We start from the raw sequence: 502,688 nt of genomic DNA on the forward strand, positions 1-502,688 counted from the left end.
GATACCATTTCTCAAGGCAATGATTTAGCTGACAGAACAGCTAAACAGACTGCTCAGAATCGCACATTAGACATGACAAAGCCAATAGTTCAGACACCAACACAGTGTATGACAATTAAGGATCCCGCACTTGACGTAATTGACATACAGACACATGCCACAGCAGAAGAAATAAAGAAGTGGACTGAACTAGGAGGGATCCAGACAGATCAAGGATGGATGACGAAGGAGAAATCTGTATGGTTTCTCCCTGATTCCATGGTTCAAGCCATTATAGCTACAGTTCACAGTCCAGCACATTTAGGAGAGAAGGCTATGCTAGACAGCATTCAGCACATTTGGTTCAACAAACATTTACGAGCAGCAGCTAAACAAAAAGTTCGTACCTGTATGATATGTTGTCAGTTTAATCCAGGAAAGAGTGTTCCCGTAGAGCAGGGTGGATTTCAGCCTCCTGACCATCCTTTTGAAGTCCTCCAGATGGATTATATTCAGATGGAACGTTGTCGAGGATTCAAATATGTTCTCGTAGTTGTCTGCGCTCTCTCCCGTTGGACAGAGGCATATCCCGTATCAGATTACACTGCCCCGACTACTGCCAAGCAGCTAGTTCGAGAATTCTTCCCACGGTACGGTTTACCACGTGTTGTATATTCAGATAACGGCCAGCCTTTCTCATCCGAATTAATGAAACATGTCTCGCTTTTGTTGGGATATCAGTGGAAATTCCACTGTGTCCGACACCCCGAGGCAGCAGGTCTCGTGGAACGACATAATCAACTTTTAAAAATCAGACTGTCTAAAATATGTCAGGAAAAAGGTGTGGACTGGATAGTAGCTTTACCAGTTGCGCTATTTTACATGAGGATGGTAGCACACTCTCGAACAGGGCTATCACCTTATGAGGTGATCTTTGGTAGACCACCGAATATGTGGGGGACGCCTATACCCCGTAAAATAACTGATGTTGACTGTAATATGCTGACAGATTACCTGGCTTCCTTGATGTCTGCACTACAATCTTGTCGTTCACAGGTAATCGCAGCTTTTCCCGACAACACCGAGGTGAAACCTCATGATGTAATTCCCGGCGATTATGTTCTCGTCAGGAATTTTGATCGGAAAACCCAACTGGAGCCAAGGTGGAGGCTTCCTGAGTTGGTCCTGCTGACAACCAGAACAGCTGTGAAGATCGAAGGGAGAAAAGGCTGGGTGCATTCCAGCCATATAAAGAAATTTCATGGACTTCCTCCTGACACAAACAGTACTCCTCGTGTGTCTTCCCCCATTGACTCAAAGCTACCTTTGGCTGAAGCCAGTAGCACCGAACTCTATAAGCAGAAACTCAGGTCCAGATCCAAACTGTCGGACGATTTGATTGTTTAAGTCCTCTCCAAGGTGAAGCGGTTGAATCTGTCCCGACATGTATCCCTTAGGTCTGAATGATGTAGAGTCCAGAATCATAATAAAACGACATGCTTATTGTAAATTACTGCGTAGCCACTGTATTGTGACTTTATTAATTTTGTTTTCCTTGAGTTTTTTAATAATTACTGCAAGCATATTGTTGCATATGTATTATCCTGTTTCTAAACGTGCTTTCAATATAACTGATGAACATTCTTTTAGTGAATTACCCCCACATGAGTTGTCCTATAGACTTGCGCTGCGCAACAACACCTTCATTAGTATGTTACATCATTCCCATCAGACTAGTAATGCCACCAATTGTTGGGTGTGTGGCCGACTCCCTCCCTATCAGAATAACAAAGGAGTTCTGCCTTTCTTTCCACATCCGTTCACACACAATGGCTCCTGTGGAGCATGGTTTAGTTTATTAAATTCCATAGACCCAGACACAGCAGTTTATCAACAACATTGGATATGGGGAAATCTGAATCTAGTTTTATTCAAAGTCTGTCACCCTAATAAGGAGGGTCACCCCAGTAGAACAGGAACTGATTTAGAAAATGAAGTGTATAAATTAGGTAATTTTACGCCTAATCTTATGATTTTGAATGTCAAAACCGAAGTTGAACTAATTCTGCCCACTATGTCAGTATTTCCAGTTAAGGGTGAATTATGTGTAAGAAAAGTTGGTTCCATACACATGGGCCATAGCCAATGCGTTACTACAGTAGAATATAGTGATCAAGGTAAATCTTCATTTAGAGCTTCTCGCCATTTTTACTTTATATGTGGTCAGACTGCATATATGCGTCTGCCTCTAGATTGGGATGGTACCTGTTACATAGCATTCCTTTTGCCACCTGTTTTTCTAGCTCCCCCTGATTATTATCGAAATGTTCATTTAGTACACAATAGAGAGCGAAGAGATCTCCCAGTTGTCGATTATACTGAGACGGCATGGGACAAGTATGTAGATTTCAATAAAGGTATCTTTCCCTATATAGGTACAATATCAAATAGTAAGCTGATACGCAGACTAACCAAGACTCTTGAAGCTGTAGTAAACGAGACTATAGCCGCCCTAGGCAATCTGACAGAAGAACAATCAGTGATGAGAATTGTTGTTCTCCAGAATCGTCTTGTCCTTGACGTCATCCTGGCCGATAGGGGCGGAGCTTGCAGGGTCATCGGATCCAGCTGCTGCATATTTATACCAGAAAATTCGCCATCTGTATATAAAGCTATAACACGCCTTCATAAGATTGTGAGCCAGATACACGAGAATCCAGGCACTTGGACGTGGTCCGGGTGGTTTTGGAGTGTGATATCAGCCTGGGGATGGAGAGTTCTATCCTTCCTAGGTATTGGCCTTCTTATGCTTTTCAGTTGTTGTTTATGCCTGCAATGTGGACCAGCGATTTGTGGTCTGTGTGCCACATCATGCATTCCATATCACAGTTCTCGTTCAAAACACCGGAAGAAGAAGGAAGAAGAAATGATGCTCCATGAGCAAATCGATGGAATGATGAAGATTGATATCTCTTAAAGGGCAAGTAGGGGACAAGGAGGGAATGTGGAAATGTGGATTTTCCTGATCAGTTATGTCCCCTATCTTGGACCCCAACGGTTCTATATGCATGTTACAAATACATGTATGTTCCCTCCAGTTCCAGTTTCTAAGAACGCAAATATATGTGTGTCTACCGTCGACATGTTCTCTGTCAGATCCGCCATCAATGGGCTGGATATTCGATTCCTAAGTATGAAAGGCCACCGACTTTATATGGCTAAGTTACTCCATTTTTACAGTTCAGGCAAGTAGGCCCGATTCTGTCCTCAAAGCCTTTCCCTGCTCTCTGTCTCTGACAGCTTCAGCTTGAGCTCGCATCTGTATCCATGAACTTTGTCCTACTCCCTGTGCAGCTAACGGTGCCTGCCTCGGCCAGTTTTCGCCTGCCTGCCAAGAAGCTGTATTTCACCTTCGAATTATCTATTTTGCTCCTCAGCCGATGCATTCCTGTCTAGTAGTTTAAGTAAACATTCTTCCAGCTACCAAGCAAAGGACTCAGCCTTTCCGTCCTCCTGCAAGTGATTCATAGCCCTGCTGCCATGGAAAGTTTTCTGCCTCTCGCATCTCATATAGACACTTAGGCGTTTGTGCACGCACACAGTCAGTATAGACTAGATTCTGTCCGAGAGTCCTTCCTTGTGGATAACATAGTTCTTTAAACATAGGATGTTAGATATGATTTGGGATTAGGTTGACTTGACCCCCCAGACTTCTCGTCTCCACATGTAGAGCTAAATGTCAAGTCCCTTCACCCCCTAGTTGCACGTCACTCACACGTCATGCTGCTGCGCGCGCATCTATGCCAAGTATCATCTTATAGATCCACCTATGTCTGATAATCCTAACCAATCATGTTTCTTTTATTCCTTATTACGCCTAGTTTCGATTACGTACCTGTTATGTCACTTTTCTTATCAAATGTTACGCCTTCTACATTCGTTTCATTGTAATGTACTTATTATAAAAATGCATGTCTGTCAATAAAGTATTGTACTTCACTTCCTGAACCCTCGTGGTGACGGAACCTGAAGGCCGCGACTCGAGTCGGCCATTTTGAGTGGAATAAAGCCCATTTAGAAAACCTCTTATACCACGGATTCTGCCTCTTGTTATTTTGAGCTATTTTACTTTATTTTAAGATTCCGTATGAAATTCAGTCCGGTAAAGAAGATTTTATTTACCACATAGTGGGCAAAAGAACGATGGATTTAACCCAGATCTCTTGACTGGGGGAGAATGTATGCATTGTCAGCATTCCGTCCATCATTTGTTTTTTGTAACGCTTTTCGCCCTAAGTGGGATGGGTATTCCCAGACGTGGGACCCGTGCTCACTACGCCACTGGAGTCAAGCTATCCTGCCTGATGACGGCTGATAGCCAGAAACCGGTCCTAGGATGCTTGATTCCGGTCCAGGGAAGACATGGCTTGGCAGTTCGGGCTGGACTGTTCCCATGAGGCACAGGGTCAAGACTGATTTGCATATGGCCATGTCTAAACTGGGGTGGTGTAGTGGGCAAAAGAATGATGGATTTAACCCAGATCTCTTGACTGGGGGAGAATGTATGCATTGTCAGCATTCCGTCCATCATTTGTTTTTTGTAACGCTTTTCGCCCTAAGTGGGATGGGTATTCCCAGACGTGGGACCCGTGCTCACTACGCCACTGGAGTCAAGCTATCCTGGCTGATGACGGCTGATAGCCAGAAACCGGTCCTAGGATGCTTGATTCCGGTCCAGGGAAGACATGGCTTGGCAGTTCGGGCTGGACTGTTCCCATGAGGCACAGGGTCAAGACTGATTTGCATATGGCCATGTCTAAACTGGGGTGGTGTAGTGGGCAAAAGAACGATGGATTTAACCCAGATCTCTTGACTGGGGGAGAATGTATGCATTGTCAGCATTCCGTCCATCATTTGTTTTTTGTGTCGGGCACAGATCAGGGCAGTGCGCCCCATGGAAATGAGTACATTCCCTAAGCACACTTGTGAACTCATGGCTGCATTGGTGGGCCTGCAATAGTTAAAGGTGGGCAGCTGTTTAAAGCAGCAATCCATATATCACAGTGCAGGAAGCACCCGGCCTGAATGTCAAAGGGGAAGATAATTCCCCCTTTAGGTGGGTGCTGTGAGTGATTGCACCCACCTTTAGGGGAGTGTCCGGGCACCGTTCATGGGACCCCCTTTGCCCTCTCCAGAAGGCTGCCCTCAGGGGTGGACTTTGTGCCACCTGTAAGTGGTGCACATTCAGTGTGGCTCCCGGTGGCTCCGCCACCACAGACACAGAGGAAAAGTGTTGCCTCATTTACATAGGACCACGCCCCCATGCAAATGAGAGAACGCACCCTTAAGATAGCCCCAGGACTATCTGTATTAGAGAAGGGGCCGTGCAAGCGTCTGTGGCCCCATCGACAATATCAATGTGCCCCGTGGGTGCAGAAAGGGCACACACGCCTGTTGCGCCCCCCCCAGGCACTTTGTGTATTAACAGCACCCTGTGTCCTCATTTTCCCGGCTTCAGAAGCACCTGTTATGTTATGTTATGTTAATTTGGATTTGTTGAGCGCTTAATTCCAAAAAGGTCTCTAAGCGCTGTAGAAGAAGAGTAGCGTAGACTCTTAGCAGAGCACTGATCGTTATGTTAAGCCCAGGCTTCTATAAACAAGATGGTTTTCAATTGTTTCCTAAAAGGGAGAAGGCGGTCTTCAGCTCGAAGTTGGCTGGGAAGCTTGTTCCAAAGAGTGGGAATAACGGAGGAGAAGGCCCTTCCTCCTTTGGAGGCATAGTTGAAACTGGGACAGTAAAGCAGACTTCCTGTGGAGGACCTGAGTACGCGCCCTGGCACGTATTTTGTGAGGCGCTGTTTGATATATGAGGGAGCTTGGCCATAAATTGCTTTATGGGCGATGCACAGGCCCTTGAATTTAGCCCTTTGTTTCACAGGGAGCCAATGAAGGCTTTGGAGAAGAGTCGAGGCTCGAGTGTGTCTTGGTAATTTGAAAATGAGCCTAGCAGCGTCATTCATTGCTATCTGCAGTTTTTTAACCAAAAAGTCAGGAAGTCCAATATACAGGGAGTTGGCGTAGTCGAGACTGGCCAAAATGATGGCAGATACAATAGTTCTCATAGTGGAGAATGAGAGAATGGGGGAGAGCCTCCTTAGCAGTCGAAGAAGTCCCACACAGGTGCCAAAGACCGTGGAAACTTGATTGGCCAGGGTGAGTTTGTCATCTATTTTGATGCCCAGGCTTTTAACCACCGGGATCGGGACAGGAGCCTCACCCAGCTCCTGGGGCCAGTACAGAGAGTTCCACGGATTGTGGTCATCTGACATTGCCAGGACTTCGGTTTTGTCAGGGTTAATTTTAAGTGAATTGGCCGTCATCCAATTGACCGTAAAGCTTAAAATCTCTTTTGCCCTGGATTGTGCATGGGGAGAGTTCTCAATGTGGAGGATGAGCTGAGTGTCATCTGCATAGTTAAAAATCTGGCAGTCCATAGCCGACAAAGCCTTGATTAAAGGGCTGAGATAGATATTGAACAGAAGGGGTGAGAGTGCGGATCCTTGCGGGACTCCACAGGTAATAGGGCCTTTCTCCGAGACCCAATCACCCATCTGGATTCTTTGGGTACGATCTGTCAAAAAAGAGGTGAGCCATTGTAAAACAGATCCCCCCAATCCCAATGAACGTAATCCTCTTTGTCTGTCATATGTATTTTAAAGTTCATTAATTTAAATTTCAAACACAAATGTCAAATCAGCAAGTAGTTAACGTGAAACATTAGTCTTTGTAATTTGCACCTCTGACTATTGTGCCTTTGAGCACACAGCTGTCAGAATGAATGAATAACTCACTGCTGTGACGTCACCTGCTGAGGGTGTGTGTTATTCATTTGATCCTATAATGGCAATTCCTGTTTTAAAACCTCACCACAGCCTTAAACAAGCATTTACAATGCAACGGTCTCGGCATTGTTAAAGTTAGAGCTATTGCCATTGCTCATGACAATGCCGTTTCTTTAAATGTTTTAAAAACAAAAACATAAACAAAAATAATGTCATGAGCAATGCCAATAGCTCTAACTTTACCAATGCCGAGACCATTGCATTGTAAATGCTTGTTTGACATTACCTCCAGCCTCTAGATTCTCTGTTGCTCACTCGTCCTTCTACTCCCCTCCTTGCTTCATCCCAGGCTCCCCTCTGTTGCTCTCTGCCCCTCCCTGTCTCATTCATAAAAAGTGTGTTTAGACATTTTTGGAGGGCCCTGTAGCTGCAATTTGCTGCCCGACGCTCCTTTTCACATATGCGCTTTCACATTCTTTTTTCTTTTTATAATTGCCACTCCAAGAATGGAGTCTGCTTCTAGAAATTATGAGAAAAAAATGCAAGCCGCATGGCGATGATGCACATCTATAGACCATCATGCTAGACCTAAGCAGCGTCATGACGCTGACGCATGCATGCACACACATCATCAGATTTCTTTTTTGGCTGATGCTGCACAGCATCGTCATAAAGGATTTGTCTCCCTCTTGTTGCCGATGTAAACAGCATCAGCAAAAATCATTGTAAAAGACAATAGGTCTACTGAAGGCAAAACCTATTTGCTTTCACCTGTTAGCCAAGACCTTTTGCTTGTACTAACATTATACACATAATCCACTTACATTTAGTGCTTTAAGCCAGCCCTCTTCATCCACCGGTCTGTTGTGGCATCCAAACCTTTCCTGCACCCACAACAGCATGGGGCAATGGATACGCCCATTCCAGACACTGGATATCTTCACTATGCATGACAGCATTGTGCCCTTTTATGTACAGCACATCTGCACGCATACCAGCAGCCCCCAGTGCCAAGGGCTCCAATCACAAAGTGTGTTTTTTAGATCTAAATAGATTTTTGGTTTTAGCATATTTTTTAAATATATATATATATACACACGCCCACCCCATTTTAGGGATGGCAGCCGGCAGCTTCCCCAACAATAAAGTTTTACTAAAACCATGACATAACAAACATTACCAAAGCCAGATTTATAGCTTAAATACTTGTTAAGCTTTGGACTGTTTCCATAACCTCTCGTTATGTTACGTTTTGTTATGTTTTGTTTTTTAGTATCTTGAAACTGTATCTCACAATGCATCGCCTAAATAAAGCAGTAAGGTAGACATTTTGGGGCAGATTTATGTTGCCTGGCGCATCCCTGCAAATCAGCAAGGATGCGCCAGGAATGATGCGTCACGCAAGTTTACCCTTGCGCCACACATGATGCGCCGCATTTATAATGCGGCGCATCATGGCGCAGGAATAAACAGATGCGTGACGCATCCAATGGCGTAAGGTTGGCGCAGTGCTTCAGTTGCGTCGCAAGCGCGACGCAACTCCAGCACTGTTCCAACCAACCCTATCCCTAACATGGTGCGTCAAGCCTTACGCCTGCTTCAAGCAGGCGCAGGGTTTTGGCGCATCAGCGTTGGGAAAGTGACTCAGTCAAATCTTATAGATTTGACTGAGTCACTTTTCAGGGGCGTTCCTGCGACGGAACGCCCCCCCCTATGTCGACACGCCCACGTGAAACCTGACGCAGGTTTTACGTGGCGCAGGGCTTTACATCATGACGCATCTCCATAGATGCGTCACGATGTAAATATGGCGCAACGTGGCGCAGGGTTTACACCGCCGCTGCGTCACAAAAGTGACGCAACGGCGGCGTAAAAGTGGCGCATCCCCGACATAGATCTGCCCCAGAGTGTTTGTTTTACACAGCCTTTGTCCCTCTCTCCGGGCCCTTGATCCTCGGCATAAGCGTAGGGAGTTGGAGTGTGTCCTTCACAGGGACCCGTACTGGCCCTGGTTTAACCTTGTTTTGTTAGCCTGGTGCAGTGGGAGCAGGCACTTCCGGTCTAGTGGGCCCGCCCACAGATTGGGTCTTTCTTGTGAGGTAGCCTCACTATACATGAACACGAAGGCTCACATAACGTGTTGTGTGTCACTTGCATTTGTGCCCCGAGATTATGAGATGTTATGGTTCAGCGTTTCTTTCCTCCCCAGCTAGGTCTGTACTTTATAGCTACCCAAACATACAGTTCCAACCGTGCGGGGGAGGAAAGCAGAGACGGCATACACAGCCTGCTTCCACTTCCAGGCGAGGGCGGACACCGGCACGCCAGACCTGCTCCCACTCACCCTCCCAATCAGCAGAGGTAACAGGACTCTTAGACTCCTAAGCCTCGCTGTCATCGGCTTCTTCCCCACAGCTGCATCTCATTACCCACAATCCTCCGGCCGATACATCATCCTGGCAGCAGGCGGCCATAAAGCACCCCACCTGACAGGTAAACTGCTCTGAGTGCAAGCAGAGGACAGGGCCTGGGTGCAGCCAGAGCTTGCCCGGTCTGTTTGCTGCAGAGAGTCCACCCATGTCCAGGCCTCCCATGCCCAGTCCCAGTCCCAGTCCCTGGGTGCAGCACCACACCTCACTCACATCCAGGCCCCACTTGCAGTCAAGGCAATATTTGTTCTCGGCCTGCGCGCTTATGTCCAGGTGCACAGCACTCAAGTGGCCCACCTCTGACCAGTCCCTGGGTGCAGCACCACACCTCACACCTAGGCCCTGCTTGCAGTCAGGGCCATATCTGTCGTCAGCCTGCGCGCTTATGTCCAGGTGCACAGCACTCAAGTGGTCCACCTCTGACCAGTCCCTGGGTGCAGCACCACACCTCACACCTAGGCCCTGCTTGCAGTCAGGGCCATATCTGTCGTCAGCCTGCGCGCTTATGTCCAGGTGCACAGCACCCAAGTGGCCCACCTGTGACCAGTCCCTGGGTGCAGCACCACACCTCACACCTAGGCCCCGCTTGCAGCCAGGGCCATATTTTTTGCCGGCCTGCACGCTTATGTCCAGGTGCACAGCACCCAGGTGGCCCACCTCTGACCAGTCCCTGGGTGCAGCACCACACCTCACCTCACACCTAGGCCCCGCTTGCAGCCAGGGCCATATTTTTTGCCGGCCTGCACGCTTATGTCCAGGTGCACAGCACCCAGGTGGCCCACCTCTGACCAGTTCCTGGGTGCAGCACCACACCTCACCTCACACCTAGGCCCTGCTTGCAGTCAGGGCCATATTTGTGGTCCGCCTGCGCGCTTATGTCCAGGGGCACAGCAGCCCATGGCCCACCTCTGACGCCTTCTGCCAGCGCTGTCTTTATAGCCAACTGGACTTCACATGCTGGGACCATATCTACCGAGCACTCACGTTTTCCAGATATACGCTTGAATCCTCATCCAGTTCAGTGTTTTTCTTAGCATTGTGGGACTTGCAGTTTTTTCCCCATTATGAGTTCTTGCTAGATGCCATATAATGCAAAGAAAAAAACCTGAACTTAAGGATCAACTCGTGCATGGTCCTGCGCCCTTGAGAGCCGATGTACATGCAATGGTGAAAGCAAAGTATTTGTCCCAGAATGCAATGTGCTATTGAGAGAAAGCCAGGCGTGTCTGGAGGTGACTGCGGGGTTAAGTCGGAGCTCCAATGTCCTGGTTTCTGTGCAAGTCAAACGTTGCATGTAGCATGAACTTGGAATGTAGCAAGAACGTCCATACCCAGGTCCGGCCGTGGGGGGCCCCTGAGGTCTTGTCCATGGCAGGCGCTTCCATCGCCGAGCCTCCATACTGCCCAAATGCCCCCTGCACATTCCTCTCCACTGGGTGGGCACATCATATCCCCCCATCTGAGGCCAAGACCTGCCTGCACTTCACAAGGCACACAGAACTGCCAGTTCTACATTTCTCTCCTCCCACCGTGCGTCCCCATTATTACTGCACAGAATTTATAACCAAACGTCAAAAAATACCGCGCCTGGTAAAAAAATAAATCTAATTAAAAGCAGCTTTGGCTCAAGTGTGTTTTTTTTCGTTCTCAGACGCCTCCCTCCCCTGCTGCCTTTTGTGGGCCCCTCCGACCCCCACCTTTGTTTCTTCTACGTCCACCTGCACATTCCTCAGTTCATTACCTGTCTCCCCGATAGCAGCTCTGACGGCTCGTGCTAGACTGCGGCCCTTCGCCTAACCCCTGCAAGCACCGTGGAAAAATAATAACTTTTCTTATTACAATGACTGAAAGATGCGTGGGGAGGAAAGGATCAACCGACAGCTCTCACACGAGGCCTAATGCTCTCCCTCTCTCTCTCGACACATGAGGGTGTTCTCGGCCGTCGATCAAAACATCCAAACACCCGTGAACCTACCAGACCTAAACCAACAACCGGGCTTATCGTCCACTTATTAACCTTCCTAGTCATGGAGAAATGGTTTTAAAAGCGTCGTTATGTCTAATCTGTATACATGTATTAGTTGGCATCTGTCTATGGTCCTTCTAAATAAATCTCGACCAGTTACAACCAGTTTTACTACTTTCTAGGGCACTTCCGGTGCTTAATCCTGCTGACCGAGTGTTCTATTGTATGTGCTTTCAGGATTGCTTTTTCCTTTAGCATTGCTCCCTTTTATGTTTAACTTACCTGCTGTTTGTAGAGTGCTCCGAGACCCTGAGGGATCATGGGCGCGCATAATAAAACTCCAAAAATAAAAATAGAATAAATAACGACTCGGCCACACGATAAAGGATATAGGGGCATATTTACAATAACTGGCGCATCCCTGCACATCAGCAGGGATGCGCCAGTTATTATGCGCCACAGCTGCGCCACCATGGATGCGCCGCATTTATAATGCGGCGCACCATGGGGCAAAAACGGCACAGATGCGTGACGCATCTGTGCCGAAAAGTGGCGCATTGCTGGAGTTGCGTCGCAAGCACGACGCAGCTCCAGCAATGATCTGGGGGGCCCTATCTGTACAATGCTGCGTCAATCCTTACGCCTGCTTCAAGCAGGCGCAGGGTTTTGACGCAGCATGGGCCTAAAAGTGACAGAGTGAAATCTTGTAGATTACACTCAGCCACTTTTAGGAGGCGTTCCTGCGCCGGAACGCCCCCACCTGCCCTGGAACGCCTACATGTGGCGCAGGGCTTTACAACGTGACGCATCTGGGAGATGCGTCACGTTTGTAAATGCCCCGCACCATGGCGCAGGATTTGCGCCGCTGCTGCGTCACAAAAGTGACGCAACGGCGGCGCAAAAGTGCCGCAAGTGCAACATAAATCTGCCCCATAGTGCGTACAAACCAACAGAAAGAACACAAAGAGAAAGGAGAAACACCATCAACCAAAAAAGAAATCAAAGAGAGACGGTAGGGTGGAATATTTACAGAGTCCCGAATCGAATCATCAAGCTAGAGAGAGGCGAATCGAGGAAACCGAGCCGCACAAACACTCGAAGAAAAGAAAGACCCAGATGCAGTCACTCAACCAGAGAGTTTAGAAGAGAAACGTAAACAAGCAGCCATATGATTTGAAAGACTGATGAAACCTACTGCCACAGCGGAGTTACAGAAATGAAACACTACAGAAAATAAAGAACACAGAAAAGCGTCTTCTGAGCCTCCCGTCCTGATTGAATTCACCGGTGCCAGTCAGTGCCAAACAGGACAGCAAACGCACACCACCGGAGAAAGGCAGCGTCCTTTTCGGATTGGGGGGCGTGTTTTGCTGTTGTCTCCTCCCTGAGACTTTTCGCAAAAAACACGCCCCCCGATCCGAAAAGGACGGGGCATGATTGGAGTGACGGGACCTCTTCTCCAATGGCTGGCCAGCATTTACTAGGCCAGCCAATGGAGAACAGGGCAGAAGAGGGGCGGGTTCAAGCCCCTCTTCTCCCAAGTCATTAAATCTCCGGACTTCCGGTCTGCCGACCGGATGGTCCCGAGACCTAAAAACGTTTCATGTAAATGTATTTCAATTATGTTAGATTGCATCAGTTGAACATTAACCCTAATCCTATCACTTTTTAAATAAAATAAAATCAATAAACACGTTCTCCAGCCCTAGAACTGACTCTTATTCCAAATCAAATGACACTCATTTAAACTTATAATAACCCGCTTGTTTCTGCAGTAAGTTGAGATATAGTAAATATTACAAGGGATCCAATTGTTAAAAGCACCAAACTGACTACTGATGGAATTTAATTGACAAATGATATAAGGTAATAAAATTCTTATACACAAAATTGGTGTATGGCCATGGCTGGCGCAAATGTCCAAATAGGGACCCTTCTTCCTAAGTCATGGCAAGTGGGCTACCCCCTTTGATAACCCCTGCTCAACCCTGTGGTAACGTAGCACGAGCAGTTAGGCCTATCTCAGAGGCAGTGTGTGAAGCATTTATGGCCACGTACAATAATGCAGTAACAACACCACAAATGGACACAACTCAGGTAGATATAGAAAAATAATATCTTTATCCAACAGTTTAACTCAAAGACTCTCAAAGCATTTCAACAACTGCAATTCACGCAACCCATAGGGACTAAAAGAGATAACAACGTATTCACCCAAAGCGGGACACGGGCTGAGTTCAAGGCCGGGGCCTACGCAACCCGTTGCGCACCAGGTCTCATTGTTGAAAGGGACTACAGTACGCAGCTTCTGGAAGAAGTGGAGACAGTGACAGGTGGACTCCCAGCAACCACAGGTCTTGGAGGCTGAGGTCTGCAGCGTGCACTCACAGTGGTTCTGACACTCAGGGGCAGGCGGGCGCTCAGTGGCAGCAGCGCGCGGCTGCGGCGACCCGGGCTGGTGGTGGTGATGACTCTCGTCGTGCAGCTCCGTGGTGGGCTCACAGCGGCAGCAGCTCTCTCTTAGCTGCGGCGGCCCATAGATCAAATCCCAAGGATGCGTAGTTGTAAATGGTGCAGGCGCTCAGTGGCCACAGCTCTCTCTTAGCTGTGGCGGCCCACAGAACAAATTACAAGGATGAAAGATAGCACCAGGGGTGGGCACTCAGCGGCTACAGCTCTCTCGTGGCTGCGGCGGCCCACTGGACAAATCACAATGATGCACAGTAGCAATAGGATGCGGGCACTCAGCGGCAGCAGCTCTCTCTTGGCTGCAGCGGCCCACGGGACGAATCACGATGGTGCACAGTAGCAAAGGGTGCTGGCACTCACCAGCAGGAGCTCTCTCTTGGCTGCGGCAGCCCACGGGACAGATCAGGATGGTGCACCGTAGCAAAGGGTGTGGGCACTCAGCGGCAGCAGCTCTCTCTTGGCTGTGGCGGCCCACGGGACGAATCATGATGGTGCACAGTAGCAAAGGGTGTGGGCACTCAGCGGCAGCAGCTCTCTCTTAGCTGCGGCGGCCCACGGGACAATTTAGGGACTCGACCAGGCGGCACCACGGTGGACGCTCAGCGGCCACAGCTCTCTCTCGACTACAGTGGTCCACGCAGATTCAGCGGAAGGTCCAAAGGTGCCGATTCAGGTGGGCTCTCAGCGGCGGCAGCTCTCTCTTAGCTGCAGCGGCCCATACAGGTTTAGCAAGAAGGTTCAAAGGTTCAGAGTCAGGCGGGCACTCAGTGGCAGCAGCTTTCCCTTAGCTGCAGGGGTCCGCACTGGTTCAGTGAAAGTTTAGAAAGTCTCAATTCCAATTCAGGCGGGCTCTCAGTGGCGGCAGCTCTCTCTTAGCTGCAGCGGCCCGCACAGGTTTAGCAAAAGTTCAGAAGCGCCAAGTCCGCGGTCCTCACATTAGAACTAGAGGCTCCGGATTACTCGACAGAAGCCTCACCTGCAAGCAGAACTCCTCACACAGGAATTCCGATGGCGGACGGGGTGAAGTCTAATGTCCCTGAGACTTCTGCAGAAGGCGCTCTTGATTTAGGCCCTCGGGTAGAGTCTTTGGCAAGCTTGATGAAAGTTGCAAAGTCCTTTCCTCTGTTCACTCGGACAGAGTTTCGTCTTGACATCCAGAAGGAACACCCTTGACTAAAGTTCCAGCGCAGCATTTTATACCAAAAAAGTCTTTGTTCTCTAAGGTTGCAAATCACTGACTCCGGTCAGAACCACTTTGGTGGGGTCGGGGAGCACTTGGTTTACGAGGGGACATCCTGCCCTTTCAGAATGAGGGGGTCTGCAATCAGACGCCCAGTGGATAGTGGAGCCATCATTCACCTTGCCAGGCACGGCCCTGCTCAGATCAAAGTGTCACCCAGCCCCATGCTATGAATACCGATCTCTCTCTCCAGCCAAGTCTGACCCAGCTGGTCCTGCTGCTCCAAAACCAGACGGCCAATACACATACGCGCAACAGCCTACAGTAAAGCTTAGGCAAGAAACTACCATGTTTTCAGAAAAGGTATTTCAACACATGCAATATATAAACGGTCCTTTCTAAAAGGTGCCCCTCAATGTCCTGAGCATATACGTATCAAACTCAAGGGTCCTATTAGGTTCCTAGGGCCCGATAGGATGATAGAAAGCAATCTTTAACCGGCCCATCCTGGCCTATGAGAATGGATCGTTTTGCAGTAGCGACAGTGAAATGGAAGGTAACTCACTATTGAAACGGGCTACACCGATGCAGGTATTATAGTTATCCTTATTCATACAGTCATTTATATACAGGGAGCATTTACGCTGTGGCACTGAGTAGCAAAGGCACAGCGCCCAGAACATCTAAATCCAGCCAATATAAAATATGGGGAGAGTAGAGAGGAAGGGAGACCCACGCCAATGATGCCAGGTCTAACAGGTTTCCTGCTTGGCTCGGGTCAAGCCCTGGTCAAGCAGTATCAAAGTCTTGGTCAGGGTAAGTCACAAACACACCCTAAAATTGACCTGTGCTCACCCTCTGGTAGCTTAGCACAGAGCAGGCAGGCTTACTTCAGAGGCAATGTGTAATGTATTTGTGCAACACTTCAAACAGTAACACAGTGAAAACACCACACAAAAAGATGCCGCACCAGGTAAGAAAGATAGCTCTTCATTTAATAAATAGAACAATGCCAACTTTGGCCAATGAAAAATGCAGATGTATCAGGTTTGTACATTGCTTCAAAATACAAAACTGAAACATCTTCATTTTTCGTTGTCTCACCGAAGTAATGACATGCTCGAGCGAATTTAGGGGAGTAATGCTGAGTGGAAGTAATAAAATATGAACCCAGTGTATGTAAGGGGGACCTCTCTTCCCCACCCTTACCTATGGTCGCGGCACTTTGGGCACGCCTTCAGAGAAGCGGTGTCTGTGAAACAATCTCAGGTGTGCGCAGATGGGAGCAGCGTTGAAAAGAACGCTCAGTTTGACGAGGATGAGGAGCAGGAGCCGGAAGAGAGATGAGCCGCACAGGGACCTTGTCTCACTGAGGTCCATCGAGAATAGTCACGTGATGCTGAGAGGCGCAATACGATCCGATCAGTGCAAACGGCAGGGTCTTACCAAAGCAGATGTGGGCACAGCATTGTGCAGCCCCAACATTCCATGCATAGTGGGGACGGCGAGGGGCAACCGCGCAAAAACCCTAGGATACAGGTAAAGTCAGTTCAGCTAAAGCGACACGACCATGAGCACCTCGGTTGGGCATGAAACACTGCAAGCAACAGGCACAAGAGAAAGTGCTGGCCTTCCCAAGCAGAATATATCAAAAATAGGGGAAATTACACATATTACCAGATGTTCACTTGTTCGGTGGGACCAGTAGTTTGTACTGGGCAGTGTGCTTCAAGTACACGTCTCTTTAAAGATGTGTCTCCCTTGTGTCTGCACAAGAGCACCACACTAGATTGTGTTTAGTGGTGAGCAGACATGGCATTTATGGCATGAGCATAGGATACTTTGTGAATATGGGGTTGCTACCTGTTGCTGTATGCTGATTAAACATCCCACATAGGGAGGGGCCAGATGTCAAGTCTGTAAATGTCTCCCTTCATTAAGAGTTTTCGTCTTGCTTCCTTGCAGTTTTCAATATTCTGAAATGCGGGAATTTTTCTGTAAAATATTATGAACCATCCACAAAAATGTCCACTAGAAGTCCAGAATCCAGAAAAAAAGACAAATTCAAGGCAAGATAATATCAAGATGGAAACACTGTGAACCCCTGGTGCCCTTGAATATCCTTGAAGGAAGCTGTCTTCTATAATCCTCGTTGAAATTCTACTAGGCAACAATAAAGGGCAAATAGTCAACACAGCCCCCTTGCATACCCTTCAGCAGACACAACAGGGACCCTACTTTTGAACAGGAAGTACAGTCGCCTTCCAGTGCCCCTTCACAATCTTGCTTGAGCAGTGTGTACTGTGGGGTCCTCGTGGGGTCTTGAGGGGGTTACAAGCCCTTCACTGATCCCTACTCATTCCTTCATCTGTGGATGTCCCTCAATGGTCACCTGCGCATTGTCAGTAAATGTCAACATGACGTGGCTGGGAGGGAGGGGCTAGTGTTGACTGGTGAGTGAGTGAAGGGCCCCACAGAGCCCTGTCACCACAATCCAAAAGAGCGAAAATAAACCTGTCAGTCAGAGCTCACTGGCAAACGTGAACGCCTCCCTTTGTTGTTTTAGTGGTAGCAATCAATCACTCATGAAGTGAAGCTCTCCAGCACTCCTCAGATGCCCCAGGCTAGTGCAATACTAGTGCAACGCCAAGCTGTGCCAGGACAGGGTGTGAATGTTCTCTTCAATTGATTGTGCCTTTAGTGGTTTTCAGTTGATCAATTCAATTGAGATTATCTGGTAAAACAATAGCAAGCTGGAATCCCTCTGCTGCCACCAGTGTGAGAAGGTGGCCTGATAGATGCTGTCCACTAGTTATAGTCGGCACCTTGTATCAGTCCAAACAACCCCTTATGGTGAATGGTTAAAGACAACCTTTATTGAAAGCTATCCTAGTGGTAGCTATGGAGAGCAGCCTTCAGGCTAAGTCTTGAAGGAATGTAAAGCAGCTTGTTTTACCAGTCTATAATCTCTTGAATGATCAAATGAAAAGACAACCACACCAGGTATATATTTAAAATATATGTATTTAAGATAAAACACACCCCTCTAGTCTCTTTATGAGACTGGAGTTCGAAGTACTTAAGTTACAAGTCAGTATTCAACAGTAATAGCACAAATAGACGTTTGGGCCCTAGGGGCGTACCAAACCATATACCAATAAAGCGGTATTAGAACAACGACTGAACTAAACACAAGGCCTAGAGCCTGTAGAATCGCCGGAACCCCAAGGAACCACCCAAGGTAGTGACACAGGGGACCCACGGGGGCCGTGTGCAGTGTGTGAACACAGCAGCGGGTTCCCGTTAGCTTCTATGGGCAATGTTGTGGTTGGAAATTTAAAGATTAGGGACACTTAGAAATGAGTCAGGACCAAACCCTTTTGGACTTAGGAAGTTCTAGGGCTAGCACCCACGGGAGCACTGGAGTACTCGTGTTACCTCACCCAGGGAAGCCGGGTGCATAGGTGTCTTTTGGTGTTGGGTCGTGTCGTCGATTTCAATGGGAGCTGGCGAAGAAGTGCTGCTGCCGTGAAGAGGAGAAGTGTCCGAAGTGATCCAAGCCTGGATCTAGGATGGAAGGAACCTGAAAGCAGAGGGGACAGAGTATGGGTCACTTACCAGTGACCAAGGGCACGATAGACCAATGCCCACAGATGTCGGGTGCTTAAGGTGAGTTGACAGGTGTCCTAACTCTTCAGCCACGAGGTCCAGGAGGTACCGATGACAACAAGGAGCTGGATTCCAGCTGTCCCACAAAGTCTGTCGAGTGCTGCAGTGTCAGTGACCAGATTGGACCCAGCAAGCCTTGGCAACGGCAAGTCACTTGGAATCAGAAAAAAGGACGTCGGTTCAGACCAGCAAGGTCTGGGGGACTCACACAGTGAGGGTAAGTTGGGGCATGTCTGGAGCAACCAGAAAAGCCCAATCAGAAGAGGAGTTGCCTTTGTGGGGACCCACGAGCCAATGGGCTAGTGATCACGAAGGAGCCTCAAGCAGTTGCACTTGAAACTGGTCCACGGGTCACTCGTGGAGTGGAGGCCAGCATTCTCCGGTGCAGGTGTTGCTCAAGGCTGGGGCTACTCGAAGCCTAAAGCACAACTTCAAGGAAGACCAGGAAGATGATGGAGCTGCAAAAGTTCACGGTGTCCAGGGGTCACGGTTCCATGTCACCCACGATAGCCACGGGCCTCAGCTTTGCTGTGGACTCAGGGTGGCCTGGGGGAAGTCTGGAAATTTACCTCTGGGGATGCAGTGACTTCAGCGTCCGGTGGGAGCTTCAGAATTGCAGACCAGACAGTTTCTTCTTTGGTGCCTGCCAAGCAGGGGAGTCACTCCTTGGCCCCTAGGGAGATTTCTTCAGTCTTCTAGTTAAAGTAGAACGCCGAAGGTCCAGGATATATGTTGCAGAGTTTCGTCCAGGGTAATCTAAAGTCTCAAGGACTGGGTTCCCATACTTATACAAAGTTTGGGGGTTGGACATACTCTAGGGACCCACCTATGGGAGGGTTTGGAAAGAGGGGTGGTTACACCCATTCCTTTGTCCAGTTTCATGCCAGAGCAGGGGCAGGTACCATGCAATAGGTTTGAACTGGACTATGCACAGGGACACAATGTGTGACCCCAGTGCAGGACTTCAAAGCACCAGAGAGTGTTCCCACCCAGCCCCAATACACATCTGCCTGTCTGGGGAGGTGGTTACACCTCCCTGGGACAGGAATCCTATTGTCCAGTCCTCCCCTGCCAGAGTTTCGGTCAGCAGCAGGAGGCCAGACCCGTGTCTGTGGCAGTGGCATCCATTTTGTGATGCCAGGGCTGTAGAAAGTCTTTACCGGGTTAGACCAGTGTGAACATGTCTCTCCCTCTAGAAGGGTGGAATGCTACCCCCGCCGCCAGAACTGGCGGGGGGGGGGGGGCTAGTATTCCAAAGCGTTTGACATCAAACACGACATGTTTCCGTGCAGCCAGTCCAAAGTTAGCATTTACCGCGAGGTTATAATGCACATAAGAGTATATGGTCAGGCTGCACCACAAACAGCATTAGTGGAGGTACTCTGACCGCTGCAGAGGGACTCAGCTCATGTAGGGGCACCCTCTCACATAAATACCAAGCACTCTGCCTTCAGGATTGTTAAGGCCTGCCATAGGAGTGACTTATAGGTTTTATATGTGTGTGCTATGGTAGTCATATAGGTAGCCTATACCACAGTATGGGGTGCAAGCACCACCTTACCCAGGATGCAGTAGAAGACCTGTGGTGTCATTTTGGAGTGCCCGATCTGTCAAGTGGCTCCGGTCGGATCTTTACCACCGCTGGTCACCGCGGATCCACCGCCGCCATTACCTCGTGGCTCGTCTGGTTTGTTTGTGATTCCTCTACGCGGCTGTGTCATGCCACGCTGTATAGGAGCCAGAGCTGCCGGGTCCTTTGATGTTTCCTTGACACCACCATCCACCACCACCATTCTCCTGTTGGTCCTTCTGGCCGTTCAGGTCCTTCGGTTGCTTGGGCCCCCTTGGTTCCATGCTGTGCTTGCCACTCAGCGCCTGTAGCCACCTAGACAGCCGACCAGATTGATAATGTATCAAAGATGCCGTTATCTGCGGCAACCACCGGGGCAAACAGAAGTCCTGGGGCCAGGCAGCCAATCAATAATTTGCTTGAAAAGGGACCTCCAACATTCCTTACAACATAATTAGAGCATGGGAAGAGGGAGAGAGGACTGCGACCTCTCGCTGCAGTCAGTCAGCGGCCGTCTTGTCCCCGATGTTGTTTGTTCTAAGCCTGAGTTAGCTGGAGGAGTCGCCGGGGGGGGGGGGGAGAGGCTTTACCGAGCGATAATATGATCAGCCTTGTAAAGACCCCCCTCGCAATTTCTTCTGCACCTGGTGATGTGGGGGCTACAAGACAGGCATACAGGCTAACTCAGGATAAGGGAAATCCCGTCTCTCCAGATGGGGATTGCTTTTTCTCCCTTAACGACAACTCGGACTCCCTTTTATCCAGTGAAGGAAGTCTATCTAGTGGATCTGACTTGGATTCAGTGGTGAGCTTGTCAGTGCAGAAGGCGTCCGCGACTCATAGGGGCTTTCAGCAGAAGAAAAGGACTAAGTCAAAATCTAAACCCCCGCTCAGCCCATTAAATGCTGTGGCTAACAGGAAACTTTACTGGGACTATTCCACCACATCGCAACTTTATCAAGAGGGTGGGGTAGCTGATCCGCAGTTAGGGCAGAACAACCCAAGTAGCCCACCTCAGGCCCCCTCACTGGATCTTCTTTATACTACCCTGAAGCAAACGTAAGACGAAGCCAGGTCAGAGAGCCGGAGAGCTAAGCAGGCAGCAAAGAAAATCCAGAGCTCTATGAGAAAAATGAATAAGTTTTATGAAGACATGGCAGATAGGGTTGCCCATGTTGAGGAAAGAACGGGAAGATTGGAAGCTGACGTCAGTAGGTGGCACTCATTCATGCAGGCACAGGAGAAGGCGGCAGAGGATGTCCAATGGAAGTTGGAGAATTTTGGGAACTGCCAGAGGCGGAATAACATAAGATTTTTGGGGGTTGCGGGGGGGGGGTCGAAGGGCAGGATGTTAGGCTGTTTGTTATTAGCTTGTTGAAGGGGGCTTTCCTGAGATGACGTCCTGGAGCTGGGAGAGTGAGGTGCAGAGAGCTCACCGATTCCCATTGACCCAAAAAAAAATGATGGGGCACCTCAGGTTGCAAGACCCCGGGCAATTCTTGTCTATGTTGGTAATTTTCTTCTTAGGCACGAAATTATGGATAAGGCAAAACCAGAGGCCAGATGTACGTTTGACGGGGTATAGCACAGTACGGCATCTGAGATGGTTGGGTAGTTATATGAGGTGTAGCAGTAAAAGAATGAAAAGTTTTTCAGGAGGGACGAGGAAATTGTGTATTGGTCTATTGGTTAATTGGATGGGACAGGTATTCGATGTGTTCTAATGAGTGTAAGGATTAATTCCATCAATGTGTGAGGGTTAAATGATCATCTGAAAAGGCAACGTGTCGCGGCCACATTGGGATCAATGCGACTTGATTTTGTTTGTCTTCAGGAGACGCATGTAGAAGGGACAAGGGGCTATTTATTGGAGCAGTTGGGTTTTTCTCTGCTTGCTCATTCCAAACAGAGGACTAAGACTAAAGGGGTGGCTATATTGTCTAAAAGAAAGAATGTTGAAGTTAAAAGAAAAATGGAAGATCAATGGAGTAGATGGGTCCTTTTGGAATGTATAATAAATGATGAAGTAGTTACTATAGGATCGGTATATGGGTCTACCGAGAATGATCCTTATATTTTTGAATTTCTTGACTCAGAGTTGGCTTCCTGGCCCTAGCCGGTTATCTTGTGCGGCGACTTTAATTTAAATGGGGTTGGGGGTCTAGGTACGGAGCCTGAACAATGTTATGGAGGCCGTAAAAAAAAACATGTCTAGCAATAGTTAATTTGGTACGTCATAATTCTTTAGTGGATGTGTGGGCACGTTTGAACTCATCTGGCGATGGTATTACTTACTATTCTGCTCCACACAAGGTCTGTGTCAGATTGGATTATTTTTTTATATCAAACTCTTTATTGTCAAAAAGTCAGATTGTGAAATTTCCTCGGATCATCTCTGACCATAATCCGCTCGTGTTAACATTAAAAATCACAGGTGTGGCCAGGAGGGAGCGGATATGGACTTTTGAAAGAGGGTTACTTAAGGATGAAGGCTATCTTAAGCACATTAATGACTGGATAGTAACTTTTTGGGAGACTAATCGAGGTAGCACTTCCTCAGGAGTAATTTGGGACGCTTTTAAGGCTGGCATTCGTGGGAAGACGTTAAGCTTTAGTTAGCATAAACAAAAACAAGAGGAGATTAGAGTCAAAAAGCTGGTTCAAGCAGTTTCGGATGCAGAGGAAGAATTGAGTTTGGCAATCCTTTCCAGGGCCTCTCCGGATCAGGCATTTTTAAAAATGTTATGTGCCAAAGCAGAGGTGAACGAAAGCATTGCTATTAAGGCGGCCGCAACCTATTTAACAAAAAGGGAGCAATGTCACAAATTGAGCGAGCGCGTGGAGCACATACTTGCGGTTCATACAAGACAGAGACTGGCCTCGGAAGAAATTAAAGAGATATCGGATGGTAAGGGAGGCACCGTTGTGGACTCCGAGGGGGTCAGGGAGGCCTTTAGAAAGTTTTATGCCAGGCTATATAGGGAGGATCAGCCAGGGGACTTCTTAGATATCCAACGGTTTCTCAGGGATGTCTCTGCTCCTTTGCTTTCCGAAGGGGACAGGGAGGCACTCGATGCACCCTTGACCCCTGAAGAGATTTCTGCAGCAATTTGGGAAAAAGGGGGTGGTGATGGACAGAGTTTCTGAATGATGCAGAATACTCCTACCAAGTCAAGAGATCATGGTTTTAATCCATCACCGTTTTTTAGCTCACTGCACCATCCCAGCTCAGAACCCGTCTACATGCAAATTAGTCTGTACCTGTCCCAGTGCATGATGGGAACAGGGCAAACCAAACTACCAAGCCAATTCTTATACTGGGAAGGAAACAAGCTTCCGGGGACCGGTTTCTGGCATCACAGCCTTCGTCGGCCCGGCTTGCCTAAATCCTGATGGTGCAATGAGCAAGGGACTCACGTCTGAGCATACCCTCCCACACTGAGTGTGGATAAAATCGATTTGGGAAAAAGGGGGTGGTGATGGACAGAGTTTCTGAATGATGCAGAATACTCTTACCAAGTCAAGAGATCATGGTTTTAATCCATCACCGTTTTTTAGCTCACTGCACCATCCCAGCTCAGAACCTGGCTACATGCAAATTAGTCTGTACCTGTCCCAGTGCATGATGGGAACAGGGCAAACCAAACTACCAAGCCAATTCTTATACTGGGAAGGAAACAAGCTTCCGGGGACCGGTTTCTGGCATCACAGCCTTCGTCGGCCCGGCTTGCCTGAATCCTGATGGTGCAATGAGCAAGGGACTCACGTCTGAGCGTACCCTCCCACACTGAGTGTGGATAAAATCGATTTGGGAAAAAGGGGGTGGTGATGGACAGAATTTCTGAATGATGCAGAATACTCTTACCAAGTCAAGAGATCATGGTTTTAATCCATCACCGTTTTTTAGCTCACTGCACCATCCCAGCTCAGAACCCGGCTACATGCAAATTAGTCTGTACCTGTCCCAGTGCATGATGGGAACAGGGCAAACCAAACTACCAAGCCAATTCTTATACTGGGAAGGAAACAAGCTTCCGGGGACCGGTTTCTGGCATCACAGCCTTCAGCGGCCCGGCTTGCCTGAATCCTGATGGTGCAATGAGCAAGGGACTCACGTCTGAGCATACCCTCCCACACTGAGTGTGGATAAAATCGATTTGGGAAAAAGGGGGTGGTGATGGACAGAGTTTCTGAATGATGCAGAATACTCTTACCAAGTCAAGAGATCATGGTGTTAATCCATCACCGTTTTTAGCTCACTGCACCATCCCAGCTCAGAACCCGGCTACATGCAAATTAGTCTGTACCTGTCCCAGTGCATGATGGGAACAGGGCAAACCAAACTACCAAGCCAATTCTTATACTGGGAAGGAAACAAGCTTCCGGGGACCGGTTTCTGGCATCACAGCCTTCGTCGGCCCGGCTTGCCTGAATCCTGATGGTGCAATGAGCAAGGGACTCACGTCTGAGCATACCCTCCCACACTTGGTAAGAGTATTCTGCATCATTCAGAAACTCTGTCCATCACCACCCCCTTTTCCCAAATGGATTTTAACCACACTTAGGGTGGGAGGGTATGCTCAGACGTGAGTCCCTTGCTCATTGCACCATCAGGATTCAAGCAAGCCGGGCCGACGAAGGCTGTGATGCCAGAAACCGGTCCCCGGAAGCTTGTTTCCTTCCCAGTATAAGAATTGGCTTGGTAGTTTGGTTTGCTCTGTTCCCATCATGCACTGGGACAGGTACAGACTAATTTGCATGTAGCCAGGTTCTGAGCTGGGATGGTGCAGTGAGCTAAAAACGGTGATGGATTAAAACCATGATCTCTTGACTTGGTAAGAGTATTCTGCATCATTCAGAAACTCTGTCCATCACCACCCCCTTTTCCCAAATAGATTTTAACCACACTTAGTGTGGGAGGGTATGCTCAGACGTGAGTCCCTTGCTCATTGCACCATCAGGATTCAAGCAAGCCGGGCCGACGAAGGCTGTGATGCCAGAAACCGGTTCCCGGAAGGTTGTTTCCTTCCCAGTATAAGAATTGGCTTGGTAGTTTGGTTTGCTCTGTTCCCATCATGCACTGGGACAGGTACAGACTAATTTGCATGTAGCCAGGTTCTGAGCTGGGATGGTGCAGTGAGCTAAAAAACGGTGATGGATTAAAACCATGATCTCTTGACTTGGTAAGAGTATTCTGCATCATTCAGAAACTCTGTCCATCACCACCCCCTTTTCCCAAATAGATTTTAACCACACTTAGTGTGGGAGGGTATGCTCAGACGTGAGATCCTTGCTCATTGCACCATCAGGATTCAAGCAAGCCGGGCCGACGAAGGCTGTGATGCCAGAAACCGGTCCCCGGAAGCTTGTTTCCTTCCCAGTATAAGAATTGGCTTGGTAGTTTGGTTTGCTCTGTTCCCATCATGCACTGGGACAGGTACAGACTAATTTGCATGTAGCCAGGTTCTGAGCTGGGATGGTGCAGTGAGCTAAAAAACGGTGATGGATTAAAACCATGATCTCTTGACTTGGTAAGAGTATTCTGCAACATTCAGAAACTCTGTCCATCACCACCCCCTTTTCCCAAAGAGATTTCTGCAGCATTCAAAAGTCTTCCATCGGGTAAAGCTGTGGGACCCGACCAGATTCCCATTGAATTTTATAAAACATTTCAAGGGGTATTTCGCTCTGATCTGGTTGATACAATTTTGCAGGCCCAATTAGGAAATTCAGTGCCAAATTCTTGGGCAGGCGCTGATATTGTGGTGATACCAATAAAAGGTAAACCACCTTTAGAACCAGGGTCCTACAGACCTATAACCCTTATGAACTCGGATGCTAAGATTTTTTCTAAGGCAATGGCTCTTGGACTGTGTAAGATTATAGGGCAGTTGGTCAATCCTACCCAACATGGTATCATCCCAGCGAGGGGTACTGCACAGCATCTTTGTAAGGTTATCACCCTCTTCGACGCCTTGGAAGTCTCAGGAGACCACATGGCGGTTCTGTTTTTGGATGCAGAAAAAGCATTAGATCGGGTCTCCTGGGAATTTCTTTGGACGGCCCTGACTTGGTGTGGTATTGGGGAGGGATTTATTAAGGCGATCCAGGCTCTATATCAATCCCCTACAGCCCGACTTAGAATTAATGGAGGGTATACGTCAGCTTTGCAGATTACGCGTGGCACTCGCCAAGGGTGTCCATGCTCACCGCTGTTATTTGCGGTATATATTGATCCGCTGATCCGCAAGTTGGAAGCAAATAATAAGATCCTTCCGATTAGGGTTCAGGGCCAAGTTTTTAAAACCCTGGCATGGGGAACAGCCATTACAAACGCGGTTTTTACCACGCAGTGCAGTTACATCGCATGCGTTACAATGCATGCGATGTTACAACGCTATGCTATCGACTTGCGCTAGATGGCGTGCTAACATTACAAATAGTGTACTTTACTATCCCAACACCTTCCCTACTGTTAAGTGGACTGGAGTTGGAATAGTAAATTACACTTTTTTAATGTTAGCACGCCATCTAGCGCAAGTCGATGTAAAGACTTGCGTTGGAATGGCATAGCGTTGTAACATCGCATGCATTGTAACGCATGCGATGTAACTGCACGCGTGGTAAAAACCCGCGTTGTAATGTCATACACCCCCCTGGCATATGCGGACGACGTGGCGATAGTAACTCCCTCTCCTACTAGCGCTATACTGGAAGTGGAAAGGGAGTCCGCGATGTTTAGTCGAATTTCAGGCTATGCGCTAAATGGTCCTAAGAACCAGATTATTAAGAATAGTCAAGTGGTATGTAACGATGTACGTGTCGTCAACTCTGCAGTGTATTTGGGGATTAGCATATCAGCAGATTTAGATAAAATCGTTGATAGAAACATCGAACCTGTAATTGTTAAAGCTAAAAAAGACCTTGACAGAATGCATAATCTTCATCTTTCCTTAGTAGGGCGCTCCAATGCTGTGAAAATGATAATTTTGCCCAAGTTTCTCTATTTAATCAGGACAATTCCTTTGATTTTCAAGGGTAAATGGTTTCTGGCATTGGAGCACTTAATTAATAGATTTATTTGGGCGCACGGGAAGACCAGGAGGGCCCTTCATTTTATGACTCTTTCTAGGGACATGGGAGGGTGGGCGGTTCCTGATTTTAGGATGTATTACTGGGCAGCAGCCCTCCAGTATATGTGCGGGTTGCTGGGGAGAGATGCCTCGGATCCACAGGTTAAGCTAGGTTCGACTGATATATCTGCGATACTTATCGGTGCGGAGGCAGAGAATTGTTTTCTTAAATATACTGATCCCAGCTATTTTAAAAGAACTAGATTTAAGACACTGATGGCAGCTGAAGGCAGATTCTGTTATGGCTGATTGGGGACGACGGGGAATCCAGAAATTTGGCGACCTGATGGGGGCTAACGGAGTCCTTCAGTTCTCTGTTATCCAGGGGGCATATGGTATTGATAATAAGAATTTCTTTACGTTTTTACAGGTCCGGAGTTATTTAGCAAACAAACAGGGGGGCTCTGTCGGGTTTTCTAAGAATAGGATATTGGATGTTATTGAGGTTGGTGCAGAGTGTTCTATTAGAAGGTTTTACTCGGAGCTTTCTGCTTCAAAGTGGGATGATTTGGAAAAATATGGGAGGAAGTGGGCAGATAAGCTCGGGGTGGACCAGGATTGTTTTCAAGACTCTCTTAAGTTGGGACGGGCTATACTTTGCTCGGCAGGGCTACAGGCCCAACAATATAAAATGATTTACTCCTTGTACCATACACCTGCTAGGATAGCTCAGTGGAAGGGACCGCAGGTACTACGTGTCCTCCAGTGTAGATGCTGATATAATCCACATTTTTGCATCTTGTCCTCAACTCCAGTTACTACATAGGGCTATTGAATCCTTCCTGGATAAAACTTTAGGAATCAGCGTTACCCTTACGCCAGTTTGGATTATTCTCGGGGTAAGCGGGGGCAATGAGCAATGCATGTTACATTACTTTCTATTTATGGCCATGTCGGTGCTACGAATGTGTGTGGCAAAAGCTTGGTTGGATAACGCAGCCCCAACCTTTCATCAATAGTTGGCTAGGCTGCTTTCTGTGTATAATTTAGAAACAGGGATTTATGACAGGAAGGGGAGAAAAGGTAGAATTCTTGGGAAACGCATCTGGGAACCTATCATGAGGTGGAAGGAGAATGTGAAAAATGTTGAATTCATGTTAATCCCTTTTCATTGAGATTAATGATAGTTTTGTTTATCTCAGACGAGTGTCTGTGCTATGTCTAAAATTATATGATTTGTTGTTGTGCGGAAACAGAAAAACTCAATAATTTTTTTTTTTTTAAAGAAATGCACCTAATGTACATGGAAACCGTTTTAGAGAGGAAGCAGCTAGGCTGGGGTCCTGATTAGCAGGGCCACAGCCAGACTAAGGTCGGAAAACAGTGAAACACCATCAAAAAGTGGGGGTACCCATGTGAAGCAGATCCTACTCTCCTACAAGCAGGTTTTCAGCTTCTTGAGAAAGTCAATAAGAGAGGAGGAGGAGGAGGCTCTGATGTGCAGTGGGAGGTCGTTCCAGGCTTTAGGGGCCAGGCACGAGAAGGCATTCCCCCACCACAGCATTTGTGTATGCGTAGAGTGTGTGCTAGTGAAACCAGCAGAGTAAAGGTGTCTGGTATATTGGTGGAAGTGAATGCGGCTGCTCAGGTAGGGAGGGCCAGGGTTGTGGAGTGGTCTGTAGATGTTGCTGAGGAGCATTAAGTGTGCACACTTGTGTACCTGGAGCTAATGGAGTCCCCTCAATCAATAAATCAGATTTCTTATAAAGCGCAAGTTCTCACCCATGAGGGTCTCATGGTGCTTAGTGGTGGAGGGATGGATCTGTGGTTCAGTTGAAGAGCCAGGTCTTGAGGTCCGTCCTGAATTGCGGCAGAGATTGTGATTGCCTGAGGTGAAGAGACAGAGAGTTCCAGGTCTACGTAGTGAGGTAGGAGAAGGATCTTCCTCCAGCCGTGGTCTGGTGGGAGGCATGTTGAAGGCGGCTGAGACGTCCAGGAGGATGAGGACAGCAGTTTTGCCTCAGTTGAGGAGGGTGCGGAGGGTGTGGATGTCGTCTGTAGCATTGAGGAAATCGGTCTCAGTGCTGTGGTTGCTTTCCTAAGGTGTTGTATGATGTGAGCTCAGAGCAGGAGGTTGAGGATTAGGTTGGCAGCTGCACTTTGGATATTTTGCAGTTTCCTTGTGAGCTGGTTGTTTATTCCTGCTTATGGGGTGTTTCCTTAGATGATGACAGCTTGGGTGATCATTTTCCTGGTGTTGTCTGGTAGCCACTTGTTAATGTTAATGTTAACTGGGATTTCTAAAGCGCATAATCACCAACAGGTCTCTAAGCGCTATGAGAGAGAGCCCAACCTCGCCATGTCAGCCGGAGTAAGCACCAAAACGTGGCCTAGGTTGTGCCCCAGGCTTCAATAAAAAGAAGTGTTTTGAGTTTCTTCCTAAATGGAAGAAGGACAGGTTCCTTGCGGAGGCTTGCTGGTAGCATATTCCAGAGTTGGGGGATCAATGTGAAAAAGGCTCTGCCACCTTTGGAGGAAGTATTAGAGAAGGGGCAAGCCTGAAAACCAGCGTCCGATGATCGGAGGGACCGAACTGGCACATAGTTTACAAGGCGGTCCTTAATGTATGCTGGGGCCTGACCATGGATGGCTTTGTGGACTATGCATAGGCCCTTGAACCTGGTTCTTTGCTTGACCGGAAGTCAGTGCAGCTGCTGCAGAAGATTTTCTTCTACATTCTTAGGGTGTAGAAGTAGGGCAAGACCACTGCATTGACTTGGGTGGTCATATCCAGTTTGTTGTCTTTGATCATTCCAAGGTTTCTCATTTGGAGGGCTTGAGGGAGTGTCAAGGTCTGTGCATCACCAGATGGTAGTTCCAGGTGAGGCATTCTTCCCAAAGACTACCACTTATGTCTTGTCTGACTTTAATGTGAGGCAGTTATGTTTCATCCAGGTGGCCACTTCTGTCATGCAGGGGGTGAAAGAAGGTATCAGCTTTACGTTGTCAGTGTAAGTGAGGATGTTTATGTTGTGAGCTTGTAAGATGTCTACCACCAGATTCATATATATGATGAAATGTGTTGGGCTGAGTGAGGAGCCCTGCAGTACTCTGCAAAATAAGATCTTATGCTTTAAAGGAGAAGGGTGAGGAAGGAGCAGATCCATTCAAGGCTGGGCCCAGGATCTCTGCTTCATTGAGTTGGCAGACTAGAAGGAAAATGCCTCTGTACCAGGTAAAAAGTGGGGGTAACCATGTCAAAAACAGGCACTTTACTACACAGCTGCAACATTTTTGTTCATGGTGCACCCAGCCAATCAGATTGCTCACTCCTCAGGAGCACGGGAGCCTAACTCCCACCTGAGAGAGGTGGCCAAAAGGAAAAAAGCATCCTAAGCCAATCAGAATGATTTCATGTTTTAAGTTGAGCCCATGTGACTCTTGCGAGAGCCCCTTAAACCCAACCATCCAGATATACAGATATTTACCTACCATAATTTTTTTAAAACAACAGAACGGATTTACACAAAATCCAGATGGAATAAACCTTTAGGCCAGAGGACCCCATCCTCTAGGACGTATAATTTAAGTAAAAGGGGCTTGCTTCCCTTATCCATGAGCCTACTTGAGACCCCAGGAATTCCATCCACCAGGGCTGATAAATAATTAAAGGGGAGGGGGCATGCAACCCCCCCAACCTTTCTTGAGGCCCAGGGACCAGATGGTTTGGGGGTGGATAGTTAATGAATTGTTAGGGAACATGCTACTCACCCTCCCCAAGCGTCTTTGAGGCCATGGGGAACCCATTCCCTGGGGCCATTAGTTAATTGAAGGGGTGGACTGCACAGCCCACTCCCCAAACCTCCATGAGCCCCCAGGGACCATACCCCCAGAGCTGATAATTAAGTAAAGATGAGTGAGTGCAGAGGCCGCCACTGTTTGCCTGCATGTGAAAGCTGCGTCTGCCAGGTGGGAGCACATACGTTTCTTACTGACCGCGCTCTCAAGGGCTGGAAAACACAGAATTGCTCTCACCCAGGGAGAGCCAAAGAAAAGCTGCTCCCACGGGGTGAGAACAAATGCCAACTTCTGCTAGCACCCGGGATGGATGCTGGCAGGGGGGTCGGCAGGGCTGCTGAGGACTTGAGGCTCCTCCCACAGCCCCCAACCTTAAATATGCAGTCGCACTCCAGAATTAAAAAAACTGAAATTTAATTTTCCATTTCCTGCTTGGCGCCTTGGAATTAGGCCACTTACATGGAGCCATGAGGGCCTTGAGGACCCTGGGATTCCTCCCCCAGTCGCCATCATGCAAATGTTATGGGGTCTGCTAGGTGGGCACCGGGGCACACAAGATGTATTTTAAATATATACATAATTTGCTGGCTCCTATGCAGTCTCATGGAATGAGGCTGCTTGCAGAGAGCCGGCAGGGCTGTGGGCTCCTGGACTTCTTCCACAACCCCTTATGAAAAATAAATCTGTGGGTCTCCCAGGTGGGACGGGGACATCCACAAAAAAAAAGAATAATAAAACATGGCCAGAGATGCCTATTTACTATTCACTGCTCCTAGCAAGGAGCACCCCATAATGCCCTTCATGGGCTAATGTACATATATTTTACTGCCGGTGGTGTTCTCAATCTCAGTAGGGATACCAGCAGTATCCGGGGGAAGTATTGTGGGAGGCTGCAGGGAGTGCGTCAGCACTCCACACATACTTAAAGAAAAGCTATCTTATGCTTCCTGGGGCTATAGAATATGACCCCTGGGAAATCTGTTGATATTTTTAAGTGTTCCCAGAGCTGGTGCTTTTGGTCTTCTGCTTTGGAATACAGGGTCCCCTGGTGTATGGCTTTATGTCTGCATTATGTGACCAGTGGAATGTAAATAAATAAGACTGACACATTCTGTTTGCTACAAATGCTTTATTGAAAGGTTTATTGATAAAATCATCACCAGGCTTGTCTTTTATATGTTCATAATAACTTACAATCCCCCCACCCTGCAAATCTTCAGGAAGACCCTCAAGACCTGGCTCTTAGACTGACCGGAGATGCCCCCTCTCCCCCAGCGCCTTGAGACCCTCACGGGTGAGTAGCGAGCTTAAACTCCCTGATTGATTGATTGATTGATTGACAATAATTCACTGAACGAAACAAAGGTTGAAGTGACAGTTATAATTAGAAATTTAAACATAACTGAACAATATACAGAATAAAGCAAATGCTAAAAGGACATTATAGCTAGATGAAACTTAAATAAACGAAACCATTGAAATTTACCAGCTATATCAAGTAACTATAGCTTTGCGCCATAAAGTAACTATAACTAGCACAAATTACACAGATAATTACCTCCCAAATCACACCACTCATGACATGTTCTCTGACATCTTTGAATACATCACTTAAACATCTGAAATTACATAGTTGATGACAACACTATGCAAGGTGAGGTTGTGAGTTATAGCTACTTGAGATAACAATAACTTGGTAATATCAATGGCTATATATGTTTACATTTTATCTAACTATAATGTTCCTTCAATGCTTTTTATTTTAACACACACACATATACATATATATACATCACTGAAAAAAACAGAAAGGTTACAGGGACGTTATAGTTAGGTTCAGAATTTACACACACAAAACCATAGAAATTCAGCAGTTATAGTAAGTTATCTTAAGTAACTATAACTCGTGGCCTAAGGTAACTATAACTCACGCCTCCTCCATGCACAGTTTTCTCATCAAAACTTTTAAAGCAAATGTTGCAGCGATGTTATCAACAATGTTGTAGAAGTCATGTGTGACTTAGTGAGTGGGTTATTAGTAGTGCAGGGTGAGGCATGAGTTATCATTACCTTTGTGCAGGAGTTATAGTTACTTAAGATAACTCTAACTATAATTGCTGAATTGTTATGGTTTTGTTTGTGTTAAATCCGAACCTAATTATAACATCACTGTTACCTTTGGTTTTTTCAGTGAATTTCTAAGTTTAAAAAAAATTCTATTTCCTAAATATAATGTCCCTGTAACCTTTGATTTTGTTACAGTGAATTTATTGGGCTCTTGATGACCTAAAGTATTATTTAATTGCCACAATTTAACCCAACCACCGTCGCGCACGGTCGAAGGGTTGGTCACAGGGCCTGGTCCGATTTTGACCCCAGGGACCCCAGAGACCGGCACATTTTGTGGGGGAAGGGGTCCTGTGCCCCCTCCCTGGGCTGTTTTTGGCCCCAGGGACCCCAGCCCTGTGACCCACTGCTGGAATTATGGAGGAGGTGGGTACACAGCTCCCCTCCCCAGACTGTTTTCTGCCATGGTGACTCCATCTCCTGGGCCTTGGCCATATTTTAAATGCTGCAGGGGACACGCAGCCCCTTTCCCTGGGCCCTTTTGGCCCCAGGGGCCCCATCCCCTAGGGCTCAGCTTGATACGAAAGTGGTAGGAGTGTACTTGGACCCCCATCCCGTGTCGATTTTGGCCCCCAGGACCCCAGATAAAAAGGGTGAGGAGGGCACGCAGCCCCCTTACTTAGCTCGATTTCTGCCCTGGGGACTGCATCCGTAGCCATGTCGATAATGGGGAGGAGGGACGCATGCCCCCTCCTCCTCTGGCTCATTTCAGTTCTGAGGACCCCATCCCCTGGGAATTGGCCAATTACTCCAGGGGAAGAGGGGCTGCGTGCCCCCCCTTCCCGGGCTGATTTCAGCCCCATCCCCTTGCCCTGGACAATAAAGGATGGGTGCCTAGGTGCCCACCGAGGGCACCCACCACATTTTTGCTGTGGCAGCAGGGAAATCCCCAAGGCTCCCGCAGCCCTTACCAGCTCCCTGCATCTAGCGGGTGCTGACTTGCTCCCTCCCATATCCTGCTCCCTGAGGTCGGGAGAAATATTCATATCTGTTTCCCTGATTGCATCGCTGCGTGAAAGAAAACAGATCTGATACGGGCAGTGGAACAGATCTGAAGTCCACTCCTAGCAAGCAGGGGTATTTTTAAATTACATTTGAAATTGCTCCCACCAAGCGAGAGCAAACACAGGTTTCTGTGCTTATGTCACTGCAGGCAGGGAAACTGCTACTTACCGGGGGTGGGCACCACGCGACATAGCAGGAGCTGGCACTGGGGTTGGGGTCTCCTGGGACATTAATGGCTTCAGGAGGGGAGCAGCGTGGCCCCTCTACTTTTTCCAACTGCAGCTGGGCCCCAAGGGATAGGCTTCCTGAGGTCAAAATCGGTCTAGGGAGGGGGGCATGTATACCCCCTCCCCTATAATATTATTAGAATTTCCCCCTGGGAGCTGGTCAACCTGCTGGGCCAAAATACAAGCTCAGGTTATTAAAAAAAAAATAGCCTCAGCTCCTCAGCGAATTCATGGTATTTTTTTTTTTAAAGAACATTTTTGGTCCCTGATGGGGTCCCTGTGGGATCCTACCACCAGGCCTAGGTCTCCAGATTCATAGAGGGTAGGTCAGTCAACCACCATTGATGAGTCGGCTGTGACACCAGTGATCGTCCCGTAACTCTGGAGCTACGGTCCCTTCCCCCCACCACTACGGTCCCTACTCAGGAGGAACCTTGTTGTAGTTGGTGTATTTTGGTGAGGGCATGGTTACTATTTTTTACAATATATACATACCAACCCTCTAGGAGTAGCAAGTAGGGTATCTAGGTCCTGATGAAATGCCACGATCTTAATGACATACACGACATGAAACATGTTGACCATTGTGCTGACTCACAACGCTTGTAGAGATTATTATAAATCTCGCTATGCAAGTATCACAGGTTTCTAATCATGACAATAAACCCGCTAAAATAAAGTGAATTCAGCTAGTTCCCATACTTATTTTTAACTTTATCCTCCACATACTTATTCGTGTACATACACCACAGTTCCCACACACACCCACTTCATCTACGGCTTAAACCACAGGGACAAAATCTCCGGCAAAGAGCCCCCCTTGCGGGGCCCATTGGGCATTGCAGCGCCTGCCCAATGAGGAGCTTTCCTTGTGATGAAGCATGACGCACCCCCCCACGGGTGTGTGAGGGCCCTTGCTCTTTATAGGAGCTATCCCCCTTACCATTGGGATCCCCGAACTGATTTTGCTCCTTCTGTTAGGAACAGCACACCTCGTGATTGACAGTTCGTACCTTGGGCTCATGTGCTGGACCTTTTTTTGCCCCTGGTCCCCCCCTTGTTTATGTGTTAGAAAGTAACTGATTCATTTTAAAGACCGCTTCATGATATTTTAAATATTTTAAGTAATTAAAGCTATGTAGGATACATTACATTTGAAGGAGAACAATCTAACCCAAAAAAAGATTTATTGATTGTTCAATCAAGGTGACTATGACCGTAAAATGCGTTTGTGATGTTCAATAGGCAACAGAAAACTCTGATAAGACATTGATCTCATTATGCTATTCGGATATCAGACTTTTTTTAAACTTGGTTTAGTTTCCATCTGACTATCCTTTAGATCACTGGATAGAAGTTACAAGTGGCAAGATTTTCCAACAAATGTATGCAATTTATGCTTTTTTCTCAATAGATACAAAGTTGATTAGTCAAAGGAATCTGTATTCTTTATTGTCTCAGATTTGAGTAGGGGTGGGCGGAAATTGCGAAATTAACTTTCGCAAATTATCGCGAAAATGTTTAAAATTATCGCAAACAAGCGGAAATATCGCGAAGATGCGGAAGTTTTTTTCCCGCATGTTCGCGAGATTTTCTGCATGGTTGCGGCTCGCCAACTTACCCATGTGGTTGCTTGCGGGCGCGGCCATCTTGTTTTGAGTTGTCTCGCGGTGCATGATCGCGAGAAGAAAGACGTGATCGCGCGACGCATGACGTCACTGCGGGCGCGAACTGTCGCGAGACAGCGCAAATGGCTAAAAACAATACATCATCTCATGGAGAACGCGACCGGATCAAGAAAACTTGTCGGCGAACGCAGGGATTCAGGTAAGGCGATCACGCGCGCGAGAGAATGTATTTTTTTATAGCGCGAGCAAGAAACAAATTATCGCCATGCTGCGGAAACCGGAAATTTTGACATTTTCGCGCTCTCCGCGGAACGCGAAAATGTCAAATTATCGCAATTTCTGCGAACGGAACGAAATTTTCGCCCAGGCCTAGTTTTGAGGCAGTTCACAGGTTCAGTTATAGTGATCCAGTACCTTGGAGGCCACTATGAGCTGCCGCCCTGGCCCGTTGTCACTCGCTCACCTATCTGGATGGTAAACTGAGGGTGATCCACTGGACATAAAGATGTTTGAAAGAACTGAGAGGCCACTGGCTAATGTAGAATGATTAAATAATGCCTAAACATAATTGGGTATGATGTGATCATACCTCTAAACATGACAAATAGTTGAGCATTTTTACAGTGTTTCATGTATCCCAGGAATGAGACAAATTGAGCAAAGATTAATCTTAATGAATACAATCAGCAGACTTTAGGTAAAAATATAAAAAATGAAGTTTACTTCAGTTTCTAAAATGGACATTCTGATCAAAAATGGACTTACTGAAATGAAAACTGTGCCCCTGGCAGACTTTATGGCTTGAGTAGATGAAGGAAAAGAAGTGGAAAGAGGTAGGAAAGACTTAAATGGTTGTAATAAAATGTTAGTATGAATGTTCTGATGGGTTAGAAAATGCTGCTGCATGTTTATATTCTGCATATCACTAAGTCTCTTTTATGTTTGTGAGACTATTGAGAACTATAGCATCGATAAACACAAAGACAACATATCCTCAGGCATGGAGATTAAGCCAGGACCCAGAGCTGGAAATGTAGTCTATTTTCAGAACATCTGGAGTTTGCTCCTGTTATCACCCTCTGTGGAATGAAGAGGCTAGCTCATCCAATCAATTCAATTCGATTATTACTTTATTGCGGTCGTAAACAACCATAAAAGCACACTACAAAAACACTATAATCACAGAATCATATAGAGGAAAAGAATTATAAATGCATTTAAGAAGAAAAGTCAATACAATAAGTAAGGGGTAATAAAAAAGAGCTAAAATAATAAAAATCCAGCTAATATAAAACCAGTACATTTCACAAGTGAAATAAAGCATATGGCCAGGATCAAACTTTTTACAGCATAGATACATGAATGGCGTCACGTACTCACCCACTAGGGCCAAATAGATCTAAGGTGTGTAATGTTAATGACGTCTAAGGTCTTAGTTCATTGTGCAAAGTGTATTTTCGCATAATAAAATTAAATTTTTGTTACGCGCTTGTCCAAGGCTAGGGCTCAACTCTAATTATTAGCAACACGAATACACCCAAAAGAACAAACATTGGTATAACCAACAGGTCTCGCTGATGGCTTTGCCAATATGTTTTAGTTAAGTTCTATATTAGTGCCTTGATATTTACTATGGCTAAAAGTAATTGGTGTAAATGGGTATTAAGTGAAGTATTTAAAAGTTAGGTAGAGCATAGTGTTATAAAGTGTCATGAAGTAGAGTAGTGTAAAGTTGATTTAAGTGGTATTGTGTGCTATGGAGTGGCGTGTAGTGTCGTGTAAAGTAAAGACTATAGTTTTGTATAGTGGAAGGGTGTTGAGTTGAGTGTAGTATATTGTTAGAGTGGGGTAGATTTTTTGAGAGGAGTAGAGTGCTGTTAAGTGTTATGGAGTGTTATTGGGTATATTTGAGTGTTGCAAAGGGTTTTGTGTAGATTGGAGCAAAGTATTATAGAGTAGAATGGCCTAGAGTGGAGTAGATTGCGACTGTGGAGTGGTATAGAGAGGAGAGGTATAGAGTGGAGTATTGTAGGAGAGTTTAATGGTATAACGTGCAGTTAAGTGTTGTAAAGTTTAGTAGTCTTGAGTTTAGTAGAGTAATATAGAGTGTTAGAGTGAAGTAGAGTGGTTTAGAGTGATAGTGTAGAGTGGATTAGTTTGTAGTATATTTGACCATACTAAAGATGTATGGAGTGGTATAGAGGATGTTGCATAGAGTGTGGACGAGTGGAGTAGTATTGTTGAGTGTTATATCGTCAATTCGAGTGGTGTAGAGTTGAGTCTTCTAGAGTGTTGTAGACTTTTGTTGAGGGTATTGTTATATAGTTGTTCACCAGGACCAACAGAGAGACCACAGACATCCCACCCTCCCAAGACCCTTGCAACAAACTCGGCACCTTCTTCCAACACAAGATCAGGCAGATCTACGACAGCTTCGACACCCAAGACCCTGCCACTACGCCCGCCATTACCACATGCAATCACGAAGCATCCCCAATAGATCGTGCTCAACTGGACTCTGCTCAGCACAGAAGACACACTCAAAACCAAGATGAGCATCCACTCAGGAGCCGTGCTCATACCACATCTTCCATAGAGCAGCCACCTCCATCTCCCACCCAGCTCAACCACACCATCAATTGCTTCACGGAAACCACCACATTCCCTGATGACTGGATTCACGCGGGAATCAACCCCCCGCTAAAGAAGCCAACCCGACAGACCTCAAGAACTTCAAACCCATCTCACTCCTCCCATTCCAACCACGGTCATCGAGAAGGCTATCAACGCCCAACTCTCCAAGTTCATCAAAGAGAACCACGTCCTAGACACCTCCCAATCCAGATTCCAAAGCAAACACAGCACCAAGACCGCTCTCCTCGCCACCACTGACGCCATCCGCTCCCTCCTTGACTGGGGAAGAACCACAGCCCTCCTCTTACTAGAACTCCCACCACCTTCAACACTGTCTCCCACCACACCATAATCACAAGGCTCCACGACGCCGGGATTCGCAACAAGGCACTGGACTTGATCCACTCCTTCCTTACCGGCTGAACACAGTGGGTCAGACTACCCTGTTCCTCTCAGAACCTACAGAGATCATCTGCAGAGTGCCCCAGGGCTCCTCCCTGAGTCCCACCCTTCTCAACATCTACATGGCCCTCCTCAGAAGCCAAGGACTCAACATTGACTCCTAAGCCGACAACACCCAGCTGACCTTCTCCATCACCAACGAACCCACATCCATCAGAATCAATTTTTACAGCAGAATGAAGGCCATGGCCACCTGGATGAAAGACAGCTGCCGCAAGCTCAACTTGGAAAAGACCGAGGTACTCATCCTGGGACCCAACACCGAAGCATGGGATGACTCCTGGTGGCCTGCCACACTAGGAACCCCTCCCACCCCTATGGATAACACACATGCAACAACGGCACAATACTGGACTCCTCGCTCACAATGAACCACCAAATTAACGCATTATCCTTATCCTGCTACAACACACTCCTCCTGCTCCTAAAGACATTCAGATGAATCCCCACAGAATCCAGGAAGTTGGTCACTCATGCACTCATCACCAGCAGATGTGACTATGGAAATTCATTCTAGGCCAAGATCACCCAGAAACAGCTCGGGAAACTACAGAATGTCCAAAACACTGCATCCAGGCTGGTCCTCGACATGCACCACCGCAGCCAAATAACACAACACCTCCAACAAATCAACTGGCTCCCAATCAACAAAAGAATCACCTTCAAGCTCCTCACACATGCCTTCAAAGCAGGCCACGATGCAGGACCAGAATATCTGAACCACCGCCTCACATTCCACACACCCGCCAGACAACTCCTCGCAGCCTAACTCTCCCTGCTCTCCATTCCATGGATCCACAAGACCAGAACTAGAGGAAGATCCTTCTCCTATCTCGCCGCCAAGACCTGAAACACCCTGGTGTCACAAATACAGCAATTTAAAGATACTTAGGGGCTTATTTGCAAGCCTCTTGTGCCACTTTTGCATCATTAATAAAAGTGACGCACGGGTGGTGCAAGGGGCTTGTAAATAAGCCCCTAATTTGTTAGCTTAAAAATCATTTATCTCGCTGTACAACTACGGAGCAAATACAGAAATTGCTCCTGAAAGCACAAGCGCTATTTTTCCAATAAGAAACAAAGCTAGTTTATGCGTCAGCAACACGCAGTCATTTTGCACAAAGCATTTGCACACACTACCTTCACAATAAATAATCAAAACAAGGGCCCTCATTCATAGGGAATTGGCGGATTGCTGCGTCACCCCACTGCTTTTGAGCAGTGAAGTAAAGGAAATATAAAATGATAATAACTTTAAGTTATTATAATTTTATGTATTCTTTGCGGGTGGGCGGGTCGGCAGGGCTACTCTGCTCTTGGAGCAGGGTAGGGGAGGAGTGGGTTGCCCACTCCTATGTGCGCAATGACTGGTGTGCCCTCTGGGGCCACCCAAAACAGTCATGAGCACTTTCCCTGTTCTCCATGCAGGCTGCATTACAGCCTGCATGGAGAACTAGCCCAGGCCCCCATTCCCTGGTTGAGTGTCGAACCAGGATGCTCAAAACTAATCACACCGGGGAGCCTGGGTGCTTACAAATCACAACGCTGCATTGCAACGTTGTAATTGTACAGGGGAGTTTTTTCTATGCTTCCTGTGCCTCGGTCTGACAAGGACAGCGGGAGCAGAGATGTGGGACCAGCGCAGCAAGGTACGTTTTGCTTTTATTTATTTGTTTACAGGTTCCTCTCCCAACTGAACCCCCCCATGCATTTACACCCACCCTGCCACCCGCGAATAATGCCAGCTGCCACGGGGAATTGGCGTAGGGCAGTGCCACAAGACTTCTTGCTGTGCTGCTCTACACCATGGTGAAAAGGCAGGAATGCACCAGACATATCCGATATGGTGCATTCCTGTCCTTTCCTCCTGCATTGGTCTGCACAATTTGCTGCCTAGTGCCAATGCAGGTAACCTTGCTCCAAGGTTCAAGGTGTCTGTGTTGCATGCAGCATAGTCACAATCCAAAGAGGCGTTTTCCTCTTTGTATGTGTGCTGCAGAATGCAACACACCTTAAAAGTGGAAAAAACGAGGAGCAATAAAATTATTTCTCCTCTAGGGAGGCGTAAGGTTTTGGCGCTGCCCCAGATGTATGTGAATAAGTAAATCTGGGGCAGCGTCAAAATCCATGGGTGTTGAGTGGGAAAACCCACCGCAGCGCCCATAGAACGCCTCCCTGGCACAGATTAAGGCAGCGGAGAGACTTGGCCTCATAGATATGATTAAGAGGTTTGCGCTGCCTGAGCGTCACAAAGAGTGATGCACTGACGGCACAAGCATCTCATAAGTAAACCCCAAGGTAGCATGTGTGCGTGTTTGGAAACATCTTCAAATGAAAATCCCTAGAACAAAGTGACTGCATGTTGGTATCACGAAAACAAACTTTCTTTATCAGGGTGAAGATAGCCTGGGTAAAAAGTTGTGCACAGTGACTGCGTGTTTGTAATGCGTAAAGCAATTTTTTTTTAATACAAAAAGTAGCGTGTGGTCGTCTAAGTAAATTACTTGCTTATATGCTCCCAAGTTGTGATGCATGAAATGTCTGTGCGGGTTTTTAAAACATTCCTTTCTTTGCTTGCAATACTTTGCATATTACAAGCAAAGAAAGAAATATTTAAAAAACTCACACAGACGCTTCCTGCATCACAACTCAGGAGAACATGCTAATTTTCACATAAAACAATTTGAAGTCACTTCAAACTACGGATTATCATCAAAAAAAAACTTCTACACGCGCACACACATTCCCTTGTTAATGGCAAAGAAAGGGGCAGATTTACATTCCCTGGCGCATCCCTGCAAATCAGCAGGGATGCGCCAGGGAAGATGCGTCACGCAAGTTTGCCCTTGCGCCATTGCAGATGCGCAACATTTACAATGTGGTGCATCGTGGCGCAAAGACAAGCAGATGCGTGACGCATCTGCTGCCGTAAGGTTGGCGCAGTGCTGAAGTTGTGTCGCAAGCGTGATGCAACTCCAGCACCGTTCCAACCTGCCCTATCCCTAACATGGTGCGTCACGCCTTACGCCTGCTTGAAGCAGGCGTAAGGATTTGACGCACCAGCGTCGGAAAAGTGACTGCGTGAAATCTCGTAGATTTCACTGCATCACTTTTCCAAGGCTTTTTCGACGTAACGCCCACCCTGCATACATTAAACCTGACGCAGGTTTAATGTGGCGCAGGGCTTTACAACGTGACGCATCTCCCTAGATGCGTCACATTGTAAATCTGTCGCAGCATGGTGCTAGCTTTGTGCCGCCGCTGCGTCACAAAAGTGATGCAACGGCGGCGCAAAAGTGGCGCACAGGGCTTGTAAATCTGCCCCTAAGTGCTTAAAAAAACGCATGACAAGCACACGCTAACTTTACAATGTTGAAGACAAAGTAACAAAAAAAAGTTGTGATTCCCGAAGCGTGTGTACATTTCAAAAATATTTCTTGTTTTGCCTGTAATACTTCGCACATTTCAAGGAAAGAAAGAAATATTTACAAAATGCGCACAGACGTTTCGCACATCACAAGCTACTTTTCACATTAAAATAAAAAAACTTGCAGTCACTTTGATCTACGGATTATCATTAGCAAAAAATAAAATTTAAATCAAGCACCCATGCTACCTTAGCCTCAGAAATTTTCCCACCAGCCCTTCCGACCTTGTCTCTCGCCATGTCTACAGGAGAACATGTTCCCAGTATATTCCCTTCAGCCAAATAGCTGAGGGGGATATTCTCAAGAAATGGTGAAAACAATCGCTAACCTCAGTTAGCGTGTGTGTTTTTTTATCGCCGTGTACCACGGGAAACTATTGCAGTGTTAGCGGCGTATTCACAACACGCCGTTAACTGGCAATAGTTTCCCCTACCGGGTGAAATGTCCGGCGATAAGATTAGCGACACGGCGATAAAAATCCTCACGCTAACGTGAAAAAAGTGGCGATAGGCCAATTTGCGATCAGAAACTGCACGCTAATTAGCGGCAGGCCTGTATTTTTCATGTTCAGCAGGAAAAACCACTATAAAACGCCTGCTAAGCAGCCCAAACACAAAAAAGAAAAATAAACAATTGAGAAGAACCAAGAAGGAAGTTGGACCCATTCCAGAAGCCAACAGCAACCCCCCAAACACCAGGAGGACCAGCCAGAGACCCAGAGGAAGGGCAATGAGAAGAGGAAGACCCGGTTCAGTCAGCAGGAAAACCAGGTGCTCCTGATTGTAGAGGTGACAGAAAACCAACAACTTTTTGTCAGCTCCACAGTGTCATTGGGCACAAAACATGCAATATGGCAGTCCATCGCAGCAAAGGTGAATGCTGTCGGAGAGGTGAGGAGGGCAGTGGACGACCGCAAGAAGCCCTGGCATGATGCTAAGCGCAAAACCAAGCAGAAACTTGCAGCCAATCTGAAAGCAGCAATGCATACTGGAGGTGGGGGATGTATGTCGATACATCGCGCACCATTCCATCACGTGCTTTAACCACGCGCTCAATACATGGCAAAGTGCAACACATCGCCATGTTTTACATCGCACGTTGGTGCAACGCGAATGCTTTGATGCCTATAGGCAAGTAGCTAACTTCGCCGATGATCAAATCGCACGTCATTGCATCGCGTAACTTGTGATCCCGCCTCTAACCCTTGCCCCCCGCGCCCTCGCCGCCTTCCCCACGGCACTAAATCGTTACTTTCTAATTACCAAAACATTTCTTTTCTTGTGTATTTGTGGCCACTAAATACTTCAATTGTAATCCCTACATTATTTAAATGCTTACCGTCAGTCTTTCCAAAAACGTATTGGGGGTGGGGTACAAAAGGTGTCGCCCACCGTGTCTCCAGACATTTTTGACTCAATTGTGCAGCTGACCAGACGTGAGGCCAAAGTCCAACCTTTTCACACATCCATCCACCCATAATGATGAGTGCTATTATAACGTCTGGCACTGCTGGAATTTTAATTTCTCCCCGAGCATAATGCGCACATGTGTGTGCCTTGTGGAACACCTTACACTAATAACACCGTCTAAATGCAGATGAATGCTCTGTAATTTGCTAACGTGGGCAAGATGCCAACCACGCTAATCACCACAGGCTAATCACGCGGCGAACAGCCACGTTGGCAGGAATGTACATTTCCCGCCTGTAAAGGACAATTTGTAATATCGCCGTGTTCTTAACAATGTCCCTATGGCAGGAATGTACATTTCCCGTCAGTAACGTTTGTGAATGAATGAAAATGTTAATATCACCGATTTATTTGAAATGTTCATATCGCAGTTTTAATATTTCCCGCCGCCTTATTATAAATTTTAATATCAACGTTTCCATCATAAAGTGTGCAAGAATGTATTACCGTTGGTATAGTAACTTTTAACCAAACGTTTGTGTGCAGTAATGTGCGCTGTCTTCGAACGTTGACACCGTACAGTGCGTTGCTCGGAATGCCGCCTTATTATAAATTTCCATATCGACGTTTCCATCGTGAAGTGTGCAAGAATGTATTAACGTTGGCATAGTAATGTGTAACCAAACGGTTGTGTGCAGTGTTATTAACAATGTCCCTATGGCAGGAATGTACATTAATGTAGAGTAATATCGCCGAGTGCGTTGTTCGGAATGCAGAAATGAAAATGTTCACATCGCCGCCTTATTATAAATTTCCATATCGACGTTTCCATCGTAAACTTCGCCGATGATCAAATCGCACGTCATTGCAACGCGTAACTTGTGATCCCGCCTCTAACCCCTGCCCCCCCGCGCCCCCCGCCTTCCCCACGACACTAAATCGTTACTTTCTAATTACCAAAATATTCATATCGCTAACGTTGACATCGTAAATGAACAGTGCGTTGTTCAGAATGTATTACCGTTGGCATAGTAATGTAATGTGCGCTTAGAACGTTTACATCGTACAGTGCGTTGTTCTGGCTTGTAAACGTTACCGCGTTGCTGTGCCTTACGATGTAAATGTCATCGCGATGTCCTACATGCGTTGTAATGTCCTTGCGATGTGATCACTTCGTTGTGGTGGGTGTTCGCCGAGGTGGGAGTCCAGCGCCACAGGAGGAGCTGAATGCGTTGGAGGAACAGGTGTCTGCAGTCATCAGCGAGGAGACGGTGGTTGGAGTTCCGGGACAGAATACTGCTCAACATGACCAGACACAACACCAACAGGGTGAGTAACAACCAGGGACTGGGGGGACGGGGGGAGAAGGACCTAATGGCACCCATGCACAATTAAATATATCGCAGTTAACACCAACAATGACTGCGGATCATGTCCTGGATACCCTTGGCTCTGGTGGCATAGACACATATCACCTTACTCAACCAATACATTGCAAGATACATATTGGTGGGCTCACAGACCTGGAAATGTGCACAGAAAAGTCTACCAAATATAGTCCAAGTATCATATCAGTCTCAGACCACAAAATAAGGGCTACATGAAAGAGCAAAGGGCCACATTGATTGGAGATTCAGCAGGCCCCCCCGTCTCAACACCACACATATACCTTTCCATATATCTGAGTTGTGTGCAAGATTGTGAATGTGCATCAAGGGTGACACTACTGCACATACAAAATCTTGCACACAACTCAGACACACGGGCACAATGGTGCATGGGTGCTGACATTGCTGGCGGCATGCCCACTCATGCACATGATCAGTCACATACACAGTGCATCCTCATTTTGGTGTCAGAGAGATGCGGGCCGGTGCAGACCAGTCATATATGCATGGTGTTGAGGCAAGGGGGCCATGTAGACATCCTGCCGCATCTACAGTTAATGTTCCCGTTTGCTTGTACAGGAGATTTAGTCCTGTGTACACCAAGTGAGAAATAGTGATTCTGCATACCAGAAACACATGCATTGTCACAACAAAGTGATCATGTAGCCTGTTGGCGAAAAGGTGCATATCCCACAATTCACACAATCAGCAGACTTGATTCAAAATGTGATGTAATGCAATGAGCAGGGGGATATGCCTACAACACTGCAGTGCATGGACAATGCATTTCAGAAATGTGTCACCCAAATATGTACCACATGACTTGCCCGTGTGCCATACTCACAGAACTACAATGTCCCTGTACAGAAAGAACAAGTAGGCCTTTGTTGCAAATGTGCATATAGGGGGCCCTCCTCACACATGACTATTCTTCCACCAAACCCATGCACATGTGCAGTACCCAGCAAAGCTGGCTGTGTGTGAGCCACACTTACAAAGCAAGTGACAGTGCATGATGAATTGCTTGCCTGTCCCCCAAACATTATAACCTGGTGCAGGCTTGTCACTGAAGTGCCTGGGTGTGGACTTCATCCCTAAAGGAGCAGGCCACACTCGACACTTCCTCGTTTACATACAACCCCTGATGTAAACAAGACATCAGCTGACAAACAATGCACAAGTGTCCCAACTCTGACCAAGACCCATATTTACCCCACCTTGCAACATCTCACCATTGTAAAGGCAAATGAGTGAAAGGCCCACCGCCTGAAAGGGATAAGGGGCAGCAATACAAAAGCTGCTGGGGCGACTCTCTCACAATGTAGTGCGCACACACACACACAAATCTGAGCCACTCAACATTGAATACAATGTGGGACAAACTCCATCACTGTCAAAACTTAACAGAGGACACAACTGGTGCCGCTTGTGTGTAGAAATTAGCCATTCACATGTGTCATAGCTGTAAACTGTGAGATGACAATGTACAACTACAACGTCACATCCGTGATGTTGCACTAATATTCGCTATCCGGCAACAAATATGCATCTCCTCCCAAACTGTTACAATGACATTGTCATGCATTCTGCTTGTAAACACACAGTTAATCTGCATCTGCCCTTTACATTGCAGAGGGAGAAACATCACCTCCTGAACAGCAGCCTGTCCCACTCTTCACTGTTGAAGAAGAGGAATTCACCACCATCAACACTGACACCCTCCAACAGCTGCTAGACTCACTCAGCATCCCATCTCCAGGAGCAGGGCAATCCAGCTGCGTCGTGGAAACTCCACCCCCTGCACAAACCACACAGCAGCAAGCACCTGCCACCACAGCTGTCTCACAGGACCTTGAGGACCCACTTCAACGCCGTGCGGTAGAGGTCCAGCAGGAGATGGCTGATCAGGTGCAGGTGGGGTTTGATAGTCTTGCGGCCAAAATTGATGCAGTATGTGGATTTCTGAGTCCCATTCGGGACCACCTACAGAACATCACAGACACCCACAGTCCACTCCATGCTCTCCGACATTCCATGACTGACATTGCTGGAGTCATGACTCAGATACAAGAACAACTGTCCAGTCAGAGTGGCTCCAGCGATGTCAGCCTGGAGTTGGACCGCATGCGATGAATAATGGAGAACATGGAGCGGATGCAAGGGGAACAAATGGCTGCCACGGCTGCACACCAACGCAATGTAGCTGGAATCTTCCATGCCCTGCAGCTGCTTATCACTGCAGTGCTGGACCAAGGTTTGGCACAGATGAAGGCTGCTGCAGCTTCTACATCCACATCTCCGCCCCCTGATGTGTCAGTGCCTCGCAGTGCTGCAGCCAATCTACCACCAAGTCCATGTGAGGCACATGACACATCAGAGGAGGAAGATGTGGATGAATCTGCATTATTGGAAAGAAGAAAGTGGTAGCATTCATCTATGCCAAATGGCCTGTTTGTCATTGGATCTGGGCTCAGCATCATGGCCCGTAACATCATCTTCCACTGTCCCCGATACACTCTGTGACACTCACCTTGGACCTCGAAATGGACTGCCATATTATGTCTTGTTCCCAATGACACTGCAATCAGCCTGCAGACTGAACTCCGTCTCTTCCTCTGGACATTTTACCCCAAAAGTACTCTTACTGGCCCTTCACTGGGCATCAATGGAATGTGGGGATTGTTTGGCCAAGTACTGGTCCAGTCTTCACCAATGTCAACAGACTTGTAAATAAAATATTCAACTCACACAGATGTGTGTTGTCCATGATCAATCAAGTATAGGGGTCTCTAAAAATGTATGGCCAATGAATCCACCAAAAGGTACAGCAAGGGAAATAAAAGAAATGTACATGTTTTACTGTGACCCAGATAGGCAGTGAGAAGACTGGGTATGTGTGAACTAGCTGTGCCCTCATTGCTCCAATACAACAATCTAGCAACATCCCAACTTAGTCCCACGTCCATTAAGGAAATAGGCATGTGTGCAGAAAATTTCAAGTCTGTTGCATGCCACAAGTAGTGTACCCCCTTCATAATTGCTAAAACGTATCTCTTGACATATCTACTCACACTCTACGGGGTGGACAAAGCCTGTTGTGATGGTGCACATTGCTTGTCACATCCCAAGATGGTGCACACCATATTCACATTGATGAAGATTTGTAAGGGCACATGTCTACCAGCCACAATTGGAACCACAATGTCGGCCTCAGTGAAGTAGAGTTGCCAATAGGGACTCACACCAAAGTGCAAGGCGTCAGTCAGCCCCTTCCTGTGGACAAACACTGCATACCAAATTTGGACCCCTCTCATGCTGTGACCACTGTGAGAGGATAAGGCAATGTGTCTAGGGATGTGTGGTGCACTGCACTAGGCATATTGTCAGATGCAGTGCCACCATTTCAAGGGTGGCATCACTATGAGCCAATGCCAAAAGTAACAGCTGGGAGAAGTGGATATGACACTGGCACTACAGGGAGCAATGCAACATTTCCCCTCTTGGGACAAAATCATGACTTTCCAGCTTATTCACAATAGGCACCTAGGAGAAGTGAAGTCAGTATATCTAACTGTACTATACCTAAATGTAATTTGTGAATACCGGAAATCATAAAGTCATGACATACTCTCAGATGACTTTTGTGAATCAGGCCTACTGTTCTGCCATATGCCGTTCACAATGGACCAACAAAAAGACTACTTCCTGCATGTCCCGGAGGTTGAGCCTCCATGCACATGAACATATCATTCGAATGAAGCTGACACACTTGCACTAAGCAGCAAGTGTGCCAGGGTCTGTGCATTGTAGATGCCAGGAGCATGTGTTATTCAGGGGTTTGATGGAATCTGTGGTACCAGGGGCATACATCTATCTCCATGATGGATAACAGTTGCAAATGTAATATCCACTCAAGGCTATGTCCCTACATTGTGTTGTAAATGGGAAAAAATGTGCTATACAACTTCGTGAGTCACACTTAAGATATTGAACTCCACAAACGACTGTCCCTAAACTAGGCCGTAAATCCTTCTTGCCACCCTGTTATTCATGCAAGTTTACTGTGCTCACATCTAAGGTATCCTGACACAATCCATCCTGCCAAGTAACATGTCATGACCACACTTACACATTCAATCGATTGTCCAGCAATGGTATGAGTTACATACAAGGTAAAAAGCCACACTCCACCACATCACCCCTGACATAGGTGCAAGCAGAAATCAAAAGTACTAAACACTTATTATTGAAGTACAAACATTAACTACCCTAAACTAACACTAATCATTACTACTACTAATATAATTTAAACTAACTAGAAAAAAGGGGTCAATTACCTAAACTATCTACCCTAACTTACCCTAAACACACAACAACATATCTAAGACCTAAACCCCCCTCCCACCCTTAAGGCACATCATGAGACAGGACAAAGACATCAAAGCTATACATAAACTAGCTACTCAATTAACCTACACAAAGATATATATATATCTATTTTTTTATTTAAACAACAAAGACATATAAATATCTAAAACTACCTGAAAATCTAACACTAACTATACCTACACTACAACTACACTATCTAACACTTAAAATACTTACCTAACACTAACTACAAGACAAGATAAAACATTGGGGGAAGGGAGAAGAGGGGGATGGGGCTCAACATGTCCAGTCTTCATGGGAGACCCAGGGCTGCCTTAATGTCTATCAGGTGTCTGTCTTGCTCTGCCATTTCCCTCCGTAGTTCTGCCAGTATCACATTATTGACTATCAATGTTCTCCGGTCACGCACAGTGAACGGCACCACCTGATCAGCAGGTGCAGATGGCATTGTCCCTTGGGTGTGTGGTGTGTGGTGTTGGAGGGGGATGGGTAACTGCCTGTCCACGCTGGGACCCACGACCAACGCCTGAGGGGCCTGGGATGGCCTGTGTGCCACTCTTACTCCCACGTCTTACATCCTCGGGCACCGACTTCCAACTCCCAGGTGCCCGGTTTTCCTGGTACCTCCATGCCATGTTGCGGTACCCTTTAGCTACCTTCCTTATGTGGAGGTACAGGTCCTTCCTCACCTGGAAGGCGTGGGACTCCTCTGGCATCATGTTGTCTGTAAAATAAGAGCAATGACAAAATGTGAGTCCTTAAAACGATGTCATTGTTCTCCATTCAAATCTGAAACACAAGGTCACTGAAACATGGGAGCCTACACTCTAGGGTAACAATGTGAAGTCAGAGAGTGACCTGGACAACGAAATGTAGAATCCAGGATCAATGACTACATGCTGGGGAGACTGACATGACAGTGCATGGCATGGGACATGTACTGTCACCACCAAATGAGACTGTCAGTGTCAAATGATGGTGCTATGACATAACCTGACTGAGGGTGACATGTACAAGGAATCGGAGGAGGGAGGCATTAGCCCTCTGTGTGTAGTGCCTCCGTCATCCTCTCCTGTAACACAGTGCTGTATCATATGTACAATACCCATGTGCAGCCCTGCATATCCCCCAGTGACTGTGTGCAGTTCATCAAGTCTGCGCAGACACAGGCACGCTTGCACAAGAGTGCAGGGGTGTCTGTGTGAAGGCCAGGCTTGTTAATGTGTAGGAAAGTTACTCTACCTGCACATGTGAAATCCTGGATCAGCCCTACTCACACTTTCATCTGTGCTGTATCATGCAGCACACATGGAAACACATCAGGTGGCTGAACACTTACTTGTACATGAGGGGCTGGCCCTCTCTCCACCACTACATCACAATAGGTGACGCGTTGCTGCCGAGAGGGGGAAACATCGTTCCCTCAAATTTGTCAATCATGCATGTCTTGGATCTGCTATGATCACTCAATTTAACTATGCAGGCCTCTACAACGCAAACTTTTACAATGCATTCCCCATTGTAACGGCACCCTGGAGTCATAATGGTTATTGTGTTGTAATGAGTAATGCTTTCTCACAGATAGCATTGTAGAGCCCTGAATTGTAAAATATATGGCACAGCAATAAATGCAGAACTAAAGTATGCAGTCTAAATGCATGTGGAGTAATGTCACCAATTTGGACAGAGGGGCTCGTACACCTCAGCCTGAGTCGACAAGGGAATGACCCCAAGGAGACAGCTTGACAACAACATTACAGTGGTCAAACATGCCAATGAGATTCATAGGGCCATCTGTGCTAGGTGTTTGGGGAACGTGCCATTGATATGCTTGTCTCAAAGCTACGCATTGCTACTTCAGTGAAGCTAGTATGCAGCATAGCTACGAAATCACACTGCTGACCGGTGTCTGAACACGCACGGCCTGAAACCACTGCCTCCTTGTGCATGATCGTGCCCACTTGCACAGTCATCTCATTCAAGGATGTACATGCATTACATGTCTGCTCATACTCATTCGCAACACCACTTACATGTATCCTCTCCTATATGTATGCTCTGTAATCCACATGCATGTGCTGTTGTGACAGAACCCATAGATCAAATTTGCATGTGTATCACTGACTGGGGATGTGCAAAGTTACATCTGGAAGACAAAAGCATTGCTCTAACGTCACTTACAGAATTGTACACACTTCTGACTTCCACAATACATCACACTGTAGGCAGGGTAAATGTGATACACACCCATACTGCATACTACAAAGTCTATCATTTGACCCTGACATTCATGAAATTGCACTATGCCAATATATGATAGCTGAACTCACCAGTGGCGTGTGGGTCTGTGAAGCTGTCAATGTCCCCTTTTGTGATGAGAGGTCATCCAGCTGTGAGATATGAAAAGAAATGTGTGTTGGTATCAGACGTAAAATCACACGGGTCATATTCATCATACAAATCATCACCATTACTGACAATGCTCCGTAACTGTACTGTTGCATTTCATGCTCGCTACATGATTGGGTCTACTTTGCCTGCCGTTCACACGAGACCTGTGAACTCTGAGTTGGGCCAAACAAGACAATGATGCTATCAAACTTGCACATACTAGTTGTGTGACACATTCACATGGCCCCATTTGTACACACAACATGATGTAACACATGCTCTGTGTACAATAACATCACTGCAGATCGCACAAGGCTGTTTCACAGATGTTGGTGGTGTATGACACTCTGGAGATGTCCTATTTCCTTTGATAAGTTTTTCATATCTCATACATTGTCACACGCAGCCTATGTAAAAGGGCAGCGTAGCAAACATACCAAATAATGCTGAGGACAGCATTTTTGCACTTCCTTTTGTACAGCACACAGGTCCCAGAAACAATGCCTTGGATTGTTCATGTACAGTCACCCTTCCTGTACACAAACAATCTTTGTCATGCACGCACTATTGCACAAGTGTGCCAGCCTTGGCACTGCAGTGCTAAGTATTGCGCCAGCGCAGTGTGTAACACAAAACTGCACCCTATGCTTTTCAATCTGAAGCAGCATTGTGTTGCTGATGTGCCAACGTTAGGCGTGAACGCATGACATCTCCCGCATCACTCTGCCACATTTTTGCACTTGGAAAACAGTGTGTCCCACACGGCATAGTTGGGTTTTCGTTACAGTGTTAATATTTAAATTTAGATGTTGAACTTACCACACTGTAAATGACTCCCAAGTGGTCCAACAGGTCACCCTCACGGCCAAGGCAATCCTGCCAGCGGTGCTTCCATTAGCGCACAGTCCAGTCCACACCAAAGACATGCTGCATCTGCGCCCGCACACACTCCCACCTGACCTTTCGCACACTGACGCCATATCCAGAGAGGATACTGCCTCCCCTCTCCACCATCAAGGGCAGGTAAAACTTGATGAGACAGATGAAGCCGCCCAATGCCCCCTCTGACATCCTGCCCTCCCTTCCCACACCCACCAAGGAAAGAAAGCCAATATGATAGCGCGAACAACTACAAAGAAAGTTAGCTACCCCAAGACAAACACCCAACAATATCGAGGACAAGAGACAAAAGAAAACATAAAAACAAGTACACCACACTTCACAGAGACACTATCGACAGGACACAGGACACAGCAACACTCTCTAAATCACCAATCTGCACCACACAACACCAAACACCTCCAACACTCTCCACAATCACCAGCAATGTGCTCAAAAGAGAAAGTGAAAGAGCACAGCACTCCTCCAGAAAGCATGCAGACATCACTTCCTGTGTGTTTGCGGCCCATTTTTTGACAAAGCGGTGGAAATCTGTACGCAAATAGGCTTAGGGGTAATATTTTGTATTGTTCAATGTGTTTAGCGATGGATTTTCCATCACGAGTATGAATGAAAATCGCGTTAACTTTAATGCGGGCAGATTTTCCACGCTACGTGCAAGTTCTTACACAGATGAAACAGTCTTAGATAAAATTTCATTTCAGACTGCAAAAAACACCATGAAGAGCTTGTTTTAATCCCAAATGACACCCTAAAGTTCAATAGTTTGCACCAAATGACACCCTAAAATTTAAATTTCATCCCAAATGACACCCTGAAATTCATATTTTACCCCAAATGACACACTATAATTCATAGTTAACCACAAATAACACCCTAAAATTCATATTTTACCCCAAATGACACCCTAAAATTAATATTTTGCCCCAAATGACACCCTAAAATTTAAATTTCATCCCAAATGACACCTTGAAATTCATATTTTACCCCAAATGACACACTAAAATTCATAGTTAACCACAAATAACACCCTAAATGTCATATTTTAGCCCATATGACATGCTAAAAAGTTGAATTTAGTACCACAATTAACACCCTAAAAAGTCTAGTTTTGCACAAATGACACCCTAAAAAGCAACTCTCTGTACTGAGGAGACACACCCACCATCAAATTACAATTGTGATAATATTACCACTTTATGGTAAACTTACACTTGTCAGAGTGATGTACTTATGCAGAGGAGAAACATGCACACAGGGTATGTGTGTAGTGTTTTTTATTTGCACAAACTGTGCTTGGGGTCATTTTGCACTGATATATAATTGCTAAGGACTGTCACGATGTGACGTGCTCAGGCGAAGAAATTGTTTATGATTCGGTTCCTTCGGGCAGTTCCTGCTGTAAAAACTGTGGGGTGTGCTGCACCAACCTCATCTTCCTCATCATCCTGTGCATTGTCCGGTGCATCTGGCACTTGGATCCATGGGTCATTGGTGCATACACATATATTGTGCAATACACAACATGCTATGATTATCTTGCACACTATTTCTGGGCTTTACAAGTCTACCACCTGTGATGTCAATGCACCAGAAACGTGACTTTAGCACGCCAAATGTGCACTCCACAGTGGCCATGGTGCGTACGAGGGCCAAATTATACTGCCTCTGTGCCTAGGTGTTAGTGGCTCGAAGGGGTGTCATCAGCCATGGGGAGAGTGCATATCCTTGACCACCTGTAACATGTAATAACATGTAATAGAGAGATGTGTCCATTAGTGGTTATGCATGCTGTTTTGGCAGTGTTAATAGTTTTGTTGTGTGTGATTTGTGCTACTTTGGAATTCATGTTAGCCATGTGTCATCATTGGCACTCCGACAGCACTCCAATGTCAAGCCTGTCTGCGCATGTCCGCAAGCCTAACACAAACACCAGCAGGGACCCTGGCTCTCCTAATGTCTAGCACTACCACTCATCCGTCCTCCTCGCAGTCATTGCTAGGAAAACGTTAAACTGCCAATAGGCCACACCACTCATGGCTCGCGCTCAGTTCTGCTGCTGCCGCCAGACCTTCCTCACTGCCCAACACCAGCACTTTCCGATCCAGACCTGCCACAAAGCAACACTCAGCGGCAGGGCCCACAGAGGGCAGGAACGCTTCGCCGACACCATCAACATCATCACATGCTACACCATCTACTCCATGGACTTTGTACTCATTCCTGAGCAGAGCCTCCACCTCACATACCCCAACAACTCCAAATTGATTACCCTCTGGCAAATGCTTGTTGACATTGGACTGACCCAACTCTTCACCAAACTGAGGCACAAGGCAGGACACACCCTTAACCCCATCTTCGCATGTGGAAACTGCATCCACTTCATCAACACCACTCAACACCCATGGAGTGACCACCACTGCGTACACTTCCTTGTCGAGAAACCCCAAGACACCTAAACCCACAGCCGATGCAACACAAAGTTACTGATGCTGAATCAGAGGAGCTGGTACACTCCAACATTAACAGCAACACCCACACTGCTGCAGCCAATGCCAACAGTGCTGCCTGGGATTTCCACATATGTATCTCCAACTGCACATACACACTTGCCCCACAATGCTACTCTAAAATACAGCGTGCAATGATGATAGGTGCATCGGCAGACACCTGAAGAAGAACTGGAGCTACATGAAGGGAACCATTAGACATCACCACCTACAAGGACACTAAGCGCATACTCTCACTCACCAAGGCACCCACACAGACCAGACTGGGCTTCCAGGGAGGAATGCAGCAAGTTGGAACATGGATGACCAACAGCTGGTGGGGTGTTCTACTAAGAGGAGACATAAGTCGTCATCCTCGTGACCACCCCATCAGCATGTGACAACACCTGGTGGGACACCGCCTTCGGCAGCCCCCCCTACAACTCTAGGTACCTAGGCATCATACTCGACTCCTCCCTCTCCATGAACAAACAGGTCGATGCAGTGGCCTGCAGCTGCATCAACAGCCTCTGCATCCTCCCTGTGATCATCACATGGTCCCCCACCCAACGTCAGGTAGGACAGTCACCCACGCAGTCATTGCCATCAGGCTGGACTACGGAAGCACACTATATTCCCACATGGACATGTCTGTGCTCTGCAAACTCCAGACTGTCCAGCACACCACCGCCACACTCGTCCTTGCGTACATAAATTCCTCATAGGTCGAGTCCCTCCATCGCACATACTTGGTTCCCACCTATCCCCACATTTGTAGATGTGTGGCAGAACGGCTAGGCCTATGGGGATGGTTTGTCTACATGGCTAGCCCCAGTTGGCACAGTTACTTGTGTTGTTGTGTCTGGTAGGTAGGTTGAGTTTGGAACGTGTGTATTCTCACATTTGTGAGTTCCATGATTGTGGAATCGAGGTGTGTGGTGTGTTCAGTTAGTACTTACCAACAAGCAGTGCATTTCCATATGTGCCATCCTGAAAGCGCTGGTTGATGATGGACTGGTGGAAGACGTAGGAATCATGCACACTCCCTGGGAACTTGGCTATGAGATTGGTGAACAGGCCCCGGTGGTCAATAATTGCCTGCACATTGATGGAATATGTGTGCTTTCTGTTGGGGTATATGTGTGCAGTGTCAGCAGGGGGCACAAGTAGGACATGTGTGCATTCAATTGCCCCCAACACCTGCGGGAAGCCAGCTATGGCATAAAAGCCTTGCTTGGTCTCAAGCTGTTCCTGCGCAGTGTTGGGGAAGCGTAGGTGCTGGGGTGTCAGGCTGATTATGCCATCCAAGATAGTTCGGAGGAACCTTGATAGGGCTGACTGTGAGACACCCCCAACTCTGGCAGTTGTTGGTTGGAAGGTACCAGAGGCCAACATGTGCAGCACAGCCAGCAGCTTTGTTTGTGGAGGGATGTTGGCTATCTGCTGTGTTGGTGCCGTCAGCCTGTGGGCTATCTGCGTCAGAATGCAGAGGATGGATGTCCTTTTGAGCCTGTAGTGGGCAATGACATCCTCTGGCGGTAGGTCTGTGAGGCTGAGGTGTCGGCGATGGACTTATTTGGCACTGCCTCGCTGGTGGTCCTGGGGGAGGTGGCAGTGGCGGTGGTTGTTGTGGCCTTCTTGGTGCTCCAAGCTGCATGAGTAGTAGCTCCATGGCGTCTGTTGGTCTTCAGATGAGGCTCTGGGCTAGTCTCCCTTGTTTACTATATTTTTAAGACTTCCTTTTTGCGGTCTTAAGTCCCAGCAGCTAACGGGCCTTAGAGGCTGTTTTTTTGTCGCATCGCAGATCCGGGCGATCGTTATGAATATCGCAAAGTGGGGTAAGCATGCGTTTTTGAATGGGAACGCCTACATTGCATATCGTTAGCAATAGTAATCGCTACCATCGTTGGCGATGCTGGATGCGGTCGCTATCGTCAGAAAGCTGATGCTAACGGCTGTTAGCGACAGCTGGTAATCCTGCAATATATATATCGCCGTATTAGCAGCAGAAATGTGCTGCTAACATGGCGATAACTCCTTGTGAATATGCCCCTGACTTGTTATCCATCTTACTGGGGTTTTCCCACACACCCTCTATGTTTAACAGATTGCATAACGATTTCACCCCTCTCAACCACTGTGTAATGCAGGACTTGTCAAGAAAAATGAACTCCCGTAGTGCGGCTTTATAAATAATCAGCTCTTGCGTTGCCCATTCCTTGACCCAATATGTCAGCATTTTAAGGAGGATAGAAAGACCAAACTCTTTGTTATTTAAATACCACCTTAAATATATTAGGGGTGTACTAACAGGGACACTCAGAAGTGATCCAACAACTTTATTTTCAGAGATATTTAAATGTGAAAGTCACCCAAAACCCAGACTTCTGCCCCATACAGTGCTCCACCCCAAATTACTGCTTTATATAACTTGACAGCTGGGGAAACAGCTTTATTAACCAATGTCCAGTGATTCCCAATGATCGTCGCTGCCCTGTGGGATAGAAGGGGATTGCTTTTTGTAGTTGAATCTTCCAGGTAAGCTTCTCCGTAAACCTAACTCCCAGAAATTTGAAGCTTTTAACTTGCTCGATAATTGAGCCATCACAGTCTATTGGTCCCCGAGTGAGTGGTGAGGGTTTAGGGTCATGAGCTTTGATTTCCCTGCATTGATCTCCCCTACATTTGGTGAATTCCAAAAATTTGTTTAGAAAATGCTGCAGGCCCATAGGAGTGCTGATCAATAGCAAGGTGTCATCTGCAAAACGCAATACAGGGGCACTTGTGCCAGCTATCTTTGGGAAATCATGCTGGCAGGTATTCAACAATTCTACGACTCCATTAATGAACAGGGAGAACAGAGTGGGAGCCGGCACACATCCCTGCCATTCTGCCTCTTCAGTGGAAATCCTGGAAGATAGATTACCTAGGACATTCCACCTCACCTGCGCATATGTGTCTGCATGAAGTCTAACTAATAATGGAAGACGGCCATGAGGCAGCCCCATCCGATCCAGAACCTCCCATAGGGTATGTCTCAGCACAAGATTAAATGTGGCCCTCATAGCCATGAATGCTTCATATAGATGATCTTTTATGATGGAGATATATTTCCAGCACATGGTCATGAAGCGGAATATCTGGTCTATCGCCCCAATATTCTCATGAAACCCTGCCTGTAAATGAGACAAGATCTTCATCCACTCCCGGAGGCGACCTCAAACCTGGCCACAAAAGATGTTTATTATCTGTTAGAATAATTTGCCTATAGTTAGCAAGGATTTCCTTTGCCCCTTGTTTGAGGACAGGAACAATTATAGCACCTGCCACGACTCCAGTAATTCCTCCCCATTTAGTATAGTGTTCAAATAGGGGACCCAGATATCCGGCTCTGAGTGAAAAAGGTCCAGGGGTACAGTGCCACGGCCGGGTGCTTTTTCCTTCTTCATGTGGAGGAGAGCCGCTTCAGGTTCATCCAATGTAAATGGTATTAAATAATTGCAGTGGAAGAAGAAAGAGGGGATGTCAGAGGACCCGTGTTGGGGAGGACTAAGCAAACATTGTCGCTCTTGATGTAAAAAACGTTCAATTGTGCGGCTCAGACATCAACTGGGACAAAACCATCCGGGTGGCGGTACCACAACCACTACCTACAGCAGCAACTTTCCATTAGGTTTTAGAGTCATGCTTCCCAAGAGCTTCTAACATCTGTGCCCATTGATCTCGCCTCCATTCTTTTTTAGCTTTAAGGAGTCAACTCTTGTAAGTCTTCCTTGCCCTTGTTATCTACATTCCCCTCTTTAATAGCGTCTATCAAGCCCCCCTTAGTGACCCTGCAGGCCTTTGTAAAGCAGGGACATGATGTGCATTTGGTTAGGGCCTTTCTAGCCTGCTTCATGAATGGGGATTTAAAGGATGCCAAACAGCTCAGGATGATTAGAGCCGAACTTAAAAATTCTCCCAACAGATTGTTCCACACATACAAAAGATTCAAAAATCATCACTAAAGCTTTATAAATATTAGCGTTAGTGCATTTGTCATGGCTGATGGTGGCCCATTTTACATTCCAGCGATTGTTTGTAAGGAATAGTGAAGTTGTAAGGGAACAATTAGTACTCTCATGAACCTTGCAGAATAAATCATCACGAAACTCAACGACGAGGGGGTTATGGTCACTATAGGTCGGAAAAACAATTTCCATGTTGGCCATACAGGACCATAGCCTCAAGGCAAGCAGTGCATTGTCAATGTAATTAATATACAGTCCTCTTTTAAAGGTTGGTCTAGGCCAGTAATCCACTTGGTACACCCATTGGAGACTCTAAAGCCGTCATCCAGGAAAAGTGAAACATTTGGAAAGCTAATTTTGGTCATTTCGTGGCATGTATAGATGTGAGCTCCAGAAGCACCCTTTTGGCTTCTTCGCCAGCCGTTAATGCAGAAATAGATTTAAGCGACGCAGATCTTGTATTGCAACCATGTACTATAATCGCGGGCCAAGTATAATGTAAGCTGCTCTCAACCAGGAGGAGGAATGCGTGTACAGTCGATGATTCTGCACCATCTTGAACTAAGCGAATCTAAATGTTTATGACCACTGTGTGTTTTATCAAACGAGACCTATCAGAGGTCAGGAGGATTGCTAGACTAACTTTAGATCCTGTGTCTTACACTTTCACTGTATGATCAGTTCAGTTTTTTGGCCAAAATATTAGGGCTTCAGAGGCCCACCCAGATTTAGCTGGAATAGCATTAGTGTAGAAAGTGAGGTGCCCACCCCTTTAGATTGGCTCTACAGCCCATTTTTCCTCCAATTAAATGATTTGGTGAGTGTCTATACATTCTCCCCATTCTAGAGGATTTAATTTGGCTTGCAATCCAGCCACGCTCCAAGACACAAATCTGACTAGGGCCTCCAGGCGCTGGAGTAGAAACAACTGAAAAGGAACTCAATGAGGAGTCAAATGGCCCCTCACGGAGACCACGCCAGATCCTATGAGTCCATTAGTGGGTTGAAACATGCCTTCCGTAGGCGTAGCAACAGACCCTTGAAGGAAAAAACAATACCTTCTAGCTGGGCATGTGCTATATCGGAGTCAGGGTAGCTAATCTGATTGGACGTCAGGTGGAGTCAATCGACATCAGATGTGGCCGAGGAGCCACCACTGGCCTCTCTTTGGCCCAGAATTTCAGAACAGTCCTGGAACGCAGCGCAGCAGCCAACAATGCTGCGCTGCTTTGAGTGACAGGGAGGTAGCAGGAGAGCGCCGTATCTACAGAGATGTGGTCTCCCCTCCCCTCTCCCTAGCGCCTGTGCTGATTTCAGCTTCTGTGCGCCACGCACACACCTTCGCGCCATAGAGCTAGGTTTCGTGCCTGAGTCTACCATCGGTTTTGTACAGGAGGGGTATACCATCACAGTCTAAAATACTACGCTTAGACACACTTTAAACCTTTTCCTACTGTCTATGTGTGCTGCACAGTGCCGCACACATGCAAAGTCAGGAAGGAAAGGAGAAATTAAAACAATTCTCCTTTTATTGCCTCTTTTCAATTGGCGTTAACTTATGGCGCTAAACCCTGTCCACATTGTTTGTAGAAGGGGTTTTGCGTCAAAAGGCATGGGTGTTTGTATGGAAATGCCCATGTACCTCCCATATAGCGACCCCTTAGCGCTAAGTAACACAAAACAGTGCCTCGCGCTGCTTTGCGTTACTTTTAGGGTATTTTCCAGTGCAAAGCAAGTTTTCAACTGGAATGTAAATTAGGAAAAAAACATTTTGTGCTGGTTAGTGTCACATCTGTGACACTAACTCAGCGCAAAATGTTTGTAAATCTACCATTTGTTTATGAGAGATATTAGATTTAGAAGGGGCAACAGGTCTCCTGGTGGCCCCAAAGGAAAAGTGAAGGCGTGACGTAACTTAAATACAAAATTTTGTCATGTAAATGTGGTTTGTGTTCCAGGGCGATTAAACCTACATTTATTTTATTGTTAACAAAACTCATACCAATGTGAGCGGCTGGTTGCATGGGATGCCAACCTTTTCGTGCCTTTCATCCAACGTTGCCTACCAGGCTTGCTTTTAGCAGGCCTTTCACACACTGCATTGCACGAGCTGCCACCAGGTATCATTCATTGGTGCTTGCCCAGTGCCCTGCCAGCATTTAACTTCTTTCAAACCCACTGCCAGTCAATACCTCCTTTGTCATCTCATATATGCTGCAGGAAACACCAGCTTTCCCCTCCCCTTTTACGCAGAACGTTAAAGCGCAAAACTCTGGCGGTTTTACCGCGCCAACAGCTTAACAAAGTCCCCGATTTCCCTTGCACAGGGATGACTACAGAGGAGCATTGTTAAACTAATTGCTAAGCTGCCCTCACCACGCCCTGCGTAAATGGCCTATTTATGGCCTGGGCATTGTTGCAGTTGTAAGGTTTGAAGTTCATTGCTCTAAAGGTCAGCGGAGGGGCCCTGGAGCAAACACTAGCGGCCAGAGTCAGCGTGCATTTATTTGTGCAAGCTTCCTCAACTCAAAGCCAGGCACGCAAAGGCGAGAGATGAAAGGGGCAGATAGGAGCAGGCACGCCCTCACTCACAGCCCACCGTCTCTTTTCCAATACGGCCAATAGCATCTATTTCCCCCATCCCTGCTCTCCCCTCTCCCAGTGGGTGTGGGTTTCTAGGCGCCTAAAAATGACCTCTTTGAAATAAACAACTATTGGCTGACCTGCGGCTCCAGACAGCGCTGGAGTTTGGTGTTTGCTCCATGTAGCGCACACCGGTTTAAAGCAACAAGTGAATTAGTTATATTTCAGAAGTGGCTACTGGGGAAAGGGACACGGAAACAGAGTAGCCACGAGGGTAGGAGGGTGGAATCTGACTGCATGGTTGCCCCCGCTTTTTTCCTGGTATTTTGATGGTTTTTGACTAGTCTGGCTGGGATCCTGCTATCCAGGACCCCAGCCTATCTGCTAAATGACTGGTGTGCATATTAGATGCACTAGTGATTGGATACTGTGGTATGTTATGAGCCCCTAGTATATAGTACCTTAGGTACCAAGGGCATAGGTACTTCACAGGCCTACCAGGGGCTGAAGCATGTATTATTCCACCCCAGGGAAGCAGACTAAATCTGACACCACAGGCCTGCTACTGCAGCCTGGGTGAGGTAGTGTTAGCACTCCTCACTGAGGTATAGGTTCCTATATCTCACCATACACACACATATAAACCTATCAGTCACCCCTAAGGCAGGCCCTATTAATCCTGAGGGCAGGGTGCTTGGTTTACAATGTGAGGGGGTGCCTCTGCATGAGCAGGACCCCTCTGCAGCTGGCAGAGTCTATTCTCGGTGGCTGTTTGTGGATGCGGTTAAACGATATACTCTTAAGTGCATTATAACCCAACAGTAAATGCTAACTTTTGAATGACTGCATCAAAACATGTCGTGTTTGGTGTCAAACAACTTGGAATCATACCCCCACACCAGTAACTGGTGTGGGAGTATCATCCCACCCTTCTAGAGGGGACGACATGTACCCACTGTGGGAACACAGTAGAAATCTGAAAAAGCCCTGGCATCACAAAATGGATGCCACCAGCACAGACACTGGGCTACCCTCCTGCTGCTGACTGAAACTCGCAGTGGAGGAGGCCCAACAATAGGCATCCTGTCACAGGGAGGTGTCACCACCTTCCAGACAGGATTTAGTGTATTGGGGCTGAGTGGGTGCACTCCTAGAGTGCTTTGAAGTCCTGCACTGGGGGAGCAGTAGGCTCCTCTGTGCATATGCCAGCTCAAACCGGTTCAGGTGCTACCTGTCCCTGCTCTGGCGTGAAACTGGACAAAGGGAAGTGGGTGTAACCACCCCCTACCCTGACCCTCCCAGAGGAGTGGTCAAAAAGCCAGTCCCTCCCTCTCTTTTAGTATAAGATAGGGAACCCTTGCCATTGCAAACTAGATAACCCTGGACGACGCTTTACAAGAAGAATCCTGGTCCTTCGACGTTCCACTACCTTTGGAAGACAGAAGAATCTCCCTTGGAGTCAAGGAGTGACTCCCCTGCTTGGCAGGACCCAAAAACTCTAATCAACGGTCGCAAACTTTCCAGATCCCGCTGGAGTCCAAAGTCCCTGCAGCCCCAGAAGTGGATTTCCTGACTTCTTGATGGCCATTGTGAGTCCCCAGTAGAGCTGAGGCGAGTGGACCCTACGAGTGACGAGGAACAGCAATACCCGTGTACCATGCACTATTGTCAAGTGCAACCTCTTCACAACGTTCTATGAACTTGTGCATTGGAACATTTGTGGCCCAAGCCTCCAGCAGGTCTTGCAGTGAAAATCAGAGGCCTAGCCCATCCCGAGTGACCGTGGGCTCCTGTGAAGCATTTCCTCACAAGGCATCATTGCAATCCCTTGCCCATTGGCTTGTGGGTCTCCCAAAGACTTTTTCTTTGAACCAAAGAGCTCCCCTGGTTGCTCCAGGCCTGCCATCACTTACCTTCCCTGGGTGAGTCCCTCAGACCTTGCTGGTCTGCACCATTGACTTTATTCACTTTCCATGAGACTTGCTGTTGCCAAGGCTTGTTGGCTCCAATCCGGTTGCTGACACCTCAGCAAGCTGCAGATGTTGTGGGACACTCCGAATCCAGCTGCTGGTCATCATCGATGCCTCCTGGTCCTCGTGAACGAAGAGTCAAAACACCCTTGATCACCTGAACTCACCCGACCTCCGTGGGCATCCATCTTCCTGGCCCCGGGTCACTGGCAAGTGACTGTGAACACTGTCCCTTCGGCTTTAAGGTCATCTTCATCTTGAATCCAGCCTTGGATTCCACCGTACACTTCTTCAGTCTTTGCAAGCAGCAAATCTTCTTTGGCTTCCATAGAAAACAGCGATGCGACCCGACACCAAAAGACACCTATACACCCGGCTTCCCTGGGTGAGGTAACTCATGCACTCCGGTGCCCTAGTGTGTGTTGGCCCTCAAATTACTTACCTTGTAAGTGGCTTGCTTGTAGACTTCCTCGAAGTACCCTAAAACTTTAAAAATCCAACCACGACTTGCTCCATTGAAATCAATAGAGAACCCGCGGCTGTGTTCACACACTGCACACGTCTCCCGTGGGTCTTTTACCTACCTGCTTTTGCTGCATTAGTGAAGCCCCAGCGATTCTACCGGCCCTAGGCCTTGTCCCTCTGCAAGTCGACTTTCCTAAACCTCTTTTTTAGTATATGGTCTGGTACGCCCCTAGGGCCCCAGCCATATTTGTGCTTAACTTATTGTGAAACGTTGATATTTGAATGTATTCCTCACTTCTAATCTCATAAAGAGATTAGTAGAGTGTGTCTAGAAATAAATACATACATTTGATATATATACCTGTGTGGTGTCCTTTCATTTGGTAATTCAAGAGATTATAAGGTAAAACAAGCTGCTTTACATTCCTCAGAGACTTAGCCTGAAGGCTGCTCTCCACAGCTACCACTAGGATAGCTTTCTTTAAAAGGTTGTCTTAAACCTATCTACCAAAAGAGTCGAATTAGACTGGTGCAAGGTGGCCACTATAACTAGTGACCAGCATATGCCAGGCCAACTTCTCACAACGAGCCACAAACATTTCAAAAGAAGCTCCTTGTCTACCTCCAAGGTTCAGCAGTCACATTTAGGCAGGGGTGAAACACTCACAGCAGGGGTGAAACACTCACAGCAGGGGTGAAACACTCACAGCAGGGGTGAAACACTCACAGCAGGGGTGAAGAGAACAAACTGCTGCCTTCTCACCTGTGCGGCCATGACAGTGAAGACGCCTATGATACTATGAACATTCAAGAGTGCTTCATGTGTTATCTGGCCTTTGTTGAAAACTGGGACAACACTAGCAATGCACAGTAATGGCCCGGTTACGTATTGGTAATCCAGGCATTACTCCGAGTCCAGGCCTTCCTGTTCCATTCCTTACACATTCAGTTAATACTCGGTTCCTCACCAGTAATCTTCATTACTCCTAGTCCAGGTCTTCCCATTCAATTCCTTACACATGCAGATGATGCCCGCTTACTTATCGGTAATTATTCATTACTCCGACTCCAGGTCTTCCCGTTCAATTCCTTACATGTGCACTTGATGCCCACTTACTTATCGGTAATCTTCTTTACTCCGAGTCCAGGCCTTCCTGTTCCATTCCTTACACATGCAGTTAATGCCCGGTTACTCACCAGTAATCTTAACTACTCCAAGTCCAGGTTTTCTTGTTCCATTCCTTACAACGCAGTTAATTTCCGCTTACTCACTGGTAATTTTCATTACTCCAAGTCCAGGTCTTCTCGTTCCATTCCTTACACATGCAGTTAATGCCCTGTTACTCACCAGTAATATTCACTACTCCAAGTCCGGGTCTTCCCATTCAATTAATTACACGTGCACTTAATGCCCACTTACTTATCGGTAATCTTCATTACTCCGAGTCCAGGTCTTTCCCTTCCATTCTTTACACATGCAGTTGATGCCCGGTTACTCACTGGTAATCCAGGCATTACTCCGACTCCAGCTCTTCTCATTTCATTCCTTACACATGCAGTTGATGGCCGCTTACTTACCGTTAATCTTCACAGCTCCAAGTCCTGGTCTTCCCATTCAATTCCTTACACATACAGATGATGCCCGCTTACTTATCGGTAATCTTCATTACTCCGAGTCCAGGCCTTTCTGTTCCATTCTTTACACATGCAGTTAATGCCTTGTTACTCACCAGTAATCTTCACTACTCTAAGTCCAGGTTTTCTTGTTCCATTCCTTACAACGCAGTTAATGTCCGCTTACTCACTGGTAATCTTCATTACTCCGAGTCCAGGCCTTCCTGTTCCATTCCTTACACGTGCAGTTAATGCCCGGTTACTCAGCAGTAATCTTCACTACTCCAAGTCTATGTCTTCCCGTTCCATTCCTTACACATGCAGATGATACCCGCTTACTTACCGGTAATCTTCATTCCTCTGACTCCATGTCTTCCCGTTCCATTCCTTACACATGCAGATGATACCCGCTTACTTATCGGTAATTATTCATTACTCCGAGTCCAGGTATTCCTGAATACAATCCTGTGTGTTACCCGCGTGGTGGGGAATAGATTATGTTATAGAGGATTGTTGTAACTTTCTTGTATATATACACAATATGATGTCATCACTCCTCCCCTTTTCTACTGCCACGTAGGAATGGCGGCCATGTTGGGAGGATATTTGAGTATGGCAGCTAGGGAACAGGTTCTGCGGGATGGAGATAGAATCTCGCAGATAAGGTCTATAGTGGGGAAGACAGACGAGGAGGCAATGATATGTATATCGTCCTCAATATAATGTGCAGGCAGCACTGCACAGAATACCAACTCTAGTCCAGGCCATTTAAAAGGGGAGAATCCGGCAGAGAGTGAGCGAGGTGTGGTAAATATTTTAATTACCTGTACTATTTTTGATGCGGAAAAACTATTAAGAATAACTCAGTAAAATGAGAGGCAGAATCCGTGGTATTAGAGGTTCTGAAAGGGCTTTATTCCTTTACAGTTCGAACTGTAGGCGTCATATTCCATCACCACGGGGGTTCAGGAAGTGAAGGCAATACATTATTGACAGGTAATCATTTTTATAGAAAAGGCATTCAATGAAACAGATGCAGGAGGCGTAACAGTTGATAAAGCAGATAAAAATATGCATACGTAACTAAAATAGGCGGGCATGTGGGCGTAACTAGAAAACGTCATTATACATGATGTCACAAATGGGTGGATCCATGAAAGAATCTTGCAATGTCAGCAGAAATACTTGGCAGAGATGCGCGCGCGGCCGCATGACGTGTGATTGACGTGCAACTAGGGGGTGAAGAGGACTTGACATTTAGCTCTACATGTGGAGACAGAAGTCTGGGGGGTCAAGTCAACCTAATCCCAAATCATATCTAACATCCCATGTTTAAAGAACTGTGTTATCCAAAAGGAAAGGTCTCTAGGACGGAATCTATTCTATACTGACTGTGAGTGCGTGTACAAGCGTCTAAGTGTCTACATAAGATGCGAGGGGGCAGAAATCTTCCATGGTAACAAGGCTATGAATTACTTGCATGAAGACAGAGAAACCGGGCCCCTTGCTCGGTAGCTGGAAGGATGTTTATTTAAACTACTAGACAGGAATGCATTGGATGAGGAGCGGAGCAGATAACTTGAAGGTGAAATACAGTTTTTGGCAGGCAGACAGGCCGAGCCAGGCACCGTTAGCCGCGCAAGGAGTAGGACAAAGTTCATGGATACAGATGCAAGCTCAGACTGGAGCTGTCAAAGGTAGAAGGCAGGAAAAGGCTTGATGGCAGAAATCAGGGCCTACTCGCCTGGACTGTAAAATGGAGTAAATGAGCCACATAAAGCCGGTGGCCTTTCATACTTAGGAATGGAATATCCGACCCATTCATGGCGGATCTGAAAGAGGACATGTTGACGGTGGACGCACATGTGTTTGCATCTTCATAACTGGAACTGGAGGGAACATACATGTACTTGTAGCATATACATGGAGCCGTTGGGGTCTAAGATAGGGGACATAACTGATCACAAAAATCCATATTTCCTCATTCCCTCCTTGTCCCCTACTGACCCTCAGGAGATATCAATCTTCATCAATCCATCGATCTGTTCATATAGCATCATTTGTTCTTCTTTCTTCTTCCGGGATCTTGAGTGAAAACTTGGAGGTGGAATACACGATGTGGCACACAGACCACAAATCGCTGGTCCACATTGTAGACATAAACAGCAACTGAATAGTATGAGAAAGCCAATACCTAGGAAGGATAGGATCCTCCATCCCCAGGCTGACAACACGCTCCAGAGCCAACCGGACCAAGTCCAGGTGCCTGGATTTTGGTGTATCTGGCTTACAATCTTATGAAGGCGAGTTATGGCTTTATATACAGATGGCGAATTTTCTGGTATGAAAACGCAGCAACTTGATCCGATGACCCTACAAGCTCCGCCCCTATCGGTCAGGATGACGTCAAGGACAAGACGATTTTGAAGAACAACAATCCGCATCGCAGACTGCTCCTCTGTTAAGTTGCCTAAGGCGGAAGTAGTTTCATTTACTATTGCTTCAAGAGTTCTAGTTAATCTACGTATCAGCTTACTATTAGTGACTGTACCTATATAGGGAAATAAACCTTTATTGAAATCTGTATATTTTTCCCATGCCGTTTCTGTGTAGTCGACAATTGGGAGATCTCTCCGTTCTCTATTGTGTACTAAATGAGTATTTCTGTGATAATCAGGAGGGGCTAGGAAAACAGGTGGCAAAAGGAATGCGATGTAACAGGTACCATCCCAATCTAGAGGCAGACGTATATATGCAGTCTGACCACATACGAAGTAGGAATGGCGGGAAGCTCTAAATGTGGACTTGCCTTGATCACTGAATTCTATTACAGTGGTGCATTTACTATGGCCCATATGTATTGAACCATTCTTTCTTACACACAATTCACCTTTAACTGGAAATACTGACATAGCGGGCAAAATTGGTGTAGCTTCTGATTCAACATTCAGAATCATGAGGTTAAGCGTAAAGTTACCTAATCCATATACTTCATTTTCTAAATCAGTTCCTGTTCTCTTGGGAAGTCCCTCCTTGTTAGGGTAGCAAACTTTGAGTAAAACTAGGTTCAGGTTTCCCCATACCCAATTGTCTTGATAGACTACTGAATTTGAATCTAAGGAATTAATTAAACTAAACCATGCTCCACAGGAGCCATTGTGTGTGAACGGATACGGAAAAAGAGGCAGGACTCCCTTATAGTTCTGATAGGGAGGGAGTCGTCCACATATCCAACAATTGGTAGCATTGCTGGTCTGATGGGAATGGTGTAACATACTAATGAAAGTGTTGTTGCGCAGCGCAAATCTATAGGACAACTCATGTGGGGGTAATTCACTAAAAGAATGTTCAGCAGTAACATTGTAAGCACTTTTAGAAATAGGGTAATATATATGAAGCAATATACTTGCGGCGATGATCAGAATACTTAAGAAAAACATAATTAATAAGGTCACTATGCAATGACTACAAAGTGATTTACAATACACGTGCTTTTTAAGCTGCATCTGTCGATTTCTTTCTCTACTTAGGTCTAGAGGATACATGTCAGAGACAAATTCAACCGATTCACCTTGGAGAGGACTTAAACAATCAAATTGTCTGACTTGCTAGACCTTAATTTCAGTTTGTAAAGTTCTTTATCCGACTGTTCAACCAAGGGGGGTTTTGAATCAATCGGTGAAGAAATGCAGGGCGTAATGTTCACATCAGATGGTAGTCCATGAAATTTCTTGATATGACTCGAATGTAACCACCCTTTACGACCCTCGATCTTCACGGCTGTCCTTGTTGTTAGCAGTACAAGTTGAGGCGATTTCCACCTGGGATCTAGCTGAGTCTTCCGGTCAAAATTCCGTACCAGCACCAGGTCCCCGGGAACTATGTCATGGGGTTTTACCTCGGTGTTATCGGGAAAAGCTGCAGCTACCTGTGAACGACAAGATTGTAGTGCAGACATCAAGGAAGCCAGGTAATCTGTCAGCATATTACAGTCAACATCAGTTATTTTACGAGGTATAGGCGTCCCCCACATATTTGGTGGTCTACCGAAGACCACTTCATACGGGGATAGCCCTGTTCGAGAATGTGCTACCATTCTCATGTAAAAGAGTGCAACTGGTAAGGCTACTACCCAATCAACACCTTTTTCTCTACATATTTTGGACAATCTAATTTTCAGAGTTTGATTGTGGCGTTCCACGAGACCTGCTGCCTCGGGGTGTCGGACACAGTGGAACTTCCATTGGTAACCTAACAAAAGTGAAACGTGTTTCATCAGTTCGGATGAGAACGGCTGGCCGTTATCTGAGTAGACAACACGTGGTAAACCATACCGTGGGAAAAATTCTCGAACTAACTGTTTGGCAGTAGTCGGGGCAGTGTAATCTGAAACCGGGTAGGCTTCGGTCCAACGGGAAAGAGCACAGACAACTACGAGAACATATTTGAATCCTCGACATCGTTCCATCTGGATATAATCCATCTGGAGGACTTCAAAAGGGTGATCAGGAGGCTGAAATCCACCCTGTTCTACGGGAATGCTTTTACCTGGGTTAAACTGGCAACAGATCATACAGGTACGAACTTTTTGTTTAGCTGCTGCTCGTAAATGTTTGTTGAACCAAATGTGTTGAATGCTGTCTAGCATAGCTTTTTCTCCTAGGTGCGCTGGACTATGTATTGTGTTAATGATGACTTGCACCATAGAGTCAGGAAGAAACCATATAGATTTTTCCTTCGTCATCCATCCTTGATCCGTTTGGATCCCTCCTAATTCAGTCCATTTCTTTATCTCGTCTGGTGTAGCATGTGTCTGTATGTCAATTACATCAAGAGCGGGATCCTTAACTGTCATGCAATGTGTTGATGTCGGGACTATTGTCTTTGTCACGTCAGTTGTGTGAGTTTGAGCAGTCTGTTTAGCTGTTCGATCAGCTAGATCATTGCCTTGAGAAATGGTATCGGTAACTTTCGTATGGGCTTTACATTTCATAATCGATATTGCAGTGGGTAGATGAATTGCATCTAATAAAGCTTGAATGAGGGGTCCGTGCTGGATGTGGGCACCGTGAGAAGTTAAATAACCTCTCTCTCGCCACAGCACGCCGAAGTCATGAACGACTCCGAATGCATAACGTGAATCTGTGTATATGTTGACTTTCTTATTTGTGGCTTGAATACAGGCTTGTGTCAGATCGATGAGCTCTGCTGCTTGAGCTGACAAAGTGTTAATACAATTTGTTTCAATGATTTCAGTGTCTGTTGTGACTGCATACGCGGCCACTAACTCTCCTGTACTTGTTCTCATGCATGAACCATCTACGTACAATGTCAGGTCTGGATCTGACAATGGGACATCTGTCAAGTCTTGTCTGGGTTTCGTCGTGATAGTAATAACTTCACTACAATCATGTGCTAGTGGGTCTGTTCCGTTTACTGGCAAAAGTGTGGCAGGATTTAATGTACTACAACGTCTGATTTCTATATGTGGCTGAAACAATGTTAATTCATAACCGGTAAGTCTTGCTATAGTCAAGTCTTGTGTTTGCGTTCGGTTCACAAGAACCTCTACTGCATGTGGTACCTGTACTGTCAATGGATGTCCTAACACTATAGCATCGCTTTGTCTGATTGCTAAAGCTGTTGCTGCCACTGATTTCAGGCACGCAGGAAGAGCCTGAGCTACGGGGTCTAACGTACTAGAGAAATAGGCACATGGTTTGTGTGATCCTGCTTGTTCCTGAGTGAGTACTGACAAAGCAGTACCTTCGCGTTCTGTAACAAAGAGTGTAAAATGTTTATTGTAACATGGTGTTGCTAAAACAGGTGCTTGACATAAAGCTTTCTTTAAGTTTTCAAAAGCTTGTGTATGTTCCTGAGTCCAAGGGAGGACAGTCGACGTGGCTGCCTCTTGTGTTGTCAACTGAATGAGTGGTTTTGCTAAGAATGCATATTGGGGGATCCACTGCCTACAGTATGAAGTGAGGCCTATAAAAGCCCGCACCTCCTTTTGTGTCTTGGGTATTGGCATGTTAGCAATTAGCTGGATGCGGTCAGGTGTAAGCTGTCTTCCCTCCTTGGACAGCGAGTGCCCAAGATAAACAACTTGCTGGACACAAAATTGCAGCTTAGAAGGGGACACCTTGTGCCCCTTGTCGGCCAAAAATTGTAAAACCGTCAGTGATGCTTTTTCACATTCAGGTTCGCTTCGAGCGGTGATCAGTAGATCATCGACATATTGAAGCAAAGCAGTGTTAGCTGGCATGTGGATACTGTCAAGTTCTCGTTTCAGTGCTTGGCTATAGATGCTGGGGCTTTCTGTGAATCCTTGAGGTGCGCGTGTGAATTTAAAACTTCGTCCATTTAAACTGAATCCGAACAAGTATTGGCTTTCCGGATCTATTGGGACACTGAAAAAGGCATTCTTGAGATCAATTACAGTAAAGAACGTTGCTTCGGAGTCAATGGCTGTCAGTAACGAAGAAATGTCTGGGACCACGGGGTATTGTGGTACAATGCACTTATTTAATTCGCGCAGATCAATAACCAATCGATATACTGGCGGGGCTTTTGGATCAGTTCGTTTAAGAATTGGAATTATCGGGGAATTACATACATTGGAGTCGGTTTCCACAACCACTCCTTGGGAAATAAGCTAGTCAATGATTTGCAGTAAAGCCACTACAGCATCTGGTGGTAATTTGTATTGTCGCATTCGTGGTAGTACCACTCCTGCTTTTAGTGTGACACAATATGGTGTAATGTTCATGCAACCAACATCAGTGGGGCCTTGTGCCCATAAATACGTAGGTAAATTCTGCAGTCTGTGATCCATGTCTCTGGCCACATAGTGCCCTTTGAAATCACGTAAAAATAATCTTACTCCTTCCGGAGAACAACATATTATAGCTCCTAGAGCTTTCAATGTTTTTATACCTAACAGGTTTTCTGGACATGATTTAGTAAGCAGTAAATCTGTAGTTCGTGTCAACGGACCAACCGTGAGTGGAAGAGGTTGTGATACTTCATTAATGATAGGTTTTCCTGAAAAACCAAGGGAAATATTCTGTGAGCCTGAGAGGGGTGCCCCTGGAACTTCACTGCGTCGTATCGTTGTTCTGCTTGCCCCTGTATCAAGTAAAAACTTTCTATCTTGACCTAATAGTTCACTATGTACATAAGGTCCGTCTTGATCTACAGGAACCTCGATAAGGGGTAAGCCAACTTCCCTCTCTAGGCTGTTTCATACGTATCGTTGATAATCAGGATAGTCAGTTTGTGCATACTGGTACATCTGTTGCGTTGTTGCTTGTGTGGCAGCAATAGGCTGCTGCTGTGATGTGACTACGTTCCGTTGTGGAGCTGGCATGGACTGTTGTGGGGCTGGCATGGACTGTGCATGCTGCGGGACTCCTTGTTGGTTCTGATCCTGTCTAGGTGGCCGTGGTCTTTCCTGTGTTTTACCTGTGGCGATATTATGTTTTAAAACTGGACAATCGTGTATATAATGACCTGGCTGTTTACAATAGTTGCATGTCCCTTTTACAGGAACTGCTGAATCACTGGACTGTGTCATACCTTTTCTATGACCATCAACTGGAACTGACTGGGCAACAAGCATTTTCATTTTCGTGTCTTTCATGCGTCTTTGTTCATGTTCTTGTTCCTCCCTAATTCTATTGTGGTGATATTGTAACATCTGTAACATTTGTGACGGGGTGTTACCTTGCCAGGTACTCTCGAATTTCAATACTCTATTCTTAACTTGGGGCAGGGAATTTTCAACTAATTTTGTCACAAACAGATGTGGATATGACTCGCTACTTGCTTTTATGCCACTATTTATACCAAAACATTTTTCAAATCGGGAATAGAAATCGCTAGTGTCTTCATCTTGCTTTTGTTTACAGGCTGAGATTGCACCCCAGTCTTCCTTTTTCGTACTTAATAAACGTGGCAGTACCTGTACTAGTAATCCTGGTAATGTTTTAGTCTTTTCCCCAAGCCCCGAACCTGCAGCTCGGGCCTTCTCCTCTGCTTCTAATGCTGTCCAATCTATCTTTTGGTCCCCCACCTCCCAATCTTTTTCTTTGAGTTTTTCGTAAATGCCAGCAGGCATTAATACTTTCAATATTTTCATAATGTCGGGGTAGGTATATTCTCCCATGAGTAACATGTCTTTGATCACACGGTGGAAACCCGCTGGGTCTTTGTCATGACTAGGTACCACTTTCTCCATTTCTAATAATTCGATTTTAGATATGGGTGTGTATACAAACACACGTTTAAACTGATTGTCATCACCTTTTATTGGGTGCACCTCGCGTAAGGGATTCTGTCTATCCATATAATACGTCGTTCTTTCCTTGATGGGCAGTGAGACATGTTCTGGGCATACAAAAAGAATGTACTGGTTTCTGAATTCTAGTATTTCTCTAATTAAATCAGTACCTGAACCTCTCCATTTATTTGTGAGTAATTCAGTCAATATATCAGGTAAGGGACCAGGATCGGAGTGCTGGCTTTTATATAATATAAGTAATTGTTGAATCATGTATATACCAGCTAAACGCTGTTCATCTGGGGTAAGGTTCAAAAACGTGTGTGCTAGTGCATCATCACTGTATTTTCCGGGACTGTCAGCCCATAGTACTGCTGATCTAGCTAATTCTTGTTCGTCCATTGAATCAAGTATATGATATCCCCTTCGTTCTCGGAGTAAGTTGTCAGCGGCTTGGAATAAGTGTTCGGGAGATCTTATATTTATTATAGGGGTTTGGAAATTTCTATTATTTTCTGGACGTATCGGGCGTACCGAATCATTAAAGCATCTAGTATTATTAGAAGATCTTCCTCTACCTACATAAGCCACCGTTTCTAACTGTCCAGTTGGCATTCCTGATTCTTCCCCCTCCTCTCTGTCTTGTTCAGGCTCGTCTATCTCTAATCTTTCTTCGTGTATTCGTTCTACTTCTTTGCGGATCTTTCGGTACATAGCTACTATACATAACTGTTTATCATGTTTCCCTTCTGATATATTCCGCCCCCAAGTGACAAGTTTTTGCATTTCTTCCGGATTTACCCCAGGCCGGTCTTGATTTCTAATTACACAGTTTATGAGGAAACGTAACAGTTGCCCCTGGACCTCCGCTTTCTGGTACTCCATGGCTCTGCTAATACTTTCAGGACCTCGCCCTGATTGGACAAAGTGATATATATTTTCTAAATGTGTCGTCATTCCTGGTAGCATCGCTAAATATATTGTAGCTCGTCGGATACGTAATGATGATAGCAGCATTTCGTCCCGTCTACCGGGCACAGGATCATATCTACAATCCACTAGAAGTTCTTTAAGCATGTCGGGAGTTGCTAGTTTGGGCGTACGTTGGTGTGCTAATTCTCTAAGGGAAAGTTTATTTCCTCGAGGGGGCGTAGAAAAAATGTCTGTCGTACCTCCTGTAGCACCATCTGAGGTGCTGGACGTGAAAGGATTTGTTGGATGTAAGACAGAAACCGTAGATGCGGGAAAAGCGGTAGAAACAGATGTGTTTGTCGGAATATGTGTCGGAGTTTGTTGTTGCGGAGGTACAGACGGATGATCTTGGCGTTGAGCACCATCGGCAAGCGGTCTATGTGGTGCGGTAATAACATACTCGGGAGCTGCGTCATCTAAATAGGAGGAAAGGAAAACATCCTCTGCGGTTTTGGGATGCCCTGTGGGATGTACTTTTATCGGAAACAATGGAGGTGGCAAATCTTTGGGTATTTCCGGGGTAGCCTTAGGTAACCCCTCGGTCAGAAGAGGATACATACCATTCATAAGGGCGTTTCTTTGTCTATCTACTTGTTCTGATTTCACTCGGGTACCTTCCTCTATTAATAGATTTTCTCGGGCTTTATTTGAATTCTCCTTACCCTTCTCTTCCTGTCTGAGTGCTTTTTCTGCACGTCTATATGATTCTTTACGCCATAATTCAATGGCATCTTTCTGTGATTGTCTAGCTTTCTTTTTCCATAATTCTTCTTCTACTCTCATGATGCAATCTGCATCCCAGGTCCCAGCTGCGGGCCACCTCTGACTTTCTGGTAATTCCTTGGTGTAGTCCACCCATAAATCAAGAAATAATACGGCGTCTAGGCCATGTTTATGATACATGAAGTACCCTGGAGTGTCCCTAGGAGGAATGGGAACAGCTTCTTCGAGTACCCCTTTTCTGGTTTTGATCTGTCTTAATTTCGAAAAGAGCGGCATTTTGAAATCTAGTTACTTAGTCTTGAACACACTTAATACAGTAAATACAAATAATGAACAGTCATTCACACCACAATATATAGAGAGTATCTAGACATTTAACATTTAACATTTAACGAACAATAATGACTATAGGGAAATAGTTACTTAGCATAATACTTGATACTAACTAGGTGATACTGAATTATATACTAGACATACTGGATATACTGCTAAACAGTACAGATACACTGCTGAAACAGTGCAGACCGGATTTGTGTACCCAAACCTGTCTTGACCGGCACAACCTATGTGCACGTCTAAACGCCTCCCCGGCAATGGTACTCACCGGGTAGCTCGGAACGGAAGGCCTCGGAACTGAACTGAACTGGACTGGACCGGACTGGACTTGACTCGACACGGAACTTCGGAACCTGGTGGGCCTCTGTATACCTCGGATCTTGCTCTCTCAGCTAGGCTCTGGTCGGGATACTTCGCACTTCTCACCGCCTCGTCTGGGTGTTGATCGCAGCCTCAGTCGCCCCCGCTTGGCAGGAGGGAGATACAGGAAATCCTGCGGGTACGCGTTGTTGTCCGTCCAGCTGTGGCAGGAGACCGGGCCTGCAACGCACCTCCGGCGCGTGAGATGAGAAAGTGTCCCTGTTCGGGCGCCAATTTATGTGGTAAATATTTTAATTACCTGTACTATTTTTGATGCGGAAAAACTATTAAGAATAACTCAGTAAAATGAGAGGCAGAATCCGTGGTATTAGAGGTTCTGAAAGGGCTTTATTCCTTTACAGTTCGAACTGTAGGCGTCATATTCCATCACCACGGGGGTTCAGGAAGTGAAGGCAATACATTATTGACAGGTAATCATTTTTATAGAAAAGGCATTCAATGAAACAGATGCAGGAGGCGTAACAGTTGATAAAGCAGATAAAAATATGCATACGTAACTAAAATAGGCGGGCATGTGGGCGTAACTAGAAAACGTCATTATACATGATGTCACAAATGGGTGGATCCATGAAAGAATCTTGCAATGTCAGCAGAAATACTTGGCAGAGATGCGCGCGCGGCCGCATGACGTGTGATTGACGTGCAACTAGGGGGTGAAGAGGACTTGACATTTAGCTCTACATGTGGAGACAGAAGTCTGGGGGGTCAAGTCAACCTAATCCCAAATCATATCTAACATCCCATGTTTAAAGAACTGTGTTATCCAAAAGGAAAGGTCTCTAGGACGGAATCTATTCTATACTGACTGTGAGTGCGTGTACAAGCGTCTAAGTGTCTACATAAGATGCGAGGGGGCAGAAATCTTCCATGGTAACAAGGCTATGAATTACTTGCATGAAGACAGAGAAACCGGGCCCCTTGCTCGGTAGCTGGAAGGATGTTTATTTAAACTACTAGACAGGAATGCATTGGATGAGGAGCGGAGCAGATAACTTGAAGGTGAAATACAGTTTTTGGCAGGCAGACAGGCCGAGCCAGGCACCGTTAGCCGCGCAAGGAGTAGGACAAAGTTCATGGATACAGATGCAAGCTCAGACTGGAGCTGTCAAAGGTAGAAGGCAGGAAAAGGCTTGATGGCAGAAATCAGGGCCTACTCGCCTGGACTGTAAAATGGAGTAAATGAGCCACATAAAGCCGGTGGCCTTTCATACTTAGGAATGGAATATCCGACCCATTCATGGCGGATCTGAAAGAGGACATGTTGACGGTGGACGCACATGTGTTTGCGTCTTCATAACTGGAACTGGAGGGAACATACATGTACTTGTAGCATATACATGGAGCCGTTGGGGTCTAAGATAGGGGACATAACTGATCACAAAAATCCATATTTCCTCAGAGGGAGAGAAATGAAGGACAGTAGGCCCCACTGACGGGTGGCACAGACGTGATGTCCTCCCGAGGAACAGGGGCACTCGGCACAAGGTGTGCTAGGGCAATATTCCAATTCTAAAATGCTGAAATAAATAATTAAAGATACACACTTCATGGTTTTCTAGGGTGAGGTGCCGAACTTATAGCCGGCAGTATGCGGGGTCAAACCAATCATCTTCTTTCATCTGTGCAAACGGGCTCTGCTGATTATAAGTGCGCCCTAGGAGGCTGCTACTGGTGGACCACCATACCACTCCTGGACGCTGGTAGCTATTCCACATTTATCTGATATATCAGATTGACAGAACACTGGCAGCCCTCCCCGGGCTTGTGCACCCCTGTTACAGGCACAGACCACTGGCAGGTGTCCAATGGATTAGTACTGGGTGGTCCCTCGGGCACTCTGCAGACAGTGCATATGCAGAACCCCTAACTTCGCCCACTACAATGCATGAACCGAGCACTGGCAGTCTTTCACACCTGTACCTACTACACACCATGCAGACCACCGGTATTCCACATTTCACTCGCTGGATGGCATACCTAATACACCCCGTGCAGACCACCGGTATTCCACATTTCACTCGCTGGATGGCATACGTTATACATCCCATAGTACAAAAGGGCAACAATGGTACAACAGTCATACATCTCTACCTTTAGAGCAGTAACAGAGACAATCAGTAAGCAATGGTGCTCTAAACACTAAAACACAGTCGTAGTCGAGATGTGTGTATATGGATCAGAGAAACAAGATTATTTCTGAGCCCATGCACAAAAAATACATAAAATAGCATAGCACTCTTATGGTGTATGTGATATTAAGTGTATTTGTCTCTGTACAGTAAGTGTAAATGTTTGAAGTATGTGTAATACCAATTTAATTAGATATTCAAAAGATTAATCATAAACTTCCAAATGTTGCAGTAAAAAGATTTTTATTTATTAATGGTTTAACATGAAAGTACAGAGAATATCACTGCTATGGTTACCATTTCATACAAAAACTACAGAAGTGTTGAGAGGGATGCTTAATAGATGATTTCAGCCAACAACGTGTTTCGTCCCTACAATGGGACTTTTTCAGGGCTATGTATGTCAAAACAGATCCTTGCTCGATTAAATTCATGCAAAGTTAAGCCCAATTCTATACATTTTCTAATGTGCTTACCAAGTCACAAAAAAAATCTCTTCTTCTCCAATTGATTAGTGGATTGTGGCTTCTCCAAAAGCAATAAAGAAACAGATGTCATATCTTTCACGCATCTAAAGGGCGTGAAGTTCAATTCCAGAAATACAAGGCTACCAAATACCTGCCCTTGTGCTGAAGCAATGGACAGAGGATGAAGTCCACTGATGATTGGACACCTTGGTAATCTCTTTTGTTATATTGCAACAAAACCATTGGGCCGCGTGATCAGACCTCCTTTGTAATGGTGCCTAACAAAAAGGCAAGGTTATCTACCTTCTCCATAAGTAACTGGGTTGTTTTCCTCAACTCACCCATTCCCTCCCTCATAAGTGGCTGCTGATCATCGACAGGGCTGCCCTCAGTAGAATCATTCAAGATAGAACCCATGAATGCGGGTACTAGATCACCCTCAGGTGGTGTATCCTCTCGCAGCCGGGTTGGCTGGAAACTTGTTGGAGCATTCTACAGTAACCATAAAGGGACTGGATGACTTTCTCCCCTCCCAGTGACAGGATTTGCATCGGTCTTCGGGGAGGTAGGCATTGTCCCATTATTGTTGATGTGAGTTGGGTGGGCAGGTAGCACAGTGTTTCTCTGGTTTATTAAAAAGGACTTAGTGTCTTTAGACTTAGTTTTACTCATGCGGATACACACGCGTTGTCCTTCTCATTCAATAAACCTTGCACTTCTTCACCCCGATATCATCTAAGGTGCAATTGTCCACCTCTTGCTTTTCATGTTTCCTAGCCTTTCCTGTCTTCACTGCTTTCTACTTCCCCTTATACCCCCTCAAGGCAGCACTGGATGTCCATCCGAGATATTTCATCAGAGCCACCAGTGAACAGCCTAAAAGAAATCGGGGAATGATAGCAGCAATATAGGCAAACAATGAGGCCACGCCATTCAGCAAGTGTAAAAATACACCCATGCAGTAAGATAAGTAGGTCACAAACGAGCACACTGCAACAAAGTAGCTGGCCACAAATGTATCAAGTGTCCTAGTTCATTTTACGGGCCCAGATAAATGTAATGCATTATCTCACAACCACTACTGGCTCCAATTCAGCAATCCCCCATGCGAAAGGGTATCAAAAGAGACTCCTCTTACCCTAGCGAACTTTAAGAAAGGTTGCAGAACAATAATCTAAATACAACAAGAAAAAAGAGCCAAAAGGAACCAGATATCAAGGGGTTGGCCCTACCGTGCCTCTCTCTGGCTCAAACAGGCTAAAATGGACCAGTCTTGGCCCAGTCTTTACCCGGGTGTGTCTCGGGTTGCGGGCTATCAGCCTCCTTAATGTTGCGCCCTCGCTCCTCCTGGAGCAGCAAGGCAGCCTGGTTAGTGGAGTCCGCATGGTTATGGCAGGTGAGTGGTGTTGAAGAGTGTCTCGATAGACTGGTTAGGTTGTTGACACAGACCACCGCTGTTTGCCGACATTCACTGGCCATGTAGAGTTGGATTATTCGTAAGTCTGGGAGCCTCAATTCTCCCATGCTGTTCAATTTTACCAGCAATTATCTCCCAAATGCATGTCATAGTTTCCATTTTTCTGCTGAACAATAATTAAATCTACCCTTGTTTTATTCTAAAGTGTGCTTTTAGAAAACAGTTCTCACACATTTCCTCCCCCCGGATATTTCAGTTTAACTCTCTGGTTTTAGGGCTTTTTCTGTGAGTGTCTCAACATCTGAGATTCAATCACAGTCATCTCTGTAGAAAAGACCTGGGAATGCTAAGCGCCATTGCCTGACTCTTAAGATAAGAGTCCTCTTGTGCAGCTAGGGTAACTATGTTCTGTGCTGGTTACCTGCGAACACGTGAGCGTACACATGTGCACACATGTGAGGTCTGAGCATGTGAAACTACAGTCAATTTTAGCCCGGTACCCTGTCGCAGACAAGATCCTTCAGGGACTCGTGCAGACCTTCTGTAGGCTTTATAATATGAGTGGGCATTCATCGTGCAGGTCTGTAGCGCTTTCCGAAAGGCCGTGTGCTCTCTGCCACTCTTTGACCCATTGTCTAGTGACTTTGCAGAGGCATTGAGACTGAAACAGGATTCCGTCTATCTGGGGAGGCATGTCAAGGCTCCCAGGCCAGGAACAAAGGCTGTTGCCGCACTGTGGCCATGCCCCCTCCCCACAGGATGGGCTGCAAAGTGTGTAAGCCCAAAAGGCAGGCATCAAAGGTAATGCCGCCTTTAATGAGCCACTGTGACAACACTCCCATGCAGGAAGCCTTTTGTTTCCCCCAGACAAGGTAGAGCCAGGGCCAAGGAAGAGGAAACCTGTTTTAGAACTGGTTTTCCATGGGCTTGAAGTCCATGGTAGCCACACCCCCGGGAGTTGGCTACCAAGGGCCTTACACTTGTGGAAGATCTTGCCATATTGGTTAAGGCATGTAAGGTGCACTCTGGGATAGCCACATGCCACACTTCACAAGAACTGCATCATCAGGGACGTGGGGACCCACCAGCCCATTGGCTAGTGACCGCATTGTCCCTTCAAGGCACTTTACTGGGATATAAGGTGCACCCCTGGCACCCGAGACTTCGACAATCGTTGCATTTGGAAGAAGGACTTTGCACCCATTGCAAGTACACAAAAAGAAGCTGTGACTTCGGAGCAACTGCACCTGCTGCACTTTGGGCTAGCGGAGTTTGGACCCTGTACTGTGTACCTGACTTGAGGAAAAGTTGATTCCCAGCCCAAGTCTGAAGCAGAGATTCCAGGGTTCAGTGGCTGACCTCCTGACCACCACTGGGGAAATCAAATCTGAAAGAGCCCAAGTCGCATCTCTGGTAGCCACCACAGACATTTTGCCATTACCGGATGCAAGGCACCCCAAAGGACAATTCAGAACTAGCTAAAAGGTGCTCCCGAGTCTGCTGGACCCATGAGTGTTGGCTGTGACTGGAATCTTCATCCAAGGCAGACACCAGCCCCCACCAAAGATTTGCACCGTGCCCGCTGTGTTGCAAAAATCCAAGGTCTTCACTGGCAGCCCTTAGACCCCTGCACAGAGGGCGTCTTGGAACATAGAGATACATGGACAAAGACACCATCACTCACCTGTGGTTGGAGGACTCGACCAAACTTCACCCCCCTGGACCGTACCACATCAGGAGCATCATTCAGCATCTTTAATCCAGAATCCCTCAGCATCAGGCGCATTTCTTTGACTTCTACGGCGGTTGTCCTGTTAAGTTTGGACCTCGCTTCAAAATTGCTCTGGTGGCCGGTAACTCTCCCAAGTATTCTTTCAAGGCCCCTAGACCTCGTCTATGCTGGATTTGGTCACCCCAGTCGGGCCGGAACACCCGCACTAACTTTTACAAACTTTTCAAAACATTTCCAAACTTTTTGTTTGCCAATACTTGTTTGCTGTTGTATTCAAAATGTATAAAAACATTCTTACATCTGTATCTCCAGAACCCTCTGGTAGATTTTAATGATTAAGGTCTCTAATAATGTATTACAATACGCTCTATTTGCATACATTTTTGTTGTGTTCTTTCCTGTTTGTGGATGTTCTTATTCTGTTGTTTGGTGCAGTTAAGTGCTTGACACATTGTTCCTTTGCTAAGCCTTGCTGCTCTGTGCCATAGCAACCAAAGGGTGGAGCTGAAGGCGAAGTAAAGGTCCCTGATTGTACTCAGGATAGTGTCTGTGAGTGTACTTCATGATAAGTTGCCACAGCCATGTCATATAGTACACCCAGACCCTCACACATACTAACAAAGTAAGTCAAAATAATCAAAGCTTAAATAGCTAAAACCCTACATTAAAAAAAATAGAACAACCAAACCCCCTAAAACTAAAGTAACTATTGTTTTACATTATTAAACCAAAACAACCCTTCTCTGTTCAACAGAAAAACGGGCACCAGCTGTTCAGCATCTTAACGAAATAAAGGAAGAAAAAAGAAACTGCAAGTGAAAAAGACAGCAGACAAATAAGCATAAAATATAAATTGTTAAATGCATTCGAAATTGTAAAGTGTGAATAACAAACATCGTGCATGTAAAGTAATACGTGTATACGTCTAACATTTGCAAATACAATGTCAGAAACGTTATTACCCTACATGGGACATGCTCAGGGCCAGGAGAGCACAAGCACTGACCATATACATCGAAAATGTACTAAATACAACGCGAATGATTGCTATGGGAGGGAGCGCTGCAGCAAGAAATGATGTTGTCAATAATGTCAAGGGGCACTACCGACCCCCACCCCCACCCCCAAAATATAACAGGGTCAAAAGAAGCGATTCCAAGACCTCAGAGAAGCAAGCACTAGCTCCCAGGAACCCCCAGCAAGAACCTTTTGAAATATACCCCCCAAAGTTTGTAAACATTCCTATGGACAAAAGTCAGAAATCCCCAATTTAATAAAGGTGAGTAAAACGTAAAAAACGAGTCATAAGAGAAACCCTTTCTGGTCCCTGAAGATGTCACGGGCAGACATTCCTAAAGATCTAACCACAACACACAGTAAAGAACCCTTCCTCCTGTACATCAATAGAAATAAAGACAGGAGAATGATAATATATGAAATAGAAAATAACCTCATCAGGCGAAGCCAAAGCTGAATGTGGATGATGGATGCCTCTTTTAAAACATGCCCTCCTCCATTCGCACGCATACGCCATACATGGTGAATACCATAACAGTAACACAGCCGTAATGAACGCGCTGCTTCCCAACCAGCAAAGCACAACCTACTACAAACTACTAATGCAAAGTAAAATAAAGACTGACAGCTACTATCCCCCCCAAAAAAAGCATAACAGACTTTCAGCAAGCTGTGGGACAAACAATTTAAAAAAATATTCTCCTACATAGCCATTCATGACTGCTATTACTCAATCAAAGCATTTGGAGACACCTCCAAAAATCTGCACTAAGCAGTGCTTAATTTGTAAAAAAGAAAGTGTGCCAGGGCTCTCGTCAGGAGGCCACTGCAGCTCACACCACACATTGCTGCTGCTACGCTTCCAATGATAGTAACAACACAACTACTAACCGTCACCCTCCTACAAGTGTGACAATTTGGGCTCTATCAGACCCCCAAAGCTATAAGAATGGCTTTGGCGGCAGGTAATAGTCATTTTTAATAAATCAGCGCAACCTTGTGGCAGGCTGTTGCAAGCTTCGGTGCTGACAATTCATTACCGGCGCAGAGCACCGGAACCCACCGGCTCAAATTTAGCACTGGCACTAAGAATAGAATATGCAGCAAACAGCCTATTGCTTATTAAATGAAAAAAATAATAGGCCTACCATATGCACCAGCCAGTGACGTAGCTACCCACTACATCTTTCTTACAGTCTCCCCCACTACCAAACCCATGAGCAAAAACTAAGGGCCCAGTTTGGATGTTGGGCAGAAAGCCATCCGACAGCTAGTTAGAGGCTTTCTGCCCGACACAGATGGTTTTTCTCTGACCGGCATATTACAAATCTGGCAGTCGAAGGGAAACTGAGGGGGATTTTGCTGCAATTCCTACGGGCTCAAGGAGCCCTTTGGAGAGTCGGAAGGACTAATAATCCAAAAATTAAGGCGAAGTCAACCTCGGCTCTGCCGTCTGGATTATGACTTCGCTTTACACCTGCCCTTTCATGGTTGTCTGCAAGCCATGAAAAGGCAAGAAATAAATACAATGGGGTAACCCTGCGTCCCTCAGAACCTGGGTGTATACATAAAAAGCTGCAATGGTTCTGTCAAAGGTAATAATTACTTTACAACACAAGAGTAAATCAAAGATGAAAACAAATTAAACATTATACAGAATCAAAGAAGAGAGACGTCAAATTATTTGCACATGTGGTTGGAACACAACAGTACGAGCCCTGCAAGCCAGCGTCAGCACAAGTCGTGCATAGCCCGCAAAGGAGGCTACGCGCTTACGGTGGCAGGCAGCAGCCGCAACACGGATGCGCCCTAAAGGAACTGAATAATCATAAAATAATGTTTATGAAAATCATCATAAACCTCTTTCTTTGAACTGGAGAATACCGGTTCACACTTTCACTAGGTCCTGAGGAATGCCCAACGACCCCCTCCTGGGGCGCTAGAGGGGCAGAAACATGTCGACCATCTTTGTTTTGGACACTTTAAAGTGCTGGGGTCACATAATCTGACCTACTGCACCACCATTTTTAAAAGTCTACCAATACACCTGACAGAATAAATTTTGCTTTTTGAAGGTAGTACTGGTAAGACATTTTTAACGTAAACTTTTCACGTTATTTTGCACCTTTTTTGCACCAATATTTCTGATCACTACTGCGAATTAGCGGTCCCCTCCGGGTGGAGGAAAGCATAACACACAAGAGACCCGATGATAATGCTTAAACGTATTTAAAGGCGGAGAATCAAGATACACCACCAATACCATCATCAAAAATACGTGATTGAGGGTTTTCATAATACCTATTCAGGTATTAGTGGTTCAGGAAACGACCCGAAAGATCCCTATTTCCAGTTACAAGTGATCCATTCCCTTATGATTCATGATATGGAACACAACAAAACCAACTATGGGATGCTTGGAAAATTCTTATTTTATATGATTTCAAAGGTATATATACACAGGATAATGGAGGCTGTCAAGTGAAGAAATATATAAATGACATGTAATAAGGTGACTTTGAGTGCTCAGTGTACGTGGTGATTATCATATATACAGCGTGAAAGTATGTACAGTTTAGCAAGAACATGACCACAAAATGGTCAGGATGGGAAAGAACAATGTCTCTGGTAGGCAGCGCTTTTGCTTGCTAAATCGAGCCAGGAGGCTTGTGAAAAGCTGAACCATGTATTCGTCGAAGTTTCGACCCAGATAATGCACTATTTAGAGGTCATAGAGGGTCTTCTTCAGGACAGGGGGTGTGGCGGAAGACCGTCGGCAAAAGAAGGCGACTTGACTTAAGAGCGAGTACTGAACAGCAGAGACTGCTGCATGTTCAGTACTCAGTGCCAGGATTGAGAACTGGCTAGCAGTTGGGATCGGATTTAAAACCCCTCCGGAGTGGCTAATTTCCTCAACAGCCATCCCGCTACTTGATTAATAGATCTAACTGGACTTCCAAACGACGCATTTCTGCTGGCTACAGCTCAAAGACTTCGCTCTTGAGTCACTTCGCCTTCTTTTGCCGGCTGTCTTCCGCCACATCCCCTGTCCTGAAGAAGACCCGCTATGACCTCTAAATAGTGCATTATCTGGGTCAAAACGTCAACAAACACATGGTTCAGCTTTTCACAAGTCTCCTGGCTCGAATTAGCAAGCAAAAGCACTGCCTACCAGAGACATTGTTCTTTCCCATCCTGACCACTTTGTATTCATGTTCTTGCTAAACTGTACATACTTTGACGCTGTATATATGATATTCACTTCACCACGTCCACTGAGCATCCCATAGTTGGTTTTGCCGTGTTCCAACCACATGTGCAAATAATTTGACATCTCTCTTCTTTGATTCAGTATAAAGTTTAATTTGTTTGCATCTTTGATTTACTCTTGTGATATAAAGTAATTATTACCCCCAACAGAACCATTGCAGCTTTTTAGCCATGAAAAGGCAAGCAGAAAGTGACTTTGAGGGCCCCTTGCAGGGTCCTCTTCCCCCGGCCATCTCTTATGGGGCCTGTTGGGCACCTATGGTGCCCTCACTAAACATCCCTACACCGTGTGCCGACACCGCAGAGATCAAGAGTCTGGGAGCAAGAACAAAGGCAGCAACAGAAAAGGGCATAGCAAGTCATGCAGGGGTTAGTGGTCCAGTATCTGGTTTGAAAGGAGCAGCATGAGGGCACCCACCATCCATGGTTTTGGCATCAGGGGTGCAGGGGATTCCTCGAGGATCTTGATTATCCAGAACCCTTGGGCATCTCCTAGCATCCTCCCAGGAGCATGTATGGTGCGCACCATGGCGAGCTGAGCACGGTGGGCGTCTGCCTCTCCATCCTCCTGTTTCCATTCTCCGGTACCTTTGGTGGGCTCTTACTAACTTGACCATATTTGTCACTACCTAAATTCACTCCATTACTAATGTATCTCAATACAAAGATATTTCATACCAGGCCATGCAAGTCATTCTCACATGAGAAGGCTGCAACTCTCTCAGGGCAGCTCTCCACTATTCACGTCATCCAAAATGCTCTAAAATGTGCATACGTTGAGCCTAAATTCCTAATCGTAACATCCCAGCACTTTTACCTTTGCCTTACAGACTCTCATTCAAACAGAAATACTCTCATCTGTTGCAAATACATTCACCTCCTGGTACAAGAAGACACTCCTATCTAATACTCATGACACTATATGTTAGAGCAACCAGCACTCATTTTCTCCTATGATTTGACAATCTATGCACCACCAAATCCCAGCTTGAGGCAGATTTTCACTCTGATGCACATTTTCACCTTGTCATTCACTCACTAGTTCCTTAAGATTGTCACTGCTGAAAGAGTTCACAAATAAGGAGACTGCACAGCAGTATTTCAAAGTGTGGGACAGGTGTATCAAGTATTTATGCGGTCGGTAACAGCGTGATTTGCAGAATTGGGCCATTGGCTACTGGAAAAATGCACTTTTGCATGCATCATTTTCAAATTGTGATTCAGTAACATGTTACCAAATCGCAGTTTGGAATTCCGAATAAATACCAATTCAGAATTAGGAAGGGGCATGTTTAGGGTGTCCGTTCCTAACACCGAATCGCAGTGGTATGTAAGAATGTTAGTGATCGAACTGCGGTTGCTAAACATTCACATTTTACCACCTACTTCAAGTAGGTGGTAACCCATTCGCAAACAGGAAGGGGTCCCTAAGGGACCCCTTCCCCTTTGTGAATATTCACAAAAACATTTTTAAGAGCAAGCAGTGATCCCACGGACCACTGCCTACTCTTAAAAAATTAAAAGAACATTTTTCACTTTTGTTTTTTAAACACAGCCCGTTTTCTTTTAAGGAAAATGCCTGCATTTCAAAAATAATATATTGCTTTATTTAAAAGCAGTTTCAGACATGATGCTCTGCTGACCCCAGCATGCCACCATCCCTGTGATTTTAGCAATTCCTAATGGTTCGCTGTTAGAGATGGGGGTCTCCAGTTGGCAAGGGCTTGCACCTTTGTCTAAGTAAGATTCACTCTAAATGCAGATCAGGCCTATTCAGGTGCTAGTGAAAACTCCTCCTACTACTCTGAATGCAGCCCAGGTCTATTCAGCCCAGCCCTGACTCATCCAGGAAAGGTGGGACACACCTCGACCCCCACAGTGGCTGTCTGAAGAGAATGCACATCCCCAACCCCTGTCACTTTCAAGCCAGACAGTCAATCCACAAACCCAGCAGAGGCACACAGGATGGCTAATCAAGAAAACACCTGCTTTCTAAACGTGATAACACAGCACATAAATAACATCTTTACTAAAGGATGCATGTTTACGTTCTGAGTCTAGGAATGCTAAACTCCATTTCCCTATCTTGTCCCAATGGGAAGTTATGCATATAAGATGTTATAAGTAAAATTCCAATTCTATCCTATGGGACAGATAGCCTTTCCATAGTGAAAAATTAAATGCACTGCAATTTACTACCAGGACATGCCACACACACCAACCAGTACATGTCCTACCTTGAACATACACAGCACCCTGCCCACAGGGGAACCTTGGGCCTACCTTAGGGGTGACTTATATGTAAGAAAAGGGAAGATTTGGGCCAGGCAATTGGGTTCACTTGCCAGGTTGACATGGCAGTTGCCAACTATGTATAGACCCTGCTGTCAGGACCAGCAGACCATACTCAAAAACGAACCTTACGTTTAGGACTAAAGTCCTGCTCCCCCGCAATCAACGCAGTACAGGAAAGCAAAATAAAGACAGACCAGAATCTAAGATGGCCGCTACAGTTGGAACGCTTGAGCAGCAGGTTAGCGCTCTAGCGTTCCATGGTAATCAACAGGATCCAGGTGTCAGCCCAGTGGAGTGGCGCACTTCACCAGAGCTTTGAGGAGAGAAAGTCACCTGTCATGCGTCGTGCAGTTTAGTGAGGGAGAAGTCTTCGTCGAGTTTTAGGGAATTCGAGTTCCAGGTTCCAGAATTTCAGTAAGACTGTTCCGTTGCACTAGCGTTTCATTATTGAAGAGTTTGATTGCTTTGAGCCTTGCGTGTGAAGGAAAATAAAAACGCAACACTAATCCCCCTTTCGAATTGCTGGTCATGGCGACAATGTGCAGGAAACACTAAGAGTGATTATTTTCTGAGGAGATTGTGTAAGCGAGCAGCGATACTAAAACTATCTGTCAGCGGCACAAGCAAATTTTCAGTTTCCAGTCAGTGTTGTGAGCTCAGCTCACAGTTATCATAGCGGAGAATTATAAAGTCAGCACTGGCAGCTTTTACCACAGAGTAGAGCGTCAAGGTAACACAGTTCACAGAATCGAAGTCCTTTTGAGGAGCGCACAAACGAGTGTAGCTAGTTATTAAGGTTACACTTCAGAGTCTCCTTAATTAGGAAGAACTACAGGAGTACTGAATAGCGACTATAGCAGACAAGAAATACTATAGTAGATATTTAGGAAGTCCAAGAAGAAGAAGAACTCACCTATCTAGAATCCAGTTGAGGCATCATTAGTTGTATCTTGGGTAAAAGAGCATAGCAAGTCATGCAGGGGTTAGTGGTCCAGTATCTGGTTTGAAAGGAGCAGCATGAGGGCACCCGCCATCCATGGTTTTGGCATCAGGGGTGCAGGGGATTCCTCGAGGATCTTGATTATCCAGAACCCTTGGGCATCTCCTAGCATCCTCCCAGGAGCATGTATGGTGCGCACCATGGCGAGCTGAGCACGGTGGGCGTCTGCCTCTCCATCCTCCTGTTTCCATTCTCCGGTACCTTTGGTGGGCTCTTACTAACTTGACCATATTTGTCACTACCTAAATTCACTCCATTACTAATGTATCTCAATACAAAGATATTTCATACCAGGCCATGCAAGTCTTTCTCACATGAGAAGGCTGCAACTCTCTCAGGGCAGCTCTCCACTATTCACGTCATCCAAAATGCTCTAAAATGTGCATACGTTGAGCCTAAATTCCTAATCGTAACATCCCAGCACTTTTACCTTTGCCTTACAGACTCTCATTCAAACAGAAATACTCTCATCTGTTGCAAATACATTCACCTCCTGGTACAAGAAGACACTCCTATCTAATACTCATGACACTATATGTTAGAGCAACCAGCACTCATTTTCTCCTATGATTTGACAATCTATGCACCACCAAATCCCAGCTTGAGGCAGATTTTCACTCTGATGCACATTTTCACCTTGTCATTCACTCACTAGTTCCTTAAGATTGTCACTGCTGAAAGAGTTCACAAATAAGGAGACTGCACAGCAGTATTTCAAAGTGTGGGACAGGTGTATCAAGTATTTATGCGGTCGGTAACAGCGTGATTTGCAGAATTGGGCCATTGGCTACTGGAAAAATGCACTTTTGCATGCATCATTTTCAAATTGTGATTCAGTAACATGTTACCAAATCGCAGTTTGGAATTCCGAATAAATACCAATTCAGAATTAGGAAGGGGCATGTTTAGGGTGTCCGTTCCTAACACCGAATCGCAGTGGTATGTAAGAATGTTAGTGATCGAACTGCGGTTGCTAAACATTCACATTTTACCACCTACTTCAAGTAGGTGGTAACCCATTCGCAAACAGGAAGGGGTCCCTAAGGGACCCCTTCCCCTTTGTGAATATTCACAAAAACATTTTTAAGAGCAAGCAGTGATCCCACGGACCACTGCCTACTCTTAAAAAATTAAAAGAACATTTTTCACTTTTGTTTTTTAAACGCAGCCCGTTTTCTTTTAAGGAAAATGCCTGCATTTCAAAAATAATATATTGCTTTATTTAAAAGCAGTTTCAGACATGGTGCTCTGCTGACCCCAGCATGCCACCATCCCTGTGATTTTAGCAATTCCTAATGGTTCGCTGTTAGAGATGGGGGTCTCCAGTTGGCAAGGGCTTGCACCTTTGTCTAAGTAAGATTCACTCTAAATGCAGATCAGGCCTATTCAGGTGCTAGTGAAAACTCCTCCTACTACTCTGAATGCAGCCCAGGTCTATTCAGCCCAGCCCTGACTCATCCAGGAAAGGTGGGACACACCTCGACCCCCACAGTGGCTGTCTGAAGAGAATGCACATCCCCAACCCCTGTCACTTTCAAGCCAGACAGTCAATCCACAAACCCAGCAGAGGCACACAGGATGGCTAATCAAGAAAACACCTGCTTTCTAAACGTGATAACACAGCACATAAATAACATCTTTACTAAAGGATGCATGTTTACGTTCTGAGTCTAGGAATGCTAAACTCCATTTCCCTATCTTGTCCCAATGGGAAGTTATGCATATAAGATGTTATAAGTAAAATTCCAATTCTATCCTATGGGACAGATAGCCTTTCCATAGTGAAAAATTAAATGCACTGCAATTTACTACCAGGACATGCCACACACACCAACCAGTACATGTCCTACCTTGAACATACACAGCACCCTGCCCACAGGGGAACCTTGGGCCTACCTTAGGGGTGACTTATATGTAAGAAAAGGGAAGATTTGGGCCTGGCAAGTGGGTTCACTTGCCAGGTTGACATGGCAGTTGCCAACTGTGTATAGACCCTGCTGTCAGGACCAGCAGACCATACTCAAAAACGAACCTTACGTTTAGGACTAAAGTCCTGCTCCCCCGCAATCAACGCAGTACAGGAAAGCAAAATAAAGACAGACCAGAATCTAAGATGGCCGCTACAGTTGGAACGCTTGAGCAGCAGGTTAGCGCTCTAGCGTTCCATGGTAATCAACAGGATCCAGGTGTCAGCCCAGTGGAGTGGCGCACTTCACCAGAGCTTTGAGGAGAGAAAGTCACCTGTCATGCGTCGTGCAGTTTAGTGAGGGAGAAGTCTTCGTCGAGTTTTAGGGAATTCGAGTTCCAGGTTCCAGAATTTCAGTAAGACTGTTCCGTTGCACTAGCGTTTCATTATTGAAGAGTTTGATTGCTTTGAGCCTTGCGTGTGAAGGAAAATAAAAACGCAACACTAATCCCCCTTTCGAATTGCTGGTCATGGCGACAATGTGCAGGAAACACTAAGAGTGATTATTTTCTGAGGAGATTGTGTAAGCGAGCAGCGATACTAAAACTATCTGTCAGCGGCACAAGCAAATTTTCAGTTTCCAGTCAGTGTTGTGAGCTCAGCTCACAGTTATCATAGCGGAGAATTATAAAGTCAGCACTGGCAGCTTTTACCACAGAGTAGAGCGTCAAGGTAACACAGTTCACAGAATCGAAGTCCTTTTGAGGAGCGCACAAACGAGTGTAGCTAGTTATTAAGGTTACACTTCAGAGTCTCCTTAATTAGGAAGAACTACAGGAGTACTGAATAGCGACTATAGCAGACAAGAAATACTATAGTAGATATTTAGGAAGTCCAAGAAGAAGAAGAACTCACCTATCCAGAATCCAGTTGAGGCATCATTAGTTGTATCTTGGGTAAAAGAACCTGTAGTAAAAAGAATAAAAGTGACAGTGAGATAAATAGAGAGAGCAAGGCAACTCTCAAAGAAAAAACTCTTGTTATTTACAGCAGTACCACACTAAGACAACACCCCAATAGAAGAGGAGCATTGGTCACTAAAGACAGGGTGGGTATCAGAGAGGAAAGATCGCACACGAACATTAATAGAGTTGGGTGTAGGAATAGAGTAACCTTACTAACGTGAATACTTCTTTTGCAGTATATACACTACTGTCACCTCAAGGAAGATAGAAAGAACGACAACACTCAAGAAAGAAAAAGACGTAGTGACTGTCTCTTCTCTGTCCCATCCCCTTTCTCCCCCCTTAGGTTTCTTGGGCGGACTCGTATTAAAAAGCGTGTAGCCCGGAAAGCTGGGAAGGGGCATTGGGAACAGCGACATTCTGCTCCCGAGCGATTCAGAAGAGCACCCATTCCTGACACCTGCAGTGGCAGGTAAGAGATTCCTTGTCAGGGCTACTCATGTGGGTGGCACAATCAGTGCCGCAGGCCCACAAGCAGCATTTGATTTACAGGCCCTGTCACACTCAGTGTACTTTACTAGGGGCTTACCAGTAAATCAAATATGCCAATCATGGAAACACCAATCCATAATAACAATTTACAACAGTAGCACTTGCACTTTAACACAGATAGAAAGTGTGCAGAGACACTAAACCAGCAAAAACAGAGTCAAAACCAGGAGGTCAGAAAGCAAAAAGACAGGGTAAACAGTCCAAAAGATACCAGGTCTAACAGTCGCATTTTGAAATCTACCTCATGAATATTCATGGGGTAGGTCGATTTGTGACCCAATAGGAAACGCTACTCTATGAGTCTGAAACATTAGTAATAGCGATTAGCTAATTGCTATTCGCAGGAATTTGCAATTAGGTAATCGCTACTCCACATATTGATTCATCCGGCCCTATATCCTGAAATGCAAATCCAATCCCACTAGCACCTATGACACAATTGAATGCTTCAAAATTACCTCCTTGCATTACTGTCTACTCACCTTTTTTCACCCTTTAAGTAAACTTCAACCTCATTGAGAGCAAACACAAGTACAAATGCGTATTGTTACGAAGGAGAATATAGCAAGTATGTCAGGGGCTAGAAAGGCTTAAAGTATGTGTGAAGGAGCACAAATAAGCAGGACTACATACAGGAATAAGGAGTAATATGTAGGAATAAGTAAAAGTAATAGTAGGGTTTGTAGGAGAAAGGTTTGGATCAAATGTAGAAATAAGTGTGCTAGTAAGGGTAGGGATAACAATAGGAGAAAGCTGGAGTAGGAGTAGGTAAGAGTAAGAGCAGTAAGTGTAGGAGTAAATAGGAATATGAGCAGGAAAGATCGAAGTCTAGGCAGAGTTGGAGTAAGTGTAAGTGTATATATGGGAGTATTGGTAAGATGAAATCTATGACCACATTTGAGTAGAAGTCAGAAGTATGTGTAGCTAAATAGAGTCAGAATCAGAATAAATTGGAGTTATACCAGGTACAATGAGTTTAAGTAAGAGAGAAAGTAGGTTTATGGGCTTTACCAGTCAGGGAGTAAGGGAAGAAGTTAGGAATAGAGCTCGCAGTAGGAGCAGTTTTCTGAATGGGACAAGGTACAGTTGTAGGGCTGGAGATGCTGGTGTGAGAAGGTCTAAGGATGAGATTAAAAGAAAATGAACCAAATTCCCTTTCTGTATATTCTTTTTTATTAATCACATAAGCTCATCAACTAATAAAAGTTTCTGTATCCTGACATTAGAAAGAGTATCTCTTAACTTAGATGAACTCATACTATTACTAAACAATAAAATGCTCAACTAGGTAAAGATGCCAAGCCAAAGCCCTCTCGGTGTATTCTGTCGCCTTTATTTGTGACATGAGATCTGGCACCATCTATATATCAAAACAGACCTATAAACAGTATGGCACAACTGCACTGTGTGTTAGGGACATCTTTCCATACTAATGACATGGACAAAGGTGGGAACTCTGCCTGGACCCCATACTATTCACTGCCTCTGCATGAGGAATAGTCCACACTTGTTCTACTGTTCTCAAGCTCTGCAATGTAGCTGCAGTAGGCATTGGGCTCTGGACTGGTTTAACCCGCTTGCATTTTCTTTGCTTTTAGAGCATGCAGTTTTTGGATTCCTGCTGCAAGTAAGTGACACTAACTAAATCTCACTCACTGTAGACCCTGGTAAAATGGGCTAGTGTTATACGCCAGGGCAGCATTTCAGAATAAGGTCCGCTGCTGCACAGCTGGGGTAAGAGGCTCTGTGCTGACTAGGCAAGATCACAGGTGTGTGTGTGTGTGAACCTTGGTTGGTCTGAGTGAGTGGGACTACTGTCTGGCTCAGCCGGGTATCAACATGCAGGTGTATGTGTGTGTGAACCCTTGGTTGGTCTGAGTGAGTGTACTACTGTCTGACTCGGCTGGGTATCCAAACACGGGTGTATGTGTGTGTGAACCCTTGGTTGGTATGAGTGAGTGTACTACTGCCTGACTCGGCCGGGTATCCAAACACAGGTGTATGTGTGTGTGAACCCTTGGTTGGTATGAGTGAGTGTACTACTGTCTGACTAGGCTGGGTATCAACACACAGGTATATGTGTGTGTGAACGCTTCGTTGGTCTGAGTGAGTGTACTACTGTCTGGCTCAGCCGGGTATCAACACACAGGTGCATGTGTGTGTGAACCCTTGGTTGGGCTGAGTGAGTGGGACTACTGTCTCACTCGGCCGGGTATCCAAACACAGGTGTATGTGTGTGTGAACCCTTGGTTGGTATGAGTGAGTGTACTACTGTCTGACTCGGCCGGGTATCCAAACACAGGTGTATGTGTGTGTGAACCCTTGGTTGGTATGAGTGAGTGTACTACTCTTTGACTCGGCCGGGTATCCAAACACAGGTGTGTGTGTGTGTGAACCCTTGGTTGGTATGAGTGAGTGTACTACTGTCTGACTCGGCAAGGTTTCCAAACACAGGTGTATGTGTGAACCCTTGGTTGGTATGAGTGAGTGTACTACTGTCTGACTCAGCTGGGTATCAACGCACAGGTGTATGTGTGTGTGAACCCTTGGTTGGTATGAGTGAGTGGGACTACTGTCTGGAACAGCCGGGTATCAACACACAGGTGCATGTGTGTGTGAACCCTTGGTTGGTATGAGTGAGTTTACTACTGTCTGACTCGGCTGGGTATCCAAACACAGGTGTGTGTGTGTGTGAACCCTTGGTTGGTATGAGTGAGTGTACTACTGTCTGACTCGGCAAGGTTTCCAAACACAGGTGTATGTGTGTGTGAACCCTTGGTTGGTCTGAGTGAGTGGGACTACTGTCTGACTCAGCTGGGTATCAACGCACAGGTGTATGTGTGTGTGAACCCTTGGTTGGTATGAGTGAGTGGGACTACTGTCTGGAACAGCCGGGTATCAACACACAGGTGCATGTGTGTGTGAACCCTTGGTTGGTATGAGTGAGTGTACTACTGTCTCACTCGGCCGGGTATCCAAACACAGGTGTATGTGTGTGTGAACCCTTGGTTGGTATGAGTGAGTGTACTACTGTCTCACTCGGCCGGGTATCCAAACACAGGTGTATGTGTGTGTGAACCCTTGGTTGGTATGAGTGAGTGTACTACTGTCTGACTCGGCAAGGTTTCCAAACACAGGTGTATGTGTGTGTGAACCCTTGGTTGGTCTGAGTGAGTGGGACTACTGTCTGGCTCAGCCGGGTATCAACACACAGGTGTATGTGTGTGTGAACCCTTGGTTGGTATGAGTGAGTGTACTACTGTCTGACTCAGCTGGGTATCAACGCACAGGTGTATGTGTGTGTGAACCCTTGGTTGGTATGAGTGAGTGGGACTACTGTCTGGAACAGCCGGGTATCAACACACAGGTGCATGTGTGTGTGAACCCTTGGTTGGTATGAGTGAGTGTACTACTGTCTGACTCGGCTGAGTACCCACACACAGGTGTATGCGTGTGTGAACCCTTGGTTGGTCTGAGTGAGTGGGACTACTGTCTGGCTCAGCCGGGTATCCACACACAGGTGTATGCGTGTGTGAACCCTTGGTTGGTATGAGTGAGTGTACTACTGTCTGACTCAGACGGGTATCCACACAGGTACCCTGTCGCATAGAAGACCTTTAATAAATGTTATCATTCATTCAAAACCAAATATCTCCATTTGCTTTTTAATATTGTGTGAACCTTTTGTGCTTTAAAGTTTCCCCCTTGTAGGCAAAATCTGAACCAAACAACAATTTCACATTGGTTTAACACAGAGAAAGATTTAACACAGACCTCCCTAGGATAACAGAGGTTTAGAGTGTGAATAGAACATTCTCCCTATATATGTGTGTGCTTTTGATAATGTTTATCTGAGATTTGAGTTAGCTTCTTAATTACAGTTGTGCGTTGAGCTACCCTGCTGTGCCAAGGTACTACTCTCCTGGCCAGTAAGTAGATCAAAGCCATTCCCACACAATAGGTCCATTTGGAGAGGGATAATCCTGTTTCTTGGGAGAGGAAGATGGTGGTGTGAAATCTGAAAGGGCTGATTAAATAACACTTGTTGGCAAAACAGGGCATATCCATTCCCAGAGAAGCCATGAGATGCAGCCAGACATCTGGCACCACTCACAGTATGGAACCCTTTCAAGTTTTGAAGGCATTTACCCAGACGGCTGTTTACATTGGGGGAGGAGCTAAAGGCTCTGAGAGAGCTGTGACCACTGACCACGTAAAGTCCCAAGATGATGTGCAGGAGGCATGGTATTTAGCCTTGATGTTGGCAGAGGGGACCTCTATATGTACATTTCCACCTCTACTTTAAAGCCAATGCCCATGAAAAATTGTGAATTTTCTGAAGAAAAGGACCCGAAAGAACCCTCATCGATGAGCCCCTGTCTGGAGTGGCCTGTACTCTGTGGACCCTTTGTCTCCAGGGCCAGTGACACTGACTTGGTATGGGGGTACACTACAGCGGTAACCTTGGATAAGAGTGTTCCACTGCAACTTCAAACTGGTCCTGAGAATTGCAACCCCAAAATGGGCCCTCCTGATTCCTGCTGAACAAGCAAATGTCCTGCAAGTGGCCAGGAGGCCTTGCTGCTGAGGAATAGCCTTTATCAATGAGAATTATTAGGAGCCCAGACAGAGGAGAATGTCTTGGGTGCTGTTAAGAAGCCTTGATCAGCAGACTGTGAGGGGCTAAGATGGTGGGCCGTGAGCTCTGCCTCACCAGGAGAGTAATTTAAAAAATCAGCTCCTGCAAAACACAAAAGTTTGGAGTCCTCGAGCATTAAAGGAATAGCCCTAGCAGCTGGTGTGTGCCACCAGGAACAAAACAAGGAAAACCACTTCAAAATGTGGCCATCAGACTGAAGAAAATTAAACCATGTTCAGTGGTTTCTGTAAATTCCTCATGGGAAGCCCATGGGAGTAAGGGAGGGGCGGGACCTGGTGAGCAGCGCAGTGTGCTTCCCCATGCTGCTTATCCCCCTCCCTGGTCCCCATTGTGCTTGTAGTGGGTGCCCACTGGGGACTGAGACACCCAGGTTTAAAGAATGAATCTGTGCCACTAAGTGTCTAAAACAACTAGGGGAGGACGTGACCTTTTTTGTGAATCACAGGCCATGCATTGGCACGGTGTTCCCCCAAACATTTTGCCCGCAACCCTCCTCTCATGCTGAATTCATTCATTCATTTGTGCTGTTCTTCAGACACACACACACTTAATCACTGCTAACCAGTGCTAATGCACTTTTGCTCTCTCCTTAACTCATGGTAGAGTTGGCGTCTGTCCAATTTGCATATTTCGTTTAATTGTAAGTCCCTAGTACAGAATTAAATGCCTCTACTGGGTCTGCAGCACTGATTGTGCCAACCACTTAAGTAGCCCCTTTAAACATGTCTCGGGTCTGCCATTGCAGCCTGTGTTTACAGTGTATACAGTTTTAAACTGACATTTCAACTTGATAAAAGAAACCTTTTGCCAGGCTCCAAACTTTCTTTTTTAATACATATAAGTTATTTTAAGGTTAGGTCATAGACAGCTCAGAGGGCAGGCTGCAGTGTGTTTAAAAAGCTGGACATGTACTTTTAAGTTGTACATGTCCTGGCAGTGAAAAACTCTTAAATTCGTTTTTCACTTCTGGAAGGCGTACCTCTCAAATAGGATAACATTGGAGTTACCTTACTACATTTAATAAGCTGTAAATTCCAAATGGAAACAGGTAGCCAATTTATGCTTGGCGTCTTTGGGATTGTAAGGAAAAATCCTCTCTTATGGCAAAGTTGGATTTCAATTACAATTTTGAAAATATCACTTTTAGAAAGTTGGGATTTTCCTGTCTTATCCATTTGCACCTGCACCCGCACCTTCACCCTGTCTCCGGGTCACACGGCATGGTGTAGCTGACAGATGGACTTTGTGTTTTCCTCCTAGACAGCCACATAGGTGTGCCTGGCGGGGCCATCACTGGCAGGATGGGAAGGCAGAGCTCGAAACATCCCTCTCCCCCTTTAAAGAGGAACCTGGTATAATTATTGGACCTTGGCCCCCAACTCTTCAAAACACTTCTGGACCGGTGGAGACTCTGTCAGGAAAAATGACTGCTGAGCTGCTGAAAGGACTATCATTCTGGTGGACCGCTACCCTGCTGGTCCACTACCTTGCTGGACTGCTGCCTTGCTGGATTGTTGCCCTGCGGCTATCTTGCCTGAGTCAGAGGGATTGGACCTACACCTGAACTCAGAACGCTCAGAATGACTCCATGGCTAGTCTACGGATCTCCTGACAGAGCCACAGGTACATAACAGATTCCCAACCACCTAAACCAGCACCCAGATCCAACTGGAGTAAGCCCCCGACCCACAAGGTGGTGCCCTATGGGTGTGACCTCAGTGGAGTTGAATTGAAGTTTTCGGGCTCTTTGCGACTGCGAAATGGCCCATTGGTGCTAAAACGTTGTTGCTCGCACCGCCCGTCAAATAGAAGTCCTGCCAACCCTGCCCTTCGATCTGCAGCATCGACCGCTCACAAAGAGCACCATCTTGAGTCTCCTTCCGAACCATTTGCAAGGACAACATAATCTTTGCACTGCAGCAACGACCGTCCATGATGCCAGGACTACTGCTCGTGCTCCATCAATGACTGGCCGCGACACTTCCTTGCGCCTCGAGGCTCCCTTCGCTGCAAACAGGACTCTTTGCTCTGGACTGCGACGGTACCTTTCAGCGGGGCTAGCTTGGTCCTTGTATCCACCCCTTGTGCCAACAAGGTCAGCCTCACTGCCCCTTTGATGCCAAGTAACACAAACCAGCGATTTGCACTACTTTGAGTTAATTTCAGGTAACTTTCCAGTGCAAAACAGGTTTTGCTCTGGAAAGTAAACTACAAAAAAAATTTGCACAGGTTTACGTCACTTTTGAAACACAAATACAGAGCAAAATGGTTGTTAATCTGGGTATAAATGTAAGCACGAATGAGTATGAGTGAGGTAAATTTTGAAAAAATGGGGTAAACTCCTGGGTGGAATTACGCCCCACAACTTTCAAGGGTCACCAGCCACCACTGACGCCAATACTAACTGACGAGATGTGGCCTAACAGCCTGAGTTGACAACTTTGGCACTAGGGAATGAGGTTTGAATCCCAGCATCATCTCAACATCTTGTTATCCTGAGCAAATCACTTCCTCTCCCCACGCCTAAAGAATAAACATCGGGGCAGATTTATAATAACTGGCGCATCCCTGCATATCAGCAGGGATGCGCCAGTTATTTTGCGCCCCAGCTCCGCCATCAAGAATGCGCCGCATTTATAATGCGGCGCACCATGGGGCAAAAACGGCACAGATGCGTCACGCATCTGTGCCGTAAAAGTGGCGCATTGCTGGAGTTGCGTCGCAAGCGCGACGCAGCTCCAGCAAGGCTCTGGGTGGCCCTATCTGCACAATGCTGCGTCAATCCTTACGCCTGCTTCAAGCAGGCGCAGGGTTTTGACGCAGCATGGGCTCAAAAGTGACTGAGTGAAATCTTGTAGATTTCACTCAGCCACTTTTAGGAGGCGTTCCTGCGCCGGAACGCCCCCACCTGCCCTGGCACGCCTACATGTGGCGCAGGGCTTTACAACGTGACGCATCTCCCAGATGCGTCACGTTGTAAATACCCCACACCATGGCGCAGGATTTGCGCCGCTGCTGCGTCACAAAAGTGACGCAACGGCGACGCAAAAGTGGCGCAAGTGCAACATAAATCTGCCCCATCGTATTTTGTGGGCTGCAATCTGGTGCTCATGTAAAGCGCCCTGATACCTTTGGCCCATGTTTGCGCTATATAAGATTCACAAACGAAAGACGACAGGCAGCCAGGAACATGTTACCCAGAGGATCGTGGCCGCTACCCACGGGCCCTCCGTGTCATCCATTCACCCCACTCCTAATTTGCCAACATGATTTTGCAATTTCTTATGTTTTAGTCAGTACTTGGCGCTTTAAGAACCAAAATCACAAACTCCCCCCCCCCCCCCTTCCCCCTTGCAATTGAGAGACAAATCTGAACAGCTGGATGGACATTACATGAATTTTTCTTTTCTTTAAAGTCTTTACTTTTCAGCATTTATTTAGCGCTGATTACCTCTCACATGAGTAATAAGCGCTACATAAATGGAACTACGAATCAAGCCATTTTGGGATTTCTGGCTTGGGATTTCTGGCTTGTTTGCTCGGAAGCCAGGAAGTTGCCAGAGATTTCCTTTGAACTGTGGGTGCGTCTCACTCCCCAGTGTCAATGGGCAAGCGTTGTCTTTCTTTAAAACTAAGGGTGGTCAGTAAAGCACATCACCCGTGCACAATTCGACCCCCCCCTGTCGGGTTTTGCTCTCGATGCTGTGAACCACCTGTGACCCCCCCCCCCCCCCCCATCGATTCTTTCGAAGACAGAAGATAAGCTGTCTGTCGGAGGGAATGAAATGTGTATTCTTTTCCAGACGCCCACACAGCTTCAGCCGGAGCTAGGGAACACGAAGGGGTGCGAGGGGGAGAGGGGGGTGCGCCTGGACTCGTGTTTAGCTGGGCTCCCCCTGAGCTGCCACACGATGCCATCACTGGTATTTCCAACTTCCAGCCTCTTTAAGCGCCTAAACGTGGGCATAGAATGCATAAGTCTGTGATAAAGTACTTTATAAGAACAAACACGGACCGGTCGGCGGTTTCTTAAGTGCTTATCTTGTGTTTCTGAGCGGGGGTCTCTCCCACAGCATCTCCCGTGAGTGCTTTGAACCCCTGCGCCTGGCCGGCCTGAGAGGCAAGTGCTAACAATGGGCCCTTGGCTCCCTGTTAGGGGTACGGTTTGGCAGTATGGGGGGTCCCAGGACACCAGGTAGGAAAGGTCTCAGTGGGTGCAGTTGGGTCCCGCCCCCCCCCTCCCATCTTCACTGCCCCCCCCCCCGCCCAGGTCCCTGGCAGCTACCAATCCATTAACAATTGTTCTGTATTGTTTTTTATTGATTGGAAACCATGATGTGCGCAGGCCACTTCCACAGGTGCACACCCCGCTCCGGTAATAAAGACACACAGACGACGTGAAGGCCCTCCCAGGGCTCTCTCCTCGCACACACGCCCCCCCCCCCCCCCCCCCCCATCGGGCCCCACAAGTCTCTCATCCCAAGAACAAACAGGGCTCGAGCCTCAGCTCACACAGATACAGCCCTTTGTTTTAGGAGGCGCTGGCACCTCCGACTCCGTAATGGGGAGGGCGTGTGCTCACAAAAAGCAGGCTGGGAGGAGGAAGCGATCCTTTTCCAGGCAGACGGACTGCACGGTGAGCCGGCTTCTCTCGGGCAGCGGTGAGAGGTGCACCCTCACACACCTGTGATGGAGGGCGACGCAGAGAAGCGCAGCAATGCCCTGCTCAACCGAGGCGAGGACAACGAGATGGTAAGCGCTCCCCCCTCTTCATGCTGGGACAGCCTCTGCCGCTTCTGTGCTCTTTGCAGCCTCTGTGCACCTGCGGCACTCAGCTCCCACGGCCGGGCTCTGCTAGGGAGGCGCTAGGATTGTTTTCAGATCCCTGAGAAGGTTTGTACAGCTCAGCGTCACATGGGCTGCCTGCCACTTCTACTCGCTTCCAAGTTCAACAGTGCTTAACACTGATGCGGAACCTGTTTCTAAGCGCTCCCCGTATTGTGTAGTTTAGATGCAGAAAGGCACGCAGATTAAACCATATGCCCAGGATCAGAGCATTTTTGTCGCGCGGTGAAGCTGGGAATTAAATGAGTGAGAATCATTGGTCCAAAGTGAGTGTCCATGAAGTAGTGCAGAGTCTGTCTACACAGCATGAATTGGTCATTTCATCTTTGCTCAGTGTCACACCGAGCTGCCGACTGTGAAAGAGAGGAGCAGTGACTCATAGTCTTCACAGCTTGATTTCAGGGAAGCTTCCTTTAAGCTCGAAGCCAAAATACCTTCTCTGGCTAGCCAACGAGGGGAGGGAGGGGGGCCTGGAACCCAGCGGTGGGAAGCGTAGGATGGGAGGCTGTTAAAAGATACGGTTGTGGAATGTTTCTCAGTAACTCAGGGTTGAAATGTAAGACCTAAGGTCCGCTAGATAGTACTCGATACCTGCATTTGGCTTCCAGCTGCCTTTCTAATTTCTTGAATGCGCTGCTCTCAGTTTATCAGCTGTGGGCGCTCTGAACTCACAGAGAGGCCAGACATGTCCAACCCTCCCCTGTGGGCCCTCTGAACTCACAGAGAGGCCAGACATGTCCATCACTCACCTGTGAGCACTCTGAAATCACAGAGAGGCCACACATGTCCAAGACTCACCTGTGGGCGCTCTGAACTCAGAGAGGCCACACATATCCAGCCCTCACCTATGGGCGCTTTGAACTCACAGAGAGGCCAGACATGTCCAGCCCTCACCTGTGGGCGATCTGAACTCCCAGAGAGGCCGCAAACTTCCAACACTCACCTGTGGGCGCTCTGAACTCACAGAGGCCACACATGTCCATCACTCACCTGTGAGCACTCTGAACTCACAGAGAGGCCAGACATGTCCATCACTCACCTGTGAGCACTCTGAAATCACAGAGAGGCCACACACGTCCATCACTCACCTGTGGGCGCTCTGAACTCACAGAGAGGCCACACACATCCAGCACTCACCAGTGGGTGCTCTGAACTCAGAGAGGCCACACACGTCCAGCACTCACCTGTGGGCGCACTGAACTCAGAGAGAGGCCACACATGTCCAGCACTCACCTGTGGGCGCTCTGAACTCACAGAGAGGCCACACACATCCAGCACTCACCTGTGGGTGCTCTGAACTCAGAGAGGCCACACACGTCCAGCACTCACCTGTGGGCGCACTGAACTCACAGAGAGGCCACACACGTCCAGCACTCACCTGTGGGGGCTCTGAACTCACAGAGAGGCCGCACACGTCCAGCCCTCACCTGTGGGCGCACTGAACTTATAGAGGCCGCACACGTCCAAGATTCACCTGTGGGTGCTCTGAACTCCCAGAGAGGCCACACGCGTCCAGCCCTCACCTGTGGGCGCTCTGAACTTACAGAGAGGCCACACACGTCAAGCCCTCACCTGTGGGCGCTCTGAACTCAGAGAGGCCACACACGTCCAGCCCTCACCTGTGGGCGCTCTGAACTCACAGAGGCCACACACGTCCAGCCCTCACCTGTGGGCGCTCTGAACTCACAGAGGCCACAAACGTCCAGCCCTCACCTGTGGGTGCTCTGAACTCCCAGAGAGGCCACACGCGTCCAGCCCTCACCTGTGGGCGCTCTGAACTTACAGAGAGGCCACACACGTCCAGCCCTCACCTGTGGGCGCTCTGAACTCACAGAGGCCACACATGTCCATCACTCACCTGTGAGCACTCTGAAATCAGAGAGAGGCCACACACGTCAAGCATACACCTGTGGGCGATCTGAACTCCCAGAGAGGCCGCAAACTTCCAACACTCACCTGTGGGCGATCTGAACTTATAGAGGCCACACACGTCCAACACTCACCTGTGGGTGCTCTGAACTCACAGAGATGCCACACACGTCCTGCCCTCACCTGTGGGCGCACTGAACTCACAGAGATGCCACACACGTCCTGCCCTCACCGGTGGGCGCTCTGAGCTCACAGAGAGGCCACACACATCCAGTCCTCCCCTGTGGGCGCTCTGAACTCACAAGGAGGCCGCACATGTCCAGAACTCACCTGTTGGTGATCTGAACTCACAGAGAGGCCACACACATCTAGTCCTCACCTGTGGGCGCTCTGAGCTCACAGAGAGGCCACACACATCCAGTCCTCCCCTGTGGGTGCTCTGAACTCACAGAGAAGCCACACACGTCCTGTCCTCACCTGTGGGCGCTCTGAACTCACAGAGATGCGACACATGTCCAGCACTCACCTGTGGGTGCTCTGAACTTACAGAGAGGCCGCACTCGTCCTGTCCTCACCTGTGGGCGCTCTGAACTCAGAGTGGCCACACACGTCTAGCTCTCACCTGTGAGTGATCAGAACTCACAGAGAGGCCGCACACGTCCAGTCCTCACCTGTGGGTGCTCTGAACTCATAGAGAGGCCACACATGTCCTGTCCTCACCTGTGGGCACTGTGAACTCACATAGAGGCCGCACACGTCCCGTCCTCACCTGTGAGCTCTCTGAAATCAAAGAGAGGCCACTCACGTCCATCACTCACATGTGGGTGCTCTGAACTCACAGAGAGGCCCACACGTCCAGCACTCACCTGTGGGCGCTCTGAACTCATAGAGCGGCCACACACGTCAAGTACTCACCTGTGGGTGCTCTGAACTCACAGAGGCCACACATGTCTAGCCCTCACCTGTGGGCATTCTGAACACACATAGAGGTCGCACAAGCCCAGTCCTCACATGCCGGTGCTCTGAACTCACAGAGAGGCCACGCACGTCCATCACTCACCTGTGGGTGCTCTGAACTCACAGAGGCCACACACATCTAGCGCTCACCTGTGGGTGCTCTGAACTCACAGAGAGGCCGCACGCACACGTCCTGTCCTCACCTGTGGGCACTCTGAACTCAGAGAGGCCACACACGTCTAGCCCTCACCTGTGGGCACTCTGAACTCAAAGAGAGGCCACACACATCCAGTCCTCCCCTGTGGGCGCTCTGTACTCACAGAGAAGCCGCACACGTCCAGTCCTCACCTGTGGGCACTCTGAACGCACAGAGAGGCCGTACACGTCCTGTCCTCACCTGTGGGTGCTCTGAACTCAGATAGGCCGTACACGTCCTGTCCTCACCTGTGGGTGCTCTGAACTCACAGAGAGGCCGAACATGTCCTGTCCTCACCTGTGGGTGCTCTGAACTCACAGAGAGGCCGTACATGTCCTGTCCTCACCTGTGGGTGCTCTGAACTCACAGAGGCCACACACATCCACCCCTCCCCAGTGAGCGCTCTGAACTCACAGAGAGGCCACACACATCCAGCACCCACCTGTTGGTGCTCTGAACTCACAGAGAGGCCGCACACGTCTAGTCCTCACCTGTGGGCGCTCTGAGCTCACAGAGAGGCCACACACATCCAGTCCTCCCCTGTGGGTGCTCTGAACTCACAGAGAAGCCGCACACGTCCTGTCCTCACCTATGGGCGCTTTGAACTCACAGAGAGGCCACGCATGTCCAGCACTCACCTGTGGGTGCTCTGAACTCACAGAGAGGCCACACACATCCAGCACTCACCTGTGGGTGCTCTGAACTTACCGAGAGGCCGCACCCGTCCTGTCCTCACCTGTGGTCGCTCTGAACTCAGAGTGGCCACACACGTCTAGCTCTCACCTGTGAGCACTCAGAACTCACAGAGGCCACACACTTGCAACACTCACCTGTGTGCGCACTGAACTCAGAGAGATGCCACACATGTCCAGCCCTCACCTGTGGGCGCTCTGAACTCACAAAGATGCCACACACGTCCAGCCCTCACCTGTGTGCGCACTGAACTCACAGAAAGGCCGCACACATCCAGCCCTCACCTGTGTGCGCACTGAACTCACAGAGAGGCCGCACACGTCCAGCCCTCACCTGTGTGCGCACTGAACTCACAGAGAGGCCGCACACGTCCAGCCCTCACCTGTGTGCGCACTGAACTCACAGAGAGGCCACACACGTCCAGTCCTCCCCTATTGGTGCTCTGAACTCACAGAGAGGCCACACATGTCCAGCCCTCACCTGTGGGTGCTCTGAACTCACAGAGAGGCCGCACACGTCCATCCCTCACCTTTGGGCGCTCTGAACTCACAGAGAGGTCACACACGTCCAGCCCTCACCTGTGGGCGCTCTGAACTCACAGAGAGGCCACACACATCTAGTCCTCACCTGTGGGCGTTCTGAACTCACAGAGAGGCCGCACACATCCTGTTCTCACCTGTGGGCGCTCTGAACTCAGAGAGGCCACACACGCCTAGCCCTCACCTGTAGGCGATCAGAACTCACAAGGAGGCCGCACATGTCCAGCACTCACCTTTGGGTGCTCTGAGCTCACAGAGATGCCACACACGTCCAGCCCTCACCTGTGGGCGTTCTGAACTCACAGAGAGGCCGCACACATCCTGTTCTCACCTGTGGGCGCTCTGAACTCAGAGAGGCCACACACGTCTAGCCCTCACCTGTGGGCGATCAGAACTCACAAGGAGGCCGCACATGTCCAGCACTCACCTGTGGGTGCTCTGAACTCACAGAGATGCCACACACGTCCAGCCCTCACCTGTGGGCGTTCTGAACTCACAGAGAGGCCGCACACATCCTGTTCTCACCTGTGGGCGCTCTGAACTCACAGAGAGGCCACACACGTCCAGCCCTCACTTGTGGGTGCTCTGAACTCAGAGAGGCCACACACGTCCCGCCCTCACTTGTGGGTGCTCTGAACTCAGAGAGGCCACACACGTCCAGCCCTCACTTGTGGGTGCTCTGAACTCAGAGAGGCCACACACGTCCAGCCCTCACTTGTGGGTGCTCTGAACTCATTGAGGCCACACACGTCTAGCCCTCACCTGTGGGCGATCAGAACTCAGAGAGAGGCCACACACGTCCAGTCCTCATCTGCTCTGAGTTGCGGGGGAGCTCAGCTGAGGAGTAAGTCTTGGCAGAGATATGTTTTTGAAGGAGGGGCACTTGCGGGAATGGCCAGGGCAAGGTTTCCACCAGTAGATAACTTAAATTTATAGAATGATACTTTCCATATACTTCTGAGTTTATCTGCCATAAAGTGACCAGCACCCCATGAGCAATGATTCAGTTCAATAGAAGGTCTCTACTAATATTCCAGAGTTAACTTTGCAGACTACATACCCTCGAGCACCCACACATACTTGCATTTCCAGACTCCAGACACTCTGAGCAACATTTCCATTACGAGTGTTCCGAGATTTATCAAATGTATCACAAGATTGAAACATGTCCACATCTCATTATCTCTTCAGGCTGCAGTGGGTATTAATGCAGGGGTGGCACCGATACACAGCCCTGAATCCACTAATAGAAACACAGCGCCTGATGTACACTTTGTGACGCTATCCTGTACGCTCAACAGGTTCCTTAGGATATAGTGCACTTCTATTACAGCGGACGGAATATTTGTAACCTATACGACAGTCTAAATCAAGCCCACAGATTCTGCGAGTGCGCAAAAAGACCCCAGAGGTGCATGCCTTGGATGAACGTCGCAAACAGGATCCAGAGGTGCATGCCTTGGATGAACGTCGCAAACAGGACCCAGAGGTGCATGCCTTGGATGAATGTCGCAAACAGGACCCAGAGGTGCATGCCTTGCATGAACGTCGCAAAAAGACCCCAGAGGTGCATGCCTTGGATGAACGTCGCAAAAAGACCCCAGAGGTGCATGCCTTGGATGAACGTCGCAAACAGGATCCAGAGGTGCATGCCTTGGATGAACGTCGCAAACAGGATCCAGAGGTGCATGCCTTGGATGAACGTCGCAAACAGGATCCAGAGGTGCATGCCCTGGATGAACGTCGCAAACAGGATCCAGAGGTGCATGCCCTGGATGAACGTCGCAAACAGGATCCAGAGGTGCATGCCTTGGATGAACGTCGCAAACGGGATCCAGAGGTGCATGCCTTGGAGGATCCAGAGGTGCATGCCTTGGATGAACGGAATGCTGATTTCAGTTTTTTTTTGTTTTTAAAGCTGCGGTACAGAGGAGCGCAAACTCCACGGCAGTGAAAGGGCTCACCCTTTTTTCATTGAATTTCTGAGATTATTTTAAATGTAATCAAACTAACGTTTGCATGCTTTAGTAATACATTCACAATAACTGTACTCTCTTAGTGAATGTCTGAAGATTTTTTAAGATGCAAGTTACCATATTTTTATAAGTTCTAGCCACAACTTTATTGTCACTGTGTGTTTTCAGTGAATGGATATCAGATTGAAGATGTGTTTTTCGATTGATGCCATCTTTGGCATCATTTGAGAAATCTGCTCTAAACCTTTCATGCTGCTGCAAAACCGAGTAGGATTTGGTGTGCCAAAGGTCACGCAGCTCTGTGAAAGGGAAACGAGCTAAAGACGGGGAAGCTGCAAACAAAGGTGTATTTTCCATTTTACCTCACAGAGGGAATTTAATTCTCCAGTACAGCAAAGACATTTGAATAGAATTTGGATGAAATTCACATGAAGGTGGTAATTGACCCAGGAAGTGCCTCTGGTTTGATTGGTTTGGTGTAAATCACATCAGATGTATAAACATAGGGGCAGATTTACAAGCCCCTTGCGCCACTTTTGCGTCACTTTTCCCATGTTAAAAGTGACGCAAAAGTGGCGCATGGGGCTTGTAAATCTGCCCCATAATGTTTTAGGTGGGCACTGGAACCTTACATTTTAGAGATCTCTACAAGGTAGAAAGGTGTTTTTGATTTACTGATTGATACGTTTAGTGCTTTTTGACCTATTTGCACAACATGTGTGAAAGGCTTGGCTTGCTGCATATTTACTAAAAGTTCTCACAACACAAGGCAGCAAGCAAAGCTTCGATGCTGTTTTGCGTGAATGGGGAACAACCGAAGAGCTCCATACCTGTTAATTTATGGCGAACTTCAGCTTTCTACCTGTGCTGGCCCACTGGAGGCTGCCAAGCGCCAACGCATGCATCCTTCTGCCATGGTGCAAGGGTGCCTACATTACAGGATCGTTGTTCTGCAGGAAAGGACACCTTCCTGCACAAAAACAATACTAAGAAGTAACTTCCTTTTTCCTAGTGTAATGCAGGGTGACCCACACGTAGAAAGGGGAATAAACAAGGAGAAACAAGCACACCATGCCCCTGTGGTAGGAGCACCCTCTTGGTGAAATACCAGGGTTATTATCTTTAGTGAATTAGTCCATCGGTGGATGCATGTAAGTGCCCACCACAATGAAATGTAACGAAAGCAGCGTAAAGCCCGTGCATTCCGTTACATTTCATGCAAAGTCCCTCAAGGTGGTGCAAATAGTCCCTTGGGTGGCTTTGTACATCTAGTTAAAGAACCTCAGTAGCCCTGCGACGACTTTCATCATGCATGGACAACACAAGTCCTTAATACATCTGAGATTTGTCATTTTTAAGCTTGTGCAACTCTTTAACAGGGATTTAGCATGTTTAGTTTCTGTCGGCGTGTTAAGATCTATGCAGATCCATAAAAGGCGGTGCCAATACTGGGGGATAATAATATATACATGTACTAATAACTTTAATGAATCTTTCTGAAATTGTGCAGGATGTTTGGATTTTCATTCAGGTGCATTCATCTTAGGCTTCATGCCGCCCTGGGAAGGGGAAACACGGTTCAAGAGTGGAATCTAAATCTAATACTTTGGCAGGGTATAAGAGATCAGAACAAAATTTGTCAGGCTGTAAGTTGAGTTTATTGGAAATTTGTTTTTTCATCGAAATCGGTGCGGGGGGCAAAGAAAAGGGAGGGCCAAAAAGAGGTAATATACCCATAGCTTTGGAGATTTTTAATACATTTGTGTGAAATTTTGCAAACTGTTAAAAAATTAGGCCTAGTGGAACTATCTCAGATTTCACAGAGATCCGACAAGGACAGCAGAGTTAAAGGGGGGAGGGGGGCACAACAAACTGTGCACAAAGGGCCTGAACTATGGCCAGTTCTTGCAGCCAACTCATCATGGGTAGCCAACCCCCAGCATGCCAAGCATTTGGCCACATTTAAGCCAAATGGTCAACCCACTGCTGAGCTTGCAGCCGCCACTATGCACCAGAGGTTTTGGATGGAACAGGTTTTGAACACATTATTCATTTTGTAATATTTTAAATCTTGGAACCCTAATCTGGGTTAGTAAACACCCACACTCTCTTTGCACTCCCACGTCCTTGCAGAGTTCTCAAACCTATTATATAAATACAATGGTTCTGTCGGGGAAGTTTCAATTTCTTTAGGGTGTTCACAGTATAAATACATTACATGTAACACATATCCATAAGTAAATATAACAAAACACACCCAAGCTGAATTTTTCAATCGGTATTATTTTTAGAAAAAAGGAAATAACAAATAAACAAGGCTACAGTTATACAATTGACAGATTTGTGAAGAAAGAGTGACATGTAGTGGTAAATACAGACACTACACTGTAGTATGACAGATAGAGAAATCACAAAAAGGTTATTTTGGGAGGATACAAATTTTGATTATGTTCATATGATTGTTCACATATGCTTCATCATCATGTGTAAGTTAATTTTTGAACTGAAGCATTGTGTAGACTCATAGTATGCATCGACGTTTCGACCCTATGTAAAGCGCAATATTTAATACGCTTCACGGCGGGTCTTCCTCGGGACAGGGGGGTAGGTGTGTAGCCCTGCGCAGAGGGTCATGAATCACTGCGCGTACGTTGCATTTCTTAGTCCAGCAAAAAATGATTTAGACCTCAAAAGATATAAGAATCTTGGAGGTTTGGGAATCATTTCCAAGGGTTAATCTTTATGAGCCAGTCGGGTGATTTACACGATCTGGTGGATGCACGTCTCTCCAGTTCTCAGTCCGATGCATCCGTTCTCAAACCTAGGCACAGGTCTGTAATCTCAAGAAGAGGGACAAACAAGGATCTTAGCTCTCTTGCTTGGGGTCAGTGGAAATAGTAGAAGGATTTGTGAATCTTGGAGTCTTGTACAGCAATATTTCCTTTTTAATTATTATTTTTAATGAAATGCGGTCCTATCTTGGGACCCACCCACCTGAGCCATAGTTCCAGGAGATGCTCTCCGTGTCCTCTGTTTTCTCTTATTATATTATGCTGATTGGGATAGTGTGCTTGTCACCTACGAGGGCGTTTAAGCGCTTCACAGGGGAATGAGCTAGGGCTCACGGTGCTCATTCTTAAAGCCTGTTCTTCAGTTTCCTCGCAGAACTCAAGAAGTTAGAAGGAGGTACCCATGTGGTGGGGAGGTTTTTTTTATTTTTTTATTGAAAACCATATATAATACAATACAATAAATCCAGCTGTATGTCCTATAAATTTCATCAAAAATAATTGCACAAATAATAATATAATCATAAATAGCGTATTTTGACCAATACTTGGCTGATCCAAAACAGTCATAAAAACAACAGAAAAAAGAATAACCCACCTAGCATCTTTTAAAAAATTTCTCCATTATTTATATCAAGATTGATCTATTAGCCAGAAAAATACTATTTCTATAGAGTATGTTCTCTCATACCCAATAGGGCAGACTTAGAAAACAGAAGATGGATTCAGATAGTAACTTTAGGGAGCAAGATCAAAAAACTTTGCCCAAATCTGCTGAAATTTCTTAAGTCCCCCTATTCGCAAAGCGTATTTACGTTCACTATTCATTACATGAGCCATTTTCCGAATCCATTCAATTTTAGAAGGAATTAAATCCGATCGCCACTTTTGAAGTAAAAGTGATCTGGCGACGGCCATACCAATATAAAGTATTTTAATCAGCTTCTGCGCTGCCTGCAAATCTGGATCATAGCCCCACAATATCAATCGGTCATTCCAGTTAAATGAAATTCGGCATTCTATTGTGAAAAACTCAAAGATATCACTCCAAAACTTCTGAATCAGTGGGCACTGTAATATTATGTGAGTTTAATTTGCGGCTGGATGTATATGGCAACGGAAACAATGACCCGCTTGACTAGGATAGGCCTTAGCGATAAAAGCAGGGGTTCTATACAATAGCCATTTACTAAAATAAAGCATCCTTCTCCAGTTAGCGCCTCTAATTGAACTAAAGTTTAAGCTATTGATTGTAGTCCAAATATTAACTGTAAATTCTTGATTTTCATATTTACCCCACTTTGTAATTGCCTTGATCTCCAAATCTGACCCTTTAATTCTAGCCAGCATTATTTTCCACTCCCCAAGTTTTTTTATTAGTTTATCTCCCAGCAGATCATAAACTAGCTGTTTCTGAGTCATAGTATGAAAAAAATCAAGATTTTCAAGAAATTTACTAAGGGTAATATATGACCCTAAAAGGAGAAAGTCTCCAGGGATTAATTGAGACATTTCTTTGACACTGATCCATTTATTGTTCCGGACAAAATCGGGGAGCTTCAAAAACCCAGCTTTCGACCAGTTTTGGGAGAGAAAAGCTGAGTCTTTAATACCTGCTGAGTTAAAAAGTTCTACAAAAGGGGGTGGTGATGGACGGAGCATCAGAACCAATCAAACACTCACACCCAGTCAACAGATCTGGGTTTGATCCATCACCGTTCTTTAGCCCACTCTGCCACCCCAGTTCAGACATGGCCATATGCAAATCAGTCTGACCCTGTGCCTCATGGGAACAGTCCAGCCCGAACTGCCAAGCCATGCCTTCCCTGGACCGGGAACAAGCTTCCTAGGACCGGTTTCTGGCATTTCAGCCGTCTTCAGCCAGGCTTGCTTGAATCCAGTGGCAAAGTGAGCAAGGGACTCACGTCTGAGCATACCCTGCCAACTTATGGCGAACAAAGCGGTACAAAAGGGGGTGGTGATGGACGGAGCATCAGAACCAATCAAACACTCACACCCAGTCAACAGATCTGGGTTTAATCCATTCTTTAGCCCACTCTGCCATCCCAGTTCAGACATGGCCATTAAAAAGTTCAGCAGTGGGAGTTATATCATTAATAAGTGGGATAGAATAACGTCTAAAAAAGGCCTGATATTTATATAAAACCCAGAGTAGACACTTATTTCTGACTAATTTTGGAGAACGAAATATTGCTAATGGGTAATGGATCTGATTATCTTTAAACATTAAATTCATGAAAAAGTTACTAAAAAGACCCGACTATAAACCCTGCTTAAATCTAGACATGTATCATGCAAAATACGCAAAATAGTATTCTTTGAGATTGGGGAGGGCTAAACCGCCATCTTCCACATTTGCATATAAAGTGCTGAGTGCAATTCTGGGAGTTTTCTTATGCCATAAAAACGCTGTAAACATTGACTCTATTTTTGTAAAAAAGGAATTTAATAGTACGCAGGGAATTGTAGAAAATAGGAAACTAAACAGTGGAAGCACTGACATTTTGATCAGGGCAACCCTTCATAAGATGGAAAGCGGAAGAGAATCCCAGCGGAAAAATAAGTTCTGAACTTTTCGTAATAACGGAACAAAATTCAGATCATACAGATCTGAAACAAATGGTGAGAAGTAGACCCCTAAATACTGATTAGGGTTTGGATTAAAACAGGAAAGGATATCGGGGTGTAAGATCTCCGGTGTGCATCCACTCAAAATTAATTTTATAGCCGTCAAATGACTCATGTAAGTCAAACATCTGAAAAACTTTGGCCTGCGATTCCTCTTCAGGTTTTATTAAAAGCATAATGTCATCGGCATATAATTTAATCTTAGCCATAGACGGAAACGGAGGACTAATATGCCGATTCTTTCTGATCGCAATCGCAAGAGGCTCAATAAAAAAGCGAATAGCACCAGAGATAACGGGCAACCTTGTCTAGTTCCCCTTTTTACTTTTACCTGACCGACCTGCGTAGAATTAATAATGATGTTAGCCGCGGCATTCTTATATAGTTTAGCCACCAAATCTATAATTTTGAAAGGGATTTCATTTTTTTTTAAAATGCAGAATAAAGTCTCCCATATAACCAAGTCAAAGGCCTTTTCAGCGTCCAAAAACAAAACTAATGCTGGAATCTTTCGAGTGTCAAAATAATCCAGTGCTTCCACTAAAAATTGCGTATTAGTTCCCAATTGCCTTCCTGCAATAAAACCCTTTTGATCAGAGTGGATTAAATGCGACGCACACCCATTAAAACGATTTGCTAAAAGTTGTGTAATTAGTTTGTAGTTCGTATTTAAAAGAGTTATCGGGCAGTAAGAATTAGGGTCCTCACCACTTTTACCTTTTTTTTAAAAACTAACTACATTCCCTTCTCTTAAAGCTTGTGGTATGGGTCCTCCTTCCAAAATTGAATTAGCCAGAGTAAGGAAAAAATCCCAAATCTCACTAGCAAATGTTTTAAAAAAACTCTGAAGGGAGGCCGTCTGGACCACAGGCTTTACCATTCGGAAGGTTCTTAATAGCTTCCCCTAGCTCTTCTCTTGTGAACGGCCTCATCATCTTACTATTTCCGAAATCTGTTTAAACGGGTTATTCATTTTCCTGAAGAAACGCTTCCAGCAATGGCTTATTAATGGGTTGTTCCTGACCATATATCTTCTCAAAATGTTTGAGCATAATGTTCCCTATTACTTCACTATACTCAATGCGGTGGCTTGAAATAGGGCAGTTTAATGCCAATATTTGGTTACTTACAGCCCGTTCCCTTGCTTACCAAGCTAGGAATCTGCTGGTGTAATTACTCTCCTCATAGAATTTTTGCCTATGCTGCTGATAAGAGAGCTCACTTTCTACATAATAATTTTCTGCAAGATTCCGTTTGGCCTGCTCCCATTGTCGATGGTTCGCCGGGGTAGGGTTGGCAAAAAAATTACTTAACAATTTTTGCAAATTTAGTTCAAACATTTGTTTTTCCTCTTTCCTTCCCTTTGAAATCTCTGCATCTTTAGCCACTGCAAGCCCACAAAAAAGGCCTTAAAAGAGTCCCAAATCATGTGTATAGGGGCTGGGCCATAATTTCGGTCGAAAAACTCTCCAATTTCGACTTTAATTAAGGAAATCCAGGTATCCTCTGATAGATACTGATGATTTAATTGCCATATTCTTAAGGCTTTCTTACCTTCCCGTAGTTCTAACTCTAAACTAACCAGTGCATGGTCCGAGAACCCGCTTTGAAGACTTTTTTGTGACTTAAAACACAGACTCCGGGAGATAAGAAAAAATCAATCTGTGAGAATGACTGAAAAGTCCCAGAAAAACACGTGTAGGCCGTTTCAGTAGGAAATGCAGCCAGCCAAGCATCGACAATATCAAGTATTGGACTGTAACTTTGAACCACTTTGAGGGATTGATGCTTTAGCTGTTTTTTCCCTTTTGTTGAACAATCGATCTTTGGATTCATCAACAAATTAAAGTCACCTCCCACAATTATCTCCCCTGACACTGATAATAATGATTGAAAGAGTTCCTCATAAACGGTGGGATTATCCTCCACTGGAGCATAAAAGCTTGCAAATGTCAGGGGTCTATTTCTTAGTGATCCAGCACCATCTTGCCGTCTGATCACTCTCTGAGTTCACCACCTCTACCTGGATATTCTTACTTAAAAAAATTGCTGTCCCTCTATGGGCAGCAGAAGAGGAGGAGAAACCTTTATGCACAGCCCATGATTTAAACATTGGGAACTCTGCTACTTTACCCGCTGGTATATGTGTTTCTTGCATCAGGATTACCCCTGGATTTTCTGTCTTAATCCAGGCTTCTATAGCCCTCATTTTTCTCTCATTATTAAGAGTGTTAACATTGAAGGAAACTACTTTCAACAATTCCCTATCCCCCTCTAATCTCCCTTTCATTAGATCTATCAAAACAAAGTGAGGAAAGTAACAGTCCCCCCTTCAATTTATCTAATTCATGCTGGACATATGCATTAAGCTCATAAGAGTGGTTTTAATTTTTCTCCATATGCTCCCTCTTCACCCCTGTGAACCCTCCCTTATGACCCCCCCACCCCCAAGGAAGTGTGGCAACTTCTCCTGACCACGCTGGCCACCTTCCCACCCTCCCTAGACATTTGTTGGGTGTCATGACCTTACACCCTAGGTGTCCCTAAGTGACCCCTCTACCTTCCCCTTAGAAACAATCAATAATATTACCCGTTTGGCCTTGGCAGCTCTTTTTTTCCCCCCTTTTTTGCTCTCCTTTCCCTTTTGCCCTCTCTTCCTTTCCTTCCTTCTCCTCGCTTCCTTCCCCCCTTTAAACAAGATATCCCTTAATGCTCCCTGTACATTTCTCAAGCCTAAGGAATATTCAACTGGCTACTTTAAAACAGAATTCAACTTTACAAGCGTCACAATCCAAAACTGTTATACAGAGCCACTAAATATAAGTCAACTACAACCCTAATAGATCTAATGCAGCCGATGATAAATAAATAAATAAGTAAATAAATAAATAAAGTGGGATGTGCAATATGCAAGGTGGCCCAAAAAACCCCAGCCTTTCATGCAAGAAAAGAGCTGACAACCGCCTCCATTTATAAATAATTGGGATAGACCATCTATCAACTCCAAATCAAGCAAGGGAAGGCATGATAAAGAGCACATTAAAGTGCATTGTGCATTGTGCAAAATATCCTAAATATAAATCTATAGTACATCCAAAAGCCTGCATATCCCCTCCTCCACACACATCGTGGAAAACAAGAAGAAAAAAAAAAAAAGGCGCAAACTTATAAAGTGCCATAAAGACGATAAAGAGATATCAGTAGATACTCCATATAAATAACCACATAAAAGAAAAAGGATAAAGTGCAATATGTAATGTGCAAAGTGTTCAGAGATGTGCAAGTTGTGCATCCAATCAATGGGCTTACTATAGCATATACCTATGTAAGGAGTTTTGGGAGTACGGACTACAATTTCTGCATCTCGCCCCAGAAAAAATACCATACCATACCAATGCATTAAAGAACGACTCCGAGGGGCAACAAGATAAAAAAAAGGGGCAGCAAAAAAAGTGGAGAGAATACAATGCATAATAACAGAGAGAAAAAAAACCGAGGTTAACCATTCACTTAATGAGTGACTATCACAGACTATGAGAAACTAAACTTAAGACTATAAAAATAAGTCTGTTTAAATCACTCATTTTTCATTATCTTGGGCCATCTTCAACAGTAGTTCTTGAGCTTCTTCAAGAGAGGAACATAGATGAAACCTTCCTTTCCATAGGACCTTAAATTTAGACTGCTGGGCAATCGAAGCCTGGGCTCCTGCATTCTTGAATTGACTCAGCAATCCTACAAAGTCCTTCCATCTCCGTGCTGCTGCCGCCAACATATCAGGGAATGCTCGCACTCTGCCTCCACGGGGTAGGACAATTTCTCTCTTCTGGATTGCTTTAGTTAATACTGTCTCTCCAATGCGGTAATCCGAAAAGTTCACAATCATTTTCCTAGGGTACTTTGCACCAGGAGATTTGTGAAAAGGAACTCTATGGGCCCTTATTATTGTGAGATCTTCTGGGACTTTATCCAGCAGATGGTTTTTAATTAATGATTCGATATAAGCCACCGGGTTAAGATGACCATCTATGCGTTCACTGTCCTCCGGAATCCCGGTGAAACGCAAATTTGAATGGCGTGCATAGTTCTCCATCTCGTCTATCTTATTCTGAGAGACCTGGACTTTCTTCTGGAGAGACGCAATGTCCGAGTCACATAATGCAGAGTGGTCCTCAATATCAGATACTCGTTGTTCCAGTTCTTTAAATCTTTCAGGTATTTGCTGAACTATAGCTTCAATCTTATCTAGACGTTGATGCAATAGTGAGAGTTCCTGTGTTTGCGCGGTTTTACACTCTCGGATTTCTCCCAGAATAGTTTCAAAGAGCAGCTGCATCTGTGTTAACGGGACAACCACAGAGTGGGCCGATTTTGCCGGGTCTACAGGGTCTAAAACAATATCAGTGATAACCTGCTCATTATTAGTATTGTCCTTTCCCTGCTGATACTCCGGATTCCTTACTTCTGGCCCTGCGTCTGATCCAGGTTCGAGTTCGATTTCACGTTCGGGTTCTAGTTCCAATGATAGCTCATGCTCGTGCTGTACTGGGGGGAGTGGAGACCCCAGGGCTTCACCACCCCTGGAATTGTTTTGTAGCATTTCCATCATTACCCCCTGAGCCGCCTGAGCTGCCGCTGGCAGCTGTCTTGATTGAATCTGATCTACCAGGCTTTTTTCAGGGAGGGTTTCTTCTTCCTTCCCCGGCAGGAGCCTAGTATATATAGCAATGGCTGTGCCCTTCTCCTGATTTTCAGCGGGTCTTTCTAAAGGAAAAGTCTTATCCACTGAATTAACCAGTGTAATCATCAGATTACTCTTAGGATTCATAGAAAAAGCCGGGTATTCCTTAGTGGGATTGGTCCCAGCCCCCAAAGTTGACAGCTCTACTACTGCTCCTTCCACGACCTTCCCTTTCACACCAGTTCCCAGATCTGGCAAAAATTCCAATGAAGTAGAGGTAGAGGTAGGGGTAGACGGAGTTCCAGGAGAGTCTGATAATGTCGAGGAGAATTTCTGGGACAGAAGGGCCACTTGAGAGTTTGTAACGTTTCTATCCCCCTTAATTTTCAGAGCAGTTCTACCTCTTCTCGCAGCCAGGATGCGAACCTGGGCTGTCTGACGTCTAGCTTTCTGAGCTGATGAAGGGGAGGTAAGGGGGGCTGAGGCTGGGGCTCCTGCGCGTGCTGTTGCACCTCTCAAGACCATCTGGCGCATAGCTCTTAGTTCAGTCCCCAAATCACTCTGTTGAGCAGAGCAGGGCAGAGTATATGATCACCTAGGGAATTTTCAAACCACAGCAGACTCCAGACTCCTCGCCAGAACTGGCCAAGCACTTTCCTTACTTTCTTGGCTTTTTATTGGGCTCTACTAGTGCGGCCAGTCTCTGCGCGCTACTCACTGACTTATGCTGTTCTGCTACTCGGTACTCGCTTCCTTTTCACCTTCTTGATTCTCCTTACCCCTCCTTTCCTTTCCTTTTACTCAGATTTGCTGTATTCTGCCATCTCTACTATACGCTGACATTCTCTCAAGCCACCCTTAATACTTCGCTGGGCAGCCCCCTTTTTTCCTTCCTCCTTTTTTATTTATCTTCGTTGCTTTCCTTCCTTCCCTTTTCCCCTTCCTTTCCTCTTTCTTTTAGCGCTTAACAGCCGGCAACCGGTGTTTGCAAAACGTCTACAAACCACTGGATGGACATTCCGCCTCACCGTCTCACTTCACCGCCTCACTTCACAGTATCGCCGTTGCTGCTTGACTCACTCGCTCCACTCCACTCAACGGTACCGTTCAGTCCTCTTGAAGCCTCGCGGTATGCAGCAAACAGCATGTGGCTCTTCTTGGCTGTCTCGGCACCTCAGGCCTTAATTGCTCGTACTCGGATCAAAGTGACTCCGGCCAGCAAGCGCAGCCGGCATCAATGTGAGCTGCGAGAAAATGCCGGTCCGGGAGCTTCGTGCCGTTACAAGGGAGGGAGGGGCACCGGTTACCTACTGCAGGTCAGGGGTGTGGTCCTCCCGAGAGCTGCATCCGCCGCAGGATCTTACATTCATCGAGAGCAGGTGGTGGGGAGGTTGTTGCATTTTTTGAGGGCTGAGTGTGAAAAAGCGCGACCTACCCCTCTGCTCTTGTGTATGCGAGGTACCTGTTCAAGTGAGAGTCCAGCAGCATAGAGGTGTCTGGAGGACTGGTAGAAGTGTATGCAGGAGCTGAGGTAAGTGGGGCCTCTGTTGTGAAGTGCTTTGTATGTGTGCGTGAGGAGATTGAACTAAGTGCTCTTGTGTATGGGGAACCAGTGGAGTTCCAAGAAGTGATGTGTGATGTGAGTGTGGTGTCCAAGGTGGAGACGAGTACAGTTGTTAGATTCTAGATGGTTTGGAGTCTGCTCAGGAGCTGTTTGTTGATTATGGCATAGAGTGCATTACCGCATTACAGTTTGCAGGCTTTAGGGCCTATGTTACTGTTTTCCTGGTAGAAAATTCAAGCAGAGGAGTAGAAAAGACAGCTGTGTGGATTACATTTTCCTGGCACTTTGAGGTCAAAGTTGTAGTTTTGTTATCGGTCTCACCGAAGTAATGAACTGTTGAGGCGTCATCTTTTAAAACATGCGGTGTAAACTGTAAAGACTGCACTCTGGCAAAGCACTAGACACTTGCTGTTGTTGCCTGGTGTGGAACATCTGTTTCATCTATACTTGAGCACTTTCACGTTAGAAAACACAAGAAAAACAAAGAGGGATGAGGAGAGGAATACATTACTGTTTTGAAGAAGTTGGCTTCCAAGTTTTAGTTTGGTCATTCTGTGGATAAGCGGTTGAGAAATCAATTTATGCTGGAGTGTGGCAATGGTGAGGTATGAGAAGAATTGTAGTCTAAGGATGAGTCCTCTCTTGCCGAGATGATCAATTTATTGAGGAGTATAGAGCACAGACTTACGTGTGTGGAAGTGTTAATAAAGAATGTGTCAGAAGGTGTGTCTGGAACCACGGTTTCTGTTTTAAAAGGGTATGTTCATAAGATTAAAGTGATGCAGTATGCCATACCTGTGGTGAGCACGGTAAGGAAGGTGCCATTTGAGGTCAGAGAAGCTGTAGTTGGAGAGTGAAAAGGTTGGACGAAGCAGGTGTCATTGAGAAGGTTGAAGGTACTGAGTGGTTAAGTCCGGTGGTGGTAGCGAGGAAACAAAATGGTGATATTTATCTGTGTGTAGACCTCAAAGGTATCAGCAGAGCAGTTGTGGTGGATAGATTTCCTATTTCAGGGAATCATGAGATGGTGTGTATGTCCGGAAAATCGAAGTGGTTTTCAACTTGGTATTTAGTCTCATCATACAACCAGATAAGTTTGCATTAAGATTCCATGGATCTCACAGCTTTTGTCACATTCAATGAGATGCACAGGTTTAGGAGGATGCTGTTAGGCTTTGTGTTGGTGGCATCTGTTTTACAAAGAGCCATGGAAACAGTGTTAAGTGGTTTACTGTTGGTGAAGGTATATCAAGATGATATCCTGATTTTTGGAGAGAATTTTGATGAGCATGATATGACACTAAGGGGCATATGTATCAAATTCTCTATTTTGCGATTCTCAAATAGCGATTTTTTGAGAATCGCTATTTGGGAATCGCAAACGAGATGTAAGTAAAAATTTGCAAATTGTTAGCGATTCGTTGGCATTCTTTAATTGCGATTCGCAAATTGCGAATCGCAATTAAGGAATACCTTCCCATTCATTCCTATGGGCCAGGAGGCCCATAGGAATGAATGGGAAGACATTCTCAATTAGCGATTCGCAATTAGAGAATGGCAAATTGAGAATAATTTCAAGGGTGTCATAAGGACAGCCTGATGCACCCCTGAAATGAGCATGTGTGCGCATGTGGCGCACATACATGCTCTAAGGGCATGTATGTGCACCACATGGCACTTTGAAAAATGCCAAAAAGTGCATCTTTCAAAGAAATAGCAAATTACCACCAACTTGAAGTTGGTGGTAATTTGCAATTTCTTAAGGAGAAACCGCACAACTTGGGTGCTTGTTACATTGCATTTAAGGAATCGCAATTTGCAATTCCCTAAATGCAATCGCAAAATAGAGAATCGCAAATTTGTGATTCTCTAATTTGCGATGCCCTTTTGGGATGATACATCCCAAAAGGCCTTTTCCCATTCTCAAACGGGTCGTTTCTGAGAATCAGCCCGTTTGCGAACGGGAAAAGGGCTTGATACATATGCCCCTAAGAGCCATGTTGCAGAGATGAAGGAATATTGGTTTGATGCTGAAGCTTGGAAGTATAAGTTTCACTGAAAGGGGTTAGATTTTTTGGGTCATATGTTAACAGAAGATGGCTTGAAACCTAAACCTAAGATGGCGGTCCCACAAAGTAAGGCGGAATTAGCTTTGTTTCTAGGACTTGTGGAGTTTTATGGCAAGTTTAAGAAGAACATTTCAAGAAAAGGCATTTAGGTTGCGTGCGTTACTACAGAAGAATGTGGATTTCAAGAGGTTCGACAAGTGCAATGAAAAGTTTATTCAACTGAAAAAGTAGTTGCAAAATGTGCAGAGCTTGAAAAGTTTTTGTCCTGAACAGGAGAATATAATTTGCACAGATGAGAATGTAAAAGGTTTGGGGGAGACTTTTATCCAGAGGAGTGAGGGAGTAGAAGTACTGCGACTTTAATTTCTCGTACGTTGCAGCCAGCAGAGTGTAGATATTCAGTAATAGAGTGTGAGACACTTGCCTTATTTAGGATGATAAGGAAGTTAAAAAATTCTTGTGGGGCAGGAAGTTTATGGTCAGAATGGCTCATAAGCCTGTTAAGGAAGTGTTTATGAAGAACACTGTCAAGAAAGTTTCCAGCAGAATAGCCAAATGGTTGGTGGCAATGCAGCATAATGATTTACCAAATTCTGCACATTCCTGGTAAGAGTAGCACATTGGTGGATTGCTTGTCCAGGATGGATGAGTGTAGAGGATATTGACATGGATGATAATTTCATGGATGAATACAAAGAGTGTGTGGTGACTGATGGTGTGATTGGTGAAGAAGATTGGAGAGAAAAAGTCACAAAGGACAAAATTCTGCAAAGTGTGGTGCATAACTTGGGAAATGGGTGAGGTGACAAGAGATTATTAGATAGTGATGTAAAACTTTACTGGAGTGTTAGGGAAGAGTTGTCTAGTTACAAAGGATTGGTCTTTAAGGGGACCAGATTGGTGCCCCCTACTGTCATGAGAGAAAGGTTAATAAACATGGCGCATGAGGGTCAGCAGGGCATTTATAGACCTAAAAAGCATTTGAGAGCAGATTATTGGTAGCCTGGAATGGTTAGCGAAATTGAGAGAGGGCGAGAGAGTGCTTTCAGTGTTGTATGAGTGACAAGATGTGTAAGACAAGTGAGCAACCATGGTGGGGAGGATTGTACCCAAGAAAGCATGGGATGAAGTGTCAGTGGATACTTTAAGACCTTTCACTGTTAGTGAGCACAAGAAGCTTATCATGTTGTTATTGGACCTTTTTCTCATTGGCTAGAGCTTATTATTGTTAATGAAGTTATGTCACAGAAACTGATTGAGTGCTGACATGGGTGTTTGCAAGGGAGGGGTTGCCTGAGTCAGTACTGACTGACAATGGGGTGCAGTTCACATCTTCTGTAAAGGAAGAAGTTTTATACAGAACAGATATTGTTCATTAGAAATCTGCATTGTACCACCCAGAAACCAATTGTATTCAAGGCTATTCAATCAGCAAGAAGTGTGGGTAAGGATTGGATGTCAGAATTATGGAAGTGGTTGGAAATTTACAGAGAGACACCCTAAGGAACCACAGGGAAAACCTCTTTTTTTGAATTGCTGAAAGGAGGAAAAACCAATTCTTTTTTATCTCCTGCTTGGATTAAGAGGCCCAGGGATGTGGATGGATACGTGGAAGATGATGGGTGGAAAGAAAGAGTAATGGAAGAGGTTGTTGCAGGGAAAGTATACACTCACAAAAGGAAAACTGCCAAGATACTAAATGTGGAAATGGTAGATGTAGTGAAGGTGAAAGCTCCTGTCACAAATGGACAATTTTCCAAGTACATCTATCACATGAAAGTGGTGAAGAAATTTGGTAATGCTGTAAATGTGGTAATGCTGTAAAGCAACAGTGTTCAATATCACCAAGGAAGGCTTGTTGGACCAAAATTCACTTGTGTGTCGAGGGGAAGTATTGGACTACAAGCATGGAAAGGTTAGCACATGCTGTAGGGTTTAGAAACGTGAGAGAAGGTCTCCCAAGAAATACAATGACTACTTAGTGTAAAGATAAGTGGCAATCTGCCTCCCGTAAGGTTATTGACTTTTGTAATAGGTTTTGTACAGTTTTTGGAATATGTTAAGGATAGGAGATGTGTGGCATCCTGACTGGTGTACTGGAATGTAGAATGTATAGCTGGGAGTGTTCTGTAATGTGAGTAACAAGGACCCCCTGTTAAATCAAGAATAGCAATTCCTAGGACAGGGTAATACAAAATGGAAAATAAATTCCTAGGCAATATAATTCAAACAACATTCCTCATTCAAGATATAATAAAATTAATTGACAGTGTAACGACCAAACTATACAAATCCAAAAATGTAATAATGAATGTTCATAATTGTAATCATATCATTACATAGGTAAATTAAGAATGTAAATTTAATTCACACAGTCGAATTGAGTTTAACTTATAATAAACATACAATCTCACTAGATTAAAAATACAGTGTAAAAACACGACAATGTGGCAATGGGACAATAAATCTTCGACGCGCGTTTTGGCGTGGAACACTCCTTCATCAGGAATAGCCACACAAAACTTTATCTATATAGAGGAAGGTGTAAAGAACTTTCTAGAAGGGATGTCTTCATACATTTTCTTTCATAGGATAAAGCCTTAAGTTGTATCACGACTATTTGGAAAGATATGATGCCGTAAAGATCACCTCTAGGTATCTGATGTGTGTTTAATTGTGAACATGGAATTGATAAAAACAGACCTGATATAGGGTGTGTAGAGGTTCATCATAAAAATGAATTATAGTATACTGCATTAATGGCGGTAACTAGTTGGAGGCAAGATAGTCCTCCTTGTTAAAATCTCGATCTGCAGGGCAACGCGTTGGATACCGGGTGTGCGCGTCCTAATAGTCGTGATGGCAATATCGAATCGATATTGCCTTCGCGACTATTGGGACGCGCACACCCTGGTATACTATAATTCATTTTTACAGGCTTTATCCTATCAAATATAAAATCTCGATCTGCAGGGCAACGCGGTGGATACCAGGTGTGCGCGTCCTAATAGTCGTGAAGGCAATATCGAATCGATATTGCCTTCGCGACTATTGGGACGCGCACACCCTGGTATACTATAATTCATTTTTACAGGCTTTATCCTATCAATGAAAGTGTATGAAGATGTATGTGATGTTGAGGATCGCCGTCTCAGTGCTATAGTCTTTTCTGAATCACGATTGGTGGGGATAAAGAAGGTTGCGGTTGTCTATGTGCTGAGTCAGTTGTGAGAGGACACATTTTTCGAGAATTTTGGATAGGAGGGGGAGATTGGAGATGGGTCTGAAGTTATTCAGGTCCATGCAGCCAAGGCCTGGTTTTTTTAGTAGTGGGTTACTTGGCCGACTTTAAGGCATTCAGGTATGATGCCGGTTCTCAGGTAGCTGTTGATGACTCTGTACCAGAACGGGACTATGGAGAGTTTGAATGTTTTGGTCAATTGGGTGGGTATAGGGTCAAGGATGTGAGAAGCGGGTTTGGAGGTGGAGATTAGCTTGATAATCTCGGCTTCCGTGATGGGATTGAAGGACTTCCATGTATTTGTGTGGTGCAGGCATGTGCTTTCTATTGGAACCGAGGGCAGGCTTTCGCAGGCGGGGTTGGTGCTGGTGTCTAGTGAGAGCTCAATCTTGGAAATTTTTTCTTCATAGAAGATGGCGAAGTTGAGGAGGTGAGATCTGCCTCATCACTCTCAGACATAGCGTCTCTAGTTCTTTTGGGTCTCTGTGTCAGATTGGGGAGGGGGTTAGCTACCCATCTCTGGAAGGGGACTATGGACGGTCTTTGATGTGTGTGGGTGGTGGAGGAGTGGGTGCGCTGAGGCTGCTGGGGCATTGCAAGGTTGGCTAGGGTTTCACTAAAGCCCTGGATTATAGTTGCTCGCTGGGTTTCCAGCAGGGATAGTCGCTGCTCAGTCTGTAATTTGTTGAGGTATCGGGACTGGTCCTGTGCGGGTGTGTTGGGCCTAGGGGGGGAGAGTCTCAGGTCGTTGGGTAGCTTAGTATTGGCTGTGTTGTCCGTGTCTGGTGGGGTATTACAAAGTCATGTAATTATGTGATGTTTAATGTGATGCCGTTTTTTGATGTGAAGTTATTTGATGTTGACTGTGATGTTATCATATTGAATGTGATATGAAATTTGATGTGGTATAGTACCTGATATTGAATATTGGGAGTGATGTCTGATGTGATTTTCTGCACTTATGAAGGGATTATATGATTGATGTCACCCATCGTTTTATATGGCGGTATGATATGATTTGATGATTGATGGGATGTTTCATGGGATTATTCAAGTTGTGTGTGTTTTGATGTCATCTTGGATGTTTGATATGATGGTATGAGGTAATGCCAAATTCATTGTTTTTTGCTGTGTTGGGCATGATGCTACGAGTGATGGAATGTGCTGGTATGTCAAATGTTGAAGGTTACGGTGGATGAGAGCTTATGGTGTGATGTCAGACGCAATACTATGATGAATGTGAGTCACGTGGTTTTATGATATTATTTTGAATGTTGGAAGTGATAGTGAATGGGATGACACAATGTGATTCTGAATGCACCATTATGTTGGATATTATGTTAAAAGTGATGTTATATGATGTTATAATGTGATGTTCTATTGGATGTGATGTTATGATGTGATTTTGGATTTGTTATTGCATGCTGGAAGCAATGTTTAATATGGTTTTATGATATTATAATGTGATTTTATGAATAATATAATCTCACAACAGGGTCTCTAATGGAGGAATTATTACCATTCAAAGTACCACTCCTAATGATCCTACTCACAACAGGTACCTAATGGGAATATCTTCAATGATTTACAACACAATGTGTTTGAATCGTCAAAAAATGAGCATGTGCTTATTAAAGACAAGAACCCTCACTCACCACTAGGGTGACATGCTTCATCATTGGGTACCCTCTTGCACATAGTGCCCGCAAGGTGCACTATGTGGGCTACAACTCTCCAATGGAGAGGAGCGTGAGGTGTTTTGTAATACCAATGGAAACAGTGACTGAGGGGCAGAGTGCAAATCAAAAGTGACTTAAAAACATCTCCTAAGGGAACCAAACTTTAATAATTTTCCCAATGGATGTCAATAAAAAGTAGTGTGACGATAGGGATAAAAATATTTCCTATCTGACTAGGTCAACATGTTTCTGCTAAGTGACATAAAGTTCATAGCATTCATCAGGACCTCTGTCTTGTCACTCTGCTATAAAGTGAAAAAAAACATACTTATATCTTATATGTATGTAAACGGTTCCAACTGCAGTCTGGTCTTCTCTCAATTCTGGATGAGAATCTCCTCCTCTACCTTATTCAGGTCCATTTCAATGTATCGGTACCGAATATCACCACATAGGGCTCTGCATTTGCGGGCTAGGAGCGGGAGGGAATGAATAATGTCATCCATTTTTGGACATGATGGTAAAACATTGTGTGTGTTTGTCGTGATCTTGAATGTTGGGCGTGTTATTATGATTAGGGATGGGCGGAATTTGCGAAAGTGAATTTCGCGAATTATCGCGAAAATGTAAAAAATCATCGCAAACACGCGTAAATATCGCGAAGATGCGGAAGTTTTTTTCCCGCCCGTTCGCGGTATTTTCTGCGTGGTCGCGGCTCGCCAACTTACCCATGCGGTTGCTCGCGGGCGCGGCCATCTTGTTTTCACTCTTCTCGCGGTGCATGATCGCGAGAAGAAAGACGTGATCGCGCGACCAATGACATTACTGCGGGCGCAAACTTTCGCGAGACAGCGCAAATGGCTACCAACAATCCAACATCTCGTGGAGAACGCGACCGGATCGGGAAAACTTTTCGGCGAACGCAGGGATTCAGGTAAGGCGATCTCGCGTGCGCGAGAATGTATTATTTTACAGCGCGAGCAAGAAACGAATTATCGCTAAGCTGCGGAATGCGGAAATTTTGACATTTTCGAGCTCTCTGCGGAACGCGAAAATTTCAAATTATCGCAATTTCCGAGAGCGAAACGGAAATTTAGCCCAGGCCTAATTATAATGTGATATCTGGTACAGTGCTATGTCAGTTGTGATGTTATAAGTAATTAATTTTGGAAGTGATAGTTGATATGATATTAGGATGCGGTGTCTGGTGCAATGTTGTGTTGAATGTGATTTTGCATGTGATGTAATGTTATGTCAGATGTCATGTTGTCGAATGTTGGAAGTCATAGTGGATGTGATGTTATGATTTGATGTCAGATGCAGTGTTATGTTGGGTGTGATGCTGTATGTGAAGCTGTAGAAGCCTAAAACTAATCAAAGACAAGAACCACCAGAGCATGAACATGGGTAAAGTGACATGGAGGAAGTTGACAGCCCAAGATGTTAAGTCAAGGGCACAAAAACAGAAGTCACTCACAATACTTTATTTGCCCAAAATACAAAAGGGTGTAACTGGGCGTTTCATTAATTGTCTAAAAACCTATCGAGTACATGACCATTTCTTGGAAAATCTGGACTATTACATCACAAGTCTAGTAATAGCAAATCAAGATTGTACCATGTATATATAAAAATATGCTCAGGAATTGACGATGGCACAATGCCCAACCCACTAAGGGTGTTGTCAAATAAAAACACACCTGAATGAAGTGAACTCTCAATGCCTGTTTTCTTGAAGCCCATGAGGAATAGGCGTGCTAGCCTCCAAATGTGTCGGTAGCATGAAGAGAACGAGTGGCTGGTGAGAGGCAAACTGCAGCGAGGCATGACAATACCTGGTGGTATGGGACGCTGTCGAGTGACTTTTTCAAAATGCTGGGGCATTTTGGCATTTTTGTTGGACAATATATATATATATATATATTCACTGAAAAAACCATGGGTTTCACACACGTTATAGTTAGGAATTAGCATTTAAAAAACCTTAGAAATTCAGTGAAAAAACCATAGGTTTAACACATGTTATAGTTAGCTGGACATTTTACTCGTAAAAAACCAATGAAATTCCCCCGTTATAGTTAGTTCAGCTAACTATAACTCGCGCGCCCGCAATGCACTGCTGATGACGTCACATATTACATCACTCATGACATGGTCAGTGACATCACTCATGACATCACTGATGACATCTCAAATGACATCACTGATGACATCATCCAGTGAATGTGTGTTTTTCTGAAAATTAAATATGTTTTATATATGTATATCTCAAGGTCGATGGAAGAATAAATGGGTATATAAGTGTCTAAATGGATGATTTTTATTTGAAAAATTGATTGTGTAACTGACTGATTAAGTGTATCATAGTGAATACATGGCTTAGTGAGTATTGTTTAAATATTTAAATATCTGTATCAGTCTCTCTCTTTGTGTATAAGTGGCTGCATGGGTTGGTGAGTAGCTACATGAGTGTCTATATAGGTTATTTGTTGTTTTTTTGAGTATCAGTGTCTGATGTCTGTATGGTTTGGTGGGGGGTATTACGTAGTGCATAGGTGCATGAATGAATGACTCAGTCTTTGTATGTGTTGAAGTCAGCATGTGTGCAGGACTCTATGGGTGCATGAGTGTGTGTATGGGTGTGTTAGTGAGTGATTGACTGTCTCTATAGTGTCTTTATGAGTAACTACATATGTTTTAAACTAGTATATGTGACTATTGGTGTATATAAGTGAGTATATGTGAGAGTGAGAGATTGAAAGAGTTCCTGAAAGAATAAGTATGTGGTTCTATAAGTTATTGTTTAAAAGAGTAAGTATGTGTAAGTTTCCGTAAAAGTAAGTGTGGTGGTGTGTGTATAACTGTATATTTAAGTAAATGGATGTTTGATTCTTTATTAGCATGAGTGACTATGTGTGTGAGTAACTCCATGGATGAGTGGCATTGTGTAACAGGGTGTATAGGTGTATGAGTACATATGATGAGTGAGTACATGTATGAGTGACTGTATAGGACTGTTGGTGAATGAGTGGATGTGTATGTGAATCTTAGAATTACTGAAGAGGTTGTTGTAATTGGTATTGGTATGTCCATTGTTTTGAAAATGTTAGTTTGTATTTTTGAGTGTGTGTATCAAAGGTTATATTAGGGGAAGAGGAGCTCTGCCACTCTATCTCAAGGATGATGTCATCAGTGATGTCATCAGTGATGTCATTTGAGATGTCATCAGTGATGTCATGAGTGATGTCACTGACCATGTCATGAGTGATGTAATATGTGACGTCATCAGCAGTGCATTGCGGGCGCGCGAGTTATAGTTAGCTGAACTAACTATAACGGGGGAATTTCATTGGTTTTTTACGAGTAAAATGTCCAGCTAACTATAACATGTGTTAAACCTATGGTTTTTTCACTGAATTTCTAAGGTTTTTTAAATGCTAATTCCTAACTATAACGTGTGTGAAACCCATGGTTTTTTCAGTGAATTTGCAAGGTTTTTGAAATGCTAATTCCTAACTATAACGTGTGTGAAACCTATGGTTTTTTCAGTGAATTTGCAAGGTTTTTTAAATGCTAATCCCTAACTATATCGTTTTTGAAACCTTTGGTTTTTTCAGAGAATTTGTATGGTTTTTTATATGCTAAGTTATGTATTTTTAATTAAAGATATTTTTTTTTATTTAAATAAAATTACTTTATATTCATTTATATATTATCTGTATTTTTTTTTAAATAATTTTTTTAAAAAATTCAATATGGATATTTTTTTTTATTTAATTTTTTATGTCCACTTTTTTTTTTTTTATAAATTCTTGGGGTGCGCGCTCTGAGCGCGCACCTAGTACTATTTTATGAATTCCGGCGTACGTTATTTACGTACGCAAATATACTTAATGGTGCGCGCTGGGAGCGCGCACCCAGTACGTATGCGTACGTACGTAGGCATGCGTCCTACGCCCTCGACGCGGTTTACTTCCGCATACGCTAAAATTATGCGCAATAACGGTCGCGTATACGCGTGTTCAACGTATGCGCGCTAGGTACGCGTATATGACGTATGCACCTTCGCGTTTACGCGTTCGTGCATACGTCATCGCGGGGTGCGCGCACGGAGCTTGCGCAGTGCGCGCACCTCGGGTTTATACATAATAAAACAGTATTTCTTATTGGTTATCATTACTTTCAGTTTCTTATTGTATCAATACCACACCCAATCCCCTCATGGCAAGTCATGTGATCAAGAATCTTCACTTTTGATTGGTTTGAAGTACTTTCTGTTCCAGATTCTTCCCAAACCACACCTACTCCCCTCATTATTAGTTCTGATTCCTTTGGAGAAGGAGCTATTCTGTTGTTGAGAGACAATGGCTGAACAGCAACCTACTTCAGACAGTGAGCAGGACACTCTTGAGAGGCAGAGGAACAGGAAGCAGAAAGACAGCTTTATATGGCAGTTTTTCACTTTTCCAGAGAATGAGAAAAAGGTAAATGCACCGAAAGTTACATGTGTACTTTGTAAAAAAGTCTTATCTCGTGGGAATCCTAACCAGAAATATTCTTTTAGCATTCACACTATGTTGAGACATGTTTACAAAATGCATCCAGTATCTTATCGTCGAGCTTCTGGAGAAAACCCTCCACCTGCTCAGCCGACGACATCTGCAGCAGCTCAACCGAGCACATCTTCGGCAGCTCAGGCGAGCACTTCAGCTGCGATGGTGCCTTCACCTGTTTCTTTACCTCTTGTTGGTCCACCTTGTTTGGCGAGGTTGTCTACACGGTGCACTGATTGCGGTTCTCTTATTTCTGTGGGGGAGACCAGTCTTGATCTCCTTCAGAGAAAATTTGATGCGCATACGTGCACTAGGCCATAGATGTTTTTTCTTTTTTTGCGTTTTTCTCTTCCTGTTTCCCTCCATTAACTCAAGGGCTCTTTTAAGAGCCACTTATAAACTTAATCAACCAAATTTTTTTTTTAGAATTTTTTTTTGAAATTTTTTTGAGGTGCGCGCACCCTGCGCGCACCCATGTTTTTTAAAATTTTTTTTTTTTTGAGAGACTACAATTAAAAATTGAAAATGTGATTGTACAGAAGTACAAACCTCAAAACCCCACTCGCTTTAATTCCTTTTTTTTTTTTTTTTTTTTTTTAAGTTTTTTTTCGGGTGCGCGCTGGGTGCGCGCACTCGGCGATATTTTTTTACAAAATATTAACCTTTTTTTTTTCCCTACAAGGTCCTACTTTAACCCCCTTACAATGCCTACTGGGTCTATTTCTACCCACTCTGCCCCCTTTTCAAGTTCTCCCCCTTTGTTTATCACCCCCTCTTTATGGGATTGACAAAATGGCGGCCGCCGCTTCCTGATTTCCACCGATTCGAATGTTTACTAAGATCTAACAACCAATCAGAATTGCGCTCGCGCACGGCGAGGTGCGCGCACCCAGCGCGCACTCTGCGCGCTTATAGATATATATATTGATTTAAAGGCTATTTTCTCAGAATCTACTGAACAGATTTACACCAGACCTACAAAAGGCACTTCCTTGACCTGGGGACTACCTCTCTGCCAAATTTCTAGTAATTCTGTTCAGCCGTTCGGGCTGTAGCCCTGTCTAAAGGTCCTATGGAAAAATGCATGGGAAAAACGCGTTTTGGGACCCCCCTTTTATCTCAGCCCCCGCTTGACAAATCCCCCCGAGACTTTCAGGGTAGGAGCGTAGCGTAGCGCCCCACCTATTTTGAGAAATTCGCGAACATTCGTCGACCGGCGCCAAAGTTATTCCAAATAGAATGTTGCGGATTTCCTATGGAAAAGGGGTCCTAACTATAACTACCTACTGGCGACCGCCAGTAGGTAATATATATATATATATATATATATATATATATATATATATATATATTGGGGTGGGAATCTATATTCAATATAGTCAGCTGTTCTTAGTAGTGTTTCCTGCCTCCACATTGCCAGTGATCAAGAGCTCGAGGGAGTTAGAAACGCGTTTTGGCACTTGGATTGTGTGTGCTCTGCTGACCTCACTGCCGCCTGCTGAGTGGAGTGCAGTAACCCCGTGCAATTTCCATAGGAAACTTTAGACAAGGTCAAACTGCTGAATGGAATTATGCCAAATTTGTCATGGAGAAAGGTCTTGGTCCAGAAAGCACGTGTTTGTTTAAATGGGGTAAGTCCATTCAGTAGCTTTAGAGAAATATCAAAATTTACAGATATTGATATTTGAGAATTCTGACATCTGATTGGCTGAGGCGTTACGAGCACGAGCGTGCGGCTCATTGGCTGCGAACTGTTGAAACTAGGAAGTGTTGACAGCCATTTTGTGACTGAGTTGAAAGGCGTAGGGGGAAAAAAAGAATAATTGTATAAGAGGGTATAGTTGGAGAACTGTGGTCTTAGTTTAAGCAGTCTGTACAGGGTAGAGGCAGGGAGTTTGAATGTTCCGTAGGCCGTGGAAATCACGTCCTCAGAACAACGGTGCGCAGTATTGCGGCAAAGTTGCGTAGGGTCTAGAAATCCTGTCAGGAAAACAATGCACCGTATTGCGGCAAGCAGTGTGTAGGGTGCACACACAGGTAGGGTGAATGTGCGGTATTGTGGCAATGTTCAGTAGGCTGTGGAAATCACATCGGGAAAATAACAATGTTCCGTATTGCAGCCTTCCTTTAATATAATTGCGCAGTATTGTTTACTTATAATGCGGTGTTCACTTTTATCACGGACAGCATCACTTACTTAGACGAAATATAATAATATGTGGTAGGGCGTGTTCTGTTCCTGCGTGGAACAAAATTAACGTTTAATTGGATGAGGTGTTCCAACAACGAGTTCAATGTTCATTGGCTGCGAACCATTAAAAGTAGAAGTGTTGCCAGCCATTCCCTCCCTCTGCGCGGAGTAGCAAGGACATCTGATTAGCTCACATGAACACCATGGACATTTTATTGGCTAAAGTGTTCAGAGTACAAGTTTGCTCATAATTGGCTGGGAACGGTTCATTGTTGTGAACCATTTTGTGATGCACTTCAATGGAGTACAGGAAAACGAAGTAGTAGTGGGGAGGGTAGGAACACTATTAACTCTGTACAGTGGTCACAAGGTGGTGGACAGGGATTGTGAAGGTACATTTAAAAAAAATATATTTTAAGGGCTATTAATATAATTGGTGTGGGGTGTACAAATCACGGCGGGAAAATAACAGAGTGTGTTGCGGTCTTCTTATTATTAAGTTTGCGGGTTGGATACTTCCCAGGAGCACTATTTACTTATAATGTGGTGTTTACTTTTCTAATGGGGAGCTGTGGTTGCGCAGCAAAAATTTCAGTCTAGGTTTGAAACAGTTTTTATTAAGCAATTAAAAATATACTTTCTTCGGCAACTGAAGCTGTATATACCAAAGGGGTGACAAATAAAAACGCAATTCACAAAATATCCCTTAACGGGGCCATACCCTCCTTTTTTTTCTGCTATAGTTCGTAAAAGTGTTGCCCCATATTCTTGATAATTTAAGAGGGCATGAGTTACTTTTAGATAAAGTAGAAAAGATGTGCTACAAGAAACACTCCCGCACTACATCATCTCAGGGCACAAGAACAATAACAAGTAAAAAACAGTTAAACACAAATGACTTATATTACATTGAAATGTACGCTTTATCATTTTTTACAAATTCTATTCTGTAGAATTCGGGAAAGTTCTGTTGTGGTGCTTAGAGGTCGCTCACTGCTCCGATAACAAATCACATACTCTTTTAGGCATATATAGGATAGTAGCATAATAATATACACTACTGGTCCTATATATTCTATAGGGAGAAGCTGAATAGGAACCGCAACAGACAAAAATAGAAATAGCAAAAAAAAATCTGAAATGTAGGGTTTATCAAAGGTATTCACTAAGAAAGTATCTATGCAAACTATCTTTTTTCAAACTGCAATTTCAAAAAATATTCTCACTATAAAAATATCTGATCAAGTAAGTTATAAAGGTCAGTAAGCTGTATTTCAGGTGGTTTATAGGCCTGGGCTAAATTTCCGTTCCTCTCGCGGAAATTGCGATAATTTGACATTTTCGCGTTCCACGGAGAGCGTGAAAATGTCAAAATTTCCGCATTCCGCAGCTTAGCGATAATTTGTTTCTTGCTCGCGCTGGCATTCTCGCGTGCGCGCGATTGCCTTACCTGAATCCCCGCGTTCGCCGACAAGTTTTCCCGATCCGGTCGCGTTCTCCACGAGATGTTGGATTGTTGGTAGCCATTTGCGCTGTCTCGCGACAGTTCGCGCCCGCAGTAATGTCATTGGTCGCGCGATCACGTCTTTCTTCTCGCGATCATGCACCGCGAGAAGAGTGAAAACAAGATGGCCGCCGCCGCGAGCAACCGCAGGGGTAAGTTGGCGAGCCGCGACCACGCAGAAAATACCGCGAACGAGCGGGAAAAACTTCCGCATCTTCGTGATATTTCCGCGTGTTTGCGGAGATTTTTAACATTTTTGCGATAATTTGCGAAAGTCACTTTTGCAAATTCCGCCCACCCCTAGTGGTTTACTCCTGGCTGCTACAAATCTCCAATTTCTGTTGTGTGAAAATATCACACTCTATTACAATATACAGAGTGTCACTGATGCCACACAAAAAGGAAAAGGAAAATAAAGTCATCAATACAAAACAAGATCAATAACGAAATACTTTCCAGCGATGAATATGTTCTGAGCTTCTTTTCTCTGGGACTTCGAAATCTTTCATCTTCGCGCCAACGGTTCATAAACTCCTCTGAGATCACAATGACTGTTAATATTATAATATACATATTCACAGTATATGATTCCAAGGGGGAAAGAGTAAGAACGGGAAGGTGAAGACGTTACATATAAATCTTTTGTCTTCGCGCTGACGGGTCATAAACTCCTCTGAGATCATAATGGGTGGTTATTATAATATACATAATCACACTATATGATCCAAAGGGGGAAACAGACTAAGAACCAGAAGCTGCTGACGTTACATATAAATCTTTAGTCTTCGCGCCGACAGGTCACCAACACTTCTGAGGTCAAGTAGAGTGTCAATATTATAATATACAAAGTACACAATATGAGCTCAAAGGAGCCAGAACAGGAACAATGTTTACTGTATTCTGTCTGTTTCTGAAAACAAGCTGCTGACGTTACATATAAATGGCAAAAACAACCAACAACACTTTTTCCTAAACACAAGTGTTTAAATATGGACAAATAGCTACATATTATAAATATCTACTATGCTATAATCAAACAACTTACAACTTCGTAATATGTTTTTTTGTCGCTAAAGAAGAACCCGACGCTAGAAAACGGAACCTGCATTACAGAATGGACACGTGTAAATAACTCGCAAAAATGAAAGTAATCGAACAACGGGTGTGTTTTATATACTTTTTGGTTATTGAGTAGGCTATGGACTAGTTTAATAGATATGTAGTTACTCATAAAGACACTATTGAGACAGTCATTCACTCACTAACACACCCATACACACACTCATCCACCCATACAGTCCTGCACACATGCTGTCTTCAACACATACAAAGAGTGAATCACTCATTCATGCACCTATGCACTACATAATACCCCCCACCGAACCATACAGACACTCAGACTGATACTCAAAAAAACAACTAATAACCTATATAGACACCCATGAAGCTACTCACCAACCCATGCAGCCACTTATACACAAAGTGAGAGACTGATACAGATATTTTCATATTTAAACATTACTCAGTAAGCCATGTATTCACTATGATACACTTAATCAGTCAGTTACACAATAAATTTTTCAAAAACAAAGCATCCATTTAGACACTTATATACCCATTTATTCTTCCTTTGACCTTGAGATATACATATATAAAACATATTTAATTTTCAGAAAAACACACATTCACTGGATGATGTCATCAGTGATGTCATCAGTGATGTCATTTGAGATGTCATCAGTGATGTCATGAGTGATGTCAGTGACCATGTCATGAGTGATGTAATATGTGACGTCATCAGCAGTGCATTGCGGGCGCGCGAGTTATAGTTAGCTGAACTAACTATAACGGGGGAATTTCATTGGTTTTTTACGAGTGAAATGTCCAGCTAACTATAACATGTGTGAAACCTTTGGTTTTTTCATTGAATTTCTAAGGTTTTTTAAATGCTAATTCCTAACTATAACGTGTGTGAAACCCATGGTTTTTTCAGTGAATTTGCAAGGTTTTTTAAATGCTAATTCCTAGCTATAACGTGTGTGAAACCCATGGTTTTTTCAGTGAATTTGCAAGGTTTTTTAAATGCTAATTCTTATTTAATTTTTGTATTTTTTTTTTTTCAATTTTTTTAACATATTTTTATTTTAATTTTCTATCCTTTTTTAAAGACTATGGTTACATTTGAAAAATTCTACAATATATTTTTTTTTTTTACCATTTTTTTAAACTAAACAGGTAAGATTTATTAGTATAACATAGTGGTTTTTTTTCCCCCTTTTTTTTAAAAATATTTTTTTAACGTATGCGTACGGTAAGCGCACGTCTTGCTTTCATAACGTTAGATTTCTACGCTGTTTGCGTTCATTTATGCAATTTGCGTAGACGTACGTCAAGCGTGTGCAGCGCGTAACGCGTACGCTGCACGCGCATGTTACGCGGAAGTGAAGGGGCGTGCCTGTTTTGCGCATGCGCGCGTGCGCGTGTCTTTTTTACGCGCATGCGTACTTTTACCGTAAGCGCTCCGTAAGCGTAACGTACGCGCACGGTGGGTCATGTGATCATGAACCACAACTTTTGATTGGTTGAAACTACTTTCAGTTCTAGAACTCTCCTACACCACACCCATTCCCCTCATTTCTGCTTGTGATCCCTTAGGAGAAGGAGCTGAGTTGTCTTTGTGATACGACGGCAGAACAGCAGAACTCTTCTGAGAGTGAGGCTAGCAGCACTACCTTGAGGCAGAGAAGGAGGAAACAAAAGAGCTCTTTCATATGGGAATATTTTTCTTTTCCAGAGGGCAAGAAAAAGGTAAATGCACCCTTAGTGACTTGTAAGCTTTGTGGCCGTGTACTTTCAAGAGGGAATCCCAACAAGAAGTATTCCTTTGGGAATCACACCATGTTGAGACACCTTCAAGATGTACACGGTAGGACATTTGCTCGACATACTGAAGGTAACCCTTCAGTAAGTCAACCAAGCACATCCACAGCAGCTCAGCCTGGTCCATCATCTGCAGGGCCGAGTCCATCTTCGGCAGGTCAGCTGAGCCCTACATCTGTGGGGGGAGCATCTCCTTTTTCTCGTCCTCTGGAAATCAACCATCGGTTTGCGAGGGTTTTAGTTCGGTGCGCCACTTGTCATGATCTAATTTGTCATTGGGAGACCAGTGTTGCCCTAGTGAACAATTTAATAGATCAGCACATTTGTTGTAACGACTAATATTCCCATTCTTTCTTTCCTCTGTCCCTGCATGAACACAACGGCTCTTTTAAGAGCCAACCTTACCTTTCAACTTTTTTTAATATATTTTTTTTCACTTTTTTATAATTTTTTTTACGTACGCGTACGGTACGCGTAATGTTTTTTTTTTTTTTTTTTTTAAACTAAAAATCAATTATCACATTACAAGGTCCTTGAGAGACTACAATGAAAAACTGAAAATGTGATTGTGGAGAAGTGGAAAAAAGGGACCATGAAATTTTTGACTTACCATACCCACTCAAAAAATTATTTATTAATTTAAATTTAATTTTAATTGCTTTAAAAATGGTTCAAGTTTTCGAAAATTTTCTATCTCAATCTGAAAAAAAAGAAAAAAGTATTAATATTTAATAAAACATTTAATAAAACAGTACACATATTTACATATTTTCCCCCCAAAATTTTTGCCTTTTTTTTGCTGTTTTCAGAATATATTGCATTTCACTATAAATTGTGAAAGCAATTGCGTTCATCATTTAACAGCGGGCAAAAAAAAAATAACAATCTCAAAGATTGTTTTAAAAAAGCCCAGAATCTCTTTTTACTTAATCATAACATTATAGAAATGCATAATATTCTTAAAAAATATCATCTAATATCAATACTTATTTCTTTAAAATACCGTCTGACATTTTTGTTTCAGAAGTATAATCACAAAAATATATCTCAAATAACTCCACAATACATCTGGTTCCATTTCCTTTAGGCCAAATAGTAATTTTAAAATTCTTTTTTGATTAAATTTCCAATGTTAATCCAATAAAATTCTAAAGTTTAAATTGTACAGATCTCACCGATTCTCTGTAACATTTTGGTTTCCGAAAGATTAATTAATAATTAAATAAGTCCACAATACAATTGTTTACCTTTCCTCATGGCCAAATAGTAATTTTAAAAATCTTTTTTGAATAAATTTCCAATGGCAATCCAATAACATTCCAAAATTTAAATTGTGCAGATGTTACCGATTTTGTCTAAATTTTTGGTTTTCCAAAGTTTCATAAAAATTTAAAAAGTCCACATTACAATTGGTTACCTTTCCATTAGGCCAAATGATAATTTGTAAAATCGTTTTTTTTGAAAATTCCAATGGTAATCCAATAAAATGGTAAAATTGTTTTGTACAGATCTTGCCAAGTCTCTCTAAAATTTAGGTTTCAGGAAGATTAGATAGGAATTTGCTAAATCAAAAGGCAAACGTTGCTTGAAAATCAATTGGGAATCATTACACAGTGTCCAGCCTTTTTCACATTTAAGATAAACTGTGTAATGTCCAGAAGTAACAGTAGGTCCTTCATGGAAAATTATTGCAACTGTTACAAAAGTTTTTCCTGAAATTGATAATTGCTGTCCTGTAAACTTCTTTATTAAAGTATCCAATTTTGAACCATCAGCTTTACATCGTTGCATCATTAAAATTACATACTGTCCGTATTCCTTTAAAATTAACGTTGAAAACATTTCAGATTGACACTCACCGCATTCCATGCTATGATTAGCATCTTTAACTAATTTAGCAAAAGTGACTGTTTTACTTTCTGGCAATGTTAAATAAATAAACCTTTCAGAATCAACATTAGAGCCACATGTATTGTAACAGTTTTCACAACTATGTTCCCATTTATAAGAGACACCAAACATATTTTCAATGGGAACCCCTTCTTCTTCCAGTACCTGAAGAAAAAACATCAAGAATTCCTGTGCGTCTTGCTGTACATTTTGAGAAAACTGTGTTCGTCCTGAACATACATCTAAAAGTTTTCTAATTTCAGTAGCACTTTCTATTTGAGTTTTATCATTACTCAGCTTTTGAAAAAGGAGACTAAACTCAGAACATAATCTTTTTCTCTGATTTACTATTATCTGCTCTTGCACACTTTCCAGATAAAATGCAACATTCAGCACTACATTAGCGTAGCAGTTGACACCAGAGCTATTTTCAAAATGACATCCTACAACCTCTTCTTCATTTTCCTTTTTCTTGTTGCTTGCAATTACATCACTCCTCTTATTTTTCCTCCTCTCTACATCTTCATTACAGATATTCTCATTTCTCCTTTTACGAGAAACTACACGTTTCTCCAACACAGGATACTGACCTAAATGAGGAGCATAGGTTCTTCTTAATCTATTATACTCCTTTACACAATTTGTATCAGCACTAACTTTTGAGTCATCAAAGTCTATCATGAATAAACCAGATAATGTTTTCACTCGTGACAAAGCTGCATAAGCCATACCTTCTTTGAACACAGTTGAACCAATGTTCACAAAAGCACAATCTACAGTCAATCCTTGAGACTTGTGAATAGTTACAGCATATGCTAGAGAAAACGGAAACTGCTTCCTACGTACATATAAGTCTTTCACAAGCATGAAACGAACTGAACAACGACAAATATCTTTAACTTCTTCTATCTGATCAAATTTTATTTTTAAACATTCAATTCCATCTTTTTTCTGATAATTAATAAAACCCACAAGTCTTCCCATAGCTCCATTAACTAAACCTTTTTCAACATCCAAATTTCTCCTTAAAAATACTCTACAGTTCATGCAAACATATAGATTTTTTTCTAATCCAGCTGTTTTGGAAATGTTCTTCTCTAGTGAATCCAATTTATTTTTCAGTGTGCCTGTTAATGTGATAGTAATTATTCCATCCTCAATTTTGTCCACTGCTTCCAATTTCCTGATATCTTCCTTTTCCAATTTTAAAAGCTCCTCATTGAATATTGAGCATTCACGTAGATTTGGCATTAAGCAGATGACACTTTTCTTTTCTGCAATGTTCTTGTATATCTTCTCTGCAACTATTTCTTCCTTTGGAAATAAATTATGTAGCAGCCGACTCTGTAATGCTTTTTTGCCAACTTCTGTGAGTAGTCCAATCCTGATATCTTTCAGAATACTTCCATATTCTTCATCGTTTGCTTGCCTCATATTAGTAGTAAGTTCCTTGTACTCAAAGAAGGACCAAATATTTGCATTACCGATGCTTCCCAATGACTTCTTTGTGTCTTCATGTGTCACAGTATTAAACACTGGTTGTCCTTTAACTGGAGTAAGTTGTAGAAGATCCCCAAAAACTATGACATGTTTTCCACCAAATAACACGTCATAGTCTGTCCTTAGAATTTGCTGCATTCTTAAATGCACAAAGGCAAGCATTAAGTTTGATACCATGCTCACCTCATCAATAATGAGAACTTGCATCTTCTTCAATACTCTTGAAACTTCCAAGCATGCTTCTCCAGTTAGCTTGTTGTATTGTATTTTGTTCTCATGCTCCACTGGTAACATTAGCAAACGATGTAAGGTGATTCCTTTTATGTTATATGCTGCTAACTCAGTTGGAGCAGTAACCACACAAGACAAAGTAGAATCCGTTTTTTGCTGTAGGTAGCTTCTGATGACTTTTATTAGGAAACTTTTTCCAGTTCCAGCTTGTCCGCTTACATACATCCTGATTGGATGAAATGATGTGCATGAGCACTCTTTTTTTCATGTAGAAATCCGTGATCAATTTTGTTTCTGATCTCTTCATAAATTTGTTGCTGCTCTTCATTCAGTTGTCTTTCCAAATTTTGTAAGTCTATAAATTCTTCTTGAGCTTGATTCATAGCCGTTTCCACTTCATTCATGGCTATTGATGCTTCATTTTCAACGATTGGTTGTCCTAGGGGATCTTGACTGAGTGTTCCTGAACTTTGGCTGTCTTGAGAACTGTCTCTAGCTACTTCAGCTGCAATTGTAGTTTCCTGTTCAATTTCTTCATTTAACATTTGCACATAATTTGTGAATGTACTGCATTCTATGCTGTCTTTGCAAGCATTAAATGAATCTTCATAGCTTTGAAATTCTCCCAGTAGTTCATCCTCTGTACGCCATGGTTTAAACAGCTGTAAAAGAGCCAAGTAGTAAAATTCCTTTTTGTCAGTAGTGTCGCAACTCAGCTTCCTGTGATTTATCAAACTTCCTTTTGTTTGCTTCACCAAACATCCTTCCTCACCAATGACTTTATATTTTCCATTGTTGATATCTTCTGTGGCTTTCCGTGAATAAATGTAGTTCTGCAGCACTTCATACAGACACATGTTTTCTAGATGAAGACTTCTCTTGGGATAATATGTGTCCAACATGTTTGATTTCAAAATATCTGTAATTTCTGGGTCATTCTCGGCCAAATATTCAATTTCTCCAACAGATTTCAGTACCCGATTTCTCATTGCTGCAAGGCCTAAACTTACCCAAATTATTCTTCTTGATTTCGAGTAGAGACTTGCAGAAGATAACCTATCTGAACATTCGTAGGATCCAATTTCTCGATGCGATAACATCTTTAAACTGAAACTGTACAGCTTCTTACTGACAGTCTTCTCGTGAGAAATCTCTTCCCACATTTCTTTCAATTCAGTTTTTTCTGATTTAGTAATGTAAGACGTTACATATCGAGCAACAGCAATGGAATTGTCAGCTACATACTGTATATCCATGTTAGCATTCCACATGGATAAAATGACTGGGTTGTAGTCATTTATATTTTTTGATTCTTCTTTTCTTTTTAGGTTGTAGGTATTCTTAGGTGATTTTCTTGTGATAGTATGTCTCACAGATGACATAAAACTGTTTACTCTTCCATTTGAAAGAACAGGTCTAGGAAATCCAAATCGACATTTAGTGTAGTATTTATCTTTGCTCTTGTATTTCCGTCGACAGTATTTTCCACACCGATGACTTTGGAAACGTAAAACTTGCTCCTTTAACTTTTTCTCTTCTGTGCTTTTTGGTATAGCACATGTTGCATATTCTTCAATGTAAGATAACACTGCTTCATCAGTATCTGTTCCAAACTTTGGGGCATCCTTGATCCACAACAGCATATGAATATGAGGAGCACCTCTTGCCTGGTACTCTTTTCTCCAAAAGAAATCCACTACTTCTCCTAGAGGTGGATTTTTTTTATTGCAGATGAAGGACATCATAGCCTCAAATCTATGATTGAAATATCTGCAAACATTAACCGGATCCAATGAGCACAGTTCTCCTGCTGTCTTGTATTCGATGTTTTTAATGTTTGAATTTGCCTCTCGTAGAAAATCCAGTAAATCATCCCAAGCGTACTCAGCACAGCTTAGGGTAAGGAACCATGTTGGTGTTCCTAAATTTCGTAACATGCATTTTAATTCACCATGGCGTCGGTACCAATATTCATTTGTCCCACGCTGACAAGCCATCAGATTGATCAGTTGTGTTTCCAAATGATCATCTCGGTGCTGCACTTTCTCCATAAAATCCTTAGCAGACACATTTTGTAAATGTACTCCACTTTTTAAAATGTGATTTACTGCATAAGATAGTGCAGACAAGTCGCTTTCAAATAAAAGATGGAACAAATAAGGAATACTTTGTCGAAATCTGGGATCTTCTGCATATAGTCTTGTAGTCCGATACTCAGAAGCTGGAATCTGTTCTGGACGTTCATCGTATCGTCCTCCTTTTCCTTTAGGAAACAGCTGGGGAAAACATCGAGCTTCCAAGCTCTCCTCCCATACACTCACGGGAGTTCCTTTTGCTTTCTTCATCTGAAACAGATCAATATTGTCTCCCATAACTTCTTTTGAATGAAGAGGATGTATGCTAAAATGTTCATAAATTTCTTCTTCCTTTGACTTGTCCACTTTTTCAATTTGTCCAGTTGGTGTTTCTGTGTCTTCTTGTAAATCTTCTTCTTCTTCTTCTATATAAATTGATTCATACCATTTGTTATTCCTTTTCAAATACAAATTAGCTCTTTGTACTTTCCGTACATCTACCAGCTCCTGCCAAATCTTCTTATTCTTTGTAGGTACACCATTAACCAGAATAACTAATGGTTCAGTTTCCAAAGTATCTGCATCAATAGTTTCCATATTATTTTTCAAATCCAAGGGCAAATACACCACTCTACCTTTTAAACCTCTCAGTAAATCTGAAGGAGGTAATTTTACCAGTTTTGGGCTCCATACGTACTATGGTCTGGAACGGATGAACACATTGAATAAGTATAGACTCAGATGTATTTAATTCAGAAAGTTCGGCAGGAATAACATCCAATTCTAAATTATTATGTACAGCTCTGGTTGGCATTCTATTTTCCTCTAACTTGTTGTAACAGTATTTACAAATACGCTGATCTTCACCCAATTCAAAACAATTTTCATGAAATATATATGTGGCAAAATCCTTCCACTTATAATTATCTTCATTTTCACTCTTTCTGTAGAGATCAACATTCCTAGTTTGTTTTCTATAATGAGTTCTGCGGCAACAAATACAAGTTATATTTGGTCTTTCATTAGAGATTATTGCAAATTTTGTTATGTGATCATTAAATGTTTTACTTACAGAGGGTTCTACATTCTCTTCCACTTCTTCCTCATTTACTGTGTCCTTTTCTGCACTGTCTTGTTCAGGACCAAAGTAACAAAACTGAATTTCATCAACAACCTTCTCTACATCTGATACCGATCCACGGAACAGAGCCCTATTCAATTCATCTAACTTTATTGCTGGACTTTTAGCAAAATACAACCGTCTCACAAACTTTCTCATTTCAGTATGATGAACAGCCAGCATCCTAAAATGATGGAAAACACTATTAAACACTTTTCTAGATAGACAAGCCAGAGAATGACCCTGCAAACCAGTATTCTCTCTCACTCTACATGGATCTAGACTTTGAAGCACCTTAATCTTCTGGTTTACACTTTTTTTACTATATTCTCTTAGAAACTCACGAAATTTATCAATAGATTCCTGACGCACAGTGCAAATACTACTACAATTCCAAGTGTACACTGGGGCTTTAGGACGTCTCCCCATAGCCTCATCCGCCATCACTTGTACCTCATCTCTTGGAACCATTATCTCCTTCTCCATTATGCAACCATTTTTCACTTCATAAGCACGACCTCTGGTGTCAACTGCATGCAGCAAACTATTACTTTGAAAATAACTCTCTTCATTAAAAAAAGGTTCACTACTTGAACTATGCATCCATTCTCCTAAAAACACTTTACAAAAGTTTGTTCTGTTCACTACTCTTTTCCTTTTGCTTTGTGATTTCAGTACATTAACCATTTTATCTAATGTACGCATCCTATTCAAAATGAAAATGAATAGTTTCCTTTTTAATTCTAATGCCTTTGCTGCAATGGCTTCAATTTCTTTTTTTCTCTTGTAATATTTTGCCTTTTTCTTATATTTCTTCACATCCTTTATCAAATTGGACATAACTCTTCTCTGAAACATTTTTCTACGTATCTCTTTAAACGCTGTTTTTCTGTTTAAGTTAATCTTTATTGTTGCAGAAGGTATATTTGCATTAACTAAATTCTCAATTTTTTCCTGTTCTTTTCTATTGAAAACATTCTTTCCAGTACAGACATTTTGTAAATTTTTCCTTTTTTTGAAGATGTTCTTTAAAAAATCTTTTGTCTGCTTACCAGAAGATTTTCTCTTTTTCCCAACATGAGCATCTCCAACTAACTTAGGTCCTCCAGTTGTCTTCAAATATAGGTTTTTTTTGTGGTCTTTCTTTAGTCTGGATTTTGTAGGCATCTTAAATTTTGTTCACTGCTCTTCAGCAATACCTGAAAAAAACTAAAAAAAAAATTCCTTTATTTTATTTAAATATATTACTACATTTTTTATGATCTTTTCAAATCTTAAAATACTATAAACCCCTTTCCTATAAATGAAAATCACAATAACACCTTCACAAATTAAATATCTAAAAACAATTCCTGTGTGCACACAGAGTCATGCTTTGAAATTAGGCAGAAAACGAAATTTCTTTGCCAATTGCAAAGCATACTTTCTACTACTTTTTTGGCAAGTGATAAGTACTTTTACAGTCTGACACATTTTGAAACCACTTTTCAGATTCTGAAAACAGCACATGTCCAAACAGCTTTTTCAGACCAGCAACATGTGTAACCTGGGTGACTGACTACACTCCAGCAAGGGCAACCAGCCTTAGTGATGCTGAATGTATTTGCATTACTGATTGAAACCTCAAACCCCACTCAATTGTGAATACTGTGCATGTTTCCACAGGATAAACAGCTGGTGTGTGCTAAGACTTTGCTTCTGCACAAAAAAAATAGGTCCCCCTTTCCATCTAATGCAAATGTAAAATCAGCAGAGCAATACGCAATAAATCTCTGCCTGTAATTCCTCTTTGCACACAGAGTCATGTTTACATATTAGTCAGAATTCGCAATTTCTTTACCAATTTGAAAGCACACTTACTACTCTTTTTTTTGGCAAGTGATAAGTACTTTTACAGTCTGACACATTATGAATCCACTTTTTAGATTCTTAAAAAAGCACATGTCCAAACAACATTTTCAGACCAGCAACATGTGTAACCTGGGTGACTGACTACACTCCAGCAAGGGCAACCAGCCTTAGTGATGCAGAATGTATTTGCATTACTGACTGCAACCTCAAACCCCACTCGGTTGTGAATACTGTGCATGATTCCACAGGATAAGCAGCTGGGTGTGTGCTAAGAGTCTGCTTCTGCATAAAAAAATAGCTCCCCCTTTCCATCTAATGCAAATGTAAAATCACCAGAGCAATACCAAACAGCTTTCTCTGACCAGCAACATGTGTAACCGGGGTGACTGACTACACTCCAGCAAGGGCAACCAGCGTTAGTGATGCTGAATATATTTGCATTACTAAGTGCAACCTCAAACCCCACTCGGTTGTGAATACTGTGCATGATTCCACAGGATAAGCAGATGGGTGTGTGCTAAGAGTCTGCTTCTGCATAAAAAAATAGCTCCCCCTTTCCATCTAATGCAAATGTAAAATCACCAGAGCAATACCAAACAGCTTTCTGAGACCAGCAACATGTGTAACCTGGGTGACTGACTACACTCCAGCAAGGGCAACCAGCCTTACTGATGCTGAATGTATTTGCATTACTGACTGAAACCTCAAACCCCACTCGGTTGTCATTACTATGCATGATTCCACAGGATAAGCAGCTGGCTGTGTGCTAAGAGTCTGCTTCTGCACAAAAAAATGGCTCCCCCTTTACATCTAATGCAAATGTAAAATCACCAGAGCAATACGCAATAAATCTCTGCCTGTAATTCCTATTTGCACACAGAGTCATGTTTTCATATTAGTCACAAAACGAAATTTCTTTGCCAATTTGAAAGCACACTTACTACTCTTTTTTTTGGCAAGTGATAAACACTTTTACAGACTGACACATTATGAATCCACTTTTCAGATTCTGATAAAAGCACATGTCCAAACTGCTTTTTGAGACCAGCACCATGTGTAACCTGGGTGTCTGCCTACACTCCAGCAAGGGCAACCAGCCTTAGTGATGCTGAATGTATTTGCATTACTGACTGAAACCTCAAACCCCACTCGGTTGTGAATACTATCCATGATTCCACAGGATAAGCAGCTGGCTGTGTGCTAAGAGTCTGCTTCTGCACAAAAAAATGGCTCCCCCTTTACATCTAATGCAAATGTAAAATCACCAGAGCAATACGCAATAAATCTCTGCCTGTAATTCCTATTTGCACACAGAGTCATGTTTTCATATTAGTCACAAAACGAAATTTCTTTGCCAATTTGAAAGCACACTTACTACTCTTTTTTTTGGCAAGTGATAAGTACTTTTACAGACTGACACATTATGAATCCACTTTTCAGATTCTGATAAAAGCATATGTCCAAACTGCTTTTTCAGACCAGCACCATGTGTAACCTGGGTGACTGACTACACTCCAGCAAGGGCAACCAGCCTTAGTGATGCTGAATGTATTTGCATTACTGACTGAAACCTCAAACCCCACTCGGTTATGAATACTGTGCATGATTCCACAGGATAAGCAGCTGGGTGTGTGCTAAGAGTCTGCTTCTGCACAAAAAAATGGCTCCCCCTTTCCATCTAATGCAAATGTAAAATCACCAGAGCAATACGCAATAAATCTCTGCCTGTAATTCCTATTTACACACAGAGTCATGTTTTCACATTAGTCACAAAACGAAATTTCTTTGCCAATTTGAAAGCACACTTACTGCTCTTTTTTTTGGCAAGTGATAAACACTTTTACAGACTGACACATTATGAATCCACTTTTCAGATTATGTTAAAAGCACATGTCCAAACTGCTTTTTCAGACCAGCACCATGTGTAACCTGGGTGACTGACTACACTCCAGCAAGGGCAACCAGCCTTACTGATGCTGAATGTATTTGCATTACTGACTGAAACCTCAAACCCCACTCGGTTGTCATTACTATGCATGATTCCACAGGATAAGCAGCTGGCTGTGTGCTAAGAGTCTGCTTCTGCACAAAAAATGGCTCCCCCTTTACATCTAATGCAAATGTAAAATCACCAGAGCAATACGCAATAAATCTCTGCCTGTAATTCCTATTTGCACACAGAGTCATGTTTTCATATTAGTCACAAAACGAAATTTCTTTGCCAATTTGAAAGCACACTTACTACTCTTTTTTTTGGCAAGTGATAAACACTTTTACAGACTGACACATTATGAATCCACTTTTCAGATTCTGATAAAAGCACATATCCAAACTGCTTTTTGAGACCAGCACCATGTGTAACCTGGGTGTCTGCCTACACTCCAGCAAGGGCAACCAGCCTTAGTGATGCTGAATGTATTTGCATTACTGACTGAAACCTCAAACCCCACTCGGTTGTGAATACTATCCATGATTCCACAGGATAAGCAGCTGGCTGTGTGCTAAGAGTCTGCTTCTGCACAAAAAAATGGCTCCCCCTTTACATCTAATGCAAATGTAAAATCACCAGAGCAATACGCAATAAATCTCTGCCTGTAATTCCTATTTGCACACAGAGTCATGTTTTCATATTAGTCACAAAACGAAATTTCTTTGCCAATTTGAAAGCACACTTACTACTCTTTTTTTTGGCAAGTGATAAGTACTTTTACAGACTGACACATTATGAATCCACTTTTCAGATTCTGATAAAAGCATATGTCCAAACTGCTTTTTCAGACCAGCACCATGTGTAACCTGGGTGACTGACTACACTCCAGCAAGGGCAACCAGCCTTAGTGATGCTGAATGTATTTGCATTACTGACTGAAACCTCACACCCCACTCGGTTATGAATACTGTGCATGATTCCACAGGATAAGCAGCTGGGTGTGTGCTAAGAGTCTGCTTCTGCACAAAAAAATGGCTCCCCCTTTCCATCTAATGCAAATGTAAAATCACCAGAGCAATACGCAATAAATCTCTGCCTGTAATTCCTATTTACACACAGAGTCATGTTTTCACATTAGTCACAAAACGAAATTTCTTTGCCAATTTGAAAGCACACTTACTACTCTTTTTTTGGGCAAGTGATAAACACTTTTACAAACTGACACATTATGAATCCACTTTTCAGATTCTGTTAAAAGCACATGTCCAAACTGCTTTTTCAGACCAGCACCATGTGTAACCTGGGTGACTGACTACACTCCAGCAAGGGCAACCAGCCTTAGTGATGCTGAATGTATTTGCATTACTGACTGAAACCTCAAACCCCACTCGGTTGTGAATACTATGCATGATTCCACAGGATAAGCAGCTGGCTGTGTACTAAGAGTCTGCTTCTGCATAAAAAAATACCTGCCCCTTTCCATCTAATACAAATGTAAAATCACCAGAGCAATACGCAATAAATCTCTGCCTGTAATTCCTATTTGCACACAGAGTCATGTTTTCACATTAGTCACAAAACTAAATTTCTTTGCCAATTTGAAAGCACACTTACTACTCTTATTTTTGGCAAGTGATAAACACTTTTACAAACTGACACATTATGAATCCACTTTTCAGATTCTGATAAAAGCACATGTCCAAACTGCTTTTTGAGACCAGCACCATGTGTAACCTGGTTGACTGACTACACTCCAGCAAGGGCAACCAGCCTTAGTGATGCTGAATGTATTTGCATTACTGACTGAAACCTCAAACCCCACTCGGTTGTGAATACTATGCATGATTCCACAGGATAAGCAGCTGGCTGTGTGCTAAGAGTCTGCTTCTGCATACAAAAAAATGGCTCCCCCTTTACATCTAATGCAAATGTAAAATCACCAGAGCAATACGCAATAAATCTCTGCCTGTAATTCCTATTTGCACACAGAGTCATGTTTTCATATTAGTCACAAAACGAAATTTCTTTGCCAATTTGAAAGCACACTTACTACTCTTTTTTTTGGCAAGTGATAAACACTTTTACAGACTGACACATTTTGAATCCACTTTTCAGATTCTGAAAACAGCACATGTCCAAACTGCTTTTTGAGACCAGCACCATGTGTAACCTGGGTGACTGACTACACTCCAGCAAGGGCAACCAGCCTTAGTGATGCTGAATGTATTTGCATTACTAACTGAAACCTCAAACCCCACTCGGTTGTGAATACTATCCATGATTCCACAGGATAAGCAGCTGGCTGTGTGCTAAGAGTCTGCTTCTGCATAAAAAAATACCTCCCCCTTTCCATCTAATGCAAATGTAAAATCACCAGAGCAATACCAAACAGCTTTCTGAGACCAGCAACATGTGTAACCTGGGTGACTCACTACACTCCAGCAAGGGCAACCAGCCTTACTGATGCTGAATGTATTTGCATTACTGAGTGCAACCTCAAACCCTTAAAATATTCTTTATTTTTACCAGTACACCTTAATTTATCGTGAAAACATAGTCCATATTATTTTACATGTTCCTCACATTTAAATTTCTCCCAAAACAGAAAATAATAAACACAACTTCAACAAAAGGAATTCCAATTCTATTATTCATTTCTTAATTTACCATATACATCCCCTCTCATACTCTAAACTCACCTTTAAAATTAGTTAGTTGTGAAAGAAATGTGGCACTCAAACAGCAGATTATCAGAGCCAGGATCTCTGTTCTGTACACCTCTCTCCTCTCAGCAGAACCAGATAATGGCAAACTTTCCCTCTCTTTTTCCACACATATACATGTTAATTTCAAATCTCAGTGCTTCCCCCTTTTTTTCAAATGTAATCACACATTTCTATTGGTTGAAAACCAACCCTTTTCCAAAAGTACCCTTCCCCCAACTTGACTTCTGCCTAGTACCCTTCCCCCAACTTGACTTCTGCCTGCTACCATAGCAACAGCTCATGGAACACTGCTGTGTGGAGTTAGGTCAGAAGTTCGCCACACAATGTTTCATTTCCAAAGAGCAGGAGTGCTTGACTTTTCAAACCTAACAGCAAATCCATAGTACTGTTCTTTGGTAACACATTTTTCTGTACCAATACAAAACATGCTTCTATAAATTTACACATACAGCCTAGTTTTTATTCTAGAATGGTATGAAACAGCCAATCAGTTCTTTTTTTTATAAAAAAAATATGTATGCCTCCATTTCCAAACTGTCTTTCATTTCTTTTTACCATTCTACTGAATTACACCTCCTGAGTGCATCCAGTTCTCCTTTGAAGATGTTCACAGTGTGGATTGTAGGGCACAGCTATGTCTTCTGGAGTGAAAAGTATGCAGAGAAAACAGATATGGTGAGAGACCTTGCTTTGCCAAATGTAGACATTAAATGGATTGGTCAGAGAGGGTTAAAGTGGCACCAATTGATGCCATTGGTGAAATCCTTCATGCAAATCCAACACCCTGACCTCATAATAGTGCACTGTGGTGGCAATGACCTAGGCACTTTGACTGGGGTAGGTCTGGAAATGCTTATGAAGGAGACCTTTGCACAACTGTTTTCACTTTTCCCTAAAACTGCCTTTGTGTTTTCTAACATATGCCAAAGGCAAAAATGGAACTGGTCCAATCATTTTTGTCCACAGATTGACAAAGCAAGAAAGCACGTCAACAAATCTGTTTCTGCTTTCCTCCGTGACTATGGTATGGGTTCCATTTACCACAACAACTTGCGTTACGACATGCAAGACATTTATAGAGGAGATGGTGTACACTTCACTGATGAAGTCTTCCTCTTGAACCTTAGACTCTACATCGGTACTTACTTGTAGGTACCACTAAAAAAACACTTAATAAACACAATGGCTCTTTTTAGAGCACCCTAATATCTAAACACTTAAATCTGCATTTCATTTCTTTTTTTTTTTTTTTTTTACCGTACGCGTACGGTGAGCTTACCGTACGCGTACCCCGCGATTTTTTTTTAAAATCAATAAATGTTTTTTTTGTACTTTTCTGTCCTTCTTTGACCCCCTTACAAATGTTAGGGGGTCTGTAACTCTCTTCCTTGCCCCCTTTTCAAGTTATCACCCTTTTTTTTCTGAGTGAAATACACAAAATGGTTTCGACCGATTCGAATGTTTACTAAGATCTAACAGCCAATCAGAATCGCGCTCGCGCACGCCACCGTACGCGTACGGTAAGCGCACGGTAAGCGAACCGTAAGCTGGCTCAGATATATATATTGATTTAAAGGCTATTTTCTCAGAATCTACTGAACAGATTTACACCAAACCTACAAAAGGCACTTCCTTGACCTGAGGACTACCTCTCTGCCAAATTTCAAGTAATTCTGTTCAGCCGTCCGGGCTGTAGCTGTGTCTAAAGGTCCTATGGAAAAATGCATGGGAAAAACGTGTTTTGGGACCCCCTTTTATCTCAGCCCCCACTTGACGAATCCCCCCCGAGACTTTCAGGGTAGGAGCGGAGCGTAGCGCCCCACCTATTTTGAAAAATTCGCGAGGATTCGTCGACCGGCGCCAAAGTTATTCAAAATAGAATGTTGCGGATTTCCTATGGTAAGAGGGTCCTAACTATAACTACCTACTGGCGACCGCCAGTAGGTAATATATATATATATATATATATATATATATATATATATATATATATATATATATATATATATATATATATATATATATATATATATATATATATATATATATATATATATATATCACGATTGTTCCTCCGTAGCTTATCCAAGCTGACAGCTCTCCTGAAGAGAAAGGCACGGACCCAACTTGTAGTGCAAAAAATCTTTATTCCTCTGTCGCCATTACGCGTTTCGGCTCGCCTGAGCCTTGATCACATGACAGTGGTCTAAGAGAGATAACACACTTTTTAAAGTGACAGTGCCCATATGATCGTGACCACGTGATCAGCTTGCTGCGATAATCTCGTCATAGACATAAACAACAAGAACAGCATATATTAGTGACGAAACAGGTAAAATTACATAAAATGTCAACCTGAATAAATGTATTATAACAATCTCATAAAATTATTGAGAAATTCTATCACATGTTTTTATACTTTGTATGCTGTCTTAAAACATGATTGATGTTTTATCGTCTGTTTTGTGCGTCACGATCAAGATAAAATCAATAACAATAAAAAACAACAATTGTTCATTGAAAAAAAGTGCTTGAGTGTAAAGTGCAAAGTGTGTGCAAAACAGCCTAGGAGTATGTGCTGTGCGATAATGTGATAATTCAGTGAAGTTGAATTATTTGTTACCTTGGTTGGGGGATACTTGATGTTTGTTAGATCGTGGTTTCAATACCCATACGCTGTAATGTAGGCAGATTGACAAGTGGAAAGGTAGAAAGATTGATTGTAATATCACCTTGAAATCGTGTATTATAGCCAAACTATTTTAGATGTTTGAGTATTTTCTTTAGAAGATATCCATGCCTTAATGCACCGATACTTAAATGAGGTCAATCGGCCTCTACTTAGGAAGTTCGATACTCCATGACACTAGTGTAGTCCTAGATCAACGGGAATGTAATATGTGCATCAATGCTGTTACATAGTCTGTACAAATTCAACTAAGGTTCGTCTACGACTAAACATGTTAGACTGAATGTCATTTGTAAAATGTATATAAGTCAGTGTCGTAGCATAGTGCAAATTGCTAATAAATAGATAAAAGGTGTTAAAATACCTTAAAAATACTATCTATCTGTTGACCTATCTCTGTAATGAGACATGTGGATAGGTGCCAACTTAAGAACAAATTTACAATAAATACATTAAAAGACTAAGAATTCAAAATCTTATAAATACCTTAAAACAGTTGTACAAAATACATAACCACATAAAAAATTATTGTTGTCTTCCATTTGCGAACTTGTAGGACTAAAAAAAGTTAAAAAATGTTAAAAAATGTTAGCTATATACAAGTGTCAGTGATGGGTGCTAAGACTGAATCTTCTAAATCTAAATAGAGAATGTCATTGAAGGCTATATCTAATCTGATCATATGGTGACCGTATATTTCCTCTCTTCGAGTTAAGTCAAGCATGTGTATAAATCTTCAGTAGCGTTGAGACCGGCAGGGTGTTTGGTATCTAGCTGTAAAATGTACCGAGTTTCGAGTTTTCTAAGTTTATTCTCGGGTTGCCTCCCCTCCTGCTCGGTGGTACAGTGTCAATTACAAAGTATTTTACTTTGCGATTATCGGATTGATGACATTCTTTAAAATGTCGTGCGACAGGGTAGGTATTGTCCTGATTTGTGATGGCCCTGAGGTGTTGAAGGATACGTTTGTAAACGAGTAGCTTCGTGCTGCCAATGTAGCGCAGCTTGCAGGGACATGTAAGTACATATATCGCGAATTCAGTTTTGCACGTGAGTAGCTTGGAAATGACGTGATTATGATCGCTGAAAGGGGTTTGATATGTGTTGGTGTTCACTCCCTGGATGCAAGCTTTACATGTTTTGCATCGAAAAAATCCTTTCATGGTTTGTATCCAACTATTGCTATCAATCACCTCGGGGCTTGTTCTGACAAGCACATCCCTCATTGAGGGAGCCCTGCTGTAAGTGATGGACACCCTCTGCGGTAGCAGGGGTCCTATCACTGGGTCACTTTGTACCAAAGGCCAATTCTGCTGAAAAATTTTATTTAATGCTTTATGCTGTTGATTATATTGCACAATCAGGTGAAACACATTGTCTTCCTTAGTACTAATACTTATGGTGTTAGTGGAGTTTGCATTAATCAAAAAGTTTACAGATTTCTTATCACTTATGACTTCATCTCTACTCAACGCCATAGATTTTTTGATGGCATTGTCAATGACATGTGATTGGTAGCCACGTTGTTTGAAGCGAAGTTTACTTGCTTCTTGTGCTGCCACTAAATCATCATTGTTGCTGCAAATGCGTCTGATCCTTAGCATTTCCCCGTAGGGGATGCTGTTAATAAGATGTTTAGGATGCGCACTTGACGCATGAAGTGTAGAGTTGCCTGCCGTCTTCTTTCTGAAAAGACGGGTTTCAATTTTGCCATTCTTTATATACACCTGGGTGTCTAAGAATTCAATTTGTGTGGCACTGACTGTGGCAGTAAAATGTAAATTCATGTTATTGACATTGATCTTTTCAATAAAGTCAAAAGCTTGCTGGCTAGTACCTTCCCAAATAACAAAAAGATCATCAATATATCTTAACCATACTTTAACATTAGTATTGACATATTCATGGTGTTCTTGCTTGAGGACCAGCTCCTCCCATCTGCCCATATGCAGGCATGCGTAGCTCGGTGAGAAGCTGGCCCCCATAGCAACGCCTCTAGTTTGCTGGTAAAGTTGACTGTTGAACATAAAAATGTTATTCCGTAAACAAAATTCTGTCATTCCAACCAGCATGCGATTATGTTCTAGATGCTGCGCAGATCTTTGTGAAAGGTAATGTTGAATCGCTGCTAAGCCAGACACATGTTCAATGCTAGTGTATAACGATGTTACGTCTAATGCAATAAGCAAATAATTTTCCTGCCACACAAAGTTCAAAATTTTTCTGAGGAAGTCACTGGTATCTTTTACATAAGATGGTAATTTCTGTACAAACTCCTGCAGATAATAGTCAATGTATTTGGTTGTATGTTCCGTCAGACTGTTTCTGGCACTGATGATTGGCCTACCAGGAGGATCGTTGTAGTCTTTGTGAATCTTCGGTATGAAGTATATAGTTGGTGTAGTAGGACTGTCATTTTTTAGGAATTTGAATTCATCGTTGCTGATCAGATTGGCGTTTTTCCATTTGTTAAGCTTAAGGTGGAAATCTTTATAAGTGATTTTCATGTCACTGATAGTTGTTCGCGTGTAACATGTGCGATCGTTGAGTTGCTTATATGCTTCCTTGTTGTATGCACTCATTGGCCAAATGACAATATTTCCGCCTTTGTCACTGTTGCGAATAACAATCTCCTTGTTGTTTTTTTGTAGTTTAGATGTTAACTGCTTGTATTGCCGATCAACTTTATTGTAATGCTTCGTTTTAGATTGTATTTTCCTATTCAACTCCTTCATTTGGGTGGTCACCGCTTCGTGGAAGATATCGATGGAGTCTCTGATCATGATTGGGTTGAAGGAGGATTTGGGTTTGAATGGACTTGCTTTAAGAGTTAGATCAGTTGGGTTGCTCTCATTGCTGAGATCCTGTATGATTTGTAAAAGCGATGTATCCGATTGGGTTAATGTATTTGTTCCCCGTTGGGTATCTGGAGTAGAGATTTCACCCATGGTTGTTTGGTTGGGTGTATTTATGAGAAAATGCTTTTTTAGTTTCAATTTACGTACTCCTTTGTATACATCAATTCTTGTTGTAGCATAATCAAAGTTATTGCGCGGAGCAAATGATAGACCCAGTCTTAGAATGTTTTTCTCCTGTGTTGTGAGCTCGATGTTAGATAAGTTCACTATGGTATTTTCTACCTGCTCATCCATTATTGTTTGTTGCGCCAATATCCCCGTCCCCTCCTTTTGCCTTGCCTTTGCTCGTTTGATATTTGCTTTGCGCCTCTGTCTCCGTTTGAAATTGATGTAACTATATTCACTGAAAAAACCATAGGTTTCACACACGTTATAGTTAGGAATTAGCATTTAAATAACCTTGCAAATTCACTTAAAAAACCAAAGGTTTCACACATGTTATAGTTAGCTGGACATATCACTCATAAAAAACCAATGAAATTCCCCCGTTATAGTTACTGCAGGCAACTATAACTCACGCGACCGCAATCCTCTGCTGATGACGTCAGATATTACATCACTGTATTTAGACACTTATTTACCCATGTCTTCTTCCATTAATCTTTAGCTATACATATATTACAAATATTTATTTTTCAGAAAGACACATATGTCATCAGTGATGTATATCTGCGTATAGATATATATATATATGCTTTTAAATGCTATTTTCTCCGGAAATACTGAACAGATTTACACCAGACCTGCAAAAGGCACTTCCTTGACCTTATGGCTACCTCTCTGCCAAATTTCAAGTAATTCTGTTCAGCCGTTCGGGCTGTAGCTGCGACTAAAGGTCCTATGGAAAAATGCATGGGGAAAACACGTTTTGGGACCCCCCCTTTTTCTCGGTCCCCGCTTGACGAATCACCCCGAGACTTTCAGAAGCTGAGAAGAGCGTCCCATTAGTTTTGAAAATTTCGCGAGGATTCGTCAACCGGCTCCAAGGTTATTCAAAATAGAATTTTGAGATTTCCTATGGAAACACGGTCCTAACTATAACTATCTACTGGCGACCGCCAGTAGATAATATATATATATATATATATAGTGCTGCACTATTGTTTGCTCTCAGATCTGTTTGTTCAAAGATAAAAGGAGCCCATACTCAAGCCTTCCCTCCAAGTGGCCCAGGCAAAGGTTCTCCCGGCCTTAACATATGGGAGTGAGGCACTCAAAGAACTGGAGAGTGTGATACTAGACAAAACACTGACGAAGATCTACATAACTATTTTCCACATTCCCTCTCCCACATCACCAGCTCAAAAAAAACTGGAATGTGGCATATGCAGACAGTCGCTGGTACGTAAGGCGGCCTTGCAATAAGCTGTCAAAAGCTCAGGGACGCAAAGGGAGGCACACTGGGCCACCACCTATGCACTGAACTGGCCACAAAACAAAGGTTGGCGGGAAAGCACTATCTTACTCAAGCCTGGAGCATGCTTGGCTTAACAACTACTTGGGACCTAACCATCAGGAATTCAAAAGAGTGGCAAAAATCAGCACAAAACGGCTTTCACTAACAGAAGATAAGGCCAGGCTCGCTGCACAGAAGCACTGCTGGATGACATTGTGCACCTATAAATTGAAACCACAGTGCTACTCAAACAATCCTTACAACGAAAGGACAAAGGCACAGTTCATGAAGCTGAGGATGGGGATCATCCCTATCCCAAGTCATCTTCCAGCTTGGAAAAGGGGTGAGGAATAGGCAACATGCCAGATCTGCAAACAGCAACAAAAAGGACATAATGCTTGTACTGTGCCTGTGCCCCACCCTCCTAGAGGATAGGAGGGCTCTGTTATGAAGTGGGTGGATCGCTAAGGGCACAAGATCCTTCAGGGAAGTAGAGTTTGCCTGCTTTGACTAATCCAATATTATGGTTAACTGTGCTTTGGCTAAATTTATTTACAGTTTCTCAAGAAGGAATGAAGCCCCGGGTCACGCAGGTGAAGGGCAGAGACGAGACTAGGTCGCCACTAGGCCCCTTGATCCCCTGCCATTTGAACTCACTGTCCTGAAGGCACCTCCCCCCTTTCTTGAGATTTCCCAACACGACCAGCTGACACCATCAGGTTAGGGAGCGCAGGCGTCTAGAGAGAGCACAAACTCCTTTACCCAAGCATATCGCACCCTATCACTTGACTAGGCCTACATCTGTGCAACAGTGCTAACTGCTCAGTTTCTCTTCTTCTATTCATGCATGCATTTTATAATGTAGCACCATTGCTTTTGAAATATGTAGATTTGGATAAAAGGCCACCTTTTTATGTTCCAAGGACTTTTAATCTTCATTTGTTTTATGTCAGTATTTTACAAAGAGGCAACCTTTTATGAAATATGTAAACGTGGACTCAATGTCACTTTACTGATGTTGCAAATGTTTTGATAATCATGCAATTAAGTCTTTACAGTTCCTCCTATTGTATTATAAGCAATTCCACAAAGGTAGCCCACATGCCTGGATTTTTCGGCCTTTGGGTATTTCCATGATTGAGAAATATAGAAACCAATAAGCAGATGTATCTTCCATAAATAGTGTCGTAATGGCTGACGTAGCATGAAATGGAAAATCACTAGTGCTGTCTATTGAGCAAGGCTTGATTCATATTGCATTTCAAGCTTATTGACGCTAACAAAACAATGCTCAATCAACAGTCATGAAATTTCATTGTACAGGCCTCGGATGCAATACCTAGGCCTCATTCCAGTTAAGTATCACAATTTTTGAGCAGAACAAGATGGATTCCATACATGATAGAACAATACAAGTCCACAATGCTATGATATGATGTCGGGTGCGATTCTATATTGTTTGAGATGTTGCATGTGATGTAATGTTATATTAGATGTCATATTGTTGAATGTTGAAGGCCATCTTTGATGTAATGCTATGATCCGATGTTGGATGCAATGTTTTGTGGTAATGAGTTACATGTGATGTTATGATGGGATGTTCTATCTGATGTGATGTTGGATTTTGGATGCATGAGTGACTGTGATGTTTCTACTGTTATGATGACAATCAATCAATCAGGGGTCTATAAAGTGCACTACTCACCCATGAGAGTCTCAAGGCACTACAATAGATTGTCTTACGAAGCCAGTGACTATCCATTATCCATGAGGGAAAGTTGTTTGCTAATTAAATAAAAGCAACAATGTTTAGCTGAGCTGTTTAAGTCTGATACCAACAGGCATCTGTTTTGAAAGAGTGATGATCTCCTAATGGGGCTAGATGGTGAAGGGGATCTCCTAATGGGGCTAGATGGTGAAGGGAGGTTGCTAGCCAGCTTGTGGTGCCTCTGAGCTGTCCTTTGAAGCACTATTGAAACTATTCTTGCGTGTGTATATAAACATTCAGAAAGTATGACATAAAAGTGTTCTTGAGGCTTCTGACTAAGGACATATAAGTGCTGTACAGTAACGGAACTTCATGACCTGAGGGAGAAGCACAGTCAACCACAGAAACGTTTTCTCACAAAGTGTAATTAACTGTGTTGTCATAAATACCAAGTATGTGTCTTTCTCTAATTGACTCCTAAGAGAACTGCACCCATGTGATGGTGAATGGGATTGAGTTGGCGGATATGACGTGAAGGGGATATAATGTAATGGTGAATGTGATGTGATGGAGATTTGCTGAGATGGTGGATGTGATTGTGATGATTGCCGTGAAGTGACAGTGGATGCTATGAGATGGTGCATAGTACAGTGTGATGAATGTGATTCTTCTGATGCCTTAAATAGAATGGTAGTTTGTGGATGGGATGTGACAATGGATATAGTAGTGAATTTGAAGAGATGGTGGATGTAATGGGATGGTGGACATCATAAGATGTGAGAGCGACTGTGAGTTGATGGGGATGTGATGGTGTATATGATGTGGCAGTGGATATAATGGTGAATGTGAGGTGATGGTGGAAACAATGTGAAGGCCATCATTTTATGTGACAGTGAATGTTATGTGATGAGGATGTGATGGTGGCTATACTATGATGTGATAGGGAGAGTGAGCTGATGAGGATATGATAGGATTTGATTTGAGGGAGAATGTGAAATTGTATGTGTGATGTTATGGATATAATTGTGATTTGATGAGTTGAGAAGGAGCATGCTATGTGATGATGGATGTTATTCTGCTGGTGAAGTAGAATGATTGTGAGATTTGATGCTGATAATATTTGTGATGTGATGGTGGATATACTGCTGATTTTGAAGTGATGTTGGGTGTGATGTGATGGTGGGTAGTCAGACAAAATATATAAATATATATATCAAGGAGCAGAAATATTAATTTTCAAATATTGTGATTAACAAATATATGCAAAAATATCATGGACAAAAATATTGATTTTAAGGTAAGTAATATCGATGTTAAAAATATCTATGTTGTAAATATCAATGCTAAAAATATCTATGTTGTCAATATCATTTACAAAAATAAAGTTGTTAATAATATAAATGTTTCATACATTTTATGTAGTTAAGTATATATTTCAAGTGTATATGTTATAAATTGTTTGTATAAATATTGTTAATGTTTATTATTATAATTTGTAAAATTTTAGTAGTTGTTAAATTTAATTTAATAGTTTGTATTTTAAGTGCCATAGTGGGTTGTGGGATTGTCCAGGTGAACAGTGTGGGAAGTAAATTATTTATAATTAGTAATTTATTTAAATTAAATATTTAATTAATAATTAATCATTTTTTTAATTGTTTACATTTTTATGTGCAGGTTGTGGGGTTTGTAGGGGTATAGGGTGGGAAGTAGTTTAATTATAATGATAGAATATTCAATTATTAATTATTAATCATATATTAGATAATTAATCATGTAAATGATGTCATTAATTACATTTTTTTGTTAATATTTTTGGTGTGGGTTGTGGTTTCTGTATGGGTAAATGGTGTGAAGGAAGTTAATTACAATAATTAATGTTAATTATTAATGAATATTTTAATCATGCAAATTGTGTAATTAAGAAATTTCTTAAGTTATATATGATGTGCGAGTTGTTTTTGTGTAGGGGTAAATGTTGGGAAGAGCACTAAATATAATGAATGTATTATTAGGTAATTGTTATTAATTGTTAACTTAATAACTAGGTATGCAAATTATGTAATTAGGAATTTATGTTTATATATATTAGGTGTGCATTGTTTGGTTTCTAGAGCTATAGGGTGAGAAGTTAATTAAATGTAATTTTCTTTTATTAGTTAAATATTATTAATAGTTTAATTGATAATTATGTAAATATGTAATTGCAAGGTATATTTTAGGTGTGTGCTGTTTAGTTTGTAGAGCTATAGGGTAGGAAGTTATTTGAGTAATAATAAACGTACAAATATTTATTTATTGTTTAAAAAATATGGTATTCATTATGTTGTTTTATGTGTGTTATGCTTTTTAATTGCAAATAACATTATATTTATTGGTTGTTATAATTGTAAAAATATAGTTGGCTATTTTAATTATATTATTATTATTTGTTTTAATTTAAAATATCCATCAAACCTCTCAATTAATATATAATTTGATTCATTTAGAAATATATATATGTATATTTAAATATTTATATTTCTTGTTATTTCTTGTAGTTTTTAAAATATTTTATTTATTTGAAGTGAACTACTCCCTACTGTTGCACAGACTGGAGTGGGAATAGTCAATATTACCCCATTTTACTACTCTGCAATCCAACACTTCCCCTAGTGTTGCACAGACTGGAGTAGGAACAGTACATTTTACCCCTCCATAATCCCACATTTTCCCTACTGTTGCACTGACTAGAGATTGAATTGTAATTTGTTACCCCTCCTTAGTCCAACCATTTCTCTACTGTTGCACTGACTGGAGTGGGAATAGTACATTTTACACCTCCACAATCAAACACTTTCCCTACTGTTGCACACATTTGAGTAGGACTAGTACGTTTTTTCCCTCCTGAGTCCAACGTTTTCCGTACTGTTGCACTAACTGGAGTGGGAATAGTAAATGTTACCCGGCCACAATCCATTGTGATATATTTTAAGTAAGTTGCAATTTGTATATATTGTTTATTTATATCCTGTCCCTTCTGTTGCACTCACTGGAGTGGGAATAGTAAACTTCACCCCTCATGAGTCCAAATATTTCCCTACTGTTGCGGAGATTGGAGTGGGAATAATATATGTATTATTCTTACAATTTTATAGTTTTGTGTTATAATGTTTAAATTTATACTATTATGTTTTTGTGTATTTTAAATTATAATATTTTGAATTAGCAATGTTTGTGAGATATAATTTTTTTGGGGTGTATGGTAATTTTATGTCTCACAATATTTGTGGTTTTGATATTCTGCGGAGAACTCTGATGGTGGATGTAATTTAATGTGACAGTGTATGTAAGGTGATGGTGATGTGATTGTGGATGTGATGTGATGGGGTGTGATTTGAAGGAAAATGTGATGTTAAATATGATTGTTTTGGTAGACATATTATGATTGGGTGTGATGTGATGTTGGATATGATTGTGATGTCCAATGTGATCTGATGGGGGAGGAGATATGATGCTGGTTGTAATGGTGAATTTGAAGTGAGGGTGGATTTAATGTGATGGTGGATTTAATATGATACAATGAATGTGAGGCGATGGGGACATAACGGTGGATCTGATGTGATTGGGTGTGATTTGATGGGAGATGTGATTGTGATGTTAGGGATAATGTGGTGGGGAATGTTGTAATGGATGTGATTATTATTGTGGATATGATTGTGATGGTGGATGTAATGCATTCTGATGTTGGATGTAAGTGTGATGGTGGCTGAGGTGTAGAAGTGGATGTGGAGATATATATGCGAATGTTATGGTGAACATGCATTGCTATAATAAGGGCTAGCTTGTGGCACTATCTTCTGGCTGTAATTTTGTGCCTTTTTACCCATAAGGTCCTTGTGTCTTTTCAGGGAGTCAAGTTTTGAGGGGAAATTGGGCTAAAGTACTGCTGCTTCCTCATATGTTCATGGACATCTTTGTAATGCATAGTAGCAAATAAAATAGCTCACTGGGTTAAGACTAGGGGTAACATATAACATTTACAATCATATTCACTTAATAAAGCAGAGAGCTATTAACTTTGCAAAGGCTTGTATAATCAATGCATTTACTGCTATTGAACTGAGGTCATGCAGAGTTTAAACGTTCTTCTCCCATGAAAGATAAAGATCAGAGACAGATGACAGGTATTTTAGTTCCTCAGAATGTGAAAAAGGAATTATTAATGAGGGTACAACCTGCCCTATGTGTTTATCACGTGGAAAGATGTGCAGTCAAACAGAAAGATAAATACACTGAGACTGAAGATTAGCATTCATGGTAATCTAGCGTGCATTACCAGGAACTGTGGCGAATCCTCCTTTGTTGATGCAGAGATTGTCCCTTGATCGATGTGGGCAATGTTCTCAGAATCTTTGCCAGCATTCTGTTTGTCCAGGTGAAATTATTTATTTGCAGTTGTTCAATATAGAATTTCTTCTTTAAAGCTCTCAATTGTAAGCGAAAGATTATTTCATGATGCTGTAATGAAGATCAAATATTCATGGGTACATCAATAATGTAAACAGTGTCTGTCAAAAGTATGGCTCACCACCTTTAAGTGAACTAGGATGCTTGACTGTATAGTCTCTGCAGCCGGCCAGCCAGAATGCAGTTTTCAGTACCCACTGCTGGAGCTTGTTATTTCTCTCTGGAAATAAAGCTTCTCCCCTTCCTCTCTCAGCCCACACCAAGCCACAATTTGACTCATGACAGCTTTCCTCTTTGTTAATGACGCATCTTCCGACCTCCATTGCTTGCAGAGTCTACCCTATTTCATCTTTTCCCTATGAAGTGGTTCCCTTCCCACCAAACTGGTCCACTTTGACCAAAGATGTTCATAGTTTGACCTCTAACATCTAAGAAGGACCCATCCATATGCATCTGCATACAGTGCTTGGCAACTCCGCAGAATGACTGCAAACAGACCACACAGGATCGCAAGGTGCCCTAGAACCCCACTTTCTCCACAGCATGTAGAGTACTTCCATTCCTTTGGAGCCAGACAGGTTTTGTATGGTATTTGTTTGGGAAGGAAACAGCTTTTCAGCTCTCCGTCATTTATTGTGGTGTTTCTAGTCACTCCTCTCCACATGCTTGCCCCCAGCATCTCAATATCCTCAATGGTACAGGCTTGGAGTGATCTCCACAGCAACAGTAGTAAGAATGAGGCATTCTGCAGGTCCCACCCTGGTTGAATCTGAGTGTTAGGGTAGCTAGTATAAGGTAGATGCAGCCTTCTCCAGCTGCTGTCCATTCATAGGCAAATGGCTCAATGTGAATGTTGGGACAGAAATTTCTAAGGAGTCAGATTCTGGGCCCTCATTTGATGTAATCCATCCGACCCATGTCCAACCTAACACTGGCGATGGGGGGTCTAAAGTACTCACCTTTGGGGCTGGCACGATCACCGTCGGTGCTGGGGGCCAAACGCTGCCTGTTCCCCCTCGCTGCCTGCGTTTGCCGATCCATGCGGACGCCGCAGGGGGAGACTACAGCTCCCAGCTGTCCTGTGCTTCCTGCTTCCGCCCACTTCCTCCCTGAGCGCGCCCGGAGGCGCATAAAGACCGGCTGACCCCTCGATGGAGCGGGGGTCTAAAGTACTCACCTTTGGGGCTGACACGATCACCGTCGGTGCTGGGGGCCAAACGCTGCCTGTTCCCCCTCGCTGCCTGCGTTTGCCGATCCACGCGGACGCCGCAGGGGGAGACTACAGCTCCCAGCTGTCCTGTGACTTCCTGCTTCCGCCCACTTCCTCCCTGAGCGCGCCCGGAGGCGCATAAAGACCGGCTGACCCCTCGATGGAGCGGGGGTCTAAAGTACTCACCTTTGGGGCTGACACGATCACCGTCGGTGCTGGGGCAAACGCTGCCTGTTCTCCTCCGCTGCCTGCGTTTGCCGATCCACGCGGACGCCGCAGGGGGAGACTACAGCTCCCAGCTGTCCTGTGACTTCCTGCTTCCGCCCACTTCCTCCCTGAGCGCGCCCGGAGGCGCATAAAGACCGGCTGACCCCTCGGTGGAGCGGGGGTCTAAAGTACTCACCTTTGGGGCTGACACGATCACCGTCGGTGCTGGGGGCCAAACGCTGCCTGTTCTCCTCCGCTGCCTGCGTTTTCCGATCCACGCGGACGCCGCAGGGGGAGACTACAGCTCCCAGCTGTCCTGTGACTTCCTGCTTCCGCCCACTTCCTCCCTGAGCGTGCCCGGAGGCGCATAAAGACCGGCTAACATCTCCGCGTCGCGGACGCGCGCGGGCGAAGCCGGGCTAAGCCCGGGCAAAGGGCGGGCCCTCTGTGGCCCTCAGAGGCACGAGGAGGCCGGGACGGGCCACGTTATTAAGGTGTCAGGTATTCGTTCCCATCACCCCTCTGTTGGACTCGGTGAGTTGCATTGCCCCATGAGTTTAGGTGACGAATCATAGGACAAGGAACTGATTGATTCATTTATTGATTTATTTGGCTACCTCTTATTCGTATAGGCGTTATTACAGCCTGGTATTTTTTAATTAATTTCTAATATATCCCGAGGTATCTGTGAAAATGTTGAAATCCACATTAGGCAAAACACCTTCCACTGCCGCAACACTTGATAATTATCTGGTGAAAGTCGTTACCAAAATAAATAGCGAAAGACGCAAATCACTAGGCCAGGGCACTACTCCTACCTCCACTTTCCCCTTACTCATCAGTACGCCCACTACATTATCTTCACCCTCTCATGGTGCTAGCTGCAGTATTGAAAAACATGACTCGGCAAACTTGGCAGAACTAGCTCCTCTTTCTTCTGAATTAGAGCTGATTCAAGCAAATATGGTTGACCCAAAAGACACCAATGAGGCTCCACTAGAGGAGCCCTTGCTTCCGGCAACCCAGAGAGTGTTGAGACCTCGTAAATACACACAACTTAAACGGGGAGGTGGTCGAAATAGCCACAAAAAAACAGGTCCTTTGCCCATAAATGGGGATACTTCAAGGGAGGTTCCGTTAAACAACTCCAAAACAAAAATAGACTCTGAACAATTAGATTGTCTGATTGGTATTATGGAGGCTAAAATTCTCAAGATAGTTGAACCCTTAGTGACCAAAATTGGTGAACTATCGACAGAAATTGAAAGTTTACGAAACCTTCTGGGTCCCCGCAGTGATTCATCTGCAAATGCCAGTATTACAGCTGGGGGCCCAAGGGGAAAAATTGAGCTACATAAGCCTCCTAAGGAAGTACCAAACCCAGTTGAATCCCCAGATGTTGTACCCCTGATAGCAGTGTATAAAACTCCACTTCTAGATATTTGCCCAGTGAGTAAGAGGGAAACTAGGATCAAGCGCACGGTGGGTGCACAACCAGACTTACCCCCTGAGTGTGCCCCACTTGTGGCAGTGCTGACTAATGTCCCACCTCTCTTAGAAGCTGACTTGCCAAACAAACCAGAATCCCACGAATCCCTAAAGAACAAATCTGTTTCGTGGTTAAACAAACAGTGTGGGTTCCCTGTAGAGCTATCACACCAGATATTAACTACTAGGAGAGTCTCATGGATAGGGCGCTCACGTAAGAATATTAAGGGGGACTGTGTCATCATAAACTTTAGTAATCCATTCCTAGTTAATAATGCCCTGTTAAGAGCTTCCTCGCTCCCATATACTGACCAGGGTATCACTCTTCGCCCACTGGGATACTTCTATAGATATCGGACAAAGCAGCCCATAAATGATCTATCCAGGGGCAGAGAAACTGGTTCTGAAGGGCGGATTGTCCATGGTGTTGCTACATTCAATCGCTATCAACCTCTGAGTGACCTAGACTCAAACGATTGACTTGATTTTGATCTGGACCTTCTTACACCCACTATAGAAGCTCCTATTCTGACCATGGAGGAGGATCAGGGGACAAATGAAAATTTAATGTGCACTGGGGAGGAGGGTACCCTAAATGTCACGATTATAGAGGGGGATGCCCATGGTGGCACTACTGACGGGTTGGTGGGAGTGCCACCCCAGCATCCAGGTACAAGGGTCCTTAGTTGGAATATCGCTGGGCTTAATAGTAAAGCAAATGATCCACTGTGGAGGAGTTGTTTATTAGGCTGTGAAATTATTGGGCTACAAGAGACCTGGGACACGGAAAATACTTTTTTGTTGGATGGGTATGCCACTTTTTGGTCAGCTGCAGTGGTTTCTTGTAGGGGGAGGGCAAAGGGTGGCCTCTTAACCCTTATTTCATTGAAACTTGAGGGAACCTATACTAAAGTGGAGACAGGTTCGCCTTATTGCCTTGCAGTGGAAATTCTAACTAACTCAATTGGGAACTGGCTTATTGTAAATTTTTATAACTCTTTTGCTAAGAGTACGCCTAATGAACATTTAGTCAGTCTATATGATTTCTTGGAAATGTATAATGTCAACAATAGGAATCCTTATTCGGTTATTGTGCTTGGTGATTTTAACGTTCATCGTTGTTTAGGTAATTGTTTTGTTTGGGACAGTTTAGGCCCACCAAACCAAGAAAATATTCATTTTGAACACACCCCGCAGGGTCTGTACTTAGAAGACCTCATCGCTGGAAATGATTTGATCTACCCCATCAATTACACAGGAGATATCCCAACATATAAAGGAAGCGGCCTGGGGTCCACTATTGATTATATTTTTGTGACTATAAAGTCAGCTGGTCTACTTATGGTGATCATAACCCTGTTCAGGTGACTTTGTCTGAAGATTTAAGGAAAAAAGAATCTGACACCCTGACTGTTGGAATTTTGGACATAAGGCCCACTGATCAAACACGTCGTCTGAAATGGTGCCGAGTGGTACCGAAGGACTTCAATGAAAACTTGATGGGAAAGGTTGGAGATTAAATGTCTACCTGTTTGAAAGAGGGTATTATAGGCGATGAGGTCTTGGTAGCCTACGGCAGAATCTGCTCCCAGGTCGATAGTGACCTTAAAAAAGTATGGAAGGGGCAACCCAGAAACGGGGAGAAATGGTTTGATCATAATTGCTCAATAGCCCAACGGAAGTTGATGGTGGCGTTGAAAGCCGTGCCACCTGACAAAGCGGAAATCGCTGCACTCAGGAAAGTTTACAAAAAGGCTCAAAGTAAGCGTAAAAATGAAATTAGGGAGGAAGCGTGGAATGAACTTTTATCTATAGATGTAATTAAAAATAGTGCCATATTTTGGTCTGTGGTCAATAAGCCCTTTTATCAGGATAAAAGCAACAATGAGCTTGACTGTGGTATCCAAGAAAAAAAATGGTTCAGTCATTTTAAACAGGTGTATGACGGAGATGGGATGATGGAAGGCCCAACTTTAAATACGGAGAAATATACTCTGTCCTTTACAGAATTGGAAGTCACACACGCCATCATGCAAATGACAAGTAATAAGGCTCCGGGACCCGATGGAGTCCCGGCAGACCTTTTTAAATCAGATATAAAAACTTGGCCCAAGATTTTATTCAATGTCTTTGTTAACGCCTGCCATTTGGGTCTCCCCTCCACTTGGGCGAAATCGGTCATAATACCCATATACAAAATAGGCGATAGAGGTGACCCGAGCTGCTATCGCCCGATATCTAAGGGTGGGCGTAGTTCGCGAAGTAGCACTTCGCGAAGCTACACAAAGTGAAGTTCGCACTACGCGAGCTACGCGTAGCACTTCGCGAACTGCGAAGTAACATGTTCGCACTGTGCAAGATGTTGTTTTCAATGATTGCACAGTGCGTACAAGCAACCGGCACTGTGCAATCATTGAAAATGGCATCTTGCACAGTGCGAGCTGTAGTTTTCTGCTGCTCGAGTAGATTTTTCCTCGAGCTGCAGCTTTCTCAACGCGAACTGGTAGTTTCTCATCGCGAGCGGTCGCGAGAATACGCGACCCCTCGCAATGAGAAACCTGACCTTCTCGCGTTGTGAATCTCGCCGGGAGGTTTATTTTCCATGCTCGCGATCGCGAACAAGGAAAAAGTCTCGCCAGGATGTCATTTTGCTTGCTCGCGGTCGCCAACTTGACGTTGAGGACCGCGAGCAAGCAAAAAATGACCGCAGCACTACGCAACACTACGCTACGCGTGTTCGCACTGTGCTACGTGCAGTTCGCGTAGTGCGAAGTAGCGCGAACTTCGCAAACTACGCGAGCGTAGCGTAGTGCTTCGCCCAGGCCTACCGATATCCCTAATAGATTCTTCTGTGAAAGTACTGGGTAGGGTGGTCCTTGCCAATTGACTGGCTGGCTAGAGGAATCTGGAACACTCTCTATGGCCCAGTACGGCTTCAGAAAAGGGATGGGTACTATAGATCAATGCCTGAACTTGCAACTATTAATAGGCAAATATACGGTGGCCAAGAAGGGAGCATTATTGGTAGCCTTCATGGACCTGTCCTCGGCCTTTGACCGCGTAAACAGGTCAAAATTGTGGTCCTTGCTCCTATCCTATGGAGTAGACAAAAACATCGTCTACTTCTTAGCTGACTTACATAGGGATCTATCGGCCACGGTCAGGTATGATCAACAGGGCAATTGTACGGAAGATATACCTATATCTAATGGAGTTAGACAGGGGTGCATTTTGGCACCCCTGCTCTTTAGCCTATACATAAATAACCTAGACAATGCCCTAATTGCCTCTTGTAATGATATTCCGCGTGCAGGGAAACGCCTGATTCCCGCACTCTTATACGCGGACGACGCCGCCTTACTTGCAAGAACGGCGGTGGGTCTTCAATTACTGTTAGACTCTTTTGCGGGTTTTATGAAGGCGCTGGATCTTAGTGTCAACTTCTCAAAATCGCATGTAATGGCCATTGGACAAAAATCTTCAAAGATCAAATCTTTTAAATGTGAGGGCCATACACTATCTAGGGTATAGTCATTCCCATACTTGGGTGTACTTTTTGACGATCAAGGATCCTGGGTAAACCAAATTACAGCAAAAAAGATTGTTCTAACTAGAGCGACCTTGGCTGTATTAGGTTTCACCAGAAAGTTAGGTGCCAGGCCAATGAAGGCCCTTATTCAAATATATAGAGCTAAATGCTTCTCCCTAGCAATGTATGGAGCCGAGGTATGGGGCATAAAAAATGTAAAAAGTATACAGATTGTTGAGGATAGGTTCCTAAAAAACCTCCTATCAGTCCCGAAAACAACTGCCAATTACAATACCCACCAGGAGCTTGGAATTGGTTTTGTAGAAGATTCTATCGCTGTGGCACCATTATTGAAATGGATAAGCATTTGGTTAAACCCGGACCTACTGCTTAATCGTACGATCATGAAAGATTGTATGTCACTAGACTATGGGTTATGTATACCCTGGCTGAAATACATTCAGAAACTGGCAACAAAGTTGGGCCGCCCAGAACTATACCAGTCACCAGAAGCTCTAGTGAAAGGAGACATTAATTGGTGTAAGGAAACGTTCGTGCGTATAGCCACCATGGATAGGGAAGGGAGTCAGCTGTTAAAGGTAACTGTAAGGGCTCACCAGCTATGCAAAACAACACCATTCATGGAACCATATCTAGGATACGTCACAAATACTAACCACCGTTTTTTATTGACTAGATTTAGACTAAATCAACTGCATCTACTTTTTGGAGCACAGAAAGGATGGAAAAGGGTAGAGGACCTCGGCCCTTGCTCTAGTGATAATTTTTCACCACAAGATATCACACACTTCCTTTTTTTCTGTGAGCACTTCATTGACATCAGGAAACGTTTCTTACTCCCTATTTTAAAAAACAAAGGCTTTGTGCAGGTGAGACCTGGTCTTCTCCACCTTCAAATGCTAACTGATGTTTGGGAAACTTTTAACATTGCAAATTTTTTATCTGTAGTTATTAGATTCTTGAGGAAATGAATGTATAATCATACTATGTATGTCCTCTTTTAAAAGCTTTTAAAATGGAATTGTTTTTAACTGTTCTACTAGCTGTTTTTATAGGTTTTTAGGAGCTATTGATTATTCAAAATGATTCTTGTACCTTCAACTGTTTTTATCTATTGTTATGTAGTATGCTTTTATGGTTTGCACTTAAACCGAATAAAGACTTTTGACTGACTTTGAGTGACACTGGCGATGGCGCACCCTCATCCCACATCTTTTAGGAAATTGTTCTCCAAATCTGGAGTCAATGCTCAGTAAATCTCTCTAAATACTTGATAAAAAAATTCTGAACCACAAAAGTTTAAGAGAATTGCCTGATACCATTTTTTGGGAGATGAATACCATTGCATTAGGTAAGGAACCCTCAAAACCAACAACCTCCTCTTCACCCACTAAACTCTCCTCTGGTCTAGTTCCTTACCAAATAACCCGCATGTCTCTTCCCTGATAAGCATTCGCTTTGGTCGCAATCGATCACATGCATCTCCCCTTGGCCTTCCCAGTAACCGCTCAACCTCCATCTTTAACAATGGGAAAACCATGCTCCAAGATAATGACACAGTTTTGCCTTGGTGGACCATCTCTTTTCCATTCTGAAACCCATCTCCCTGACTCATATCCAGCCTCCTCCAACCTATCCCCCTCACACTCCCTCAATCCCCCTCTTTAGGCAACTCACCTACCAATTTCTATCTAACCTCACTCCTCCATCCTCGGCCCTCCTGCCACCAACATCACCCCTCCCCAGGTGCTGTCCATACCTTCTCTCTTGCTCCCCCACTGACCCCCCCCCTCTTTTCGAATCACACCTGCAACACCCACCCCACCATCTTCCCCTCCTGGCCTCTTCTCTCCAAATATCTACAAATCCACCTTCTCCCCTTCTCTGGCCTCGTGTGCTCTCTCCATCCTCACACTCCACCGCCTCCCTCAATCACCTTGCACTATCCTACCTACCTTCGCCCCATCCTTGCCAACACCCTCTCCCACAACTACCTGATACTCAATAATCAACCTCCCTTGCCGAACTCTTCTTCGAATCAAGCAACCCTCCTCTCTTCTGCACCACTCACCATCGCATCAATCCTACCATTCCCCCCATACCATTCTGGACTCTCCCCATCTTTATCAGTTTTCCCTCCACTGGCACTTCTAAACCATGAGAGAAACTTGAGACCTGCTCAGTCAAAAAGACCTACACAATCTCATTTAAATCTGTGAAAGCACCAAACCCTTTAGCAGCCAGCTTTGTAGCCTAAACGTGACTACCTACTCATTTAAACCATCATCGCAAGCCACAGTCACCCTGACTCACGTCACACTATCAGCCAAAATCACACGATCTCTTCACCCAAAATTACTCAAACCTTATCAAGTCCCCAGTGCATTCCCCCGGTCACTCTGTTTATAAACCCACCACATCTTACAGCAGTTGAGTGCTGCTTAACTGCCGCTCAGCAGTCAAACACTGTCTTGAGATTTCAGAAACGATCAGTAACTTCGACTGTGACATCATGTTTCTCACTATAATCTTGTTCAATTATTCCTCAAGCAATATTCTGCCCTTTCTACTAGCCCACTCTACTCCATTCCGTGCTGTAACCAAGAAGACAAACAAGGCGGGGGTCCAGCGGTCATTCATAGAAATTCGTTAAGCTGCAGGCTTTTCCCGGAAACCAGTTTCAATCCTTCAAATGCATATCTCTAGATATCTCTACACACTACTCCCAGCCTCAAAGTGGATGTAATTTATCAACCACTGGGCCAAACAGACCCCTTCATGAAGGAAATCATGTATTTCTTCATATCTCAAATAATACGCGCAGACAGTGTCATCTTCCTTTCTGACTTCAATTTTCCCTGGGGCAAACAAATGGATGCTTTCTACTCCTTTCTCAGAAACAATGACATCTGACAACACTGCCAGAAACCCACACACTGCAAGGGCTCCCCTCTGGATTTGATCATTGCCAGAGGTCCCCACCTAACAATGACTGATCCTATCCTGTTAGACTGGTCTGACAATCTTCTAATCACCTTCACAGTGGCCTTTACCCACACTAAACGCTCTTGTCAACCAAAGTAGGAAAGCAATTGGTTTATTAACACAATCAGCATTGACATCAAAGCCCTTGCTAACCCAAATCCTGTTTCAGTAGTTCCCCAACTTGACATCAATGAGGCCATAGACAATTTGAAATGTAATCACTGCATGGAATCTTTGATAGAGGAAATCACACCCCTTAAGAGGAGATGTAGCAGACTCGACCCCTCTCTATCTTGGTCCTTGAAGACCTCTGTGAAGAAAGGCAGCATCTCAGATAGCTTGAAAAAGGATGGAGACAATCACTATCCACTTTGAGCCTGACTAAGATCTGCGAGAAAAAACTACAAAGAACACATCTTTGGAGTTAAAGCACCACATATCATATTCCTTCTGCACACTGCTAAGAACAGCATTTAAGTCCTGTTTGAAGTAATCAAACAGGCTATCAAGTCTCCCCACCCAATCCCACCCAAGTCCTCCAAGGCCTTATGCAACAGCTTTGTGGAATTGTTCAATAAAAATGTCAAACACCTCTCTGCCAGCCACCTTTGACAATAAAGCCAAGGAGAATTCTTCTTTCAAAGCACAATGTCCATGTTCCTTTTTCTCCCCAGTGTCACTATACTTCTGTCCCTGTCCAAAGTAAAACTATCAAACCATTTTTGAATGCCATCCCTGACTCCATCAGTAAAGGCCTCGACAAAGAGCTACTCCCTGGTTGGTCCACCTTGGTCAACTTTTCCCCAAACAGTTTAAAAAAGTTGGCCGAATTTCTCCTCTTCTAAAAGAAACAATAATTGGAACCTAATGACTTTAACAGCTACTGTCCAGTGTCCCCCCTTCCATTCTTAGGCAGGGTGATTGACAGTTGCGTAGACTCCCAAATGTCCTCTCACATTCACGGAAGCAACCACTTTAGCACTCTCCATTTTGGCTATAGTTCCATGCCTGCAATTCTGCAGGTTGTTGCCGACTCTTTCTGTGTCCTTTACACTGGAAATTCATGTTTTCCTAGATCTCTCCGCTGCATTTTACACAGTCAACCAGCATGCTCTGAGAAATATAGTCAAAAGTTGCCTGAGAATTGAACATGAGGTGCTAAACTGCTTTAACTCTTATCTATCAAAACGCTCCCAAGTAGTAAAAATTGGAAGCTCTGTCTTGAAACCGCCAGTGAGCATGAACCAAGGAGTCCACCAAGGCTCGATCCGCTCTTCATCTACCCTGAGCCTCTGTGTGCAACACTTAGGCCCTCTGGTATCCTTTTCCACTTGCATTCCGATGATAACCAATTTACCTGAAGGTCGCAACCAACTCCCGGACTATATCACCCTCCTATTCAACTCTGTAAGAATACAGTCATACACGTTGGAAGGAAGTGCCTCCTTTTGCATGATCGCCCAATTATTTGATGCTGTTCATTTTTAGACGCTTTACACTAAGACCCTACACACCAAGCCCCAGTGCATGTGCTCTAACACATAAAAGCTTGTCCAATTGGTTAAAAGCTATTATTGCCACATTTAACTTACCAATCAGTCCCTAGTATATGCTACCCATGTACCCAGGGCCGGAAAGTTGAATGTCACTAGTGGACTGCCGCACTTACCGTGCCACCACTGAGGTGGCCACGAAAAACATCACCACATCCTAAGTGTGCAGTTTTAAAACCACCAATTCAACCTGGCAAAATAATCCTTTTGCCAGGCCTAAACCTTCCTTTTTCATACTTATAAGTTAGTCTTAATGTAGGCCTACATGTCCATTGAGCAGGGTGCCTAGTGTTTAATAAGTAGGACTACCCGATAGCTGTGACTGGCACTTTTGTGCTTTCGTCCCTATTTTGACTTAAAACATCTAAAAATCAAATCACCAGTTCTCTAAACGAGATTTATGTCGTTTTGTTGTCAATAAACTTTACTCAATTTCCATCAGTTGGGGTGGGATTTTTATGGAGTAGGGTTTTCTCATTTTTACTGTCTTGGTACTGATAAATGCTTGACACATTTCTCACATGTTAAGCTTGTGTGCTCTGTGCTACAGTTACCTAGGGTTGAGATCAGGTTTACATTATTAATATCTAACTAGACTTAGTAGAGAATGTTGACATTATTGCCTGGCAAAGACTCACATCCCCTCCAAATAATAATACACATTCTCACAGATATCATATCACCACCTCAGACAACATCCTGTGAAAACAAAAGTCCTTCTGATATCTCTGAAGAAAGCCAATGTACAGGATTGGTTGGAATTCCTCCCCACCTATTGTGCCAACCCTCCGTTGCCCGGAGTGCTATGCCACTTGGCTTCATCCTCAACAGCCGACTCTACCTCCTGAGTCACATTGCATCAATGGCCAAGAGCGCCCAGTTTCAACTAAAGATCAGGGGTGTGGAATTCCTTTTGCCCGATGCCCAGGACATATAGTTTGGGGCCAAGGACAACAGGTTTTCATGCTTATTTCGTCCGCTGGACAAGTAGGCCCAACTCCCTGAAAGATAAACCCTTTGTCTGCCAGTTGTCAGTACAGGACTTTAAGAGGATATTCTGCAGGCAAAGCAAGATCTGTAAATGATTCGACTTGGATATATGATTCATTAATGCAAACAAGTTATTAGTGCCAGTGCGGCAAGGAAATGCAGTGAGCTGTGAGTTCAGTTTGAATTCTTGACAGTGGTTGCAATACAAAAGCATGCACACATATTATCAACATTTTACTATTTGAAGTTATTTGCTGATTGCATGTAGAAGCCCCACAAGAAGTTTTTTTCTCGCTTTTATAATAAAATGTACACATAGAAAATTTCAACTTGAAAAAGGTATTTTGCTAAACTGTTACACAACTGTTACACAACATTAGAGAGCATGTCTTGGAGGCATTTTTTAGTAAAATATGTTCAATGCTTGCTAATATATATATTTGTTTTAAACTGTGTGAGAATCAGTGTAAGTTAACCATTTTGACTAGAATGAAAATATGTTAGGGGACCAAGGACACAAAAGTGTACACACAGACATATGGCCTTGCTTTTGTGCATATTTACGACTTTCAGAAATTCACAAAAGTTTACTAAATTATACCTGGAATACGCACTCCTAGCAAACATTTGTGAAAACCATTTTTGCATGAGCAAAAACACTTGGCCACAGGTTAAAACTCTGGCCAGTCCCCTAGCCTTTCTGAGCTTGATAACATGGGTACCATGGAGCTGGGTAACAATAAACACCTGCCATGTCAGTGTCAAGAGGCCCTATGGTGAACATGGGCTTCACGTGTTACATTTACTCATGGGAAAATCTGCTGAGCAATCACAAATTCACTTTTTTGCACCCCCTTTGCCTCAATGGAAAATGTTCTAGTCCTGTCTCTGTCAGGGTAGAAAGAGATCTGAGAGGAGTCGGTGTATACCATTCAACATGCAAGCTGGTGGGAGTGCACAGACTCACAGGGCATTTTAGCCTCCTTCTAGTTCCTGTATATAGATATGCAGAACTGTTGGAATTAAAAATTGAAAAAATCTAATAATATATACGTATTCACAAAACGCCTAGGTGTGATCCGGTACAGCTAAAAATAAAAGCTTAAACTGGATCTGGAGTGCGTCACATCATTGTTTTGTGAAAATGAATCAAGGCCTTGGATTCAGCCCCATCACGATTGCACCCGTTGTTGTGCGCGCTGCTGATAGGATCCGACCGTGTTGGAATTATATATATATACATTATCCAACAAATTGCCCACAAGCTTTAGGAGCGCACACGAGAGCGAGTGAACCATCCGGTTTCTGTTAATGGAAACTTGCCTCTTTATTTCAGGTATTGACTCGACCTGACGCGTTTCGAGGTGTTATAATATATAATAAATAATATAGCGCTGCAGCATATGAAAGGCACTTTGCATTGCAAATAACAATTTTTAACAGTGTGCACAAACTATGAATGACATTTACTTTTGTGACTATGGCAAGAAAAAAACGCTATTAAGCAAAATGGAATCATGCAGTAAATCACGTTATGAGGAATATGTATGAGGTGCACCCTGCTGCCTGTAGTTCATTTTACGGGCCACATGACCACTGGAAGGATACATAACCGCTCACCTGTGATCAAGGCGGCAAAATGCTGAAACGCGTAAGGAGTGAGAGTGGTTAAAATGCTGCTGCACTGACGAAATAAATGTCTGAACTTGGAAATAAGTCGGAGTTGGGCTGTTATTTTTCTTGGATAACTCCACATACAGGCATATATATATATATATATATAAATGCTTAGTAAGAGCCATTGCATAAAAATACACTGTCTAAAAGATATGTTAAAAACGTTAAGAAACCATCAAATTAGGTCAGTCATATGAATATGCATTTGCAACGCGATAGGCACGAAGTGTATCATTGTTTATAGAGGGGCATATCCGCAACACCCGGCGATAATTATCGCTCAGCGCTCTTAGCGTGAGGATAATTATCGCCGGGTAACGTGGATTTTTATCGCTGAGATAGCGTGCTATTAGCAACGCTTATCTCCTCAGCGATAAAAATCCTCACGCTAACTGCCTAACGTGAGATTATCGCTGGAAACCCAGCAATAATCTCACGTAGTGTGGCATTAGCTTGCTGATAGGGCCCCACAAACTTAGCCATGATATCCACCTTCCATAGGATATCATGGCTAAGTCAGTCCTGAAGCAGGCGTAAGGAAAGTAGCGATAACAGGGGTTATCGCTACTTTTCCTGACGCTATGCTTCATAGCGTGGGGCTTGATGATAGGAGAAATGTCGCTTAGCGACATTTCTCCAGTCATGTTGGGTCAGGAACACCCACTTTGCATCTCATTAGAGATGCAAATCTGGGCGTTAGGAATCCCCACGCTAAAGCAAGGTTTCACATGTTAGCGTGGCCTTGCTAAGTAGGCTATAAAATTATCGCCGCTTATTGGCCGAAAATGGCCGCAAAAGCGGCGATAATTTTTTATCGCCAGCTTGTAAATATGCCCCAGAGTTTGCTGAAGGAGCAGTCAGTTTAGTACTGTTGAGTTTGTCTGGGTGGATTTTTCCCTTCGACTGTGTTTTGCACAGAGAGTGTTTTTGCAATCTGAGACAAAATGTGTATAATCTGTGCATTTAAACTTGTGGTGTCCCCATTTAAACATGGAGTTACTGCTTGCCCGAGGAACTGTTGGAAAATCAGAGCCTTGAAAACATATAAATCCCAATAAAATGTGAGCTTAATCCATGAGGCTCTTATCAGAGCTCTGATATAAAGGAAACACTGTCAGAATTTGCAGCTTTCTTTGTTACAGGTCACAAGAAATGAAACATGTTCTTCGCATCCTGCCAACCCTCCAATGGCTACCTGTTGAGGCGAGAGTCCAATTAAAATGGCCCGCACCACACAAAAATGTAAAAAGAACAATTGACGGACGGAATGGTGGACAATGTTGAACACCCACCACAGTCAGAGCTCTGGGCCCTAAATCCATTGTTCTTTTGCTTGCCCCGGCATTTCAGTTTGAATCCAGACCGAACTGCCAGGCCAAGTCCACCCTGGACCAGAAACTAGCATCCTGGGACCAGTTTCAGTGATTTATCTGAGTGGGAGGGGTATGCTCATAAGTGCCCAGTGCACACTGTGACACTGGAACCAAGGTATATCTGGCTAATGGGCCCATTACTAGGCCTGGGTGGAGTTTGCAGAGTTCCGCCACGCAGAAAACCGTGAAGTGTTCCAAAGGCTCCACGCAGCCACGCGGAGTTCCACAAGCGTCTGAGTGTGTTAGGTTGCGCCTTTTGTGCTGAATATTTGGGAACTGCCCCCATGTGCATCGTTTCTCCCAATCACTCTTGATGCAAGGCTGTGTCTCTGGTGTGCTCGTGCTGTGGTATTGTGCTAGCTGTTCTCTTGTAAAGTGCTCTGATGCGTCAGGGCCATGTGCACGCCATATGCAATCACTATGATAAATAAACACATTGGAGGGGATTGTCCGTGCTTTATTTTCTTCCCTACTGATAACATGTTTGAGGTTGTGGTGTTCAGCCAAAAGTTCTTTGTGGTCTTCTACAGCAGAGAATGGAGCTCTATTGCTTCAGAGCCCTCAAAGGATTTCTATTGTGTCAAAGGAGCATGGCGAAAGAGAAGTAAGCTCATCCCGGAGCTTTAGAGCAGTGGCGGCTGGCACTGATGGGAGTGGTGGGTTGGAAGGCGGAGGTGGGGGAGGGGCAAATTAAAAATTAAAAACCTACCTCCTGCCTGTGTCCCGCGTCGCTTCTCTCCACTTCTTCCTCTGACCAGAACACCACAGAAACACCCAGGTTCCCCAGAGCCAATCACAACACTGCAATGCAGCATTGTGATTAGTCTGAGTGAGGGACAGAAGTATTTCTGTATGTGGGGCCGTGGTTCGGTGCTCAGACGGGGAATGGGGGCCTGGGCATGTTCTCCACCCAGCTACTTTCATAGTCAAATCTGGAGGCGACACATGCTGCCACAACAGTTGTGCCCCTTCCTGCACAAAAACAATCCTGCCTGCAATGGTGGCACCCTTGCACCACTGTGCGAGAGTGCCTACATTGGTGCTAGGCAGCAAATTGTGTGCCAGCACAAGGGGAAAGGAATGCACCTTATTTCATAATCATGGTGCATTCCTGCCCGTTCACATTGTCGTTGGGCAGCGCAGCAAGACTTGCGGAGCTGCCCTATGCCAATTCCTCATGAATGAGGCCCATAGTTTTTGTTCATGTGCTTTTCAACTTTACAAAGGTGGAAACAGAATTCACATGCCTAAAATGTTGTTGCAGTGTGATGGGTGTAGGAAGCTGATGGGTCTGGTGTTTCAGGGCACATCTTTTTGATATATTGTGCAATAATTCGGACTCAAGGCGCATATTTATGTGATTGGTGGTGCAGGGCAGCGCAGCAAGTCGCCGTGCTGCGCTGCCCTCCATCGAAGTGAAAGGGCACGAATGCACCGTATTTGTCCCCCTGCGCTGTCAGCATTTCAATAGCCTAGCCCCAACACAGGCACCCTTGCAGCAGGTGGAACGGTGCCTATCTGGTCACCAGGAATGCCTCTATGGATTTTTTTTGTGCTGGAAGGTGCCCCTTTCTGCACAAAACAATCCATAGAGACATTTTCCTCTATCTATGTGTGCTGCATTCTGCAGCACACATAGAAGGAGGGACAACAAGGAGAAATAAAGATATTTCTCTTTGTTACGTCTCATCTCAGGAGGTGTAAGATTTTGACACATTCCCAGGTTCACGAGTCTTTTTGAAACTGGGGCAGCGTCAACATTTTTTGAAGTTGTATGGAAAAACCCACTTCGATGCCCATGGAACGCCTCCCACTTGCGGAGAGTTAGGCAAGGCAGCGATTTGTGCTGCCTCGCCTTACTCCATATTTGTGAAGCCATTCAAAGCAATGCAAGGTGAGCTTCCATAGCTTCATAAATAAATTTTGGAGCTTTGCGTCGTGCATGCACCACTTTGCCAGGTGCAGGCGTGATGCAAGGACCTCATAAATATGCCCTTGAGTGTGAGCACTGCCTTTGTACATATTATGTATAAACTTTGCTAAGTGTGTTGAACTGCTGTATTTTGAAAAACAATAATTTATCTTGCTGAAGGTTTTCAGAATGTAAGCATTGACATAATGTAAAAATTTTAATTATTTTAGTAGAGTAATAAGAACGAAATTTGATCTAATCTTAAGCTTGTCGATTTGAATATGAGTACGTTTTTCTTTGTTGACTAAGTTGAAGAAATGGGGGAAAGCGACAAAGCCCCACCCAAGTTCATGAGCTGCTTGCCCCATGTTTCTGTTTCTTTTCTGTAGGAGCTGTTTGGGTACAAGTCCCATCTCTGGAGGAGGGCGCTGTGCATCATGGGCTACTTCCTGTCCCTTGGTTTCCTGCTCCTTGTGTTCTACTGGAAGCCAGAGTGGGAAGTGTGGGCAATGTGTACGCCGACCACCTTGAAAGACGCGGACGTCATATTACTCAGAACCACGGTAAGTTGAGTTCTTCCTGGGATTGGGTTGGTTTGCAGAAGTGTGATACAACCTCACTCATTGGATGTTTCAAAATAAAAAAACCTGGCTTCCAATATCACCAATCAATGGGCACAGTGCAAATCTTTTCCTACAGTAGCAAAGTGTTCACTGGTTGTTCCACTCAAGCTTCTAAAGATAGAGTTGGGTATTTTTTTAGAAGATAATTAATCTATTTAGCCCTTCTGTACTGTGTAACTGTGTAACTGGGTATTTGTTTTTAAGTTGTCCATCTTGCTCATTCTCCAGTCCATGGCCTGGTGTTCGTTTGCCCCCAGAATCACTGTCACACTGCATAGTTCAGTGCACAGAAGCCTCACCTGGTGTTAGGCCTGTGCCCTCTAGACACTCTCATAACATAATGAAACCTCTGTCTGCTAATTAACCATCATGTAGTGCTCAGTTCTTAACAATGTCTGTTATGGTTTCAACATTATATTTCCAAGCAAAGGTCATTGAAAGTTGTGTGGTCTCCATTAGACACAATGAATCAACATCAATGAACTTTTGGTTGAATGCCTGAAGCTTCAGGGAGGGCTGTGATGCTGTGGCAGCCTCCCCATGGCTGTTGCTGATGTGGTTTCGGCGCTGGACATTCCTCTCTTCATACTCCTCTTGATTTGTCAGCATCTTGCAGTATGGGAACTACTGTCCATCTGCTCAGCAAACGATTCCTTTTTCACTACCAAGTGTCCTCAGGGCCTATGAATAAAATGCTACCGGTGGACAGAGCTTCTGTTTTGCCACCCACTTCAGTGGCACTGTAGAGCATGTCTGTAGTCCTACAATTGACGCCTGGTGTAGCAGTTTTAAACTGCATATTCAATCTGTCTAAATGCCCCCCTTTTTGATAGGTCTAAGCCCTCTCCATTTTAATAAGTCATTCCATAGTGGGCCTTATTGGCCATAAGCCAGAGTGCATGTTATTGAAAAGTATGGCAAGCAAAGGTTTCATCTTAAACATGTACTTACAGTGACTAGCTCCTCAAAGCTGTTTCCACTTTAGCAGGTTTCACTGTTCCATAGCTTACTAAATGTTATCATCAACTAGCAAACAAGTCCAAATTTAATTTTTGGACTTTTAAAATATGTATTACAAGCCCACGTCACTTGTGAAGTCAGATTTGTCGTTATTATTTTTAAAAGATGACTTTTAGGAAGTTTATTTTGTGCTTGCAGATGTCCTGGGAAGCGAAATCTGCTTTTTATTACCCCTCTTCTGCCAGCCAGTAATGAGCATTTTAGTAGAGATGAGTGTGGTGTGTACTTGCTCCCAGGACAAGGACAAAAGTGTGGTTGACAGGATGACCTCTGTGCTGGGTCTTGGGACTTGATCTACACTGTCACAAGCCTGCTCTCTTCTACTGTCCCCCCTCCCAGACCGGTCGTCATCGCTAGGCCTGGGTGAAATTTTATTTTCACTGGAGTAGTTGGCATCTTGTTGGGTATTTTGTATAACTAAATCAATGCGAAATGACCGAGATTACACAATTACACCACATCGAATGGATTTGAGAAGAACGTTTAAAGCGAGATGTACTGCTCACGTAATTTTTGACGGCAAGCACAATATCTTGTCGAATTTTTACCTAGGCAATATAGTGTTCTACACTAACCACCCCTTCCCACATCACAGACCTGCCCCCCAAAATCAAAAATAAGAACTCCACAACGCTTACCTTGTCTGTGGAGAAGCATCAGGGAAGAGCCACCTACAGGAACGGAAATCTCCCAACAATGATGTTAATAGGCTAAAAAACTATAGGTAGAGGTTGGAAAATAAAAATGACATTGTTATAATAGAAATGAATGGAGACTTTAGATAAATTAATATGCAGTGAATATGTTAAAATTGCTATATTGTAAAAATATTTAAAAATGTGTAAAAATGTAATAAACATGTTAAAATGAGAACCATATATTCCAGCATCTATTAACATTTAAAAATAAATGTTTAAACGGTATTGTACATCAAAACTATAAGTTACAATGGGGCCGATTGAGATGTCGGGCGGACCGCAACCGACCGACCGTCGGTTCCGGTCTGCCTGTCAGCTGCCCCTGCGGTCCACCCGCCGCATTACGGTGGGCAGAGGCATCGGACAGAGGGACCGCCCTCTGCTGTTCTGTTGAGCTCCTTGAGACTGTCAGAGCACTGGAAATGCTCATGATCCCTTAATGATGGCAGAGCCTGCCTCGGCTCCGCCGTTGGGATCATGATGTCATTTTCGTCAGCCTCTCCAGGTCGAACTTTCTGACATGGGAAGGCTGTCGGAAAATGACTTTGAGGGCCCATAGCTGGGCTCCCTTCCGCCTGGCCCTCTGCTATAGGTCCAGGTTGGCACCTATGGTACCTCCTTAATGTCTCTGCAATGTGGGGCATGTACCAAGTTTCCACAGGTACGTCGTGATGAGGTTGCGGCATGGGAGGTTGAAAATGAGCCCTGCGGTTGTGTTCTGAATGGTCTGCAGTCTGTCTAATAGTTGTTTGCAGATTCCGGCATAGAAAATGTTGCCATAGTCCAGCCTTCTAGTGCTGAGTGCTTGCATGATGGTCCATCTGGTGTTCTGAGGCAACCATTTGAAGATCTTTTGCAGCATGGAAGCAAGAGGTGCACACTGCGTTAACATGAGCCGCATGTTAAGCTTGTCATCTGGGATGATCCCTAGATCTCTTGTGCAGTCTGTAGGTGTTGGTTCTGCTCAGACAGCTACCAGATGAAGTCCTATGTGGAGGTCTTGTTGCCAAAGACCCATACTTTTACCTTGACAGAGTTGAGCTTTAGGCAGTTGGTTTTGCATCTATTCTGCTTCAATGGTCATGTAGTTGGTAACGTTGGTTCTGAAGGTGGTTATCTTGTCCGTCAGAGAGAGGATGAGTAGGGTGTCATCAGTGTAGGAGATGACGGTTATGTCTTGTGAACCAGTGGGGCTGAAGAGCGATCCCTGTGGGACTATGCATATATAATTTTCTTGGATTCTGATGAGAAGGGTGGTAGTCTGACCCTTTGGGTTCTTCCCATGAGGAAGGAACAGATCCATTTGAGAGCGGATCCTTGTATGCTAATCTCGTGGAGTCTTCTGATAAGGTTGTTATTGGAGACAGTTTTGAAAGCAATGGAAACCGCTGTTTCTCCTTGGTCCAGGATGACTCAAATGTTGTTGGTAGTCGAGATGAGTGCTGTGTCACACTGTGGTTCTTTCTGAATCCTGAGTGAGTATTGTCTAGAAGCTGATGAGGTTCGAGGTGGGTTGTGAGTTGCTTGTTGATAGCCTTCTCAATCACTTTGGCTGGAAAAGTAAGCAGAAAGATGGGTCAGAAATTGCTAAGTTGATTCGGGTCGGCTGTGGGCTGATTGAGAAGGGTGTGGATTTCTGCAAGTTTCCATTAATCCGGGAAAGTGGAGAACATTATGGAGTTGTTGAATAGGGGTGGGCGGAGTTGGTGCAGTTTCAGTCCATGGAATTCAACTGAATTACTTTATAATTCCATAAGATTCCACAGAAATCCAAGATGGGGTGGAGTGGGCAAGTAGCACAACCAAATAACACTCGGTGTCCTGCACACTCGACAGTGATCAAAACTTTTTATCAATTCAGTGTATGCAAGGGCACTGCCGCCAAGTGGTGCGCAGTGGTATCTAAAGTTTAGAAACCATTGAATATCACTCTGCAGTGCATAACCCTCTGCACACCTACATACTCTACAGTATTCAGTGCTGAGTATGTAGGTGCGCCGAGGAGTTTCCACTGCTGTGGTTTCTAAACAGAGCCAGAAGAAAGAGCAGTTCATCCATGTTTAAAAAGTACTACAGATGAACGTTTATTCTTAAGTGATTTTTAAACATAGAGGGACTACTCTCTCTTCCAGCCCTGTTTAGAAACCAACCACTAAAGATTAACTCCACTGGTAGAGCAGCAGAATTTATCAGTAAAACCTTGTTAAAAGAGTAACACAGAATTACCAAATCCCTCCAATCCTGCCTGCAGATTTTTTAATTCTTCCCAGGCCTGGTGTTGATGTCGGTCAGGGTGGTGCTGACTAGTGATGTTCCCTTGATGCTAGTTGTGGTGGGGGCATGGGTCAGTTGGGGCCCCTGATTTAATGAGTTCATGATTGCTGCTGTGTTGTTTCAGGAGAGGGTGGTCCATACAGCGAGGTGGCCATCTTGGTTGGAGATATGGTTGGTTAGAGATGAGTTCTCTAGGGTTGGGTTGGCTATAGATGTTTGAGATTTTGCTGTGGAAGAAGTTAAATAGATTGTCACAGAGTTGTTGGGATGCAGCAATGTTTTTGACAGTGGCTGAAGGTAAGGTGAAATCCTTCAGGATTGAGAAGATCTCCTTGCAGCTGTTGGAGCCTCCTTCGATGCGGTCCACTAGCACTTTTTTCTCGGTGTCTGTTATTTGCTGGTGATAGCGCCTGAGTGAAGTCTTGTAAGTAGTTCTATCTGTAGTGTAATGGCTGGGTCTCCATTTCCAATTTAGCTATTTATTGTGTTGTTTGGTGTCTAAGAGGTCTTCTGTGTACCAGCTAGCCTGCTTGTTTGAGGGAGTCCGTGCAGTTCTTGATCAATTTGTTGAAATTGATGATGTCAATGTCGGGGTTGTCTGTGGGACTCGCTTTATTCTTGCTGAGGGTTTAAAGCCAGTCTGCTTCTGTGATTGTTGCCCCTGCTGCGGCTTGGAATGCTGACCCTGGTATGGGTGTTGACCTGAGGTGAGTTGATTTGGAAGTGGATGATGAAGAGGTTGGTCCAGGTGAGCAGTGTGGTGGAGTTGTATTTGATGCTGTCGCTTGTGGTAAAGATGGTGTCCAGTGTGTTTCTTGCAGCGTGTGTTTGTAATGAGATGAGGTGGGTGAGTCCAATGTTGCTCAATCTTTTGCGTGTTGTGCAGCAGGGGTTGTTTCGGTCTTCCAGGTGAAAGTTAAGGTCTCTGAGGAGAATGTAGGCTCCAAAGTCAATGGTCAGCAAAGCAACGAAGTCGGTGATGAGGTTAGCAAAGTAGGCTAATGTTACATATTTTCAGTATGCAAGGGTTCTAATCAGTGGGAAGTTTTCAGAGATTTGCAGCTTAAAATTCAAGTGTTCCATAAATGTGGTGGCATTCTCTGTGGAGGTTGTGCATTTGATGGATTCCTTGTAGATGATACTGAGTCCTCCTCTTGGCTTATGAAGGCATTCGTGTCAAGCGTTCTTGTGGACTGCTGGAATTGCTGTGGCGATGTCGGGAGTTGATGAGGGGTTGAGCCAGGTTTCTCTGTTAAAGAGGATGTTGGGCACGGTGCTACTCTACAGGTCTCATATTTTGGTTGTGTGTTTGTTGAGAAGCATGCATGCGAGATGGTATTGACGTGCAAGTTTGCTATGATGTGCCGTGTAGGGTGGGGGTATGGGAATTGTAGTTGCTTGGGTGGCATGTGTGTTGGGAGGGGTCTTAAGGGCATTGTTAGGGGGGGTTTGGGTGGGTGGCTGCTGGGGAAGTCGCAGTGGGTGCAAGCGAAAGCCACCCTGGTTTGAAGAGTGGCAGCAGTTGGGGGAATGGCGTCTGGCAACCTATGGAGTGCTGTGGGTTATCGTTGGACACTCATCGGACCAGGATTCCTGGTGTTTGTCACGGTCCAGTTATGGACAGGCAAAGAAGGGTTTGCCTTCGGCACAACTTTGGCATTCAATTGCCACGCCCACTGTGTGGGTCTGCTACATGTCCAAGTTGCAGCTGCCAATAAATAGGTCCTGAGAGGAGGAAGGAGTGCAGGTTGCTGTGGTGTGAATTCCTAAGCTGATGAGCGATCGAAAACCAAATCTTCTTGCTTGGCTTCCTCTTTTTAAAGTCAGTTTTGGCAGGAAAACCAGTAATGACACTTCCTGTCCAGTTCGATATTACGAAATTCAGATAATGTCCCTTCCTGTTCAAGTCCAAGCCAAATTATTTTGTGGAAGGTGCCACACACCAAAAGGGCTAGATTAACGATTACCACTCCAATGTGAGCCACTTAGCAGAAGGTGTTTCACAATGAAAGCCTCAGATTTATTATTCCCATTCCGATATAAACCACAATGTGTCAAACACTAAATAGATTAAAATGACAATGCCCAATCTAACTATTTTCAGAAAGCTATTACAAATAACACAAAGGAATCCTCCATTATAAATCATTCTAAAAAGTATTTAATTTATTAGAATCATAATATTCACTAGGTCACCCCAAAATCAATTAGATTTACAGATACATTATAGTAGACAATCCTACCACACAAGCTGATGAATGGAATTACACCAAATTTGACAGAAATCTAGATCTTGATGCAGAGAGTGTACTTTTAACGATTTGATGTAAAGCTCTTCTCAGTTTTTGATCTATTAGAGAACAAAAAGAGAACCCAAATGTATGCATATCTAGACAGTTGGGTTTTGCAAGAGTCCATCAAAACCAATCAAAACATAGAGTGTTCTGATTGGCCTAAGGAGCTTTTTATTCCTTAGGTCATCTTGCTCCTGCAGAAATCAGACTCTTGCGGGAAAGAGTTCTCTGATTGGCTGCCAGCAACATGAAGAAAATATTGCTGGGTGCCATTCCACGACTTATAAACTTGGTCCCCTGTCCTTTCATTTTTAGGACAAAAATATAGGAGGGAGGGTTGGGATACCCTTCTGCTCTAGCCCTTGGGGGAGGGACCACAGGAAACCAACTGGGCACAAAATTCAAAAACATTGGTAGTTTGTGCCTTGATACCAGACTATCCCCACGAGATCGGCTGTCCATTTTTAAAAAAAAATTATTTGGGGAGGGGGCAAGTAAATCTAAAAAGTTAGATTGAATAATAATTCATATTTAAATACCAGTGACAAATAACCTGATTTAATTTGATTTTTTAAAACAAACTTTAATCTATTATGTATATATGCAAATACAAAGTATACCTACACAAAAATAAAATGTAAAAAATAATCTACAATTATTAGAAGAAAATATTAAAGTCTATTTATATAAATATTTGAAAAATATATGCTATATTAATTTAAATATTTAAAACTTTACTAATTTGAATTCAATAAATTAATACATGAATGTATATGTATACTTACACCTTTCCCCTATAAACCCCATATCCCACTACTAAAAAATACAAATAATAATTCAAACTTCCATAAAAAAATGTATAATTATTTTTGTAAAAATACATTAAACATTCAGTGCAAACATTCATTAGAAAATATAAACTGCTAAGCAGACTAAATCAATAAAACAAAATAAAACTGATTCACATAAAATGACACTAACACAAACACAAACATTGAAAAAACTATATTATTACAGTGATATTTTTGCACTAATATTTTAGCTGCAATATTAGAAAACACTACAACTGATATTCTTACATGCGATATTCTTGCGGCTTATATTTTCCACATCATGATATTCTTGAGACTATGGGGTCTATTAGCATGGCGGTCGGAAAATCACTCTGATCGCCATGGTAGCGGGAAAACACCGCCCACCAGGACCACGGGAAAACCGCCGGTCCAATTATTATGCTCTGCAGTGGAAATCCGACCGCGGCGGTCGGATATCGGCGATTAACATTGTGGCGGGCGGTGCTGCCAGCAGCACCGCTGCGATGTCCAAACAAGCATGTCCTGCATGTCCCTGCACTGTGCCTGCCACCTGGTACAGGGACATGTAGTGGGGCAGTGCACCCACACACACCCCAACACATTGGGGGTCCGCAATGGACCCCCGGAGACATTCTCCGAATGCATTTCCATGGCGGTTGCACTGCCGCGGAAAGCTGGCTACCGCCGGCATCATAATCGTGCCGGCAGTGCTTGGCCCTGATCCGTCACAATTGTAGCGGTCCAGCTCCGAACGCCAGGCAAGCGGGCGGACTGCAACCGGCGAAAACGTGGCAGGCGGAAAATCACACTGCTGCGGTCACGACTGCAATGCTAGTTGGACCGGCGGTGTTCAGGGCTTCGATGGCGGGTGGATGTCCGCCGCCAGTCCTGTGGTTGCTATCACCCACCCGGTGGAAGACATCTGCCCTCCATCTAATGGACCCCTATATTTCTGTGTAAAATTTTAAAAAACTTCATAACTCTGGTTTTGCTCATTGGATTTTTGTCATCTTTGTGTCCTTTTTCATTTAATTTTACTCTGTTTTTGTAATTTGTTTGGCAGCAGGTCTTCATAGGGTCTTTAATAGCTGGTATAGCCCAGCTACGAAGTGCTATAAGGCTATACTAAGATAGTAATAAAGCCTCTAAGTTAGAGGGGGTTTAAATCCCCTCAGGCTCCGAGAGGCCTATGTGAAAACAACATTGGAATGTTGCTTGGCGGGCCTTTACCTGCCAGTAGAAGCACGGAGCGCTCCATTGCCTTCAATGGAGTGCTCCACATTCCAATGTTCTAATACTGCATAAATACTTTGCCTCTAAGTTCAGCCCTGCCGATTTGGTGCCTTAGCTACCAGAGTGTTGAGCTCAAGTTAATTTAGAGACTTCACAGATTCACCCAGACGAGGACTGAGGGTATTACCTGAAGTTGGTACCTACCTCCTTCAACTAATAGCCCAATTTATTACAAATTCAGTGAATGAGACAATCAGCATTTGTGATGCAAGCGGAGACTGATGGAAGGAGGAATAGAGTGACATACTGGTCAGCAGTATGTTGTCCTCAAGGTGAAACTGGTCTAAGGTGAAGCTGCCAGTACAAGTAAGAGTACAGGATGGGGCAGAAGAGACCCCGTGGGGTTAATGAGGAACAAAGCCTCTCCTCCTCTTCCAAACAGCAGCACATTCAATGATCAAATTACAAATGATCTTGGCAGTTTTCTGCAAAACGATGGGGCTCACCCTATTGCTTAGACTTTCTCCTCTTCCCAGCCTTCAGAAGAGGCAGTGCACAGCAGTAGTCAAAATGGTCTAGCAATCTAGACCATTTTTGTCATTGGGAGGTCAAGAAGAAGATAGATCTTCTAGCTCTGAAGGCAACATTTCAGTGTTCAAATCAAAGCTATTTATTGACACCCCTGTTATACTTTATTTGGCAGACCAACATTTCTCCACTTTGAGGAAGTCCAGTGGCCTTGCTGCTTTTAGATCAATAACTTATGCAGGCCTTTTAACACGTGTTCCTGGGCTAGGGAACATACCCATGATCTGGCCGTGGTTCTAAAAAATTGCTCTTTAGGGCATTTCATGTGTGGCATCAAACAAGCACGGCCACTGTTCATGAAGAATGATAGTTCTCAGATAATGCTTTAAAGGACAAGAGGCAGAAAATATCAATTTTTAGAAAGTGGTGATGAAAAGCAAAAGTTCTATAACGTTTTTCCCGGATGTCCAAAAATTGGCAAATTGTCAGGTAATGCCCTCTGGATACCATTGCATAGGACCAAGGAGAAGAGAAAAAAGTATTTTCTCCTCTTTCAAACGGCACCATATTCACTCATGAAATTACCAATGATCCTGCCAGTTTTCTGTAGAATGATGGCGCTCACTCTGTTGCTTGGAATTTCTCTTCTTCCCAGCTTTCGGAAAAGGTTGTCTACAGCAGTAGGAACCCTCTTGATAGGTTCTAGACAATGTTTGTCAACAAGTATGCTGTTTTTTCTGTCCCAGTTGGCAACCTTTCAGTTTCAATTACTCAAAATACAGCTTTTTTTGACACCATCACTGTTATACTTATCTTCCCACTTTACAGAAATCACTCAGGGAAATGAGCTTGAGAATGTCCAGTGGCCTGGACGGTTACAGATCAATAGCTTATTCAGGCCTCTTCACACTTGTTCCTGGGCTAGAGAGATATATGACTGGAACTAATTTAAGAGAAGATTCAGAGATCCAGCAAAAAGCAAATACCAGACAGAACCTGTAAAACTAGTCATTTAAAAGGCAGAACACTACAACATTTTTTCTTATCTTTGCAATTTATAAAATACAAATATATATTCAGATATGATTTTTATTTTTATTAACTTATCATATCTAGTTTATTGTTAGTCAAAGTTTGAAAGGAGTACATTTCTCACTGGAAACGTCTCCTTTAGCCTACGTCACCCTTTAAACCTGGATTTTCAATTTGATATCATGCGTCCGACCTTGCTGCTACAGAACACAATGTAATCTGATTTATTCACTGTCAAATGAATCACTTCCCTAAAGTGTGAAATAGATGCTTTCCAGCACATGTGTAAGTATTTTACACCATCTGTTTTTATCACTTTTTGCTTACTTACACAATACGCAAATATGCCAATAACTCTTGAAAAAGCTTACAATGATCTGGGAAGGATACATGCACTAATGGACTTAAAAGAACCTGCTCACTGCTCACGGGTATGAAACGCCAAATATCCAGTTCCAGGAAAAGAAACAAAACATAGACTCACATGAGGGAAAGATCAATTTTCCTACTTAGGGGCCGATTCCGATACGGATCGGAAAGCACTCTGACCGAGTCGGATCCAGAGTGTTTTCCGACCGAGCCGGACCCCTACATTCCGACCGAGTGAGTACGATGCGCACGTATGCTGTCAGACTCGGTTCGGTCGGTCTCCCATAGAAGTCAATGGGAGCCAGTTGTACGACGCGTACATGCGCTCCCATTGACTGAATGGGTAAGTCTCAAACAAGTGCGCCCCCTACAGTGGGTACGCATGGGTGCCATCTGCGCCATACATGCCTGTGTGGGGGAGGCCCATGTGTCTCCCCCGTGTGTGACTCGTACGGCTGCAGGTGTCTGGGGTCCGACGCGGACCCCCGAAGTCCGACTCTGGGAGCTTTTGTGAGCCAGACACTCCGGCTCGCACAGGCTGTCCGACGCGTGCATCGTACTGGCTCGGTCGTGAATCATCGCATCCATTGCACGCCACGGTTGGCTTACGACCGAGACGTACGGAGCGGTTTGGACCCAGAAACGACTCGGTCGGTGAATTTCATGTAGCTTGCATCGTACTGGCTCGCTCGTACAGCTGTACGAGTCGGGCGGAAAACACGTGTACGGCTCGTAGTTTTGTTTCAGCCGATCGCGTTTGGTGCCGTTATGACCCGGATCGGAATCGGCCCCAAAGTATCTCTTCAACTTTTGCTTTTCTAACAAATGTTTAGGGGAATTGGAATGGAAAATGCTCGGTTTTTCCACCGCAAATGTTGTGTACAAAGTGTTGTGTGGGGAGCAGATTGAACACCCACCAATACCCCTTAGAAGGGTTGTACTTGTCAGGCAGAAAATCAGCAGTAAAAAAACTATGCTTCTGGAAATATTATTTTAGATGATGAAGTTATTTGCATATTTGGCCCCATTTTATTAAATGTTTTGTTTGACAATAGATCCCTTGCAAGAACCCTGGTCAGTCGCAGCAGGCCCTAGATGCTTTTTCGGTTATATTCTCCTTCACAACTGCCTGGATATCCATTAGCTTTATAGACAAACATTGAAAAAATTTGAGAGGTAAACTGTACCATTCATCCCTAAGTAGAAACACAAAAGGATTATGCAGGTTACCTCCTCTTCCCGCAAATATTCCCGCGAGGGTAGAGCTTGCTCGTAATGACAAAGTAATTGCTCCAAGTGATAGCTTTTTAATGTAAAGAAGTTGCTTGATACAAAGCATCACAGCTAATGAAAAAACAACTCTGCTGTGGAATTTGCGTCTTCCATTATGCTCTGTCAGGACTGGTGTAAACCTAGTGGGACAAATCCTTGATGCCCACATGAAATGCCAATTCTGCTGTTCCTTGAGTGTAGACTGACTCTCATGTGACATCTTTCCTTAGGATGACTTTAAAAACTACTCCAGGAAGAAGGTGAGGTGGATCTACCTGTCTGCGCTGTTCGGCACAACGAGTGGTGAAGAAGACTATGCAATGGCAGCGGACAATCACCCCGTTGTCAACAAAGCCATCATCAAGCCAGAGAGGAAGGTAAACCCATCTTCATGTACCTTCTCACCACTGGAAAGCAAGAAGATGTCTGCGCTGTTCTAGCATTTTTAAGTAAGGGAAAATATAGAGAGATCAATATTATTCCTATGGTTGGTATAAAATTATTTGAACATAAAGAAAATAGGAAATATTACGTACAAATGATTTGTTGACACTGTGGACTTTATCAAGGGTGGTACAATTAAATTTGGGGAGTGTTTCACATCTATGGTGATCAACAGAAGGTGGGTCCACTCATTGCTTGATACATCTTGATCTGCAGGGCATATAGTCATTATGCTCAATATTGGCCAACTACAAGTCACGATGACTCTGAGCTACAGAAACACCTGTGGTTGTGAAGCCGCTTTAAGTGTTAAGTCCCTTTACAAATCGAAAAGAGGAGGGTGGTCAAGTGTCTGATTCAGATTGAATCTTAATAGTGAAACTCTTCGTTTTCCGTTTGATGAAGTTATTTTTTCCTTTTTATACATGCAAAAGTCCCTCCAATCTGCAAGGGGTGGGCGGAATTATTCAGAAAAATCTCCTATAGACTTCTCAGTTATTTTCCCAAAGGGAAACTTCAATAAGTAAATTTGCATGTTTCTCCATACCAGATTGAGTCTCTCAATATTGATTTTACACAATGTTAAAAAGGGTGCTTTCGATTGTCTAGAGGTTTTAGTGCCACCTAGCTTAAATGACACTGGTGACTGGTTAGAAGGTTTGCTGATGGATTCATTGGAGCAATGGAAGTGAAACCAGAGGTGCCTTAGTGTATACATGCCCCCCCAGAGGTCTGTGAGCCTTGATTCTGAGCCACACGGCCAACCGTGCTTTTGATTACAGGTTTGTCCAGTGTTTTCATGGTCTTCCCTGTTACCTGAACAAAGCTGGCGGGGTGCACCAGATATTCTGCTTTTTGGTGCTCACAGCTACCTGCCTGACTGGGCATGTTAAGCTGCATGCCAGGGTGCCCACATCACAATATTGCAACTACATAGGAGCTGAGTAAGCGTTGCCTGAAGGTGGTTTGAGGGAGAAACTGCAACACAGGATGGGTCATGGCCACCTTTAGAGTTGCTAGTAGGGAAAGTGGACACTTGAATCTAAACAACCTTGGATGTGTAAATGAAAACCCAGCTGGGACCCTTTACTTTACTCTTCCCTTGATCCTCCTTCAAGCTCCATACCGATTGGCAGAACAGATGAGAGATGCCCAAGGACTGTGCGATTTGCCTAGGATCAAACTTTTTTTTTTATGTTGCAGACCCAATATCATAAAGCAGTACTGCACGTTCCGATGCCTATTACTTTACCACCATCTTGAATTTTGGTTAATAGTCTATGGGAGTGGGCACTGTCTAACAAGTGTCTTTCCCTGGTAATATCCAATGCCGTATTTTGTTTAACAAACCCTTACAAACAGCCTTTCGAAATATTCTAAATAATATAAATGGTGGACAAATATGGCGACAGAGAACTAGGTTCAAATGGTGATTGGCCAAGACCACACAAATTATCCAGATAAGGAGGCCAGAATTTAAAAACATGTTTCCAGGTTCCTCAATTTCCAACTAGCCCAGTACTCCACAACTGAGGGCACAGTGAGTTTGATGGAAAGACCAAGGCACCGCACCACCTTCCCAGGGAAATGTCACTGTATTTGCTTTCAGCTTCCTATAGATTTGTGGCTAATGGGTTTAAACCCAGTATTTTGTTTTGGGTTGGTGTGGTGTGTGTGTGTGTGTGTGCGTGCGTGTGTGTGTGTGTGTGTGCATACATGCTTGTGTCTGTGTTTGTGTCTGTGTGAAGCACGATTAATCACTGTTCTGAAAAATCCTTCATCTGCTACTGCCACCTGGTAAGATCCCTTTCTCACACCACTCAGCATACCCCCATCGGCCTACCCTATTGTCCAACCCCATTGCTTTACTACACTACCCTACTTTATCATTCTCTTACATCCACCAGCCCTAATCGTTCTACCCCTGTCAGCCTACCTCCAAAACCCCACTCTATCACCCGCCTCGGTCTATCTGCCTACCCGCATCACCTTACATTACCCTAGCCAATCACACTAAGATAACAGCCTATCCCATCACAGTATAGTTTCACCATGCCCGGCCCTGGGTAAGTATGGTACCACTTACCAGGGACTTGCATGAAAATTAAGTGTGCCAATTAGGTATAGGCCAATTTTACCATGTTTTAAGGAATGGTTATCAGGCGTAAAGTGCACAGAGTCCTAAAGCCAACAAAAGCAAATTCAGCAAAAGATTTGAGAGACTCCCCAAGGGTGTCAGGTCTCACATTGTGTTTTTCTTTGCAGGTTCGATTTATTCGGGTACAGAAGATACGATATGTGTGGGACAGCGCCAAGGACTGCTTCATGAAGATCGGGTATGTTTGGATTTCTCATTGCCACGATTTTATCAAAGTACAACTCAGGGAACAGTCAGTCCTCCATCCTCCATAGCAGGTGCAAGGGTAGTTATTGGTTTTTGTGTGTAGGGGGATCATATGATTTTTACCTACATTCGGAGTGGGTCCGCTTCTAGTATTTCAATTATTTACATTTACGAAGCTTCGACCAAGCAAGCTCTGCCCGCATACATTTATTTTTTTATTAACTGATCAATAAACTCTTTAGAATATCGTTGATCATGCTGTGTGGTTGTTTCCTATTGGTTTTTGCTCAAATATTGGGACTCTTAGGGACTTGCACTCAGGGTTTCGCACAAGAAGACCAAATAATTCTTAGGTGAAGGTGAGGTACAAGGCATGCTTATGCGCTTAGAGGACAGTCTCACAGGCTAGGTCTAGAGTTCCTACACAGATGGTGTGTGAGTTAAAAGAACAGAGGGACTTAAAAGCAACCACTAGAAAGTGCCAAGATGAAGTCTACCAGAAGTCTAAATCATGAGACACGATCAAGCAGACAGACTGTGAGACTCAAGCAAGTCAAATGCTTCCACCTAAGAGTATTGTTGGCATCAGATTCTTTGATTGACTGTGACCAGGACAGCTCTACAGGCATTTCATTGTCCAGGCAGTGAACATCCCCAGGGCAGGGTATGATGCAGAGACAATTATGTAGCCTGTGTGTTCTTGGTTGCCTCTAACGGGGCAGAACACAGTATGAGCTTTGTATTTGTCGTTGGGCGTGGTAAATCTTGTCTTTTCCCTGGATGGCTGACTGATTCCCAAGTCCACTGGCCTCTCACCGGCCGACCTCACATGTGCTTGGCTCAGGTCTTTTAGAGGCCCCCTGCCCTTTCCACAGCATTCTAAGTCTGTGAGATACTGGACTGCACAGTTATGTGTGTACAGCCATCTCTTGGGGACGATCCATGGGAGCTGTTTAGTTTCCCTGTTCTCCATCTCACATACATCAACTCATATGATTCCTGTCGAATGCCTTGTACAAGACCATAAAGGTCTCTTAGAACCCTACTACAACACTATTATTTTACACTTGGACTTCCTGTTATTAAGAGGTAGGGTAGGCCAACGAGTGAAGCAGCCACTGCTCGTCTCTAGTGTGAACTCTGTGCTATAATGTGGACTTCAATTAAAGGGAAAGAAAACGTTCTAACAAATGATCCAATCAAGCTACTTTAAAAAAAACAGGGAACAAACCTTTAAAAGATCCTCTCTGAATCAATCACAAGTCAGTTCTAATTAAACTAGCAAGTTGTCTACTAAGCCTTCCAAACAGGTTCCGCTTCTGGTTTTGGTCCTGCTGCCAAAGCTGACCAGCAACCAAAAGCAGACAAGGTCAAAAATATTCAAACCAGACTTCTCTCAATGTGTCTCTTACTCTTCTAATTGAACGAACCTAATTATCTGTGGGGAAAAATACTAGTTTGAGGGGTACTACATACTTCTGCTGTGTCTAGGATATTTTCTGTTGATTAATTTCTATTGTGCCTGACTGCAAGAAATGATATAAGATTCCTCTGGAACTGTGTTCCATTGCATTAGCAACATGATTTTCATGGAATGGCTCAAATATCCAGAGTGTTCATTTCGTCCTGATCAAGGCTCCTTATACTTTTCTATGGCCGAAACACATCAAAACCATTACCTGCGCAGGCGACCTCAATAGACTATTGGTGCAGATGGCCATAACAAACCTCTTGAAGAGGAACATAAACTAAATGTTTTGTGTGAGATAATTATGTTCTGAAGTATAGCATCTGGAATTCATTTGACATGTCATATGAGTTCTCTGCATAACTGAAGAAAAGACAGAATATTTATGGTTTATATTGCATTCAGTATAACATCCTGACCTTGATGATTGAGTCTATTTTGAGGTAAGTATATGTTAGTCATTGGTTAGAAGGTTATGAGTTTGCGTCATGTGTTCATAATGATGGGGAGATGTGTTGCTGGTCTCCTGATTGTACTCAAAATTATTATTAAGATTTCACACCAGCCTTTCAATATATATTTGACACACTAAAAAGTAAGTGTGTCGGGGTTCAGGTTCCAGAAGGCCTGATGAATAATATGGAAATGGTTTAGAATTGATTTCTGACTGGTTGTGAGAGGGACGTTGTGCGGTCTGTTCCCTCTTTTTTAGTGTAGTTCAGTTGAATACCCTGGAAGAGATGGCTTCAGTGTGGTTTGGCCCACTGCTAACCAGCCAACCAGAGGGGCCGTTGGCAGGACCGTACTGAGGATGCTGAGATCAGCCTGATAGATGAGACCAAAGATTGTGACACCTCTTCGTCGGTGTCCTCCACCATGACAGTCACGCCACCTGCAGGCCTCATTGTTAAATGTGGGCACCGCTCCATTCCCATGTCTTGTTTTCTCCACATGCACAAGTCTACACATTTCCTCCCAGTGGCATGTTGGCGCTCCAAGCACATGATGCCTATTATGCCATCTCCTTCCTGCCAATGTCAGAATGCAAGCATGGTCACCATCATATATGCCTGAAACTGAATTTCTCGCATGCTCTTTAACATAGGTTCTAAGCAGCTGTCCTGTGCCACCTGTGAAAAGCAAGCCTTCCAGAGCCACGTAGAACTCCCCCATCCCCCAACATCCTCTCAAACAGCCCAAATCGAGCACTTGCCCACACCGCTATCAGACTGAAACAACGCTGCAACACACAAGGCACAAATGCTAACGACCAGAATTGCAAACACTATGTATTGGGTGTGCGCGCCACATTTACAAACAGTTTAATGATCATCAGGAGTGTATTGTTTTATTAAATGCAAATATTAAAAGATTAGGATTTTGTGAAAATATCTTTGCAAAAAAGACTCTTAGCAGTACACAATATGTGTAAAATTCTCACAAACATTTGGCTCAGTGTTGCCCAACTGACAAAGCTTAGTGAAGTTGCAAAACAGCAAATGTCCTAGTGTGTGCCCAGCTGGCCACATTGTCCATCTTTAAGAGCAAAGTTTAAAACCGCTCACACCCATAGAACAGTAAATCTTACTAGGTTAGACCTGGTGATCCTCCTTTTATCCATCTCAGATTGATGAAAGTCGGGGTGAGCTCACCTGAATTTCTAAGAATAACCTGCAGATTGCTCACATGTGTATGCAGCAGGCTCATTAACACACAGAGCTATTTTAAAGGGCTGTTCCATGGGCGGTAATACATTCTCTGGTTTTGGGGATCTCTCATGCTAATTCAATGTGTGTCAATTACATAATGGATAATATTTCTTTCTATTTTCTCCTTTCAGGGCTCTGGAGGACAAGTACTCCTGCACCGACATACACACAAAGTTCGGATCCGGATTCACAAGCGAAGAACAAGAAATCGGGTATGAACACTGCGACCATAGAGTTGAAATCAGTAGCACTTTTGGGACATCAGCTATTAGTAGAGCGGCTGGTGCAGTGGCACCAGGGCAGGGGTGTGAGGGGCCCTAGCATGCCTTACTTTGGTTGCAGGTTATTTAAAAGGCTTGCTCTGTTTTTAGGTTGAAGCCTGGCAGACAGCGCAGCTCTGTGGTTGCAAAGACATTGGGACACGCTGAAAGCTAACCTAGGATTGCATTCCGCCCATTGCTTACCATTGGCTTTGTCTTTTGTACCATACATCTGCTTGCCTTCTACTCAGTGGCTTTATTTATTTTAGTCTGTCCAGCATGTCTCGCCCGATGACCGCAGCCTCTCTACCATCTCTCTGAATGGCTCCATGTATTCTTCCGTAAGTGCATGCTTTACAGGAGCTCTTTTTTTCTTTTTTGTGAAGCTCTCCTTGAGAGTGCCTGTGTTTTTCAGCTGCTCGGTGGACTGTGTTAAACGTACTCTATACCTTTGAAAAGGTTTCCTATGTCCTATGTACGTTGCTACACTTTTGGGGTCAAGGATCGTTTGCGATCCAATCCACCACAGATGGCAGGCCACTTCAAGTTTCTGCCCTCTGTCCACTTTGGGCTTTAGTAGTACTCTTTACCATGGCCAATTATCTTTCTGCATGACGGATTCTACTTATCTCTGGCACCACACGCTCATGCTGGAGTTCAGAAGGCGAATGAGCAATGGAGGGCTCTTTAAATGTTGTTGTGATCTTGGCATCCTTGCTGTGCCTTCAAATACAAGAACAAATGTCAGGCTTAGTCTTCTGTTTATTCTTTTATAAGGAAGATCGGTGTTTATTTTTTAGGTGGAGTGAACAGTGCTTGCGCTGTCGCTTAGCGACCTGTTGTAGATGGTTTGTGGAGTTAAACTCCGCCCACTGCTTGCCCCTGCTTTTTATTTGTGCGTGCCACTGTCCTTTGAAAATCCTTGCTTGCTACTTGGCAATTGTTCCTTTTTTCCCTCCTTTCTGTTTCCGCTCTCCAGCTACGGAGCACCAGCCGAGTACAATCTGCCTACGCTGTCAGTGTTTAAGTATTCCTCTGAGGACTACTTTTTTCATCGGTCAAGTTACTTATGCAGACAAAGCACCGCAATTGCACTTTCACTTTCAATAGCGGGCCGTCTGCTTTTCTTTGCTTTTGCATACACCACAGTATAAGCACCTACTGCTGTTGCATTTATCCCAGGGAGTGGACCTCAGCGATTGTTTATTTCATCTACGTTGCTGTTTTCCAATGTGTGGATAAAATGTGGTGTCTAATGGGGGTATTCACATAGACCTGACCGCTCCCCTTCAGTGCATCCCCTCAGATCTCATAGTTCGACAGGTTCTTCGTTTAGATTTGGATCACACTGTTCTTAAAGGGTTTTCGGCTACAAAAGGGTAACCTGAAAATTCGCTTTACTATCCTAACCTCATACAGATTAGCTTGGCGAAACAAGCCCAGCTTCCGGTTCTGTTGCTGTGCCCAGGCCCACGTATGCCACATACATTACCACACCTCCAACGGAAAGCAGCAAGTTCAAGTGACGCACAGCTCGTGTGACGTATGCACATAATGCGTAACGTCAAGATATTTCCTGAATGGTGCAACAGCCGTAAAGTTTCAGGCACTTAGCAACAGCAGCAGCGACCACAGTAGAATGGCTCAGTCCGTGCTGCAGGGTGAGGAACAGCGCCCCAGTTATCTGGCGAAATACCCCAGCTCCACACTCTTTTAATGGCACAAGCAGCCACTGCTCTGTAGAAGAAGCAATCACCTGTTGTAGGAGTAGGGCGTTGTTCTGTGCCCCCTACATTCTGTACATAAATTGGGAGTCGAGGCATATTTTTATGGAAAGTACCACACATCAGCGCTCTGAAGCTGTATCAATTGTTTGATCCTCCAATTTTATCATGAGTAAAGCTGCGCGATACTTACTGGCACTCTCACGTCAACAAGGCCCATCCTTTGTGCATTCCTGTTTGGTTCTGTTAAAGCCACACCAGTTAGCTTTATCAACACTTGTCTGCGCAGTCCATGGAGAGATCCCGCAGGCAAAAAACGAGTCCTTTTAAAGTGCAGTGAAAAAAATATCACTGGCAAAGCCAACGGACCTGGCGTTTTTACTCTTGGCTAAAAAAACAAGCATTTGCAATGCAATAGGTCTTGCAATTGCGAGAGTTTGAGCTAACGGCATTGTAAATGACAATGCCTTTTATTTATATATTTTAAAAATCTGCAAGCGGTGCATAAACATGCACTTTGTACTTGTAGTCCTTGGTGAGGAGAAGCAAGGCTGGCAGTAAAAAAGGCGCAGTTACTGCCAGCCTTGCTTCTCGTAAGCAATGACTATAAGTACAAGTGCGTGTTCATGCAGCACTAGCAGGTTTTCAAAACACATCTATAAAACGCATTCTCATTGACAATGCCAATAGCTCAAACTCTCGCAAATGCGAGACCTATTGCACTGACAATGCTTGTTTTTATTTGGCAGCAAAAGGAGAGGATTTCTTTTAAGTGATTCATGGGACAAACTTGCTAGGTGCAAGAAATGGGAAAGGAAAGGCTGCAAGATGTTATTTTGTTGTCACATACAACACAATTTTAGTACCTATAAATGAACTGTACAAATATTTCGCAATATAGTAGCATGTGGAAAGCACAAATTAAGATAAAATATTGCAATTCTGAAGTGTGGTGGAAACAGAAATTTAAATAGGAACAAAACAGGTCCATACACTTGGTGATGCGCAAATGAAATATTCGCTGAGCATTAACCTTTGAGCACGGTTTTACCAGTAAGACGGTATGCCTGAGCAAACGCAGTGGTCGTTTCAGTAGAAAATTTGTTATCTGTAATGACAATGTGCCACCACACTATGCGTTTCCAACAGTGTGCTCTAAAATGTGTCGGTAGATACGCGCTACATCCTTACCTCTCTCCTGCTGAATACATTTGCTACACTTGTTTTTTGTGTGACACGTGGATTTCTCACAATCCCTGTGACTTCAGTGATACAACATCAATGGCAGTCCCCTCCACTCTGAAAACTGGTCCATCAACACTGGCGCATGCCAGTTGTGAAATGTCGCTCGTGCATGAGCCCTGCTGGTACACCACATTTGAATGATTCTGTTTTTACGCAGCTCTTGGAGGGAGCAGCGTATTGTCATTGTAATAACATTTGCTCAGATATCTGGCTCGCAGTTCTCAGCTTTTACTTCAGTATTAAGTGTTAACACACAAGAGTGTGGGAGATGGGTAGCGTCTAAGATAGAGGACAAGACAGTATTGTCAGATCTGTGTCTCTCCTGGAGACTGCGGGGCAGATTTACAATAACTGGCGCATCCCTGCATATCAGCAGCGATGCGCCAGTTATTTTGCATCACGACAGACACCTCTTGCGTCACCATGGATGCGCCGCATTTACAATGCGGCGCACCATGGGGCAAGAATAGACAGATGCGTGACACATCTGCTGCCGTAAAGGTGACGCATTGCTGAAGTCGCGTCACAAGCGCGACGCAGCTCCAGCAAGACTCGGGGTTCCCCTATGCCTAACATGCTGCTTCAATCCTTATGCCTGCTTCAAGCAGGCGCAGGGTTTTGACGCAGCATGGCCGTAAAAGTGACTGAGTGAAATCTTGTAGAGAGAGATAGAGCGAGAAGTTAAGAACAACTAAAGTGCACATTGGGAGGAGATAGAAAAGGGCTGAGATATGACTATTAGAGACACTGTGATAAAAGAGAAGAGAGAGGACGAGAGAAACAGAGACAAGGTGAGGATGAGAAGGAAATGAAGTGAGAGGATAAAGCGGGCAGGGAGAATACACGGAGGTCAGAACAGGACAGAGACGGGCATGAGATGGACAGAAGAGATGGAAAGAGAGTGGAGGTGGGAAACGAGGGGAGAGGATGAGGGGGAGAAAAGAGTAAAAGGGGTAAGGGGTAAAGGGAGGAGTAGAACGGGTAAGAAACGGAGGAAAGCGATAAGGGCACGTGAGAGGAGAGGTGTAGAGAAAGCGTGGGAGGGGACAGGTAGGAGAGAGTCAAAAAGAAGCAGATGAGAGAGAGGAGGGTGGAGAAGGGTATTAGGGGTCAGAGAGGACAGACAGAGAGAGCCACAGACCTATAATCAGGTGTGCAGCTGGCACTGGTGCAGCAGGTGTAGAGGCACCGGGGCCGGAGGGAGAGAGGGGACAGAGAGGACAGACAGAGAGAGCCCAGAGATCTGTAAGCAGCGCTGCAGCTGGCTCTGGTGCAGCAGGTGCAGAGGCACCGGGGCCCGGAGCAAGAGAGGGGGCAGAGAGGACAGACAGAGAGAGCCACAGACCTATAATCAGGTGTGCAGCTGGCACTGGTGCAGCAGGTGTAGAGGCACCGGGGCCCGGGGCTCGAGCCGCCCATGACCTACAGCTAAGTGTGTCCTGGAAGTGAGCAGCTCATCTAGCATTAGGGGCCAGGACACAGCGCCACTGAGCACCTTCCAATTTATTGGCGCTACAATCCTTCAGGCGCTGCACTTTGCCAACGCACTAGGTTCATGTCTACTTGCACTGTGCAGTAATTCTAAGTCACAACACCTCTCTGGAAGCTTAGTGGGCGGGTAATCTGAGCTGTTCTAATACACTTGGAATATTAATCAGGATTTACATAGATTTCTTACCACGCAGATAATTGTGGAACTCCACACGGTGAGGTAATGAGAGCACAGGGTATTTTACGGGCAGCACAGATGAAGCAACTCCCGGCTGCAGAGACGGAGCAGTTAAACCGGCCGGGCAGGGAGAGGTGTGAGGACGCACGGGGCACCGTGCCCAGCCGAGACAGGGAGAGGGAGACTGTGTAATCAAAGGTTCACACCTCTCCGAATACAATCAAGATGTATACACGTGGGCAGATCAGAGATAACACCGAGCCAGACTCAATCAGGCTTCGGCACGAGGCCGCATCTGATCCAATATTTGCACGAGGCTGATGGAATGTCAATGCTGGGCCGGGTGAAGTCAGATGTTTACATTGGCGCAGACCAGAGCCCATGTTTGCACTTCATACGTCAGACTCAACGCTAACTCCGGGCCTGGGCACAGATACAGGCTGGCTCTGGGCCAGACGACATCACATGTACACTTTACCAGACCACACAGGTGCTTATAACGAGCCCATAGTATGTTGACTCGGTGCTTGACGAAACCATACGTGGACACTGCATGACCAAATGAAATGTGGACACTGTGCATGACCAAATGATATGTGGACACGGTGCATGGGCAAATCATATGTGGACACGGTGCATGACCAAATCATATGTGGACACGGTGCCTGGCCAAATCATATGTGGACACGGTGCTTGACGAAACCATACGTGGACACTGTGCCCGACCAAATGATATGTGGACACGGTGCATGACCAAATCATATGTGGACACGGTACACAACCAAATCATATGTGGACATGGTGCATGGCCAAATCATATGTGGACACGGTGCTTGACGAAACTATACGTGGACACTGTGCCTGACCAAATGATATGTGGACACGGTGCATGACCAAATCATATGTGGACACGGTACACAACCAAACCATATGTGAACACAGTGCATGGCCAAATCATATGTGGACACGGTGCTTGACGAAACCATACGTGGACACGGTGCCTGACCAAATGATATGTGGACACTGTGCATGACCAAATCATATGTGGACACAGTGCCTGACCAAATCATATGTGGACACGGTGCATGACCAAATGATATGTGGACACAGTGCCTGACCAAATTATATGTGGACATTATACATGACCAAATCATATGTGGACACGGTGCATGGCCAAATCATATGAGGTCATGATCCTTGACCAAATCATATGTTCACACAGTGTCTGACCACATATTATGTTGACACAGTGCCTGACCAAATGATATGTTGATAAGGTGCCTTACCACATCATATGTTGACACGGTGCCTGACCAAATGATATGTTGATAAGGTGCCTTACCACATCATATGTTGACACAGTGCCTGACCAAATGATATGTTGATAAGGTGCCTTACCACATCATATGTTGACACAGTGCCTGACCACATCATCTGTTGACACAGTGCCTGACCACATCATATGTTGACACATTACCTTACCACATCATATGTTGACACGGTGCCTGACCATATCATATGTTGACACAGTGCCTGACCACATCATCTGTTGACACAGTGCCTGACCACATCATATGTTGACACGGTGGCTGACCACATCATATGCTTACACTGGTCCTGCTAAGTCCTGCCTTTTTACTGCAGAAGGCCAATTCATGTTTCTTCTGAACCTGACAAATTGGGGTGTTTCATGCAGACACGCCAAATTAACTATTGACATAGTTTTTGATGTATCAACAGATTTCATCTTCTTTGTTTTAGAGCTGGCTATTGTTTGACATGTCTGTAAAGTAAACGTGTTATCAACTTGGGTCGTTTGACCAGATCCATTGAGTTCTAAAGTTAGGATGATGCAGGTGTCGTTGCCACTCCTCTGCCAGGCTCTCTCCAAACTGGTTTACATGTTTGGTGGAAGTGACATCAGCTATTGCTGGTAGAACAGGTGCAGTGGCACCAGGTCTAGGGCCCTCAGCGGGCCACATTCCTCCTATCATGTCTGTATTTTCCAACCAAGCTGGGGGCTGGATCCCCCTCCCCGCTATCCAAATCTTGAACCTCTGGGGCAAATGCTGTCACGCAGATGTCAACCGGACATCGGAACAGGGAGAAGAGGGCGCCGGGAGACACGTTGGGGCATATTTACAAAGGGATATTGCCACCAGAGCATCTCTTTTAGTGATGTTCTGCCGGGGATAACCCCTTCTCCTTATTTACAAGGCGGTGCCAAGACACTTAATGCGCCATAACGTCGCCTTGTAAATAAGACCTTTTTTCACGCTTCACTTAGCATGAAAGGGGCATGCGATGGGTGTTGCGTTGGGTGTTCCATCGCAACACCCATCGCTTTTTGACGCTGCTCCATATTTACAAGGCCGGGGCAGCTTCAAAAACTAAGACCAGGTAAAACCCGGGGGGCTATTTACAATAAATTGTTGGAGCACAGTGTTATTTCAAAATTTGTAATGCCCCGTTCCAACACTTTTTAAACACAGGGATGCACCGTATTTACAAAAGTACGGTGCACACCTGCGTTCCTGCTAGTGCTGGCACTAGAAAAGCTGCCTAGCGCCAGCGCAGGCTCCCTTGTGCCACGTTCCAAGGGTGCCTAAGCTGCAGGGGCGATTGTTTATGTGCACCTTCCTGCAGTCTATGTATGGTGGGGTCTTGAGAGGCAATTTGCTGTTTCTATGTCTGCTGCAGTTTTTGGTGCTGAACCAGAGCTCTTTGCTCTGTCAGAGTCTGCAACACATGATCCGAAACAGCCTCTGCCACCCCGCTCTGCAGCAGCAAAGGTCTCCCATGCCCATCGCCTGCCTTCAGTGCAGAAGGACACATAGAACCAAACGTAAGCACCTGGAGGTGAGTCTGAGCCTCTTCATGCAGATCCAAACTGGGGCTTCCTGGCTACAGTAGGTCTTAAGAACCAGCAGATATCTCCTTGGCCGACCCATGTGTTGACTCTGGTTTATCTGCTGTTGCGCGAGTTTAGGGGCAACGTGTGGATGGACTGAATTCACATGTGGCCCCTTGGCTCTAAATCTGGCTTGAGTAATGACCCAGGGCCTTCTAAGTGGAACAGGATTGAGGGGTGATGCTGGAGGTGCTGTGGACCTGAACTACCACTTCGCTAGAATGCACGCGCTGCCTCTACGGGAGAGCTACTTCTCACCATGCATGGGGGAACCGATGATAAGCAATGTGGGTTCATAAAAGAATTTAAGACGAGTAAACTCTTCCCCAGGTAACTTTCTGCCCCCTGAGAAGGCACCAATAAACAAGTTATGCTCATCAGAAATCAAGTGTGCAGAGTGGACCAGTAAAGCCATGTAAAGTCCATGGGGGGCCATTATGTAGTGCCCATGGGAGTGGGACCCCATGCAAGGGCGGGGTATTCATCCTTTCTGTGGTCCTGAGGAGGTCCTGCCAACCTCAGGCAGGAGTAAGGTAATCAATTATAATCATTCACGTTTCAAGGTGCAGGGGACTGTCGGGGAGATGAAGTGAGCTGTTGCCCAGAGTCACACGATGCTGAGCTGGCTGCCGCCGGGGATCCACCCCCAAGCTCGGCGCTCCGGAGTCAGCCGCTCTGGCTGCTGCTACACACCTCTCCCTGGCACAGGGATGTCATGTGTCACATTTACTCCTGTGGTGTGTGCTCATCAGTAACCGGGGGACTGTTTGTTTGCAGGAAGCTGATCTGCGGGCCCAATGCCATCGAAGTGGAGATCGTCCCTGTTGTGAAACTGCTCTTCAAAGAGGTAGGAAGCATCCCTGAGCCCGCGTTGATGACAATCAAACACATACCAAGCTCAGAGCCCAATGCACTGACTTGTAAAATGCAATGCAGCAGGGGGTGCAATCTGCTAAACTGTGTATTCTGGGGGCGGTCACAAATCAACCTACCTGATGAATAGTAATGAGGAACTTCTCAATGTGTGACCTCTTGTGATTGGCTGTGAATGAAGTGACAGAGGCATTTCCAAAGCGTGGCCTGCGTCCACCGGAAGGAGAGGTGCTGCTCTTGCAATAAAAACTCTTTCCCATTGGGGGGCGCGTCAGAGGAGCGGGCAATAGTGTCCTGCAACATTGTACCACAGCCTCCCCTTTGCAAATCAGTTACTGTCTCGGGTCGGGGGTTGGGCATTAACTGATCAAAAGCTTGCGACCGATTGTGGTTACAAACTATAGGTACATGTGACTGCAAACCCCATATAGTAGTGGGGCGCCTCTTCAGGGCCCCTCCTATTTGCAATCGACAATGAATCACAAAAGCCCTTGTGCAAGACTGCTAAAGGTACACTCATGCATTCAAGAAAGGCACATTGAGTTCAGACACTCCCTGCTTTTGCAAATGACCCACAAACCACCTTTGTACATGAGGTACTAATGGGTTATTAATTATCACAAGTGGTTGTTCTTTCAGCTCGACATGCGGTGCTACTCACATCTTCGTATTTGTGGGTACTCTGTGTCGTTCATCTGGCCGGATTCTATTGCACAATGTGACGTATCTGGCTCTCTATGTCACATTGCGCCCCTCTCATTGGCTGACGATCCATTCGCCTCTATCCCTGACAGCCGTACTCTCCAGCCGAGGTACAGTGAAAGGAGCCTGGCACAGAACTGATGGAAGCCCAGTGGCTTTCAGAGGCTCTGCTACGTGTGCTCTGGTGTACGCCAGTATCCATAGGACGGGTGCCCTCCAGCCCATCCAACACTACATAACTGCTGCGTATACTCCTAATCCCACAATACTTACCCTGCTGCGTATACACCTAATCCCACACTACTCACCCTGCTGTGTATACACCGCATCCCACACTATATGCACTGCCGTGTAAACACCTCATCACCAACCTCTCCACCATCTGGATCTCTTCCGTCCTCCCTCAAGCCAATTCCATCCTCCTGTCCTGCCATGTCCAGTATCCAAGACGTCCTAAAACAGCTCTACAGGATCAGCCTTGAAGACTGTGAGGACCATTGGCATAAAGTAAATGCACAGCTCCATCTTGTGATCATCTTATCTTAAAATAAAGAGAGATGGCGTATTGAATATTCCTTATGAAAGAGCTGTGTGACCATCACCAAGTGGTTTGTGATGCTAATATCGGGTGCTCTTATTAATGAGGTGATTTGAGGACCTTGGGGAGGTGTAAAGATGGCTTGTCACTCCTAAACTATCTGATGCCCTCACTCAACCCTTGCCAAGCAGATGCCTTCTGTACATGCAGCTTTCCTGCAGCTGGGCATGTACTTCAGAAACATACTGCCCATAAACTAGAGGTATCTCAGGATTATTGTTTAAATCATCTTCAGAAGAACACGAGTAACCTTTCTTTAACTCTGTGTTATCTTTTCTTTCCCTCCAGGTTTTAAATCCCTTTTACATATTCCAAGCCGCTGCATTGGGTCTTTGGTTGGCCCTTGGCTACACTGAAGTTTCTTGCGCTATCATCATTATGACTGTGATTTCTGTCATCTTAATCGTCTATGACCTCCGACAGGTGAGTCCTTGAGGGTGGAGTGTGGCTGACAGAAAGGATCTCTTTGGTAGAGCCTCTGAGGTGTCAAAGGATTGTCTGCACCTGACCAATGAGGCCAAAACATTGACTTCAAATTTTCTGATATGTAATGGGCAAAACAAAGGTAAAGAGAAATATTTTGGTATGAAAGTAAGAAACTCTCGAATGCTTCTGCTCTTAGAGATAAAAGACACCGAGTTACAAGAAGTGAAGCAAAGGGTACAGGGTAGGCCTTTACAATTTACAAAGCATCACCCAGTGATGCTGTTTGACGTCATGAAGAAATAACAAATTACAGATAACATTGACGTTTATTTAAGCCCTAAAGACACAAACACCTCAGGGCACATACCCTAAACCACCCTAGAATGTTTGTATCCCTCAAACACAGCCAACATCGACAGCTTTCAAGTTAGTACCAAACATTCAAACTTAAGACCAAAACTTAAGTTTACTGAGACAAACGTCTAACTTTACTACTCGTAAGTGCCCTTTGTGAATACCAAAAGTCATAATGTTTGACTTTTGTCTCAGTTTACCTTTGTGAATCGGTCCAATGTGTTTATAAAACACCACTCTGAGTTCATTATTTACAGCTGCTGCTGCACAAGGGAGGGTGGGATGTAGCATCCTCGTGGTAGTGGGTGTTATTTGTGAGCAGAATTTCGCAGACCGCAGAATCAGAACATATATCGCGGTCATTACAAAATCTAGGATAGATTTTTATGATCCGATGTATTTTAAAAGTACTTTGTCTGAGCCCCCAGCTCCATTGAATATGGCAGCATGTGACTTGCAGATGTATTTGTCCAGTTATGACTAAATAAGCATTGCTATGGTGTCATCCAAAATTACCGTATATTTTTAATGATGTAGATGACAAAATTGCTTTGCACTCTTTTAAAGAGTTTAGGGCCACTATATCTGGAGGGCGTCCTTCTTAGATTTGAATGGATTTCCAATTTAAGTATCGTCCTAACCGCAAGAGTTTTCAAATACATCCAGATTAGGTATTTTTTTCTCAGCATCTGATTCTAGAAATATTTACATTTTTTGACCTAATGATTTAGTGGTGCATAATGCAATCTTCCTATAATATATTTGTAGATGATTAGACAGAACCTACACACAGGCCAGATATATGGACAAATCAGGTAACATATAATGTGTTTCTTGAGGACAGCTGCCAGAATATCCAATGAGCCAGACAAATGTTAAGCTCTCTCATATAAAATGACATCAATATACATTTTAATTTGCTCAAAGATTTTTACTATACACCAAAGAGAGTTCAGGAAGTCTATCCTGCTCTTTGGTTGTACAAGCACAGAAGCCAGTGCTATAAAAATATTATTGCATGTCTTAAAATTAAATAGTTTTGCTGTCAGATTTTAACAGAAATAGATTTATTAGATATTAATACTTCCTTTTCGGACAAGTTAATTCTCTATGTGTTTCTCCAAGAATAATATACCTTTGTGTGAATAACATGCCTACATATGAATAACACACCTACATATGACAAATGTACTTACATATGAATAACATACCTACATATGACAAATGTACTTACATATGAATAACATACCTGCATATGCTGGAATGTTTTACTTGGCTATTGTGTCTACTAAACTTTGTATGACAAGATCTTTGCTTAAGCCTGACTCCCCAGATCCAAGAGAACGAATTTGATAACCGTAAGTCAACCAGATCTGCCGGAGGGATTGAAATGGGGTCCACCTTTTGTTCCACGCACCAAACAATCGTGATTGACCAGGCATATACTTGTAACGTTTGTCTGGAAAGAGCCCACGAGAGTTCCATGACCAACACTGCATCCTGTGAAAGTCCTTAGAAATGATGACATCTGTCAAATCATGAATCAAAGACCATACTGCAAAATTGTGACATGTGGCTGCCCCAAAGGTCCTCTGAGAAATAGGGCAAACACAGGAAGAGTTCTGGGAACATCTATAGAGTGCTACAGTTGTTGAGGGTCACTAGATCTAGATTGACAAATCTCTTCGTCATGCATCACCGTTCACAGAATCATACCAAAAGGTGGGAAAGCATGGGCCTTAATGCATTGCTTCTGGGTCTGGTCTCCAATGAAATAACCAGGAAAGATTGTAGTTTTAACAGGATGGAAATAGATTCACTTGAGAAGGACCCAAAACATTGGGAAACTTTTGAAAACCATATGTATTAGGGCCAAATGGCTCCTGTCCTAAAGAAATCTAGATGCCCAATGTGTGACTCAGTTGGATAGACCTGGGAGATATTGTATCTGCAGCATAATCTGTTTTGACAAAAATTGCAACACTCTTTGGTCCAGGCAACTTTACCCTTAGACCTCCTGCATTGTAGTTTGTTTATGTACCTGACCGCTGACACATTATCCATTGAAATGAGGATGCAACAATTTAACTTTTCCTGAGGCAAACCTTTTACCACTTAAGATCCTTCCAGCTGCTGCAGGTCATTTATATGGTGCTGCATTTCTTCCTGTAATTAGATTTCCACCCCTTCACCGCTACCTAAATTGCTGGCAATGGATTTTAGATTCCGCGGCTCCATTTGGGAGGGCCATGTGGAGAAAAGGAAACTCACACTGAGTAAAGGAGGCCCTTTCTCAGATGCAGACCCTTCAGTGGCTGAAGCACTTTATAATGGAGGGGGGCTGGAAAGGGGCCTAAATGGACGTGGAAAGTACCCCCGAACTCTGGCTAGCCCCTTGAGAGAGAACCTGCCCACCTTGAAAAAGAGACAGATCTCCATTTGTATTACCTGATCTTCAAATACGAGACCAAAACTGATACTTTGATCTTGTCTAGAATTAGTCCCTGAAACTGGATATTCTTTGTAGGAATGAGAATCAACTTCTCTTAATTGATCTCAAAACCCAACATCTGTAGCTGGAATGCAACCTTCACCAACTGCTTGGATAATAGAGACTTTTATTGAGACTTAATTAACATGCCGTCCAGATTCAGCAGAAGCTTGAGTCTGTGAGAACTGAACAGGGCAACCACTGGCTTCAAGAGTTTCATAAAACACGGTGGAGTTGATGGAAGGTCGAAAGGCAGAGACTTGAGTTTCATCTTGCCCCACCGAAACTGAATCAACTGTCTGTGTATTTGATGTACTTGATGTACTGGGACAGACAGCTATCTCCAAGCTTCCTTAAGAAAAGGTTGCTGACAAACCCTAGGGGATGAAGAGGAACCCTCTCTAGTGTACACTTTGTTATAATTTGTAAATCTCCTCTTCAACGTGATCCATTTCTAGACTAGAGAAACACAAGGGATGTGAAATACCTGTCTGGGAACTTCCTCTGCTTCGCTGGGACCAACCCCTAGACCGACGTCAGCTCTGGGGGTAAAATGACTAATAGTCCCCCCTGTCACTGCATGATGAGTTGTGTTGGCTCTTGGCGCATAGAAAGATGGACAGTAGGAGCTCTGGTGTTAAAGGCTTTGAAGCGCTGTCTCAGCCACTTTCTCAAAAAGCATACAGTTTAAAGACTCTTTCTAAGTTATCTGTGCCTTGTTAGGAATATTATATGCTTGAACATAGTTGTCTCTCTTTTTGGCAAAACAATCACCAAATAGATGCCATTCAGCATCGGTGCTATCTTTTTGTCCACTGCTAATTTAGGGTCAATTCTCACTAAGAGAGTTTTCGTGCATTCTGCAGCTAGGGCCATATTTGCATTGCTATGCAAGCAAATCAAACTCTGTCTCCACCCCCTCAAAAAAGGAAAATTCACAATTCACGGGACGCCCAGTGACTGCGGCCTCTTCAATTAGTTTCATAAATTGTGTTAATTGATCGGTAATGGCCCATAACTTATCTTAGCATGCCCCCAATGCCTTATGTATCCTCTGTTTGGGATCTATACCCTTGTTAGATAAATAGGAAAGCACTGCAGGGTCAACAACTGTGGTCGAGGGTACTCTATGCGGGAGAATCGATCTAAGACTTTATGCGCATTCCAAACAAAGTGTACACCTGTTTGACTTGCCCATGGGGGTTTTGAATCCAATAAATTCAATAATTATCCGAGAAGGAGCCAAATCCTTCTCCTTGGAACAAATGGCATTAAAATAAGGATCACCGAAAGCATCTAAAACACCTTTAATTGGTTAGGATTCTCTGCCTGAAAAGAGGGCTTCCCACAATCATCCAAGTCTAACTCATGGACAGGAGGAGAAAGGTCTGTACCAGAACTAGAAACCACTTAGCATTGGCATCGAACAACCCCCCCCCCTGCACCTGAGGACCGCACCATCGCTCCAGCAATTCAGGAAGCAATCAAGACCTAGACTTTCGAGGGATCACTCCACCACACCGCAGCAAAATTCTCCAGCACCTCAAGACCATCACGCGTGATTTAGCTTGCGTTATAAATGCTTGATTGATTGCTGGATTACCTGCTACTATATGCCAAAAGTGTTGAGTACCAAGAACATTCCAAAGCTTTCTCCTTGGGAGTAGAACCTGAAGCTCAGTGACTATCCTCCTTGAACTGAGACACATCAGAAACCGTCGTCCTCCCAGAGGAACGTTATAAGAAACTCATAGAAGGAGAAACCTGTCCTTGACTTGCATTAGGGCCAGGCAGCTAATGATGTATGAGCTTAGTCAATGACACTACTGTTGACAGATGAACAACATCTTCCATGGACTGCTGATTACACTCCACCCTGAACGGGCTCATACCCAGAGGCCGACTCCTGCTTTGCCACATTCCCATCACCCCCCTCTTTCATGGCGGAGTCAGACCCTGCAGGGTCCAAATTCTCAGAGGATGTGGGGAGATAAATCTTTCTCAACTCAGTCTTATCTGCGCCCTCCATACCCACCTAAAGAGGTAGCCTCACACTGAGCCTACCAGCCCAAGAGCCACAGGATAATAGTTATCTCATTATATATTATTATCTATTTTTATATTATATATTCATATTATATTTATATAAATAACCCAGATCTTACAATCTTAATCAACATTGTTCCTTTCTCTTTAATCTTTTTTATTGTTTTGAACAAACACAATTATCTGAAAACATTATGCCCTTCACAAAACCACACAAATAAACTTCCTTGCAAAGCCACTGAAGCTAGAAGCAGAGAAAGGAACCAGGAATATCAGCCAACTGGTAAGAGGCTTGCAAGAAAGTATTACACTTCCTCGGATTGGAGCAAAACATTCCAGTGAGGAAGGTAGGTTGAGCCATCCAAGGCCAAGGTGGAGCAAGGCATGATGGGAACTCAGAGGAGCATGCATTGAATCACAGAGACAAGGATGGAGTCACAGAGAGCGCTGAGGAAGCGCACAGCGGAGGATTAAAACTTCAGGGTTGCGAAACTTGAGGCGCAGTGGCAACGCCTGGCTGCAGTCCCTCCCTCTGAGTCAGAGAGGGCCTCTTCCACTAGGTTAATCAATGATTCAGAATAAATTAATGGGAGTGGTGGCAGGGAAGATATAACCTGAAGGGGAGACAGGCAACAGACATGGACCTAAATTAGAATTACTGAATATTAGACTCTTAAGTTTGTCAAATACATATGTATAGGCACTTATAAGAACTAAAAACAGCACACTAATCTTTCTGCCACAGCAGCAGAAAAGAGGAGGAGAGATGCTCTGCAGTGTCTCTTCTGTGATTGGTGGACACTGGACAAGCTGATAGGGGCTGGGCTAGTAGAAAGATGTTTGATTCTTCCAGTGATGTTAAATTGATAAATATTTGTATTTGGTACTTTGCTGCTAGAGATCTCTCAGTAAAGAAGACCCGTCCTTATTGAGCGTCCAGTCTGGTCCTGGATTTACTATCTCTTGCTGGGAATGGTGGCTGGAAGGTTTTAGGAAGTTAAAAAAAGAGAGAAGAGAGTCTTGCTTGCCTGCTATCTTGGAGACTGTTCCAGAAGCTTTTTCACAGGTGGAAGTGGCTTTTATTGTTCATATAGATTTTAGGTTTTATCTACACTTCCTAAAAAATTTAAAAAACAGGAAAAGATTGTGGTGAAATGTTGCATGTTAAAGAGTATATATTATTTATTGCATTATTACTCTCAGTTTTATGGAGAGTAAGCAGGCACTGGGGAAATTTTCCTTACAGTGTAACTTTGCATTACTCTTATTCTGCTATTATGCCAGATCTGGTAATTAAGGACCACTAGTGGCAAAAACTTTAGCGCAAACTCATGCAAACAACATGTATGACCAAAATGTGAGTAGCTGCTGTTGCAGGCACTTGCATTTTCCACTTTTTAGTGCGAATTGTGTTCAAAATGGACACCAGAACTTATTTTGTCGACGATATTGCACAGATTGCAAGTTCTGCATAATTTTGTGTAATTACATATTACAAATTACACACATTTCTCACACCCCAAAGTTATATGTAATAGAAATATTCAGTCCATCCTCCAGGCATGCGGCTATCAGGATCTGTGTCCTCCACAGTTGAAGCGTCAGTCTTCTTTCCTTATGCATCGCACCAGCAGAAGAATGGAGACAGGAGCCATGGCTCCATTGATAGACTCCCTTCTCCATCTTAAGTCACAGTCAGACCCAAACTCTGGTTACACCAGCCTTTGCTTTGATACTTGGAACTCTCAACAGGACTCATGCCTCCCCTGGATTCCCATGTCTTAGATGACAATTTCCAGTAACCTCTCCATCGTCTGTAGGCTCCCCCTGGCAGTCTCCCTATATAATGTGGAGCAGAGTATATTCAAAACTATAAGTATATTGAAAAGAAAGAGATTCATGCATTAACATCCTATTTGGCAGCGAGCGGCCGGTTTATATGTTGGAGGTATAGATACTCCATCACAACGGCGACAGGTTAGCTATACCCCCAAGATAATGCTCTGCCTGCCAACTGTATATGTAGGGGGAACTTGGGTTCAATCATGGTGTGATGAAACACCTCTGTAGGCCCTACAGAGTAAGAATCGTCTGAGCCAGACAGATAATTCTTCCCACCTTCTTAGATGGACAGGACTAGAGGTCAGTTTTCGCTGCTCGTCGTCACCAGGAAAACCCTGGCAGTAAGGGGCAGTGAAAACTACTAAATGTCCCCCTCGCCAGGGGAGAGGACTTGGTAAACCTATATCTCTCTAATGGGACCTAAATAAGCCAGAACTGTTTTGTGGTTTGCCTGTGCTCCCAAATGGGGCTAACCAGGTCTGGCAGTTTGAATGAACTGTTCCCACTGCACTACTACCAGGGCTGATTTGCACGAGGTAGGTATTTGTTTAGAGTGAAAAATAGGAAAATAAATATAAACCGGAATTACCAGTGGCTGAGCTTATATCAAGCATTTTCATCAACTTTTTACTTAATTCTAATAGGGTCACTGTGTGCTTGCAGACATACACTGGAATCCATTATTCATACTTTAAGATTCCGACACAGCCAGCAGCCATTTTAGAACAGTGTAATACACATTCCAGATTAAATTGAGCAGGAGTGCCATGAAACCGTTGTGGTGTACGTGCGCTTTACAAAAACTTTTAACATAACATAACATAACAGGAGTGCAAGAAGGAAAGGGTGTGACCCGTAGCACTTAGCAGCTGCATGACCCTGTGAAAGAAGAATAAATAACAAATAAAAGCACTGTGGAGTGGGGCCACACTGGGAAGCAGTAGATGATGCATGCCAGGGCGGGGGTTTAGAGATTGGCAGAGAGGGTACTCCAGTTTAACAACAGTGTGCCCTGGGCCAAACTGAGGGCCTCATTTACAAGGCCATGGTGCCACCGGAACGGCACTTTCTTTGACGCTCCGTTAGCACAGTGTGCTGGCCCGTATTTACAAGGCCACATAGAGCCACCCCGCTTGGCTTTCCATGGCCCAGTACGTGTGGACCCCTTTCACGCATTATTCTGCACGAACTTTGCATTCCATGGGTGTTGCTGTCGCCGTTCTCAGGCAACATCCATGGAACCTGACGCATTCCCAGATTTACAAGGTTTTGTAAAACTGGGAATAATGCAGATTCCGACGTCTCTTCAGGGGAGGCTTAAGGAAGGCGCAACAAGGAGAAATACCTTCATTTCTCCTTTTAAAAAAATCTTTTTCCATGTGTGCCTTTTCCTGCACAAAAACAATCATCCCTGCAATTCAGGGACCATCGCACCATGTCGCAAGGGTGCCTGTGTGAGCGCATGGCTGCCCATTGTGTGCCATCGCAGGGGAAAAGGGCAGGAATCTCATAGATACAGCGCATTCCTGCCCTTTTCACTTGATGCAGGGCAGCGCAGCGAGATTCCCTGCGGCGCTGCCCTGCATTAAATCCTCATAAATGAGGCCCTCAATGTCTAGCCTCCCGCTTCACAGGCAGACGGACCTTACGGATGTCAGCGACGGAGATTACTGCACCGCTGTCATTGACGTACTCCTACAACGACCAATGGAGTAAGGGCCATCGGAGGTCTGTGGGCAGTTGAAGAATACCTTTTTACTTGCTTTTACCACTTTGAAAATCGTGGCAGTAAGGCCAGTAAAAACTTTTATATGACCCCCCCCCACACCACGGGAGAAGACTCCCATGGTGTGGAGGTCATTAGTTTTTGTTTTTTGAAAAACAATATCCCACTTTGATATTTTGTTTTTGAAAAATGAAACATGTTACAAGTTTAACCGACAGTACCGCTATTTTGATGGCACCAATACATTCGGAGTAGTTACTCTGTACAGATTACGGAGTATTTTACTCCGTCGCCCAAACGCCTCAGAATAAAGCGGCTCTAACTACCCAGAGGGCGTGTGGGCGTGGTCCCTTTCCATAAAGAAATAAAAAAGTAATTATTGCTTTTGTGAACTATCTTGAAGGGTTTTCTCATCTTTGCAATGCTGTGGACAACAAACAGCGATGATGGACAACACGGTTAGCCACGCCTCAAGCCAATGAACCACTAAAGGCCATGGCGGAAAGTAGCTTCCTAAAATCCCCTTTGTGCATGTATGTTTAAGTGTATGCTGTGTGTTTTGTCTATGTGGTGAGTTTGTGGTAAACCCTTAAAAAACCAGACAAGCATCATCTGGGACCTAGGGGGACCATTCTGCGTAAGGGCGAGACCTAAACATCTTGTCCATTTTCAAAAACATGGATGGCGAGTAGGGGTTGAGAAAGAATTACATTACTATAGACATTTCATTCAGAGACGCAGCCTGAGACCTTTACGCAAGGAAGGAGGCATCACAGAGTTGCCCTAGGCAGAGTTAAAGTTAGTCAGTAATCCCTTGATTATTACTCAACCAGATCTTTAGTTACTCCTTTGACTCATAGCTCAGAGATTCATCATGACAGGATAACCAGCTGTTGAACAGGTTCTGTGGAGAGCATGGATGTTTATGTATGTAAGAGGAGCCTGGGTTCTCCACCTGAATATTTGCACTCAGAGTAACATATGCATCTTTTCTTGATTTTTTTCACCATCTTCAACAGCAATCAGTCAAGCTGCATGCATTGGTCGAGACACATAATAGCGTCATGGTGACCGTATGTCTGAAAAATGGAGGTGAGTATCATTGGGTGTGGCCAAAAGTATATATTTTTCCTGGCATAAATCCCTAATTCTGAATTACAGGTTTTATGTTTACTGTGAATTGTGCAGTCATCTGGGTGAATATCTTGCCAATGAAGGGCTAAGGCGATAGCAGCTGTAATGCAGTGTCCATCCAGTGGGTAAAGCAGTCCATGCAGCCTATTCCTATCTAGGGAGATGCGTCACGTTGTAAAGCCTTGCGCCACATGACACCTGCGTCAGGTGTCATGTGGGCATTCCAGCTCATGGTGGGCATTCCGTCGCAGGAACGCCTCGGAAAAGTTCCTGAGTGAAATCTACAAGATTTCACTCAGTCACTTTTCCGACGCCGCTGCGTCAAAACCTTACGCCTGCTTGAAGCAGGCGTAAGGCTTGACGCACCATGTTGCAGATTGGCTGGGTTGGAACAGTGCTGGAGTTGCTTCGCGCCCGCGACACGACTCCAGCACTGCGCCAACCTTACGCCGGCAGATGCGACATGCATCTGCAATTCCTTGCGCCAAGGCACGCCGCATTGTAAATGCGGCGCATCCGTGGTGGCGCAAGGATTGTAATGCGTATTGCAAGTTTCCTGGCGCATCCCTGCTGATTTGCATGGATGCGCCAGGAATTGTAAATCTGCCCCAAAGTGTTTAGAAAGTGTTTTGAGTGACAATATGAGAGCTTAGTAATGTCATGAATTAATTTTGTCTCCTTTACAAACACAAATATTAATAACAAAATGCTTGGAACACCTGAAAGATCTTTAGTTAATAAGTAGTAAAACCGCAAATGTTTTTCAAATATAAACTTATTTAATTTCAGGCATATGGTGGCCATGTTTGGGTGGTGGCATATTTTCTTTTCTTCTGTTTTTGGCATAGGCTTGCAATTAAACAAAATAACTGAAGTTCCTTGCCAAAGCCAGACCTGTTGGCTTTTCCAATGTTTGTTGTTGTCTATAATTCTTTATTGTGGACATTACTAACACTGTTGTAAAATATCTACAATAAATTAAATGTTAAAAAAATATTTTTTATTTTATTTTGTAGAATACATAGAGGTGGAGTCACGCAACTTAGTTCCTGGAGATGTGATCGCACTAACTGGAAATAAGCTTTACCTGCCGTGTGACGCCATACTGATTAAAGGGAGTTGTGTTGTGGATGAGGGCATGCTTACAGGTGAGAACTCTTTTGATATCAATGCCGCTGCTACTGTATCTTCTCAGTATGTTTCGGATCACCATTTACTACTCCACATGTTCACATCTTAAAGTTACCAATGAATGGACTACAATGTGTGATGACCGCAGCAACACCACTTTGAGTCGCTCACGACACTCTGCAAGAAGGCACATTGGTATTGTTGAATGCAAATAGATGTCACATGAAAAGGTGTAAACTGTACTTTGGTGTTCACATGATATACATCTTTTAGGGAAAGATCAAAGGCATGTGCCTGTCGTTTCCCAAAAGCAGACCCATTGTTATAGTAAGATTTGTGATTGTGACGCAGGGTTCAGAGCCCTTCCGAACGGCATTGCAATTGACCCCTATGAGTTTTCAATCTTTCACCCTCTTGTATTTATATGTAACTCCCTGTTCCTAAATGTCAGTCAGCCATGTCGTAGAGTATTAGATCTGTCAGCCTTAGGGCAATCTTTGCCCAAGCTTTTTGCCTTCCCCCTTCCAGTTTTATTGACCTTAGGACTCTGTGCACTTTGACCCTGCTATCCAGTGCTAAAGTGCAATTCCTTAAGCCCTAAAACATGGTAACATTGGCTAACATCAGATTGGCAGATTGAAATGTAATTCTAAGTCCCAAGTAAAGTGATAGACCATATATCAAGGGTTGGCGAGTTAAATGCTACTAGTGGGCCTGCAGCACATATTGGGCACCCACTAAAGTAGCCATTCAAACAAGTCTCAGGCCTGCCATGGCAGCCTGTGTGCAGTTTTAAACTGCCAATTCAACTTGACAAAATAAACCCATGCCTAAAACTCACTTTGTATTACATATAGGTCATTCCTAAGTTTGAACCTAGACAGCCCATTGGAGAGGGTGCATTGTCTTTAAAAACTTGTACATGTATTTTTAAGTTTTACATGTCCTCATCGTGAAAAACTCCCAAATGAGTTTTACACTATCGTAAAGCCTACCTCTCCCATTAGATAACATTGGATTATCTTATTACATTTAATAAGTGATAACTTTTGTTTTGGGGGCAGTAGAAATTTCACGTTTGGTATCTAATGAATTGTGATTTAAAATCCTCTTTGATGGTAGAGATACGAATTGGTGGATCAGCTTATGATCTCCAGACTCTTCCCTGTCAGAGAGAGAACAATTTGTCATGTTAGGTGTCTTTGTTTCTAACCCCTTTTCTCTTCCATGCAGGGTCGCACATGGGTCTTCACTTAGTTCCACTTTATTTAATATCTATGTGACCCCCTGCTTGCAAAAGATCTTTTTGGGTTTTCAACCATCTTCTATGCTGATGATATGCATATTTTTGTGGCTATTATGAGTGGCATTAAGGAGGTGGCATTGCGGTTCAATAACTGCAAACAAGCAGTGGTTAGCTGAATGAGTAAAAACTGTCTCAAGCTGGACTCTGAAAAAATGGAGGTACTCCTCCTTGATAGAGATAACTTTATTTGGAGTGACAAATGCTGGCCACAAAATGTGTGTCCGCTACTTACCTAAGTTCCTAAAGTGAGAAATCTTAGTATAACATTTGATTAAAAACTCACTTTCAAAGAATAGACAAACAAATTAATTTCTATTTGTTTCTATCAGTTAAAAATCCTAAAAAAAAATCTGGCCTTCTTCCCAGTAGACCAACATAAAACAATAATCCTCTCCCTTGTCTTATCTAGACTAGATCACTGTAATGCATCTATCTTGGCATGCAGCAAAACTCTCTCAAACAACTATATGCAGTAGAGTGAAGAATGCAGCTGTACAGCTATTTAAGAACTTCAAGAAAATTTACTCAAAAAGAGTGTCTTTCAAGGCTCATAGGGTGCTTCATAGCAAGGGCTCTGGTTACCTCAAGAGTAAGCTCTCGTGGTTTGCCCCAGGAAGAAGCCTTTGGGCAGCAACATCTAAAACTGTCAAGGTGCCAAGAATTCGCAGTGCCGTGTGGGGTGACAAACGGTTTGTATATCAAACCCATACGCTTTGAAACCAGCTTCCCTGGTACCTTAGAAGTCATTCAAATCTATTGAATTTGAGAAAACTTCTCAAAACATGGCTATTAGCACTCCCTGTGTAGCTTTGAGTTACTCTCTCATTGCAGAACTCTCCTTGATGAAGGCGCTAGTGCCAAGACACCTCTGGGCATACTCTGCGCTTTATAAAAAAATAAATAATAAATATCACGGTAAAGTCGTGTTTTAACTCACAGTTCTGAAAATGCCACTGTCAGAGAGGTGCCGTTTCCTTGCCCAAACCATTTGGTGCCTGCAGGCTGAATAGGTGTAGTTGGCAGTTGGCCTTTGTGTATACCTCCCAGCCAGCCACACAATAGAGGGACTGGAGTTGGCAGGATTCGCCAATCAAGAAGGATGGACTGGCATAGCTGTGCACAGCCACCACTTGCACTTTAAAGTCACTAGCTCAGCTCACGCACAAATAATTTCACACTAGCCCATTGTGACTACAAAAGCCTATGACCAGGAAGGGAGGCATAAAATTCCAAGCCCTTCCATGGGGAAAAAATCTGGAAGTATAAAAATGCCAGACCCATTCTTCAATTCATGTCTAAACCTGCGGAAGGACTCTCAGAGGACTGCTCTGCTGCCTGTGCCATGCTGTGTACTTCAGATGACTGCCCTGCTGCACCAAGAGGACTGCCCTTCTACCTGAAGTCTGCCTTGTGAAATAGAGGACTATCCTGCTGCTTGACAGCAGCTTTCCTGCTTGAACCTAAGACTTCCAGAGAGACTCCAAGGGCTACATGGCTGGCCTCCTGATTAGAGCCTCAAGGAGAGAAAAGCCTCCAAATATCTTGAGTCCGCACCTGGACCCAACCTGGGTGAGCCCTGACACTCCCAAGTGATGCCTTAAAAGTCCCGGTGCTCTTGGAAGTGGTGCTAAATGTGCCCATATAGCCCAAATTCCAAACTTGAGACCTTTCAGCCAAAACGTGTTTTGAGAACCGAGAGATGGCAAGGATCTACCTGCTTGCCAATCAGCCCAAGGTGCATCGCCGGTCAGCCTGACTCTGCAGGCACCCCCCCCTGCATTCTTCTCCACAGCAGCAAATCTTGTTCAGTGGCTCCTTGCGGACAGCGTATCTGGTCTTGAGAAGCCCTCATTGGCTACAGCCTGCAGCTTGGTCCTGCTGCAGATCCTTGACTTCCCAAAAAGAGATTACGTCCAAACAATGAAATCTTCACCACAACCTCGTCCAGCAGCTCCCTGACGAATATGCCTTTTTCTCGGACACTGCTGGCTGGCTTGCCCCACTGAACTTTACATTTTCAGACATTTTATTTTAAACAATGTTATAAGTCCCAAGGTAAGCAGACACCAGGCCCAGGCCTCCTCATAAATCCACACCTTTTGACTTTGCCCCTTAGATGACCGTTGTTGTCGCTTTGATCTTTTAGGCACTATTTTTCACTTAAAAATTTAAAAATCCATATCTCTGATTCTACTGATTGGATTCTTGTTGTTTCGGAGTCAAATAATTTATTAAATTTTCCCCTACTTTTCTAAATTGCAGTGGGATTTTCCTTGTGTTGTGTTTTTGATTTATTACTATTTAAGTTCTGCATAAATACTCTACACATTGCCTAAGTCAGACTGCTTTTTAAAAAACATGTTTTATTAACATTTTTCAATATAAGTCTACAGCATTGCTTATACAGCAATATCAGGATGTGGTGCATTACATATAAAGCGTGACTGCTTTTGTGCCACTCTAGAGGGTTAAGCACAGGTTGATTAAGTGACTTTTTGTTTTTTCACCCTGACAAGGATTGTGGCTGTTGCTTGAGTAGGGTTTTACTCCCCTCAACCAAATCCCAATTTCTCACAGAGGTCAATGGAAAATGACAACATGACCGCCAGTGCATCATGTATGACATAACACATGTGCATCTGCAACCAGCCTAGAATTAGCGTCGTGGGACACTCACTGATCATCATAAATGGAGAACACTCCCGCCTACGTCCTGGGGTCCTGGAACGCTTCTTTTATATTTAGTAAATTGAAGTCAATCTGAAGGAAGACACCTCATTGTTAAACCGTCCGGTGGCACCTTTTCCAATATTTAGCATGGCTTTACTAGCTTTTTCTCTGACATGGAAAAAATCCCTGCTTTAACAGTTCTATGACCAAATGGCAGCAACCATGTGAAGGCATGTGTACTGTCCTCTCAATGAATGTTATACATTCCCCTCTATGGTAAAGAAAAATGCAAGGGAAGGATGCCATTTGGTGAATATAGTAAACAAATAATACTCCAGCACTGAGAATCCAGCGGCTCCCCTCGCCCAGCTTTCACTTTACAGCCCCAGTTCCTCGGAAGGTCTATCAATAAGGTCTTGGTTTTTAAAACAAAGAAAATCCTTGCAACCAGGGAGTTGGGAGGGCTGTTTCTGGCTTCAGCGAGGTTCCCTACAATGTAGAACCAGGATTAAAAGAAAGTAACATTTTCTCCTGCATTATAGGATTCACACTGACATTCAAAAAGGTAGAATAGAATATCAAGTACATCCCTAGTTCGTGGTTGTCAAGATATTATACAAGAGAAATAAATGTTACTCCTAGGTACTAGTGCTCAAGATATAATTAAGTCACAAAAACTCTTCAAGATTGTGTGTGTTTGCATTCATGTTTGCAAGTGCATTTCTCTTGTCTTGAGGATTGTTGAAGAAATCTGTTGAGGTCCTATTTAGGATTTTGTTGTGTTACAGTTTTTCCTACTGCTTCTGAACATTAAAGGTTTTTAAAAGTTACTTGATAAATACCTCAAAGATCACTGACCCACTCCTGAAGAAGAACTCTTTCTACCAGAGCTTTGGTTATGAAAAGTAATGCAGAATATTTGTTCTTAAAGGAGAGAGTGTCCCAGTCACAAAGACGCCATTACCTGACGCGGACAGCCTCACGCCCTGGAAGGTGTACAGCGGAGAAGATTATAAGAGACACATCCTGTTCTGTGGCACCAACGTCATCCAGAGCAAGGCATCTGGTCGTGATCCTGGAAGAGCTGTAGTTCTGCAAACTGGTTGGTCTCCTGAGTCCATTGCCTTTGTTTTTAGGTCTTGGCTGTAGACAACTTCACCAGTCTGTCGCAGGCTTATTGTTGTTTAAATATTACATACCAGTAATGTTGACTTTGGTTCTGCTTCATGCTTATGATTGGATGGCTTAGTTTATCTCCTGTCTCCCTTCTAATTTGATGCCTTTTCCTCATTATTTTACATTTGTTTCCCCGGGACCTTTAAAGTCTTACAGTGTTCGGATTGGATAAGACGTATCCTTCCTCTTCTGAATTGCAGGCACTCTTTTTTCTTTTCCTTTCAGCACTCCATGGGAACGCATGTGTTTCCTTGTTCCTTTTAACTTTCCTACCACACTGCTTTCTCTTACTGCTTTCTCCCACATCTTGGTTCCCCATTCCGCTTTTCAGAATTGAGTGCCCCCAACCCCACACGTTCTCTATCCTATATGCCCACTCAAAGATGTTCTCCGGTCTGGCTCCCCATTCTGCTCCTCATTTTTTTTTCTTCTTCTTTATGCGAGGGTCTGGCAGCCTCAGAGAGTTATTGGTCACTCACTATCATTTGGGCACTCCCACACACTTTCTTTTTGCCTTTTAATTTACCTGTCTAAAATGGACCTTGCCCATTGTTGCCCGGATATGAATTTACCTTGAAAAATGAAAAGACAAGAGGCATTTGGCAAAAGAGGAACAAGTTAGTATAATTAAACCCAGCATCTGGGAGAGCATTGACAGAGTCCTGTCTGAAGACAGTCTCAAAGTAGAGACGTTTTGGCCGATCATATATATAGTTTGTGAGGTACAATACAATGATTTTACATTCTTAGAGATTATGCTGGTCAGAGAATAGTCATAAATCTTACATACAACCATCTGATAAGGAAGACACAGGTGGCTCTCGACCTCGGGGAGAGCTAGTGTGGATCAGTGTGTATGCATCCAGATGTACGACAAGGGGAATGCATGATCACTATGTGTGGTGTGAATGCTGTGTCCTGATTGGCTGAGTGTTCCTGACTGTATGTGGTATCCAACTTTGTGTTATTTTGGTAACGTGTGCTTTTGGCCAAACATGTTTTATTGGGGCCCATTTCCTTGGACCCGTTTGTGGTGTAACTGCCTATCTGTGGGATCTATCAGGGTTTTCCATGCTTGCCCGTTTGTCTTCGAGCTGAGTGTAACCCCACCTGTGACCTATTAATCGGTAGGCCTGTGTTTGGGTCATGGGGCCTGTCTGATCACATATCTCTGACACTGGGTTGATGGAGAGGCAATCTTGGGTAAATTTGACAGCAATGATATGAGTTTGTATTGCATGTACATAGAACATGGTGGTCATTGATATCATATTTACCGACATTCTCATTATTATGCGTACAGTTGTCATAGTATATCGACATTGCTTTTAATGGTATTGACATTGTTATGCGTGCATAGTTCATGGCGTACATTGACATTGCATTTATTGATATTGCCGCTGTTGTGCATGCATATATCATGGTGTACATTGACATTGCATTCACCGATATTAACACCGTGTTGAAGTTGTAAATTAAAAATGCTAAAATAGCCCTTTTTGTCTCCGCGAACCTATGCGTTACGAGTATGACTCATTCATACAAATCGAAGGGCATTTTGGGAAAACTTTTTCTTAAATAGAAACTCATTCAAAGATGGCCACAGATGCATTTGTACTCATGTGCATGTGTTGTGATGCAGTGGTGGTTGTGTTACCATTGGATAACTGCAAAGCAAGCAAGCAGTGGCAAAGCCAACAGCTTCATCTCTCCTAAAAGAGATCTACTGAGTTTGCCAATGCTAGTTAATATTTTTTTGTGATGATTTTCACAAAGGTGTGGTAGGGTGCATCGTGGTTGCATATTTGTTAAAGAAACCCTCCTGCCAGATATAGCATCAGTGCTTAATTTGAGCCGGTGGTGTCCAGTGCTTGGCACCCTCACTTAATTGTCAACACTGATGCTTGTGACAGTCTGTCAACTAGTGGCACTGTGTGGCTAATTTAGCGATTACTATTAAACAACAAAAGAGTATGAGTGAATCAAAACAGAGAGAGTAAAACCAGTACACAAAATCCTTCAGATGTTGTAAAAAGAGCCCTCCCTCACCATCCTGATTGGTGACATGCTTCATCGTTGGGCTCCCACCAGGGAGGTCAAATACCTCCCCGGTGTGCTACTACGCCTGTTTACAGCGGAGTTGGTGATTGAGTGTGAGTGCAAAGTGAAAAAGAAATGCCTGGGTTTTAAACCAAAACTATTTATTGTGGTATATCCGGCATTTATTAAAAAAGGGGGTTTCATATAACTATTACCAGATCTGGTTAGCTATCCCTTAATGTGCAAAGTAAAAAGTGGTCAACATGTTTCTGCCTTTGAAGTATGTTTACCAGGCATTCGTCAGAACCTCACTACTCCGGTGGTATGCACACGCTAAGGTGCACCCAACCGTTGGTAGTATAAACAAAACAAAAAAAGACTCACAGTTTTAACCGCGAACTTCACGGTTTTCTGAAGAACAAATGTAGCTGTAGAAATAAACAGAAATACAGATAAGATGTATTTACATAGGACGCAATGCATAAATCAAGAGCATGTCATCATGTGATACAAAAAGTACTGGCGTGGAAACTCCCTTTACCAAGTGGGTACCATAGATTCAGTAACTGGATGCTTTGTAAAAGGCTATTAGACTGAACAGCAAAGGTTGCTTCAAAACATTTTTTTGAATGAATATACTGCACCACTTGATGGATTGTAGAATTTACTTAACCCAAGGTGCTTTTACAATAAAGCTGTAAAACTAGACAGCAAATATTATCTCAAACCTATTAGAAAGAGCCAACTACATGTCACCAATACTCTGAAGGTGTTCTCTGTAGTGGTAAATCAACTTATAGAAAGCAACTTTCTGAAAGCGAACTCAACTCATCGGTCACGTAACTCAAGAGTATAGAAGCCTCAAAGATGTCATAAATTGAGTCAGGCCATTCACAAAAACTATTTATAGAAAACGAACACAGAATAAACTTACTTAGAGCTACAGTAAGCCTTACATCATAGATCCAGTAGGGGGGCGCGCACTTATTGTCACACTCTAGGAGATAGATAAAAGTAGATTTTAAGAGTTTGACCACTTGAAAAAATAACCAGCAAAGATGAAAGCCAAAGCGCTGGCTGTAACATCGCCCCATCAAACTTACTTCGTCAAAGCGCTGCACCCGCCAACACACCTACTGCTCCCTCATTCAAGGACCCCGTGGATTCCAACATTAGTTGGTCTATTGGTTTAAATGTCGGAAGTGACCAATCAGTGTGTACAGCCTCATGCATCACATGACTGTATCAATCATGGTGGAAGTAAACTTTCAATGTGTAACATCACTCATCATGTGACTTTGTTGTATCCAATTACGGAGAGGAAAGTACACGCTTGTGGTTCTGACGCTCGAAAAAGCGCTAGAACGCTCAACTCCCCGCTCCTACGTAATCAGTGTGTACAGCCTCACGCATCACATGACTGTATCAATCATGGTGGAAATAAAGTTTCAACGTGTAACGTCACTCATCATGTGACTTTGTTGTATCCAATTACGGAGAGGGAAGTAGTCGCGTGTGGTTCTGATGCTCGAAAAAGCGCTAGAACGCTCACCTCCCCGCTCCTACGTATTCTCCTCAGACTCAAACCAAAATCAAAGCGAACAGAAAAAAACACAGATCAGAAAAGAACGCGGAGCACTAGACTGCTCGTTTCTTTTTTCAATTCCTTTTTCAAAAATTCACCTCAAAACTTTATTTTGTGGAGGGGCGAACAAAAAGCAGGCCGTCTGATTTAATGCAAAAGCTAACTGTAGATGTAACCTTCCCCTTCCATCTCTCCTCATATCTTGACAGCGAAATTCAAATTGAACAAAAAAACACCTAAGGAAGATATCAAATAACCCAGGAGCCATGAAGGTGCAAATCTGATTAATGGCGCATAACTGTACTCCAAGGTATATTATCGTTTAGTCCAGTAACATGAGTAGCTAAACGATACACACACCGTTGCTCTTTTTCATACAATCTTTGGGCTACGTTGTTACCTGCTGACAGGTGTTCAATAATAGTCCAATTAAGATCTTCAATTGTGTGATTGGCCCGGAGCTAGTGGTCGGTGAGTTTTGTAGTACTGCGCCTACACCTTACATTACTCCGATGTTCACATATTCGTTGTTTTATCTTCCTTGCTGTCATCCCTATATAACGCAGTCCACATGGACAGGTTATAAGGTAAACAACACGGCTGGTATTACAATTTGTGTGTAGCCTCTGTGTCCAGATTTTGTCAGTTTCTAGATTTAGATTTTTACTTGCTTTTGTTAAATCCCACTCTGCCGCATCGAGTACTTCAGTGAGGCCCTTAATAGTTTCGTCCTGAGGTATACTTGTGGCCAGGCTCTCAATGTCCAATGACACTAAAAACGTAGTGTCATTGTCCACAGCCAGTTCCTGTATGAGGGCCAAAAGATTTTTTGTATCCTTTAAATAGGTGGAGGTCTTTTGTACCAAGGGTTTTAGAAATTCATCACAATAACGAGACAGGGGCTCCAGAAGGGAGCCGATCCCAGAAACTATGGGACGCCCGGGTGGTGGGGTCCTATTTTGTTTTTAAGGGAATGTAGAAATATGGTATAATTCCTGCACTAGATGGCGAAAAATCTGCATCATGCTTGGAGATATGTTCATTCATTTCCGCCATATGGACCAAATTGTTGATCATTTCTTTTAGATCTAGCGAGGGGTCACTAGACAATGGGGTGTAACTTTTAGGATCATTAGGAAGACGTCTACATTCTTTATCATAATCACTGATATCCTGGATCACAACTCCACCACCATTGTCCTCTGGTTTTATCACTATTGCGGTATTGGATTGTAGAGTTTGAAGCGCTTGAAATTCAACTGCACTCATATTCTTAAAAATCTCAGTTTCATCAAAGGATTAAACATCCCAAAATACTGCTTGTTCAAATGCAATTATTTCCGCTGGGACCGTATGTGGGGGAGGATTAAAAGTTGATTTTGGCCTAAGACCAGTGTCACCTCGAGTTTCAGTAATCTCAGTTGGGTCCAAATTCTCAAAGAAAGCTTTTAATTTTCTGAAGAATTCGGCCAACTCACAGTGAAGACGGAATTTGTCCAAACGGGCCGTCAGGACAAATCCCAGACCTTTCTCAAGCACTGCCTGTTCACTGGATGTCAAAGTAACACTCGAAAAGTTGGTTACTAGGGTTGTGTGTTGCTGGGTCCCGCTTGTTGGTTCTGTGTTTTGCTGCAGGTGTTGTTCCCTACTATCTCCTCTGCTCCCCAATGAACTTGACCTGTTCCTCTTCTTTTGCCCCGACCTCTCCGACCCCTCTCTAAAAAAGGGGGGCGGTAGGTATTCTGCGTAAATGCTTGCTGGGGCATGAATGCAGCATTCCAACCCATCATGGGAAACTGTGGTTGTTGGAATTGGTTATGGAAATTCATGCCTCCTGCTGTCGGAAACGGTGGCCAAACCTCTTGATGATGATAATGCCTATTCCATCCTCTACCTGTCCCTCGCTGTCTCTGTCTAGCACTACCCCCACTAGAGCCACTGGTGGTCGATGCATCATCTTCTGATGTATCAGAATTGTTGTTATCTTTTGGGGGAGGAAGAAAATCAGGATCAGCATAAGGATAGACTTTCAGAAAAGAGAACCTTTTGAGATCCTTTTGAAATTTCTGAGCCTTGGACTGTGTCAAATTATCTTTATACTCATTGATTTCTCTATTGAGTTTGTCCAATTTCTTTTTATAACCTGTAAGAGTTGCCCTGAAGTGGGTCTCGGTCTGTTGGATCTCGACCATTATAGCCTCGGAGAGTCTCAATGCTGTTTTAATAATGAGAACCAGCCAGTTGCCGGTACACCGCCATGCTATCCGGGCCCATTCCTTTCCAAATAATGCATCATCAAGATATATATGTGGCGCATTTGTCACTCATAGACCTCTTGGGGCTATATTGTTCCTCAGATATTCTGTGAGGATGGTGCCGTGTAGAATAGTGCGTATACGGTTCCATTTTTGCTCTGATAAGTTGTCCCATTCTGTAGTCTGGGAGATAGTTTGTGATATGGAGACATCAGCAAAGAGGGAAGGGCCAGCCAAAAGGGCATCCGCTTCCTCATTAGAATAGGCCAAGCCTAGATTCTCCATGTGGAGAACATGACAATCAGGAGTTCGAAGGCAGAAAAAACTCTCGCAGCTGTGCGCTTTAGCGATTAGCACAACTGCAGTTAATTATTAATTAAGAATAACTATTACCTGCCGCCCCAGACATTCTTATAGCTACGGGGGCCTGGAATAGTCTGCATTGTCACACTCGTAAGAGTGTGAGGGTAAGTAGCTATGTAGCTGCTGTCATTGGCAGCATTGCAGGGGCAATGTGTGGTGCCAGCTGCAGTGCCTCCTAGCGTGAACTCAGGCTATTATTTTTTTTAACAAATTAAGTACTGCATAAGATTAGTTCAAATCACTGTGGATATCTGTGTCCCGATCTAGGAATGATGTCAAGGGATTCAAAGGCGACTTGCTGTACGCCTATCTAAAATCTGATATGTTTTACTTTATTCCTGTCAATTCATAATGACACTCAAACACATCGTTTGAAATATGTTAATACCCCCTTGTGTGCATTAGACGTTGCCAGTGGGTATTTTTCTTTATATCTGCAGTGGCCTAACGCGAAAGGGTGGGGGCTTCCGATAAGATTTGTGAGCTACCCCAAAAAATTCATTTAGGTCTCACAGATACAAAGACCTTGGGCTAAGCAGAGGTCCCCAAGACCAAAGAGGGACCCCTTGTCCGACATTGCAGGTGCCTGTGTTATGCATCTTAGTACACACACTGTTGAAATACAGCAAAATACTATAAAGTCTTTAAAATATGACAAGCAACGTGTCAAACAGTTTATTGAACATCATTTTTAAACCTTTCAAATTAAATTTTGCCATCAACCTATGACACAAAAATATCTGTCCCCCTCTCACCAGCATCATCAACTCAGCGATCAGATGCGCCACAGTCCCAGAATCAGGGAAGCATGTCGAAGTAAAACCACTTCTGGAAAATCCCACAGTGGAGCCATCTGACATCAAGAACTAAAGGCCCATCTGGTACCGCTCTTTCAAGAACAGGGTGCTGGAGAAAGCATTCAACCACCTACTCACGTATTACTTTGAATCCAACCACTTGCTTGACCCCTCCGAATCTGGATTTCGCCCCAACCGCAGCACAGAAACCACCCTTATAGCTGACATGGATGACATAAGCAATATCATTGACCGCAGTGAATCAGCAGCCCTGATCCTCCTCGGCCTGACAGCAGCCTTCTACACAGTCTCACACCACGTCTTCATTCAAAGACTTCACTACATCGGCAACTGCAGCAACGCCCTCAAGCTACTATCCCCTTTCCTCACCGGCCGCATCCAGACAGTCTGCCTTCCACCGTACAACTCCAACTCTAAAAGCATCATATGCAACGTACCCGAGAACCCCTCTTTCAGCCCCACACTGTTCAATGTCTACATGACAAGCACCCATTGTTCACAGGCACAATATAAACATCATCTGGTACGCCAACACCACCCAGCTCATATCCTCCCTCGCCAAAGACACAGACACCACTAGAGCAAACTTCTAGAACGTTCTAGAACGCCATGACTGACATCGCCGGCTGGATGATAACCAACTGCCTCAAACTCAACACCGTCAGGACTGAAGTTCTCCTCTTCAGAACACCCCACTCACTGTGGGACAACTCCTGGGGTCCTCCACCCTCGGACCAGCACTCACCCCCACCATCCATGCCCGCAGCCTCGGCGTCATCCTTGACAGAGAGCTCTCCATGAGACAACAGGCCAACTCGCTTCCTGCAACCTGCTTCAACACCCTTAGAATGCACCGCAAGATCTTCAGGTGCATCCCAACAGACACCAGGAGACCCGCGTTTGCAGAGTGGTGATGAAAGGGGGCTGGCCTCGGGTGACTTGCTGGGACAGCTTTTTGTTTTCTTTTATTATTGCACAGGGGCCACGCAGCCTCCTTCCCCATAAAGCTCCCGCCAAGCAACAGCAAATAGCTATGTCCTTGGGGTGGGAAACCCGGGACATAGCAGGATCCGGCCCTGGGGGGTGCCACACGGTGCAGGGATTTACAGTGGAGCGCAGTAGGTGCCCCCTCTGCCCACAACCGGAGGCTGCAGAAGAAGGAGCTCTTGCTAGGGGCCCCCAAAGTCACTTTAAGAAAGCCCAACATGGAAACCCTGTCAGAAACCGACATCTTGATCCCGACGGCGAAAACTCCATATGTAAGGGATAATGTTGCAGTTTCAACTGGCCCACAGGCTCCTTGAGCCCATTGGAAATCAATTGGATTGACTGACGGGTTTTCAAATCCGACCGCTGTCATTGTATTACGGCGGTCGGTTTTGAATCCTTGGTTGCATTCAGAGGTTTTTCAACCGACATCCACATTAGGGCCTTAGTATCTGTTACGTCAAATCTTTACCCTGATGTTAACATTTTCTGTAGAACCAAAAATCTTGTGTTGAACATATTGGACACAAATCATCAACTCTCACTTGCACGCAGAGTTACTCCTGAATGCAAAGATTTATATAACCTATGATGCATGAAAAGCACATGCGTTTTCTAAACACTTACACCCATTAGCTGTACACAGGCTGTACGAAATTAGGTATAGAAATAATATGGTAGCTACCCACCACTTTGTAAACAATAAAACAAACTAACACACTCATTGGATGATGTATTCAGTGACGTCATCAATTATGTAATTTGAGATGTCATCAGTGATGTCATCAATGATGTAATAGAACATGTCATGAGAGATGTAATATGTCAGGTCATAAGTGTCACAGCATGTTGCAGGTTAGGCCACCATTCAGCGAGGTCCATGATGCAATGCTGAGAGAGGAGGAGTTGGCCTAACGGCTAGGGCGGTCGACCTTGAATCTGGGGAACTGGGTTCAAGTCTCAACAATGACGCTGAACATCCTGTGATTCTGGGCAAAGCACTTAATCTCCCCTTGCCTAACAAAAATGAATGTGTCCTTGTGTAACAAAACTGGTGCTATGTAAAGCGCTCTGATACCCGATACCTACGGGTCAAGATTGCGTTATATAAAACTCCGTAAAAAAAATAAATGGTGTCAGGATGAACGCAGGAGGAAGGTTGTTATGCCCTGCATAGTTATCGTTGTGCTCTGTGGTAGAAAGTAGACGCTGGTAGCCAAGTAGATTTAACATGTACCTTTAATCTGTAGTCGGTTCAAGTACATCCAGATGGTAAGTAAGTACATCATAGGGATAGTCCAGGTAACAGGTGAAGTATAAGTAGATTAGCCAGTAGTCAAGCCTTAGTTCCATATCACAGCATACCCCTTGTAGTATCAAACCCCACCAGGAGCAGCCTGCCTGCTGCTCAGCCCCTCTCTCTCTAACTGTCATTCCTCACTCACTCAGACACCCACCATTCCATGCATCACTGCATTCCCAAAATTCTACAGTAAACATGCACATTGGCTGAGCAGCAGGAAGAAAGGGTGAAATGTGGAAAATAGAATAACTATGCAGGGCATACCAAAGTTGTTTGTGAACAAACAACAAACTAAAACAACAAGCTAAAACAACAGTCTAAAACAAATATCAAAATAAGAATGGTGCTGATCAGTAGTCCTCCTGAGACTCTCAAAAGACCTGGCAAGACAGTCCATTATCACCCAAGGTGGAAAGTGAACCTGATTCCTTTCAGGGGATATTGAGTAACTGCTCGAGACGAGGGCCAGGTGACAGAACTAGGAATACCGAACACATTGTGTTACGACATCACACATCAGGCCGCTCTCTGATCGCAACACACATAATAGCACGTCATATAAATTCAGCACACGTTACACATCACACTAGAACATGCAGTATAGAAAATGTGCAGCGAATAGGTGCGTGATTTCTGTTCTCACACGGGTATAACTAGGCAAATGATACACAGTTACATCACCATACAATTAAAACAAGGTTTCATAAATATACACTTAATACATAAACACCAAGGGGCATATGTATCAAGCAAATTTTTAGTCGCAAACGCTGCGATTCGCAAAATACAGCGTTTGCGATTAAAAATTTGCAAAACGGGATGTATTAGGCAAATTCCCAACGCAAATTTAAGGAATCGCGAATTTAGCGATTTCTTAAGTTTGCGTAAGCATTTAAGAAATCGCAAATTGCGATTTCTTAAATGAAATGTAACACTCACCAAAGGATTGCGATTAATCCTTAAGAAATCGCAAATTACCACCAACTACTAGTTGGTGTTAATTTGCGATTTCTTTTAAAAATGCAAGTTTTGTAATTTTACAAAGTGCCACGTGACGCACATACATGCCCTTAGGGCATGTATGTGCGCCATATGACCACACATGCTAATTTTAGGGGTGTATCAGGGTGTCATCTTGACACCCTTGCACCTTTGAAATTATTCTCAAATTGCGATTAGCAAATTGCGATTCGCAATTTGAGAATTACTTCCCATACATTCCTATGGGTCTTCTGGCCCATAGGAATGAATGGGCAAGTATTCCTTAATTGCGATTTCGCAATTTGCTAATCGCAATTAAGGAATTTTAAGAAATCGCAAAAGGTTTGCAATTTTTTAAATACATCCCGTTTTGCAATTCTCAAATAGCGATTTCTTAAAAATCGCTATTTGAGAATCGCAAATGGTGATGTTGATACATATGCCCCCAAGAGTCCAAGGCTCTTCTCGGAATTTCAGGTGCCTGAATGCACAACTCAACAAGAGAGTTGGACTCTAAAGGTTGCCATCTGCAATCAGCAAGGAAGTTACAATGTTTCCAGGGCCAAGACGTCATGGCCTGGTGGCAAAATTATGCATGGAGAAAGATTCCCACCCAAGATGTGTGGTGGCCCCTGGCCAGAATCTCAAAAACGGTTCAAGTACAAATATAAGGAAGAAGCACTTATTGGTTCCAAAGTTGTCAAATCTGAAATTTTGGGAGTGAGCTGGATGCGATTGCTTTGCCAAGATTCCCTGATGCGAAGCACCGAACATTCCAGAATCGGGCTATTTGTAGCCCCAAGTCAAGTAAGATGGCCGCCGAGATTTTGAAGTCTCGCAAGACAACCGCATCAGACCTCTGTCAGAGTCCTGTTGTCATTGGGGCTCCGGCTCATGGCGTGCTGCCAAGTCTGTGGTGGAGTTAAAGCCCAATAATATCTGCAGGCATGAAATGTCCTCAACATACAGCCTGACGTAGGAGAATGACTAAGCATCCTATAGCTGCCCTATCCTTACAGCAAAGGTACAGAGTCTGATCTACAAGTGGCAGTACAGCACATGCATAGGGTGTATATGAACTAAGTCCCACCCTAGCCCTAAGGTGCGCCTGTGCACCCTAATCATTAATGGGTGTGTGCGCCCTAACAACTACGCCTTAAGCACTAATGTTTGGGTGTGCAGCATGCCAAAGGAGATGCCAAGATAAATGAAGGACTAGCGGCAAAGGGCACCAGCCCGTTACAGTAGAGGCAAGCATATTTGCCACCTGTGGAGTTCTAATAATAAGCAGTGTATGGCGGGGCACAAGATATAAACTATAAAGGGTAAATTTATTTGGTTCTTTTTGTTCAAAATATTAATGTAGTCACTGACATATTCCCCTAACTATAACATTACTTTAACCTTTGTTTTTTTAAGTGAATTTCTAAGTTCTTTTTTAAACAAAAACAGATCTTTTTTATCACACTAACTTATAAAGTAACTTTTTTTCAGTGCATTTCTTTTTTTTTTTACGTTAATTACGTAAATTACCATACCGAAAGATAACCAACCACCACGCCCGGCCTTAGGCTATGCACAACAGGGGGTTGGCAACAGGACCGAGGCTGTGGCCAGGCCCAGCAGTCAACCCATCCGGACACAGAAATCGCCCCGTAGACACCCAAAATACAAGCAGCTCACAGCATTTCAGCACACATGGTTTGGGGTTGGCTGCAAGGCAGGACTTGCAGCCAAGCCCTGGTTCCAATTCTCAGCAGGCAGCCACTCAGACGCAGCCAATCCCACACTATGCACAGCATATGCTCATGCATGGTGTCAGGTTAGCCACAGGCTATTGCATTCAGGCACTGTGGCACAAACCCCCAACAGGCTGCCAGCCCCACACCGTGCACAGCCTCTGCCATTCTCAGAATAGGATTGGCTATCGGGCCCCAGGGACCCCATTTCCTCGGGGCAAAACATATATATTACAGGGAAGTGGTGTTCAGCTCCCTCCCTGACCCTTAGTTGGCCCTGTGAATCTATCCCCAGGGCCAAATACAATTAAACAGTGGAGGACGGCTGCAGCCCCAACCCCAAGCCTTAATACGCTCTGGGGACCACAATCCTCAGTGCCAAATACAATAAAAATGGGGAGTGACAGCATGACCTCCTCCCCAAGTCTTCGTGGCCCCGGGGACCTCATCCCTGGGTACCAAAATCTAAGAGGAGGGGGTGAGCAGCCCACTCTCCCAAGTCTTATTAAGCCCCGGAAGTACCATACCCATGGGTCAAAAATAATAAAAAAGGAGTGGTGGGCCACGTGGCCTCCCTCTTCAAGACTTCACCCTAGGGCCATTTTCTGTTTGAAAGTGGAGGGGGTAGCTGCACAGCCCCTGAGACTTATCAGGCCCTGGGGACCCCATCACCGGGGCCAAATTAATAAAAATAAGGAGGGGGCATGCAGCCCCTTCCCTAAGCCTTTTTAGGCCCTGAGAACCCCGTCACTTGTGGCTGAGTAATTAATAAAGGGAGGGGGGTGCATGGGCCCCTTCCCTGAACCTAATTCGGCCTCAGGGGCTAAAATGTAAATAATAGGGGAGAGAGGTGCACTTTATCTTGCCTCTGACTAGCCCTGTGGAGGACACTCTACAGATGTTTACCAATTTTACTCAGACCAGACCCCAGGTTCACAACCTAAATGCATCATCCCAACTTTGGACTCCCTTTAACAGAGCTTTCAATAAACCACAAAATATTCTGGACCCATCGGACCTGACCCCTAAGCCATTTAAGAGCGATCTGCTTTAACTGATCCCCCCTTCTTGTAAGCACAATTTTCCACTCCGTCTTCTTCTCCTGGCGTATGTTAGCCATCATAGCCTCACAGATTCTTCCCTCACCAATCCATGATAACCCTTTTATTTATTTGCCATGGTAATATATCAGGTGTGGGTTCTGTGCCTGCCCCATACTCTGCTGCCAAATGTTTGACATTTCAATGCATACATTTACAACGCATGGCTTTACAACACGGTCATTACAACGACCGCGTTGTTACCACGCGTGCCATTACATCGCAAGTCGTATCAACGACTTGCTGTAGGGGGTGCGCTAGACTTAGGAATAGTATTAATTACTATTCTTACTCCAGTTTGTGCAACAGCAGGGAAGATGTTGGATTTAAGTTCCAAAACATTGCCTGCTGTTGCACGCCCCATACAGCAAGTCGTTGATACGTGTTCAATGTAATGGCATGTGTGGTAACAACGTGGTCGTTGTAACGACCCCGTTGTACATCCATGCATTGTGGAAACAGCATTGTAAATGCTGTTTCCCTCTGCTGTCTATTCACTTCCTTTCAGTTTGTTTATTTTTATCATAATTTCATTGTTTCCTTGTCCCCATTAGGGTTCAACACAGCGAAAGGTGATCTGGTGAGGTCCATTCTGTACCCCAAGCCTGTCAATTTCAAACTACACCGAGACGCCTTCCGGTTCCTCATGTGTCTTATTGGAGCTGGTGTAATTGCAATGATTTACTCAATCATAGTATATCGCTGGAATGAGGTAAGTACATCTTGCAATGCTAAGATCAAGATTTGATACCTTTGTCATTTCATTCTAAAACTTGAAAAACCGAAGATCCTTACAAACCTTATTGCACTATGTGGAAACGTTTGCTGGCAAAGGACCCTTGCCCAGGATTGAATCTTTCATAGATTCACGTGCTTTACACTTGCTTGTCTTTGAGGGAAGAGCCCCGCAGTAGTTACAAGCAGTATAAAGAAAGTAATATACAGCAAAGTTCAAACATGTGACATTGTTAGCCAATTCTATTCCAAAAAAAACTCGAAGCAATCAAGAAGCAGCTCCTAATGCACTCTCCCCTCGAAGGGCCACCATGCCTCAGAAGTCTAACCGCACGTCATGTGAGAGGGAGTCTCTGTGAGCTTGGATCAGTTAGTCAGTATTCCAGTTGATATTCTTCAACTTCTGACCCTTAACTCAAATTCTTCTCTCAGCAGGAATAAGATAATATCCTGGCAGCTAAAGTCTGACAAGAAAAAATGAAGTCAGAAAGACCTAATAAAGGCCAAGCAGATCCTGTGGAAAACTCCGACTCTATACTGAGGATCCTCATAAGAAATGCATATCCTGCCTTTATCCTCTCAGAAACCTAAAGACTGCAAGCATATTATCATACTTATTCAGCTTAAACAATAAAGGATAGAGAAGCCACAATTATCTTATGGTTGCAGAAAAAGAAGGCCAGGTAAAATCCTCCATCTTGGTATGAAGGAGAGGCAACATCATCTCCTCTGCAAAGAAAATGCAAAGACCTGCGAAAAGAGACTCCTCTCAGGAGCACTCCAAAAATGCTTAAGCACTCAGAAATTGCCGTGTGACTGAAAAACCAAAGAATAAGAAGAATCCTTCATCTCCTTCTCACAAAAAATCAGTCAAGATCGGGTTCAAGACTACAACTCGCACATTAAGGTAATAACCTTCTTACGAGAAAAAAAGCCTCAGTGGGCCCATTGTCAATGAAGCACTCATGGATGAAGCCATTGAGGATGACAGCGACAACCACCACATTGATGATGACAACCTTGACCATGATGACAACGTCGCCATCATCTTTGAAAACCAGACGAGACTGTTGACGACTAACCTGTCGACGAGTAAAATACTACAGTCAATGGGAATATCATTAAAAGAACTTTCTACACTCTTTAAACAGAGTGAGTCATCACCCACGAAACCCACAATAGTTCAATGGACGGGCTCATCAATGGGGCAAGCAGAAATCACCCGTATTACAGAAGAAGGGATCTCAGTTTCTATTCATCCAGATTAGACTTTGCCACCACCAGCACATCTACTTGAAATGGAGGAATCAGGTGATGGGGGCCTGTTTTGCCCTGCATAAAGCCAAACTCAACTCCATTTGAAGCGCCAAGAGGATGACACTGAGTAGCTGTAAGGTGGCTTCCCATTCCAATAAAGGCTTCAGACAAAAGTGAGATCTCAAGTAAAAGTGCAATACTCATAGTGTAAGAAATGTCTCCTTTCCTTTGAGCTACATGCAGACACTCCTGCAGCAGTTTCCTTCTCTCCCTCTCACCGCATGCTGTTTGTTCCAGGGCGGCTTCAGTCTCTAGACCGCAGCCCCTTGTTTACAATAGGGACATGGCATCATCCTTGCTGAGCAGCATGTTTGTTTTCTTGTGAGCAAGTTGGGTCCCCGACTGGGTTAAGAATTATGGGGCGAGTTTTCCCTGTATGTTGGCTCAGAAAAATGCTGCGTGCAGAACATTGATACCCATAACCCTTTTTGAAATTCAGTAGGAAATTCACATCATCTGGTGACAAAAGAATCATTATTACATTTTTAGTTAATAAGATGGACGAACACTTGCAAATTATGTCATGTCCTGTTCTGCACCATAAAAGGAGCTCAATTTTTAGTCCAGTTGCATCACAATTGTTTCTGAATCATTGCTTGCTCACTGGATTTCTCATTCTCTGTGTTCTCTACAGTTTCTGTGATTGTGATTCAGCTCGTTGCCCTGTTGCTTGACCTTGTCAGATAGAAGATTTTTTCTGTTTTTCAGTTTTTTGCTCCTTCTTACTAATTCTTTTCTGGAGCATTGCTAGAATTCCTGCTAAATTCTGACATCTGGCACTGCCTCTGGAGATAAGAGGTCTTTACTTTGAACCAACAAGACACTTCAAGCATCAGCCAGAAGACCCTCGCATGACAAGCTGCGACACCAGTTTTTCCCGGAAATGGATCAGTTCCAAGAAATGCCTCATATTCAAGAACTCCTGGGAAAGGTTAACAACTTAGCGTTGCAAGACCAAAGTCTGGCTGTCACAAATGGGGGCCTCCAGTTGACAATGGTTTGCACCTTTGTCCAAACAGGGGCCCTTCCTCCTAGCCAGGATAAGGGGGATACACTCCTAAAATAACCGCTGTTCACCCCCTTGGTAGCTTGGCACAAGCAGTCAGGCTTATCACAGAGGCAGTGTGTAAAGCATTTGCACCTAACCAAAAGTGATACAGTGAAAACACTACAAAAGGACACCAAACCAGTTTTAGAAAAATAATGAATATTTATCTGTGAAAACAAGACCAAAATGATGAAAAGCCAACGTACAGTAATCAAAAGTGTGCACTTTGCAAGAATGACCTTAAAATGAAGCTCCTTGAAGTCGGTAGCTTCGTCCGGGGCTACCGCGATGCAGAAAACAACAGATTCCAACAGTTCCAGTTGACCGCGTCAGTGCGGCCTGGCTTTAGTGACAGCAGGTTAATAAACAGTACCATTGGTTCCGGCTGACTGTGTCAGTGCAGCCCAGTGGTAGCAACCATCGCGTTTGCGATGTGAAGCATAACATTGCCGCGTGCAGTTCCCTCAAGTGGTAGTGCAGGCAATGGCTCAGTAATGGTCGTCCAGCGGCATTGGTGAGACCAGGCCTGTGGTGTGGAGTGAGACAGTGCTCATGGCGGTGCTGACAGGTTTTGGCGCAAGCGACAGTGCCGGTTGATGGGAGCTGGTGTCGGTCGGCCCAGACTGCGGTTTGGTACAGGGTGGTGCATCGTGTGACTTACGATCGGTGCCCCCAAACCATGGTGTGGTCACGGGTGTCGAGGTCAGTGGGCAGGCAACATCGTAGGTGAGACCAGGGTGGTGGAATTAAGCAAGGAAGTGCGGAGTGCTGTGCCCACAGGTCACGGTACAAGCAGCGGCTCAGTGGCGGCAGCGGTCGTCGTCGTCAGTGAGATCAGGGTTGTGGTGCGAAGTGCAGCAGTGCCCTCAGTACACGGAGCCATCAACGGTGTCGGTGCGGCTGCTTTTCCCCTCTGTGACAACTGAAACCCACGGTTCCAGAGGCGGTACCCAGAGGTAAGTGAAGCCCTTACTATCCCTGATACTTTGTGAACAGGAGGCAAGCTCTATTTAAAGCCCTTGGAGATACTCAGCAACAAGTGAAGAAAGTTCAGTCCAGTCCTTTCACTGCCCAAGGCATAAGCTGCAACTGCAGGCCAACCCAACAAAGCAACAACACAGCAAAGGGGCAGTAGTCCTCCTGGCAGTTCTTCCAGCTCTTCTTCTTGGCAGGGTCCTTGATCCAAGCAGGTTCTAAAGTTCTGGAGTTTGGGCCTCAATATTTATTGTTAGACGGACCGGGAGGGTCGGCCAAGGACAAGGGGAGAGGTCTCCGGGGAGAGCCGTCTCCAACGATCGTACAGACGAGTAACTTCCCCCCCACAGATGTACACCACACAAAGATAAGGTTTTGGCGTTCTTTATAAGCAATCTTTAGGTACGATAGAATGGTACAAGGAGGTCAGGACCCAGGGGTCCCCTCGATTCTAGTCTCTTGGTTGGGAAAGGGGGTAGCGGGACAGTCTTGTTACCAATCTGGTAGCTGAGATGGTATGATGGATAGCTCACAATCCTCGAGCTCGGCGTTCTAGATGGACGGGCCGCGGTGGCGCCAGCAGGCCCCGGTGAGGATGGTAGTTACAACGGTCCGCGGCAGCGCCAGCAGGTCCCAGTGAAGGTGGTAGTTACAACGGTCCGCGGCAGCGCCAGCAGGTCCCAGTGAAGGTGGTAGTTACAACGGTCCGCGGCAGTGCCAGCAGGTCCCAGTGAAGGTGGTAGTTACAACGGTCCGCGGCAGCGCCAGCAGGTCCCAACGAGGATGGAGGATGCAGAAGGCCGCGGCAGCACCAGCAGGCAGGACGATAGTTCGCAAGGCAGGGCTACGGCAGCGCCAGTAGTCCGTCAGGGATGAGTTCTTCACGGTGTCTCTCGACTCCAGGATACAACTGCCTTCCTGCTCTGGAGCTGCCCCAGTTATAGGTCTGGCGCCCTTTGATGTCCGGACCCTCGCCCTTGGAGGTCGGGAGGTCCGGGATGAGGGAGTCCAGACACCCAGCAGGGGGGTGGAGCCAGCGCCCGGGGGAGCTGGGGGGCGATCGGCACCTGGCGGGGGAGAGCCATCGACACTTCTTTCTCCCCTCGACCTGCCAAGTGGTCCGTTCACCTCCTGGGTGGATGGTGGTGCCGGGATGTCGGGGCCTGGCCAGGCCCAGGGTTAGGGTCGAGCTGAGGCCACGCGGCCTCGTGGTGCAGTGTCCAAGATGGCGGCCGGGCCGGGCGAGGGAGCCGGTAGTGGTTCGGCCCCATGATACAGAGAGGTCCGGGGGCAGGAGTCCCGTCTGGGGACGGGGTGCGGGTTGTTTCTGTGGGTAACACCTGGGGGGCCGGGGCTCGGGCCCTGTCATGCGGGGAGGGAGCAAGCCCTTCACGTGGCCTGTCCAACATTTATACTCAGTTTATCTTTGTTCTCTTGGGCAGAGAGTGTCTGTGCTCATTCCAAACCAGTTTGGTCCTCTCTGGCCCAGCTTCCCGGCAGGAGGTGGAGACAGCATTGTCCAAGGCAGACCAGGCCCCTTCAGGTGCGAGGAAGTCTCCTCCTACTACTCTAAATGCAGCCCCTGTCTATTCAGCCCAGCCCTGACTCATCCAGGAAAGGCATGACACCCCTGGACCACCCCCCAGTGGCTGTCTGAAGAGAATGCACATCCCCTGCTCCTGTCAATCGAAGGCCAGACAGTCAATCCACAACCTAGCAGAGGCACACAGGATGGCTAAGCAAGAAAATACCTAATTTCTAAAAAGTGGTATTTTCAAACACAGAACATAAGAATCATCTTTTCTAAAAGATGCATTTCTACATTCTGAGTTCAGGCATACTAAACTTTATTTCTCTATTTTTTCGCAATGGAAAATATACTCATAAAATGCTACAGAGTATTCCCCATTCTATCCTATGAGACAGAAAGCCTATCAACAGTGAATAACGAATTACATCAGGATATGCCACACACATCAGGACATGTGCTGCCTTTCACATACACTGCAACCTGCCCATAGGGGTACCTTGGGCCTACCTTAAGGGTGACTCACATGTCATAAAAGGGAAGGTTAGGGCTTGAAAAGTAGATGCATAAGTGAGTGAATGTGTGTGTAAGTGACTGGGTCTGCAAGCAACTATATGGGTGAGTAAGTGGATGTTTTAGTGGGTATTTGGGCAAGTGAGTGGGTGCATGAATAGCTGTGTTAAAGAGTGCATGATTTTGTGAGTGGCTGTATGGGCGTGTAAGTGGGTGCATCAGTGGTTGTATGGATGTGTGAATGGGTATGTAAGTAGGTGTGTGGGTGAGTGACTGGCTGTGTAAGTGGCTTTAAGGGTGAGTGAGTGGATGTGTGAGTGACTGGGTGAATGAGTGGCTGTATGGATGAGTGAATGGGTGTGTGGTTTGGTTCTCTGAGACTGCGGTGGGTGTGTGAGTGGAACTGTGGATGATGTTATCAGTGATGTCATCAGTGATACCATTTGAGATGTCATCAATGATGTCACTAACCATGTTATGAGTGATGTAATATGGGAGGTCATAAGCAGTGCATTACGTGGGCATATATTATAGTTATCACAGGTAAATATAACAGCTGAATTTAACTGGTTTTGTACGAGTGAAATCTGAGCACAACTTTAACATCTCTGTAAAGTTTGTTTTTTTCAGTGAATTTCTAAGGGTTTTTTTTACTCTGTTTCCTAACTATGTCATCCCAGTATCCTTTTGTTTTTTTCAGTGAATTTCTAAGGTTTTTTATTCTATTTCCTAATGATGACTTCCTTGTAACCTTTGTTTTTTTTTAGAGAATTTCTATGGTTTCTTAATGTTATTTCCTACCTGCAACATCCTTTTAACCTTTGGGTTTTTCTGGGCGAATTTCAAAGGTTTTTTAAATTTTATTTCCTAACTCTAACCTGTAACCTTTGAGTGTGGGTGTGCGAGTGAGCGTATAGGTCAGTGAGTGGGTGTGTGAGTGACTGTATGGGTCTGAGTGCGGGTGTGTGAGTGGTTTTGTATGTGTGCGAGTTGGTGTATGGGTCATTGAGTGGGTATGTCAGGGGCTATATGGGTCTGCGAGTAGGTATGTGAGTGACTGTATGGGTCTGTGAGTGGGTGTATGAGTAGTTGTAAGAGCCAGTGACTGGGTTTGTAAATGGCTGTATGGGTTTGTGAGTGTGTGCATGAGTTGCTGTATGGGTGTGTAGCTGGTTTTGTGAGTGATTGTATGGATCTGTAAGTGGGTGTGTGAGTGGCTATATAGATCTGTAAGTAGGTGTATGAATGGCTGTATGGGTCTGTGCGTAGGTGTATAAGTGGTTGTATGGGTTTGTGAGGGGCTGTGTTAGTGGTTTCATGGGTGTGTGAATGGCTGCATGGGTGTGAAAGTGGGTGTGTTAGTGACTGTGTGGGTCTGTGAGTGCATGTGAGAGTGGCTGAATCGGTGTGTGAGTAGATGTCTAAATGTTTGTGTAGTATGTCAGTAGCTGTGTGAGTGAATGGGCCAGAAGATAACCTAACCTTCCACTTTATCCAACAAGAGTCAACAATTTCGCACAAAATATCTACCTAACTAGAGCACTTTCTTCTGGTTAATTGCTAAGTGCTACCTTATTGGACAACTGCCCAGTACGTATTGTACGCTACATCTGCATAATGGACCACGAGAAAATGCCTCCAGTGACAAAGAGGTAAGTCTCCACCAAATAAGGATACATCCTCTTACCTATATGAAGTAAGTGCTGACCCCCATGTGGTGTGTCACCTTGTCATTTACTTGAAACGGCTATCTTCATTAGACAGTTTAGAGTGACAAGCACATTACGGAGGTTAGTAATGAGGTGTTTATATACCCTTTGGATGTCTTCTACATAGGTGACATTATGCCTGGAGGTTAGATCCCATGTCTGTGCACACAAGTAATAGTCTGCTTTGTTTAGACACCATATGAGTTTGGTGGTGGAGGAGGTGGCATCTCTGTTTCATTGGGTGGCTTGGTGGGCATGTCTGAAACATAGCTGGCCTGAACCTGGTTTGAGTAACAGCATCAGTAGGAGAGTGTGTTAAATGAGAGAACGGTCCATAAGGTGCTGTGGTTAGAAGTCAGTGATGAGCAGCCATGTAAGGCACCCTTACTGTTTATAGGTCATCTTTATGGGGAATGGGTGATTCCTCCTGAGGGACTATGTATCAGGGAGGATTCATAACAGGAGCTGGAACACAATACCTGGGAACCCAAGGGCTAAATGGTGGAGCATAAGGCTGACCCGAGTCACCAATGAAAGATTCCACTATGCCCACCTGGTTACATGCCATCACTGGAGTTTTAAAAATAGCTGTAAATAAGAGGAACTGGCTGTACCCCACAGGGCTTGTTTAAGGCTGAAGGTGGCTTATGGAAGATCTCTACAGGAGAGTGAGAAACCCATGTGGGTCACACTGGGCATAGATGAAGCCCTGCATCATCATGTAGAGAGGTTACTATTCCTGTGCCTATAACACAGCCAGAAGCTGGGCCATAGTTTATCCATGGCCATCTTAGACCTGCTTACCGTTTGGTGAGTATCTTCAGGACATCTCTCCACTGCCTAGAAGAGAGATCACAACTAGCCAATGGCTAAATAATCCCGTAAATCCAAGAGTAATTCAGGAGTAAGTCAAATCTGCTGCGAGCAGAATCTTTGTGAACTGGGTCCAATGGGGTCCAATGTATATGTGGGTATATGTAGTGAGTTGTTAATATTATATGTTTGTGGCTTTACATATTTATGTTACTGTGTGATCGGTTTCCTCGCTTTCAAATTTGGTTGTGGGCAAAAAAGATACCCCCTGCTTTATGCCACGGAGACTGGTGTGTGCAGTTAGAGCCTCTGCATGCTTGCTTTGGTGAACCATAATGTTTTTTCTGTTATTTCATGAAGTATGTCCACTCTGTAACTGACCAGATGTTTTTTACTCCAGGTGGTAATAGCAAAGGGGTATTACTGCATGCTATAATATAATGTGTCACATGCCAATATTTTCTAGATGAATGAATGCATATTTCCATTTCTGTCATCAGGGCATGCTTTCACAAATACTTTAAGTTAGACATACATAGATGGTGACCTGAATGAGGAATGTGCATAGTGAAAGAGGCTGGTGATACTTTTCACATCCATGGCACATTTCTAAGGAATTTACTGCTCATTGCTTAAGAGATATGAGCATTCAGGCCATTAATGTAGAGCTCAATAGAAAAGATGTAATGAATGTCCAACTGCAAAGGTAGTAGTTATGGCATTGATCTCAATCTCTGCTTGGCTTCTAAATGCACAGTGCTCTTTTTTCTCAAATATTGTACGGAAAGGAAAATGGTTAAAAGGATCGCACCGTTTCTTGCAGAATCCTACATCAAAAAACATTCCAACCAAATCCCATCTGTGCCTTCCTCTTCTTCATCTGTTTTCTGGTTCCTCCCCTTCAGAGTCTTGCTTCCTCATATTGCATGCTGCCTCAAAGATGTCCTTTATATTAATAAAATCTGTCATGTAAAACTGATTATTACATAGAACCTCTTTCCTTTCAAATGACATTCTTTTTCCTTTCACATCTGCTGCATTCCTTTTCTCTCTTTCAGTCACCTGAATATTTTTCTTAATATCTAGAAATATATTTCTGCAATTTGCACACAATAAATTTCAAAGATCACAATCTCTTCTTTTTTCGAAGCCAAGGCCCTGCAACCTAACAATACCTAACCTCGTCTCGCTCATCTATCAACCCCACCAAACATCTGCGTGAACAAATCCCTCTCAACCCCCCCACGCCAACTCACTATAACACCTTAAGTCCTATGAATGTAATCTACCACAAAGAAACTTGAGTGAATGCATGGACTGGCTTGCTTGAGAGCACAGGACTAGTAACCAAATACACTAGACTAACCACTAACCTGGGTTCTGGAGCAGCGTGCTGCTTCGCATAAGGAGCATTGTCGGCTCATCAGGGGTAGTAAGCGTTATACAAATGTAATTAGAATTGCATAAAGGGCTACTTCAGCACTTAACTATGATGTGGTGTCCTTCCTTCCTCAGATACCACACGGGGAGACAACAATCATGGCACTCCTTGTGATCACCGTGGCGGTGCCACCTGCACTCCTGGCCGCCTTGGCGGTGGGAGTCATGTACGCCCAACGCAGGCTCAAGAATAAAGGAATCTTCTGCATCAGCCCTCAGAGGATCAACGTGTGCGGGCAACTGAACCTTGTCTGCTTTGACAAAGTGAGTGCAACTTATTCACACACTCTTTGATTGACAGCTTTGTGAGAGCATCTTGACGGGGGACAGTATAAGCGAGTATCTTATCTAGAGTCAGTCTCAGGAATACATTCTCGATACTGCGCAGCGCCACCAAAACACAGAAGGGTTCTGAAAGATCTGCTCTTTGCCAAGTTAACCATCATATATTGCTTGTTCCAATGCTTTCATGCTCACTGGAGTAGCTTCAATGTCAAGAGGCCATCGGGGGAATGTTCCACTTTTCAATTATTCACTCAATGAAATAATCAACCAATCAGTAGTTCTCCATCTTATTTTCATTGCACTAACACTGGGGGTCAGACTGTTGTTAGGTACCAATAACTTCCCATATAAAGAAAAGAGAATAGAAAGTTTTCGAAATTCTGTCATAAATTTGGGAGAGGGATACTCCTCTCAACTAAAGGAATACAATCTGCTTATGTCATGAGAAAGGTCGAAGAAAATCTCTGCTTAATCCTTGATAGCATTGACACTGTCCACAGGCACTTCCAAAGACTAATGTGTGCTAAGTACAATCAGTACCAGCAGCACGATGCAATAAAACTCCCTAGACATTTTAGAAAAATCAAGAGAAAATTAGGAACACAAAAATGACTAAAAGTATATAAGGAGAACCATACATATGAATCTTTACCGACTTATTATTTATTTATTTAAACTACTTGTAGAGCTCGCTTCCACCTAAAAGGTATCCTGGTGTGTATTACTCATTGGTGGAAAAGAAAAATATGCCATACAGTGTGGCAGTATTCCGCAGTATCGTACTAGGGTAAAATCCTGAAACTCTAACTTCTTGGAAAGAGCCAGGTTTTAAGCCCTTTCCTAAAGTGGATTAGATCAGCAGAGAATCTCAGGGCAGATGGAAGCTCATTCCATAGTCGAGCTGATTCGCCTTAATCACAATACGTCAAAAAAACACATAGCACAAATTAAAAGTTACTGTTCATGATTGACAGGTACCAAGGTGTGATTTTTGGCGAAGTAGACCAGGTTGATCGCACTTGTCATAGAGGATTGTTTGGACTTAGATGTGTTTCTGATTCTCAATCCTCCAGCAGGGCAACGCAACATGTTGAAGCAAGCGAGGTTCCCTAGAAGTCAGATGTGGCATTGTCGAGACCACATTGAAACCTTCAGTTCTGGCACCAAAAACTCAATGCAAGAAAAGTAGAATTCTGAAGCCATTTACGTTGATTTGCAAGTGGGTAGATTTACAGGCTCAATCTGCTCGTCAGTTTTACCTTCAGACTTTGTCACTTCTTTCATTATTGAAAACCTCCAACCTCCAGCAAGGTTGGTAGCGGAGTAGAGTTCTGCTAGGGAGGACACATTGAGGGCATGGTCCGACTGAAGCCTTTACCCGCATACCAAAAAGCACAGCATATGATAAACCAGGATACCCTGCCTGGTGAGAATGCATCCTACCTGGGGAAACTTCTGCACTAAGTCCAAGACCATGTTCATCAGAGAGACCAAAACATCCCACAAAGTTTTTTGTGCTGGAATAGTGTCTCCTGATATCTCCTGCAGCCCTTGGGTCCTCAGTGCAGGCATCTAAGCATATGTCTCTCTTCTGCTAGGGCTCTTAGTGTACAGTAACACGTAGTCAGTTGGTCTTCCTTTAAAGCAGGGAGACCTTCAGCCTTTATTAGTGCGTGTAACAGGAAACATAGGCCAAGCACTTGATGCACCCGTTACTGATGCCAGCAGGGGCCAGGAGTGTTGGATCTTCTTTTCCCAAGCCGTCAGTCAGAGTTTATTTCCTTCTTGATGTTCTTTTCATGTCTATGAATATTCTGGTTACACAAAAGGGTAAACCCGGAATCACTGGGACCTGGGTACAAGACAGTATATAATGGGCGGTCCCAGTATTATAACATCGATAGTGTCAAATAAGGAAACAAATTCAAATGAAATTCAAATATAGAAAACAAAATACAAAGAACTTTATGTTCCAGTGTTGGTTAATCACACTGAAACTGGTCAAAATAATTTCAGACAAGCATTGAAGGCCATACATTTTTGTTAAAATATCAACATTGCAGTGCCCAAAGTGCGGGGTTGGAAAGGGGGGAGGCTGTGATGGGTTTTGTGGGGTGGCGAGGCACCGTCAGTGGATAAAGGGGGTCTCTCACTAATCAATAGTGGAGGATCAATGGGCTCCGTGGCTCTCAATCAAATGAAGGAAGGAGTGGGAAGACACTCAGACTTGGTACTAGGGCTCTGGTCCAGATGAATCAAGGATCCAGCAGCAAAAGCGGGAAATCACCGTATCTTAGGAACATCAAGAATCCCGAATAATTCAAAGGAAATTGGAGATCGCACGTTACTCCATTGTTTTCCTGGAAATGAGATCAACGAAATTGCTGCTGATCCTTGATTCACCTGGACCGGAGCCCTAGTACCAAGTCTGAGTGTCTTCCCACTCCTTCCTTCATTTGATTGAGAGCCACGGAGCCCATTGATCCTCCACTATTGATTAGTGAGAGACCCCCTTTATGCACTCACAGTGCCCTGCCACCCCACAACACCCACCAACTGTCCTGAGGAAGACCCCGCGAGTAAGGTCTGGATTAACCTACACTGACACAGGGGTCGAAACGTCGACACTTTATGAATGCCAGTCCTTTCAACAGTACTTACTTTACTGTGGAATCGTGTGCTACATGGCAATTTTGTACAGATACTATGTACTGTTTTGAATATTTAATTGATTTTTGCTTTCCAGGCATATGAAGAATATATGCTTGAACTGTTTGTGATTTTTTATCACCACCTTTACCTCACTACCTCACTTGAATCACAGCCTCCCCCCTTTCCAACCCGCTCTTTGGGCACTGCAGTGTTGATATTTTAACAAAAATGTATGGCCTTCAATGCTTGTCTGAAAAAATGTTGACCAGTTTCAGTGTGATTAAACAACACTGGAACATAAAGTTCTTTGTATTTTGTTTTCTATATTTGAATTTCATTTGAATTTCTTTCCTTATTTGACACTATTGATGTTATAATACTGAGACCACCCCATTATATACTAGGAATATTCTGAGCAGTTTCTGATGAGATACCAGTCTTATCTTTTGCACAGTTTAGTGATTGGAGGTGCCATGCACTCAATCCTGGAAAGTTCCCACACACACACAGCATCCTTTTCAGCACCTCCTTTCTGAACTTACTGCAAACTTTCCCAGAGTCCCTCTTTCAAGAAGGCTCTAGTCTTCCACCACCAACAGGGCCTTGACCTCAACTCAGCCACTTTCACTTGAATATTTATAAACTTACCTCTTGCTGGCTGGAAGTGGTTTCCCCTTCTCATAGCACAGAAAGAAAGCCTAGGGTGGCTCTGAGCATGAATGGTTTCGATTCTTGAGACTCTAATCTGGATTCTCCATTTCAAAAGGAATAGCTATTCGGGCTGACCTTTCAGCTCTCAACAATGACCACCCCCTTCCTATATGGCTGATCTCTGTTCAGTGGTGGATGTCAACATCACTTTAAGAGATGACTTAGCTAACATATCAACACAGGTTTCCTTGCCAGGTGTTACTGCAGTGATTTGAAAACTGCAGCCTGGCCGGAGATCAGTGATGCTCTCTGCGGTCAAGCACTTTGATCATACATGTGGGTGGAGAAATTACATACTGCTTTCCAGAAATGACTTTTAACTTCCATGTCACTGATGCATGTTCTACTCCAAAATACCTTGGCCTTACTGGAAAACTAAATTAACTCATTTGGTGAAACCAATTGAATGGTGCAGTTGTTGTGAATGAGCACACACACACTATAGCACAAAATTACAGTGTCACTGTGCACAGAACCCTAAAACCAGCAAAAAGGAAAAAACATAATGGGAGACCACGCTTTAAAAAACACAATTAACCACAGAGAGGTAAAGTCATTAGAGAATAAGATAGACATTTGATCAAGTAAAGAATTGCGATCAGAACTCAGGGCTTCCCCTTCAAAACCATTGAAATAAAATTCGTGAAAAGTATCCAATAAAACGCGTGCATGGAGGTTGTGGTTGAGGAGAAGATGCCTTCCAAGAATTAGCGCTTCATGAATGTGGAAAGAGACATTTCTATTGATCTATCAATTTATGTTTAATTTGGGGGATGTTTATACTTTCCGTAAACCATGCATAAAAAATAACAGTATACAAACATAAAATATAAAAAGACTCCACCTATCTTTTCCCGATGTCAGAATATATATTATAAATACGTGGTGCAAGCCATATTACGAAGTCACTGACATCACTCATCAAAGGAATATCTAAAATTCATCAATATTAACATGTAGTAGTATCAGATCACAGTAACAGGTACCCCTATAGATCCAGTCCTCTAACAATGCTTGAATAATCCCAATATTTAATGTATAATTATGTATTTGATGTTTGAAAACTGGAAACATCTGTAGGCTTAATACTGTGTAAACACCGCAGAAATACAGTGACATCAGATTGTGTTGTGTTTGTCCTGGTGCAAAAATACAGTGTGAACATTCTCTAATACCTAAAACTCAAAACCACTATTAGTTACACTAATAAATATACATTTTCCTGATGCTGACCTGGGTATTATTGAGAGCAGTATAACACGAAACGTTTAGCAAAATATAGGGAACCAGTTGTGTAACTTCAGCCATTTGCACAAATCAAAATCCACACTATTTGTTCTTTTGGGACTGAATGGCACCTCTTAATATTCAGTGGTTAAGCCCAAGGGAGCTCTTAATATTAAATGGTTAAGCCCATGGAAACTCGTAATATTCAATGTTTGAGGCCACGGGAGGTCTTTATATTCAATTTTTGAGGCTGTGGGATCTCTTGTTATTTAATTTTTGAGGCCATGGGAGGACTTGATATTCGATGCTTAAGTCCATGCAAACTCTCAATATTCAATGGGTAAGCCAATGGGAGCTCTTGATATTCAATGGGGGAGACTGTGGGAGGTCTTAATATTCAATGGTTGAGGCCATGGGAGCTCTTTATATTTAATGCTTGAGGACGTGGGAGCTCTTAATAATTCAATGGTTGATCCCATGGGAGCTCTTGATCTTCAATGGTTGAGGCCATTGGAGTTCTTGATGTTCATAGTTTGAGCCCATGGGAGCTCCTAATATGCAATGGTTGAGCCCATGGGAGCTCTTGAGATTCAATGGTTGAGGCCATTGGAGTTCTTGATGTTCATAGTTTGAGCCCATGGGAGCTCCTAATATTCAATGGTTGAGCCCATGGGAGCTCTTGATATTCAATGGGGGAGGCTGTGGGAGGTCTTAATATTCAACGGTTGAGGCCATGAGAGGTCTTTATATTCAATTTTTGAGGCTGTGGGATCTCTTGTTATTTAATTTTTGAGGCCATGGGAGGGCTTGATATTCGATGCTTAAGTCCATGCAAACTCTCAATATTCAATGGTTAAGCCAATGGGAACTCTTGATATTCAATGGGGGAGGCTGTGGGAGGTCTTAATATTCAATGGTTGAGCTCACGGGAGCTCTTTATATTTAATGCTTGAGGATGTGGGAGCTCTTAATAATTCAATGTTTGAGCCCATGGGAGCTCTTGATCTTCAATGTTTGAGCCCATGGGAGCTCTTGATTTTCAATGGTTGAGTTAATGGGAGCTCTTGATCTTCAATGGTTGAGTTCATGGGAGCTCTTGATCTTCAGTGGTTGAGCCCACGGGAGCTCTTTATCTTCAATGGTTGAGCCCATGGGAGGTTGTGATCTTCAATGGTTGAGCCCATGAGAGCTCTTGATCTTCAATGGTTGAGTTCATGGGAGCTTTTTATATTCAATGTTTGAGGCCATGGGAGGTCTTGACATTCATTGGTTGAGCCCAAATTTCATTTACTCTTGTGTTTTTTTCCATGTATTTTTTTCCATGTACTTATAATCAGTGTTTAGCTGATGGAAATTGCCAGAACAGAATCTTAACAATTAGATTTCACTCCTGCAAAGCAAGCACAAGAAACATTTATGCACATCACTTTCAACTTTTTAGCAGTATTTCCAGGCTAAAATGTTATTTACACACAAGAATGTTTGTACCCACGTTTACCACAGAACTCTAAATTACTCTGAAAGAGGTTAGTGGATTTCACAATTTATCCAGCATTACTTCTGCACTCCTCTCCATGACCCAGGAGACTGGGATATATAGAACCCAAAAAAAACAAAATTGTGGGAAATCGGCATTGGGAGAGCACCTGAAAAAATCTTTCTAGGGATCAGGGGGTATTCTATATAATTTAATGCTCAGTACCACCTGATAGGTCTACCACAGAGCCGTAAGGACAATTGCCACCAACAGTGGTTGGACAGGCTTTAGTTGCATTGTGGCGTACCCTGTGAAAATTGGTTTCTCTTCCAGATTACTGTAGAAGAAAATATTTTTCAAGAATATGTCACTGGTTGTAGAGAGATAAATACCATCCAAAATCGGACTATGGAGTACCCGAGAAGACTTTAGTCACAAAGCATGGGAGGGTCTTGGTTTTGTGTGGGTTCACTATCAAAAGGAGGTTCACAGAAGTAATCCTCCATGTGGAGACTCCACACCTCACCACCTGCTCCCTTCTAGTTTCTTTACAAGCAATTACTGCCTGGGAATTGCCAACTGGAGGGGGATAGAACTGATTATTCATGTACATAAATGGCAACACAGAACCTAGACTGTGGAGTCTGTCCAAGACCCTTGGCTTGAGTCTTTCACCAAGCACCATAGCACCAAGTTGCACAAAGGCCTGAATTGTTTATTTAAGGTGAAAAGGCAGCATGAGATAGGGATTCCTCTAGAAATCTATATGTTTTAAAAATAAACTTAGTTCAATGGAAATACATTTAAATTTAATGGTGGAATGTCCAAAACAGTGAATTTTAATAAATACATTTTTCCAAAAACATTTACCTTAAAAGGATGTGACAAGTACACAGGAGAAGTCAAACCTAAAACAATTGTAGGACTGTTCTATATCACATGGTCTTTGGTCACCATCAGGCAATATCCACAAAGGTACCATGTATAAGAAATGTTGTTATTGGTTGGGGAGGGTAGACGCTCCATGCAGGCAACAACCTCAATCCTTGTCAGGGTGTCAGGTGTGTCTTCCAAGTATGAATTCCTAAATGTTTTGCAACTGAAATCCGGTTGCAAAACATTAATATTTTACAGCCTACACAAAGGAGGTGGTAACCCATTTGCAAACCCCTTACCTTCTGTGAACATGAACGATAAACACTTTTAGGAGTAGGCAGTGGTCCAAAAAATGTGTGTAGCTTTTCATTTTTGTTTAAATGTATCCCGTTTTTTTTAAGGAAAAGGGACCGCATTAAAAAAACGTATATATTTTAATGCTATCACTAAAATTGTAACCTTCTGACCTCACCACGCCACCATACCGGTGATTGTGGACAATCATAGTTGCAATTTACGACTTACCTCATGTATATTGATGATGTTGTTCAATTGCAACCCCCTGGACACCGTGCACATTTGCAAGTGCATCCGCTTCTCGACGTCCTTTGAGGCTGTGCATTCAGTATTTTAACTGACCTATTAGTATCCAGATCAGTTTGCAAAATCAAAAATAATTCCATGAAAGTTGATGCGCAGTTTACAATCACTTTTACCAAATCTAATCTTTGTACTAGAGGCCCCAAGTACCTTTCCTTAGCAACCATTTGTAGGAAGGTGGAATCTGACTACATGGTTGCCCCCACTTTTTTCCTGGTGTTTTGCTGGTTTTTGACTTAGCCTATCTGCTCTCTCCCTTAAATTGATTACAAGCACCTTAGGTACACTCCAGATTGGATTCTGGGGTGCCTTTATAAGTCCCTAGTATATGGTATACAATGTACCCATGGCATAGGTATCCCAGAGGCCTACCAGGGACTGCAGCATGTATAATGCCACCCCTGGGAAGCCCTCCAAAATGACACCACAGGACTGCTACTGCAGCCTGAGTAAGGTGGTGCATGCTCCCCTTACTGAGATATCACTATATCTCACCCTACCACTGCACATATAAACCTATCAGCCACCCCTATGGCAGGCCATATCAGTCCTGAAGGCAGGGTGCTTGTTTTTGTGTGAAAGGGTGTACATGCATGAGCAGAGCTCCTCTGCAGCCTTCGGAATCTCTTCTCCGGGGTTGTCTGTGATGCAGCCTGACCATATACTCTTCAGTGCATTATAACCAAACTGTAAATGCTAACTTTGGGATGTCTGCCCATAAACATGACTTGTTTGGTGTCAAACACCTTGGAATCATACCCCTACACCAGTAACTGATGTGGCAGTATGATTCTACCCTTCTAGAGGGAGAGACATGATAGCACCGGTATACACGGTACCAGCTAACAGAGCCATGGCATCACACAATGGATGCTGCCAGCCACAGACACAAGTCTGGCCTCCTGCTGCTGACCAAAACTCCAGCAGGGGAGGCCTGACAATAGGTTTCCTGTCACAAGGAGTTGTTAACACCTCCCAGACAGGCCTTAGTGGATTAGGGCTGGGTGGGAGCACTTCTTGAGTCCTTTGAAGTCTGAACTGGGGGCTCATTTAGTGTCCCTGTGCATAGTCCAGCTCAAACCTGTCAGGGGCTACCAGCCCCTGCTCTGGTGCGAAACTGGACAAAGGAAATGGGTGTAGCCACCTCTCATTCCTGACACTCCCATAGGTGGGTCCCCAGAGTATGTCCAACCCCTTCCTTGGGTATAAGAAAGGAACCCCTGGCTACAGGACTTTAGATTACACCTGGACGAAACTCTGATACAGAAATCCTGGAACTTCGACGATCTACATGACTAGATGATGGAAGAATCTACATTGGAGTAAAGGAGTTACACCCCTGTTTGGCAGGCACCAAAGACGCATCTGTCCGGTCTGCATCTCCGAAGCTCCCGCCGGACGCCGAAGAATTTGCAACACAAGAAGTGGGTTTCCAGACTTCCCAGAAGCTGACCCAAGTCCCCATCAAAGTTGAGACCCGTAGCCATTGTGGGTACCGTGGAACCGGAACCCCTGGACACCGTGCACATTTGCAAGTGCAACCGCTTCTCGACGTCCTTTGAGGCTGTGCATTGGGTTACTTGTAGCCCACACCCCGAGCACCTTTTACACCAAAGGTTACTGGCCTACAAGTGTTCTGTGAGCATGCTCTTTGTGTTTTTGTTTGAGGCTCCTTTACGATCCCTGGTCCGTTGACTGGTGGGTCCTTGTGAAGACAACTCTTACTTTAATTGGGCTTCCCTGGTTGCTCCAGATGTGCCCTGACTCTCCATCGCTTGGGGAGTCCCCCGGACCTTGCTGGTCCGCACCAAAGCATCTTTCCTCTTCCTGTGTGGGTTGTTGTTGCCAAGGCTTGTTGTGTCCTATCCGGGCACTGATGTTGCAGCACTCGACATCCTTCATGGGACAGCTCGAATCCAGCTCCTGTTTGTCCTCGACGCCTACTGGTCCTCGTGGCTGAAGAGTCAAGCTTCCCCTCCTCGCACCTGAAGCACCCAACATCGGTGGGAATTTGTCTATCGTGCCCCTGGTCACTGGCAAGTGACCCAGACTCTGTCCCCTCTACTTTCAGGTTCTTCACATCTTTGATCCAGGCTTGGATCTCTTTGGACACTTCTCATCCTCCCGGCAGCAGCACTTTTCAGCAAGCTGCCATTGAAAACGACGACGCGACCCGACACCATTTGACACCTATGCACCCGTCTTCCTTGGGTGAGGTAGCACGATTACTCCAGTGCTCCCTTGGGTGTTGGCCCTAGAACCATCTATGTCCAAAAGGGTTTGTTCCTAGTCCACTCCTAAGTGTCCTTAAACTTTAAAATTCTTACCTCGACTTTCCCCATAGAAGCTAACGGGAGCTCACGGTTGTGTTCTCACACTGCACACGTCCCCCATGGGTCCCCTGTGTCACTACCTTGGGTGGTTGCTTGGGGTCCCAGCGATTCAACAGGCTCTAGGCCTTGTGTTTAGTCAAGTCGTGGTTCTTATACCACTTTCTTAATATATGGTTTGGTTCGCCCCTAGGTCCTAACGTATATTGTGCTAATTGACTGTGATATTTGAAGTGTAACATATGTGCTTTTACCTCTAGCCTCATAAAGAGACTAGTAGGGTGTGTTTAGGAATAAATACATATATTTTATATATATATATACCTGGTGTGGTCTCCTTTCATTTAGCCACTCAAGAGACTGGTAAAACAAGCTGCTTTACATTCCTTCAAGACTTAGCCTGAAGGCTGCTCTCCATAGGTACCACTAAGATAGCTTTCAATAAAGGTTGTCTTTAACCTATCATCAATAAGGGTTGTTTAGACTGGTGCATGGTGCCCACTATAGCTAGTGGACAGCATATACCAGGCCAACTTCTCACACCATTCAAAGTCCTTTGTCAATGTTGATACTCGTACATGATTTTCGGCCAGTGAGAGGGACCTTATTTTGTATGGCACACAAAGGCATACATGTTGGCACAGATGTTCACATGATTTGCAGCTCAAATATCAGAGACAGACAAAGCTCCATTCATGGTGCTGGATTACTTCTACTGTGGTAAACCTAATTGGTAATGTTGTTTAATGTATGCTTCCTAGAATCGGTCTTTAAAGGAGTGTGGCACTTCTGCACAACTTCTCCCATGACACTTTCCACAAGAGGCTCAATGATTAATATTGTTTCATACTCTCCCATAGACTGGAACATTGACAGAGGACGGGCTGGATCTCTGGGGCCTCGTCCCCTCAGCAGAAAATGGGTGAGTTTGTAAAATAGCTGCATGTATGTTGCCTTGAGAAGGCACGTTGTCTGGTGGCTAAATAATGGAATTTGAAATTTCATGTTATTAAATCATTAAACTCTATCCTACTACCTCAGAATTTCCTTTTAATACACAGCAAAATCTAACACATATATATGTATTACTATTATCTGGACTGTTGGGGCATCCTATAAACCAGCCTGGAGATATGGAACTGAAGACCTGATTAACTAAAGTTTCTCTCTGGCTTCGCGCCATCTTTAGAGTGTTTGAAAGCTAAAAGATGGATCCAGTTTCCCTACTCCATGCCTGCTTCATTCCAAAATAAATCTCTTTTTAAATCAATGTCCTCTTCACTCTCTCAAGACTTGCTTATGCTAGAAAGGAAAGGCTTAAACAAGACTAAGGGGCATATTAATATTAGCAAGATGTCCTACATATCTAACCTGGGCTTCTATTGGAATTCTATAGAGCATTTTATCAAGCCCCTTATCGCCGCTTTAGCGGCAGTTTCCTGCCCCTAAAACTGCGATAATTTTAACGAGCTTCTTGCTAATATGCCCCTAAATTATTTTGTAGATTTTGGCTGGTAGGTGCCACTAGCCAGAAGAAAGGAAAATTAATTTAAGAAAGCAAGTGAGGACATTTAGCTAAGATAAGAAATTAATACATAGAGATATTTTAGGAAGTTAGGAATGTAAGTAGTAAAGTTCTATTAAGGCTTTAGAAGTTAAGTTAATCTAAAACGTTAAGAAGATAAAAAAAGCTATAAAGTTAAAAGCGAAATTAACATATTAAGAAAAGAGTTAAGAAGTCAAGTTACATTCAACAGTTAAGTTTACAAGCAAAGTTAAATAGTATGTTTTAATTTTTTCTCATTGAAAAAGGGATTTAGTGCCTGATTTAAAGACTGGACAGCAGAAATGCTCTTCACTGTTGTGGCAGATTTCTCACCCATTCCAATACAACACGGGAACCTCTGTCGTATACAGATTGGCAACTGACCAAGCTGGTGTTAAATTAGAGAAATTCTCTGCCTTTCAAGGTGTGTCTCAAAAGACAATACCTAATTACATTAAAATTAATTTGTTTTATTTTCAATCTCACCTGCATCCTATTCCACATTGTTATCATCTATTACTTAGCTTCGTTTAAAGTAACGGCTATTGATGGAGTTCTGAATTTGGAGAAAGCCAAATTCGGTTAAGATAAAACAGGTCTTCAGATCCTGAGTTTAACAGCAGGGGTGCAGATAGTATTAGTACAGTAGGTCGCGTGCAGATATTATAGGTCAACTACAGCCAAAGTCTATCTTTTATTTCTCAACTAAAGAGCAGGAAGGTCCGTTTCCTTGCATGGGCTACAGACCATGGCCCTCTTGCTATGGTATTGACACGGGGAGTGGTGTCATGTTGAAATGTGGGTAGAGGAGATTTCTAGAGCTTAGCACCAAGACGTGTGAGGCCTGCATCTTCTATGCTGTCTTGCCAAGTCTGCAGAAGCCGAGGAGTCTGGTGGCAATGCCAATGTTGCAAAGATTCAGGGGCATGACATTGAGGAATAGGAATTCAAGCCTTATCCCAGGCATTCGTGGGCAATGAAGGGAGCCTGCCTTGGACCCTTTGGTAATAGGCAGACTGCCTTGGATTTCTTCTCTCTTTTTTGCAATCCATACAAATGGGAAGACTAGAAGCCCCCGGCAGTCTTGGCCTGGCATCCATGTTTATCAATCATTATGGTCTAGGTGCCGAACAAATATCCAACACTGGTACAAATACCCTTTATATTCACACACTTCTGTTTAAGTCTGCAATTTGTACTTTATTGGGATATTTATGAAGACGGACACTGTGACATAACAATCATGCTTGTAATAAAAGTAATATTATTGAAATGTGCATATATATTGTTTTGGAAATGTTATAAACTTTGACTGTTAAGACAATGACATTGTATGCTGCTAAAATGCACAAAACCTTTGTAAACAAGGAGCTAAACTTAGGAAAGATTTAGTTTGAGAAAAAGAAGATGTTCAGTCCTCAATGAAGCTACAGACTGTGGATGCGAGTAAGACTGAAACCCAGACATGGAGATGTCCATTCTGCATATAAGATATGTGCGGAGTCAGTAGAAATGCTGATATTCTATGTTGAGTTCTTTTGATAAGTGTGCAATTAATGCTAACAAACGTTTTAATTCTCACAATTCACTCTGTTGCAGTTTTGAGCCAGTTTACAGGTTCAATTCTGGGGCAGCCTTACCCTGGGGGCCGCTGGTGGGGGCCCTCGCCAGCTGCCACTCACTGATGGTCATCGATGGGAAACTTCAAGGGGATCCGCTGGACCTCAAGATGTTTGAAGGCACCTATTGGGTAACATCTCTTTGGCTTTTCAGCTCATTCAACACAATGCAATCGAGACGAGAAGCCAGGCCAACTTACAAACCTTGCGATAGTTAGAGTCACAACATTATGTCCCACCCTAAACATGCCTCGATCACACATTGCTAAATGTCACAAGACGGCAAAACTACAGTGAACAATTCTCTCTACTGTTCGTTGTGTTAGTCTGAATTAGGCTACACTTTCTTTGCTGCCTATGATATTTTCTTTTTTATTTACATTTTATTGACTTGTTGTTTCTGTTTTGCATCTGGCCATTCATGCCATCCTTTCTCTCTGCCTCTGATGAACCTCACAGATGTTCTCTGTCTTTGCTACTTAACTCTTGTGCAATACGGTTTATCCCATCCTGTGAGTTTGCTGCATCCTCTGCCTTTCTCAGATTCTAAATTTCCTTACCTGTGACTCTCCTCAAAACGTTGTTATCCTAATGGGGCACACTATGTGCTTCTCGGGTTAGATATTGTCTACCCTTCACCGTTATGTAACAATGGTGCACATGCATCAACAAAAATACCGATCACAAACGGGCAGAATCGCAGAATCTGCCCCTTTGCAACCGGTATTTTGCATTTGGGATGCATCAACCCAAATGCAAATTCACAATTAAAGTAATCCCAAAAGTTGCGATCACTTAAATTGTCGAATGCATTTAGGGAATCTCAAATTGTGATTCCCCAAATACAATGCATGATGCAATTTTAAATTGATAATTCGCAATTAGGGATCGCAAATTACTATCAATTTGAACTTGATGGTAATATGCAAAAACTTTGAAAAATGCACTAAAGTGCATTTCTCAAAGTTCCATGCTACACACACACATGCCCTTGGGGCATGTATGTGCACAACATGTGGTGACACTGCAATTTCAGGGGTGCAAATGGTGTTTTCTTTGGCACCCTTGCACCTTTGAAATTGCATGTGCAATTTGCGAGTACGTATTTGGTACTCGTAAATTGCACATGCAATTTCCATTCATTCCTATCGGCCTCTAGGCCCATAAGAATGAAGGGGTATCTATTCCTTAATTGCGACTTGCAATATGCAAGTCGCAACTAAGGAATATGTAGGAATCACACTTTTTTGCGATTCCTACATGCATAGGGATTTGCAAGTCCTAAATAGCAATTTCTTAAAATTTGCTATTTAGGATTCGCAAATCTTGATTTTGATGCATGTGGCCCAAAGTCTCTAAGAACTTTAGAAACTGGATCCTTCCCTAGAGATACTCTTAGCTGGCAAATCTAACCAATACACCGAGGAAATCAAACCCAAATTCATGTTTTTTCACTGCAACGGCTCTTGGGAAAGGACCTCCTCTGCATTCTTAGATGTACAAAAAATCTAAATATCTCCATCAAAAAAATAATTTGTGCGTTCCCAGCTACTATAATCAAAATTTTTAATTTTGTAGCATTATGTATAACACAAGATAATTATACTACAAACTACAGACATCACCATCCACAACCTCTGTGAGCTACTTAGGTCTAAATCCAACTCATGACATAGCCACTGAAAAACTCCCTCAATAAATTACTTTTCAAAAGCTTATAAATGGCTGTTTTTTAAACTCCTGTTCTCCCTTATCAGCTTACTCCTACCATGAAGTCTCTTCTTCAAGAACTAACTCACTTTTCCCCGCAGTCTGTCACTCCTAGAACTCCACCCTCTTTCTACCTGATCTCCTTTGTTGAGCCACCTCCCTTCTAGTGCCTTTTTGACTGTCTCCACCCCAGGCATTGAGGTTAAATCTAGTGTTTTTGGCATAGCTTTAGCCTTGTCCTCAGTCTCAGATCCCCTTCATTTCTCACCTCTTGAACCTGTTAAGGACCTTGCTTGCCCTAACTCATCTAGGTCATTCCCAAACCCAGGAAAACGTGTGGCCATGATGGTGATATCCCCCAGGGATAGTGTTCTGCCTGACTTTTACTGAGAGCTTAGACGTTTACATTCAAATCCCAGCAGCACACAACAGTCTATTAGAAGAGCTGAAAGATTAGGGAGAATCAAAAGTACAATTTATGTGCTTACCCTGCACAAATTAAAAATAAAAAGCCATAATTGTCCACTATCACTTCTAACACTACTTGTCCTAGGCCGGACAGACCTTTTATTCCACCAGGCATTTCCCTGGTGGGTTGGAGTCCAAGGTCACTTCGGGTGCCTCTGTTACTTTCACCAGCTCCCTGAGGTTAATGGCAGCAGGTATAGGGAGGCTTCAAGAAAGAGATAGAGAAGGAGAGGGTGCTAGTGGGAAGTTAGTGAAAAAAATTTGATCAGAGAGGGAAAAGAGAAACAGTAGAGAAGGAAGGAGAAAGAATAGATGGATAAAAGGAGGTAGATTACGTAAACGTCAATTGGAGCGACTGATGTGAGCATTTCTGCTAGGGATGTTTTTGGATCCCTGGTCCAGCCCTGTACCTGTCGTAACTTTCAATTACTATGTCCTTACACCAGACCAATAAAGTGTTTGAAACAATTTTCCTTCATGTGCTAATAAAAATGAAGCAACGAGTTTGCCCCATTCTTTTCTGATAACATTTTCAAAAGTAGACTGGTATTGACGACTGTAGGAGAACTTGAGCTATCAGGATGGAGCTCTCTAATCCCCTTTCATAGGTTCTTCCAACTCTCTCTCAGTGATTCTTCTTCAAGTGCCGAAATACATGGGTTATCCCATCTGAAACTGCTAAGAGTTGTCAGGTTCTTCTTTACTGACCGCCACTGATTTCTCTCCAGCACCTTACCCCTCCACCATAGGTGCTACTGCTCCTTTCTTGACATTCAGCATTCCAACTCTCGAAAGTAGATCATTTCAATATAATTATACAAAGAGACATTGTTTATAAATGTTGTGCTGCATCTGCCTGATTGCGGCCCATAAAACATTTCACCTTTTTTTGCCAGGAAGTTGAGGATCCAAACGTCGATAACGGTGTGGATGGGCAGTCAACATCATCCGTAATTCTCAAGCCAGGACCAAAGGCCGGCAAGGTAATGAGATGCTCCCTATGGACAAAGTTCATGTTCTGGAAGCCTGAGAGTGATGTCGACTGACCATCACATGTACAGGAAGCTCTCACTGGGCTGAACCAGCCCTCTGTGATCTTTGATGCTGAGGGAGAGGATTGATATCCAGCGTATCCTGCCCGGCTTAATTACTGCAAATAAATTGTTGTGTATTCTGAAAATATGCAATTAACAGGAATAGGGTGGTTTCATTTTGGGCAATTTGTTTTCCTGAGGCTCAGCAACCAGGCAGACCTGGCAGGTGGCATTACGTAAGCTTGACACACACTTTAAAATGACGATGCTCATGCTGCAGTAGAATATTTTCCTGATACTTTGGTGTGCATTTTTCCAATAAACTATTCTGGATTTGCCAAATACTGACATAGGGAAACAGTGTTTACAACGCTGTCATTACATCGCAGTACTATTACAGCACGGTCGTTACAACAACCGCGTTGTTAGTACGCGATGCATTTACATCACAAGTCATTTGACCGACTTGCTGTAGGGGGCGTTGAGGTACAGGAAATGAATTCCACCACCTTCCATACTGTTGCGCAAACTGGAGTAGGAATAGTAAATGATACTATTCCTAAGTCCAGCGCGCCCCCTACTGCAAGTTGTTGTAATGACTTGCGATGTAAATGCATCACATACTAACAACGCGGTCATTGTAACGACCGCGTTGTAAAAGCACGCAATGTAATACATTGCGTTGTAATGTGCTATATTGACTGACATATACATGCATCGTTTCATCACATCATTGCAGTCTAACTTCAGAGAGATAGAATCCCTAAATCCCCAGGGGCTGGATTATGGATGGGGCACACTTTCCCAGGTATGCGCCACAGTGCATATTAAAACAGGTGCGCATGGTGCAAACAGGGAAAGTGCACCCTATTAAATTGAATGTGATGTCCCCAGGGCGGCTGTTAACCCTTACTGCCATTCAATTGAAAAATGGAGCAGCTTTGAAGCAGCAGCTCTGTGTTTCACTGTGCAGCCAGCAACCCGCGTGCACTTTTAAGAAGGAAGAGAGATCCCCCACAGATGGGTGCAGTGAGTGACTGCACCTGCCTGCAAGGGGATGTCTGTGGGGTACATGGGACCCCTTTCCCCCTCCAGAGGGCTGCAGTCAGAGGGCACACTGACAGTGCACCTCCTGAAAGCTTCTTTGCCCCTGGGCCTGCATCTAATATACAGCACAGGTGCGGAGGCAAAGGGATTCCCTCATTTTCATAGAGCCACGCCCCCATGAAAATGCATAATGCTCCCTAGTGATATCTCTGGTGCTATATGTACACCGGTGATATCTGTAATAACAAAGTGCCCCGGGGATTCACAAAGCAGGGGCTAATGCCCATTGCGTCCCTGGGGCACTTACGAAATACGGCCCCAGGACTGCTTGTAAAGTAAGGGCCTGCCAGTATTGTATTAAAGGTGCACTGTTCCTGTGTGCACTGCGGCTCACCTCTAACTAGGTGTGCCAGTTGCACTGTTCTGTATTCGGGCAGCTGCAAACTCGCTCTCCCCTGGGGGCAGCGCATTAGTGAAAGACAGACCAGCTGAATGAAAGCACATCTCCATCTTCCTCAGTGCAGACAGCACCCGGCCTGCACTTTCAAGGAGGGACAGAGATCCCCCTTCAAGCGGATGCAGTGAGTGAGCAGGTCTTGGGGGTGTCCATGGAATCTATTTTACCCCTTTTTAGAGGGTGCCCTCGGTGGACACTGAATGTGCAATACCTCTTTCTGTGTGTATCCTGACTGCTTCTTTGTCTCTGAGCACTTACCCATAATATGGCACAGGCATGGAGGCAGCGTGCTCCTATGCAAGTGAGGAATGCCCCCTTGAGACAGTGCTGGTGCTCTACATGCGCGGTATTCCAGAAGGGGCACACAGGTGTCTGCAGCCCCTTCTGTAATATTTCAGTAAAGGTTTGTCACTCTCGAAAAGAAGTTTTGTATTTATAAATCAAAACAGGAAGGTGCTTCTGTGTTGGTAAATTAGTACAGAAATGGATTCTGAAGTGCTATTTGCAAGGCGCATATTGCTGGCATCACTTTCCGAATTGCTATTCGTACTCCAATGTGACAATGGTTTTCAGCCAAATTCCGGTTGCAAACCACTGATCAGTTACTGGCTCCCAGAGGATGGTGGGGATCCATTCACAATGAAAAAGGGTCACTTTGGTGCACCTTCCTCCTTGTGAATGTGGAAAATAGTTGAAACTTAAAAAAAAAAAAGAAGAAATCTTTTGTTCCTTTACCCTCAGGCCATTCACTTTAGGGCAAATAGACTGTAGTGAAGTCATGTTTTCTTTATTTAAACACATGCACAGACATGGTGGTCTGCTGACCCTTGCAGTCCACAGTACCTGTAATTGTGGTAAATCGCAGGGGGTCGCAAATTGTGACCTGCCTAATGAATATGAAGTGGGCAGGTCCTGTGGTTTCAACTGTTTTTCATTAGAGGGCTGCATTCCATGCATGTTAAACAAGCCTAGAGGTGTGCGGTCCTTCTACACATCAGGTGTCAAGTCTCTTAGGCCACCACAATCGGCATCGATGACCGTGATCACAGGAACAGTGCAGCTCCATGACCTGATCTGCTCCATCCCAGGGCTCCCCTTGATGCTGAAATATCCTTGTCTCCAAAAGAGTTCTCAGACTGTATAATACAGAGGGCTTCCTAAGGATGACACCATCTTCTCTCTCCGTCTTTCATAGTACCACCAACCACAACCATGAATTATCACATGAGGAATAAATGTCCTGTTGGAGGGAGGACCACCGGGGGGTCAGGGGGGCCACTCCGGGGCACCTTCCTACCGCAAAGTTATAGCCGAGCGCCGCTGAGAAGCCTCCTAGGAGAGGTCTTTCTCCTATGATCGTACTAGGCCCAGTAACACCACCACACAGGACTCCGTATCAGTTGCTTATCTAGGTACTTTATCAATAGTTGTATATTCGAAATATTTACAGGGGGATCGAGAGATCCAAAAAGAGTCTCAATGTCTTTGTAGGGACAGGGTAGCGGGACAGTCTTAGTACCAGCCTGGTACGGGGAAGCTCTGCTCCAGACCTTGAGTTAGGCCGAAGGTGGCTCCGGGGATCGGAGCGGCAGGTGCTGGTCTCAAAGCAGCTCGGACATGGAGAGCCGCGACGGTGTCTGCAGGGCTCGGGTGGTAGTTCCGCTTGGGTCGAGCCGCGACACAGTCAGCAGGGCTCCGGTGGTAGGTCCGCTTCGGTCGAGCCGCGACGAGGTCAGCTGGGCTCTGATGGTAAGTTCAACAATGTCGGGCCGCGACAGCGTCAGCAGGGCCCCAAAGGTTCCTGAAGGTCTTTAAGCACGGTGGAGCCGCGACGTAGTCAGCAGGGCTCAGAGCGTGGTTCCAGGATGAGTCTTTCTCCGTAGGGTCAGCCGCGATCCGATCAGCAGGGCTCTTGACTCCGGGATACAACTGCTGTCCTGTTGCAGGGTCGCCCCAGATATAGGTCTGGAGCCCTTTGATGTCCGGACCCTTGCGCCCGGGGGGGGGCGGAGAGGCCGGGTCGGAAGCGGCCAGACGCTCAGCAGGAGAGGCGCCAGGCCCAGGAGAGCTGTGGGGTGATCGCACCTAGGTGTGGGAGGACGGTTGGGGGTCCCATCGATACTGCCCAGTGCCGGGAGTGGGGAAGTGTTCACGTGGTACCCCCTGGCCAGTTGTTGGTGCCTTGATGTCGGGGCTTGCTGGGGGCCGAGGCCGGGTTGAGCAGGGCCACGTAGGCTGGTGCGCAGAGTCACGTACAATCCAAAATGGAGGAGCCCCGAGGTGCAGGGGACCTCGTGCGGCTTGGCGAGGGGGAACAGGACAACGCCACGAGGCCGGCTCCAACATGTCCACTAGAAGAACCCTTAGCCTTCCATGGAAGAGATTTGTTACACTCATAAAAGGAGACATTTCAGCTGAACACATTTTGATGACCTCTGCCTCCACGCTTGAGTATATTAGGATCAGCGCAGACACATTTGATAATCTACTGGCAAATTTAATACTGAAAGCAATCAATGTCCAGCTTCCAATTCCAATTAATGTGGACTTTAAACCCCAGAGATACAGAAACATGGTTGGAATGGTAGAACTGCGTGTAAGAAAACAATAGAAAACAATATGGACCCTCACTGTTACACACGGCCTCTTTTGGCGTGGTTTCCCCTGACTTTTTGCCTTCTGACCTCCTGTTTTTGACTGTGTGCTTACTTTCGTTTTTGCTGACTTTGCACTGTGCACTTTTTCACTGCTGACCAGTGCTATACTGCATGTTCTCTGTGTTTAAAATATAATGACTTTTGGTTTCTCAATGATTGGCATATTTGATTTACTGATAGTACAGTGCACTGCGTGTGCCCAGGACCTTTAAATCAAATGCTACTAGTGGGTCTGCAGCACTGATTGTGCCACCCACATGAGTAGCCCTTCAAACATGTCTCAGGCCTGCTACTGCAGAGCCTGTATGTGCAGTTTCAAACTGCCATTTCAACCTGGCAAGTTCACCTACTTGCCAGGCCTAAAACTTCCCTTTTATTACATATAAGTCCGCCCTAAGTAGGCCCTAGGTAGCCCTATGGGCAGGGTGCAGTGAATTAAAAAGGTCGGGCATGCACTTTTCAGTTTTACATGTCCTGGTAGCGCAATACCCTCAAATTCATATTTCACTAAAGCAAAGCCTATCTCTCCCATAGGTTAGAATTAGAGTTTCCGATTAGCACCTTACAAGTGTAACTTCGAATTGGGAAAAGATAGAGGAGTGTGCTTGGTATCTCTGGACTCATAATTTAAAAACACATCTGTTAGTGAAGTTGGTTTTTGAAAACAGGTCCGAAAACTCCACTTTTAGAAATTTGGCTTTTTTTAACTTTTACCATTTTGTACCTATGCCTGTCTCTGGGAGACACGTCTGGGTTGCATGACAGTTGGGCTTTTTGCATTCCCTCTAGACAGTCACACACAAAGGGAGCTGAGGTGTGCCCTGAATATACTGATGACCCATCACCAGGCTGATGGAACATTCTGTGCTATATTGAGAGGCAGGAGGTGACATTTTCTCCTGAATAGGGCTATGCCTATTTCCACACAAAGAGTGTGCCTAGAGCCAGGGCAAGGAAGGGAAGGGTCTTGTGCACTACAAAAACCTTTCTTTGAAGTCTTTCTACTTCATAGGCTAAATAGGACCTCTGAGACTATATACTCAGAACACTTCTGGAAATGAGGACATTCTCTCAGGAAAAAGAGATGTTGTGCTGCCAGAAGGGATTGCCACTTTGATGCTTGCTTTGCTGAGTTGGAATTCTGCTGCCATCACCTATTGTTTTAATTGTCCACTGTGCCTCTGGGTGACATGCCCAGCTGGCGTATCCCAAAGATGGCTCCTGTTCTAGAACTTGAGAACCTGCTGCTTCCTGTCTGGGACTGAGAGGACTTGACTCTCTACTTTCTACATCTCTAAAGGTTCTCCAAGGGCTTGTTGAGCTTGCCTCCTGTTTCTGAAGTCTCAGGGATATCAAATATTTCACCTTCATCTTGCTACCTGCACCTGGGCTCCCATTTGCCGTGAGTCTTGCTCTGCCCAAGTGGTGCCAAATCCAGTCCTGGGCGCTTGGAATTGAGTGTTTGGTGCTGCAACCTGAGAAATCAACTTATTGACACGAAGTGTTGATCGAAACCAGTGCATTTCACTGCGATATCGCTGCTCACTACCAAAGCCATGGACATTGCTCACCGACAGCGCAACCCAATGATCTCGACTTAGAATGCAACCCTGCCTTTGCCGGAGCAGCACCTCCAAATCACTGCTGCTGTGTGAGTCTCGGACATGGCATCTCAGATGTCCGCGAAGCACTGTTCCGACTCTGACATATTCCCGGCCTTGTGCGGCTTTGTGCCAATGCATAGGCTATAGCCCAGCGACTTGACATTGATACCATGGACCGACGCACAGTGCTCTTGAAATCAACACATCAATTACGTTGCCTGACTTCACAAACAACGCATTGCCTTCGACAGCAACGCATACCCTCAGTTTTTTAATGCATCGTCCCGAGCTTTGAAGCATCCAAGGTACTGTCAGTGGGTCAGTATGGCTCCTGTATTTGACCCATGCTCCATCACGGTCAGACTAAACTTTTGGATTTGCCACGGTCAAGCATGACCTGATTGGCCCATTTGGAGCTGTTAACTTCTGAGCATTGTATTTTGATTTAATCTTGGAAAATGCATAACTTGACTTGTGTACATGGATTTTTATCGTTTTGGTCTTGTTTTACTCAGATATATATTAGTTTTTTTCTAAACTGGTGTGGAGTACTTTTGTGGTGTTTTCACTGTGCACAAATACTTTACACACTGCCTCTTTCATTTTGCATGACTGCTCTGTGCTTAGCTACCCGAGGGTGAACACAGGTAAACTATTAGTATGTAGTAAACTTACCCTGGCTAGGATTGTGGGTCCTGCATGGACGGGTGCATACCTCTGCCAACCGGAAACCCAATTTCTAACACACATGAAAAGTAATGTGTTAGTGGTTACCCTAAATGTTTGGATGGATCAGCAGCAAGACAATGTCTCAGGACAAATAAGTGATCATTTGATGGAAACAAGATGGAAACTATACCAAGTTCAAGGTCCATACTACAGATATGGTATGATAGTATGAAAAGAGCTTAGCCTGAAGAAGACAGTAATAAAAACAAGCTATGCCAAAACCAGTAGGTCTCGTCTTTGAAGGACAATAACAGACCTTTCAGCTGCGGCAGTAATTCTTGCCAACAATGGCAAAAAAAACAAGCATTTGCAATGCAATAGGTCTCACATTTTTAGAGTTAGAGCTATTGGCGTTGTAAACGATAATGTCTTTTACCTTTGTGGTTTGGTTTGGAGTGTAGTGGATGTATGAATAGAGACACAGCTGCAGCCCTGTCCAGAGGTCTCAGAATGAGGAATTACCACTGTGACCAGAGAGGCAGCTGCAGCACTGGCTAGAAGACTAAGAATGAGGAATGACCACTGGAAACAGAGATGCAGGTGCAGCACTGCCTAGAGGTCTATGAATGGGGAATTATCACTGGGAACTGAGACACAGCTGCAGCACTCACATACTGGCGTACATGTCTGTAAACTGGCAGCAGACGACGTGCAGCTATATAACTTCTGCCACACAAACTTGTGCAACTTGGAGAACTGACAGAAGAGTCCTGGAGGAAACCTATAGGTGCCATTGTATTTACCTGGAGAGGGAGTCAACTGGACACAAAGACACCCAGATGGGTGCAGGAAGGCATCACTCTAAGTCACAATGAACCCAAAAAAGAACACAGGAGTCAAATATGACACAGCATGTTTGTGAACACAGGACAATTGCAGTACACAGATTGCTTATATTAAAAGTTGGGAAGAGGATGTGGCCTAACGGCTCGGGTGGTTGACTTCAAATCAGGGGAACCAGGTTCAAGTTTTGGCACAGATGCTCAATATCCTGTGATTCTGGGCAAATCACTTAATCTTCCTGTGCCTAGCAAATAAAAAAGAGAATGTGTCCTTGTGTAACGCAACTTGTGCGGGCGTCCGCGTATGCGCATTTGCGTGAAGAAGTTACCGTCCAGCAAGAAGTGGGAGCCCCGGGACACCGCACTGAAGGTAAGGTGGTTTATTTACCTTTAACCTTCTTTAAATTATTTTAAAATGAGGGCGGGAGGCGGGCGACGCGTAGTGGGGCTACGTGGAGCGCGCGAGTGTGCATAGATTTTGCCACACTACGCGCTGCTTCACGTAGCCCCACTACGCCCACTACGCCTAAGCTTGATTATTAACCAATCACAACTACAAAATTTTAAAAGGCACACTAAATGACAAATAGAAACAACAAGCTAAAAAGAGGTGTTTACAAACATCGTAGAGCTTATACTGCATGTTTAAACGAAACAGCGCCGTGCTGATTAGCCGCAACCTAAAAACTAGCATTTGCAATGCAATAGGTCTCGCTTTTGCGAGAGTTTGAGCTATTCGCATTGTAAATGACAATGCCTTTTATTTATGTATTTTGAAAACATGCAAGAGGGGCGTAAACATGCACTCTGTACTTATAGCCTTTGCTTACGAGAAGCAAGGCTGGCAATAACCGCGCCAATTTTACTGCCAGCCTTGCTTCTAGTAAGCAAGGACTATCTGTACAAAGTGCGTGTTTACGCACCGCTTGCAGGTTTTCAAAACGCATAAATAAAAGGCATTGTCATTTACAATGCCTATAGCTCAAACTCTTGGAAATGCGAGACCTATTGCATTGCAAATGCTTTTTTGGTATACTTCAGTGCGCCGCCCTTGGTGCGGCGGACATGTCCAGGCGTAGGTTTCATGCTGGCTGTGCCACAGGAACCAAGATACACCTGACTGAAGACCCCCAATTACGATGAAACCAGTCCTGGGTCGCTTGTGCTCTGGATCAGACAAGACCAGGCCTGCCAGTTCGGGCTGGACTGTTCTGACTGGAGCAGGGTGAAGATTTGCATACCTGGGTCCAAACTGAGGAGGCATGCTGTGCAAAATAACGATGGACTGGGATGGGACCCTGAGTAATTACCAGTGGCTGGGATTAATTCTAATATTTGATCAATCACTTTTTGTACACTGTAGTTACAAAGTGGCACACATCTGTATAGGACTGAGAGGCCTTGCACTGGAGGTGAAGAGGGGGCCTTTGGTCCTATACAGTATGTATGTGGGGATGTGCCCCGATAGTATTGATGTGGGAATAAGTCTAGTGCTGTTTCTGACTTTACCCATGCGCCGGGGCTGTGCAACTGTGGTGTCTAGTCGCACTGTGCCTCCGCAGTGTGAATTGTGGGGCCTTGCGACTGCTGTATTCATGGCTGTTAAGAACCAAAGAATCGCTTAGTGACCGCATTGTATTCACTGCCTTCGGGGAAGGGGAAGTGTCCCAGCCAATCAACTAGCCAGGGCAGAGGGGCGTGTGAGCGAGGCTGGCCTCACAGAGGCTGCTCAATGACCCGAATTCACCGCAAAAGGGACAGATGTGTCAGCATGAGGTAGAGGGCGTGTGTGGAAGAGGAAGAGAGGGACTGTCCGCAGGTGAGAAGTAATCGAGAGAGAAGAGACTATGATAGTGTTTTAGAGCAGCTGGGATAGAGAAGGCAGGAAGTGAAATCATTCGATTCCATCACATGCTATCTCACTGACTATCCGAGAGCACACGGTCGACCTCTCAAAGCCCAATCACTTGGTGTCAGTCTTACTATAGACGCACATGCAGTGTACTCTGTCTCGCAGCATGGGCAGGGATGCACGCCTCGATGTCTCATAGGCGCGCAAGTACTCAATGCCTCATAGCGCTACAAAAACTTTACATGTTACCTGATTCACAGTTGCCGCCTCACAGTCCCGCAGGTAAGTGAAGATGGCGAGAGTTTCACGGTACTCACGTGACTTGCAGGTCCCCTCAAAGCTCTGAAGACACGCACTGTCCCACGGCATTACAGATAAGAGCAGGTTTTCAACCCCTCTCCCACCCACACACACACAGATGAGCAGCAGATGAGTAGGTTCAAAACGGCCACTCAGTCTCAGAGGCCATGTCTGTTTCCAGGGGAAAGCAAAAGCACGCCATGCGCGCGTTCTGGGAGCTGAGCCGTATGCATTCACATCTCCTGTCCTGCGTGCGTTGAGGGAGCCGAACCCGTGCACATCTGCTGTCCCTTTTGCTAATGCTGTCAGCCGTGCGTGTGCACATGTCCTGTCCCACTTTGCCCACCAAACCGACAACAATAGGTCTCGCCAAGGTGAGTTGCGCATGCGCTGCATTGCTAGGCGAGACCTAATGAGGTTTTTTTAATAGTGAGCTGCAGTGAATTTAGATAAGAGAGCGGACAATGGTGCAAGGGAGCTCTCAGGGCCACATACATAATGTTATTTGTAAACGGCTCTATAGTTGTTGTAATGTGGTCACACTGGGGTTCCACCAGCTACCAATGCCTCACCTCATACACAGTTGTTTCTGTCAGTCTGGCTCTGTTCATTTCCTTTGTTCCTCATTAGCAGTGAAACTGCATTAGCGCAGGTGAACTTTGCGCTCCTCTGTGCAGCATTCCAGCTCAGTTCTTGGCAATTATCCACAAGGTCAGTGACATTTCCTGAGGGTGCTCAAAAGCTACTTCAGCCTCATGAAAAGCATGCGGGAAAGTGATGAAAATGCTGGCCTCTGCCTCTGAGTGAGGTTGCCAAGTCGCCTCAAGTTGACTCAGCACCATGCATGCAGTGCTGGGCTTGCATTTTACAACCCAATGCACTCTGGGAGTTGTAGTCTTTGGATTATCGTGCAATGAGTTGTATCAGCGTTTGCTTATGGGTTTGTTCCAGTGCAGTTCAATCTTGGTTTGCTGTCACTTTTTAGTGAAGCTGATATTTATCCATTCAGTGTTTGGCCTGATGTGCGTTTCGGTCCATTGCTGCTTGTGGCGAGTCAGTCAATGGCTGCCCAGCTGTAGGAAAGCCCACAGGGTTTATGTCACTGAGGCCCATTAGGTACCTAGTCGTAGTGTTCAGCCCACTGGATTAAGCACGCTGCGACTTGCACGCTAACGTGTTAAATGGAAAAGTGAAACTCCAGCTCCCAGCAAGCCCAAAGCTCTTTGTGGACCCACTACTATCAACAAGTCACCCTGCTAACAGCAGTGTGATGTTGGCCAAGTTAGTGTTTCTTACAGTGACTGCGCTGGTGTGTGGTGTCTGAGTTGGTTGTGCACTCAGCGCTTGTCACTGTTGGTCACTTGTCACTGTTGGATATGCAAACCCCATCCTACAATTCTGCTTTCCCAGGACTCTCTTCAGTGTTCAGGCTACCAGACTGCTACACATGCCTGCAGCTGATTTTGAAAGATTGGGTTTACCTGTCAACCCAGAGAGCCACAGAGGTTTCCAGAATGGCAGTAATGTAAGTCCGCCCGCACCATCAGCAGTTAACCTTGGCATTACAACCCGGAACGCTGCAGCTGATTAGCAATGCAGAAACATGGTTGCCATATAAGAATAGTTCATTGTTCTCCAATGTTCAAGGCTAACCACGATTGTGCAAGCGGACTTTTGTGTGCATATCAGGGGCGGGGTCAGATCCTCGTAGTTGGCAACGCAAATGCTTGTGTGTAGGGCTTTAATTTGTGTGATGGTCCCGGTGAGCACTGGAAGCAGTCGGCACCTCTAAACAACACCATGGAAAGACTGAGTTAGGGAGAAAAAAACAGGCAATCAATCGCAGCAAGGCATTGTTGCTTTTCCCTTGGGAGCTCGTCTTGTTATGGAGCTCTGACTGTACATTTGTAGGAGCAAAATGTCAATAGCTCAAAATCTCGCAACTGCGAGACTTATTGCATTGCAAATGATTATGTCATGTCACACAGTCTTGAAATGGTTCAGAATCCAATATGGCACAGTAAGAGTACGTCACCCACATTACACTTTATTTTTCTAAACACCAGGTACGCTTTATTGACAACTTAGATTCACAGGGGACCCTTCAACCACCGTAAGGCACTTCTTCATTTCCACATAGCTAGTTTGATGTTTTGCACCATACCATGATGAAAAGCATGCGCTAAACCCGGCAAGAGACCACGGGGATATTCACAAGGATCTATCACCAAGTTAATAGCACATTATCGCAGCCAAAGTTGCGATAAACTTATCGCCCCAATTATTGGTGTTAACAGCCCACAGCACCAGTTTACCCATAATAGCAGCAGCAAAAAACATCGCCACAAATGACCCCTGCAACTATCACTATTGAGATGCAGAGTGGCCGTTCCCGTGCCAAAAGCCGTGACAACAGAACTCCACAACATTCACAACGACCAGCCAGAACTGCAATAAGAACACAAAACAGGTGATAAGGTGTGTTAGCAGCAGGAAAGTAACACCTGCTCTGACCTGGTACAAAGTCTGACTACAGTCTGCACCACAAAAGGGAGCACAGTCCACAACAGCCACATCGGAAGGGCAACAGATGCCATGGAGCCACTGGTCATGCGGCCCGGACACCCAAGTGGGCCACCACCCCAGGAACCCAACCCCCACCTGGAACAACCCCCCCCCCCCCCCCCGGACCCTCACAGAGGCAGTGCAGACAAAGAGAGCGGACCCCCAGGAAACGCACCAGCCACACAGACCCAACACCTGACAATGTCATTGCCCACTACGAGCTCAAAAGGACAACCATCGTACACATCCTGGCCAACAACGCCCAACAGGCCGACGGCACTTACACAGCGGACAACCAACATCCCACCCCACACAAAGCTGCTGACTGTGCTGCACCTTTTGGCCCCTCGTACCCCCCAACCAACACCCGCCAGAGTCGGAGGAGTCACACAGCCAGCCACATCCGAGTCCCTCACACCTGTCCTGGACATCACCATCAGCCTGGTACCCCAGTCCATATACGTCCAACACAATGCGCAGGATCCGCTGGATCCAAGCAAGGACCATACGCCATAGCTGGATGCACGCATGTGCTGGGGACAATCCACAGCACACATGTCATACCTGTGCCCCCTGGTGACACAGCACACAATCACCGCAACAGAAAGCACAAGTCTCACATCAATGTGCAGGCAACAACCAAACACCTTGGAACCTCCACCAATGCCGCCTCCAAATACCCAGCCAGTGTGCATGGTCCCTACATCCTCCGACAGTCCAACAGCAACCAGCGTTCCCAGGATGGCACCAAGGGAAATGCAGAGCCCCTTGTCAAGTTTCAAATGAACACCCCACTCACCTCAACCCCACAATCATGCAACTCACAACTCTGGCATTGCACATGTCACAAAATCACAACCAACATGCAAAACAACATGCACACACATCAGACACAACAGAACAACTCACATTGGTAACTTGGGTAAGCTGTGAACATGAGCCATCAACGGCATGGCACCTCAGCCACACACTGGCCCAATGTGGGGAGAGGTGGCAACCAGGCATGTGTGAAGGAAGCAGGAGAACCATGATTGGGAAAGTACGCAATGCCAAGAGTGGCGGAGATGTGCTGGACAGACCGCAGTATGCCAAACACACCCATGTCCATGGTGACATACACCGCTGATGCATGGAGTGTAGTGGACAGTGGATGCAAATATGTCACCCCAGCCAGCGGGGGAGTTTGCGGAAATGTTGCCTGTTACACCTCCCCATAAGCCTGAGCGGAGTGGGATGGTCCGGCGTACTCCAGGCCAGCATAGGGGTGTGAATAAAAAGCACATAGCCCTGGGCATGGTCCTCTTCCGGAAAGCCCAATGTCTCTGCTAGGGCGACACCTCTTACCACGCCACGAGGCCGACGCCGTCCTCGTGAGCATAGTTGCCTGCGATCCCGTACCCCGGCCTGCTTGAACCAAATCTGTCAGGCCCACCCCTTTGCAGCCAAGCCACACTGATCACCTTCCGACACCGGCGTGTGTCAAGAAGGGCTCACCACGTGCCTGCGCAAGCTCCAAGCCCAAGGCCCGCGACCTTGGCAGCCTCTCAGACCATCACGGCCTCCATGACACAGGCCCACTTTTGTCCTTTCTCGTTGACGTACTCTACTGCCGCCTCCGGCCTACACTACGGTCAAGTAGGTCACACATTTGGAACTGAGTCTTTATTACACCATGGCAGTGAACATTATTGAAGGCAGAGTTCATGTCACTATACTCTCTTCGATGTGGTGCCACCAAGTCTGTGCATAGCAGTACAACCACACATGTCTGTGGGCCTACGCGGACTCCTGCCCTCGGCCAATGCTGCGCAAGAGTAGGTCACAGAATTGGAGCTGAACATCGATAATTCAAAGGTAGAATACATATCATCGCACGCAGGGTGAGGCGCAAGAGGATGACACGTTGCAGTCCAGAGGGAATAGGATTATCGTTACGGAGGTGATCGAACACTACCGACAACAGCCCTGGTGTCACTAACTCTGTGCATCGCAAGACAACGACTGGTGGGTGTAGGCCTCTGCTGACCGCTGCCTCCGGCCTACACTGCGGTCCAGTCGGTCACAGAGTCTTGATTTAGCGATGGAGGAGTACATATCAGTGTACCGGCATCATCGCAGACTGCATCCCCTCTCAGCACCGGTGCCACTAAGCCTGTTCCACGAAATTCATGGACACTCTCTGGTCGTACACTGGTGGCATCTGAGTCTATGGACTAGGGGCTAGTTTTCATCCTCATGTAGCTGATACCGAATTGGTGGTGAAAACGAGGCTGTCGCTTTCCACTCCCCCATTTGCTGCTTCCGGATAACATCAGACCTTCCGCATTATGCCCTGGAGGACACCTTCCTCTGTTCCCCGCAAGCCTCTGCCACATTCACCTCTGACATTGATGAGGACCCGCTCACTGCGCGTGGACCTACCACAGTGCACCAGAAGTCACCGTCCCGTGGCAGGGTGCCCGTGCCAGCCGCCGTGCATCTGGGGGAACTAACTCTGTGCTGGTCAGGTCTGGGACCCCTTCTTCTGAGATATTGGATGGCCTCGGAGACAATGGCCTTAGGGTCATCGATGCTATGTGTCTGTGGCCCTGCGCTGTCCGCTGCCTTCGGCCTCAACTGCGGTCCACCAAGGTTCACACACCAAATCGAGTCCTGACCAGCCTGGACGTCGCATCACCGCAGGAGGCACATGCCACCACTGCCAGGACCACCTCCAACCGCCATCTGCCAGAGTCGAAACGGTGGTCCTGACAGACTTATGGAGTTGCTCACGCCTGTAGTGGATGCCATCATCAGACTGATACCCTGCTCGGCACTCCAAGTGCACCGCAAGCCATCGTCGGTTACTGATTGAGTTTCGTGCTGTGGAGAGGTTGTGCAGCGATGTCACCTCAAGCAGTGTGGAAGACCTGGGACGTTGATGAGGAAGATGATGCAGGTGTAACACACCTCACTGCATCTGCATCAGGAATATCTCGAATGGACACAATCCGAGACTTTTTCTTCACATGGGTTCGCTCAGCTGTGGTGCCCAGACCTCAGTGCGCTGCAACTCACGGACACTTCTGTTTGCTCATTGTGTGCCCTCTGAACTTGCTCAGGCTACCTCCATGATGCTCCGCAGTTGTCCTTGTGATGCTGGTGTTTTCTATTTACGTATTCATTGTGTTAACTGTTGTATTTGTTGCCAGCACCGACAACTCCCTGAGGGCTGGCTTGCACCCACCCCACACACATCCAGCACAGGCGTCACTGTACATGTGGCCCTGCCAATAAAGGGGCCGGACACACGTGCCCGTAGCCAGTTCAACATCATGTCTATGTGTGTCCCTGTGGTCTTGTTGTATGCATGGGGACCCAGGGCCCTACGACATTACATTGTGCTGTGTACAGCGGATGCAGGCATGTCACCACAGGCATCAGGTTTGGGGTGCCATGTGTGGGTGGGTGAAATGTCGTGAGCCGGCTGTGCTTGCGGGTGCTTCCTGCTGTGTGGTCTGTTGCTGGCTCTGTGTTCTTCTCTGAGTAGCTTGGCTGCACGGGTCATGGTGGTGGGTTGCGTGGGATGTCCATGGGCTGTTGTAGGGCGTCGGTGTCGAAGGTGTGGTGGTCCTCTCTGGCATCACAGATGTGTTGTCTTCTGTGCTCTGCTGGAGGTGTTGTGCCCCCCTCTGCAATGTGAAGGGGAGATGCATGTTGACATTGTGTTGACATGTATGTTGGTGCATTGTTCTGGGTTACATGCAGACTGTATGACAATGTACATTGTGACTGTTTGGGAGGTGCTGACTACTGCTGCGGGACAGTGTACATTTGGACTACATGATGGATGTGAGGTCGTACGTGTACATTTCCATTTCACGGTTCCCTGCTCTGTCAGATGTAGTAGGTATGTTTCTGTGCATGTGCGGAGCCAGTTGTGTCCTCTGTTCTGAAGTATCGGCTTTGTGCATTTTACCACGTTGTCGTCAATGTGGGTGTGCTGTTCTAGCTATGTGTGTGTGCTGCAGTGTGCCATGGGGTCGAGGTACATGATCCAGGGTAATTGTGTGTGTGCAGTGTGCTATACTTGATTTTGCATGTGTGCATTGTGTCCATCTCCCCCGTCCCCCCAGTCCCTGGTCATTACTCACCCTGTTGATGTTGTGTCAGGTCCTTTTGAGCTGTGTCCGTACTCCCTACTCCTTGCACCGTCTCCACACTGATGACTGTGGCCTCGGTTTCCTCCAGTTCCTCCTGTGGCGCAGGACTGCCACCTCCTGTCGCCGTTGCAGCCTTCTTGTTGGCAGCGGGTTTGTACCTGGTTTAGGTTGTCACATCGTGCCAGGGCCTCTTGCCTCCTCGATTGGCCTCCTCGGAACTCCTGGTAGTGTTCTGTCACCTCCGTGACGCTGATCTGGTTTTGCTGCGGACTGCACCCCGTCTTCCTCTCCCTCTTCTCCTCGGCCATCCCCATCCCCGTTGTTCCTTGCTGGTGGTCTGTGGGGGTTGTGGGGTTGGCGTTGACCTCTGCTCTGGGTCAGGGTGCATCCGTGTTGCTATGGGCTTTGGCTTGTTTCTCGTATGTTGTTCCTGTGGTTTTTATGGTGTATTTTCCCACCAGACACGTGGGATTTGCAAACCTGTGGCTGGTTTTCACTACTTTTTGTACCGCGATTGGCCTCATCGCATGATTTTTTGTGTTCGTGTTTCGCATTTTTGCGGCATGGCGTTGATTTTTGCGTGGACATTTGACGCGTTATCTGGTGACTATAGCATGCTACCGCCATGTGGCGAATACTTGGTTGACACGGCATAATTTTCCCGTGATAGGCTGCGAGGATGAGAGTAGCGTTAAGCTACTCTTGCGCTAGTTATCACACGTACTTGTGAATATACCCCCACATCTTTTCAGACTCAGCCACTGGGTACACACACTTGTTTGCAATCAAATATGACAATCTCTGTATGCATTTCTCATGTTTATCACAGTTCAAGATGGGCATTGTCTTCAAGAAACATTGCCATTTTTTAACCGCATGGCAATTTCACTAACTAGCACGCTCCGGAATAAGTAAGATAAAATGTTTGTTTAGATCCACACGGCACACATCAATGTCAGAAACTACAAGCATGCACTCTTCACTAATGATATCTTACCATATACAGTGTTTTGAAAGTATTTGGATATATAATTGGTAGTTGGGCTACCGTTTTACCTGAAATCTGCATGTCTGCTTTATCATACGTTTGGATTTAACATGCTACACGCTCGGGTGTTATTTGTCTTGGTTAGACTTCACAGTTCGGGGGTTACATGGATGCGCAAACATATTCTTTTAGCAGGGCGCGCTCTATCATTGTTTTAGCATTTTTTAACCGGATTTGGAATCACTTGGGATATTTGACACATTCTTACACAATCATAACACTCACAGATTCAAAACTTACCAAGACATGACGACAGACCCAGCCGCCACACTGAATAGTTTAAAGTAATTTTTAAAAATGGAGGTGGGCGAGCCGTGCCCTGCAAAACAAAATAGGGAGACATGACGGGGGGGACACGGAGTGTGTAGGGAGACATGACGTCAGACTCTGATGATGAACTCCTTCCTGGCAGCTGGTGTGGGAGGAGAATTAAACAGGCAGCCTGTTTGTGGTAGTGGGAGGGAGAGCACCTGGGGAGATGGAGCTTTGAAGCAGGAACTGCGTTTGTTTAAAGTTATTTGAAAAAAATGGAGGTGGGCAAGCCGCGCCCTGCAGTGTAAAATCAAATCAAATGCAGCTGAAGGATTCTCCCTTTCTCTCATGCGCCGCAGAGAGCCCCTGCTGCCAAGCATTACATGTGTATATGAAAGCGGACGCCATGCTGAAACAAAGCGTGGCGCCCCTGTACATAAAACATGTGTGCGTGCCTGCAAGTGAAGCGGATGCCACAGTAAATAAAAAAATATGTACTCCCAAAGAAAAACATATAGACCTGCAGTGTATGGAAACTGTAGTTAGGTGGTGCTGCTTGCGGAATAAACGGAAGTGACGCATCGGATCCACAGCCAATAATTATCCCTCTGACAAAAGCTATGCCAGAGTTTACTAATGGCAAGTGGCAGGAGAAATTACCCGGCATTAGGCGGAGTTTCACCTCTGACACAGATTACTTGATGTCTGGGAGAGACAGCACAAGCGCGCTGCCTAGGCGAGACTTAAAGATGAGTTGTTGCCATGGCTCAAAGTATTGGCAAAAACCATTGGCTAAGTTAATAGGCATGCTAGATATGTGCACAAGAGAGCACAAAGGTGTAGGGGGAGAAGGGGAAGAGATGCTTTGTCTGGCGTGGTGGGAACTCATCCGTTGCAGCTCCAGTTGGTTGCTGTTATTTGTTTTTTAATATAGTTCACAATGGTTGTTTGTTAAGAGAGGGTTTTGCATTAGAAATGGTGCAAAGAATTGTAACTGCTTCTCCGCTAATTGGTACTAGGTGGATACTGTGAAAGGAAATCAATTTATTATACGTGAGGCCCAGAGCTTGCCATCTTGCTCAACTGTTTCTTCACTGTACTCTCAGTTACAATCGGTTATTGAGTCACAAAGTCAATTCCTGTATCAGAAAATAAAGAAATGCAACTGTATTAGTCTGCTGACTGCAGACATATAATCCTTATCTTATCTTTCATTGAGAGGATCTTAAAAAGATCTCCCGGGCCGGGTATCCAGATCACACTAATGCTGTGGTTTTGTAGAAGAGCGCTGAGATCCAGAAATAGTATCACAAGAGAAGGCTGCCCGCAAACCAAAGAGATGTACCACAAACAATGGTTCCACTGTTGAAAACAATACAATTAATACAAATGAATCAAATGGCTATTTTAATCATTAGTTATAATGAACATTTATAAAACTTTTAGTTTGTGGCGGCGCATTGGGTGTGTAGTTAAAAGTGTTCTCAGTGCTCTCATCAAAGTGATACACAAATGAGAACAAATTCAGTGATCAACTTTTGTGTATCTTAAAAACAACAACCTCACGGCCCATTGATATATAATATAATCTATCTAGGGTCCGTAACTATAGTCGACAATGTTTCAACCCCTCAAGAAGATGGGGGGCCATCATCAGGACGCATGCGATAAAGAGGAGCCCAACACAAGTAGAATGAGAGCTGAATGAAAGAATAATAGACATAGTTCGGAAACAATAGTGTTATAGTGTGAGGTGTAGGCCTTTCATATAGAGTGTATACTCACAGGGCAAGGCTGTGTTTCCTCCCCACAGACGCTTTCAGTCTTTGTTCTGTATGAAAGACTTATGTAGTATAAAATATGCAGCACTACTAGAACAGAGTGAGAATGTAGCAGTACAAAGGGTGTTGGGAAGGATCATTTTTGTGTTTTGTGTCCTAAATGAGAATTATCAGTAGTCCACTGTCTGCTTTCTTTCCATGGGTGTTATATTTGTAATGTAGGAATTGTTTGTGACTGTACAGTGGAAAAAAAGCTTACACAAGTCTTTTGTGCGTACACACTCAACGCATTATCGCACAATAGACATGCACAACAATCTGTGTGTGGTAAGAAAATAGCAAATCATAATATTTTTAAGTTTTAAGCTTGATAGTTAGACAAAGCTTTCTGTCTGGTGTTGTGAGAAAGTGTTCACGGCGGTGTTGTGTGATGAATTTCTGCATGATTTAATAACCTTGGAGTGCCTACAACAGATGCATTGTCCAGAGTAAAAGAAGGTGGGGTATAGAGAGAAGTTCTGAAGTGCATTGCACTCGTGGTCCACGGCCAATGCCACACCAGAGCCGCACATAAATCCGAGTTAATTACAAGCAAACAGAGCAGTTACAACTGCTGAATGCTGCCTCCTTGTGAGGTCATATCTGTGCATTTATCTACATAGCTGTGGATATTAAACTACAGGTCAAGAGAGAGTGGATGACCTAGTTTAGCGTTTGAGGGGCAGGGCAGCCTGACCATTCATGCTTCTTCAAACATGCTTGTTGGCTGCTGTGAAAAGTAAAGAACATTCTGCAGGCAAGAATGTTTGCAGTGCTGTTCATGTGTGTGACGCACAGTAAAGGGCTCCTCCTGGCGAAGACGAAGGGAGACACTGTGTGAACAGTCTCTTGAAACCTGACTCTAGAGACCGCATTTATGGGGATTCGGCCTAGTGCAGAGCAGTAAGTCCCCTTGCGGCGCTGCCCTATGTCAAAGTGAGAGGGCAAGAAGGCAACAGATGTATCCAATACGGTGCTTGTTGCCCTTTCATCCAGCGGCAGTGCCTGGCACAACTGCAGGCATCTCTGCACATTGGTGCAAGGGGGCCTGTGTTGTCGGAGGGATTGTTTTCGTGCAGGAAGGGGCCCCTTCCAGCACAAAAACAATCCTGTGCCCTTCGTGCATAAATACAATCCTGTAAGGTGTGCAGAATGCAGCACACATGCAAAGAAGAACAAACATTTACAATGCAACGGTCTCGGCATTGTTAAAGTTAGAGCTATTGGCATTGCTCATGACATTATTTTTGTTTATGTTTTTGTTTTTGTTTTTAAAACATTTAAAGAAATGGCATTGTTATTTACAATGTCAATAGCTTAATCTCTCTCAAATGCAAGACGTATTGCATTTGCACCCACACACAGAGCCACACACAAAGCCACCCACACACACAGAGCCACCCACACAGAGCCACCTACGCTAGCCGAGACCTAAAAAGGGCCACAGTCAACTCTTCCGAAATGCAACTTCACATACACGTAATAAAAATGTTCCATGCCGCTACTTACTACCCAATTGGTGTATGTGTAAACCATATAAAGAGCGCTGGGACCTCACGGCGCTATAGAACTTCATTGCTACCCAGAGCCCGGAAGGATGAGCGGCTGAGAGGCCCCATCAGGATCTCAATTCCCGTTGGATGCATTCACCCACTGAGCTCCGTGCCCCCACCGTAGATGAAGGCCCGTGCAGTAAAATGTAAATGTGCCTTCAAATTTTAAGTAGCCCCCGAACTTCATCTACCCACTGAATACCAAGTTCACAACGTTAATGTCCTTTTATTAAGAAGTCTCCACTTGCAGATTTAGAATGAAGATTTTATTAATTGTGGCATGTGCTGTTTCATGGCAGCTTAACGCAAACTAATAAACAGGTCAGTCCGAAGACAGGCCCAGGATTCCACCGGAAGAACCCCTGTGTTTCATGGTAAAACTTCAGCGAGAAAATAGAATAAAGAGGGATTCATCGCGGATCTGTCGGCGCCAGCCTGACAGGAATGAGTCAACCCTTCCCAGACAAAACAAGAGGCGGGAGCGCGATTCACAAAAAAAAACACAGCCACGCTCGAATTCGCCAGCACATTTCCTGACTTGGACTAAAATATATATTAACACTCGCCACAACAGGTGCCAATCCAGTCGGAATTTTTGAAACCATTTAATTATTTACCTTTTACGGGTCCTTTTGCCTTGATTTTAATTCAAAATGCTTTACCGAGGCAGTAAATAAAGTTACAAAAATTACTTCCCAGCCTTCCCCTTCATTTCTCAATACTTTGTGACGTTTACTTTGTGCCTGAACACACCCTTCTCAACACATGTTCAAGGGTAAATTTATGCTTGGTTAATCAGATATAAGTTGTGTGGTCTACTGTGTGTGTGTGTTTGGGTGGGGGCAACAACTCAGAAACGGTAAACGCATAAGGAGTGGGGAACAGGAAACACATGATCGCGACACAACAAACAGAAATGGGTCTCTGAAGACAGGAAGCCAGGCACTGCAAACACACAAGAAAACCGGTCTGCGAGCAAACACCATTACCCAGGAAAAGCAAACACATGGACTCAAGCACACGAAGCACAGTTAATCTCAAGCACGGCAAAGACGAAGGGTCCAACGCGCGCACGCAAACGCACACGCACACACACCACACCACACACTCACTCACTCACTCACTCAGAAAGATGGAAAACGACACAAATTAACCCAGGCATGGAAAATATAAACGCATAGGAACGGTAAATAGACACAGACTCGAAAAACAGCAAAAAACATGTTCAGGCACAGCAACACCGAGGGACATGGGAAAAGCAAACATGAAGGACATGTATAAACGATGGCCTCTGGTGAAAGCAAAAGACACAAACCACAACATAACAAGCCTCATTATACGCCATATGACGCCATGAACACCACCGCCTTTCTCCGAGGTCAAGCAGAAATGCCTCGGAGAAACGCAGCGGCATTTTCGGATTTGGGGGCGTGTTTTTCTTTCTCTCCTCTTGCCATTGGCTGGAATGTTTACATTCCAGAGGAGAGAAAGAAAGTAAAAAACACGCCCCCGAATCTGAAAAAGACGGGGCTTCTTTGGAGAGACAAAGCTCTTCTCCAATGGCTGACCAGCATTTAAGAGGCCAGCCAATGGAGAAGAGGGGAGAAGAGGGGCGGGTCCAAGCACCTCTTCTGAAAAACATTAACTCGCGGAGCGAGACTGCGCAAGCGTAGCCTTCGCAGCCGAGATCTAAAAAATGAGGAGAAATAAAGTTATTTCTCCTCTCTTTACCCCTCACCTTGAGGACATGTACGTTTTTGGCGCATGCCCAGATTTCTATGGTTTTGTAAATCTGGGGACGCATAAAACTACATGGGTGCTGTGTGGGAACACCCACTGCAACGCCCATGGAATGCCTCCAGGGCGCAGGGTAAGGCAAGGCAGCGATTTTCACAGTCTTGTCTTACTCCATTTTTATGAGGCCATTCAAAAGTACGCAAAGTGTCTTTGCTTGATCTCATGGATATGAAGTTGTAGTTTGTGCCACCAGGGTGTCAGAAAAAGAGACACTCTGGCAGCGCAACGGGCTTATAAATATGCCCCACTCTGACGGTGCCCTGCGTTAGCCTCCATGGCTTAACGCTGCACTCAGCCATTTCTGAAAGTCAGAGCTCCACCGTATTTACTACAATATGTTGCAGCCCTGTGTTTTCCCTGCACTGGTGCTAAATTTAGCAGCCTAGCGCCAACGCAAGCAGCCTTGCACCATAGTGCCTGCGATGAGGGAATGATTGTTTATGTGCAGGAAGGTGTGCCTTCCTGCACATGAACAATCGGAAATGCATGTTGTAACTTCCATGTGTGCTACTTTGTGCGACACATATAGAAGTTGCAACCCGTCATTTTTTTTAATGGTTGTTCATGTGCAGGAATGGACACCTTCGTTCACATAAACAATCAACGGCGTTTTGCTGTTTCTATACATGCTGCACAATGCAGCGCACATAGAAACAGCAAAAACGAGGAGAAATAAAGCATTTCTCCTCGTTTTGCCAGGGATTATACCAGGTTTTCTCTGGTCTTAATTTGGCACTGGCCCATATTTACGCCACCCTTGTAAATATCGGGCATTATCAAACTCAATGGGCTCACCACAACACCCATTGCCCGCCCCTTTCACGCTAAGTATTGCGTGAAAGGGTGCCTTATCTACAAAGTAGCGTTAAGCCACGTTAAGTGGCTTAACGTTGCCTTGTGAATAAGGCGAAGCCCATTTTGCCACAGGATTGGCACTAAAAGTGATGTTCCTGTGGCTATAGGGGCTTGTAAATATTCCCCTAAATCTCCTCGGGACTGAAGCTCTGGAGCAGTATGCTATTGTCAAATGGAGCCCAGCATTCAGGAGCAGAAGAGCAGGAGGAGCTTTAGAGGGGAAATTGGGATATTGAAAAACAAAAAAATAAATAAGGGTGAGTTTGGTGAGAGAGGAGCAATCAACAAGCTAGACAAGGGAGGGAAGGAAAGAGCAACAGGGTCAGTTTTTGGGCGTGGGAGAAACACACAAGTAAGAGAGGTGAAAAACACATGCACTCTCATGGCGTGCCTAACCAAAAAGAAAACAATAGTGCCTGAAAAGTAAGCTGTGGTAGGACACAAATAATAAGGACATGAACCAGGGGAGGGTAAAACACAAGAAAAGGAAGGAATGGCCATGCAAACTAACAAAGATAAAGCAAGCAAATGAGAGAGACAATACAACCAACCAATGGTATACAATGGGTGGGGTCTAAACCCACTGTAAGCTGACAATAGGTATTTACGCAAAAAGACAGCTTGGGATGTCTGGTAGGCATGACCTAGAAAATGGTTCATGGAACATTCAAAATAAAATAAGTATTTCGACACGTAGGCACAGTGACGGCTGCTCTGGCATTTAAGTGGTGGGTAGTGTGGGTTATGGCAGCGAGGGGGAGGGCAGCGCAAGGGGTTAACAAGGGAGAAAGAATAAAAAAATAATGCTTACATGCATTCTGCAGTATCAGTGCTCTTTTGGCCTCTGCTCCTCGACTCCCGGCATGTCACAGGGTCCCCTACACCAATCCAGACACTGGCATCATGCTGGTATTACCCAGCAGGAGAGCAGCGCCATGATTGGTGTGAGCACCGTAGTGAGGCCCTCATTAAAGGACTGTGACCCTCTGCTTGTTCTCCACCCGGCTGTGAAGCATAGTTCAGGAGGATAGATCTAAGTGTGCATGACGGTTTGACCAGCCTTAGTCGGCCGGCTGAACTGCCATGAGCACTTGAAGCAATGTTACTGCTGCTTCTCCTTCCTGCGGCTGTGTCGACATTTGGGAGTAGATGGCCCAGCCCTCTGCTTAGCTGCAGGAAGTAAGCGAGGAAAAATAAAATGACAATAACCTTCGTTATTATCATTTGTTTTTAATTTTTCAATGCACAAAAGCAGTGGGGCGACGCTCCTCCGCCTTAGCTGAGGAGCCGCCGCTGTGTAGGCACACTATGCTTTCAACAGTAAATAAAAAGCACACAATCAAGTAAAATTGTAGAAAAGAAATCAAGTAACAGAAGAACATTTTCCGTTACACTCTTATCATAAGCACGGAGAGATTAATAAGGATATAATTTGCTTAAGAATCAGTAACATAATAAAAGTTGTGTAGGACATGTAAACTTCAAGGATGTGATATCCAGCAGTGCAGTACATTAACTTCTAAAGAGGAAAATAGTATTTTTATTTGGGAGCAGATGCACAAAGAGACGGGTTGCAAAGTGGTTGCATGTGGTGCATAGACTAGTGGCGACCTGTCTCTAACATTGCGATACAACCTATATACGAATAGTTTGTGCCACAAATGTACAGTGACGGGGGTTGGAGATTGACCTGCCTGATGGATATTCATGAGGAACGCCTCTATTTGCAGCTGCCCTGATTAGTTTCCAACACAGGTATGGTAGGATCCAAGGTGCATCAGACCACAATCCCTCTGTTTGCATTCAAAAACATATGACATATCCAGTGTTTCTTAAAGGAACTGGGGCTGATTTTTGACAAAACAAATGTCTTGTTTTGTCTGCTTCTCCCCAGAACGCCTGACAGAATTTTCAAATAATTTCCAAAGGGCCACAAGCCTTAGTGCCCCGATGCCGCTGATGACGCTGAGGTTCAGAATGCGTTGCAAAACCCTTTTTGCAATTCAGACGGTATTTTCCGAATCGCAAAAGAGGTTTAGGAAATACCAAAATGTAATTTGGCGAATCATAGTGTTTCTAACTACAATCCAAGACTATGAGTCCTGCTAAAAACACCTGTAGATATACCTTGAAGGATCCGTTGGCATTTTAGTCTCCTGTAAACTATCACATGCTTATAAGAAAGTCCCAAAAGAGGATTAGGACTGTGAGGAAATGGTATGTATTATATGGTGTGTTTGTGCAACCTCATCTTGTACCAACTACACTTACCAACACCTTTAGGACCAGTAGATTTTGTTTGTCAAACCTTAGCTCAGCCCTGGGTAGCTGTGTCTCTGAGCAGCAAGACTTACACAAAGGAACAAGAGTAAGGCATGTAAACAGCACAAAACAATTGAAGATGAATTGGGCAACATTCTCAAGAAATCCAACACTAATTTGAAAAAATAGACTGTATTTCTATGTAGTTTTAGACACCACAATAAAAAAGATCCACAAGAGGGTTGTGAAGGTATAGAATTTACAAGGTATAGTAAATTAAATCAAAGCATTTCACACAACTGCAAACAAGCATTGGCAAATTCAACACATTTGACACTTAGGGGCAGATTTATGTTTCCTGGCGCATCCCTGCAAATCAGCAAGGATGCGCCAGGAAAGATGCGTCACGCAAGTTTACCCTTGCGCCACACATGATGCGCCGCATTTACAATGTGGCGCAACATGGCGCAGGAATAAACAGATGCGTGACGCATCCGATGGCGTAAGGTTGGCGCAATGCTTCAGTTGCGTCGCAAGCGCGACGCAACTCCAGCACTGTTCCAACCTACCCTATCCCTAACATGGTGCGTCAAGCCTTACGCCTGCTTCAAGCAGGCGCAGGGTTTTGGCGCATCAGCGTTGGGAAAGTGACTCAGTCAAATCTTATAGATTTGACCGAGTCACTTTTCAGGGGCGTTCCTGCGACGGAACGCCCCCCCCTCTGTCGACACGCCCACGTGAAACCTGACTCAGGTTTTACGTGGCACAGGGCTTTACATCGTGACGCATCTCCATAGATGCGTCACGATGTAAATATGGTGCAACGTGGCGCAGGGTTTACACCGCCGCTGCGTCACAAAAGTGACGCAACGGCAGCGTAAAAGTGGCGCATCTCCAATATAGATCTGCCCCTTAGAATCTTTTTCACCAAAACGTTGGACTAGTTGTAATGCTGTCACTTGGAGTCCACTTAGGTGACCAGCTCCAGTAGGGAGCCAGTCTGGGGGACCAGCAAGGTCCTCGGAATCAGTTACCTCGGAGGTAGAATCAATCCTCAGCCGGTTCCAGGCACTTTTATTTGTTGCAGTGGCTTCCTATGGGAGTGGTCCTGGTGCGAGGGACGAAGGATGCTGAAGATGTTCAAGGATGCTGTGGATACGAAGCGGTCATTGGGGTCTTCCTGCAGGTACTCCTCAGTCCACGAAGGGGGTGAGGTGGTCCTAGTCACAGGGCCGGCAGCCCTCGTAGTTCAGTGCTGTAAGAAGTGCAATCTCCACTGGGCCACCAGTCACCTGGTATCACAGTCACAACCAAATCTTCCCTGGGTGATAACTCTGCTTCTAGGCCACCAAGCTGCGCTCTGAGGACTCTCCCAGGCTCAGTAAACTCAAGAGCAACTTTGAGTGTTCGGTCCTGGTCTCTGGTGCTGCACGGCAGCGGCTAGCAACTCTCTGAAGATTCTGGGCTACCAACTTGCCCCAGCAGGATTTTCACCTGTTGTGGCCCTGAGCTGGGAACAGGATGTCAGCCAACTGACTGACCCTTCAGATCAAGGCCCTTGCACTGAGGTCTGGTTTGCAGGCCTCAGTGCACTCTCAGAGTGAAAAAAAACAGGATCATCAGTCAAAACAAACCTGGAGATGACCATACAAAAGGAGGCATTTCCTTGCATGTAGGTATTGTAATTTGTATACTGTTGAACATGGCCCTTCTTTTTTACTTTTTCTTCTTAGTTTTTGCCAACTGTCTCCACATGACCTTAGGACTCTGGACACCTCCCCACTGTACTGCAGGGGGAAGGTGCATGCGCCCGTCCTGCACGCACTAGAAAGAGAAGTGTACATGGCTGGATTTGGTACTGTACCTACCTGTGCCCAGTAAACAGGTATCCTACATACCCGGGATGGGTACAGCATTGGCTAGTAGTAAAACGGTGCCACCCACCGGATAGCCTGTCAACCTTCGCAGGCCAGTAGGGAGCCACTGCATCACTGCTTAGGTTGGCATCACACATGCCTCAACCACAACTGAGTGGGACTAATCATAACACGAGGAGCCCACCCCCCCCAGGGAAGTCCTGGGGGGTGAAGACAGATGGATGTCACCCATCCAGGTAGTGGGGAGCCCCCATGTGGGTTTTCCCCTGCCTTAGAGGTTGACTCCCCGCAGGGTACTCCCAGGGTAATGCCAATGCCTCGGACACTTCTTACTCCGCTACCCCCATTTCACCCTCTTGGGCGACTTTAATCTACATCTCGAAAAATCTTTCGACCCCCTTACCAGTAATTTTCTGCAGACACTAGACATCTTTAAGCTGCAACAAACCGTCAAATTGCCTACTCATTCTCTTGGTCACACTTTGGATGGTGTCTGTTCCAATTTCCCGTCTATCACCACCTTGTCCCCCACCCCCCAAATTTGGACTGACCACTGTTTGATCCCCTTTCACATTTCAAGCTTTCCTCCGCCTACCTGCATAAAACGCACTCGCCAACCCATTCACTCTATTAATTGGAAAACTGTCGAGAAAAGTTTCAGTTCCCATCCCTTCTCTCCTACCACTACCCCTTCTTCCTCTGGTAACATCGATACTGATGCAGTATGTCTCAACAACTGGCTCTCTCACGAAATCTCAAAACGATGCCCTCCGAATAACAAAGGCAATACCCTAAAGAAATCGAAAATTAAAGCCCCCTGGTACACGCCTGATCTACCAGCCGCTCACCTACTCTGCAGGAAAGCTGAACGCAAATGGCGTAGATCCTACGACACTGATGATCGTAACTACTACATCCTGCAGAGGAAAAATTATCTTTCAATAATCAAATCAGCAAAAAGAACATACTATGTAAACGCCATTAAAGAGGCCAGTCAAAAACAAAAAACCCTCTTTTCCATAGTAAAATCTTTCACCAAACCTAAAGCTCTTCAACCAGAAATCCCCCCTTCCCAAGAGCTGTGTGACAAGATTTCTGACTACTTTGATGAAAAAATCTCCTCCATCCATAAAAACTTCCCCCCTCCCCCCTTGTGCACTCAATCTTGGATCTAAACCAACCTCGCCCAATCGCTAACAGTCTCTACCACTTTACCCCGGTGACCTTGACTCAGACCAGAGAAGCGATCCTTTCATGCAAATCTGGCTCCCCCTCTGACCCTTGTCCCCCCAAGATCCTCCATATCATCATTGATGAAGTCAATCCTATCATTAATGAAATAGTCAACCTCTCCCTCAAAACTGGTTCTGTTCCCCTCTCCTGGAAAAAAGGGGGGGTTAAACCTCCCATGAAAAAGGCAAACAAACCCCCCTCCGACCTAACTAACCTCCGTCCCATCACCTTATTACCTGCACTAGGCAAAATAACTGAACAGTTAGTCCACAAGGAGCTCAAGTCCTTTCTTGACACTCACAACCTCCTTCACCCCCAACAATCCGGTTTCCGGTCTAAACATTCTACCGAAACCGCCTTGATCGAGCTGACCGATACCATTAAAACCCACCAAGATCAAAGGAAGAAGGCCATCCTGATCCTTCTTGACCTCACGGCAGCATTCGATACCATTTCTCACTCCATTGTGCTTAACAGACTCAAGGACATCGGCGTTACAAACTCGGCCCTAGCCTGGATTAGTTCTTTCCTCTGCGACAGGTCTCAAACTGTCACACTGGGTCCCTTCCATTCAAAAGAAAAAATGGTCTCTTGTGGAGTTCCTCAGGGCTCCATTCTGAGTCCCCTCCTTTTTAATATATATCTCATCCCTCTGCTTACCCTCATAGAATCGTTCGGCATAACCGTCACGTCTTATACCGACGATACCCAGCTTGTCATCCCTATCGACGACAATTCAAACACGGCCGAACTCAATCTTAAGCACTGTCTCACAGCGGTCTTTCAATGGATGGACGCCAACCACCTCCGCTGCAACTCGAATAAAACCGAGATCCTGCCCATTGGTAAGAACGCTTCTTTTTGCCCCGCCCTGTGGTGGCCTGATAATTCCGCTGCCCCACCTCAGACAGTTTCATCAGCCAGAAACCTCGGAGTTATTTTTGATTCCGATCTCTCTTTCGATACCCACGCCACGACCGTAGCAGGTAAATGCTTCGGCATCATAAAGTCCCTGAGAAAGTTCTTTGACTTCCTCCCGCTCGACTCCAGAAAGACCATCGCGGTAGCCCTCATACTCTCTCGAGTGGACTACTGTAACGGCCTCCTGGCAGGGACCAAAAAGTCCACCCGATTGAAACTTCAAGGCGTCCTACACACTGCTGCGCGCCTTGTCCTTAAACTCCCACGCAAATCCTCAATCTCCTCTGCTCTTAAATCCTTACATTGGCTCCCCTTGCATAAGAGAATACTCTTTAAAATTCTCATTGTAGCTTTCCGAGCCTTCAACAAATCTGGTCCAGCATATTTGTCAAGCCGCTTCCCCCACTACATACCGGGCCGCTCTCTCAGATCCTCGCAAGAAAACCTCATGACCCCCTCCAAATTCAATCTGAAGTCTAAAGGCGGTAAAACACTTAGTTCCCTGGCTATCAGAGCCTGGAACAGCATGCCAAGGCATCTCAGATTTCAGACGCTTGAAAAGCCGTTTAGGAAACATCTCAAAACGTGGATTTTTAATCTCTCTGATGACTGGACCAAAGCAGCCATCTAGCCCCCCACTACCTTCTTTGTGATTTGGTCATTGGTTTGTCAGCGCCATGATGCTCCTTCCGGAGCGAACGTTTGCGCTCTATAAATACCTATCCTAATCCAAATCCAAATCCAATGTTCTTGTGTGGCCTTAGGGCCTGGGGCACTTCCTCACTGTTACAACAGTGAGAAGATGCAAGCTTTGTCCTACAGGTTTTAGGGAGAGGCACTGACACGATGTTCTGAGACATGGGCCGATCTGCCATCGCAGACCTGTGTGTACATGCCGCACCCACGGGGTGTTGACTGTGTGCCCAGCCTGCCATTACAGGCCAGGTTGTGCACGTTGGCCCTCATGCTCATTTGAATATTTGTCCAGCCTGCAGTTGCCGGCTTATGGGTGCTTTCATCTATGGTATTTGGCCTAGGTTCCTGGCCTGCCGTACAAGCCAGTGTATGCATACCTACCACTATGCTGTTCCAAGACCCGGGTCAGGCCTGCCGTTTCTGCCCTGAGTGTGAGTGCTTGCATCCATGATGTTAGTGACTGCATATCTGGCCTGCCATCAGAGGCCTCAGTGAGGACACTTGCCCCCGTAGTGGGTAAACCCATGTCCAGCTTGCCTTTGCAGGCTTCTGCGTGTGCACAGGCACCTACGGTGCTCGGGGTTACGTGTCCCGCATGATCTCGCAGGCTTGGGTGTGCACACTCACACTGATGGTGCTAGGGACTCCGTATCCAGCCTGCTCCCGCAGGCCTGTGCGTGCGCACTTGCACCTAGAATAGCTAAACTCATGTCCAGTGTACCAATGCAGACTTTTGTGGTCTATGTTTCCAGCCTAGTATTGCAGGCCTGTGTGCACATTAGCGCATGTGTGCTCAGGTAGTGTGTAACACTCAAGTGTGTTTTCACTAACTATGAGGCTTGCTCTTCCCATGAGCTAACATGGGGAAGTTTTTGACATTATTTTGGGCTGCAACTGTTCCTATCAATGGATTTCCAGTGCGAAACCCTTTCCAATGGTAAAGGTGGTTTAGGCATTACTCGCTTAGAAATGCCACTTATAGAATATTGGCTCTTCTATGTTCTAAAACTCTATGTGTGCCTTGGGGCCTGGCTCCAGTCGATACCAGAGTCCAGGGGAGCACATCTGTGCATTCCCCAAAAGCAGCTATAAACCAAGGGTATGCCCTGGAACAACAGACCTCTGCCATTTGAGGGTCGAGTGAAATGGATTGGTGGGGAAGCTTGTGCCATTAGCCTCTCAGAGCCGGGTCATGGCTTCAGTAAAGGTTAAGGTCTGCATTCCATGGCCCCATGGCAGACAGCCCTAAACTTTAGGGGAACCCCTGAACCACCCCCAATTTTAAAGGCAGACTTCAGTATAACTGCTGGTGCCATACTTCAGTAAAGCAGATACGCTTGTAAGGACGTGGGACTGGAGAACCCGGATTGCGTGGAATCTGCAGTACACATGGATGATAACTGTCTAAATAGTGGCTGGCCTGGGCGGAACACCTGCTGAAGGGTGGCACCTTTAAGGGTGCTCTCCAAGGATCATTGGTGAGCCTTCTGTTCTCCTGGAGATCTCAGGGATATCAAAAATCTTCTACGAGGGGCTTACACCATCTGCCTGTGACATCTGGAGAGCGGTGTCCTTGCAAGTTTCTACTCCGTCTAGTGAATCCCAACGTGCAGCTGGGCGTGTGCACTGGACTAAGAACTGTGACTGGAGACTGGATTGCCATGTGCTGAGCCCCAGAAATCTCCCCCGCATCTGAGGTGTTTGGTTCCTGTACTGCAGGGACCCCCACATTCATAAGTGTCTTGTTGGTAGTGAGCGGACTCACCGGTAGCAGGACTCCCCAAGTGGCCGTTTTTGTCATTCGTGCTGCATCTTTCTTGTGTGTCACTGCAACTGCATGCCCATTGCGACGGTGTCTGATTCACCAGGTGCAACCCTTAGAGGTGGGGGTGTACCCATAGTAAGTAGCACCTCATTCTATCTCATGTGCCTCTGCTGAACTTGCATCTATTTGTCTGATCGGACTGGTCAGGTGTAACCCAAATCAACATGCACTGGACGTTGTGCCTGATTTCCAGGGAGGTACGGAATTTGCAACTCTTTGTTGAGTATGACTGGAAGTGACTTGTGTATCTCATATCAACCTGCACCAGTCATTGTACCTAATTTCCAGGGAGGTACGGATTCAGCAACTCTTCATGTGTTTGACCTGAAGTGTCTGATGTGACTGATACCAACGCACACCAGACCTTATGCCCGACTGTCTGCGTATGACCCTGATCAATGTGTGCCTGACGGGGTGCCTTCTGCATCCGAGAGGCTTCTGTGCATTATTCCCTATTCATTGCTGCTCCCTTCCTGACACTCATCTCAGTGGACCAACACCTGGCCCTTCCCAGAGACACTGTGGCACCAGGTAGTAGCGAGAGAGACTGACTGGGCTGGAGGAACGCTTCCCCGACAGTTTGGGATCGGGTTATGAGACTGCATAACTCCTTTGTGTTTTGAGACCTGCGGGTGTCACCTGAGTGTTGGCTAAACTCCTGTTGTTTATGTCTAACTCTTAATTATACTTGTTACTGTCTCCACCTGGTCCTGAGAACCCAGACTAAGTGATACCTGGGGTCATAGGACAGTCAAGGTGACCGGGTGGTTGGAGGGAAGTTTGGGTCGCGGGGTCTACTGAGTGTTACACATTGACTTGCTGAGTATTAGTGCACTGCATTAGGGTGCCGAGTGTGTATGAGTGCTAGAATGTTCCGTACAGACTAGGCTGGTATCATTGGCACCGTGTAGCGATGCAGAGTGAGTGTGTATGTGCGTGGGAGTGACAGTGTGTGTATCGCCAGTGTTCTATCGCATTAGCCAGCCGTGTGCTTTTCCACATTGATTTCATACAAAACACAACTTACTATTGACACTGGTTTAACCCGTGTGGTCCAGGCCCGTGCTGCTGCTACGACGTGGTCTCATTTTTTGAATAAATATGTTTATGATTTTGTTGCGACCCAGATTGCCCCCTATAACTGTGCGGGATTGAATTATAAGTACTGTTGTGGTGGGCCTGGGATGTAAGGCTTGTGGCACCATATAAGGGTGCTGTGTGGAGGGGTTAGATTAGGAATTGCCCTGTGTGCATATTCTTCATACTATCACAACACAAGAGGGCCTAGTAGTACTGTTAGTAATATTTCCAAGTGTGATTTATGCCCAAAAGTACATGATGTTTATGTTGCATTGACTGTATACGTGTGTTGAATACACATGATTTTTACATACATCTTGTGTGCAGTCTCTGGTGCACTGCAAGGGGGGTTTATCGTGAGTGAGTGCTGTGCCGAGGCTTTACACATTGCCACTGCTCCGTGCCAAGGTACCCAAGGGTGAGCACAGGTTATACAGTGAGTATAAGAACCCACCCTTGACTGAAATGGCAGATTCTGCTTGGCTAGGGCATCGTCTCAGCCAACCAGAAAACACCGCTTCCAGCACAGACATTGCATCGGTTCAGCTGTGGGTGACTTTCTCCTGCTCTAAGAGCCTTTATAGATCCCATACTTGCAGGAGACAAGGGAGTCTGATGTGGAAACAATATACAGACTCTGATCCTAAGACTGAGCTCCTGTTAATAGCCACGAAGGCCATGCAGGCACTGATCATCCTAACCAGATCCAAGGAGGATGCCTCCTCTGAAGCACAAAAGGTTTGCAGCTTGGGAGTGCTGCTCAGTCTGGGTCTTTCACTTACATCCCAACTCAAAGTAATTTTCAAGAATGTATTTTTCCTCCCATTGCTTTCACTTATAATGTATAGGGATTTGCCCAATTTTTAGTACACATGCACAGTTGTTAAAAAATTGAAAGGTTGCAGCCTAAGGACTTTCAACAATGGAATGTGCCAATGAAAACAGCCCTGAATGACCTCCTTGGCAGGTTTGTGGGAGGGCACAGTTTGCCTGTCCGCCATTTCCTGCTCGTTGCCCTGCTGAGGGGCATCCTGGGGCAGAGATGTCTTCCCTCCCCATACACCACTGCCAGCTAGAGGTCAGGCTTCATCCTCCCACTCTCACTGGTAGACACAGAAGAGGGCATCTGGCACAATGCTAGAGTGGTCATGTAAGGTGTTGGTAGGTGGGGCAGCCTTGAACGGTGCGCTTGGTTCCAGGAAGCCTGGATCGTCTGTTTCCACCTGGGTGGATGCTAGTGAACAGCACCAGTAGACCTCTTGTCCTTTATGGCAGTGGAAAGAGATTCCATCTACCAAACAGTGCTCACTTATCTATGCTTTTGGCACAGCTACCCATATTTGGAAAAGGTTGTGCACGCCAGTTGTACAAATTCCTACACTCCTAATAAATTCATCCTCATACTCGACAGGCTCTACTGTGGCTCACACTTAACGAGACATATCCATTGAAGAGAACATGCCTCATACGCAAGGCTCTGTATGATGTTTGTCCTAGATATCACCCCAAGGTTCATCGATACAAAAGCTCACTTAGGGCTAGCCAGGCCCAGCTTGTTGTTGTTCTCGTCAAAAGCAGAACCTTTCTGGGGTGATCCTGACGTGTTCAACGTTCTATGGTTTGGAGGGCCCACCATTGCATTTCAGGTTCAACAGAGGTCTGAAATACCAGTTAAAAATGATGGCCAAGAATTGGTCTCTGGGTGCACATAGGATCCCACTCCCCAATCACATCTACCTTCAGCCTGGCCGTACAGTGCCCATTGACCACCTCCCACTTCTGTTGCTCAGATGCTAGGTTCCAAGAAGTTGTGTCTTCCCTCAGCCAGCACCATTGGGTCCTCAAATGTCAAGGGTTTTACATCTACTTTTCTAACCAGTCCCACCACCCACTTACAATAGAAGGAAGAATATTCTTGCTGTTTCCAATCATGATGGCATAATCTTCTGCTTCATCCGTAGGTTCCTGTCGAAGGCCTCGCCATCGTGCACCAGTTCCCATTCTCTTCAGGCCTGCAGAGGATGTCGGTTGTCACACAGGTGGTTGGGGGCGACCAGTGCCTGGCCTTCATGAAAGGAGCACCAGAGAAGGTGATCAGCTTCTGCAGACCTGAGACAGGTAAAAACCTTAAAAAAAGAACAGCAGCTATTATAAACTTCAGAGCTCTTCATTGATACAGTAGATTCAAATGTGAAAAGTGCCCACCTGTATGTCATCAGCTTCTTCCGTGCCTCAAAGTAGTTACATTATCACACAGGCACGAGGAAGTAGGCTGAGTGCCTTTATTCGGTCATGTAAGTCTCAGTAGGTGTCCGGTATCTCCATTACGCCTACTTGAGGGTATTTTATGTCTTATAATACATAGCCCTTTAAATATGGTATGGTGAGACATCCAGAAATAGTGAAATTAAATCAAATCAAATGCACTATGTGTCCATGTGATATTAATCAAACATTTACAAAGTTAATGAACAACATTAGACATAGAATGAAAGAAAATACAATGACAGAAAATACAGCGTTATTAAAGTATAGAATCTTTTTAACTTATTTCTTCGATTTGCTTAGAATGTCATTTAGTTACAGTTAAAACCAACTAAAACATGTCAATAAAGTGGAAAGCAGGATGATGGCGATGTCTCTTTCTCGTGTTTACTCACTGTGACCCGGAAGAGCATTCTGCATGCTTGGCCCGTGCTCATAGCCTGGACCTCACACAAGGAAAGGGGAGTTTCACATCAATGTTTCAGTGCTGGCAGCCTCAGGCATGTTGTTGTGTTTCTGTGGGGTGTTTTACGTCCAAAGGTGCTTTGCACACAGCCCCCTGCTGTCATTAGAACAGGGTATGGACTATATGGGATGACATACATTTTAATGCTATAAGGCACAGGTACATGCTGGGGAGGGAGAAGCTTTGCTGCCTGTGCTGCAAAGGCCTAGAATGACCTTCCTTTCCACCGACCTCCGGGCATTCAGGAAAGGATTAAAAACCTGGCTCTTTGACATGTTAACTTGTCTACAGCGCTCACTGCTCAGTGGACAGTTACCAGCGCCAGCACACCTTTGGGTACCTGCTGAGCTTTAGAAATATATATAACATAACATAACATGATCTTATAAAGGTACTGGACCTTCACCCGTGCCATATATGGACATGGAACTCCTCAGTTATTTGCAGGATCCGTATCATGTACAGCAGGGGGTGCAGTGCAAGTGCAGTAGGAGATGGCTGCATGGCTTGGGTGCCAACCAACTGCAGGCAGCACTGCAGGGCCTATTTATTTAAAGAGATAGCTCTTATTTTTGTATTTTTGCTGGTTATCCAAAAAAAAAAGATTTGTTAGGGGACGGTGGGCGTTGAGTCTGTATTTATATTGGTTTTCTGTGTTTTAATTGGCTTTGTGTTTTCAATTTTGATGACTGATGGCCACTTATAGACATTTTAGCTTTTCTATCTTTTTTGATGGAACCTGAGGAATAATCCTCCATCACTACATGTTTATTTCTGGCATTCTCTTTCCGCATCAGATGTTGGTCCTGCGCTCCATGCAAAGTGGCCCAGGTGGGGTTTTATTTCTACACTTTCCTGCAGCATCTCTTTGGGACCATTTTGGGGTCTCCCTAATGACTGAAGTCCAGCTTCCTTCTTCTTCTTTAGCTGCATTAAGCTCTTGTGCTCCTTGTCATTTTACTACTAGAGATGTTATTGAGGTACTTAGCCCCATTAGGATTTTTGTCATTTAACTTGCCTATGACCTTAGGTTTCTGCACCCCTGGTGAATGTCTAGAGAGCTCTTCCACTTCAAGAGCTGTTGTGCCTTCCTCCACCTCTTCTCCGTCCCCACCCATTCTTCTTGCTCTGAAAAAAAGGCTGTGTGTGTAATCCACACTGGTGTCCTTCCCTCACTAACTGCTGGACATGCCTCTTGTCTTATTGGTTAGGCACTTTTTTATGTTATGGATGCATTCCCTAAGTCTTAGCCAACTGTTGGAAGGCGTTCCCCGGGGAGGCTGCGGAATGCGTCCCTGACCACCCGGAGACCCACCGTTCCCAGAGTTAGGCCGAGCGAGAGAGGGGAGGCCCTTCCTGGAAGGGTCTCATTCCTAGGATCGCACACGCTGAGCTTACTCTCTTCTGATAGAGGGACACCACACAGTAGTTCTTCGTAAGACAATAGGTTTTATCGTTGGTGTAAGGGATCTTTATGATCCGGAAGGCAGGTGCAGAATTAGTGCCACAAGCGTCGGCAATCTCGTGATGGGGGTATGGGGGTAGTGGGACAGTATTTGAGTCAGTGTCTCTGCGGAGTATCCTGCGCACAGCTCTCAATCCTCGAGCTGAGGGGATGTTGCTTCTCTCGGCAATCTCTGCCGATTCCCTTGGAGGGGAGTGCCGCGAGTCACTCAGCAGGCACCAGAGGGTCATAGTTCGGGGAGCCGCGACGGCGTCAGCAGGGCTCAGATGGTTCAGAGTTCGGGGAGCCGCGACGGCGTCAGCAGGGCTCAGATGGTTCAGAGTTCGGGGAGCCACGACAGCGTCAGCAGGGCTCAGATGGTTCAGAGTTCGGGGAGCCGCGACAGCGTCAGCAGGGCTCAGTTGGTTCAGAGTTCGGGGAGCCGCGACAGCGTCAGCAGGGCTCAGATGGTTCAGAGTTCGGGGAGCCGCGACAGTGTCAGCAGGGCTCAGATGGTTCAGAGTTCGGGTAGCGTTCTTTGGTTCGGGGAGCGATCGAGCCGCGACCAGGTCAGCAGGCTCTCGTCAGTCCAGGTCTTCTCTGCCTCCCGTCCCTTCCGCACCCCTTGTTATACTTCCCCTCCTCTTTGAAGTCCGGAGTCCTCGCCGAGAGGGGTCTGGGCGCCTGGGGGCGGTGTGTCGGAGCTTCCTGTCGCTCGGCCCTTTGATCTGTTCAGGTGGGTCCGGGAGGGACTCCAGACGCCCAGCAGGCGAGGCGGCCGCTCACCGGGGGCCTGGTGGTCGATCAAAACCTCCCTCAGGGAAGAGACCAGAGGTGTGACAGGGTCGGCGCCTCTCGGTCTGGTTTGGGGGGTTTCACTCTGTTGGTGTTGGGGGTCTGGCCGGCCATTGGGATGTTGGGCCTTGGTGGCCGGAAGTCTGTGACATCGAGGATCGGTGCGGTTGCAGGGTGGCTTGCTGGTCGGGAGGGCCCACGCCACGAGGCCGGTCTCACACGTGCCCCCCCCAGCTGAAAGGCGGGGAGAACTACCCATCCACTTGGGGGTTCACCTCGCTGAAGCGGAAGAATCGGGACAGGCCGTCCGCGTTGGCATGGTCCGTCCCGGGGCGATGTTCCATAGTGAAATCCATCCCCTGGAGGGAGATGGACCAGCGTAATAGCTTGGGGTTTTCCCCTCGCATCTGCATCAACCACCGCAAGGGTCAGTGATCTGTTTGTACTCGGAAGTGTGTTCCGAACAGGTAGGGCCGTAGCTTTTTGAGGGCCCAGACTACTGCGAAGGTCTCTCTTTCAATTGTGCTCCACCGCTGTTCTCGGGGCAGCAGCCTTCGGCTGATGAAGGCTATGGGCTGATCTATGCCTTTGTCGTTGAACTGGGAGAGGACTGCCCCGATGCCGTGTTCCGAGGAGTCCGTCTGGACCACAATCTCCTGGGCGTAGTCGGGGGCTTTAAGCACCGGAGCAGTACATATAGCGGCTTTTAGGGCGTCGAATGCTTTCTGGCATGGGGGAGTCCATTGCACTTTCTTGGGGTGTCTTTTGGAGGTTAGCTCTGTGAGGGGGCCTGCGATGCTGCCATAGTTCTTAATAAACCTCCGGTAGTAACCGGTGAGGCCCAGGAAGGCCCGGACTTCCGTTTGGGTCGTGGGGGGTTCCCAGGACAAGATGGCGTCGATCTTTGGCTGGATGGGGGGCGACCTGTCCACTTCCCACCTGGTGCCCCAGATATGTTACGGAGCCTTGCCCAATTTGACATTTGCTGGCTTTGATGGTGAGGCCGGCCTGGCGCAGAGCCAGCAGGACTTGTCGGAGGTGCTGGAGGTGCTCGGGCCATTGGGAGCTGAATACCGCTATATCGTCGAGGTACGCTGCGCTGAACCTCTCTAGTCCGGACAGGACCCTGTTCACCAGCCGCTGAAAGGTGGCCGGGGCATTCTTTATTCCAAACGGCATCACCCTAAAGCGGTAGTGCCCATCCGGGGTGGAGAAGGCGGAGCGCTCCTTGGCTCCCTCGGTGAGGGCAATCTGCCAGTATCCACAAGTTAGGTCGAAGGTGCTGAGGTAGCAAGCGGCCCCGAGGCGGTCAATGAGCTCGTCTGCACGGGGGATAGGGTGAGCGTCCGCTCGGGTGACCGCATTGAGTCCTCGGTAGTCCACGCAAAACCTCAGCTCGGGGGCGACACCAGGGGCAGCCGCTTTCGGAACCAGGACTACCGGGCTGGCCCAGGGGCTGTCGGAGGGTTCAATCACCCCGAGGGCCAGCATCTTCGCTACCTCGGTCTGGATGCAGGTTCGGACCCAATCAGGGACCCGGTAGGCCCGGTGTCTCACTGGTGGGCTGTCGCCGGTGTTCACGTCGTGGACACACTAGTCGGTGACCCCAGGGGTTAGGGAGAAGAGGTCCGCGAACTGCCTTAGTAGCTGGCGGCAGTCGTCGGACTGTTGGGCTGTGAGGGCGGTTGACAGTCTCACCCCCTCCACGGAACCATCGGTCTCTTTCGCCCCCAGGGGGTCTGGAAGGGGCTCGGTGTCTTCTTCGGCCCCATCGTCGGTGGCCAGGAGTAAGCTCAACTCTGTCCTCACAAAGTGGGGTTTGAGGCGGTTCACGTGGAGAACCCGGAGGGGGTTCCGTGGGGACTGCACATCGACGAGATAGGTGACTTGGCTCTTCCGCTCGACCACCTTGAAGGGTCCAGTCCATTTATCTTGGAGGGCGCAGGGTTTCACCGGGGCCATGACCCAGACTTGTTGGTCCGGCTGAAACTCGACCAGTGTAGCATTCTGGTCATACCAGCGCTTCATCTCTTCCTGGCTAGCCTCGAGGTTCGCCTCTGCGAGTTCTCGGAATTTCCGGGTCTGGTTGCGGAGCGCCAAGATGTATCGGAACACATCCGGAGGGGTCCCCCGGAGAGTCGTCTCCCAACCCTCCTTGACCAGGCTCAGGGGTCCCCGGACGGGGTGTCCGTATAGCAGTTCGAATGGGCTGAATCCCAGGGATTTTTGTGGAACCTCCCGGTAGGCGAACAGGAGGCATGGGAGGAGGACGTCCCATCTCCGGCGTAGGGGTTCTTCGAGGCCCATGATCATTCCTTTCAGTGTCCTGTTAAAGCGCTCGACCAGGCCATTCCCTTGGGGGTGGTACGGGGTGGTGAACTTGTACGATACTCCGCACTGCTGCCATAGGGACCTCATGTATTTGGAGATAAAGTTTGTGCCCCGATCACTCACGAATTCGTGGGGGAACCCCACGCGGGAGAAGATCCCCATTAAGGCCAGGCCCACCACGGGGGCCGTTACGGTGCGGAGGGGGATGGCTTTGGGGTAGCGGGTGGCATGGTCCACCAGGACGAGGATGAACCGGTGGCCCTGGGCGGTCTTGGGGTCCAGCAGTCCCACGATGTCGATTCCTACCCGCTCAAAAGGGGTACTGACGACGGGGAAGGGTTGTAGCGGAGCCTTGCGCTTCCCCCCACTCTTTCCGCTGGCCTGGCACGTGAGGCAGGACTTGCAGTGGGCCTCCACATTCGCTCGCATCTTGGGCCAATAGAAGTGGGTGACGAGTCGCTGGTAGGTCTTATCTTGGCCTAAGTGTCCGGCCAGGGGTACATCATGGGCCAGGCCCAGGAGGAGACTTCGGAAGCGCAGGGGTACCACCAGTACTCGGGCCGATCCCAACTCGGCCGACTTCTGTTCGCTGTACAGGAGGCCGTTTTCCCAGTATACCCAGTGGGTGCTGGTCCGGTCGCCTGCTGCTTGGGCCTCGGCCTGCTGTCGGGGTCCCATGAGAGAAGGGCAGGTGGATTGTTCTTGGCAGAATTCTTCTCGGGAGGGGCCTCCTTCGCAGTGCCACTGGGCCATTTCCGGCAGGTCCCCGAGCTCGGTCAGGGGTTCTGGGTCGGGAGGCACGGACCCCTCGTCGGGAACGGTCGCTTCGTCCGGAAGGGGGTCGTTGGGCTCGGGTGGCGCAGCCTGGACCTCGGGGATGGTGGCGGTGTTCAGCGGCATGGCCTCCCCTCCCTCGGAGGAGGGCACTCTGAGAGTCATCGAGCGTGTGGTGGCGCATACCCATTCGGGTAGGCCCATCATCTCGAGATGGGCTCTTCGTTCCACTTGTCCCCACGGGGAATTCTCAAGGTCGTTGCCCAGGAGGCAGTCTACGGGCTGGGAGGTTCGGACTGCCACCTTCAACTCGCCGGTGACTCCCCCCCATTCGAAGGGAACTAGGGCCATCCGGCAGAGGCTCTCGGAATTGTCTGATGATATGACGGGACAAAAGGCGCCGGGCAGGATCTGATCTTCGGAGACCAGGTGACAGTGAACCGCCGTGACGCTCGCCCCCGTGTCCCGGAGGCCCTCGACGTGGTGACCGTTGACCGTCACCTGCTGTCGGTACTTCTTCGTGTTGGCGGGCAGGGACGTTCCGGGGACCATCTCTCGGTCCCCTAGGGAGACCAAGGCCATAGCGGCTGGTTCCCATTCTTCGGAGTCTTCCATTTCTTCCCCCAGGGCTACGGAGGCCATTTGTCGAGCCGGCGGGGTTGTCGTGGCGGGTCGTTGGTACATGGGACATTGAGGGTCGCTGGCATAGTGTCCGGTCTGTTGGCAGCGGAAACAGGTGATCCTCACTCGGGGCCCCGGCCTCCCCTGTGGCCCGGTACTGGCCGGAGGTGGAGCTGGAGGTTGTCCTCTGGGGGGGCTGAGTGGGGATCCCCCCGGGAGTTCTCTTGGCCGGCCTTGATTCCCTCCGCCCCTCTGGCGGGGGGTCCCTGACTGTGGCGACCGTAGTCTCCCACGGGACCCCGGGAGGCCCGGGTGTTTCCCCACCGGTCAGCCTCGATGGGCAGTTTTCGAGGGTCTGTGAGTTTGCTGTCCAGTAGGTGCTGGCGCAACTCTACAAAGCAATTAGCGGACAAGTGTTCCCATGCGATTAGGTCGACCAGCTCCTCAAAGGTGAAGACCTTGCTGCCCTTGATCCACCCGTCCAAGGCCCGGCTGTAAAAGTTCACGTACTCCACCCAGGTGGTACTGAGTATCTTCTTGCAGTCTCTAAATCATTGCCGGTACATTTCAGGGGTGAGCCCATATCTGGCTACTTGGGCCTCTTTCATGTGACTGTAGGAGTTCATCACCGTGGAGGGCAGGTCCAGCAGGGTATCTCTCCCCTCGCTCAGGAACCGGCCCCACAGCCCAGCCCCCCAGTCTTTCTGCGGGACTCGGTGGGAGGTCATGGCGACTTCGTAGGCCTTGAACCATTGCTGGATGTCGTCGTTCTTATAGTATTCCTTCACCACATCCTTGGGGATATGGACCTTTGGTTCCACGGTGGAGGAGAGGGGTTGGGTTTCCGAGGGTCTGGCCTCTGCATTCTTAGCCTTGAGCTCGATCTCTTTCAGGCTACGTTCGTGCTCCAGTTGGAGTTTCCTTTCTTCGTGTTCTCTTTGTCGTTTTTTTTCCTCGAGTTCTCCTTGTAGGCGTAACTGTTCTACCGCCAGTTTCTTTTCGGCTAGTTTTAGCTCTCCCTCGATTTTTAATTTGGCTAGTTCTAGTTCGTGGTTGCGACCTCTTTCTCGGTCCGCTAGTTCCTCTGGGGATAGGCCCCCCTCGGGGCGCCGTTCCTCCCTGGGGTGCTTCGTGGGTCGTTAGGAGGCTCTCCTTCTGTTTGTGTCCGGGGAGCTCCCGCCTCGACCCAGGTTTTTAATGCTCCCTGGAAGCCCTCTTTCGTGCTTAGTCCGGTGGTAGCGATTCCAAGGTCTTTGCAAAATTGTTTCAGTTCTCGGTGCGTATAAGATTCCAACTGGTCCTCTCGGAATGTCGCGCTTGTGTTGGTACCTGCGGCACCTAGGGAGGTTTCTCCTTCCATTTCTTCTTGGTAGTGCGTCAGCCGTTTACTGCACGATCTCTAGGTGTTGGCTCGGATCCCGTCGCCTGCCACCAAATGTTGGAAGGCGTTCCCCGGGGAGGCTGCGGAAGGCGTTCCTGACCACCCGGAGACCCACCGTTCCCAGAGTTAGGCCGAGCGAGAGCGGGGAGGCCCTTCCTGGAAGGGTCTCGTACCTAGGATCGCACAAGCTGCGCTTACTCTCTTCTGATAGAGGGACACCACACAGTAGTTCTTCGTAAGACAATAGGTTTTATCGTTGGTGTAAGGGATCTTTATGATCCGGAAGGCAGGTGCAGAATTAGTGCCACAAGCGGCGGCGATCTCGTGATGGGGGTATGGGGGTAGTGGGACAGTCTTTGAGTCAGTGTCTCTGCGGAGTATCCTGCGCACAGCTCTCAATCCTCGAGCTGAGGGGATGTTGCTTCTCTCGGCAATCTCTGCCGATTCCCTTGGAGGGGAGTGCCGCGAGTCACTCAGCAGGCACCAGAGGGTCATAGTTCGGGGAGCCGTGACGGCGTCAGCAGGGCTCAGATGGTTCAGAGTTCGGGGAGCCGCCACGGCGTCAGCAGGGCTCAGATGGTTCAGAGTTCGGGGAGCCGCGACAGCGTCAGCAGGGCTCAGATGGTTCAGAGTTCGGGGAGCCGCGACAGCATCATCAGGGCTCAGTTGGTTCAGAGTTCGGGGAGCCGCGACAGCGTCAGCAGGGCTCAGATGGTTCAGAGTTCGGGGAGCCGTGACAGCGTCAGCAGGGCTCAGATGGTTCAGAGTTCGGGTAGCGTTCTTCGGTTCGGGGAGCGATCGAGCCGCGACCAGGTCAGCAGGCTCTCGTCAGTCCAGGTCTTCTCTGCCTCCCGTCCCTTCCGCACCCCTTGTTATACTTCCCCTCCTCTTTGAAGTCCGGAGTCCTCGCCGAGAGGGGTCTGGGTGCCTGGGGGCGGTGTGTCGGAGCTTCCTGTCGCTCGGCCCTTTGATCTGTTCAGGTGGGTCCGGGAGGGACTCCAGACGCCCAGCAGGCGAGGCAGCCGCTCACCGGGGGCCTGGTGGTCGATCGAAACCTCCCTCGGGGAAGAGACCAGAGGTGTGACAGGGTCAGCGCCTCTCGGTCTGGTTTGGGGGGTTTCACTCTCCCTCGGCCGGGCATGCGTGTTGGGGGTCTGGCCGGCCATCGGGATGTTGGGCCTTGGTGGCCGGAAGTCTGTGACATCGAGGATCGGTGCGGTTGCAGGGTGGCTTGCTGGTCGGGAGGGCCCACGCCACGAGGCCGGTCTCACACCAAAGATGAGCTCAGAAAGCCCTTCAAAATGTAAAGTAGTCTGTGTAGTCGACAGCACGTCTGAGAACTATAGAGGAAATCCTGCCATCATAGCAAGGGGAGCCAAGTCCACTGGCATTCATAGAGGGAGGCCAGAGTGCTCCCATGCCCCAGTGGGCCCTGCCATGGGCCTCCCTCTTGTGCCCCACTACCACAACTGCTGAAATTGACAGGAGGTCTCACAGAAAAAACCCAATCACAGTACCTCGCCACACCCGTTAATTTGTCCAAGTACCTTTCATTGCAAAGCAATGTGGTTTGCTTACATTGTTTAAATCTGATGTTGCACTTATGTGTGTATTTATCTATATGTAAGAGGCATATATAAGTATATATATACAACGTTACTTTTAAACATTTTAACCTAAAGCATGTCCACACAAACACACACACACAAATATACTATATACGTCAACGCTTCCATCCATCCATTTGTCAAATCTGCCATTCATCTATCCATGCTGCCATCTAGCCATCATCCATCCAGTCTGCCCTCCATTCTCTCGTCTTTTCACCCACTATTCCATCTGTCCTTTTACTCTGCCATCCTTTCACCTGTCCATCCACCCAACCCTTTACTCTGCCATTCTTTGGCCTGTCCATCCACCTGTCCATTTATTCTCATTCATCCATCCATCCATCATCCATCCACATCCATCCATTTCCTCATCCATCAATCCATCCATCCATTGCGCCATCTTTTTACTCTGCTATCCTTTTACCTGTCCATCCACTTATCCATCCATCCATCCATCTGTCCGTCCATCCACTCATTAATTTATTTACTCTGCCATCCTTTCACCTGTCCATCAACTATCCACCCATCACTTTAATCTGTCATTCATTCACCTGTCCATCACCTATCCATCCATCCACCCATCCATCCACCCACCCACCTACCCATCCATCCACCCATCCATCCTCCTTCTCTGCCATCCATCCATCTGTCCGTCCATCCATCCATTCTTCCATCCACCTTTCTGTCCATCCACTCAATAATCTTTTTACTCTGCCATCCTTTCACCAGTCCATCCACCTATCCATCCATCCCTTGACTCTGCCATCCTTTCATGTGTCCATCCACCCATCCCTTTACTGTCCCAACCTTTCACCTGGCTATCTACCTATCATTCACCCATGCCTTCACCCACTCATTCATCCTTGTCCATCTACACATTCATCCATACTTCCTTCTTTTCTCCCTACCTTCCAATATTACTTCCTTCTTTCCCTGTTCTATTCACCCAGCTGTCGTTTGTCATCGCTCCTGCTGCTCCCCTCTTGGCGCTGTATTGCAGTGCCAACCAAGAGCTTTTGTCTGCTGAGTTGCAGACAGAAGAGGCCCATAAAGAACTCCAACCCTGCTATAGCTGCTAAAGCAGAGGGTTCACGACATCCCAGGTGTTATAGAAAAATAAGTGCCGGTCCCCAAAAATGAGTGCCAGTGGCTCCACTGGACACCACCAGCTCAAATTAAGCTCTGCCCTTACTTGAGTGGGTTGACAGTAGAAATGAGTCCAACATTAGGAATGAAGCTCCCCAAACAAAGCCGTCTATGAGAAATATCTTTAATACAGTTCAGGTGTTGCATTATACATAGTGCCCTGGGCGCAATGATCGTGCGCGCCTGCGTTGTGCACAAGTGCACTAAAGCACTGTGGCATTACAGAAGTGGTCCAGATGCTTGTGCTGCCCCTTCTGTAATACTGATATTGCTAGTACACATGTAGTACCAGTAGTGTCTTGAGTGAATGTTCCCTCATTTGCAGAGAAGACAGGTCCGGTGCAAATGTGGGAATCACTTTGGCTCTGAACCCGTGCTGTAGTATGGACCCAGGTGCAGAGGCAAAGAGGCCGTTAGGAGGTGCACTGTCAGTGCTCCACCAGGAGGAGGCATATTGTTAGTGCGCTTTCCTAGGACACCCCTCAGGAGGACAAAAAGGGAGTCCTGTGGACCCCCAATAATCAGGGGGGTACAGTCACTCACTGCACCTGACTGCTGGGGGACCTCTATTCAACCTTAAGTATTGGCAGCAGTCCCTGCACTGTCAAACATGGAGCAGCTTCTAAGCAACTGCTCCGCTTCTCTGAATGCCTCAGTTTGTGGGTGCCATGGGGACAGTGCAGTCATGGTAGCAGGGTGCACAGTTCCGGTCTCCCAGCCCAAGGAGACTATGGAGAAATGCACAATCACCCTTCCTATAGTGAACAGTCAAAGAAGGTGGCCACCATGTTCTCGTGATGTGCATACCAGTACTTTTCGGTGCACGTCAGAGGACACTTCTTCCTGTGTCCAGGGAGGACCTGGCCTGGCAGTTCGGGCTGGACTACTCCCATTGGGCGCAGGGTCAAGACTGATTTGCATATGGCTGGGTCCAAACTGGAATGGCATGGTGAGCAGAAAAACGATGGATTTAGGCCCAGATCTCTGTACTGGGGTGAATGTATGACATTGTTCTGCATTCTGTCCATCAATTGTTGTTTTTGCATTTGTCACCCCGAGTGGGATGGGTATGCTCAGACGTGAGTCCCGTGCTCTCTATGCCACTGGAATCAAGCTATTCTGGCTGAAAAGGGGTGAAACCCTGAAACCGGTCCTAGGATGCTTGTTTCCAGTCCAGGGAGGACCTGGCCTGGCAGTTCGGGCTGGACTGTTCCCATTGGGCGCAGGGTCAAGACTGATTTGCATATGGCTGGGTCCAAACTGGAATGGCATGGTGAGCAAAAAAACGATGGATTTAGGCCCAGATCTCTGTACTGGGGTGAATGTATGACATTGTTCTGCATTCTGTCCATCAAGTGTTCTTTTTACACTTCTTCCTGTGTGTCTGATGGTGAAGCCTCTTTCTAGTCTGACTGTTCATAGACACACAACTGGTCTTAAAGGTGACTAGGAGCTAATGCGGAGCTGAACAAGTGTCTTTGACATGTTGCCATCCACCTGGCCTCATCATTGTAAAAGCCCTTGACTTGCCCACTGTGCCCTATTGCACCTTGTAACTAAAAACAGTGGCCCCGAAAATTGTATACACATTAGTGAGTTAATACACTTTAAATGTAAATTATATTGAAGGTTATTTTGGTAAAATTACATATTTATTCTAAAATTCGAGTAATGAAGACTCTCATTTACTATTGGTGAGAAAAGTGTTTGGTTCTTGCACGTGATTCACACAGTGAAAGCAACTCAAACGAGTGCTTAACCAATGGTGTGCAGCCAAAAACAAGTACATTAAATGAATTCATTTATGGGCTCGTATGGTGAAGATGATGGTGTTTCGGTCCCTTATAATCAAGGGGTCATCATCAGGACGGGACAATGTAGAAACAAAGCCAGAGAGCGTTGATAGGTCCATGAAGGATGAAGGATGGAGTAATGGGCACGGGCCTGGCAGGAATGAGACATTCCGGGATACACAATGCCGAATGGGACAGCTACAGATTTAAGTATCTGCTTCTTGGAAGGGCGTGCAGAGGTTACTGAGGAAAGACTGGCTGTACGTCATGCATGAAAGGCACTGAAATATATGCAAAGGTTACTGATGTAATCGCTCGCGGTATGTCATAGATAGATAAATCCAGGCGTCCTAGTCGAGACAGATGAAACTCACAGTGAAACGACCTGGGCATCAAGAAGGTACAAAGGCAGCCTGATTAGATCAGTAACTCTCCCATTCAGCATTGTTTATCCTGCACAGGCTCATTCCTGCCAGGTCCGGGTCTACCTGACTATCATGGACTTATCAACTCTTTCTCTTTTGGTTTTGCCTACACCGCCCTGTCCTGATGCAGTCCCTTATTGTACGTGAATTGCTTGTAGGGATGTAGTGCATGTGCCATGCACTGGAATGGAGTTGTTTGCCCTGTATCCTGGAGACTGGATGGTGGCATTAGATCTCCAGGATGCATATTTCCATATTCCCGTCTTGCAGGCCCACAGGCATTAACTGGGGTTCAAGTTGGGCCAGGAGTATTTCCAGTTCGCTTTGCTCCCCTTTTGCCTCACCAGTGGCCCTCAGATGTTCATGAATTTTGTGGCATTGGTTGTAGTACATCTTCGTAGATCAGGAATTCAAGTCTTCCCCTACCTCAACAACTTGCTGCCGGAGTCTGACTCGCCAGAGGCAGTGGTCACCCACCTCCAGGCTATGGCAAACCTCCTCCATTCATTGGGGTTTACTGTCAATGTGCAGAAGTCTCACCTGACTCCTCAGGCACTCCCTTTCATCAGAGCCACTCTGGACACTGTGCTGTTCGGCACCTACCCTCTGAATGGACAGTCCAGGACATGTGTGTGATGATCCCAAGGTTTCAGCCTCAGTCCCGCCTCTCAGTGAAACTGACTTTGAGGCTGTTGGGTTTGATGGCCTCCTGCATCCTGTTAGCCAAGTGTGCCAGGTGACACATGTGGGGTTTGCAGTGAGATTTGAGGTCCTAGTGGGCACAACACCAGGGGAATCTCTCTAATCTGGTTTATGTTTTGGAGGAGACTGTAAAAGATCTGCAGTGGAGGTTGCTGAACCACAATTTGGTCAATGGCAGATCCTGCTCCCTTCTCCACCCCGAGCTGACAGTGGTGACTGATGCATCAATTCTGGGATTGGGTGGCCATCAGAGAGTGTCCTGGCTCTGCATCAACATTCTTGAGGAAGGTTTTCAATGCCGAGTGGATGGCCCTCGGCCATCCTTTCAGCATTGAAAACCTTCCTTTCATCCATCAAGGTAAGACTGGCCAAGGTGTTGATGGACAACAACACTGCTGTGACGAAGTGCAAGAAACAGGGCCAAGTGGGGTTGTGGCCCTGAACATGTGGACATGGTGGGAACATCAGGACATCTTCCTAGCTGAGCAACACCTGGCAGGATCTTGAATGCCAGGGCAAACAAACTCAGAGGTCAATAACTTGCGGTCTACAAATGGTATCGGCATACTTGGGTGGCTCAAGGTCTCTTTTGAGAATGGGGAGAACCATGGCTCAATCTGTTCACCATTGCAGAGAACATGCCATGTCAGCACTTCTGCACATTGAATTTTCCAAAGGGGCTCTCATTAAGGGACACGTTCCATTTGGAAGGAAACTAGGGAATCCTGTACGCCTTTCCACTGATACCTCTCCTGCTCCGAGTTCTAAAACAGATCAGGACCTCCAACCGGGCACAAGTCATCCTCGTTGCTCCAGATTGGATGTGGATATTGCTGTATCAAGAGCATCTGTCCTCCGATCAGCCTCCCCTTGGGGATGACCAACAAACATGGCAGGCTATTGCACCACTGGCATAGCGAAAATTGAGGAGCTTCCCTGCACGGTACGAAGAGGAGCCCCCTCCAGGCTCAATCAGGAGCTCTCTGGCCAGAGTGCAGTGCCGAGGGGGCCTCCTGGAGCTTGGGGCTGCGGGGGTCTGTGTTACGCCCCTGTATTGCACCCAAAACAGGACACTCTCCAACTTCATGCTTGTAGATGAAGTGGTGACAGTTCTGTGTCTTTACTCCTTCCAAGATCTGTCATTATGGCAGCCAGGCGTCCATCAACAAAAATACTATCCGCCTGCCCTTCGGACAAGTTGTTGCTTGGTGCTCCTTACAAGTCAATCCACTTTCTGCCTCTCTGTTGGAAGTGCTGTTGTTTGTGTTGTCTTGAGGCTGACAGGGCCTTGTCGTGGGCACTGTTAAAGGTTACCTTATTGCTATTTTCACTTTTTTGCAGTATCCTGTTCAGCCCTCTCTGTTTAAGTCACTGGTTGTGCCACATTTTCTTGAAGGCTTACAGCATCTGTTCCCAGCTACCCAGTTGTTATGCCATGCCCCAGTGAGTCCTTAATATGTTCTTAACATACCTTATGTGTTCTCTATTCAAATCCATGCATAACTGCCCCCTGAGACTTTTGACACTTAAAGTCTTTTTTAGTGGCAATGACATCGGCTAGGATGCACTTACAGATCCAGCGCGAAGGATAAAATTTACATATTCTCGTTATGTCACAGATTCTTATTCACAAGGTTAATTCATACATTCATTGGTGGGGCCCATAACACCAATCCACTCCACATTTATAAGTTCTCACTCAAATCTGTTCACAGGAGAAAGGGGCTGCTGGACAAGTGGGTACCTTATTATCTATCAGGATTAACTTCTTACTACTTTATGTACACATTTTTTTATACAACTTCCAGAATTCTGACTTTATCATCAAGGCACTCCACTGTTTGGTCGATGGACCAACTAGTTGGACTGGTTGATAGTGAATTAGAACCAGCTAAAACACAATTAAAGCCAGCGATACATTTAATATTTTCAGTAATTAATTTAAGAACCACAAACTCGTTTCTTATTATTTCAATTTTGTTTATCTAAACATTAATTGAGCTCTTAAATCTTGCATTTATTGACTACAGCTCATTATTTAAATTTTAGATTTATTAACCCCTTCCATGCGGCACGAATTCCGCCGCGGTGCTGACCGTTTCTTGCGCGGGCGGGCTCATGACGGAACGGTTCCGTCATGAGCACAGCTCAACCGACGCTCATGACGGAACCGTTCCGTCATGAGCACCGAAGGGGTTAAAGAGAAAATAAACATTTAGAAATTTCTTTTAGACATAGATTTAAGGAAAAATGCAGTAAATCATTTACCAATAGACAGGTGACGAAAGCTTCAGATCGAATAGGGAGTTATCTGCATTCTCAGGTGAAGATTCCCCCGAACAGGCAGTCTGACCCTCATCAAAGGATCAAACCGTCGTGCAAAATACAGGATGCGGCTTAATAAAGTTCAGAAATTCAGCAAAGTCCATACATCAAACCAGAGCATGGATCAATCCCACACTCAGACTGACAGCATAGAATAAAATTTGGAATTTTGAAAGAGGAACAACCACCCAACAAGAAGTCCTGATCAACGAAAATTAACCCAAAGATAAACGCAACCGCAAAGTTATTCCCCAAATTCAACGCCATCTGCGACACTAACTGCAACCACAACCGCAACTCCACCTCCAACGCAACCCCCCCACAATAATGACTGATGGGGTGTTCTTATACCCTTTTCTGCCTTACTTCATACAAGATATGGCAACTTTAAGGGCAGACCAAATGTTCTGATTGGACAGTTCGGGGTTATCAATAGTTCATTTCACTTTTCCCAGTGCAAACTGGTTCTTCGTGGTGACTTGGCACAAGGGATCACAAATTGAAAGATATTCTGCCGTTTCTCAAGCGGGAACGGCAAATGTATCTTTTCAAGGCAAAAGGGTCCTATTGACAGGTTCATCCTTTGTCTTCTCCCAAGATTCTCATTCGATCATCTTGTGGCTTGCGGTCAAGTCCCAACACATTGCCCTTGGCAGGGAACACGATGCCAGGAGTTCATGTCACCTCGTGATCTCAAGAGCCATCTGGGCATGCGCAGAAATCATCGCGCGCACATGGTGGCGTCTGCTTCAGAGAACGCCATCTTGGGTACTGCGGCCTAGTAGGCCCGAATGTTAACTTAAGCAAAAATAGACATAACAGCAATTAAAATATAGAAATGAAAGTTCTAATGTTAAAACCCACACTAATCCCAATAAATATTAGTATTTTCCTAGCTACAGCAACATTTAAAGCGATAATACTTACCATACGATAACTTTAAGGCACAATACAATCACGAAGCATTATAAACCATGCAATTTTACTATTCCAACCAATTTAGGGTTAATTTGCGTACCAATGTTAATTAATTAATTTTGCCATGCAATTAGCAATTTAGTCCCACATGTATTTGTGTTCATCAAGGTGAAAACATTGATTAGTATCACTTCCACTTCAAACAGGTTATGTAAATTAATTGTTGTATGATTACGTAATTCATTTCATGCAAATTGGAGGAGGTTTTGTTTTACCTGCTCCATCACTGAGTGAGTGTCAGGAGCTTTCCATTAACCCTCTGTGTGCCAGCTTCGGCCCAGACAAATCGGTTCTTTGGAGTTGAGCCTCTTTTCTGCCGAAGGGTGTGACCCCTTTCCATGTCGGCCAAAACATCCCACCGCTGACATTATGAACGCCGGACATCCATCACGTTTTCAGTGGTCAGCGAGGCAACCGTCAGTTGAATGCTAATGTTTATAAGGGATATTAATGAAATGTAGACCCGGGGGAGTTTAGGGTAGCGTGGCTTTCTTTTTTACCCAGAATGCCCTGCATACATCAAACTTTGGATAAAACAACATAACTTCTTCTTGTGCCTGAGAGGGAAAGGTCTGGAATTGATGGAATCAACAAACGTCCTACCACCCAGCATTCCCACCGATCTCCCAATGAAAACAGGCCTTTACTTGTGTGGACGGGTGAATCCCCTTTGACACCCAGGGAGGTCCAGAAGGGGTGGATTGCATGGATCCCGACACATTTCCAACCCAAAATAGCTTGAAAACATCACAACTGTGCTGACTCCTCTGTTGCTCAGTTTTTAAAAACGGCTCAAAGATGTAATAGTTACACACTCGGCACTGCAGAGGTAGTGCAAAGCAAGTCAGGGTCATGTCCCCAGCACTAAAGGGGTTAACAGATCCCTCTATGGTAAGAATAACCCTAGACCTGGGTTCTCGACCTAAGAAAACATGCACAATGTTGAAACTCTAATTCTGACATATCCCATGCCAAGGTTACAGTTAAATAGAGCTCAATTGTAAAGGGTACAAAGAGAGCCTTGATTTACCCAAATGGATGTAAAGGGGCCAAAGTCTTAAAGGGGTATTTATCACCCGGCATTTAACATACTTTCTTCTGGAAAGGTGCCTTTTTCTAAGTGCATGATCCCCTGTGGCTGCTTTGCACCACTTTGCAGTGCTTTGTGTCACTTTGTGTCATGGGGTGTCACTGCGGCGGATCAGATCAAGTGCTCTTGGGTTTCTACAGAAAGCCCAGTCTCCTGAGGTAGCCAGACCAGGCTTTGCTTCAAAACAAACATCTGTGTGACGTAGGAGTCAGCAGGGGACTTGTGCCTGGTATTCTTCTGAGTCTGGAAATGCTCAGCAATGTGGACTGGACAGGTGTGTTTTGTGTGCAGATCACTTGCTGGAAGTGACCTCCACAGCATAGTTCGAGGCTTGCATTCCTCATGGCAGCCTCTTTGTGCACTGGCACAGGGAGAGACAGCGGCAGCAGGCCTGTCGCAGAAGGTAGGGCTCCGCGCTGAGCTTGCCCTCTTGATTCTCGCAGCACAGCAGATGTGGTCGCTGTGCTGCCTTTCATGAAATTAGCACATCTGGCCGTACAGATCAAGGTGTTTTCCAAAAAGGAATGGCAAAGACAAAAGCCTTCCTTGCCCAGCCTACATGTGCACATGTGTGTTATCAAGCATCTCTTGCAACCCCCTCCAAGCTCCTTATCACATGCTACATATATGCACCGTTCGATAACACGCATGGTCGGTTTATAAGGTGCATTCAGTGGGTGAGTCTCCATCACGGAGCCTTGTGATGCAGCTGACGTTAAAACACTAGGGGTCCCAAAGCAGGAAGAGATAGCAGGCTTCCATTGTGGAGCAAACTGCACCCCAGCTCTGCTGTACACCCTCTTTTCCAACATCATAGGAGCAGCTCGGGGCATATTCGCAAGAAAATGTTGGAGCGCGGAGCTGCGCCAAATTTGGGGGCGCCACACACCAATATTTTCAAAACACAGGGATGCGCTGTATTCATGAGAATACGGCGCACCCCTGTGTTTCCCCTAGCGCTGGCACAAAAAAAGCTGCCTAGCACCAGCGCAGGCCCCCTGCTGCCATGTTACAAGCGTGCCTGCGTTGCAGGGGTAATTGTTTGTGTGCAGGAAGGTGACCCTTCCTGCACATGAACAATTAATAATGACAAATGCAGCACACATGGAAAGAGCAAAAAACGAGGAGAAATGTATAACTTCTCCTCGTTGCGCCATTCTAACGCCTGCTATTCCATGACGTTACGCTTTGGAGCTGCCTCAGCCTTGTAAATCTGGGGCGGCATCAAAAAGCAATGGTTGTTGTGGTGCCGCCCCCATTGCGTGCCCTTTGTTGTAGAGGACAGTGGCGGAAAGCTCTTAGCGCCACCTTGTAAATATGGAAAATGGTGCTGCGCCACCAGAGCATCAAAAAGTGTCGCTCCGGTGGCGCTGAGAGCTTGTAAACATCCCCCCGCATGTCTGATGGAGCTGTTACGGAGTACTTGAACCAATGCAGTGTTGGGTCACGAGCCCAAGAATTGTACCCCCACTGGGCTGTGGCTAAAATATTTGTAGATTGGGAAAATATTCAAACACAGGTGCATGAGGTGAAAGGGAAAGTAAATGCTTCCTAGAGTGAAGTTCTGTTGTAATCCAATTGTTCAATAACAGCCGCTTCCCAGACACTATCTCTTGGTGAAATCTGCTGTGGGTGGGAATTCACTTCACACTCATGGAGAAGACACAACATTAATAAAAGGGCGTTAAAGGCCCTCCTCCCAGTGACACTTCTCAGAGAGAGACCTCCCAAAATATACTTCCCAACAAACACGATCGGTGCTTGATTCTCCCGGTGGCCCGCGTTTCGTCAGAATACACACACTCCAGAGAATAAAAGTCCTAAAACTGTGGAAACAACGTTTCACCTACAAATCATTGATTTCAGGGGTGTTAGTCTAATGACTTCAATGGACGGGAAAACAGACAGCAGAATCCAGAATGCATCGGTTTTTATAAGAAATGAGGGGGGGCAGTCACCCTAAATGTACTCCGGTGAAGATGTCTTTGCCTAAGGACCTACAGTCAAGAGAAGTGTGGTAAATTACTTGTAAGCTATTCTCCACTGTACTGCTCTGTTGGAATGTTGCATGACATCATGGAATGCCTGGGGGCCTCTCTGGAGATTGGCAGTTGGTGTACTCAGGCTGAGCTGTAAGGAGCTTGCTCCTGGTGGGGCTATCTTTGTACCATCTAACTTATCCTACTATCCTGACCACCTATGCTGGAACCAAGTTACCATTAAAGAAGTAACCTATATGAACAGATGGACTCTGTATCTTCCTTTACAACAAGAAGCAGCATGTCCCCTATGCGGGCACCCGCCCCCCCCCCCCCGGCTGCCCTCACCCAGTTGAAGAAGGGTGGCTCTGTGGTCAGTGCGCCATGAATCCATGAGCAGATGCGCTATCGTCAACGCTTATATAAAATAAACAAGTCGACGCGCGTGTAGAGCTGTGTACACAGGGTCTAAAGAGTCCATCTCTGAAAAACAATTAACAAAACAGAGAAATAATTCATGTGGCAGGTCACAGGTGTGGTCAGTGCTGGCACCAGCGGCCAAGAACCCGCCTTGGCACACGAAGGGGCGTGGAGATAAGCCGGGCCTGTTTGCATACGCAACAAAAAGCCCGCTTAAGGGGTGTCTCAGGAGCTTTAGGGCGCAGCCAGGACCGGCCCCTCGTTCCCAGGAGCTGATTAAACATTTGCTTCGTTGCTCTGCCTTCCTCCCCGTGCCACCGGCAGAAACCCGGGGAACCCTGGGACCGGTTGAGCCAAAACCAAGGCCCTTACATAAGGTTATGACGTCACTGCTCCGTGGCCCTGCCAACTCTGTGTTTGCTTCCACGGTGCATTGCATCTTTCTGTTTTGGATTTGATGTCATTGTTAAATCATGTTCCCTCAGAGCACCCCGAAAGGATTAACCCTAATCCTCTTTATAATGCAAGTTTCTCAACGAGTAATCGCTAGTTTTGGTCCCGCAAAGCGCCAAGTGTCCCTGGTTAAACGGATTATGTTGGGAGGCGCCCCGCCTGCTGAGTCCTGCGTCACTCATGGGTAACAGGGTTCGTTGTGCCCTCGGCAGAATGACATACCCAGAATCCAGAGCACCATGGGCGTCAGATGCGATAATGCACCGTGTGCGTGCTGACGTACACATCACTTTACATAGCTGATGTGTGTGTGTGGCGCGCACACAGCTGGGGTGTGCAGTGATGTTTTATGGATGGGGTGTGAGCGAGTTCGAACCCGCCCTTGAATATCAGAGATAGCAAAATTACCCAATTACTTAATAGGTGCAGAAAAATGTTTTTAATAAGAAGGTGTAGCGCCGACTCGCACCTTCAGAGAGCTGCAATCAAACGTTGTGACGCTTTGGCGTGGCGAATATTGCTTCAGCAGGACACGTACTCTGTGTGACTAGTGCTTGACAATTGTGCACTGCTGGTGAGTAATTATGCACCAGGCGTGGACTGAAGAACTAGTAACGATGTACAGGATCTGACCCAGTGGCGTCGTGAACCCCGGCAACTTAAGTGGGGGGCAATCACTCAAAGTCCCACTAAAAATGGGTTCAGTATACATTTGTCTCTTCAGCTTGCATCCTGCAGACACAAATAATCTCAGGGACTAGCAGGGCGTGACAGAGAGAGAGAGAGAGAGGTCGGGGTCAGGAGTTATGTGGGCCAAGTTCAGTAGAGCAGAAAAAAGTGATGCAAAGAGGGAAATAGAGAGAGTAGCAACTAGTAAGGGAGAGAAAATAGAAAATAAAAAAAATATAATGCCAGAAAAGAAAGAACTGCTGTATAGTCTATAAAAGAGAAAGAGAGTGAAAGAAGGGTGTAAGTGAGGAAAGGTGGAAGGAAGGAAATATGAAAAGAAAGAAGGAAAGGTGAAAGGTGACGTGGGAGGAAGAGTGAAAGGAAAGAGGAATGCGAGGACTGAAGGTTGAAAGGATGAGGAGTGAAATAATGAATGGATAGCAGAGAGAACGTGTTCATACATGTTTATGTGTGAGGAAAGTGGTTATTGGGTGGAAGGACCAACGGAAAAATGAAAACCTGCAAAGGTGAAAGGATGGACAGCTGTGAACAGATTTGTAGATGGAAGTGTGGGGGGGGGGGCGTATTTGAACATGTCTGGCTTCTCGGCTCCTCCCATGATCTGGCCTCGTGGAGTTAGAATGAGATGGCAGTGGGAGCAGCCGATTTAGGACAAGTCTTGTTAAACCCGCATTTTCTGCTAAGCCACGCCGCGCCCATTGTTTTACTTACACATGACACCTTTAACTTGTCCGGGAGTTTAGGCTACAGTAACTTGAATTCTGGGACTTGTGGTCTTGGCCTTGTGGGGTTGGGCCCCACCAGTAACCTTCGATAATTGCCCAAGAGTCGGGCCTGAAGCTCTCACCTTGCTTACAGACCGGAAGTGGGCGGGGCTCTGCTGCCGGACCCTTCTTTCGAAGGACAGGATGTGACAGAGTCATCATCATATGTCACGTGGACTGAGGTGGGGTGTCAGAGACATACAAGCCTGCAGATCAAAGCCACCTCTCCCGTCTCAAACTGTTAGCACCTCAGCATTATAACATTCAGGGCAGGACATTTACTTTACTTGCAGAATAACTGTCTTTTTTAAATGCACCAAGCAAGTGCACCCCTTGTGTTGAAATATCATTTTTGATTCATTCACAAAGTCAGCTAGTCAATGTGTGGGAAATATGCAAGTGACTTACATCATTCAATAAGAAGTGTTCTTTTCAACTTTCAGTTTATGATAATATCTCGTTAAATTATTTTATAGCGCTCAAACTTTCTGTGGGCCTCATCAAGGCACCAGTAAAAACAAAACATGTTCATAAACCTTTTAGTTCCATGCATGTGGTTTTCATATGAAAAGTGCCACACGAATCTTATATATACATGCATATCTAATGCACGTTGCTAAGTTTTACCTCCCCTGTGACTGTCATGGAGGGAGCATGAGGCTTCGATAGTCCCTCTTTTGAAGAAGTGAGATTGAAGCCCACCGTGTTTGTCAATCTCCCCTCTCCTATCTGTATTAGGACTCGGTCCACGCTTTCGGGGTTCAGGGATGAAGGGTCGTGAAGCACTGGTTGGTTGGCGCTACACAACATTAATGCATAATAGTTAGGATAAGTTCTTTCGTTCCAGGGCCTAACAGACCATCATGCTTGTGAGTAAAAGCATGGAGCGGCCCCCGCGTCACCTCACCTCCCCATGGGACTGACATATGACATGGGCGCCCCCATTAATGTAGTGAACCCGGCTCGCAGTTTCCCCGAGCCATCCCAGAATGCAAAGCGCAGCTGGTTAAAAAGCCAGCCCTGGTAGAAACTGACCCTCGTGATGTAAGTGGGGGGTCGTTAGAGGCTGGTACCCAAGCTCGTTTAAAGTGAATACTCCGCAGTTTTCATTATGACGTAAGCACCGCCCATGGGTACTTCCTGCTGGACTGTGTGGTAACGGAGCCACCCGGCCCGTTCCAACACGACGTTCACGCATCCACGCACCCGGAGGGCGGGCACGCCCGACGGTATAAATAAAGGGGCGCGAGACCGCTCGTGGTCTTCGGCCCACACAGCAACCCCGGCTGTCGTGTCCTTATTTTGCTACATGCCCCTAGGCCTCCCATATCACCACGTGTCCCCCAAAGAACACTACATTGGCGACGAGGGCGGAGCCTACCCGCGCCTCGCCTCTCCGGCACCAACAACTTGCCTGGGGGGGTGCTCGGCGCTCTCCGCAGAGGCGGAACGAGGAGGACCTCGCCGCGCGCGTCCTCGCGCTGGAGGGCAGCTGGCGCTCTGCAGGTGAGCTCGTGGCTGGCTCTGGGTCTGCCGGGGAAGGCCCCGAAGGCAGTGTGTAGCAGAGGCGTCCTCGGCGGTGCCCGAGGGGGAGTAATACAACCGAAGCCCAGCTCAGAAGAGAGGAAAAAAAAAAAGGGAACCGGCAGGTCTCGCCTACGCGCAGCATCCAAGGGGGAGAGAGACCAATAAAGCACTGCACAACAAAAAAAAAATACCCGGCAGGTCTCGCCTACGCGCAGCATCCCGAGCAGCGCAGGTCTCGCCCACGCACAGCTCCAGCAGCGGCAGAGGTCTCGCCTGGACACCTGCCACGCAGCGACGGTCTGGGGGCGCGAGCAGTGAAGGACGACGAACATGACGACCCCGGCCCCCAGCGGAAGTGGCACGGCGCAGCAGCCTCCGCCGGCAGCCGCCGCGCAGCCCGCGGCCGCCGCGCCTGGACACAGCGCGGTGGCCCCGCTGCCGCCATTCAGCGGATTGTCGGACCCCGCCACGGCGGCGGTGCGGTGGCGGTCATGGATCGGACGGCTGGAGCACTATTTTGTCGGAGTGCGGGAGACGGACAACATGGTCAAACGATCGCTCCTCATGTGCTACGGGGGTGAAGAGCTGTACGACCTCTTCGAAACTCTGCCGGACCGGGGGAACGACGACGACTATGCGGGCGCCCTAAGGGCCCTGAACCGCCATTTTGATCCCCAAACGAACCCGGATTTCGAATGGTTCAAGCTTCGCCAGGCGCGACAGGAAGAAAACGAAAGCATTGACGTCTTCTATGCACGCCTGCGGAAACTCTCGCTGTCCTGTGTGCTGCCTGACCAGAGGGCAGAGATTCGGGCGCAACTCATACAGGGGTGCAGGTCGGTCCCGTTGCGACGTCTCATCCTGCGGGAGCCAGGTATCACCCTTGAAAACATCCTGGTCCTTGGCCGGTCTCACGAGCTGTCCAATGCTCGGGCGGATGCGATGGAGGCGGCCCTCAATCGGCCGACGACTGCCCCGAAACCGCCAGTGGTCAAGGAAGAGAGAGTGGACGCGCTGCAGAAGCGACCGGGTCAACAGCGAGGAGCCGCGAGAGCTCCACAGGGCAGCACGTGCGGCAACTGCGGCCTGGGTCACCCACCTGGCGGCCGGTGCGTCGCGATGGGACAGACATGCCTGAAGTGTGGCCGAGCGAACCACTTTGCGAAGGTCTGCAGAGGTGGCCGAAGGGGGCGCGGTGGTGCATCCGGCCCACGGGGAGCAACGGCGCGTGTACACCAGCTGACCGCGGAGGAATCCGCCGCCCTGCGTGAAAACTCCAAGCCAGAGTTCGATGAAGAGGGAGAAGAAGAGGAAGTCTTCTTCGTGTCGTTCGTAGGCCGAGAAGGCACGAGGAGAAGACCGCCGCCCATGTGTGACATCATGGTGGCCGGGTCCCCGGTGAGTGCTCTCATTGACACGGGGGCGTCGGTGAACGTCATGGACAGCTGCCAGTATGAGAGGTTGTCGCCACGCCCACCCCTGAGACCCTCCAAAGCCCAAATTTTCACGTACGACAGTGACCGGCCACTGTCTCTGCGAGGGGTGATCGACGTCGAAGTCGTCAGCGAAGGCCGGAAGTTGGCCACGACATTCCACGTGGCGGAAGGCAAGAGGGGCACCCTGCTGAGCTGCCACACCGCCGAAGATCTGGCGCTGGTATTCTTCGCAAATCAGGTGCACGAGCTACATGCAAGGGAGATACTGAAGGACTTTCCGATGCTGTTTCAAGGTCTAGGGTGCCTACGCGGAAAGCAGTTCAGACTACACGTGGACCCGACGGTCCGGCCCATGGCGCTGCGTCACCGGAGAATACCATTCCTCCTGCGACCACAGGTAGAAGAGGAGTTGCAAAAATTGGAAGACTTGGGGGTGATTGAGAAGGTATCGGGTCCGACCCCGTGGGTGTCCCCCCTGGTCGTGGCGCCCAAACCCAAGCAACCAGGCGCCATCCGACTCTGTGTGGACATGCGCCTCCCGAACAAGGCGGTCAAGCGCGAAAGACACCTCACGCCCACCATGGACGATATTGTGGCCGACCTCAACGGCGCACAGTGGTTCACGAAATTGGACCTCAACGCGGGGTACCACCAGCTTGAGCTCCACCCCGACAGCCGCAACATTACCACCTTCTCCACCCACGTTGGCCTGCGGAGGTATAAGCGGCTGAGCTTCGGAATTTCGTCAGCGGCCGAAGTTTTCCAAAACGCCATTCGGGAGACTCTCTCAGGTCTCCAGGGAGTCATCAACCTGAGTGACGACATTCTAGTGTTCTCACGAACTCTGGAAGAACACCATCGACATCTGCGCGACACGCTGCAGCGGCTGGCGGATAGTGGACTCACCCTTCATGAGGCCAAGTGCTCCTTCTACCAGGAGTCGGTCGAATTCTTCGGCTACATCTTCTCGAGGGAAGGCCTGAGAGTGGATCCGAAGAAGGCGGCAGCGATCCGCGCTGCCCCGAGGCCCACATCTGCCACCGAGGTCAGGAGCTTCCTGGGGATGGCAACCTACTGCGGGCGGTTCATTCCCAATCTGGCGTCCCTGTCGGAGCCGCTCCGGCTTCTCACGAAGAGTGGGCATCCGTGGACCTGGACGGCCAAGGAAGATATGGCGTTCCAAGCGGTCAAGGACGCGCTGATCGATGACAAGGTGATGGCGTACTTCAGGCCCCACCGGCGGACAGAGGTGGTGGTGGACGCGAGCCCCGTGGGGCTGGGCGCAGTCCTGATGCAGGAGACGGAGGCGAAGGAATGGGTCCCGACCGCGTATGCCAGCAGGGCTCTGACGGCTACGGAGATGAGGTACGCGCAGATCGAGCGCGAGGCGCTGGCCATCAAGTGGGCCTGCCAGCATTTCCATCTCTACCTGTATGGGCACGACTTTCGGGTGGTCACCGACCACAAGCCCCTGGTTCCGCTCTTCGCTGGCACTGCGAGGCTAGGGCCCCCGAGGATCGAGAGATGGGCGGTCCAGTTACAAGCGTACCGATTTGAGGTCGTGTTCCGACCAGGAGCCAGCAACCCGGCGGACTTCCTGTCCCGCCACCCGGAGCCGGCGCGCCCTGATCAGGCGGAGGAGGCGGAGACGGAGGAGTTCGTCCGCCTAGTGTCGCAAGCCGCGTGCCCGGTGGCACTCACGTTGGAAGACATCGGCAAAGCCACGGAACTGGACGACTGCCTCGTGAAGGTGAAGCGCACGCTGGCGACCCACCACTGGCGGAACTTCCTGGATGGAGTGCAGGCCCTCACCGAAGAGGAGAAAGTGTATCGACAGCAGGTGTGGAACGCGCGGAGTGAGCTCAGCGAGGGGCCGCACGGGGTGGTCCTGCGAGGAGCAACTCTCGTCATTCCGATGAGTCTCCAAGGAGAGGTGGTCAGGTTGGCACATCAAGGGCACCAAGGCATCTCCAAGACCAAGGCAAGGCTGCGGAGCAAGGTGTGGTTCCCGCGGATGGACGCGCTGGTTGAGGAAGCCATCCGCAGCTGTCACTCGTGCGACATCACGGGGGGGGAACCGACGCCTCACCCAGTGATCACGGAGGAACCCTGTCTGGAACCCTGGTCCAAACTGAGTATAGACTTTGGTTCGTTCCCGGATGGGCGACACACCTTAGTGGTGGTGGACTCACACTCCAAGTTCCCGGTGGTGGAAGTAGTGTCATCGACGGCGTTCAGCCAGGTGCGAGCGGCGCTAGATCGCATATTTGCCATGATGGGCCTGCCAGAGGAAGTCCGATCGGACAACGGGCCCCCGTTCCAAGGGCGGGAGTTCCAGGAATACCTTGCGGCTCGAGGGGTCAGACACAGGAAAATTACCCCGCAGTGGCCCCAGGCGAATGGGGAAGTGGAGCGTTTCATGCGCACGATGAACCGGGCGCTGAGAATTGGAGTCGAGCAAGGAGAAGACGCAGATCAGTGCCTCTCGCAGTTCCTAAGTGCCTACCGGCGGACCCCCCACTGTACAACCAGTTGTGCGCCAGCGCACCTCCTGTTCAAGAAGGCCCCCAGGGACAATATCCCGGCGAGTCATGCGTGGCTGCCCACGCCGCTAGACCAAGAGGCGGCGCAAGGAAGAAGGAGGACCTCCAACGAGAAAGCCAGTCTGAAGAGGAGAGCCCGGGGGAGGAGTCTCCAGGTGGGAGACAGGGTCATCCTGAAAGACCGGTACCCGAATTGGAAGTATCGTACCCCATTCGAACCGGAGGTGTGGGAAGTGACTGGAGTGCGCGGCACCATGGTGTCAGCCAGGAGAGGGACGCGGACGGTAACGCGAAATGCATCTTGGTTCAAACGAATAACATCTGGCGTCCCCGAGACCGACCAGGAGGAGGAAGAGTTTGAGGCCCCGGAGGGGGGCGGCTCACCAGGATTGCCGGCAAGCCCGTCACAGAATGCACCCCCACTGCCCGGGGCGAACGAGAGAGAAGGCGGGGCCCCCGCCGCGGCCGAGGCGCCCAATGGCCGAGGAGATGTTCCACGGAGTCGGCCGTATGGACTTCGGCCAAACCCGGCCCCTAGTAAGAGACTGAGAGACTTTGCGTGGTGTGCGCAAGAACTGAACTGTCCAGCGAGAAATGATCTCTGTATCTGAAAGATTGGAGGGATGTGGTAACGGAGCCACCCGGCCCGTTCCAACACGACGTTCACGCATCCACGCACCCGGAAGGCGGGCACGCCCGACGGTTTAAATAAAGGGGCGCGAGACCGCTCGTGGTCTTCGGCCCACACAGCAACCCCGGCTGTCGTGTCCTTATTTTGCTACATGCCCCTAGGCCTCCCATATCACCACGTGTCCCCCAAAGAACACTACAGACTGGGCTGTCCGTGGTGCACATGGGGGGCCTTTCCCTGAAGCCAGTACTTTAGTCCGCCAGCTCTGAAGTATTCTCCAGGCTGCTGGAGCTCGGGGCGCCACTCTTAACTTGAAAGATTTTACTGTAAAAGGGTAGCAGGTTGTAAGTACTGCTGTACGAAAAGTGATGGACATTAAACAGGGAGACCGTACTGCCCAGTAGTAAAAATCCTCTTCGCAGAATAAACCACCCAGAATTAAAATTCACTTACCGACTTGGGGGTGATTTAAAATCGTGAAAAAAATAAGGTTTGAGAATGGTGGTGTTTACCGCTCACGATACAATGGGGCGTGGTCTAATCATGGTAAACCCTGATTTCAACATTAGGGAACAGAGGTGCTGCTCATGTGCCCCGGCAGTAATCCCGAGCGTGCATTGTTCTGCTGGGATTCTATAATTCCTTCTGAAATGAAAGTATAATTTATTGCAGCGGTGTTTTTTCCTGGTCGCACATTTTATCATCAGAGTTATTTGCTCAACTGCAAAATACAGGGAAATATGTGATCTGATGGGTGACTTTCTTTACCGCTCTGAGGCAATTACCCTTCGAGCCAGCTAGGGAACGCAGGCACATCTGGCTTGCAATGTTTACTCATGGTATACATTCTTTACCACAGAGAGTAATGCTCAAGTGCAACACTCCTTTGCCTATCGACTGGTGGAGTGCAAATGTCAACCGAGTGGTAATTTGAGGACTTTATATGACCTGTTTACAGCCCAGTAAATGATAGCGGGTGGCCGTGTGGTGAATGATAGAGGGTGGCGGTGAGGTGAATGATAGAGGGTGGCGGTGAGGTGAATGATAGCGGGTGGCCGTGTGGTTACTGATAGAGGGTGGCCGTGTGGTGAATGATAGAGGGTGGCAGTGTAGTAAATGATAGAGGTTGGCAGTGTGGAGGGTGGCAGTGTGGTAAATGATAGAGGGTGCCAGTGAGGTGAACGATAGAGGGTGGCAGTGTGGTGAATGATAGAGGGTGGCCATCTGGTGAATGATAGAGGGTGGCGGTGAGGTGAATGATAGAGGTTGGCGGTGTGGTGAATGGTAGAGAGTGGCAGTGTGATGAAGAATAGAGGGTGGCAATGAGGTGAATTATAGAGGGTGGCAGTGTGATGAAGAATAAAGGATGTCAGGATAGTGAATGATTGAGGGTGAAAGGGTGATGAATGATAGAGGGTGGCAGTGGGGGGAATAATAGAGGGTGGCAGCGTGGTGAAGAAGAGAGGGTGGCAGTGAGCTGAATGATAGAGGGTGGCAGTGAAGAATAGAGGGTGACAGTGAGGTGAAGGAAAAAGGGTGGCAGCGTGGTAAAGAATTGAGATTGGCAGTGTGGTGAAGAATAGTGGGTGGAAGTGTGGTAAATAATAGTGGGTGGCAGTGTGGTGAAAGATAGCGGGTGGCAGTGTGGTGAATGATAGAGTGTGGCAGTGTGGTGCATGATAGAGGGTGGCAGTGCATTGAAGAATAGAAGATGGCAGTGCCGTGAATGATGGAAGATGGCTGTGTGGTTGATAATAGCGGGTGTCAGTTTGATGAATGATAGAGTGTGGCAGTGTGGTGAAGAATAGAGGGTGGCAGTGTGGTGAATGATAGAGGGTGGCGGTGTGCTGAATGCTAGAGGGTGGTAATGTGGTGAATGACAGAGAGTGGCAGTGCGGTGAAGGATAGAGGGTGGCAGTGTGATGAAGAATAGATAGAGGGTAGCTGTGTGGTGAATGATAGAGGGGGCAGTGTGGTGAAAGATAGCGGGTGGCAGTGTGGTGAATGATAGAGTGTGGCTGTTTGGTGCATGATAGAGGGTGGCAGTGCATTGAAGAATAGAGGGTGGCAGTGTCGTGAATGATGGAAGATGGAGAAATACAGACGACTGCTGGTTAAGTCCAAACGGTGGAGACAAGAAGCTCCGTGAGGCCCCGGGTGACAGTGGGTCCGGCACTGGCGCGCGGTTAATCAAGTGAGAGCATCACAGTGTCCTTCAGTGTGTGAGAATTCAATATATAGGAGGAGGTATGGTATATGGGTGTTGTATTTGCCGTTGCCCTTGTGTGCTCTGACCTTACCTGCTGGCCCTGACTCTCCGCAACTCTCCAGCCTCTGCATAGTCCCCCCCCCCCTCCCGCCGCCGCGTTTCGGATCTCGCGGCCGCAGCGCGGAGGGAGGGCGAGTGCGGACTACATCACCCAGACTCCTCGGGGGCCTTCACCGGATACAGCGTCATCCATCTAGCGCCCGGAGGCGCATTAAAGGCAGCGTCACTCCCGGTGGAGCGGGTGTTGTATTTGCCGTTGCCCTTGTGTGCTCTGACCTTACCTGCTGGCCCTGACTCTCCGCAACTCTCCAGCCTCTGCATAGTCCCCCCCCCCCTCCCGCCGCCGCGTTTCGGATCTCGCGGCCGCAGCGCGGAGGGAGGGCGAGTGCGGACTACATCACCCAGACTCCTCGGGGGCCTTCACCGGATACAGCGTCATCCATCTAGCGCCCGGAGGCGCATTAAAGGCAGCGTCACTCCCGGTGGAGCGGGTGTTGTATTTGCCGTTGCCCTTGTGTGCTCTGACCTTACCTGCTGGCCCTGACTCTCCGCAACTCTCCAGCCTCTGCATAGTCCCCCCCCCCTCCCGCCGCCGCGTTTCGGATCTCACGGCCGCAGCGCGGAGGGAGGGCGAGTGCGGACTACATCACCCAGACTCCTCGGGGGCCTTCACCGGATACAGCGTCATCCATCTAGCGCCCGGAGGCGCATTAAAGGCAGCGTCACTCCCCGCGTCGCGGGACGCGAGCGGGACGCCGGGCGAAGCCCGGGCCAAGGGCGGGCCCGTTTTAGCCCGTTCTAGACTGTGAGAGACTGGACTGGGCCACCCCTCTTTCCCCTAACCTCATTTTCACCTGTGGTAAGACGATATATATTCATATTGAAAGTGAAATTGACTTATTACATTTACCATCAGGGCATTTCTACACAGGTTTGACTGATTATAATGTCGAGACAAAAAACACCTGTCACCCGGGCAAACACAATGGATAATTATTTGGTCCAGGTAGTGGCAAAGATTAATAATGATCGGAGGTCTTCCCTGGGACTTATGGATTCCCCACCTTGTGCCCAAATTAACCAATCAGGGATATCTCAGCCTGCTAGAGATGAAATCGCTACCAACGACCCGATTGAGGACCCCTATGATTCCTCCACAACAAATGTATCCACGCCTTCTATTGTCCAACATCTTGATCCCTTTGCTGATCTACTTATCCTAGAAGAGCCAAATAAATCTGACACAATTGTGGAGCTAGATCCAGAGAGCAACACTCCTCCCACTCCTGTCCCTGCACCAAGAGCTAAAAAAGGGATTACTAAGGAACCTCCTAGAAGAGGTGGCCTACGTTCCTGTAAAACTAAATCTGTAACCCCACCAAGAAGAGTAAAGAAAAGGGTGGAAGAAGGGTTAAGGAAAGAAGAGAACGAAAGTGTAGATTGGGAGGATACCTTTTTAAATAAGCTCATGGGAGCACTGGAGTCCAAATTATCAGGGTTAATGAAACCTCTTATATCAAAAGTAGACCAATTAGCTAATAAAGTGAATAAACTAGAGACCCTCCTAAGAAAAACCAATGAGGGGGTGGGGGAAATATCAAACCTAATAATAACCAAATTTGAGCATATAGAGGCTGCAGGGAAAACACTTGGGGGAACTATAAATACAGGCCTACAAATTCCACCTGACCATATTCATCAAGCCTGCTCTGGACATGGTGAGACTCCTAATACCGCCCCAACGGAAGAAACAGTACAACCAGTAGGCAATACTACCTCTGAGACTCCTAACCCAGAAACTGGCCCAGTTGAATTAATCGTTGAAGCTTCCCCCTTGATTCTAGTACTCGCAAACACACCAACGTTGAAAATAGGGCAGATCGAGTCCTCGGACTCCTTACGAAATAAGGCTTTGCAGTGGCTTAGCAATAATATGCACATATCCCCTTGGGGTAAGGAAAAACTATCTGACGATCTGCTCACAGCAAGAAGGGTTAAGTGGATAGGCACTAAGGCAAAGAAATTTCAAGGGGATTGTGTGGTTTTGAATTTTAAGGGCCCTGAAGTTTTACCTGATGTCCTACGGAACATCTTCCCCCCACAACTTAGAACAGCAGAAATAATACCACTGACACTGGATTTCTTCTATAGTAGAAGAGGACTAGTAGCTAAACCTAGCACATTGAGAACAAAGTGGACAGTTGTGGGAAATAGAAGGGCCAGGACTGACCCATTATGCGAGTGGGGGTTAAGGTTGGATAACCACTACTCCGTGCTATCTGACCTAAACAAGTGTTATTGACTCGCATGTGTTCTTCCTGTTGCCCCTGAACTCCAGCTGCACCAGGGACATGATAGGCCTCTTATTTTTAATGAGCCTGTATTAGATAAATTGACCCCGGTCTCTAAGGCATCCCCCACTCCCTCCCCAGAGGACCTAAGTAGAGTTTGGATGGGGCAAAAAAGAACACTAGAGGTAATTGAGAATTCACCAATATTGAATGGTGACTTAGTGCCAGGTATAGAACTTGAAGATCGAATATACACTTTTGTTATTGATCAGATTCAGCACCAACTGGACATATTGCCATTATCTATTATTTCTTGGAATATAGCTGGCATTACAAACAAGCTAAACATCCCAGATTGGGTCGATTTCATCGACCTTTACGATATAATAATGTTGCAAGAAACTTGGGCGCTCACCCCAATTTTCCGACAAGGGTATCTGAACTTTTATGTCCCAGCCATAAGAAACCGAGTGGGTCGACACTCTGGGGGCCTGTTAATTTGGGTACGTCAAACATTGAATTGCTCAGTTAAACAAAGGTCTATACCCTCTAATGATATTATAGCTCTTGACATTAGTTGGCAAAATGGTCAACAACTAGCCCTGTTCAATCTTTACTCCAGGGGAGTTGGTAGGGGTAAACCATCAGAGACCCTAACGACCCTCGAGCACTATATTGAAATGCTACCAGTGCTACCCCATGTAATAATAGGCGGGGATTTTAACACCACCTTCGAACCTTTGGGCGAAGAGGATAGGACACTGGCCGAAGACGAGGATACCAAGTGGAGAATTCCCCAACTGGATATCCCAGCAATTAGAAAATGGAGCACAGTAGCAATCCAACTGAAGAGTCTTTGTCTATCAAGAGGGCTCAGAGCAGTAAATGGACGGGCATCCTCTGACCTAATGGGGAAAAATACATTCGATAACGGTCGAGCAGCCAGCAGAATAGATTATATACTACTGGACGTAAGGGCTTGGGATAAATTGGTGGATATGGAAGTGAAAGACAAAATAGAAAGTGATCACAATCCACTGTGCCTGACACTCCATCCCTACCATGAAATGCCCGATCTCCCAAGAGGGAATCAATTGGTGACGCAAGATCTTGTAAGCTCAAACAATCTTCGCCACCTGAAGTGGAGTATGCTCTTGGAAGATGTTGCCAACTTAGAGACTCTAAAGGAATTAGTGGCGACCGAGGTATCCAAGATTAAGTGCCATTATGGGAGGACTGATTTTACAGACTACATGATGGCTGCTCACGAGAAACTATTTTCAAAAATTCAAAGTTTCTTTGTCAAAACAGTAGTCCCAAATAAAAAGGAAAAAGTCCAAGAGAGTAAAGGGTGGTATGACAGGAGTTGCAGGATAACACGAGATATCCTTAGCGTGGAACTGAGAACAGGAAATGCAGCAGCAGTAAGGTTGGCGAGAAACCAGTATAGAGAGGCCCAAAAACTGGCAAAGAAGCGTTGGGATGAGGAATGTTGGCGCGAACTCAAGGAGGCGTGTGCCTCCAAGGATTCTAAGCGCTTCTGGTCCACAGTAAAATGGGAAAAGGGTGGCACAGCACTCCATCCAACGAACCATGTTCCGAAAAGCAATTGGGTGGAATACTTCCAACCACAGTATGCTTGTAATCCCATATTTACCATTGGTTGTCCGCCTCCACAAGTCTTCTACAAATCTCCAATATTTGATGAAAAGGATGTGAGTATTGTACTGGATTGTGTGGCTGGGGGCAAAGCTCCAGGCATGGATGGAATTCCGGCTGATATATTTTTATCGGATCGTAATTCCTGGTGTACCTATTTTGCAATGCTGGCTAATGCGGTGGCAATGGGAGGGAAAGTGCCTGCCTCATGGAAGGGAGCCGAAATTATTCCCATATTTAAGAAAGGTGATAGAACCCTGGCCAAAAATTATAGACCCATCAGTTTGATTGACACAGCACAAAAACTGATGGGCCGATTAGTCCAAAATAAACTGCAGCAATGGATCAACGAAAATAATATTTTGTCATCTTATCAAGCTGGATTTCGCCCTCTAACTAGCAGCGTTGATCAAGTCCTCCACTTTTTAACCATCTATTGGAGAAATGTTACCCTAAAGAAGGGGACATTGTATGCAGTTTTTGTGGACCTAAAAGCCGCTTTCGACTTGGTCCCCAGAGAAAAACTTTGGCAGACCTTGGCGGACGTGGGCTTAAGCCAGGAATTGCTCACACTCCTTGTTCGTCTCCACGAAAATAATTTTGCAAGAATAAGGTGGGGCAAGCAAGGAGAAGTAACTGATCCCTTTCCGGTAGAACGTGGGGTGAGGCAAGGGTGTGTCCTAGCACCGACTCTCTTCTCAATCTATATAAATGGCATCGTTGAGCATCTAGAGAAGATTGCTAGTGACGCCCCAGTAATCGCAGGCTCGCGTGTACCTGTCCTCATGTTCGCGGATGACACGCTCCTACTTTCCCGCACACCCAGTGGGCTCCAAAAAGTGGTTGATGCATTTGGTATATTTTGTGATGAGAGGGGCCTTGAATTGAACACCTCCAAAACAAAATTCATGTGCCTCAACCAGCAGTCCACCTTCAAAGGTGTAATAAAATATAAAGGTACACCCTTAGAAAGGGTGGACTCTTTCTCTTACCTAGGTATCACTCTGCAAGGAAAAATGAGTTGGAAGCCACACATAACCACAACTTTACTAAAGTTTAGGCAGCTAGCAGGCGCAATTACCCTAAAACATCGCTCCTCGCTGACAAAGCCAGTAAATTGTGTGTTGGAAATATATTCTATGAAAGTACTAGGGGCTTGCTTATATGGCTCTGAATTATGGGGGTTTTCTAATTTGAGAGAACTGGGCCGAGCAGAAAACAGGTTTTTACGAGGTATTGTGATGGTCCCCCAAAGCACACCCATAATCCCACTAAAATTGGATATGGGAAGAAAAGGAATAGAGGACATAGCGAGGCTACGCCCTCTTCTATATTGGAGACGGATTATGGTGACCCCAGAATTAAGCCATTATGCGGCGGCACTGACGGACGTTATTAAATTCGACCGATTCCATACTATCCCATGGCTAAGGGAGCTCCGGGGACTCCTTATAAAAATGAATTTGAATCATCTATGGGATACCAAAGACGTAACCTGCTTTCCTACGAAGGCAAAGCTGAAAGATCTATATTGGGAAATGGTATATCTTACAATGTCTAGTGACGGCACAAGCACAAGCCTAACATCTCGCTTCTTAGACATAAAAATGTACCCTTCTTGCGAAATTTTTTGGGATATTATTGAAAAACCCCATGATAGGAAACTTTATTTTCAATTTCGCATAGGTACACTCCCGGTGAATGCGTTTAAGAAGCACTGGTCCCCAGCATGGGATGAACATTGCCACCACTGTAATGAACAAATTGAGCACATTTCCCATCTTTTGTTTTGTTGCCCATTGTACTCGTCCCCCAGACGTAAATGGTTAAAACCTGTGTGCTCTAGTTTGGGAACCCGCAGCCAATCCGTAGCCCTAAGGATACTTGAAACAGATTGTTCCATATTGCTTGTGGTTGGGGTAGCAAAATTTCTGGCTTGGTCATGGTTAATTCGTACTCGTTCACTTATGGCAATTGCATCGTAATGAAATTATGTATATTCCCAATCTTGCACTCTCCCATATGGATTATTGTATTTTATTTATAGAAAAATCTATATTTTAAGAAATTTGACAAATTGAAGTACTTGTATTCTTATTATGTATTTATTCGACATTCTATGTTTAATATGTATTTTTTATATGTAGTATTTATTGTATTAGGGATAGGGGAATGCTTTTATGACAAATGTCGAATAAAGCTTTAAAAACGAAAACGATGGAAGATGGCTGTGTGGTTGATCATAGCGGGTGTCAGTTTGAAGAATGGAAGAGTGTGGCAGTGTGGTGAAGAATAGAGGGTGGCAGTGAGGTGAATGATAGAGGGTGGCAGTGTGATGAAGAATAGATAGAGGGTAGCTGTGTGGTGAATGATAGAGGGGGCAGTGTGGTGAAAGATAGCGGGTGGCAGTGTGGTGAATGATAGAGTGTGGCAGTTTGGTGCATGATAGAGGGTGGCAGTGCATTGAAGAAGAGAGGGTGGCAGTGTCGTGAATGATGGAAGATGGCTGTGTGGTTGATCATAGCGGGTGCCAGTTTGAAGAATGGAAGAGTGTGGCAGTGTGGTGAAGAATAGAGGGTGGCAGTGTGGTGAATGAAAGAGGGTGGCAGTGTGCTGAATGCTAGAGGGTGGTTATGTGGTGAATGACAGATGGTGGCTGTGTGGTGAATGATAGAGGGTGGCAGTGTGGTGTCCCTCTAGGGTGGCAGTGTGATGAAGGATAGAGGGTGGCAGTGTGGTGAAGAATAGAGGGTGGCAGTGAGGTGAATGGTAGAGGGTGGCAGTGTGATGAAGAATAGAGGGTGGCAGGATGGTGAATGATTGAGGGTGACAGTGTGGTAATGGACAGAGGGTGGCAGTGTAGTGAATGATAGAGCGTGTCAGTATGGTGAAGAATAGAGAGTTTCCTTATGGGGAATGATAGAGGGTGGCAGTGTGGTGAATAATAGAAGGTGGCAGTGAGGTGAATGGTAGAGGGTGGCAGTGTGATGAAGAATAGATAGAGGTTAGCTGTGTGGTGAATGATAGAGGGGCAGTATGGTGAAAGATAGAGGGTGGCAGTGTGGTGAATGATGGAAGATGGCTGTGTGGTTAATTATAGCGGGTGTCAGTTTGAAGAATGATAGAGTGTGGCAGTGTGGTGAAGAATAGAGGGTGGCAGTGTGGTGAATGCTAGAGGGTGGTTATGTGGTGAATGACAGAGGGTGGCAGTTTGATGAATGATAGAGGGTGGCAGTGTGGTGTCCCTCTAGGGTGTCAGTGTGGTGAAGGATAGAGGGTGGTAGTGTGGTGAAGAATAGAGGGTGGCAGAGTGATTAAGAATAGAGGGTGGCAGTGTGGTGAATGATAGATGGTGGCAGTGTGTTGAAGAGTAGAGGGTGGCAGTGTGGTGAAAAATAGAGGATGGCAATGAGGTGAATTATAGAGGGTGGCAGTGTGATGAAGAATAGAGGGTGTCAGGATAGTGAATGATTGAGGGTGACAGGATGGTGAATGATTGAGGGTGGCAGTGTGATGTCCCTCTAGAGCGGCAGTGTGGTGAAGGATAGAGGGTGGCAGTGTGGTGAAGAATAGTGTGTGGCAGTGTGGTGAAGAATAGTGGGTGGAAGTGTGGTAAAGAATAGTGGGTGGCAGTGTGGTGTAGAATAGAGGGTGGCAGTGTGGTGAATGATAGAGTGTGGCAGTGTGGTGCATGATAGAGGTGGCAGTGCATTGAAGAATAGAAGATGGCAGTGCCATGAATGATGGAAGATGGCTATGTGGTTGATAATAGCGGGTGTCAGTTTGATGAATGATAGAGTGTGGCAGTGTGGTGAAGAATAGAGGGTGGCAGTGTGGTGAATGATAGAGGGTGGCGGTGTGCTGAATGCTAGAGGGTGGTAATGTGGTGAATGACAGAGGGTGGCAGTGCAGTGAAGGATAGAGGGTGGCAGTGTGGTGAATGATAGAGGGTGGCAGTGTGGTGAAGAATAGAGGGTGGCAGTGAGGTGAATTATAGAGGGTGGCAGTGTGATGAAGAATAGATAGAGGGTAGCTGTGTGGTGAATGATAGAGGGGGCAGTGTGGTGAAAGATAGCGGGTGGCAGTGTGGTGAATGATAGAGTGTGGCAGTTTGGTGCATGATAGAGGGTGGCAGTGCATTGAAGAATAGAGGGTGGCAGTGTCGTGAATGATGGAAGATGGCTGTGTGGTTGATCATAGCGGGTGCCAGTTTGAAGAATGGAAGAGTGTGGCAGTGTGGTGAAGAATAGAGGGTGGCAGTGTGGTGAATGAAAGAGGGTGGCAGTGTGCTGAATGCTAGAGGGTGGTTATGTGGTGAATGACAGATGGTGGCTGTGTGGTGAATGATAGAGGGTGGCAGTGTGGTGTCCCTCTAGGGTGGCAGTGTGATGAAGGATAGAGGGTGGCAGTGTGGTGAAGAATAGAGGGTGGCAGTGAGGTGAATGGTAGAGGGTGGCAGTGTGATGAAGAATAGAGGGTGGCAGGATGGTGAATGATTGAGGGTGACAGTGTGGTAATGGACAGAGGGTGGCAGTGTAGTGAATGATAGAGCGTGTCAGTATGGTGAAGAATAGAGAGTTTCCTTATGGGGAATGATAGAGGGTGGCAGTGTGGTGAATAATAGAAGGTGGCAGTGAGGTGAATGGTAGAGGGTGGCAGTGTGATGAAGAATAGATAGAGGTTAGCTGTGTGGTGAATGATAGAGGGGCAGTATGGTGAAAGATAGAGGGTGGCAGTGTGGTGAATGATGGAAGATGGCTGTGTGGTTAATTATAGCGGGTGTCAGTTTGAAGAATGATAGAGTGTGGCAGTGTGGTGAAGAATAGAGGGTGGCAGTGTGGTGAATGCTAGAGGGTGGTTATGTGGTGAATGACAGAGGGTGGCAGTTTGATGAATGATAGAGGGTGGCAGTGTGGTGTCCCTCTAGGGTGTCAGTGTGGTGAAGGATAGAGGGTGGTAGTGTGGTGAAGAATAGAGGGTGGCAGAGTGATTAAGAATAGAGGGTGGCAGTGTGGTGAATGATAGATGGTGGCAGTGTGTTGAAGAGTAGAGGGTGGCAGTGTGGTGAAAAATAGAGGGTGGCAATGAGGTGAATTATAGAGGGTGGCAGTGTGATGAAGAATAGAGGGTGTCAGGATAGTGAATGATTGAGGGTGACAGGATGGTGAATGATTGAGGGTGGCAGTTTGATGTCCCTCTAGAGCGGCAGTGTGGTGAAGGATAGAGGGTGGCAGTGTGGTGAAGAATAGTGTGTGGCAGTGTGGTGAAGAATAGTGGGTGGAAGTGTGGTAAAGAATAGTGGGTGGCAGTGTGGTGTAGAATAGAGGGTGGCAGTGTGGTGAATGATAGAGTGTGGCAGTGTGGTGCATGATAGAGGTGGCAGTGCATTGAAGAATAGAAGATGGCAGTGCCGTGAATGATGGAAGATGGCTATGTGGTTGATAATAGCGGGTGTCAGTTTGATGAATGATAGAGTGTGGCAGTGTGGTGAAGAATAGAGGGTGGCAGTGTGGTGAATGATAGAGGGTGGCGGTGTGCTGAATGCTAGAGGGTGGTAATGTGGTGAATGACAGAGGGTGGCAGTGCAGTGAAGGATAGAGGGTGGCAGTGTGGTGAATGATAGAGGGTGGCAGTGTGGTGAAGAATAGAGGGTGGCAGTGAGGTGAATTATAGAGGGTGGCAGTGTGATGAAGAATAGATAGAGGGTAGCTGTGTGGTGAATGATAGAGGGGGCAGTGTGGTGAAAGATAGCGGGTGGCAGTGTGGTGAATGATAGAGTGTGGCAGTTTGGTGCATGATAGAGGGTGGCAGTGCATTGAAGAATAGAGGGTGGCAGTGTCGTGAATGATGGAAGATGGCTGTGTGGTTGATCATAGCGGGTGTCAGTTTGAAGCATGGAAGAGTGTGGCAGTGTGGTGAAGAATAGAGGGTGGCAGTGTGGTGAATGAAAGAGGGTGGCAGTGTGCTGAATGCTAGAGGGTGGTTATGTGGTGAATGACAGATGGTGGCTGTGTGGTGAATGATAGAGGGTGGCAGTGTGGTGTCCCTCTAGGGTGGAAGTGTGGTGAAGGATAGAGGGTGGCAGTGTGGTGAAGAATAGAGGGTGGCAGTGAGGTGAATGGTAGAGGGTGGCAGTGTGATGAAGAATAGAGGGTGGCAGGATGGTGAATGATTGAGGGTGACAGTGTGGTAATGGACAGAGGGTGGCAGTGTAGTGAATGATAGAGCGTGTCAGTATGGTGAAGAATAGAGAGTTTCCTTATGGGGAATGATAGAGGGTGGCAGTGTGGTGAAGAATAGAGGGTGGCAGTGAGGTGAATGGCAGAGGGTGGCAGTGTGATGAAGAGTAGATAGAGGTTAGCTGTGTGGTGAATGATAGAGGGGCAGTATGGTGAAAGATAGAGGGTGGCAGTGTGGTGAATGATAGAGTGTGGCAGTTTGGTGCATGATAGAGGGTGGCAATGCATTGAAGAATAGAGGGTGGCAGTGTCGTAAATGATGGAAGATGGCTGTGTGGTTGATTATAGCGGGTGTCAGTTTGAAGAATGATAGAGTGTGGCAGTGTGGTGAAGAATAGAGGGTGGCAGTGTGGTGAATGAAAGAGGGTTGCAGTGTGCTGAATGCTAGAGGGTGGTTATGTGGTGAATGACAGAGGGTGGCAGTGTGATGAATGATAGAGGGTGGCAGTGTGGTGTCCCTCTAGGGTGTCAGTGTGGTGAAGGATAGAGGGTGGCAGTGTGGTGAAGAATAGAGGGTGGCAGAGTGATTGAGAATAGAGGGTGGCAGTGTGGTGAATGATAGATGGTGGCAGTGTGTTGAAGAGTAGAGGGTGGCAGTGTGGTGAAGAATAGAGGGTGGCAATGTGGTGAATTATAGAGGGTGGCAGTGTGATGAAGAATAGAGGGTGTCAGGATAGTGAATGATTGAGGGTGACAGGATGGTGAATGATTGAGGGTGGCAGTGTGATGTCCCTCTATAGCGGCAGTGTGGTGAAGGATAGAGGGTGGCAGTGTGGTGAAGAATAGAGGGTGGCACTGTGGTGAATAATTGAGGGTGACAGTGTGGTGAAGGATAGAGGGTGGCAGTGTGGTGAAGAATAGAGGGTGGCAGTGAGGTGAATGGCTCCACTGCCCAGAACCTATCCAACCTACTTGAAATATATAACCTCAAACAACTCTGCAATAAACCAACTCACATCAAAGGTGCAACACTGGATGCGATCATTACCAACAATGATCTGGTCTCTCTGAGAGCGATTTCTCCCATTGACTGGTCCGACCACCACCTCATTATGTTCAAGATTGATGCACTTGTCTTCCACCAACCTATTTGCGATGACAAACCTAAACACTGGACCAGAAATATCAAAGCAATCCCTTTATCCAAACTTGAATCCAGGATTCATGCCCATCTTCAACTCCAACCCTCATCGTCGACGGCCGATGACCTCACTACTCACTTTAACTAAAAAATGACAGAGGTTCTAGACCAAGTAGCTCCTCTCAAACTCAAACAATTGAAGCAAATCAAATCTAAACCCTGGTTTAACGTGGATGTGAATGAGGAAAGGCGTCAACTCAGACAAACGGAAAGGTCTTGGAGACTAAACCCCTCGACGTTACACCTAGCGCAACTTAGATCTGTTCGGCAAGCATACAAAAAACACATTTTCAGTGAAAAGGCATCTTTCTTCCGCAGCCAACTAGACCTGGCAAAAAAACGACCAAGAGCACTCTTCAACATTGTCAAAAGCCAAACTAACTGCACTCCCTCTCAAGAAATCAAAGCCACCAATGAGCATTGTGAAGAAATTGCCACCTTCTTCACTAATAAAGTCTCGAAAATTGATCAATCCTTCATCCAAACCTTAACCCTCCTTTCCTCTCAACCTGCCCCACTCTAACCACCCCTGATCATTCAGAAAGAGTTCTTACCAAGGACAATCAGGTCTGCCTCCAGCTAAAAAACAATGCGCATTGGTCCGACTTTGAGCTAATGTCGGAAAAAGAGGTTTTCAGTATAATTTCTAACCTAAAACCTTCCTCCCACACTATGGACCCCATCCCATCCACAATCATAAAAGAACTTAACCACACCATTTCCCCTTTCTGGACAAAAATCATCAACGCCTCTCACACCTCAGGCTATGTCCCAGACTCCCTTCAACTTGGACAAATCACAACCATTCTCAAAAACCAGGCGCTGACCCTAATGATCTCAACAACCTCAGACCTATCTCCAACCTCCCATTCCTTGCAAAAATATTGGAGAAATGCGTTCTCCACCAACTCAACAAACACATTGATGACTTCAACCTCCTAGACACCTTTCAATCAGGATTCAGTAAAGGCTGTAGCACGGAAACAGCTATGTTAATCGTCTCTGAAGATATGTACAAGGCTTTAGATGAAGGTGATGCCTGCCTACTCATCCTTATTGACCTATCTGCGGCATTCGACACAGTAAATCATCCAGCGCTTCTGGAGACCTTGTCAAGGCGCTCCGGCATCAATGGCATAGTACTAAAATGGTTCACCTCCTTCCTTCAACATCGCTCGCAACAAATTAAAATCAACTCCTGTCTCTCGCAGCCAACACAAGTCACACTTGGGGTCCCGCAAGGCTCGATCCTCTCCCCGGCCCTCTTCAATCTTTTCCTGGAGCCCCTCACAATCATCTTGAAAAAAGCTGGAGTGAATTACCACCTTTATGCTGATGACACCCAAATCTATTTCAAAATCAAGTCTCCCAGCGACATCCAACACCTCAATGCCACTCTAACAGAGATCAAAACTTGGTTCAACGCTAACCACTTAAAACTCAATCCAGATAAAACAGAACTAATCCTATTCTCTCCAAAAAGCAACCATCGTCCAATCCAAGAGTGGCTCAAGAATCTGGTCGCTCTAAACTGCCCATCGTCCTATCCGACTCAGTTAAGTCTCTAGGCATCACCCTTGACAAGAACCTATCTTTGGAGGCCCACATCAAAAACTCTGCAAAAAGTGCTCTTTTGTCTCTAAAACACCTCAAGAATTTGAATTCTTTTCTTCCCCATGATGACCTCAAGACAGTAGTCCAATCCCTAGCTCTCTCTAACTACGGGAACGCTATCCTAACAGGGACTCCAAAAGCTCACCTAGCCCCTCTAAGGGCAGTGTTGAACATGGCCGCTCGACTCGTATCTGGAGTAAAAAGATTTGATCACATCACTCCAGCTCTCAACTGGCTTCCCATGGAAGGGAGGTGTATTTTCAAACTGGCCTGCATCACACACAAAACCCTTCGCTCTCCGGCCCCTAACTACCTGAACAACAAACGGGTAAGAGCAGGTCAATCCAGATCACTGAGAAGCTCCAACTCACTCCTTCTTATTCCTCTAAAACTGAAAAAGAAAACCACACAATACCGATCGTTCTCTGGCAGCGCTCCCAGGATGTGGAACGCTCTCCCTAGAGTCCTCAGATGCAACCCCTCCTTCTCCTGTTTCAAAAGGGACCTGAAAATCCATCTCCTTAACAAATACTTTCCTGACCAACGTCAACTAAACTAGACTTCAATATCCGAGTTTACTCCTCTCTCTTGACATTCAAGGATAGTTGGTGACCGGACTGTGTTAACCACCTTATCTTCCATGCTGTATTTTTTTTTATCCCTGGTTTTGCTTCCTTACTGCCTGCCTACTATGTAATGCAATTTCCGTCTGTTTTTCTTTACAGTATGTATGTAAAGCGCTCTGATACCTACGGGTCAAGCTAGCGCTATATAAAACTTTTAAAATAAATAAAATAAACGAAGTAGAGGGTGGCAGTGTGATGAAGAATAGAGGGTGGCAGGATGGTGAATGATTGAGGGTGACAGTGTGGTAATGTACAGAGAGTGGCAGTGTAGTGAATGATAGAGCTTGTCAGTATGGTGAAGAATAGAGAGTTTCCTTATGGTGAATGATAGAGCGTGGCAGTGTGGTGTCCCTCTAGAGCGGCAGTGTGGTGAAGGATAGAGGGTGGCAGTGTGGTGTCCCTCTAGAGCGGCAGTGTGCTGAATGATTGAGGGTGACAGTGTGGTGAAGAATAGAGGTTGGCAGTGAGGTGAATGGTAGAGGGTGGCAGTGTGATGAAGAATAGAGGGTGCAGGATGGTGAATGATTGAGGGTGACAGTGTGGTAATGGACAGAGGATGGCAGTGTAGTGAATGATAGAGCGTGTCAGTATGGTGAAGAATAGAGAGTTTCCTTATGGGGAATGATAGAGTGTGGAAGTGTGGTGAAGAATAGAGGGTGGCAAGATGGTGAATGATAGAGGGTGACAGTGTGGTGAAGAATAGAGGGTGGCAGTGAGGTGAATGGCTCCACTGCCCAGAACCTATCCAACCTACTTGAAATATATAACCTCAAACAACTCTGCAATAAACCAACTCACATCAAAGGTGCAACACTGGATGCGATCATTACCAACAATGATCTGGACTCTCTGAGAGTGATTTCTCCCATTGACTGGTCCGACCACCACCTCATTCTGTTCAAGATTGATGCACTTGTCTTCCACCAACCTATTCGTGATGACAAACCTAAACACTGGACCAGAAATATCAAAGCAATCCCTTTATCCGAACTCGCATCCAGGATTCATGCCCATCTTCCAACTCCAACCCTCATCATCGATGGCCAATGACCTCACTACACAATTTAACTAAAAAATGACAGAGGTTCTAGACCAAGTAGCTCCTCTCAAACTCAAACAATTGAGGGGAACCAAATCTAAACCCTGGTTTAACGTGGATCTGAATGAGGAAAGGCGTCAACTCAGACAAACGGAAAGGTCTTGGAGACTAAACCCCTCGACCTTACACCTAGCGCAACTTAGATCTGCTCAGCAAGCATACAAAAACACATTTTCAGTGAAAAGGCATCTTTCTTCCGCAGCCAACTAGACCTGGCAAAAAACCGACCAAGAGCACTCTTCAACATTGTCAAAAGCCAAACTAACTGCACTCCCTCTCAAGAAATCAAAGCCACCAATGAGGGTTGTGAAGAAATTGCCACCTTCTTCACTAATAAAGTCTCGAAAATTGATCAATCCTTCATCCAAACCTCTAACCCTCCTTCCCTCTCAACCTGCCCCACTCTAACCACCCCTGATCATTCAGAAAGAGTTCTTACCAAGGACAATCAGGTCTGCCTCCAGCTAAAAAACAATGCGCATTGGTCCGACTTTGAGCTAATGTCGGAAAATGGGGTTTTCAGTATAATTTCTAACCTAAAACCTTCCTCCCACACTATGGACCCCATCCCATCCACAATCATAAAATAACTTAACCACACCATTTCCCCTTTCTGGACAAAAATCATCAACGCCTCTCACACCTCAGGCTGTGTCCCCGACTCCCTTCAACTTGGACAAATCACAATCATTCTCAAAAAACCAGCTGCTGACCCTAATGATCTCAACAACCTCAGACCTATCTCCAACCTCCCATTCCTTGCAAAAACATTGGAGAAATGCGTTCTCCACCAACTCAACAAACACATTGATGACTTCAACCTCCTAGACACCTTTCAATCAGGATTCAGTAAAGGCTGTAGCACGGAAAGAGCTATGCTCAACGTCTCTGACGATATTTACAAGGCTTTAGATGAAGGTGATGCCTGCCTACTCATCCGTATTGACCTATCTGCGGCATTCGACACAGTAAATCACCCAGCACTTCAGGAGACCTTGTCGAAGTGCTCCGGCATCAATGGCACAGTACTAAAATGGTTCACCTCCTTCCTTCAACACCGCTCGCAACAAATTAAAATCAACTCCTGTCTCTCGCAGCCAACAAAAGTCACACTTGGGGTCCCGCAAGGCTCGATCCTCTCCCCGGCCCTCTTCAGTCTTTTCATGGAGCCCCTCACAGTCATCTTGAAAAAAGCTGGAGTGAATTACCACCTTTATGCTGATGACACCCAAATCTATTTCAAAATCAAGTCTCCCAGCGACATCCAACACCTCAATGCCACTCTAACAGAGATCAAAACTTGGTTCAACGCTAACCACTTAAAACTCAATCCAGATAAAACAGAACTAATCCTATTCTCTCCAAAAAGCAACCGTCGTCCAATCCAAGAGTGGCTCAAGAATCTGGTCGCCCTAAACTGCCCATCGTCCTATCCGACTCAGTTAAGTCTCTAGGCATCACCCTTGACAAGAACCTATCTTTGGAGGCCCACATCAAAAACTCTGCAAAAAGTGCTCTTTTCTCTCTAAAACACCTCAAGAAATTGAAACCTTTTCTTCCCCATGATGACCTCAAGACAGTAGTCCAATCCCCATTTCTCTCTAAAATCGACTACGGGAACGCTATCCTAACAGGGACTCCAAAAGCTCACCTAGCCCCTCTAAGGGCAGTGTTGAACATGGCCGCTCGACTCGTATCTGGAGTAAAAAGATTTGATCACATCACTCCAGCTCTCAACTCCCTCAACTGGCTTCCCATGGAAGGGAGGTGTATTTTCAAACTGGCCTGCATCACACACAAAACCCTTCGCTCTCCGGCCCCTAACTACCTGAACAACAAACTGGTACGAGCAGGTCAATCCAGATCGCTGAGAAGCTCCAACTCACTCCTTCTTATTCCTCCAAAACTGAAAAAGAAAACCACACAATACCGATCGTTCTCTGGCAGCGCTCCCAGGATGTGGTACGCTCTCCCTAGAGTCCTCAGATGCAACCCCTCCTTCTCCTGTTTCAAAAGGGACCTGAAAATCCATCTCCTTAACAAATACTTTCCTGACCAACGTCAACTAACCTAGAGTTCAATATCCAAGTTTACTCCTCTCACTTGACATTCAAGGATAGTTGGTGACCGGACTGTGTTAACCACCTTATCTTCCATGCTGTATTTTTTTTTATCCCTGGTTTTGCTTCCTTACTGCCTGCCTACTATGTAATGCAAGTTCCGTCTGTTTTTCTTTACAGTATGTATGTAAAGCGCTCTGATACCTACGGGTCAAGCTAGCGCTATATAAAACTTTTAAAATAAATAAAGTAGAGGGTGGCAGTGTGATGAAGAATAGAGGGTGGCAGAATGGTGAATGATTGAGGGTGACAGTGTGGTAATGGACAGAGGGTGGCAGTGTAGTGAATGATAGAGCATGTCAGTATGGTGAAGAATAGAGAGTTTCCTTATGGTGAATGATAGAGGGTGGCAGTGTGGTGTCCCTCTAGAGCGGCAGTGTGGTGAAGGATAGAGGGTGGCAGTGTGGTGAAGAATAGAGGGTGGCAGTGTGGTGAATGATTGAGGGTGACAGTGTGGTGAAGAATAGAGGGTGGCAGTGAGGTGAATGGTAGAGGGTGGCAGTGTGATTAAGAATAGAGGGTGGCAGGATGGTGAATGATTGAGGGTGACAGTGTGGTAATGGACAGAGGGAGGCAGTGTAGTGAATGATAGAGCGTGTCAGTATGGTGAAGAATAGAGAGTTTCCTTATGGGGAATGATAGAGATTGGAAGTGTGGTGAAGAATAGAGGGTGGCAGGATGGTGAATGATAGAGGGTGACAGTGTGGTAATGAACAGAGGGTGGCAGTGTAGTGAAGGATAGAGGATGGCAGTGTGGTGAAGAATAGAGTGTGGCAGAGAGGTGAATGGTAAAGGGTGGCAGTGAAGTGAATGGTAGAGGTTGGCAGTGTAATAAAGAATAGAGGGTGGCAGGATGGTGAATGATTGAGGGTGACAGTGTGGTAATGGACAGAGGGTGGCAGTGTAGTGAATGATAGAGCGTGTCAGTATGGTGAAGAATAGAGTGTTTCCTTATGGGGAATGATAGAGGGTGGCAGTGTGGTGAAGAACAGAGAGTGGCAGCGTGGTGAAGGACAGAGGGTGCTCTGGGTGGACTCTGAGCAGGACCAGAGGTTACAGCAAAAGTCTATCACAAGAGTAGGTCAATTAAAGTAGGGGATCCAGAACCTGAAATACCCTAAATTCATCCAAGATAAGTTTGTAGCTTACATCATTATAATATGTATTTAACAACCCCACTTCTGTGAAAGCTTTCTGAATAGCAACGTTTCAGTCTTTAAACTTGAGCCTCTCTGGTGTTACCAAGACCATCGGATTTTAATAATATTATAGTTGTGGTATACTTACTTCCAGCCACCCCTCTTCATCAATTCGACTCATGTTGTGTGACTCACGTTTGCATTCTGATCACCACAGAACACAGCATAGGCAAAACATCAGTCCTCGTCAGCCATTGTTGGACCCGGCCTCGTGGCATGGTCTTAACCCTCTTGGATTGTGCTCGTCCCCCCGCACCGGCCTACACGGGCCACCCTTTCAGGCCGCCAGGGACCCCTCCTCCCTTCGAGGCCACCTTTGGATTGTACCCGTTTTCCTACACCTGCCTCAGCGGCCCCCTTTTCCAGGCCGCACAGGGACCCCTCATCCCTTCGGGGTCCCCCCCATGCTTGCTCCACGCCCCAGCCCACGCAGCCCGGCTCCCTCCGGCCTCGGCCCCAGCGAAGCCCCGACATTGAGGCACCAAGATCTGGCCAGGGGGCACCGCATGGCCACTTCACCACTCCCGGAGGAGGAGAGTTTCGATGGGACCCCCACCGTCCCTCAACACCTAGGTGCGATCGTCCTCCGGCCTCCCCGGGCCTGGCGCCTCTCCCGCAGGGCGTCTGGCCTCTCCCAGCCCGGCCTCTCTGCCCCCCCCAGGCGCAAGGGTCCGGACATCAAAGGGCTCCAGACCTATATCTGGGGCAACCCCACAATGGGACAGTAGTTGTATCCCGGAGTCAAGAGCCCTGCTGATGGAATCGCGGCTGACCCGACGGAGAAGAACTCTTGCTTGATACTATACCACGAGCCCTGCTGACTGCGTCGCGGCTCCACCTTATTGAGACCAGGAACCTCACGTAACATCGGGGCCCTGCTGACTCTGTCACGGCCCAACCTCGCTGAAACCTCCACCAGAGCCCTGCTGACGTCGTCGCGGCTCGAGCTGAACTGAAACATCTTAAGAGCCCTGCTGACCTAGTCGCGGCTCAAGCTCCACGAACTGATCGCCAGAGCCCTGCTGACGCCGTCGCGGCTCGTCCACTCCGAGACCCGGAGTCCTTCCAGCTTGAGGATTAAGAACTGGGCCTAAGGTACCCTCGTGCCCAGCTGCTACTAAAGACTGTCCCGCTACCCCGTCCCTACCAAAGACTTTGAGACTCTTGCGGATCCCTCGATCCCCCCTTGTACATATCGATAACCATAACTTCCTAAATGCTGATAAAGAATTGCTCGTCTTGATAAACCTCCTCGAGTCCTGTGTGGTGGTGTTACTGTGCTAGTACGGTATAGGAGAAGGACCTCTCCTAGGAGGCTTCTCAGCAGCGCTCGGCTACTTCGTACAGTGTGGGGGCCCCCCTGGGTGGTCTCTCCGACTCCCCCGAGGTCCGCCTTCCAACAGCCATTGGCTAACTTCACTGTGAGTGACATCATCTTGCTCTTTCACAAGGAGCGCATCCGCACATAAAGTAGTTATTTTTGGTGCTAAGGTCTATTTGGGCAATGACTAAATATACATGTGTATTTAGCTATTTCATTGATACTGGCTTGTCCCAGCAACACCCCACCAACAAAGTTTTATCAAAGCCATGATAAAAAAAACAAGCATTGACTAAACCAAAAGCCTGGCTGCCAAAGCATACAGACATGTTTAGCTGTTTCTCAGATTCATGTAATAAAGAAAATATCATATGTGCATATCTGCCTAGAAAAAAGTGCACTTAAGTGCCGTGGCTGGTGGGCCAGTACTTAACCTTTACAATGTTTTTTTTTTCTTTTCTTCCTACATTTTTTTCCATCCTTGCATTTTTAGGTCTCGCCTGACCCAGCGCATGCGCTGGTCTGGCGAGACTTATTGAGAGGGCTCCAGAAAGTGCTACCAGGCCAGCCTGGAGCTACAGTACATGTGCGCGGACGCGCGCACCGCGCTTGACGCGATTACTTTCACTTTCGCGGCCGCACGACCGCTTGTTTTTGATGATTTGACACCTCTTGATCACATTGGCCCTGTGCATGTCTAAAAGCAGTATCATTTACCATGCAGCATCATTTACCATCTAGAGTACCAGCTCCACTGCTTCTCAGAATGGAGTTACGCTGGGGTTCAAGACTGGCATAATTCGGTTTTGCGAAAGACAGATTTCCCGAAATAGACTTTTCTTTGTCCTTAATTTTGTAATGCGTTCAAAAAAATGCCACTGTCTTCCAAGTTTATAAGTGGTCATTTAACACTCTTAATGATGAACTCTTTAGTTTAGGAGCAGTGTCAATTGTCTACTTGCTAAATGTATGTGTCGGAGGTCATTTTAACAATCGTTGATTTTTCTCTGCTCCAAACACGGAATAACTGATGGAGCTCCAGCTCCGACATTGGTACCAGCGATGCTTGCGTAGATGATTGAGGTCTGCAGACGAGCAATCGGCAAAAGGACTACTTTACTTACACATTGTTTCTACTGCAGTGGCATATTCTCTTAACGAGCAGTGCAGTCCAATATTTGTGTGTCTGATTCTGTCGTGGTCAGTGTGGACTCGGGTCACTTCCCCAACACTGACATGTTCAGTTGGCCTGGTCCAAGCAGAATCAGAGAATTGGTACCGGGCTTGTTTACCGACGGTATGGAAGAGTGATAGTTTGTGTATTTATTCCATGCATCTAACCTATCATAAGGGAAACTTTTAGTTTCTGCCAAAATAATTTTTATTTCTGTTGCTTCTGCTAAGGAGGCACTACATTAATCACATGTGGAGTATGTGTCCAATTATATTTTGCATACATTAAAGAATTACAGAATGTAATCCAAAAAAGCACATGCAATGGCTGGTTGTCAGTTCTGTGATTATGATGTGTTCAACACACAGATGGCCACACATTCAGACTTGCACTCACATTATATATAGAATCCTCGAATTTGATAGTACAATTACAGGTCTCTCTTTACCACTGAATTATCTGCCTCATTCATTCAGCCCTTTTTAGGTCTCGCCTGACCCTGCGCATGCGCTGGTCTGGCGAGACTTTTAGTGAGGGCTCAAAAAATGCTACCATGGCCAGCCTGAAGCTACAGAGCATGTGCGCGGGCGCGCGCTTAGGAGCAGAGGCACCATATGGCAAACCTCGTCATGCTCATTAAGCTCCCGTGATCACTTTCACTTTCGCCCGCGATCACTTTCGCGGCGCCCCTTTGATGTTCTCGTTCAAAGAACATCAAACTTCAAAGAACATGTTGTTGTGTTAATGCTTTGATGCGCCCGTTTAACTTACAACGTGCTTTCTCTTTCCACAAACTCGATGTTTGTGTTCCTTTATTTAGAGATGCTTTTAGTATTACTGTTTTGTAAGTTGACTTAAGGAACATTAAGGAAAGGTTACCGTGAAACTGGACAACAAGTTCACAGTGTTTATTTCTGATCGCAGCGGCTGCTTCATGTCCGTTGCACCATTCAGGGAGTCCTTTCGTTGGTGCTTTCATGAGGACATGATGAGTAAGCTGGAAACTTTTGGCACATTCTGTTTAAAAGCACAGCATGTTGGCGACTGGTTAGTCGATTAAACTTATGTAGCGCTTTAGATCTCAAAGCGCTATGGTGGGTGCAGCAGTTATAACTCATGAAATATGGGGTGCAACTCACAAGGAGGGGGCAGGTTTGAGTGCACATTGGCTGCAATCGAACTCTTAAGATGATGGGCTGTGTCTATCCATTATCAGCACTCAGTCTTCAGCTAAGTGATCTTGTTTTGTTGTTGTGTCAATGCTTTGCTGCGCCTGTTTGACTTACAAGTGCTTTCTCTTTCCACAAATTCGATGTCTGTGTTCCTTTATTTGAGATGCTTTTAGTATTACTGTCACACACACAACCAAAACCACTCACACAACCACACACACACAACCACAACCACACCCACAACCACACGCACAACCACACACACAACCACACACACAACCACACACACACAACCACACACACAACCACACATACAACCACACACACACAACCACACACATACACACAACCACACACACACACAACCACACCCACAACACACACACACACAACCACACACACAACCACAACCACCTACACAACCACACACACAACCACACACACAACCACATGCACAACAACACAACCATACCCACAACCACACACACAACCACACACACAAACACACACAACCACACACACAAGCACAACCACACACACAACCACACACACAACCACATACAACCACACACACAACCACACACAACCACACACACAACCACACACACACAACCACACAAACAACCACATACACACAACCACAACCACACCCACAACCACACACACACACACACACAACCACAACCACGCACACACACACAACCACACACACACAACCACACATACAACCACACACAAAACCACATGCACACCCACACAACCACACACACAATCACACACACATAACTACAACCACACACACAACCACAACCACACACACAACCACACACACAACCACACACACAGCCACACACACAATCACACACACAACCCCACACACACAGCCACACACAACCACACCCAACCACACACACAACCACATACACACACAACCACACACAACCACACAACCACACACACAACCACACACACACACAACCACAACCAACCACACACACAACTACACACACAACCACACCCACAACCACACCCACAACCACACCCACACAACCACACCCACAACCACACCCACCCAACCACACCCACAACCACACACACACACACACAACCACATCCAACCTTACAACCACACCCACAACCACACACACAACCACAACCACACACACACACAACCACACACAACCACACACACACACAAACTCAACCACACACACACCCAACCACACACAACCACACACACAACCACACACACAACCACACACAACCACACACACACAACCACACACACAACCACACACAACCACACACACAACCACACACACACAACCACACAAACAACCACATACACACAACCACAACCACACCCACAACCACACACACACACACAACCACAACCACACACACAACCACACACACAACCACAACCACACACGCACACAACCACACACAACCAAACACACAACCACACACACAACCACACACAACCACACACACACAACCACACACACAACCACACACAACCACACACAACCACACACACAACCACACACACACAACCACACAAACAACCACATACACACAACCACAACCACACACACACACACAACCACACACATAACCACAACTACATACACAACCACACACACACAACCACAACCACACACGCACATAACCACACACAACCACACACACAACCACACCCACACAACCACACCCACAACCACACACAACCACACACACAACCACACACACACACACAACCACACACACACAACCACAACCACACACACAACCACATGCACAACCACACATAACCACAACCACACACACAACCACACACAACCACACCAACCACACAACCACACACATAACCACAACCACACACACAACCATACACACAACCACACACACATCCACACACAAATACACACAACCACACACACAACCACACACACAACCACACACACAACCGCACACACAACCATACACACAACCACACAAACAACCACACACACACAAACACACACACACACACAACTACACACATACAACCACACACACAAACACAACCACACACACAACCACACACAACCACACACACAACACACACAACCACACACACAACCACACACACACAACCACAACCACACACACAACCACAACAATACACACAACCACACACACACAACCTGACACACACAACCACACACAACCACCCACACAACCACACACACAATCACACACATAACCACACACCCAACCACACACAACCACACACACAACCACATACACACACAACCACACACAACCACACAACCACACACACAACCACACACACACACAGGCACAACCACACACAACCACATACACACAACCACACCCAACCACACACACAACCACACACACTCCCACAACCACACCCACAACCACACTCACACAACCACACCCACAACCACACCCACCCAACCACACCCACAGCCACACAAACACACAACCACATCCAACCTCACAACCACACCCACAACCACACACACACAACCAAAACCACACACACACACACAACCACACACACAACCACACACATACACAACCTCAACCACAACAAAACACACAACCACACACACACAACCACACACACAATCACACACACAACCACAACCACACACACACAACCACACACACAAAACCACAACAACACACACAACCGCACACAACCACCCACACAACGACACACACACACAACCACACACAACCACAACCACATACACAACCACACCCACACACAACCACAACCAAACACACACAACCACACACAACCACACACACAACCACACCCACACAACCACAACCACACCCACAACCACACACAACCACACCCAACCACACACCCACACCCACCCAACCACACACACAACCACACACACACAACCACACACACAACCACACACAACCACACACAGAACCACACACACAACCTCAAGCACACACACAACCACACACTCACACAACCACACACACAACCACACACACACACACACCCACACACACAACCACACACACAACCACAACCACACACACCACACACACAACCACGCATACATCCACACACACAACCAAACACACAACCACACACACACACACAACCACACACACACACACAACCACACACACAACCACACACAAACAACCACACACACCCAACCACACACACACAACCACATACAACCACACACACAACTACACACAACCACACCCAACCACACATCCACACACACACACAACCACACACACTACCACACACACAACCACACACACAAACACTCACAACCACACATCTACACACACACCCACAACCACACCCGCACCCACAACCACACCCAACCACCACACACAGCCACATACACAAACACACACACACAACCACAACCACACACACATACACAACCACACACAACCACACACACACAACCACAAACACACACACACACACACACATACACAACCACACACACAACCACACACAACCACACAAAACCACAATCACACACACAATCACACACACAACCACACACACACACACACAACCACACACACACACACACAACCACACACACAACCACACACACAACCACTCACACAACCACACAAACAACCACAACCAAACACAACCACACACACAACCACACATCCACACACACCCACAACCACACACACACACAACCACACACACAAACACACAACCACACACACAACCACACACATAACCACACACAACCACACATCCACACACATCCACAACCACGCCTGCACGCCTGCACCCACAACTGCACCCAACCACAACCACACACAACCACAACCACACACAACCACATACAACCACACACACACAACCACAACCACACACACATCCACACACAACCACAATCACACACAATCACATACACAACCACACACAACCACACACACAACCACACATACAACCACACACACACACAACCACACACAACCACACACACACAGCCACACACATACAACTACACACACACAACCACACACACAACCACAACCACAACCACCCACACAACCACAACCACACACACACATAACCACACACACAACCACACAAAACCACACATTCACACCCACATCCGCACCTGCACCCACAACCACAACCACATACACAACCACACACACAACTACACACTCACAACCACACACACAACCACACACACACAACCACACACACACACAACCACACACACACATAACCACACACACACAACCACACACACACACAACCACACCCAACCACACATCCACACCCACAACCGCACCTGCACCCACAACCGCACCCACAACCACAACCACACACACAACCACACACTCACAACCACACACACACACCCACACACACAACCACACACACACAACCTCACACACACAACCATACACAACCACCCACACAACCACACACACAATCACACACACAACCACACTAACACAACCACACACACAACCACACACAACCACACACCCAACCACACACACACAGGCACAACCACACACACAACCACACACACACAACCACACCCAACCACACACACAACCAAACACACAACCACACCCACAACCACACCCACAACCACACCCACACAACCACACCCATACCCACACCCACCCAACCACACCCACAGCCACACACACACAACCACATCCAACCTCACAACCACACCCACAACCACACACACAACCACACACACACACACAACCTCAACCACAACCACACACAACCACACACACAACCACACACACAATCACACACACAACCACAACCACACACACACAAACACACACACACACAACCACAACCACGCACACAACCATACACAACCACACACAACCACACACACAACCACAACCACACACACAACCACACATACACAACCACAACCACACACACAACAACACACAACCACACACACAACCACACCCACACAACCACACCCACAACTACACCAAACCACACCCAACCACACACCCACACCCACACAACCACACACACAACCACACACACACAACCACACACACAACCACACACACACAACCACACACACAACCACACACACAACCACACACACAACCATGCATACATCCACACACACAACCAAACACACAACCACACACACACACAACCACACACACACAACCACACACACAACCACACACAAACAACCACACACACCCAACCACGCACACACACAACCACATACAACCACACACACAACCACACACAACCGCACATCCACACACACACCCACAGCCACACACACACACAACCACACACACAACCACACACACAACCACAACCACACACACATCCACTCACAACCACACATTCACATCCACACACACCCACAACCACACCCGCACCCACAACCACACCCAACCACAACCACACACACACACAACCACACACACAAACACACACACACAACCACAACCACACACACACACACATACACAACCACACACACACAACCACACACACACAAAACCACAACCACAACCACACACACACACAACCACACTCAATCACACACACAACCACAACCACACACACACAACCACACACACACAACCACAACCACACACACAACCACACACACACACAACCACACACAACCACAACCACACACACAACCACACACACACAACCACAACCACACACACACAACCACACACACAACCCCACCCACACAACCACAACCACAACCACAACGACACACACCACACACACAACCACACATACATCCACACACACAACCAAACACACAACCACACACACACACAACCACACACAACCACACACACAACCACACACAAACAACCACACATACCCAACCACACACACACACAACCACATACAACCACACACACAACCACACATCCACACACATACCCACAACCACACACACACACAACCACACACACAACCACACACACAACCACAACCACACACACAACCACACATCCACATCCACACACACACCCACAACCACACCTGCACCCACAACCACACTCAACCACAACCACACACAACCACAACCACACACACACAACCACACACAAACACACACACACAACCACAACCACACACACAACCACACACACACACACACAACCACAACCACACACACACACACACACAACCACACACACAACCACACACAACCACACAAAACCACAATCACACACACAACCACACACACACACACAACCACACACACACACAACCACACACAACCACACACACAACCACAACCACACACAACCACACACACAACCACACACAACCACACATCCACACACACCCACAACCGCACACACACAACCACACACACAAACACACAACCACACACACAACCACACACATAACCACACACAACCACACATCCACACACACACCCACAACCACACCCGCACCCACAACTGCACCCAACCACAACCACACACAACCACAACCACACACACACAACCACACACAACCACCCACACAACCACAACCACACACACACACACAACCACCCACACACACAACTACACACACAACCACACACACACAACCACACACACAGCCACAACCACACACACAACCACAACCACACACACACATAACCACACACACACAACCACAACCACACACACACAACCACACACACAACCACACCCAACCACACATCCACACCCACAACTGCACCTGCACCCACAACCGCACCCACAACCACAACCACACACACAACTACATACACAACTACACACTCACAACCACACACACAACCACACACACACAACCACACACACAACCACACACACAACCACAACCACACACACATAACCACACACACAACCACAACCACACACACACAACCACACACAACCACACCCAACCACACATCCACACCCACAACCGCACCTGCACCCACAACCGCACCCACAACCACAACCACACACACAACCACACACTCACAACCACACACACACACAACCACACACTCACAACCACACACACAAACAACCACACACACACAACCACACACACACAACCACACACACACACAACCACACACACAACCACACCAAGCATTGGCATAGCCAATAGGTCTCGCCTTTGGGACCTTATAAGTGTTTAGCCGCGCAAATGTTGATGTGGTTGCACCAAGGATATTGTGCTGCATAACTAAATACTTAGAAGGTCCCAAAAGCGAGACCTATTGGCTATGCAAATGCTTGTTAACTATGTCCTTAGATTATGGTAATTCAAAGCTAATAATATATCCTCTTTGCACCAAATACATTCATATTTTCCTGCGATGTACACTAACACAAAAAACTAACTACACCTGACTGCTGGAAAGTACTTATACATTTCTACTAAACCTGTCATGATCATTTTTTTTCTTTAAAATGTTACCTACAAGCATATGGCTGCCACGTTTGGTGGCATGTTTCCTTTTCCTTCTTATTATTTTGTGGCATCCGTGTACACTACAAAATATATAAACATTGCATGGCTTACCACAGCCAGTGCGTGTCTTATGCATGTTGAATGCTGCATCTAAGAGTTGACTCCACCACTCTGCCTACATGTATTCTGGTCATTTGTAAGACATGTGAAACACTCAAGGCATCTGGTGAAGATGGCAGTGGGGTGGTGGCAGACATGACCTGGAGGACAGAAGGGGCGAGAGAGACATATCTTTGGGAGAAAAAACTAATCAAATACTTTGGAAAGCATCCAGGTTTTCAGATGTCTGTGGGGGACAGGGAGACTGGAGTCATCTCACATGCGGAGTGAGGGAATTCCAGATGTCCTGGCCCTCACCACTCCCTGTACTGTGGAGCGCTTGACCATATATTTCTGGGTAATGTGGTAATGCATGCACATATCTCGTGATCATTGAGGACAGACACAAAACAACTGCATTACAGCTAGGAACTGGGGATAGTGCAATAACTAGCCAACAAGCTCAATTACACCTAGCCACTGAGGCAACTACCAGCCCTTTAATCATAGGGCAAGAAATTCCGCTACACCCCACCTCATTTACCCTCTTTGACTAAACCCTAAAAAAGTACAAGGTTCGGCAATGTCAATAGGGCTGTCCAACATCGCTATTCACAAGCTAAACCCATTTCCTTTTCTAATCTATGCTTGATGTGATAATGGAGCAAGTCAGTGGGAGTTCTTAACTGCAGTAGCAGCCTGGGGTAAGGAAGAAGCTGCTGCAGGGCATCCTCATGGTGTAAACTGCACCGGCACCATGCAAGAAGCTATTCCAGTCATGAGCATATGGTGTTACGGCCAGATCTGCTGACTCTGGAACTGGGGAAGGTGGTTCGAGTCTCGGCATCGGCTCAAGGTCTTGTGATTCTGCGCAAATCACTAAGGAGCTGATTACGAGTCTGGCAATCTGAGGACTGCCAGACTCGCGGGGCGCAGCGGTGGCGGTCCAGCCATCCCTGCAACGGCGCTCTGACCTCCCTATTCCAACTACAGCGGTCAGACCGCTATTGCACTACCACAACCGACAGGGATCAGAGATCACAGGCGGTAGCGCGGCCGTCTTGAGGCCACAATATGCTTGATGGGACTGCCGCTGTCCCGCCAAGCATATTAGCAGTTTCCTCTCTGCCACAGTTTTCATGGCGGTTCCTACTCCATGAAAACCATGGCAGAGATGAAATAAAAGGGACCCTACAGGGCCCCCTGTTGCCTTAGGGCAATAGGGTGCATCCCGGGTCACATGTTGTGCCCCCAATGTGCATGCACCCCAGTACCTGCACGGCATGGACTGCACCAGTCTATACCCTGCTGGTACTGTCTTTGACTTAACCCATTGCAGTGCCTTTTTCATAGACACGGCCATGGGAACCCCAGAGAACCACCCGCCAGTGACAAAAAAAGTCATAATCTGGCAGGCGAGGCAGAGGAGACAAGATTAAAGTACTGAGGGCCAAATTTACAAAAAAATGACTCACACAGCGTTGCAAACCGCTGAGTGGCGTCATTTCAAAAGTACAGGGATGTGTTGTATTACGAGCAATACAACTCATCCGTGTGCTTCCCCTTTGCTGGTGCACCATTGACTGCCATGTGCAAGTGCAGGCAGCCTTGCATCATGTTTCAAGGGTCCCTGCATTGCGGATTGATTGTTTTTGTGCAGAAAAGGACACCTCCCTGTACAAAAACAGTCATTGATGGCATTTCCTTCTTTCAATGACTGCTGCAAAATGCAGCACTCATAGAAAGAGGAAAACACAATAGGAAATAACAGTATTTCTGCTCTTCGAGACACTCCTATGCCTCCCCTCGTTAGGCGTAAGATTCTGACGCATTCCCAGCTTAATAAAACTTTGTAAAGCAGGGAATGAGCCAGGTTCCATGGATGTTGCATGGGAACACACACAGCAACACCCTTGGAACGCCCCTTTCACACAGAGTAATGCATGAAAGGAGCCCATATTTACAATGCCACGAAAAGTCATGCTGGGGGACTTTACGAGGCCTTGTAAATATGGGCTTGCACACTGGTCTGCCGGTGCTTCAAAAAAATTGATGCACCGGCAGTGCAATGGCCTTGTAAACGAGGCACGGAATGTGTGAAAAGTGACTTTACTTTTATATATATATATATTTTTTTAAATGTTTTTGATTTATCACAGACTCATAGGAGTACACACTTTACAATCCTCCTCCAAATAAATCAACAACAATGCACACCTTAAGTAAATTAAATTCACATACTATTGCCAGAAATATTTAATTCTGTGTAGACAAAGAGCTAACACTCTCTCCAACCAGACCTAAACTGTGTAGTCTAGTGATCTTGCATTGTGAAACTGTAAGTGATTGTGATATAACTATCAGGATTATAATTTGTGCTTTTTTTCTAGTGCCCTCAAGTTTTTCAAACACGCTCCAGCTTTATACCATGCAAGGGTTTCGGGTCATCGGCCTGGCCTACAAAGCCTTGTCAGCAGAGAAGCCATCTGAACTGACCAGTTTAACAAGGTAAGAGTGCTAGAGTCCTTCACGCTTCGAAACAAGTACTGATGTGTGTCCGTCTTCTGTTTACACGTTTCGGTCCAATTGACGAGAAAGCAGCTGGTCTGCTGAGATGATTGCATTCAAGTATAAAGGAAACATAATATTTAAATGAATTTTTAGAGGCCTTTTGGCTGACAAAGATGAAGAGATATGACTAGTGCTGAAAATGAGGGTGATGTAGCCTGGATATGGCAACTAATATTGAGCTTCAGCAGGGTTCTGGACCACCTTGTGGAATGTCTTGTGTCCTGGTGCAAGTAGCCGACACAGGGACACACTCGGCAGAGCCTGAACTTTGTGTCTTTTCCATCCAGAGCGACAACCTGCAGGGGTAAGGGGGGTCTCTTGTCTTCAGTTCTAGCTGAGCCCAACACAAATACCCTCCTCAAAGGGCTAGTGGCCCTTCTTTTTTGTTCTAGTGTCAGTGTGGCCTGGCCAGAGAGCGAGGTGAAGCCGTACACCTTGAGTCCAGGAAAAAAAGACACTTGGATTGTCACTTCACAAGACTTTAAGAGATAAGCAATCATTTGGTGATTAATTTCTGATGTTTCCAAACCCTGTATGGACATGGAATGTATGCACAGAAGGGCGGTCAAATATATCTGTCTATATGACTAATTGTACTAATCATTCAAATAGATCTTTCTTTATTGTCTTTGTTGCTACTCCAAGGAGTTCTACAAGCAACCTTAGCATAATGAAAGATCGACGACAAGCAGTGCGGCTATACATCTGTGCCTTGAGGTTTGCATAAAGCTCCTTGAAGCTGCTTCAAAACTCACTGAATAGTACCAGTGGCGGCTGGCAACATTAATTAACGATAGGGCTCTCATCATAAATGCTGACAGACGCCAGGCACTCCAAACCAATGCTCCTCTCCAGGTGCCGATCCTGGGGGTGACGAGGAGCCGGAAGGAGGACTTCCCTCTTTGTGCAATGTGAATCCAACCAATCCTGGAGCTGCTGGTGGAGCAGGCTAACCCAGCACTCATTTTGAGGCAGGGGCCTGTGCCTGCAGTCCTGCAGCTGGCCAATCTGACATGCCCACTGAGCACCTACAACTGTCATCCTGCAATATGCAGGAATCGGCCCCGCCCCCACCATCCACTCGCTATGGCCGGTGGGGCACACAGAACAATAAACTGGTAATGACCATTTTATTATATAGTGTTTTCCGCTGTGCCCGCAGCAAGTCAGGCGACGCTCTTCCACCCGCGAATAGAAACCGCCCCTGAGTAGTACACAGATTGTAACTTGTGATCTGTAGGTAACGCAACAATTTGTGCAGCAAAAGCCTTAACCCACTGAGGTAGCTCCCTAAAATACAGAGCTGTGACCTGCATGTTCCTTGCTGTGCTTTGCAGCAGGCATATTAACACTGCATTTTTATGATGAGTCAAACCTGTGACTAGAGTGCACCTGGATGTCTCCACCAAGTGCATTAACCTCCTGAGTTATCTTACCTTTATTATGCCCTGCCGTTCGTTGGGTGCACAGTTTTCCGCATCAGTTTCCTGCACCTGTGAAATATTTTAAAATGCAGTCTGTGTGTAAACAACTAAGTACGTCAGAACATATTGACTGTCACATTTGTCCTTGTTGCCAATTTCTTTGGGGTCGAGTTTTTGAAAAATAAATGAGTGAATTGGCTGCCAGACGCCGCATGACTCCGCCCCTGCAGCTCACCCCTTTTCTGCTGACACTTCAAGAGCTCTGTTTATGGCACTCCACAGTAATGTTTTTTCATTTCCAGCACTGACTATAACTCTGCTTCTCATCACACTTTTCAGTGAGTGAATGTAGCCATCGAGCGGCTTTGCGCTGTGTTCAGGGTCACGTTACCCTAGGGCTTTAAGTGGGGTGGGTCCCTCCGGGGGCCAAGACCCGACAGTAGTTGAAAGCTGACATTAAAACAGGTTACTATGGGGCATATCAACAAGGGCTTTATCTCTGCTTTTTTGGCTTTAAAAGCCAAAAAAGCAGAGATAAAACTAGCGCCCTATCAACAACAGGGTGCTAACACGCAAATTTGCATGTTAGCACCCTTTTACTCTACGCTTCCCCTTGCATATCTAATGAGATGCAAATGGGGCGTTCCAGAGTAAAATAATAGGAGAAATGTCGCTAAGCGACATTTCTCCTATTATCAAGAATGTCGCTAACCCTGTTAGAGACAAAAAAAGCAGCGCTAACCGCGGTTAACGCTGCTTTTTTACGTCTGCTAATTTTCAGACTTAGCCATGATATCCTATGGAAGGAGGATATCATGGCTAAGTTTGCCTGTCCCTATCAACAAGGTAACGTGTGATTATCGCTGGGTTTCCAGCGATGATCTCACGTTAGCCTGTTAGCGTGTAGATTTTTATCGCTTTTGAGATAAGCGTTGCTAATAGCACGCTATCTCAGCGATAAAAATTCACGCTAGCTGGCGATAATTATCCTCACGCTAAGAGCGCTGAGCGATAATTATCGCCGGTTGTTGTTGATATGCCCCCATATTCAGTCTTTAGCGTTACAGGGAAAAACATTGATAGATTTCCGAAGAAAGACTTTACAAACCTCAGGACAAACCACGTCAGCGAGGTGGTTTCTGTTTACATTCCACCTTTAACTTCATGTACTTTCCCAAGAGGATTGTCTTTTCCAGGATGTTTGTTCTCTGTACCTTTCTTTGCTCGCAGCCAGTTACCCTTTATTCGCCGCTGCTGTGACCCGGGTCACCTGGAGCTGTCTGTGGGTGAGTCATGAACAGAGCTCTGGAGTTGAGGCCACAGGCAGAGCGAGTTTTTTCACGGTACCTGTCAGTGGGGCTTAAAGGTGTGTAGAATACTTGTTCATTCATTCCTTGGCCTCTCTGCAGATCACACAGAACAATGGTCACACATTGCAATCATAAGTGTGATTCTAGGCAAAAGTGTGTCGAGGAAGCGCACAGAGATTCATGTATCTACAGTGCAAAAGTGAGTGACAATTAAGCCTGGGCAAAGCACTACGCTACGCTCGCGACCGCGAGCAAGCAAAATGACATCCCGGCGAGACTTTTTCCTTGTTCGCGATCAGCAACATCAAGTTGGCGATCGCGAGCATAGAAAATAAACCTCCCGGCGAGATTCCCAACGCGAGGAGGTCAGGTTTCTCATTGCGAGTGGTCGCGTATTCTCGCGACCGCTCGCGATGAGAAACTACCAGTTTGCGTTGAGAAAGCTGCCGCTCGAGTAAAAATCTACTCGTGCAGCAGAAAACTACAGCTCGCACTGTGCAAGATGCCATTTTCAATGATTGCACAGTGCCGGTTGCTTGTCCGCACTGTGCAATCATTGAAAACGACATCTGGCACAGTGCGAACAAGGTACTACGCAGTTCGCGAAGTGCTACGCGTAGCTCGCGTATTGCGAACTTCACTTTGCGTAGTTTCGCGAAGTGCTACTTCGCGAACTACGCCCAGGGTTATTGACAATGCCATGCTTACAGGTGAGTGGGTGAGTAGTGTGTGTGGGGGATGGTGAAGTGAAGGCGGTACAAGGACGTTCATGAAGGAGAGAGTGAAAAGAGTGTGCAGAAGACGAAAGAGATGGGGTGCGAAACATGCAGATGGACGATTTCAGAAAGAGGCGGGAAGAGAAGGGGTGTCTAACAGAGCGGCGACAGTGGAAAGCGCTGTGAAGGGCAGAACTGGGGGACTGTGGGACCCTGTCGACCACTGTCCTTTCTTCAGACCTCAGTCACCTTTCATTCACACTCTCATGTTTTCAGAACTAAAACATTTTCAAGTCTAATTATCATCAAAAACATTCATTGTTAATCACTTGTCAGATACTGCGAAGAAAGCGTTGGCAAAACCAACGGGTCTGTCTTATTATAGGTGCCTGTCTGTTGTTGTGTGATGCCCCACCCATCAACAGAAAGTTCATAGACCGCTGTAGCAGCTCCTGGAGGGATTGCTGCGGGGCGGTTAGACGGGGGAGGAGCAGGGTGGGGGGTAGTAAACTACGGCATACGGCCGAACGGAGGTAAGTAAACAAATAACAAATACAACGATAAGCTCGTAGACAGGCAGACAGGCACCAAAATCCTGGCGGGATGGCACTCTAGTGAACGCACAAGACTAGTTTCCATGCTTTAAAGCCACACCCCTAAATGACATTGGCCACGCCTTTTGGAAAGGATTCCTAGATGCGCTTTTTAGGCCACACTCCTTTCAAAGACCCTGAATGAATGAATGATAGATCTATAAAGCACACTGCTACTCCAAGGAGTGTCCCAGGGTCAGCAGGAGAGCCCAGGTGCACGGCCCCGTACAGAAAGAACTTCTTCTCCTCAGATAAGAACCAAGTCTTAAGTGCTTTATGGAAGACATGCTCAGAACCAGTCCGTCGCAGCTCACAGGGGAGTTCATTTCTGGCCTTGGCAACCAGAAAAGAAAGAAAAAGCCTGCCACCCCTTCGAGCCCACGTAAAGTGTGGAATAACTAAAAGAGAAGCGGAAGTAGAGCGCAGAGTTCTGCGGGGATATACTGAATGAATCTATCGGCCAGATGTTGAGGGCTGGAAGAGTACACTGCTCTATGGACCATCACTACTGCTTCGAAGAGTATGCGTTTCGTAGCTGGCAGCCAGTGGAAAGCCTTGGGAGCGGCTGTTGTTGAGGAACGCCTAGGCGGACGAAGCAGTAACCTGGCCGCCGCATTTTGAACCACCAGCAGGCGCTTCACCTGGGCTTCCGCAGCTCCAAGAAACAGAACCTTCACATAGTCTAGATGCGAAGTGATCAAGGCAAGCATCACTGCTCTTCTTGACTCCAGAGGCAGGAGGGGAAGAAATTTCATAATGATACGGAGCAGCACAAAGCGTTGACCTACTGCTGCCGAAATCTGAGCCTTCATAGAGAGGGTATTGTCCAGTTTTACTCCCAGATTGTATGCCCCTGGAGAAGGAAGTGGTGGGGCAGGCAATGCAGAGGGCCAAAGAACTTCCCACCCGTTGGACAAATGTGACCCTAAAGAGATAATTCCAGTCTCATCTGCAATGCATTTTAGTTGGCTGCTCTCCATCGAATCAAAGACGTGCGAGAAGGGGCTGCAATAGAGGCAGGCGAACCCTCAAAGGCAAAGAGCAGCTGCGTGTCATCGGCGTTAGAAATTATTTTACAGCTAAATGCCTTGACAACAGATGCCAGGGGGCCATGAAGATGATAAAATGGGTAGGGCTAAGAGAAGAGCCCGTGGGGCCCGTGGGGCCCCTTGGTTAACTGCCTTGGCCTCTGAGGAAAAAGGAACAAGCCAAACCAATTGGCCTGTAGTAGTCAAGAATGGCTTGCACCAGCCCCACATAGAACCCTCCACACCCAAGATGGAAAGACAGTGCAGGGGGAAAGATTGTGGGAGGGTGTTGAAGGCAGAAGACAGGTGAAGAAGAACCAGAGCTGCATTTCTTACTGAATCCAATGCCCATTTGATATGGTCAGAGATTTCCAGTACTGTTCATTCCGTACTATGACCGGGACGAAAACCAAATCTCCTTCCTTAAGGTATTCCAAGAGTTGGGCATTAACAAGCTTTTCCAGCATTATTGTCAAGTCCGGCAGCAATGAGATGGGCCTATGGTTGGAGAAAAACCTGGGGTCCAAGGCAGGCTTGTTAAGCAGAGAGACCACTTTGGCAATCTTCCAAACATCAGGCACAACCCCGAAAGAAAGAGAGACATTGAAAATAGAGTTAATCACACGGTTGATAATGTCCACAGCTTCTGCAAGACATGTCGGAGGGCACGCGCCAAGAGGAGACCCAGACTTGCATTTCAAAATGACATCCCTGGACTGTTCCAAGGATAGAGGCCTGAACCGGGTAAGCCTATGGCTGAGCTGACCTTAAGGCAGGCAGTAATCTCTGGATATCCAAGATTTTAGCTTCTAAAAAGGTGGCCAAGCCATTGCGGAGCTCTTGAGTGGGTACAGTAGCTTGATGACAAGACTGTGGAGAAGTGAAATACCTTAAGATCTGGAAGATATAGGGGGAGCTATGTTCAGCAGAGATGATTTTCTTAGTAAAGGACTGGCCCTGAGCCTGTTTAAGAGAAACATGATAAGCTCTAAGCGCTACTTTGTATACAGCCTTGCTATTGGAGGAATAGTCTTTACGCCAAATGCGTTCGAGCTTTTTACAGGCTTTACGTTCCTCAGCCAGGTGTGAGGAGAACCATAGGCCGAGGATCTGCCCTCGCCCTTCTTCTGCTCTCTCCGTTGCCCAGAGAAGCCAGCCATTAACATCAAGATTGACATCATTAGTAAGATGAGGACACGGTCCGAGTGACCGGCATTGCAAAATGTTTATATAGTTAATATTAATGAAAGATAGTTTCTTTGTGCTTCTATGTATTGGAAAATAGGAGAAGTTCATCAGAGATGTATTGATAAATTAGAAATGACAAGCATCAATTCCCAGACTTAGCAAGAAACCTGCAGTGGGAACAATTTTGCAGCACCATCTGCACGAAGTATTGTACGCTCATGGTGTAAATACTATGTTGGCTCGCCGCTAAACACAAGTCATTGCCCTGCTATTGTGCAGACGCAAGGGAGATGCATCTTTTGTTCGCTGTGCACTTGAAGCAGCACGCGGCCCAGCGCAAGTCTCGACTGCACAGCTGCCGTCCACTGCACTTTAACCTTGGACCTTGTTTCTTCAATGAGATTGGAGAAGCATCTTTCACATAGTCAAAGTCTGTTGGATCCAGTGGCGGCTGGAACAGATAGGAATGGTGTTGGAGTGGGGTGGGGCGGGATGGGGGGAAGTCGACAGATGATGGGACAGGTAAAATTAATTTAAAAAAAGAAGTAAAATAACTTACCTTGCACTCGCGGCATCGCCGACTCGGCGATGCGGCGAGTGCAAAGTAAGTGGCTCTTACCTGTGCTGGCCGCCACTGATTGGACCCTCCCAACCTCTTTTCTCATTCAGATATAGGCACTAATTCCCAGGGCAAAAATACAGAGGGATATGCCAGAAGGCCTTATCAAATTAAAAATCCTTTATTTTCAATATTGATGAATCCTCACAACATGAAAAACAGCGGATTCGTTTGGATCCTGAGCAGACGGAACTTCATTAGGGCTGTTATGATAAAAATATACAAAACAATAATTTAGAGAATTATTAAAATGTTATTTACAAATTCAAAACAATTCAACATGTAATTGGGAATAATTAAGTCGCCAGGACATTACTAATGTCCTCCTCCTTACGGTGTTATTGGAGTGAGTTGCTGTTAATAATGAGAGTCCACACGCTTGTGTCTCGCGTCTAATTGGCATCGTTCATCAGAGCGCTTGATCTATCCTACGAATTGTGTTTATAAACATTTTACCACCTTATATCATTTGTTAATTCAATTTTATCAGCCGTCAATTTGGTGCTTTTAACAATGGGATCCCTAATATTATTTACTATGTCTCCACTTAGCGCAGAAACACCTGGGAGTGTAGGGTTCAATGAGTGTCATTTGATTTGGAATAAGGGCCAGCTCTAGGGCTAGAGAAGGGTTTATATTTATGTAATTTAATTACAAAGTTTTAGGATTGGGGTTAATGTTCATTTAACTCAATCTAACAGAGTGAAAGTACATTTACATGAAAAGTATTTTTAAGGCTGTGGTGAGTTTGCTATTATGGGATCGAATTAAAAACATAAAGCCTCAGCAGGTGACGTCACAGCAGTGAGTTATTCATTCATTCTGACAGCTGTGTGCTCAAAGGCACACTCGTCTGCCAGAGGTGCAAATTACAATGGCGAATGTTTCGCTTTGACTACTCGCTGCTTTGGAGTTTGAGTTTCAATTCAAGTGAAATAAACTTGACAATACATATGTCAGACAAAGGGGTGCCTCTAAAGCTGGGGTAATAGGAACAGACGGTGCTGTATCATACAAAGGGCTTGGGGGACAACAGGCGTGTGCCCCCTTTCTGCAACCACACGGTGCGTTGATATTGCAGAAGGGGCCACAGACGCTTGCACGGCCCCTGCTCTAAGTCAGAGAGCCCGGCGGCCATCTTAAGGGTGCGGTCTCTCATTTGCATGGGGGTGCTTTCCGATACAAATGAGCTAAGCGCTTTGCCTCTGTGTCTGTGCCGTATTATGCTACAGGGTGCAGCGACAAACAGGCCATCAGCAGGCACACTGAATGTGCACCGCCAAGAGGTGGTACACAGTGCACCCTTGAGGGCAGCCTTCTGGAGGCATTTCTATCAGAGTAAAGCACTAGATCCAAAGCATCGGAGTAAAGCTCCAGATCCAGGGCATTTCTACGAGGGTAAAGCCACAGATCCAGAGCATTTCTTCCAGAGTTATGCCCCGGATCCAGGGCATTTTTACTGGAGTAAAGCCCCGGATCCAGGGCATTTCTACTGGAGTAAAGCCCCAGATCCAGGGTATTTCTACCGGAGTAAAGCCCCAGATCCAGGGCATTTCTACTGGAGTAAAGCTCCAGATCCAGGGTATTTCTACAAGAGTAAAGCCACAGATCCAGAGCATTTCTTCCAGAGTAATGCCCCGGATCCAGGGCATTTCTACTGGAGTAATGCCCCGGATCCAGGGCATTTCTATGAGAGTAAAGCCCCGGATCCAGGGCATTTCTTCCAGAGTAATGCCCCAGATCCATGGCATTTCTACTGGAGTAATGCCCCGGATCCAGGGCATTTCAACCAGAGTAAAGCCCCGGATCCAGGGCATTTCTACTGGAGTAAAGCTCCAGATCCAGGGCATTTCAACCGGAGTAAAGCCCCTGATCCAGGGTTGGTATTCTTGAAAGAGAAGACCTCAATAAGGTGATCACACAGGGCACCTGTTCCTGGTTAACCCTCAAAGCATCATTGGAATCCACGGACCCCCTTGTCTATGTCTTGAACTTCAAAATAATGCACTAAAATCCAGAGACAAGTACACACCGGAGAAATTCTCCAATATTTAAATACTTTATTTTATTCACAATCAAATATAGAAATAGTTTTCAGTTTTGCTTCTTTATTTGTATATAATGAATTTTAATATTTTATTTCATTTTGTAAAACTGCTGCTGCGTGCCCCCTCAGTAGGCATGTGGACCCCCTGGGGTCTTCGGACCACAGGTGAAGAACCCCTGCATCAGAACACCCCGCTGAGAGGAGAGTGGTCCACGGAGGGTTTCAGCAGTCATAAGATGGCCGCCTGTCCTGTGGAGTCAGCACCAGGCAGGCGATGGAAGACCTTTTGAAGCCTGTGGAGGGACCTGACTGCACGTCAAATGATTTACTGCTCTGCCTGCTGTAAGCCTGGGGGACCGAGCCTGCTGTCACTCAGAAGCCTGCGCAGGGAGGGGCCCCTCTGGGTGTACAGAGGAACAACTTGCAATGCACCCTGACACCTGTAAAGTCCCAGAGTCTGTGTGAGGTGCCTGCTGGGAAAAACACAGAGAAAATATTCATTGAAAAACACATCACTGGATGAGTGGGTGACTTTCCACTATGATTAATGCCCGGTAAACATCATGGGCGGATCTTCCCGTTAACTCCTGGCCTGCAAAGCTCTGAATCATTTAACCGTAAACTATTAAGGTGTTTCATAACGTTGCTGTGTTTAACTTCCCTGACTCAAACAGGACCTGTTGGTTGGTTGGACACCGTTGCGGAATTGGCGCTCAGCTAACTGGTTTTCCAGGATAAGCCTAATATAATGACTTTGGGACTTTGAAGGTGAGCGGGTAATATTTCTTTTCATGCCCATGGACGTTTGCCAATTAGAAATGATTTCACTTAAAATAAAGCTACAAACATCACTCTGAAGGGAAGTGTTCCTTGGAACGGAGAAGACGTCTCTAGCATCAGCAGCGTGGCTGCCGGAAGAAGTCCTTTCTCTCTAGGGAAGGCGTGAGGAGTGTACGGCCCACTTCCTGTTCAATCACTTAGACAAGCTTCCCTTAGGATCAGAAAGACCTGCCCTGAATTTCACCCACAAGCCTAAGGGGGGGGGCAAGGTCTGTTCAGAGGAAACTCTCTCTGCTTTCTGGCTTCACTTCACATTTTTTTAAAAAGGTTTTAAAAGACATTTTATTTGATGAAAAGATAAAACATAGTACAATATTTAAAGATACATTACATAAGTATAGAATAATGCAGTTAATTCATATAGGAATGGGAAAAGGAAAAATTGAAAGAAAGGAAAAGAATGGGGGATAGTAAGGAAGAAAAGGGGGTATCAAACTCTATATTGGGTCTTATAAATGAAACATAACAATTATGTAACTATAGTTCCTACTGTAATAACTTAGTCTTTGAGCATAAGATAAAATATGTTAGAAAAATATTAATACATTTTAAATCAAGGAAGTTTGGATATTTCTTCATTGTGAGGATTATGCAAGGGTAAAGCTTGAGCTGACACATTTAGGAAATTAGCGATAGGTAACCACAGTATGTCTCGTTTAATAGCAAGTCTGATTGGGTGAACATAAGCCCTATCCAGTCTATGATTGTAGCAAATTCCATACCACCACGCTTGAAATGAAACATTCAAAGTATTTTATAATGCAGACATTGGTATCATGAGAGGTCCACACCTCTGAGATGCTGCCTAGAAAAATATGTGAAAGAGAAAAAGGGATGTGAGTATGGAAAATAGTATTAATTTGTTGCCACACTCTGATCCAGAAATTGTGACTAGACGGGCAATCAAACAGCATATGTTTAAGATCTGCCGATGGGGCAGGACAAGACCAACAGGTAGAGGGGATGGTAGGATCAATACTATGTAATTTAGCCGGAGTGATCAGAAGTCTATTATATATGAAATATAAAGTTTGGGTAGTGTTTGCTGCTCTAGAAGACTTCCTTATTTTATTCCAGATTTTGTTCCATATTAGAATAGGAAAAGATTCACCCAAGTCAGATTCCCAACTACAATCTACCGTAGATTTATCATGAGTGATAGGGATATCCATTAAGTTCTTATATATTTGAGATGCCGAAGGGAGGGCGTGTAAAATTGATGTTCTGATAGGGGAGGAAACAGTTAGTGTGTGAGAGGGTACAAAAGCATTATAAGAAGCTTGAGCAGCTGTAATCAAAGACATATATTTGGAGTAGTAAGAGTGAGGAAGAGAAAAACGGGATCAAATTACGGAAAAGGGGATACAGATACCATCTTGAAAGAGTTGATGAGCCCGTTTTGGTCCAAAATCTAACCAATCCTTCCATAAAAGAGTCCTGTTCTTAAGTTTAATATGTTTATTATACCAGATTGGCGATTTTAGAAAACAAGTTCGTTCGTCTAAACCACCCAAAAAGAGAGGTTGAAAAATGTTACGGGCATTTTTAAGAATAGGGAGGGATAATGCTACTGGAAAATGGGATAAAGAAATGTATTCTTCAAAGGCAAAAGGGTGAAAAAAGGGATTTTCGACCTCTACCCACAAAGGTTGAAGATTAGAGTCATTCACATTATTAGATATCAAAAAAGAAGAATGTTTAAGAAAAAATGAGGTATGATAAGAAGAGAAATCGGGAAAGTTAACTCCACCCATGTGCTTAGGTTTTTTAAGTTTGCAAAGAGACATCCTAGCTGTTTTGTTCTGCCATAAAAATGTTTAGAGAATACTACAAATATTCTTATAACAGGATTTAGGATTATTGATTGGAATATTGGATAAATAAAACAAAATTATTGGAACTAGCCTCATTTTTATAGAGTCTAATCTACCCCACCAGGATAAAAATAAGGGATGCCAACGTGTTGTGGAAGTAGTTAAGATTAATTGTAAGTTTTTCAAATTCAATGCAACCGTTTCTTTACTAGAAGGGGTGAACCATAATCCCAGATGTTTGATCTTAGTTGGATTCCAATGGAAAGAAGAAGCTAACAGGCACATGCAGCAAAGCTTTTTGCGATCGCAAACGATGCGAATCGCAAAAATCGTCCGTTTGCGGTTGCAAAATTAGCTTTTGCGATGCATGAAACAACTTGCCACTCGCAATTAAAAAAATCGCAATTATTTGCGATTTCTTAAATTGCGGTTGCATTTAAGGAATCACAAATTGCGATTCCTTAAATACAATGCAAGCTGCCTTTTAAAATAGCGATATCGCTATTAGTGCCCGCTATTTACCATGAAATCATACCAGATGGTAAATAGCGGAAACTTTGAAAAATGCACTAAAGTGCATTTTTCAAAGTTGTAGGTTACACACACACATGCCCTTGCGACATGTGTGTTCGCAACATATGTGCACAGATCAATTTCAGGGGTGCAACGGGGTGTCCTTATGTCTTATCTAATTATTTTAAACACTGTAGATAATCTCGGTATATTAGAATTATATTTGATCTTTTGGTGGTGTTTAATTCTTTTGCTGATTGGTGAAATGGTTGGCTGATAGGAATTGTGGCATATATGTACTATCACATGTACCCCCAGACACAGAATAGGTAAAACCCTTTAATACATCAGCCCTCTTTTCAAAGAAGTCAGTTTGATGGCAGGGCACCTGCCAAACACCCCAGCCTTTGAACAGGTACCTGTGTGACTATTGCCAACATCATGCACATGCGATAGTGGTCAAAACATGACACAAAACCTTTAAAATACTAACACATTTATAGTTACAAGGTGCCCCATTGTTATGTGTGATACTTTCAGCTAATGCTGGCTTTTTACCCAACTGGGGTTTTGAGCCCGTTGTTACAATACTAACAGCACATTTTCTAGTCCCAGCACACAACGTCCTGTCTGTGAAAAGGTCAGGGCTGACTTAAAGTGAGGCATTGGCCATGGGGATAGTTGGCTACTATGAATGTGCACACAACAGCAGCACCACCTTAATGTAGTCAGGCAAAGCATGCCGACAATCAGTGGCGAGCATGCTGAAAGCATCAAGCTTCAGGTGCCTTAGAATGCACGACTATGAATTCATCTGGTGTAATTCAGAATCTTAAAGGTTTCACAGGGCTGTAGGCAGGGTGGACCCCCACTATAACGTCATAATATTCAGTAAGGAGGTAAGGAGCAGGTGAATGATCTCAAACTGTGTCCAGGAAGTTGTTTATGAAAACATTTGAATATAGCACTCTTAATTTTTAAAATCATTAATAATCCTGTAAACCAGAAAATGTACTGATAGAGTGAGTGTGCGTGGCCATGAGCTGTGCGAGAGGGTAATGAGATGTGAGTATGAGAGTACTGCACAGACATTCTATGCTCAAAACAGTCTAACATAAGCCCATTGGACACACTGCCAATAGGAAGGCACTGAATATCCTTCATTATTTCTCTTTTAAATTAAACATCTCCTTTAAAGTGATCATTGCAAAACATTACTTTCATAAACACTGGAAAAAAAACAGTTTTTCGTCCATTTTTGGGCTAAGGCAGCTGGATTAACACTGGTAAGCACTCCTTTCAAAAGGTTTGGAAAAGACTGAGAAAACACCACTGAAATCCACAAAAAATAAATGCTGAAAACAGGGCAGCCTACATATACAACAAGGATAAACCCGATCTTGCTCCCATAGTCCTGTTGCCAATGATGGTGCCCCCTGTGGTCCTCAACATAATAGTGGAGATTCACCTCCTGGATGCTAATGGTGCCAAACCGCACCTGCTTTGATCCTGTAATTATAAACTCATGGCCAATCGGGTAAATAAGTCTCAACTGAGGCTTCCACCCTCATAGAGAGATATCTACCCAAGCACTCATGAGAACCATCCAGGGAGCGCTCTCGAACAGAGCGAGCGCACCAAGAAAAGGTATTCCGAGTTCACACAACATTACTAACTTGTTAAAGCAGCACAATGTGAAAGATACCACCATTTTTAGGTCTCGCCTGACCCAGCGCATGCGCTGCTCTGGCGAGACTTATTGAGAGGGCTCCAAAAAGTGCTACCAGGCCAGCCTAGAGCTACAGTGCATGTGCGCGGACGCGCGCGCCACGCTTGACAGCGATTACTTTCACTTTCGCGGCCGCACGGCCCCTTGGCATAGCCAATAGGTCTCGCTTTTGGGACCTTTATAAGTATTTAGTTATGCAACTGTTGCATGGCTAAACACTTATAAGGTCCCAAAGGCGAGACCTATTGGCTATGCCAGTGCTTGTTGATTTTGGCATCTATACCATGAGAAAGAACAGTTCAATACTCATTGCACGCCTGGCGTAAAGCAGTTAGCATTGAATTGCCAAGATGCTCCAAGAGAACCATGTTTATTCACCCAATCATAGTCGAAAACCTACCGGTGAGAAGCTCTGTATTTTATTTTTGCTCTGTTTCCGAATTTCTTCTAAACTTTCACCATCATCCCTTTGGACGTGGCCACTCTCTGAGCAGTGAACACATAAGCCCACATTTTGGCACCCGCGCCCTCAGTCCGGCCTGCCCTATGTTGGTTCCTACAGTGACCTTTGCCTGTTTCTTGTCCCCAAGGGAAGAAGTGGAATCAAACCTGGAGTTCCTTGGGCTGCTGGTGATGGAGAATCAGCTGAAACCCGAGACCAGACCTGTGTTGCAGGAGCTCTTGGATGCCCGAATCCGGACAGTGATGGTGACAGGTATGCTAGCGGGATTACCGCCTTCTCTTTACGCATGTACTTTATAGCGGTTAAATTCAAGAATCCGGACAGTGATGGTGACAGGTATGCTAGCGGGATTACCGCCTTCTCTTTACGCATGTACATTATAGCGGTTAAATTCAAGAATCCGGACAGTGATAGTGACAGGTATGCTAGCGAGATTACCGCCTTCTCTTTACGCATGTACTTTATAGCGGTTAAATTCAAGAATCCGGACAGTGATGGTGACAGGTATGACAGCGGGATTACCGCCTTCTCTTTACACATGTACATTATAGCGGTTAAATTCAAGAATCCGGACAGTGATGGTGACAGGTATGACAGCGGGATTACCGCCTTCTCTTTACACATGTACTTTATAGTGGTTATATTCAAGAATCAAGACTGTAATGGTGACAGGTATGTCAGCGTAATTACTGGATTCTTTGAACAGAGGTGTTTTGTTAAATGCAGAATACGGACCGTAATGTGTGACAGGTATAACAGTGGGATTACTGCTGTCTCTGTGCACATTGGCCCTAGGTTGCTTGTATTCAGGTTCAGGGAGGACCTGGCTTGGCATTTCGGGCTGAATTGTTTCCATGAGGAGCAGGATCAAGGCTGATTTGCATATGGCTGGGTCCAAATTGAGGTAGCATAGTGGGAAAACAAAAACAATGGATTGGAATGTGGCCCAGAGATAGCTGAGATTAATTCATGCATTCCACCCAATACTCTGTTGTTGTTGCAGTTGACGCCTGAGTGTGATGGGTATGCCCAAACGTGGGTCCTGTGCACACTGTGTCACTGGAACCAAGCTATAATCAGCAGATGAGCCCATAACAAGGGTGAAACCGGTCCTGGGTTGCTTTTGTTCTGTTCTGGGAGGACCTGGCTTGGCAGTTTGGGTTGGGCTGTTCCCATTGGAGCAGGGGCAAGACTGATTTCCATATTGCTGTGTCCAAATTGAGGTGGCAGGTTGTGCAAACTAAAAAGGGACTATTATACAGCCCGAGTGATTACCAGTGACTGAGATTAATTCAAGGATTCAAATCATCACGTTTTGTACACTTCATTTCAATAACCAAGGCAGTTCGGAGGATAAAATTGTCAACAAAAAGTCACAAATAAATAGTTTTGTTCTATTTATGTGTCATTGTTTATTCTTGTGTTTAATTCTCTTTTTAAAAATGTCTTTAATAGGTTTATTTACTATAAACTACGTTAAAAGTATCTGAATTATTTCACCAAACGCACATATTATTATTATTGTATAGATTGCAATCCTTAACAAAGATTTAGGCATCAAAACACTCCAGACTATAACAAATGTTATACAAATGAACAATCCACCACAATCTGGGAGTGGGGGCATGACATTTATCAGAACTAATGAGGACATTTTCACTTTGCAATGGATTTGTTTCACAAAATTGACACAAACCTGGTGCAAAGTGTTATGTTGGGATTTACTTTCCCAAGCAAATCATGATATACGTTGGAAATTTGCCCTAAAATAGTTCTCTTTTGCATCCGCACACAATTAATCTTGTTCGTATTGGAGAGTTAGGATTCCATACTGGAACTGTGAACTGTAATAAACTTCCAGCTTCCTTCTTCTTAGCCCCACCTGCAGCTTCCTCTGTGAACCCATGCAGGTCTTTAGATTTTCTTGATCAATGGATTTCCTGCTGCATGGGGAGCAAGGGTAAAGACAGTATCACACGTTTGTATGTGTTATTGTTAACATATACACTTGGATGATTTTAACTGTGATGTCTTGTCCTCCTCTTTTACATGCTAAACACTTATCTTCCTTTGAGCAAACAACATCTTTATTCTCCATAAGTCACTGCGATTCTCCGGGAATTATGCGCCTTTCCACAGTTTGTCTTTGTGTGGTTGTGGCGAACTTTAAAAGTGTTTTGTTTTTTCTGTCCAGCCCTGCCAGCCTGATGTAGGGCTTGAAGAAAAATATTTTCAGATCGCAGTATACATGTCTGGCTATCTTGTGTGGGACATAGTCAAAGCCGTAAACTAAACTTTGCAAGCCTCAGGGCCAAACATGACCCCATTATGTTCTTAAAGAATTACTTTATCTTTTGGTGTGATGCTTCTTTCATTTAGAAGCACATTACATCTCATCTGATTGAAAATCATCTTTCATAAACGCAATTTGAAAACTGCACAGATTTTAGACTGACCTTCTTCCTGATATGGGATATGCAAATTATTTTTCATATATGAGAGGTTTTACTTAGTTCATGATTATTGGCCTTGATATAGTGTTTGTAATGTATGGATTGTCTTTCACCTATATAAAACTGTAGTTTGCCTCATGCAAGTATTAGCTTATGCTGAAAATTGATGTGTCCTCCTTTTCTCACAAGTACTGCTGAAGCATGTTGCATCAGTAACTTGTGACCATTTACCACAGAAATGCCTCAACACTCGCAGAGGAAAGGTAAGTCAAAAGACACTCATGTTCAAAATGGCTGCGCAAATTAAGGATTTAACTTTGCAGCCTTCCCGTATTCCTCATGCTTTTGCAGGAAATACGGAAGACGGTCTTCCACTAAAAACACAAAATAGATGTTGGGTGATTAATGCAATCCAGTACTTTTGGATTCCAAAACATATCATTTACAAACGGTACAATTAGAGCGGACATTATTTTCAAAGCGAGTCTGTGTACCTTGTATTTATTATTTGTGCGTGAGATGAGCCACATTACAACACTCAATTTTGATGCTTGCAGCTGAAGTCTATGTGACAACATGTGGGATGCTAAACATGGCTTGTCCTCATGTCCCTCAGGTGACAACCTTCAGACGGCACTCACAGTTGCGAAACATTCCGGAATGATTCCTGAGTCTAGCACGGCCATCCTGGTCACCGCGTGCGGGCCTGAAGGCTGCAGCCCGGCGTCCATCACCCTACAAGTGATGGACGATGTGAAGAGCAAGATGAATGGAGTGGACGTAAGCAATGCACTTGGGGTATACAAATTTTAGGGATGTGCGTAGTTTACTTTAGCTTAATTATGAAACATTTTAGCTAAATGATATAAAATTCTGTGTAATTACACAAAATGCAAACCAATAATTTAGAGGTATACTTTAGTGTTAAATGCATCCTTGAGACAATTTTCGATGCAGGAAACAATTTCAGGGTAAGAAATATTGAAACATAGCAAAGCATAGTGGAACACAGACTGCCTAGTTCTGTTGTTCACATGCATTTGCTGTGAGTTTTTATTGAGAATGGCAAGTTCACAGTGACTTTTTACCATCAATGTCACATATTTGCTCCATGTGGCATAATGGCATTATTTTGGTAATTTTGCATAACCAGCGTAACACGAAATGCCCCAGATTATACAAATCACGCCGGTGTAATCAATATGTCACCCAGGCCTAATATCTATCTCAGTATACGTGAGGAACATGACCTGGGTTGAGAAGTGGGTCTCTCCGCAGCTTCTGTGTATCCTCACTCATTTGCACAAGCTTCCCGATATTACCTTCCCCTCAGGGTGTATTCACCGCAACGTTAAAACCACATGGTACGCAAAAAACAATGTATCACTGTAACCGTCTGAAAGCAAGGGGGACTGAGTGTAAAAATGTGGGAACAAAGTGCCACTTATAGGGTGAGAAGTGCAGCATTAGCCGCCCACAATGCAAGGAGTGCAAACAGTTATCCAAGTATTGTAAACAAATGTGTGTTCTTAGGAAAACCCAAAAAACTTCTGTGTGTGTACATAAACAATGTTGCCCTGCACGCAAACACCCTAGCTCTATGGTGCAAAGGGGCCTGCGTTGGCACTGAACTGCTAAATTTAGCGCTAGGGGAAATGCAAGCCTGCACCATGTTCTTGTAAATATAGTGCCGTTCTGCGTTTCAGAAGTGGCAGAGCATGTTGTTAACCCAGAACAAAAAGGAGCTCCCTTTTCAAGAGAATTTTGTCAAGATTGCATCAATATGCATATGTCTATTATGACGAGCATGGATTATTATAAATTTGATCATGAATTTTATCCCTCATTGCACCCGGTTGGATAGGGCTTAATGCGCATTACCCCTACGTTCCCTTAAGTCTAAACTAAAATAGCATCAATGGGTGAACGCAAAGCAAAGGGTTAACAAGGGTATGTATCAAATATCAAAGAAACACATAGTAATACATTTCATAAAAGGCCATTCTATTTTTTTTTAAAAGACTGTTTCTTTTATAAATTTTATTCTTTAAACAACTACTACATGAGACAAATCTAATCTCAAAATTCACAATTCAATGCTTCACAATAAAATATTTATCATTCCTCCAGAAACAACACCCTAAGAGCATTAATATCTTATAAAAAATAAATACAAAATATAAAAACCGTACTTTCATGAAAATGTTGTTATTGCATAATTAAAGTGTTCAACATATCGAATTCATAATTGCATAGGCACAAATAATGTTCCACAAAATATGAGCACTAATACAAGAAAATACATTTCTATTAAAATAGCGGGCTCTGAATGAGCTGGCTGGCTCAAAACAAGTGTCGATGCGGTGTTTCAGTGAAACTGACAGCATTCATCACCTTCTTCAGGACAAATGTTATATTAAAAACTTTTCTAAAGAGCTAAAAACTCGAGATCTTCCCAATGGTCTTGGATGGACACTTCTGGTGATCAACCTTTGATGGATACATTTCTTTAGGGTGCTTTTTTATTGTATAAAGAGCAACCCTCAAAAAAGAACGATTAGTTAAATGGTTTTACTGTGTCTTAAATAAGGCCTCTGATAGGGCGTATCGATTGCCCTTTCAAGAGACACAAAGTGAATGGTGTCACATCTAATTATAAATAACGCAATCCAGTACAAAATCAATCTCAGAATAACCGGACTGCACTCTTCCTCACATCTAGACCGGGCACAAGTGTATCACCAGATTCATATGGGAATGATTGGCAGCTCAATAGGCCGTTACGTTCAGGTCCCACTCGGAGGAAGAGCTATTTAACCCATACCCTGTCCCTTTTCCTTACATAGGGTAACTCTCTCAAGATTGTTGGTTCTCGGAGCATGTCGTTAAGCTAAAGAGACTAACAACACACTCTGCCACTTCCATTGTACATATGGCCCTCTGTCTGCAATAACCTCCCCCACACTCTGTTGATGGCTGGCAGACAGTGGAGGAATCCACTCCTAGCCCACAGCCATCTGGCAAATTCTCACGTCGAATGTCACTCTCCCAGTGAGTCACACTTACTCCTTGTGAAGTCAACAGAGCACTCTGAGGATGGCAGTGGACGGACAGAGGGTCATTTGAGAATGTAGATATTGTTGCAGTTTTCAAAGAGGCCTCCCTCAGCTGTCTCGAGCCTCTGGCTTGCGAAGAGTAAGATTTATGTGACCCGAAATGAATTCTTTGCTGAGGGAAACACCCTGGAGAGATACTCCACCCTCTAGTTCTGTACTTTCCTGATGTGTATAGGAACTAAGCAGTATAGATGTAGTGACTAAGAGGAGGTTATCTGGAATGTGAGGGGGCCAAGGTGAGATACCTTTTCTCATGTAGCCAGGATATCAATGCTCTTAAAACACTTTGATTTTGACGTCTCAGGCTGACTCCAAGAGATTTTGGCAAAAAACTAAATACAGCACATATCTGGGTTGCTGTGATTCACCTCAAATTGCAATGCCAAAGCATTGTTTCCACCAATTCCACAGCATTGTTGGTGCAGACCAAAAGCAACGGAGAATCATTAGGCAGAGTGGACCCTGCATACAAAGTTCAAAGGAAGCAGCCACCACAAAATAGCATTTTTACTCACTTGTTTACTGAGGCGAAGACAGGGGTGAGACTTTTGAAGTCATTCATCAGGGAAACCTTTACTTCAAAATCTGGTAAACTATTGGGCCCTGAAAGCACGTTCACCCTTGTATGGGCAGGAGATAGGAGGCGTAAAAGAAGACCAAAGCCCACAATTCAGCTTGAACCGATGGTTAGCTGAGTCTACAATTCAACAACCCAATGTTGAAGTAGAACATTTCCAAAGCACTCAATATCCTGTTGTGGTTGAAGAAGGGATATCCTAAAATTCTTGCAAAGTCACCATTTGCCATTGGTTGATGCATGCTGCGGCCACTCATCTAAGTAGGGATGAACAGCTAGACCCCCTTGTAGAGTTCCGCTAAGAGTGATCTCAGGGCCTTTATGAGCACATGAGGACTTGAAGATGAAGTGAAAGCCTGTAAATTTCCAATGAGACACCTGGGCATAAAACCATGAAATCCTTCGATGAGCTGCCATGATTGGGACTTGGAAGTAAGTATCAAAGGACAAGAGATGCAAGGAAAAGCAATCACCAGTAAAACTCCTTGTAGGGTCCCTGTTTCCAAGTGTTTTGCTATTGCTGATATGTTGAGTCTGTTCAAGTCTATGAATTGCCTGCAGACGTCGGATTGTGTCAGGACCATGCACACCCTTGAATAAAAAAATGGGAGAGTATTTGGGACAGGACCATAGAAGTTTCTCTTTTTTGTAATCAAACCACAGATCTCCTTGAACAAGACCCAAAGTCTTGTTTTTTCCTGAGAGCAGAGGTTTCGAAGGATTGTAGGTCATGGACGCAGAGTCAGAAGTACCGTTGCAGAGACTGTAGCAATCATGTCCAAGAACCAAGCTTCTGAGATGCATACTATCAACGGTGCAAAATCATGCACTCTCAAATAACATTAGCTTTCAGAAACACAAGAGACAAAATATCCTTCACTCCTGCTTCCCACGTAGATGCTATATGCAGGTGTGTGAACATGCGCACAGCCAAAATAAAGACACCTTTTAAGAAGAGCACATGTGGCTGAGCCTGGTAAACACGTGTCAGCCACTGCAGAGGTCCAATGATCAGATGCCCAGAGGAAAAAATATGGATTTCCTTACTGTGCTGCCAAGCCTATTTCAAATAAAAAGAGAATTCAGACATGAGTCAATGTGTAATCAACATGTGTCACATGACAAGGAGGTTTGATTCAAAGCCAAACTTTCCGTCCAGAGATAACTTACATCTCACAGCACCGTGCGAAAGAGCTTTGAGTGATGATCTGGAAAGAAAATGTTCTCTGCAGGAAGACAGGTGTCAATCCCTTGGAAAGAGACTGCTGCCCTTCAGCTTGTGGTAGTGATAGGGGAGTTGTCACAGAGCAGCAATCTTACCACGATTGACGACAGCATTCTCCCACAGTATAATGAAGATAATTGTAAGATGATTGTTGTTAAGTATACACCGGACACCTTAAGTAGAAGTTCACACTTTATTCATAAGCTTCATTCAAGAAGGTCAACACGTCTCAACAGCTGATGGCGTTGCTCCAAATGCCTTCAAAGCAATCTACAAAGTATGACCTACTGATGACATAGCAACATTCCTGCTGACTTCAGTGTGACATACCCAACATGGACTTTTAAGCATAAACACAACACAACTTCTTCTTTACAAATATTGACAAAAATACTACGACAAAATTAAAAAAAACTATACAATGCCTAAGGATACTAACACTAAAAATAAGCTACAAGATTAATAAGGAAAAGTGACATGTTAAATAAAATAAATGTAAAGCTTAATGCAAGGAAACATTATGTGACATAGTTTTGCAGATAATTTGGTCATCTTAATTCTCTTCCGTACTTGCTACTGGATAACCGAACAGGAATAGACTCTAATTGTGCCTGGCTCATACTGGGTATCAACTTACCATTACTTTCAAATTCAGTCAAGTGATGTGTATCCCCCAAAATCTCACCCACTTCTGGATCAATGAGATAGTTCCCCACAATTTTTTGGGAACCAATGAAATGAAATGAAATACCAGCATTTGTAAAGCGCACAGCTACCTCCGGAGAGGTGTCCCGGCGCTGGGGGCTGTCGGGAAGATTAAGCGAGCTATTGCCCAGAGTCACATGGTGCTGGGCTAACCTGCCAACGGCACCGGGGATCAAACCGTGAACCCCGTGGACCGGAGTCAGGCAACCTGCCCGCTGCGCCACACCTCTTCCAATGATACTTCCCTGTATCTTGGTTGTCTTGGTTAAGACTCCAGTTTTCCATCCCATTTTGGCACTTTACAAATCTACTCAAATGCCACACTTCTTTCACTCAATTTCGCCGATTTGGTGAAAACATCCACCATCTCCAATGGTTCAGAATACTTCCTCTCACCTTTTCTCTCATGAAAAGGTAACCTAACCCGAACCATGTCCCCCCTTTTGAGAACTATTTCCTTAGCATTGTGCTTGTGGTCAAAATAACCTTTATACTTTTTCTTGATAAAACAGAATGTTTTTTTATTACTTCAACAGGAGACCATTGACTAATTTTGGAATTTTTTAACTTACACTGATGATCTTTAGTAAAGGGAATTCTACCCTCATTATAGTAAAGGGGATATATCCTGTCACAGTAGGTGCCGTACTATACATGCAAACCATTTTTTTTATTCCTAGCTTTCAATTCATTTTTTAACATTTCGGTAATTGCAAGGAATCTTCAATCACGCGATTAAAACGCCCCACTTCACCATTGCCACTGGGATGACAGACGGATGTCACTTTGGGCTCTATCCGATAACGTTTTAAGAATTGTTCCTTATTAATGCTCTTAAACTGAACACCATTGCAGGGATGACCTTTCTTGGTAGCCCTTCTGCACATCCTAAATGAATAAAATACTTTCACAATCAGCTGTCGCCACAAACTTGAACTCTGGTCGTTTTGAACCATAGTCAAAAGCTTCTAAAATATTCTAATTCTCATGCTGTTCACTTATAGGACACATTACATCAATGCCTTATGTTTTTCATGCCTTTTCAGGACACAGAACAGGTGACAGGGAAGGCTTAAAAGTTGACTGAGACTTTTCAGGATTTAAACACAAATTGAAATGCCTCACGAGCATCTCTACTTCAGTATCCATGCCTGGACTCCAATATACTTCTTTCACTCTCCTTTTGCATTAAACTATGTCTAGATGTCCTTCGTGACATAAGTTTATTAATTTCTCACTAAGATCCTTGGGAGGGGGTTGTAACTTTCTCACCTCTTAACACATTTTCCTCCATTACCGATAATTCATTACGCACTTCCTAAAAGTGTTTGAATTCCTCATCCAATGTCTTTTATTCTTGTACAATTAATGATTTGATACTAGTTAAAATCACATCAGCAGCACAAGCATCTTTCCAATCCTTTTACTAAAAGCTGCATTTCTTATTTTTTCATCAATTGTTACCACACTCAAATCATGCCACAACTCAGGATTAACTTTTAAGGGTAAAGTCAACCTACTTAGACTGTCCACAACCTGATTTTTAACGCCAGGTATATAACTCACAGTATCTGTAATCGAGTAAACTCACAGACATGCTCAATGTCCTGGGTGTCGCCTTCAACAAACCTTCTGTAGATAACACCTTGACTAGGAGTTTGTGGTCACATCTTACCTCCACTGGTGGTCCCGATATGAAGTTTCTAAAGTGCTCCAACCCCCATATGGCAGCAAGAGTTTCTTTCTCAATTACAGAATGACATTCACCCGCTGGAGAAACTGCTCTGGAGGCATAAACAACGGTGTCTTTATTACCATCCGGATTCTTCTGCATTAACACTTCTCCTAAACCTTTTTCTGTAGTGATTATGCATGCAAGAGTAGAACCAAATCCAATCAATTCTTTTGCCTCACACACTTCATTTTTCACATTTTAAAATTCGGTTTGTGAACAATTAGTCCATAGAAATGAGGATTTGTTCTTCAGTAACTGCCTCAAATTGTATGTTTTTTTTCAGAAAAACCTTGAATGAATTTGCCATAAAATTCTATTAGGCCTAAAAACGATCTCTACTCATCTTTGTTTTGAGGAGCTGGGGTATTTTTTATAGCATTAAGCAACTTTTTCTTTGGTTTGATACCTTCAGCAGAGATCTCATGCCCTAGATAATCCTGCGATTGAACACCAATTTGGCACTTAGAAATCTCTGCTGCCAAGCCACTTTTCCTAAGTTTAGCAAGAATAATACATACTCTATCATTGTTATCATTTTTAGACTCCGCCATGACTAAAATATCATCTTGAAAACAATTACACCTGGTAACCCCTTAAACAGTTTATACATGGGTTTTCGAAAGACAGTTGCTGCAGACGCTAGTCCAAAGTGCATGCGCTCAAAGCGGTCACAACCCTGTGGTGTCATAAATGTTGTTAGGCTTTTTCTGTCATCATCTTATTTCACTTGATGATAAGCGATTGACAAATCTATCACTGAAAACCACTTCATATTTTTTGTCGATGCCATCAGCTCATTAATTTTTGACAAAGGAATATTTCTTCACTACAATCTTGTCATTCAAATTTCTAAGATCAATGCATAATCTGAATTTGCCATTTGCCTTATGCGCTATAACTAAGGGTAAAATCCACTCAGAGGCATCTACCTCTTCATTAGCCCCCCCTTTAAGCAAAGTGTCCACCTCTATGTTAACTTCCTCTCTTAGAAACCAAGGAATGTCTCTAGATTTATGAATTTTAGGTTTCACGTTCTTCTTTAGTATGATTTTGTGCATATACCCTTCCAACTTGCCAATTTTGCCAGAAAAGACTTCTGGAAACTCTCTTTCAAATCATAACCTATATTGATCACTATCATTCAATACTGAAACTTGCTCTGGACTGTTAGAGTCCAGAATAATGTTCAATTACCTCTGGTCTAGCCATCCCAACACTGATGGTCCCTCCACAGCAACATACAATTTACCAATACTTGATCTTCCCTTGAATTCAAAAATAAGTTCTCTATAACCCAGTATTGAAATTTAATCTCCACTAAAAGTAATGGTGATGGACCTAAGGTTCGCACAAATTTCATCTCCCATTGAGCTTTATCAATAAAGATATAGTGAGAGCCCGAATCTGCTATGATGAGTATTTCAACTCCTCCCAAGTGCATGGAGCATGCAGGTTTGTTTCTACACTGTATATTTAAGTGGTTGACCTTATCATCACTAATATCTACTGCACACTCCACTGTCCTGGATGAGCCCTCCCCACTGGATAAATCAGAGTTGGAATCATCATTCTTGCAAGAAACAATGAACAGCTTCTTATTGTTGCTTTGGCCTTTTTTTACAAACTTTAGCAAAATGCCCAAATATTCTGCATTTCCCACAATTTTGTTTTTTTGCTGGACATCTTCTGCTTTAAGCAAAGTGGTCCCTACTCCCACATCTATAAATAAAAATTCACCCTAGAGTTATGTTCCTCTCTGTTACTTTTCTTTTGATTTCCATCCTTACTGAATTTATGTATAACTTTGTTTACAATGTCATTTTGATCATCCTTAGCAGACCCAACTATTGCCTGTGCACACTCTTTCGAAATCTCTGCTTTCTCAACCAAAGTTATCACTTCAGATAATTGTGCTTCTCCATACACCCACAAATATTTCTGTATATGTTCGTTATTGACATGCATGATGATTTAGTCACGGACCAACTCATCATGCACTATGCCAAATCTACAAGTGAGCACTAACTTTTTTAAATCTGTAACATTTTCTTCAATGGATTCCAAATTCTATTCTTGCCTACAAAAAGATTTGTGGTGATCAATAGCAAAACATACTGAAGTTGAATAATAAATATCAAAGTCTTCTAATGCATATAGGAACATATCACTGTCTCTAACTGATCTCATCGTTTTCTAAATAGAGTTGTAGACTTTAAGTCCTTGTGGGTCCAAAGAGTGCAAAAGTATTTCCTTTTTCCTAACTTGTGATACTTCTTCATCTGCCTCCACTATAGTGTCTATAAAATGAAAAAAATACTGTCTCCATTCCTGCCATTTTATCTGTGGTTCGCCAGTGGTGGCTAAAAAGGGTTGAGGAGGTGTGAATGAAAATGTTTGACAAGTACATATTATAATACATTAAGAAATGCTGAGAAAAAGTAAAGGTGTGCTCATAACCGTCAAATTATAAGCAAATACCTAGGTGTGTCTGTTACTGCAAAACAAAAACTCACCACAAAACGGTTGAAGGTGTGCCTGTCACCCTAAATTATGACAAGCTGTCAAAATGCTGCAAGGTGAGGCTGTCACCGCAATTTGTGACAAGCAGGATGATAAAAACATGAGCGTTGACACTGAGCATACACTGGTGTGCCTGTTACTATTTAGGATGACGCTCACAGGATTCCTTTAAAGTACAATGGTTTCTCTGGGGCAGCAACGTCTTTTATATTCCACTTCTGATGTGTCGATAAACTGGTGGCACACACTACGTAAGCGTATGTATGTAATGTAATGTGTGATGTTGCTTGTTGTTGGCTTTTGTTGGCAAGGACTGATGTGTGTGAGAAATGCTCATGCAATGCTTCACATCCAGGTTCCTCGCGCCACCACTCCTGCCGTAACGAATAACTGAAGAGCGCGTGACTATCCAAAAGGAAGGCTATAACTCTATCGTCTGATATGCAGCTTTTAAAAGTTATTCCGTTGACCTCACGACAAGGGAGTCGGAAAGCCAAACTTCCAGTACAGTCCCAGTACGTATAGGGTGTACACCCTATGAGTTGATCTTCCGCTAACAAATCATGCGATACTCACAGTTAGCCCAAACTGGATTAAGCATGTACATAAAACGACTCCTGTCCTGATGTAGATGGTCCATTCCACGATCGTCGCCAAAATTGTTAAGTATAATCTGGACACTTTAAGTGGAAGTTCACACTTTATTCGTAAGCTTCTCAACAGCTGACGGCGGTACTCCAACTGCCGTTCAAAGCATTATTCTACAAAGTATGACCTATTAGCGACATAGGAAACATTCCTGCTGGCTTAAGTGTGAAATACCCTACATTCCAGCTGGACTTTTAAGCATATACACAACAATTGTTTGATTTAATGTTATCTGTATAAGTGAACCGTAAGGTTTTGTTTACAGGAGATGTCCACTCTTGCCATAATTGACAGCATTCTACCACAGCATAATGATTCTATCGGTAAGATGATTGGATTGTGTGATTTAATGTTATTTCTACAATTGAACCATAAGGTTTTGTTTACAGGAGATGTCCATTAACATTGATGGAAAGTGCAGCCACACACTGGCGTTGCGAGACTACCACTTCGCCATGGATGGAAAGTCCTTCCAGGTCATTGTGCAGCACTTCTACAGTCTAATCCCAAAAGTAAGTCTGATATTGCAACCAAAGTATTCGTTCATAGGACGGTTCGCAAAGTAAAAATCCATTCGGTAAAACTCAGTGAGCAAATTGCGACCCCTTTTACCTAACGCATTCTTGGTTCATGAAATCCAAAAACACATGATGTTTCAGAAGTCAAAAGAATATAAAATGGAGGAAAAAAGAACAATTATAACAATGGCAACCAAACCTAAATCTTCGCATACATTAATGTAGGCAAATATATATAAGAAGATATTGCAGTGCTAAATGTTTTTATTAAAAAAGGTACCCTCTATTGGCAGTTGAAAGAAGCCATGGTAATTTATTAGGAATAGCAATTACCTAATTGTGATTTGCTGCCAATCGCAATTCGGTCATCGCTGTTCCTAATTAATGAAACTCATGGAGTTTCATTTAACGATTCCTAGTGGGCCACAAATTGACCTACCTCATGAATATTAATGAGGTAGGTCGGAATTTGAGACCCATTAGGAATTGCTAAAATCACAGGGTTGTTTGCCTGCTGGGGTCGGCAAACCACATGTCTCTGATTGCTTTGAAATAAAACAATAATTTTCATTTTTTAAGTGTAAGTGCTCTTAAAAAACATCTTAACGAACATTCACAAAGGGGAAAGGATATTGGGAATTTGGAAGGGTCACTCTAAACACACCCCTTCCTAATACTGAATCGGTATATATTCACAATTCCAAAGTGCGGTTCGCAAACATGTCACTGAATCACAATTTGGAAATGATACATGCCAAAATGCATTTTTCCATTCACTAATAGCTCGATTCTGTGAAAAAGGTGTTATAAATCCAGCCCCATATCCTTACAAAACTTTTCTTTATATATTTACAGACTTTCATACCACGGTTTTGTTGTCATCAAACAATTTGTAACATGTATCCTAAATAGAGTGCTTTAAAATGTATTTCTCTAAAAGTGACCTGTGAAAGGATACAAGACAGCCAATTCAAAGAATGATAAAAAGACTGTTCTACAGGGAAGGAACAAATACAAGGAGCAGAAGGAAAGCGATCAAATAAGAAGCAAGCAAATGAAAGTGATAAAAGTTCAACCAATGGAAGAAGTGGGTGGGCAGTGAGACCTCTGTAAGTTCTTGGAATAGCTCACAAATGGTCTCTTACAAGCAGATGACTTGAAGCTGTCTGGTAAGTGAAACCTAAAGAGGTCCAATGTACAATGTCTCAAGTTGACATTTGTGGAACGTTTGGAAACCCACTCGGCATGCATAGCATACGCTTCCCTGAGATGACAGTTACCTGTGGTCTGGATGTGTACGCCTTGTTGACCAGGACAAAAAAAATAACAGAACTGCTACAAACTATTCTTTAATAATTCATTTAACACCTAAGACTGGATTAAGCGCCCCTGTGTATGATATTTATAAAAAAACACCCTAAAGAAAGAATGGTTTTGGGACAAAGGGGCATCCCTGTCATCTCGCCTGAGGCTTGATGTCCTGCGGGTGAGGAACAGGATAATGCCAGAGCTAGTCATTTACCTATATCCCTCTTCCGTGGAAGGATCCCTGCTGTCGACATCACCAAGAAGCCTTTTGGCATGGTTTTTGTATTATGAAGTTTTTCATAGTCGGCCATCAAAAAGTAAGCTTCACTGTCCGTGGCCAAAAATAAAGGGAAATGCTACTTACCAGTATGCCTCTGTTCTTGGCATGTAGAGCTGCAGATCTACACACTATGCATAGGTCGCCATCTGATGTTGGGCCCGGATGTTTGCACTTGTTTTTGTCCTGGAAAGTCTTTGGAAGTCACAAGATAGGTGACTCCTCCTTAGGATCATAGTGCGCATGGGCATCAGCTCCATCCTCAGATTGTTTTTCGCCAGCAGGGAAATGATGGAGCTTTGTAAGAAACAGGAAGATGCCCTTGTGTGCTGTATCTAAATAAGATAATACTGGAACAGATAGAGGAAACCGGGGAGGCGGGTGGGGGTGTGTAGCTCTGCAGCTCTACATGCCAAGAACAGATGCATACTGGTAAGTAGCATTTCCCGTTCGAGGCATATGAGCTGCAGATTACACACTATGCATAAATTGTATAGCAGTTCCCCTTCTTATCAGCGGCCACCAGTATCTGTTGCAGTAGTCAGAAATAGTGTTTTGAGTACAGCTTGGCCCACACTAGCTTGTTGTTTTGATTGCACATCTACACAATAGTGTTTTGTGAACCTGTGCGGTGTAGACCATGTAGCTGCTCTGCAGATGTCAACTAAGAGAATGTTCCCTGAAAATGCCATAGAAGCCCCTATTTTTCTTGTAGAGTGGGCTCTAGGAGGAACAGTTAAAGTATGTTTTGCTTTGTGGTAGCACATTTGTATGCATTTAACAATCCATCTGGCTATCCCGGACTTTGATATGGGATTGCCTTTGTGTGTGGTGAGAAAGAAACAAAAAGTTGTTTAGTCTTTCGAAAAGGTTGTGTTCTCTCAATGTAATAGAGCAATGCTTATTTAACATCTAAAGTAGGTAGAACTCTTTCTGTGACTGTGTGGTTGCGAGAAGAATACGGGCAACTCCACAGATTGATTGAGGTGGAAGTGAGAAATGACTTTAGGGAGGAATTTAGGGTTAGTTCGGAGAACAACCTTATTGCGATGGATTTGTAAGAAAGGTTCCTGAATAGTTAGTGCCTGTCAGGGCCGGCTTTAGCGCTGGTGGCGCCCTGTGCGACAATGTTTATTGGCGCCCCCCAATGACCACCTCCACCACGGATTCTCTCACTAGCACCCTTTAACAGTCTCCAAAACCACACTCTCTCAGATGCATTGAATTAGTTATATAGCGCCACTCATACCAGTGTAGGGTGTCAGAGCACTTTGCATCACACACACATTACACAGAGACAATCAATCATACCTTTGTAAATCAGTGTATAGGAAATATTACATAAGCCAAAGGACTAAAAGTGTAGGAGTCACATGTCATCCAGACTGGTAGGCAGGATAGTTTAAGAGTGTTTGGTGTGGAGAAGCACAAACGCAGAGTCGAAAAAGAAACAGCATCGTTGGGAGTTTTCTTTAATAATAAGAATCGATTTCCAGCCAAATTAACCCTTTATACAACATTAATCCATGTCCTAATGTATGCTTTGCAGTGTGTATGCAGTTCTGGGATGAAAGTTAATAGCTCACTATTCTATATTAGGACTTTAAGTTATAAATTGCAAGTAACAAAAGGATGTCTCTTTTGAAAGCAGTAACCTGCTGATCTGTTTACATCATATGCACTCTGAAATCAACTGGGTGCACGTTCTTTGCAGCAGGCACATTAACCCTCTGCACTAACTTCACAGAGGTCAAAACCTCAACTATACAAAACGCTGATCTCTCTCCAGGAAGATATTTAATCACACGAGCTATCTTGACATTTTTGTGAGGCCTGGCAATTGCCGGAGGAAAGAAACGCTGCAGCAGGTGCTTCAAAAGCACAATAAACTTTCAAACACGGCGCCCCCAGGAAGCCAGCACCCGGTGCGGTGGCACCGGTCGCACCGCCCTAAAGCCAGCCCTGGTACCTGTAGCTCACTAACTCTTCTTAGAGAAGTAATGGCCACTAGGAAAGCAACCTTCCATGTTAAGAATTGTAGCTCACATTTATGTAGAGGTTCAAAGGGAGGTCCCATTAGTCTTGTGAGAACGATGTTTAAATTCCACACAGGTGAGGGTGGAACTCTGGGAGTAATTATCCTTTTGAGTCCTTGCATAAAGGCTTTGATGGCAGGAACCCTGAATAGTGATAAATGTTGTCTATTTTGTAGATATCCTGCTATGGCAGCAAGGTGTAGCCTAATAGACGTGTAGGCTAGGTTGCATCTTTGTAGGTGTAGTAGGTAGCCTATGATGTGTTGGATAGACACATCTAGGGGATTGATGTTATTGTTATGACAATATATCACAAATCGTTTCCACTTGGCTGCGTAGCAGGCTCTAGTGGTAGGACGTCTAGCTTCCTTAATGACGTTCATACAGTCAGGAGGAAGGTTAAGGTAACCAAATTCTAAGATTTCAGGAGCCAGATCGCAAGGTTGAGCTGAGCTGGGTCCGGGTGTCTGATCTCTCCACGGTTCTGGGTTAAGTGGCGTGGTGAGAGGTGTAATCTTTGGTGCGGAACGACGGACAGTTCCAGTAATGTGGTGTACCACGGTTGTCTGGCCCAAGTTGGAACAACTAGAATGAGAGTAAGTGAGTGTTGCCGTAGTTTGCGCACCACCAGTGGTATGAGTGGGAGAGGCAGAAAGGCGTACGCAAATCTGCTTGACCAGTTCATCCATATCGCATTGCCTTTGGCCAATTGGTGTGGAATCTGGCGGCGAAGCTTGGGCATTTGGCGTTTTCGTGGGTGGCGAAGAGGTCTATCTGTGGTTGCCTCCACATTTAAAAGAACGGTTGAAGAACTTGGGGATAAAGTTCCCACTCATGGATTTGTTGCGTTTTACGACTTAACAGATCGGCTATGGTGTTTTGGACTCCTGGGACATGTTGGGCTAGGAGAAAAATGTTCTGAGTAATAGCCCATCTCCATATGTTCTGTGCTAGCTGAGAGAGCTGCAGAGAGTGTGTCCCGCCTTGTTTCTGTATGTAGTACATGGCTGTCATGTTGTCCGTGCGGACTAGGACAGTCTTGCCTGATGTTTGTTTTTGGAATGCTTTAAAGGCGAGGAATATGGCCAGTAATTTCAGGTGATTGATGTGGAATAACTTTTGTTGAGGTGTCCACCTGCCCTGCATGGTGTGATGTAATAGGTGATCTCCCCAGCCGGAGAGCGATGCATCCACAGTCATGACAATTTGAGGAACTGACTCAAGGAACGGTCGCCCTTTGGAAAGGTTTTTGGTGTTCCACCACTGCAGAGAGCGATGAGTGCGACCGTCTACCAACACCATATCTGTTAGCTGATCTTGAGCCTGGTTCCATTGGCGTGCTTAGCACTCTTGTATGGGACGCATCTGGAGTCTTGTGTGAGGCAATATGAATATGCAAGAGGCCATCACCCCTATGAGCTGTATGAACACTCGAGCTGGAAGAGAGTGATGCAGCTGAAATTTGGTGAGGAGAGAGAGAATGCTTGCTATCCTGGCTGGACTGGGATAGGCTAGCGCTTTTGAGGCCTCTATTGTGGCGCTGAGGTACTGTTGTGTGTGAGAGGGTTGCAGATGAGAATTGGTGTGGTTTATTGTGAACCCCATGTCATGGAGTGATTGGATAGTCGCGTGAGTGTGATGAACACACTGGTTGTACGAGCCAGCTTTTATGAGCCAGTCGTCGAGGTATGGGAAGACGTGCATGTGTTGTCTTCTTAGATGGGCTGCGACTACCGCTAGGCACTTCGTGAATACCTGTGGTGCTGTTGTGACTCCGAAAGGGAGTACTTTGAGTTGATAGTGCTGCCCGTCCACTACAAACCTGAGATATTTTCTGTGAGCTGCTTGAATGGGAATATGGAAATAGGCGTCCTTGAGATCTAAGGTAGCCAGGAAGTCGCCCTGTGAAAGTAGAGTGAGGACCTGCTGAAGTGTGACCATGTGGAAATGGTCTGATTGTATGTATAGGTTTAGTGGCCTGAGGTCTAGAATAGGTCTCAGAGAGCCGTCTTTCTTTGGTATGAGAAAATACAGGGAGTAAACTCCCGTGTTTTGTTGATGCAGGGGAACCAGTTCTATTGCACTTTTTTGTAGTAAGGAAATTACATCTTGTTTCCGGAGTGACAAATGTTCTGTTGACATTGGACGCTGTTTGGGTGGAATGTTTGGGGGTAGAGGTAAGTTCGAGACAGTAACCTGATTGCACTATTTGTCGCACCCACCTGTCTGTGGTGATGTTGGTCCAGACATGAAGGAACTGTTGTAGTCTTCCCCTGACCAGTGTGGAATGGTCCAGGGGAAAGGGAGGGAAGTCATTGCGCAGGGGTGGAGGCAGAGTGGGTGTTGTTAGTCTTGCCTCTGCCCTTGTTATTGTTGCCTCTGTATCCTCCTCTCTGATAACCTCTGGTGAAGGTGGATTGGGTGGGAGCCTTGTAAGAGGTGGATTGGTTATCAGACGAGTAGCCCCTGGAGTTGCCCTTGTAGGATGAGCAACGAAAAGAACGTCTGGGAGCTTGCGAGTGCAAGGCTCCCATTGATTTGGCTGTGTCTGTGTCCTTTTTCATCTTTTCAAGGGATGCCTCAACATTAGGGCCAAAAAGGTGTTGTTGGTCGAAAGGTTGGTTGAGGATAGAGCTTTGCACCTCAGGTTTAAAAACGGAAATGCGTAGCCACGCGTGCCTGCGGAGAAGGACACTTGTGTTTACTGCTCTGGATGCTGCATCTGCCACATCGAGAGCGCACCGGATGGAGGTGTTGGTGGTAATTGTACCCTCCTGTATGAGGTTGTTTGCCTTATTTTTGTATTTGTCCGGGAGGTGTTGTAGTAGGGACTCAACTCATCATAGTGAGCCCTATTGTATCTGGCTAACAGGGCCTGAGTGTTTGAGATGCGCCAAATGTTAGCTGCCTGTGACACTGTTCTTTTGCCAGAGGCATCCCGGAGTTTAGACTCTTTGTCGGGCGGAGCTGCATCACCTGATGTTTGCGAGTTAGCCCTCTTTCTAGCATTTGAGACCACCATGGAGTCTAACGGACCACGGCCCTTAATGTAAGCTGGGTCTGTAGGGGCAGCTTTTTATTTTTTCTCAATTCTAGGATTAATGACTCTAGCCCTAACAGGGTCCTCAAATACCTCTGTAGCTTGTTTAATAACCCCTTTGAGCATGGGTAAAGTGGATGTGGACCTTTGGGTAGTGTCAAAAGTGTCCATTAAAAAATCCTCTTCGACCGGTTCTGTATGTAGGTCGACCCCGTGGTACTGGGCAGCCCGGTGTATCAGTTGATTAAAACCCATGGTGTCTTCTGGTGGGGAAGGCCTAGATGGGTAGATGTCATCTTCCAGGACATTAGGGACATCAGGCGTATTATAGTCATCCCAGGGGTCAGGGGAAGCTGGTGGACCGGGGTGCCCTAGTGGCAGGTCGTCCACACCATCCCCTGTGTCATCATATGTGTCGTCATCGTCTACTGGTGTAGGGGATGGCGTAGGAGAACGAGGTGGTGGGGGAGGTGGAGGAGGAGGTAGAGGAGGTGGAGTTGGAGAAGGGACTCTAAGAGGTGATGTGGCTATGTCCCTCTTTTTAGAGGGTGGAGCTGGTGCAGGCATGTCCAGTGGTCTTTACCTAGAACTCAGAGTCAATTGACCAGTTTTAGGGTCTTTAGTTAGAGTTTTTTGTTGAGGGTCTGGGCGGCAAAGCTCTTCTGAAGAAGGATGGGTTTTCGGTGTTGACTGTGTCGGTATCGAGGGCTTTTTCGGTGCCGGCTCCGGAGCGGTGTGGTTTACCAGTCTCTGTGTGCTTCTTCGGTGTTGATGGTTTTTTCGGCTCCGAAGAGTGTAAGTCCGAACTTTTGGGGAGTGGCTTCTTCGTCAGTTCCGTGTGTTTTTTTCAGTGCCGGGGAGTCACTGCTTGGTGTCTTCGGTGCCGAGGGCTTCTGGGTGAAACTAACGGCCGGCACAGAGGATGTGTGTGACTTCTTTTTCGGTGCCGATGATTGGGCTTCGGCGCCGGTGGCATGCAGACTCGAGCCCGAGTCGCCAGAAGGCTTGGTAGGCTTCTTTGCCGGGCCCGAGGGTGGGGCATGGGAAGCAGTGTGTCGGTGTGCACCTGAGCCCGAAGGTGAAGGTGTGACCGAAGCCTTTGTTGTTGTAGGGAGTGGGTCGGGGTCGACGTCTCTACTTATGACCCGTTGACCCGGAGTCACTTCTTCGACGTCGGCGTCATCGGCTTCGGAGGCGCTGATGAGGCCTTCTTGGACGCTCCTCTGGCACATCGACGCCCTCTTGGAAGATGTCGTTGGGGATCGAACTCGACGAGCGAGCCATGGTCCTTCGAGCTCGTCGATCCCGGATGGTCTTCTTCGAACGGAAAGAGGCACAAGCTATACAGTCTCTGGTCTCATGCTCCAGAGAGAGGCAGAGGTTACACACCTCATGCAGATCGGTGTGGGGAAACTTTGACCCACATTGAGGATACTTTTTGAAAGGCGTCCTTTCCATGAGCCAGATGCCAAGGCTCAGGTCGGCCCGAAGGCCTTCTTCGACGACCGGAATCGAAGACTTGTAGAGATGCGTGCCGATTAGGGTTCGCGATCGAGACAATACCGTCGAAAGGGTGAAGGATTGCGTGTCTAAACAGGAATCGGTAATGGTTCCGAACTGGGGCGCGAGAAACACATCCCAGCCCGATGGTGGAAAAAAACAATCTGAGGATGGAGCCGATGCCCATGCGCACTATGGTCCTAAGGAAGAGTAACCTATCTCGTGACTTCCAAAGACTTTCCAGGACAAAAACAAGTGCAAACATCGGACCCAACAGCATATGGCGATCTATGCATAGTGTGCAATCTGCAGCTCATATGCCTCGAACACAATATTACACATAGTCCTACTGCCCTCAAATGTGGAAGAATGTCAACAGGCGGTGGTGGATACATTGTTACTATCAAAATAATCTATTGAAAATTGGGGAGAGTGGGCAGGAGCAGAGAGAAAGGGCATAGATCAGGAAAAGAGTCCTTGACTGTTAGAAGAGCAGCAGAAAGCTGCAGTGATCAGGCAACCTGCTAAAAAGGCCCTGATTCATAACTCAACTGTCACCAACAGTCCATCCCATTTCACCCCAACCCCCTCACGTCTCTGTCCCTAGGGAAGAGCGATGTAAAGATACATCATCTGCAAAGCCATCATGACCAGTACCCTGCCCAGTGGACTGACAAACTCACCATCTACAATCACAAGGGCTCTTGGAGCACCCATGGGCAGAACACCAGAAGACTGGGATGAATAGACCAAACAAGAGAAAAAAGGCAAAAGGCCTTCTCTATCTATGCTCTCAGGGTCTGGAGTGACATCCCTTTATTCAGTGGGACCCTTCCAACCCTACTCCAATTTAGAAAAGAGCTGAAGACTCTCCTTTTTAAAGAAAGCTACATCACAATGTGAAAATCCACCGTCATGACCCTGTTCACCTCCAATCATTTATCAAGCCTATCCTTTCCTTTTTTTAAAATATCAAAGACATATATGCCTACCCATTTTTGCATACCTGTAATGGTTGCTCATGCTAATGACAAGAATGCCAATGGTAGACAAAGAATTACCTTTGTTATGCCACAGCTGCTTTAGGTTAAGCAGGTGCCATCATTTGATCAACACCCTCATTGTACCAAGAATTGAAACCCATTAGCCCAGGGTCAGCAGTAAGACAGGAGGTGGTGCCATCACTTCATGGTTATCTACAATATTGTAAGTATCTCCACAAGTGGTTTTGCCACAGCATAATGTCAGAAGTGAGTGCCAAAATGGCATGGGAACCGACATTATGTCAAGATTTACGCCATTATGCCAGACCATAGAAATGGTATGAGTGGGCACCATCATGCATTGGGTATCCAAAATGTGGCAACAATTACCACGATAATGCTAGCACTCTGCCTAAAACAGGTACAGTCATGCCAAGAGTCTCCACAGTATGCAAAATATTGCCACCATTATGTCTGGGTCGTCATTGTGATAGAGATTGAAATCCTAATACCACATATATCCACAATGTCTAGGGAAATTACCACCAAACTACAAATTATTCCCACCACTAAGCCTAAGGTGTCCACCACCGCCTCAGAGACCTATGGGCATCACGTCAGTATGGAGGGGGGTCATCAAACTCCTTCCTTAGACTGATATTGGGGTCAGATCAGTGACAGCTGGGATTCTGCAAGGATGAGGGTCACAGCACACCCTTGGTGAAGTGCGACTGCCACTAGACCTGCACTCATATCACCATCCCTAGCCAATGATCTGTCCCTGTCTCAGAAGCTACCCATTGTCCAGTGACAAGAACTCAGGAGGTGCTCGGCACTACAGGACACCCATGAAACTACAGAATCAGAGGCTTGAGGGGAGTCAGTCTAGGCCTCCTGGTAAAAGAGTCAAGTTACCCATACCAATCCTGCTCACACAGGTCCCTGTCGTTCTCTCAGATACCTCTGGCCAGAGAGAGGACGGGTGCACCCCACCGCCACATAAAAAGTGGGATGAGCACAGAGCAGATTACAGGCCATGGGCTTGTGCATTCTACAGGACACCACAGCCAGTGGATGAATGAACAGCACTTCCCCAGACAAATCCCAACCACATTACAATACAGATGAGTGGAATGTTCTGTTCGCCTGCAAATGTTGTGATATTTTGGCCACTCTGCGCTACTCTTTAACACGGAGACCTGCCTAAATTCCACCAATCGTCACATGGCGGAATCTTTCTTCCACAACGCTGCAGAATATTCAAGCTGGTGAGCAAGAGCGAGATTTGGCGTCCCCTAGTGTAGTTTTCTAAAGGTGGCCACTCACCAGCATTCATGAGCAGTCGCAGTCAGAAGGCTGCCATTCGAGTAGATTTGCTGCCACTCGAGTAGATTTTCAATGCAGGGTGTCATTCACGCAGATGTTCAGCGCTGCTTGCACTACGGGTACTAAATTGTAGAGCGAGTAGTGTGAGTTGCATATTTTCTGCCCGTTGCTGGAATTCCATGGAATTTCACTGAGTTTTTCTGTAACTCCAAGGAATTCCACTAAAACACTGTGAGTTCCGCCCCCCTCTACAGTACAGTTTGTGACGTCCAAAAGCCAAAAGAATTAATGCATCCTCTGGTTATGTTATATGCGAATCATTGTGCCAGTACCCAGCTTTTCATCCTCTTGAGGTTGGCAAAAGGAGTATACCTTTGCGTCATAGAAATTGTAGTTAGCACCAGTCATGTAACTCAATTCATGGATGTAGTAATGATCATTACTGGAACACTCAGGTCCTGTTCAGCAAATTTCTCATTTTTTTCTCTTTCTTTCCTCAGCTGCTGCTGAATGGGGTCATCTTTGCCAGGATGTCCCCAGGACAGAAATCAATCTTGGTTGAAGAGCTGCAGAAATTAGAGTATGTAACTTAGTTACTTCCTTAAAACTGCATGATGGTTGTGGATAGGTATAACATGTTACAAATGTGTATATGCTGGTACTGGCGGGCACAGACTGGCTGGCACTGCACATTACTACTGTGACTTGCATAGAGTTCAGGATAGCTTGGAAGCGCCCAGGTAAGTGCCATACTTGCTCATGTCCTCAAGGTCTTGAGGCACCATTGAGAGCAGGGAGAGGTGCCGCAGGCATAGGGTGATACCCAGACATTGTAAGAAGAACCTGAGCCGCGGGCTTTTTCTTGCTAACTCCCTGCGCCCCACGAAGCATGGTAGATATGTCCATGTTTACAATTCTTTTGGGCACATCAACTATTCTTATCCTTAGAAGGAACTCATTCAGTGTGTGGAACGGTGGTTCTGTTTAAATGATTCGTACCACATCTGTCGCTCTGTAGTGGGTCAGCCTAAGGACCACCACCTGTGACAGCTCCATGTGGTTCTTTGACTTTTATATGTTAAGTTGTGCTGCGTTGAGTTGTGTTGCTGGTATTTGTTGTGTTATGTTATGTGAGAGTGGACTAATACAGTATACTACTGTTAAAAACTGGGTTTCTGTTTGGCAGAGGTATGCACCCTGTCCAAGCAGGAACCACAACCCTAGTCAGGGTAAGTCAGATACACACCATAAATCAACCTGTGTTTACCCACTGGTAGCTTGGCACAGAGCAGGCAGGCTTGATTTAAGAGGCAATGTGTAAAGTATTTGTGCAACACTTCAAACAGTAACACAGTGAAAACACCACAAAAAGACCACACTAGGGGGCAGATTTAAAAGCCCCTTGAGCCTCTTTTATGCCGCCGTTGCGTCACTTTTGTGACGCAGCGGCGGCGCAAAACCAGCGCCATGCTCTGGGGTATTTACAACGTGACGCATCTGGGCGATGCGTCACGTAGTAAAGCCCTGTGCCAGAAGTAGGCGTTGCTGCGCAGGGGGGGGGGGGGGCGTTCCGTCGCAGGAACGCCTCCCAAAAGTGGCTGAGTGAAATCTACAAGATTTCACTCAGTCACTTTTGAGCCCATGCTGCATCAAAACCCTGCGCCTGCTTGAAGCAGGCGTAAGGATTGACGCAGCATTGTAGATATTGGGCACCCCAGAGCCTTGCTGGAGGTGCGTCGTGCTTGCGACGCAACTCCAGCAATGCGCTGCCTTTACGGCACAGATGCGTCATGCATCTGTCCGTTTTTGCACTATGGTGCGCCGTATTGTAAATGCGGCGCATCCATGGTGGCGGAGACGTGACACACAATAACTGGCAACTGGCGCATCCCTGCTGATATGCAGGGATGCGCCAGTTATTGTAAATCTGCCCCTAAGTTAGAAAAATAGGTTGTATGTTTATGAACGAAACCGGACCAAAAAAACAAAAATCAAGAACTATAACCGAAGTTATGAATTTTTTTAAATTAAATGAAATTGTTGTGTTTGAAAGTATAAATAAAGTGCCAACCGAGGCTATCTGGTATCTCTAGACAGGGGTAAATCCAAATGTTCAGGCTGATCGTGATGGAGAGCGGGTCGTTCACAGGGACCAGCCTTGGCCCGCTGCAAAGTACCTTAGATGCATGGTCGACAGAGTCGAGATGCGGGAAGCAAGTAGGCGATGTGTCGTTGTCGAATCGCTGGGTTGAAGGTGATGCATCGGAGACGAGCAATGCAAAGTCAGAGATGCCTCAGAAACTGGAGACGATGTGCCATGCAGTCGGTGATTTTATGTCCATGGTCAATGCAGCAGCGGCGATGCATCGATGTGATCCTGGCAGTTGCAGCACTTTATACCCACTGCCAAGGGCACAGGACTGGATTGTTACCACTTGGCAGGGCAAGACTTGCAGCAAGCAAAGTCCAGGTGCTGTTGCGGGTTCATGAGAAGTCTTTGATGTCCCTGAGACTTAAAACAGGGGGCAATCCGGCATACCTCTGGAGTCACTCTGGGTTCAAGTGAGATGGGTCCAGTTCTTCCTCAGCAAGGCAGAGGGTAGCAGGCAGCAGGGCTGCACAGCAGAAAATCAGTTCTTCCAGAGCAGCAGTCCTGCAGCCCTTGTAGCAGCACAGCATTCCTTCCTCCTCGCAGAGTTTTTCACAGGCCCAATAGTGTCCTGAAGTGGTAGGGTCAGAAGTCCAATTCTTATACCCAGTGATGCCTTTGAATTGAAAGAGACTGTAAAGAGGGGCTTTAAAGTGTGCAGAGGTCCTCCTCCCCAGCCCTAGCACCCGATTCACAACAGGGGGGTATGCTGCCCTTTGTGTAAGGACAGGACACAGCCTCCTCAGGTGTAAGTGTCAGTTCCTCCAGCCCAAGCTGCCCAGGATGACCCATCAGGATTTGGATGGCCAGTCAGCCACACCTAAGTTCCTTTTGTGTGTGTCTATCTAGAGGGTATGCAAAAAGTTCAGCTGTCACCCCCCCCCCAGACATGTATTGGAGACAGGCTTCATGCACACAAGGCTAAGAGCAGAAAAATGCCATCTTTCTATTAGGCCCATTTGTAAAAGGTAATGATTAATTTGACTTTACCAGTACTGAGGCTTTATCATTACCATTCCAATGATATGAAACCTGAAACATAAATCACGAATTTCAGCTTAAAAGTGTAATAAGGAATTCCTAATGTTAACCTATGAGAAGGGTAGACCTCACAGTGGTGAAAAACGAATTTGGGTGTTTTTCACTACCAGGACATGAAAAACGAAAGAGTACATGTCCTATCTCTTGATTACACAGCACACTGCCCTATGGGCTACCTAGAACCTACCTTAGGGGTGACTTATATGTAATAAAAGAGGAGTTTAAGGCTTGGCAAGGGGTTTTAAAGCCAAGTCGACATGCACACACAGGCTCTGCAGTGGCAGGCTCACCTCTTAAAAGATAACTTCAAATGTGGAAAATAGTTAAATAAATACCATGTGTATAAATCCCATTTAGAGATACCAATAACATATAACTAATGTAACACTGCAAAATATATTATTCTTATACAGATGTACATGACTTCAAAAAGAACGGCATCTTACAGCAAACCTAAGAAGCCATAAGTTAAAAAAAACATAACTACACATCCAGTTAAAGGATTCCATTCCCCCCAGGAGGAAATGGCAATAGCTTCCTTTATCCTTACACAGCCCAGCTCTAACAAACAGTCACATTCTCACTGACGTCTCTTCCACTGCTCATTCACTTTTCCTCACACCATCATCCTCCCCACTTTTCACTCACTCTCCGCCTCATCACTCCTCACCCCCTTCTCCCCTGGTGTGCTGTTGAATCCCATCATTCACTCCCTGCCCTCCCACCCCATCATTCTTCATCCCACCTCCTTGCTCACTCATTCAGTCTCATCATTCACTCCCTGCCCTCCCGCCCCATCATTCTTCATCCCGCCTCCTCGCTCACTCATTCAGTCTCATCATTCACTCCCTGCCCTCCCGCCCCATCATTCTTCATCCCGCCTCCTCGCTCACTCATTCAGTCTCATCATTCACTTCCTGCCCTCCCGCCCCATCATTCTTCATCCCGCCTCCTTGCTCACTCATTCAGTCTCATCATTCACTCCCTGCCCTCCCGCCCCATCATTCTTCATCCCGCCTCCTCGCTCACTCATTCAGTCTCATCATTCACTCCCTGCCCTCCCGCCCCATCATTCTTCATCCCGCCTCCTCGCTCACTCATTCAGTCTCATCATTCACTCCCTGCCCTCCCGCCTCCTCGCTCACTCATTCAGTCTCATCATTCACTCCCTGCCCTCCCGCCCCATCATTCTTCATCCCGCCTCCTTGCTCACTCATTCAGTCTCATCATTCACTCCCTGCCCTCCCGCCCCATCATTCTTCATCCCGCCTCCTCGCTCACTCATTCAGTCTCATCATTCACTCCCTGCCCTCCCGCCCCATCATTCTTCATCCCGCCTCCTCGCTCACTCATTCAGTCTCATCATTCACTCCCTGCCCTCCCGCCCCATCATTCTTCATCCCGCCTCCTCGCTCACTCATTCAGTCTCATCATTCACTCCCTGCCCTCCCGCCCCATCATTCTTCATCCCGCCTCCTCGCTCACTCATTCAGTCTCATCATTCACTCCCTGCCCTCCCGCCCCATCATTCTTCATCCCGCCTCCTCGCTCACTCATTCAGTCTCATCATTCACTCCCTGCCCTCCCGCCCCATCATTCTTCATCCCGCCTCCTCGCTCACTCATTCAGTCTCATCATTGACTCCCTGCCCTCCTGCCCCATCATTCTTCATCCCGCCTCCTCGCTCACTCATTCAGTCTCATCATTTACTCCCTGCTTTCCTGCCCCATCATTCTTCATCCCGCCTCCTCGCTCACTCATTCAGTCCCATCATTCACACCTGCCCTCCCGCCCCATCATTCTTCATCCCACCTCCTCGCTCACTCATTCAGTCTCATCATTCACTCCCTGCCCTCCCGCCCCATCATTCTTCATCCCGCCTCCTCGCTCACTCATTCAGTCCCATCATTCACACCTGCCCTCCCCTCCCCATCATCCTTAATCCCCCCTCCTCGCTCCGCCATTCTTTCCATCAGGGTCCCTGTCATCCCTGCTCCACCACTCCCCCATTATGTCATACATGGCTCGTCTTGTCAGGTAAGAGCACAGTGCCTTCTGGGATACGGAATACTAAGTCATTGGCACCGGAATCTTTGCAGCTCACTTAGTATGCAAAACCTTAGCAACCCCTGCTCTTCCCTTCTGGACAGGTCCTGTCTCCGCCCCAGGAAGTCCTTCTGCGCCCGTCTTTCTTAAGCCATGCTTAGGAGTCGATGCTTGCATTTGAAATCTGACTTAACTGAATGGGGCAGATAAAACCAAAATAAATAGTGCAAAAAACAAATATAGATGTTTGTCATGGTGACTGCGTTATATTTGCTAATGTTTTTGTAATTTGAAACTTTGGCAAGATGAACCTGTGCACATTCAGCATGCTGGAAAGTGAGAAATGGAACCAAATGGCTGCTTTCTGCAGTTCAAACTGTGCTCCTGACTGCTCCCAGTTTTATGGGCTTGCCTTCTTCTGGTGTCCGTAGTAACACAGCACGGCACTGCACTGCAGCTCTCCCTGTGCTCCTGACTGCTCCCAGTTTTATGGGCTTGCCTTCTTCTGGTGTCCGTAGTAACACAGCAAGGCACTGCACTGCAGCTCTCCCTGTGCTCCTGACTGCTCCCAGTTTTATGGGCTTGCCTTCTTCTGGTGTCCGTAGTAACACAGCACGGCACTGCACTGCAGCTCTCCCTGTGCTCCTGACTGCTCCCAGTTTTATGGGCTTGCCTTCTTCTGGTGTCCGTAGTAACACAGCAAGGCACTGCACTGCAGCTCTCCCTGTGCTCCTGACTGCTCCCAGTTTTATGGGCTTGCCTTCTTCTGGTGTCCGTAGTAACACAGCAAGGCACTGCACTGCAGCTCTCCCTGTGCTCCTGACTGCTCCCAGTTTTATGGGCTTGCCTTCTTCCGGGGTCCCTTGTAACACAGCAAGGCACTGCACTGCAGCTCTCCCTGTGCTCCTGACTGCACCCAGTTTTATGGGCTTGCCTTCTTCTGGTGTCCGTAGTAACACAGCACGGCACTGCACTGCAGCTCTCCCTGTGCTCCTGACTGCTCCCAGTTTTATGGGCTTGCCTTCTTCCGGGGTCCCTTGTAACACAGCAAGGCACTGCACTGCAGCTCTCCCTGTGCTCCTGACTGCACCCAGTTTTATGGGCTTGCCTTCTTCTGGTGTCCGTAGTAACACAGCACGGCACTGCACTGCAGCTCTCCCTGTGCTCCTGACTGCACCCAGTTTTATGGGCTTGCCTTCTTCCGGGGTCCCTTGTAACACAGCAAGGCACTGCACTGCAGCTCTCCCTGTGCTCCTGACTGCACCCAGTTTTATGGGCTTGCCTTCTTCCGGGGTCCCTTGTAACACAGCAAGGCACTGCACTGCAGCTCTCCCTGTGCTCCTGATGCACCCAGTATCATGGGCTTGCCTTCTTCCGGGGTCCCTTGTAACACAGCAAGGCACTGCACTGCAGCTCTCCCTGTGCTCCTGACTGCACCCAGTTTTATGGGCTTGCCTTCTTCCGGGGTCCCTTGTAACACAGCAAGGCACTGCACTGCAGCTCTCCCTGTGCTCCTGATGCACCCAGTATCATGGGCTTGCCTTCTTCCGGGGTCCCTTGTAACACAGCAAGGCACTGCACTGCAGCTCTCCCTGTGCTCCTGATGCACCCAGTATCATGGGCTTGCCTTCTTCCGGGGTCCCTTGTAACACAGCAAGGCACTGCACTGCAGCTCTCCCTGTGCTCCTGACTGCACCCAGTTTTATGGGCTGCCCTTCTTCCTGTGTCCCTAGTAACGCAGCACGGCGTTGCACTGCATTTCTCCCTGTGCTCCTGCTGCACCCCGTTTTCATGGCTTCATTTCTTCTGGGGTCCCTAGTAACACAGCAAGGCATTGACCTACAGTTCTCTCTGTGCTCCTGACTGCATCCACAGATGTTATGGACCGCCCTTCTTCCGGGGTCCCTAGTAACACAGGAAGGCATTGCACTGCAGTTCTCCCTGTGCTCCTGATGCACCCACAGTTTTATGGGCCGCCCTTCTTCTGGGATCCCTAGTAACACAGCACGGCGTTACAATGCGGTTCTCCCTGTGCACCTGACTGCTCCCAGTTTTATGGACTGCACTTCTTCTGGGGTCCCTAGTAGCACAGCAGGGCTTTGCACTGCAGTTCTCTCTGTGCTACTGAATGCACCCAGTTTTTTTTTTTACGGAGCTTTACATAGCGCGAAATTGACCCGGTATTGGGTATCACAGCGCTTTGCATAGCAGCAGTTGCGTTACATGAGGCCACATTCATTTTTGTTAGGCACGGGCTGCTCCTGACTGCTCCCAGTTTTATGGGCCGCCCCTCTTCCTGTGTCCCTAGTAAAACAGCACAGCATTGTACTGAAGTCCTCCCTGTGCTCCTGACTGCTCCCAGTTTTCAGGGCTTCACTTCTTCCGGGGACCCTAGTAACACAGCAAGGCATTGACCTACAGTTCTCCCTGTGCTCCTGACTGCACCCAGTTTTATGGGCTGCCCTTCTTCCAGGGTCCCTAGTAACACAGCACGGCGTTGCTCTGCAGTTCTCCCTGTGCTCCTCACTGCACCCAGTTTTATGGGCTTCCCTTTTTCTCGTGTCCCTAGTAACACAGCACCGCATTGCTCTGCAGTTCTCCCTGTGCTCCTGACTGCTCCCAGTTTTATGGGCTGCCATTCTTCCGGGGTCCCCAGTAACACAGCATGGTGTTGCACTGCACTGTGCTCCTGACTGCTCCCAGTTTTATGGGCTGTCCTTCTTCCTGTGTCCCTAGTAACGCAGCACGGCGTTACACTGCAGTTCTCCCTGTGCTCCTGCTGCACCCCGTTTTCATGGCTTCATTTCTTCCGGGGTCCCTAGTAACACAGCAAGGCATTGGCTTGCAGTTCTCCGTGTGCTCCTGACTGCATCCACAGTTGGTATGGACCACCCTACTTCCGAGGTCCCTAGTAACACAGCAAGGCATTGACCTACAGTTCTCCCTGTGCTCCTGACTGCATCCACAGATGTTATGGACCGCCCTTCTTCCTGGGTCCCTAGTAACACAGCAAGGCATTGCACTGCAGTTCTCCCTGTGCTCTTGACTGCTCCCAGTTTTATGGGCTTCCCTTCTTCTGGGGTCCCTAGTAACACACCAGGGCATTACACTGCAGTTCTCCCTGAGCTCCTGACTGCTCCCAGTTTTATGGGCTTCCCTTCTTCTGGGGTCCCTAGTAACACACCAGAGCATTACACTGCAGTTCTCCCTGTGCTCTGACTGCTTCCAGTTTTATGGGCTGCCCTTCTTCCGGGGTCTCTAGTAACACAGCACGGCATTGCTCTGCAGTTCTCCCTGTGCTCCTGACTGCACCCAGTTTTATGGGCTGCCCTTCTTCCGGGGTCCCTAGTAACACAGCACGGCGCTGCACTGCAGCTCTACCTATGCTCCTGACTGCTCCCAGTTTTATGGGCTTCCCTTCTTCTGGGGTCCCTAGTAACACACCAGAGCATTACACTGCAGTTCTCCCTGTGCTCTGACTGCTTCCAGTTTTATAGGCTTCCCTTCTTCTGGTGTCCCTAGTAACACAGCACGGCTTTGGACAGCAGTTCTCCATGTCCTCCTGACTGCTCCCAGTTTTATGGGCTGCCCTTCTTCCGGGGTCCCTAGCAACACAGCACGGTGTTGCACTGCAGTTCTCCCTGTGCTCCTGATGTACACATTTTTATGGGCTGTCCTTCTTCCCGTGTCCCTATTAACACAGCAGGACATTGCGCTGCAGTTCACCCTGTGCTCCTGACTGCTCCCACTGTTTAATGGGCTTTCCTTCTACCTGTCTCCCTTGTAACACAGCAGGACATTGCACTGCTATTCTCCCTGTGCTCCTGACTGCTCCCAGTTTTTTGGGCATCCCTTCTTCTGGTGTCCGTAGTAACACAGCAAGGCATTGACCTGCAGTTCTCCATGTGCTCTTGACTGCTCCCAGTTTTATGGGCTGCCCTTCTTCCTGGGTCCCTAACAACACAGCTCAGTGTGGTTCTGTGGTTCTCCCTGTGCTCCTGACTGCTCCCAGTTTTTTGGACTGCCCTTCTTCCAGAGTCCCTAGTAACATAGCACGGCATTGCTCTGCAGTTCTCCCTGTGCTCCTGACTGCACCCAGTTTTATGGGCTGCCCTTCTTCCGGGGTCCCTAGTGACACAGCACGGCGCTGCACTGCAGCTCTACCTATGCTCCTGACTGCTCCCAGTTTTATGGGCTGCACTCCTTCCGGGGTCCCTAGTAATACACCAGGGCATTACACTGCAGTTCTCCCAGGGCTCCTGACTGCTCCCAGTGTTCTGGCCTGCCCTTCTTCCCGTGTTCATAGTAACACAGCAAGGCATTGCACTGTAGTTCTCCCTGTGCTCCTGATGTATCCAGTGTTATGGGCTGCTCTTCTTCCGGGGTCACTAGTAACACAGCATGGCATTGCTCTGCAGTTCTCCCTGTGCTCCTGGCTGCACCCAGTTTTATGGGCTTCTCTTCTTCTGGTGTCCCTAGTAACACAGCACGGCTTTGGACAGCAGTTCTCCATGTCCTCCTGACTGCTCCCAGTTTTATGGGCTGCCCTTCTTCCGGGGTCCCTAGCAACACAGCACGGCGTTGCACTGCAGTTCTCCCTGTGCTCCTGATGTACACATTTTTATGGGCTGTCCTTCTTCCCGTGTCCCTATTAACACAGCAGGACATTGCGCTGCAGTTCACCCTGTGCTCCTGACTGCTCCCACTGTTTAATGGGCTTTCCTTCTACCTGTCTCCCTTGTAACGAAGCAGGACATCGCACTGCTATTCTCCCTGTGCTCCTGACTGCTCCCAGTTTTTTGGGCATCCCTTCTTCTGGTGTCCGTAGTAACACAGCAAGGCATTGACCTGCAGTTCTCCATGTGCTCTTGACTGCTCCCAGTTTTATGGGCTGCCCTTCTTCCTGGGTCCCTAACAACACAGCTCAGTGTGGTTCTGTGGTTCTCCCTGTGCTCCTGACTGCTCCCAGTTTTTTGGACTGCCCTTCTCCCAGAGTCCCTAGTAACACAGCGCGGCATTGCTCTGCAGTTCTCCCTGTGCTCCTGACTGCACCCAGTTTTATGGGCTGCCCTTCTTCCGGGGTCCCTAGTAACACAGCACAGCGCTGCACTGCAGCTCTACCTATGCTCCTGACTGCTCCCAGTTTTATGGGCTGCACTCCTTCCGGGGTCCCTAGTAATACACCAGGGCATTACACTGCAGTTCTCCCAGGGCTCCTGACTGCTCCCAGTGTTATGGGCTGCCCTTCTTCCCGTGGTCATAGTAACACAGCAAGGCATTGCACTGTAGTTCTCCCTGTGCTCCTGATGTATCCAGTGTTATGGGCTGCTCTTCTTCCGGGGTCACTAGTAACACAGCATGGCATTGCTCTGCAGTTCTCCCTGTGCTCCTGGCTGCACCCAGTTTTATGGGCTTCTCTTCTTCTGGTGTCCCTAGTAACACAGCACGGCTTTGGACAGCAGTTCTCCATGTCCTCCTGACTGCTCCCAGTTTTATGGGCTGCCCTTCTTCCGGGGTCCCTAGCAACACAGCACGGCGTTGCACTGCAGTTCTCCCTGTGCTCCTGATGTACACATTTTTATGGGCTGTCCTTCTTCCCGTGTCCCTATTAACACAGCAGGACATTGCGCTGCAGTTCACCCTGTGCTCCTGACTGCTCCCACTGTTTAATGGGCTTTCCTTCTACCTGTCTCCCTTGTAACGAAGCAGGACATCGCACTGCTATTCTCCCTGTGCTCCTGACTGCTCCCAGTTTTTTGGGCATCCCTTCTTCTGGTGTCCGTAGTAACACAGCAAGGCATTGACCTGCAGTTCTCCATGTGCTCTTGACTGCTCCCAGTTTTATGGGCTGCCCTTCTTCCTGGGTCCCTAACAACACAGCTCAGTGTTGTTCTGTGGTTCTTCCTGTGCTCCTGACTGCTCCCAGTTTTTTGGACTGCCCTTCTTCCAGAGTCCCTAGTAACACAGCACGGCATTGCTCTGCAGTTCTCCCTGTGCTCCTGACTGCACCCAGTTTTATGGGCTGCCCTTCTTCCGGGGTCCCTAGTAACACAGCACGGCGCTGCACTGCAGCTCTACCTATGCTCCTGACTGCTCCCAGTTTTATGGGCTGCACTCCTTCCGGGGTCCCTAGTAATACACCAGGGCATTACACTGCAGTTCTCCCAGGGCTCCTGACTGCTCCCAGTGTTATGGGCTGCCCTTCTTCCCGTGTTCATAGTAACACAGCAAGGCATTGCACTGTAGTTCTCCCTGTGCTCCTGATGTATCCAGTGTTATGGGCTGCTCTTCTTCCGGGGTCACTAGTAACACAGCATGGCATTGCTCTGCAGTTCTCCCTGTGCTCCTGGCTGCACCCAGTTTTATGGGCTTCTCTTCTTCTGGTGTCCCTAGTAACACAGCACGGCTTTGGACAGCAGTTCTCCATGTCCTCCTGACTGCTCCCAGTTTTATGGGCTGCCCTTCTTCCGGGGTCCCTAGCAACACAGCACGGCGTTGCACTGCAGTTCTCCCTGTGCTCCTGATGTACACATTTTTATGGGCTGTCCTTCTTCCCGTGTCCCTATTAACACAGCAGGACATTGCGCTGCAGTTCACCCTGTGCTCCTGACTGCTCCCACTGTTTAATGGGCTTTCCTTCTACCTGTCTCCCTTGTAACGAAGCAGGACATCGCACTGCTATTCTCCCTGTGCTCCTGACTGCTCCCAGTTTTTTGGGCATCCCTTCTTCTGGTGTCCGTAGTAACACAGCAAGGCATTGACCTGCAGTTCTCCATGTGCTTTTGACTGCTCCCAGTTTTATGGGCTGCCCTTCTTCCTAGGTCCCTAACAACACAGCTCAGTGTTGTTCTGTGGTTCTCCCTGTGCTCCTGACTGCTCCCAGTTTTTTGGACTGCCCTTCTTCCAGAGTCCCTAGTAACACAGCACGGTGTTGCTCTGCAGTTCTCCCTGTGCTCCTCGCTGCTCTCAGTTAAATGGGCTTCCCTTCTTCTGGGGTCCCTAGTAACACACCAGGGCATTACACTGCAGTTCTCCCTGTGCTCTTGACTGCTCCCAGTTTTATGGGATGCCCTTCTTCCGAGGTCCCTAGTACCACAGCACAGCTTTGCAGTATTCCCTGTGCTCCTGACTGCTCCCAGTTTTATGGACTGCACTTTTTCTGGGGTCCCTAGTAACACAGCACAGCGTTGCTCTGCAGTTCTCCCTGTGCTCCTCACTGCTCCCAGTTAAATGGGCTTCCCTTCTTCCTGTGCACCTAGTAGCACACCAGGGCATTAAACTGCAGTTCTCGCTGTGCTCCTGATGTTCCCAGTTTTATGGGCTGCCCTTCTTCCGGGGTCCCTAGTAACACAGCACAGCATTGCACTGCAGGTCTCCCTGTGCTCCTGACTGCTCCCAGTTTTATGGGCTGCCCTTCTTCCGGGGTCCCTAGTAACAAAGCAAGGCATTACACTGCAGTTCTCCCCGTGCTCCTGTTGCACCCACAGTTTTATGGGCCACCCTTCATCTGGGGTCCCTAGTGACACCGCAATGCATTGCACTGCAGTCCTCCCTGTGCTCCTGATGCACAGGCAGTTTTATGGGCTTCCCTTCTATCCCTCTCCCCTGTAACATAGCAGGACATTGCATTGTAGTTCTGTCTGTGATCCTGACTGCACCCAGTTTTATGGACTGCACTGCTTCCTCTATCCCCAGTAACACAGCCCAGTGTTGTTCTGCGGTTCTCCCTGTGCTCCTGACTGCTCCCAGTTTTATGGACTGCCCTTCTTCTGGGGTCCCTAGTAACACAGTACGGTGTTGCTCTGCAGTTCTCCCTGTGCTACTCACTGCTCTCAGTTAAATGGGCTTCCCTTCTTCTCCTGTCCCTAGTAACACACCAGGGCATTACTCTTCAGTTCTCCCTGTGCTCCTGACTGCTCCCAGTTTTATGGGCTGCCCTTCTTCGGAGGTGCCTAATAACACAGCACAGCGTTGCTCTGCAGTTCTCCCTGTGCTCCTGAATGCTCCCTGTTTTATGTACTGAACATCTTCTGGGGTCCCTAGTAACACAGCACAGCGTTGCTCTGCAGTTCTCCCTGTGCTCCTCACTGCTCCCAGTTTTAAGGGCTTCCCTTCTTCCTGTGTCACTAGTAGCACACCAGAGCATTACACTGCAGTTGTCCCTGTGCTCCTAACTGCTCCCAGTTCTATGGGCTGCCCTTCTTCCTGGGTCCCTAGTGACACAGCAGGACATTACACTGCAGTTGTCCCTGTGCTCCCAACTGCTCCTAGTTTTATGGGCTGCCCTTCTTCCGGGGTCCCTAGTTACACAGCAGGACATTACACTGCAGTTCCCCCTGTGCTCCTGCTGCACCCACAGTTTTATGGGCCGCCCTTCTTCTGGGGTCCTTATTAACACAGCAAGGCATTGCACTGCAGTTCACCCTGTGCTCCTGACTGCTACCACTGTTTTATGGCCTTCCCTCCTACCCGTCTCCCTTGTAACACAGCACGGCATTGCTCTGCAGTTCTCCCTGTGCTCCTGACTGCACCCAGTTTTATGGGCTGCCCTTCTTCCGGGGTCCCTAGTAACACAGCACGGCGCTGCACTGCAGCTCTACCTATGCTCCTGACTGCTCCCAGTTTTATGGGCTGCACTCCTTCCGGGGTCCCTAGTAATACACCAGGGCATTACACTGCAGTTCTCCTAGGGCTCCTGACTGCTCCCAGTGTTATGGGCTGCCCTTCTTCCCGTGTTCATAGTAACACAGCAAGGCATTGCACTGTAGTTCTCCCTGTGCTCCTGATGTATCCAGTGTTATGGGCTGCTCTTCTTCCGGGGTCACTAGTAACACAGCATGGCATTGCTCTGCAGTTCTCCCTGTGCTCCTGGCTGCACCCAGTTTTATGGGCTTCCCTTCTTCTGGTGTCCCTAGTAACACAGCACGGCTTTGGACAGCAGTTCTCCATGTCCTCCTGACTGCTCCCAGTTTTATGGGCTGCCCTTCTTCCGGGGTCCCTAGCAACACAGCACGGTGTTGCACTGCAGTTCTCCCTGTGCTCCTCATGTACACATTTTTATGGGCTGTCCTTCTTCCCGTGTCCCTATTAACACAGCAGGACATTGCGCTGCAGTTCACCCTGTGCTCCTGACTGCTCCCACTGTTTAATGGGCTTTCCTTCTACCTGTCTCCCTTGTAACACAGCAGGACATTGCACTGCTATTCTCCCTGTGCTCCTGACTGCTCCCAGTTTTTTGGGCATCCCTTCTTCTGGTGTCCGTAGTAACACAGCAAGGCATTGACCTGCAGTTCTCCATGTGCTCGTGACTGCTCCCAGTTTTATGGGCTGCCCTTCTTCCTGGGTCCCTAACAACACAGCTCAGTGTGGTTCTGTGGTTATCCCTGTGCTCCTGACTGCTCCCAGTTTTTTGGACTGCCCTTCTTCCAGAGTCCCTAGTAACACAGCACGGTGTTGCTCTGCAGTTCTCCCTGTGCTCCTCGCTGCTCTCAGTTAAATGGGCTTCCCTTCTTCTGGGGTCCCTAGTAACACACTAGGGCATTACACTGCAGTTCTCCCTGTGCTCTTGACTGCTCCCAGTTTTATGGGATGCCCTTCTTCCGAGGTCCCTAGTACCACAGCACAGCTTTGCAGTATTCCCTGTGCTCCTGACTGCTCCCAGTTTTATGGACTGCACTTTTTCTGGGGTCCCTAGTAACACAGCACAGCGTTGCTCTGCAGTTCTCCCTGTGCTCCTCACTGCTCCCAGTTAAATGGGCTTCCCTTCTTCCTGTGCACCTAGTAGCACACCAGGGCATTAAACTGCAGTTCTCGCTGTGCTCCTGATGTTCCCAGTTTTATGGGCTGCCCTTCTTCCGGGGTCCCTAGTAACACAGCACAGCATTGCACTGCAGGTCTCCCTGTGCTCCTGACTGCTCCCAGTTTTATGGGCTGCCCTTCTTCCGGGGTCCCTAGTAACAAAGCAAGGCATTACACTGCAGTTCTCCCCGTGCTCCTGTTGCACCCACAGTTTTATGGGCCACCCTTCATCTGGGGTCCCTAGTGACACCGCAATGCATTGCACTGCAGTCCTCCCTGTGCTCCTGATGCACAGGCAGTTTTATGGGCTTCCCTTCTATCCCTCTCCCCTGTAACACAGCAGGACATTGCGTTGCAGTTCTGTCTGTGATCCTGACTGCACCCAGTTTTATGGACTGCACTGCTTCCTCTATCCCTAGTAACACAGCCCAGTGTTGTTCTGCGGTTCTCCCTGTGCTCCTGACTGCTCCCAGTTTTATGGACTGCCCTTCTTCTGGGGTCCCTAGTAACACAGCACGGTGTTGCTCTGCAGTTCTCCCTGTGCTACTCACTGCTCTCAGTTAAATGGGCTTCCCTTCTTCTCCTGTCCCTAGTAACACACCAGGGCATTACTCTTCAGTTCTCCCTGTGCTCCTGACTGCTCCCAGTTTTATGGGCTGCCCTTCTTCCGGGGTCCCTAGTAACAAAGCAAGGCATTACACTGCAGTTCTCCCCGTGCTCCTGTTGCACCCACAGTTTTATGGGCCACCCTTCATCTGGGGTCCCTAGTGACACCGCAATGCATTGCACTGCAGTCCTCCCTGTGCTCCTGATGCACAGGCAGTTTTATGGGCTTCCCTTCTATCCCTCTCCCCTGTAACACAGCAGGACATTGCGTTGCAGTTCTGTCTGTGATCCTGACTGCACCCAGTTTTATGGACTGCACTGCTTCCTCTATCCCTAGTAACACAGCCCAGTGTTGTTCTGCGGTTCTCCCTGTGCTCCTGACTGCTCCCAGTTTTATGGACTGCCCTTCTTCTGGGGTCCCTAGCAACACAGCACGGCGTTGCACTGCAGTTCTCCCTGTGCTCCTGATGTACACATTTTTATGGGCTGTCCTTCTTCCCGTGTCCCTATTAACACAGCAGGACATTGCGCTGCAGTTCACCCTGTGCTCCTGACTGCTCCCACTGTTTAATGGGCTTTCCTTCTACCTGTCTCCCTTGTAACGAAGCAGGACATCGCACTGCTATTCTCCCTGTGCTCCTGACTGCTCCCAGTTTTTTGGGCATCCCTTCTTCTGGTGTCCGTAGTAACACAGCAAGGCATTGACCTGCAGTTCTCCATGTGCTCTTGACTGCTCCCAGTTTTATGGGCTGCCCTTCTTCCTGGGTCCCTAACAACACAGCTCAGTGTGGTTCTGTGGTTCTCCCTGTGCTCCTGACTGCTCGCAGTTTTTTGGACTGCCCTTCTTCCAGAGTCCCTAGTAACACAGCACGGCATTGCTCTGCAGTTCTCCCTGTGCTCCTGACTGCACCCAGTTTTATGGGCTGCCCTTCTTCCGGGGTCCCTAGTAACACAGCACGGCGCTGCACTGCAGCTCTACCTATGCTCCTGACTGCTCCCAGTTTTATGGGCTGCACTCCTTCCGGGGTCCCTAGTAATACACCAGGGCATTACACTGCAGTTCTCCCAGGGCTCCTGACTGCTCTCAGTGTTATGGGCTGCCCTTCTTCCCGTGTTCATAGTAACACAGCAAGGCATTGCACTGTAGTTCTCCCTGTGCTCCTGATGTATCCAGTGTTATGGGCTGCTCTTCTTCCGGGGTCACTAGTAACACAGCATGGCATTGCTCTGCAGTTCTCCCTGTGCTCCTGGCTGCACCCAGTTTTATGGGCTTCTCTTCTTCTGGTGTCCCTAGTAACACAGCACGGCTTTGGACAGCAGTTCTCCATGTCCTCCTGACTGCTCCCAGTTTTATGGGCTGCCCTTCTTCCGGGGTCCCTAGCAACACAGCACGGCGTTGCACTGCAGTTCTCCCTGTGCTCCTGATGTACACATTTTTATGGGCTGTCCTTCTTCCCGTGTCCCTATTAACACAGCAGGACATTGCGCTGCAGTTCACCCTGTGCTCCTGACTGCTCCCACTGTTTAATGGGCTTTCCTTCTACCTGTCTCCCTTGTAACGAAGCAGGACATCGCACTGCTATTCTCCCTGTGCTCCTGACTGCTCCCAGTTTTTTGGGCATCCCTTCTTCTGGTGTCCGTAGTAACACAGCAAGGCATTGACCTGCAGTTCTCCATGTGCTCTTGACTGCTCCCAGTTTTATGGGCTGCCCTTCTTCCTGGGTCCCTAACAACACAGCTCAGTGTTGTTCTGTGGTTCTCCCTGTGCTCCTGACTGCTCCCAGTTTTTTGGACTGCCCTTCTTCCAGAGTCCCTAGTAACACAGCACGGTGTTGCTCTGCAGTTCTCCCTGTGCTCCTCGCTGCTCTCAGTTAAATGGGCTTCTCTTCTTCTGGGGTCCCTAGTAACACACCAGGGCATTACACTGCAGTTCTCCCTGTGCTCTTGACTGCTCCCAGTTAAATGGGCTTCCCTTCTTCCTGTGCACCTAGTAGCACACCAGGGCATTAAACTGCAGTTCTCGCTGTGCTCTTGACTGCTCCCAGTTTTATGGGATGCCCTTCTTCCGAGGTCCCTAGTACCACAGCACAGCTTTGCAGTATTCCCTGTGCTCCTGACTGCTCCCAGTTTTATGGACTGCACTTTATCTGGGGTCCCTAGTAACACAGCACAGCGTTGCTCTGCAGTTCTCCCTGTGCTCCTCACTGCTCCCAGTTAAATGGGCTTCCCTTCTTCCTGTGCACCTAGTAGCACACCAGGGCATTAAACTGCAGTTCTCGCTGTGCTCCTGATGTTCCCAGTTTTATGGGCTGCCCTTCTTCCGGGGTCCCTAGTAACACAGCACAGCATTGCACTGCAGGTCTCCCTGTGCTCCTGACTGCTCCCAGTTTTATGGGCTGCCCTTCTTCCGGGGTCCCTAGTAACAAAGCAAGGCATTACACTGCAGTTCTCCCCGTGCTCCTGTTGCACCCACAGTTTTATGGGCCACCCTTCATCTGGGGTCCCTAGTGACACCGCAATGCATTGCACTGCAGTCCTCCCTGTGCTCCTGATGCTGAGGCAGTTTTATGGGCTTCCCTTCTATCCCTCTCCCCTGTAACACAGCAGGACATTGCGTTGCAGTTCTGTCTGTGATCCTGACTGCACCCAGTTTTATGGACTGCACTGCTTCCTCTATCCCTAGTAACACAGCCCAGTGTTGTTCTGCGGTTCTCCCTGTGCTCCTGACTGCTCCCAGTTTTATGGACTGCCCTTCTTCTGGGGTCCCTAGTAACACAGCACGGTGTTGCTCTGCAGTTCTCCCTGTGCTACTCACTGCTCTCAGTTAAATGGGCTTCCCTTCTTCTCCTGTCCCTAGTAACACACCAGGGCATTACTCTTCAGTTCTCCCTGTGCTCCTGACTGCTCCCAGTTTTATGGGCTGCCCTTCTTCCGAGGTGCCTAATAACACAGCACAGCGTTGCTCTGCAGTTCTCCCTGTGCTCCTGAATGCTCCCTGTTTTATGTACTGAACATCTTCTGGGGTCCCTAGTAACACAGCACAGCGTTGCTCTGCAGTTCTCCCTGTGCTCCTCACTGCTCCCAGTTTTAAGGGCTTCCCTTCTTCCTGTGTCCCTAGTAGCACACCAGAGCATTACACTGCAGTTGTCCCTGTGCTCCTAACTGCTCCCAGTTCTATGGGCTGCCCTTCTTCCTGGGTCCCTAGTGACACAGCAGGACATTACACTGCAGTTGTCCCTGTGCTCCCAACTGCTCCTAGTTTTATGGGCTGCCCTTCTTCCGGGGTCCCTAGTTACACAGCAGGACATTACACTGCAGTTCCCCCTGTGCTCCTGCTGCACCCACAGTTTTATGGGCCGCCCTTCTTCTGGGGTCCTTATTAACACAGCAAGGCATTGCACTGCAGTTCACCCTGTGCTCCTGACTGCTACCACTGTTTTATGGCCTTCCCTTCTACCCGTCTCCCTTGTAACACAGCACGGCATTGCTCTGCAGTTCTCCCTGTGCTCCTGACTGCACCCAGTTTTATGGGCTGCCCTTCTTCCGGGGTCCCTAGTAACACAGCACGGCGCTGCACTGCAGCTCTACCTATGCTCCTGACTGCTCCCAGTTTTATGGGCTGCACTCCTTCCGGGGTCCCTAGTAATACACCAGGGCATTACACTGCAGTTCTCCTAAGGCTCCTGACTGCTCCCAGTGTTATGGACTGCCCTTCTTCCCGTGTTCATAGTAACACAGCAAGGCATTGCACTGTAGTTCTCCCTGTGCTCCTGATGTATCCAGTGTTATGGGATGCTCTTCTTCCGGGGTCACTAGTAACACAGCATGGCATTGCTCTGCAGTTCTCCCTGTGCTCCTGGCTGCACCCAGTTTTATGGGCTTCCCTTCTTCTGGTGTCCCTAGTAACACAGCACCGCTTTGGACAGCAGTTCTCCATGTCCTCCTGACTGCTCCCAGTTTTATGGGCTGCCCTTCTTCCGGGGTCCCTAGCAACACAGCACGGTGTTGCACTGCAGTTCTCCCTGTGCTCCTCATGTACACATTTTTATGGGCTGTCTTTCTTCCCGTGTCCCTATTAACACAGCAGGACATTGCGCTGCAGTTCACCCTGTGCTCCTGACTGCTCCCACTGTTTAATGGGCTTTCCTTCTACCTGTCTCCCTTGTAACACAGCAGGACATTGCACTGCTATTCTCCCTGTGCTCCTGACTGCTCCCAGTTTTTTGGGCATCCCTTCTTCTGGTGTCCGTAGTAACACAGCAAGGCATTGACCTGCAGTTCTCCATGTTCTCTTGACTGCTCCCAGTTTTATGGGCTGCCCTTCTTCCTGGGTCCCAAACAACACAGCTCAGTGTGGTTCTGTGGTTCTCCCTGTGCTCCTGACTGCTCCCAGTTTTTTGGACTGCCCTTCTTCCAGAGTCCCTAGTAACACAGCACGGTGTTGCTCTGCAGTTCTCCCTGTGCTCCTCGCTGCTCTCAGTTAAATGGGCTTCCCTTCTTCTGGGGTCCCTAGTAACACACCAGGGCATTACACTGCAGTTCTCCCTGTGCTCTTGACTGCTCCCAGTTTTATGGGATGCCCTTCTTCCGAGGTCCCTAGTACCACAGCACAGCTTTGCAGTATTCCCTGTGCTCCTGACTGCTCCCAGTTTTATGGACTACACTTTTTCTGGGGTCCCTAGTAACACAGCACAGCGTTGCTCTGCAGTTCTCCCTGTGCTCCTCACTGCTCCCAGTTAAATGGGCTTCCCTTCTTCCTTGTGCACCTAGTAGCACACCAGGGCATTAAACTGCAGTTCTCGCTGTGCTCCTGATGTTCCCAGTTTTATGGGCTGCCCTTCTTCCAGGGTCCCTAGTAACACAGCACAGCATTGCACTGCAGTTCTCCCTGTGCTCCTGACTGCTCCCAGTTTTATGGGCTGCCCTTCTTCCGGGGTCCCTAGTAACAAAGCAAGGCATTACACTGCAGTTCTCCCCGTGCTCCTGTTGCACCCACAGTTTTATGGGCCACCCTTCATCTGGGGTCCCTAGTGACACAGCAATGCATTGCACTGCAGTCCACCCTGTGCTCCTGATGCACAGGCAGTTTTATGGGCTTCCCTTCTATCCCTCTCCCCTGTAACACAGCAGGACATTGCGTTGCAGTTCTGTCTGTGATCCTGACTGCACCCAGTTTTATGGACTGCACTGCTTCCTCTATCCCTAGTAACACAGCCCAGTGTTGTTCTGCGGTTCTCCCTGTGCTCCTGACTGCTCCCAGTTTTATGGACTGCCCTTCTTCTGGGGTCCCTAGTAACACAGCACGGTGTTGCTCTGCAGTTCTCCCTGTGCTACTCACTGCTCTCAGTTAAATGGGCTTCCCTTCTTCTCCTGTCCCTAGTAACACACCAGGGCATTACTCTTCAGTTCTCCCTGTGCTCCTGACTGCTCCCAGTTTTATGGGCTGCCCTTCTTCCGAGGTGCCTAATAACACAGCACAGCGTTGCTCTGCAGTTCTCGCTGTGCTCCTGAATGCTCCCTGTTTTATGTACTGAACATCTTCTGGGGTCCCTAGTAACGCAGCACAGCGTTGCTCTGCAGTTCTCCCTGTGCTCCTCACTGCTCCCAATTTTAAGGGCTTCCCTTCTTCCTGTGTCCCTAGTAGCACACCAGAGCATTACACTGCAGTTGTCCCTGTGCTCCTAACTGCTCCCAGTTCTATGGGCTGCCCTTCTTCCTGGGTCCCTAGTGACACAGCAGGACATTACACTGCAGTTGTTCCTGTGCTCCCAACTGCTCCTAGTTTTATGGGCTGCCCTTCTTCCAGGGTCCCTAGTTACACAGCAGGACATTACACTGCAGTTCCCCCTGTGCTCCTGCTGCACCCACAGTTTTATGGGCCGCCCTTCTTCTGGGGTCCTTATTAACACAGCAAGGCATTGCACTGCAGTTCACCCTGTGCTCCTGACTGCTACCACTGTTTTATGGCCTTCCCTTCTACCCGTCTCCCTTGTAACACAGCAGGACATTGCACTGCTATTCTCCCTGTGCTCCTGACTGCTCCCAGTTTTTTGGGCTTCCCTTCTTCTGGTGTCCATGGTAACACAGCAAGGCATTGACCTGCAGTTCTCCATGTGCTCTTGACTGTTCCCAGTTTTATGGGCTGCCCTTCTTCCTGTGTCCCTAGTAACGCAGCACGACGTTGCTCTGCAGTTCTCCCTGTGCTCCTGACTGCCTGTTTTATGGGCTGCCCTTCTTCCTGGGTCCCTAGCAACACAGCACGGTGTTGTTCTGTGGTTCTCCCTGTGCTCCTGACTGCTCCCAGTTTTATGGACTGCCCTTCTTCCAGAGTCCCTAGTAACACAGCACGGTGGTTGCTCTGCAGTTCTCCCTGTGCTCCTCACTGCTCTCAGTTAAATGGGCTTCCCTTCTTCCGAGGTCCCTAGTACCACAGCACAGCTTTGCTTTGCAGTTCTCCCTCTACTCCTGATTGCTCCCAGTTTTATGGACTGCACGTTTCTGGGCTCCCCAGTACCACAATACGGCGTTGCTCTGCAGTTCTCCCTGTGCTCCTCACTGCTCCCAGTTAAATGGGCTTCCCTTCTTCCTGTGTCCCTAGTAGCACACAAGGGCATTAAACTGCAGTTCTCACTGTACTGCTGATGTACCCAGTTTTATGGGCTGCCCTTGTTTCGGGGTCCCTAGTAACACAGCATGGCATTGCACTGCAGTTCTCCCTGTGCTCCTGACTGCTCCCAGTTTTATGGGCTGCCCTTCTTCCGGGGTCCCTAGTAACACAGCAATGCATTGCACTGTAGTCCTCCCTGTGCTCCTGATGCACAGGCAGTTTTATGGGCTTCCCTTCTACCCGTCTCCCTAGTAACACAACAGGACATTGCACTGCAGTTCTCTCTGTGCTCCTGACTGCACCCAGTTTTTTGGACTGCACTACTTCCTATATCCCTAGTAACACAGCCCGGTTTTGTTCTGCAGTTCTCCCCGTGCTCCTGTTGCACCCACAGTTTTATGGGCCACCCTTCTTCTGGGGTCCCTAGTGACACAGCAATGCATTGCACTGCAGTCCTCCCTGTGCTCCTGATGCTGAGGCAGTTTTATGGGCTTCCCTTCTACCCCTCTCCCCTGTAACACAGCAGGACATTGCGTTGCAGTTCTGTCTGTGCTCCTGACTGCACCCAGTTTTATGGACTGCACTGCTTCCTGTATCCCTAGTAACACAGCCCAGTGTTGTTCTGCGGTTCTCCCTGTGCTCCTGACTGCTCCCAGTTTTATGGACTGCCCTTCTTCTGGGGTCCCTAGTAACACAGCACGGTGTTGCTCTGCAGTTCTCCCTGTGCTACTCACTGCTCTCAGTTAAATGGGCTTCCCTTCTTCTCCTGTCCCTAGTAACACACCAGGGCATTACTCTTCAGTTCTCCCTGTGCTCCTGACTGCTCCCAGTTGTATGGGCTGCCCTTCTTCTGAGGTGCCTAATAACACAGCACAGCGTTGCTCTGAAGTTCTCCCTGTGCTCCTGAATGCTCCCTGTTTTATGTACTGAACATCTTCTGGGGTCCCTAGTAACACAGCACAGCATTGCTCTGCAGTTCTCCCTGTGCTCCTCACTGCTCCCAGTTTTAAGGGCTTCCCTTCTTCCTGTGTCCCTAGTAGCACACCAGGGCATTACACTGCAGTTGTCCCTGTGCTCCTAACGGCTCCCAGTTCTATGGGCTGCCCTTCTTCCTGGGTCCCTAGTAACACAGCAGGACAGTACACTGCAGTTGTCCCTGTGCTCCCAACTGCTCCTAGTTTTATGGGCTGCCCTTCTTCTGGGGTCCCTAGTTACACAGCAGGACATTACACTGCAGTTCTCCCTGTGCTCCTGCTGTACCCACAGTTTTATGGGCCGCCCTTCTTCTGGGTCCCTATTAACACAGCAAGGCATTGCACTGCAGTTCACCCTGTGCTCCTGACTGCTCCCACTGTTTCATGGCCTTCCCTTCTACCTGTCTCTCTTGTAACACAGCAGGACAATGCACTGCTATTCTCCCTGTGCTCCTGACTGCTCCCAGTTTTTTGGGCTTCCCTTCTTCTGGTGTCCATGGTAACACAGCAAGGCATTGACCTGCAGTTCTCCATGTGCTCTTGACTGTTCCCAGTTTTATTGGCTGCCCTTCTTTCGGGGTCCCTAGTAACACAGCACATCGTTGCTCTGCAGTTCTCCATGTGCTCCTGACTGCCTGTTTTATGGGCTGCCCTTCTTCCTGGGTCCCTAGCAACACAGCACGGTGTTGTTCTGTGGTTCTCCCTGTGCTCCTGACTGCTCCCAGTTTTATAGACTGCCCTTCTTCCAGAGTCCCTAGTAACACAGCACGGTGTTGCTCTGCAGTTCTCCCCGTGCTCCTCACTGCTCTCAGTTAAATGGGCTTCCCTTCTTCCGAGGTCCCTAGACCCACAGCACAGCTTTGCTTTGCAGTTCTCCCTCTACTCCTGACTGCTCCCAGTTTTATGGACTGCACGTTTCTGGGCTCCCTAGTACCACAATACGGCGTTGCTCTGCAGTTCTCCCTGTGCTCCTCACTGCTCCCAGTTAAATGGGCTTCCCTTCTTCCTGTGTCCCTAGTAGCACACAAGGGCATTAAACTGCAGTTCTCACTGTGCTCCTGATGTACCCAGTTTTATGGGCTGCCCTTGTTTCGGGGTCCCTAGTAACACAGCATGGCATTGCACTGCAGTTCTCCCTGTGCTCCTGACTGCTCCCAGTTTTATGGGCTGCCCTTCTTCCGGGGTCCCTAGTAACACAGCAATGCATTGCACTGTAGTCCTCCCTGTGCTCCTGATGCACAGGCAGTTTTATGGGCTTCCCTTCTACCCGTCTCCCTAGTAACACAACAGGACATTGCACTGCAGTTCTCTCTGTGCTCCTGACTGCACCCAGTGTTTTTGGACTGCACTACTTCCTATATCCCCAGTAACACAGCCCGGTTTTGTTCTGTGGTTCTCCCGGTGCTCCTGACTGCTCCCAGTTTTATGGACTGCCCTTCTTCCGAGGTGCCTAGTTACACAGCACAGCATTGCTCCGCAGTTGTCCCTGTGCTCCTAACTGCTCCCAGTTCTCCTCACTGGTTCCAGTTTTATGGGCTGCCCTTCTTCCGGGGTCCCTAGTAACACAGCACAGTGTTGCTCTGTAGTTCTCCCTGTGCTCCAAACTGCTCACAGTTTTATGGGCTGCCCTTCTTCCGGGGTCCCTAGTAACACAGCATGGCATTGCACTGCAGTTCTTCCTGTGCTCCTGACTGCTCCCAGTTTCATGGGCTGCCCTTCTTCCGAGGTCCCTAGTACCACAGCACAGCTTTGCTTTGCAGTTCTCCCTCTGCTCCTGACTGCTCCCAGTTTTATGGACTGCAAATTTTCTGGGCTCCCTAGTAACACAGTAAGGCGTTGCTCTGCAGTTCTCCCTTTGCTCCTCACTGCTCCCAGTTAAATGGGCTTCCCTTCTTCCTGTGTCCCTAGTAGCACACCAGGGCATTAAACTGCAGTTTGCTCCTGATGTACCCAGTTTTATGGGCTGCCCTTGTTTTGGGGTCCCTAGTAACACTGCACGGCATTGCACTGCAGTTGTCCCTGTGCTCCTGACTGCTCCCAGTTTTATGGGCTGCCCTGCTTCCGGGGTCCCTATTAACCCAGCAACGCATTGCACTGCAGTCCTCCCTGTGCTCCTGATGCACAGGCAGTTTTATGGGCTTTCCTTCTACCCGTCTCCCTAGTAACACAGCAGGACATAGCACTGCAGTTCTCTCTGTGCTCCTGATTGCACCCAGTTTTTTGGACTGCACTGCTTCCTGTATCCCTAGTAACACAGCCCGATGTTGTTCTACGGTTCTCCCGGTGCTCCTGACTGCTCCCAGTTTTCTGGACTGCCCTTCTTCCGAGGTGCCTAGTAACACAGCACAGCATTGCTCTGCAGTTGTCCCTGTGCTCCTTACTACTCCCAGTTCTCCTCACTGGTTCCAGTTTTATGGGCTGCCCTTCTTCCGGGGTCCCTAGTAACACAGCACGGTGTTGCTCTGTAGTTCTCCCTGTGCTCCAAACTGCTCCCAGTTTTATGGGCTGCCCTTCTTCTGGGGTCCCTAGTAACATGGCATGGCATTGCACTGCAGTTCTTCCTGTGCTCCTGACTGCTCCCAGTTTTATGGGCTGCCCTTCTTCCGGGGTCCCTAGTAAGACAGCAAGGCATTGCACTGCCGTACTTTCTGTGCTCCTGTCTGCTCCCAGTTTTAAGGGCTTCCCCTCTTCCAGTGTTCCTAGTAACACAGCACGGTGTTGCTCTGTAGTTCTCCCTGTGTTCCAAACTGCTCCCAGTTTTATGGGCTGCCCCTTGTTCCGGGGTACCTAGTAACACAGAAAGGCATTGCACTGCAGTTCTTCCTGTGCTCCTGACTTCTCCCAGTTTTATGTGCTGCCCTTCGTCCGGGGTACCTAGTAACACAGCAAGGCATTGCACTGCAGTTCTTCCTGTGCTCCTGACTGCTCCCAGTTTTATGGGCTGCCCTTCGTCCGGGGTACCTAGTAACACAGCAAGGCATTGCACTGCAGTTCTTCCTGTGCTCCTGACTGCTCCCAGTTTTATGGGCTGCCCTTCTTCCGGGGTCCCTAGTAAGACAGCAAGGCATTGCACTGCCGTACTTTCTGTGCTCCTGTCTGCTCCCAGTTTTATGGGCTGCCCTTGTTCCGGGGTCCCTAGTAACACAGAAAGGCATTGCACTGCAGTTCTTCCTGTGCTCCTGACTTCTCCCAGTTTTATGGGCTGCCCTTCGTCCGGGGTACCTAGTAACACAGCAAGGCATTGCACTGCAGTTCTTCCTGTGCTCCTGACTGCCCCCAGTTTTAAGGGCTTCCCTTCTTCCAGTGTTCCTAGTAACACAACAGGACATTGCACTCCAGTTTGAGAAAGTAAGTTATTTCAGTTCTCTTTGGCGCCTCTGAGCTGCAGAGGAACAGCACCAGTTTTAATTACAGGAAATGGTGACCCACAAACGCCATCCAAGGAATGTACCTCTGTTTCTGAAAGAGGGACATCTTATCACTATATGTGTGCAGGTATTTCTTGCAACTAGTTAGAAATGTATTTTTACTGATTTTTACACATAAATACAAACCGTAAACAATGTGTTTCCTGCCTGTATTTATTTTTAAAAATTGAAAAATGCAGGAAATTGGGCTTCTTTTGAGTGACTTTTCATACTGTCTTTTGTCAATTCCAGGCTAACAGCTAAGCAGATAGATTGTGCGGGGAATTAAATGTCAGCATCCAATTATAGTATGACGCGAATATTTACCTGTGGGTGCATTGTTGTGTTATATTTGGCTGTTTAATCTGCTAAAACAAGACAGGTGTCAAAGTATAAGTGCACGTTTATTAGTTAAATAAATGTGGAAATATACCATTTTACAACTTCATTTATTCAGATAACTAAAAAATAAATATGGATAGATACAGAAATAAATAAATACCATAAAACAGGGAGCCCTATTTATGTTTAACCTTCTTATTTCTTGGCAAAAGCAATTTAATTGAAAGTACTCACAAGTAAAACAGAGGGCGCGGTCTGACATGCAGGGCCTGAGGTACACATAGGGAGGTCGCAAATCGTTCGCGCAAATCATGGACCATTTTTTCCGACCTGCCTTTCCTGTTATTCTGCAATCGAAGTACTAATACCAAGTGCCACAAATTATCCAATCACAGCGGTCGCAGAATTAATTTGAATATCTGGTAGGAAGACGCAAGGATTCCCTACAAACTCGCACAGTCAAACCGGATGCATTGTTTCCGGATCATGCCTCAAACGCAGAGTACATTTTTCATGACCGATGACGGTCCTTGGCTTTGACAAAGCAAGGTCTCTCAATTAATGCAGGTGAAACACTGATGGTTCAGGCAGTGGGGACATGCCCCCCCTCCCCCTTCGGGTCTCAAAAAAGTGGGCTCTTCCAGAGTGGCAGGTGCTCTTTGGCAAACAAGACTGCATGTGAGGCAGCCTTACTTATGAAATGCAGATTTAAAGTGGTTGTGCATCCAGATTACTTTTTTAGCAAAACACTTAGATATAAATGGACATATTTACAAAAAAAATGACGCGGCACAGCACTACAAGCAATTTTTCATCGACGCACGGCGTCATTTCAAAAACGCAGAGTTGCACCGTATTCACAAGAATACAGCACACCCCTGTGTTTTCCCTTGTGCTGGCACTAAATAATGCTGCCTAGCGACAACACAGACACCATGGCGCCATAGTCCAAGGGTGTCTGTGCTGCAGGGTGATTGTTTATGTGCAGGAAGGGACACCTTCCTGCACATAAACAATCTTCAAAGGTGATTTTCTCTTTCTATGTGTGCTGCAGAATGTAAATGTGGAGCAGTGTTGAGGTGGAACGCCCAACAGCAACACCCATTGCACGCTCCGTTCATGCAGAAATCTGTGTGAAAGGTATGACATTTACAGAGCGGCGTTCAGCCACGCAAAGTGGCTTACCGTTGCTTTGTGAATATGGAGCAAGGCATTGCGCAACTGGAGCATCCTAAAAAGGGATGTTGCGGTTTTGAAATGCCCTTCTAAACATGCCCCAAAATGTGCATCTATGTGTGAGACAAACTGGTTGCTTATTGTTCCCAGTGCCAGTTTTTGAAGACAGTTCCTAGAATATGTCCTTAACAGTCTTTTTCTTGTTGTTTTCCAGTTACTGTGTAGGAATGTGTGGAGACGGTGCTAACGACTGTGGGGTGAGTATGAAAGCAGCAATGCACATTCATGTGTGCAGGGTGTTTTCAAGTGACAGTGCAGTGCATTGTGGGAGCTGTATGTCTTGGGCGCATCACGGGGAGAAACCTCTCTAATGAGACATTATGTTATGTTACTCGGAATTTGTAGAGCGCTAATACACCGCAGGTTCTAGGTGCTAAGGTCAAAAGTAGAGGAACACTGTCAGGGGAATAAACCAGATGATTCTTTAAACAAACAGGTTTTTAGGAGTTGCCTGAACCTCGCATAGTTGGGTGCAGATCTGATTTCTGGGCGAATAGAGTTCCATGTACGGGGGCAATCCCCGAAAATCTAGTACCGCCCAACTTCTCCTTTTAAATCTTGGTATAGTCAGGAGGTTCAGGTAGGCCGATCTTAGGTCACGATTGGGGCTGTAGCTCTCTGCTGGCCTACAGGGAGCCATTGTAGCTGTTTCATCCATGGCTTGATATGGCAGTGTCCGAGTTGTCGAAAGACCAGCCTAGCTGCCTGGTCAGTGCTTCGGTTGAGGTCTATTGGGAGTCCCAAACAGAGGGTATTTCCGTAATCTATCCAGGAGATAACTATGGCAATGATGATTTGGATGACAGCTTCAAAGGTAAAGTATTTCCTGATTCTCCGAAGTTGGAGAAAACTCGAGGAAATCACTGCTCCAATCTGTGGTTTCATGGAGGGATTCTCGTCGATGAGGAGTCTGAGTCTTTTTACTGCTTTCTTGGGCATGGGGGGGAGATTCCATCTGAGGGGGACAAAAGGAGGGATTCCTTTGGTGGAGTTTGTTTTTTGTGATAACAGTTTCTGTTTTATCAGAATTTAGTTTTAGCTGGCGGCTATTTATCCGGTCGCGAATGTATAGCATTGTGTTTTGGAAGAACTCCATGGACCTGGGAGGTCATAAATGGTAAAAAGCAGCTAAATAGCATCCGCGTAATAATAGATTTTCACCCTCCACTTTTGTAGGGAATGTACCAGGGGGCAAATGTAAAGATTAAAGAGATGGGGCGGGGGTAAGGGAGGATTCATGTGGTACTCCACAGTTTAATTGGACCTTAGATGAACTGAAGGGAGACAGGCGGACCAATTGGGAGAGGTCTTTGGGGAAGGGTTTTGTCTAGGGCAGTGCCTGCTGGCAAGCGGCCTCGACACAATTGATCAGAATAGCATGGTAGACCATGTCGAAGGCTGCTGATAGATCTAGGAGGACCAGTGCCTTAGTGATGCCTCTATCTACTTCTTCTCTCATGCCATCTACTACAGAGAGGATGACTGTTTCTGTTGAGTGGGCAGGTCGAAAACCTGCCTGTTGAGGGTCAAATAATGCAGAGTGCTCTGGGAAGGAGCAGAGATGCTGAGCGACACAGCCTCTAGTAGCTTTGCTAGATAAGCGAGTAAAGAGATGGGTCCATAGCTTTTCAAAACTGTGGGGTCCGCTGCAGGTCTTTTTAGGGATGGGATTACCACAGTCTCCTTGAAGGAGTATGGGACACTACACTGACTTAGGGATAGGTTAAGGAGGGAGATTGTTGGGTCAGGGAAGAGAGGGAATGTGGTTTTTACGATCCGAGGGGGGCAACTGTCTTTCAAGAAGCCTGATTTAACTTTGGCCAACAGATCCATAAGATGATCTTTACTCGTGGTGGAGAAACCGAGAGTGTGGTAGAATTTCTGTCTTCACATTGGCTAGTGAGCTGGGGGGGAATCCAATCTTTTATCACCTTGATTTTGTCAATGTAAAATAAGTTCAGAGCATCACCTACGTTTTGTAGGGGGTGATAGGTAGGGTTACTCTGTCTGGATGAGATGGTCCTGTGACAATTCCGAAAATGTCCTTTGTTTTAATTATAGAATTTAGAATTTTGTTTGAAAAAGAGGTCAATTTAACTTGCATGATAGGTTTTTTGTTAGCTTTTAGGTGTTGTTCCAAGATTTCTATGTTTTTAGGCAAGTAAGTGTTCCGCCATTTCCTTTCTGACCGGCCAAGTTCCAGTTTGACTGATTTTAGCTCTTCTGAATACCATTTGGACGCTTCATGGTGTTGGGTTTGTTTGGTTTTACAAAGAGAGGCATAAGTGTTGCTGGCCACTGTTGACCAGTTGGACATTGCCTCCTCAAATTCACCCAGGCTCTCAGTAGGGGTGGGTAGGGAAAGTGCCAGTGAGCCGCAGAAGGTGTTAAGATTTATACAACTCCAATTCTTGGTGAGAATTCTGGGCATGTGGCGGCTTTTAGAGGGGTCAGGTCATTTATAGTGAATTTAATTAGGTGGTGCTCTGACCATACACAAGGAGAAACAGTGAGATTGGATATGGTTAGGCTAGTGGAACAGACCTGGTCTAATGTGTGACCTGGGATACGTGTGGGTACAAGCACATGTTGGTCGAAGTTAGAATGTCAATCAGATCTGTGGAAGTTTGGCCACCGGTATCCTCATTCACCCAATGATTGAAATCTCCAATGAGTAGGATGTTTGCGTGGTCAACGGCTAATGAGGAGATGGAGTCAGCCAAAAGTCAGGGGAATTGTTGCATGTGCCCGGGGTCTGTACATGAGGGATCATATCAAGGGGGAGGTTGGTGAGTCTAATTTTATCAAACCTTTGTCAACCAGTGGGATCAATAGGGAGGTAAGTTATGTGAAAATAAGAAGTTTTTTGACAGCTGCAGGAACCCCTCTTCCTTTTTTACCTATCAGTCTGTTAGTGTTGAGTAAATATTAGTTTCGGGGAGAGCTGCTAGGATAACTGTTATATATTCGTCCATTAACCAAGTTTCAGTCATGAGTAATATACCTGATAATTCAGAATTGAGTAGATGAGATATCTTGAGTTGGTGCTTGACCAGTGAGCGAGCGTTAAGCTAAGGGATTGTGATGTTATTTGTATTTCGTTTAATGGGGGCGGAAGTAGAATTGCTGTCAGAGACGGTATTGGTTACCGAAGTCCATTTCGGTAGTGCAGTGACGGATGAGTTCTGATTTAGAATGCCTAATTTACTAAGTTTGGTAACAGAGATGGGTCTAGTTACCGTCACTTTTATCCCAGAAGATGTGCAGACTGTTTCTTGGTGTGTTGTTTTGAATGCGATGACGTAGTCACTTCAGAGTATAGTTCTGTTTCCCAGGCCTTGAGTGGTGGGAGGCCTTGGTGTCAAGTGAAGTTTGCGAGTAGACAAATATGGGGTACAACATTCCCTGTGGCTCACGATGGACCAGTGGGACACCTGTCAATCACAGCCAGTGACATTGCATGAACTAGGGGAGAGGACCTGTCTCTGCAAACCCACTGGTTCAAAGAGGGTTCTCAGCCAGTCAGGGTCATGCCCCTCCTTGTAACCTCCCACGAGTTCTTTACAGGTCTACGTGTGAAACACATCACACTAGGGTGTTGGCTCCTTGGGTATTTCTTTTAGTTTCTTCCCAAGGCTCCCACGTCCATGTCCACGCCCACCAGGCCATGACACCCTTCTTGGTAAATAATTGAACTTAAGTTTTCCACAAGCTGGATGTTTCTTCCCAGCCCATGGAGACCTTTCTGAGCTCCCTCTGTCATGGAGCACCATGTGGAGGAATGGACACATTTCAGGATGGCGGGGTGGCAGTACGCAGGGCAGCCCTTCTCATCGCACTCCCACCTGAGTCAGGTCTGCCACTGTGGGGATCCTGCTGGCAGGCTGCCCCACCACTGGTTGGAACACTGCGCTTCTCCCCATTCCAATGAGGTGTGGGACGGATGGGACATGTGCTGGTAATTTCCTGCTCTGAGGGATGTCTACAGGATATTCACAACCTCCCTTCAGGACTGGTAACCTATACATGTGTATGTTTTGCAGGCACTGAAAATGGCTCACGCTGGGATCTCTTTATCAGAGCAGGAAGCGTCGGTGGCTTCTCCCTTCACGTCGCGAACCCCGAACATCGAATGTGTGACACAACTCATCAAGTAAGCCGAACACTGCACATTGTCAGCATGAAGTGAACAGAGATTCATACACACAGAACTTTGGAAGTGACTCTAAGGCAACATGTCCTGGATGACTATTTGTTGTTTCCATTATATTGGAACCCCCCCCCCCCCCCCAGATATCTAGCTCCATGACATCTCGTAGAACAAGGGAAGCAGGCACAGCCCATGCTGTGATCTCTGTGTATCTGCTTCCACTTGTGGTGATTGTCAGGTGTTTGGGTTTTATTAGCACGTCTGGTGGTTGCTGGGTGATGAACGTTTCCCTTCTCCTTTCAATGTGTAATTAGCACAGGGTGGGGGAGCTCTCTGCCTGCAGAATGGGGAGCTAGATTTAGAGAGTTTGCCACTAACATATAGTCAGTTTTGAGTGACATCTATCACGTGCCCTCATGTCTGGACTGAGGTCACCTACTTTTACTCCACCAAGAGTTGCCAAATTGCATCTAGGAGGAGATTTACGACATCAATCCATGAACGCAAAGATCTCGCGAACGGGGCCCAATGTCCCCAGGGGTTTGAGAATATTTAGAAAACAGAGATAGTGAAATGTAATTTTTGTCTTTAAAATAGACCTTTGCCTGCTATGACGTTTACCTACAGGAAAAAAAACCACTAACATAATTTTTGCAAGGACATTTTATCACTAAATGGTGATTTGCAGAGGGACCCATTTTGGGGATTTTTTCAGGCAAATTTTATCAACATCTGAGGAAATGACATTGCTAGCCAAGCTTTGAAGAAACATACGTCACCTCACACAGCGTTAATACTCAGTGAGATAGAAGTGTGTTTGTCTGACAAGACAATGCTCGAATGTGTGGCAATGGAGTGACAAGTCTGGGAACAGATGTTCAGCTAGTAAACAACACATTTGAAGTCTTTTCCAATGATGAAGCAGGGTGGCGAGCTTGCACCCCCCAGGCTTCCTCTATGAGTTACTTGTAACTCTGATTGGCCAGTCACGCCTGCTATGAGTAATCAGGGCACAGCACAGGCCTCTATGGTTTAACTCAAAGACTCCAACTGCCCAAAGCAGCAGGAACCTCCGGTTGAAAATGAGCCATTGAATGAGGAATAACCATGGACTCTGATGCGGTAAATCTGATTTATCAAGTACGTGCCCATTCTTCATGGGCCCTCGAGGTCCAACCTGTAATGCTGAGGGCATTTATGAGGCTCTGCTTGCACTTTTGCGGGGCTGGAACGTCACCTTTTTGACGTTCCAGTGGCGCAATGTGCCACAGCATATTTATAATGTCACGTAAAGCCATTTTACGTGGCTTTTCATGGCCTTATAAATATGTGCTCCTTTCACGCAGAAAACTGCGTGAAAGGGGCGTTCCATGGGCTGTGGGTGTTCCTATGCACCACCCATGGAACCTGACACATTCCCAGGATTACGAGAAACCGTAAACCTGAGAATACATCAGAACCTAATGCCACCCCAGGGGTGGCGCTAGGGAGGCACAACGAGGGGAAATGTTTTTACTGCTCCTCCTGCTATCCTTTTCCCATCTGTGCTGCAGAAGAAAAAGGATTGTGATTGATTTTGAGCAGGAAGGTGTCCCTTCCTGCACAAAATCAATCAGCCCCACACACAGGCACCCTTACACAATGGTACAAGGGTGTCTGCTTTGTCGCATGGCAGCCCATTGTGCACCGGCACAGGGGAAAAGGACCGGAATGTGCCGTACCACATAGCCGCGCAATCCTGCCCTTTTGTTCTGACGTGGGGCAGCGCAGCAAGAGTTCTTGCGGCACAGCCCCACGTCCAAACCTCATAAATGAGGCCGTGAGTCTTTTCCTGGCGTTAGGACACCAGCTGATAAGAGTTAATGGTCAGAAGGGCTTTGTGCCAAAAATACATCATGCCTTTTCACACCTTAAACTGGGAGTGGGGAAAGAAGGTCTACAAACCTTTACTACTGGATGATGAACATTTAATATTTGTATTTTTCCTCCAGGGATGGGCGCTGTGCGCTTGTGACCTCATTCGCGGTGTTTAAGTACATGTGCATGTACGCAACTATAGAGCTGGTCTGCCTCGTTCTCCTCTATTGGGTAAGTTTCAATCACACTAGCCAATCAGTGATGTGGGGGCGGGGTCAATGCAGTAATTTGCAATGAGAAGCTCAAATGCCCATTGGCTTAGAGCCTAAAGTTTATTTTATAGATGAGAAGGTAGCTGGTTATTAATCTGTATGTAAACAGAACTAGTGAGGCACACAATGCATACTGTGTCCCTCTAGACATTCTTAGGAGAGGATATGACGCCCGCCAGAGCTCACTTTTGGGTCAGGCCAGTTTAAGCATCTCTGGTACTCCGATACATTGCAATGAAGGATTATGCATTCCCTCCTATTAAAAACGGGTACCATGCACCGAGAAGGTACATTTGGGTGGTTGGGGTGGTAAAGAGGGAAAATGAATTGATGGTTTACAATTGCTGGATAGTGAGTCACTCATGCACACAGTTCTTAACACACATTTGTCAATACTTACAGATGTTTATACGTCCACATAGCACTGCCCGGTGGCTGAGGCCGAGTGTCTGGTGGTGTTGGGGGGCTGGGCAAGTGAAGTGAAGGGCAACCTGAGTTTGAAGCGGGTAAATCGGGTAGTGAAATGGCTGTGGGGTGGAGGCTGCCTGATGGTTTGGGGGCTTGGCATGTAACCAGTCGCGATGACTACAGACTAGAGGTCCAGTCAGAATAGCAGGTGGGTATACTGGACTGTGCCATGTGATGGGCAGATGGCTCTCTTGTCTGGTGCTGTTGAAATGAGGCAGGGCAAGGCTTGATCAGGTTTTATAGGGTTTGTCTGTCAAAGTAAATGATGCCTAAGTGAAAGAACTCTTGAGTAGTGGTGTTTGCACACATGAGATCACAACATAGAGATTAGGTAATTGTATGATCAAATAAGAATCTGAGCATTGACCTGTGTGGAGAGGTAGCTATTGGGGACTAAGACGAAGGAAGATGTCTTCTGGTTACCACTGGGGAATGCAACCCGGGTATCATCTTTAGAAACAAGAAAAGGTCTGGATCCTGACCACGCGTGAGATTTGTCTTAAAGTCGAAAGACTCCACAGGGAGATTTACAGGGTGAGGGCAATATGCATGTGCAGGTCAAGAGCTGCAAAAAGGCTCAGTGATGACTGATTGACACTCAAACCAAATAGGGATTGAGAGTGTGGACCAATCAGCATCTCCAGTAGCTTTCGTCAAGAAGGATCTGAAGACTGGGGCGCTGGATTCCTACCTTGCTGCCGGTGGCACACACTGTTACTTGGAGTGAAGCAAGATTCTGGTACTGACAGAAAGGGTGGAGCCGCGAGGTTTCATTGTTACGCTATTCTAGAAGCACATGTGACGCTTCTCAACCAACGCAGAGTTGTCCAAGGGAGAGCGATGCTATCTTTAGACTGGATCTGCTCGTTGCTGTTGATGCTAAGATGTCCTTTGCTGATCGGTGGTAGGTACAATGGATCCTTCGGTCATATGCTCTGACCACTGGGACCCCACAGAGCTGACCGTGTGGCCCGGAAGCAGTGGCGCATGTTGTATTTTCCTTACTTTAGACTTTCCACAGGCGAAGATGATGCTTGTTAAGTGCTGTGTTGGACACATGACCTTCAGGCCTGTGGAATATAACCTGTGGGATTATTTAGCTGATTATTTGGTTTTCTATTTTTCACAAGTCATATCAGGATAAAACGCTAAATTCTGAATTGGTAATCTGATGCATGCATGTACTCTCCTATGTCACCCAGTGCTCTAAATGTGGCTTTAAATTCACAACCAAAGGCTACTAATTGTTTGTTTCGTGCTCTCACTCTTTTAGAATCAGCAAATCCTTGGAAAGTTTCAGTTCCTCATCCTGGATGTGGCAATCACGACTGTGGTCTGCTTAACAAGTACGACTCTTCACTATGCTTTACGCGAATTAAAATGTACTGCTGCGATGTGTGTCTCAAATGCTACTACACTTAGGCTCTGATTCACACAGACAAACTTACAATTTGTGCAAGTTTACTATTTTTGCTATTCACAAACTCCGAGTAAACAGTACGTTTACTACTGCAGAGAGTGCGCGGTCAGGGCGGAGAGCTCTGCACATAAAAAGACAGGGCAGGCTTATCTTTTTATGTGTGGAGTGTTCCACCCCTGTGGAGGGTGCAAGACATGTATAGGTTTTCTATGGGCTCATAGTGCCCACATGCAACTATGGTTCCTTGCTGGGGCATTGGTGTCTTACTCTGTGCCCCTGAGATGGGCCAGTCTGTCTCCCAGAAAGGAGCTAGCCCCTTTGCCTAAGAAAAACTCCAAATGGAGTCTGTTCATTGCTTGCGCGCAACATTGCGCGCCTCTGTGCAAGAAATGAGCGAGATGCAGCCTGGCAGGTTTGGAGAAGAGACGCACAGGAACCAGAAAGTGAGGACTGGAAGGGGAGGGAAAAGGGCAATCAGAAGCCCTCGTCTTCAAAACCCCTCCTCTTGGTTAATTATTTCCTTGGTGAGTTAAGGGTGGCCTAGGGTGGGAGAGTGGTATTACACTCGCCTGCTCTTCCAATCCACCTTCCACCTCCCTCCCTCGAGAAACAAGAAGTGGCAAAGCCAAGCGGTGAAGCCTCGATTGTGTCTTTTATGGCATTACTGCATACATTACAAATTTAATAAAATAATGGTTTTAGGTTTCCAGTGTAATGGTGCTTGAACTAGTATAATGTTTCCCGTGTAATAATGCTTGCACTAGTATTAGGTTTCCAGTGTAATAGTCCTTGTACTAGTAGTAGGTTTCCAGTGTAATGGTGCTTGCACTAGTATTACGTTTACAGTGTAATGGTGCTTGCACTAGTATTAGGTTCAGCATGTATTGGTAGTTGCACTATGTTAAATTTGGGGGTCTCTAGTTGGCATAGGTAGGTACCTGTGGCAAATAGGGACCCTTGCGTCTAGTCAGGGTAAGGGGCTACACTCCTAAAATAACCCCTGCTCACCCCCTTGGTAGCTTGGCACGAGCAGGCAGGCTTATCTCAGAGGCAGTGTGTAAAGCATTTGTGAACACACACAGTAATACAGTGACAACACTACAAATGGACACCACACAGGTTGCATTATAAAAATAGGAATTTTTATATAGACTTAACACAAGACCAGATGACAAAAATACACAATACTGTACTCAAAAATAGTCTCTTAAATGTTATAAAATAGCTCAGTTCTCTCAAGTTGTAAATGCAACACTTTACTCTCAATGTACCTTAGATGCGTAGCGCAACAAAAACAAAAGGGTTGCAGGGAAGGTAATGCGTTGGTTCCTTACACGCAGGGGAGTGGATGTGTCAGTTCCTTACTGCTGTGCAGGGGAGTTGATGCTCGCTTCCTTACTGTGTGGGGAGTTGATGCGTTGGTTTCTTACTGCTCTCCGGTGCGATGCGACACACTGGCACCTTGATGCGATACTCTCCTTCGGGGCGATGCGACAAAATGGCGCCTTGGTTGCGATGCGACAATGTTGGTGTGATGAGACACGCCCAACGGCCGTGCGGCGACTCGATGATCTTTGGAGCTGCGACAGGCCCTGCGACGCGCTTCTCTGGTGATGCAACGATGACCTCTGTGACAGCGTCCCCCTTCTCCGGCGATGCGCCGCGCTTCGGCGATGCGATGATGACAGCGGCAGTGGCGGCTCGCTTCCTCGGCGATGCGATGATAGTGGCTGTGGCGGCAACACGCTTCTCGTTGTTGCTTCGCACTTCCAGCTCCCAGCGACACGCAGTCTCTCAGAAGGCCCAGCACAACAGCAGGTACTTCAGTTCCCAGCAAGGGAATTCAGGGGGGAGCTGGTTGGTGAAGTCTTGTATCCCTGAGACTTCAGGCAGGAGGCAAGCTCTAGTTCAAGCCCTTGGAGATTCTTCTTCAAGTTGATAGTAAGCACACTCCTTTTCTCCTTTCTTTGTCATTGAAGCAACCACTGCAGGCCAACCCCCAAACACACAGCACAGGGGTAGTCTCCTCCTTCGGCTTCCTGGTTCTTCTCCTCAGCAAAGATTTGTCTTGATTTCCAGAAGTGATCTAAAGTTCTTGGGTCTGGGTCCCAATATTTATACTCCTTTTCTCTTTGTTCTCTGAAGGCAGAGAGGCCTTTGCCTAGTCCAAACCAGTTCTGGTCAGCCCTAGAGCACTTTGTTGAAATGTCCTCTTCTTTCCTTTCACAGTGCAGGGCAGGGACATCAGACACACCACAGGAGGTGGAGCCAGCATTGTGGAGGGAAGGGCCAGCCCTATTCAGGTCCCAGGTGCAACTCCTCCCTCCCATCTAGATGCAGATCTCTCTATTCTACACTGGGCTGACCCACCCTGTCTCCTAGAATCCCCCAGCCCTGTCACTCAAACTCCAGACAAGGAATACACAACCTAGCAGAGGCAGGTTTGGATGGTTAGACAAGAAAATGCCTACTTTCTAAAAGTGGCATTTTCAAACACAGAATGTTAAAACCAACTTCACTAAAAGATGTATTTTATCATTCTGAGTTCAGGCATATTAAACTCGACTTTCTACCATGTTCCCTGAGTCAGTTAAGATTATAAAATGTAATAACCGAACTGCCCATTCTGGCCTATGGAGAATAGATATCCTTGCAATAGTGAAAAACGAAAATGGCTGTAATTCATTATTAGGACATGCCACACACACCAGAGCATGTCCTACTTTTTACCTACAATGCACCCTGCCCTTGGGCCTACCATAGGGGTGACTAATATGTATAAAAGGGAAGGTTTTAAGGACGGGCAAGTGGGTGCACTTGCCCAGTCAGCATGGCAGTACCAGACTGCATCCATGTGATAATTTGATGCATCTTCTCACACCCTAATATAACCTTTGATACACCCACTCTAAATTACAGACTGCCATTCTCAAAACCATAGACACTCCAACACCAATAACTACATACCCACTCACTGATTCTTAGGTGTACACACCCATCTACTCACTCACCCGTACAGTCACTCATACTTATGGTCACCCAGTACAGGACTATCACTCATACACCTATAGACACTCACACACCGCCACTCATCCACAGAGGTACTCACACACCTACTCAGTCATGCAAATAATTCATCACACTGCCATTTACTCACCTATACAGTTATACACACACCAGCTCAATTACTCATACAAATACTAGCACATTCTTACACTCTTATACAATCAATGATACAAGCACACACTCATCCATACAGCCACTCTCACAATCACACACTCTCAGTTATAGCCATTCATGTACTCCAACACACATTTATACTGCCTTTCACATATGTAGCTACTCACACATGTACCAGTGAAATATACATTCACTCACTAACACAACCATACATACACTCACCCACCCATACAGTCCATCACAGATGCATTCTTAAAACCATGCACCCATTGAATCACCCAGCCACACATCTATGCACAGAGTCACACACACCCCACCCACACAAACACTCAGGCACCTATACAGATACCCAGACAACCAATCTATAACCCATATAGACACTCATGTAGCTATTTGCAAACCCATGCAGCCGCTTACACACCAACAGACAGACGGATACAGACATTCACACAGTTTAGTCACTAACCCATGCATTCAGTAAGATACGTTTAATCACTCACTTATAGAGTCAGTCACGACCAACAAAATCATCCATTCACACACTTATACACCAACTTATTCTTCAATATGCCTTTCCCTATATATAATAAACATATTTAAACTTTACAGAAACACACAGACCCTGGATGATGTCATCAGTGATGACATCAGTTTTGTCATTTGAGAGGTCATCAGTGATGTCACTGACCATGTCATGAGTGATGTAATATGTGACGTCATCAGCAGTGCATTGCGGGGGCGCGAGTTATAGTTAGCTGAACTAACTGTAACGGGGGAATTTCTATGGTTTTGTACGAGTGAAATGTCCATCTAACTATAACACCCCTGAAACCTATGTTTTTTTTCTGTGAATTTATAAGGTTTTTTAAATGCTAATTCCTAACTATAACGTGCCTGAAACCTATATATATATATAGCCCCTTAAAAAAACAAAGGTTAAAGTAATGTTATAGTTAGGTGAATATGTCAGTGACAACATCAACGTTTTTAACTAAACAAAACACAGAAGTTCACCAGTTAGAGTTAGCAGATCTAACCCAACATGACGTCACATATTGCCTCATTAATGACATGTTCTATGACATCATTTATTACATCTCTAATGCCATCTCAAATGACATCACTGATGACATCATCCAAGCTTCTTTTGTACGCATTATAAACTAGCATGGCATTAGAGGCCTGAAAGTAAATACAAAATATCTCAAAATAATATAAAGCATCCTTAATGTCATCACAGACACAACTCCTTTAGGTGTAGCAAACGTACTATGTGCAACATTGACGCTATATCTTACACTTCACAGGTAAAATCAACCACAGATATGTGGGAAACCCTCACTGCACACAATATTCAATATGTATACAACTGGTCAGAGAAAACCAAGCTTCTCTGGACACTCAACGTATGTTCCTAAATTAATGTTCTACTACCGACAACTTTTATCTGTATCAAACATCTCACAGTTACCGAACCTACAATGAAAAATGAAGTTGATATGAGCAAAAAACTGGGTACTGTAAACAGTGTTTACTCAATGGAGAGAGTTTACACTGTACCACATGGTTTGTAGATGGTGAAACTCTCACGAGAAATACACCAAAGAGTAGTATAAATCTACTATGAACAGTGTACACTCTATGCAACACTTGTCAAAAAAGAAACTATTCACATAAAATAACCAGGGTCTGAAGTTGCTAAAGATTGTACTATCCGTAGCCTTCATGCTGTGGTGGAAGCTTTACAGGTAGCCCATCTTCTGAAGCAGAAGAAGCCCATGTACACAGGTTAGTACCTGGTGTCACAGTCTTTCTAAGTTCAGTAGAAATTGTCATGCTAAGACGATTCTGTTGATTCCACCAAAGGCCCTGCGCAGCGGGGGTTGGCTGCATGCAAGCCGCCAGGTTGTACACAGTGGGGGGGGGGGGGTTGAATTTTCGTATGGTAATTAAATATTACTTTATGTTAAAAAAAGACCTCTAGAAATTAACTGAAGAAAACCAAAGTTAAAATAATGTTATAGTTAGGTGAAATGTTCAGTAACAACGTAACGTTTTAAACTAAACACCACAGAAATTCATCAGTTCTAGTTATACTTACCTCGAGAAACTATAACTTATACTCCAAGATAACTATAACTTGCTCCCTCGCCATGCACTATTAATTACCCCAAACATTACATCACTTGTGACATCATCTAAACCATCATTGATAATGTCGCTGCAGCATGTGCAGTGAAAGTATTCATGAGAACCCTGTGCATGGCGGGGGTGCCAGTTAGTTACTTTAGGGCATGAGTTATAGTTACTTGAGATAACTACAACTATAAGTGGTGAATTATCGATCTGTCTATCTGTCTGTCTATCTGTCTGTCTATCTATCTATCTATCTATCTATCTATCTATCTATCTATCTATCTATCTATCTATCTATCTATCTATCTATCTATCTATCTATCTATCTATCTATCTATCTATCTATCTATCTATCTATCTATCTGTCTATCCACAAGTACGTCCATCCATCCATCCACCCATCCACCCATCCACCCATCCATCCATCCATCCATCCATCCATCCATCCATCCATCCATCCATCCATCCATCCAAATATCTATCTATCAATCTATCTGTGATAGGACATCTAGAGACACCCTTTCATGATGTATATTAATCGAGCAGACAAAGGGTTAATGAGGATAATCATCCTGAAAGTGGTATGTATGAGGTACTTGTGGTGGTGATAGGGGCTTGTAAATGTGCCCCATGGTGTCCTGAGGATATGCAGTGGTCTTGCTACCCTGTTGATGACAGAGGCTCTAGCGTCCCATTGTAAAGTTTTCTATAATGTTGTGTGCTGCTAGAGACACCTTTGTGCCTGCGATGGTTAACACCGCCTGTTAACCACTGGTGGCAATGCCATTCTCTCAGCAGTAGGACCAAACCACCTGACAGATTTACCACTCACTGGAGTAGTATTTTTGCAGAAGTGGAAATGTACACACATTACTTGGGCCATACTCAGAATTATAGTGGTCCCGGGTATGGGTTGCACTGGAATATTTGGACATGGGTGTACTATAGTACTCTTCAAAAACATTTTTTTTTTTAAAACAAACAAAAAATAATAATAATCTCGGACTCTTTCTCAAAATCTAGAGTCAGGCTGTCAATTTTTTGAAAAAAAAAAAAAAAATTTTTGGCTCAGACCAAGGCTGAATTAACACACTGAGGAACTGATTTGCACTGTTGGACTTTGGTCAGGGTTAAGATGCAACAACCGAGAAATTGCAGTTCTTTGTGCTGCTGATGCCAGGAATTCATTCATGTTTTTTCTTGTAGTAAGCCTGAATGGGGCGAGCCCAAAATTGGCTCCCTACAGACCACCGAACCAACTGATGTCACCCCCCTTGGTCCTTTCGATGTGCTTCAACGTGCTGTTTACCTTCATCGTGCAGATCGTTGGCTTTGTGGCCGTCCGCGAACAGTCATGGTTTAATGCAACATATATCCACAGGTAATCCCCCCCTGCAGCGCTTTTTAGTGTTGGACAGGAAATGCAATGGGTTGTGGCTGTTCGTATATAATGTTTAATTGGGCAGTTTGGAGCTTCGCAGCCTGGACATGACAGCTCATAACCGAAGGGGTGAACATCAGTCTAAAAGGTTGGAATGAGGTTCTCGGTGTCCTCAAGGATTCCAGGTCTTCCTTCTCATTGGTCTCTTGGTCCTATAAAGGGGGTATTACATCGAGCCCTTCAGGGAGTAGGCTACAGTCGCTAAGTAGAAACGTCTTGAATCCAATGAGGAGAAGTTTGTGGTCAATCAATTCGAGTGATGTTCAAAGAGCTTTGTGTAAAGTCCATTCCTTGCAGGGTGACCACCATACCTGCACTATCAGATGACCCTAGCTATCCCTTCTTCTGCAAGAAGCAATGCAATGTGCTCGCCGCTGTGTCAAGAGCTGCGAAGCATGAACGCAATCACTTACTAAGACTGAGTGTGCATGCACCAACGCAGCAGCATACAAATCTCCTATGAAGTGGTACTAGTGTTATACAACTTGTTGACAAATACTCAAATTTCCTAGGATATCCAGACCTAAAAAAAATCCCTTAACTGTGAGTCAGCATATTTTGTGCTAGCCACAAAACTTCTTTTACTATGCTTTATTTCACGAAGGAGACTTTGTTACCTGAGATTGTTGAACTCATGTGTGAGGGTAATAATCACAACGTTTATTATAAAGACATTATTTTAGCCCTAGGGTCGCAGGGAACTCAGAGGAGAAGCTTGCAGGATGTAGACCCAAGGTCTGTTGGAAGGACTGAGTCACCCTAAACCACCGAGAAGGACACTGACCTTCAGCTTTGCCCCTTTCCTTTATGCCCTTTTCATTGTCTGCTCCTTTCTTTAGATGTCTTTTGTGGTCTGAAGTGTTGTAATATTTCAAGTCCAAGCTCCTCAATTACACACTGAGTAGTGTTACTAGTTTTTGTATGTTTCAGGTGCAAGGTTCACTAGATAGAATTTTGTAAGTTGTGAAATGCCTCCTCAAAGTTTATTAATCCACTGTTTACTGACCCTCATCTTGCTTGGAATGTCCCTTTCAGGGTGCCGCTTCTCTTGTACGTAGGTGAACGATCTAATTTTACTATTATTTTTTCATAACAGTGCTTGCCTAACAGGAAACCCGCTTGTGAATGCGACTGAGTCTCAGAACTATGAAAGCACCACCCTATTTCCACTGTGTGAAGGGAATCAAATTATTGCAGCGTTTGTTTTCGCAAAAGGGCTGCCCTTCAGACAGCCCCTGTATACAAATTGTAAGTACACAAGCTAAGTACTGTATGAGAACTATTGATGTGCTCTTCTTGTGAAAATGTGGATTATTAGTCGGGGTGGATGGTAGTCGACCGCAAGGAACAATGGCACTGTTCTTGTTAGGTCCTGTTTTGGTTTCACTGAGATAACGCTGCGCTGAACCCCTAGTAGCTATGGCACAGAGCAGGCTGGCTTAACTTAAGGACATGTCCAAAGCATTTGGAAATACGAAATTGTTGAAAACAGAACACAATTAAAACCCGACTTTAAGTTACATAAATAGAGAACAGTTTAATGAACAAAGTGACACCAAAATCTAATAAGGGAACCCGGAGATACATTTTTTAACGTTTTAGAGAAACATAGTGCTAAAAAAAGCAAAACACCAACTGCAGACAACTGTTTATGCTAGACCAGGGCAAGAGTAACGTATGAGACCGACCGCGATGGAGCACGGGTCAGACACAGAGACTAAGGGCCTCATGTACAAGCTTTCGACTCACGGCAGCTCAGCAGGCACCGTATCAACAAGATAAGGCACATTCCTGCCCCTATCCCCTGCAGCGATGCACAGACAGCAGCCGTGCACCAGCACAGGCACCCTTGCGTCATGTTGCATGTAGACCTGCCTTGTGGGGATGATTGTTTTTGTGTAGAAAGGGACACACAAAAAAGAATTGGTGGCTTTTTCCTCTTTTTATGCGTACCGGAGAATGCCTCACATATAGAAAAAGGAAAACATGAGGAGAAATAGAAGCATTTCCTCCACCTCAATCAGTGCTTTAGTCAGCATTTACTCTTCATCTTCGTACGATGAAATGGAAAGGCAATCCTTTCAGCTTTTCACTCCAGATACTTTGCGCTAATCCCAACATGATTCATGTTCTGCCTTCTACCCTGAACTTCCAGAAAGCTTAGTGCACCAGCCCTGGTTGGTACAAAACACAGTGGCCAGATCGTCTAACCAAGATCTGGTCATCCGCACATTGGCTTCCCATTAAGCAATGGATTGTGGTTTATTTATTTTGAGGCTTGTAGAGCGCACAGCAACCTCCGGCGGAGGTGTCCCGGCGCTGATTGTGGAAAGCAGGAGGAGGAAGCAGACAACCAAGAGTTACAGGTGCTAGGAAAGGCCAAACAAAACAGGTTTTTAGGAGTTTGCCGAAAGCAGATTCAGAATCGGCCTTCCTGATAAACTCGGGTTGGGAGTTCCATAGATGGGCAGTTCTTACTATAAAAGACCGGCCACCTAATCTGGCTTTTGTGAAACTGGGAGTAACAAGGAGTTCTTGGTGGTTAGATCTCAGACTCCGCGTCTGATGCTATTTACGGAGTCTTTTCCTCAGGTAGTGAGGACACGTCCATGAGGCACAGTCAAACAGACTAAAATTTGGGATGTTGTGTTTCTCAATGACAGCTTCCACCTCCTAGATTGGACTTGACTTGTCATGATATTTTGTAAACATTAAGGGCTATTCTAGACTAGGAATAAATTATAAATACTTTTCTGTACATATCAGTTAGCAATATGCTCCAAATTCTCCAATAAGGAGCAGCAAAATGACCATCATTTTATGAAATGTGTTTTTGCAGGAAACATATGTTTTTAACACTTAGTCTGACAGTTTCTGAGATACAGGCTTGTTTTTTTGTTATTTCAGATTTATTCACAATCCTGGTGATTGCGTTAACTGTAGTTTGCATTTTCCTGATTTTTGCTGACATTGAAGCAGTTTACATTGGAATGGAGGTACAATATGTCTTGATTTAAAAATAATTTGCTGTTTTGAATTGCTCATTCAGTTTGTTAATATTCAATCAATCAATCATCGCATTTATATAGCGCGCTACTCACCCAGAGGGTCTCAAGGCGCTGGGGGAGGGGGGTACGCTACTGCTCGAACAGCCAGGTCTTGAGTTGCTTCCTGAAGGCGAGGTGGTCCTGGGTCAGGCAGAGGTGGGTGGGGAGAGTGTTCCATGTCTTGGCGGTGAGGTAGGAGAAGGACCGTCCCCCTGTGGTGGCTCTTCGGATGCGGGGGATGGCGGCGAGGGCGTGGCTGGTCGATCGAAGCTGGCGTTTGGGAGCGTAGAAGTTGAGGCGGCTGTTGAGGTATCCTGGGCCTTGGTTGTGTAGTGCTTTGTGTGCGTGGGTGAGGAGACGGAGGTGATTCTCTTGTTGACTGGGAGCCAGTGCAGGTCTCTCAGGTGACCAGAGATGTGGCTGCGGCGGGGGATGTCCAGGATGAGTCGTACTGAGGCGTTCTGGATCCGCTGGAGTCTCTTCTGGAGTTTGGAAGTGGTTCCGGCGTAGAGGGCGTTGCCGTAGTCCAGACGGCTGGTGACGAGGGCCTGGGTGACCGTCTTCCTGGTCTCGGTGGGGATCCACCGGAAGATCTTACGTAGCATGCGAAGGATGTTGAAGCACGACGAGGAGACGGTGTTGACTTGTCTGGTCATGGAGAGGGAGGAGTCCTGGACGAAGCCCAGGTTGCGTGCGTGGTCTGTTGGTATGGGTGCACTGCCTAGGGCGGGGGGCCACCAGGAGTCGTCCCAGGCGGTGGGTGAGGATCCCAGGATGAGGACTTCCGTCTTGTCTGAGTTCAGTTTCAGGCGGCTGTTCTTCATCCATTCGGCTACCTCTTTCATCCCTTCGTGAAGGTTGGCTCTGGCGGTGGCGGGGTCGTTGGTAAGGGAGAGGATCAGCTGGGTGTCGTCGACGTAGGAGATGATGTTGAGGTTGTGCTGGCGTGCGATGTCTGCGAGGGGGCTCATGTAGGCGTTGAAGAGGGTAGGGCTGAGCGAGGAGCCTTGAGGGACGCCGCAGATGACTTCGGTGGCTTCAGATCTGAACGGAGGGAGGCGGACACTCTGTGTCCTTCCGGCGAGGAAGGAGATGATCCACTCCAGTGCCTTCTCCTAGATTCCGACATTGCTGAGTCGCTGCACTAGTGTACGGTGACAGACAGTGTCGAAGGCCGCGGAGAGGTCGAGGAGGATGAGGGCCGCTGTTTCTCCGTTGTCGAGCAGCGCTCGGATGTCATCGGTGGCTGCAATCAGGGCGGTCTCGGTGCTGTGGTTGGCCCGGAAGCCAGACTGCGAGGGGTCGAGGGATCCGTTCGTCTCGAGGAAGGCGGCCAGCTGCTTGTTGACGGTCTTCTCGATGACTTTAGCAGGAAAAGGGAGCAGCGAGATGGGGCGGTAGTTTTTGAGGTCGGTGGGGTCGGCCGATGGTTTCTTGAGTAGGGCGCTGAGTTCGGCGTGCTTCCAGCTCTCTGGGAAGGTGGCGGTGTCGAAGGAGGTGTTGATGATGTCCCGCAGGTGGGGTGCGATGACAGTGTCAGCCTTGTTGAAGACGTGGTGTGGGCAGGGGTCGGTCGGAGACCCGGAGTGGATGGAGTTCATCGTGCGGACGGTGTCCTCAGTGCTGATCGGAGTCCAGGCGCGGAGGGTGGTGGTGGGGGGTGGTGGTTCAGTCGTGGCGTTCGTCGGTTGAGTGCTGAAGCTGTTGTGTATGTCCGCGATCTTGTTGTGGAAGTAGGAGGCGAGGGAGTTGCAGAGGTCTTGCGAAGGGGTGATGCCGTTGTTTCCGGCGTTGGGGTTGGAGAGCTCTTTGACGATGTTGAAGAGTTCCTTGCTGTTGTGTGCGTTGTTGTCCAGTCGTTCCTTGAATGCAGTTTTCTTGGTGGCGTGGATGAGTTGGTGGTGTTTTCGGGGGGCGCGCTTGAGGGCAGTCATGTTGTTCGGTGTTGGGTCTCTGCGCCAGGTTCTCTCGAGGGCTCGGCAGTTCTTCTTGGAGCTCTTGAGTTCGTCGGTGAACCATGGGGCTTTCTTGCTACCGGGTCTGCTGGGTGGGGTCCTCAGGGGGGCGAGCTCGTCTGCGCAAACGCTGATCCACTTCGTGAGGTTGGTGGCCGCCTGGCTAGGGTTCGTTGTGCTGGTGGGAGGGTTCATGTTCAGGGAGGTCGCGAGCTGGTCGGCTGTGATCTTGTTCCAGCTCCTGCATGCAACCTGTTGCTGATGGTGGTGGATCGTGGTCCTTCCGAAGCTGAAGTGGACGCAGCTGTGGTCCGTCCAGTGGAGTCCGGTGGCGTGGCTGAAGGCGATGTCCTTGCTGGAAGAGAAGACTGGGTCGAGTGTGTGTCCGGCGTAGTGGGTGGGGGTGTTTACCAGTTGCTTGAGTCCGAGGTTATCGAGGTTGTCCAGCAGGGTGGACTATTTGCCATCATTAAAGACAGAAGAAATGCCAACTGGGGTGGGTCTAATGCATCACACCAAGAAGACACTGAGACTCTTTGGGTGAAGACATGAGCAGTGGCAAACCATTGGGTGTGCATTCAAGTGAGCAGAATGAGTCTTTCGATATGTGCTCAGACTCTGTTGCTCTACTATTTATTTGGTAAATAGTGTGGTACGGAATCCCAATTGTTAGTTGGCCAGATTTACGTGTGAGGATAAGGGGTAGCTGGAATTTCCGCTTCTGGCCAATATCCCCAGGCCTAACTCCAGCTATTTTGTGTTTCTCCCTACAGCATTGGGAAGAACATAGACACAGTATTAAAAAGTCAAAAACTTCATGAGGTGCCCAGGCCCTGCTTTCAGCGGGTGGTGGATGAGAAAAGGGCGGCTCTTTAGGTTCTTGAGCTGGTGTTGGTTGGGGCATCAACGGCCTTCAGAGGCTGTTGACTGGCTGTGTGAATGCTCTATGCAATTCGACTTCAGGAACATGGTAGCGTCAAGCAAAATTGTGAAAATATGCATTGGAATAGTGTTTCCCAAACTGTGGGTCAAAACGCCAGCTGGTTTTTGGTTGGTCATGAAAGTCCAAGCATATTCCATGCAATAAAATCCATAAACATATTTTAATACAAGAATTCAAGAATTCTAGATTAGTTATTTTTCAGAATTGAATGTTAATCAGACTACACTTATTTTAGGTCCAGCTTTTTATAGCTAAGCTAAAAGAATATAAGTTTATTGCTTTCTAACTATCTAGTTATCTAGGGCATCATGTAGGCACTTACCGTTGGGTTAAAAAAGTACATTGATTATTAAAGTAAGGGTGCTCAGACATCTGGTTGACAGTAAGAGTTCATTACATTATAGTTGTAATTTAAATGAGGACTCCCTATATTTGCATGACAGAATTTATTTATTAAATTAAATGAGCATAGTGTTGACAACAGCTGTCCATTGGTAGTTCCCTGAGTATCAGAATCGGTTTAGATAAATGTTGTGTTTACTAGATACATGGTTGGATATCATCATACATTTGTCCATATTTCTCCCTTGACAGCTCGTCTGTGTTCCCACTCTTTGGAGGGTATACATCTTCATCACACTAGTCATCCTCTGTTGTGTGTGCTATGGAGTGGAGGTAAGTACTATTTATGTCCTAGATGGACTTGGTTACCCTCCCTTCAACAGGTTCTATAAACTATGCTAATTGTTAAAAGCAGAGCTTTTTACTCTGTGAAATGATACTCAGAGGTGTGTGGTGTGTTACGTAAAGGTAAGAAAGACCTTGTCACTTTTACTAATCTGGACCAGAGAGGTTTCAACTGTTTTGGAAGCCAACATGAAGTTCAATCCCCACCCCAACAAATACATTGGTTTCTACTTTTGCCTGATTGAAGATTTCAAATGGCTTTTAAAAATATTGAGTCATTTAAAAAAAGAATTTTGATTATGGTGCTATTTTAGTATTTTGTCAGAATCATTTAGTCAGCATTGCCTTTCTTCTAACGAGGGTTATCAAAATTATATATGATACAATATAGAAAGAGGAAAGATCTATGCAGGTACAGGGTTCATTTGAATTCATATTCAATCTTTAATTAGCTTTGACTTTTAATTATTATATTAGACATTCCTCACTTTATTGCAAATATAGTTTGTTTCAAACAACTACCTCGTTAAGAAGTTGTAAATGTTATATTGTTACACTCACAACAAGCAGAGAATGACTTTGCAATAATATTAGTGGATCGAAAGAGTGGGATTTTATTATTATGTTTTTGTCCCATGTGGTAAAGTAACAATGTGATGTCTCGAGGGATAGAATTTTATGCCTAACCAGCTAAAACCTAGAAGTATGTACTGATTTTTGTCTAAGGAAATTCATAGAGTATATTTAGATACAGAAAGCATTTTGTCAGAACTGTGCACATTAATCCCATGGTTTAGCTTCAGCAGAAAAACAGGGTCCTTATATGTATTCTGTATGCGGAGGTCACTTAAGACTTCAAAGAATATGTAGTTGTAAATTACATCAGTAAGAGGAGTAGTTGGTTTCTCCAGGCAAGTGTCAAGAAAGTTGGATATGCAGATTAGCTGACCACCCATATTTTTGTAGATATTCGCAAACACTTTGTATGACTTGCCTACATATTCCACGCACTTCCTCATTTACACCTAGACAGACTGAGTGTAGGTGGACCAGTAATGGTAGAAAGGGTATGTAACAGACATACTGTGACATTGATGAGAGTGCAAAGATCCGATCATAGAACAATACATTTTTTTTCTGCACACCAAGAAGGAAAGCAGAAATAAATAACATTTCACAGGATCACTTGTGGATTTTCAGCAATGGACTGTCTAAAAGTCTGACATTTTTCAATGCCCTCAGATTTCAGATGCCTTCATATGCCTTCATATCTAGGGAGGATAATAGGAATGCATGTCCCTAGAAAGGCTTGACATAATTGAAGCCGTTTGGGTAAAGAAGTATTAAAAAAAAAGAGGAACGTGGAAAAAGAGTATAAATAAAAAGCAGAGAAACTAAAAATATTCTGGGACTCATTTAGATTTCTGCAGACAGGTTACTCCATCACAACACGGCCAGATATCCTGTTTGCAGAAATATAAATCCTATGGCATATAATGGGATTTATATTTCGGAGGACAGGATATGCGTCCCCGTTGTGACGCCGGGGTAACCTGTCCGCAGAATCTAAATCAGACCCTCTGGTGCCGATCACGATCCGGTAAAAAAATTCCCCGTGCGACTCGCATCCGGTCTTTTTACCGTACGAATCGTACAAGTGCCGTACGAACTGGCAATCACGATTCGCATGGGAAAAAGACCATAAGAATCGCATTGGGAATAATTCCCCACACGTCCTCGGGTCGGAAAAAGTGTCCGACACGTCCTCGTACGATTTACTGTACAAACGTGAAAAGCGAAGTCCGACCGGGGAATCACGATCCGTCCCGGGCGTCCGAATGTACAACCGTATGGTTAAAAGACCGTCCGCACCGAACTCCTATAACAACCATGGAGACGTCCAAACAGGTGCCCGGTACGTGCCGTACCCCCCCCCAGCCCCCGCATGTACGCGCCGTACCCCCCCCAGCCCTCGCATGTACGTGCCGTACCCCCCCCAGCCCCCGCATGTACGCGCCGTACCCCCCCAGCCCCCGCATGTATGCGCCGTACCCCCCCCAGCCCCCACATGTACGCGCCGTACCCCCCCAGCCCCCGCATGTACGCGCCGTACCCCCCCAGCCCCCGCATGTACGCGCTGTACCCCCCCCAGCCCCCGCATGTACGCGCCGTACCCCCCCAGCCCCCGCATGTACATGCCGTACCCCCCCCAGCCCCCGCATGTACGCGCCGTACCCCCCCCAGCCCCCGCATGTACGTGTCGAACCCCCGTGTATGTACACCCGAGTACGTTCGAGTTGTACCCCCACCCGTGTATGTACACCCGAGTACGTGTCGAACCCCCCCGTGTATGTACACCCGAGTACGTTTGAGTCGTACCCCCACCCGTGTATGTACACCCGAGTACGTGTCGAACCCCCCCCGTGTATGTACACCCGAGTACGTTCGAGTCGTACCCTCACCCGTGTATGTACACCCGAGTACGTGTCGAACCCCCCCGTGTATGTACACCCGAGTACGTTCGAGTCGTACCCCCACCCGTGTATGTACACCCGAGTACATGTCGAACCCCCCGTGTATGTACACCCGAGTACGTTCGAGTCGTACCCCCACCCGTGTATGTACGGTGCGTACCCCCAGCGCTACGCTACGCGCTGGGGGTACGCACCGTACATACACGGGTGGGGGTACGACTCAAACGAACTCGGGTGTACATACACGGGGGGTTCGACACGTACTCGGGTGTACATACACGGGGGGTTCGACACGTACTCGGGTGTACATACACGGGGGGTTCGACACGTACTCGGGTGTACATACACGGGTGGGGGTACGACTCGAACGCACTCGGGTGTACATACACGGGGGGGTTCGACACGTACTCGGGTGTACATACACGGGGGGGTTCGACACGTACTCGGGTGTACATACACGGGTGGGGGTACGACTCGAACGTACTCGGGTGTACATACACGGGGGTTCGACACGTACTCGGGTGTACATACACGGGGGGTTCGACACGTACATGTGGGGGCAGGGGGGGTACGGTGCGTACATGCGGGGGCTGGGGGGGGTACGGGCCGTACATGCGGGGGCTGGGGGGTACGGTGCGTACATGCGGGGGCTGGGGGGGTACAGCACGTACATGCGGGGGCTGGGGGGGGTACGGCGCGTACATGCGGGGGCTGGGGGGGTACGGCGCGTACATGCGGGGGCTGGGGGGGGTACGGCGCGTACATGCGGGGGCTGGGGGGGGGTACGACGCTTACCGGGCCACCTACTCTGGTCGTTTCGCGCTGTACTTCGCATTTGCGGCACTTTTTGGGTGCCGTGAAAATATTGCCGTCCGGACTGCTGTCGGTTCGAATCGTAATTCCTGGGTCGTGAAACGCTGCCTAGAAGCGTCCCGACGTCACGTCGCAGCATTCCCGGATCACATTCGTATGCATATTTTCGTTGGTCGGTGTTTTTTACGATTCGTACGGAAATGGTGTTTCCGTGCGAATCGTAATTCCATGTTTGTAATGTTTTACAACCGGGTACGAGTCGGACGGAGAATACGCTCCGACCGACGGTTCGTACCCGGTTTTTACCGGATCGTAATCGGCACCTCTGTCTTTTTATAGTATTTAGAGGGAAAACAAATCTCATAATAGTAAAAGCGACTATGGCATGGTGGAAAATCAAAGACTGTTCAGGGTAGACCCATATCAAGAAACTGGGTTGCACTAAAAAGGCATCCCGTCTAACACTCTCAAGAAAGAGAAAAGGTGTAGTAAGTATATCAATGGTGATATTGTTATACTTACTATATGACCAAACTGTGAAATATCTTAAATGAAAACAATCATGTAACCAGAGGGATCATTGATTAAAGAACGGGTTGTCATATATGTGACTTATTTCTTTGCTTGCATCACTGGGAATATTAGTATTGATGAAGTATTTTGAATAAAAAAAATCGGAGAAGACTTGTAAGTCCTTCCTCGACAATTCTTTCAGAGACACCATAGTGTTTGTAGAAAGTGAAGACACCCTGGCACATGGGATACAGAACTATACCAATGTCCACTTTCTGCACAAATCAATCACTGGCTGTGTGGACCAACAACCACCAATAACTTGAAAATCACTACCCACACACCAATCTCTCATGACACACTTTGGTAATGCTCTATTTGGGTTTCCCAAATTAACACATTAGAAGGAAGAAATGTGAGAATGTACACAGAAAACTAAATTGTAAGACTGAAAATATTGAACTTAAAATGTATCTTTCTTGAAACAAGTTGTATGATTTTAATCAAAGGAAAAACCATGCCATCTCTTCAAATGTCAGTAGTTCAATAAAGATAATAAACTTTTTTTTTTATTTGGGTGGTAGGAGGTAATACCTAGGTCCTATTCTTAATGATTTTATACATAAAAATATCAGCAACCTGCTTATAAAAAATATATAAATAGATCTTGCCATTTTTAATTAATCAGAAAAAATACTAAATCTTAATCAATTCTTTTTGCATAGAAAAATTCATTTTTTGACTTTGTGCATCACATTTATCTAACTGAAAACTTGAGGATCGCTCCAATTCCTAACATAATTAGTGATCATGCAAAAAGAATTGGGATAAAAATGAATTTCTTTTTAGACCGGTCCAGTACTTTAAACCTGTTACAGAGCCTAACAATATGATTAGGGCATCTGATATAATATGAAAGTTGATTTGAAAACTTGAAATATCGTTTTTCACAAGACTCCTAATCTGAATAGATGTAAACCGCATTCCTCTGATTAGTTATACTGTCATTACGGCATCTCGAAGAAGGGGGAGAGATTCTGGGATTCAGTCTTCAGTCCATCTGCCATATACCCCCTCTTTCAGATTCGATTACCAACAACCTATCCCTTGTAATTTATCTGAAAATAAGGTTTACACAAACTTCTCAGAACAAATACTATAATTTCTTAAATGGAGGCTTCTACAGGATGTCATTTTTTGGTATGTCAGCCAGAACCACATTCTGTTTTTAGAGAAACTTCTGAATTTAATCAATTTTCCCACTGAATAAAGATCTATTAAATAGCTATAACCCAAGTTATCTCTTTTTCTAACCAATATTGAATACCAACTGAGGCTTAAGCCATTACTATTTATTTATTTACTTAAATTTATACAGCGCATGGCTGTCCCAGCAACGGGACGTCCCAGCACTACCAAGTAAACATGGTTAAAGCAGAGCAGCGAGAAAGACAGAAATAATCCCGGGAATAGCCATGTCTTTATAGCTTTACGGAACTCCAGATGATTTTGGAGTCCTTGAATTGCAGGGGGAAGAGAATTCCAGAGTTTAGCCGCCAGTACTTTGAAGGACCCACCACCTGCTCTGACTGTACAGATACGGGGAATACAGAACAGTCTTAGATCCGATTAATGGAGCGGTCAGTTCGGACTGTATGGCACTAACAAATTGGCTAGACCAGAAGGAGCTTGATAAGACAGAATTTTATGGGCTACACATAGAGCTTTAAAGTGAATTCTTCTCTCGCCTGGCAGCCAATGAAGCATAGATAGTGACGTAGACACTGAGCACGATTTAGGAAGTGCCAGCAGGATCCGGGCTGCAGCATTTTGAATACTTCGGAGTCGCAGAGTGCATGATTTACTGGCCCCTAGATATAAAGAATTCCCATAGTCCTGCTTCGCCAGACCCCTAAAATAGGTTTCAGACCTCGCAAGAGCCCAAAACAGGTGGCTGCAACTGACTAAGAATGAGTATCGAAGGACAGACTTTTGTCAATCCAAAAGCCCAAGTTCTTAACTTGTCCTTAGGAATAGGTGCAGGTTTAAGATTCTCCGGCCACCACTGTTCTGACCACATATCACTGTTTTACCCAAGCAGAAGTATTTCTGACTTGCTGGCGTTTAATTGTAGACAGTTTGCTGTCAACCTGTCAGCAATTGCCATCAGATCACCCTTGAATTTGACAAGGATTAATTCATGATTCTTGGAGAAGGCGATGACAAGTTGGGTGTCATCGGCGTACGACACCAATGACAACCCTCTACTCCTGGCCACCAATGCCAGCGGCTGAACATAAATATTAAAGAGCAAAGGGCTCAAAATAGAGCCCTGCGGCACCCCATGTCTAATGGCATGCTTCTTGGAGTGAAAAGGTGGCATAGTAACCTGGAAGGTCCTGTCCTCTAAGAAAGATCGGAACCATGTTAGGGCCAGACCCCCAATCCCAATCTCCCGAAGCCTACGCTGTAAGATATCATGTGATACCGTATCAAATGCGGCACTTAAATCGAGAAGAATCAAGGCAGCCGAATTCCCCTCATCAATACTGCTGCGGATTTCTTCGGTCACCGCCATTAGGGCAGATTCCGTACTATGGCGGGACCTGAAACCGTTTTGTGAGACATCCAGTAAAGCATTACGCTCTACAAACTCTGTGAGAATGGTATTCCTCGACTTTAGCTAAGAAGGGGAGTTGGGAAGTGGGGCGGTAATTACCAGGTTCGGAAGAATCCAACGATGGTTTCTTCAAGAGAGGGATAACTTTGGCTAATGGAAGGGATGCAGAGGACAGTGATAGATTGATCAGTTCCTGGGCAACTGCGAGAATAACATTATGAAATTGACGGAACTGGGCTGGTCTCAGCGGGTCAACAGATGAACCGGATTTAATCTTCCAGCAGAAAGCTTCAGTCTTGGTAAGGGATAGTGGGGGGAAAAGACACAAAGAGATAATTTCCCTGGGATTGCCACTGACTTCCATCACAATTAACAGAGGGGGTGAAATTATCATACATTTTTTCCACATTCTGAATGAACCTGGCTAATATATCACATTAAGTATTGGAGGTAATAGGAGAGTCAAGATTCAAATTCGAGCCTTTCATAACCTTGAGCAGGGAGAAAATAGCTTTTGGCACATTCTTGCTCTCCAAAATTTTACCGGCAATATACTCTGCTCTGGCTCTCTGAATTATTTTATGATAAGAGTTCATCGCCTTCCGATACTTGTTTTTTGCCTCCAAGTCAAAGGCACGTCTCCAAAGCCGCTCTAACTGGATTCCTTACACCAGGGACATTCCAATGTTCTAAAATCCCTTAAAGTCTTTGTAAAATGAATGGCAGGAATGCTGAAAATGGAGGGCTATAGAGTGCCAGGTCAACAGATGCAGGCATCCTGGTGGATAGGGCTGGTCAGGAGGTAAGACATGAGAGGCGGACAGATAGGGAGAATGCAATAAAAAATGCATAGAAAGTGAAAATCGTGTTCTGGTTATTGACTCTTCAAACTCGCTCACGGCACTTGGTTTGAGGAACAAGCAACTAAAATACTGAACATTAATCTATTTAGAAGAGCTGTCTTTAATCATATAATATGTATTGTCAATGGACAGAACAATGCACAAAAAATTTGAGCATCACTAAGGTGGCTGAGGGAGTGCAGGTCTGAAGTTATCTTTTTCCAAGAAGCTCCCTTTAAATCCAATACATCATTTTATGTTCCTCCTTGGATTTGCTATGTATTTGTTTGCTCACCTTGGGCTTCCCATGAGGGGTGAAGCTCTATTCATAAGTAAAGGGTTTGAGTAAACAGTTGAAAACATCCTCAGACAAGGAAGGGTTATGATTTCGATTTACATTGTTTAGCTACTTTGATCTTATTGACAATAATTCTCAATTTTTGGAGGACTAATTTATTATGTTTTTAAGGCAGTTACATGCCCAGATATTTTGGGAGGAGATTTCAAATTTCTAAAATCTGTTGAGTTTGGTTCCTCAACAAAGGATAAAAAACAAAATTAACCCAAACCAGCCAGAATAATTACAAGGTTAAAACAGGAATTTGACATTGTACCTCCTTGGAAGGATGCTAATGAATCACTAAAAGATTTCACAAACATTACCAAAGGATTCAACTTAGTTGCCCGACCGGATTTGTTTCTAGTCTCACATCACACCGAGAAAGAGGTTGGAAATAATTCACAACTGCTTCTCCGACAATATAGCTGTTTAGTTGGAAATAGACCTAAACAGATAGGCACACATCAAAGATTAACACATGTAGCAAAGTATTGATACAAGGTGAAAAGCGGGAAGACGACATGTAGCAAATCATTAAAGAATTTTCCAGATTACCAAAAAGTCTATTAGCCTTTCACTGGGTTGAGATGCTTTCAAAGTAACTGCAAAGTAGAATCAGCTGAGACAATATTATCCAAGCTTATAACAGATGAATCAAAATAAGAGACACTGGAACAAGAAATAGCAATGGAAAAAGCAGAAGCTGCCGACCAGGATTTGCTTTTTAACCAGGAACATCTGGTTAATGATAGAACTATGGAACAGTGGAGATATGAAGAAAGGGACTATACCCAGGAAAGGTTAGCATGGTCAGCTAATGTGAATAAGGATAAAATAATGACGATAAATGACCCAGAGTCAAAAGACGTAGCCAGTGCACCACAGCAATTTCAAGGCAGTTTTATGGAGCACTGTGGAGCGATAGAACAATCAGATTTAGCCTTTTATAAACAAAACAGATAATGGAATATCTGGACAGGATACAGCTATTTAAAATTACTAGACACCAGGCTGTAGAGATAATTACTGCAATTATGGAGAGAGAATTTGTATTCTAGACAGTTTTGTGGATTTTAATTTCTGTGACAGAGAAAGGTATTTATAGAAATAAAATCAGGAAATGAATTAAACCCTCTGATAACCTCATTGCTTAACAATATTTTGATTGATGGAGAGAATCCTTGTTCATTCTCAGAAGGCATAGTACTTAGTTTTTAAATTAACTGTAAAAATAAAACAGAGAACCCTAGTTCCTAAAAGCTGATTAGATTTGTGAACTGAGACTTTAAATTATTCACTCAAATACTGGCAAATAGTTTGTTCAAGCTGAGGGTTTAATTCATAGTAATCAGAGCAGGTTTATTCCTGGGAGGCAGATTGCTGCAAACATCAACTATATCTTTGAAGTCATTGATTAATTTTGCAAATCTTTAGCTGGCACGCGGCAGTCATCATGATTAATGTGGAAAGGGCATTTAACCTCATGAGCTGGTTGCGTTTGTTTCCTATCTTAGAGAAGTTTGGGTTTGCTTCTCGCCCTAAAGGGTACTGCCAAATCTTTCAACAACACAAACTCTGAGAAGGGAGGAGACATCACAATCGCTAGAGGCGCTTAGCGGGGCTGTCCAATGTCCCCAATGCAATTTGTACTCTTTTTTGAGCCATTAACTGCTTCAACATGCCCAGAACCAACAATAAACTCCCCATTTCCTTATATGGTAGAAACAGGAAGTGGCCATTTTAGCACACGGTCTGCCCAGGAAACGTATTACTTTCACCAATTCACGACTGTGCTGTGCCCAGATAAATAAAACCAGACAACTACATAACAAAGGTTACTGCCTTTCACAAATGAAGTGCTTACCGCTAGCAAATTTGTTTCCATTTCATTAAATCATATACTTGCTTTTCTATCAAAGTGAAGCCCAAACCAGTTAGTTTTTGTAATCTAATCTATTTTGCATGATATTAATCTTTTTATAATTCATTCAAATGAAAAGGTACCACTGCCTCTACTCATATGGGCTTCAATGAATTGTCAGATCACCTATCTGTGGATCAAAGGCCAGGTATGGGATCACAACTTGGGCGATTGAATGGCTTTACATTGCTGTTGCACAGGCCATCGTTGAAATACTACGGCATATGGGAAAGGGATTACTGGAGAATTGGAGTTTGTCAAAGGGGTCAATCAAATTTCGAAAGCAATAGCAAATGAGCGCATGGAAACTGTTTCTAGAGGGCAAGCCTTCCACAAAACCCAACACACACCTGATCTGTCATTCTCCAAAAAAGCGAGGAAAAGCGCTTACTTTGAAATAGCCCTAGACAAAAAAAGATTCCCCTGAGTAACCCAATAGGTGATGGCACTCAGAGCTCGCATAAAATGAAACTGCAACTTAGATTTTCCTAGCAGCAATGATGGTACCCTAACCAGCAGAGTCAGGGATAGCTTGAAGGCATGTTTGAAGTAAACTGCTCTGTTGGGCGCCACCAGCAGGGAGTGCTAGATTAACCAGAGATACTTCCACTGTGGCGCTGGCTCGACTGTCAAAACAACCATTGGAAACAAGAGGGGAATGATGTGACATTTTCACCCTCCTATAAATTAACCTTATTATTTTTTTAAATATGTGATCTATTGATTTTGTCAGTTGATTAATTTCTCATCAGTTAGGTCTGCACTGAATTCATTTTAAAAATAAATAGAACTTAGTCTAAATAATCAATATCTCCTTTCATTTTTCAGGAGGGAATTGCTGAAAACCGAGTGCTGTGGACGTGGATAAAGAAGAAGGTGAACTACAAATCCAAAAGTCAGTACCGGAAGCTTCAGCGACTCCTGGAGAAGGATCCAGAGTGGCCACCACTGAACCAAACAATCTATCCTGATGCGGATGTTACAGAGACTGACACTGAACCAGAGGCCTACTGCAACCCAGCATTTGACAACAATGAGGATGAGCAGACTAAGATATAACCCAATGCACAAATCCTACCTTTATGGAAACCAAAAAAGGACTTCTAGATTTTCAGCCAAATCTATTTATTTGTGAATGAATAGCCATGGTATTCTTTACTGAACTAGCTTTGTGGACTTAGGGTCTTTTACCGACCTCCTGCACCCATCTGCTCAGAAATGACTGAACAACCCTTGTGAATTTGGAATGGCCAGACACAAAGTGTGGCGTGCTGCTAAGAGTCATAGTTACCTAGGATGGACACAGGATGGGGCAGAGAATGACTCTATTCATCCCATTCTTAGACGCCAGACGAACAAACCTAGAATGCTGCTCATGAAGGACATGTTTTATTTGGGGGGGTGGTGCGGGTACATTTAAAGCTGTACAATGTTCATGGATATTGTAGTGCTGTGTGCGATAAACATGCAGCTCTTTGATAACATTTATAGCTCAATTTTCTATAGTAGGATTTAAACTGCAAGTAAAAACATTGGATCTCTCTGACAAAAGCAGTAATGCACTAACCTATTTACATTATATGCACTTTGTGATCTGCATGCCACACGTGCTTTACAGCAGGCATATTAACCCTCTGTGCTACCTTACGAAGAGTCAAAACTTCCACTAGACAAAACTCCGGTCTCTCTTCAGGAAGAACGGTAATCACTGGAGATATCATGTAATTTTTATTGATGCTTGAAAATTTCTGGAGGTCAGGAACCCCACAGCAGGTGCTTTTGAAATGATAATATATTTGCAAACATGATGCCCCCACCCAAGCTCCCGGGGTGGTGGCACCAATCGCACCGTCCTAGAGCTGGCCCTGGATGGCTAATAACAAAAATATTATTACAATAGATAGGAATTTATTTTTTAATTTAAAAATTTAGGCTTCAGAAAAATAATGGCAATTTAAAATATTTAAATTAATAGTGCATTATCATGTTTTCCTTTGCTGTGTAAAAATGTATGAAACTAAGTTACATTAATACTACCATACATTTTTTTACTTTTTCCAAGTTTAATAAACTTGCTTGCTTTTCCCTATACTTTACCATATAGAGATGTCCATCCTCCCTGTGGAGTCTCCCTTTGGTGTCTCCCTTTGGTAAAGTATAAGGAAAAGTTAAAAGCTATTTGAGGGAAATAGTTTCAGAGCAATTTTTAAAAACTTTTACCATGTAACTTGCACTGCTTGCATTTCCGGTCCCGGAAATGCAAGCAGTGCAAGTTACATGGTAAAAGTTTTTTAAAAAACTGTTGCTGATTGAGTGGAGGGCGGAGACAAGAACAAAGATCCACCCTCACCAGTGACGCATTCGGGGGCATGGAGGAGGCGGGTGCTTTTACCGCTCCCCACTAGTTAATCCCAATGCTGCCACGGACACGCAGTTGGCACGTGGCTGGCGCGCCGCTGGCGCGCCTAACGCAAGCCCGTCTGCGCCTGTATGTCGCCAGGCGCAAGGACCTCTGGTCCTGGCCTCCCCCAAAACATATCCTACAATAGGGAGCTGCTGCTCACCCTGCAACCCAAAGCGCCCTGCATAAGCCATAAGTGGCATCATGATACCCCGCAGAGACAGTGTAACAACTGTGGATTTAAATGTACAGCAGACCCTTTTTGCCCCCATATGGCTCCAGGTCCCATCCCTATCAGTATCTGCAGTCTCAACTGCAGGTCGCTGGTAATACACTACGCGGACATCTTTGAACTTCGTATGGACTCAGCCCCAGACATACTGTTTTTGACGGAAACCTGGCTTGCTTAGGACTCCACAACAATACCGGCATTAGCCTTACCTGCAGGTTATAGGCTGCTCGCTCAGAACAGGCCGTGTGATTGAGGAGGCGGCCTTGCAGTCATTTTCAAAAGCTCCTTTCAATGCTCTCTATCTCCACATACTACTCAAGGTTGCGAAAGCACCCTGTTCAAAATGTCTCCGTCACATAACTTCACCTTCACAGGGCTTCTTATCTATCGTCCTCCAGGCCCAGCTAGGGTTTTCCAAGAAGTCCTGGTCCACTCTGTCTCCACCCTTGCATTAGATTCCGCTAACTTTAACATTATAGGCGATCTTAACCTCCACCTGGAGTGCCGGGATCCCCAGGAGATTCGCAACATCCTGGGCGATCTGGAGGCCTGCCAACTCACCCAACTGGTGGACGGGACCTCCCACCAGGCAGGTCACCTTTTGGATCCAGTCTTTTCGAACCTCTTAAATTTAGTAGCCAACACTCCTCTTCCTTTGAGTTGGACTGACCATTTCTTGATCTCCTTGCGTCTTGAAATGTCAGGCCCTATCCTGAGGTCCTCCAGCCAATCTCTTATGAAGCGTCCGTGGCACAAATTGGATGATACTACCGTCCTAGTTGCATTAAATACGTCCCAACCAGTCTGGCCAATGGACTTGGTGGCAGCTGACAAAGCCTTTAGGGGCTGGATTAATAACTGACTTGACCAGTGCATCCCGATGAAACTGACAGGGACCAAACGCGCGCATACACACGCATGGTACAATGAATCCCTTAGGGCGGAAAAGAAAAAATGCAAAATCTTGGAACGGGCCTGGAGACTCACCTATGATGCTGCTGCTAAAAACACTTATAGGAAGGCCATAAAAACCTTTCAGAAATCAGTCCAAAAGGCTAAAGCCGTGTTATACACCAACCTGATCTCATCTAGCGCCAACCCCTCCAAAACTATCTTCTCCCTCGTGAAAGATATGTCTACTTCCCCCATAGGCACAAACAACACCATGTCTTCCAATATTCACTGTGACTCACTTGCAAAATACTTTATCAAGTCGAATGCCTTTACAACACACTAGAAATGAGACAGACTACCACTGAAGTCATGGTGCCGCCCATTCCCAGAGCACTCCCTTGCACCCGGCAAACTCTGCCACCCATGTCTCTCGATGACCTAGCCATACTTTCAGCTAAAGTCAAATCTGGGTCCCCCGATGACCCTATAAAATCTGTTATTTTTAGGAAATTCCATAACTGCCTAATGACGGAGAGCCGTGAATTCATCAATGGCTCACTTCTGTCTGCAGTAATTCTGAAGTCCTGGAAGCATGCCAATGTTGTCCCATTGTTAAAAAAACCTACACTGGACGCATCTATGCCGGAGAACTTTAGGCCTAGCTCCCTGCTTCCCTACCTGGCTAAAATTATGGAAGCCCATGTCAATATTGTGAGAAGTTGGCCGGGCATATGGTGTCCACTAGTTATAGTGGGCACCTAGCACCAGTCCAAACAACCCTTATGGATGATAGGTTTAAAGGCAACCTTTATTGGAAGCTATCCTAGTGGTAGCTATGGAGAGAAGCCTTCAGGCTAAGTCTTGAAGAAGTGTAAAGCAGCTTGGTTTACCAGATTATAACCTCTTGATTTACTAAATGAAAGGATAACCAAACAAGGTATATATATAAAATATATGTATTTATTTCTAAACACTCTCTACTAACCTCTTTATGAAGTTAGAGAGCAAGGCACACAATAATACAGTTCTAAAACGACAGTAAATAGCACAACATACAATGGGCCCTAGGGGCGGACCAAACCATATATTAAGAAAGTGGTGTAAGTACCACGAATTGACTAGACACAGTGCCTAGAGCATGTAGAATCACTGGGACCCCAAGGAACCACCCAAGGTAGTGACACAGGAGGCCCACGGGCGACGCATGCAGTGAGAGAACACAGGCGCGAGCCCCGTACTATTCTATGGGAAAGTCGTGTTTGGAATTTTAGAAGTTAACCCCTTCAGCGCTGGGCGAATTCCGCCGCGGTGCTGAAGGGTTCGTGCGCGGGCGGGCCGATGACGGAACGGTTCCGTCATGAGCACAGCTCAACCGTGGCTCATGACGGAACCGTTCCGTCATGAGCATGGAAGGGGTTAAGGACACTTAGGAGAGGACTTTGAGCAAACCCCTTTAGACTTAGGGGGTTTTAGGGCCAGCACCCATGGGAGCACCGGAGTACTCGATTTGCCTCACCCAGGGAAGCAGGGTGCATAGGTGTCAAATGGTGTCGGGAATCGTCGTTGATTTCAATGGCGATCTGCTGCAAAGTGCTGCTGCCAGGAAGGAGAGAAGTGTTCGTGTGTGATCCAAGCCTGGATCGAAGATCAGAAGAACCTGAAAGCAGAGGGGACAGAGTCTGGGTCACTTGCCAGTGACCAGGGGCACGATAGACGAATGCCCACCGATGTCGGGTGTCTCAGGTGCGAAGAGGTGAAGCTTGACTCTGCAGCCACGTGGACCAGGAGGCGTTGACGATGACCAGGAGCTGGGTTCGAGCTGTCCCACGAAGGATGTCGAGTGCTGTGGTGTCGGTGCCGTGATTGGACCCAACAAGCCTTGGCAACTGCAACCCACGCAGGAAGAGAAACAATGCTTCTGTGCGGAACAGAAAGGTCCTGGGGACTCCCCAAGCGATGCAGAGTCAGGACACTTCTAGTGCAACCAGGTAAGCCCAATTAGAAGTAAAGTTGCCTTCACAGAGACCCACCAGCCGACGGACTAGGGATCGCGAAGGGACACCTCGTGGAGTGTAAGTGGGCAATCTTCAGTGCAAATGCTGCTCGGCGTCAGGGTTACAAGTAACCCAAAGCTCAGCTGCAGGAGTTGCTGGAAAGCTGATGCTTCTGCAGATGGTTGCGGTGCCCAGGGGTTCGGGTTGCACAGTCTTCCATGAGGGATACAGGCCTCAGAATTGCTGAGTCCACAGATCAAACTCAGTTACCACAGAAACCCACCTCCAGTGTTGCAAAATTCTTTTGAGTCCGGCGGGAGCTTTGGAGATGCAAACTGGACAGATGCGTCTTTGGTGCCTGCCTTGCAGGGGAGTAACTCCTTTACTCCAAGGGAGATTCTTCATTCATCTAGTTCAATGTAGATCATCGAAGTTCCAGGATTCAGTATCAGAGGTTCATCCAGGTGTAATCTAAAGTCCTGTAGTCAGGGGTTCCTTCTTTATACCCAAGGAAGGGGTTGAACATACTCTGGGGACCCACCTATGGAAGTGTCAGGAAAGAGGGGTGGCTACACCCATTTTCTTTGTCCAGTTTCACACCAGAGCAGGGGCTGGTAGCCCCTGCAACTGGTTTGGACTGGCCTATGGACAGGGACACCAAACGTGCCCCCAGCGCTGAACTTCGAAGCACTCTTGGAGTGCACCCACCCAGCCCCAATACATGAAAGCCTGTCTGGGAGGTGGTGACACCTCCCTATGACAGGAAACCTATTGTCCAGGTCTCCCCTGCCGGAGTTTCATCCAGCAGCAGGGGGGCAGACTCGTGGCTGTAGCTGGCAGCCTTCATTTTGTGATGCCAGGGCTCTGTTAGCTGGTACCGGGTATACCGGTGCTGTCATGTCTCTCCCTCTAGAAGGGTGGGATCATACTCCCACACCAGTTACTGGTGTGGGGGTATGATTGCAAGGTGTTTGACGCCAATCACAAAATGCAGCCATCCCAAAATTAGCATTAACCGTTTGGTCATATTGCACTTAAGAGTATATGGTTTGGCTGCATCACAAACAACCCCGGAATAAAGGTTCCGAAGGCTGCAGAGGGGCTCTGCTCATGCATGGGCACCCTCTCACATTAAACCCAGCACCCTGCCTTCAGAATTAGTAAGGCCTGCCAAAGGGGTGACTGATAGGTTTATATGCGCAGTGCTATTGAGAGATATAGTGAACCTATATCTCAGTAAGGGGTGCATGCACCATCTTACCCAGGCTGCAGTAGCAGTCCTGTGGTGTCATTTTGAAAGGCTTCCCAGCGGTGGCATAATACATGTTGCAGCCCCTGGTAGGCCTCTGGGGTACCTATGCCCTGGGTACATAGTATACCTTGTACTAGTGACTTATAAGGGTACCCCAGAATCCAATCTGGAGTGTACCTAAAGTACTGAGAATCAATTTAGAGAGGAAGCAGCTAGGCTGGGGTCCTGGTTAGCAGGGCCCCAGCCAGACTAAAGTTGAAAAACAGTGAAACATCAGCAAAAAGTGGGGGTAACTATAAGAAGCAGATCCTACTCTACTACATATATCACACTGACCAATTATTATGAGACAAACCAGATCTTAGATAAATCTCAGAATGGATTCCGTCCCAGGCACAGCACAGAGTCAGCCCTTCTGGCAGTCACGGAGCAGCTGTGGGCTACGTTAGACGACGCCAATACCGCAGCTCTATTTTTACTTGACCTTAGTGCGGCCTTTGACACTGTCTCCCACAAAATCCTTCTCTAATGACTCGAGGAGAATTTGGCCTGGTTTGCCTCTTTTTTATCAAAACGTTCCTTCCAGGTTCATGCCTCCCCTACCAGTCCAGGAACTGCCCTCTTAGCTGTGGTGTCCCGCAGGGCTCAGGCTTAAGCCCCATGTTGTTTAACGTGTATGTCTGCCCTCTGGCCCTCCTGGCTAAAGAGCATTGAAATTTTGTGCCGATGTTCTTGCCATTGCAGACTGGATGGCAAACAACTATTTACAGCTTAATTCGGCAAAGACTGAGCTACTCGTGGTTGGCCGGGACACCCACAAGTTGGATTACCAGTGGTGGCCTGCGACCCTGGGCACCCCTCCCATGCCAAAAAACACAGTTAAAGACCTAGGGATCCTAGTGGACACCGCCCTCTCATTTGAGCCCCACGCTAAAAAAGTGTCTTTCACCTGTTTTGGTCTTCTGCGCGGCCTAAAGCCCATTTTAGGAGTTTTTTGACGCCACCACCCGCCAACTGATAGTCCAATGAGTGGTCCAGTCATGCCTGGATTACTGTAATGGCCTTCTACTTGGCGTAAATAAAACAGTCACTGCAAGACTCCAACTGGTACAGAATGCAGCTGCTCGCACTCTTTGCCCTCCCTAGGAAATGACATATCTCGAACCTCCTTCGCCGCTTACACTGGCTGCCAATTAAACAGAGAGTTCAGTTCAAAACCCTCTGCACCATGCACAAGATTGTACATTGCCAAGGCCCCCAAATCTTGCAGGAACTTTGCTCCCCTCTACGCCTCTGCGTACATTGCGCTCTACTGATCAACATCTGCTGTGTATCCCACGGGTCCGCCGTTGTAGAACCGGGGGTCGATCCTTTAAATATCTGGCCCCTGCACTATGGAATTCCATCCCTCTGGATGCCCGCTGCGCACCTGACCACTGGGCCTTCAGGAAACTGATCAAAAACTGGCTGTTTGCCTCCATCTAGCTTCACCCTGCTCTGGTCTCCGGTCCGCCAGCGCAGGGAGGCCCTGTTGCTGGGGCAGCCATGCGCTGTACAAACCCACTTAACATAACATAACATTTGCATGTTTAATAATAATGTAAATTATTTTATATTTTCATTTTAAATGTAGCATAACAGACACTAAAGCTACAGCACCACTAACTTAATTTTGGAGTAAATCTGTAATTACCTTTCATATATTAAATCGAATAAAAGTGTTTTTTCTGAAGTTTACATAAAAAGAAATTCCCAATGAAAGTAAATAAATATTAAGCATGAATAATTATCAAAAGTAATGGGTAGAATTAATTAAATGTCATTCAATTAGATTTTAATACAAAATAATATTACATTAATTTTTAAATTCAAAATATACTATAAAAATGTTTTATAATTAAATAATATATATATGCCATGAAAAAAGGCCAACCTGCATCTTTGCAAGTCTTTGCCAAATGGGCTAGTAAGTGACTGCCCGGTATCACCCAAAACTGTCACACAACTGTCTGCCCCACTAATGAGTGCCCAGGTGCATGTGGATATGCGGCTTGCTGCGCTGCATTGTGTGACAGGCAGAGGGCAGGAAAGTGACATGTCTACTGAGATGTGCTGCATGTCTGCTTTCTACCTGTGCTGGTGCACTTAGTGCAGCCTACCGCCAACGCAGTGCTACAGCCTAGATTGTCTTGTGCAGGAAGGGGCTCATTCCTGCACGAAAGCAATCCTCTTAGGTGTGTTCTTCTTTCTATGTGTGCTGCAGAATACAGCGCACACAGAAAGAGGAAAAAACGAGGAGGAATAAACCTATTTCTCCTTCTTTCAGCTAACCTGAAAAAGCGTAGCATTTTGATGCATTCCAAGGTTTACTAGCTTTAGTAAGTCTGGGAATGTACCAAAATCCACGGGTGAGAGCGAGAGAACACTCACGCTCCACACATGGAACACCTTCCTAAGGCAGAGTAATGCAAGGCAGCGACTTACGTGGTCTTGAGTTATGCCAGATTACTGAGCCTCACAAAGCCATTCAAGGTGACTTTGCATGGCTTAGTAAATCTCACTGAGGCCCTTGCATTACCTTGTGCCACCTTGTGGGAAGTAATAAAATACGAGGGCTTCATAAGTCTGGCCCCTAGTTCTGGAAATGGAGGCCTGGACACAGCTCCTTGATGCTACTGTGAATGATCTAAGTCTGTGTGCGGTGGGCTATATGCATGAGTGTCATTCAGACTAGGTGATTTCTTCATGCATGGTCCACAGTATAGTGATCAAAACTTTACAGAGCTATTAAAGGAATATTAATGTTCTAATGGTGTAACAAAACTTCATGGGGCCCCCCTGTAAAGTACATGGAGGGGGACCCCAGGCTCCAGACCCAGTCAAGTGTTCTCAGCCAGGGGCCCGCCACCCATGAGCAATGAAGTAGGGGGATTCCTAGAGCATGGGGCCATTGTTACGCCACTGTATGGTTCTTTACTCAGAAGTGTAGTGTAGTTCCTATATCACCCATACAGGATCTGCGCATTTGGATAACATAAACTGTAGAATTGGTGGCAGACTAACTCTGAGCACCCCCACCACGTATGTTAGCTGTTTGCATTAGCTAGCTCACAGTGCCACTAGAATCTCCTATCGGGGAGAGAATAGTTCCTGGCAACCTCAGAACCTGACAGCCCTGATCCCCGAGAATCGTTCAGTCTCTCGTGCTCACTTAGTTTCTCTCAGAGAGTTACACAGAATAAACAGTTGAGTGTGTAAGTATTTATCGCACAGTTGTTCTTCTAGTGTTAAATATATGTGCTGTGACAACCATTAGACAGTAGCAGAGATATATGATCATCAGTACAGTGAATATAAATGGATAGTACAGTTCTACCATTATGCAATGGTCATGAAGACATACATGGATATAACATGCTTGATAAAAGAAAGCGTGCATACTCCTACAGTGCCTATCTAGATGTACCGAAGTTTACCTAGCATGTGAGTAGGTGTAAAGCCAAGAACCCCTCTAGGTTTAGTCTAACCCCATTACCTGAAGCAAGAGAGTGTAGAACTCCATCCTGGTCTCGAGTTGGACACCCCGCAAGGGATGCTTAGACCACTGTCAGCTGGAGCGACTGCATGCAGGAGCCTCAGCATCTCTGGTCAGTGTGTCGGCCTGGAAGTCTCGGTTCCCTCTAGCTAACACTTGCAAGAGGTGCTGTATTTATACAGAAAGTATCTAAGGTTCCTTTGTCCCTTGTTTCTTGTATTAAACATTGTTGGGTATGAGGATGACGTATGGGATGAACCATGTATGTAGACATGGGGAGGAAGGTGGTGTAGCCCCAGCCTAGTTTCCAAGAACCCTTATGAATGCTCATGCATACTGTGTGAGTCTATTGATGAAGTCATAGAACGCCATTGTTCAAGAAACCCTCCTTCTGCACCCAGGGCTAGAACTAGGTAAAGGTTCAATCCTAAAAGGCTCGTTACTATGTAGTTCAGGGGAGGTGATGCAGATGAAAGGGTATGATGTTACCCGGGCCTATATTAGGGCACCTATATGAAACATAACACCCATTCCTCTTCCGAATAGTCAACAATAATAAAATGCTAGCAAAATGATGAGATTTCATCCCAATATTTTCTGTACAAAACGGAATAAATATAGCCATAAATCTCAAAATAGCATATACATCTCCTAAATATTCTCAATGATGGACAATTTAAAACAAGGTTATTGTAAATTATATTTTGGAAGCACAATTCGTCAACCAAAACAACATACAGGAATACCAGAGCTATGGAGATTAAAGATATATCTATGGAGCATGTCCATCGAGAACATAGTTGCTTTGGCTAGAAAGAAGGGGGGAACGATATATAAAAATAGCAAATGTATAGCCGTTTATGTTAAATAAAGAGATAGGGCAGTATTTCTTTGATTGTTCTTACGATGATTGAAAAGGCATTTTTAATGTGCGACTGTGCTCTGATAAATGCCCACTAGATGGGGCTAAGGGCTTAAAATCTATCTGCTTTAGCCCTTCCATCCCCGCCGCCTCTTCATCAATCAAGGTTTTGAGTGTATGTTGCAAAATTATCCTACTAAAGTCATTTGATTTAAAATGAGAAAAAAGAGTGCGAGCTGGGTAATGAAATGAGAATAACTCTGAAAGGGTTAGCAATTGGTGTAAGGCTTTAGAAAGTCATCGTTCCACTAATTGGGAACAATCCTAGATGTGACGTAATGATTATTTGCAAGCAGAGGTGTCAAAGGTTGTGAAATCAGCTCTCGGTTACATTCCTATGAATTCAAGGCAGAGGGAGGCTCCTGCCTTTTGGAATGGGGCAGAACAAGGAGACATTTTCAATAAAATGAATCTGCACACTCGATTTTGAACATGTTGTGCAACAGAGATGCAGTTAAGATTTTGCCTTTTTTTACATGAACACTTGGGGGCAGATTTATGTTTCCTGGCGCATCCCTGCAAATCAGCAAGGATGCGCCAGGAAAGATGCGTCACGCAAGTTTACCCTTGCGCCACACATGATGCGCCGCATTTACAATGCGGCGCATCATGGCGCAGGAATAAACAGATGCGTGACGCATCCGATGGCGTAAGGTTGGCGCAGTGCTGGAGTTGCGTCGCAAGCGCGACGCAACTCCAGCACTGTTCCAACCTACCCTATCCCTAACATGGTGTGTCAAGCCTTACGCCTGCTTCAAGCAGGCGCAGGGTTTTGGCGCATCAGCGTTGGGAAAGTGACTCAGTCAAATCTTATAGATTTGACTGAGTCACTTTTCAGGGGCGTTCCTGCGACAGAACGCCCCCCCCCTCTGTCAACACGCCCACGTGAAACCTGACGCAGGTTTTACGTGGCACAGGGCTTTACATCGTGACGCATCTCCATAGATGCGTCACAATGTAAATATGGCGCAACGTGGCGCAGGATTTACACCGCCACTGCGTCACAAAAGTGACGCAACGGCGGCGTAAAAGTGGCGCATCTCCAATATAGATCTGCCCCTATGGGGGCAAAGTTAACAAAAGTTCACTCAACGCAGGGCAGCAAGCAAAGTTGAGACGTATCCTGCTGTGCTGCGTTGTGTGAAGGAAGGAGAGGTGAAAAGCACCCTGGCCTAGATCTAGCAAAGGATTTTTCTGCACTTGCATCACACAAGGTGACGCAAGGGTTACCCAATTCTTAAATCAGATTTACCAAAGCCAGGCAAGGCCACCATGAGTGGACCTGCACTGCCTAGTACCTGGAGCAGCGCATGGCAGCACAAGTCCCTACGTTGTGTTACTCTGCCCTGGGAAGGCGTAGTGTGGGTTGAGCGTGACTGTTGCCACTCATCCACCCATGGATTTTGCCGCATTCCCAGATTTCTCAAGACTAGCAAACCTGGAAATGCATCAAAGTTGTACACCTTCCCGATAGAGGTGCGAGAAATATCTTTATTTCCCCTCATTATCTTCTTCCTGAGTCTGCTGTATTCTGCAGCTCAATTAGAAAGAGGAAATACACTCTAAGGATTGTTTTTGTCCCTTTCTACACAAACTTATCCTGCCAGAACCATAGGCGTGATTGCATCAGAGAGCAAGGGTGTCTGCGACGGCGCTAGGCATCACAAAGTGCGCAAGCACAGTGAGAGAGCACATATGCGCCATATCTTGGTAAATATGGCGTGAGATGATGAATCGGACCCATATTTAGCTAGATCTGGTGCTCTGGCGCATTGCCCACTGCCCAGCACCAGCGCAGGCACCCTTGCTCCAAGCTGCAAGGGTGTCTGCGTCGGCGCTAGGCATCACAAAGTGCGCAAGCACAGTGAGAGAGCACATATGCACCATATCTTGGTAAATATGGCGTGAGATGATGAATCGGACCCATATTTAGCTAGATCTGGTGCTCTGGCGCATTGCCCACTGCCCAGCACCAGCGCAGGCACCCTTGCTCCAAGCTGCAAGGGTGTCTGCGTCGGCGCTAGGCATCACAAAGTGCGCAAGCACAGTGAGAGAGCACATATGCACCATATCTTGGTAAATATGGCGTGAGATGATGAATCGGACCCATATTTAGCTAGATCTGGTGCTCTGGCGCATTGTCCACTGCCCAGCACCAACGCAGGCACCCTTGCTCCAAGCTGCAAGGGTGTCTGCGTCGGCGCTAGGCATCACAAAGTGCGCAGGCACAGTGAGAGAGCACAAATGAGCCATATCTTGGTAAATATGGCGTGAGATGATGAATCGGACCCATATTTAGCTAGATCTGGTGTTATGGCGCATTGCCTACTGCCCAGCACCAACACAGGCACCCTTGCCCCAAGCTGCAAGGGCGCCTGCGTTATGGGCAGGATTGTTTTTCTGCAGGAAGCCGTACCGTCCTGCATAAAAATAAATTGTAAGACGATTTCCTCTTTCTTCATCACACACAGAAATAGCAAACACCCTTTTAGCATGAAAGTGGGAGATTTTTAAAAATTGAATTGTTTGAACATATTTTCCCCATTCACTTATATTGAAGTAGGTACAATTTTACGGGGAAGACGTGTCAAATGAAGCCATTCTAGGCTGCAAACATCGGGAGGGTCTCGCCTGAGTCCGGACTGTTGACATGTATGAAAGAGGGACTGATGGAGTGAAATAAAGGTATTTCTCCTTGTTAAACCTCACCATGGAAGGCTCAGCCTTTTGATGCATTCCCAAGTGTAGTATGCTAAATCTGCAGGGTGTATGTATAGGAACGCCCTACTCCCCTTATGGAACGCCTTCCAGATGCAGTGTAACACAACACGGTGCAGAGCACTTTGTTGCATTACACTTTTTTACCAAGCCAAGCAAAGTGACGCAACATGTCCCTTGCGTGGCTCAGTCACTACCAGCTACAATGTTGCGTCACGGCTGCATAAAAAGAAATGGTGCAACCATGACCCAAAACATTGGTATATCTGGACCCATGTGCTCACTGAATGCACATTTCTATTCTTTACTATAGAGATTACAGTTCTATCTAAAAAAAACACCAAAACAAGTCTACCTCTAAGGGGACCAGGAGTTGAGAGGATGGGCCATCCTTCCAGGATGAGAGGGGCGGAGCAGTTCCCTGCCCCATTACATTTCAAAGGAGGTGCCTCCAGCGCACTAACAAACAACTTGACCCCATCCTACTGTCACAAAGATGTTTCTATATTCAGCACGATTGTGAGAGCAGATAGCCCTAGTGGTCAACGCCCCTGCTGAAGATAACAGGTCTGACTCATCATAAACAGGCACAGAGGGTAATGGTGCCTGTCGCAGACCACAGCCCAGGTGACAGATATAGATTGTATGTAGCATAACTAACTCAGTCATTGCTTTGGTTGCAGAGCCCTATCATGTGCAAGGAAGTGACATATAAATGGTTCTTAGTGTAACTCCAGATAGACAGGTCTAGCAGCCAATCGGAGTGAGCATGGACAGATCTGCACCTTTTACCTACAGACCTTGAGGAGGTCAGTTCCAAATCTCAATGCATCTCTTATCACCTTCAGACGTTTGAGTCTAAGATCCTTTACTTGCACTGATGGGAGTCAGAATCTTCAGCAAGGAGGTAGGTCCCAACTGTGACCCTTTGACCTTCATCTGTTCCTAGGTAAGTTAAGACAAAATGAGCTGTTGATTGGCCTGTAAGTGAGGCATTTGTGCTTGGCCAGGCTGGAAAGGAAACCCAGAGCCCTTCGTGATCCCCTGCAGGCTGCTGATACAAACCCAAAGTCCACTGAAAACCAAGGCACAGCTCTAAGGCACAGCTCTAAGGCACAGCTCCAAGGCACAGCTCTAAGGCACAGCTCCAAGGCACAGCTCTAAGGCACAGCTCCAATGCACTGCTCTAAGGCACATCTCCAAGGCACAGCTTTAAGGCACAGCTCTAAGCCACAGCTCTAAGGCACAGCTACAAGGCACTGCTCTAAGGTACAGCTCTAAGGCAGAGCTCTCAGGCACAGTTTCAAGGCACTGCTCTAAGGGACAGCTTCAAGGCATTGCTCTAAGGGACAGCTCCAAGGCACTGCTCTAAGTCACAGCTTCAAGGCACTGCTCTAAGGCACAGCTCCCAGGCACTGCTCTAAAGCACAGCTCCAAGGCACAGATCCAAGGCACTGCTCTAAGGCACAACTCCAAGGCACCGCTCCAAGGCACTGCTCTAAGTCACAGCTCCAAGGCACTCCTCTAAGGCACAGCTCCAAGGCACAGCTCTAAGGCACAGCTCCAAGGCACTGCTTTAAGGCACAGCTCCAAGGCACAGCTCCAAGGCACTGCTCTAAGGCACAGCTCCAAGGCACTTCTAAGGCACAGCTTCAAGGCACTGCTCTAAGGGAAAGCTCCAAGGCACTGCTCTAAGGCACAGCTCCAAGTCACTTCTAAGACACAGCTTAAAGGCACTGCTCTAAGGCACAGCTCCAAGGCACTGCTCTAAAGCTTTGCTCCAAGGCACAGCTCCAAGGCACAGCTCTAAGGCAAAGCTCCAAGGCGCTGCTCTAAGACACAGCTCCAAGGCACTCCTCTAAGGCACTGCTTTAAGGCACAGCTCAAAGGCACAGCTCTAAGGCACTGCTCTATGGCACAGCTCCAAGGCACAGCTCCAAGGCACAGCTCTAAGGCACAGCTCCAAGGCACAGTTTTAAGGCACAGCTCTAGGGCACAGCTCCAATGCACTGCTCTAAGGCACATCTCCAAGGCACAGCTTTAAGGCACAGCTCTAAGCCACAGCTCTAAGGCACAGCTACAAGGCACTGCTCTAAGGTACAGCTCTAAGGCACAGCTCTCAGGCACAGTTTCAAGGCACTGCTCTAAGGGACAGCTTCAAGGCATTGCTCTAAGGGACAGCTCCAAGGCACTGCTCTAAGTCACAGCTTCAAGGCACTGCTCTAAGGCACAGCTCCCAGGCACTGCTCTAAAGCACAGCTCCAAGGCACAGCTCCAAGGCACTGCTCTAAGGCACAACTTCAAGGCACCGCTCCAAGGCACTGCTCTAAGGCACAGCACTCTAAGGCAAAGTTCCAAGGTGCAGCTCTAAGACACAGCTCCAAGGCACTCCTCTAAGGCAGAGCTCCAAGGCTCAGCTCTAAGGCACAGCTCCAAGGCACTGCTCTAAGGCACAGCTCCAAGGCACAGCTCCAAGGCACTGCTCTAAGGCACAGCTCCAAGTCACTTCTAAGGCACAGCTTCAAGGCACTGCTCTAAGGGAGAGCTCCAAGGCACTACTCTAAGGCACAGCTCCAAGTCACTTCTAAGACACAGCTTAAAGGCACTGCTCTAAGGCACAGCTCCCAGGCACTGCTCTAAAGCTTTGCTCCAAGGCACAGCTCCAAGGCACAGCTCTAAGGCAAAGCTCCAAGGCGCAGCTCTAAGACACAGCTCCAAGGCACTCCTCTAAGGCACTGCTTTAAGGCACAGCTCCAAGGCACTGCTCTAAGGCACAGCTCCAAGGCACAGCTCCAAGGCACAGCTCCAAGGCACAACTCCAAGGCACAGCTTTAAGGCACAGCTCCAAGGCACAGCTCTAAGGCAAAGCTCCAAGGTGCAGGTATAATACACAGCTCTAAGGTAAAGCTCCAAGGCGCAGCTCTAAGACACAGCTCCAAGGCACAGCTCTAAGGCACAGCTCCAAGGCACTGCTCTAAGGCACAGCTCCAAGGCACAGCTCCAAGGCACTGCTCTAAGGCACAGCTCAAAGACACAGCTCTAAGGACAAGCATTAAGTCACTGCTCTAAGGGACAGCTCCAAGGTACTGTTCTAAGACACAGCTTCAAGGCACTGCTCTAAGGCACAGCTCCCAGGCACTGCTCTAAAGCACAGCTCCAAGGCACCGTTCCAAGACACTGCTCTAAGGCACAGGTCCAAGGCACAGCTCTAAGGCAAAGTTCCAAGGTGCAGCTCTAAGACACAGCTCCAAGGCACTCCTCTAAGGCACAGCTCCAAGGCACAGCTCTAAGGCACAGCTCCAAGGCACTGCTCTAAGACACAGCTCCAAGGCACAGCTCCAAGGCACTGCTCTAAGGCACAGCTCCAAGTCACTTCTAAGGCACAGCTTCAAGGCACTGCTCTAAGGGACAGCTCCAAGGCACTGCTCTAAGGCACAGCTCCAAGTCACTTCTAAGACACAGCTTAAAGGCACTGCTCTAAGGCACAGCTCCCAGGCACTGCTCTAAAGCTTTGCTCGAAGGCACAGCTCCAAGGCACAGCTCTAAGGCAAAGCTCCAAGGCACAGCTCTAAGACACAGCTCCAAGGCACTCCTCTAAGGCACTGCTTTAAGGCACAGCTCAAAGGCACAGCTCCAAGGCACTGCTCTAAGGCACAGCTCCAAGGCAAAGCTCCAAGGCACAGCTCTAAGCCACAACTCCAAGGCACAGCTTTAAGGCACAGCTCCAAGGCACTGCTCTAAGGCAAAGCTCCAAGGTGCAGCTCTAAGACACAGCTCCAAGGCACTCCTCTAAGGCAGAGCTCCAAGGCTCAGCTCTAAGGCACAGCTCCAAGGCACTGCTCTAAGGCACAGCTCCAAGGCACAGCTCCAAGGCACTGCTCTAAGGCACAGCTCCAAGTCACTTCTAAGGCACAGCTTCAAGGCACTGCTCTAAGGGAGAGCTCCAAGGCACTACTCTAAGGCACAGCTCCAAGTCACTTCTAAGACACAGCTTAAAGGCACTGCTCTAAGGCACAGCTCCCAGGCACTGCTCTAAAGCTTTGCTCCAAGGCACAGCTCCAAGGCACAGCTCTAAGGCAAAGCTCCAAGGCGCAGCTCTAAGACACAGCTCCAAGGCACTCCTCTAAGGCACTGCTTTAAGGCACAGCTCCAAGGCACTGCTCTAAGGCACAGCTCCAAGGCACAGCTCCAAGGCACAGCTCCAAGGCACAACTCCAAGGCACAGCTTTAAGGCACAGCTCCAAGGCACAGCTCTAAGGCAAAGCTCCAAGGTGCAGGTATAATACACAGCTCTAAGGTAAAGCTCCAAGGCGCAGCTCTAAGACACAGCTCCAAGGCACAGCTCTAAGGCACAGCTCCAAGGCACTGCTCTAAGGCACAGCTCCAAGGCACAGCTCCAAGGCACTGCTCTAAGGCACAGCTCAAAGACACAGCTCTAAGGACAAGCATTAAGTCACTGCTCTAAGGGACAGCTCCAAGGTACTGTTCTAAGACACAGCTTCAAGGCACTGCTCTAAGGCACAGCTCCCAGGCACTGCTCTAAAGCACAGCTCCAAGGCACCGTTCCAAGACACTGCTCTAAGGCACAGGTCCAAGGCACAGCTCTAAGGCAAAGTTCCAAGGTGCAGCTCTAAGACACAGCTCCAAGGCACTCCTCTAAGGCACAGCTCCAAGGCACAGCTCTAAGGCACAGCTCCAAGGCACTGCTCTAAGACACAGCTCCAAGGCACAGCTCCAAGGCACTGCTCTAAGGCACAGCTCCAAGTCACTTCTAAGGCACAGCTTCAAGGCACTGCTCTAAGGGACAGCTCCAAGGCACTGCTCTAAGGCACAGCTCCAAGTCACTTCTAAGACACAGCTTAAAGGCACTGCTCTAAGGCACAGCTCCCAGGCACTGCTCTAAATCTTTGCTCGAAGGCACAGCTCCAAGGCACAGCTCTAAGGCAAAGCTCCAAGGCACAGCTCTAAGACACAGCTCCAAGGCACTCCTCTAAGGCACTGCTTTAAGGCACAGCTCAAAGGCACAGCTCCAAGGCACTGCTCTAAGGCACAGCTCCAAGGCAAAGCTCCAAGGCACAGCTCTAAGCCACAACTCCAAGGCACAGCTTTAAGGCACAGCTCCAAGGCACTGCTCTAAGGCAAAGCTCCAAGGTGCAGCTATAAGACACAGCTCTAAGGTAAAGCTCCAAGGCGCAGCTCTAAGACACAGCTCCAAGGCTCTGCTCTAAGGCATAGCTCCAAGGCACAACTCTAAGGCAGAGCTCCAAGGCACTGCTCTAAGGCACAGCTCCAAGGCACAGCTCCAAGGCACTACCATAAGGCACCGCTCAAAGGCACAGCTCTAAGGACAAGCTTTAAGTCACTGCTCTAAGGGACAGCTCCAAGGCACTGCTCTAAGACACAGCTTCAAGGCACTGCTCTAAGGCACAGCTCCCAGGCACCGCTCTAAAGCACAGCTCCAAGGCACCGTTCCAAGACACTGCTCTAAGGCACAGGTCCAAGGCACAGCACCAAGGCACACCTCTAAGGCACAGCTCCAAGGCACTGCTCTAAGGCACAGTTCCAGGGCACAGCTCTAAGGCACAGCTCCAAGGCACTTCTCTAAGGCACAGCTCCAAGGCACTGCACCAAGGCACACCTCTAAGGCACAGCACCAAGGCAAAGCTCTAAGGTACAGCTCTAAGACACAGCTCCAAGGCACTGCTCTAAGGCACAGTTCGAGGGCACAGCTCTAAGGCACACCTCCAAGGCACTTCTCAAAGGCACAGCTCCAAGGCACATCTCCTAGGCACAGCTCCAAGGCACATCTCCAAGGCACTGCTCTAAGACACAGCTTCAAGGCACTGCTCTAAGGCATAGCTTCCAGGCACTGCTCTAAAGCACAGCTCCAGGGCACAGCTCCAAGGCACTGCTCTAAGGCACAGCTTCAAGGCACTGCCCTAAGGCACAGCTCCCAGGCACTTCTCTAAAGCACAGCTCCAAGGCACAGCTCCAAGACACTGCTCTAAGGCACAGGTCTAAGGTACAGCTCCAAGGCACTGCTCTAAGGCACAGCTCCAAATCACTGCTCAGAGGCACAGCTCCAAGGCACAGCTCCAAGCACAGCTCTAAGGCACAGCTCTAAGGCACAGCTTCAAGGCACTGCTCTAAAAGACAGTTTAAAGGCACTGCTCTAAGGGACAGCTCCAAGGCATTGCTCTAATACACAGCTTCAAGGCACTGCTCTAAGGCACAGCTCCCATGCACTGCTCTAAAGCACAGCTCCAAGGCACTGCTCCAAGGCACTGCTCTTAGGCACAGCTCCAAGGCACAGCTCCAAGGCACATCTCCAAGGCACTGCTCTAAGACACAGCTTCAAGGCACTGCTCTAAGGCACAGCTCCCAGGCACTGCTCTAAAGCACAGCTCCAGGGCACAGCTCCAAGGCACTGCTCTAAGGCACAGCTTCAAGGCACTGCCCTAAGGCACAGCTCCCAGGCACTGCTCTAACGCACTGCTCCAAGGTACATCTCCAAGGCACTGCTCTAAGGCACAGCTCCAAAGAACTGCTCAGAGGCACAGCTCCAAGGCACAGCTCCAAGGCACTGCTCCAAGCAAAGCTCCAAGGCACAGCTCTAAGGCACAGCTTCAAGGCACTACTCTAAGAGACAGTTTAAAAGCACTGCTCTAAGGGACAGCTCCAAGACATTGCTCTAAGGCACAGCTCCCATGCATTGCTCTAAAGCACAGCTCCAAGGCACTGCTCCAAGGCACTGCTCTTAGGCACAGCTCCAAGGCACAGCTCCAAGGCACAGCTCTAAGACACAGCTCCAAGGCAAAGCTCCAAGGCACAGCTCTAAGACACTGCTCCAAGGCACAGCTCCAAGCACAGCTCCAAGGCACAGCTCTAAGGCACAGCTTCAAGGCACTGCTCTAAGGGACAGTTTAAAGGCACAGCTCTAAGGGACAGCTCCAAGGCATTGCTCTAAGACACAGCTTCAAGGCACTGCTCTAAGTCACAGCTCCCAGGGACTGCTCTAAAGCACAGCTCCAAGGCACTGCTCCAAGGCACTGCTCTTAGGCACAGCTCCAAGGCACAGCTCTAAGATACAGCTTACCGGTTCCCCAGTTGACTGGGGAACCGGTATTTGCCCATGTCCGTAACATCATGGACACATACCGGCAGGACACCACGGGCATGGCCCAGGTTGTGTCCACCCTCAATGAGATCAAGGGGACCCTCGATGAGATAAAGACCCAGCAGGCCCAGCAACATGCGGAGCAACATGCCTGTCTACTGCAACACCAACGGAGGATGGAGGACAGACAGGCTGAGCAAGTGACGGTGTTCCAGGGGATTCACGATACACTCCGTCGGATGGCCGACAGCATGGGCAACCCTCCCTGTGCCAGACGGCGTAGAACATCACCACCCACAGGGAGGGATCAGGAGGAGGAGGAGACATCCGACGGAGCATCCCAAACATCGTCACGGCCTGCTGCTGAGGGTCCCCGCAGGAGGCCGGGTCATCCACGGAAAGGACCGTGAGGGTCGGCGCTACATCACCATCTCCCAGGACACCTGGCCTGGCACCTGGCCCACTGGAGCAACAGCATCACAGCATCAAGAGACATTCTCTGCCACATGGCCCTGCTGGTCACTGTCTGACCAATGTTGACAAAGACTGTGGCATGGACTATGAGGATTTCCAATGGCAAGGACACCAACTCCCCTACGGAACTTTGGATTCCAAACTCCCGGAAAGCCCCTCACTGTAACCCCCCCCCCCCCCAAAATAAAAATTCACACCATGAAGAGAAGATGCCTGCTGGTTGCATTATTACCTTACATGTGTGTTGTAAAGTCTAAACATGCCTGAGCTCTCTTTTGACTCCAACCATCCACACCCTGGGGCCTGAGTCTGGCACAGGACACACGGGTCACAGTGTATTAGGCAAGACAGACATGGAGCACCATACACACCCGTGATGGGCCCAACCAGCTGAGGGGGTGGCCGCACAACCGTGCTGACAGACACATTGAGTACAGCAACAGTCATGCGCAGAGGTCAGGGATCATGTGGAGTGTCCTGGGGGGCACCCAGGTATGTGTAGACAGGTGGCAGAACCATGTCCTGCAAGCTTGAGTCCGGTGGATGCAGAGAATGGGGGCCTGGCCAACGTTGGATGCATGGGGATGGCACATGTCACAATACCCACACACTCATGGACATCATGCCCAATACACAGTCTCAGCCCACACACACAGCTTGCATCTTGCTACTCGACACATCGACATATAGCCACTATCAGGGAAAACCATGCCAGACATGCTGGATGCACCGTGGCAACACACCAGCATTGACTGAGAAGAGGCACCTTGGAGGCATAGGGACACCTTTATTAGTCATGTGTTCGGGATTGCAGAGGCAACTTGAAGTACACATGAACACATCTTGTGGAGTAACATGTGGGTCCAACACTGGCACCCCCCTTCTGCAGCACAAATGCGTGTTAGCCATGGAACTGGCACACAATTGTCGGTTAACAGCTAAACAACCACAGCTGCTCACGGAGAGACTGCCATACACCATTGATCCGCTGATGTGGAAGTCCCACACCATGTCAAGCCAATGCTAACCGTATGTGTCCGAGGGCAGTGTTACACACATTGATGCCATCATCACAATCCACTATCCCATCACTGATGACTGTCAACCAGGCAGACCATCTATTCAGGTGTACACAGCTGCATGTCGTGTCCCATGGTGATGTCACATGGCTGCAGAGGAACCAAACATCGACAGGGGCAGTGTGCATACATCGTGAACAACTGCCACACCCAATACACCCCTGATGCATCCCTTACCCTATGGAGACTTCCAAACGTGTCCGTGCCTGTAACGCTGAGTCAGCCCACAATGACGTGTCCATGAGGAATAGCAGTGCCACAACAATGCAACCAGCAGACGGCATGCGCAAGTACCTGAGGAAGAGAGACACACAAGAAGTCAGCCACAAAAAGCACAGCCACTTGCATGTGCATTTACTCGACACATGTATGGATGACAACATGCTAGGTCACAATTATGACTGGGGAAATACAACCATCACTGCCACCATCACTCCAGTGACACACCCACACAAACCTCTGACTCACGTGACATACATGCAGGTTGAGACACACATCACAAACACATGCCACACGGGGACCAATGCGTGCACACTCAGACACTGGTACTCACCACTAAGCAAAGAAGTCGCGTATGAGCCGAGTCCGGATGTCCTCTTGCGGCTCCACATCCTCCACATCACTAGCCCCATTGCCAAGCCCTTCGTCCTCCACGGGTGGATGGTCCTCGTCATGTTGATCCAGGATGAGTGGCACAGCTTTCTCAACTGCCATGTTGTGCAGCATGCAGCAGACCATGAAGATTTTGCAGACCTTCGCAGGGGCATATGGGAGCGCGCCGCCGGTCTTGTGGAGGCACCGAAATCGGCTCTTCAGCAGGCCAAACGTCCTCTCTATCACTCGCCTTGTCCGGCCATGGGCGGTGTTGTAGCGGAGCTGGGCCGGCGTGATGGGGTTGCGGAGAGGTGTGAGCAGCCATGGCATGTTGGGATAGCCAGCGTCCCCTACATGGGAAGCACATGGACATCGTTAGAAGTGGTGAAGCGGTCGTGCTGGTAGGCTATGCAAAATACAGGACAGACAGACTGTACCCACCAACAACACATGCTCTTTCATTGCGCAGCTGCAGCATCATTTAAGGCATCCTGCTACGCCTCATGATGTAGGCATCGTGTGCTGATCCTGGAAAACGAGCACAGACATGTGAAATCACCATGTTGGACTGACACACCACAAGGGCATTGATGGAGTGGTAGTGCTTCCGATTGCGGTACGCCACCTCCCGTGCGTCTGGTGGTACCAAAGCTACATGTGTCCCATCTATGGACCCAATGACATGGGGCATCCCTCCCAGGGCATAGAATCCACGCTTGACCGCAGTCAACTGTTCAGGGGTTGGGAACTTGATGAAGTCATCCAGGTGAATCAACATGGCCTCTAAGAAATCATGCAGCACACGGCAGAACATGCTCTGGGACATGCCACCAACATGAGCTATGGTATTTTGAAAGGTACCCGTGGCAAGAAAATGTAGGGCAGCCATTACCTTCAGCTGGGGTGTCAGTGCCGTAGGATACCTGTGCTGCGGTTGCAGGTGTGGTGCCAGTCTCGCCGTCAACTCCAGAATCAACCGTCGTGGGAAGCGGTAGCACCGGATCCGATCATTCTCCCGCATGGCAGCCAAGTCCGGAATTGGTCGGGCAAGAGGCGGCACTCTGCAGTAATTTGGCAGTGACAAGGAAGAGTGAGTGCACTACGACAACAATTCATATGTACTGAGCACATGTTAATCTGTCAATACACATATGCTACATAGGGAGTCAGGTATGTGCTACATGCCCAGGACACGTATGGATGCAAGGTGACACTCCTACCAAGACCCAGCTACACACGGAGATTGAGAACCTCCCGATGCCATGCCATGGGAATAGCTGTGTCCCAGTGCAAGTGAACAGCCAGACGCAAGAGCGGAGTGACATACGCCCACACATCAGCAGAAGTAGGATGCCGATTGCAGAGACTGATAGCGGAACACTAGAGCCACAGGTCACATGACATTACACTAGGACAGCCCACACACCTTGCCATGAAGGTGCACATGTCATGACTCACCACACATTCATTGTGAGGATGCAGACATGTCCTTGTCACGCTACTCCGTGTCCCATGCATACATGTGCACCTCACATCCGATACCACATGTGGCATGGTGTGCGGAACAGTGTGCAATGTCAATCTACACACAGACACATGTTGGTTGCTGCAACAGCTGCAGCTTTTGAGGGTGCTCCAACATCAACCTGGTGGGAAGCCCCCACACATACATGACATAGTCACATTGTGCACCGTGGGTAGTGACAAGTCAGGTGTGGTAACCCCTGTACCGGGCATCAGGGGACACTTCCGTGTGTTGGTGTCCGTGCCATGCCAGTGACGCTCACCCCAAGTGTGCAGTACGACATGCACACATGTCAAAGGAGTCAAGGGCATGCCTGGCACACATTGCACCCTCACACAGTACATCTGTACACATCTCATCATACATCTGGTGCCTTCTCGGCCCAGGAGTAATGTTCCACATCACAGCCCGTCACACCTGTGCCCCACACATGTAGTAATGCACAGACGATGCCTTGATGTCCATTCATGGACAAGTATGTCCATTCATGGACAAGTATGTCCATCCATGGACAAGTATGTCCATCCATGGACAAGTATGTCCATCCATGGACAAGTATGTCCGACCTATCCCTACCTGTGTGCCGCCTGTCACCACTGTGATGTGTGAAAACCGCCGTACTGCTGCTAAGAGGGCCTGTGTACGTTCCCATATCACTATGGGAGTGCTGCCGTATGTGTACCCATCGTGATGGCGAGCGTACAGGCATGTGTACGGGCCGTACCACTACGAGTACGCATACGCGAGGACACCCATAGTATTAGGGAGCGTACAGGCATGTGTACGGCCTGTACCACTACGAGTACGCATACGCAAGAACACCCATAGTGGTAGGGCCGTACACACGCCTGTACGCTCCCTATCACTATGGGTGTCCTCGCGTATGCGTACTCGTAGTGGTACGGGCCGTACACACGCCTGTACGCTCACTATCACTACGTGTACGCATATGCAAGAACACCCATAGTGGTAGGGCCGTACACACGCCTGTACGCTCCCTATCACTATGGGTGTCCTCGCGTGTGCGTACTCGTAGTGGTACGGGCCGTACACACGCCTGTATGCTCACTATCACTACGTGTACGCATACGCAAGAACACCCATAGTGGTAGGGCCGTACACACGCCTGTACGCTCCCTATCACTATGGGTGTCCTCGCGTATGCGTACTCGTAGTGGTACGGGCCGTACACACGCCTGTACGCTCACTATCACTATGGGTGTCCTCGCGTATGCGTACTCGTAGTGGTACGGGCCGTACACACACCTGTACGCTCACTATCACTACGTGTAAGCATACGCGAGGACACCCATAGTGATAGTGAACGTAGGCACGCGTGTACGGGCCGTTGCAATGCATTTGGGGTGCCCTAGGGCCCCGGAACGCACCGTACCTGTGTGTGAAGCTCCAAATTACATAGGGGACACATGAGGGACAAGTATTAAGGCCTACATGCATGCTGGTTGTCATGGAGACAAAGTTCAAATTTTGAATTTGTTCTGGAAGGTGCACAGCAGAAGTCAGTTGGAATTAATCTACTTTGTTGCAATGTGTTTGGGGGGCTGACATCATGCAGGAGAATGAAACCGATAGAGAACCCACAGACTGCTAGGTTTGAAGGGATTGGAGGAAACATAGGATGCAAATGTGAGTGACCAATCACTCTGTACTCCTGTGCATGAGATGGGCCAGCAAGGCAGATATAAGGCAGCCAGGTCCCATGAGGGAGCACTTGCCTGCACATCTTTGTATTCCACGACCCAGCTGCTGCTACTGATTCCCTGGAACCATGTCAAGGGCTGTGGAGAGGTCACAGCCATTCACTCTGGAGGAGAACATGGCTTTGGTGGATGTGATCCTCCCATGGTACCCCATGCTGTATGGGCGACCAGGTTATCAGGTGAGTGCAGTGTCCACTGGCACAGACTGTGTCCCTTTTTAGTGACTGTGACTTCTGCCATTGTGTCCAGGTGTGACACACATGCTATGTACTGTAGGGGGGGTGCCAGGGGGGGGGAATGCCTGATGTCTCCCAGCAGTGCCCTGAGACAGGAGGGGTGGGGGCCTATCACTCCCAGCAGTGCCCTGAGACAGGAGGGGTGGGTGCAGAGTCCTCCCAGCAGTGCCCTGAGACAGGAGGGGTGGGGGCCTATCACTCCCAGCAGTGCCCTGAGACAGGAGGGGTGGGTGCAGAGTCCTCCCAGCAGTGCCCTGAGACAGGAGGGGTGGGGGCCTATCACTCCCAGCAGTGCCCTGAGACAGGAGGGGTGGGTGCAGAGTCCTCCCAGCAGTGCCCTGAGACAGGAGGCGTGGGGGCCTATCACTCCCAGCAGTGCCCTGAGACAGGAGGGGTGGGTGCAGAGTCCTCCCAGCAGTGCCCTGAGACAGGAGGGGTGGGGGCCTATCACTCCCAGCAGTGCCCTGAGACAGGAGGGGTGGGTGCAGAGTCCTCCCAGCAGTGCCCTGAGACAGGAGGGGTGGGGGCCTATCACTCCCAGCAGTGCTCCGAGACAGGAGGGGTGGGTGCAGAGTCCTCCCAGCAGTGCCCTGAGACAGGAGGGGTGGGGGCCTATCACTCCCAGCAGTGCCCTTAGACAGGAGGGGTGGGGGCCTATCACTCCCAGCAGTGCCCTGAGACAGGAGGGGTGGGGGCCTATCACTCCCAGCAGTGCCCTGAGACAGGAGGGGTGGGTGCAGAGTCCTCCCAGCAGTGCCCTGAGACAGGAGGGGTGGGTGTGATGCACAGTGTGAGCCTGGCTCATTGATTGTGTAGTTGCCCTCATTCCACCTGTGTCCTTTCAATGGCACGTACTGCTTTTGGGCTTCCCCCACAGGATCATGTCCCTATGACAAAGTTGCAATGCGTTGGATGCACACTATGCCTTGTTGTAAACAGCAAATGTGTTCTAATCTGTGTCCCCGTGAAATTTGCAAGGTGTATTGATGTAGTGTCACTTGTTCATCCTCACAGGTAGACGCCTCTGCCAAGGAGCAGATATAGCTGGACGCCGTCAGCGCCGTGAGGAGTGCGGATGGTCGGAGGCGGCACCTGTCCCAGGTGAGGAAACGCTGGCAGGATATCCGGTGCTGGACGCGGAGGATCGCACGGGTCCTGCTGGGGGACTCACCTGAGAGCCACAAGAACCGCGGGCGCCGCCGTCTCTCCCACATCCAGAAACGTGTGCTGGCGGTGGTCTTTCCTGACTTGGACAGGCGTCTACAGGACATGCAGCAGCCGGAAGGGGGTAGGTACATGTGTGTGTTTGTTGTGTTTCACCAGCATTTGTAAGTGCACTGTTCCATGGATACACTTCCAGGGTTTATGGTGCTGTGCAGATCCTGTTCCCCACAGTATTGCAGTGCTCTCCTGCCTCCCTTCCCCTCCTTGCAATGTGTTCCCTGGTCTGTGTGTAGTCACTCCATCACAAGGTTATGTAGCCTGACACCTTCTCCAAGTGTACAATGCCTGCAGCATCATGTGTGGGGGTGGAGTGTAACAGGTTTTGTGACCTTGCCTGTGCCCTGTCCAGTTCTGGACTTGTGGGTTCCATGTCAGTTGGCACTAATGCTGAGTCCAGACATGGGAGTTAATCTCTCGAGTGCCAGGCCTTCAAGCAGGCATGTCTCATGTGGTGGCCTGTGACATGATGTGCATGAATGTGCGTTAGGCATAGTGCAGGGATGTTAGCGTGTGTTGCAGTCATTCCCATTCAGGAGCATGGAGTTGTGTGGCCACTACTGTCCCCAGGGGCATCTTTTCCTAGGTATCATGTGTGTAATCGGAGAATGTCGACAATCTCTGTGTCTACAGCATAGGTTGTGCTCTGTGCCATTGTCCCCTGGCACCATGTTTCTTGACGTGAGATGTATTACAAGTGTCCACTGTCCAGCCTGACCTGATTTTCAAAGTACATACTCACGGTGGCCATTGCCTGTGTGTCTTGTTGCAATCATCTGATGATGCCCATTTGTAGATTCTTATTAGGACAGGCGCACCTTGGGTATTTGGTGTGCAATCTTGATTTGTTGCATCCCATGTGTATTTCACCCAGACTAAGAGATGTAAGTGCTTCCTGTGTCTCCACAGATTTGTCTCATGTAGGGGGTGGGTGGGGCGGGCATGGCCTACATGTCAAGAACTGTCATCTCCTTGCTCGGACTGGCCAGTGTGTGATGTTTGTCTGGACATACACTCAAGGTGCAGCGTGCCAGTCAGGGTGGGCATGTTCTCAGTATTACCTATGCTGCATGTGCCTCTAGTTCCTGGATTTGGTCCCTGCTCATCCCAATTTCCTGCCACGCTGTGTGGTGCAGATGCAGTGCTGTATTGTCCCCAGGGCCTTGCTCCTCAATCAAAATACCATGTCATCTCATTTGCTATTGTGTCATGCTCTCCATAGTTTTTCCATGGCATGGTGGGTCACACAACTGTGTCTTGCAGGGCCTACGTATGTACCTTGTTTTGTAGTTGTAACTCATCCTTTGTTTCAGGCTATGCACTGTAACCTACGTAGATTTGACTCATGTGACATATGTATACAGGTGTATTATTAATTTCTGTCTCTTCACCCTGCCCACAGCATCGTCGGGGGACACGGAGGGAGACATGGACACAGATGGCGCGGAGGGACCGAGCACCAGTGCCAGCGTTGACATCGGGGCTGGCACTTCGAGTGGGACTGAGGCGGAGGAGAGTGAACCCGGGGACCTGTCGACTGGCACAACAGAGTATGAAGCTGACGGGTCCGAGGATGATCTCTCCCAGTGGGCGGTGGCTGCACCACCATCTGACAGCAGCCCTACATCTGGCACCGCCCCCTCCATTGGCATCAGCCGCCTCCCACGTGCTCGTGTCCCTTCCCAACGTGCCCGGTCACCACATGTCTCCTTCCTGCCAGGCACCGCACCCCCTGCCCCTGTCTCCACTGCTGCCGCCAATGCTGAGTCTGTGGACATCCAGCGGCAGTTGCAGATTGGTCAGACTGCGATCCTTAATGTCCTCCATGCCCACAGCCAGGTCCTCAACAACATGGAGGCATACTTGGAGGGCATTCATTCATCGCAGGCTGACCAACGCAACTTGCTGAGGTCCATAGACTCCACACTGACTGCAGCAGTGGGTCTCCTGCAGCGCTACGTCCCACCCCCTACCCCTGCTCCTTCCACAATTCCCACTCCCATGCCTGTCCCACATACACCCAGACGTAAGCATGCACCCACCACAACAGACACAGGCACCACACCAGCAGGGAAGGTCCGCCGCACACCTCCTGACACGCACACACAGGGTGCAGTAGGCACACCCACTGGGTCGGGGGGCAAATGTGTGACACGCAGCCAGAGTGGGAGTCCGCATTCCTCCCAATCCACTCCCTCCAAACCCCCTCCCCTCAGCTTTCCTGGCCACATCTCCCCCAAAGACTCCTTCATGGCCGCTCTGTCCCTGAGCCCCACAGTGACGCCACCACGCAAGCGGTCAAGGAAGTCCTCGGTCAGGGTGGTTGAGTCCCCCCCCTGTCCACACCCTCCCCCAGTGGCGCTGCGACCCAACCCTCTGACCCCCCCCCTCCTTGGGGCCTGTGGTTCCTTCGGGTGCAGGGGAGTCCCTGGAGGACCTTGCTACGGTGTGCAGCGAGATCCTGGCCTCCGCCTTTGGCCCTGCCCCACCCCCTGTGGTGGAGTCCTCCATCCCTGCACCCACAACGCCTACCCTTCACCCTCCTGTCCCTGCGGTGCCTGTTTCTTCCCCCCCACATGATGCCCTCACCCCTGTGGAAGACAACGGCTTGTAACTGTGCAGGCAAGCTAGGGGACAAGCATCCCACTGTGTCCCCCATCCAGCTGGGACTCCTGGACTGCCCTATGGGCTTTGTTAATATTGGACTTACGTCATACTAGTTTGTTGCTCCTGCTGAATAAAGCTATTTTTTTTTGCCCTTGGAACACTCCTGCATTGCTGGCATTGCTGTTGGTGGGGCTGCTACATGGTTGTGGGTGTTGGTCATGTGTTGGGTGTGTGGGAAATGTAGTAGTGTGCTGCTCATAGGGGGGACCCTGGGATCTGTGTGCCATCACACGGTGTTAGCTACCTTTCTCCATTCATGTAAGCAGTTGCTGCATGTTGCAATTGTCCCAAGGTGTATTCCTTCCTCTGTGTACCCTGACTTCTTCCCTGCAGGGTGTCCCCTGACTTTGGCACAGAGCTGTGTGTCCATTAGCTGGGTGTGTGACGTAGTCCTTCACCTTTGCACATGCATGCTGAGCGATGTCTCCACCTGCATCATTCGTGGCATCCTTGGTAGTCATTGTACTTGTGTATGTGGCCTATTGACATGACTTCATGTGTACATGTTTTCTTTTCTGCGCTATGCATGCGTATACTCCCAGCCTCGCACACATGTGGTACATGTACTGCAGGGTCTTTGTGCACCTGACTGACATTTGTGGCCATGGTATCTGTGACTACTCCACCCTTTGCGTTCCATGGGCACTGCTGGGAGTGATAGGCCCCCACCCCTCCTGTCTCAGGGCACTGCTGGGAGTGATAGGCCCCCACCCCTCCTGTCTCAGGGCACTGCTGGGAGGACTCTGCACCCACCCCTCCTGTCTCAGGGCACTGCTGGGAGTGATAGGCCCCCACCCCTACTGTCTCAGGGCACTGCTGGGAGTGATAGGCACCCACCCCTACTGTCTCAGGGCACTGCTGGGAGGACTCTGCACCCACCCCTCCTGCCTCTGGGCACTGCTGCGAGGACTCTGCACACACCCCTCCTGTGTCTGGGCACTGCTGGGAGGACTCTGCACACACCCCTCCTGTGTCTGGGCACTGCTGGGAGGACTATGCACCCACCCCTCCTGCCTCTGGGCACTGCTGCGAGGACTCTGCACACACCCCTCCTGTGTCTGGGCACTGCTGGGAGGACTCTGCACACACCCCTCCTGTGTCTGGGCACTGCTGGGAGGACTCTGCACACACCCCTCCTGCCTCTGGGCACTGCTGCGAGGACTCTGCACACACCCCTCCTGTGTCTGGGCACTGCTGGGAGGACTCTGCACACACCCCTCCTGTGTCTGGGCACTGCTGGGAGGACTCTGCACACACCCCTCCTGCCTCTGGGCACTGCTGCGAGGACTCTGCACACACCCCTCCTGCCTCTGGGCACTGCTGCGAGGACTCTGCACACACCCTTCCTGCCTCTGGGCACTGCTGGGAGGACTCTGCACACACCCCTCCTGCCTCTGGGCACTGCTGGGAGGACTCTGCACACACCCCTCCTGTGTCTGGGCACTGCTGGGAGGACTCTGCACCCACCTCTCCAATTTCACAATATGATCATGACATACACGGATGTGGGTACGCTCCATGCATTCGAGGTGGGGGTACGTGTCTTACTTACACTGTTGGGGTGGGGGTACGCTCCATATGTACGCGGGTGGGGGTACGTGTCGTACTTACACTGTTGGGGTGGTGGTACGCTCCATACGTACGCGGGTGGGGGTACGGGTCGTACTTACACTGTTGGGGTGGGGGTACACTCCATACGTACGCGGGTGGGGGTACGGGTCGTACTTACACTGTTGGGGTGGTGGTACGCTCCATACGTACGCGGGTGGGGGTACGGGTGGTACTTACACTGTTGGGGTGGGGGTATGCTCCATATGTACGTGGGTGGGGGTACGGGTCATACTTACACTGTTGGGGTGGTGGTACGCTCCATACGTACGCGGGTGGGGGTACGTGTCGTACTTACACTGTTGGGGTGGGGGTACGCTCCATACGTACGCGGGTGGGGGTACATGTCGTACTTACACTGTTGGCAGGGGGAGTACGCTCCATACGTCCGCGGGTGTGGGTACGGGTCGTACTTACACTGTTGGGGTGGGGGTACGCTCCATACGTACGCGGTTGGGGGTACGGGTCGTACTTACACTGTTGGGGTGGGGGTACGCTCCATACGTACGCGGGTGTGGGTACGGGTCGTACTTACACTGTTGGGGTGGGGGTACGCTCCATACGTACGCGGGTGTGGGTATGGGTCGTACTTACACTGTTGGGGTGGGGGTACGCTCCATACATACGCGGGTGGGGGTACGGGTCGTACTTACACTGTTGGGGTGGGGGTACGCTCCATATGTACGCGGGTGGGGGTACGGGTCGTACTTACACTGTTGGTGTGGGGGTACGCTCCATACGTACGCGGGTGTGGGTACGGGTCATACTTACACTGTTGGGGTGGGGGTACGCTCCATACATACGCGGGTGTGGGTACGGGTCGTACTTACACTGTTGGGGTGGGGGTACGCTCCATACGTACGCGGGTGGGGGTACGGGTCGTACTGACACTGTTGGGGTGGGGGTACGCTCCATGCATAAGGGGTGTGGGTAGGGTCCGTACATATCCGTCCCCACGCTATGTGATGCTTGTGCGGGCCGTACCCAGGCCTTTGCCACGTGGGTACGAGCCGTCCCGCCATTGTAGGGGTGACGTGGGTGTGGGCGTGGTACGACTCATACCCACGCTCTTCAGGCGTGGGTACGGGACGTACCTGTCTGGTTGTGTTGCCGGTTCGCGTCGTGACGGACTTCCGTTGTGGCGGTCGCTGGCTTAGCTGGACACGCCCCCACCCCCTCGTAGTGACCAGGGCATGGGAGTCAGGTATGTCCAGGGCATGTGTGCTGTGTGACTTTGTTGGGGGGTTTGTGGCCTGCCCTGGTCCTGCCACCCCCACCCCACCCCACTTTCCCCCCTCCCTTAGTTGTTCTGACCTTCTGCGGTATCTGCGTCGGAACCTGTAGAGGAGGTCGACTGCTATGAGGGCCGGGATGACACGTAGGTTCGGGTCCATGTCTGTCCGTCGCGTACGGGTCCTCCTTGTTCGCGTCGTCCTGTCTGTCCGTCGCGTACTGGTCCTCCTTGATCGCGTCCTCCTGTCTGTCCGTCGCGTACTGGTACTCCTTGATCGCTTCGTCCTGTCTGTCCGTCGCGTACTGGTACTCCTTGTTCGCGTCGTCCTGTCTGTCCATCGCGTACTGGTAGTCCTTGTTCGCGTCGTCCTGCTTTCCCGGCAGTTTTTGGCAGCCGGAAAATATTCACCGTGCGGGATGACGTCGGTGCGAATCGTAATTCCTGGTTCGTGAATGGCAGGCTGCGAGCGTCCCGACGTCAGGTCGGCGCTTTCCCGGATCGCATTTGTAGGTTTATTTTGTTCGGTCGGGGTTTTTTACGAATCGTACGGAAATGGTGTTCCCGTGCGAATCGTAATTCCATGTTTGTATATTTTGACGACCGGGTACGCGTCGGATGGAGAATATGCTCCGTCCGACGGTTCGTACCCGGTTTTTACAGGATCGTAATTGGCACCATAGTATTTAGCGAATCTGTCAGCGATTTCCTGCATATCTGTTAGCTTGTCCTCTGATTCTACTGGTAGTTCTGTAACTAGCTGGCTCGCAAGTTCCCTCCTGCCTAGCCAGGCCAACAGTTTCCCAGATTTATCTCCTTGCTTGTATATTCGTCCTAATTTATGTCTATTTAATGTTTTCACAGTTGGAATCTACCGGCAGATCCCATCAGGCTGTGCTGCCACACCATAGGCTTGGGTCCAATGAATCAATTTCTTATATTTCTTAACTTTACTCTCAAAGTTTTTTTCGTACATTTCCTTTGGCCTTTTACTCTGACTTTTATGTTCAATTCATTTTACGCAATACTTTAACCGTTGATATTTCACAGATGCTCAGGGGTCAAAAGTGGGTTCCACAAACCATGACTTTATTATAATAACCCAATGCATTTCGGGAAATTAATTCCCTTCTTCAGGGGCATCTATAATATACAGAAATAAAATTGTTTAGCATTCATGACAAAATCCTTCATTTACGTTTTACAGAACAAATATATAGTCAGTTACAAACCTAAACCATAATTTTGAGCCATTTATACAATGCTTTACATTTATTTAAAACTTGCTAACGTATTCATTTCACTTACGTAACATACACAATTCACCCCCTCCATACATTATGCTGTACACCAATTTATATCAGGAACGTGTATACAATATGCTGTTTGACGCTTACCCTGGCTTGATAATCACCCCATTTTATGAAAAACGGATCCTTCCTTCTTTCCTTTCAGCGAATAGAAACGCTGCTGATACGAGTTAAACCTTAATTCTACAAAAACATTCTCTTTTATATTCACACCATAGTCTACGTCACACAATAACTTGTTGCACATGTGCGCTACGGAACTAAACACAAACGTTAACCCAGGTCTACGCTAAATTCAAAATGTTAATTCCTACAACTCCCAGAATACATCCTTAAAATCCATTTGTGTATGTAATGCTCGCTTTGTTTGACCTGCAGTCTCTTTCTTTTCAACAAGTCCATACCTGTCTTATAGGGGAACAACCTTTACAACGCAACTTTTACAACGCACTACACTTAAAACGCATTTTTTACAACGCACAATCCATTACAACGCATGACATTACAACGCAGGACACTACAACGCATTTTTAAAAACTACCTTTACAACGCATTCCATTACAACGCATACTACCATTACAACGCATACCATTACAACGCATAATATAGTAATTTTTACCCCTATACTATCCAACACTTACCCTACTGTTGCACCCCCTGGAGTTAGAATAGTAATTTTTACCCCTATACTATCCAACACTTACTCTACTGTTGCACCCCCTGGAGTTAGAATAGTAATTTTTACCCCTATACTATCCAACACTTACCCTACTGTTGCACCCCCTGGAGTTAGAATAGTAATTTTTACCCCTATACTATCCAACACTTACCCTACTGTTGCACCCCCTGGAGTTAGAATAGTAATTTTTACCCCTATACTATCCAACACTTACCCTACTGTTGCACCCCCTGGAGTTAGAATAGTAATTTTTACCCCTATACTATCCAACATTTACCCTACTGTTGCACCCCCTGGAGTTAGAATAGTAATTTTTAACCCTATACTATCCAACACTTACCCTACTGTTGCACCCCCTGGAGTTAGAATAGTAATTTTTACGCCTATACTATCTAATACTTACCTTAAATGCAATTTAATATTATGCGTTGTAATGGTATGCGTTGTAAAGGTAGTATGTGTTGTAATGGAAATGCGTTGTAAAGGTAGTTTTTAAAAATGCGTTGTAGTGTCCTGCGTTGTAATGTCATGCGTTGTAATGGATTGTGCGTTGTAAAAAATGCGTTGTAAGTGTATGCGTTGTAAAAGTGTGCGTTGTAACGACATACATCCGTCTTATATATCTGAAAACAGTTTGTTCTCTTACAGACATTATTCATTTATAGAAATAAAGGGTTGCTCATAAAAGTCAGAGTAAAAGGCCAAAGGAAATGTACAAAAAAAACTTTGAGAGTAAAGATAAGAAATATAAGAAATTGATTCATTGGACCCAAGCCAGATGGGATCTGCCGGTAGATTCCAATTGTGGAGATGTAATTTTGCAGCGCAAAGAAACGGAGCGCGAAGCGGGTTTTGCACGCCGTTAAAAGTACAATGGCAAAAGGAATGGTAAAAGAAAGGATTATAAACATGGATAATGAGGAGTGCATCTCTTTCCCTGAACTGTATCTATTTAATGTTTTCGCCATGTCTCTTGCCTCACTCCTATACTCTTCTTTCTTTAAGTTAAGAATGTGTGCCCTACCTCGCTCTTCTGCTGTAGTAAGTTCACCCTCTAATTTCAATATTTCTTCTTCTAGTCTAATTATTCCTGCATTTTCATTCTTTCTTTACTCCAGCTATCTGGGGCACCGCATGCCCTCGTATTACCGTTTTGAAGGCTTCCCAGAGGATCTGGGCCGATTCTACCGATCCCAAATGTTCTCTAAAATAATGGTCTATTTCTTGAGTGATCTCTGTTTGATCTTTGGATTTCGAAGGTGCCAGGGGGCTAGTGGCGCTATTCTGGTCCCGATTCCTTTTCCAATCTCCACTAGTACCCATACTGGAGAGTGATTAGAAATGCCACTCGCTAAGTGTCGGATCTCCTTAACGTATTGTACCTGCTCTGTCGGGGTCAGAATATATTCAATTCGAGAGAGACTATTATGGGCCCCTGAGTGAAATGTGAAATGTGTCTCACTAGGATGATGAACCCTCCATGCATCCACTAGCTCCATTGCGTCTAGGAAGTGCGGGAGTATCATCTGTGATGGTGCTAAGTCTCAGGGGGATGTTGGTCTAAACTCCCCAACATCACGTAATTAAAGCACCCCGATACCAATTTCCCCATAGGTAACGCTAGCATCACTTTCCCTAGATCTCTTAATGCAGCCTTCTGCAGGCCTGGTGGTGAGTACTTTGATATTATAGTCAGTGTTTCGCCCTCCCACGTACCAGACGCCGCTGTATATCTACCTAGGTTGTCAGTGCATGTATGTTCTATTGTCATTGAGAAAGACCGTTACTCATGATACCCACTCCTTGTGAGCCTGTAGTAAACCCTGAGTGTACCGCTAGTTGATAGCCCCATCTAACCAGGACCTTGCACATATTCCCTATTAAGGTTGTTTCCTGGAGTAGTATCACCCCTGGGGCGCGCTGTTTAATGAATTGCAATACTATTCCTCTTTTGAGTTAATCCATTTACATTCCAGGACAGGAGTCTGAAACTCTTACCACCTGCTGTGCCCATACATTAGCTCATAAATCTCCGCCAACTCTGGCGTCCCATCCTTCATCGAATGTCTCATTTGTCCAAACAAGGGGCTGGTTGTGATTGGTAAGTTCCACTGATCCTATACCCCCTCCCACTGTCCCTTTCGAGTCCATTCCATCATGAGTGAATCTGCAACAGCATAACAAAGCCACAATTTCAAAACCCTCCCAGCTCCCCTGCATTCTGGGTTTTGGACTACCCATAACCCCTACTATGCAGGGTGCCTGTTGCCCCATATATAACTAACTAAAGGTAATGCTGGGGGTGGGCCCTCACTCTGGAGTCCCCAGCTCCCGCCCCTCTGTTCAATATCTCCTCATGTCCCTATCTGCCAATATTCCGTTTCAATGGAGTCACTTATCTTTCTGCTCAACCCAGTCCAGAAGCGACACCAAGTCTGACAGTCTTTCATCCGTATGCTCCATTCCCCTCTGTCTCCTTTGTCAATGGATCTTGCTATCCTCCTTGCTGTGAAGCTGTAGTAGGTCAGAAATGTTTTTTTACTTTTTGGGGATTGTGCTCTCTTGCCGGCCTCCATTACGTTGTTTCTGGCGTTTCAAAGAACCATGAACTTCCCTCTGCTTCAACTCGGAGCATTGCTGGAAACAGCATTGAATATCTGAAGCCTTTATCTCTTATTTGCTTCTTAATCTCCAGAAAAGTTCTCGTTTGTTTCTGCAGAGTGATTGTGAAGTCTGGGTAAAAGGTGTATTCGCTGATTTCATATTTGATCAGTGGGGCCGTGAGGTCAGTTTGTAATATACTATCTTGGTAACTGAAATTTAGGAGGCTCGCAAGCAGGGGCCTAGGAGGGCCACCTGGTTTTGGCCTTCCTCCGGGAATCCTGTGTGCTCTCTCGACCATGAAATGGTTGACCAGGTCTTTGGTTTCAAATAGTCGCAAATTATAGCTTCTACAAAAAGGTCAGCTGATGGCCCATCCGCTTTCTCAGGGACCCCAAGTATCCTGACATTATTTCTTCGTGATCGGCCTTCATAATCGTCCAATAGTCTCTTCATTTTCTTACTGGCAACTTGGAGTTCCTTGATTTTTTGTTTCTTCTGCTTTGACTCTCCGCTTAACTCTGTGGTGTCAACTTCTATGTTTTTGACTTTTGCGCTTATGTTATGCATATCTGCCCTCAGCAGCCTCACCTCCATTGTTATCGTATCCATTCTGTTTCCCAGGGACATACAAACTTCCACTATGGCCTCCATGATGTCCTTTAGTGACGGTTCTCCGCTGTCCGATCCCAGCTCTGTTTCTTCTCCTCCCTTGCCGAGAGCGTCTGATTCAGACCTTTTCTGCATCGTAAATTTGTCCAGTTTGGTCTGGAGAGTTACTTTTGCCCCTTTGCCCCTAGACATTTTGGCCAGTTAGTTGGTGACCAGCTGGGGTCCAAATGGGTGTTTCACCCTCCTAAGCCTGTGGCCTATTTGTTGCCTCTTTCTTGTACCTTTCACTCTCTGCCAGCTAGCTAACACCACTTTCAGCTTCCTACGCTTCTGGTTCGGGCCATATATTTCTTAATCTGGCACCTCCGTTCTGATCAATTCAGCTGGGTCTCAATCAGTGGTCCCTTGTATTCCCATTATTGCTACTTGGGGTTGACTTGTCTTTCCTCTTGCGTGAGGACCACTTCGCCGAGTGTCTAGGCCCTACCGTGGTCATGGTATTGGCTCAAATTGCCTCCAATGTCACTCGGACCTTTGAAAACACACATCTTCCCCTTCCTAGCAGCTGCGGGGTACATGCCCTCATCCTTCTCCACTGCCTTCTTGCTCTCTTCCTCAGTGCCTGGCCTTGACTCTGTCTGCTTTAGTAGTTACCATGCAGATATTTGGCTCATTTGTGTGGTAGAGCTATTCAATATGCAAGGGTGGTTCCTGCCCACCTGTTCCCTCATACTGTAATCGGGTCTCCCTTGCCCCGGGTTCTTTATCTCTGGGTTCGTCAACCAGTGCTTTTCTATGCCGGCGCCATCTTGAATATTCAGGCCGCTCACTTTGGTCTCCCCCACGCTGGTGCCTTCCAGGTCTTCATAGTTACTCACTGGCCGAGATCATTATTGGCTGGTCTGCTGCCCCCTCACTCACTCACTCACCGGGGGCTGCACGTCAGGTCTGCAGCATTCACTGCGTTCTCTCTTGGTGTGGCCGCTCTTACTTGGCATTGCGACCGCTCTAGGTCTGCCGCCGCTCCTCTACGTCACTCCTCAGTTTTTGATGTTCAGGGTGCCGATCAAGGACCCGGGGCTTTCTGTTCACTGTCCTGTTGTTCTCATGGTCAGCGGCTGCCGCCTTTTCATTTTCGGGTCCTTCGCCAGTTTCACTCACGTTCTTGGCCAGGCACAGTCGCAAATTTAGCCCGGGGTCTCAGCTCTCTCCTAGGCCTCAGTTCCAGGTCCGGACATATTTTACCCTCGCGGCTCGTTTTCTTTCCTGCATTAACTTCCTCAAAGCCTCCGATGTTTATTGACCCTTCTTCGACATGGGTTGCATTTCTTCAAACTGATTTATTACAGGCAGAAGCCCAGGGAGTCACAGAGCCTCACAGAAGTGCGACCATCGCAATTGGCACCAAAGCCATGCCCCCGATTCCCCCTCTATTGTAGTACTGCATTCATTAATACCCTCATCACAGAATTCTGTACCACCAAAAGGAAATTCAAATCTTCTACCCTAAGCCTCAAGAAAGGAGACAGGGCAGACCCAACAAATGACAGCACCCTGGCCCAATTATTGTCAGAAGCAAAACTATATGGCAAGATTTAATAGAGGGAACTGGACGTCTTACCCATAGGCCATGTGGGCTTCTGAAAAGGACACGAGGGGATGGACAACATAATAATAGTAATAATAATCATTAAATAAATAAGATTAATAATAATAATAATAGCAATACAAAACGTCTTTCTCAAAAAAGAGTAAATGGAGGCGAATCCTTGCATGATTTCTATCTTGACTTCATTTTGGTTTTTGATAGAGTGCTCAGGGAACTGCTGTACAA

General features: G+C 46.1%; 1 protein-coding gene across 3 annotated transcripts; it reads left to right on the plus strand.

Moving 5' to 3' along the window:
• The first annotated feature begins 102,729 nt into the window (after window positions 1–102,729).
• LOC146788645 (putative cation-transporting ATPase 13A4) lies at window positions 102,730–464,444 on the plus strand. Of its 3 annotated transcripts, none has more exons than XM_085635855.1 (30): window positions 102,733–102,951; window positions 182,892–183,065; window positions 194,891–195,037; window positions 197,370–197,440; window positions 200,757–200,837; window positions 209,212–209,281; window positions 210,896–211,030; window positions 220,512–220,584; window positions 221,643–221,774; window positions 226,665–226,835; window positions 240,635–240,792; window positions 250,234–250,422; window positions 261,177–261,238; window positions 263,462–263,612; window positions 266,556–266,642; window positions 302,009–302,165; window positions 364,515–364,632; window positions 379,107–379,231; window positions 382,049–382,230; window positions 392,348–392,470; window positions 403,447–403,526; window positions 431,307–431,349; window positions 435,196–435,305; window positions 437,294–437,390; window positions 439,173–439,245; window positions 445,842–446,016; window positions 447,173–447,324; window positions 448,984–449,072; window positions 452,616–452,696; window positions 463,060–464,444. In XM_085635855.1, the coding sequence occupies exons 1-30, from the start codon at window positions 102,889–102,891 to the stop codon at window positions 463,288–463,290; spliced, it is 3,600 nt and encodes a 1,199-aa protein (XP_085491981.1). In that variant the 5' UTR covers window positions 102,733–102,888; the 3' UTR covers window positions 463,291–464,444. The 3 variants fall into 3 exon arrangements, with proteins under 3 accessions (XP_085491983.1, XP_085491981.1, XP_085491982.1); XM_085635856.1 differs by having other exon boundaries at window positions 102,742–102,951; window positions 382,049–382,212; window positions 463,060–464,443; XM_085635857.1 differs by lacking the exons at window positions 447,173–447,324; window positions 448,984–449,072 and having other exon boundaries at window positions 102,730–102,951; window positions 463,060–463,195.
• Window positions 464,445–502,688: the final 38,244 nt, after the last annotated feature.

The sequence above is a fragment of the Triturus cristatus genome, chromosome 11 (genome assembly GCF_964204655.1).
Source record: "Triturus cristatus chromosome 11, aTriCri1.1, whole genome shotgun sequence".
In the NCBI taxonomy this organism is placed as follows: Eukaryota; Metazoa; Chordata; class Amphibia; order Caudata; family Salamandridae; genus Triturus; species Triturus cristatus.

Excerpts from the sequence above, each read along its gene's own strand:
- LOC146788645 (XM_085635855.1), top strand. The coding sequence starts at position 102,889 with ATGGAGGGCGACGCAGAGAAGCGCAGCAATGCCCTGCTCAACCGAGGC. Across the intron at positions 392,471-403,446 it reads TCTACAGTCTAATCCCAAAA|CTGCTGCTGAATGGGGTCAT; the intron begins GTAAGTCTGATA and ends TTCTTTCCTCAG. Across the intron at positions 403,527-431,306 it reads GAAGAGCTGCAGAAATTAGA|TTACTGTGTAGGAATGTGTG; the intron begins GTATGTAACTTA and ends GTTGTTTTCCAG.